Source organism: Dromiciops gliroides, chromosome 2, assembly GCF_019393635.1.
Source record: "Dromiciops gliroides isolate mDroGli1 chromosome 2, mDroGli1.pri, whole genome shotgun sequence".
Lineage (NCBI taxonomy): Eukaryota > Metazoa > Chordata > Mammalia > Microbiotheria > Microbiotheriidae > Dromiciops > Dromiciops gliroides.
In genome coordinates, this window is record NC_057862.1 from 332037445 (window position 1) to 332546746 (window position 509302).

The 509302-nt window shown below is 35.8% G+C and overlaps 1 protein-coding gene across 2 annotated transcripts; it reads right to left on the bottom strand.

Moving 5' to 3' along the window:
• Window positions 1-130465: 130465 nt before the first annotated feature.
• Window positions 130466-387085, bottom strand: GABRB2 (gamma-aminobutyric acid type A receptor subunit beta2). 2 transcript variants are annotated; one of them, XM_043989223.1, is made up of 10 exons: window positions 386659-387085; window positions 386431-386522; window positions 385281-385348; window positions 303714-303934; window positions 244410-244492; window positions 173874-174011; window positions 170731-170883; window positions 169278-169522; window positions 165412-165525; window positions 130466-136662 (listed from the first exon to the last, which is right to left on the bottom strand). In XM_043989223.1, the coding sequence occupies exons 1-10, from the start codon at window positions 386733-386735 to the stop codon at window positions 136315-136317; spliced, it is 1539 nt and encodes a 512-aa protein (XP_043845158.1). In that variant the 5' UTR covers window positions 386736-387085; the 3' UTR covers window positions 130466-136314. The 2 variants fall into 2 exon arrangements, with proteins under 2 accessions (XP_043845158.1, XP_043845159.1); XM_043989224.1 differs by lacking the exon at window positions 165412-165525 and having other exon boundaries at window positions 386659-387082.
• Between the last annotated feature and the right edge of the window lie 122217 nt (window positions 387086-509302).

The following is a 509302-nucleotide window of genomic DNA, read 5'->3' on the forward strand; positions in this document are numbered from 1 at the left end:
AATGATGCAGTTAGGAAGTAGTTTCAATGCAACTTTGGTTTGGATGTCTCTTCAAGAACCAAGGCAGAGATAAAGGTAGGATGATTTTCACCTAGGGTAAAAAAAGGTGGTAGAGGACTCTTAGCTATTAATTAAACAGTCTATAGGGAGGGGAGGAAAGGAGGAAGCATTGGAGGCAAAAAGGGTAGTCGTACTTAATGGCAGTTATTCTTGGAAAGGAAGAGGGCCAACTCTTGCTCTCATATTCCTTTTCTAGAATTTCCTTTTTCCTAAGGCAAATGCACTCAAGGTCATTCCAAAGACATTTGGATTGATAGGTGGCCTAGACAGTCAGAGGCCCTTGAGGATTTGTGGTTGGTCACCATCAAAGAGAAGTAAGCCTGCCCCATATGGTAGCACGTGGGAGCAAAGCTCTACACACATAGAGACTAGTTATGTCTCTAAATTGAGTATAAAGAAGCATAGATGAGTTGGAGTTTGGAAGAGCTTCAGCATTTTAAGTAAATCTTGCTAGAAATTATTCATACAGTTACATTTTAAACTGATTGTTAAACTGAAACATAATTTCTAATAATGTCAATTGTTAAAAATCACAATTATATATTTCAGAGATGGAAGGGACTTCAAGAACAATAATTAGCTGGAAAACAAAGAAACAGAAGAAAATGAGAAAGATGTGAAGGACCTTGAATTCTGGTCACAGGAAGAATGGTTGATGAAACTGGATACTTTTTAGATTCAAGAAGAGAAGACTTGGCATGTGTGGTGGGAACTTGACAAATATGTGCAAGTATTTGTACTGTCATGTTTTCAAATGGGTTGTCATGCAGAAAATGTATTTGACTCATTCTATTTGGTCCCAGAGCAATGTGGTCTAAATTTACAAACAGGTAAATTTGGAGTTAATATTTGGGGAAACAAAAATAAAAACTCTTGAACATTTAGAGCTGTCCCAAAGTAGACTGGATTATCTCAGAGAATAGCAAGTCACCCAACCAGAAGTCTTCAAACAGGTTAGATGATCATTTGCCTGGTATATTATTATTCTTTTTCCTGCTATATTATTATTATAGGGATTTCTTTTGGGTATAAGTTGAACTAGAAGGCTTTTGAGGTCCCTTTCTAACTCTAAAAGTCCAGAATTCTGTGATTTACTGATTATCCAAATTAGTCCAAACCCAACCTTTAGGAAATTATTATTATAATTCCAGTTTTACAATTGAGTCAGCTGAGGCCAAGAGATCTTAAGAGACTTCTTTAAGGTTATCCAGATAATAAGGTAAAAGTGGTTAAGTGGCACAGTGGATAGAGTGCTGGGTCTGGAGTCAGGAAGACCTGAGTTTAAATCTGGTTTCACACACTAGCTTTGTGACCCTGGTCAAGTCCCTTAACCCTGTTGGCCTCAGTTTCTCCATCTGTAAAATAAGTTGGAGAAGGAAATGGCAAACTGCTCCAATATATGTCAAGAAAAACCCAAATGGTTTCACAAAGAATCAGACAACTGAAAATGACTAAACAACAACAATAACACAACAAAGTTAATAAGCATTCAAACAGAGCTAGATTTCATATTTTCTATCTTCTATTGTAATTTTCTTTATATTTTACTACTTTGTCTCTACTAAGGAAAAGACTGTTCCTGAAGGTGCAGGAAAAAATGGACTAAATTCTTATTTCAGGGAACCCAAGGGGAGAATGACTATATTGAGTTTATTGAAAGCCATTAGGTAAACAATGGTCCATAGACAAGTTTCCATTTACTGATTTCTTTGGAATCACGGCAAAATGAGTTACTCAATTATCCTCCTCCTGCTGTCTGTGATCAATGTGAAATGTTTCATTTTAGGAAGGAAAATTCAACCCCAAATTAATCACAAATTCCCAGAACTAAGGAAAAGTGTCTCATTCTTGGTATAGAGCCAGAAAAGGTCCAGCCCTTTCAGCTATTTAATCTAAAGAAGCCACAAATGTAAAAAAAAAAAAAAAAGAGTAGTACTCAGTTATTTTCAGGAAGGGGAGAAAAGATTGTGAAAAGGAGCCAGAGTATGGAAGATGTAAGTTCAGCACCAAGACTGACTGCCATTAAAAAGGGATCAAGAGGAGGTTAAGTTCTTAAAACTCTTCCATTATTAAGAGAATGAGTTCATTCAGTAGCTAATAATGATTATGTGAAGCAGAAATATATTAAAAGGAAATAACAAAGGACCCAAAGGATCCTAAACAATAGGGTGGTCAAAGGAATGAATATACATTGAGAGGAAAAGAGTAGAACTGATAGACGATATCTGAGGGAATTGTGTGGATTAACCTTGTTTATTTGGGATATACACACACATATATACACACATATAAATGTATATACATATATATATATTTTTTTTGCAGGGCAATGAGGGTTAAGTGACTTGCCCAGGGTCACACAGCTAGTGTCGAGGCTGGATTTGAACTCAGGTCCTCCTGAATCCAGGGCCAGTGCTTTATCTATCCACTGTGCCACCTAGCTGCTCCTTATACATATATATTATTAACTATGTCATTCAGATGAATGCAGGCACTCTTGGGTTGTCTCAATAGAGTAACCAGTTGTACCAAGTCATGAGAGATATGATGCCAAACTCATAGCCAAAGTATGTATGACATACTTTTCCTGTATAGACATACAGGAAAGATGGGTAGTTTTCTAGGTCTCCAACTTATCAATATTCTTAATGTGTGATAACCAGAGATGAACATAGTACCCTAGATGAATACTTACTGAGGCAGAGAAAAGGGAAACTTGAAAAAGGTTTCAGGCTTCCTCCAATGGTAAATTTATGAGAGGGCATACAACAGAGTCTCAAAGACTAGACAACCCCAAATAAGCCATATCTATGATATAGGTAACAATATCATAAGAAGGAATATCCACTCTGAGAAGATCATGGCTAGTTCCTCTGGAGTATTTACAGAAAATAACATTGAGGCCCAGACTGTATAAGTGACTAAGATATAGATGTAGAAAGCTAGATGGCACAGTGAATAAAGACTTAGACCTGGAGTCAGAAAAACCTAGGTTAGTATCCAATCTCAGACATTCATTAGCTATGTGATCCTGGACATATCCCTTAACCTCTGTCTACCACAGTTTCCTCATCTGTAAAATAGTGATAATAATTGCACCAATTCCTTGGGGTTTTATGAGGATGAAATGAGATGAGAGTTGTAAAGTGTTTTACAAACCTTAAAGTATTATTATAAGTATTATATACTATTATACTATTACTACTATTATTATACTATACTATATACTATACTATTATATACTATTATAAGTAGCTACCATAATTATTATTTAGGGATGTTTAAAACTTTGTCTACATATATTCTTTTTTTTTGTTTTTGTTTTTTGTTTCTTGTTTTGTTTTTTTGCAGGGCAATGAGGGTTAAGTGACTTGCCCAGGGTCACACAGCTAGTAAGTATCAAGTGTCTGAGGTCGGATTTGAACTCAGGTCCTCCTAAATCCAGGGTCGGCACTTTATCCACTGTGCTTCCTAGCTGCCCCCCATCTACGGATATTCACCAAAGGTTTTGAATTTGTCAGGACAAAATTGTGGAGTTAGTAATCTCATGGTCAATAAAATCCCCAAGGTGACTTGAGGGATGAGAGAAAGATATATTTATTTAGATCATTGATGGATTATCATCAATCCTTCTCTAAGCCATCTCTCAGTTTTATTTTCAACTACTGTTGTTCAAATCCACACTATTCCTGGTGCCTTCTAGTTACTATGGTTAATTATCACTAACCACTTTTCTCGGGGGTTTTTAAGACTTGTTGTAAATCATTTAAAAATCATTAGGGTTTTTCATATTTAAAAAAGCCAACCTTTTCAGATTCACTTGCTTTTCTCTCTCTCTCTCTTTTACACTGTTCTTCAAAATATTTATGTGTTCATGACAAAATTTTCCATCCAGACATACATTGCTTATCCATTACTTTACACTCTGATATTCCCAGTATCTGGGCAATCATATTATGTTGCTATGGCAATGCTATAAAATGATTCCAAATCATGAGGTTTCCCTGAATCGGGTGAGCTGGATTCTGAAGCAAGTTGACATCTGAAATAGAGGGAAGATAAGGAAGTTGAAGATAAGCAGAGGAACCTACATAAGGTGCTTGTTTATTAATTTACTATTAGCTCTTTCTATATGTGGCTGTGAATGATGACAGATGGCATAAAGCAGCAATGTGATTACATATATCTATATATCTGATCACATATATAAATATGTATAGGTGTGTGTGTAGTTATCTAATGTATTTCACCTTAGTTTCATTTATCTGGTTCTCTTTATATGCTTTCTGAAGCGGGGAGCCAAATGTAACTAACTGACAATTCTATTCCTCATGGGCCATAGGATCATAGGTGAACTTATTTATCTAGAGTGCTTTCAGGTTTGCAAAGAACTATTTCCACAATAACCCCTTTAGGTGGGTATGGTGTGTTACTGTTTCCATTTTATAGATGAGGAAACAGGCTCAGAGAAATTAAATGTTGTGCCCAGCATTATACATTGTTCATGCCTTAAACACAGGTCACTAGAATCCAAGTCTAGGGTACTTTCCCCAACAGCATTATGCCTCTCTGTAAAATAAAGAGAGCTAACAATATGATCTCTAATGTTATTTCCATCCTCAAATCCTATGATCTTATGAAATTATTTAGCCCCAAACTGTCATTTTGTAGAAGAAAAAACTGAGAACCAAAGTAGTGAACTAACTTCTCTACAGTCAAAGCTGGATGACTCGGCAGACTGTGGTCTCTCTCTGAGATGATCATCTCAATTTAGCTCTTAGATCTACAATTCTTGTAATTGTTCATAGAGCTGTTTGTGTTATCAAGGACACCTGATTTAGCTCAACTGTTTTCTAAAAGCAGTTTTAAAAAAAATTTAAGGGAAAGCTTTGAAAACATCAACCTCTTTTATCAATTATTCTGTCCTTTCTCTTGTAGCTCGATATGAATCAAATAATGCTCTTACTGGGAAGAATCTTTGATGTATGGAACACCCTGAAAACTTCTGGAAGTCATGCTCCAACTATGCTAGACTCTGCAAGTACTATAAAAAGAGAAAATGTTCTAATCTTTCAGAAAACTTACAGAAAACTAAATCATCAGAGAATATAAGCAAGTATAGAATTAAGTGCTAGGCTGAAGGATATTCACTAAAAATGTTATAAAGAGGCAAAAGAAGAGAAAAATCAAGGTGGACTGAATCAGAAATCTGGAAGGGGCCTCAGATATTTATCCAGCTCAATACTTCATTTCTTAAAATATATTTCCTCTTGTCCCTTCCTTGTGAAAAAAAAGGAAAAAAAATAAGTAAAAAACAACCAAATGACCATATCTGAAAATGTCTACCATATTACTCCTCCTGCCATGAGGAGAGAGTTTTTTGTTTCATTTTCTGTTCTCTGGGACCTTTGTTAATTTTTCAGTAACTCTGAGTTTTTCTTCCTTTTAAGAATTTTTTCATTTACATTGTGTATATTTTTTACTTATCAACAACATCATTTTACAGCTAAGGAAAAAGACTGTCACACAGGTAACAAAAGTACTAAAGATAAGATTCAAACCCAGGTCTTTGGAATTCAAATCCTGTGGTCTTTCCAGTAGTTAGGTAAGTTTAATGGGGATGGATTTAGTTGAATTCTGAAGAATAAGAAAGACTTGGATAAGAAAACAAGACTAGAAGCAGAGGTGGAGCAAATATGGTGAAGCAAAATAAGGAAGAAAGGCAAGAATCAATATGGCCTCAGAGATACTACCTTGACTAGAGTGGAAAATGCACATTCATCAATAGGACAAAAGTTGGATAAGAAGGACAAGGCAGGTGATAGGGTCTTCAAATCTGTTTGCATAGAATACTTCACTAGCAAGTAGAATGGCTGTTTATAGATAATTTTAAGATTGAAAATATTGCAGTAGTAACTGACTAAGGTATTGATTTCTTACTGTGAAAAAGTCCATGAACCTCCCCTTTTTTTGGTCTTAAAAATATACGTGGCTGCTTATTCTCAATGCCCAGCTCCTTTCAGAGCATATCATAGTCACCAAAACAGTTCGACTTTAGGTAATCCAATTTGTCTGTGGTTGGTCTGGAAGTTATGCAATTTTCAGGCCTTTGAAGCAAGAAGCCAAATTTTGGAGTTAACCATTGACCCTTCAACATGAATATATATGTGTATAGGTGGTGGGTGGAATGGAAAGTAAAGCCGGTTTTTTAGGTTCCTACAAGACTGTGGTGCTCTAGGAATCATATATTTGCGGCTCAGAGTAACCACAGAGATTACCTAGTACAGATAAGGAAACTGAGGATCTGATTGGTTAAGGGACTTTCCCTATGGTTACTCAAAAAGTCCTTGAATTTAGGGCAAAGGAATCATCCTGATTCTGTCTGTCTATCTGTCTTTCTCTCACTCCTACAACACAGGAGAGTCTAAACTATCTCTCTCTTAGAAATATGTGACTGAAGAGCCAAGGACCTTCACTTCAATCTTATCTCCAGTCCTCTCTCATAAAGTGAGAATTGCATTTAACTTCAGGATTAGAAAGAGAAATCTGATCCAAAAGGCTGCTTCCATTGTGAAACTCAAGGCGTGATCTTTGTTTGTCACCCCCACTCCCACTCCCTTTAACTAAAGCTTGAAGTCATTGGTGACAGAAATGATTAAAATAACAAGAGATACTTCTTGGGTGGGTTGGGAGACTGCACTTTTAGCTTAGAAATACGTGGGAGATGATGGTTCTGGAACTGTGGCTTTGAATGGAGGGGCTAGGAAAGCTCTGTTTAAAACAAAACAAAACAAAAAACCTGGGATAGTCACCAAGTATTATCAGAGACCTTGGAAGCTTCTTTAGACCCTGCATTTACATAATACTTCCTTTGCAAAGGGAAAAGGTATTCATGTACCTTCAGGTAATTGAGGATTAATTATTTGAATAAGTTCCATGCACAGGAACTGTCAGAAAGTTCTCCTTCTCTCTCTCTCCAACAGCATAAAAATGCACTCCTATATCACAAACCGACAGAGGAACTGTTTATTTGGCAAGGGACAAAGAAGATTCAGAAAGCAGATTTAGTATTGATTTAGTCATCAGGAAGCTATACTAGCATGGCCTAAAAGGTAGCTATTTGAAGTGGCCCAATTCATAGAAAGTTATCTTACCTCTAATTTCAGGCTATAGAGAAGATATCATAGGTTTACACATGAAAGGGACCTTATAGATCATTTAATATAATCTTTGCATTTTATAGATGAGGAAGTAAAACTCAGAGAGGTTATGTGACTTATCTATGGTTACATAGGTAGGAGTGCCATTCCTCAGGAAGTTCTATTTAGAATTTCAATCCACATTTGTTTACATAAACATTGCACTATTCTATAAACACAGAGCCTTGCATGTATTATGCACTGGATAAATGCCTATTCATTCATTAATTTACACTGTGAAAATTTGCTATAGCTGAAATGTGCATCTGATACAATTACAAAGATGATTACCCATTTGAGAGATGGTACCATCTTACCTATCCAATGAAACAAATATGTGTATATCATCCGATGAAATGTGGCTATAAATTTAGGGCTGCTTGGTGATATTCCTAAACTTTGTCAGAGGGGCCAAGGAGGACTGTGGAAAGGCCATGAGGGTGTTGGCTAGGTGACAAAATACCACCTCAGAAGCAAGGCCATAATCAATTAAAAGAAAAAAATCCCAAAGAACAACAACAAACCCCCTCTTAAAATCAAGACCATGAAGCAGAGATATCACCATGTCTAATAGGTTCTAAGATTTAGGATTGAAAGGAATCTTAGAGGTCATTCTTCTAACTCCCTCGTTTTAATGATGTAAGAACTGGACTAGCGACAATTTAAGATGTGCTCATGACCACACAGTTAATGAAATAACAGAACCAGTGTTTTATTTCATGTCCTTTGACTCCAAAGTTAGTGCTATTTCCACTGCAACTGGTTGGCACAGTGGACAGCGCCAGGCCTGGAGTCAGGAAGACTCATCTTCCTGAGTTCAAATCTGGCCTCAAATACTTACTATCTGTGTGACCTTGGGCAAGTTACTTAACTGATTGCCTCAGTTTCCTGAGCTGGAGAAGGAAATGGAAAACTGTTCCAGTATCTTTGTCAAGAAAACCCAAAATGGAGTCATAAAGAGTCAGACATGACAGAAAACACTCAAACCACAACCACTGCCCCAATCTCCTAATCAATTAAAATGCTAAGAAGCCCAACTCAGAAATCAAGATTTGGGGAGGAGAGAAAATTCACCGAAGAAATTGAAAAAGGATGGAAGTGGGGCAATTAAAACAAACTATCACTATGTACATTGTGTTAGTATATAGGTGTGTGTCTACATAGGATTGGGAGATGTCTATCTTAGGCAACTGAACCAGTATGAAAGGTTTTTAACCTTCACCTTTATTTAGATCAGCTCTACATATAAGTGTATTCTAGTTTCATGTACAACTTTCTTCTGTTCTGTATTTTTTCCTGGTACTTATTAAGTTTAGAATTTTTTTAAGGGGGTAAAAAATATCCTTGAGAGTACCACTAACTAAAGTGGAACCAAGTAAACACAAGGTAACTCACTGTGTTATTTTCATGCTAAGGGGAATGCAGCAGCTGACCATGGTACATATCTTGAAGATCATTCTCTGTGGAGAGTCAGGCACAACTCTTCAAGATTATCAATCTTGATCTAAACTGTAAAATGTCACCCATAAACTGAAATATCTGGAGGACTTGACTATTAGCTATAAACTGAGGCTTTCTCTTCTGTCTGGACATTGGATCTCCCCTCTCACAATAATGCACTCCTTTAGTCAATGTACATGTCCCTATTTTATTTCTTGCCTCAGGTTTGTGATCAGAAGGTATTTGAATAGGTTTATCTCTATCATTATGTCTTTCAAAGAACCTTAAATTATTTCAATGTATGCAACAAAACTTTGAGAAGGCATTTTTTTCTACAAAATAAAATGCCTTTCTATAATAAGTAAAAATCAAGCACAAATAAATACATAATAATTAACAAGGCAGTTTGAGAAAAATGTATTAGCAGTTGGGCTGGGGATCCAGAAGGCTTAGTGTAGAAGGTGCTAACTTGAACTAAGTCTAAATAGGAGAGAGGAAGTCAGTGAGGGAGAAGAAAGAAGAGAGTGTATTGTAGGCAAGGTGAGAGCGCCAGTGCAAAGATGCAGAAATAGGAACTGTAACATTGGGTATGAAGAAAGGGGGGAAAAGGCCTGGTTAGCTGGATGGCAGAATATGGGAGGGGAAGTAATTTCCAAGGAGTACAGAAAGATAGGTCGGGGCCAGGCTGCAAAGGGCTTTAAAAGCTGAAGAGTTTATATTTTATCCTACAAATAATCAGGAGCCATGGGAGTTGACTAAGGAGAGAAGTAAAATGGTCAGCTTACAGTTAAGGAAAATTACTTTGGTAGTATTGTGTGGAATGGACTATAGGCAGGGAGACCAGTTAGGAGGCCATTTCAATAATCTAGGCAAGAGGTGCTGAGAGCCTGAGCTGTGAATCTAAGATTACCACCACACAATAATAATAAGAGTAATATTAGCTAACATTTACAATCCTCTTACTATGTGCCAGGTGTTATGCTAAGCATTTTACTCTTAGTTCATTTGATCCACACAGCAACTCTTGGGTGGTAGGTGCTATTATTATCTCCATTTTTCAGATGAGAAAACTAGGCAAACAGAGGTTAAATAACTTGCCCAGGGTCATACAGCCAAAAAGTTTCTGAAATCAGATCTAAACACAGGTCTTCCTGACTCTAGGGCTGGTGCTCTATCCCCTGTGCCACCTAGTTGTACCACTCAGTATAACTTTGTGAAGGCCACAAAGACAAAAACAAAACAATACCTGCCCTCAAGAAGCTCATAGTCAACTGAGGGGAAAATGTTTACAAATAAGCAAATTATATGTGTATGTATACACATACATACATACACACATACACACGCAAATATATGTGATTTTGAGGTAGGGAAGGGATTTAGATCAGCTTCATGTAAGACAGTGTACTGGAACTGTGTCTGAAGGAAAGTAGACTTTTTAAGGGGTGAAGATGAGGAAGGCCTATAAGCACACCAAAGAAGGCAGTTAGAATGACCACCTGTCAGGTATGGAGTCTAGATATAGATAGACAACCTGTCAGAGATGCTATAGAAGGGACTTATGCATTTAGTGGAAAATTGGGCTAGAAGATAACTAAGGTTCCCATGAATTCTGAGCTTCTGTGAACCTACAAAAATGTAGGCCCTCTGCCTTTTCATAGTCAACTAGGTAGTGGTAATCTAGATTGGATCATTAAACAAGTAAATTAACTCTTTTTATTAGGTCTCTGTGGATTCACTGACATAGGGAAAGCTGGCCACTGGTTTAGATTTAGTGAATCAATTAGTAGCTTTGATCAGAAACAGAACATTATATATAAATATATATACATATACATATATGTGTGTGTGTGTGTGTGTGTGTGTGTGTGTGTATATATATATATATATATATAATTTTAAAATCCTCTATGAGAGGGTCAGTACAGATTGCACTTTACCACATCCTTAGATGGGACCTAAGCAATTTTGTCCCTTTTAAAAACACTGAGTTAAGTCAGGAGATTTGCATTCTATTCTCATCTTTGCCAACAACTTACTACAAGGCCTTAGGCAAGTCACTGGGCCTCTTTGTACCATCAATTTTTTATCTGTTTAATAGAGAGAATGATTAACTGCCTTATGTATCTTCCAGGTTGTGATGAAACTCACTTGAGAGAATGCATATAAAGGCGCTTTCAATGGCAAAGAAGTTGTGTAAGTGTTAAATGGTATTGGTATGAGTTGTTTTTAAGAATTCTTCCACAACCCCTTTCCTCACATATATAATCAAAATGCTCTATTACGATATCTCATAGTCCTCAAAATTAACTCCTCTGCTCAGATTAATTTGATAAAAAAAATGAAAGCTAAGAAATCAATGGCTGATAATGGCTCAAAATGCTGAGTCTCCCAGAGAAGTTTGATGTTTCTTTCAAAAATGTTGGAAGTTTCTGGCATCATGATAACTGAATGGTGAGGGTAGGGCAGCATGATGGTAAAGTATGTCGTATGTACCTCTGTGTGTATGTGAATATATACACATATGTACATATATACTTTTGAATATTAAAATATATTTTTTGTATCTGCCTGTCTCCTACAAACAGATCAGAGAAATAATCTTTAATCTCTCCTACAAATATAATAACCAGATCAGAGAACATGGTTAAGAACCAGGTAGAGAATTTAATCTCTCCTCCAAGATAAACCAGATCAAAGACAAACAGAAAAAAAAAATTACCAATTTAATATTTTGTCCCAAGAAAAATATATAACACATGATCATGTGGAGACTCCCCTCCTAAGAGGGAAGCTTAGAGACCCTCTCCTTCTTCTTTTTTTTTTTTTTTAGTGAGGCAATTGGGGTTAAGTGACTTGCCCAGGGTCACACAGCTAGTAAGTGTTAAGTGTCTGAGGCCAGCTTTGAACTCAGGTACTCCTGACTTCAGGGCCAATGCTCTATCCACTGCACCACCTAGCTGCCCCAACCCTCTCCTTCTAAGGGTTTTTAAGGTTTTTTTGCCTATAGGTTACAGGGCATTGTCAATTACAGATCAATCCAAAAGCAAATACTATAACAAGAATGGATATAACAGAGGCATCATGGTAAGATTACAGGATTCCCAAAAAAGGTTTGGCAATACATATACACACATATATGTATGTGAATACACACATACATATAAACACATACATTTCTGCATGCACATGCATACATACATGTGTGCGCGCGCGCACACACACACACACACACATGCTTGTTGACTTTACCTCAGCGTTGCTTAAGGTCACCCTACATGAAATCATGGGTATTTTTCACATCTACTTTGGGAAAGTATCCCTCTAGGTACTTCTGCAATAGCTGAACATTCTTAGGGTCTATTAGAGCCATCTCTCTCACTTGAGTCTAATATCCCTTTAAGCCTTTAACTACAATTAATGACTGAAGATCTGTCTCCTTTGCCTCCCTACCTCACTACTTTCTTCTCTTTCTCATTTTTTTCTTTTGTCAGACAATTATTAAGCAATTACTATGTGGAGTGGCCTGTGCTAAGTGCATGAAAGAAAGAAAAATAAAACCCACTATTGAAATATCAACTAACTACTATTGAAGGTGAAATGGCATATGTTTATATATGTATGTACATGCATATACACATATATGCATATATATATTATGTCTGTATATCCATTTTTTTTTTGCTGCTGTGATAAAATAATGGAATTTGGCAGATGCCCAGGGGCCCCACCTAATTGATTTAGTATTGTTTGAATTGGGTGATAATGAGAAACTAAGTACCTACTTAAGGATGATTGGATGGAGGCCGGCTGGCCCTGAATGACCTGTTGGTATACTACTGACCTCAGCAAGAGACTGCTCTCATCCAACCAGCTTAAAGGACCTCCCCTTTGGAGGAGGGAGAGAGGAACTAGGAAGTGGACGCTCGCTCATAGAAGAACATTCTTTTTGGTGAGGAGGAACCAGATGGCAGATGGAGAACAGTGGGTGGGGGGGTCTCTCTTAGTTGTTTGGACACTGGCTTGGTGGTGAAAGATTTCATGTGGGCTACTAGGAAAGGAAATTGCTTTCTTTCTCTCAGGCTATACCGAATTAGATCTGAGTTAGGATTTCCATGCTATAAGGAATCTGTTCTCAATCTCTCTCTTCACTGACTTATAATATATATTTTAATAAATCTTTAAAAGCCTAAACACTTGCTGAATTTATCAGTGATTTTATCCAGCTTCCCCCCAAGACTGGGGGGGCAGATTAGAACCCACAATTTAGATTTTAAACAACACACTGTACCAACAGAATCTGCCATGTGAAAATTACCTTGAGGGTCCATGGTGACATTTTGGGTAGAAATCATTGCCTTTTAAATGGAGAGGCAGGGAAACTTTTTATCAGAGTATTATTTTTTCTTCATCTAAATTTTTGCTGCTGCTCTTTTATCCATGCTTTGGGTATCAAATTAAAAGGCTTCATGAAAGCTTCCTTTAGGCTTCCATGATGTTCCTTCTCTAATGGGACAGATTAGTTTAATGTTCTCGACCTGATAAATACTTTGCAATTGAACTATTCAGACAGCAGCTCTCCACTCCTTCAGGCTGCTTCTAAGCATATTTTGTCAAAGATGCTTTTTGAAGCCCAGTGGGTAATAAACCACCTAACAAAAACAATGCTCAGCCAGTGTGAAGGGGAAAGGAGAGGGATTCAACACGCTGGGGCCTTTTCTCCAGCTTTTACTTGATCTTCCTCTTTAATTCATTCCTTGGTCGTAGATCAGAATCCTGCTGCTTTGGTGCCTCTGGCCAGACTGTCCCCTATGCCTATACTTAATGCTCTCATCATTTCTGTCTCTTAAAACCCCAGGCTTCCTTCAAGACTAAGATCAAGTGCCACATGAGGAATATAAGTAGGAACTGGATCTGTAATTTCATTCTCATAGGTAACTTTCAGGTGAGGAAACTCCGTTTATCAATGTAGGTTGGCATCTTCTTCACAACTTATAATCTAAGAAAGTTGCCTAGAGCACTGGAGAAGGAAATGGCGAACCCTTCCAGTTTCCTTGCCAAGAAGACCCCAAATGGAATCATAAAGAGTCAGACACAAGTCAACAACAACAATGAGGATGATGACAACCACAACAACAACAGCACTCTTGGATAAGTAAAGAATATTTTCCCCTTTACACAGGAATCACATAGGATTCCTGAAAGGGCCTTAGGTTATTGAAATTTAACAAAATATTTATTCGGCACTGTTCTTTCATGGCCTAGCTCAGGTGTAACTTCCTCCAGGAAATTATTTCCAATCCCTTCTCCAAAAAGTTATTTGTCCTACAAAATCTCTCATCCCTATCTGTGGAAATTTTTCTGATGTACTTCATGGAATATCAGAGTTAGGGAATCAGAAACCATCTTGTCCAGCTCCCTCTATGACATATCTCAAACTATGCTACCTGTTCTTGGGCCATCATTCCCATCTACTCTGCATCTTCCAACTATAAAACTTGGCTCTGCATACAGGAATCCCAGGCTCTAATCTTTCACCTCAATATGCACAGAGATAGGCCTCTTCCCTGACACTTCCATACTATTTACCCCCTACTCCTCATCTCCCTCTTTCTAGCTCCCGCTTTTATGTTTTCTTTCCTCATTAGAAGGTAAGCTCCTTGAAGGTGGGGATTTTCTTACCTGCTTTTATTTCTGTCCTTAGCTCTTAGCACAGCTCCTGGCACAGAGATGCTTAATAAAATGCATATTGATCTATGATCTATCCATCCACCAATCCATCAATCTATCTAGTCACCTTTGCTTGAAGATCTCTAGTGAGCAGGAACTTCCTGAGGGAGCCCATTCAACTTTTGTATAGCTTTAATTACTAGGTAAGTTTTCTATCTATCAAACCTCAATGTTCTCTACAACTTTAATACATTGTTCCTAGCTGTCCTCTGGAGTCAAGAAGGGCAAATCTAATCCCTCTTCCACATTATAGTCTATCAAATTCTTAAACACAACCACCATGTCTCTCATCAATCTTTTCTTCTCTGGGCTAAACATTCTGAATTATTCCAACAGGTCTTCTTGTGAAATGATCTCTTAATCATTCGAACACCAACTTGGTGGTGAGAGATTTCACGTGGGCTGCTAGGAAAGGAAATTGCTTTCTTTCTCTCTGGCTATACCGAATTAGATCTGAGTTAGGATTTCCATGCTATAAGGATTCTATTCTCAAACTCACTCTCTCTCTCTCCTAACAACATATATATTTTAATAAATCTTTACAAGCCTAAACTCTTGCCGAATTTATCAGTTATTTTAGCCAGCTTCCCCCTATGACTGGGGGAGTGGGGGGCAGATTAGAACCCACAATTTAGATTTTAAACAACACAGTTTGGTGACCATGAAGGGACCTGAACCCTCAATCTTCTGATCTTCTCTGCAAAACAAGTTGGATAAGAAATTTTATGTTTGTAAGTTTCTCCTATATTTCATTGATTTTATATGCCTGTCCCTTTAAATTTTCAATTGGGTTTCTTCTACATGCTAAGTACCTGATAAGTACCTCCTAAGTACCTGCTTTTCTCTAACTTTAGTCTGGTTAATCGAAGGGGGATAAGATCATGTTAACACTACATTTTTTGTGGATTTTCTATTTTGATTTATCTTTACCTGCTTTTGCCTTTAACTAATAATTTTATAAAGCTCTGGTATTATGAAAGGACCAACAGAAAAAATAAAGGGTCTGAAGAAAAACAAGAGAAACTTTATCATCATCATATTTCAAGAATCTTCTACTGCCATAGACAGGGATATATTTTGCAGCAATGCAGAAGTAGACGACAGCAAGATATTAAAATGAGAGTTGGAGATTTTAGATATCAAAATAAAAAATGTTCTAAATTCACTCAGAGAAATAATGTCAGTTCAAATGTTACATAAGGGTTTCCTTTTTTATGCCATTGTATCTACATCTTTAAATTAATAGTATGAGTTTACTGTCATAGAGATTTTCATCCTTTTTAGATTGTGTTTTAAAGCAATTTGAATGTCATTATTTTTTATTCTTCCATGTGTATTTTGTTCTATTCATTTATCTATCTAATTTTGAAACAATGTAAGATGATTTAGATTTCATAATACAATGTTAACTCTGGGAGTATTGCGCTCCCATATTCTAAATTGTTTGTTTTTTCCAACTTATTATTTGATCAAATTATATAAAGTATTTACTTGGTAAATTGATTACCATGGCAAGTGTTAATTAATTCTAGAAATACTATTTTTACAAAAAATATTGTTTGGAATTATTGCACATTGTAACTTATTCTGAGTAAAAGCAAATTCACATTTTTTGGCAATCATTATTATCCTCAATTTTAAATCCATATGAGACTTAGATTATGGGGATTTACCATTTAAGACATTAATTGCCTTTACCCATGAGAGGAATACATACAAGAGAGGGCACTGAACTGTCACAGAAGGTGAGGCACGCATGAAGTCCAGGTACTGCACTGACTTGGGAAAGGCCAAGAGAATGGCTACTGGCAAGAGCTGAGGTTGGCTTCTTTTGGCTCCATTTTCCCACAATATTGTACAGATGGCTGGATGTTTTCATTCCACCCATCTCATTCTACACCTGGCTTCTATTCCCCCTCCAATATGCCTGATGCCATGGACGTCTAAATCCCAAGCCTGACTGAGTTTCCTCCAATATATTCTCAATCCCTCTCTCTCTTCACTAACTTATAATATATATTTTAATAAATCTATAAAAGCCTAAACTCTTGCTGAATTTATCAATGATTTTAGCCAGCTTCCCCCCAAGACTGGGGCGGGGGGCGGATTAGAACCCACAATTTAGATTTTAAACAACACAGGTTATTGAATCATATTGTCTCATAGTCATCTTGCAGCCCACTAAAATATCTGATTCTTCTTCAGATGAATGGCTGCTATCTAGCCCTGCTTTTTAATATCATAATTGTGAAAGTGATTTTTAGTGTAAGACTTGACATTTATCCCTGTTAAATGTCAGATTATTGTTAAACATTTTAGCCTGTCAAGATTTATTTTTATTTTTTTGGTAAATATTCAGTGTGTCAGGATATTCCTCCTAGCTTTGTTTCTTTTGCAAATTTCAACAAGAGGCCATCTAAACCTTTATCCAAATCACTGATAAAAATACTAAGTAGCTAAGTGCCAAGCATAGATGCCTGGAGCACTCTGATAGAGACCTCCCTCTAAGCTAACATTCAACCATAAAGGACTACTCTTTAGGCCCAACCGATTAATTAATTTTGGTTCTATCTAAGAGTACACCAAGTCTAAATACACTAAGGCTTCTTAAACTTTTGCACTTGTAACTCCTTTTTGCTGCAGAAATTTTTATGCAACCCCAGGTATATAAAATATGTATACATAAGGTTAAGTTGCCAAATTTTTCATGACCCTCACAGTCAATTATATGATCCCATATGGGGTTGTGACCCACAGATTAAGAAGCTAGGTCTAGAGGCGGAGCCAAGATGGCGGAGAGGAAGCAGCAAGCTGCCTGAGCTCTCCTTCTGTTCCCTCAAAACGAACATTAAATCAAGCCTCTGGACGGATTCTGAAACTACAGAACCTGCAAAGAGACAGAGAGACACAGTCCTCCAACCAGAGATAATTTAGAAGACTTCAGGAAAAGGCCGGTCTGACTCGGGCAAAAGGGAGGCCCAGCGCAGGGCAGCAACCCAGCGCCGAGGGGGTCGGGGCAAGTCAGCAGGAGCTGCGGGCCACAGCCGAACAACTGAGGCTCCCGGAACCTGGTTCAAAAATCTGGTGGCCAAGAAGGACAGTGGAAAAACTTACCTGTACCGGCCGAGAGGGCCACGAACGGCGGGATCAGACGCCGGGGTCTGGCGCCTGGCTGGCCGAGCACAATCAGACAGGAAGTGCAGGACAGGGGATCTCCACACACCATAAAGGCCTCAGAGTAAAAGCCCGGTCACACAGCACCTATACACCTGCACAAGAAGCCCAAAACAGGGACCCTGGTGCCCCCAGAGCAGACCTCAACTTAAAGAATAAATAAATAAGCTGCAATAATGAGTAAGAAGCAAAAAAGAGCCCTCTCCATTGAGAGCTTCTGTATCAATAGGGAAGAAGCCAACACAAACTCAGATGAGGACAATACCCTCAAATTGTCTACATCTGAAGCCTCACAAGGGAAGGTGAATTGGTCGCAAGAACAAAAAGCCTTCCTGGAAGAGCTCAAAAAGGATTTTAAAAATCAATTGCAAGAGGTAGAAGAAAAAATGGGGAGAGAAATGAAAGCAACACAAAAAAACTATGAAAAAAGAATCAGCAGCTTAGAAAAGGAAGCTGAAGAAAACAAAGCCTTAAAAAATTCATTTGGCCAAATGGAAAAAAAGCTGCATAATCTCACTGAAGAAAACAATACCTTAAAAAATTCACTTAGCCAAACGGAAAAAAAGGTACATAATCTCACTGAAGAAAACAATACCTTAAAAAATTCACTTAGCCAAATGGAAAAAAAGGTGCATAATCTCACTGAAGAAAACAATGCCTTAAAAATTAAAGTGGGACAGTTGGAAGAAAAGGAATCCATGAGACACCAAGAATCGGTCAAGCAGAATAAAAAAAATGAAAAAATAGAAGAAAATGTGAAATACCTCATTGGAAAGACAACTGATCTGGAAAACAGATCGAGGAGAGACAATTTGAGAATCATTGGACTGCCTGAAAGCCATGACCAGAAAAAGAATCTAGATACCATATTCCAGGAAATTATTAAGGAGAACTGCCCTGATATCATAGAATCAGAGGATAAAATCATCATTGAAAGAATCCATCGATCACCTCCTGAAAGAGACCCCAAAAGGAAAACTCCAAGGAATATTGTAGCCAAATTCCAGAATTATCAGGTGAAGGAGAAAATACTCCAAGCAGCCAGAAAGAAGCAATTTAAATATCATGGAGCCACAGTCAGGATTGCTCAGGACCTGGCAGCTTCAACATTAAAGGACCGCAAGGCTTGGAATATGATATTCCGGAAGGCAAAGGAGATTGGATTGCAGCCGAGAATCTATTACCCAGCAAAAATGTGCATTTTCTTTCAGGGGAAAAGATGGACATTTAATGACATTGGGGACTTTCAATCTTTCCTGGTGAAAAGACCAGAACTGAATAGAAAATTTGATCTCAACATACAAGACTCAAGAGAAGTTTAAAAAGGTAAACAGAGGGGAAAAAAAAAGTTACCCTATTAGGTTAAACTGTTTATATCCCTACACAGGAAGATAATACTCATAACTCTTAAGAACTGTAAATGTATTTGGGCAGAGAGAAGGACTTTATATAGAGGGGATAAATATAAATTGTCTTTGATGTGATGATACAAAAGAATTAAGGGGATAAAAAGGGAGTCTATGGGGAGGAGAGGAAAGGGGAGGTGGAATGGGATGAATTATATCATATGAAGAGGTGGAAAAAAACCTATTATAATAGAGGGAAAGAAAGGAGGGGGGAACATGGTTTCAACCCTATTCTCATTAGATTTGACTCAAAGAGGGAATAACATATACGTTCATTGGGATAAAGAAACTTAACTCACTCTTTAGGGAAACAAAAGGGGAAGGGAAAGGGGGGGACTGAGAAGGGAGGACAAAAGCAAGGGAGAAAAGGGTAAAGAAAAGAGAGGGGGGTGATAAAAAGGGAGGGCAGATTGGGGGAGGCAGGGGTAAGAAGTAAAACGTCGGTGAGGAGGAATAGGGTGAAAGAAGGGGGGAAAAGTACAAAGGGGGTAAATAGAATGGAGGGGAATAGACAGTCAGTAATAATAACTGTGAATGTGAATGGGATGAACTCTGCTATAAAACGGAAGCGAATTGCAGAGTGGATTAAAAACCAGAACCCTACAATATGCTGTTTACAAGAAACACATTTGAAGCAGAGAGATACACACAGAGTAAAGGTAAAAGGCTGGAGCAGAATATATTATGCCTCAGCTAAAGTAAAAAAGGCAGGGGTAGCAATCCTTATCTCAGACAAAGTGCAGGCAAAAATAGATCTCATTAAAAGAGATAAGGAAGGAAATTACATCTTACTTAAAGGTACTATAGATAATGAAGTAATATCAATATTGAATATGTATGCGCCAAGTGGTATAGCATCCAAGTTCTTAGAGGAGAAGTTAAATGAGTTACAAGAGGAATTAGATAGTAATACTATACTAGTGGGGGATCTGAATCTCCCCCTCTCAGAATTAGATAAATCTAGCCAAAAAATAAATAAGAAAGAAGTGAAAGACGTGAATAGATTACTAGAAAAGTTAGACATGATAGATGTCTGGAGAAAATTGAATGGGGATAGAAAGGAATATACCTTTTTCTCAGCAGTACATGGCACATTTTCAAAAATTGACCATGTATTAGGGCACAAAAACATCATAGTCAAATGTAGAAAGGCAGAAATAGTAAATGCATCCTTCTCAGATCATGATGCAATAAAAATTACATGTAAGAAAGAGCCAGGGAAAAGTAGAAAGAAAATCAATTGGAAATTAAATAATTTCATTCTAAAGAATGAATGGGCCAAACAAGAAATCATAGAAACAATCAATAACTTTATCCAAGAGAATGACAATAATGAGACAACATACCAAAATCTATGGGATGCAGCCAAAGCAGTGCTTAGGGGAAAATTTATAGCTCTAAATGCTTACATGAATAAAAAAGAGAAAGAGGAGATTAATGAATTGGGCATGCAACTTAAAAAGCTAGAAAAAGAACAAATTAGAAATCCCCAATTAGACACTAAATTAGAGATCCTGAAAATTAAAGGAGAAATCAATAAGATTGAAAGCAAAAAAACTATAGAACTAATCAATAAAACTAAGAGCTGGTTTTATGAAAAAACCAATAAAATAGATAAAATACTGGTTAATTTGATTAAAAAAAAGAAAGAAGAAAACCAAATTACCAGTATCAAAAATGAAAAGGGTGATGTTACCACCAATGAAGTGGAAATTAAGGCAATAATTAGGAAATATTTTGCCCAACTGTATGCCAATAAATTTGACAATCTAAATGAAATGGATGAATATTTACAAAAATACAAACTGCCCAGGTTAACTGAAGAGGAAATAAAATCCTTAAATAAACCCATATTAGAAAAAGAAATTGAACAAGCTATTAATGAACTCCCTAAGAAAAAATCCCCAGGGCCAGATGGGTTTACGGGTGAATTTTACCAAACATTTAAAGAACAATTAATTCCAATATTATACAAATTATTTGGAAAAATAGGTGAAGAAGGAGTTCTACCAAATTCGTTTTATGACACAAATATGGTGGTGATACCAAAACCAGGCAAAGCAAAAACAGAGAAAGAAAATTATAGACCAATCTCCCTAATGAATATTGATGCTAAAATCTTAAATAAGATATTAGCAAGGAGATTACAGCAAGTGATCACCAGGATAATACACTATGACCAGGTGGGATTTATACCAGGAATGCAGGGCTGGTTCAACATTAGGAAAACTATTAACATAATCAACCACATCAATAAGAAAACCAACCAAAATCATATGATTATCTCAACAGATGCAGAGAAAGCTTTTGACAAAGTACAGCACCCATTCCTAATAAAAACACTAGAGAGTTTAGGAATAGGGGGAGCTTTCCTTAGAATAATAAACAGTATCTACCTAAAGCCATCAGCAAGTATTATATGCAATGGAGATAAATTAGAGGCCTTCCCAATAAGATCAGGGGTGAAACAGGGATGTCCATTATCACCCCTATTATTTAATATTGTCCTAGAAATGTTAGCTTTAGCAATCAGAGAAGAGAAAGGAATTAAAGGAATTAGAATAGGCAAGGAGGAAACAAAACTATCACTCTTTGCAGATGATATGATGGTATACTTAAGGAATCCTCGAGAATCAAGTCAAAAATTACTTGAAACAATTAACAACTTTAGCAAAGTAGCAGGATATAAAATAAATCCACATAAATCATCAGCATTTCTATACATGACCAACAAAGTCCAGCAGCAAGAGATAGAAAGAGAAATTCCATTTAAAGTAACGGTAGGTAATATAAAATACTTGGGAGTCTACTTGCCAAGACAAACCCAGGAACTCTATGAACACAACTACCAAACACTCTTCACACAAATCAAATCAGATCTAAATAATTGGAAAGATATCAATTGCTCATGGATAGGCAGAGCTAATATAGTAAAAATGACAATACTGCCTAAATTAATTTACTTATTCAGTGCCATACCAATCAGGCTACCTAAAAATTATTTTATACAGCTAGAAAAAATAATAACAAAATTCATCTGGAAAAACAAAAAATCAAGAATATCCAGGGAAATAATGAAAAAAAATTCACAGGAAGGTGGGTTAGCGGTACCAAACCTGGAGCTTTACTATAAAGCGGCAGTCATCAAAACTATCTGGTACTGGCTAAAAAATAGAGTGGTAGATCAATGGAATAGGCTAGGCTCAGGAAATGCAGTAGTAAATGACACTAGTAATGTAGTGTTTGATAAACCCAAAGACTCCAGCTTCTGGGATAGGAACTCAGTATTTGACAAAAACTGCTGGGAAAACTGGAAGATAGTATGGCAGAAATTAGGCTTAGACCAACATCTTACACCTTATACTAAAATAAGGTCAAAATGGATACATGATTTAGACATAAGAGGTGATACCATAGGTAAATTAGGAGAGAAAGGAATAGTGTACCTATCAGATCTTTGGAAAGGAGAACAGTTTTTGACCAAACATGAGATAGAGTATAGTATAAAATGCAAAGTGGATGATTTTGATTATATTAAATTAAAAAATTTTTGTACAAACAGAAGCAATGCATCCAAAATTAGAAGGGAGGCAGAAAGCTGGGAAACAATTTTTGAGGCCAGTGCTTCTGATAAAGGCCTCATCTCTAAAATATATAGGGAATTAAATCAAATTTATAAGAATCCAAGTCATTCCCCAATTGAGAAATGGTCAAAGGATATGAACAGGCAGTTTTCTGATGAAGAAACCAAAGCTATCTATTCCCATATGAAAAAATGCTCTAAATCTCTAATGATTAGAGAGATGCAAATTAAAACAACTCTGAGGTACCACCTGACACCTATCAGATTGGCTAAAATGACAAAAAAGGAAGATAATAAATGTTGGAGAGGCTGTGGGAAAATTGGAACACTAATGCATTGTTGGTGGAGCTGTGAGCTGATCCAACCATTCTGGAGAGCAATTTGGAATTATGCCCAAAGGGCGATAAAGCTGTGCATACCCTTTGACCCAGCAATCCCACTTTTAGGTCTTTTGCCCAAAGAAATCATGGAAGGGGGAAAGGGACCCACATGTACAAAAATATTTATAGCTGCTCTTTACGTGGTAGCAAGGAATTGGAAGTTGAGGGGGTGCCCATCAATTGGGGAATGGCTGGACAAGTTGTGGTATATGAATACAATGGAATACTATTGTGCTGTAAGAAATGATGAGCAGGAAGAGTTCAGAGAAACCTGGAGGGTCTTACGTGAGCTGATGATGAGTGAGATGAGCAGAACCAGAAGAACATTGTACACAGTATCATCAACATTGAGTGTTGACCTACTGTGATGGACTATATTCTTCTCACCAATGCAATGGTACAGAAGAGTTCCAGGGAACTCATGATAGAAGAGGATCTCCAAATCCAAGAAAAAAAAAGAAAGAAAGAACTGTGGAGTATAGATGCTGATTGAACCATATTATTTCTTTTGTTTTGGGTGCTGTTGTTTTTTTTTTCTATTTTGAGGTTTTGCATCACTGCTCTGATTCTTTCTCTTGTAACAGGATTAATGCAGAAATAGGATTAATGTTATTATGTGTATATATATGTGTGTGTATATATATATATCTATATGTATATGTATAGATATATATAGATATAACCTATATCAGATTACCTGCTGTCTAGGGGAGGGGGGAGGGAGGGGAGGGAGGGAGGGAGAAAAATCTGAAAGTGTAAAGCATGTATAAACAAAAGTTGAGAACTATCTTTACATGTAACGGAAAAAATAAAATATCTCAAAAAAAAAAAAAAGACATGTAACTGTCAAATAAAATGCTGTATCTAAAAAAAAAGAAAAAAAAAAAGAAAAAAAAAAGAAGCTAGGTCTAGACATCACCCCATATCGTCCACATGATTCACCTTTGTCAAATGCTTTGCTAAAATTTAGGTAAATTATATCTAAAGCATTTCCTTGATCAATTAGTCTAATGACCTTGCCAAAAAAGGAATTAAGTCAAAGGGGATGTAAAGGTTAGTAACTTTGGGGACATAGCTAAGTTAAGCTAGATCTAGACATCACCCCATATCGTCCACATGATTCACCTGACTTTGTCAAATGCTTTGCTAAAATTTAGGTAAATTATATATACAGCATTTCCCTGATCAATTAGTCTAATGACCCTGCAAAAAAAAAAAGGAATTAAGTCAAAGGGGATGTATAGGTTAGTAACTTTGGGGACATAGTTTCAGATCTCTTTCCAGAATGGCAGAACCAATTCCCAGGTCCATCAATAATGCACTAATGTGCCCATTTTCCCACATTCTCTCCAACATTTGTTTGAAATAACCTTTAATACCTATATGACAAATGGATTGAAGAAATTTTTTTAAAAGGCCAAAAAAAAAAAGGAATTGAGGTTAGTCTGATATTACCTGTTGCTTATGAAGCATGTAAACTCTGTGATCACTGCTTCTTTTTGCAGATATTGAAGAACATTCCCTGTATTAATACACTCTAGAATTTTATCAAAAATCAAAGTCAAACTCACTGGAGTATGGTTCATAGAATCCATCCTTTTATAAAAAAATATTGTAACAACACTTGTTTTTCTGCTATTTTGCTATATCACTCTTATTCTCTACTTTTCAAGGACTATTGATAATGGCTTATCAATTAAATCTTTCAGTTCTTCTAAGTATCTTCTAGTTGTTTGTGGGTATTTGGTGCCTTGAATTCATCAAGGGTAGCTAGATATTCTCATACCATTTTCCTAAGCTCACTTAGATTTCATTTCATATTCATGTCCTTTCTATTCCCTATTTGATAGGGAAAACAGAAAGAAACAAAACAAGAGTTCAACAGCTCTGAGCAGTTCCTCCTCTTTTCCCCAATATTTTTTAAAATAGCTTTTTGCCATCTAAGCTTTTCTCACCAGCAGCAGGTCATTCTGAGAACTAGCACACCTGATGTTCTTTTGAAAGTCAACCATGCGCTTTTGCATTCTGTTACCTATTGTAAGGGGCTAAAATTCTAGCTAGTCTGTCTAAAATATCTAATGAGTGGTCATCAATAAATTATAAGCTTTAGCAAGAGTTAGACTTTTAAGCATTTGTTAAGGAGAATAAGAATTTTGTGAAGAGAGAAAGAGGCCTAGATTCATCAATCTATCAAAGGGAACGCGCATTTTAGCTACACTCTCCACAAGAGTCCTGATGAAAGGGAGAGAACCACCCCTTCTTAATCCCACAAGCCTCCTGTGAAACTGAGAACATCCCCCATCCACACACACACAGCTCCAAGCTAATTGGCTGGTGGCTTTGATAGACAGTACCTATGAGCAAATGTCACTTCCTGACACCAAAGAAAAGCCACATGGCTTGCCCTCAGATGCCTTCTCCTCATGGCGGAGCTTTCCTACAGCAACTCTCCAGCAGGTAGCATCACTCCAATTGGTACACTGCTATTGTTGCTTCCATTTTCCAATGTCTTTTCTTTTTTTAATACAGGTTGGTAAATATGAATACAGATTTGTCTTTTTATATGACTCTCCACCTTCCTCTTCTCTGGGATTGTTTCTCTTCGAGCCTTCAAAATGACATTTTAAAAAGTTTCCAATCCTTCTTGGAATGACTTCCCCACAGAACTATTGCTCATATAGTCCATCTATGCTTTTTCTTAACCCATTGAAATCTTCCCTCCCTAAATCTAAGGTACATTTCATAGTGTGCCTGGATTTCCACTTTCTCTCTCTCACAGACTCTAAGGAGAAATCACTTGCTCCCAAAGTTCCCATCATTTCTATTTTTGTAATCAGTTTCTCCTTGTTGGTGAGAATTAAGTCTAAAATAGAAATTTTTTCCTTTGATTTATCTATGTTTTGAAAGCTAAAATTATCATTGAGGTAAATCAAGAGATTATTAGCTGCTTTGATTTCAGAAAAGAGAGCTCCAGAAGATGCCCAAATAACTAAGGTCTCATCACTATGACAGATCAAGCTTGTAATTTCTTTCCTTTGAAACAAGTTTGTAATCTGTTTCTTTAATTGATCTATTTTCTGTTTCTGGTCAGGTGGTTTAAAGTAACTTTTTGGGGGGCAGGAGGGAGTAATCCTACATGTATATCTTATCATATGTATATAAATATATCTGTCTTCTCTGTGTGTGTTTTTTTTCTGTATACAAATATATGTGTGGTTGTGCATGTGCATATATATATATACATACATATATATATACATACATATATATATACATACATATATATATATATACATAAATATACATATGAGAAAGAGAGTAGGCATATATGTATATATTTTGAAGGGCAGTGAGATGGCACTGTGGATGGAGTTCATGGCCTAGAGTCAGGAAGATATGAGTTCAAATCAGGCATCATACACTTACTAGTTGTATGATCTTGGGCAAGTCACTTAACCCTGTTTGCCTCGAGTTTCTTCATCTGTAAAATGAGCAGGAGAAGGAAATGGCAAACCACTCCAGTATCTTTGCCAAGAAAACTCCAAATAGGGCTATGCAGAGTCAGACATGACTAAACAAACAACAACAAAAAGTTTGCCAGTACTTTTGTAATGAATTCACTACCACCACCACCAATGAAAATCTAATTCTCTTTATGGGGGGAGCTAGGTGGCTCAGTGGATAGAGTTGTGGGCCTGGAGTCAGGAAGGCCTGATTTCAAAATCTGGATTCAGATATTTACTTGTTTTGTGAACCTGGGCAAGTCATTTAACCTCTGTTTGCCTTAATCCACTGGATAAAGAAATGGCAAACCACTTTAGTACTTTTGCCAAGAAAACCCCAGGAAAGGGGTCAAAAAGAGTCTGATACAACTGAACAACAACAATATATTATGGGCATGAAACAGAACGAGGACTATAAACTTTTAACTGTGCAATAGCAGAACATGATTGTTTTATATTTCACAAAGTATCAATTCAGAAATCATTGCTTTGAGGGCAACTGGGTGGTACAGTGGATGAAGCACTGGCCCTGGATTCAGGAGGACTCGAGTTCAAATCTGGCCTCAGACACTTGACATTTACTAGCTGTGTGATCCTGGGCAAGTCACAACCCTCACTGCCCCACAAAAAAAAGGAAAGAAAAGAAATAAAAGAAATCATTGCTTTTATAAAAATATAAGCTGTTTTATTGTAAATATTTATTGAAGTATTATGTTTATGCACATAAAATAAGTTTTGATTTACTGAACTTTAATTTCAGTTTATTTTTTAAATGTCCTTTTGTGCATATTGCCATGATTTTAACTGTATTGTTAGATTTCTTATACTATTTGTAATACTTTGGTTTATTTGAAACATTAATTGAATAAAGTCAGAACATCCTGATGATAATTTTGTCACTGAAACCTGTGTCCCTGCATTGCTTGAAAAAGCCAGGCTAAGTAGTAGTAACCCTTCACTCCAAACCAAGTACATAATAGCTTTCCAATCATTCAGATCAATTTCTGGAAACTAAACACTGTCCTTTCCAGGGAGGGTTCAATTTGAACAAGGAGGTATCCTTGAAGGGGAATGTGATGGCTTTAGAGTTGGGAGTGATATCATCAATCATGTGGTTAAACTCATTTTACAGATGAAGAAACTGAGGACCAAAGAAGTTAAGTGACATCTCCAAGGTCTCATAGGTAGTATATATGGCAGAGCTAGGCTTTGAATCTAGGTGCTCTGATTCCTAATCTGATGCTTGTTTTATTGCCTCATGATGAGCTTTAGGGATTACAGCAAGCAGGACATTGCTGGGAGTTTATTAGGGCTTTCCTAGTTATATTATGGAGAGGGCTATGTACTCTGGCATCACCCAAACCTCCCCCTGGTCACACAGATTGTTCACACTAGCTAACTTGTCAACAGTTAAGTTAAAGCTTTCAGAAATGTGGGTGATCCTCAGGTGCAGTAAATAACCAAAGTTCCAATTTCTAAGTGAGGTTGAACTCTAATGCCAGCCCTGTAAGCTGCATCCTAAGCTGGCAGAGTATGAGGCACACACAGAAGTAACCACCTTCCCACCCCCTAGCAAGTACTCAACATTTAACCTCTGAGTTCCAGGAATCCTAGTTCTCTTATTATATTTAGTACTCTGATGGATTTGAACACCCTTAAGGACAAGTGTTTATGACTGATAATGACTTAAAGCGCTACCTGTCCCAAAGGGATTTGTGTTTTAGTGAAATTTCAATTATTATTCAGCAAAATTTCAGTTATTAAGTAGTGGATGAGTCAGACCTTAACCTGAAATGCTGTGTTCAGTTCTGGGAGCTTTAAGAAAGATGTTGACAAAATGGTGATGGTCATGGTAGAGGTGTGGTGACTAAAGTCTACCCAGGCAGAGTGAATGATTGAAGCAAAGGCATGGAGTCAAGGATACTCATGGCATGTCTGAAGGCCAAGGAGGAGACCAGCCTGGAGGGAAGTGAGGGTTTATCTTGAGCAATGATCAAAAATAAAGTCTTAATTGTTAGACTAAGAAGATTGTAACCCTAGGCAGAGGAGGAAATCATTGGAGCCTATTCAAAACATCTGGGCTGCAAGAACCAGAGGGAGAAAATCAACAGTTTGCATTATTGTGCCTCATTATTATATGAATAATTGCATGAACCAATCTGTCACTGCATCCCTCCAGTCTCTGTTTTTCCATATTTTAATTGAAGGAGATATTAAACTAAAAGGAAGCCACACACAGAATAAATGACATATCCTCAAAGGCTTAATTCCAATTAAATTCGAGTTTCAAAAAAAGTTTATACATATACATATATATACACATGCATACACACACATTATATGTCATATTCCCTACCAGCAAATTCACTGCTTATCCTATAAATCAAAATTCAATTTCTTTTGCCTGAGAGAAGACATCATTCAAACGGATTCAAAGGTTATGCCATTTTCCTTTCCTGAAGGCAATAGCTAAACAGATGAATGCCCCTTATCCAGCTCCAAGCCTCTTCCTACAAGTGTTAAAGAAGGGCCCCTGATTAGAAATAATAATTCTCATTTCATTAGATAAAGAAGTGAGGGGAGCAAATTATATTGTATAGTTCAGAAAGTGCTGACTTTAGAGTGAAGAAGGACTATATTTGAATCCTGCCTCAGACAATTACTAGTTGTATAACCTTGGTTAAGTTACTTAAACTCTCTGAATCAGTTTTCTCATCTCTAAAATGAAGATTATAAAAAAAAATCGATGGGAAACTAGGTGGTGCAGTGGATAAAGCACCGGCCCTGGATTCAGGAGGACCTGAGTTCAAATGTGGCCTCAGACATTTGATATTTACTAGCTGTGTGACCCCAGGCAAGTCACTTAACCCTCATTGCCCCACAAAATAATAATAATAATAATAATAATAATAAATAAAATTAGGATAATAATAGATCATATATCAAAGAGTTGTGGGGAGGATTAAATGAGAAAATGTATGTGAAATACTTTGCAAACTTTAAAGCTATTATTATTAATTTTCCCCACTTCTTTTCTCTGTCCTTCACCAAGCAAATCTGCTTTATTTGCCTATACAGGGATCAAGAGTTCAGAGCAACTCTGTAGAGAGGATGGAGTACCTCATCACAGGAAGAAATAGAATCATAGAAGTTTGAAAGGAATTTGAAAATCATTGGATCCAATACCCTTCCTGTTACAAACTGGAAAAATGAAACTTAGGGAGGTAATTGCAAATCAGGGACTAATTAGCTTGAGCCACAACCCAGGTCTTTGGGTTTCCAGCCTCACTCTTCCCTCTAGCCCATCCAATTCTATATATTAAAGTACAAAACTCAGCCCAATATTCGTCATTCCCTGGAGTTTGAACAAAAGTGCATCTGGATATTTTTCTTTTATATAACTAAGGATCATAACATTCATCTCCGCATTAAGATAAAAGGATAGTTTTGGGGCATGCCAGCAAGATGCATTTGGTTGATTATAAATAAAATACAAGAAATAGTGGCCACTTTTCCTGTGATACAGGGTATAACTGAATAGGATCTAAATATAATCAATCTTCTGTTTTTGGTGACTTAAATTGTTCTTAAGGAAAAGATAACATGGTTGATCTTTTTGAGGTCATCAGCTTTGTTTCTCATCCTTGGCACCAATCTCATTAATTCCAAACAGATGAATTGTCCCCGGAAACTTAAAGAGGGATCAGTAAAAATGTTCTGCTCCAGAACCAGGAAAACATTGTACACAGTATCATCAACATTATGTGTTGATCAACTGTGATAGACTTGATTCTTCTCAGCAATACAACGGTACAAAATAGTTCCAAAGGATTTATGATGGAAAAGGCTCTCCAAATCCAGAAAAAAAAAAAAGAACTGTGGAATATGGATGCAGATTGAATCATACTATTGCTTTTGTTTTTCTTTTTGGGGGGTTTTCTTTTTCTTTCTGATTCTTCTCTTATAACATGACTAATGCAGAAATATGTTTAATGTTATTGTACATATATAACCTATATCAGATTACTTGCTGTCTTGGGGAGGGGGGAGGGAGGGGAAGGGAGGGAGAAAAATTTGAAACTAGAAATCTTATAAAAACAAATATTGAAAACTATCTCTACATGTAACTGGAAAATAATAAAATATTTTTACAATTAAAAAAATGTTTTGCTCCTAGCTCTCGAAATACTCTGGACATTGCCCCTAATGCTTCTGGTCTCAAGTTAAACCACGGAGATATAAAAGGGTTTACACTAGAGGTATCTCTGATTAGAATTAAAATTAGCATTGCCAAGGATTGGCATAGAGGGTTATTGATGGCTATAGTCATCTACTACCACAACCATACCTGCTGGCCAGTTTGATAGTCCATTCTTTTTCTTTCCTCTTTCAATTTATCATGTCAATGACACTGTGGGTAGTGAGAAACTTAAAAAGTTAGGAAGACCTGAGTTCGAATTCTGCCTCAGATGCTTCCTAGCTGTGTGATTCTAGACAAAACATTTAATCTCTTTGAGACTCAGTTCCCTTATCTGTAAAAAAAAATTGAGAGGTTTGGACTCAATGGAATCTAAGATCCTTTATAGCTCTATATCTATGATGTTATAAACTTTCAGTCTATTACTTTTTATTCAATTTCATTGAGTCATTGTCATTATTTACTAAGCTCCTAATTTTGTGTGCATACAAGAAACAAGAATGAAGTAGCCTCTGTCTTCAAAGAGCTTATATTCTTTTGGAGAAATATATACTCAGGTATATAAATACAAAATAATTTTGGAAGGAATTAACAACAAATATTTATTAAGCATCTACTATTTATGCAAGGCACTGTACTAGATACTTGAAGTACAAAAATGAAAGAAGGTAAAGATCCTGAACATAAGAAAGTTGTTGTGAAACTCAAATGAGATTACATATGTAATGTGCTTTGCAAATCATAAAGTATTAAAGTACCATGTAAATGTTATTGTGCTGATTATGACACAATGAATAGAGTTCCAGATTAGGATTTAGGAAGAACAGATTTAGAATGTGCATCTATGGGACAAAGTCACTTAACTTCAATGTGCCTTAGTTTCTTTATCTATAAAATATTAGCAACTACCTCCCAGGGTTGTTGTGAGGATCAAATGAGATAGCATCTGTAAAGTGCTTTGCAAACCTTAAAAGTGCTATATTGATGATGATGATGATGAAGAGGAAGAAGCAGAAGCAGAGGAAGCGGAGGAAGATGGAGAAGACAAGGACAAAGACGACGACGACAAAGAAGAAGAAGAAGAAGAAGAAGAAGATGATGATTTGAAAGTTCTCATCTTTTTTGAGGCAGTTCTGATAGAAACAGTTCAGGGACAAGTCACCATCCCACTGTTATTCTTTTATATTTAATGCTCTGTTGTCTGTTGCATAAGTGGATAAAATTACTGAGTTTTGCAGTTGGATAAAAGGATTAAGATTTAAGCTCCTCCTCTGTAGGTTCTGTGACAGCATCATAAGTACAACTCCAGCAACAGTTTTATGACTGCCCTAACCTCATCAGCAATGTGATGCTGTGTGATTTGGAGCTCAGGGCACTATTGACAAAATGCAGTATAAGACCCTTGCCCAGAATTGCTAACACTGATTTCCAGCTTAGTTATGATATAGCATACATGAAAAAGTATTATTTTCAGACCAGTTCAGGTGTGCTTGTATTTTGTCTGCTTTAGCAGTCAGCATCATCTGCACTGAAGCATTTCCAGCAGGTATGATTAGCATATCCGAATTGTTCCTTCCTCCTTGGCTTCTTTTTGCAAAAGAACACAAATGGCCACCATTCATTTTCCTATCCTCTATGTTAAGTTGGTCAGCAGATGGCTTCAACTAGAGTCAACCAACAATCCAATGTCAACCTTTCTATTTCTTTGACTCTTATAAACGGATGCACAATGCTGATGCCATGCTAGCCAATTCATGGCATCAACTGATGTCAAAGCTTTAGTGTTTAAGGTTCCTGACAGGTCTTCAGAGCCAGCATAGAGCTGTCACGGCCCTGGCATCCTCCTACTTTTTCATACAGACACCAAGAATTGAGGATGAGTCATTCTTTGAGGGAGTGATTTTTATGGGATAGTTATAATAAATATAACTTCCATTCATATAGTTATTTAAGGTTTGCGATATACTTTATTATATTATTTCATTTTATTATTATATTCTTGGATACCTGAAGACAACTAACATGTTACCCAAAGGGTTTCTCTTCTTTAACCTAAATATTCCCTGTTCCTCCAAATGATCTTCAAATTAAATGTTCTCCCTTCTCTTCACAATTCTAGTTGTCTGTTTCTGGATCCATTCCAATTTGTCGATGCCTTTCCTAAGATGGAGTCCCCAGGGCTGAATATGGTACTCCATATTTGACCTGACCAGGGGAGAGCACAGTAGGACTATCTTTTTTCTTCTTCTGTTCACAATATCTCTCAACTTATCCTAAAAGAAGCATAGCTTTTTTTCTGTCATATCACACTATTGACTTATTAAGTTTATAGTCCAGTCCTCACATCTTTTCCATATGAAATGGTATCCAGATGAAATGGAAATCACACCTCTCCATCTTGAACTTTTGAAGCTTAAAAATTTAATGAGATTCAACCCCATTTTTCTAGCCTGTCAAGATCTTTTTGGATCCTCCAATGTGTTTAGCCACCCCCTCCTAGCTTTGAGTATTTTAAATTTTATAAGCATGATTTCTATGCTTTCATACAAGTCATGATAAAAATAGAAAATACAGGACCAAGGACAGATCTTTTGTGCCCTCCACCATGGATAACTTTCTAAGATGGCCCTAACAAGAACAACTTTTTGGGTCAGATCATTCAACCTAGTCCAAATTTACCTACTTCTTCTGCCAGCTAGTCCCCATCACTCTACCTTGGGCACAAGCATGATAGTGGAGATGTTGACATAGATCTATACATGCTCAATCTCATGCTTGCCCAGGAACATCCCATCTACTTTTGGTCTTCTGCACAATGTATATTCTGTTTTTTAATTATTCTTAGGCTCTTTTGACAGAAGTGGAACTTCTATCACCAAGAGGATAAGTGCCTTGTCTCTTCTAACAATAAAAAAGTGGGGCACAGACTTGGAAGGGATCATCTAGTTCTCTCCCCAACCTCATTTTATTGATGAAGAAATCGAGGCTCAGAAAGGGAAAGTGACTTTGAGTAAGCAGAAGAAATAAGATTTAAACCCAGTTCCACTGACTCTAAGTCCATTTATATAGCACCTATATTTTTCTCCTACTCCTCATTTGCATTCCTTTAATTCAAGGAAATGGAGAGAAATGTAAAGGGCGAATGTTTATTCTAGAACAGACATTTAGATAATGGGTAATTACTCTCTCTTAATGGTTCCTTGGTAGATTGCTAGCTCCTTGAGGGCAGATACTGTTTCAATGGTTTATTTATATACCCAGTGCCTAGCACAGTATTCTGCACAAAGTAGATGCTTAACATACATGCTGATTTTATTTGAATGGCCTTTTCTTCTACTATCAACAAGAAGCAGAACATAGATCATTTTCTTTATTAGGTTTCATGGAATGATTGTCTTGAACTTTTGTTAGTGGTGAAACAGCAGGTATATTTTAATGAATTTTAGGAGTCTCAGGGAATGAAACAAAATGAAATATATAAAGGATATGTGTGTTTCTTGGTACTATTCAAGAGAGCAGAAAATCATTCTCCTTTAGGGAGAGAAGGACTATTCTGACTAAAGGTGTAAACTTGGACATGTCATTTAAAAAAAAAAATCTAAGCTTCATTCAAGACGGCTGGGTGATACAATAGATGGTGAGTTGGAACTGGAGTCACAAAGACCTAAGTTCAAATCCAGTCTTAGACACTTAATGTATGACCCTGGGCATGTCACTTAACTTGTTTGCCTCAGTTTCTTCAACTGTAAAATGAGGATAATAATAGCATGTACCTCTCAAGGTTGCTGTGAAAATCAAATGAGATAAGATTTACAAACCACTTACTATAGTGCCTGGCACATTATTGGTGCTATATAAATGTTTCTACCCTTCCCTCTTACCCTCTAGTTTTCTCATCTTTAAATTGAGTAAGGCAAAGAGAAGAGGAAGCATGGTATGATAATTATAACAGGAATTTATATATCATCAGAAATGGAATAGCTATAAGTACCTACTATCCTGGGCTGTTGCAGGGCTCTAAGGAGTTAATATATGCAACACATTTTGCAAACTTTCAAGTGCTACTTAAATATGACTTATCAATGTTCACTAAGGTTCCTTCCAATTCTAAAAGTCTACAATTATATTGCTCCAACAGGATATGGACATATTATTGATGATTTCAGTCTTGTTTCTATTGAACAACACTGTCTTACACAAATTTCTATTTAATAAATGTTTGTTGAAGTGGAACAGTCATATAGTGTAGAATTACCTTTGAAGTTTGGGAGATGTTAGTTCGAATCTCTCCTCTGACATGTAGTAGTGTGTGACCAGAACCTGAGGAAGTCATTTAACTTCTCAGTGCTCTAGGCAATTCTCTAACACCTTAAGTCAGAAAAGGTTTCAAACTGCATTGTTAGGAGTTTCCTCACCTTATGAAAGCGAAATTCAAAAGGGATTGAATCTGACATATTCTCTAAGTCCAATAATGAAGATTTATTGGTTGGCCTTGTACTTTGCCCTTATCAACACTCATGTTTTAGAGAGACTGCATATAGAATCTGTTGTAAACTTACTTTGATTTTTATTTTAAAAAATTGTCATTGAGTCAGAAAATATGCCTTGTTTTGTTCCAAGGGAGTTGCAAACACCTCAACCCAATCTGGAATTTGCTCATATTGTCCCCTTAATATTTTCTATTTCTAATTAGTTATTGTTTCAGTTGGCATTCTTCAACCTGAGTGAAATGTATTCACATTTTTTATTTGAAGTGATTTAAATGTTTTTGTGGAACATATTATGCTCAGTTTCATTCCATAAGCAGTTCAAAAGAATTAGGGGTAATAATGTGATTTCAAAAAATTGTTCTAGCATAACTGAGGTTGTATCTGTGTGCATATGACCACCCTAAAATCTTTTTGGAGTTTTAAAAAAACATGCTAGAGTTAGTGATTTCATAAATACTGAAAAACCTAAAATATTTTCACTGGGAATGGAAGATTTGGCCAAGCTCAAAGAACAAAGCTAATTTAACACAATTATTTCCTTTCACTTAGGGTAATGGGATCTCAGAGCTGGAAAGAATTTCAGAGATCTCCTAAACCAATCTATACCTGCCAAGAGTCTCCTCAGCAACTTCCTGCCAAGTGGTCCCTCTTCCAATTCCAAACCTTTATTATTCTATACTTAAATAATTAATGGCTAGAACAGATTGTCAGATAGAACACTCAAAGGAATTCTTTGTTAGAGGGAATTAATAGTTATGCAAATATTGCTTAATATTAAGTACCCTCACATAATCCTGAGCTTTTATAACTTATTCAGAAACTTAGAGATACCCAACCACTGGCCACATGATCTTCAGAATTATGGCAAGTTCTTGTCTAGTCAAGAGCCAACAGATGGTACAATGATTAGAACATGTGACTTGTAATTAGAAGAGTGGAGTTCCAGTACCATCACTGGTTCTACCATTTAGTAGATATGGAACTAGGGGTGAATCATTATAGGGATGATGATACATTTATCATCTATGTCACAGAGGTAGTGACCAGACTGAAATTTTCCATCAGCCTCAGTTTTCTCAAATGTAAAACTGGGATAATAATATGCTTACAATCTTACGTATAAAGGTTGTTGCATAGAAATTGCTTTTTCAGGTATGGTGCAATATAAATTAGCCTTATTAACATATGAAAAAACTATTGACTGGCCAGCAGCTAAATAGTACTAAAACTTCTTGGCTAGGTTCTTTGGCAAATACAAAGATGAATAAAAAATAGTTCCTCACTTTATGGATCTTATACTAAAGAAAGAGAGATAAGGCATGTATGTAAGTTACTAATAGAAGGCAACACTGACATCAAGTCAGTCAACAGGCATTTATTGAGTGCTTTTCACAAGCCAAGGATTCATTCACTGAGCTAGTGAGGGTACAAAGGCAAAAAACCCCCAAAAACAAAAACAAAAATAAACAAAAAAAACCAAACCAGTTCTACTTAAGAAGTTCACATTTTAATGGGAAAAGTGAGCATGTTATTGTTGTTTAGTTACATCCAACTCTATGTGACCCCATTTGGAGTTTTCTTGGCAAAGATACTAACATGGTTTGCCATTTCCTTATCCAGCTCATTTTACAGATAAGAAAATTGTGGCAAACACGGTTAAATGACTTGCCCAAGGTCACACAGCTATTAAGTGTCAGAAGTCGCATTTGAGTTCTGGGCTTCTGACTCCAGGCCTGGTGTTCTAGCCACTGTGCCACCCACCTACCTTCCCCCAGGAGTGAGCATACAAATAACTATATACATACAAGTTACATAAGATGTAACATTGTGGAGCTTTGTAAAAGGAATATTTACTTCCAAGTGGTATAATCACAAATATACATACTCTCCTGAAGACATGGAGGGCATTATCCCCCTCCTCCTCTGGACCACTTCAGTCCCTGAGGAGAGAAAGGGGATAAGGTTCATTAGTTTAATTCAGTTCCCACAGAGCAAAGCTTCTTAAACTGTGGGTCCCAACCCCATGTGGGATCGCATGACTGAATGTGGGGACGGCGAAAAGTTTGGCAAAAGTAAAAAGTTATGTATACCTATTTTATATACCGGGGTCACATAAAAATTTCTTGGACGAAAAGGGGTCGCGAGTGGGTGAAGTTTAAGAAGCCCTGCACAGAGTGCAGTCCTGGATCCAAGATAATACCCGCCTCAGCTTCAGGGCTCCAGCACCCCGGCTTCTCAGCGTTTCCCTGTAGGCCCGGCTGCTTGTACTAGCCCACCTGCAATCCTGCCTCCAAGGTCGCCATGCCTGAACTCCTGGGTTTGGTGAGGATCACTCTGGCCCTTGAAAAACCAACGACTAACAAACAAGGCAGAGGAAAAAACCTCAGGCCCATTTTTGGGAAAGATGGTCTTTTCCTTATCCAAAGTTCAGATCATGGAGTCCACGTATTGAAAAAGATGCAGGCAGCCAATCAGAGGAGGCTACCCCGCTCACGTGATAGGGGACATCGTGAACTCGGTGCAAGAACAAATTGGCCGAACCCCTGGTTACAAAACCATAGATCGAACATAAATGGAAATGGAAGATGGTTTCAGAGGGAGGGCACAGGAAGAAGGCGGAAAGTTCTCCCCTGGAAGGTCAGATTTGAGTCTTGAAGAAATCCAGGGAAACTAACAGGGCAAGTGAGGAGGGAGAGCATTCTGGGAATGGGGGATAGCTGGTGCAAAGGCATGAAGCGTTATGTGAGGAGCATCAATTAGGCCAGTGCAGTGAGGCAATAGAATGTGTAGAGGTGATAGGAAGACTGGAAATGTAAGAACAGGCCACTTTACGGAGAGAAGATTTTATATTTTGTCCTGTAAGCAACGGAATAACAAGTTAATTTATTGAATTTGGGGGTGACAAAGGTCAGACTTGTGCTTTAGGAAAAATCTTTAGCAGCTTCATGGAAGATTTACTGGAATGGAAAGAAACTTGAGGCAAAGGCGATCAATCACATGCATGTTTCTAAGAGGATCAAAGGAGCAAAATCTCACTACTGGCTGGGTAAATCAGGGAAGGATCCCTGCAGGAGGCTGTTTTAGCTGGTCCTTAAAGGATGAACAGGTAGTTCTCATCACTAAGGTCCTTGGTACTCAGTGGTAGAAAGGGTTATGATATTTTAATGGACACAAGTATATCTAGGTTTGCAAAGTATTTTACGTATGTTATCTCATGTAATAATAAGAAAAGACACTAAATAAAATATGTTAATGTCTGCTTTGCTGCTGTAGCCTATGTACCACAGGCCTCCACATCTGACTTGTTGGTGAAACCACTTTTATATATTGTGTCCCCTAATTTGAGTTCTCTGAAAACAAGGGCTGACTGACTTTTCTAACTGTAACTGTAGTAGTGGTTTACACATTATTTGGCACTTAGGAAGAATTTAACAAATGCTTTTTTAAATTTATTCATTTATTCAACAAATGAGCTTGGAGAAATGGGGATAAGGCTGAAAAAAAGGAGTGCATTTAAAGTAGAGCAAAACATGAGCAATAGATTGGCCTTTGTGCTTTCTTATTTTGAAAATGTTTTAGTTGCTTCCACATAGAATTGTGCCCCACTCCAGAAAAGGTTTGTAGGATTCAGGACTGGAAGGAACCTCAGGAATTATCTAGTACAAGATAAGTAAACTGGTACTTAAAAAGGTCTATATGGGGCAGCTAGGTGGCACAGTGGATAGAGCACTGGCCCTGGAGTCAAGAGGACCTGAGTTCAAATCTGGCCTCAGACACTTAACACTTACTAGCTGTGTGACCCTGGGCAAGTCACTTAACCCCAATTGCCTCACCAGGAAAAAAAAATGTCTATTTGACTTTCCATAGTTACAGAGGAATAAACAGCAGGTCTAGGATTCAAACCCAGGCCCCAAACTCAGGGCTTTTTCTATTGGACTGTGTGTTGTCTTGGACTGAAACACTTTTAGTAAATGGAAATGTAGAAGAATATCTGCATCAGTTCATATAAGCTTTCTCAAATTTCTATGAAATTATCTATTTCATAGTTTCTTACATCATTATTCATATATTAAATATCAGTCATTTCTCACTTAATGATCATCTTCTCAATTTCTTTTTCTTTGCCACAACAGAGCTATATTATTAATAATTTTATACAAATCTTCCACTTTCTTTGATCTCTTTTAAATATAGACCTGGTTGTTATATTTCTGTATGAAAGTGTGTGCACAGTGTAATAACTTTGCTTTCTGGAATAGCTGAAGCAATTCACAGTTCTACTAATAGACCATTAATATAGTTCTTTTATCACTGCCCTTCTAGTATCTGTCATTATTTCAACTTTGACTATCTTAGAGATATGAGCTGAAAGACTGAGTTATTTTAATTTTCATTTCTCTAATTATTAATGATTTAGAGTATTTTATATGGTTATTGATAGTTTGGATTTCTTCCTCTAAAAATTACCTGTTGATAGCTTTTGACCATTTAGTACCTGGGAGGAATGGCTCTTATTCTTAAATAAATTGTATCAATTCTCTATATAGCTTAGAAGTAAGACTTTTATTATGGAAACTTGCTATATTGATTTTGTCCATTTATCTATTTCATCTTGTAATTTTAACTGCACTAGTTTTGTCTGTGCAAAAGCTTTTAAGTTTTATATAATCAAAATAATCCATTTTACCTTTTGTGATCATCTCTATCTCTTGTTTGGTCATGGACTCTTCCCTTATCCTGGCAGGTGATTTCTTTCTTGCCCCTCTAATTTGTTTATGATGTCGCTCTTTATGTCTAAGTCATGTATCCATTTGGTACTCATCTGGTACATGGTGTAAAATGATTGCATATACCTAATTTCTGCCATATTCTGTCCGTCATCTTTACATCACCTTTATTTTCAAATTTATCATTCTCTTTCTCTCTACCTAGACATCCTCCCCTTATAAGAGTAGAAAATTAGTTTAGAAAAACTAAACAACATATCAACTACATCTGAGATATTACATGTTATGCTCTCAGTGCCTCTCCCCACTCCCTATCTCTGCAAAGCAGGCAGTAATAAAACAAGTAAAGTATTAACTATTTACTATGTGTCAGGCACTGTACCAATTGTTGAAGATACAAATACAAGCAAAAAGGAAAACTACCCTCAAGGAGCCTACATTCTTTTTTTTTAAGTTTAAAAGATATCTTATTTTTTTTATCACGTCCATTTCTTAATATACCTCTCCCCATTCCCTTTCCAGAGAGCCATAAGATAGAGTCAAAGAGCCTATGTTCTAATGAGGGAAGACTACACACAAAAAAGGAAAGTGAAAAGTGGGAATAGGGTTGGGGGTGGGGGTAAGGATTTTATCCCCACCCCTATTCCCAGATGTAGTTGATATGATGTTTAGTTTTTCTAAACTAATTTTGTGAGTATAAGGATATGCCCAGAAAGTGATTAATGTAATCTTTCCTTGAGCACCTCTGATGATAGGAAGACTACTATTTTCCAAAGCAGCCTACTCCACTTTTTTGATTCATTGCAAATTCCAGTTACTTACCATGGTTCTGCCCAGTTAGGCCAGTTGAGCCGATGTAGTGTCTCTTTTAAGACATACTTCTTCAAATAGTTGTAGCTATTTAAAAATAGAATAGGTTGCCTCAAGAGGAAGTAGGGTTCCTCTCATTGGAGCTCTTCAAATGAAGACAAGATGAAGGGGCCAGGAACAAGGGTATTATTAGCCATTTAGTTAAAGCAATAGATTGCAGCTAGGTTGTACAGTAGATAGAGTGCGGGGCCTGGAGTCAGGAAAATTCATCTCCCTGAGTTCAAATCTGTCCAGAGACACTTACTAGGTGTGTGACCCTAGTCACTTAACCCTATTTACCTCAGTTTCCTCATCTGTAAAATAAGCTGGAGAAAGAAATGTCAAACCACTCCAGTATCTCTGCCATGAAAACCTCAAATGGGGTCACAAAGAGTCAGACATGATTGAAAATGTCTGAACAACAATTCATATGACTTTGCTTCAGGCAGAATAATTCCCTACTTAGCTTTCAGGGCCACATCATCCCAAAATGGAGAGACAGTCAAGCTCTAACACTTTTATTTAATACTTATCTCTGTTCTGAGGTAGATTGAATCAAAGGATCAGAGAACTGGGAGTCAGTGCAAAGCAGTTGTGTAGCCATCCATATAATTTTAATATAGAAACGTCTCCTCAGGAAGCACCCTCAGTCTGTGCCTTCAGCTAGCAACGAGTCACATCTCCATGACTCAGCTGTGACACAACCAACCTTTGATGATTTTTTAAAAATAATAGGCAATAGAGGGTAAACTGGAAAGCCTAGCAGGATGTTTGTGGTCAGAGATCCTTCAATATAATTGACTAGAGAAATCTTGACAACAAGAAACATTGCTGGACTTTGAAAATGGGCAGATTCATCCATCAGGAACTTTGGGACATGGACTATTTAGGACACTCATATTCTAATAACTGGATAGCTCAGCCTGGCAGACAGCTTGAGATTGCAAACTGTCAATTTTTGGTTTTTGAATGTTGCAAGAAAGCAGCAGTTGCTCTTAACTAAAGACTGTTAAGGCTTAAGTATTCTCTTAGACTTTATGGGCCTAACTAGGTCCTATCATATTAGGAACTTGTTAAAAATACTAAAGAGGAGTAGTCTTGTTTAGGTATATGTTGGACTGGTGGGAGTATTTTTTATTCCAGTAAAAATTGGACTAGATAGTGTCTGAGGTCCTTAGCAGCTCTGACATTCTGTGAACTCAAGACAAAGAACTGTTAAATAGCAAAACTACTATCTATTCCAAGTTTCTGAGTACTCTAAGACCTGTTTCAGAAGAAGGACTGAAATGATTCTATTCATCTTTTCCAAGTTAGAAAGTTTGTTCATCCTACAGTACAGAATTATTTCTATTCTTTATAGGTAAAGTTTCTGTCTGAGGTTTTCTGAAATTTAGTTCTCAACATAAATTGCAGTACTTCTGTGAATTTGGGTTCCAAGGCATCATCATTCCAAGCACTGTCCAAATCTTGTGGGCTTATAAATGTAAAAGAAGATTCCAAATTGGTCCAAAAGAAACTGAAGTTTGGAGGTCCCTGGTAAGAGCCTTGGTGCATGCAGTTCCCACTAGCTCATCTTTGAAAGCAGATTCCCAGAGGTTTGAGTGGGAAGCTTGGAGTCCTTTTATCCATGCCTCAAATAAATCAAAGAAAAGGTTTCTCTCTGTCAAAACCCCAGGACAAAGGAAGGAATGACCCACTTTTCTTCATCTTGTGTCAAGTCTACAAGAAGGAGCAAGTCCAAAGCTAAATGGCACTAGTTGAAAGAGAAATACAAGGCTCATTGGGGTCTTGGAGTAGCTTGCTGAGTGTCAGAGCTCCTGGCTTTATCCAACCTTTCTCACTGTTTCTTTCTATGGTTTTAGAAGTCTTTGCCCTCCAGGAGCCATCTGCAAGGAATCGTGGTGTACCATAGAAATCACTGATTTCCATCGCTTGTTTGCTTTGCATTTCATAACTCTGGTAGCAGTGTGGTTAAATGGAAATGCCACTGGATTCAGAGCAAAATCAAAATTCTGGCTTTGCTACTTGCTATGACTGTGGCCTTGGATAAGTCAACTGATCTCTTGGGCCACAGTTTCCTTATGCATAAAATGAGACAAGTAGAATACACTGGCCTTTCACCATTCCTGGGATGCACTCCCTCCATAACTCCACCTTCATGGGATCCCTCTCTCCTCTTTCAGTCACACCTAGAGCATCATCTTTAGCAAGAAGCCTTTATTGATTCCCCCAGCAACTAGTATTCTCCTTCCCAAACTACCATGTATCACCTGCTTTATATTTATTCATTTTATGTTAATGCTGCTTTTGTTTTTATGTGAACTTATCTCCCCTTTTAGAATAGAAGCTCCTAGCAAATTGTAACTATTTCATTCTTTGTATTTCTTTTTGCAGTACCCAGCATGGTAACTGGCACACAGAAGACACTTAGTAAATGCTTCTTGATTGATTGAATACATGGTTGCTAAGGTCCTTTCACCTCCAAAGCTAATTTCCTATAATAAGGAAGATACTAGTTAAGTTTGTTAGTAAGATTATAGAATTGGAGCTAGAAAGGACTTTAGAGGTCATGTGTTTCACTGTCCCCCCACCCCCACCCCAAACACCTCATACTCATTTCCATGATTGTTATGTCCAACTCTTCTTGACCCCTTCTGGGGTTTTCTTGATAAAGATACTGGAATGGTTTGCTATTCCCTTCTCCAGTTCATTTTACAGATGAGAAAACTGAGGCCAGCAGGGTTAAGTGACTTGCCCAGGGCCATATAACTAATAAGTGTCTGAGGCTGGATTTGAACTCATAAAGATGAATCAAGGCAAAACAAGTCTAGAAAAGAGACATGCTTTGTTGAACCTCATACGTAGGTAATAAATGGCAGAGTCAGGAGCTGAACCCAAGCTCTCTGACTAAATTCATCATCATTCCTTCAACTGATATAATCTACTTCTACCATCACAACCTATTAAACTCTCTCTGCTTTTTATTTCTTCTGGATTATCGACCTTGAGTGGCATGTTCCCTGTGTGTAACTGCAGTGGCAGCTATTGGAACAAGTGTTTCCTAAGGACTAGGCCTCAAGGCCTTTGAATAAAAAGTCAGCTCTCTTTTACCTGCTCACATATCAGTCAACCCAAGCACATGTGTTTTTCTTGACTCAGTGAGCACAGCACCAAGGGGGAGGACACAAGCTTCGTCTTTAATCTCCAGATCAAGCCAGAATCACTCACATTCTACTTTGCTCCATTTGAATGGCAGTGTATATTTAAATGCTGTGAACTTCAGTCAAGTTGCTCAGACCAGGTCTCTGCCTCCCAGTTTGGAGAAGTAACAATTAACTGCTGAACTGAGGTTGACAATCCACAACAGATTCCCCAGGAACTAAACTCTGAATGGACAGATAGAACTCTTTCCTTTAATTTAGTTCTTAAAGGTTAATTAGATTTAGGACTTGTATATTAGTAGTGGCAGGGCAATACAAGAGCGAGTCCCCTTCCAGTGGGACAAGCCATTTTGTATCAGGGAAGGAGGGGGTGGTGATACATCAGATAAATATAGGAAGGTGAATTCATACTTTAGGTTTTCTCTATGCTGATTGTGCTTTACAGACTAATGGTCTCTTATGACCAGGAGGTCACCCAGAAAATCTATCTTGGAAGTTCTTCAAAGGCAAAAAATTCAGTACTTTTCACTGTGACAGGGAGAGGCATAGAAAGAGACAACATCATTTTGGTTGCCTCATTTCTAAGCCAAAATTCCATATCAAGGTCTCCTGATTCATGGGATACAATAGGTAGAGGACCTGTATGTTCAGGACAGAAATCCATGTCTGTTCCAAATTTGCTTTCACTGAATTAGTAAATGGCATTTCATAGAATCATAGAATTCCAGGATAGGACAGACATTTTAAAGGTTATTTATTCCAGCATCTTTCCAGATACAAGAATCCCTTTTATAGCTTTCCTGGAAAGTGGTACTATTTGGTGTCAAATATTGACTCAGTTAAATACAGATCTTATTTAACTCACATAGAATGTTATACCCTTTCTCCCAATTCAATAATCATCTAGTTCATAGTTATATATCCCATTAAAAATAAGGTCAATTTACTTTTTGTGTTATTATATAATATTCACCATATCTAGCAGCTTCTGATTCTCTTTAAGAGGAATATAGCCATAATATTTAAGCATGCAAGCAAATTATTTATTTTGATCTTTTTGTCTTGATTATGTGACAAATTTTATTATTTGTTCATTTCACCTATTCTCACCTTTGTATTAAAGCCATCATTAAAGAATATATTATTTTGTTTGTTTGTTTGTTTGGTGAGGCAATTGGGGTTAAGTGACTTGCCCAGGGTCACACATCTAGTAAGTGTTAAGTGTCTAAGTCTGGATTTGAACTCAAGTCCTCCTGACTCCAGGGCCGGTACTCTATCCACTGTGCCACCTAGCTGTCCCAAGAATAGATTAATTTTATTTGGAGTCCTACCAGTTTATAAAATGTCTAACTCCATCCTCTTTTTTAAGAGGTGCTATTGTATAACATGCTCTACAGAGCAGAGGTCTTTTTGCTTGTGCTGACCACTATCTGCTAATATAACCAACTACTCTAGATTTCTTGTTGTCTTTGGATACATAATAAAACTGAGTGTCAAAAATCTAAAGTATCCTTCTTCCATTAAGTTTCAACTTCCAAATCTTCTGGTTTCACTTAGAGTAAGAATGACAATATTGATATATTTAAGTTCCTCCACTATTATGCTGATTTGTTCATCATTAGACAAGTATCTCATATTTTGAGTATTAAGAATGAAATTAATGTTTATGGGCCATATAGAACTCCCTCTTTTTTTTTCTTCCTAGCTCTCTGATACTGTCAATGCAGAAGTGGAAGGATATCTCATTAGATTAAAAATCACTTAGCGCTTTTCCTTTTTTTTCCATGTGTTTCCAGGATCAACACATTCATTAATTGGTGGCCAACCAAATGCAGAGATTTTTTGTACTTGGCAGCAGACATAGTCTGTCTTGGGGAATATATTCAAAGCCTTTCCAGTACAGTGTAGCCTGTTAGAATTTGCACTCCATTGAGAAGTACATTATCTGACTCCTTTTTTTAAAAAAAATCCATGTGATGTTTTTCATTCTTTTAGAGTTTTCCACTCTATCTTGAAAAATAATCCCTCTCCCCTGCCATTTTTTTTTTTGAAATTGATGTCATTTCAACCATGTATTATACTATACCTTTATAGTGTAGGTCTAGTATAGTAGAGTCTAGTAGGTCTAGAAATTCTTTCCAACCTTATTTTTCATTTTTAGTACCATCTTAATTTACTCATATAATATATTGGGTACTGAGGAATTAGACTCCTTATTGTAGTTTCCCTGCCATTAGTGGTTAGAACACAACATGTTAGAAATGCTGGTAGAGCTGTAATATTAGTATGCATGAATTTGTTGTCTTCCTTCTGTTTTCACTTATAAATATTCTCAGGATTGTTTGGCTTAGCTGGATTTCACATCAAACTCTGCAAACTTGTTTTCACCTACACTGGTTTTCATTATTTTGTGCAGCAATAGTGCTTGTTATCTTCTATCTTCCTCTTCTATAATACAAGTTCAAATGAACTTTTATTATTAACTGGTGTTCTGGGTCTCTCCACCTGAAACAGGAATCAGTACATGAATCACTTTCTGTACTTTTGGGGGGTGCCATTTTGAGAGTTTTTCATCAGTTAAGCAGTTCTCTAAGTAATAACAATGATTAAAAAGAATGTCTATACTGTTCTACATTTCTTATTTTTCAAAGTCAAAACCTTGTTTAAATTGGTTGGGTTGGGATTGTAATTGCATCTTTATGTTTTCCCCTAATGTATTTTTAATTTTGATTTTATCTCCAATTACCTGATATTGATTGCCATGATGCCAACTGATTCTGAAGTTTTGCAAGAATTTCCACTAGTTATTTCTCCTATGTGTTGAAATGTATTTATTTTTTACTTCTTTAAGCTTTTAAAATTCTTTTTGAAGTTTACCATATACAGTGACCCATTTGCTTCATGTTAAAGAGGATATTCATGATATTCAGGGGTGAGGTTTGTGAGCTAGAAAAATATTTTGAAATCTTTGATTTCTTAATCTTGAACCATATTTTCCAATGTATGTGTGTATGTCACCTTCTTTCTATATCTACCTTGTATTGAAATTTCTGGGTTTCAAGATATATATTAACCTGGTTTGGAAAATCATATAAAGTTATTTATAAGGTCTCAGCTTTTTCATTGTCCATAACAGAATTTGATGACATAAACTACAACCAAATAAACTACAACTACCTTCTTTGGTGTTTTCTTTGCCTGTGTTCACTATGAGTATTGGCCAAGACCATGATGACCAAGAAATGATGCTTCCTGTTTTTGTGTATGCAGTGAAACTAACCCTACAAAGTCCTTTACTTATCTCTCAGAACCTGGGAATTGCCCATCTATTTGACTGCCCCTACTTTGTTTTTAAATTTAATATAGTCAATATGGATGAGTTCTTTCAGAAGTATAGAAAATCATTTTTCACTAAACAAGTATATACATATATGTATATATAAAATTTAGGGTACCAATGAATAAATTAATCTTTATTAATTATCTACAAGCTATATGATTCTTCACCTCTCTGTCTCCTGTCCTACTATTTTACCACTGGTACTATAAAAATAGAACAGGGCTGCAAAGATTCAAAGTCTATGTTTGTTCCAAGGATTATCATGTCAAAGAATTTATCACCTAGTGGCAACCTGCTGGTAACATATCCTTGGTCCTTAGTTAGGGTAGTCTTCTTACAGAAAAAACAATTTTTCTTCGGACCCTAGTCAAACTTGACCAGCTTGACAACACTTGCAGAGCTTATGTTACATTGGCATATCTTTGGATAAACCACAGTCACCTCTATGCCAACCACAAGGCATAAGGAAAGGATGTTAATGGAAGAACCATAAAGACAATGACACTGATGACAATAATAACAATTTCCAGAATAATTTATGAAGCATGTGCTAATGGCTGAATTTTCAGGCTCTTTGGACCATTACAAGCATGGCCTCGTTTGTCAGGGCATGTTTCTTGGTGCTGAAAATATATGTCCTTTGGTGAAAGGATAAAACCAATTTACCCAGCTAAATTCCAAAAGTATCTTGCATCACCAACTTAACCTAATACTTGTGTCCCAGTGTCCATACAATAGAATAATGTGATGATTTTGGTGTTGAGAGGAAATCAATACTTATTATTTTATAGGTCTTCTGAGTTATCAGAGTGCAATACCATCCCCCAGTCCCTCAGGCTTATAACCTAGAAGTCATCCTCAACTCCTCAGTATCTCTACACACTTCCCCCTTTTCCTTCCTACAAATACCCAATCCTCTGTCAAGGACTATTGATTTCACCATCTCCTGAATACTCAGCTTTCAGAATGCTACCAACTCTGGTGCAGGTTCCTATCACCTCACACCTAGACAACTGCAATAGTCTGCTGGTGAGTTTGTCCCAATTATATCTCTCCCCACTTCAATATACCCTCTATTTGGCCACTAAAGTGATTTTCCTAACATGCAAGTCTGACAATGTCACCCTCCACTCAATAAACTCAGTGGCTCTTTATTACCACCAGGATCCAATAAAAATCCTTTACTTGGTATTTAAAGCTTTTCATAACCAAGTCCCCTCCTACCCTTTCCAAATTCCTTATATTTTTCTCCCTACCACATATTCTTTAATCCAATAACACGACTCCTTGCTGTTCCTCAAACAAAATACTATCTCTTGGCTCTAGGCAATTTCTCTGGCTGTCCCCCATGCCTAGAATGTTCTCTTTCATCTCCACCCACTGTCTTCACTGGCTTCCTTTAAGTACTAACTAAAATTCCACCTTCTACAGGAAGTCTTTCCAGCCCCTCTTAATTCTAGTGCTTTCCCTACCTTAATTATTTAAAATTTGCCTGTATATAGCTTGTTTGTTCATATTTCTTTGTTTGGTGTCTCTCTCATACTTTGTAACCTCCTTAAGGACAGGGGCAATCTTTTGCTTCTTCATATCCCTAGCCCTTAGTATAGTGCCTGGTACTTGTTAGACATTTATTAAACGATTATTGATTGTCATAAGAGAAATGACTTACTATAGATCATTACTTATGTAAAACATATGTCCTGACTTACAGTATAACTCACTAAACTGCCACTTTCTACCTATCCAGTCACCTTGCATCCTACTTCCCTACACACAAGCTATGATCCAGACTTGTGGGTTTATTTTCTGTTCCTCACACATAACACACCCATCTTTTGTTGTCATTGTTAAATGATATTTCCACAGTAGTCATGTTGTGAAAGAAGAAACAGAACAAAAGAAAAAACAGAAAAGAAAGTGAAAGCAATATGCTTTGATCTGCATTCAGACTCCATCAGTTCTTTCTCTGGATGTGGATAGCATTTTCCATTATGAGTCTTTTGGAATTGTCTTAGATCATTGCATTGCTGAGAAGAACTAAGTCTATCACAGTTTATTATCACACAATGTTGCTATACAGTGTTCTCCTTCTTCTCTCTTCACTCAGCATCAATTCATATAAGTCTTCTCAGGTTTTTCTGAAATCTGCCTGCTCACCATTTATATAGCACAATAGTATTCCATTACATTAAAATACCACAACTTGTTTAGCTATTCTTCAATTGATGGGCATCCCCTCAATTTCTAATTCTTTGGCGCTACAAAAAGAGCTACTATAAATTTTTTTACATATATGTCCTTTTCCCTTTTATGATCTCTTTGGGATACAGATATAGTGATGGTATAGCTTGATTTCCCTATTTGCATAGTTCCAAATTGTTCTCCAGAATGGTTGGATCAGTTCACAACTCCACCAACAATGCATTAGATAACACTCCCATCCTCATAACTGTATTGCTTCCTCTAGGTGCTAGCTCCATCCCCTTTAAGGTTTCCTTACATCTATTCTGAATCTATCTTGTACATAATAATTTGTATATGTGGCCTCTCCCATTAGAATGTGATGTCCTTGAGGGAAGGAACTTTTCTTTTTTTTCCCTTGTTTTTCTGGCACTTAGAAAAGTACCTGCTATATTGTAAGTGTTTAATAAATTCTTGATAAATTACTTGTTTATTGTGAGAAAAATGGTAATACAACAAATGCTTCCTTGAGTGGTATGTATAATAAATTTGAGTAGTAATTAGAATTGTTACATGTAACAATGTAAACTATGAATAAAAGAAAAAAGTATTAAGCATTTACTATGTGCTGAACACTGTATGAGTAATATGAATATGAAAATATAGCAATTCTTGCCCTCAATAAGCTTAAATTAATAGGGGGAGACAACTCATACAGGAAAGGGGTATCCAGGGAGGGAAGTTTTGGTTTTGAAAGTCTCAGAGATAGTGAGTAAAGTCATACGGGACCTGATTGACATGTTTTTTGCACCAGCAAATTGTAGTTGGGGAAAAATACACAATGGCAGGGAAGATGACAAGAAGATGGCCAAGATGGAGTATTAAAAATGCCTCGGGCAAGATAGATACAGTAGGTCATGTAACACACTCATCAATCAGGACAAAATATTTATGTTAATTTCCTGTAAAATGGGAATAGTAATACATGTATAACTTGGCTCACTCATTTGAGAGGCTCTATGAAGTAAGATACATCTGAAAGGTTGGGGTTTTTTTAACTTAAAAGGTTGTATAAATATAAGCTTCCATAAAAGAAGGAACCAGAATACACTTGAGTTTTTAGGGACATAGTACTTCCCTGAATGAATGGACTTATTTATGAGCATCAGGAAGTAGTGTCAGGACTTATGTTAGTCCTCTTGGATATAACCCATTCTCTTTTTACTACTAGTGATTATGTTCCTCAGAACTTCTTCTTGTCTCAAGTGACTGCCCCTCTCTATCTTAATTTCTGGAAGGCATATTTCTGCTCCCTGAACTGTGCTTCAAATACTATCAAACTGACTCTCCAGCTACTGAGGTGTCTCCTCCTGGGCAAGTAGCTTCACTGATAGATGTCATGCTTGGTCATTGGTGGGGTGATGGAAAAGAAAATTCTCTCTCCCCTCTACCCTAGAGGTAGAATGCTGGGTTCTATCCCTGTTGTTGGCTCTAGGACTCACCTGACTGTCCCTAGGGCAATTTAAAGCCCTGTCAGAATGTGGCCAATTGGTTTAGCCCAGCTAGTGATTTTGCTCCTTATAATTTAATCAAATAGAGGTTTGACAGCTTATTAACACATTGAATTCTCATCATCTGTGATTACATCTGGTGGCTATATCAACTAATAGAGGGGAGATCCCCTCCTTTACATCTGCACATTTATGAGCCCTTTAATGCTATCTGAGAAAAAACTGCCAGCGAGGGTAAATTGGGGGTGTTGTTTATTGTTTGTCCTTTTTCAAAAAAGGACCGATAACATCACAGGTGATGGCATGAGTTGGATTTAAGTGAGGCAGAGTTGCACAAAGTTGTTAGCCTCACTCTCTCTTCTAGATTTTAGTGGCAAGACAAAAGTCATGATGACCAGAAATGGCCCAGGATGCATTGGATGACCTTGGCATCTTCTATGGCTGACCAACCTCTAAGGGGTCCACATAGCCTCCTTCAGCCACCTTCATGATCATTGGAACAAATTGTCCTCACCCTCCCATTCTGCTGAGGGAAGTCTTCACCTGCCTAGGGTAGACATCCTCCTAAATCACCAAAGATTTGAGGCTCATCAGTTACCCTAAACCTGGTTTGGCTTGCCTGATGATGAGACAGTTTTACTGAGGTATGGCCACTGTGCGTGCTACAACTTCTTGGAGCCACAAATGAGAGTTGGATGACAGGCAGACACCAAAGGAGGATGAGCAGCCCTGAAAAGGACTTAGCAAGCCCTCACACCAGAGGTGCTAGTCTTCCCCGAACACCCCCATGCACCCCAGTAGTAATAATAATAGCAGTAATAATTTTTAAAGTAAGGTTTACATCTGTGCATAACTAGCAAAGAAATATAGAATATCCTCAATCACTAGAGATAGCAAATGAAGACATCCATAGAACAAGAAGATTGATTGTGAGACTTTTTGGGGGGGGCAGGGCAATGAGCATTAAGCAACTTGCCCAGGGTCACACAGCTAGTAAGTATCAAGTATCTGAGGCTGGATTTGAACCAAGGTCCTCCTGAATCCTGGGCTGGCGCTTTATCCACTGCAACACCTATCTGTCCCCCATAAGGCCTTTCTAACAAGTGAAAAGGACTGTTATTTACTTTTGTGGAATGTATACTTCTTTAAAAAAAACTTTCATAGAAATCATCACATTTGTTCCTTATAACATCCCTATGAATTAAGTAGATTATCACCATTTGAGAAATATGAAAACTGTGGGGCCTTTACCACCTATCAGCACAAAGAAGAGAGATTACCTGAAGAGTTAGAGAACCTTAGGGTAAAGGTGAGGAAGAGAGTGAAAAGGGGGGAAAGAGGAAGAAGGTGCTGGAGGGGAATATATATACAAAGCAGCATTAGGGGAAACCAAAGAAAGGAGTAAGGGAAGCCTTAAATGAAGGGTGATAAAGTGATTACAGCATATTTTTGCCTTCATCAGAGCTTTGCTAAGAGTAATCTCTATTTGGTAGCAGAGAATCATATTGATTAGGATGAAAATATTGATTTCCATTCATGTGGGACCTAAGGTTCTGTAGAAAGCGAAACACTAATTCAGCATAGTCAGCTCTATTGGCCAAGTTGTTGTACACCAGAGATCAGCTAAATCTTCTTGGATTACATGAAACCTTTGAAGGAATATGGAAAGAATTCTAATTCTGCTATGCATGTACTTTAGGTTCAACCAGCAAATTGTACTCTAAAGCATGAATCTCCAAAAGAAGGGAAATAGAATAGGGCAGAGTTATGGTGATATGGGGGGTTGGACAGGGAACAGGATTACAAAACATAATCTCATTGAATAAGTGTCCACAGAAGCCTGAGACTCAAGTTTTTTAGTCAATTTCATTCAAGGCAACCAAAGGCAGCATATTACAGTGGACAAAAAACAGGATTTGAAGTCAGCAAATCTGTGTTCAAATCCTGCCTCTTTCATTTATTACCTGTATGACCCTGAACAAGTCAATTAACCTCTCTAAATTTCAGTTCCCTCTTAATGCATAAGAAAGTGGACTGGATGGCTTTTAAGGTCCCTTCAGGCTCTATAGCTATGATCCCAATATGTGTCATAAGCTTTTCTAGGTGTTGATACAAAGACAAAAATGAAAGAATTCTTGCCCCTCAATGTGCTTACATTATAACAAAAATACAGTAAGTGCAAAGTATCTAAATAATAAATACAAAGCAGTTTCTAGGGGAGGATGTTGAGAAATACTAACTGAGAATTAGGAATGTCCTTTTGCAGGAGGTGGCACTGAAATTGAGCCTTGAAGAGAGGCAGGGTTTCCAAGAGAAAAGCAGGTGGGAATCCTATGCAAAAGCATCAAGACAAGAAATGGAATCTTGTGTATGGATGGGGAAGAAGAGTTTGCTTGAATGTAGGCTATGTGATGGGGAGTAATATGCAATTGATCTGGAAAGAGAGACAGAAGACATATGGTATAGGGCTTTAAATGACAAACTGAAGCATTTGTAGTTTATCCTAGATGCCACAGGCAGGTATTGAAGCTTCTTAAGCTTGGGGGAAGTTTGGAGAGTTAAACTAATGCTTTAAAAATATCAATTTCGCAGCTGTTAGGTTTCTAATTTTGCCAGGGCAGGTTTTGCTCCATCTTAAATACTACCTTCCTCTATGAAACCCTTCCTTAATTTCTCTTCTCACCTATGGCCATTCCTTTATCTGAACTCTCAAAGTAATTTGGACTTCTCTCATTGCACATAGGTAGCCAAGAGGCAATTGTGGCACAATGCATAGAGTGCCAAAAGGCCCAGATTCAAGTCACATCTCTGACACATACCGACTGTATGACCTTAAGCAAGTCACTCAGTCTCTTAGTGTTCTAGACAAATCTCTAAGCCTATGAATTGCAGAGAATATACTGATCTTCATTGGTAGAAGGGGTTTCTTCACCTAGGAGCACCCTATAACAGTTAAATCAGGTCTAATCCCTATCCCTATCTGTGTACATCTCATTTCCCCTACTAGACAGCAACAAATGGCTATTTATAGAATTTTACAATTCATCATGTCATTTTATCTGTAAACTCCATGGGGACAGGAACTATGCATATTTCTTTCCTATTTCTCCTTTGGTACCTAGCACAGGGTCTTGTACATATTAGTCATTCAAAAAATTGTTGAATGAATGAATTAGTGAGTGAATGTATGCAAAAGATGTTTCAAAGGAGCTGCTATGAAATTCAAAGCAATGTTTTAGAGATGTTAAATATGAAAATATATTTGTCTCAAAATTCAATACATGCAAAGGATTTGGGAAGATTGGTTTTGAGATTTATTAAAATTTCATGATACCTGGATGATATTCTGCTTTTCTGAAAGTCAAATGTGTCTGTTGATGGCCTGTATTTTTAGCTAAATAAAATTCCTTAGGCCTTAACTGGAAAGGAAATCTTTAGAGTTAGGCAGTCACCAGAGATCCTGACCCAGAATAAAGGAAAGCAGTTGAGCCTGAGGCTGAGTGAATTCAATGTATTTACTCCTTAGTTTGTCCATAATGACCAAAATCATCCCTTTCTTCTATGCCACATTGCAGGGGTGAAAAACCAGAAGTCTTTAAAGACTTTAGTCAAAGGAGTCACTCCATAGTATGTGTTTAAGGCCCCATGTTAGAACAATGGGAGATATGTGGGCTCTGGAGAGCTTTTCCTTACTTCTCATATCATACCACACAGACAGCAACCTACTCAGTCTAAGTGTAGGGACTCCAGCTACATTTTATATATAGGAACCCATGCCCATACTGTGAAGGCTTAGCTATTTCGAAGAGGAAAACATTCATGGACAAATCTCTTAACCTCTCTGAACCTCATTTTATTCATCTGTAAAACGGTGACAAGAGTACTAATAGTACTTACTTCAAATGATTTCTGTAAGGATAAAATTTATGAAAATTGCTTTGTAAACTGTAAAACCTTTATAAGTCTGCCTTACTGTTGTCATTTAAATTGTCATTAAGTTTATTGTCATTAAATTGTCATTAATTGTCATGAAAATTATTCTGTATCATTTAATAATTGATTCTATTCTATAATTGGCCCAAATCTGTATTACTGCCCCATTTTTTATAATTGCTAGGTCTACATTTCTCTATCCCTGAGTAACATTTTCCCCTAAGTTAGTTACAAGTTAACTTGTTATCATTCCCAAGAGGTATATTGTTCATCCTTGCAAAATTCTTACCTTCCCTCCTAAGTGAAAGAGAGTCTTCTGTTTTGGGGGGGCGGGGCAGGGAGTCTCCTAACAAGGCCTGCAAGATGCTAATGGGCCCCATAAAACAATTAACATTCCTTAATTGTTAGAAAATAGTAGTCACTAGTCCCATGTTTATTCCTCTGCTTTCTTTAAAATAACAACTATGTTGTCCCCACCTCCACAATGTTGTTGACTGTGTAACCAATCGTGTTATCTTTGCCACATGCCTAAGTCTGTAGTCCCCAAAACTATATTAAGGCTGATTAGTCCTACCTTGTGAACTTTGGTCATTGAGAGAGGCCATTGATCCAATTCATTAGTTACTGCTAGCCTTGCTAATAAATTGATCATGCTCAGATTATTGTCTCTTGGTTTACCTTAATTTTCAAATGTAACAGTTGGTGACCCAAATGGGATGGAAGGGGAAAGAACAGTCCCCTCCAGGGAAAAACCCTAAGAAATCACTGGTGGAATTTGCCATCTGAGGCTTCTTCCACGAGGGACTATAGTCAAGGACCTCACCCTGCTGCTCCCAATTTCTTTTGAGCTTAAGGTAGGCACCTCCTTAGTTAAAAATAACAATTTTGTCTTTCTATGCCTTGGTATTGCTGGATCAAAGGGTATATACGACTTTATACCCCGTTGGGAATAATTTCAAATTGCTCTCCAGAATGCGTGGATCAGTTCACAACTCCATCAACAGTGCATTAGTATCCCAGTTTTCCTACTTCCCCTCCAACATTTGTCATTTTCCTTTTTTTGTCACATTAACCAATATATATGAGCCAATAGGTGTGAGGTGGTATCTCAGAATTTTTATATTTGCTAATAACTAATCAATAGTGATTTAGAGCTTTTTTTTCCCTATGACTATAGATAGCTGAGGACTGGCAAGATCTTAAGACTCTTCATTTTATAGATGAGGATATCCTAAAAAGATCTTTGCTATATGAAATTTACAGTAAAACTAGTATTATTATCCACTATATTTCTAAATAATGTTTTCAAACATTTTACATCATTCTTTTAACAACTAAATCTATAAACTGAAAGAATTCAGATTAAAAGAGAATTTACTTTTCCTTCTTTCTTTTTTTTTGGGGGGGCAGGGCAACGAGGGTTAAGTGACTTGCCCAAGGTCACAAGCTAGTAAGTGTCAAGTTTCTGATGCTGGATTTGAACTCAGGTCCTCCTGAATCCAGGGCTGGTGTTCTATCCAATGTGCTACCTAGCTGTCCCCTGAGAATTTACTTTTCTAACAATACTTCTAATACAATGAATTATCAAATTTATGTTTAGTACTTTACAATCATCATATCATTTGGTTCTCCCAACAATTCTGGAGGTAGGCAATATTTTTATCCACTTTACAGATTAGTAAACTGCGATAAAGCATAAATATTTTATTATTGCCAGTTACATTTAGAGATAGTTTTCAACATTTGTTTTTATAAGATTTCTAGTTTCAAATTTTTCTCGCTCCCTCCCCTCCCTCCCTCCTCCCCAATCTGATATAGGTTATATATGTACAATCACATTAAACATATTTCTGCATTAGTCATCTTATGAGAGAAGAATCAGAACAAAAAGGAAAACCCCCCAAAAAGAAAAACAACAACAAAAAACAATAAAAATAGTATGGTTCGATCTGCATCTAGATTTCACAGTTCTTTTTTTTTCTGGATTTGGAGAGCATTTTCCATCATGACCCCTTTGGAACTATCTTAGACCATTGTATTGCTGAGATCAAGTCTATCACAGTTAACACATAATGTTGTTGATACTGTGTACAATGTTCTCCTGGTTCTGCTCATCTCACTCATCATCAGTTCATGCAAGTCCTTCCAGGTTTCTCTGAAATCCAACTGCTCATTGTTTCTTACAGCACAATAATATTCCATTATATTCATATACCACAACTTGTTCAGCCATTCCCTAATTGATGGGCATCCCCTCAATTTCTAGTTCCTTGCCACCACAAAAATAGCAGCTATAAATATTTTTGTACATGTGGGTCCTGTTCCCTTTTTTATGAACTCTTTGGAAAAAAGACCTAATAGTGGTATTGCTGGGTCAAAAGGTATGCACAGCTTTATAGTCTGTTGGGCATAGTTCCAAACTGTAAAGCAACTTATATTAAGATTGCACAGCTAATGAATTTCCTGAGACTGGAATGTAACTGAGTGAGGTTTTTTTTGGTCAATGCATTTTTCCCAAAATTTTGTCTTAATGCTAAGAGAGAAAAATAAAGACATGGATCTCCAAAAAACCCCAAGAAAAAGAAAAACAAAAACAAAAAAACCCTTTGCAGGGCAGTAATGGGATTTAAATTAATTTGCTCTTTATTTTAGTTATCCCCTCATCCAGCTAAGAGACCAAATAGTAGCATTTTACTGACCTCCCTCAATTCTCCAGGCTCTGATGAATGTCGATATGGTGTGCTTGCTTTGATTATTACCTCCTCATATTTGGAAGGAGAGGAATTTTTCTTTACAATAAGATATATCTTCCTTTTAGGAAAATTAGTTAGAATTTATCGCCACTTCCTGTCACCTCTGTTTCTCAGTCTAAAAGAACCTGTAGTAATAGCTAATCTTCCCCAGATTTGGCCAATATATATGTTACTTTTTGCTGGTTGAGTCTTTAACGAAATGTGTTTTGCAACAGTGCCTTTTCTGCCTATGAGGATTGCAAGTTTTTAAGCTTCTTGTGATACAATGAATGATTTTCTATGTAAGATAATTTAGAAATACATTTGACTAAATTAATGTCATTTGACTAATAATAAGTCTTTTTGTGGTGATAAGTCTTATTTCATGTTTTAAATTCATAATATTGTGAATGTCATTATAATGTTTCTAAATTTTCTTGTATTGTAAATTCTGAGAAACCATTATTTAAGAGATGCTGTTTAGGGAATGATAAGATTGTACCATTAGAGAATATAACTCCTTTTAATTCAGATACTGTGAAATTATTAATTATAAAAAGTGATTGTCCTAATGTTAAAAACCTATGAGGCATTTAATTGGGTCTATTTTAAAAGGGAATAATAACAAATACTTTTTAGAAAAGGTAAACAGAAAGACCTTGTAAGAATCTCTCTATTTGCAAATTTACCAGGTTTCTTGAGATCATCTGCTTGAGTAGGGTCATAAAATCTTATCAGCACTGTGAAAAAAGACTTGTGAATTGGTGTACTAAGAAAATAGGATCCCCTCTTCCATTACAAACATTCCTTGACAAAGGGAGGAGAATTAAAAAGTTTTTCATAGCATAGCAAAACTTAATGTGATTTCCTCTTTCCTTCCTTCCTTCCTTCCTTCCTTCCTTCCTTCCTTCCTTCCTTCCTTCCTTCCTTCCTTCCTTCCTTCCTTCCTTCCTTCCTTCTTCCCTTTCTCCCTCCCTTCCCTTCCCTTCCTTTCCCTTTCCCTCCACTCCCCTCCCTCCCCCTTCCCTTTCCTCCCCTTCACTTCCCTCATTTTATTATTTAATAGATTAATACTGGAACACCTCTAAATTACTATAATAGGATCCAACTATCTAAGATCTTACTCTTTTCAATTTGAAATAATAGTCATTTCCATATTTTAATTAACAAAGTAAATGAGTACTTCGGCTTGTCATCTTCCTAGTAATAGTTATATATTCATTTGTAAGGACAGGTCCTTGAAATAAAGCTATAAATAGAGCATGCTCTGAAATGCTATGTGTGTGTATTCAATTTGAACATGATTAATAACTGAACATGTTTTACTATAGACAATTCATTTGATATATATGTATATATATGTATATGTACTGTTCTCTTTATACAATTTGGAATTAATTACTTAGGATATTTATATGTCCCATTCTAGCTATTTTGTTGCAGTTGAAGTAAAAATAAGCATCTCTAAGGTAAATATATGTGTGTAATTGTTGAATGTAGGAAAGAGTCATCTACTTACAAGAGTTTGTTGCCTATGCATATGTATAGGATTAGTTCCTTAGCAGCTTCTCATCCTCCTAAGGGGGGAAATGGGCTGATTAACTGGAGTGATTTTTTTTTTTTTTTGGAGAAAGCAACAAGATCAAATGATTACATATATGTTCATTATAAATGATTCCAATGGGATATACAGGCCTTGGCCATGTTCAAATAAAAAGTTTATGCAATATATATGCAATTATATTGTTTACCATGTGCACCAAGCAGGCATTTAAAATGTTTAGTTTTTGATTTTCAGTTATTATTTGAATTTCTTAAATATATGAACATAATAATTTGCATTAACATCATAGGAAGTTAAATGATAATGGAGTTAATGTCTATTTAGAAAAGTACCCTTAACCTTAGCTTACATACCTACTTTGGTAAATATTAAATCTTTAACCAGAAAGGGTTCATTTTATAAGTCAGATCCTCATGGATTTCTTTTTAAGATTCTTCCTTCAGCCTATTGTTGGCAGTATCTATATCAGGTACAGGGTTTAAAGATAGAAAATAGCATATGGTATGTAAAATTTTAAATTCTTTAAAGTTTCAAATGAACTATAGATTCCTAATTTGACATTCTCCTTATAGCGCTGTTGTTGATCAGACTAGAGCCATAAGGTTTGAACTAGTTTTCACCACATGACCTAGTTATTTGAAAAGCAAAACTTAAGAGTTTGTGCTAAACTGAATTGAGTTTTGTAACTGGCAGATTTTAGCAGAAACATCTAAGATTTCTTTATAAGTAAGCTGAACAAGAGAAGCAGATCTGCCCCAAAAAGCTGCTCTGAGATGGGGCAGCTAGGTGGTACAGTGGATAAAGCACCAGCCCTGGATTCAGGAGAACCTGAGTGCAAATCCGGCATCAGACACTTGACACTAGCTGTGTGTGACCCTGGGCAAGTCACTTAATCCTCATTGCCCCGCAAAGAAGAAGAAGGAGAAGGAGAAGGAGAAGGAGAAGGAGAAGGAGAAGGAGAAGGAGAAGGAGAAGGAGAAGGAGAAGGAGAAGGAGAAGGAGAAGGAGAAGGAGAAGGAGGAGAAGAAGAAGAAGAAGAAGAAGAAGAAGAAGAAGAAGAAGAAGAAGAAGAAGAAGAAGAAGAAGAAGAAGAAGAAGAAGAAGAAGAAGAAGAAGAAGAAGAAGAAGAAGAAGAAGAAGCTGCTCTGAGAACAGGCCCATTACAACAGAAAGTTCAAGAGGAGATGTTTTCAGAAACCAGAAGACTGCAAGAGACATCTGAGACCCAAGATATAATGCGCTAATGAGATGGACTTTGGGCATGGCTTTCCAGGAAAGAGACTAAATGGTGAATCTTCACTCTTTTTCCTTCCCCATGCACAGCTACTTCTGTAAGGCCTACTTTCCATAGGGACTGCCCTCAGTGGATCCTTTCAATGAATCATTCAATCTTCTCTCTCTCCCCTTTTACACAATTCCTGTCATAGCAAAATACCTAGCATGTCATTTGATAATTGGTATATCAGTTAGTAATTCATTGAGAATATGCTCCTTATTGAATCAAAGAGGGAAATGAGCAAATTAAAATTATTCTCTATCATTTAATAATTGAGTCTATTTGAAAAATGACCCTATCCTGTTTTACAATTCCATTTTGTATAATTGCTCAGTTCATATTTCTCCATCCCTGAGCCAGCTTTTCCTTTGAGTTAGTTACAAGTTAACCTACTATTATCTCCAAAAGTTTTAGTGTACATCCTTACAAAATCTTTATCTCCCCAACAAAACTTTCTAAGTGCCAGGGACTCTGCTAACTCAAATCAGCTAATAAGGCCTGCAATCCAATTTAACAGGCCAATACTTCACTGTCACCATTGCTCTGGGAACGATCCCATTTTAAATTTGAGTTCTTCTTTCTGTGGCATCCTGAAATTATCTGTCTCTATCTTTTGGTTGGCTGTAATTAACTGGCATTAGAAACCCCAGTTTACCTATCTTGATGAAATCAGGGATATTCATTTCCACTTTTTTTTCCCCTCTGTAGGCTTGAACTTGTGTCCAGGACATGCCTCTTTTTTTTTTTTTTCTAATATAAGCTGAGTAGCTAGAAAGCAGAATGACTAATACTTCCTGGTGGTAGGGGAGGAGAGAGCCTGGTTATTGTGGGGAGAGACTTTGATGCTTATAACAGCTTCTAGGATGTTTCCAGGATTGCCTGTCCTAGAAGCAAGCAAATACATTTAGGCAAAGCACTTTTATAACTTGAGATTCACAGTCAGTGGAGGATTTCAAAGGGAATTTAAGCAGTATGAGCCTGCTGCTCCAAACCATCAGGTATCAGAATTGTATTTGAAGTGCAAGAGACTTCACTTTCTTTTGAAGTAGGAAGGTCACACTTTGCCAGTATTAAAGAGAATTTGAAACCCAGATTGGTAACCATGTTTTCCTTACAATCATGCTCCCTTCCACTTCTTTTCTCCTCTCCCAGAACTCTCTCTTCACTGACAGGCACTTTCTGTTCTTAAGCACATAGTAGTTTTGTAAAAAATATTTCTTTAATTCCCATTTCACTTTTGTAGCTTATTGATTGTTTGGAGAAATGAAGGATGACATTTAATTTTTTTAAGTGAATTTTATTTCTACTTTGCATTTTTGTATCACAGCAATGTATGGGGGGTGGAAAGAATATCTCCCCCCTTTATTCTCACCACACTGAACCTCAATTGTAACAAAGAAAAACAATTAAGCAAAAACATATTGATACAATGATGATATCTGAGAATGTACATAGAGATGTATGTTTCTTTATCTCTTCTCCAGGACTATTTTGGGTTCTTCATGTAATCGGAACATTTCAATTATAAGTCTATAGCTTTTGTTCAAACTATTTTTTGTTTATGCTTATTTCATAATATTCAATTCACACAAATCTTCCCATATTTCTCTGAATTCTTCATATTCATCATTTCTTACAGTACAAAAAAATTCCATTATATTTGTATTCATTGGGCTTTTTTCAGACATTCTTATTCCTTGGTATCCACATTGATTTCTGCTTTTCCTATTGTAAAGTGTATCACTGAATATTTTTGTATGTATCAGATCTTTGCTTTTGTATTTGGCTTCAATGGGGTATATTCCCAATAGTGAAGTCACTGTGTCAAATGCTATAGAAATTTTATTCTCTTTTTTTTCATAATTCTGGACTGCTATCTTGAATGATTGCACTAGTCCAAAGCTCCACCAATAGTACATTACTCTATCTTTCTTCCCATAGCCCCTCCAAAATGGACTTTTCCTGTTTTTTATCATCTTTGCTATTTTTTTTTTGCAGGGCTATGAGGGTTAAGTGACTTGCCCAGAGTCACACAGGTAGTAAGTGTCAAGTCTCTGAGGCTGGATTTGAAGCCAGGTCCTCCTGAATCCAGGGCTTTATCCACTGTGCCACCTAGCTGCCCCCCATCTTTGCTAATTTTCAAAAAAATGAAATAAAACCTTAAAATATTTCAATTTATCATTTCTTACTATGATTGCTTTGATGAATGCTTTCAAATGGTCATGTATAGTTTATATATTTTTTTTCTTTGAAAATAGTTTTTCCATATACTTTAGATATCTGCCTATTGGGGAATGGGTCTTAGAACTATATATTTGTGTTGGTTCTCTAAATAACTTGAATATCCAACTTTTGTTGATGATATTTGATGGAAAAATATTTCCTTACTCTTCTGTTCCTTTTATTGTTCAATCTTCATTGATACAACTCATGTGAAAACTTTTTAATTATATGTAATCAAAATGATCTATTGTGTACCAAGATAAATTCATTATCTTTCCTCCAAATCCCTTTCTTCTTCTAAACATCTTTTTTTTTTTTTCTGTTTAGTGCACCACCATTCTTTAAGTCACTCAGGTTCACAATCACATTGTCATTCTCAATTCTTCATTCTCATTCACCCCATGGGTTCGGTCAGTTGCCAAATATTGTCTCCATAGCACATCTCAATTCCTTTTCTTTCTCTCTAATCATATAACCTTTACCCTAATTTAGGCTTTCATCCCTCCTTGCCTTGTTATTGCAATGCCCTCCTCATTAATATTTCTGCTTCAATTCTTTTTCCATTCCAAACTATCCTCCACATACTTTCCAAATTGATTTCCCACATACTGGTAGGTAGTATAGTGTAAGTCTGGGCCAAAAGTTGGGAATCAGAGTTTAAATTGGGTCCTAGGCACTTACTAGCTGTGACTCTTAAGAAAAACACTTAACATCTAATTTTCTTCCTCCTCTCACCCTCTTTCCTTCTGTTCCTTTTCCTTTCTAAATACAGGCCTGACATTTCATTCACTTACCTACTCAGTAATCTCCAATGTCTCCCTGTTATCTCTAGGATCCAATAAAAAAATCCCGTTTGGCATTCAAAACCTTACAAAACCTGGCTCCAACCTCCCTTTCCTGGTTTATTAAACATTACTTCTTTTTATGCACATTATAGTCCAAAGTTGCTGTCTTTTCTGTTGTTGGTTAGTTGGTTTTTGCAGGGCAATGAGGGTTAAGTGACTTGCCCAAGGTCACACAGCTAGTAAGTGTCAAGTGTCTGAAGTCGAATTTGAACTCAGGTCCTCCTGAATCCAGGGCCGCTTCTTTATCCATTGTGCCACCTAGCTGCCCCCCTAAAGTTGCTGTCTTTTTATTCATCATATTACATTTCTCATTCCTGTGTCTTTGCACTGGTGGTCCCTCATTCCTCCTGATGAATTTATCAAAACTCAGATGGAGCATTTTCCTTTATATTAAACCTCTTCTACTCCTCCTAGAAATCAGTGTCTTCCTTTTTAAAATTCTCTTGCATTTTAAAATATGTGATTGTATTTGTTATTTTCTATGTAATATAATGTAAGTAACTTAAGGGCAAGGGCTGCTTCAGTTCATTCTCATATCCTCAATACCTGGCATGGTATCTGATGCATAGTTGTTACTTTATAAAAGCTTGTAGATTGCATGGTTGATTGTCTCTTTATAATCACCTCTGTCCCTATTTATGTAACAAGTTATCTCCTATTACACCATATACAACAATAAAGTTAAATCTTATCATGGGAACAGAATATTAAGGATTCAGATTTTTTTAAAAAAGAGAACTAGATCATATACCTTTCATAGATATGGCTGGGGAATGGAGGAATCTTAAGTAAACCATTTTTTTGTGAGTTTTTCACAAGACAAAATAAATGACTTTTACTTATACAAGATAGAAACACTTTTATGCTAATAAAATCAAAAGAAACTAGAATTAAAAAGTAAGCAGTTAATGGATTTTTTTTAATGTACAAAATACCTCTGGTAAGTATCTGATATCCAATATTTAGGAGGAACTAACACCAAAATCCATTCCCCAATTGATGTCTTAAAAAGAAACATGTAGGGGCAGCTAGGTGGTGCAGTGGATAAAGCACTGGCCCTGGATTCAGGAGTACCTGAGTTCAAATCGGGCCTCAGGCACTTGATGCTTACTAGCTGTGTGACCTTGGGCAAGTCACTTAAAACCCTCATTGCCCCGCCCAAAAAGAAAAGAAAAGAAAAGAAATACATGGTCCAAGGATAAGTGATCAAAGAGAAAAGCAATTAGTTCTCAAAGAAGTAATTACAAACTGTCAACAACTATAGAAAAGATTGCTCCAATTCACAAATAGTGAGAAAATGGAAATCAAAATGACTTAGAGATTTTACCTCATACCCCCAAAATTAACACATATAGTAATAATGTTGGAGGGATTGTGCAAAAAAACCCACTAATAATCTGTTTATGGAATTATGAGTTGGTCCAGCCATTTTGGAAAGAAAACTGAAATTTTACTAAGACAATGACTAATGCATTCCTATTCGGTAACCCCAAGGTCCTTCTCTTAGGTATATGTATAACAAAAACTTCAAAAAGAAAACAAATAGTACAGTATACACCAAAATACTTGTAACAGCACCTTTCATAGTAGCAATGAACCAGAAACAAATTTGATGCTGCTTGACGGGGGAACAGTCAAGCAAATTGTGATCCATGAATAAAGTAGATTATTATCAAGTCACAAGAAATAATGAATATGAAGAACACAGGAAGGCATGGGAAGAATTATATCCACAAATGCAAAGTGAAGTGAGCAGGACCAAAGAAGTAATATACACCAATAATACAAAAGTATAAATGAAAATAACAAACAAAAACAACAAAAAATTGAAAAATGCTATGAAAATATAGTCACTCAGCTTTAAGAAGGGGCTTAAGAATTCAATTCCTTCCCTTCATCAAAAAGTTCAGGGACTCTGTGTGACCCTGGGCAAGTCCCTTAACCCTCATTGCCCTGCAAAAAAAAAAAAAAGTTCAGCAACTATGACAATGGAACACACTATATCCTATTGAACTTGATTCTTTGGGGGTTAATTTTTTTCCTGAATTGACTTCTTCCCTTTAAAAAAATTCCTATTAGTTACAGCTGTCTATATAGAGGAGGTAAGATATATTTAAAAGTTTAAGCAAAGTAAAAATGAAAGATATCAAAATTTGCGGGAAAAAATGAAAGTTTCCTAGCAAATGTTATTAACAATACCACTTCTTGGACTTTTTTATGATGTAATTATATTCAAATCACATATCTCTTTGGAGCTTATTATGGAAGGGAGTGTAAAGATATAAAGTATAATTTGTCCCACACTGCTTTCTAGAAATTATTGTCAAAAAAGGGAATATTTCCATTAGTAAGAAATGTTCTTGGATTTATAAAAACTGTGGTACTTTTCTATTTGGTTTCTTGCTTACCAAGTTTCTTTTATTAATCTGCTTTTCTTTTATAAAGCTGAGCACCAAATAAATTTGATAATCACTGCCTTTACAATATAATTTGAGGTCTATTAATACTAGGCTTCCTATTTTCACAATTTTTAACATTGTTTTCTTTGAAATTCTAGAGCCTTTATTCTTTCAAATATACACACATATATGTCCATGCATTCATATGTAAATATATATATATATATATGTATTCATATATATTCTTTCAAATTTCCATGTAGAAGTTATCAAAGGTCAGGTTAAATCTATTTTTCTAATAATTTGTTCAACTCCATATTATTTTGTTTATCTTTTTGATGGATGCATCTGGCAATAAGAGAGAAATATTAATATCTATGATACTTATGTTAAAATGCTATATTTTGGTTTTTTTATTCCATGGATTTCTGAACATATCTCTTCCCTTCAATTCTGAGACTGCCCTAGTAATTAAGATTTAAAAAGGAAAAGGAAGGCAGCTAGGTGGCGCAGTGGATAGAGCACCGGCCCTGGAGTCAGGAGTACCTGATTTCAAATCCAGCCTCAGATACTTAAGACTTACTAGCTGTGTGACCCTGGGAAAGTCACTTAACCCCAATTGCCTCACTAAAAAAAAAAAAAGAAAGAAAGAAAAAAAAAAGAAAGAAAAGGAAAAGGAAAAATCAAAGTTCAGCAAAACCAACCAATATATGGATCTTGTATGTCAGTATGCGTAATATTTCACACTCATAGGTCCCCTATCCCTGTAATTAAGGAAGAGAGGTCCATTTTCTTAATTCCTCTTAAGGGTAGAGCAGAATCATTAAAATTACACTTTTTTTAGTTTTATATTTATAATGGACATGTGGGTGGTATACTTCACTAAAGTAGAGGGAATAGGAAAATATTGGTCATTAACACAAGGAGAAAAGAGATAATTCTTCAAATGGTCAATTTAGGTCAATAGAAAAGAAAAATCTGAAAGATTGATTTTGCTAGAGCTGAAATATTTAGGGTATTTCAAGTTCAGAAAACTTTTCTCTCAGGTTTTTCTTTTTTTGAAGCTCATTGATCAGTGGGGAGGAAAGCTATAAATCCCCATGAGATATCTGGATTTACTTTTTAATGACATAATTATAAATGTATAATGATATGGGAATATAAGCTAAACTCTAAAGCACAATTTTGAAAAAAGACTTCTTTGCTCACTAAATGAAAATAGACATTCACATAGCACTTGAAGTTTTATTAACTTTTTTACATATATCATCTCATCTGGTCTTTATAATAATTCTGAGGTAGGAGCTATTATTATCACTCTCATTTTACAGATTTCACTGAGGCTGAGAAAGGTCAAGTGATTTGCCCAGGGTCAAAAAGCTAGTAAGTGTCTGAGGTAGGATTTGAACTCTGGTCTTCCTGACTCCAGCACTCTATGCAGTAAAGCCACCTAACTGCTTCACCACAGGCAGGTCTTGAACCCAGGTCCTCCTAGTCCAGAGCTGGTGCTCTTTCTACTTTACCAAATTAGTTGACATATCTGCAAAAAAACCAAAAATTAAAAAAAAAACACATTCAGCATATTGTGTTATCTGTGAAAATTGATGGGAAATTTTAATATTAAAATTAATTGCTAGTAGTCAAGTAACACAAATTTTAAAATGGGATGAGGGACAGAGAATGAATTCTCAAGATCATTTTCAAGACTTAGCAAGTTGTAAGGATGAGAACACTGAGCTTAAGGTTGGGAGACTTGGTTTTAGTCTATGTTCTGCCTTTGGTGAATTATGGCTTTTCATGGCTTCTGGCAAGTTACCTCACCTCTCTGGGCCTGTTTGCTCATTCAAAAAATAAAGGATTTGGAGAACTTGTACTAGATTATCTCTATTGTCTTTTCTAATTCTAACAATCTATGATTTGGTCTGATCATTATTCATTATTATAGAAAAAGGAAATTGATCTTTCTAGGTACCTAATTCCAATAACATGTTTATTTTAATCAATTAAACAACATCAGAGAGAATCAATGCAGTATTTTTGGAAAAGCATTGGACTTGGAATTAGAAGGTCTGGGTTTTAGTTGCATTTATTGTGTGGCCTTGGTCAAGTGGCTTTACCTCTCTGAAATTCAGTTGTTTTATCTATAGAGAAAAATTAGACTCTTATTGTGTACCTTAAAAAACTGTAGTGAAGTCCAAATGAGTTATTGCAGGTGAAAGAGTTTTGTAATCTGAAAATATTATATATAATATAAGCTGGAGTTGTTTTGAACCATAACTGTTTTATTTTATAGATCTAGTAGTGCTGTGCTTCCTGAAGGCATTTAAAAGGACAGATGTTCCAGAGTGCTTAGAAATGAGCATGAAGGTCTTCATGTGGCCTCATTATCACTCATCATAAATATGAAGAACAACATCATATGTAAGCATTTATCAATCTGACAGCTTGCTGCTGAAAAATGAACACTTGAAAGAGAACCTTAATTTTTCTTCTGTGGAGACAGCTAATGGCTCCCCTTCAGTACCCAGATAATAGATTATCATATAATTTGTTACACTCTACAAATAAGGTAGAATCAAATATCTTCATCAGGAGGTTGATCACTCATTGTCACCCATAAAAAAGCAACATCCCTCCTAACCGAAAATTACTGCAATTAAGGGTTAAGTCAAGTATGGTTGACATATTAAGGTTATTAATATATAACTAGAACAAGATAGGCTTTCTGCCCAATATATTACTGTTGGGAAATCAGATGTATTTTATTTGAAATGTTAGCATTTAAAAAATATGAGTACTAAAATAAAAAGTTAATTTTTGTTTAAATCCAATTAATTTCTGTCTATTTTTGTTGTTCCTTCTGTGGTCAACATCTTTAACCTTCCTGGAGCCTTCCAGTCATAGTGGCAGAAGTACCTTCTGGGTATTAGCTTTTCCTATTGTTATAGCATTTCAAAAGAGAAGAGAGAAGATGGAGGCAAAAATATTGAGTAATACCAAGCAACACAATGTCTTTTTCTTTATGAATATATGACATTTGGCACAGAGCAGCAGAAGGAAATACATCTGATCTCTACCCCCCACAACTCCTCCACTGATTTAAAAAACACTTAAGAAAGAAATCCAAGGAAAAAACCAAACTCACAAGTCGTTTTCCTATTCCAGGTCAATAAAGACAGAATAATAGAGAGATCTGTGGACATTGGCAATCTGATCTAACCAGGAATGGCCACAAAGGTCTATTTCAGTATAGGCAGAGACTATGCACCAGGGCAAGAAGAGGTCCAACAGAAGAGGTTGACCTTGTGCAAGGTGCAAGAACAGATGCCAACTATCAAGCCTTTTTCTCCTTACTCAGTACTGGGCCACAGATCCAGTGTAGATTGAGGAAGGAAGCTGCACCTAGGGGTAATATTCCAAGGTGAGAACTTGTTATGGGCCCTAGACTGTGTATTGAATAAGGAGAAAATTCAGAAGAAAGTTGTAGCTCTGTTTGGATGCCAGGAGAAAAGCATGCTTTCAGTCCCAGCCTCCAATGTAGTCTTAAGCATGTGGTAGAATAACTAGGGCAAGAATCTAAGACCAAAGAGGAGCCTGAAATTCTGTCATTCTGAAGCAGCAGAGCTTTCCTGATGATTCAGAGTGGTTGAGTCCACAAGGAGTCTACTAGGACTCTAAACAAGCAGACAGGTATGTTGGGCCCAAATCCTGGTCAGGAACTTGCATCACTCAGAACAGGAGGGGACTGATCAGAATTTGCCCTTAATCACAACACTTTGGGAGCACTAAATACTTATAGGTTCCCATACTGAGTTGTCCTTGAGATCCTAAAATAATATTACTCAATGTTCCAAAAAAAAGCAGCAGAAGGACCCAGGAGGACATAACTTCAATGAAGACATTCTCTCAAGGAGTGTGCAAAGACTAACCCTAACGTAAAATCTGAATTCAGAAAGTGGGCTGGAAGAATAAGCAAATAATAATAATAAAAGAATCCCACCACCCAAAGCTATTATGGTGATAAGGATGCTCATGACACAAACCCAGAAAAAGAGAATAACTTCAAAACAACTTAAAAGCAAACCTCAAAGAAAAATCACAGCTTGGGCACAATTTCAACTAGAATCTTTTGAAAAAGATGAAGCAAGAATAAAGAAAAAGCTATTTTATTACTAAAATGAGAGTGCTAGAGGGGAAATGGAAAAGAAATAAGGGCTATAGAAGAAAAGATTGGAAAATGGAATTCATATTTTGTAACAAAAAATACAAAAACTTTCCCCAAGCAGTAAAGTCCTCGAAAATTAAAAAGCTGGGGCAGAGCCAAGATGGAGGAGGAAAAGCAGCTACTTGCCTGAGCTCTCCCTTAAACCACTCTAAATACCTTTAAATAAAGCCCTAAGATAATTCCTGGAGCAGCAAAACCCACAAAAGGACAGGGTGAAATAATTTTCAATCCAAAGACCACTTAGAAAGTTGGCAAGAAAAGTCTGTTATACATGGGTGAGAGTAGAGTGCAATCCAGTACAGGCTGCACCAGTGCAGGCCAGGCCCCAACAGATCAGGAGCAGGCATTCAGAACCACTGACCCAACTGCTGAAGTTATTGCTTCTGGAGAACTCAGCCCACAGATGGTAAAGGGGTTGAACAATTGGTCAGAAGGTGATTACGGGGATTTCTTTGCTATCATTGGGGATAGAACTCTGTTGCTTTGCTGTAAAAAAATATTTTGATTAGCTGGGCCTAATTTAACTGGGGGGCCTAATCTAACTGCAAACCTAATCTGGGGATTTTTGACTCACTGGCTATCTGACTGCTATTAATTTCCTATGGGCCATTTATAAAATTTCCCCTACTGCTCTGCTCCTAAATTGATAAGTAAACGATTAAGAAGCCTCTTAATTAGATAATCAAAGCAGAATTTATTTATAAAAATCAATGTAAATGATAAGGGTTAAGAAATGCAAATTATGCAACCTGTCTGCTTTTAATATAATAAGGGCCTTTACTGCCTCTTGCCTTAGGGTATGCTCCAGCTTTCTTCAACTTTCACTCTTTTTCTCTTTTGCTCCAGCTTCCCTGCACTTTCATTTCTCAGCTCCTTTCATCTAACTGTAAGCCCCTTTCACTTTGTTAACCCCCACTTACCATCTAACTTTCCTCTCCATACTGCTGCACTGAACCCCTGTGCTTCTCTCTCACTGACCTCTCCTTGCATTCTCATAGTGCTCTGGTGTCCTTCAGCCTCCTTGCTCTTAGCTTGTTCTCTGTCTCCTTTCTTGCTTTCTTAGCATCCTTGTAGCAATTCCCTTTCTGTCTGTCCCTCCCTTACTGTCTTCTTAATCTTCTGGCCTCCCTTACTCTGTCTTCTTAATCTTCTCCATCTCCCCTTTTGTCTTGTCAGCCCCCCTTTTTATTAACCTGCTCTCAGGTGAAATTCGGGGCTGGCTGCCCCTGGGGCCAGCTGATTCCCATGTTGCACAAGCCCACAGCTGGGGCTGGGTGAAGCAAACCCAGGCATCCCTGAGGATTTTCGTGTGCCTCTCCACTGTGCGCATGGGCATGCCGTGCCACACCCGTGGCTCAGGGTTTTCGTCTGCGCAGTTTAGCCTGGCTTAGAGGCCTCCCTGCAGCTGAAACAGAGGTGGAAGGGCCCTAGCCCCTCTTACACAGAAAAAAAATGCTGAGGGTCTCAGACATTTTAATCTTAGCCCAAAGGCAGGGTCTCCAAATCAAAATAAATTTCCACATTGCCCTTACTTGGATCCAGGTTGCAGTCATAGGTGGCAGTCCCAGAGCAAGGATGAGCACCAGAGCTTGTGGCTACAATAGGGCAAGGATACTCCTCAGAGTTCAGAACAGAAAATAGTGCTTGAGGTTGCTCATAGATGAGAGCATAGGCCAGGAAAGTAGTAAACACACCTCTCAGATCATACCACCTTGGAAGAACTGAAAACTTACAGGTCCTTAGAAGTATCTCTTAAAACAGCTGCACACACCCCCTACAACTTGGGGACAGTATTCCTTCCACCCTGGAAGCAGAGTACTACTTTAAAAAAGAATTGAAAATCAAGAAATAGGCTGGGAAAATGAGCAAAAATAGAAAAAATTCTGACCATAGAAAGTTACAATGGTGATAAGGAGCATCAAAACAAAGTCAAAGCTCTTACATCCAAAGCATCCAAGAAAATTATGAATTGATCTCAGGCCTTGGAAGGGCTCAAAAAGGACTTAAAAATCAAGTAAGAGAGGTAGGAGAAAATTGAGAAACAAGAGTGATGCAAAAAGATCATGAAAAAAGAATCAATACCTTGGTAAAGGAGACCAAAAAATGCATTTTATAACAATAGTTATAAAATTAAATGTTGGAGGGGATGAAGGAAAACTGGTGGAGTTGTCAACAGATCCAACCTTTCTGTAGAGCAATTTGGAACTATGGACAAAGGGCTATAATAACATGCATACTCTTTGACCTAGCAATACCACTACTAGGTCTATATCCAAAAATAGATTAAAAACAAAAGAGAAAAGTGCCTATATGTACTAAAATATTTATAGAAACTCTTTCTATTGGAAAAGAATTGAAAATTGAGGAAATGATAATAAATTCGACAAAGGCTGAACAAATTGTGGTATGTGATTATGATGTAATACTATTGTGCTATAAGAAATTATGAACAAGTTGCTCTTAGAAAATCCTGGAAAGGGGGCAGCTAGGTGGCAAAGTGGATAAAGAACTATCCCTGGATTCAGGAAGACCTGAATTCAAATCCAAACTCAGACACTTGTCACTTACTAGCTGTGTGACCCTGGGCAAGTCACTTAACCCTCATTGTCCTGCCCCCCAAAAAATGTACTCTCTGCAAAGTAACAGCAATATTGTAAGATGATCAGCTGTGAATGACAGCTATTCTCAGCAATGATCCAAGACAACTATGAAGGACTTGTAATGAAAAATGCTATCCATCCCCAGAGAAAGAACTGATGGTGTCTGAATACAGATTGAATCATATTTTTTATTTTCTTTCTGTTTTTTATTCAATCTTAATAGTATTTTATTTTTTCCAGTTACATGTAAAGATAGTTTTCACCATTTATTTTTATAAGATTTTGAGTTCCAAAATTTTCTCCCACCCTCCCTTTGCTTCCCCTCTCCAAGACAGAAAGCAATCTGATATAGTTTATATGTGTACAAATCACATTAAACATATTTCCACATTAATTGTGAAATGTTAAAGAAGAATCAGAACAAAAGGGAAAAATATAAAAAAGGAAAACAAAACAACAACAAAAGTAAAGATGGTATGGTTCAATCTGCATTCTGATTGCACAGTTCTTTTTTTTTTTTTTTTTGGATATGGAGAGCATTTTCCATCATGAGTCTTTTGGAATTGTAACTTTCTGAGAAGAACTATATATCACAGTTGATCATCACACAGTGTTGCTGTTATTGTGTACAATGTTCTCCTGGTACTGCTCACTTCACTCAGCATCAGTCCACTTAAGTCTTTCCAGGTTTTTCTGAAATCTTCTTGCTCATTATTTCTTATAGCACAATACAATGCTTATGGAATATAATAGTATTCCATTACATTCATATACCACAACTTTTTCAGTCATTCCCCAATTGATTGCTACCACAAAGAGAGCTTCTAGAAATACTTTTGTACATGTGGGTCCTTTTCTCTTGTTTATGATCTCTTTGGGATATAGCCCTAGTAATGATATTATTGGGTCAAAGGGTATGCACAGCTCTATAGCCCTTTGGGGATAGTTCCAATTTGCTCTGCAGAATGGCTGGGTCAGTTCACAACTCCTCCAACAATGCATTAGTGTTCCAATTTTTCCATAGCTTCTCCAACATTTATTATTTTACTTTTTTGTCATATTACCCAATTTTATAGGTGTGAAGTGGTACCTCAGAGTTTTTTAAATTTACATTTCTCTAATCAATAGTAATTTAGAGCATTTTTTTATATGGAAATAGATAGGTTTGACTTTTTTATCTGAAAACTGCCTGTTCATATCCTTTGACCATTTCTCATTTGGGGAATGGCTTATATTCTTATAAATTTGACTTAGCTCTGCATATATTTTAGAAATGAGGCCTTTTTCAGAAACACTGGCTGTAAAACTTGTTTCCCAGCTTTCTACTTTCCTTCTAATCTTGGCTGCATTGCTTCTGTTTATACAAAATCTTTTAAATTTAATGTAATCAAAATCATCCATTTTGTATTTCACAATATTCTCTATGTCTTATTTGGTCATAAATTCTTTGCCTTTCCATAGACCTGAAAAGTAAACTATTCCTTCCTCTCCAATATGGCTATGGCATCACCCTTTATGTCTAAATCATGTACTTATTTTGACCTTATTTTGGTATATGGTCTAAGATGTTGGTCTATGCCTAGTTTCTGCCATATTATCTTCCAGTTTTCCCAACAATTTTTGTCACATAGTGAGTTCTTATCCCAGAAGGTGGAGTCTGGGTTTATCAAATAGTAGATTACTATAATCATTTACTACCATGTCTCCTGTGCCTAACTCATTCCACTCATACATAACTATTTCTTAGCCAGTACCAAATAATTTTGATGACTGCCTATTTTTAGTATAGCATTAGATTTGGTATGACTAGCCCACATTCCTGTGCATTTTTTTTTCCATTAAAGGTCACTTCATGACTTTTATACTTCCAGAAGAATTTTGTTATTATTTTTCTAGCTCTTTAAAATAATTTTTAGGTAGTCTGGTGTGGCACTGAATAAATAAATTAATTTAGGTAAAATTGTCATTTTTATAATATTATATTTTATAATGTTAGCTTGGCCTATCCATGAGCAATTTATATTTAGACCTCATTTTATTTATGTAAACAGTGTTTTGTATTGTGTTCATAAGTTTCTGGATTTGCCTTGGCATGTAGATTTCCAATTATTTTATATTGTCTACAGTTACTTTGAATGGAATTTCTCTTTCTATCCCTTGCTGATAAACTTTGTTGGTCATGTATATAAATGCCGATGATTTATGTGGATTTATTTTATATATTGCAACTTTGCTAAAGTTGTTATTTTTAAAGTAGTTTTTTTAGTTGATTCTCTAAGATTCTGTAAGTATACCATTATGTCATCTAAGAATGATAGTTTTGTTTATTCCTTGCCTATTCTAATTCTTTCTATTTCTTTTTCTTCTCTTGTTGCTAAAGCTAACATTTCTAGTACAATATTGAATAATAGAAATGATAATGGACATCCCTGTTTCACCCCTGATGTTACTGGGAATGCCTCTAACTTACCTCCATTACATATAATCCTTGCTGATTACTTTAGGTAGAAACTGCTTATCATTTTTAGGAAAGTTCCATTTATTCCTATGCTCTGTAGTGTTTTTAATAGGAAGGAATGCAGTATTTTTTCAAAAGCTTTTTCTGCATCTATTGGGATAATCATATGCTTTTGGTTACTTTTGTTGTTGATGTGGTCAATTATTTTGATAATTTTTTCTAATGATGAACCAGCCTTAATGCCTGGTATAAATCCCACCTAGTCATAGTGTATTGTACTGGTGATAAATTGCTGTAATTTCCTTGCTAATATTTTATTTCAAATTTTTGCATCGATGTTCATTAGGGAAATTGGTCTATAATTTTCTTTCTCTGTTTTGACTCTTCCTTGTTTAGGTATCAATGGCATATTTGTGTCATAAAAGGCATTTGGTAGAACTCTTTCTTCACATATTTTTCCAAGTAATTTATATAGTATTGGAGTTCATTGTTCTTTAAATTTAAACAAATCTGGCCCTGGAGATTTTTTTCTTAGGGAGTTCATTGATGGCTTGTTCAATTTCTTTTTCTAAAATGGGACTATTCGGGTCTTTTATTTTCTCTTCTATTAATCTGGGAAACTTAAATGTTTCTAAATGTTCATCAGTTTCCTTAAGATCGTCGAATTTATTGGCATACATTTAGGCAAAATAGCTCCTAATTATTGCTTTAATTTCCACTTCATTGGTGGTGAACTTACCCCTTTCATTTTTGATACTGGTAATTTGGTTTATTCTTTCTTTTTTTAAATCAAATTAACCAAAGGTTTTTCTATTTTATTGATTTTTCATAAAATCAGCTCTTAGTTTTATTCATTAATTCTATAATTTTCTTACTTTCAATTTTATTAATCTCCCCTTTTCAGAATTTCTTATTTAGTGTTTAATTGGGGATTCTTAAGTTGTGCTTTCTCTAGTTTTTTTAGTTATGTGCCCAATTCATTGATTGCTTCTTTCTCTATTTCATTCATGTAAGCATTTAGAGATATAAAATTTCTCCTAAGAACTGCTTTGGCTGCATCCCTTAAGTTTTGGTATGTTGTCTCATTGTTGCCATTCTCTTTGAAAAAGTTATTGACTGTTTCTATGATTTGTTGTTTGACCCACTCATTCTTTAGGATGAGATTATTTAGTTTCCAATTAATGTTCAGTCTGTCTTTCCATGGCACTTTATTAAATGTAATTTTCATTGCATCATGATCTGAAAAGGATGAATTTACTAGTTCTACCATTCTACATTTGACTTTGAGGTTTTTGTGCCCTAATACAAGGTCAGTTTTTGTGTATCGCTGAGAATAAAAGATATATTTCTTTCTATAACCATTCAGTTTTCTCCAGAGTTCTATCATATCTAACTTTTCTAACATTCTATTCACCTCTTTAACTTCTTTCTTATTTATTTTGTGGTTAGATTTATCTAGTTCCAAGAGAGGGAGGTTAAGATCCCCACCAATATGGTTTTGCTTTTTATTTCTTCTTGTAACTCACTTAACTTCTCCTCTAAGAATTTGTATGTTATACCAGTTGGTGCATATATGTTTAGTATTGTAGGCATTAAAATTAGCCTCGCGGGGCAGCTAGGTGGCACAGTGGATAGAGCACTGACCCTGGAGTCAGGAGTACCTGAGTTCAAATCCAGCCTCAGACACTTAACACTTACTAGCTGTGTGACTCTGGGCAAGTCACTTAACCCCAATTGCCTGACTAAAAAAAAAAAAATTAGTCTCAGGCTCCCTGTATGAGGCTGGCACCCCTCTCCCTCTGTTTCTGCTGTGGGGGGCCTCTGAACCAGGCTAAGCTGCACATGCAAAAAACCCCAAGCCCCGGACAAGGCATGGTGTGGCCCGTCCGCACAGCGGAGAGGTGAATGAAAAACAGGAGAGATGCCGGCGTTTGCTTCACCCAGGCCCCAGCTTGGCCCAGGCAGCACGGGGCTCAGCCAGTCCTAGGAGGCAGCCAGCCCCGAGTTTCACCTGAGAGAGGAAGTTAATAAAAAGAGACAGAGAGATGCTGGGGGAACAGCAAGATATAGAAAAGGTGAGAGAAAGCAGAGAGACAGAGAAAGAACGGTATGGAGAAAGGGCTTTTTTTAGTGAGTTAGGAGGGAGGATGCTGGAGGACTAAGAGAATGAAAGGAGGTTGGTGAGAGAAGAAGCGCTTCGGGGTTCAGTGTTAGAGAGGGAAGTTAGATGTAAGGGGGGTCGACAAAGTTAAAGGGGCTTGGAATTAGAAAGGAGTGGAGCAGTGAAAGCATGGGGACCTGGAGTAAAGGAGAAAAAGAGTGAAAGTGGGAGAGGACTAAAGGCTAACTGGTGCAAGCAGCTGGCAGCTGGCAGCATACCCACAAGCAATAGGCAGCAAAGGCCCTTATTTATATTAAAAGCAGACAGGTTGTATAAATTTGCATTTCTTTACCCTTATCTTTATAAATAAACTCTGCTGTTAAATTGGAAGAGGCTTCTTTGCTTATCAATTTGGGAAAAGTAAGTGTGGGGGAAATTTTATAAACAGCCCATATTAAATTAATAGCAGTCAGCCAGCCAGTCAAAAGTCAACAGATTTGGGGCGGCTAGGTGGTGCAGTGGATAAAGCACTATCCCTGGGTTCAGAAGGACCTGAGTTCAAATCCAGCTTCAGACACTTGACACTTACTACCTGTGTGACCCTTAGCAAGTCACTTAGCCCTGATTGCCCCACAAAACAAAACAAAAAAAGAAACACTGGCTGTAAAAGTCAACAGATTAAGCTCCCCAGATTAGGCCCCCCAGATAGATTAGGCTCAGTCAGTTAAAATAATTTTTACAGTATTGATATTACTTCATTATCCATGGTACCTTTTAGCAAGAGGTAGTTTCCTTCCTTATCTCTTTTACTTAGATCTATTTTTGCTTTTGCTTTACATGAGTTAAGGATTGCTACCCCTGCTTTTTTCACTTCAGCTGAAGCATAATATATTCTGCTCCAAGCTTTTACCTGTTCTCTGTGTGTATCTCTCTGCTTCAGATGTGTTTCTTGCAAACACCATATTGTAGGATTCTGTTTTTTAATCCACTCTGCAATCTGCTTCCATTTTATGGGAGAGTTCATCCCATTCACATCCACAGTTATGATCACTAACTGTTTATTTCCCTCCATCCTATTTTCCCATTTGTTTATATTTTTCTTTCTCCTTTTACCCTGTTCCTCCTCACCAGTGTTTTATTTCTGACCACTGCCTCCCTCAATCTGCCCTCCCTTTTATCAACTACCTTCCCTTTTCTTTCACCTTTCCTCTCCTGCTTCTGCCTTCCTTTCTATCAGCATCCTGCCTTTCCTCCTTACCCTTCTACTTCCCTATAGGGTAAGTTAAATGTCTTTATCCAAATTGAATGTATATGTTATTCATCTTTGAGCCAAATGCAATTAGAGTAAGGTTGAAACAATACTCATCCCTCCCTTCTTTCCCTCTATTATAATAGGTTTTTTTCACCTCTTCAATTGATGTAAATTACCCCATTCCACTTCCCCTTTGCTCTTCTCCTGCACACTTCTTTTTTTCACCCTGTAATTTTTTTGTACATCATCATATCAAAGTCAATTTATACCTATAACTTCTATTTATGTTCCTTCTTTCTGCCCAGAGATACAGTTCTCAAAACAGTTTAATCTTACTGAATAATATTTTTTTCTGTTTACCTTTTTTAACTTTTCTTGAGTATTGTATTTGAAGGTTAAATTTTCTTTTCAGATTTGGTCTTTTCATCAGCAAAGCTTGAAAGTTCCCTATTTCATTAAATATCCATCTTTTCCCCTGAAAGATAATGATCAGTTTTTCTGGATAGTTGATTCTTGGCTGCAATCCAAGCTTCTTTGCTTTTCAGGAATATCATATTCCAAGTCCTCTGATCCTTCAATGTTGAAGCCTCCAAGTCCTGTGTAATTCTGACTCTGGATCCATGATATTTAAATTGTTTCTTTTTGGCTGCTTGCAGTATTTTCTCTTTAATCTGATAATTCTGGAATTTGTCTACAATATGCCTTGGAGTTTTACTTTTGGGGTTTCTTTCAGGAGATAATTAGTGGATTCTTTCAATGACTATTTTGTCCTCTGGTTTTAGGATATCAGGGCAGTTCTTCTTAATAATTTCCTGGAATATGGAGTATAAACTCTTTTATTTTTGATCATGCCTTTAAGTTAGTCCAATGATTCTTAACTTATCTCTCCTGGATCTATTTTCCAGGTCAATTGTCTTTCTGATGAGTTATTTCACATTTTCTTCTATTTTTCATTCTTTTAATTTTGTTTGAGTGATTCTTGGTGTTTTATAGAATCATTAGCTTCCATCTGCCCAATTATAATTTTAAGACATTATTTTTTTTCAGTAAACTTTTGCACCTCCTTTTCCATTTGGGCAATTTTACTTTTAAAGGAGTTGATTTCTTCAGTGGATATTTTCCCCATTTGACCAATTGTATTTTTAAATTTTTTTAAAAAAATTTTAAGTGTTTTTGCTTTTTTGTTTGTTTGCTTGCTTGCTTTGTAGGACAATGAGGGTCAAGTGACTTGCCCAGAGTCACACAGCTAGTAAGTGTCAAGTGTCTGAGGCTGCATTTGAACTCAGGTCTTCCTGAATCCAGGTCTAATGCTTTATCCACTGTGCCACCTAGCTGTCCCAGCCAATTGTATTTTTTAAGGAATTATTTTTTTCAGTCAATTTTTGTGCTCTCTTTTCCAAGATGCTGACTCTCTTTTCATAATTTTCTTGCAGAACTCTCATTTCTTTCCCCATTTTTCTTCTACCTCTCTTATTTGATTTTTCAAATCCTTTTTTGAGCTCTTCCAAGAAGGCCTTTTGGTGTTGAGACCAATTAATCTTCCCCTTTGGGGATTCACATGCAGGTATTTTGGTAGTATTGTTCTCATCTGAGTTTGTGTTTGGTCTTCCCTGTCACCATAGAAACTCCCTACGGTTAGGATCCTTTTCTGTTTCTTACTCATACTTTACCATATTTTGTGACTTTTAAATTTGACATTGCTCCTGGGACATAGGGGCCACTGTTGTAAGATCTCAGGCAACTTCCTGGCTTCTCTAAACTATCTTGGCTCCATCTCTAACATGGAAATGTTTTGTATGACTACACATATCAAATTGTTTGCTTTGTCAAAGATTGGGGAAGGTAGGGAAGGAGATAATTTGAAACTCAAAGTTTTCAAAATGGATGTTAATGGTCTTCTGCTTTCTCTACCTACTCATCCTGGCTTACTATTTCTTGGCTTTTAACTCCAAAAAAAAGTCAACTGTTTGAAAAGCCAAAAAATGGATATTAAAATTTGTTTTTCCATGTAATTGGGGGAAAATAGAATACTAAATAAAGAAAAAAAGTTAAAATGCACCAAATATAAGCCAATGACTCCATGAGGAAATGAAAAATAATAAAGTCAAAAGACTGAAAAAATAGAAGAAAATGTAAGACGTTATCTAAAAGCAAAAACAAATGACCTTGAAAAAAGATTAAGGAAAGATAATTTAAAAATAATTGATCCACCTGAAAATCATGACCAAAATAAAAGAAGCTAGATGACATATTTCAAGAAATCATTTAAGAAAACTTTGCATATCTTAGAATGAGAGGAAAAAGTGGAAATTGAAAGAATGCACTAGTCACCTCCTGAGGGAAACCTTAAAATTAATATTTCTAAGAAAATTACAGCCAAGATTCAGAGCTTTCAGATCAAAGATAAAATACCATAAGCGGCCAGAAACAATTCAGGTACCGAGAGTCACAGTAAAAATCATATAAGATTTCATAGCTATCACATAAAGGATTAGATATCTTGGAAGACAATATTACAGAAGGCAAAGGACATAGGCTTACAATCAAGAATATCATACCCAGAAATTTTCAGTATAATCCCATGGGAGCATAAATAATCTTCTAATGAAATAGCATATTTCCAAGCATTCCTCATGAAAAGAACAGAACTGAGTAGAAACTAAATTGTGAACATGAGTCAAGAGAAACAAACTAAAAAAGATAAACTTGAATGAGAAATAATAATTGATTAAACAATAAACTATTTACCTTCTAATATGGGAAAGGTTAATGTGTTTCTTCAGAAATATATAATCATCAAGAATCATAGAGAGAGTTTAATTAGAGAAAAAACTAGAAATGGTTCAATCAGGTTTTGATGTTCTTAAGAAAAAAGAATGGAAAATCAGGGGAAGAAGAATATACTAGGTGGGGAAAGGGAGAGGAAAGATGGGGAAATATCTAATTTAATTGGAGTATGCAAGTAGAAGTCTATTGGTTCTCATTTCACTCAGCATCAATTCATATAAGTCTTTCGAGGTTTTTCTGAAATCTATCTGCTTATCATTTCTTAAAGCACAGTAGTATTTCATTATACTCATATACCATAACTATTTTTGTACATGTGGAAACTTTCCCCTTTTTTATGATCTCTTTGGGATATATACCTAGTAGTATTATTGCTGGGTCAAAGGGTATGCACAGTTTTATAGCATTTTGGGCGTGGTTTCAAAATGCTCTCCAGAAGAGTCCCTTCTTTTTTTCTTATAACCAGTCTATTCTATTATCACATCCACCTCACCATCATTGTCACTAAAAAAGTAAAATAAAAATTATTAAAAGAAAATTTCCAAGATTAGAAGGAAAGGGGCAGCTAGGTGGCACAGTGGATAAAGCACCGGCCCTGGATTCAGGAGTACCTGAGTTCAAATCCGGCCTCAGACACTTGACACTTACTAGCTGTGTGACCCTGGGCAAGTCACTTAACCCCCATTGCCCTGCAAAAAAAAAAAAAAAGATTAGAAGGAAAGCAGAACATTGGAGGGATGGCAGGATAATAACCAACTTCTCAGATAAAGGTCTCATTTCTCAAATATATAGGGAATGGAGCAAAATGTGTAAGAATGAGAAATTTTACTATTGATAAATGGTCAAAGGATTTGAACAGGCAGTTTTGGGAAGAAGAAATCAAAAGTATATATAGTCATATGAAAAAATGCTCTAATTCATTATTTCGTTTTTGTTTGTTTGTTTTTGCAGGGCAATGAGGGTTAAGTGACTTGCCCAAGGTCACACAGCTGGTGTCAAGTATCTGAGGCTGAGTTTGAACTCAGGTCCTTCTGAAACCACTTTATCCACTTGCTTTATCCACTATGCCACCTAGCTGCCCTCTAATTCATTATTAATTAGATAAATGCAAATTAAAGCAACTGTGAGGTACCATCTCACACCTATTAGATTGGCTAAAATGATAGAAGGAGAAAATGATAGAAGGGATATGGAAAAATCAAAATACAAATTGGTAGAATTGTAAACTACCCAACCATTTTGAAAACTAATATGGAATTATATCCAAAGAGGTATATAATTGTGTATATCATTTGACCCAGAAATATCATTAAGGAAAATAGGAAAATGACCTAAATGTTCTAAAATATTTTAGCAGCTCTCTTAGTAGTGGCAAAGAATTGGAAATTGAGAGAATTCCCATCAACTGGGGAATAGCTGAATAAATTGTGGTACATAACTGTGCTAGAGTACTACTGTGCCATAAGAAATGTTGAACAGTTTAGTTTTAGAAAAAAACGGAAAGACTTGCATGAAATAATGCAGAGTGAAATGAGCAGAAACAAAAGAACATTGTATACAGTAACAGCAATATTATTTAAAGAATAGCTTTGAATGACTAAGCTACTCTGGGTAATATGATCATTCAAATAAACTGTGAAGAAGCTTATGAAGGAAAATGCTATCCAGCTCCAGAGAAAGAACTGAGATTATAAATAAATAAATAAATAAATAAATATGTGTGTGTATGTATGTATATATACACACATGTTTATGCATGTGTAGATATATATGATATATGTATGTGTATATATATTGTAGGTTTCTACCTATATATCAATCATATGTTCATCATCTCTAATTTGGGTTTGGGAAGGAGACAACTCAGAACTCAAAATATAACAAAAAAGGAAAAAGGAGAAATTAAGATCATATTTTAACTATTTAGGAAAATACCATCTTAAACTTATTCAAGTCATCAAAATACAATAAATAAATATTTAGGCATTTTATAGCATATAATTTACTTATTTAAATGCACATGTTAAAACACCAATTTGCTGATAGACTATAATTACTGATTAGCTCATTCCAAATTTTAAATATATATTAATTACAAAGATAATTTACCCAATATGCAGCATTACTATTTACTTACTACCTTGAAATCTCAGTTGTATCATTTAAAGAATTTATTTAAGCTTTATCTGAGGTTTTTTTTACTTAATTTACTTTAGTCCACAGTTTTCTTATGCAGAACCAATTTTCCTTCACCCTCCTATGAGAGGTATCTATCAATTTAATATGAGGAGGAAGAGGCACAGAACCCACATAACTAACTGTGAGAATCCGGTGAGGATGTACCAAATGATCTGTGTTGAATTACACCCATGAAACTTAAGGGATATGAGTCAATCTTGTTCCTAAATGAGCTCACAGATTTTCACTAGGTAGCCATTTCAGCCTAATAAAATCACTGTAGATTGTAATGTACTGTGCGGATACCAATGAAATCTTATGTTAATATAGTAAAGTTAAAGAACTAGGAAGTTTTCCTGTTCAAAGATGATAGGAGCACAGACAGAGCTGGAAGAAATCTTAGAAGTCTTTAATGAAGTCCAATCCCCTCATTTTATAGGTTAGGAAACTGAGGCACACTGTTATGAAGTGACTTGGTCAAAGAAACACAAGCAATAAAATGCAGAGCTGGCATTTTAACTTAACTCCTCAGACTCCAAATCCTGAGCTTAATAGAAAACAGTTGGAATTTTATATCTGCTTCTGAATTCAATCTATTCCTATATGTTGTTTTGGTTGAAGTATATGAAGCATATGAAGAAAAGCCAGCATTATACAGATATGTAATTGGAAAAGAGAGGAATATTTAACAGGTAAATAATGCCTTAGTATTATTTTGAAAGTTGTTTTGATCTCACAGTTCCTAAAAAGTCTCAGGGTGGGTCACATTTTGATGACCACTTACCTAGATTATTGCAATAACCTCTTAATTGGTCTCTCTACTTCTAGTTCCTCCCAAATTCAATCTACCCTCTAGAACCTGCTAAAGTGATTTTTCCTAAGTACAGGTGTGACAGGTTGGTCCTTTATCCAATAAACTTAAATGACTCCCTCTTAACTCCTTTTTTTGACATTTAAAATCTTTCACCTACTGGTCCCAAACTGTCAGTCTTTTTATACATCACCCTCATGGCATATGGACAACCCCTGCCGGTATAGGCATTGCAACACCTGTTGCTTGAACCAGAACTGGGACAAGACCCACAGTGGCTTGCTGCAGAGCTTCCCCAAGGGCTGGCCCATGGTGGCTAACATCAAGTCTCTGTTTGACTGACTGCTATTCTCCTGGTCGGACCACAGGAACCTCCACAGGATGAAGCCAGCCTATGCCACCAGGAACACCATCACTGTCTGGTATTTTGATGTCAAGGAATGGGCCACGGACAAGGACAAGTATCAACTAGCACCATGCCAGAAGGACATTCAAGTGCCAGTGTCCAAGACAAGCCAGCCGACCTAGTGCAGAGTACTTGGAACCAGCTAGATGGCTGGCCCTTGGATTGTGCTGCAAGCTCCCTTCATCCTGTGTTCCTCTGCTGGCCATTGGGCTGGGCTGTCTCTGATACCCTGTCCTTTCCCTCTGTTGCTGCTTCTGCTTTGCCTGCCTGCCTTCCCCCACCTCCCCATATGGGCAAAGGAGTTACTACTAGCCCTCAAGAGGAGCAGGAGTGCCTACCTCCTGGCACAACAGGAGCTGGGCTGGGAGAGGAAGCTTCCTGTGCATGTGGCCCTTGGACAGAGTAATGGCAGCTGGTTCCCCTTCCCTCAGTTCCATAAGGAATGAGCTTCCCAAAGACTTGCCCAACAGTGAGGCCTATTTTGGCCCTGCCCATTCAAACCAGGATATGAAACTGGAATTGTTGAGGTTGGGGAGGGTCATGGCAACTTTCTGCCCCCTTCCTCCAGCCTGGAATGTGAAATGCTCTCCCCACCTTGCCCTTGGCCTCCCGTGGACTGAGCCTCCTATGGGGATTGGGTTGCTTAGTGGAACCTTGGCTACAGACTTGCTGCCACTCCCAAATAAGGTTTATCTCAGGGGAAAAAGCATCAAGGCTAAGTAGGATGACCTTTAGGTAAAGAAAGAAAATACAGAGTACAAATGCATTAGTAGACAGCTTCAGAACCTCTCCTTTCTTTATCTGAGAATAGATGGCAGCTTCCATAAAAAGCATTGAGATACTGGGATTTTGGTTACAACTAGAGATTTTCCTGTTCAAGGTTTTGGAAACGAAAACAGGATGAAGAAGGTCCTGTGGCCTGGGCACTGATGATAATTTCAAGGACTCTATCCAAATTCAGTAATACTAGAACAGTGATTGAAGCCGGTTTTGTAATTCCTTCAGTGGTGATGTACTCTGGTACAAATTAGTATGGGAGAGTAGAGAAATTAATATTAGCAAAGCTTCTGAAAAACTAGCAGTGGCTAGCTGACTGGCCCTGAACTGATTTCCCCCATCCCCCTTTCCTTTACCCATTGCTGTCATCTGTTACCCTGGCTATTGTAATTCTAGGGAAAAATCAATTTGGAGCTTGTGCAGTGTGTTGGTGTTTCTCTGGGGCTTTTACATGGCCTACAGTTAGGTTTTATTGCATACAATAAAGAGTCTGGGAAGAGATCACAAGGTCTACAGATTCAAGCTCAGAGATGAACTTCTGATCCTTCAAGATCTTAATCCCTCATCACAGGGAAAACTGCCCACCAGTAGACATTTTAATGACAAAACATGGAACCTGTATAGGAGCTCCAGTATCCTAAGTCTCTCTTTTTTTCTGATTATAAGACAAGGACCTTCTGGCTCTCCTTGTGATAGATACAGTCAAGAGCCTTAGATTTTGTGTATTTCCCTCACTTTCCCAGAACACTGTCTCATTCTTGGGGCAAATCAAGAGCCAATGTGCATTGGACCTCAGTGCTCTCACCTGCATTACTTTCTTAATTTGCACTGTTCACCTCTGTCACCAGATCCTCCATGATGGCTGTAACTTTCTCTTTCGTTAGCCTGCCTCAAGTTTACTATTTGGAGGATAGGACACTTTTTGATGTTGTGTAGGATTGAACAAGGAGAAAGGGAAAAAATTCCTGAGACACTGCCTCATATACAATATGCAACCTCCGTGAAGCTATCTGATTCTTAAATTTCTCACATATTTTGGGAGGGTATAAAATATGATCAATAAAATATCTCTTGTTATCTTGAGCCCCCAGCTGATAGTTTCTAGAAATTACATGGAGTATCTCTGTTTCACTGGAAAATGTATATCACAATATAAAATCTCAAACTTCTTCACAATTCTCTCATACCATTTATCCTCCCCTACCTTCAGCTGCATTCAATCTCCCAAGGGCACATAAACAAATTACTGAAATGGACATAACATGAAATCTTAGAGAAACGATTTTATTTTAAAATAAATGGTGAAATAGAAAGGAGAACAAATATTCAAGAGACAAAAATTGGCAATAAACCTCCATTAGAGGATCAGAGTGATGCAACACAAGAAAAAAATAGGGAGTTACAGTTCTTTTCCCAGTGGTTCTAACCACTCTGCATCTTTTCTAGGGAATTTTCACATAGTTCGGCTACAGTATTTTCCATTTTCATCTGAACATTGTCTCTTCCAATTTGCTTATGGTTTTAGGCAGCAGAAATATTAGTGATTTCAAGGGCAACCTGTTTCCCTTGCCATCTCAAAAATAGTGTCCCATCTTACTGAACTTCTTGATCCTTTGTACTTCTCTTTCCTCCTCCTTCATTAGGAATATAGACTGGGCTAAGGTACGACTTAATAGATAATCTCAGGACATTAGTTTCAAAAGACCTATCACATGTATCAAAGAAAAATACCTGTCACTAGACTTTCTAAATCTAAAGTTTCTTAACAGTTCTATTTAGCTAAAATTCCCGAGACTTAACTTGCCCCCTGGAACATCTGATACATCTGGTACATAGTATTTGTAGTAGAGAATATCTTCTTATGACTTCAAATATTCATCCTCCAGTTTAGGTTTGAATCACTGGAGTACTCTGCATCTAACTCACTTATTCATCCTATAATTCCTAGCTTCCTTTTCACCAACTAGGAAGAACCCTTATTATGTGGCAGGTTTGAGATGTTTTATTCAAATTCTTGCTGAACTTCTCCACTTTCCCCAATCAAGGAAAAGATGATCAAATACAAATAGATGGATGATTCCCTTTAAATAAAAGCTCACAATACAGAATTTCTCTAAAAGCATATAAAGACAAATTTATTAATCTAGGGGTATTCTGGAGCCAGGTAGTAGTACCTTGCTTGTGAAAAACAATTATTAAATCTTCAGTGTGAGACATTTGTACCTTGGGAATTAGCAAATGTTATAAATGAGGGTTCAATTAATCATTTTGTTGATTGATTAGACTTAAAGTGATTGGGAATATTGTTTTAAAAAGTAGATTAAATTTAAAAGTGTCATGTGGATTTTTTTGTTGTTAAGTCATTTTGTTACACGTTTACCAGCACACTGCTTTATCTATCATACTATTTCCAGCACTTTTGGTCCCTTTCTGTCTGACTCTCTGATCTTACCTCTCATATGACTCAGCATTAGACCTGAGATTATTGTAAATCATAACCCAACTCTGTCTTCCTGGTATGTGCATATGTCCATTCAACCATTTAGAGAGTAATGCTGAAGTTATCTCAATTTAGATAATTTCAATAGTATTTGCATGTTTTTATTATGCTAGTGATTTCCCTGAATATCCATTTGCCTTCTAGTTCTGAATGATTTATAAATAGCTATTGTTTCTCAAGGAAATGTTTATTTGTTTGTTTTAAAATTCAGTCCATTGAATACACTTGACTAGTCAATTGCAAAAAATTCCTGATGGCTTGCAAGGACAGTAGGGGTGGGAATGATGAAGACTTACTGTTAAGAAGAAATGGGTACTCCTTGTGGTCCCCAAACTCTTTTAGCATTAATGCCAAGGATCATGGAAATTTCCTTCATTATCTTTACTATTAGAAACAAAATCTATGACTCAATAACTGAAAGGAACTGTGTTCAAACTTTTTAGATTGTGTGCTCTAATCAGTTTTAAAAATTGAGCATGCTCTCTAATACATTTATATTGACTTTCAAAATATATATATTACTATTCTAATACTTATAGAGGATAAGAATAGGAAGTAGGTCTATGATATCACTGATGTAAAGAACATTGAAGTGAATAAATTCTTCCTGTTTATGCAGGTCAAGATATTCTCTGCAAATTATAGGTTTAGAGAGTTGCCTAGGAGTCTGAATAATTGTCAGTCAGTCAGTAAATTAGTCAGTAAATAAACACCATTAAGTGCCTACTATTTGCAAGGATGGGGATACAAAGAAAGACAAAAGGCGGACCCTGATCTCAAGACACTCTCCCTCTAATGGGAATTCAGACAACATGCCTGTTTCATATGCATGATAAATTGGAAACAATCAACAGAAAGAAGATTAGGGGAGATTTGGAAAGGATTCTTTTAGAAGGTGGGATTTTATTTGAGACATGAAGGAAGACAGGGAAGCCCTTATATGGAGATGAGGAGGGACAGTATTCAAGGAATGGGGGACAGCCAGTTCAAGTGCAGTCACACAACCAGTGTGTGTCACACACAGGAGTTGAAACAAAGTCTTTTTAACTTCCAGGTCAACTCTCTATTTATGGTGGAACAGAGGAAAGAATATTAATAATTTTGTAAACTATAATACTTATGCAAAAATATGATATTTAAAAGATTGAGGTAAAGGTAAAAATAGTTTATTAAAGGTACAAAACCTTTTTGCTCTTACTAAAATATAACTCAGAGCAATGTGGTTGAATTTTTTAAAATCTTGCTTTAATTCTTGTGTGATACAGAGATTTGAAGGTCTGATTTTAGGTTGAGTTTATTTTTGTTATGGGCCCATAGCACCCCAGAAGTTCTCTGGGGCACATCAAAGAACCTTCTCCTAGAGAAAGTAAACCAGAGGACAGGCACGCCTAGAGAGATAAGTGGAACCAAATTGGACTGAGCTAGCTCCTCCACCTCCACCCTTCATTCAAGTCTCCCTCAACCCTGGGGCAATAAGATTAGGTGTGACTGCTTCCTTTGTGTCCTGAGGAAATGGCTTCAGAGATCTGCAGCCACCCCTCACCTAATTCCTCCAGTCACCACCAGTGGGGGATGGTCCTCCCTCACTAAAGGAACTTTCCACAGTCAGATGGTCACCCCCATCAATCCTCTATAAAAGTACCTGCCAGTCTCCTGCTCGAGGAGATTGGTATCTCAGAGCCACACTCTCTCTCTGTGCCATGCCTTTCTTCCCAAGAGAAGTCCAAGGACTTTCATGGTTTCCCTTCCCTTCCCTTCCCTTGCCCCTAAATAAACTACTATCTTATTCTAATTGTTTTTGTGTGCAAGAGGGTGTAATTTTTTTTTTTTAGTGAGGCAGTTGGGGTTAAGTGACTTGCCCAGGGTCACACAGCTAGTAAGTGTTGTGTCTGAGGTCGGATTTGAACTCAGGTACTCCTGACTCCAGGGCCGGTGCTCTATCCATTGCGCCACCTAGCTGCCCTGGGTGTAATTTTTTAAAGAGGAATTCCTAAGGACCCCAAACCCCCTACCCCATTTTCCCCATGACATTTTCATCCTTGATATCAATGGGTTTTATAGCTGAAAAAGATACCTCCTCAAAAATGTAGATGCAAATAAAATATGCTAATCAATAGTGCATTTGCTAAACTGTGATAATACCTTTCAAATCTCATCTAAAAATTATGCAGAGGATTTTTCTAAACTCAGCTTTTCATAATCTTCTGAGCAAACTAATTGGAATATGTTATATTTTAATTTTTAAAAATAAACTGATGAAACTTTTTGGAAAGAATTTTAAACAAATATTTATAAACTTTTTCCAAGTTTTTTCAAGTGTACAAATATGAGAATTTTTATACATAATATACTTTATTTTTGGCAATAGAGAGGAGAGAGGAAGTCTAGTTGGAAAGGATAGTTAATGTCAAATGCTGTAGAGAAGTCAAGAATGATGAGGACTAAGAAAAGGAAATCAAGAAAGAAAAGGGGGCAGCTAGGTGGCACAGTGGATAAAGCACTGGCCCTGGATTCAGGAGGACTTGAGTTCAAAGCCAGCCTCAGACACTTGACACTAGCTGTGTGACTCTGGGCAAGTAACTTAACCCTCATTGCCCCACAAAAAAAAAAACAAACAAAGAGATCATTGATAACCTTGAAGAGAGCAAGTTCACTTGAATGAGGAGTTGAAGAAAACAAGGATTTTGGAAAAACTAGGAAACTAGAAGAATTGTGGTGCTCTTGGAAAAGGAAAAGAGGTAAGTTTGGAAAAAGGTTAAGTTTGGAAGTGGTTTATATTTTGAGGAAAAAATATTGTGAGAGCTTCAATGTACCTCTTATGAAATGATGTGGGTGAGAGTGGAGAGCAGTATGTGTATGTGGGGGGGGCACAACTTTGTGTGGATATCTGCTGTGATTGCTTGGGAGGATGCTTCAGTTATAACTGAAATGAGTAGATAATGCATAGAACAAGGGAGGCTGGTGGGGACAGAATGGGAGCAGGGAAAGGTGCAGTATTGAGCTATAAATCAGTAAAACATGTGGTATGACTGTGTTAGAGACAATCCCATGATTTGTTCTCATGGGGAGAGTGAGATGTGATCCTCTTTAAATAGTTTATCACACATTCCTTAAGGTCAGACCATGGCTTCCACTTTGGAATTCACTGGATTAGAAATAAACTTGGGTCAAACTAATAGGAATACTAATGGATAAAAAAGAGCATCAGTGTCTCAATTTAGATTATGTACTTATTTGTATACTAGTTGCAAAAGTAACTAGTAACTTTTACATGACTCAAAGGGCCTCTGAAGAGATGACATTTCTAGAAAATCAATATATATATATATATATATATATATATATATATAATACTATACAGTTGTAAAGGATTATTACTTATACTCACTGAATAGCATCCCCATGTGTATGGTACTATTTGAGTTTCATTTCACTTGAACTACAAGCAAATACATATTAATTTGATTCAATTCATCAAATATTTAGTTTGCTTTGTATTACATGCTTTGTGATATGCTATGGATACTAAGACAAAATGAAACAATCCCTGCCCTCAAGGAGTTTATAGTCAGCTGATAGAATTAATATGTACAGTACATTGAAAGTAGGATATACAATATGTACAAAGTAATCCCAAGGTGAGGAAACAATCTGAATATAAAAAGGCATTTGTTTATGATAAAAGGGAAATTTCAGGGGGCACAAGGTAGAATTGAATAGGGATCAAGAGAAGGATAGTGCTGACATGGATGAGTATGAGGGAGCATATAGCCATAGTTAGTGAAAGGAGCTTCAGCATAGCCTGGTTATAACAGTATTGTGAGGATTCAGGAGAGTTATAAGGCATTCTCTTGCTTTAACCTTCACAGGAGCAATGATAGTGTTGATTTGATTATCAATCTGTGAGTGGAGTGGATGTTAAGGGTGGTGTAAAAGCAACTTGGCAATGTGGATGGCATGATGATGGGTCTTTGGTCTTGCCTGTTGGCAAAGGCAGAGATTAATGAAGTCAAGGAACCTTAATGGTTATAGAAGAGGGAGGTATAGCTGTGGTACTCACTCTCCAATCTCCTGCTAGGTTAGCTCTTCACCAGGGTTCACTCCACTAGTGAGATGATGATGGTGGTGGTGATGCTGCTGCTGCTGATAATGTAAGGGAAAGGCTTAGGAAGGCTTTTGTCCTGGTCTAGCAGCCATGAGCAGAGGGATAATTAGTAGGGCAGCTGCCTAATTCATGGCACTGTCTGATGGTAAAGGAAAAGTACATTTGAAATCACACTTGAATATCTGTATTCTGTCAAAACTGTGAAGTAAGAAAGAGACTTAACTTCATCATTTCTTTCAATGCCTTCCTGCAATCCTGAGCTCCCACCCAGGAACTCAATGCTTTCACTTTATTATATGATGAGAAGTAGTGTATTAGAATGGAAAGAGCTACAGACATGAAACAGGAATGCCAGGTCTGCTACTCCCTGTGGGACCTTAGGCAAGCCATTCTCCATCTCTCTGGGCCTTAATTGCCTTATCTGTACAAAAGAGTTTAGACCAGATAATTTCTCAGCTTCCTTCTAGAACAAAAAGTCCATGTCTACATGATTCTTTCCAAGTTTTGTTTGCCTCATTCCTAAAATCATTATAAAACATTTCCTTTTCAAAGTCTTAAAAATGAGTGTATTGAATGGATGATTCCTGAGGTCTTTTTCAGATCTAAAATTCTATGAATCTAAGTCAAAGTGTTGTATAAGTGATCTCTTCATATCCTTTCCAGATATAATTGAATTTAATTAAATCCCTGATTCAACCCAATGATACTCTAAAAAAAAATTAACCCTAAGATACTCCAAAAATAGTGAACAATGTATATTTTGCTCAAAATCATTCTGGGTATGTGAAATAGATGCTTGTTTATGCTGTACATTTTATTGAAGGGGAAAGGGAGAGCGGGGGACTGAGAATCCTGTCTGCCACACAAATATTTTCCCTATCATCCTGCCAACATACCAGAAAGTCCCACAACTGGAGTAACAATCAAGAAAGAGCTTTCTGTATCTATGGTCACCTTAACTGGATTAAGGCTTTATGCTCCCTAGGAGGGCTAAGAACTCAGTGTGGAGGATTTAGTTTATCTGATTACAGCAGAGATGGAAGCCCTAGGGATTTTGAACATAGGACAGAGGTGGGGCACGGTAAGGGAAAAGTTAGAAAGGACGTCCTGAACTGCTGTTGTGGATGTCCAGGAGGCAGGATGAGGGCAATAAATGATCCAGATTGAGGGGAAGAGTGCCTTAAATAAAGAGCGGCATGTTTACCAGAACTTCTCCCCCTCCCCATCTTATATACAGTTGGTTCCATTTCCAAAATCTTTATTTTGTTCCATTGTTCTATTTTTCCACATTTAATTGGCAGCAGAATGAATGCTTTGATAATTGCCACTTCAGAGTATATTTTGAATTCTGGCCCACAAATGATTTTATTCTAATTTCCTTGCTTGTTACTAAAGTTCCCAAGTAGGAGCCATTTCTGACCTGAGCTGATAAGAAACTGGCAGAAAGAGGGTAAGAGCTGAGTTCCCTGGGAGTCGAGTTTCATCCTGTTTATTCTCTGTGCTTCATTAGAGCCTCCCTGAGAATCAAGGACAGTGGCCAACACAAGAGATAATGACTCTAAATCCAGCTTTCCTATTATGATTTGTGAGATTCCTTGCTCACAGTGAGACTTTGTGCGAAGCCCTCAACCTCTTCAAACAAGAATTTTGCCATATGTGAAATTATAACAGTACTCGACTTCAGAGAGTATTTGCAGCAAAAACACATTAAAAAATCCCTTGTGATCCCTTGATGTGAAGAGATTCAGGGAATCCATGAATATTCATAGGGATTTCAGGCCTTTGGAAACTTTCCTAATTAGGCAGAGGGTCTTAATTTCCTTTATTGTTTTTTTCATGGACCTCTTTGGCAGTCTGGTGAAGCTTAGATAGGACCCATACTCAGAAGAATGTTTTTTACATACAATAAAATGCATAGGATTACAAAGGAAACCAAGTACATTTAAAAAAAAGATTTTTCCTTCATCAAAGTTTATAGGCCCCTTTAAAAATATCTGTAAAACTCTTTCCAGACTGTAGACCCCAGACTGAATCCCTCTACTCATTGCTAGTGTTATGGATAATGTATTTGAAGTACTTTGAAAAATTCTGAAGAGCTATATAAATGTTAGGTGGTATTACTTACCACCACCACTACTATCACTATCATTACTACCACTGCCACTACTATTACCACCACCACTGCTACTGCTATTGTCACCATCACAAACCAAACCACAACCACAACCACTGCTACTACTACTACTACCACTACTACTACTAATCTGTGCTACCACTCTTCTCTCACATCACAGAAACAAAGAATTTCAGAGTTGAGAGGGACACTAAAGACAATCTTTCCCAACTCATACCTAAACATGGAAGCCTTCCATGGCATACCTGGAAGGTGACTATTATGTCTTTGCTGGATGACCTCCAATCTGGGGAACTGGTCATCTTTCAGAGCAGTTTATTTCCCTTTTGGATAGCTCTAATTGATAAGAAGTGTCATTTTTTCCCCTTTTATCAAGCCAGAGTATATCTCAAATTCTTCTTTCAGGGACCAATCAGAACAAATCCAATCCCTTTTCACATGACAGCCCTTCAAATACTTGAACAGAGCTTTCATGGCCACAGTCATTGTCTTTTCCTTTCCAGATTCTAGTTCAGAAACTAGAGAAAAGTCATTCATAGACCCCCAGAATCATAAGTGTTGGAGATAGAAGGGACCTTAGAAAGCCTCTAGTGTAACACCCTCATTTTAATTCAACTCAACAAGCATTTTATGTACCTACTACATATGTACCATTCACCAAACTATAAGTTGTGGTTACAAAAACAAAAATAAAGATATTGCCTGCCCTAGAGAAACTTAAAATGGAAATAGTATAAACAAATATAAGTAAATTTAAAAAATAATGGTCAGAACTGCAATTTCACTAGTACAGGAAGTCCCAATGATTAAGCTCTCTCCACCAATGTTGATATAACATGTGTCCATAGAAAGTTGTCTATGGAGAGGAGAAAAGCCAAGTGACATGCTTGTACTACCAGTACACTAGCTGGAGAGTAGCAATAAGACTTTAGGACCACTGCCAAGGCTGGATTCTGTTTCCTTTAGTCTCTGACAAGGGTTATGGGATATAGTTATATAATTTGTACACTTTAAATATTGGTAGTGTAAGGGATGATAGTTTCCAAATAAAAGCTATTTCTCTCATCTGCTCTTAAGGGAAAGGTATATCTTAGTTCACACTGACCAAGCTTAGCTCCTTTGCATCAAATTCCACTTACACAAATGACCATAACACATTAAAAATATGAAGTAAATCCATGTATCCAAACAAAATAGCAAACAAAAAACAGGGAACTTATACATATTAGACTATACCAAAGAACACAGAAGAATAAAGAAACTCTTCAGCTAGGAGCAAATTAAGATTGTAGATCAAACAGAGAGAGAGAGAGAGAGAGAGAGAGAGAGAGAAAACAATCTCTCAATCTCACCCAGAGGCGGTATATTCTTAGCAATCTCTAGAATTAGAAGTAAATTCAGGCACATGATGGTTACTGCTTCTCATGAATGTCCACAGTTCTGAAGTCTCTCTCTCCACTGTCTCCCTATAGTGTCTTCTTCCTATTTGCTCTCCTGAATAACGTCTCTGAAACCAACCCAGTAAGTCACTTATATGGGTTTATAACATTCCACTTAGAATTCTCTTTGTCAGTCAGGATTTGTAGTCTTAAAAAGTGACTTTTGGTGTAGAGAAGTTGACTGACTTGTCCAGGGTCCCACATCCAGGATGCATAAGTAGAACATGAAACCAAGTCTTGCTGAGTCTGAGACTGGCTTTCAATCTACTATATCACCTCTCACATGTATATATGAGATATATACAGAATAAATACAAAGTCATTCTTTGGAGAAGAGGAGAAGCATTAAGAAGCTGAAAGGATTATTGGGAAAGACCTTGTGTGGGAGATGGACGGCATTTGAACTAAGTTCAGAATGGAACTAGTGATTCCAAGAGACAGAAGTGAGGAGGAGAACATTTTAAAGCATAAGGGAAAGCCCATTTAAAGGTACAGAGGGTGGGGAGCAAATATGTACAGGGAACAATGAGGAGGCCAAAACTGACAATCAGAGAAGTAAAGTCATTTGTGAAAGATTGCACAGATGGTTGATTGTAAAACCAAGAATCCAACCCAAGTTCCTTAATCCCATCTTTTCACTATACATAGTCATTAAATAATAGGACATTTTGGGAAACAAATTGCCTACATAGAGTGCCCATGATTTGTACAATGAGTTTTTTCAAAGCTGGTGCATTCCTGTTTGATTGTCCTAAGTGTTGCTTCTCTGGTACAATTAATGCACTACTGGACTTGGAATCAGGAGCTCTGGATATTTGTCCTGGCTATGACATGAATCATCTCTATGACTTGAGCAATTCACTTATTTTCTCTAGACCTCAGTTTCCTCACCTGTGAAATGAGGAGGATGAACTAAATGATCTCCTGTGGGAACCTCCCAGCTCCACCTCTGTCATTGTGTGATTTTATGACTGATGTTGTGGAGTCAGGTATCAGCTTCATTCCAGCTTCTGTAATTTGATAACACTCTCACCAAGTTCTATCCATGTGAGAACTTTGAAGAAGTCACATTAGCAGTGAAATTACTGCTAACATGCAAAGTCATTAACAACTTCAGTAACAGCAGGCTGTTTTTAAAATGTGTGGTTCTCAGATTCAACCCCTAGCATCTCACTTCTCCCCAGTTAGTCTCTGGGAAGACATGTACGTGGAAAGAGGCCCAGGCCCAGCAGCAGGGCCCAACCAGCTTAAGGCTGCTCACCACACCTGACTCAGCTTTTCAAAAAACCTTATGGTGCTCATACTTAGTCTGTAGGAACACTGTTTGGCTGCCCTTTCCTGTGCCTATAGAGTCAAAAAAGAACAGTACTATATAAAGGTTGTTAAACAGTTCAAATCCTCTAAGAAAGACAGTAATGAATAAGCCAGAGGGCATAGGATAAAAAAAAAATAAACAATTGATTTTTCCACAGATACCTCAAATCAAGTCAGCATAGTAGCCTTTGTAACTTCTACAACTCATATCTGACTCTTGGTCTTTATCCATGGGATCTAGAATACCTCCCTTAGCCTCTCTGAGTTCTGCACTACTCAAGCTTCACATCCTGCAGGGTCTTACCCTACCATATCTGTGATGATGGTGGTGATGAGTATGACACCACTTTGCATCTGCTGCCCTTCCTGGTTTCAATTCCGTGAAATAAGATGCCCCTCCCAGGATAAATTCATCACTTCCAAACCTAGCACCATGTTGTTAATTTAAGCCTTGATTGACCTTGCCTTCCTCAGCCTCCATTTTCTTCTGTCTATTGGGCTGAAGGGAATCCAGGTCTTCTGATTCATACCAAGTACTTTGTTTTAAATCACAATATGTAGCAGTTTTTTCAAGGCTGTTTAAAGCCATTATTATTTTAATGTTGTTGGATTTTTTAAAACATTCATTATACCTTTTTGAGTTTCTTTACAAAATTGTTAGGTATAGAGTTCAAGTATTTTTATACCCATTTGACAGATGAATATGAAGCTGAGGAAGTTTGAGTTAAATTGAAGGATCATAGTATTACAGATATAGAGCTGGAAAAGACCTTAGAGGTCATCTAGTCCACTTCATTTTACAGGCAATAAAACTGAAGTCTAGGAAAAGTAAATGATTTGTCCAGGGTCACACAGTTAGGATAGGTCAGCAGTGGATTTGTTCCCATCTCTTGCTGGCTCCAAGTCCCACTTCCTGTCCATTCTGCCAAGCTGCCCCTGTATGCTGCTCTTTCTAGTACACCAGGGTCATTGTCCTCTTCTCTGAACTTAATTTATAGACTGAACCATACAACAATATTTGACTTGTTCCATTATGTATTATTCTGTATTTATTTCATGTGTGTTAGTTTTGTCTATGCAATGATATCATTTTCTCACTGGTGGTGGTGGTAGTAGTAGTAGTGGTGGTGGTGATGTTTTCTTGATTTTCCAAAGTATGAAATACAGTTCTGAACACCGCACAGAATTATTGTTAGGATGATTTACAAAAGAGAGAGTAAATTTGAATGGAATGTTAATACAAAATTTAAGTGACAAAGGAATTGGATATATCTCAAGAATAAAAGTGACAGTTTAAGAAGACAATTCAGAGTATAAAGAGCACTGAACCTAGAGTCAGAAGCTTTGAATTCAGAATCAACCTCTGCTAATTACTAGATGTTTGACCTTGGCAATTTATTTAATCTCTCTGGTCCTTAATTTCCTCATCCAGACAGGCTGGATTATGTTCTACATTAACTAGCTCATAGGACTCTACATGGTATTTAGCCTGAAGGAAAAGTCTGGAGCCAAGATAAAGAGCCAGATCAGGAATGCACATGGAAAGAGGGAGAGAAGAATGGAGACATATTTGCACTTCTTGGGCAATTTGCATAATTGATTTATTTAGCTAAAAAAAATTGTCCTTTTTCTATTTCAACTGTCATCGTTAGTCCAGGTCAACATCACCCCAAACCTGAATTAATTCATTAGCTTGCTAAAGGCCATTCCTGACTCTTACCTCATCTTCTTCCAATCCATGCCATAACACACTGCTGCCAGAATTATACTTTAATGCCTCAGAGTCCCATGATTTCACAGATGTGAATACTTCCTCCATTGACATAGACTACAATCCCTTCATGCAGGAGAAGATGATTTTCATGGGTTACTATGACCCCCAAAAATAACAATCAAAAATCAAATCATGACCCGTTAGCTCAACTTTTGGGGATGAGTGGTTTTTTTCCCTTTTTAAAAATATTTTATTCTGAACTTGAGAAATAAAACAAATTAAAAAAAGAAATAAAACAAATATTTCCATAACAGAGTAGAAAAAGAAAAAATAGACAAGTGTACATGAAACTACAGATCTATTGTATACAAATTGCTGTTCCTTTTAAATATATAATAAAGTTATCATGTAATTTTTTTCCCATTTTCCTTGCCCCTACCAAAGAAACAGCCAGCATTAGACACAAATATGCATATTGTACACACACACACACACAAAACCATTATATTCAATTATTTATTGGTTCTTTTGTCAGAGCTTGTGCTTTGCTATGTTCATTTTTGAGAATCAAGGGCCATTCTAAGTCATGATGGAATATAGAAAGAAGACTTTTGTTGGAGACTAACTTCTACTTTTAGACAGCTCTAATTGTTAAGACATTTTCCTTGATAAAAAATTAAAATTTGTGTTGTTTACAATTAGCTTCTGCTTTTCCTCTTTGGGGTCAAAGAAAGCAAGTCCAATACTTCCTACACATACCAACACTTCAAATACCCAAAAGCGGCTAATATGTGCCCATCTTCTCCCGTCTTTTTTTTTTTCCCTGTGGGTTATATATGCCCAGTTCTTTCAACCAATCCACACATGAAATTGACTCAATACCATTTAACATCCTGGTTGTCCTCTGGACAGTCTGCAGCTTTTCAATGCCTTTTATATAGCATGGTACACAGAAACGAATATATTCCAGGCAAGGAGGGCAAGAGTATAGTGATATAATAACCTTTTTATTCCTGGAAGGGCTGCCATTTTTGTTTTGTTTTGTTTTGTTTTGTTTTGTTTTGTTTTGTTTTGTTTTTTTAGTGAGGCAATTGAGGTTAAGTGACTTGCCCAGGGTCACACAGCTAGTAAGTGTTAAGTGTCTGAGGCCGGATTTGAACTCAGGTACTCCTGACTCCAGGGCCGGTGCTCTATCCACTGTGCCACCTACCTGCCCCCAGGGCTGCCCTTTTTAATCTCCCAAGGTTACATTACTGATTTTTTTCTGCCACATCATATTTCTGACTTATTGTTGAATTTGCAGTCCACTAAAACCATCAGATTTTTTTCAACAACTAGTATCTATTTATGTCTCCCCATATTATACCTTTGAAGCTGACATTTTGTACTGAAATTCAAGATTTTACATTTATCTGTATTGAATTTAATCTTATTAGATTTGGCCTAATGATTTAGTTTTTCAGGGTTATTTTGGATCCTAACCCTTTTATTATTCCCTGTTGGGCTAAATTTTTTAGGTTTGCTTGGTCTACACATTTGTTGATCATATAATCTATGCCATTATGCAAATCATTTATGAAACTATTAAAAAGCACAGGGGCAAGTCCAATTCCTGGGGCACTGAAGTACAGATTTCCTGCTACATTCACATAGAACCATTAACAACTATTCTTTGAGTGTATATCCAACCAAATTCTGAAACCATGGTTGCATTATCATGTAATTTGTATTTCTCAAACTTCATAAAAGGAATATGGACTAGTTTATCAAAAGTTTGGCTAAAATCTACAATATTTCTCTCATCTATTAATAATCCTGTCAAATAGGGGAAAAGGGGAGGTGATAAATCTGGCACGACCTGTTCTTGATCAAAACATCCTGGCTCTTGATTATTAATACCCCTTTTTCTAGATCTTTGCCACAACCACCTCTTCAATGATTGGGCCTAGAATTCCCATCTACCCCCACACTAATTATCTCCCCTTTTTTTGGAACTCTTATGAAGCTTGGTATGTCTACTTTTATCCTCATTGATCCAAGTCAACAACTATTCCATCTAGTACAATTCATGACCATTTTATCCTTGGTTGTCCTATCTATCCCCATCCCCTTTCTCTCTCAGCTATCATTGACAGGACTATTCACATCTTCTCCAGGCCTATATTTAAATACTCTTATTCAGGGAATAGGCTTAGAATTTGATCCCAAGGTACAAATCATCATCATCCTCATCATTGATTGAGTTAATTAATTATTTGCTTGTTGATTTAGTGCTTTAAACACCCTTGTTAGTAAGACTGGATTTGAATGAAATCCCTTCCTCAAAATGATCCTTTGCCTGAAGATCTTATTTGTGCTACAAATACCCATACCCTTCAGGGGGCAGTAATCATTGAATTTCTAGCAGAAGTCTTGATCTGGGCATCCCTGAGAATCAGGACCAACCTGAGGTCGAGGGAGTATGCAGGAATGGCTTTATCTTTTTAGGAATATCTACAGATTGCTAATTTCTCTTTATATGTATCTCTCCACAATGCCTGTGCAAGCAAACTCACCAGGAGAGAATGCACCATGGATGGAACCCAGTACCAAGTCAACCTGGAAGGGAAGGAGACTCAGATTTGCAGTAGAGAACATACTGTTAGAGTAAGCAAGGGAAGATTTTCCTTTAGATTTTTCAGGTCAGTTTTTTTTTCTCTTACCTAAATGAAGCTTAAAATAACATTAAAAAAAAAGTTAAATATATTTTCCTTCTTGCTTGCAGGTATTTACACTATACTTACCAAATGTATTGCTGTCGAAGAAATCAATTTTTCATAGCTTACTTATATTCTTCTCCAAATGAGAAAAGACTTTCATGGACATTTGGATAACAGTTAAAATCAAATGAAACATGTTCTGCTTACACTAAGGCTTTATTCACCATGACAACCAATATTTTTCTATTACATGTGCACCAGACCCCTTCTAACCTCTATTTTTCATACTATCCTTGAAAACAAACCTGCTAAAACAATATATCATACATTTTTAACTCCTACATTTTTTTTTCAAAAATGTCTGTTGAGCTTTCCCCAACCCTCTGCTAGCTCCTGGCTCATGAATACAGCAAGTGCATCAGGCAAACACAACATTTGTCATCCTAAACTGAGAAACCACTTATTGTAATCAGGTTTCTACTATGGTTGGTTATGGAAGAAAAGCATGATACAGGAATAAACAAACTTGGTTTGGAGTTGGAGGACCTGGGTTCAATTTCTCACTTTGCTCCTTACTAATTATTTGAGCTTAGGTAAAATATTTCCCCTTTGGGACGCTCAGTTTCCTAATCTGTAAAGTGTAAGGGTTGGATAATATGATTGCTAAGATTGTTTCTGGCTCTAAATCTATGATCCTGTCATAAATCCCTCATCTCGAGGGATGATGATTCCATAGATTTCAGCCTGGAAGACAATGAGCTTGTTGTAGCTGAGGGAAAAACAAACAAACAAGAACAACAGAGAATTATTTTGCATCGCTCACCTTTTCTGATTAGGAGGGGGTTCTTTGTTGTGCCCCAATCAAGGTATTAACTATTTATTAAACATCTACAAGGTTCAGGGCTTTATACCTGGAGAGGCTGTTTGGAAGTGAATAGAGTATCTTCTTTTTTAAAAAGCTCAGCATTGCCTGGGGAATAGTCCCAGGCTCTGATCATATCCATGTCCTTCAAAGTCCAATTCAAGTCCCATGTCCTCTAAGAAATCTTGCTTCTTCAACAATGCCCTCTCCCTTTCCTGGACTCTTACTATAATGTATATATAAATTGTAGGTGTATACATATATGCCTAGAACTTGTATACCTATAATATACACATATATATAATGACCGTTCCCTTTTCTAAGCTCCTACTTTAGTGTACATGTATGTTATAGGTGTGCATATATATATATACACACACCTATACATACAGATGTATATATGTATACACACATGTATATGTGTACATGCAGTGTACACACATGTATGTATAGGTTTATATACATATATACCTATAACCTATATGCACATTATAGTAGTAGTTCAGAAAAGGGAGAGGGCTTTGTATGTGTGTGTGTGTACATCGACACATACATATATATAAATATATTTACGGTATTGTGTATATAAATATAAATGCATATCTCGTGTATATGTATATATAAATGCATGTCTAATATATATGTATATAAAATGTATATGCATATAAAGTATATATCTCATGTATATGTATATGTAATCAATGAGGGCCAAGTCCTTGAAGCATGCCATATTTATAATAACCCTTCTTGGTGGATTGTATAGAACACATACTGGCATTTCCTTATTGTTTCCAATCCAACACAGAGAGTACTGGTGAACCTATTTCTGAATGAGGCATTAATTCTTTGTGATAATGAAAGTCAGTTGTTTGGTTGAGAAGCCAAAAGGACCAATGACTATTGAGTTTCTGAACTGAAATTCAGCATGTATCAAAAAGATTCAAGCATATGGTTTCTTACTTTTTCTTCATTGGCAGCTTTTGAATAGGGACTCTTGTGAGCTGCTTGATAGAAGAGTGACTTCCCTATCTCCTACCTATTTGTTGTGTGTCCTTAAATATGTTGTTTATGTTTCTTTTGTGTTTATTCTCTCCTGATTTTAGGTGACTGAGTATCCTGAGAGAGGAGTCCAGAGGAACCTTGTATTGGTGATCAGAGTTGGTAGCAGCAGTAATAAGAACAGTCCAGAAATCTGCTTAACTCAGACCAGCAATGGATTGGTTCTTTAGCTTAAATTGTTGTTTAGTTGTTTTCAGTCATATTTGACTCTTTGTGACCCCCTTTGGGGTTTTCTTGGCAAAGATACTGGAGTGTCTTTCCATTTCCTTTTCTAGCTCATTTTTTACAGATGAGGAAGCTGAGGCAAACAGGGAAGTGACTTGCCCAGGGTCACAAGCTAGTAAATGTCTGAGGCCAGATTTGAACTAAGATGAGTCTTCCTGACTCCAGGTCCAGCACTTTATTCACTGTACCACCTAGCTGCCCTTATTTCAGCTGAAATACCTCATCATAAAATCCTTCCTAACCTGAATAATGGAGTTATTTGTTCATCATTGACTTTTTTGCCTAAAAGTGAATTTGGTAAGAACTTCATAAAAGAAGAAAAGGACTCCCAGAGCCAAGAGTCATGAGATATCCCTGGAAATAGGTACTTGGGAACCTGATACAAACACAAACTTTATTATTATGTGCTGTAACAAACAGGTAAAGCAAAATGTGCACATACATGAGTGCACACACACACACACACACACACACACACACTGGTAATATAAATAAACAGAGGTTCATGCCTATGGATGCGACTTATTATCTATATGCCTATAGGCAAACCATTTTATTTCCCTGAGTTTCCATTTCCTCATCAATAAAATGGGATCATAATATTCATAATACTTGGCTAACAAGTTGATTGTGAAGAAAATGATCTTCTAATTTTTGAGTCCTACAAAAATAAGAAGTTTTGGTGGGTGTTTTTATTATTGGATATTTCCATTTCGTTTCAACAAGCAGCTGCTATGTACAAGAAACATGTTAAGTGCTAGGGGTACAAAGACAGCATTAAATAATCTTGAGACTGGTGAATATGGCAAAATGAGAGGAAGAAGGACAGCTTAGCTCTCTCAAGCAATTACTCCAAGAATGACTAAGGGTCATTAATAGGCCCATTGATGAGTCAAATCAAGTCAACAAGTCAACAGGTCAAAAATTAAGTACTTATCTACTTTGTGCCAGGAATTATACTAAAGTGCTGGGAATACAGAAACCAAAAAAAAAAAATAGTCCTAGTTTAAAAGAGCTCACAGTCAATAGTCTGTGACAATATGCAAGACAAGACAAAATGAAACAACAACAAAAAATATGAACAAACCTCATATATACAGGATGAATTGGAGATAATTTCAAAGAGAAGGCACTAGCATTAAGGGGATTTGGGAAAGAATTCTTATAAAAGGTAGAATTTTAGATGAGACTTAAAGGAAGTCAGGCATTTAAAAAATTCCATTGAAGATGTACAAGATCTATAAAATTTTTGTGGGGCCACCAACCAAGGCATGTGCAGGAGCTATACAAAGAGAATGACAAAACATTCTTTACAAAAATAAACACAGATGTAAATACTTGGAGAAATAAAAGTTGTCCCATAAGTCCTATTACAGCTTTAATACCTTTAATAGCTTCAGGCTGCACTAAGATTTTTGGAAGACTATTTAAATTCCTCATGAGGAGGCCAAGGCAATATAATAAAAATGACAATATGAGCTAAATTAACTTATTTATTCAGTGTCATACCAATAAAACTATAGAAGGATTCCATTATAAATATATAATGAAATAGTAACAAAATTGTCTGGAGCATGGGTTCTTAACTCTGTGTGTGTGTGAGAGAGAGATAGAACCTTTTAGCAGTCTGGTGAAGTCTACAGCTTCCCTTTCATAATAATAATTTAAAACTCAGAATATTTTAAAAAGCATTTTTGTGGACCCCAGATTAAGTATCCCTGGTTTAGAGGGGGAAAAAATGTTCCAGAATCTCAAGGGAAATAATGAAAAATAAAATATGAAGGAATGAGCTCTAGCAGTACCTGAACTCAAACCAGACCACAAAGCAGTAATTACTAAATTTTATACTGATTAAAATTAGAGAGGTTGATTAGTGGAATAGACTAGGTACAAAACATCAAAAAAGTCAAAAGTTTGATAAACGGAAAGAACCAATGGTGAAGTAAGGACTCATAGTCAGCAAACCCCACTGTGGAAAATGGGAAGTAGTCAGATGGAAATTAGGTTTAGACCAAAACCTCACAGAGGTTTTGAACACAGGTCTTCCTGACAATTTGGCATACAAAGCATTTTCTTCACAACTCTATGAAAGTAGGCAGTACAAATCTGATTATGCCTATTTAATAGATGAAGATAGTATCATTCAGCACACTTAGAGAAATTGTGATTTGCCCACATTTACTGCCTAAGGAAGCATAGAAGGGGGGCTGGGAGTAACCTTAGGGGGAGACTCCCTCAGAGTCTGCTGACCCATCTGACCCATAATCTGTGTTGTTGCTCATGCTTCATTCTCAAAGAGGACCAATGACATCAGGAGGGTGATGATTTGACTTGCAATTGAATTGGATTAAAATGAGGCAGGGCTGTGCAAAGTCATCACTCTCTCTTCTAGAGTCATCTGAGTCCAGTAGCAAGACACAAATCAAGACTACAGGTGATGGCACCAGATGCAGTGGGAGGCCTTTCATCACAATCTGTGTGTGCTTATGAAAGCAGAAATGGGAGCATCTAGGCCTGTATTTAAGTCTGAGCTCAGGAATGAAAGTCTATTACAATTGTCATGATGTTATGCTGCCTCCTCTTTATGCCCATTATTTATTTATTTGTACTATGTATTTTAAACATTTGTACTATTAATTTTTTTTGTCTTTTCATATATTTGTATCTTTTATTTATTTCCCCTTGTATTATTAGACTGGACACTCTTTGTAAACAAGAACTTTTAGCTTTAGGTCTGGTGTAGGACAAAAGGCTCTATCATCCTCTCATTAATTTCCCAATTCCCCACCTCAGGGAGGAGTTCCCAGATAGTTCTCCCTCACTAGGGGCAGCTAGGTGACACAGTGGATAGAATACCTAGCCTGCAGTCAGGAAGACCTGAGTTCAAATCTGACTTCATACACTTATTAGTTATGTAACCCTGGGCAAGTCACTTAACTCTGTTTGCCTCAGTTTTTTACTGGTAAAATGAGCTGGAGAAGGAAATGGCAAACCATTCCAGTGTCTTTGCCAAGAAAACCCAAAATGGGGTCATGAAGAGTCATACAGGACAGTGAGTGATAAGAAAGCATATTCACTGTTGATGGGTCTGCAATTAACTAATCTCACCCAAATACTCCCTGCATTAAAATGTTAAATTGGAGAGAAGCTTATCATATGTCACACTGACAGCTTCCTGCTGTCAGCTCCAGTTTGCTAAATACTTTCCAAAGATTTAGGTTGTGAAACACCTGGTGTGCATAATGCACAGAATGGTTAGTGTTGTAACAGTACAGAAATCAGGCCTGGTCTCAGGCTATAGAACTGGGTCCAAGAGTTTTTTGACTTAGAGTCTGTAGACTTATTAACTATGTTAATATAGTTATATATGTGTATACACATTTTGTATATGTTATATATAAGTAACTATATAACTATATCTATATCTATTTCGATATAACTGATTAGGTTTTTTAACATTTTTAAAAGGACTTTAAGTTTTGAAAAGCATTTTATATATGTTATTTCATTTGAACCTTACAACAACACTGAAATAAATGTAGTTATTATCTTTATTTCACAACTGGTAAGTGTCTGAGACAGGATTACAATTCTCCTGTGTGTAGATTTTCCCCAGGATCACTACCTTGTTGGGGCAGATGGGCTTATGTACCTCAATGAAACTCTGAACTATGCTTTTTAGAGTTACCCAAGAAAGACAGTCATAGCAGAAAGTTCTGACAAAAAGAGAGTGATCCACTGAAGAAGGAGATGACAAACCAGTATCTTTGCCAAGAAAATTCAATGGAAAATAGTAAAATGATAAAATAGATGACAGCAGAAGATGAGCCCCTTGGGTCAGAAGGTGTTCAATATGCTACTGGGGAAGAGTGGAGGACAATTACAAGTAGCTCCAGTACTAATGAAGCAGTTGGGACAAAGCTGAAAGGAAGCTCAGCTGTGCATGAGTCTGGTGATGAAAGGAAAGTCTAATGCTGTAAGGATCAATATTTCATAGGAACCTGGACTGTGTATGAACCAAGATAAGCTGGATGTGGTCAACCAGGAGATGGAAAGATGAAACATAGACATTTTGGATATCAGTGAACTTGAATGAATTTAAATGAGATGATCACTACATATACTACTATGAGCAAGAATCCCTTAGAAGATTTGGAATAGCTCTCATAGTAAATAAAAGGGCAAGAAAAGCAGTACTGGGGTATAATCTCAAAAATGACAGAATAATATCTGTTTGAAGCCAAGGTGAACTGTTCAACATTACAGTAATACAAGTCTATATTTCAACCACTGATGCCAAAAAAGGCCAAAGTTGGTCAGTTTTATGAAGACCTGTATGGAAGCAATGAACATGAGCTTGTGAGATAGTGGAAGATAGAAGGGCCTAGTGTGCTATAGTCCATGGGGTCATGAAGAATCAGATGACTGAAAAACAACATTGAAGATTCCTTTGGTCTTCCTCCAACTCTAGTCTCAGCCAGTCCCATATATCTTGGGAAAAGATAAAGAGGTCAGAGTCATCACCCTCAGTATGGTCCTGTGAGCTTGGATGGGTCTAATACAACAGAGGCCTAGAGATGACCAAATCAACACAAGCTATTAGTCACCTAGGAAAGATTTGTTTGTTTGTTTTTAAAATTTTATCCTTTATCCACCCTATGTAAGTCTTGGTGAATCACATAAAAGGAAGTCCTGATGTAAGGAAAATCATTATGGATCAGAGTCTAATTTTTCTTTGCTAGGAATAGGGATAGCAACATGCAGTTAGTATAGCTAGCTGTGTTTGTGAGAGAGAGATATTAGACTCTGAGTAATAGTCACACTCTACCTTGTTATTCAAAGATGGAATTTGAAATCTAAATTAACAAGATAAAAGTTTAAAGGGTGTCCAGGTAATTACCTTGGGGAAAGTTACTTTAAAAAGTATTCCTCTCTTTCTCAGTCCTGTCTGATCATAAGGGATCTGGAAGCTAAGTTTTCTACCATTAATCTTCAGACTAAGATGGGTTGAGTGTCAAATCGGCTTCTTCCTCTGTCTTTTATGAACCAGGTCATGATAAGAATAAAAAATAAATTTGAGAGGGATTGAAGAGTTGTGGAGTCAAGGAGATGAATTCCAGGGTTCTTGTTCATGGAAGTAGAACATATATGTATGATAGTGAGATCAAGGGGATGACCTTGTATGAAGAGGAGTGGGGGTGTTGAAGATATGTTACAATGGAAAGATTATGGGATTTAGAGCTCAAATCCCATATTTGACACATACTATTTGTGACTTTGGGTACATATAAGAATTTGCACTAAATATGCAATGTGAATTCAAATAATGCAACCACTTTAGGGGATTCATTATTCACATTTATCAGGAGCTAGTTGTATAGGCAATCAAGACAGTTCCTGACTTTGAGGAGATAACCTTCTAGTGGGAGAATACAACTGATAAAGAGGAATGGTAATGCAGTAAGCCTGGCAAGTAGCAGACAGGGAGGCCTGGACCAGCAGCAAGATAAGTCCAAAGCCAGCCTCTCAAATCTGAGAGACTAAGGGGCAGAGTCCAGGTTACTGGTGAGAAGGAGGTGTATGTGATGGTCCTAGCAGAGAAGGCATAGTGTGGAGCCAGAAGGCAAGCTAGATCTATAACTCCATGAAATCTGCATTGTTATGATCTTATGCAAATTAAGACAACATCAAATAATAGCAAAACTGATAAGGAGCAATACTTGTGCAACTTAATGCAAAGGAATCTTTAAAAATTGATAACAGACAAACATGTTGCATGTGCAATTCATCATTTTTTGCATGATTCTGCTTAATTCTCTCGATTCCCTATATCTCTTCAGTAGGCTTTTATACTTTTATTCTTAGAATTTTTCTTGTACTGTATTTCTTTGGTTCTTATTCATATATCAGAATGATTATATGTGCTAATGGAAAAGAAAACATTTTCTTTCTTTCAAGATTGAGAAATGAAAGCATTCAGTGAGTATATATGGAAGAGAGGTGAGTCCTAAGGCAAGTATAGAGCTTGTTAAATTTCTCCAATCCTTCCTTTAAAATAACTACCAAAGGGACCTACCTGGTATATAGGTATAACTATCTCCTACTCAGTGGACTCCAGTGATTCCTAATACCCTTTAAACATAACCCTCTGACATTTGAAGCCCTTTACAACTTGGCTCCAACCTACTTTTACAGCCTGTGTAACAGCACATTTCTCCCCTTCATGTATGATGCCTTCCAGGGCTAGCCTTCTCCCTACTCCTCAGAAGATATTCCATGCTCTATCTCTGTACTTATGCTTGGGCCATTCCTCATGCCTGGAATGCATTCCTTCCTCATCTTCTTCTCTCAGAATCTGGCTGTCTTTAGGGCTCAACTAAAGTTACACACTCTGCCTGAGAGCCTTCCTAATTTCTCCAGCTGCTCGTGCCTTACTCCCCACCCCACAAAGATTCCTTGTATTTATTTTCTAAATAGATCTGTATTTGTGTTTGTATAGAAAACATGCATATATAATTTTTTTCTCTATCCACAATAGCATGTGAGCTCCTTGAAGGCAGGGACTATCTTATGTGGTAAAAAGTGAAAGTTTTTAACAGTCGGTTAGGATAACTGAAGGACGTCAGTTTTTGAAGGACCACCCTTTCGGGGAGGAGACCCTGACGAACCGCCCGTGCATCTGCTAAGCACTCCAATTCCGGGGTGCGAGCTTAAAGGCAAGGAGAGAACAGAAGTGATGTCTTTTTTCTCTCCTCGCCTGCTGGCTTGCTCTGCACACACAGACGCTGACTCAGGTTCAACAGCGTGGTCCTTGGTGATCGGCCTGGTCCTCCATAACAGCACATGCTTGACGTGGTTCTCAGCCTCAGAGGTGGTTTTGGAATTTGGTGAGTTCTATATGGAATATAGACTAAGCTTAGATCTAAGACTATTTATTTGTATTTCTACTTTCCTATCCCTCTAATCAACATCACCTTGTTTTGTTGGCTAATGAATTCTCAAACAATAAAAGCTCTAACTAAAGCTCAGAGGCTTCTTTCACTTACTGGTCTGTGAGATATATAAGGGAAAGGTTAAAGGGGAGTTTAATGCTCTTGTATCCAATTTTAAATCTCACACTTATTTTTATCTTTGAGTGCTTGGTGTAGTAGGTACTTAATAAATATTTGTTGATTGGTTGACTGTATTGATCCTTGATGGTTGGGAAACTCCCCCCTCAAAAAAAAAATAACAACATAGATCAGACAGATCAGAGAAGGAACTAGAGGTATACAACTGCTCAGAGATGTTTGTTTGGTAGTTGATCAAAGGAGTCTCATAATCAACTTAATGATCTTACAAGGCTGTAATCCTTTATTTAGGACTTTTCAAAGTATCTCCCTGTTGAGGTTGAGGATATTTTCTTCCACATTTTGTTTCAAGGAACAAAGGTATATTCATGAGTGGGACAGCTTCCAAAGTGAATTGATTGTTTTTTAATAGCTCCTATGGGATATTTTATTAGTGGGAACTACCTCAAAGAATATTGATTGGATTCCAATTTCACGTGATGGGCTATTTTGGGAGGAGTCAAGTCTTTGGGCTAGTTTATAAAAAGGAGCCAGCAGACCTTTTTTTCCCCCATCCATTTTTCCCTTCTATTTTTCTTCCTTAGAGATCCTGCAGAAGCAGTAAATATGAGAAATCCAATTTCTCCTCAAGAGTTATTGATGGTGGCCTTGGGGCAGAAGCACACAGTAAGTGGCAGGTAGTCTCATCCACATCTTTCATTCCCACCCCATGGGTTGTTAATGGTGAATTAGTGGCAAAGGCACATGACATGCTACCTGTGCTCTTGTCCATGTGGCTTAAGAAAAGAGTTCCCAGATATCAAATTTTTGGCTCTTCTTTTTTTCCTCTTCTGAGCATAGATCAGAGACCTGAGTGCCTTGGAGAGCAGACTGTTCTGGTGTAAGAGGTATCAGTAGCTGAAGGCAATCTTGGAGAATTGCCTGTTCTGGGAGAGGTACAAGCAGAGGAACACAAATTCTAAAACAAATTGGAGTTGTGGTAAATATATCCTAGGGAATGTTACCTGAAAATTCATTCTTACTACACAGAAGGGAGATTTCCTAGGCTGTGCCAATTTTGAAGGTTGTCTTGAGAATAAATTACAAATCCGGAACTATGCCCAAAGGGATATTGGGCTATGTTTACCCTTTGACCCGGTAATACCACTACTAAGTCTGCATCCCAAAGAGATCATAAAAAAGGGAACAGGACCCACATGTACAAAAATATTTCTAGCAGCTCTCTTTGTGGTGGCAAAGAATTGGAAATCGAGGGGATGCCCATCAATTGGGGAATGGCTGAACAAGTTGTGGTATATGAATGTAATGGAATACTATTGTGCTGTAAGAAATGATGAGCAGGCAGATTTCAGGAAAACCTGGAAGGACTTACATGAACCAATGATGAGTGAGATGAGCAGAACCAGGAGAACATTGTACACAGTATCAACAACATTGTGTTTTGATCAACTGTGATAGACTTGACTCTACTCAGCAATTCAATGATCTAAGATAGTTCCATAGGACTCATGATGGAAAATGTTCTCCAAATCCAGAAAAAAGAAATGTGGTGGAATCCAGATGCAGATTGAACTATACTATTTTTACTTTTTTTTTCTTTTATGAGGTTTTTCCCTTTCATTCTGATTTTTCTTTTACAACATGACTATGCAGGAATATTTTAATGTGATTGTACATATATAACCTATATCAGATTGTTTTCTTTCTTGGGGAGGAAGGTGGGAAGGAAGAGAGGAAGGGAGAAAATTTTGGAACTCAAAACCTTATAAAAACAAATGTTGAGGGGTAGCTAGGTGGCGCAGTGGATAGAGCTCCAGCCCTGTATTCAGGAGGACCTGAGTTCAAATCTGTCCTCAGACACTTAACAGTTAATTAGCTGTGTGACCCTGGGCAAGTCACTTAACCCCAATCGCCTCACCAAAAAACAAAAACAAACAAAAAACCCCCAAATGTTGAAAACTATCTTTACATGTAACTAGAAAATAATAAAATACTTTTAAGATTAAAATAAAGAATAAATTACAAGTTTGAGGTCTCAGGGATCTTCATGACTCTTGGAGAGAGAGTACATGGCTCCCAGGTCTGAGAGGAGGAATAGCTAGAGATGTGACCATGGATAAGCCTTTCAACTTTTCTGGACCTCATTTTCTTTATCTGTTAAATAAGGGAGTTGGATGAGATTTTTTCCATGGTTCAATCCTTCTCTAAATCCTATGGTCCCATGAAGTTACACCTTCATCAGATGAGAATGACCAAAATTCTACACCTATTTCCTCTCAGGCTCTGCACATCCAAGGGTTTTCATTCCAGTAGATCCAATGTCTCTTTCTGCTGTATCATTACTTCAGGTTGATGGTGACAGTACCTCTGGATGCTCTCTCATTTTGTTTGCTCAACAACTACACTGGAAAATAATGGTTTCTAGTAACCACCTCCTTCAGCATCTATATTCAGGGTTATTTTGCTGATCTATCCCAGGACTTCTTTCTATGCAAACATTACAAAAAACAAACACACCCAGGGAAATCCCAATCTGTTCAACAGCTTGCTGTTCTGTAAACACAGGTTGACTAGGATACCAGAATGACAGTCCTTGACTCCCACACTATTAATTTAAAATGAAATTAACATGTTTTTGCTAGATGTCTTCAAGTGTCTGAAGAACTGTCATGTTGAGAGGGATTAGACTTGCTCTGCTGGGCCCCAGAAATGGAAGAAGAAACATGGGAATGCCTAAAAGCTACAGTAATTGTTTTTTCATTTTAAAGGGATTAAAATTTTATACTCTTCCTTACAGCCTAATATAACATTGATAATGTTAGCAGTCAGGAAGTTCTTCTTTACATCTAACTGAATTCATCCTTGCTTTAATCTAAATCTATTCCCTATTTTAAAATCTTCTGTTGAAAAAGCAGACAATTGGTCAACACTCTCTTCCTGATAAATACCTTTATATACAAAGAGAATTATTAAGCCATTTCTTCTTCAAACTAAACAATCTCAAGACTCTCTCCTGATATGAGGTACTTTTAAATCCTTGTAATAAATTATTTGTGCCTTTCTTTTCCTTTCCTTTCTTTTCCTTTCCTTTCTTTTCCTTTCCTTTCTTTTCCTTCCCTTCCCTTCCCTTCCCTTCCCTTCCCTTCCCTTCCCTTCCCTTCCCTTCCCTTCCCTTCCCTTCCCTTCCCTTCCCTTCCCTTCCCTTCCCTTCCCTTCCCTTCCCTTCCCTTCCCTTCCCTTCCCTTCCCTTCCCTTCCCTTCCCTTCCCTTCCCTTCCCTTTCCTTTCCTTACCTCCCACAATTTTCTTTCCTTTCCTTTCCTTTCTTTCTGTTCCCTTCCCTTTTTCCTTTCCCTTCCTTCCTTCCTTAGTATCAGAATACTTGATTACCTTAGCTTCATTTTTAAGGATAGGACCAGATAGTCAGTGAGGGTCTTTTCAACTCTATTATTTCCAAATCCCATTATTCTTCCCACTGGACCTTGATGAACTGGAAAAAGGTTCAAGCCTCTAATGCGCCCCCCACCCCCAACTATCATAGGCAAAAGGATGTGCTCAATAGATTCAGTCAGGCAATTCTGTTTTTTGGTTTAGACCAAATATTTCAAAATGTCAACCCTGAACATCCTGGTAAATTAACTTACCCTAGGAGCTACATGAGACTAAATGTGAAGCATTTGTGAGCCTATCAGAAATCCTTTTTAGCTTCCACGAACAAACCTGACAAGTTTCTTAACATCTGCCCTCAGTGATCATGCAGAGTGGCCATTTTGTTTTCAAAGGGCAATGAGATGTTTTCTAGTCTTCTCCTTCAGGGACACTTCTTGTGAATATCATGCAAAGGATCATTGTTAAATCCAAAAGGATTAGCTTTAAAGCTAAAAGTAGCTTTACAGGCCACTGAATCTAATTGCAACATTTTGCAGATGAAGAAATTATGGACAGAGAAGGTATATGACTTGCTCAGGGTCACACAGCTACCATGTGTCTGAGAGAGGATATGGACCCAAGTTTTCCTGAGTCCAAGTCCTGTGTCCAATCTAAGGGGGCATTCTTTCTCTCAGGTATAGACTTCAGTTTTGCAGTTGTGTATTAGCTTCTTCTAAGACATCCAAGAAGAAAATAGTTGGGTCATTAGTGATTACTCATGTGGATGATTAGGTTTTTTTAGTTTATAGGTATCATAATTCAGTCTTATGCCAAAGCAAAGGGAAAGACACATCTTATTAAGGAAAGAAAATTCAGAGGAGAGGACATTGGGGGAGAAAAGTGCCTCATTTAGTATTCTAATAAATGATGCTATTAGGCATGATTTTCTGAAGATCCTTCTAATTGGAGTCATGCCTCAGTGAGAAGTGATTAAAGCTGTCATTTAGCAAAAAAATCAAACTTTACTTTTTGATTACATCTGTAATTATAATACATTAACCACACAACTGTAAATGCAGATGTTTCATATGTTGTTGATACCACGATCACTCTAAAAAGCAACAAATTTAGTGACTGAGCCATCGACCCGCTCAAAGTCATATTAAGTATAAAGTACCTATGTAGTTAGACATAAAATAAAAATGAAACTCAATCTCACTAAGTTATAGAGGCAAAACTCTACAAGATTTTTTTTGTGTGTGTTTGCCACATCATTCAATATATTTTACTTGCTGATTTTTTGCTTGGATCTTGAGTTTTCTTCCTGGTGTTTGTCCCAAAATTTGCAAAGGAGTTCCCCACCTGTCTTCTCCATCTGTTTTCAAGAAAGTTGGGGCAACAACTGAAAAGTTCATGATTCAGTAATCCAGATATCTTTGGGACTTTTTTTTTTACTTCTCTTCTCATATGGAACATACAAGGTTATGGCTCTAAGGGGATGTCTTAGAAATTATCCATTCTGAGACCCTTGGAGGGGAACCGACTTGCCCATGGTATTGGCATTTTTCAAGCAGTAGAAAAACCAGAAACTAAATATTGCAAGTAGAAAGTGTTACTTCTACTGTATCTGAGTGAATACTATGGCTTTCTTATCCTTAAGCTGAAGAAAATCTTTAAAGTCACTTCCAATTGTGTCATCTTTTGATGCTATGGTTCTATATGAGATCCTGGCAGAAAGAATGGAATGCTAAGAACCTTTTTAAAGACTGTCAAATGCAAATGCAGCACCCTTTTATTCTCCATCTGCCCACTTCCAGTGCTTAGAGAAACAACCAGGCTTTTATCTGGAAGGGTACAAAAGCAAGTAACCTAATGCAGCAGCAATAAACTTGTGAGCAAATTCAGAGTGTATGGGACACAGATATTCAGTGGTCTTGGGGGCTCTTGCTAAGGTAGTTGCTGGTGCTAATCACTCTGCCTCCTGATGGTTTAGTGAAGGTCAGAGGTCTCAATGAATGACCAGAAAACTAAGAGAGGATCACTACTAACTTTCCTAAGTTTCTCTAGTACATACCATATTTCACTATCCATGATCCTGTATCATAAATGCCAAGATCCTAACTCCTGAGTTTCTCCATCTGTACCTGGTGAGAAATATCATAGAAGTATCAGCTGGAAGTCCTGTGGGAGGTATGTTGCTACACATTTCATCTGCTTGAGAGAGGGCTCAAATTGCATGTGTTCTAGATTTCTTGATAAATCCTGTGTCTAAGATAAATTTCTCTAATGAAAGATGAGCAAGAAGGAAAAAAAGGAGTACTTAGTAAACAACCTCAGTTTTTTTCAGTAAAATATGAGTGAAAGTTCTCTGCTCAAAGGGTTGGAGAAGGAGGTGCCATGGGAGGTTTAGGAGGGATGAAAGTGTTTTGAAGAGCTCCTGTGGTACCTAAGATAGTGAACTAATTAGTAATGTCTAAAAGGATTGTCTTTCAACATAGAGGTCCCAGTTAAGTTTATATAACATGAATTGTAATGGACGAGATCAACAATATTTTATTATTTTCTCCAGCTTTGTTCAGCACAATGTATGTAGGGAGTGATCCAAGACTAAGACTTGGCAAGGAAATATCAGCAAGGGACTCAGGAGAAAAGGACAGTATAGAATTGAACTGGATGACCAAGGGATCATGATGGAGAAGGGAGGAGAGTGTGGCTAGTAGTTTTCCAGCTAAGCCTTGGAAAGAAGAGAAGAGTTCAGGAATTGGAGGTTATGGTGTAAATGAAGAAGAGTGTTTGGGGATAAAAGGTTGAGGGAGATACTATGCTCAGATAAGGGAATTTCAGAGCTCATGAACATACAAGTGGAGCATTTGTGAGTGATGGCAAGGTCAAGAGTATGACCATTTTTGTGTGTAGCTGAGGTGGAGTGGAGGAACTTGCTCAATACAATATTCTCTTGGCCCCTTACATTATTTTGACTCATAATCCAAAACTTCTCTTTGTCCTGCCAGGTCTGTGAACAAACTATCAGTGGAAAAAGTTACATGGAACCCCTACATCTATGAGTTGGTTCATTATTTTTGATGGGAGCACAGATAAGATTTCCAACTTTAGTATATAGTCAATCCTAAGCCAAGAAGCTAATGTTCCTAGAAAACTGTACAAGTCAAAAATGCAGATGTTGATATATTGAATTTATGGGAAATAAGGGATTAGGTTTCCACAACCACCAAAAACTGTAATCTTTCACTAGAGATTGCTGAAAATACACTTTTTTGGATGCAATTCTTTACAATAAAACATTAATTCTGATGATATGTACTTTTCATAACACAGTAACCATGAAAAAACACGTAAAATGCAGTATACAAAATAAAACATGATATGAGAAACATTTCTTGTTGATTGTAATTCCCTAGAATTCTGTGACCTTTTATACTAACATCTTAATTTGAAAAACAAAAACAAAAATATTGATTCCAGACACTTCATAAAACATGAAATCTATAGTACCATAAATATTCCTCTCCTTTTTGAGGATATAATGAATCATTAACACCAAACCCAGAGCTGACAATGGCTGCAGACATTCTGGCAGGAAATTGATGTAATACCTTTATTTTCTCACTAAGCTGTATCACTGACTTTGCATGGTTGGGCTTAGGGCCCAAAGGACTGGCACTACTTTGGGAGCATAACTGCAGCATAAAATTTGAGTTTTGTAGACAAAAAATGAAAATGCACAACAAATGCATGGGGAACTCTTTATAATTGTAGGATGAACAGGACCAGTGAAGCACCTAGTAAAATATCAGTCTATGGAGCCTCTCACATTTTTTTTTCTCTACTGCAGATGTACAGGTTGCTAATGCAAAAGTGAAAATGTGGTTTCTAATAAAATCATGGAATTTTTGAAGTTGCAAAAGTTCAATGCAGGAATGATGAGGATTGGTTGTAAATCGTCCAAGTATCACAGTGTATCTTGTTCATTAAGAGTCCAAGGCTATGAAATATAATCTTTCTTATCATCTCTCAATTATTTCTCTGTAAGTAAAAATAATAGAGGTGAAAAACAGACATAGAGGGAAAGAAAGAAGAAAAAAGAAAAAAGGAAGAATGGAAGGAAGGAAGCACAGAAGGAAAATAGAAGGGAAAAAGGAAACATTTTTTAAGATAGTAGCATTTGTCAAGCACTGTACTAAGCTTTAGTGATACTAATACAAAAGGGAAAAATAGGCCTTATCCTCTGGGACTTTATATCCTAATAAAGGGCTTCTTAAACTTTTTCCACTTGTGACCTCTTTTTGCCTGAGAAATTTTTACATGACCCTGTGTATATAGGTATATAAAAGAGGTACATATAACATTTTACTGTTGCCAAATTTTTCATGACCTCAACATTCAGTTATATGACCCCATATGGGGTCATGACCCATAGTTTAAGAAGCTATTCTAATAGAAGAGAGACAATACCAATTGAAGAATGGGACAGTAGAGGAGAATTTTGGTTTGGAAAATTTCAGGATTGGTGAATGAAATAGTAGGAAAGAAAGAAAACTGACTAGGAACAATGGTGCAATTTATTTATTTATGGTTCCAGAAATGTAAGAGGGTTCTGGGGGATACAACAGAGGGCTTGTTGATGGAAAGTCTGAGGAATAAAATGAATTCTGCCTGAAGTTTATAGTAGGTCATTGAGGCAACCACCTAGGAATTGAGATGTGAAAGGGTTAAGTCATTTAAGGTTTATTTTCTGGATTGGGGCATGAAGTTTGTGAACAATCCTGGCAGTGAATGAAATGGAGAGAGAAAAATTAACTTTTCTAAAGATGCATAGAATTGTATTAGTGGAACAAGAAGATGAATCCAGTTCTCCTGACATCTAATAACTCATATTCCTTGTAATGTTGCACTGTTACATGTTTAAGTGTACTTCCATTGGATCATCTTTGCTAATGGGGATATTTTACTTTAAAAGTTCTTTTGGATTTGATGATGGAAATGTTTCATCCAAGAAGTTGGTCTCACTTCTGCCCTCTTCCTCTAAATACCTTATTTAACCTGGAGTTGGGGTTTTGACTTCATGTTCATGACTTCTGCTTCATTTTTCTCCATTCTATCCCAAAGGAATCTAAACCTAGTCTCCATTACCAAGTATTTAAGCCTGTTCTTACCTATCATCCACTATTGTCTTTGCCCCCATACAGAACTGAGGATCTGCTCCCTCTTCCTTGACATGATGAGAAGTGATGCTTTATTTTTTGTGAAGGGAAACAGAGGTTGGGGCTATGTGCCTCTTCCAGCTGGTTAAAAGTGAAAAAATTCAGTCTATTTAAGATCTCTGAAGCTCAAAACAAGTTCGAGAAGAGGTCAGTCCTATGTGTGATTAAGTTGAAAAAGGAGCAATTTAGAAAGAGGAAGCCAGAGCCCCATCCTATTCCAGCTGGGCTGACCACTGAATGGAACTCAGACATACTGTACTTGCTGTTTGTTCCAGATGGGTAGAAACAGCTGGGGACCAGAGGGGCAGATGTTTGGCCCAGAATGATTGAGCAATTGTTCTGCAAATGAGAGCTGCTTAGGGCCTTTGTTCCTCTTTCTTTAACTAGGCTCTAGGAGAGAAATCCTTCCTCTCTTGACTAGGTTCACATTTAGATTTCAGGAAATGGATTCCAACAGGAACACCTTTCCTCTCACCCTCCTTAGTCATAACCAGCTCTCCTCTCTCTCTCCATTCAAACACTTCTGGACTTATCTCTCCCACTACCTCTTTGCAATAAACACACAGGAGTCAGAAAAATCCAGGCATCATACTATTTCTGTGTATAGAAAAAAAAATAGGGATACCCTAATTTGCTTGAGCTGCATAGTTATCCAGGTAATAAGAGTACTGTATAAGGACATACCAACAATCCATTGTAGTAGACAGGAAAGGACCCTATATTGGCTTATCTACAGAGCCTCTCCCTGCCTTTGTCTTACTGTTTAGGCTTTTGAATTGAGGAACCCATGTTTGTAGTTATAGGCACTGGTGTCAGATTCCTGATTATACAGACATCTCACTTACCAGAAAAACAATAACAACAAGGTAATAAATCTTAATTGTATCCCCTAAAACTGTGACCCTGCTGTTTAAATATCCCCTTCTCCAAGTGAATGTGGGAAGTCTCTCTTGAGATTTCTCCCATACATGCATGTCCATCTTGCTGAACAGAAATAAAATGGCTACCTGTCTAGATAACCGCGCGTTACCCTGTTTCTGTTTTCTGTGAACAGGCTTCTTTTTTTAATGTGTACAGCATGGCAAGAAATCCATGGCCTTCAGCCTGATGTTTCTTTAAAAGTTGGAGATCAGGCCTTAAGGTAGGATTTGGAGATGGTGTTGTACATTGGAAAGAATACTGGTTCTGAAGTTTGAAGGTCCAGGCTCAAACCCCTCCTCTGACATTTACTACTTTATGACTATGGGTGAGTCATTTAACCTCACTTGGCCTTGATGTTTTCATATGTAAAATGAGGTGGTGAGACTAAATAGCCTCTGCGGATCCCTGCAGCTCTCTCTATATTAGGACTTCTCTATTGAATCAATTAAAGCCTAGAAATCTCTTTTGAGTCACATACTCCACCCTACTAAAAAAAAAAAAAACCCAAACCAAAAAACAAACAAAAAAATTAATCAGGTAAGAACACTTCTATTGAAGCAATGAATCAACAACATTAACTTAAGCTTGAGATGTCCGGAAAAAAAAATGGGTGAAATGGAAATGACAATGCATAGGAGGTATATGTGAATTGGCAGAAGAAACTCCATTACTTCCTTGTGAGTTTTGTATAAAATTGTCAACCTTTTCTCTGCCTCCAGGATTACAGTTTCTAGCCTTAGCCTGAAATTTCAGCAGTCTCATCTATTCCCTTGAGGAAAAATTTTTATGGAGGAAGGGGATACTTCTGTCTTCCCCCTCCCCTTGACAAGAAGATGACCTTGTGAACTTTAATTGGTGAGAGGATTTGGACTTCTTATTAGCACCTAGCACTGTCCCTGTAACAGTAGTGATAGGTGGCAATGTTTGCTAGGGAAGGACAAACTAGATATACTGAGGCAATGCCGCTTTAAGACTTTATAGGCTGGGGCAGCTAGGTGGCTCAGTGGATAAAGTACCGGCCCTGGATTCAGGAGGACCTGAGTTGAAATCCAGCCTCAGACACTTGAAATGGACTAACTGTGTGACCCTGGGCAAGTCACTTAACCCTCATTGCCCTGCAAAAAAAAAAAAAAAAGACTATAGGCATGGCTGCAGAAAGCCATACCAAACCTATGGAAAACCTCATGAGGGTCCCTCAAAGGGGAGAAAAGGTCTTCTAGTAAAAGAATTTCTAGGGACTATAAACTCTTTTGCTATAGACGCTCTAAACTTGTCTACTTTTCCTTGGACTCTGTAGGTGTTTGTGGGAGAATCTGCCACAAATTGGGAGGTGGTGGTGGTGGTGGCTCAATTGTTCCTACTATGTTACTAAATTACTCTTTCAAAAAAGGTGAGTCTAGATAATGAATTGATTTTTTTTTTTTTTGCAGGGCAATGGGGATTAAGTGATTTGCCCAGGGTCACACAGCTAGTAAGTGTCAAGTGTCTGAGGCTGGATTTGAACTCAGGTACTCCTGAATCCAGGGCAGTGCTTTATCCACTGCTCCACCTAGCTGCCCCCATAATGAATTGATATTAACTGATAATAGGAGAGAAGTACATTAGGGGACTTGTAAGTCTAAAATATACCCACTTCTCACAATCTGTTTGGGTTATCCCTACAGTGGGGAGTTGGGAGAAGTAGCCATTGCTTTCTGGGTACCCAACCAGCTGTCAGTAACAGTAGATATTGTGAGAGAGAAGCTCCAGAGTATCATCACACTGTGATTCTTATCCAATTGTCTGAAGTGTCTCAGTAGGTGATTTTTAGATATTTGTTGAACTGAATTGAAATAGTATAGTAGGCAAAGTGGGGCTGCAGTGCTGCTTTGCCTCTTGTTGCTACCATCCTTCCTCAGTCTTCCTCCTTCTAAGCATGTGTGTTGTCTCCTTAGTTTCCCCAACTTAATCTCTTCACCAGATTCCATCCCTCCCCCTATAGTACCCCATTCTCCAAACTCCAAACCCTGTTTCTCTCCTGATCCATCACAATACTCCTTTTTTGTAGGTTCTATAGCATTAGATACAGAACCTAGTGGATGACTATGGATGGCATTTGTTAAAGTATATTCAGTTCAGAGACATAGAGGATCGCAGTTTGGAGTTGGAAGGGACTTCAGGGGCCAGATAGGGTAACCTATACCTGAAAACAAAATAAAACAAAACAAAGACCATTGCCACAGCATCCCAGGCTAATAGTCATCTAGCCTGTGCTTGGTGATCTCTCATCAATGGATAACCACTACCTACCCAAACAGGCAGGCATTCCACTTGGAACTCTAAAGTGTTAGCAAGTTTGTTTTTTCCTGACATGAAGTTTAATTTTCCTCCTTGAAACTTGCTACCATTGCTCTGTTTTCCCCCAAGGAGCACACACAAACTCTAACTATCTAGTTTAATTACAGGGAACAAGACTAAGGCTTAAAGACATGGGATGACTTGCTACATGTCATACAGGGTCCCCAGTGAAAGAGCAAGAACTTGAACTCAGGTTTCCTGATTGTCAGTCTAGTGTGTATTCCACTACAACTAAACTGGCTTGTCCTAAAGAAACCATTGAATATGTGATAATGTTAGTGGGAATTCCATGTCCATATCAGTGGAAAAGGTTACACAAGTCATTTGGTATCCCTCACATCACAGAATGTAGGCAATTATCTACTTAATGTAAGAGTGAAGATGACCATGACTGAGACAAGTTGACAGTGAGTGACTAAGGAGATGCTGAGTGTTGTGTAGGGAGTGGATCAGGACTGGACAAGTAGGAAATGGGGGATAGAAGGAGACGAGAACAAGACAGATGTTAGGATAAATGGGCCAGTGGAAGTCCTTCAGTCCACTTAGAGCTGTGGAGAATGTACCAGAAAAGGCATCAGGGAAGATGGGCCAGGGATCAGAAATTATTTGTGCCCTTGGAAACTAGAAAGTTAGCAAGGTGGGAAGAAGTAGTCAGTTCCTTGTTGAGAGATATTCTGGTAAGACAGGTAAAGGTCCAGAAATCAGAACATCAATGTAGGTCTGACATAGAATAACACAGAGCTGAGTCTGATCTTGATTCTAAGGCAGACACATCAATTTATCTCTTTATGTAGGAGAGAGATGTAGATAGGGGAATTGTACCTGCTGGAGTGCTCTGACCCTGGCTGAGGCAGAGACAGCATAACTGGAATTAGAGACTTTCCTTCACCGGCTCTATTGCTCTTAGCAAAAGAAAATGTGGTTTGGAGTAAAATCCCAGGAGCTGAACCTATAAAGTTGATTTGATACACAATAACAGTAGAGTCACATTTCCTTGAAACTCTTAGCAATATCATGACATATGAGGGACAGAACAGTTCCCAGGAGAGACAAAGCAATTTTTAGGGAACTCATGATAATAATCTTTAGTAGTTAGGGATGAATGGGTCTGGATACAATAAGCTACAGAAGATTAACTTAGAGTAGAAGTCCTGTGGAGGTCCCTCAGTGAGAAGGAGATTGTGGAACTCAAGAATCATTTGTCCTCCCTCCCCCAACTTTGGCCCATTTTCTCTTTGCTCTGTATGTTTCTGTCTCTCTGTCTCTGTCTCTCTCCAGGTTTAGAGAGAATGAGGACACCATACGGACATCCAAGGGAATAAGCAGGGTCCCTACCTGTCAGATGGAGAGACTGGATAACCTGCATCATATCCTTGGGGATCAGAAAGTGGGCAGAAAGTATTGGTGATCACAAGCAAGATGACCTGCATACTGAACCATTTCATGGGGTTTGGGAATGGCAGCCTTTCTTATATGCTTTAGCCTGTAGACAAATCTGTGGTCAGAATATGGGTAGGACTTGACAGACATGTTGAGGCAATCAGCTACATCTGATCAGAATAGAAGAGTGTGTAAGCAGGGAGCCAGGAAGCAATTGACAATGTTCCCTTGCACAAAGATTGCAAAAAGGTGAATGGTGTGTGTGTATGTATTTGACAAGGAAGGAGATTTCATAGCCTCTTCCAATAACTATTGTCAACTGTTCCTTCTGAAGCTGTTTTCTGACATAGATCCCCCCCCCAGTTGTGATTGAAATAGTATAATAGGTAAAGTGGGGCTCACTTATTCTGCTATCAGTGGACCTGCAGAGTAGTATGTCCCAATCCTTGGACAATGAAAATGGTGATAATGTTTATGATAAATAACAGGTCCTCATCATAAAGCACTGTTATTTTATTAGATTGTCACAACAATCTGGTCAGGTAGGAAATGCCAGTTTGACTCTTTCTATAGTATAGATGAGGCAACAAGGGCTCAGAAAGATGATGTAAATTGCCCAAGGTCTCATGGCAAGCAAATGATGGAACTGGGACTTGAATTCAGATCCTCTAGCTCCATGAGCAGTGATCTTTCTGTCTTTGCCATGTGGCTTCTGTAGACAAATCTTCCATGTGCTCAGCCTTATATCTCTTTTTACCTTTGATATCCTGTGACTGGTTTATATGCCCTTTGGACAGACAACCCTGGAGTACAAATGATTCCAGATACCAATGTATAAAGGAGAAGAGCCTTACTTTATACTATCCACCATGTTAGCCCTCAGATACAAATGTAAGCAAGATAGTCCTTGCTTTCAATGTATTATGGGTACAAGCTAACATGTACTCCCAATGATTTGGGCAGAGGATAGCAGGTATGAACTGGCTCAAAGGTCCCAAATGTGCACTGATTTTATTTACCTTCTAGATGTTAGACACTAACTGAAGATACTAAACTTGGCTTTTATGCTTAGGTCTATATTGTCTAGAAATCCATCTTCCTTAGATTTTACCTAAACTTAGATATAGCAGACATTTTCCATGTGGGATAATTCCTGCCTTGTAATTCTCCCTTAGAAATAGCCTGCAAGGGATCTCAATCATCTGCAATCACTTATTAAGTGCCTATTATGTGGGGGCATCTAGGTGGCACAGTGGATAAATCACTGGCCCTGGATTCAGGAGCACCTGAGTTCAAATCCAGCTTCGTCCACTAGCTGTGTGACCCTGGGCAAGTCACTTAACCCTCATTGCCCACCCCCCTCCCCCCAAAAAGTACCTACTATGTGTCAAACACAGTTCTAGGCCTTGGGATTGAAATTCAAAGATGAAACTTTCATTACTCTGAAGGAATCTACATTCTAATGGGGGACACTACACATGGGGAACTAGTGTCTGAGGAAAGGAGTTTTGTTCTAGGAAGTTATAGGGATTTGGGAGCAGAGCTCTGGGAAAATAGATGGTCATACATTTTGTAAGAGCAGTGGTAGAATTGATCTGATAATGCTTCCCAGAGCACTGGTTCCCAGGTTGGTAAAGAGTGGCATACAGACAGACATTAGGAAGGCCCTGGTGTCCTGGTGGGTGACATATAATGCATGGCCTTAGTCTGGTTTTGCCTAGATATAATTAGTTGAGATGAGTTTTCACTCATGCACTGATCAGAATAACAGCCCCAGAGCTGTGTTGTCAAACCGAGGAACATGCCATAGCTGAAAGAACACTGTCCCTGAAGTCAGAAGATCTGGCTTCAAATCCCAAATCTAATATTTATCACTGTTGTGATCTTGGGAAAGTTATTTCCTGGGCCTCAGTTTCCTCATCTGTAAAATTAGAAGGTCAAACAAGATGGCCTTTTGATGTTCCTTCTTTCTCTCTGTGAACCCCCCAGATTGGAAGCAGAAGATGGAATGTGGAACTCAGAACTTGGAGAGTCTTTTTCTGGTAGGGAGGAGGGGTGGCCAAAGGCAAAAAAAAAGGAGTAACTCCTATAATCAAATTTTGTATAGTTCTCATCATTAGGAAGCTTCTCTAGACATAAAATCCAATAGCAGGTAGTGCAGCAGAGACAGCATTGGACTTGGGGTCAGGTAGACCTGAACTGGATCTTAAATAGTTGTGGGTCCCTGGGCAAGTCACTTAAGTTTCTTTGTGTTTCAATTTCCTTATCTGTAAGATGGGGATAATTATAGTACCCATCTCCCAGGGTTATTGTGAGGATAGAATTAAATGATATTTTTTAAGAATTTTGCAAACTTTAAAAATTCTATATAAATGCTAGATATTATTATTATTATTAGACTTTAAAGCCTATACCTCTTCCTCCTAGTTTTTCCCTTTAGGACTAGTCAAAATTCCGTTACACAGGATGGTCCTTCAAATATTTAAAGACAATGTTTAATCTCTATTGTTTTCCATTTTCCAGGCCAAATAGTCCTAACCAATCATCCTTGAACATGGAATCAAGGACTTTCACCATCCTAGTTTCCCTCCTCTGGATACTCTCCAGCTAAATCAATGTCCTCACGTTGTGGTCTCCAGAAGTGAACACAATACTCCAGATCTGGTCCTGGTGGGGCAGAACTTCCCCATCACTTCCTCATTCCTAGAAGCTATGTGTCTCTTCATGCAGATCAATATCACATTAACTATTTTTCGTTGCCAGCACATGTACTAAGTGACTTTGAAAAATTCATTTGAAAATTAAATGATAAAATTGTGGGAAATTTATTTTCCATTATTTTTCTCTATAAGAGAGAGAACTTTAAACAGAGTGTAAAATTGGGGTTTCTCCACCACACTAATTAATATATCAGTCAATTGACAAACAGTTTTTAGAAATTTAAACAAAAGTTTTCTACCCTGTGAGCTTTTTAGGAATAGTGATATGATTGGCTGAGAGAATTAGTCACACTTATTGATCCTATGTATAAAAGAGTAGTCAGTACAGCACTGAGTCCAACCCAAAGGGGTTCAATTCAGTATCCTGATTTTTGTTTTAGAATTGAAGATGACACTTTGAGGTAAGTTGTTCAGAGGGAACCACTTTTGTGTGGCAGAGAGTGTTGCTCCCGCTCCTCTACACCTCCCCTCCCCTTTCATTAATCATATTTTTGGAGGTCAGGGATCAGTAGGACACTCCACATTCAACCCAATACAGAGAAAGCCATGGCAAGGACAAAGAAAGGTGCAGATGGATGCAAAAGGATAGTTACCTTAGGAAGGGAACAGCTTCAAGGGGCATAATCTCTTGAATCAGAAAAGAATACCAGCTATGAATTTTACAAAAGGACTTCCAGGAACGAGAAGTTGTGAGTTTATCCTTTGGCCACATATGTTCTCTACAAGTATGCCTCACTACCATTATACTCGAAGTTTAAATACATTCTTCACCTGGACTCTGGGTATGCTTGTGGGGGAGTATATCTCAGACTTTTGGGAGAAATATTTTGCACTTTTATTATAGCATCTTAGTGAAAAATCACTTCTAAAAGCTAACTGAGGGTATTGCTTATAATCAATGGGAATTACACCAGTGAGGGCTCATAATTATTACTACTACTAAGAATAATAACAATATTTATATAGTGGCTACTATCTAGTTGTCAAATTCATAAAAAAGATTGCTAGAAACCTCAAGCCCTCAGGATCACCCCAGAACCATTGTGGGAGAGATAACTTCCATTGGGGGATCTAAGATGACAATGTTAATAAGAGTTTGGGTGGTAGCCCTGGAAAGGGTCCTACAAGTAGTACCATCTGGAAACAAATGTAGATGGATTTCAAATTCTTAAAACCTGTGCTATATCAAAACCACAATGGGGAAAGTTGCAACATGGAGGGGATAACTGTACTTGATTTCAGCTCCTGACTCTAAAGCCAATTTGATTCCTGACTGCCAGTCTCTAGGTTTAGCTCTGGCTGATCTACTCATAGGTGACACATTCAAATACACCTGTGGTTAGTCTAAATTGGTGCATTTGTGAAGAAGTCTAGCTGCTTTTGTCAACCTCAGTTTAAAACTGCATGGTCTAGGGTCAGCCAGATGGATAAAGATATGTGGATAGAGATGACTTCCTAGAAGCAGTGCTAATAGATGCTCATTCCTTTTTGGTTTGTTTGGTTTTTTTTTGTTTTTGTTTTTTTTTTTGGTGAGGCAATTAGGGTTAAGTGACTTGCCCAGGGTCACACAGCTAATAATTGTTAAGTGTCTGAGGCCAGATTTGAACTCAGGTCCTCCTGAATCCAGGGCTGGTGCTCTATCCACTGTGCCACCTAGCTGCCCCTGCTCATTCTTTTTATACTTTTCTAAGATAAGTGAGCATGTTTACTCAATTAGTTTGTATGATTCTGAAACAGGGCAAGAGTTTATCTCTTTGTAATGTTAGACCTGGCCTATGCCAGAGTGAACTTTTTTCAAGTAGCTCCTAAAATCCTACTCTTCCCTGAACTAAATGGGAGGTGGAGAATTTTTGTTTGGCTAGTGTTTACTAATTAAGGGCCAGAGTTTTGCTAATCCACAAAGCAAGGGGCTTGGGACAAATGACAGCATAAACTGCTAAAGTGAGAGGACCTTTAAAGATCACATCATCCAATTCCCTCATTTTATAGGTGTGGGAAATAAGTACTTACAGAGGTTAAGTGATTTTGAATCACGTAGCTTCTTTGCTATCTTAGCTTTAATATTCAGTTCTCAGGTCTCTTTAGTAGGATTCTGGATTCTGCTAAAATTCTATATTCTTCTGCATGTAGAGGAGACCAGCTTTCTCGGGACCTACTATTCTGGGTATCTTCTTGGTTTAACCTTCTAAGTTGGAAGGTCCCAACTAACTCTCCCATTCTATATCCTGAGATAAGAGTTAGAACACAGAGGAAGGGACCTGAGAAATCTCTTTTAGCAGTGTAAGTAGCTACCACAGATCAGAATTTGAGTTCTGGCTAAAGTACTTTACATTTGTCTATAGTATTAGTGGATAGACTATGCAACACATTGAGCTTCTCTGCACCTCAGTTTCTTCACTCATAAAATGGAGAAGATAGTCATAGAATTTACCTTATGGGATTATTATAAAGAATATCCTTGGTAAATTTTAAAGCACTATATTAATATTTGATTAATCTTATTCTATATTCTAACTCCCTTTCAATTCCAATATCCAATATTCTAAAGTCCTTTCCAGCTCTAATAGTCTATGCTTGGTTTATTCTGTAGAATACTTAATACTATGCTGCATTTACTTACCATTTGTTTATTTCCAAGCTTACTTACTTACAAGTTCTTACTAAATGCTTTTTGAAGATGATAGTAATTCTCCAATAAAGAGAAGAATTAAGCAAAATTCTCAGTTAGAGAATCTTATTATTCTTTTCTCCCAACTTAAATATAAAAGATTCAGTTTAATGAGACTTTCACAAGTTAGTCGGTTCTGTAGAGCAATTTGGACCTATTCCCAAAGTGCTATAAAACTGTGCATGCCCTTTGATCCAGCAATACCACTACTAGGTCTATATCACAAAGAGATTTTTTAAAAAAGAAAAAAGGACCTATTCGTACAAAAATATTTGTAGCAGCTATGTTTGTGATGGCAAAGAATTGGAAATTGAGATGACCATCAATTAGGGAATGGCTAAAAAAGTTGTAGCATATGATTTTCACAGAATACTATTGTTCTATAAGAAATGATGAGCAGGATAATTTCAGAAAATCTGGATTTGCATCAACTGATGCAAAATGAAGTGAGCAGAACCAGGAGAACACTGTACACAGTAACAGCACTTTTGTAGGATGATCAATTGTGAATGACTTAGTTACTCTAATCAAGACAATGATCCAAGATAATTCCAAAGGACCAACAATGAAAAATGTCATCTACTTCCAGAGAAAGAACTGATGGAGTCTGAATGCAGATCAAAGCATACTATTTTTCACTTTATTTTTTTCCATTTTGGGGCATTTGTTTTCTTTAATAACATGACTAATATGGAAATGTTTTGCATGAGTGCACATGTATAACCCATATCAAAATGTTTACCATCTCAGGTAGAGGGGAGGAGGCAGAGGGAGGGAGAAAATTTGGAACTCAAAATTAAAAAAAAAAGAATGTTAATAATTGTTTTTATATGTAATTGGGAAAAAACCAAAGTATCCAAAAAAGTTATGGGATATTTTAAATACATATTGCTATAGTGATAAGAAAACTGTATTGAGAATCCAGAAATGTAGGCTTAAATCCCAGCTTTTTAACAAATTCACTGTATTACCCTGGGAAATTAGATTATTTCTTCCACTGGGTCTCAGTCTCTTCATCTATAAAGTGGGAATGTGGGTAAGGTTTGCAGGTTCCTTACAGTTCTTACATTCTATGGATTTGTACTACTCTAGTTTGTGATATATGCTGATTGGATCTACCCTCTTCTTTTCCTTTTTCCCTTCCCCTAATACTTTTGACATCACCATTCTACAATCTCACACAGAAGCAATATAAAAAGCCTTTCTAACACAATGAAGCACTATGTAAATCCTTTTAAGTTTTCTTTATTTATATTTTTAGTTCAAGAATTACACACTAGCCAACATTATTATATATTTACATGCTAAGACTGGCTGCGATAAGTTTAAATTCAAGAAAATATCTTTTATGTTCTACTCATTTACAACCACCATTTTCTTTTATGACCTCACTTATCCCAGAGGTTAGCAGTTCTTTTAAGAAAAACATGAAAATCTGATGCAATGATATCTGCTAGTATTTTGCATTTTCTAGCTGTTGAAAAATGTGCATTATGTGCATATAAGAAAGGCTACAAGGTAATTAGTAAGGCTGATCATGACTACATTGTAAAGCAGATTACTAAATTAAAAAAAAAAGACATCAGAATTATGCAGAGACATCAATAACAGAACCATTTAAACACCCATGCAAAGAAAAATAAAACATTAAGCAATTTACATGATAGGCAATTTTGTTAGAATTCATGGTATTGAAGGTATCTACACATAAATTAAAAATACAGAATTGACTAAGGAGAAATAGGGATATCTGGAACTCAGGAGAGATAACAGACATAGGTCGACTGCCCTCCAAACATTGGTGACACAGAGAGACTGGGAGCAAATCAGAGAAGGTAAACATGACAAAGAGAATGACTAAAAAGTGAAAACAAGACAGTGTTTCCCATCAATTCATATTTTTTCCCTCATTCCCTAAAGCACTTCAGAAAAAAAGATGTCTGTTATCATAATGTTGCATATATCTGGAGACATGTTCTATTTAAATCTCCATGTAGCTGATAGACATTTCAGAATGTTGCTATTCTTCTCTCTCTCTCTTTTTTCAATATTTTTGTTTTTCGACAAAGTAGAAAAGGACAATTTCTGAATTACTATGCCACTGATTCCTTATCATTTTTAACAAAGTTCCTAGTGCATTTTAAAAAGCTTTGCCTTTGGTGTTAAGCAGTGACTGGTTAGCTTTCCCTTTATATTCCACAATTCTGGAGTCTTTGGTTTTGAGGATCTGTAGAAGGACAGTCTTCTTAAAACAAGACAAAACAAAACAAAAAACAAAACAAAACCTATCAGAACTTTAATAATAGATTTCTGGAACATGCACTCTTCTCTGTAGTGAGATCAATATGACTCACTTTCTCTCAAAACTTAGTGCTTATCTATAACCTTATCTCTTCTTTGACTTCTTTCCTGGAAAAAAACAAAAACAAAAACAAAAACACAATCTTTTGCTAACTTTAAAGATTTGTACTGCTTCCTGCTACCTGTCACAGCTATACTCATTCTGCTATTGTGTTACTTCTAATACTATAACACCTCCTACTGACTTTAAAAAATAATTCAAAAATAAGTTGAGACTCTGTTATCTGTAATTCTGTACTATCCATGAAAAAGGGTGTTTAAATTACTCTGTTTGGGTACTGCAATTATAGTACTTAATAAAATGAAAAAGAAAATCACTAAACAATTACTGAATCTACTGACTGCTCATTTACAGCTTAATTATTTACAGGGATTTAGGACACAGTTTACCTAAACCATAGGGGAGAATCAGCATTTTGCCTTACCATAAAGTACAAATTAGAAGTTAAAAATGTTTAAGAAATCTGATGATATTTACAGATGTTCAGCTGAACTTATAATTGCACACATTACATGTTCTATATACACATAGCAAAATGGTTATGCTCACTATTGTTAAGAATAGTTTACCCTGGCCAACCCATCAGTTTATTTTCCTAGAAAGATTTGGTAGCAGAACTTTCCCTTGGTTTCCCTAGGACACATTTGTTTAATTTTTAAAATTGATAGTGGACAAATTGTTTTTAAGAGAGAGAGAGAGAGAGAGAGAGAGAGAGAGAGAGGGAGAGAGAGAGAGAGAGAGAGAGAAGAGAGAGAGAGAGAGAGAGAGAGAGAGAGAGAGAGAAAGTAGGCAAGTAGTGGAATTTAATTTAATAGTTTCAGATGTTGAGGTACAGTACTATTATAGTGTCAAATTGTGCAATGTTTTGTAAGAATTGTAATGCATTGATTGGTTGATATAGAAATGCCCAGTTACCCTGTATAGTTAGTTATTTCAACATATTGATTTTCCCCAAAGTAAAAAATATTCTTATACTGATTTAAGTGATAGAAACAAATCATATTAGCTTATTCCTTTTGCTGTCCAACATATAAATGCATATATAGGTATGTATGTTTATACTGATCTATATATACACATATGTACATGTGGATATGTCATAAGTTTGGTTTCCTTTTCTGTCGAGTTCTGTGTTAATTTAAGGACTGGAAACTCATTTACTTACTCAAAATTAATATTGTTGGATTTTTCATCAAAATGTGAATCTGGCCTAAAGTTAATCAGTTTGTTTCCCAGTTACAAATCCCCCCTTCACTTTCACTAGGCATTGTGCTTTTTTAGCTGATGATGTGTGTGTATGTGTTTGCATGTGTGTGTGTGTGCACATGTGGGTGTTTTCCTTAAGCTTTTAAACTAGAATATAAAATCTCAGAGAGATCTTTCACCTACTTTTCATTTTAGATTGATTTTTTAGAAGAATGAGAAGAGAATAGCAGATACCTAAATGACATTGGAGTTTTTTTCTCCCAGTTATTAGAGTGAAGAAGAAAGAAAAGTAACATTCCTTATGCAAACACAGAAATATGTTGCACTGGTTTTCAATTCTGAAAATGCATTTCATATTTGCTAGCAGTCATGTACAAGAGATATTTACAGGTTGAGATTCAAGATTTTGTTAAAACTTTGCCATTTTAAAGTCAGAATTTGCCCATGAATTTCATAAAGATGAAAAACACCTTAATTGCTGGCTGTCTGGCTGTTTTATACTCAAAAAGAAATATGTTTACTAATAGTCATATAATATCAGCATTACCTTTACATGGATTATTTTTTTTTACAAGTCCTCAGCTTTAACCATAAGAAAGCAGAATATCCAGCCTCATTCTGATTCATTTCTTCAAATACAGCATTAAACCACTCTCAGATATTCTCTCTCTAGCCAGATCAGAGAGTAAAATCCCAATCAAACAACTGAAGACGAGATGACTCAGTTGCTTTCATATGATCCAAGAGAGTGGTAGATAAAAGTCAACATAAGATTTACTCTCTTGGGTAACTCTGTATCATAAGGTCTCCTTTCCCTATTGTCTTCATCCCAACACAAGTTTGAGTGTAAATAGGATCTCCTACTTCATTTCCTTTAGAAATAACTGTCTTTACAAAGGTCCAATTGGCAGAGAGCAACTTGCTTTTGTCTGCTTTGTTCTAGGTTTGTCTGCTTAGTTCCTTTCACATTAGGCATTTTATTGCACCCATAACATGGCAATATTGAGGATTATTATGGCTTTTATGGTAATGGCAGGTAGCAGCCCTACTTACAGACTCAGACTTTTGCTTTTCCCTAGAACCAATCTGGCAGAGTTCAATCTCTTTGCTGTGTGTGTGTGTGTGTTTGTATTTGAGGTATTGAAAAACTCTCTCCATTACATATTTAACTTGTTACAGAAGCAGAAAACACTATTTATGTGATGACTAAGAACAAATCACTTGTGGGGAAAAGAAACCTTGGGGTTATTGTGAGGATTTCCTCTGTTATGAAACCATGCATAAGAACTTGACCATTCCTTCCTTGGAGCTATCACCACAGTGAGACTCAACAAATACAAGAATGGAGTTGCCAAAGAGATTTCCCAAACTCTGGCATATCTCTAGCCATATACTCATAAGGCAGATATGATAGTATGTCACCTCCTGCCAATAGACACAACCTGCTGCTTTAAATTCAGAACTAGATGTCTATGTGATAAAGCACCATTCCCAGCTAATGTTATAAATCAGCCATGAATAAATGGACATATAGGAGCTAGCTCATTCAATCTACTGGTGAACTCTAGCTCATAGATCCTTTCATGTCAAATTCTGTCTGTATTCTTAAACATGAATGCTGCTTAATAAAAAAGTAGCACCCACCCCTCCCACCCCCCCAAAAAAGAGGAAAAAACAAACTTCTGAAGTCATTCAGAAAATAAAGCTCTGTAAAATCAACCTATTTTCTACAAGATGGGCCAAATATCAGCCCTCCCATTTCCAAATAGTGTTTCAAATACAATGGCTTCGTTGAGAGGTATAGTCAGTGCGATGCAATGTGGTTGCTTTCTAAAGAAAAGCCCTTACAATTGAGCATGCCAAGGAAATTCTGCTGTCATCTCTTTTTCAGTCTCCATTTTCCCTTAAATGGACAGATTTTCACATACAAATTGAAATTATCCTTTCTTAAAAACAATCAAAACTATATCTTAATTCTTTTACCACTGATGTGGAAAATATGAAAGCAATCTTAATTACATGTAAGAGGAAAACAACTTACTGAACCCCCTAAAACCTATTTGCTAATATAAAGCTTTTTTTTTTCAAAAGAAGCAGCAATCAAATTTCAGAGAAAACAAAGAACACTTCACCTTTCTAAATAAATTCTTCATTTAAGAGTACATTATTCAATTCAGGAAACATATCATGGGGAGTAGTTAGCATGGGCTAAGGCAGGGAAATTCACCCTGTTTGTAAACTTACCAAGTTCCCACCCTGATACAAGAAGCAAGGCTCAAGCTAAATTCTTTGTCAAACATCTCAGGTACTACCGATTCCCATAATCTTGTTATTTTTTTTCTCTCCTCTAACCAGATTGCACATCAAGGTATCAGTAGATACAATACCCCAAAGCTTATGAAGTCGGATACAAATCTTGCTCAGTTCACCATTGGCCACTACGCTTTTTTCACATTGACCCTGATGCTGTATAGAGATGATCAAAGACATGTTTGGCTGCTTATATCTATTTTTTTTTAAATCTTTTATATCTTTAAAAAGCTTTCTCTGGTTTTCCTGGTGTTCTTTGAAGACTAACCTCATCCTTTCGAATAAAAGGCAGTGTGCAAACAATTTCTGTAGCCACCTGTAAAATAGTTTTCTTACAAAATGCCCAACCTCTTTCAGCTCCCCCTCAAACAAAGATCACATTTAAAACATAGCAGCCACCACCACCACCACTACCACCACCACTACCACCACCACTACCACCACCACCACCACCATAACAGTATCTTCTTTCTTAGTACAGGGTATTCTAACAGTAGTACTTTGCCAACATTTAGTGGAGCTAGAGAAGGCTACCTTGGTTTCCCTGACTTCCCAGACTGACTTCCTAATTACTTGCAACGGTGGCATTTTGCGTCAAATGCCTGTCTTTTATCAGTGAACTAACCAAAACCTTTGCAAAGTAGTGGGAAATAGTGACCCATCATCATCAATCATCATTATCACTCTAACATCACTTTATGATCTTCAGTACTATTTTTAACTTGTGTTGAAAGTATTCTCTGTGAACAGTGAACAATTTCTACGTATAATATCAATCTGACATATTCCCTTCCTTTAGAAATCAAACCATGGAGCAGCTAGACATGCCCATTACACAGGGAAATGACTCACACTGCTACTACACCTCATTAAGACTATCTCCCCAATACTTTCCCACTTGTATAGGTTGAGTGAGTCCTAAGCAAATAAAATGGAAACAGCATGTCAGAACTGAATTTGGCCATCACACACCAAATGCACTTCTATTTTAACTGGGAAAAATACATAGATTGTAGCATAAAGAAGTGTTTAGCAGAAGCAATCCAAATAGTATGAAATGAGCCGCAGAAGAGGCCAGCAACTAAGGTGTTTTAAAATCTTTTTTTTTTCCTGAAAAGATTTTTTTTCCAAGTCCCACTTTTGGCTGTACAACCAGTTTGAAGAGAAATCCAGTCTTTTGTTCCCATGAGATGCTACTTTTTAGTTCACATAATAAAGCCAATAGACAATATTGAAGAAGGAAAAAACAACAGGAAAGAATATACGCGACCATCGATCTATGGCATTTACATCAGTCAAGTCAGGAATGGTGATTTTCAGTTGGGAGGCGCGTCTCCGTAGTCTGCTCTTCTTTTGTGCCACATGTCGCTCTAGGGCATTGCGGCCAAAGCTGTGTCTGGGTAAGCCAGCTTTCCGGTACTGGATACTTGAAGCATCATAGGCCAACATAGTGCTTCTTGGATCTCCTAGTCCCATCACAGCCTCAGAGGTGGCCATTTCATTTTTTATTTCAAGGGTGCTCAGCAAGATGTTTTCATGTGGGTCCATCTAAAAAAAAGAAGCACCAACAAAATCAATGAGGAAATAAATATATACATATTGAGCACCTTCTATGGGTAAGATGTGCTAGGAGCTGAAAGGTTACAGAAAAGTATGAGTCACATCCTAAAGAAGTTTATAATTTAAGTGGGATGTCAAATATCTGAATAATTAAATTATATGAATTAGCAATTCATTAGCAATGTGAAATTATATATATGAAACATGATGAGTTATTGACAATTAATTGACAATAAGTGATATACTATAGAGATATTCACAATTACTAACAACTAGGAAATGACTTTGTTCATTTGGGTGGCCAAGACAAGATGGGCAGAGGACAAAGTACCATCGTAATTTAAGCCCGAGGAATAGAGGTCAAAATATTAAATGACTTGTAAGAATCAGTATGAGAGTGCAGGACAAGGTTCTTGAAATTTAGGGTTCTTAGTGACATAGCAAATAGGCTTGGTTTAGTGGGAAGAATACTGAGATATATGTCTGCTTTTTGAGTGACTTACATTGCAGCATTGGTCACTATATCTAATCTCTTATAATGAAACATTTTCTAGTGGAAAGGAAAACATTTGTATAATTTGATCAATATCATTTTAGAGACTTTCAGTGATGATTATGGTAGGGAAATTAGTTCTCCATCATATATCCCAATAATAAATATTAGAGAGATTTAGCACATATTGATTTCTACCTAAGTTAATGCAACTATATAATAATGGAAAAATGCTCTTGATGGGGTATAGACCCTTACCTATACAGATATATGGGCAACTGGCAAAGCAGGTGAGAGGTTCATGGAGGGTTTAATGACCTAGGTTGCCCGGATTGGTATAGCAACAGCCAGATATTGCTTACATATACCAGTAATGATTTCTTAAGTGCAGGTTGATAAGTGAATTGATAACATAACACCATAAAGGTAAACCTAAGAATTGTTTTGAAAATAACCACTGTAAATTAACATTAATCCAGTATTCTAGGCTAAGAAATTCTACCTGGAAGACAAGTCAGACATCTTCCTACTTGATACATGAAAGATGTGTGGTTTCAAATTGTGTGGGCTCTTTATCCATCAACAAAAGCTCTTCAGGAGCTGTAGGCCCCAATTCATCACCATATGCTCTGTCTTCTGAGCATCATGCCACTTAAGATCATAGATCCAGAGAGAGAAAAGACCTCAAAAGCCATGTAGTGCAACCCCTTGGTTTCATATATAAATGAAAACTGAAGCCCCAGAAGGTGAAATGATTTGCCCAAGGTCATACAGGCTATGAGTAACAAAGGCAAGATCTGACCATGGTCCTTTGACTCCCAATGTACTATTATGATTGCTTGGCTAGGTTGGTAATTGAGTGACAGATTTCTAATGCATCACCAGTCTCGTTATTTGAAGCTTCCCAGCCTGGCAGTGCTGCTCAAGCTTGTGTTCTGCTGCATCATCTTCATATGAACACTAAATCATAATGAGGCAGGTCTTTTGGACTACAATTCAGTCAGTCAATAAAACATTTAAGTGTCTGCAATACCTTCATTTTGCAGCTGAGGAAACTGAGGCCTTGAGAAAGAAAATGTCCTTTTCCAGGTCATTTCCTCTATATAGATCAGTGATAGAACCAGAACGCAAACTCAGATCTCCTGGCAGCTATGGTTATTCTTGTTGTTGTTTCATCTTTTTAGTGCAAGTGCAATTGGTATAAACTCATAGCAGTGCTGGCATATGTGTTCCAGGCACTGTGATAAATGCTGAGGATACAAAGACAATTAAAAGACTATGCCTGCCCTGGATTCAGGAGGACCTGAGTTAAAATCTGACCTCATACACTTGACACTTACAAGCTGTGTGACCCTGGGCAAGTCACTTAACCCTCTGTGCCCCACAAAACAAAAAGACTATGTCTGCTCTCAAGGAGTTGGCCATCTAATGGGCAAGGCAACATGCAAACAATTATGTATGAACAAACTATCTATAGTATACATAGGGAGTCATGAAAAGAGAGAAGGCAATAGACCTATGGGAGACCAGGAGAGGCTTCCTGTATAAGAGGGAGCTTAAAGGAAGCCAGGGAAGCCAGGAGGCAGAGATGAGGAAAGAGAGCATTCCAGGCATGGGGGACAGTCAATGAAAATGTCCAGAGTTGGGAGGTGGAGTGTTTTGTTTGAAGAACAGCAAGAAGGCCAATGTCACTGAATCTCAGTGTACACGAAGAGTAGGAAGAGGGAGGCATAAGAGATAAGATGTAAGAAGACTGGAAAGGTGGTGGGGCAGTTTATGTAGGGTTTTGAATTTCAGAGGATTATATATTTGATCCTGGAGGTGATAAGAAACGAGTGGAGGGGTGTGTGTGCATGTGTGTATGTGTGTGTGTATGCATGTCTGTGTGTGTGTGTGTGTGTGTAGTGATATGGTCAGAACTGCATTTTAGGGAGATCACTCTGACATCTGAGGGGAGGTAGGCATGTGGCACTCTATCACTATACAGAGAGACTATCAAAATGCTCACTTCACTTAGCATCAGTTCATATAACTCTTCCCAGGTTTTTCTTAAACTACCCTGCTTTTTCATTTCTTATAGTATAATAGTATTCCATTGCAAGCATATGTCATAAATTGTTCAGTCATTCCCTAATTCATGAGGAATCATTTCGATTTCTGGGGGCATTTTTCAGTAGCTGAACATTATATAAGAAAGAATGAGGTTGTCATTTAATTTTTTAAAATCTTTTTTTATTGAACATGTGTGGTTGCTTCCATTTTGGACACTATCATCTGCTGACAGGAATAAGACCTAACAAAAAAAGTAAGGGTTGAACATCACACTAACTTCCAGAGTAGATCTGGTTTAAATGATTCTTTATTTTAAAGGAGATGGGGGTGACCTCTTTCTGACTTATTGAACTGGCTCTGATGGCTTTAAGGGCAAAAACAGCCTGGCTATAGGGAAAGAGAAAAGAAAATTTTGATTTTGCTTTGATGTCTTAAAGGAAAACAAATGCAAAATAACAATAGCTTTGAAAGATTTAAGAATACTGATCAACAAAATGACCAACCATGATTCCAGAAGACTGATGATGAAGAATGGTATTTACTTTCTGACAGAGAAGAGATGAACTCAAGATGCAGAATGAGACACATTTTTGGACCTGGTCAAATGTGGAAATCTGTTTTGTTTAATAGGTATATTTGTTATTAAGGTTTTGTTTTTATTTTCAATGTGGGAAAGTTAGGTGGAAGAGAAAGAAGAAAAATATTTTTAATTGAAAAAGTAATTTTAAAAAGAGGGGGAAAAGCCCATACTACAAAGATGGCAATATAGTTTTATTTCCCTTTGGTCATTTATTAGATTATGATCATAAGAAAATTACTTAATCTAAGGTCCTCATGTAAAATGGGCTTTAGCAGATCATCTCTTAAAGATTCTAGAAGCTCTATGACTTTTTAAAAATAATATTCTGTTATTTGTTGTGTTTTTGAACAGGATGCCCATGTGCCTGTGGTAATGCAATGGAATGATCCTGATGGAGACATGATGAACTGTATTTTCACATGACAAATGGAAATCTGGGGATGAGTATAGGCACAGATATGAAGCAAAAAGTCCTTGAAATGCTTTGAAATCAATAGATGGAGAGGACTCTCTCCAAGAAGTGCAGTTATGGAATTTCTAGCAGTGAGGAAGGAATCAGACATTCAAACATTCCATGGAGAAATATGTGGGGGTTGGAATGAAGGAAGGAATGAAGATTAGGCTTAAATTTATACCCAAAGTGGATTTCATGTTGCATAAAACATAGGTACCCTCATAAAGATAGGGTGGTAGAAAAGAGGTTGAAATCTTGTTGACAAGGTTGACAGCTCCCTGATAGGCTAGTCAGTAAGATGTACTTTGAGCCTTATCTCAGCTTACTGGGGATATAGGTAGAGCAACTGTTCCATGAATTAACTCAGTCCAAATCTGCCTTTGCTAGAATTATTGACATTGTTTATATGGATGGTTTCCAATGCATTCAATATTTTGCATTGAATTTCACTTAGGCACTGGAAACAAAAGTAAGCACTTGCTTGGATATTTTATAGTTTTTTTTTCCTTTGGTCAACAAATTAAATGAATGACTAAAAGACAATTGTGTTTGAATGGATCAGATTGACAAAGTGTCTATGTGAAATTGCTCATATTGTCTATAAAGATGTTCAAGAGCCTGTATCTTCAACAGTTTCTCTGAATGAGAATTTTCATTCTAGTGACACAGTTTTCCAGTTTATGATGCCCACTACATTCAACAAGTAAATGACTAAATTGACTATACAGCATAAAGGCAAATGAATAATTCATGCACATGATTAAAACCACATGACAAGTGCCCTAGATTTTAGGTGTTCTAATAAGTACCTGCTCTCCAAGGTTCAGATTTGGTTTAAGGAAAACTAAAGGCCAAACGTCCCTGACTTATAGTCTGGGCTCTGAGTTGTGGTCCATCATCCTAGGTTTCTAGAGTTGGCAAAACATATGCAAATAAAATAATTCTTTTCTAAAATACTCTTTCCCCTCCCATCCTATTCCTGGGTTTAATCATCCTTTGAGTGGGTTTCCAGTGCTTACCAATTTAAAAATAGTTTCTGGAAAAATCTGAAAAAAACCAAGCTTGCTTCTTTTCTAAAGATCCCAGTATCCTTACTATTATTTCATATAAAACTGTGTGAACTGGGACAGTGCTCACAAGTCAGCCAGTTGTCTCATAAGAACTGGAAGTATTTTTCTCTATGGCTCTTGAAATAAAAGTATTTTTTCCAGATCCTGTCCACTGAGATTGCTGCTACATTAACAGCAAACCTGGATTATTTAAACTTTCCTGTTTTTTTATCCTTACCATCCTCTTCCTTTTTTCTGATAAGAAAAAACAAATTTGGTAAAAAAAAAATTATAACAACAATGAAAGTAACAAGAACAACAATGATAGTTAACACTTTACAGTTTGCAAAGTGAGTTACATGGTATCTCATTTGATCCCTTGAGAAATGACCTACTTTGCTTAAAAGGCTGAATGCTCATACCTATAGAAACTGTTATTATTATTGTAACAAAGAGTTGTCCCTATTTATACACAATACTTGAGTTGCAAGAGGATCATCTCTGAGTTTGCCTGTTACTTTGCTGAACTTCAGTTACACAGAAATGTTCAGTGAAGATATCCTTAACCTTGCACTATCTCACTTCGATATGTAGACTATCTCATTCGGTGATATCCCCTTGAATGTTTATTTCTAGAGCTTTCTTGAACTTCTGTTCAAGATTGCCACTCTTCATATGAGACTCTAAGAAATACCAATTTAATGTTTAAAAGCACTGGAAATAATTCAAATTCTATACCACCACCTTGAGTCTCCCAGATAGGTTGACAATATGAACTTCTGCACTTGTTCAGGTAACTCTTAACTTTCCAGTTTCAAATTAATGTGTGTGATGAGTGGGTGAATGATTTTGCTTTATATCTGACTTATTCACCAATCTCTGCCATGAAATGCCATCATGACATAAGTGACACTTGAAAGACAACGGTTATGAACTATTATTCCTCTGGGAATATACAAAGTGCTCATTCCAAAGGAAAAAAGAAAACATACCACAAATACCTAACCAGTGCTCAAGATGACAGAAGGTTAACAAAAGGTCACACAACTGAAAATGAAGTGGGGAATCAAGGTAAGTCAATTAGTGTCTATAACTTTTCCAATTCATTCAGTATAAAGCATCAAAAGAATGAAAAGAAATAATGAAATGGGAATGGGGTTCAGATACTAATAGCTAAATTTTATATAGCACCTGCTATGTGCCAAGTACTTTATAATTATTATCTCTATCTGATCCTTACAATAACCTTGGGAAGCAGGTGCTATTATAATCCCCATTTTACAGATGAGGAAACTGAGGCAAACAGAGGTTAAGTGACTTTTTCAGGCTTATCCAAGGAGTAAGGATCTAAGGCCAGATTTGAACTTAGGCTTTCATGACTTCAGGCCCAGCATTTCATTCACTGTGATATCCAGCTGCTTCTAAGAATTTAGCTTGAAGATGATGATCAAATCTTATAGATTTTTGTGTGCCTAGAAGCAGGAGAATAGACTTATTTGACCAAGGCCAGTTGTAAAATACACCGACCTTATTTTTTCCTACTTTATTAATATAATTTAGGAAGTTTGTTACTTATTACATATGTATATTAGTAAATCAGTTAACCAATCAAAAATCATGTATTAAACATTTACTGTGTGTCAGGCATTTAGATGTTGGGGATACATACAAAAGCAAAAACAGTCCCTATGCTCAAGGATCTCCCATTCTAATGACAGAGATGACACCTAATTAACTATGTGATATGGCTATAGCTATAGAAATATATGAAGTAGATGAAAGGTATTCTCAGATGGGAAAGCACTAGAAACTGAGGGACAGTCAAAGCCCTCCTGAGAAAGGTAGAATGTGATCTCAGACTTAAAGGATAGTCAGCAAAACTAAGAGATGGAGGTGAGGAGAACATTCCAGAGATGGGGAAATGGCTGATTCAAAGGCACAAAGACAGGAGATGCAATGTTATATTTGTGGAACAAGTAGTCCTCCAATACAACTGGACTGTAGGGTACATATAGGGGAGTTATAAGGAGACTGAAAAGGTATAAAAGGGTCAGATTGCGAAGAACTTTAAATGCCAAACAGAGGAATTTATATTTGATCCTGGCAATAATAGGGAGCTATTTAAATTTTTTGGGGAGGGGGAATAACATGGGTAGACCTATGCTTTGGAAAATTCAATTTGGCAGTTGATTGGAGGATAGATTGAAGTGGGAAAAGACTTGAAGCAGGGAGACCAATTAAAAGGCCATTTCAATAACTTGGGTGAAAGTTAATTAGGTCCTTAATTAGGACTCTGTGAATGGAAAAGAGAAGTACATGAAGAATTTTGGGAAGGAAGAAACAAAATTTGGCAACAGATTGTATATGTGGAATAAATGAGAGTGAAGATTCAAGTATGACATTGTGATATCTATGTTGTCACCTTGTAGAATTATAAGATGATAAAGCCTGACAGTAATAGGGAAGTTCACAATGGAGGAAGATTTAGAGAAGAAATATGAGTTCTGTTTGGGGCATGTTGAGTTGAGTTTCAGCTGCCTATAAGACATTAAGTTAGAGATGTCCAAAAAGTAGTTGGTGATGAGGACCTGGAATTTAGGAGAGAGACTTGGGGTGGACATATGGCTCTGGGAACCATTTGTATGGAGATAATAATTGCACATATTAGAACTAATGAGATCACCAAGTGAGAAAGTATAAAGGGAAAGGATAAGAGAACTCAAGTTGGGGCTTTAGGGACCAGTGAATAAAATTCCAATTGTTTTGTTTTTGGCTCTTTAAGTATTCATATGAAGCCATCCTAAGATTAACCAAAGAATCACAAAATCTTAGAATTGTACGTGATCTCAAAGACCATTCAATTATAATCTCAACCATATTTTTCAAAAATCCCTTCTCACAGCAAAAACAACAATAACAACTACCTCTGGGAAGTAGTTATCCAGATTTTGCTTAGAGACCTCTAGTGGGTGGGAATCTAATACCTACCAAGCAAATATTTAATCTTTATATAGCACTCATTTCCTCATATTACTTTGTAATCAATTCTTAGCAATTTCTATCTATTACTCTATAGTTCTGCCTCTAGGGAGAAGAAAATAAAAGACCAAGATGGCTTTCAGATAAATAAGAATTTATGCAGGGCTTTGCAGTGAGAAAACATCTAATAAATTTGAGTTGACTAGTTGGCTGCTGCCATTTTTAAAAAAAAATTCTATTTGGGGCAGCGAGGTGGCACAGTGGATAGAACACTGGTCCTGGAGTCAGGAGTACCTGAGTTCAAATCCGACCTCAGACAATTCCTAGCTGTGTGACCCTAGGCAAATCACTTAACCTCAATTGCCTCACTAAAAAAAAATAAAAAATAAAAAAAATTATATCTGTGGTCCAACTAAAGTACGTGCAGGTGGCTTCCAACATTTCCTTTTAAAAAAATATAATTTAAATACAGATGTGGCTGAATGCTTTAGAGGAAATGACACTGGATATAAGTTCTAATAAAAGTCCTGGCACTCACAAGCTTAAGACATTAGGCAAGTAGTAGTAGTAGTCGTAGTAGTAGCAGTAGCAGTAGCAGCAGCAGCAGGAGCAGCAGGAGCAATAACTAGGTTTTGTATAATGTTTCAATGTTTTCAAAGTGTTTTTCATAACAGCCCTGTGAAGTAGGTGCCATTATTGTCTCCATTTTACAGATGAGGTAAGTGAGGCCGAGAGAAATTAAGTGACTTGCCTAGAGTCATTAAATGACTTGTCCAGGATCTAAGACAGAATGTGAACTCAGGTCTTCTAGTTTCCAATTTCATTGTTCTAACCACTGTGAAACCTAGCTGCAAGTCTTTTAATAATTCACCTGTACATAAATTTATAGTTTGCAAGGCACTTTCCTCATAATAAATCATTGAATTATGTTTGCACAAATTTTATAGAGGAGAAAATCGAGGTTCAGTGGTGAAGTACTTGGTCCACACTTACATAATTATTAGTAGGCATCAAAGCTGGAGTCAAAACAAATTCTTTTGACTTCAAGTCTAATGTTCTTTATTTTTTTACAGTTACCTTGTTCTTTCTAACATATTGAATTATGAAACATTATCAATTTATTCTTCTCTAAACTCAGAGGGCTAGATTAGATGATCTCTTAAACTCCTATAATAATCCTAACATTGTATGATATTTTTGTTTTTCAAGTGCAAATGGTCTGCCATTTTCCTTTAGTTTGAAATTACTTGTGTAGTGCACTGAAGAATAGAAGAATAAAGGAAAAACAAGATTTACTCCAGGATTTCTATCAGACAGGGAATTCTAGAGTCCCTGAGATGCCAAACAAACATTGTTTGTGATTAAGGTTACTTCTCATCCATTTGTTCTTATTTCATCCAATTAATTTCTCTTAGAATTTTATTCCTCTTTGACCATTTGTTTCTTCAAGGTTCCTTTATCTTTGAATACAATCTGTGACAGATATAGATACACACACTTTGTGTGTGAGTTAAGATTTTTTTTGTTTCTGTTACAAATAAATTGTGTCATTCATGAGATATGTGTATACATATAAATAATATACTTTTGGAAAGGCTAGCTTTGTCTCTAGGAGCTCAACCTAAAATCAACAGCAACCACTACTCACATTTCTATAATAACAACTTATATTTCAATTATATTTCAATTACTTTTTCAAAAGGTTTGCAAAAGTTTTCTCACAATACTACTATGAAAAAGGCAGTGCAAGTATTATTACCCCCATTTTACAGATAGGCTTCAAGATATGAAGTATCAGAGTCAAGATTTATACCTATATCTCTTAATTTGGAGTCTAGTTCTTTGTATAGGCAGCTCCCTGAATAAGGCACAGCCTAATTGATTCAACTTATACTGAAGATAAAATAAACCATACATCTTTTTATAATGTTATTTAAAAGTGGTTTTTTTTTTTTATAAAAAGTTTGGGACGAGGGGCAGCTAGATGGCGCAGTGGATAGAGCACCGGCCCTGGAGTCAGGAGTACCTGAGTTCAAATCTGGCCTCAGACACTTAACACTTACTAGCTGTGTGACCCTGGGCAAGTCATTTAACCGCAATTGCCTCACTAAAAAAAAAAATGGGACGTGTTCTGTATCCTCAAAGAACAAAGGAATAAATCTAGAAAACTGGGATTACCTATGTACTTTCATGGGTACCAGGTTATTCTATTTTTTTTCTGAGATAGAAGGGAAATGACTTTAAAGAGTTACTGGTACCAAAGGAGGCAGCTAGGCACCTAGCTGTGCCACCCTGAGGAAGTCACTTAACCCTCTTGGCCTCAGTTCGTCATCTGCAAAATGAGCTAGAGAAGGAAATGCCAAACTATTCCAACAACTGAACAAAAACAACAACAAGGTCCCAAAGATGTATGGAATAAATCCAGGTTAAAACACTGAACATACTTGAGTCCAAAACTATATTTAACCAATTCTAGGGAAGTAGGTATGTGAAGCAACTTTGTCCAATCCCAATAAATCAAAAAGGTTTTAATACTTAGGAGAGTTAGGTGATCCTGAGGAGTTCTACACTGTGAAAGTCCATTTTTTTTTTTTTTTGCTAACTTACTGACTCAAAGCCCACACAGGATAGAGAGACTTGAGTTTATATTTTCCTTAGTAGGTTCAGACATGTTAATTCATTATAGGTGATGATGTCTCACTGGAGTATTCCAAATGGACCATTTCATATTCACTATTTTCTAATCTCTTTTCCTGCCCCATATAAGAATGTGGAAAGATTTTCCAAAGAAAGACTTGGAAAGCCATGAGGAAATGATTATGGTAGTACTCCATTCTACCCTCAAACCCATGAAAAGAGAGTTAGGTAGCTTCTGGTCAATTTTCCACTCTTACACCCTAGAAGCCACAGTGGAAAGGAGGGATGAGAAGTCTGCCATTTGGTAGATAGATGAACCAGGCAAGTCTTCAACAATGACTGGCAAATTGGGAACCCATGGTTTGATTCTAACCTAGGAGGGAGCATGGCACAGTGGAAAGAGAAATGGATTTAGGCATTCAATGACCTGTATTTGATTCCCACCACTGGCACTTACTAGTTTTATGACTCTGGTCAAAGCAATTACTGCTTGAACTTCAGTTCCCTCAGCTTTAAAACAGGACTGATATTATCTGCCTTACCTACTTTAATGTGTTGTTGTGAGGATCAATGGAAATTAATTTAAAACATTTTGTAAACCTTGAAACTGCTTAAATGGAACCTCTTATTATGTGTTTTGTTTGTCAATGTGCTGCACTTATGCCTGAAAGATGAAGCTCTAGAGGAAGGCTTCAAATGAGTTGGGGCAGTGCTCAATGGGGAACATATGAAAATTGATGGCCAAGAATTTCATTAGAGTAAGAATTTCATGAATAAGTTTGGATGTATTGTAATTTGCATTGGGGCAGAGAGTATACAAGATAATGAAGTCACAGCTCCAATGAAGGGTTATTCCATTCAACAAATTCAAAAAAACCTTTAATCACCTACTATGTGACAGCAACTAGGCCCTAGCTACTGAGGATTCAGACAGAGCACTGAAATGGTCCCTGATATCAAAGTACTTGAATTCTCCTGGAAAATACAGCATGTGCATAGATAACAAATACAAGGTAATTTGAAAAGTATTAACAACTGAGAGATTTAGGAAAGGTTACACAGATGAGTGTAGAAGTAGACATGATTCCTGCATTACAGGCCTGGGTAAGATGTGGGGAGATCAAATGCTGAGCTCAAAGAATAGCTCACAGTTTGGGTTATAGTAAGTATTTCTAGGACCTTAGACTCCCTCTGAATTTCTCCTGTGCCCTGACTGTGGACCTGAAAAACCTTATAGGAACATTAGCTTTGCCCAGTGGTCTGAGAGAATGCTCTCATATTTACAGACTATCTAACACTCCTGCTAATGTAGCATCCTTGGAGGCAGAGAGAGTTTGGATTCTGCAAGGATCTTGGCAGGATCAACTCTGGGAAGAGAGCCAAGAGCCCCAGGTTTAATTCCTAGCTCCCACAAGGTAATGTGACATTGGAAAAGAAGATGGCAAAGCTCTTCCCATCTTAGTGTCACTATCTGAAAATCTCTTCTCTATAGAGTGTGTGTATACACACACACACACACACACACACACACACACATACACACACACATAATAGCAGTTAAAGTAATCTCTAGGTCTAATTTTTTTACAGTCTTAAATTGGTTTTCCCTTAACCTAGTACCATTTTGTATCTACCACTGCCTATTCTCCCTCTGTTCACAGGTTAAGGACGCATGTCTGCAGGACATTCTGTACAAGGAGACACCTGTGAACATCTAACAAATATCCTTTTGAAAGTGGAAAAGGGGATTGTTTAGTTTCCCTGAGGTCCATGGAACATGCCCATCTTTCTTGGGTCTGCTTTAATGGCTTATCTTGGGCTTCTGAGGACACACACACACACACACACACACACACACACACACACACCACTGGGATAGAGGATCTGTGTGTGCATGAGAGGCAACAGGAAAAAGTGACATGGTTTTTGTCATATACCATGAACTCACACAAATTCATGTGCTTTGAAGCATGTTGATATGCTGTCTCTTAAGGACATTGAAATTAAGCAAAACTTCTTAAGTAACTATGGTAGCTACAGAGCACGGTGCCTGGCACACAGTAAAACACTTAAATGCTTATTGGCTGAGGATTGACAATGGTAAATATAATTACCAGATAAATCCCTTCATATCAGATACCAAAACAATAAAATGTCTGCATTGCAAAGTGATTTTCACATCCCACACAACAGATTGTTTCCATTATGACTGACAGGACTTCAAGGAACTATAGAGATTGTCTAGTTCAACCTTGACTTTTACATAGATAGAAATTGAAGTGTCTTGCTCCAAGGCACAGCAGGTTGGTAAAGGATGCATATTCACATCTCCTGACTCCTAGTGCAGGGACAATTGATATGTTCATGGGACAATTGTCCAGTAACAATTCATTGGGAACTATAGGGATTGTGAATAAGTCATAGGATGAAAGAACTTAGAGCTGAAATTATCCTTAGAACCATATAGTTCAATCCTTTTCCTATATTAATCAGGGAATTTGGGACATAGATCTTCAATGACTTGTCCAAGGTCGAACAGATAGCATCTGTCAAGATTCAAACCAAGGACCTCAAAATGAAAATACAGGTGTATTTCTGTTTTATGGAGTTGGAGAGGGATGATGAGCAGGATAAAAGTAAGTTCACCAAATCTTAGTTGGAAAGGATATCAATTTGTCTAGCCCATTGTGTATTTTCATGGCAATCTCTTCTACATATTATGCGACAGGTACAGTGCTAGTAGTAGTTATCCAATATCTTCTTCAAGGACTCCAGGTAAAGGGAGTCTACTCTATTTTGGACAACACTAATTGTTGGGAATTTTTTTTCTTTATATTGAAGTTGTAACTTCTGCCCAATGTTCTTAGGTCTGTCCTCTGGATCCAACTCTAATATCTCTTCCATATAATAGTGCTTCAGATACTTGAAGGTGCTTATCATGTCCTCTTTTCTAGAACAGATATCCCCAATTCTTGCAAATGTTCCTCATATGTCAAGATCTCTAATCCCTTAACAATCCTGGACTTCCTTCTCTGCATATGATCCAGTTTACCAATGCCCTTTCTATAAAAAATAAAGGCAATACATCACATATGGTGTTACTAGGGAAGAATATTGGGACTATCCTTACTCTTGTATTCAAGTTCCCAGTAAAAATCTTATATTTGTTAAACTTTTTTGTATGAACAAAAATATAGTGCTCCTCAGCTTCTTAAATCCATATTATTAGATATTAGCATAGATCTAGCTTGACAAGATCTTTTTGGGTCCTGATTCTAATATCTAATGTTTTGTGTAGTACACATCTGATAAGCATGTCATCTATGTCTAGACAAACTAGGTGATCTCTAATTTCACCCTCTTCCCTACCAGCTCTAGCATTCTTTGTTTCTACAAGTGTGGAGAGTTATTGAGTCAATCAATCAACTACTCCATCTAAAGGAAATTGGAAAGATGCTACACCCTGATGATTTTTTCAGGTGACAACAATCAACAGAGTTGTGAACTGGTAGTGGTGGTGGAAAAGGCCTAGATATCAATCAATTGTAAGCATTAGACTAAATGGGGAAAATCCTTGATCAATTTAGTTCTTAAAAGCCATTAGAGCTCAATGAGCCCACATGGAAGTATTTTCAGATTAGCTGAGGAACCTTGTCATACCCTGTGGGGCTTGTATAAAACTGGGTAGCTAGTTTGTAATTAAGTTCTTAAGTATTTGGCAAATTGGAGTTGAAGACTTCCAGCTATGACCCAGAGAAGCAATCATTTACGGAGTGAAGCAGGGGACAGCCATGTCCCCTCCTTGGATTTTCTCCTCTTCTTTCTCCTTCCCTTTGACAAGAGGAAGACCTTGTAAATTCAGAGGGTCAGAGGATTTGGGTTTCTCATTAGCATCTTACCCCTACCAGAATCTCTGGAACACCTGACTCAGTAAGTACATTTGGAGCCAAGGATCAACTTGATATACTTAGAAAAGGAAGCTTTAGGAATCTATAACAATCCCAGAAAAGAAGTTATACCATGTTTCATGAGCATTCCTTCATGAAGAGAAACTTCATGAGTATCCCATGAAGGGGAGAAAAAGACTTAAAGGAACAAGGATCTCTGACATATGTACACTCTAAGCATGAGCCCACAATGATCTGCACTCTTAATGTACTGGTAGAATGTTTGGCAGATTTTTGAAGGAATTTTTTTTAACAGTTGTACTATCAAGGGCAGCTAGATGGCGCAGTGGATAGAGCGCCGGCCCTGGAGTCAGGAGTACCTGAGTTCAAATCCGGCCTCAGACACTTAATACTTAACTAGCTGTGTGACCCTGGGCAAGTCACTTAACCCCAATTGCCTCACTAAAAACCAAACAAACAAACAAACAAAACAGTTGTACTATCATACAAGCTAAATAAATATCCCCTTTTAAAAACTATTTTAATCTAGCTAAGTGATAAAATGGATAATCATGGAGGGAAGCATTCCATTGGAGGGCTTGTGAATTATAATATTAGAACCATCACCACTCCCATCCACAAGTCCTTAAGGTTATCCCTAGAACTCAAAAGAGATGTAATAGCCAAACTGGGGACCGAGTCTGATAGTTCCTCCAGACTATGTGCTATATTTCTATGACATAAATAATCTTGGGCTGGAAGGGAACCTTAAAGATCATCTAGTCAAATCCTTTTATGTAGAAGAGGAAATTGAAACCAAGAGATAGTGATCTGTTGAATGTTGTTTGGCCAAATTTGAATCTACATCCTCTCACTCTAAACCTAGTGCTTTCCCCACTATCCTATCCTACTTTTTTCAGTGTGGTAGTTTATAGCACAATGAAGTTTGCAAGAACTTAAAATGACCTTCATGCAATAATATCACATCCAAATAGGACTTTAGTAGAGGTGATTGCCAAAAAAATCTCTAATAAAACACATAATTCAGTCCAGATCTCTTATTCTATAGATGAATAAACTAAGGCCCAGAGAGGATAAGTAAATTACCCAAGGTCAGACAGTGATTAGTGACAGAGTTGGGACTGGAATTCAAATTTCCTCACTGTATTTGCCATTCTCACCACCATGTTGTGTTAAGTTAATACTACTCACTAAAATAACATTAACATTATCCAACCTTCAACTGAAATCTTTCTTTATACAGTGCTCCTTCTTCTTCATCATGATCATGATCATTGACAATTTAGAACTTATACATTAGAGGTAACCTTTCAGCCATATTTCAAAAATTGCTCAGCACTAGAACAATGTAAATATAAACTCATTTAAGCAGGTCACATTGTAGTAGTAACACATTGTGTTTAGAATTAGCACTTGTGTTTAAAATAAGTCTGCTAATCCTATTTATTTTCAATATCCCCCCTGTATAGATCATAGTACTTTCATCTACAATTAGGCACAACTGAAGCAAAGAGAACAACTGACTTATCCAAGATTACACAGACAATGTAACACATAAGCTGTTGAACCTTTAGCTACCTCCTCAGTTTGTCCTTAGTTTCACTAGACTATATTTCCTTTTAGGTTGAATAACACAACTATCACACACACACATATATACAGGACTATTAAGAGAAATTGATGTTTCCCAGAGTCTCAAAAGACCAGAGTTTGGTAACTACATAAAGTAAATTTCTTCTTCCACCTAAAAGTCCTTTAGGTCAGTCAACAGGACTATGACTTCACAGTTGCCCCACCTAAGAATGTTCTTACTCTAGCTCCCATCCTTCCTCACCTTACCCTTCGCACAAATTTTAAAAAAAATGCAATATCAGAAGTTTCCATCATTGAAAATAGCAGGCTTTAATCATTTCAGTTGAAATTCAATTCAAGAGCATAGGTCAGAAATGAGGCATAACATGTCATTTTCAATAGCATCAATTTATATTTGTTTTGGGCTTTAAACTTTTATCTGGTATCTTTTATATCTTTCATATTTTCTCTACTATTTGTTCAGCTAGCTGATAGAATAGGTATAATTGTCCCATTCCATTGTTGAGGATACTAAGTATTAACATTATTATTATTAGTATAATAATTAGTAATAATTATTAGTACTAATAATTTATAGTAATAGTAATAATTAGTAATAATAATCATACTAATGATAATAATCTTGAGGACATTGAATGACAACCAAAGTATCATAGTTTGTAATGCAACTTGACCTAGAACGCTTCTGACTTTAAGTATGGGATTATTTATTAATGGTTACTTTTCAGGTTGGGCAAGGGGTAAAGTTTGATTTATAGTAACACATTTTGGGCTAGTTAAACTGGTCTTGTTGTTATTGTTCATACAAGGCACTCTTTTCCCCGCCTCTGTGTTTTTGCCCTATTTGTTGTTGTTGTTGTTTGTCCTTCATTCTCAAAGAGGACCATGACATTGGGGTGATGTCATGACTTACAGTGAATTGAAGTGAGGGAGGGTTATGCCATCTGGGTCCAGTGGTGAGATATATATCAGGACAAATGGAGGTGACCCCAGATGTTTAAGGCAATTGAGGTTAAGTGACTTACCCAAGGTCACACAGCTAATGTCTGAGGTGAGATTTGAACTCAGATCCTCTTGACTCCAGGGCCAGTGCTCTATCCACTGCAGAAAGGCTCTAGCCTTTCTGTAGCCTTTGCCTGGAATACACCACATCTTCATATTTGTCTATTATATTCCCTAGTTTCCTTCAAGGCAAGCTCAAGCACTGCCTTTTATATGAAGCCTTTTTTTGTCATCTCCCCAGCTGTTAGTGCCCGCTCCCCAAAAAAAACCTCAACAAAAATTTTATTCCATCTCTCTCTCTCTCTCTCTCTCTCTCTTCTCTTTCTCTACACATTGCTTCCCTATGAGCTCCTTGAGGGCAGATACTTAATTTTTCCTTTCATTTTCAGTATCTAATATTATGTCTGGCACATATTAGGCACATAATCAATGTGTACTGATGGATAATTCAACGTCTGCCTATAATATGAACTCTTTTTACAACCCGCCTGAGCAGTGTTTACTCAATCATCCACTCAGTATTCCATCTCATTTTAGAACTTGTAGAACAAACTTTTCATACATTTCTTACCTTACCTCTTACAGAAATTAAAAAACTGAGAAATATATTTCAACCAAGACAGTGGAAATGCCATTTCAATGGTAGCCAGAAGGCACAGGATCTAGGGTGGGTTCTGAAACTAATTATGTGACTTTAGGCAAATCACATTCTCTAGCTGGCCTCAATTTCTTCATCAGGAAAATATGAATAATTGATTGGATAATCTTTAAGCCTTTTCTAGTTTGGTGAATTAACTCATTTCCAGGAAGAACATTGGGCATTTCCTAGGATATTTTTGTTCTTTCATTAAAGATTCCTGACTGGTATCAGGTTGGAAGAGTAACTGTTTAATGACAATCATAATGACTCCCCAGTCCACTATTATTACAGCCCAAATAACTCAAAGTTGATGCCTCGTCACAGTTCTAAGACCACATAGTACAGGACAGTTGTAGAGCAGAACTGTGAAATCACCAACCAGTGAGTATCCTTAATGTAGAATTACTGATGGCAGCCAGTGAGTGTAGCCAGTAGAGAATTAGTGACTGATTCATTCATGCACCCTTGCCCAGTGGAGCATCTACCCATCTCCACTTCTGTGGTCGAAAAGATGGTGCTTTAAATGGCACACAGTTTTCAGCCATGTCCCCTGAGCTGTTACTCATATCCTTGGCCCTGACATTAGAAAGAGAGCAAATACTGAAAATAAGTGGAGTTTCCAGAACATGGGGTATTGATGAGTCAGAAAGGTAATGGCTTATAAACTCAGGAAGCAGGTGATCACCAGGTATTCTCATAGGTCTCTTTCTTTTTCTTGAGTTAAGTCATCTTAACCTTGGATGCTTACTGTTGTAGCAAGTACTCTCTTAGTTTTATTTCTTCTTTTGCTGATAGAGATGGGAAAAATAACTTAAAGTGGAAGCAGGTAGAATTTGAGAATATGACAAGCAGATGAAGATGGACACTTAGCACTGGCTGTTTAGAATGATTCTCTCCTTTATGTACAGCACAGTGCCTCTCCTCTTAATTATATGTATTTTGAATCCTATTTTAAGTATGAGGAATTTGAAGCTCAGAAACAGAAAAAATCATATGGTTTGTAAATGTTGGAGCTAAGAATATAACCCAATTTCTGACTATAAAAGCAGTAATCCTCTATTCTAACTCTTGGGGAGGACTACAAAGGTAACACATATTCCAAAATCTTGAGCATCTGTCAATTTAAAGGGGAACTAAATATAACAAGCACATAGGAAAATAAAATACCAACAAATTTAGGCAATTCTGTGGTGAATGTGACAATTTTGAATGAATTAAGGGGCTAATTTTCTAGATATTTAAAAGAGGCAGAAGATACTCAGTTCTTGGGGGAAGAGGGGGAAGAGACTTTAATAGTATATTTTAAAATCAATGAAAAAATATCAATGATTGACCTATAAGCCTACTTACATAACTTTACAAATCTTTATGACAAAAATTTATACAATGACTGAAGGCATATTTGATTAGGATATGAGAAAGGAAGAGCAAGCTTTTGAAAACTGAATTGTACAGGAGGCCACATTTTTATGGTCACACAATTAGCTAAAAGATATAGAGAATACGAAATCTTACTGTTCTTTTTGTTTAACTATTTAAAAAAATCGATTCAATAATTCAAAATGCTGACAAAGGTTTTCTTCCAACAAAGGTTTTCCCAAGAATATGTTAAGATTATACAGGATCCTCTGAAAAATGTAACAACATGAATTTTGTTCAATGGCTCCTTGATCCTTGAACATAGAACAGCTTTATCAATGGTATCTGCCACTATAAAGTCAAAATCAAGTCCAAAAGTATTCCCTACTTTTGAAGAGGTACTCTGCAGTCTCCTAAATGAGTTATATGATCACTCGAACAAGTTTGGGCTAACTATCTACACAAGAGAATAAAAAAGTGGATTAAGAATGGGTTTTGGCCAGACTGATATGGAGTTGGATGAATAGCCTATACAGATGAAGAGGTAATCAAAGGATACATATATCGAAGTTAGACAATTAATGGGCCTCAGAACTGGATAGAATGAGAAAAGAAAGGCAGGTTGTTGTTGAGTTTTTATTGACCCTAAGTTTCTCTCTGAAAAATTTCCTCCTTTTCTTCCTCCTCCTCTTCTTCTTCTCCTCCTGCTCCTCTGCCTCTTCTCCTTTCTCCTTCTCCTCCTCCTCCTCTTCCTCCTCCTCCTCCTCCTCCTCCTCTTCCTCCTCTTCCTCCTCCTCCTCCTTCTCCTCCTCTTCCTCCTCTTCCTCCTCCTCCTCCTCCTCCTCCTCTTCTCCTTCTTCTCCTCCTCCTCCTTATTCCTCTTTCTTCTCCTTCTTCTCTTTACCTTTCTCCTACTCCCCATCCTTCTCAAAACAATGTTTTTTCAAAGATACTTCATATTTCAATTCATGGAATAGCATAGTCTCTGAAGAATGAAAGTTGCATGTCACTCAAATAACAATGAAGAAAACATGGTGGGGAAAAGTAGACTTAAAAAAATTACCAAAGAACAGTTATGCAGAAATCCTATAAAGAATATCATTAAAAGATATATGACTAGGCAAAGAGAAAAGGGCAAAACAAGGGCAGATAGGTGGCACAATGATAAGAGTACTGGCTCTAGAGTCAGAAATACATGACTTCAAACCCAGCCTTAGACACTTATTAGTTGTTTGACCCTGGTCAAGTCACTTAACCCTGTTTGCCTCAATTTTATCATCTGAAAAATAAACTAGGCAAGAAAATGGGAAACCCTTCTAGTATCTTTGCCAAGAAAACCTAAAATGGGGTCACAAAGTCAGACATGACTGAAAATGACTGAACAACAACAAAGATTACCAGTTGTGAGCCTGCATTCTCTACTGGTATCCATAAAATGCCAAGAGTTCTAGAAGAAAGCAAAGAGAATGCTGAGGATTTACATGAATACATGGTCAAGAATTGCTAAGGATGAAAAGGCATGGTAGAATGTAGCATGACTGGATTGCAAACTGTACCAGCGGAAGAAGTAGCCACAACAATAAGATAACAGATTGATTTCAGCATTGAAGTAGAAAAGTGTGTATGTATAAAAATATAAAACACTTTGGGATCAGATGAAAGAAATCACGCTATGTTTTGGTCATCAGGAAAAGAGAGTATATGAGTTGGCCCTTGAAGGGCGTATAGCAAAAAGAAATAGAATATTTTTCCGAGAAAGTATGAAAAGCATGAGCAAAGTTTCAGATGTAATCATTCTGTAAAGACTTCCCTGAGTCGATGACTAGGTTGTAAACTCTTTGTTGGCTGAGATTATGACTTAGCCCTGTTTATATAGTTCATATTGCCTACCTAGCACAAGGCTGGATATATAATAGATGTCTTAGATTTAATGATTGATTTGCTGACCTAAGAAGTCACTCAGAACAGCATGAAGGAGAGAAAATAAGCTCTATCTGCCCTGTCCTATTTTCTCCTCCAACTGAAAAGTTCTGCCTTTCTCAGTCTAGCCTTTCCTTGGGTCATACTGTCTGTTGCCCAGGGGCAGTTTTGCATTGTTCTAGATCACATTTAGAATGACAGGGTAGGTTCTGTTCCTCTTCAAGGCTATATGAACAGGTTTGTGTGTGTAGGAAAGGCTGAGGTCCTCATGAAGAATAACAAAGTAAAATACATTGTTCAGAGCATAGTGATAATACTGAGTTTAGGCAAAAGACATTCTTCTTTTTTTTTTTTTTTAAAGTGAGGCAGTTGGGGTTAAGTGACTTGCCCAGGGTCACACAGCCAGTAAGTGTTAAGTGTCTGAGGCCGGATTTGAACTCAGGTCCTCCTGACTCCAGGGCCAGTGCTCTATCCACTGTGCCACCTAGCTGCCCCTGCGCCACCTAGCTGCCCCTACATTATTCTTATCTAGCCATGTTCATACTCTCTTTCTACCTTAACAATCTGCTCTCTGGTCCACCAGATCCTCAGAGATATCATGTACTTGGGGATTTAATCTACTCAGCTTTGTAATACCTATTTTGGTATTGGCTGTGCTGATGGATGGGCATAGACTCCTAGAGTCTACTAGGCAGATACAGCATTTATCATACTTCTCATCCCATATAATCATTTTATCCAACTTTTCTAGAAACTGCAACCAAATCAATGCTGTCATTGCTTCTGGAGAGTATCTTTCTGTTCTATGTCTTATGAACTCATCAATCCTATGACTTCTCAAACCAAAACATCCTTTCCTGGCTAATTTTCTCTCTCTCTTTATATATATATATATATATATATATATATATATATATAATATATATATATACATATAATTATTTATAAAGGGTGTATATGTATATATCTATCTATTTATCTATCTATAATGTAAACTCCTCAAAGACAGGGTCTACCTCTCTTTCTTATTTAATCTCCAGCATTTAGTATAACATGTGACACACAGTGGAAAGATAAAATCTGATGGGTCTTTTGTGAGGTTTTCCATTCTCAAATCCTTAGTATGGGGTAGGCAAGTGGGTTTTCATAGAATCTTAGAGCTGGAAAGTACCTCAGATATCATCTACTATAACCCATTCCTGAAAAAAAAAATCCATTTACAATATATCCGAAAAATGGTCATCCACTATCACTCAAGGCAAAACATTCCACTTTTGGATAGATCTAAATGTTACATTGAGCAGAAATTTGCTTAACAATTTTCACACAATCCTCCTACTTCTGACTTCTGAAGTCAAACAGAGCAAACCGAATCTCAAGGGGCAGCTAGGTGGTGCATTAGATAGGGCACTGGCCCTGGATTCAGGAGGACCTGAGTTCAAATCCAGGCTCAGACACTTAACACTTACTAGCTGTGTGATCCTGGGCAAGTCACTTAACCCCAATTGCCTCACCAAAAACAAAACAAAAAATAAACAAACAACAACAACAACAACAACAACAACAACAAACCCAAACTGAATCTCAAATACCTGAAGAAACTATTATATCCCTATAAATTTTTTCTCCAGCTTAAACAATCCCAATTCCTGCAACTCATCATTGTGTAGTATGATCTTGAGGACCTTCACCATCCTGGTTCTTCTCATCTAGTTGCTCTCCGATTTATGGATATCCTTCTTAAATTATGGTACCCCAAACTGAACTCAATACTATACTATGAGTTGGTCATGTTGCTGAGATACTGATATCATTGGCCAGACTGAGTTTGCCTAGGAGTTTGGGGTTGTTACCAAGGAGTTGTAATAACCCTGGCATTTCACGTTACTTTCACATTTCATATATATGTATGTATATGTGTGTATACACACACATACTCACACAAATGTGTGTGTTGTATTCATTGGGGGTGGGCGGTAAATCCAAATCACAGTACTATAGGAGTTAATATTAAATACTAAGTGCATCAGAAATGCCTTCCCATAAGAAGACACATGATCTGAAGGAAATTAGGTAAATCAGGTGGTCAGGTTAGATTTTATACCCTTTAGTCCCAGGTAAGAAAATTTTCCTTATTAATGGAGACTATCACTTCAGGATCAACTTATGAGGAACCTAGACCCTGTTCTGAAAGTTATTTGCATGAAAATCATCAATCCAGTGGGTGCTAAATACAAAGCAAACCTTAACTCATCTTTCCAAAGATCTGTCTTAAGTGAGAAAATGACATTTTAGGAAGTAACAGGACTAGTGATATCAATAGATATCTGGAATTCTTTTTCAAACTCACAAGAAAGATTATACCTGGCTCTAAGAAGAAAACATATATTTTCTTTTGTGTGTAGAAATATCAATTTATATTATTTATATTCGATATTAATAGCATGTTATTTATTTTGCTTTTCTACTCATCTCCCTTCTCTACAAGATTCTTACCCCAAATCCAGTCAGTCCTCAAAAGCCTCTCAATTCTTCCTTTCTTATTGTATATGCATGTATGTATACATATATGTATGTAAGTATGTACATATGTATAAAACCTCCCTTTTTCTTCTTTCTAAATGCTCTTCCTTTTCCAAACTGCCCTTTTTACTTTGAGTCCATGGCACATATCAGTTGTGTGACTTGGGCAAGTCACAATCACTCAGTGCTCTCAGACCCTCAACACTGTAAGTTACAGAATGATACTGACATGTTTTTGGTAGATGGTGCTTCAACATCCACAAATTTCTTTTGCCAATGAAATCATAGGTCAAGTCTGTATCTTCCTATTACATCCCAACAAGACTTTGGCTCCTTGAGGTCAGATATCTCTCCTGCCTCTGAACTCACACAACTTAATACCTCTGCTTCTCATTGGGCATTTACTCGCATACTACATTATTTAATATATTAAATGGTTTTCTTATCTGTTATTTAACTATTTATGCACTTATGTTACTTCTTGGCAACTCCTACAGAAACTTAAAAACAATAGGTACTTGATAATATTGGTGAATGATTATTATATTTTGATTAGAGTTGTAGTCTTTCTTTCATTTCTATTGTAACCAAGGTTTAGTACTTCTCAACCAATTAGCTCAGGTAAGGTGGAATGGTTTGTAGCAACCATAAATAGAGCAAATTTGGGGGCATCTAGGTGGCACAGTGGATAAGCACCAGCCCTGGATTCGGGAGTACCTGGTTTAAATCCGGCCTCAGACACTTAACACTTACTAGCTGTGTGACCCTAGGCAAGTCACTTAACCCCAATTGCCTCACTAAAAAACAAACAATAAAAAAATAATAGATAAAATTTTTTAAAAAATAGAGCAAATTTTATTGATCTACAAAGGGATCAAACTCATAACTGTGGCCTTCAAAGCACAGAATCCTATGTGATCAACAAAGAAAAGACCAATGGTATGTCAAAATTGGGAGTCCATAAAGGAAGTATACAGAGCTCTGAAGCAGTCAAGTGGGAACTAGGTCCCTGATGGGTATGAATCTCGAGGAACTCCCTGAAGCAAAGATGCAGTAGTTGTAGGAAGCTAAGTATGGCAGACCAGATTTTTTGAGGATCCATGAAAGAAAGCCACAGAAATCTGCCGGAGGGGAACTGCAGGCTTGTTTAGTAGAAGACCTGATTTTTAGGGTCCATTTGTGTATATCTCCCAAGAAACCCCTTGTCCCAATTAAATAAGCATCTGGAGCTACTGTAGGCTTCCTTTCTGTCAGTGGTTATAAAATGAGTTCTAATTTCTTTAGGAAACTAATGATCATCCCAGCCACTTTACTTGTCTTATAAAATAATTTAATATTAATAGAGTGATGGTTGATAAAAATTTAATGCAATTCCCATTGTTGCAAATGAATGTCACAGCAGCATTCTTTATCCAGCTTATTATCTTTGTCAAATCTTTTTTCTCAAGAACAAACTCCTTCAACCAAGTATCATATAACTCACTTTTATCTTAGTGTCTATTTCTATTCAGCATCTAGAAGCCATGGCTTCCATGATTGCATATTTATGGGACCCCATCTCTCATTTAAAAATTTTTTCTCTTTCTTCCTTTCTTTTCTTCCTTCCTTCCTCTCTTCTTTCTCCTCCCTCCCTTCTTTCTTCTGAAATAGTAAATGTGGGGTTGTAATTTTCTTAAATTAGGCAAGAGGGAGAGTAAAAATCTGACTCACTAATTGCAAATGACTATACCTTCCAAAAGTATTGATGTAGTCTTCGGGAAAGAACAATGAAGTATGATTAAAGAGAGTTGGATTCGACAATCCTTGCTCTACCAATGATTCATTATGTGATTGTGGATCAATTACTCTGTACTTTAGCTTCCTCATCTATAAAATGGGACAATAACTCCTTATTTCTTTACATCAGGGGTATTATGAGGATACAGGAGCAATGAATATGAAAGCACATTGAAAAAAGATAGAACATTATATAAAGTTATGTAGCACTAACATAAGTAACTAGTTATTCACAGTCTTTTAAACTATGAAGTATTTAAAAACATCAATATTACAATTAAACTGATATAAATAACACATATACTTATAAGGATAGGGAATAGACCTGAGATTTCATTGGCATAGGAAATTCCCTGGGTGAGAAACTCTCCTTAACCACATAGGTTGGCATCTTCTTGGTAACTTAGAATTTAGAAAGCATCCTATAGCATAGAGAAAAAAACTTGCAATGCGAAACTTGCGAGTGCAGCCCAGTAAGGTTAAAATCTAATTCGGTAATGTTTAACAAAATAAATGGAAATAAAATAAAACAATATTATTTTTTAAAGTCAATGTGCCATTTCTATTTATTTTCATATCACTGTTACCTAAAGCACTGTGGAGAAAAAAAAGTGATGTGCCCTTGATCACATAGTTAGTATATGGTAGGGGGCAGGCCTTTAACCCAAGTTTTTCCTGGTCTCAGATCAGCTCTTTATCCCTATACCATGGTTACTTCTCCTGCAGATTAGATAGTGCATCTAAAAGAAAATGGTAGAATACTAGAATGTTTAGGGCTGGTAGGGACTTTAGAGGTCATCTAGTCCAACTTTCGGATTTTATAGATAGGCATGTGATTCCCCATAGTCACTAGGGGACCCTAGAAGAGAACTGGACCAAGCAGAGACTTCTATAGACTCTCATAGCTAGATTACTGTTATTTGTCCTTCATTCTCAAAGAGGACCAAAGACATCAGGGAGGTAATTTCATGACCTATAAGTGAACTGGATTTAATTTGAGGCGAGAGATATACAAAGTCAGCCGTCACTCTTTTCCTCCAGGAGCCATCTGGTTCCACTGGCAATATATAGATCAGTACAACTAGAGATGGCCCCAGATGCAGTGGAAGGCCTTGGCCTTTTTAAGATAAGGTCTTTCTCAGGTCTAGAAACTGCCTGAATGAGGACTAGAATATAGGTCATCTTTGCACTCCCATTCTAGTACTCTTTTGGGGGGGGGCAGGGCAATGAGGGTTAAGTGAATTGCCCAGGGTCACACAGCTAGTAAGTGTCAAGTATCTGAGGTCACATCTGAACTCATGTCCTCCTGAATCCAGAGCCGGTGCTTTATCTACTGCACCACCTAGCTGCCCCCTAGTACTCTTTCTACAGCTGTTTTACCTTTTCTAGTTTCTTTATGGATTTATCTCCACCATGGGGATGCATGTGTAGAGGAAGTCCTGAAGGACTGGATGCCACTCTTCTCCTGATAGCCTGTACTTATTTTGACGATAGAGACCTTTTTCTTATTTATCTTTGTTTCTTCCACCTACCTCAATATGCCTACCTAGCACAGCACCTTCTGTTTAGGGTATGTCCAGTAAATGATTTATTATTGTTGTTTTTAAAGACTGGGTCTCCCTATCTTGCTCAAAGTATAGGAGTTGCTTATGGGCCCAATCCTACTATGACTGGCATGGGGATTCTGACCTGATACATTTCCAGTTTGCCCCTCCTTAGGCAACCAGGGACTTGCTTGCTTCTAGGGGGTTGCTATATTAATGTGAATTTAGTGCATACACCTGTTTGGCTAACTCCTAGGCTCCCATGTTCAAGTAATCTGCCAGCCACAGTTTCCCCAGTAGCAGGGATTACAGGTATGTGCTACCATGCCCATCTTAGTAAATGATTGTTAATGAGAATTACTGAATTGTTCTGGTCTTGTTAAGATGTATAGGAGGAAAGCTGGGAGGAGGAAAAAAAGATAAATGGGGGTGTGGCCCATGTAGACATAGTTGAAATATAAGATTTTTATATTTAATTTTTAAAAGCAATTTTTCCAAGTTGCTGCATGGCTACATGATATAGTTTTAATTATAACAATATTTATGACCTAGATAACTGAAAGGAAAGAGCTATAAAGTCTTTAAACTGGTAAATGGAGAAAAATTTAAATGCAGAAAATAATAAAATTCTTATTTCAAAGAAGGACACTGAACCTTGATTTTAGACAAGCACACTTGTTAAGTTCTGGACCACATTCTGTCAAATTAGGTAATAAGTCTAAAAAAAACTTTTCAAAATAAAACATTAAGGTATTAGCAAATACTAATCACCAAATAAGTTAGGTACATTAACACTTGTAAGCCATCAAGTCTATTAGTTAGTGCCCTAGAAAAATAAACTTTCCATATACAATGTCCTCATGACCAGAGAGAATTGCTGAACTCCAATGTGGAAGTAACAGTTAACTTAAAATTAGAAAACTTATTTAAAGGGCTCTAATACTCTATTTTTGTATATTTTCACCCATTTCAACTATTTTCAGCATAGCTTTGTACATTTTCTCATACACATTCCATTTTAGATGAGTAATATTTAAATTATTCAAAGAAGAATCCTTGAGGCTTCAAGAAGCTCAGGTTTGAAAACAACAGCTTTGTGAATTAGATATCCCTGAGCTAATATAGCTAGTCAACAAATACTTATTGAATGAATGAATGACCACAAAACATATAATTTGCCCTTTAAAGTATCTTTCCAAATTTAAGCATCTAATGAATAATGCCGATAAAAAACATAATATAGCACCTAATAAGTTGGAAGTCCCATCTTTCAACTGTCATAAAAAACATTTTAAAATTAACCCCACACAGAGTAGAACTCAGTACTAACTGTAACATCAAAGGCAGTGAATAAGGTATCATGAAGCCTGTGATCTTGTGACATATTAACATGGAACAAACTTAAAGAAACATGGAAAATTTAGAAGGACACAATAATTAAAGAGCATCAAGCATCAAGTCCTTATAGGAAAAAAAGTCAGCAACAGCCAATTTTACAAAAAAAATAGGGGAAGTCTTATTAGAAAATAGAATTATATAGGGGGAATTAAAATTTGTAGACTATATTAAAAAAATCTAAAATTAAAACTTTAGGAAGATTGCATGACTATATTGTAGCCAACGACCAAAAAACCAGGCTCTTCTTAGGCCTATGGGAGATCCATTGAAGTCAGGAAATATGACAGGTCAGAAACTCAACTGTTTCATCTCACCTCTTACTACAATGGATCTGAATCAGCCATGGTAACATTCATGTCAAGACTAAATGAAAATGAAGTGACAAGGACTTGATGCAAATTTAACATTTCCTGTACATAAATACATAACTTTAGGCTAGAAGACACATTACCATTGAAAACTGAGAACACCCATGAAAGAAAAGCCACCCCCCAACCTCTAAGAAAAGAAAACATGAAAAATGGAACTGTGTCCATGAGTCTTATCTTTGAAATATAAACTTTTTTTAAAAATAATTAGAAAGAATCTCAATATGATCCATTTGGTTAACTAGGCCTTGGGCTGTAAACAAGGCTATATTATGAACGACCCCTCATAACCCCTCTAGGGTCTATTTATTACACTTGATCATTATAAAAATCTTAGCAGATATATATCTGGATGCCAATGAGACATTTGCTAAAGCACCATACATTATCTTAAGGGAACAGCTAATACAAATTGGCTCCAACAAAAATACAAATAAATGGATCAAAAACTGGCTATCTAACCGTATACAGAGAGTAATCGTAATTGGTAGTCCGTCTAGTTGGGGAGAGGTTTCCAGTAGGGTCCCAGAGAGATCGATATTGGGTCCCATTTTGTTTAATATCTTTATAAAAAATCTGGAAGACAAAGTAGAGAATGTGCTAATTAAGTTCACTGATACTGCTATATTGGATCGGTGGTCAAAGTTAGCTTGGACATAGATAAATGCAAAGGGTCTTTCAAAGCTACAATAAAAGACCACAAAACACCAGAATGGGATTTTAACTTAGTTTCTTCCTAATATCTCATCCTACTATCAGTAGTGCTTAGTGCCTTTAAGCTACAAAAAGGTTAAGTATACTAGTAAAGACAAGACACAAACTCACAACATAAAGACAGGGCCCCAAGTCGCCATCATTCTGGGTTGCATGTCACATAACATGAGAGAGCAAAGTGAAAAAGGAGAGAACTTGGTGCATCTTTAATTGTAAGGCTATAGTCAATATGTAGTATTATAGTATTAGATAGTAGTAATATAGAAAATATATTGGAGGCTTTTCAGAGAGGCAAGGGCCAGGACAGCAAAAGGGCAGCTATACATAATGAATTGGATACAGAAAGAAAAAAGGAGTGCATATGTAGTTAGGTCTTTGTACAAAAAAGAAATTGAGGAGGTATAAGAAAATCTGATCATCTGGAAGTAATTAAAAGGCAAAAAAAGGTAAGGGTAGAAGAAATACAGTTAGGAAAAAATAGGAGCAAATTAGAATCATCACAAGAAGAAAAATGCTAGACTAATTGGGAAGAGTCAGCAGAGTTCTGTGTAGAAATGTCATTTACAGAGCATTCCATTTATTGAAATAGGACATTCAAAAAAGATTCCATAAAGCTATTGAAGGGGAGGGGAACTGATGAAGACTTGGATTTTTTTTTACCTTGAGTAGCAGTATAAATCCAATTGATTAAGTAAGTGATACTTGCTTTGACTAAGGGTTATCTGTTTTTTTTATAGTCAGAAAGGGATTTTTGAGTATGATCAATTGAATAAAAATGACTTGAGGATTTATTTGTAATTATTTTCCTTTTTGGAGGTTCTGTTTCTAATCCCTTCCTCCCTATTCAGAGCTGTGTGACTTTAAGTAAATCATTTCATCTATCTAAGCATCAGTTTCTTCATCTGTAAAATGAAGGGTTGGATTATATGATTTCTAAAGTCTCTTCTAGTTCTAACATTCTATGTTCTTAGATTCATTCCAATTCTAATATTTTATGGTTAGAACTATAATAATGTTGGAAAATGTTTTTCTCCCTTCCCCACCCAAAGTCAAACCTAGATGTAACACCAAAGCAATAAAAACACTTAGATCAGCGGTTTTTAACCTTTGGGGTGTGTGTGTGTGTGTGTGAGATGGGACTTTTGGCAGTTTGATGAAGTCTACTTATGAAATTCTTCTCAAAATGTTTTTAACCATTGAAGGAAATGCTAAATTTCCATTAGTGGTTAGCGAAAATAAAGGCGTAAATGTTTTCCCATCCAATTTCATGGACTCTCTGAAAGTTATCCATGAACCTCCTGGGGGTTCATGGACCCATAAGAAGCCCTTACTTATATGATTGTTGGAAACTAAGAAAGTTGAAGAATTGCAGCTTACATTTTGTCTGTTGCCAGGAGGGAAATTTCTTAATAAGCAATGGACTGACATTATGCACGATAGTGATAATGGAAACAGCAACAACAACAAAATCCTATATGGAGAATGATGTGAACTGCCTCTGACCTCCTTCCAGAAGGAGACTAAAAAACAGCAGTCAGAGGTGATTGGAATTTTTGCACACTGTGACTGAACCTTTTGGCTAATCTTGATGAGCCCAGGTGTTCTGACCTCAAAAATAATTGATGAACTTTGAAATAATGTTTCTATAGACTTCACAAGAAATGCATATTGAGTTGTGTTTCATTCAGCTTTTTAGACTAACTACTAGGGTGAAAGCTACCAATCAAATCACCTCTAGTATAGATGAATACATATTTTGTTTGCTGTGGTATGTGAAGGACACAAATACACTGCTCCAGAAAGTTGTAGAGTACAATTTAAATGAGTATAGAATCTGCATTATTATTATGAAGAGCCATTTAAAACAAGTTGTGAGATCTTGTAATAAAAGCATAGTTTTATTGGAATTCTGATCAAGGGAAATAGACTCTCTCTTCCTCTGGGAAGTTTTGAGAATAGGATAGATCTCTATTTGAGAACTAGCCCTAGGGAAGAAAATATATTAATTCCTTTTGATGCTGTATATGCCCTTCATAGGCTTTTCTGTACCCTTATACTTGACTGCCAATTCTGGGATTCTCTTGATTTTTTCTCTTAATTCAATCAGTTATAAAACTATGAATTATTTTAAGCCCCAAATTAATAAATTAAATTCAAATAGTTATGGAAAATGTAATGGATAAGAGTGACTGAGGATAATGTTATCTTATTTGATTTACATTTATTCTAAAATTTTATCCTATGGAATACTTTTGTTTTTCTCTCAAATAATGCCATGCGTACAGTAGGGAATTTAAAGAGAGAATCTGAAATTTCTTTTGTCATATTTTATTCTTTAATATATTGCTTTAGTTAAGAGTTTTTAGGAGTTTTTTTTTTTTTTTAGTTAAAGGCTTTGTGGGATTGGATGGAGGAAATATTAATGTCGTACAATGCCTTGTAGCCTGGATACTGGGAGACACATCACAGTTACATGTCTGTGGACTATAGAATGGTATAGAACAGTATCTTCACACTTCCTGAGAAAAGATCCCTGTAGGACCAGTTAGCTTATGATGGTTAGAATCATTTCAGCAACAAATATTGATCCAAGGACATAAAAACCCACTTCTGACTTGCAAACCAGTTGGAGGTATTCAAATGCATTTAAAAACCTCATTGAGAGGGAAGGTAGTATGGTTTAATGGACAGAATATGACATGGGAGTGTGGAGACCTAGGATCCAGGCTACTTATGTGAACATGGCATGGTCACTTAAACTCTATGATCCCCAGTCACCTCATATGGAAAACAAAAGAGGTGCGGTTGATCATCTTTAAGGTAAGGCTCCTTTCAGTTCTAGCATTTTTTTAATTCTAAAAGGCCATTTAAACAGAAGCTTAATTATGATGTTCTAGGGCATGATGCCTTGCTTGATCAATTTAAAAATTAGATTTAAATAGTATGAGTATAAAATTTGAGCCGTGAATAGTAATGTTTAGTAGATTCTAGATATAAAATGTTATGGCAAAAAATTCAAAATGAATATTTGTGGTTGAGAAATTATGTTGGTACTACAGTATCATTGCTATAAAACCCTCAATAGGCCACAAAACCCTACAATTATCTGTTAATATTATTTGGGATGAATATTAAAGCACTAGAGCCAGTGTGTGTTATCTTTACTGAAGTCATTGGGATTGAAATATATCGAATATATGATATGAAAGATATCACAGATATCAAAGATATGAAAATGATATTTGGTAAGGAAGTCAATAAGAAGCTCAGTGAACCCAGCTCCTGATGGAACAGAGCAGGTGAGGAGGTATTGAAAACAATGTTTAATGCCTGTTTGAATTAATGGGCTTCTCAAGTGCTTGCACATTCTTAAAAACAACCTTTGGCACTAGGCAAAGTGGTTGCTCTAATCAATGGAAAGTATAATAAAGTAGATGTTAGAAGACCTGGGTTTCCTCTGTCACTCAATGTCTATGTGATCATAGGCATTTAACCTCCCTGGGCCTTAGTTTCCTTAGCTGTAAAGTGAGACTACTGGATTTAATATTTTCTAAGTTTGCTTATATCTCTGGGAGGTCTGTTATTTTAAGAAGTAAGACTATGGACTCATTTACCTTGTTCACATCCATGCGCAACTTCTCATTGTTGGCATTGGCAGCTTTTTCAGCTGCTTTCTTTTGACGCTGGGGTCCCCTACCAAAGAAGATGTAGTTGACCAGCGCATACTCCAGCAGTGCCATGAACACAAAGACAAAGCACCCCATAAGATACATGTCAATGGCTTTCACATAAGGAATTTTGGGGAGAGTTTCTCGAAGATGAGTATTGATGGTTGTCATTGTAAGTACAGTGGTAATTCCTGAAAGAATAAGAAAGTTCCATTAAATATGCTAATTTGAATTCCTTGCTATTATTCTTTTTGTTTGTTTGCTTTGTTTTTTTGTGAGGCAATTGGGGTTAAGTGACTTGCCCAAGGTCACACAGCTAGTAATTGTTAAGTGTCTGAGGACGGATTTGAACTCAGGTCCTCCTGAATCCAGGGCTGGTGCTCTATCCACTGCGCCACCTAGCTGCCCCACTATTATTCTTTCTAGAATGTAAGCTCCATGAAGACAGGGACTGTATATGATTCTTCTTTATATCCTCTATGACATAGCTCTAGGTACACAAGAGGCATTTAAGTGCCAGTTGAATTGAATTACCATATTTAGCAAAGCTTTACCATTAAGACATGTTAACAGATTAATGGTTTCTCCATCCTCATGTTCCATCTCTGACAATCACTGAGAATATTGTTTCCAAGCCTAATTACCCTCAAAGAGAATTGAAGAAAATTATAATTTCCTTTTTCCTTGAGCTCAGGAGCTCTGTATATTGTAAACAATGTTCTTTGGGGAGCACAGTGGAACATTCCTACACTGTCTTCTCCTTCACAGTTATGTTCTTTTTTTCTGATGTCATTTTACTTTTCCTATAATGGTAATTATTTTATGTGATCCTCCTACAATCACAGCTATAATAAATTTGCTATTACCAAAATCCCCAGAAAGCATAATTCTTTATTGTCTCTTCCCTCCTCTCCTCCTCCCTCTCATGTAATAACTTGAACTTTCTCAAGAATAGGATAAGCCACGGCAACTTTGCTTTAATAGTATGTCTATTTTGGTGCCTCTTGCTATTCAAACCCCAAACAAAATAATATAGAGACTTAAATATACACCATTCTATCTCTCTGTTTCTGACCCATAAAATAGACTTACTTGAAATAAATAACTTGAATTCTGAAATATGTTAAACAGGTACCATGAAATAATCATGTGAATAATGTTATAGGAATAAGCTTCAATAATAACATCAAGATGATGGGACTAATTTCATTACCAACAACCATACGCTTAACTAATTCTGACATGAAAGAGTTTTAATTTGTGTTTAATTGATTTAATGCTGAATCAGATTGCCCAAGGCCTAACAGCCAAATCTTCTTAGCATGTCCTGATCTGGCCTCATCACGCATCACAAGTTCAAGGAAAAACAAATTTACCAAGCTACACGAAAACGGCCTACCTAAAGCTACTCGTGCTGCTGAGGCATCATAGTTAATCCAGAAGGAAACCCATGAGAGAATAGTAATCAGAATGGAGGGCATGTAGGTCTGCAAGATGAAGTATCCGATGTTTCTCTTAAGCTTGAAGCTGAGGGACAGCCTGGGGTAAGAGCCTGAAAGAGAAGGTTTAGGAACCATTACTATCATCTAATATCTTTGAAGTGCCTGCTATCATTAACATATCCCTATCTGCTTGCACATCTTCTCCACACATAATTATAAACCCACTTATTGCTCCAGGGTAAGAGATGCTCCTGTGAACAGGGGATCTGAGTTTATAGCTTTTAATGGGGAAAAGTGGTTTAGGTCTAGTGTGCTTGATATCAGGAATGCCTAGATTTAACTTCTGACTCAACTGACTGGTGACCCTTCATCTTAGGCAATTTCTATTTTCTCCACTTCCCTGACAATGACATTTCTTCTATGATTAGTCCTTTTTTGATTTGTTAAGTCCTCTTCCTACTCTGACCACTTGAGCATGGATATGTCCTCTAATATACTATCCTAGACCCTCTTTTTTCTATATTGGCTCTCCCTTATTGAGTTCATTCATTCCCATTCTATTATTAGCTCTATGAAGATAGCACCATCTTTATATGTTCAACTCTTCTTCCCGTCCTACAACCTTTCATTTGGTGGATAATTCCAACTAGAGGTTCCATAACATGGGAAGTTTAATGTTTCCCCAAACTTGTCACTCTGCGTAACCTCCATTTTTGAAGATGGGAAGGGAAGGAGAAAGGAAGAAGCATTTATTAAATACCTACTATATACCAGGTGCTGTGCTAAGTGCTTTACAACTATCTTATTTGTTCCTCATAATAACCCTGCTGATAAGTGTAATTATTATCCCCATTTTACAAACAGAGGCAGGGATGAAGTGACTTGCCCATCTCACAGCTAGTAAGGAGGATGGATTTGGGGGCAGCTAGGTGGTGCAGTAGTTAAAGCACTGGTGCCCTGGATTCAGGCCCTAAGTTCAAATCTGCCCTCTGACACTTGACACTTACTAGCTGTGTGACTCTGGGCAAGTCACTTAACCCTCATTGCCCTGCCCCAAAACAAAAAACAAAACAAGGAGGATGGATTTGAACTTAGATCTTCCTGATTCAATGTTTAGTGTTCTATCTACTGGCTCATCCGGGTCATTCAGGTTTCTACCCTAAAAATGATCTTTGATATTTTCTTCTCTCCTTTCCAGATTTTCAATAAATTATACATATACATATATGTATATATATGTATATATATATATATATACTCTTTATATATATACATATATATACATATACACATATATATATGTGTGTGTGTGTGTGTATATATATGTGTGTATATATATATATATATATATATATATATATATATATATATATATATATATACTCTTCCACTGCAATATTTCTCAGTTTTTTCACCATTTTGCTCTGGTCTTTATTTCACCTCACTATTACCATTGGAAGAGACTCTTAATTAGTCTTACTCCCTCCATTATTCCACCTATTCAGTACATCCCTCTCATACCAGTTTAGTAATTTTCTTAATTCATGACTCCAGTCATATCACTCCTCTATACAAAAACTCTTGGACATTCCCTACCTATTAAAAAAAATAAAGTAAAAACTCTCTGGCATGGCAATGTAAGCCCTGCACAATGTGGCTTTGATCTGTCTATCCAATTTAATTCAAGCCAAGTTTCTTAGAAATCTCTGTCATCAATTATTGCCTAATGCCTTCCAATCCCATCCTATGTCTTGTTCATTCCAGGAAAGAGTGAGCATAATAACTTAGTGGTGGGGGCATTAAAATGGTTCCAAAGACAAATTGATAGAAATGGAGAAAAAAAAATATTCCTTAGGTCTAACAGGGAGAATTAAAGTTGAACAAGGAAATGTAAGGATGGAGTCATTGATGAGGGCCGCTCGTAAAGGTTTAGAAGCCTAGGGGAGTAGAGATTCATTTCTCTCATTCCTTTCTCTAAGATGGCTGCCATTTAGATTTTGTCCACCAGTATCATGGTACGGTTTCAAGTAACTTGCTGGGACAAAAAAAAGAGTTGGACTATCACTAGGAGAATGGGAAAGGCAGCTGGCATAGGATTAACTGCTTAGAGAAGACCTCATTTCCATTGGATTTCCCTGGACTGGGATTAGGTCCATGCATAAAGAAGGTGTTCCTCTGGATTAATTATTTGTCCCTGAATGAGCAGTTTAGGTTTCAAAATCTTTTTCTGCACCCCTCTTGGACTTTGCAAAGAAAACATAAAGTTGTGATTACAAAACTCATCTTAGCCATCAAAAATACTAATGTTGTTGATTTTCATTTCTTCTTTGCACCAAGGGATGGTCTGCAAAACTTCCTGGCAGTAAAGCAGAACAGGGGTTGTTTAAAGAGGTACTGAAGTACTCTTAAAACACACACACACACACACACACACATTTACATTCACCCACCCACTCACTTACTCACTCACTCACTTACTCACACACTATCTGAAAAAACAAAACAAAATGAAAAACCCTAACATACTGGTCTTTTTTACCAGACTGCTTTTCCTGACTTAATCTATTATCTGACATGGTAGATTTACCCTTAATAAATTTTAACATTTCTTACCAATTCAGCATATCAAAAGAATTATCAACAAATATAGGGATGGTCCAAACCAGTGTTTGAGTCACTAGACCTCCAGTACTTCAAACAGTTTGAGCACCTCACCCAAAGTTGAATCTAATCCCTATATTCAAAGTAGTGGTAGGTCAAAACATTGAGGTTGGCAGAAACTGTTTTACTTCTTTTGCCTTCACTCTACCACAAATCGTCCCAGAAGACCCTCTTGATTTTTTAATTTTTTTTACAGTTTTACTACTCTCTACTTGTTCTACTTGACTGAAAAAGTAGGCTAAACTCAAAATAGTGTGGAAGTTTCACAAAATAATTCATCTTAGAGAGGACTAGAATTTTAGTTTTAAATGAATCAGTAGAGTTTGTTCATCTTATACCATGTCTCCTCTGTTACCACCAGAGAGTTACATATATTCATTCCCATCTCACCCCTTGTGGAAGACACCTTTCCCCCCTTCCCCTCCTCCCTAGCACCAACCTGTGGAGAAAACAACCTTCTTGGTAATCAGTTTGTAATCAACAATAGAGAACTGTGGCAATTCTATCTTTGTCACTCCTGTGACTGCATTATCATCTCCACGCCAGTAAAATTCAATGTCATCAGTCGTATATCCATCTGTTAAAAAAAATAAGAAAGAATGCCTTCTTAGTACACAATGTATTTTGCTGAAACTGCATGACAAGAGGAGGAAACACCAGTTAAGATGCTAGGATAGGAGGCATATTTCTCTTAAGCACAAATCACAAAATCTGGGGCCATTGTGCCACAGGATATTGTAACATCTGGCCATCAGTTTTCATGTGCCTACAGAAGTGTTTCTCAGTCCCCATTTTTTTTTAAATTAGAAAACAAAACAGCTGGCTTTGTTTCAGTTGGAAGAGTAAATGTTTATATGACAGTACTTGCAGGAATTGTCCTATAATCAAATGAAAGGTAAAAATACCTTTTGTTTGGCTGTATTTCTTATTTCTTTTGTTTTCAACTGTATTGTGATTTCTTTGGTACAGGGAATTTTCAGTGAGGACTTCTCTACTAATGTACATCAACAGTGCTCTTAAACTTATAATGTTAGAGCAGAGGTTCTTCCCTTGAAATCCACGATTTTCAAAAATATTGATAACCTTATTTCAATAGAATTGGTTTCATTTGTAAGACTGTGCATTTTATTTTGTGCATTGAAAAACATTACTCTGAGAAGGGTTTGATAGGCTTCACCACAATGTCAGAGGGGTCCATCACACACACACACACACACACACACACACACACACACACACACACACACACACACATAGAGCCTTAGAGAAGTGCATAAAGGTATCGAGTCATTAAATGGAATACTTGAGAGGTATAAGGATGTAGTAGAGACTTGGTGGTGAAGAAAGTCCTTTCACATCAACTGTCTCACAGAATGCTTATAACAATCTTGTAAAGTAGGTAGGATAAGCATTGTTCTTGTGCAGATGAAAACAAGATATAAAGAGGTTTCTAGGGAACTTGCTTAGTGTCGTTCAGTTGGTATCTGCTAGGAATAGAACCCAGTTTTCTAACTACTGGCTCTATGCTCTTTCTAGGGAGATAGAATGGTGCCATGGAAAGAGCCTGGGGTGTGAAAACCTCAGGTTCAAGTCCAAGCTTTTCCACTTAGTACCTGTGTGGCCTTGAGCAAGTCACAATCTCTCTGAGCCTCAGTTTTGTTTTTGTTTTTTATCTATACAATAATGGGATTGGAATAGGGGACAATGAAAGTCCCTTCCTTCTCTAAGTCAACAATCCTGGGAACTTTATTGCCTTCCAAGTGAAGGTATCCCACTTCCAAGAAGGTTGAAAACCACTGCCTTGAGATCCTAGGAGCTAGACATAATAAATAGCTCAACTTGATAGTTGACAAAGTTCTTCATATGAAATTGAAATTCACATGAAATTCCTTCATAACACTTCAATTAAAACTCTATACTAATGTCTCATTGTGACACAACTCTGGGCTTTCAAAGACCATGGCAGTGGTGTACAAGCTGTTGTAGATGCTACCAATGAGAAGGGCTTTATGTCTGGCATCTAAGAACTGGCATAGTTCTAAGCACAGGGGGAGGGGTAAGCATTTTTAAGTTCCTTCCATGAGTCAGGGACTATGCTAAGTGCTTTACAAATATTATTTCATTTGATCTTCACAAGAATCCTTAGATGTAGATCCTAACTTGACAGATGAGGAAATTGAGGCAGACAGCAGTTATGTGATTTTCCCAGGGTCACACAGTTAGTGTCTGAGGCCACATTTGAACTTTGATCTTTGTGATTCCAGGCAGGTGGGTGGCACAGTGGATAGGGTGCTGGGCCTGGAGTCAGGATAACTCCTCTTGCTGAGTTCAAATCTGGCCTCAGATACTTACTAGCTGTATGACACTGGGTAAAGCATTTAACTATGTTTATCTCAATTTCTTCATCTATAAAATGAGCTGGAGAAGGACATGGTAAACCATGCCAATATCTCTACCAAGAAAAACCCCAAATGGGGCCATGAAGTGTTGAACATGACTGAACAAGAACAACAACAATAACGACATACTGATTCCAAGTCCAATATGCTATGCATTGTGCTGTCTAGTTGCTTTAGCTAAGTACCACAAGGCTTATTATTAAAATATTGGTCACCAGGTCATTTATTTATTTATTTATTTGTCCATTCACTCCTTTGTTTATTTGTTTTGGTCATGGCAGCTCATAAAATATGAAATTATTATTCAGAGATCTTCCAAATTATAAAGGTCCTTGCAACAGTAAAGTTAGATTAGTTGCATAAATATCATTATCCTTATTTCCCAGATGAAGAAAGTGAAGATTAAAAAGTTGAAGAAGCTTGCCTAAGTTCACTCACCTTACAAGTGGCAGAGGCAAGATACAATATCATGTCTTCTGAGTACAAATCTATTGCTTAATTGCTTATTCCATTATAATACTATTGCTTATTCCAAAATAATACAACTTGTGTTATACGTAAAAATATCAATTTTGAGATAGTAAGGTAAAGATATTCAGGAATAGCAATTACAAATATGATTTCCATCAACTATGTTTTAAAATCTTTCAGATATGATGGTAAACATATATAGAATCATGATTTATTTTATAACTTTATTCTAATTTTAAATTGTTCTCCCAAAGTCAGAATATTTTGGTTCTACATTTTTATTATTCTAAAACCAAAATCCATTCACTTAAACTGGAGGAAGATTAAGGGAATATAAAACAAAAGAAACTTTAAAAAAGACTCAATGTAATAGGAACATTGATGTCCTGACATAGCTTCCTCTGCATCAGGCAACCTGATTGGCCAGTTTCCCTGATTCAGTTTTTTGATCTGCATGCATAAAAGGTCCCATCTCTGAATAGTGGATGCCTTAGACTTGTTGGGTACCTGAGACCATGCAAGTCACCATATCCTGATGATTGATTGACAAGAAATGTTTCATTGGAAATGGGGTGAGGGTTGGGGTAAAGGGTAGGAGGTAGAGGTGGTTGTTCCTTGTTCTATTTCCTTGCTATGTAAGAGCAAAGTAAACTTCCTCATTTGTTCATTGTCCAGTGACTTCTCCCAACATTGAACCAGAACAGGGAACAGGATTTGGAGTCATGCCCACAGAGAACACAACACAAAGTTCCAACAATACTCTCAATTAGAGTATGCATTAATCTACAGTTAAAAATACAGAGGTCAGTGAACATGAAAAACATGAAGAACCAGTATCGATATCAACTGAAGAGATTTGGATATCTGTTGACATAAATAATTTGATATATTATGGTATTTACAAATTACATATATGGATACAAACATGTATATATGCACATATATAAATGCATATGTATATTTGTATGCACACAAACACATATACTTATGTATATACAAATAAACACAAATATGCATGCACATATGTATATATTTATAAACATATACAATACACAACATATGTTTTATATATGTATATAATTATAGGATCTTACATTTTTAGAACTGGAATGGACCTTAGAGGTCATCTAATCTAAGTACCTAGTTTTATTGAGGAAGAAACTGAGGTGCAATTTGCTTAATGTTCATAATGAGGTTGTGGTAGAACTGGGATGAGAACTATACTGGGCTACTTGTTTCTAAAGTTGTTATATATTTATTATGACTATCTGAATAGAAAACTAAAATAAATCAACTTCCCATTTAAAGAATAGAAATGTTTATAAAAATATTTAAATATTTACATCATGCAGAGAAAACATCTGTATTTTATATTGATTTTTTTTCATTTTATCTAGATGTTTAGTGTCATGAAGGTACACCTGTCATATTAAACACTGACAATAAATTCCTAGAAAAGTAATTTAGTTACTTCAGTACATATTTATATTTATTAATAAAAATTTTAGATAGTGATTAAAATGTAAGTTCATGGACACAGACCAATTCTGTCACTCTTTTAAACATTATTTGCATGTATTACTTTCATAATACATATGCATTTATGTCAACTCTAAGGTGACTTTAAAATGAAAGTGAAAGAATTCTACAAAGCAAATAGAAACTGAAGATATTCTGATGTCAAGGGCAATGGAAGCCCATTGGGGAATGATCAACACTTCATGACTACTATTTGTTCAACAGTCTTCTCTCTCCATCTTCAAATCATACTGGATCATCCAACTGTAGAATGTTGTACAAAGTAGGAAAACACCTGCTCCATCATCAGTTTCAGAAGATGAGAGCTCAGCAGTTCATAAGGGTGCAAGGATGGTCAATTTCAGAAGGCTATTTGAGAGACAAGATCAGTTTCAATTAGGCTCTATATTGCTTTTATCCTATAATTCTGTTCCGTAGCACCTGTGAATTTAACATTCTCTAAAAGGGAATGATGGTTTTAACATTCTAATGGAGGTGTTCTGGCTTTCAGTAGGATGGTAGATAGATGAGCTTTAATAATAATGGCAAAAGTGAAAAGTAATGTGATTTCTTAAAAAGGTTTGCCAGTGAGGACATACTGCATTTCCTCATCAACCTGCCACAATTTAAATACACCTCATATTTTATTCATGGGGTTCAAATACTGAGTCATTACATAGTTTTGAGTAATTTTATGTTATTACTGTTAGAAACTTCCCCCACATATTGAAATGGTTAGCAAAAAGAAGAAAATTCCAATTGGAATACATTTTTAATTAGTTACAGGAATGGTTTAAAGAAGCTACAAGTCTTTGATCAGTAAGGATAAAAATGGAATGTACAAACCTGGTGACTATACAAGAAATTTAAGTTATATATTTCTTCCCTTAACCATTTGTATAAAAACCTATTATTTGAGATTGAAGGAGAAGAGATGCCATTTTGCTGAGGAATATAATTGGAAAGGTTCAGTTGACTGTAACATTAACTTGTTATATAACCGAAGCATTTTTTTTAAAAAGATACTTTTTCCTGTACTGTCTATAGACATGTCTATCATTTCTTTTCTATTCATAATTTATGCTACAGGAAATTCTTCAGTCTTTTACATGGGGCTTAATACTGAAAAACAAATAAATCTGCATCAAAATATTAAGCAAATGGGAGGGAGAAGGAACATAACACCAGTATGAATATTGCTTCATTCAAGATTCTTTGGAACTGACAGTGGTTCACAACTGAAGCTGGTTAACATTAATCACAATGGCTATGATCAGCTATTTTACTATGCAATGGAATATGTAGGATTTCATGAGGAAGTTTATTTTCAAAAAGCCCTTGTTCTCTATCCTTCCTCTGCCTATCCTTTAAAGAAGCAAGAAAACCTAGATATGGGAAGAGGGGCCTACTATCTTCCTCAGCTTAGCAAATGCTTATTTGTAAGTATGTAATGATCCCCATTTTTTCATATCTTAAGTAATACCTATAGGAAGGGCATTTTGACTAGTAACACTCCTGTATTCAAAAGATATAGGATGAATGGGAATGGCACTAACAATGTAGCAGTGATACACAGTGAAAACATATGTAATAACCACATAAAGATTAATGTGTAGTATAAAACAAAACAAAGACCAACCTACCAAACAAACAAACAAACACTGAGATTAGGAGATTTGGGATCAATCATAAAATCATAGAACTTTTAGTTGGATGAGACCTCAGTAGCCATCTAGTCCAACCTACACCTGAAAGAAAATTATACTACAATATAATTAGCATATTTTATTATCCAACTTCTGCTTGAAGACCTCAAAAAAGGTGGAACCTACCTCCTCTTGAGGTAGCCCATTCTTCTTTTGGATAGGTCTCGCTGTTAGTAATTTTCCCCCCTGACATCAAGCCTAAATGTATGAAGAGCAATTGCTATGACATCTCAGTCATTTCCTATTGTTAATTCTTATTCAGTAGATGGATTGTTAGGCAACAATATTTTGCTGCCAAGCCTTTTTTTCTTGGACCTCTGTGGCTCCATATAATCAGGCTAAGTAGAGTTAGGCTTGATTAATTAGATGCACAACGCAATAGCAGCTATTTTAAAAGAATTTATTCCATTTCAGAGTAATATATTTTAAAATACATTTAAAAGTGGATGCTGTAACATAATAATAACCTTCTTAACCAGATAAAACATCAGTTACCATGTCTTAAAGCATAGCACATGAATTCTATGTCAATAATATCTGACATTGATATAATGCTTTAGAGTTAACAAAGACTTTTATGTATATTTTCTACTTAGTTCTCCAACATAGCCCTAGGAGGTTGGTATATTCAGCATTATTATTTCCATTTTATAGATGAGGAAGCTGGGGCGGCTAGGTGGTGCAGTGGATAGAGCACTGGCCCTGGATTCAGGAGTACCTGAGTTCAAATCTGGCCTCAGACATTTAACACTTACTAGCTGTGTGACCCTGGGCAAGTCACTTAACCCCAATTGCCTCACTAAAAAACAACAAAACAAAACAAAAACAAAAAACCAAAAAACCCCAAACAGATGAGGAAGCTAAGACTTTGAGACATTAAGTTACTTGATTATAATCATCATTATAAGTTAAGATACAAGGTAGGACCCAAGGTATAATATAAAAATCAAGTCTCTCATGAATCCAAGTTGAGCAATATTTCCACTCTGCCACTGGCATAGTATAATATGCCAACTGTTGACATATTATAATATGGTTACCTAGGGTTCGTGTTGCAAGTTCTGCTACATTATCTTATATTTCTAAAGCTGAGTCAAGATAAACCATGAGATTTTTGAGATCTGGATCAATTATATGAGTGATATGGGGAAAGAAAAAAACACCTGATAATGATAAGGAAAAAAAATTGGTTTGAAAAATTTAATTTCATGGATTGTCAACATATATTATATTAACCTGACTACTTAACTTCACTCATGTGATATGAGTGAGTCATATGGATAAATAAATGGATTTTATATATTATAATAATAATAATTATGATTTATATTGCTTCTACTATGTGCCAGGCACTGTGATAATTACTCATTTGATCCACATAATAACCTTGGGAGGTAGATGCTCTTATGATATCCATTTCACAGATTAAAAAAAAAAAGGTTAAATAACTTTCCCAAGCTATTAAGTATGTAAGGCTGAATTTGAACTTAGGTCTTTCTGATTTTCAGCCCAGTGCTCTGTCTACTGTACCATTTAGTTGCTTCATATCTATCAATAGGGCCAAATAAGTATTTCAATCTAACTTTTAAAATTGCTTCAATACACAAAATCATAAAGCCTACCAAAGGTCAAATAATAATATCTATCTCCTTTTTGCAACATTTAAATAAGTTAATGACCTGAGTCCAACTCCATTATTTTATAGTTAGAGAAACTTAGGCTCAAAAAAAGGAAATGACTTGGACGAAGTCAATCATCTAATTAGTGGCAGAGCTGGAACTAGACTCCAAGTCTTTCAACTTCTTATCTTATATTCTTTTTTTAAAAATGATACATTTGTTTTTCTATTACCTACATTTCCCAATGTATTCCTCCTTTACCCCCTGACCCAGGGAGCTATAGCTTATAATAAAGGATAAAAAAGAAAATTAAAAAGTTTAATAAATCTAATAAATATAACAAAGAAGTCTAAAATGTATTTGGAATGATGTGCCTGATACTCATTCTCCCACCTCCAAAAAAAAATTTAGGGAAAATGCTTTCTAATATCTCTTTTATGGGGCCAATCTTGGTCATTGTAATTTCACAGTATTCAATTTCAATTGCTTTGTTGTAGTTATTGTAAATATTGTTTTCCTTATTCTGTTTATTTTGCTTTCCATCAGCTCAAAAGTCTCCTAATGTTTCTCTGTATTCATCATTTTTTATAGGATAGTGATATTGCATTATATTGATGAACTATAATTTGTTTAGCTATTTTCTAACACATGGACATCTGCTTTGTTTCTATTTTATTGTTGTTTCTTACTAACACAGAACATATGCTATAAATAGTTTTGTTGTATATGGGAACTTTATTTTTGTTGTTTACTTGCTTGGGGTCTATGTACAATAGTGGAATCTTGGGATCAAAGGCTCTGGATATTTTATCATTCTTTGAAGAATTCCAAATGCTTTCCAGAATGGTAGTACTAACTCATAGATTACTGATAATGTATTTGTGTTTCTATAACTCTTCCAATATTGACCATTATCATCTTTTACCATCACTGCCAATTTGCTGTGTGTGAAGTTAACTCCTTGAGTTGTTTTGACTTGCCTTTCTATCATTATTAGTGATATGGAGCATCCATTCATCTCCCCTTTCTTTCAATCTACCTTCACCAACAGTAAAGTGCCTACCACGGGCAAAACACTGTCTAACTGTAGGGGATGTAAAACTAGATAGCATCTAGACCTTACTCTCAAGGAGAGTACCAGAAGGAGAAGGGGAAGGATACAAATATTTATGATATGAAAGTGACATAGTACAAAGCAGACATCCAAATGAAGTGTTCACAGAAATCTGTAGAGGGAAATTTTATGTTCATCTTTGGGGGAAGAAGGCTTCATTTACTTCCGGCTCTTCAGATAATTTGAGGTTATTATATTTGGTTTGATAGGTAAAAGGAACTGATAAATTACTAATTGTTATTCTAGTTAGGGACATTGAGGGGATAATGCTTGTTTATTTCAGAATAGGACAAGTTGAATATACTTACACTAGGTAGCAAACTTACAAATAGGAGAGGGAGTAATTGTTGGTCATTAGCCGTTTCTGGTAGTGTTGGAATGGGGAAAAGTCAGAAATACAGTGATGGTAATTAGTGCTCAAAAAATTGTCCTGTGTGTTATCTTTATTGGTTTTGATGAGGGCCATTGGAAGTATACAGTTAATTTAAAGGTGAAGGAAAATCTGTTAAAAAGTCAGATATTTCCTAGAACTAATTGATCTTGGGAATCAATTATAAACAAAATAAGCATACTCTTGATGAGAGGTTCCTATTAACAATAAACTCAATTGATACATACTGCTCATAATTCAAATAGAATGATCCCCAGTAAGAAAATGATAAATTCACATGAATCTGCAACTTGTTTTGGGCATTCCTTGCTAGCCTTTTTCTTAGGGCTTCTTTAGAAGAGCCTGAGATCAGCTGAGGACATATTTGAATTTACAGCAATTGCTGGCAAGAGGACTTTCAAGGACAACCTTTGCTACCTTTTTCCACGATTGAATGAACTATGGGGTTCCCTGAATACTGTCTTACTTTTCCACTATTATATAATGAGAAAAAAATTTACCTTATATTTTGAATTGGGCCTAGGTAAACATCAAGAATCAATTTTCTTGAAAAATAGTTGAATTTTTATAAAATAACTAATGCTACACTTAAAGTCCTGACCAATGCTTATGCAAATCTGCCCTTTCCTAAACTAATCATTACATTCTTGGCTTTGGGTGATTCTTTAAGGCTTTCTTTTCATCTGAAATGTACTTCATTTTTTGTCTAAAACTTCACTGAAAACAGAATAATTACACACAAAACACTATTTTAAAAATGCACATTTTAAATAGAAAAACCCTCAAAGCTGGCTAAATTGAATGCTGAAAGCTAGATCAGGGAATTGTTACTTTCATTTAGGTTGAGAATAGAATATTAACACAATGATAGGAAGGTGGTAAAAAAGGAAATGGAGTCATTGAATGAACCACTTTCTTGTTAATATGGGCCAAATGGACCTATTCATTTGGCTTATCTGGGAAGAGGGCATTGTTGTCCCATCATTAATGCCAACAAAGCAAACTTGCAAGGGTTAAACCATATTCCAATGTCTTGAAAGTAGAACTTCTTTTGCAGTAGCAAAGGAATGGAAACAAAGTAGATATCCATGAACTTGGGGATGGTCAAACACATTTTGGTACAATAAAGTAATGGGTTATTACTGGCAAGATTTCTGTGAACTGATAAAGAGCAAACTATGCAGAATCAGGAAAAAACAATAATTACTACAACAATGTAACTAGGAAAGGACGGTATGTAAACTGACTCTGAATTAATTATGCAATCATCATCAATGTGGTATCAATGGGGAAAAAATATACAGAACTGGGCAAGCAATTCATACTTTATCAAGGAAACAGAAACATCCCCAATGATAGAACAAAGGGTCACAAACACCTAAGGTAACATCTTTTTAAGAAGGCAGAAAGTATAAATAAGTAAGCTTTTGCAAGAGGATGAATATTAACACCTTGTAACCATCAATGTACCATCAATGTCAGAACAAAGACTGAATCAAGGAAGAACAGGGAACCCTTACATGCCTATGGGGAGACATAATCAATGCCAGAACAAAGGGTCAGGATGGCGCCTTTGCAAATCCATTTCTTCAGTTTCTTTCAGTTTCATCTCCATTTTCCTGTGTGAGTCCTGATGAATGTCCAACAAAGGAGAGTTTGGCTATTCACCCCACTCCCTCCAGGGAAGAACTCACATAGAGAAGTGGGATGAGGGAGTGACTAACATGGCTGGGTTCTTATAATCCTTCAAGCTCTTGGCTTTTCAGTGAAAGCTTCATCCAGACTTAGCCAAGTTTAAATATTTCTGCCACTTACCTCTCACTTCTTTGCTGAAAAACAAACAAACTAACAAATAAAACAAACCCCAAACTTTTCTTCTGTGGCTTCAGCATTCCTTTCCACCTAAGAAAATGTATAAATAAAACCACATCCCTCTCAGAGACACTGCAGAGGTTGCAGCTGCTCCACAGGCAAGATACCCATTGTCATCAATAAATGTCAGAAAAAGTAATGTGCAGTGAATGCAGATCTATTGGGTATCCAGAAAGGGAGAGAATGGCAACATTCTAAATCTGTGTGCTTATTCACACTTGCACAAAATGTTCATAAGCAGCAATAAGAATTATATATCACTGACAAGAAAATATGAACGAGATGAGAGGCATCAATGTATCAATTAATCAATAAGAAGTTATGAAATATTGTTAAGCACCATTAGGAAATGAAAAACCAAGGCATGATTCCCATTTTCAAGAGGTTCATTAGGCAAGGAAAGAAGAACACTTAGATAACAACTAGAGACCAACAAAACAGTATATAGTTGAACAGCTAAATATAAGTCTGACTATGCTATCACCATCACCTTGTTCAGTAAACTCCAGTGGTTCACTATTATCTCTAGCATCAAATATCACCCCCCTCCCATCTCTGTCAGTCTGTCTCTCTCCCCAGCATTTAAATCTCTCCTAAATACGAGCCCTTCCTATCTTTCTAGTCTTCTTGAATTTTACTCCTCTCTATGCATTCATGTTCTATGCATACTGGCTTACTTCTTCTGTGTGTGCCCCTTCCTGCCAAAACTTCTAATCAGTCTTTGGCTGGAAAACGGTCTCAGCCCATCCTTTTTGTGGGTTCTGCTGCTCTAGGAATTGTCTTATGCCATTATTTCGAGTTTTTTTGAGTAAGTGTCAGCAGCTTTGAGTTCTTACTTCCTTTCCTCCACCATCTTGCATAAGCAGAATCTGAACAGAGAACACTATAGAGTAATTTTGCTATTGAACCAAGCTTAAGCTTCCTAGTTGAAAATAATTTGTGCAAAGGAAGACAGAGAAGCCAAATGTAAGTGGAATATTTTGTTGACCTTAGTGATCTAAGATAGGTGTTTTTTTTTTTTAATACATCAAACTTCAACTTTCATCTTGCATTCAATATCAAAAAAAGAAAAAAAAATCTCCCTAAAGCTCTAAGGATTTGGACAGAAAAGGGAAAGTAGTTTCCTAACTAAAGTGAGACAGTTGATTTTTAGCTTAAAGAGGCAGGATCCACCAAAGAACATTATCTTTACTGAAGTGTACAGATGCCTACTATGATGATAAATGTTGTAATTGATTACTATTCACCGGAGAAACTGAAACAGGATAGTTTAGTGGAAAGAACAATAGTACTCTCCAGGAGAAACCAGGGTTTGGATCCCACATCTTACTCTTATTAGCTTTGTGATTTATTGGTGAATTTCAATTTTCTTATCTGCAATAAAATGGAGATACTAATACTATAGTGTCTCCTCCACAGTGTTGTTATGAGTATTAAATGTGGCAACATGCAAACTTTGTTGTAAACCTTAGAGTGCTCTTTAAAAATCATTGGTTACTTTGGTTATTTTTTCTTTTTGGTGGGGCAATAAGGGTTAAGTGACTTGCCCAGGGTCACACAGCTAGTAAGTGTTAAGTGTCTGAGGCCAGATTTGAACTCAGGTTCTCCTGAATCCAGGGGTGGTGCTCTATCCACTGCACCATCTAGCTACCCCTAGTTACTTTGGTTATTAATAAAATAGTTGCTTTGAAGGAAAAGTAACTAGGGTACATTCAAAGGTTCATTCAAGTTTGCAAAAGTCATTGCAATATGCGCATATAATCCTTGAAATATATATATATACATATACACATACCTATATATATGTACATATACATATATGTATTTATGTATCTGGGATGAGCTATCTATCATCAATGGATATTCTTTTGCATTTGAAATTTATACTCAGAGTCAAGAGGCCTGGATACTAGTCTCACTTTTGTTCTTCTGTTAACTTTGAACATTTCATTTCCCCTCTGTGGACCTCAATTTCCTGCTTTCCTGATAGAAACTATTTAACTTCCCTAATCCAAATCAGAGCAAATATGTAGAATTCCTATGGCATGCTTTTGTAGGGGATTCATTTCAATTCAAGAAACATTTATTAAACACCTTCTACATGCAAGGGACTGTGCTGGGTGCTGTGTATAAAAAGATACAAATCAAACAGTCCTTAACCTCAAAGAAGAACATTTATCTTGTGTTTTTATATGAAAAAAAGAAATGAAAAGAAAAGAAAGAATAGCACACATATTTCTTCTAACAAGAAAACCACGAGGAAATACTAAGATAGGAAAATCTTGAATGATGGGTTTATACCTATGGATACCCAGAGGATCTGCTGATACATGAACCAATATTCATACAAATGGTAGGAATAGATGTACAGATAAAGCAAAATAACAAATAATGATACAATGAATTTTTCAATGAATTATTCATTTTTACAATAATTGTGATGTTCTAATTATGATTTATTTAGGAGGATATTTAATTTTCATTCCCTGAAGAGTTATTAGGGGATCATTAGTATATCCCAATCTGAATTTAAAAATCAGATAGGAATGATAAAAACAAGTAAATTCAAAGATTGGCAACAAAGACTATATTTGGCTATATTGACTATATATTTAACATGAATATATACATTTATATAAATATATTGTATGTAAAAATATGAATATATAAAAGGACTATATATTTAATATTTTCTTGACTTGAGTCCCATGGCTATAATCCTAAGCATCTTTCCTCTAAAGACTGCCACCTTTTAAATTTGAAATAGATGATGGATGACACATGCAAGTCTTGATTTTTAATCCTCATGCAGGAAACATTCTTCCAGCTGATAAACCTTTCTTTTGTCACTTTTTACATGACCCTTTACCATATGGGACACATTCATTTATCTCTTCAATGTTTTTCTCCTGCCTTCCATCCAAAGGGTGATAAGTTCTGTATAAACAAGGAAAAACAAAGATGCATGATGGGAAAGGAGGACTGAAATTGAGAGGTCCCTTTTTCTAGTGAATTTGTACTAGAACTTCTCTTCATAGAGGTTTCAAATTCCCTAGTGAATCTGCACACTTCTCAATCCTCTAATCAGCAATCTTTCCAATTGTGGATGACAAGTTTAGTGAAGGATTATGATGTAAAACTGCTTGGACTAAGGTGAGAATTGAGGGAAAAGAATACAAAGAACGGCTGTTTAACTTGATAAGCTTCAGGATCTTTGAAATCAGCCAATAGATTCTGCTCTGTGACTTTACATTTTCTGAAAATTGATTTTCTCATGAGAACTTATTGCTATAAGACCCGATTTAAAAAGGCCTACGCCAATTGCCTCAAAAAAAAAAAAAAAGGCCCAGTAGCTCACTTGACAATTGCTTGTTAATCACACCCAGTAGATTGTGAGCTCTCTGAAGGTAAGAGTTGTCTTTTGCCTCTTTTTTGTGGCCTCAACACTTAGCACAGTAGCTGGCACATAGTAGGTGTTAATATGTGCTTATTGACTTTCTGACTGATTGTTTGCTCTAAAATCAAAGTGGAATACATAGATTCGCTATTGTTAGTAGTGTTCCCAAACCTATTTCCTCCCTGTGTCCAAAGTGGTAAAGACAAACACATTATGGTTTCCTAGTTTTTTCATCAACCAAACTATGAAAAGACTTCTTAAATGACTTGTTTCTGATTCTATGATTGCAACTAGATGTCCCTTGCTTGATCAAAATGGAAATATCATTTCATTTTAATTCATTCCTGTCCAAGCATACCCTATAATGTTCCATGCTAACAATGTGAATTAAGAGGCAATTTATCATATTGCTACTTTGAAAATTATGGGTAATGGTAAAAATTAATTCTGCTGCAATCTGACTTTTTCTAGATACAAATGATGAAGATAGAGGAATCCAAATGTTTTTCTTCTGAAGCATCGTGTTTGAGATATTTTTGCACTTTAGCCAACTAAGTCTAACATCTTATTCTTCTCATCTGTCTCTATTAAATGCTGGTTTTGCTGATGATTAAAAGTATAATTTTGAATTTTATTATGTGGATAGCATCATAGATTTAGATCTGGATGGTGTCTTAGAAATCATCTATCCCAACCTCCTCATTTTATAATTGAAAGAAAAGAGGCTTCTAAAGGTTAAGGGAAGGTAAATCTGCTATAAAGCATCAAGGGTTGGATTTGAACCCAGGCCTTTCTAATTTAAATTCAAGCACTCTATCCATTATATGATGCTACCTCTTAAGGAGAGAGATATCTTCCTCCTTCTGCTCATTAAAAAAAAAAAAAATCTTCCGTGGTTCCTGGGAACATTGGGGAAGCTTCAGTTTGATGATAGCATATGAATTACCTATTTGTGTGTATATATGTCAGTTATGACCCTGATAATGTCAGATTTAGAAAGAAAGATTTAAGTTCCCATTTCTTCAGGGGTAGAAACAAACTATTCCTGGAAGTAGATTTGTTGTTTCATAGTGTAAGGGCAAACTTTTAAAGAAGATGATTTTTCCGTATTAAAAGCAAAATCATTCTTCTTCACATAGGAAAAGAACTTAGAAACACACACATACACACACACATATATTTCCCCTCAACCCCATCATGTATTCAGTTATGTTTCAGATAATAAATTATTAGCAAATATTAGCCTTCTGAAAATATGTAAAACAAAAAATGAAAGCATTTCGTTTATAATGAGCAACATCAAGCCAAAGTTTGATCATGGATCCTTGCAGCTAAAGAAAAGCACAATGAATACAAACATAATGTTTCTCGCAAATGTGTCAAAAGGGAAACATTCCTGAAAATATGTGGGACAAAACTTTTTTTTGGGTGAGAGCGGCAATCATTTGCAAGAAAGGAAGCAGAAACATGTTTCAAGGGAAAATGAACATTTCTGTTTTTGTAGGGGTCTATTTGTGGCAAATGTGCAAACAATAAAAACAATTTGGCACAAACATCTTTGTTCCTTGGGACTTGAATGAATTTTGAAGCTCCTCCTTAGGGAGCAACTTATTATGCTTAATCTTAATTATTGAGGGTAAGAACCGTATTTACATCACCATCAATTCCCTTTACAAATTGGGAATTACATATTTCTATCTACAAATGACAGGATTTACCACATTGTAAATCAGAAGTCTAGGCTTGATTAGAAGTAGGGAGGTACAACAAGAAGAACAAAAGCATTTATGAAATGCCTACTATGTGCCATAATTGAGCTAGGAGGTTATCTAATGTAATTGGATTGCAGGTGAAAATAATCTCCAAATTGATGATTTTTGTTTTGAGTTCTGTTGAAAATTAATTATAGTTTAATCTGCCTGTCTCCTACAAACAGAATTAATAAACAAATAAGAGAAATTATAATATCTTATAATATCTTCTACAATTTGTTTCCATACCTGTCCTCCTACAAACAAACAAACAAAACGGATCAGAGAACGTAAGTCTCCTACCAAAACCAGATCAGAGAACATGGCTAAAAAACAGATCAGAGATAGACAGAAAAAACCCCCAACAAAATACCTATTTAATTTTGTCCCAAGAAGAAAGAACCATGATCATATGGAGACCCTTGAAAAAGGGCTCAGAGGCCCCTTCATTCTAAAGGTTTTTAAGATTTCTTTGCACACAGGTTACAGAATAACTTCATTAGCATGATACAAATCAACCCAAAGCAAATACTACAAATATAAATCAATACAAATCAGTTTAACAGCTCAACTTAAAGCACATGCTATGGTTAGATTATGTGGAGACAAGGAGGGTATTATCAAAGACCAGGAGGTCTAGATAGTTGATCAGGAGAACAATAAGATATATTCACTTTCTTGGGAGAGAAAATAGTGAATAAGAATTTCAAAAGGTCATTTAAATTTGTTTATTCTTTTGGGGAAAGTAAATTGGGACTGTGTGGTTTCAGTTTGAAGTCTCTGAGCAAAGGGTATTGTGCTCCTATTAATCCAGTCTCATAAAAACCATTTGGATAATAAGGCAGCTTCATCAAATCCAGGTGATCTATACAAATTCACGGTTCTAAGGTAATCACAGTTCAATAAACCAAATTCTATACTTCATAAATGAAATGATTTAAAAATTATAAAAGGGTAAATTCATGAAAAATTATAAATTTTGTTTTCTAGAAGACCCAAGGGATTTCTTTTTACTAATTCTGTTACTGCTTTTTCATAATGTTATTCAAATTATATTCCCAAGAAAATTACTTTTAAGTGTTACTTCTGTTTTTTAATATAATTTAAACAGAGTGCTGAAAAATGCTTTTAAAGTTTGTTTTCTGCCTCAGGTTTTTTTATTTGATTGAATTCAGAATTTAAAATAATATCATTAAAATAAAACAATACATTTATCACATATTTTTAAAAGTTTACTCTTTGGTTAACATTTATCTAGTTGTATATCTAATTTTATGCTTTAAAAACTCTTATGAACTCTATTCTTATTTTAAGAATACAATTATAGTTGATGAAAAATATACAGAAGACAAAGCAATTTTCCTAGGGACTTTTATTGCTACATATACTCTTTGAAAACCAAAACCTTTTATTAGCAGTCCATGAAACTTTTATTTGCTTTCTCAATAAAGCATATAAATCCAAATATTGGAACAAAGCTCTCTTTTGCCATCTAAGCTTTGGTAACTAAAATCCTCTTTAATGGATTACCAGAAGGATATTAATAATGCTTAACAACAACAATAATAACTAGCATTTATATATTGCTTCAAGGTTAGCAAAATACTTTCTAATTTTGTCTCATTTTATCCTATAACAACTCTGAGAGTTAGGTGCTATTATTATTCCCATTTTATAGGCAGACAAAGGTCAAGGGACTTGCCCAGAGTCACACAGCTACAGTCTAATGTTAAATTAGGATGTAGGTCTTCCTGAATCTAGGCCCCATTGTGCTACCTTGTCCTCTAGCTGTGTTAAAGTGAAGTTCCATGTATTATTCATGAGACTTTCTCAAAATACCTGAATATACCCCATTCCCTAGTTCTTTTGAGGTACAAATAGTTTGGAACAATAACACAAAATTGGTATTCACATTTGACTTTGCTTATGATAGAATTTTGTTCCAAAGAACAAAGCAAATGTGAATTCTCTATTTTGTCAGCTCTATGTATATTTAGTTTATTCACTACATGTATGTGGGTGAATTCTGTTTATTTGAAATAGCTTAGTAAATAATGCTTTGGGAAAAACAAAACAAAATAAACAACCCAAAATACCTACATATAAGATAAAAGTGACCTTACAGATAATAGACAATCCATAAATACATTTTGTATTTTGCTCCAGCTTCCATGCACAAAGAACAGCCTCGTGTAATTTGTGAAACAAGCAATTATTAGGCACTTATTATGTGTCAGGCACTGTGTTATGCTAATTTAAGACAATAATTAAAATATCAGGTAACTATAAAATTTTCCTGGAGAGCTTTCTGGCATCAATTTGGAACTGATTCATAGACTGTATTATCTTGCACATAGTAGATGTTCAGTAAAAAAACAACAAAAAAAAGTAATTTCATTTGACTCTACCCAAAAACCCACTGAGCCTAGCCTCTGTCTCTAGGAGACAAAGAAAAGATACCAGCTTGAAACCTAAATATAATATAAGATGATAGGATGGGCAGCCACCTGACAGAGAAATTGCATTGTCCCAGAAGTCAGACTATATATTCCTTACAATCCTTTCCTACTTTAAAAAGTCTATGGTACTACTTATGCCAACAGGACATGTGATACAGTACAGAATGATTGCCATGGATTTACAAAGAGATGAATAAATAGTTTTCATATGAAATGGACCAAGATGAACAGGAGTTTCAAGGAAATAAGGGTGTGGTCAAAAGAATACCAGACCATTAATCCAGAAAGCTGGGTATGGGTTCTACCACCAAATAATTGAACCTTGGACCAGCCACTTAATTATCCTCTTTGGGGCCTCAAGTCTTCAAATGAACAATATAAGTTTTGGAGTAGATGATCTCTCACATTTCTTCTAGCTCTAAAACTAAACAACAAAAACAATAAGCTAGAAACAAAGAATAATAAAAAAATCCTGCTTGAAATGTCATTATTTCCTCTTACCTTTGTCAATTCAGTGTGTGCTTGAGTCCCAGTTTAGGTTCTATCTCTTCTGTGTATCCTCTGTACTTTAGCTCACAATCATCTTTCTCCTCTCTTAACTCTTCTGGATCTCATTATTTTCTACTATACAATTTAACAATTTAATGCTGTTTAATATTTTTTGCTATCTTTTCTTTGGAGAACAAGACTCATTTCTTATACCCTCATTGTCCTTAAAGTAGATAAAGAGTTGACAAAAAGTGGCACTACCAAAACAAGCTGAAAGAAAAAATTTTTTAAATTACTGAGTCAAAACAGGTTCTGTCTGTGAGTTAAGAAGTAATGCAAAATATTTACTTTGCAAGATGAGACTTGAGAATGATTTCCTACAAGAAATGTACTTTCTTTGTTATTACATTTCTCTGACTTTACTTGTTTCTTTCCACTTCACTCTCTACTGCTTGGGAGTCTTTGTATATACACCCTTTATCTGGCTCCATGTAGGATTAAATTTCACTCTCGACTTTTCATGACCCGATTTGGGGTTTTCTTGGCAAAGATATCTAACTGGTTTGCCATTTCTTTTCTCCAACTCATTTTATAGACGAGGGAACTGAGGAAAACAGGGTTAAGTGCCTTGCCCAGGATCACACAGCAAGAAAGTGTCTGAGGCCAGAATTGGACTCAAGTCTTCCTGACTCCAGGCCCAGCACACTATCCACTGTACCACCTGGCTGCCTTAACATAGCTAGAGGTACCATCTACCTCAAAAATCCAGGATACTTTCTGAAAAGCCAACCACACCCTTAGCATTTATGTAAGAGATATATTTGTTATTCTCAATTCACCTCCCTCAGGGATTCAATGTTACAAAAGTAACCTAGATTCTAAAGGATAAAATAAACCATTTCAAAATGAAATGACAGTGGTAAAAAAGGAATCTTTCAAAACTGTATCTAATATAAAAATGATAGCTAGAACATCTAGCTCACAAACAGAATGCTGATGATGTGCTATTGACTGAAGCACACCTATTATATATCTGTCCCTCTAAGCATTTCTATGCTGGCTTCACTCTTAGCTGTGAAATAGGCTGGCTACTACTCTCCAGACTCTCATGCTTGGATCCCATTCAGGGAAATGTGTAGACAGAGCTATACATTTAGAAACAACATTTGATCTTATTTTACTGATAGCTACAAATATCTGAGCATTCGGAGAAACATCTCTCTACCCCAAATCTTTCAATTTCTCTCTATTGCCTATCAAAGAAGTTAGAACTCCTTAGTCTAGAATTTCAAGGCTATAATTTGGTGTTGCCCTATGTTTCATTCTTTTTCTTTTCTTTTCTTTTCTTTTTTTTTTTGTGGGGCAATGGGGGTTAAGTGACTTGCCCAGGGTCACACAGCTAGTAAGTGTCAAGTGTCTGAGGCCGGATTTGAACTCAGGTCCTCTTGAATCCAAGGCTGGTCTCTATCCACTGCACCACCTAGCTGCCCCCTCATTCTGTTTCTTATACCATCACCTCACTTCTCTCTATGTCCCAATACAATTGTACTACTGTCATCATCCTGTGCATATTTTTCATTTTCTGGCTTCTGTGTCCTGTTCATTTCTTTCAGTTGTTGTTTGCCCTTCATTCTCAAAGAGGTCCATGACCTCTTTACTTACAGTGAATTGGATTTAAGTGAGGAAGGGCTGTGCAAAGTCAACAGCCTCTCTCTTTCCTCCAGAGCCATCTAAGTTCAGTGGCAAGATATACATTAGAATGACTAGAGGTGGTCCTGGTTTGAGGCAATCTGAGATTACTTTCTATTTATCCTATATATATTTAATTTATACTCAGGTATTTTTCATGTTGCTTCCTCTTAGATAGTTTGGGCCATGTTTTGCTTTTCTTTACATCCCAAATGCTTATCACAATATCTGGAACAAGGTAAGCACTTAATAAATGTTTGTTGATTAAATGACTAATCAGCATGGTTTCTACATGTATAGATATTAGAATGTAGAACTTACATTATCTGAGATTGGAGAATATCCTGTGAGGGGCAAATGTAATAACAGACTGCTATTAAATCTGTATGGATTTATAGAACATCTAAAAAAATGTGAAAAAAATGTGCTTTTCTGCTGCATATTGAAAACATATATTTCATTTTAATTTTTTTTTAAATCTCCTAAGGCACGTGGTCATTTCCAAGGCCCTGAATAATAATTTCTCATAAACAGCCAAGCTGTTCCCACAATAAATTGCAAATTCATGTGAGTGAACCATGTGAGCTTATTCTAATTTCTTTAATACCATTACGCTTTACCATGCCTTATAGTGATGTTTTGTAGAAGGATATTTTCAAAATAAAAAGCCCTGGACCTGAACCAAAGAGAGCCACTTCAATAAGCTGAAAGAGGTTGAGAAATCTAATAGGTCTTTCTCAGACTGTATATTCCCAGCTTCCCTCCCCTTTATATACTCTTGCTTATGTATGAACAGGATGACTGAGCATAAATAAGATTACTTGAAACTGTGATAGATGACTTGATGCACAAATCTCCAAATTTTCTCCAGAATTAAATTCACTTGTTTCTGAAGGATTAACTAGTTCAGCATACTAAACTTAGTGTGAAAACTTGCAGTTATGGGCTTTGTCAGATTGTAGTATTTTCACTAAATTTGTGTTGCAATTTCTCTGTACTTGTTTCTTAAAGAGGATAAAAATGCAGGCAAAAGATAAAAGTGTATAAGGAGACTCCCATTCCCTTTCTGCACATTTAACTTGAGCTCTCAAAAATGATTTCTAGTGATGAATTATTCAGGGCAAATGTTAGGAATGTCACAAGTATATACTAACATTGCAACTCCAAATGTGAAATCTTTGCCTAATGACCAAAATTCTAGAAAAAAAATTATATAAATGTTGATATTCTCACAATAAAATTATAAGACAAATTTGCACAAAAAAAGGATAGCTAACAGATTTTCCTTGCTGAGTAAAAAAGTAAATGATTTCAAGGAACACATGATCAGCTTATCTTGCAGTACTCATGATAAACTTAAGGCACAAGACCAAAGTGAAGATAACTGTAGCTTAAGCATCAATATTTACTGTAAAGAATAAAAAAATTAAAGAAATCACAGGAAGAATGTGTTGATTCTTCAAAGAAAGTCAAAATATACTTTGATCCCTTGTGACTTTTATGTAAAGTTGGGCATATAGGAGAATGGCAAAAGCATATTGGAAAACATGGCTCAGTTTTGAGAAGAGATAGATAACAAAGGCTTATAAATTATTGTGGTAAAATAATGGAATTTGGCAGATGCCCACGGTCCAATTTGATTGATTTAGTAGTGTTTGAATTAGGTGTGAATGAGAAACTACTAAGTACCCACTTAAAACGATTGGATTTTTTTAGCCACCTAGTTTAAACTTGGCCAACCCTGAGAAGGAGTGTCCTCAGGGGCTGTGGACTGCATCATCAACAGGGAACCAGTCCCCGCCACACTATTTGAAGGACCTCCCCTTTGGGGGAGGGAGAAAAAGGCAGAAAAAGGAACCCCAACAGAAAGTGACTCACTCACTCTCAGTCTCTCTCTGGCTTTGGAGGAGCATTCCCATAGAAAATTACAGACCCCTGGTGGTGAGTTAAATCCAGCCCTTTGAATTAGCTGAGCTGAAAGCGAGTTTGGGTTTGAGACAGACCTTGCTAGAAGAGCCAGGGAGATTATCCATTTTTCCTTTCCTCTATTCCCTTGTCCTTGACTTTATTAATTTTACCTTTGCTGTATATTTTATTTCCATTAAATAAAACCTGATTTGTTTGTGGAAAAGAGGCTGTTAAGCTCCTTTCTTATTGGCCTGGGAGAAATAACTAAAGAAGGCAGTCCAGAGGGGAGGAATTTTTGGACCTAGAGGTCCCTCATTATTTTCTGAACCCCAATAGTTTGGTGAGCCACCCAATTAACTCTCCCCATATTAAATTTGGGCCCTACATTATACACTGACCTTCCACCTGTGTATCATGAATACTTTCTTCCTAAAGTTTCTCAAAAGGCACTGGACATGGAGCACACACAATATCATGCCCCCAAATGAAATAGACTATATCTTAATGGACAGAAAACTATACATTGTTGATTTGGAAGGCATTTTTCAATCAGTTTTCTGTGTATAGTTAGATCACTGTCTGGTTAGATCAGAGGTAAAAATCAAAATCAACACTAAATTAGAAGAAAGGATAAAGACAAAAACATCAATAATATCATTTAAAAAAATCTTTTCAAAATTATTTTTCTTTAATTCTTCCTGTTTGCCTCATGTTGAATTTCCATTTTTTTCTTTGAGGTTTTGATTGTTGATGTCTTCTAGTCATTGTCTTCTTTTGAATTTGTTTCTTGAGCTTCCCTGTCACTGGAGTAAGTTTTTATAGTCAATCTGTTTTTGTTGTTTACTCATTTCTCCAGCTTATTTCTTGACTTTTGACTTTATGTTAGATTTAGGATCTACTCACTTCTGTGGGTGGGTGGGGAGCATGTCTGGTTTGAGTTTCTGTCTTTTATGAGCTTCTTCTGCTTTTACAACTCAGTGGGAGCCTGAAGTTTTTGGTGCTTCTAGGGTGGTGTAATCTTGGGAGATGTCTGGCCACTGCCCTCCTACTCTGTGTTCTGGTCCTTAAATGGATAGAACACCTGATCACTCATGTGACCACTCTCTATACCCTGGAACTGTGACTAATATAGGATAATGGGTAACAAAGATAGCAAATGGCACTTGATCCTGCTCTCAGTTCTAGTACAGGTGTCCTTTGGGATTTTTTGGAACCAGGTCTTCTTTTCCCTTACCATCCTGGGAGCCTGGCTTCTCCTGCCACAGCCACTCCACAGCTAGCACTGTTTTGAGCACAAAAGTTTCCATCCAGCCTCAATAACAGTAAATATTTATAAAGTACTTTCAAATTTGTGGTCTATATTGACTAAGGAAATGACCACATTGATGAGTTTCGACAACCATTCAAAGGAAGGGGAAAGAATTGTATGTCTTCTTTACTAGAACCTTTTAAGGTAGGTGGTGTAAATATTACTCTCTTACTTTCAAAGATGAGGAACCTGAAACTCTTAGAGATGATGTGACTTACCCATGTTAATGTTGTGGTCAAGTGGCACAATTCACACCTACATGTCCTGACTCCAAACTCAGCACTCTAACTAATGGAATGATTTATGGGTACAGAACCATTTTTGAGTTGCATCTTCTTGAGTTACATCTTTTGGAGAATTGTTGTTCATCATTGAAAATGAACACATAGAATCAAAGCCATTCCCTAATTGATAAATGATCAAAGGACATGAATAGATGATCTTTAGAGTAAGAAATTAAAGCTTTCAATAGCCATATGAAAAATACTCTAAAAAACTAATAATTGGGGCAGTTAGGTGGCACAGTGGATAGAGCACCAGCCCTGGAGTTGGGAGTACCTGGGTTCAAATCCAGCCTCAGACACTTAACACTTACTAGCTGTGTGACCCTGGGCAAGTCACTTAACCCCAATTGCCTCACTAAAAAAACAAAAACAAAAAACAAAAAAACCAAACAAAACCCAAAAAAAACCCTAATAATTAAGAAAATGCAAATTAAAGCAACTTGCTACCTCAAACAATCAAATTGAAAAAGCTGATGAAAAAGGAAAATGATAAATGCAGAAGGGTGAAGCAGTGAATTGATCTAGCCATTCTGGAAAGTAATGTGGAACTATGCTGAAAAAGTTCTATCCCCTTGGACCTAGTGATGTCACTACAAGGTCTATACCCTAAAGATATCAAAGAATGAGGAAAAGAATTCATGTATACAAAAATATCTATAGAAGCTCTTTTTGTAGTGACCAGAATTAGAAACTAACAAGGTGCTCATAATTTGGAGGATGGAAGAACAAGATATGTCATATGAGTGTAATGGAATACTATCATGCTGTATGAAATAATGAATGGAATGGTTTCAGTGAAACCCGTGAAGACTTGTATGTACTGAAGCAAAGTGAAGTGAAAAGGACTAGGAGAACAATTTATACAAGATTAACAATACTGTAAAGACACACAACTTTGAAAGATTTAAGAACTATGATAAAAAAAATAGTCAACATTTCTAGAAGACTCATAATGACAACATGCTACTCACTGCCAGATAGAGTTTTTGATGGACCCAGAGTACAGAATGAGGAATAAATATTTTTGGAAATGGTAATATGGAAATTTTTCTTCCTTGTATATATATATATATTGTTGTTGTTGTTGTTAAGGATTTTGTTTTTCTTGCTTTCTAAATGGAGGGAGAAGAAGGGCTTGAGAGGGAAAGAATTTGGAACTGAAAATTAAATTGAATTAAAATTAATAAAGAAAATAGTACAATAAAAATAACAACAAAAACAGACATGAAGAGCCATTGTGTGTAGCACAGAATGTTACAATGTGACATATAAATCAATAGGAATCAAATAGGCATTTAAAAAAATTTTAATACCAGGAAAGTGTCAGTCAAATCTTGCTATCTTCCAAATAACTTTTTAAAACAGTGGGAATTTTTATGGAAAGTTTTCTTGAATAAAACCTCTAGATTCTAGCCTGCAGCCACATAATATTTTCCAGTTTCACATCACTGCCCATAAGTTGCCTTGTTCATTTCAAAGTAACTGTCTTCTATGCATGGATAAGTTTTACCTCTCAAAGAATTCTGAATTAAATTTGTAGCCTTGTTGCAAACAAATCCCTTTTCAAATTCATGACCTAATTCGCAAATAACCCTTAACTTCTAAAACATTCAAGAATCAAGTACAGAGAGAAAAAATGGGGAAATAAAATAATTGTGATATATTCTATGAAGAAGAAATCTCTGAGACAGGGTTATAATAATGTCCTGGATTCAGACATTTGAAAAAGTAGTCAATTAATGTTACAGTATAATAAGAAAAGCTCTAAGAGCTAAGATCTATATAACAATTCCTTCTACTAACATTACAGACTTCTCAAGTATACAATGAACTTTGCTCACTGCCAGATTTTTAAAAAATCATTTTATAAAAGAGGAAACAGGTTCACAGATTGTGACTTGTCCTTGGTTGCATAACTACCTAGTAGCCACAGCCATTCTGTCTACCATACGCATTGACTTTTATCATAATCAAATAAATGTCAAGTTATTATAATATGGGACTGATTGAGAAAAAAGGAAAAATAGATGTATCTCAGATATTGCAAGAAGATGGGGGGAGGTGCAGCTGCCTGAAAATCTAAAGGTTTATTTTGGAGAAGTAGATAGCAGCCTCTAAGACCTTTTTTTTTCTCTTTTAAGTCTCTCCTGACCCTGAGTCTTACTTCTTACATTTACAAAACAGTGATAATAATGGTATGTAGCACACAAAGCTGTTGCAAGGATCAGATGATATAATGAATGTAAAATGCTTTAAAAATCTTTAAATTCTATATAAATGACAGCTATTATAAATAATAATAACAATAAATAAATAAAGGATTATTGATTGATTGCTGTGACTGGGTGGGAGGGGGAAGGTCACATAACAAATAGAAAACAGTGTAGAAAAATTGACTACTAGAGTGAGATTTCTTCCTCCTTGGGATGATCAACAGCTCAAGGACTTCAAGTTTGCCAAGTTCATTAGTGCCCTTCAAATTCCTTTCTAGTTCTATTTGACTATCTGCCCAGCTGGTTTTAAATACCACTTATGCTATACTGGGGCAAGCCACAGCATTTCTACATTTGTTTTTTTTATTGGTAAATTGAAAGAGTTGGGCTAATTAAAAGGCATAATGGACTTGGTATGGCACTTGGACTCAGGACAGACTTGGCTTCTCATTTGAGGCTTCTGCCTCAAATACTTGGCAGCTTGTGATCCCAGGCAAATGAATTCAATTCTCTGTATCTCAGTTTTGTTATCTGTAAAATGTAGAGATTAAACTCAGTTGACTTTGAGGTACCTTTCAGCTCTAAATCTATGATTTTATGTCTAGATTACATAGTAATTTCTAGCTTTAAGTCCAATGACCCCATGGCCAATTCCTTTAATGTTGTCTTCATTAAGACTCCTTTGGTCCAAAAAGTCAAGAATATCAAGAGAATCAATGAAAAAAGAAGTAAAAGAAAGTGTCCTAGAAGTATCACATTTTAAACTATAGAGTGGTAATCATCAAAAAAATTTGGTACTGGATAAGCAATAGAATGGTTGATCAATAGAATAGATTAGGTACACAATAGACAGAAGTAAGTGGCCACAATAAACTAGTTTGATAAATCTAAAGATCCAAGTTATTATGACAAGAACTCACTATTTGACAAAAATTTCTGGTAAATCTGGAAAGCAATCTAGCATAGTCTGACATCATCGCACACCATATATCAAAATAAGATCAAAATGATATAAAGGGTGATATTATATGCAAATTAGGGAAATTTGCAAAAATGGGGAAAATTGCCTGTCAGATTTATGGATAAGAGAATTTATTACCAAAGAGAGAATCATGGGAGGTAAAATGGATAATTTCAATTACATGAAATTACAAGGTTTTTGCAGAGACAAAACCAATGCAGCCAAAATTAAAAGGAAAGCAGTCAACTGGGGGAAAATTACAGCAAGCTTCTCTGATTAAGGTTTCATTTCACAACTATATAGGGACGGAGCCAAAAATATAAAAATTAGTGCTATTCCCCAATTTACAAATAGTCAAAGATATGAAAAGCAGTTTTCAGAAGAAGAAATCCAAGCTATCAATAGTCATAGGAAAAAAATACTCTAAATCACTAATAATCAGAGAAGTAAAAATTAAAAACAATTCTGAGGTACTACCTCACACCCATCAGATTATCTATCATGACAGAAAAGGAAAATTACTAATTCTAGGGGGAATGCAGAAAATAGATTAATGCATTGTTTGTGAAGCTGTAAACTGGTTCAACCTTTTTGGAGAACACTTTGGAACTATGCATCAAAAGCTAGAAAACTATTCATACCCTTTGAATTATCAATACTTCTACTAGATCTGTATCCCAAAAAGATCAAAGAAAAATGAATAGGTCATATCTGTGTCTATGTATATATATATATATATATATATATATGTGTGTGTGTATAAATATATATATATATATATAGATAGATAGATAGATAGAGAGAGAGAGAGAGAGAGAGAGAGAGACAAAGACAGAAACAGAGAGAGGGAGGGAGAGAGAGGGAGAAGGAGGGAGAGGGAGAGGGAGGGGGGGGGAGAGCGCTATTTTGTGGTAGCAAAGAATTGGAAATTGAGGAGATATGCATCAACTGGAGAATGGCTGAACAAACTGGTATATGATTGTGATGGAATACTAATGTGCTATATCAAATGATGAAGAATATGGTTTCAGAAAATCCTGGAAAGACTTATATGAGTTGATGTAAAAATGAAATGAGCATAACTAAGAGAACATGGTACACAGTAACATGTTGTAATGATAATCAACTGTAAAAGGCTAAGCTACTCTGATCAATACAATTGTCCAACACAATTCTAGAGGATTCATGATGAAAAATACTATCCACCTCCAGCAAGAGAGAGAACCAATGAACTGAGTACAGTTTGAAGCATTTTTTCACTTTATTTTTTGTCTTCTCCTCCCCACTTCTCTCCTCTTCTTCCCTCCCCTCTTCTCTTCTCTCCTTTCCTTTTTTTTTTTTTAAACAAGAATGATTTGCCACAGAGAATTTGAAAATGTTCCCAGCTTCATTTGTATGGCTGTATGCTGATTAGTACTTCCTAATCCAGTCAACAGAATGGATTTCCTGCCGGGAAACTGGCAGCTCTTGCTGAGAGACCTCAGAACTGCTCTCAATTAAGGAGATATTAAGAATCACTGCTATTTCTAAAAGTAATGTTTAAAATGTCATTTCTATTTTTATACCATACTAATAAATGTATTGAAGCATGTATATGCACTAGGAATATCTCTCCTACATTTGGGTACAAATATGATTTGCCCTCTAAATTGCAGGTGATGAATTATTTGTTCCTATTCTTCTTAACAAAAACCTACCGGACTTCAAATTCAAATTGTAAAAAAAAAAAGGCAAAAAATACTTTGCATATAAGAAAAAGATGCCATTAGAAATCAACAATTTAATCTCTGGGTGATGAAATGTTTACTACTGGTAACAGATTTGAAAAGGAATGAAGTAGACTTTTGTTATTTATCTGTCAAACACTATATTAATTGAGTGGATATTAAAACCAGCATACTTTAGTGCAATAATCTTGGGTCAAGTCAAGTCAGCATGCATTTAAGTACCTACAATGTACCAGATACTGTGTTAAGAACTTGAGATATAAAGAAAGGTTTAAAAAAAAATCCCCATTTTCTAGGAGCTTAGAGTAAAATCCTGGGTGCATTCTCTCAGACTCAAATAGTGATTAGTGAGACCTGGGGTTATTTCATGGTTAACCCATTTTCCTTGAATCATCTTTTCTGAATTAATACTCAGTAATTAGTAAAGCTGTTTCTGGAGAAGATCCTTCTCCTAAATGAATGGTGACAATAACCTCTGTTAAGGATACTGTGACCAGTTGCACACTGAACTTAAGGTGACATAAAAACTGCAGGGATATTCAATTAAGTGAAGGAATGAGATGAAAGATTAAAACTCCTTGAGGGTAGGGGCTATTTCATTTCTGCCTTTGTACCCACAGTGATTAGCACAGAAGTTTTCACATTTTAGATGCTTAATGAATGTCTGTTACATGAACTGAGTCAAGAGATTCTTGGTGGGGTGTTAAAAAAAAATCCTGATACTAATTATTAACAAAAAAGTGGGAGAGAATCATTAAAGTGGTAATTGGCAAATAAGTAAATATCTGTTCAATTGCTCATCAGAGAAAATTGTTGATTAAATTCGAAAGAGGAAGAAAATCAACTCATACCCTGGCTATTAATGAAATTGCAAATTACTGACCACACAGTGTACTTGGAATTAAAGACCTTTCAATTCTATGTCATGTGATGATAGGATTTAGAGTTGGAGAGGGTTCAGAGGTGATCTAGTCCAATCTCTTTATTTTACAACTGAGAAACTGAAGGAGTCCCTCTAGATCATCATTAAGTCCTTTCCAAATTAAAATTCCTGTGACTCTGGTATAGGTTTTTAGAATTGACTAAAACTAAATCTTTTACTACAGTAACTAGTTACTGAACTAATAATTGTAAGAAACAGCCTGTCAGAAAGTGTATCTTAAGTACCTAAAAGAAGTACCTGAGGGATGGAAATGATCTTAGTTTGTTATTCACTAAGACACAGCTACCTGATTTGTGAGAATGGGCAAGTAGTGATTATGATGATTTTTGATGTTTTAAATTGATGGGGAATCCATTTTATGTGAGTAAGAATCAGACCATGGCACTGTGAAAACTCATCACAGCCCTTCTAAGAGGTTTCCTAGACTGAAAACGACTTCTGCCTTTTGTTTTCACACACACACAATTGTATTTAAATAATGGTTCAACCTGAAATTAATCACTATTCTCCCATACCTTTCAGTTGGCTTCTTCCTCTGCCCCTGTGATCCCTTCTCCCATTGGTGAGTTCCTCCTGGAGCCTCCATGTTGAGGAAGAACCCACATTTTCTATTCTTCATATTCTATACTTTGCCATCATATCCCAACTTGGGATTATTTCCTCCTCTCTATCCCCTTCATCTCTCTTTTGAGTGCTGTTTTCCCCATTAGAATGTAAGCTTCTTGATGGCAAGTACTCTTCTTTTGCTTATATTTGGTTGCCAGTGCTTCCCAGACACACAGTTCTTAATAAATGCTTGGTTACTTATTAATTGACTTTCACCTCCACCTCTTCTTCCTCACCTCTCCTTCTCCTCCTCCTCACACTGGGCTCATTAGTTTTGAGAACCATTAAAAGAGGTTACTAATAGAACATAACAACAACAGCAGTAGCAGCAACAATAATATCAACAACAAAATACCCTCTTTCCTCATCAAACCTCTGGGGATATATGGATAAAGAAAATATTTTCATTCCATAACCTGAGGTGGGATATTTATTGCTACTGTGATAAGGATATGATTTCATTGGGTTCTAGACCAGAACACCCAACACTTTTACCCTCATTCCCTAACCATGAATCGCACTAAAGTTTTCTCTTCCAATGTGTCAGACTTTCAAGAGAAACATTAAAATCATACTTAAAAGGAAGTCCAGAGACCAATATATCCATATACCAGCTACAGTTCAATGGCTTTAAGTGGCTTTTAATATTCTCTTATGGACTGGAAAACATGTTCTTGGACTCCCTTTCTATGAAATTATTTTAACCAGAAATATACTAATTGGATAATAACAACTAAGGCCATAATCAGATAAGGAGAGGTGAACCACATTATCATGGTTGGTTTCCCAGGAGACAAGTTTATTTCTACATGTTAATATTGAACACCCTATATCACATGTATTTCTTCTATACATGAAAGGAAGTTCACTTCTAGTAGTTTGACAAATCTTATGCTAAATAAGTGCTTTTATAAAGAAGTTTGTTAACGTATTAGATGAATGGTTTAAGTTTCTTTTGGGCTTGATATTCAATATATTTAGCTCAATGGATTACATGTCAGGAGACCCAGTATCTGTTTCTAGCTCTGTCATAACCTAGTAGTGTGACCTGGTAGATCATTCACCTCTCTGGGAATTGTTATCCACATCAAAGAATAAAGAGGATGAACTAGATGCTCCCTAAGGCCTGCCTAGCACTAATACTTATGGTTCATGACATCTAAAATATGGTCCTGAGCCTGTGACATATGCTCACTTTAATTTTTACAGCACTCGATAGAATAACTTTCAATGCCATAAGGTGTTATTCTATGTATTTTTCCTTATAACTCCACTCTTCATAAGATGGAAGACCTTCAAGCTACAACCTCCTCTTTCTGTCAATATCACTTTTAATAAATTTCTGTGAACAGGGTCTTTACATCTGAGGGATGGCAAATCCTTGCATGCTCAGCTAAAGGTTAGACTTATTTATGGAAGGAGCCATCACTGGGGAGGTCTGGAGCAGCAAATCTTTCAAACTGGTATGCTTTTTAAGAAGGCAGAATTCAGGAACTCAATATATAACTCACTTACTTGGCATGGAATCTTTTTTCATACCTGGAGTCTCACAAATGTGTCAATATGCAAATGTATAACATAAAGGTTCTCTCAAGGTAGCCCAATGGGATATATGAATGTAAATAATCATTTTAAAACCTGAGTAGCAATCATTTGTCCTACATAAAAAGGAAATCAGCCACAGATAGAGAAACCTAAGCATAACCCTGCGATGAGGGTCCCCCTGCTGACAAGAACTCACACACTCCTTTCAAATAGATAACATTTTCCAAGATCATCAATCTCACATCACCAGTCTAAGTCATGAGAAAAAAAATAATCTTTTTGTTTTAAAGCACAATAGTACCAACACCAAAGTTAAAACCATTCTCGTTTAGTCACGTACTCATACATACTCACATACATAGTCACATTTGAATTTTTTCCTGGGGAAAATATTTATCTCCTATTACCATGGGGTAATTGAAAGAGATCAGGAAGAGGAGACTGAAAATATGGTTTTTTTTTTTTTTTTTTGGTAAGGCAATTGGGGTTAAGTGACTTGCCCAGGGTCACACAGCTAGTAAGTGTTAAGTGTCTGAGGCCGGATTTGAACTCAGGTACTCCTGAATCCAGGGCCGGTGCTTTATCCACTGCGCCACGTAGCTGCCCTGAAAATATGGTTTTAAGAATGTAAACTTCTTGATGGCAGTAATTATTTCCTTGTTGACTTTGTATCTCCAATGTCAAGCATGGTACCCTGTACATAGTATATGCTTTAAAAATGACTGTCAAACTGAATTAATTTGAAAGCCCTGGCTCCATCACATCCCAGCCTTTGGGAGCACTTTTAGAGCCTTAGTTTTCTCAAGTGTTAAAAAGAAGATAGAAATACTTACATTACCTACCTCAAAGAGTTACAATGGCATAAGTAGTAATTTGAAAATTCACAGAATTTCAGAATTTACAAGTTGGAAGGGTACTAAGAAGCTACCTACTTTGACAGTAACATGAAAAGAAACACCATTACAATATGACTTCGAAATGGTTGGGTAAAATTGTAAAAATGTGATGTAATGAGAGTAATTATTATCTCAGTTATGATTTTTTTCTTCATTGAAGCCCATCTTTTAACTTGCTTCTCTACTAGACAACTGGAACATAGAGCATCTGACAAAGTAAGTTAATGAATTGCTGATAAGATCCAATAGAATCTAATAAGCAAAAATGAATTCCTGGGATAGAAAGGTAAGAAAGAATGTTTTAAAACTGAGAATGGTTTAGAACATGAATAATCAAATCCATTTGAGGAATTTCTCAGTGGGGCAGGGAATGGGAAACTTTCGGTCTCAAGTCTTTTTTATGTAAGGAAGTAATCTGGGTTTCTGGATTTTAGTGGGCAATAACATCAAGAAAATGACTGACTTTAAATGAATATATAATGTAAAATCTGCTCTAAAATGTAATCTAGGCCCAGCACTAATAATGTTAACTCATATCAATGGCTGTAATACCTAAAAGACTCATGCAAACCAATTTAAACTGCTCAAAATCTTACTTCTAATATAGGACCACCAGGATTCTAGAGTTGAACAAAATTCATCTTATCTAATCCCTTTAACCTTATGAGTACAAAAATGGAGGTCCAATAAACTGACCCAGGATCATTCAGGTACGTAAGAACTAGCAGAACCAAGTTCTCTGGCTATAAATGTATAGCTCTCTTCTATTAGATCTTATGCCATCCTGAGCAATAGTTTTAATTTATGACCCATAAAAATAAAACTCCATTACTTAGGGCCTAATGCATGAGTCTTCTATTTTATTTCAATGGAGTCCAATCAGTTAGGTTCTTACCCTGTTTTACTTAACTTCAATCCCTTTAGCTCCTGATTGGGAAAAACTAAAATACACTTTGGAAAGTCTTATCTCATTGGGATCTTGCATCCTTTCTAAGTAGGAGTTCCTTTTCTTTTAAATTACTGACTGAATTACTCATTTTTTAAAGGAACACTGCTAATCATGCACTCTATGGTGACAAATCTCTGGAACTGTCTCTCAAGGGGACAGCCATGACTACTTCCATTGTAAAAACTGGAAAAACCTTAAACACAATTAGAACCTGGTACCCAATGCCACTTTATGTAACACCAGGGCTTTTTTGAATAACACACTAATTTGAAACTATTACTAGTACTTTATAGCTAAGCAGTGTATTTTTATAAATTAAAAAATATTAAACAGTTATGAGTGGAATACTACTGTGCTGTAAGAAATGATAAGCAGGTTGATTAAACAAAACATAGAGAAACTTGCATGAAATAATGAAGAGAGAAATTAGTAGAACCAAGAACACTGTATACAGTGACAACAATATTGTTTGAAGAATAACTGTGAACAACTTAGTTATTCTTATTCAAATCAGCTACCAAAGACCTATGAAGGAAAATGCTATCTACCTCCAAGAAAGAATTAATAAATAGAAGTATAGATAGTATGGTGTGTATGTTTATACATAAATATACATATGTACACATACATACATATGTATGTGTATATATACATACATATGTATATATACATGTTTGTATATATGTATGTGTATGTGTGTGTGTTTAATGGTAGCTTTCTCTAGTGCACGTGGGGAGGGAGGGACAGAGTACCAAAAAAAACCCAGCCATGAAACAGCTCTGATACTGATAGTGTGACTTTGGGCAGGTCATTTTCCCTTTCTAGATCTCAGTTTCTTTATTTGTAAAATGAGGGATTGGGATAGAGACCCTTTGAGGTCCCATCTAGCTCTGATATTCATGGTATTCAAATATGTTGGTCTCAAACAAAGGAACTAGATTGAGGAAAATGGCTTTCTCTTGCTTAAATAGGGAAGCAAACTCATTACAAACTGACTTGTTGAATGAAATACTATAGGATATACATGCACATTGCCTTTCTCTTGGGAAGAATTTGGTAGTGGCTTTAGCATGGTCGTATAAGTATATGCTGATGAAGGAGGACAGGTTATTTTGTTAGTGAGTAACAATAGAGAGTTTTCAGTTCTGTCTTCTTGAGTCCTTCCTCCTTTCCCTTCTGTTAACAGAGGACAAGATCAGTTCTTTGATTGTCCTCTGGGTCATTTTTTCTTCTAGGCATCCTTGAAGGAGTAGCAAGCCCCCTACCTTGCCCTCTATCTTGGTTTTTGTTTCATGCTAGGGTTGGTCCAAGAAGAATCACCCTAGCCCTGATACATTGTTTCCTTTCCTTTATCTCTCTTTCTGCTTAGAGTATGAGAAAGTGATTACCTACCCCATGCAAAAGTATACCCATTTGGGCACAGAAGAGATAATCTAGTACTACTCTTCTCCCAGGAATAATTTTTATACCTTATATTTTTAGGATTATTGCTAAGGATTCACTTTTCATTTATATAGAAGTCCCTTTTTAATACATTTGTGTGTTTGTGGGCCCAAGTTATTAGATTCCCCTGAGCGGTACATGGTTTCGTTGACTTGCTACTGAATTAGGAATCCCTTTATATTCACTGTACTGATTATTCCCAATAAATCTATTTCTAGCATAAAATTCCGCAATTTATTTTGTAGAATTCAGTTTCTATATATCCTATAAGGCTTCAAGTATGCTGGCTTCCAGAAGATTTGGTGAACAAGTAGCCTAGATAAGAATGAAGAAGGAATTGAGAAGTATCTCTAACCACTTCTGCCCCTCACCCATTTCTAGCAGATTTGGTAACACTTGGAAAAGTGATTTCTCTCGGCCTCAATTTCTTTGCATCTGTGAAATGGAAATAACAACAGTTCACAGAATTTAATAACCAGTGAAGTAATTTTATTTTAAAAAACTTTGTCAATATACCAAATAAATGTGGCTCTTAGCCATTATTAAACGCTCAGTGTATTAATCACACACAGACCAGATAACTAGCCCTATCAGGTAAATCCACATTCTAACACTGTGGTTCTCAAACCCCATGAGGTCAAGAATGTGGGGATGGCGAAAAATTTGGCAACAGTAAAAGGTTTTGTATATCTTTTTTATGTACCTATATGTCCGGGGTCATGTAAAAATTTCTTTGGTGAAAAGTGGTTGCAAGTGTAAAAAGTTTAAGAGGTGCTGGGCTAAATAACCTGCAAGAGAATAGTTTCCTTAAATTTTCCCAGTCTTATAACTTGTAATTATCAGAGCTTATTTTCAGTGTTAGTCATTAGACTCCGAAATAAATTTTTAATTTTTCTGGCAAAATGTTTATCTGGGGAGAGATATAGCATAAAGTATGGGCACCAAGAGAGATCAATTGGAGGAATGCTTTTAGCCAGAATTAAGATAGAAATGTTTTCATGTCTTATAAGAAATTTTCTAGATTTGCCTCCTTGGAGAACATATTCTTTTTGAAATTAAATAATCAATTCCTCATGCCTTGCCAAGGGAAACAAAATTAGGAAGTATTGTGAGACAAAAGCACATGCCCAAAGTTGGTATCTAATAAATGTTTGTTGAAATGACTTGAAATTCTACTGCATAAATAACACTGTTCTAGTGACTGGAATCACATCTTCTTCAATTCTGGCAAGTGATTTCTCTGGCACAACACTTGATCAGTATTTCAAAAAGAATTATCCACTACATTGATAAAGGATTCAAATAAATTCAACTTAATAGGTCAGGAATGAGTTATTAAGTAAAGCTTTGGCATATGGCTATCATAGAGGGCTGTGCCTTAGTCACTCTAAGGACTAAAATGTTTCTTAATCTTATCCTGTGTGTCATTTATGTTCACAAATAAAACTGGGAATAGAAACCTGGGTATAATGTAATTTCTATGCTAATTTTACATCTTCAAAATGGAAATGATTCATGACTCTATCATTGAGTATAAACTCCTGGAGAACAGATACTTTGTCTTACTATATGCATTTTAACCCCCTATAATGATAATAACTATGACTTGCCAGTTAATTTTTATTAATTCTTTACAATGAGTTTAGCAATACTTGGTCTTCAACAAAAATCCTAGGAGGGGAGAAAGGACATGCTTTAAGTCTTGAGCATTCATTTACATCTCAAAGATAAATAGTTTATTCTAATGTGTTTTTGAAGGTAGATTTCAATAGAGTAGGGAGAAGAGCATGCAGAGAGATCATGATTACCTGAAAAGGTGTGCCATGGATGCATGGTGGGAGGGATGATGAAAAGAGAAACAGAAGGGATAGAAGGAGGTAGATAACACGTCCATTTTTATTAGGCCTCTCTGATCCCCCAGTTGTTAGGATCTTCATTTTCAAGGTTATATTTTATTTGATTATAGATAGATCTTATATTCCCATTAGACTAACTTTCTTGAGGACAGAGGCTGCTTTGTTTTTGTTTTTGTGTCCTGAGTGGTTAATACAGTGATCAGTGCACATAAAAGACATTGATTGATTTCTATTCAAATTCTTTCATAATTCTTCTGTAGATTGGCTAGATTGGCTCTACTGTTACCCTAAATGCCTAGTTTACTACCAGGGATGAATTTAAAAAGATTTGGATCATGTTTAGGGGAAAAAAATTGTGTCACTATCATACAGTAGCAACACTAAAACAATCTTTTATTTCTAGGTTTGTCAGGATTCCAGTTTTAATTATTTTTTTAAAATTAATGATGTGAAACCCTAATCCCTACTCACTTCTCAACCTTGATTCCCTCTTTCCCTTCCTGTAAATCAGCCTGTAGAGAACCAAATTATCCGATATTCATTCAACAGTGAAATCTACTCACTTGAAGATCAAGAATTTTCCTGATGAAATGACTGCAGGAAAAGTTGGTTTCATTGTGTAATTCATAAGCCATGAACCTAAATTCCTTCTCTATTGAATCTTTGCTGGAAGCAATTTGATTTGTAAAAGTCAAAGGGAAAGAAGATTTTGAAAGAGGCACCAATCAAACTTTGTGGAATGCAGATAATTGCAGCTACCAGAACACTACATATATAGACACACTTCCAGACTAAGGAAACATGTAGATCTGAGGAAATAAAGCTTCTCTATATTTAGGGTAACACAATGTGGCAAAAGATCAATAGTGTAAAACAGTTAACAACTGAAAAAGAAATAGTCTTCTATGGTGTGGACAGAAGGCAAAAGAGAGTCATAAAAATGTCCGATATGGTAAAATAACAGAACTCATGATCATTCCATCTTCTTAATGCCACAAATCAAGAGCAGAGCTCTGCCAAAATTGAAAATCCTTTGGAGGAACTCAGTATTATCTAAGCTTATATTTTCCTATTTTTTTTTTATTTTATTTTTGAGAACCCTAGTGATTTACTGTATTTAGCACTAGAAGAGACCTGAAGAGATTATTAGGCCCAGTTTTCTTTCATGCTTAATCTCCATTTTAGAGGTGAGGCTATTTAGGTTGAGAGGTCAATTGATTTTTTCGAAGACTACCTAGCTGAGATTATGGAAGAATAATTGGTATCCTGTCTTCCTTGTATGTATTAAATACTTATTTACTTAGGAAATTGCTACTAAGTAAATAAGTATTTAATACATATTTGATGAGGTGAAATCAGAATGTCAGTATGGCAAAGTTGAAAGTGCCCTTCCCAAGGAAATGTATATGCATATATATTTTCTAAATTGTTAGCACCTAGCACTATATTAATAAATCATAGAAATATATGTGCATGTATACATATGTATATATACATATACATATATATGTATGTATGTATGTATATATACACAGATCAATGTTTTTAAGTAGCTTAAAATCTAATTAGGGTGATGACATGCCTTTTTCCACCCATTTAGCCTTCCAATAACATTTGAATTTAGTAGATTATTTCTTTTAAGGATGATAGTACCATCAATCTAAAGCTAGAAGGCATCTTCGATGCCATCTAGTCTACTTCCTCAGTGAACTGAGGCCCCAGGAAGGTTAAGTGATTTAAGCACAATGTCACACAGGCAGAAGCAAGAAAGGAATGATTGGAAATCTTTAGTCTATATAACTACCCCAATATACTATTGCTCATTGACTAGCTGAAGGTAGATCAGACTAACTGCAAGGTTAGTGAGAAACCAACTCAAAGGGATTCAAGAAAAGCTCTTAACAATGTGCTCCCTCTTGGATCTAGAACCAAGGAGAGTTTTACTTTATTACTCTTCTGTTCTTTGATGCATTTAGATTTGGTCCTATCTGGATTAAATAATTTTCAAGATATTATATAATAATGGGGCTCCAGTATATGGCCACCTGGTGAATTTAATTGGAAGATACTTGTCAGTTTAATTTAAGTGTAAGGATGATTTCTGAAGGAGAAGCAGATCAAGCCCATAGAGCACTCTTTTTAGCACTCCTACCAAACCTCAGAATCTGAGTTTTGATCATGTAAAGTAGAATCCACACAGAGTAAGACAAAAGAAGAGAAAATTTAACCTTTTCTCAGCAGCACTTAACATGCATTTGCATTGGTAACAGTCAGGAGAGCAGGATCCAAGGAGGAAATACAAATATACTTTCTGAGGTTTAGTTCTTATACATATTATTACTGATTTTTAAACTTGAAAAGATGATTTCCCCAAAGTGAAAAAAATGGGAGGGTCACATTTCTTATGGTTACCTTTTAATTTATACCTGCATAATTTATTCAGTGATCTCCTTTTGGTTGCAAATGGCCATTCCTAAAACCCCAAATGCATGTTTATGAATAAATGTCAATGTAACAGTCTTGATTTATACAAGATCCTACCAGTAACATTCTCTCTGTTGCTTTGGTCTCCCAGTCATGCATTCTGAATTTTTGCTGTTATTTTTTTAATGTGGTCCATGCATTTGGATTATTACAATGTTATGTTGGCTCAGCATGACTAAGTTCTCCTTAGGGTGAATTAGCACAAGAAGGATATTTTTAGCTGCTGAGAAAAAATGCAACATTTGAATAATGAGAAATATTAGTCCTTAAATCTATAATTTTTAAATGTTTGTGATATGTGTTTCATATAAATTAAGTCACATGGTCCTCATATAGTAGTAATCCTATGAGGCAGGCCACTTAGTATCATCATACAATTTTAAAAATGAGAAATTGACGTTTATAAAGGTCAAATGATTTCATAGGATCACAGATTTAGAGTCAAAAGAGATATAAGAAATCAGGTAGTCTAGTTCCTTACATCTTATAGATTAGAAAAAGGACCAGCAAAGTGAAGAAACAAGGCCCAATAACCTTGGTAATAAGTAGATTCATAATCAGACAAAGATCTTTAACTTTATATTAGTATATCAGGTCAAGATCACACATTATGTAGTGGAAGTTGCATAAGAACCAAGGTTTGGTGCTTTTGTTATAAGAGTGAGAAGCTTAGACAATAATTTTTTATATGTATCATGATTGCAAGTCTGGCCTCTCTTCTGAGTCTTCTCACTGATGTCACAATATCTGCTTAGTTCAATATATTTTCTCAGTCCCTTCCAAGTGAGGATCAAGTTAGCTTTTCACAGACCAGCTAGAAAAGGTATATAAACCATCTGTGGGTAGTTCTTCATTCAGAGGACTTACAGGTCTCTTCCTAGAGTTGTCAAGGTTTTTGCTGCCTGGAGTCTGTTTCCTTTGATTCTTCCTGAGTCCCAAAGTAACAGCTGTGCTTCACTTTTTCCTCGGCTCCAGCTGTAAATATTTGCTAAATGCACCCCAATCTATAACACACTCTGCATGTACCGAAATTTGAAACACAGCTCCCTATCAACCATTCTCAGAAATCTATGCACAGCCTTATACTTATCCCCATAAACCTTTACAGGCATAGTCTATGGTTTTATCACTTAGGAAATACTTTCTGCAGTTAAAATATATGCACTGACAGGGACACACAAAATTTCAGAGTTGGAAGGAATCTCAGAGGCAATTTATTCCAACACATCTTGAAGAAAATACATTCTACAAGAAACCTAATGGTCATCCAGCATTTGCTTGGCAGTCTCCCCCAAATTGCTCATTCCATTTTTGGATACCTCTAATTGTAAGAAAGCTTTAATATATCTCTGTAACTTCTTCTCACTGTTCCTAATTCCAGCCCATTAGTCAAAGTTTAGATGATGCATGAAGTACATATTATTGGCATTTCTAATGAAAACACTCCAAGCTTAAAAAAAAAAAAAGCAGACCACTTAATGGTTTTCATCTTTTACCTGTATTTTCTTGTCTAGCTAGTTTGGTGAAGACATTCCAATATAAAATCATATGTCTTCATTTCTCTCCAGGCTGCAGCCCTCCCTGGACTAATCTCCACAGGGATTTTTCTACCATGGAACAGAAACCTCTTTTCCCTAGAAGCTCACTCTAGCCCTAGACTACTTACTTCTCGCACTGGAAACATGCCCCTGCCTCAGCAACCTCTTTTTTTGATTGCCTGGTTCCTCAAAGAATAGCTTTTTTGAAGAAGGAAGCCCACACTTACCATGTCTTAATTCCTTTCCAAAGCTGCAGGCTTTCACTCATCACCACAGGTCTTTCTCTGCAATGTTCCTGTGCTGAGTATATTCATTTTTGCCTAAATCCTGTTTTTCAGTCCCCCTATTATGTATTGTCTTCTATGACTAAGATGTAATTCCTTGAGGGCAGAGACTATTTTTTTCCTTTGCTGCTTTTTTTTCTTTTTTAATTTCTAGATTTAGCTCAGTGCCTGGCATATAATAAGTGTTTAATAAATTTTTGTTGACTTGCCTTACTAACTTTTGGGTGAACTTAGTTCTGCAATGGTGCCTTATGCTAAAAAAGATGTGCACTCCTTCAAGGCAGTTACAGAGCCTTCAAAAGAATTATGAGGCATCCATTTTCAAATCTATAAAACTGCTACTACCATCAAGGATAGGAATGAGACAGTATACAACATTTGATTTGATTGGTGGAGGGAGTTCCCTGGCATCCAGGTGGCTCAGAGAATAGAGTGCTGGCCCTGGCCTTAGGAAGACCAGAGTTCAAATGTAGCCTCAGGAAACTTATTGGGCAAGTCTTTTATCCTGTTTTGCCTAGGTTTCTTTATCTGTATTTTTTGCATATGGCTATAGGTAGTGTTTCTTTATCTGTAAAAGTGCTAGAGAAGGAAAATGGAAAACCCCACTCCTGTATCTTTGCCTTGAAAACAAAAAGAGGGCGTTCCCAGCAAGGAATTCCCTATGCATAATGCCTTCTCTGCAATTTAAAGGCTTAGAAAATTGCCTAGGGCCACCAGCAGGTTAAGTGTTTTGTCTAGGTTGAACTCTAACCTAGGTCTTCTTGCAAACTCATTTCAAGTTCTATGCCTATATGTTGAATCATGTTACTTCAGAAAGGTTTTTACTAGTCTGACTGTGAGGCAGGACAGGCAATGGAAATATCAATGGATCAGAAACTAGAAATCCAGGTTGCGGTTTTATTTCTGTTACTATCCTGTTCTGTGATCCTGGGTAAGTAACAATCTTTCTAAACATAAATTTTCTCCTCTGTACATTGGGGATGACATCTCCCCTATACCTTATGGAATGGTTGTTAGGATCAAGTGAGAAATGGATGAAAAAGTGTGGGGGTTTTTTGGTATTAAAAGCATCATGCAAATCATCCAATTTACACTAGATTTCCAATTTCCTGCTTTTCTGGTCTGAAAGTGAAAGATCATCTTGTTGAGTTTGAAAGTGAAAGGTGCAAGATTTGTAGGGAGTCCTGCACCCATGCGTTCAAGAATCATTTGGCACCTGCTGTTCCTTCACTACTTATTCCTTAAGATCACCTGCCTTAAAGTGCTGCCTTACAAATGTTCTTCATGAATAAATTATTCATCTGAAATTGGCCATTAGCTCTAGTTGTGGGCTATAGCCACAGTATATTTGTTTTTTCTATAAAGAATATTCAGAAACACAGGACACAAAAAAATACCTTAATACTCAACTGTGATTTGCCAAGGTGAATTTACTCCTCTTAACTTAGCCCTATAACTGATGTAGGAGGCAAAAAGAGTTAACAGAAAAACCTAAGACTCAAGCTCTAATCAGAGATGAGTTCTAAAAGGGATTTAGACCCCAGTTAATGGATACTTACAAGTCAGGATGCTAAGTTCTCCTACCCAAAGTAATCAGTACTATAATGGGAACATAGGGGAGGCAGGGCCATGAAGACCTTAGACTATAATAATGATACATTGACAGGCTATAGAAATTCAAACTAGGAATAAATGAAAAATGAAGATATTTTGAAACTAGCCATGGGAATCAGAAAGAGACATGCGCAGAAAAGGCCAAATTTGTTCCCAGATTCACTTTATGACCCCTAAACCCCCAAACACAGAAAAAGGTAATGCCTCTTGCTGGTTGGTTTAGGACCCCAGGCACTCCAAATTAGAGTAAACTCTCCTCTGTACCTCCCTAAGGGGGAGATTATTATAATGAGGCTGATAATCAATTATCCATACTATAAATATAACTTTCTTTCTTTCCTTATTTGAGAGATATCTTTTCATTTTTCTGGTTCTCCCCCTGTGTTCACTCACAGTATTGCAATAAAACTTGGGGAAACTGAGGTCAGTTGAATCTTGTAATTCTTTTTGGGACGACTCACAATCAATTTAACCCTAATTCCATTCCACATCATAACCACTGATTTATGTAAGCTCAGATCTTTTTGACAACATTTTAAAAACTTACACAAACTCCCTCTACCCCTCCATAAAACCCTGAGATACAGTAGATGAATTTTTATTGTGATTTAATGCCATAAAGGTGAGCTTAAATAATTTTCATTATTATTCCATTAGCTTCACAGTAGAAAAGCTGAAAAATCAAAATATGAATTCTGGATGAGAAGACTTTAATTATGTTATAGCACTGCTAGAGTTTGTCAGCCAAACTCCAAGTAAAACTAGGACTTAGGATAAATGTGAGTTAATCACTTTACAATAGTGCATGTTGCTCAATTTGAGTCTTCTCAGATAATTTAAAGCTCTCAATTTTCCATCTTGTCCATAGCAACAAAATCTTGATTTTTAAGGCATGCATATAACATACACCTATATTGGTAACTCATTTTCTTTTCTTTTCTTTTCTTTTTCAAGTCTTTATATATTTTATAGACATTCTTGACCATTTAGCTGCTTGGTAATTGCTATGCATGGTTATATAAATACAGTCCCCCTTTCAAAGAAAAATAAATATAAACAAAGACAACTTCTTTAAAAATTCATCCATAATAGTTGCAGAATTTGGCCACAATGGATTTTGAGAAAGATCATTTGCACTACAATAGAGTTTTGAGATACCTTTAGTATTCTTCCTGTTGCTTCTTTCTCTTGGCCTGGTATTTGTCACATGAAGTAAGATATGGTCATCTCTGTATTGCCACACTCTTTCTGACCTTGCTAAGGAGTTCACAATTGACCCCTAGTCCAGTCCAATTGAACTAAAATCACCAATGTTCTTGGAAATCTCAGTAATGGGAATTCTTTTTTAAAAAATTTTTTTTTTAGTAGAAAGATTCTTGCTTTCCATTTATTTTTTTTGTTTTTGTTTTCTTTGTTTTGTTTTTGTTTTTGTTTTTGCGAGGCAATGAGGGTTAAGTGTGACTTGCCCAGGGTCACACAGCTAGTAAGTGTCAAGTGTCTGAGGCTGGATTTGAACTCTGGTCCTCCTGAATCCAGGGACAGTGCTTTATCCACTGCATCACCTAGCTGCACTCCCCCCCCCATTTATTTTATAAAATCATAAATGTATTTTTTATTATTTTCTAGTTACATGTAGAGATAGTTTTTAACATTTGTTTTTATAATATTTCTAGTTCCAGATTTTTCTCCCTCCCCCTTCCCTCTCTCCCCCCCTCTCCAAGACAGCAAACAATCTGATATAGTTATGTATGTATAATCACATTAAACATATTTCTGCATTAGTCATACTGTGAAAGAGGAGTCAGAGCAAAAGGGAAAAAGCTCAAAAACAAAAACAAAAAGTAAACCATTTTTCATTAAAAATGACTACAGCAGAGATGAGAATGGTCCATAGCATGCACGCTCCATGAAAACAGAATTTACACATGCTAACTGATGCTTGGCCAGTGTAAAGACCCCTGCACAAAGCAAATCAATACCTGTCCCCAGTGCCAATAATAACCTTACACACTGTATTGTGTTTCCATGCTGGAACTGATAGCCAGCTGAGTGTAACTGATCCGGGCTTTATCAATTCCCAGTCAGCCACTGATCCTCAGAAAAATCAGATATAGCTCTAGATTGAGACTTAACCCAGTCAACTATAGGCTCAAACACATACACCCTAAAATGACTGCACATTTTTAAAAGTTTTTTCATAAATTAAATGAATTGATAGAAAGGAATGTAACAAGTTTATTTATCATGGCATTCAATGTCATATTCTGCTAAATTGATTTGATAGAAATAAAATGATCTATGTATGACAACTGTTTTGGTGAAACCTGTAGGTACACTTAGGCCATTCTATGACAGCCCCCATAATAATTTCGACTTAAACACTATATGCAATAAAATACTACATTCACAAAAACAAAGTACATAGTGTGCATATTAAAAAGTAATTTTTTGTATGGCAAGGCCCACCATATAGACATCATAGATACCTGAAATGAGAAATAATAGAAGATGTAAAAAGAAATCAACACAAATTTACGCATTGTTAAATTGAAAAGGGAAGAATGGATGGAAAATGAGTTTTCTAAAGTTAGAGAGAAAGATAAATGATCTTAGGGCGCATTATGAGCTATTTAAGCCACAATGACAAACTCAATCTTTTAGAAAAATCTCTTTTCCCTTCATTTTAAAGAGAAGTTTCCATAGGCGGTCATAGTTTTTCAGCTTTGTGAATGTCACAAAGCTGATTTCTAATTTGAGGCCACTTAGCTAGTGAGTTAGAGGCCATCAGACAATAGTTAGAGTCCATCAGAAAATAGTCAAAATTTATCAATCATCATATGTTACAGTACATTTTTTGTCATTCTTCAACATTAAAGTGTCTAAAATATAGAGTGAATACAATCTTGGAAATAGAAGAAATTACAAGGTGCTGTAGTTATTCTCTTGTTAAATCATAACCTAGATCATGGATCCCCAGGCCAGAACTGTTGATAATTAAAACACTATAAGTCTTGAGACAATTTTGGTTGATGTGGTTGCTGACACAGACCATTTGTTTTCTAATGCCCATAAGAGATAGTTTTTGAGTTAGCATAGAATTCATGTTCAATATCTATTTCTCTAAGATTACTTTCTGAGGTACACAAAAGTTGTTATGGACAATAAAGTAAAGATGTCCTTTTCCCAAGGTGGCAATTCTTGAATAACATTTCAGGAAGTTTTAGTAGAAAAGATGTTAAAACAATTCATCAAAGTAGACAATAGAAAAAAAATCCATTGTAACATTGTTACCATGTGAAAAACAACTATTTAAAGCATTAATTTTCAAATTTGTTTGGATATAGGACTATCTGCATTTATCAAAGTGATAGGTATAACATGCTAGCTACAGTTATTTCATTATAAAACTGTATTTTTGGCATGAATATTTTCTGAGACAAATACAAGGCTTCATACATTAATTTTAACTTGAGGAGATTGATTATATGGAAGCACATTATCTATAATATTTAATTCTTCTGACATAAGCCATCCACCAGAAAAATCAGGAAGCTGCAGTTTAATTAGCAGTGTGAGAATCTATGAAAACAAAATACTATATACCATAAGCCCTCTGTGAAACCTTAAAGAAATGTTAATGCACCTACAATTCCCATATGTTTAATGATCCCTTTATTCCTTGTGTCAGTTGAAATATATTTACCTTGACTGATTTGGGTACAAACCAAAGCAAAAACCTTTTAAAATATTCATATAACATAATGCACACCTCGGAAATTTTTTCCAATGTGGTTAGAAGAGAATAGAAATGGAACCAGAAAGCTTTATTCCCATCAAAACAACACAGTTTTCCTACTTCCATCCCTCTTTATAATCACTTAATACTTTATTAGTGGTGATATTTATTCAACAATACTATTATCAACCTCCCTTCCCATATGACTTAGGAGATAATCCTCAAAAGTTTCTGTTGTTGAAAAAATGCATGTACGCATGTAACGATTGGAATAACGCCACCTGCTGGATACTAACTGTAGAAGAGTTCTGCCATGAAGCGAAGGTCTTTGAGGGCAAGACCAGGAGTCTTTTCTTTGGTATCAGGACGTGACGCGGACTAGTGGGAGGAGGAAGGAAGAGACCGGCGCTCAGTCTGGGGCTCTTTCCGGAGGACGCTGGCGGAGAAGGGAGCTAGAAATGTGCTCTCCCTTTAATAGATAGGAATCTAGGCCTTTCTCTCTCTTTACCAAATTCTTATTCTCCTTAATAAATGCTTAAAAGTCTAACTCTTGCTAAAGCATTATAATTTTATTGGCGGACCACTCATTAAATATTTTAGACAGACTAGCTAGAATTTTAGCCGTTAACAGATGGCTGACCACGAAGAGGAAAGCTAACCCTCAGTCTTCTTCTGATCTTCTAGTTGGGTAAGAAATTTCCCCTCCCTCTCCCTTTAACTGCTAAGTACTGGTGTACTGGCTGTGTTTTCCTTTAAATTTTTTCGAATGGACCTTTTTAAACTCCCTAATTATCCTATTTTTGATTTTAGTCTGTTTAACCAGACAAATGGGAGATAAGATCATGTTAATGCTTTGTTTTGTGGATTTTCTATTTTTCTTTTTCTTTTTGGTTAAAAGAGCCAGCAACTTACTCACACAAGGAAATATCTCTCCCTCTCCCAACCATGCTTTTTCAGAGAAACCTGAAGAGATTCCTGCAGCTTTTCCCAATTCTAACACTAATTGTTGCTCTAATTTTGCATGCCTGGAGGCAATGACCCACCCTCTAGAAGCTTTTAATCCCCTAGCACCTGGAGGCAAGTGGGGGAAGAGGAATCCAGGCCTGAGTTCAAAATCAAGTCTGATTCAAATTGTGCTGGTCCCTCCCCTCCTCTCCAGACCCCACCCTCTACTCCTCCTATGGCCAAGCCCATAGCTTCCCCTGCCTGGGAAGTCCAGAGATCTGATGCTCATGCTCAACTTTTTCTACCTGCATTTGCCAGCTTCAGGCTCAGCCCTTCCCCAGCCTGACTGTGCTTCTGAGACAACCTTAGAAAACCCTTTAAATTCCAGATATGCTCGTTTTGTTCATAATTTTGCTAACCTGCTTTTGTCTTTAATTAGTAATCTTATAAAGCATTGTATGGTGAAAAGCCATGACAGACAATATAGAGGGGTTAAAGAAGGAAAAACTTAAGCTGAATAAGAATGACAATCATCAACATAGTTCAAGACTCCGCTTCTTTTGCCATGGAAGGGTATATATTTTACAGAAATGTGGAAGTAAGCAGCAAGGTATTGATATGAGTATTGGGGATTTTAGATATCGGAATCAAAAGTGTTCTAACTTTACTCAGAGTATTAAGGTCAGTCAGAGGTTACATAGGATTTCTATGCCATTACATATACATTTTGAAATTAATGGTATGGGTTTATTTTCATAGAGATTTTCATGCTTTTGAGATTGGGTCTTATACTTAGTTTCTAAAACAAGGAGAATATCTGTAAAGTTTTTTATAGTCATGTGATCAAGTTTATATTTTATAATACTCTTATTAATATTAAGTTCATATTCATTTAGATTTCCCTAGTTTGAATTTCATTGTCTTTTTATTGTTCCATGTGTATTTTTTTTCTATTTATTCATCTCTAATTTTGAAACATTGCAAGATGGTTTTGATTTCATAATACAATGTTAATTCTAGAGTATTGTGCTCCCATATTCTGAGTTATTTGTTTTTGTTATTTTTCTCAACTGATATTTGATCAAACTCTTTAAAGCATTTCCCTGGCAAATTGGTTTGCCATGGCAAGTTGTAAATTGATTCTAGAAGTATTATTTTTGATAAGCATATTCCAAAAAAAAAAAAAAAGAGGGGAACATTTGTAAAAGTTTTCTTTGGGATTGTGTTGTGCTTTAACTTGTATTTAAATATGTTCAGATTTTTCAAAAAGTAATTGTATAATAAGTTTAAAAAAAGGGGTATTATTTGCAATTGTCTGCATAATTATATATTGTGTTCTGAGTCAAGATGTATTCACATTTTTTGCAATCATTTATTATCCTCAATTTTTAAATCCATATGAGACTTGGATTATGGGAACTTATCATTTAAGATATTAATTGCCTTTATTCTGAGTTATCAGATGCCAGTTGGCCGAGATGCCATCCAATCACAAGAGGAATACATGCAAGAGCAGACACTGAACTGTCACATGAGGGGAGAGACATGCATGAAGTCAAGGTATGGCCGAGGGAACGGCTTTTGACTAATGTTGAGGTTGGATTCTCTTGGTTTAATATTTTATTTTATTTTTCCCCCACAATATTGTACAGAGGGCTGGAAGTATTCATCCCACCCATCTCACTTCTACACCTGGCTTCTATGCTCCCTCCTATATGCCTGATGCCATGGACATCTCAATCCCATGCATCTGATTAAGTCTGACTCAGTTTCCTCCAATATGTTCGGTGGCATGGACATATATTCCATCCACCTATTTTAAGCCTGGCATACTGCATGGACAGTACATATTGCTCAAGTGTGGGAATGCTCATATCCCATCATTTCTCTGTTCTTTTATGGTAACCCCCATAATTATCTCAGGTGTCATGATAAATACAGTGTTGAATTTGGCCTTGACACCTGTTACCAATTATATTAGATTTTAAAATTTCTCATAATGGCATGAGGACAATTAGGCAGATGATGCAAAAAGTGATAAAACAAAGATAAAAATTATTTTTATTACTTAATATTGCAGCAATTGTCTTCTCAATTACCCTCCATAAGGGGGGACTATAATAATAATATAATTTTAAAGAATGGTTCAATTTTTGTTTTATTGTATGTTTCATGTGTTAACAACTAAGATTCTGAATTCCCTTAGACATATTTTGAGAACTTCATTGTTGATTTGATTATTGACAAAGCTATTTTAAAGTTGTGTTAAGTTCAATTTGTAGGAAAATTTCCTGGCTGATTACAGTATCACACATCAACCCCTGAAAAGACTTCCATTCCACGACTACACCTAGAGGACCCATCTGAGAAAGACTTTCAGAGACTTTAAATGAACAGTTTTTGATTTGTTGTTTTTGTTGTTTTTTTTTCTCTTTCTGTTATAATATACACATCTTAACATGTATTCTCTGCAGAGGCCCTCCCTTTGCAAGACTAATGTCAAAGCGTCGGTTCATGAGGACAAAAAAATACGCCCCTCTGGACAAAACTTTTCCTCCTCTTCCTTTTGCTATATTGTTGTTTCACATATTATTATTTAGCAATAGTTATTATATTCCTTTTTACTGTTCCGTCAAGGAAACATTTTGTTTCTTGAGGAACAACAGGGGGGACTGTAACGATTGGAATAACGCCACCTGCTGGATACTAACTGTAGAAGAGTTCTGCCCATGAAGCGAAGGTCTTTGAGGGCAAGACCAGGGAGTCTTTTCTTTGGTATCAGGACGTGACGCGGACTAGTGGGAGGAGGAAGGAAGAGACCGGCGCTCAGTCTGGGGCCTCTTTCCGGAGGACGCTGGCGGAGAAGGGAGCTAGAAATGTGCTCTCCCTTTAATAGATAGGAATCTAGGCCTTTCTCTCTCTTTACCAAATTCTTATTCTCCTTAATAAATGCTTAAAAGTCCTAACTCTTGCTAAAGCTTATAATTTATTGGCGACCACTCATTAAATATTTTAGACAGACTAGCTAGAATTTTAGCCGTTAACACGCATTTATATGTATATTCGTATGCACATACATATTTATATGTATATTCACCTGATGTTAAATACTTTAATGATGAGCCTCTTCATACTTCATGTCATACTAGAAGACATTTAGAGATCTTTTAGTCTAATCTCTTTATTATTTTTAGATGAGGAAACAAGTTTAGAGAGGATACGAGGCTTGCCCAATTTTACACAAGAAGTATTCAGAGCTAAAATGTAAATCAAGTAATTTGATTACAAATCCAGATTTTTCTTCTGGGGTGGTAATCCTGTGGACAACTGGCATAAATATTTAACACCAGACTCATAGTCACAATCTTTCCAGTTTCATAGAGTTGACCAGAACTTGTGCTCTGTTAGGATAAATGTAATAACATTAAGTCAGATCCATGTCATGATGAAGGAGAGGACTTTATTGGAAGCTACTCCTGTGCTTATACAACCACCATCATGATCTCCACTATCACTATTTATCACTATCATTACACCACTGTCACCACCTACTGCATCTCCTACAACTACTAAACTACCACAATTACTACAACTACTATGACCATTGCTACTGACTACAGCCTATTGACTACTATATCTCTATGATTACAACAACTATTACTCCACTCCTTACACCACAATTAACAGATGACATGTCAACAATGGCCACCACTCATATTAACAATGGCATCTTTGTCAACATTAAACTGCTGAATTAATAGTTTCATTTTTATATAAATACAATTATCATAAATTATAATATTATAGAATATCAAAATTGTAAGATTCTTATAATGGAATACTACTGTAGTGTAAGAAATGATAAGTAGGCAGATTTCAGAAAAAACCTGGAAAGACTTAAGTGGACTGATGCTGAATGAAGTGAGCAGAAGCAGGAGAACATTGTGCAAAGTAACAGCAACATGTGTGATGGACCAACTGTGATAGACTTAGCTCTTCTCAGCAATACAATGATCCAAGACAAACCACAGAACTCATGATGGAAAATGATCTCCACATCCAGAAAAAAAAGAATTGTGAATTCTTAATGCAGATTGAACCATTATTGTTTCTATTTTTTTTGTTTGTTTCTTTTTTGAGGTTTTTCCCTTTTGTTCTGATTCTTCTTTTACAACATGACCAATGCAGAATATGGTTTAATGTGATTATTACATGTACAACCTATATGATATTGCTTTCTGTTTTGGGGAGGGGGGAGGAAAGGGAGGGAGAAAAATTTGGAACTAAAAATCTTATGAAAACAAATATTGAAAACTATCTTTACATGTAACTAGAAAATAATAAAATATTTTTACGATTAAAAATTGTAAGATTCTTATAATTCATCTACCTAAACTTCCCATTATATAAGTAAGAGAAGGAATTCTAGTCCCTATATCACACTATATCACTACTAAGTTTGAGGAATCTGATAAAGGTATTTAAATTTGTGGCTGTACAACTGTATATTTAAGATTCTCTTTAAACCTTTGGAAAGGTAAATATATGGTATCAACTTTCAACATTCAGAGGGCCATTTTTAGAAATTTTAGTTTTTGCATTATCTTCCTTTAATGGTTCACAATGTCAAAATCTTTTGCTGTGTGGCCTGCTAAAAATATATTCACCAAAAGCACCTACTCCTATTGACTCATGCTGACAAGAGGAAAACTGAACTGGTTACTCATATAACTTATGTGTTAGAAATTTATGAATTATTTTACTTTCAATGCTTGTAATTTAGCTTAAAGGATTTTATTCTTCAATGAATTCTTATGAAATACATTAAACATTCATTACCAAAATTTCATGATCTACATATTACCTTCAATTAGCAATTGTCAGTATATATAAAATTATTCTATCTGTCTTGAGTAACAGTCAAAATGTGAAAGGCTTTAAGCCAGTTTTGGTTGAGAGAAAGCAGATACTGATGAAATTACAGATTTTTGAAATATTACAATAAGATGTCCACTAAGGAAACTAGTATTTATCATCTAGACATTCCTTAGGGTGCCGATTGAATGTGCATGTTTAGGAAAACCTTTGAAAATTAAAACTAAAACTTTCTTTCATAAAAACTAATTCCATAGTCTTACTTTGCATAGAATATATAACATTATATATTAATTTGGAGTGATATTTAGAAAGTGATAGAAGATCATATAGCAATAAAAGTTTTATTCAGTGTATTGAATTGAATAAATTTTGCTACTTCCATCTCTGAAAAGCAAGTATAGTCATTGAGATGCAAAAACACCTGCCAAACAGGCAAATTTTTGGTTATAAAAATAAAGATTGTAGACAGTTCTGTTCTCTAAGGAAGCTAAGTGGGGCAGTGGATAAAGTGTTGGCTTTACAGTCAGAAACAACTGAGTTTAAATTTGGCTTTACATTTACTAGTTTTCTTACTCTGGACAAGTCACAACCTCTGTCTGACTCAATTTTCTAAATTGTAAAAGGTAGTTAATAATACAATCTACCTTACAGGGGTTGTTGTGAGGATCAAATGAGATTGTTAATTGAGATAATACTTTTGTTGTTGTTGTTTTGCTTTTGTTTTTGTTTTTGCAGGGCAATGGGGGTTAAGTGACTTGCCTGGGGTCACACAGCTAGTAAGTGTCAAGTGTCGGAGCCAGATTTGAACTCAGGTCCTCCTGAATCCAGGGCCAGTGCTTTATCCACTGTGCCACCTAGCTGCCCTAAGATAATACTTTTAAAACACAGCACAGTGCCTGGCACATAGTAATTTCTTAATACATTTTTCTTCCTTCCTTCCTTCCTTCCTTCCTTCCTTCCTTCCTTCCTTCCTTCCTTCCTTCCTTCCTTCCTTCCTTCCTTCCTTCCTTCCTTCCTTCCTTCCTTCCTTCCTTCCTTCCTTCCTTCTTTCCTTCCTTCCCTCCTCAAAGGCATGGCAAAATTAAAGACAGAAGTGGCATAGGGACTGAATTAAAATGAAATTGGGAAATATTTAACAAAATAAATAAAAATACACTAAAATATGGATAATATTACATTTTAAAACTAAGTCAATATTAAACAATGGGGATCCTTATGTATGGATTAGTAGCATCATTTATATTTGAGTTTGGCACTACTAATTAAAAGCATTCAAGGAATATCAACCCAAGATTTATATGCATTTCCTAATCTCTGGCTAAGGGAACCAGAGACAGGGAATGCCAGGATGAAGAAGACCAGAACAGTGAAGACTTTAGACATTTTATATTACAACGAACAGTTACAGAACCTTGGGATACATAATCTGAAGAGAAGACAATTTATAGGGAAGGAAGATGGTTTTTGCCTTCAAGTACTTGAAAGGGTTTGACATACAGAAGTAGCATACTTTCTTGAACAGAACCAAAAAGCAGATTTTAAACTATTTGTAGTGAAACTGCATTAGATAGAGGTTTTGACATTTCAACAATTCTACTTCCAATTGGATGGTGTCCAAGAGAGTAGCCACAGCATTACCAAATCAAGCTCTATAGAAAATGGGCTTCAATACATTATACTCAAAGTATAGCCATTCAAATTCCATAGGTTAGGCCAACACAATCATATGTCAATGTGTGACTCATATCTCCTGTGGCTTATAAAGGTAAACTGGTGGAAAGAAAGGAAAAAAAAAAAAAGCAAATCATGAATTTATTTTTAGACTTGGAACCTCTCCAAAGGCAATTTCTAAATTTAGATTTAGATGATTACATATATCCCTAGGGTAATGTTCACTACAAAAATAGGGATGGGGCAGGGTAAGAGAAAAGCTTTCATTAATCTTAAAAAACAGATGCTGAATTACTTTCAGTTTTCTCACTGTATATCATCCTAATGGAGTCATTTCTTCTTTACTTGTGTTTAAAAAGGATGATTTAAAAAGTAATAAAATTATATTAATTTCGTAACTTCAAGAAAGAATGGCAACTATAGAAAGTTGACTGGGGTATACTTGCTCTCTCAGCAGTGACCAAGAGTTTCCTGTTAGAATTCAGGTCCTTTTCACTAATAACTACAAAAGTTTTGGTAAAATGGGGACATCAGACAAGATGACTGTTAAGATTACTTTTAGTTTTGAAAAGTCTATATAACTATAGCTCTAACCCTAAAACGTACAGTCCTTAGGTCTGAGAAAGTGGAATATGAGTTCCAACAACACCTCAGCTGCTTCTGACATCTCCCTTATATTGTATGCATTATATGGAATAAAACAGGTTAATTTTTTTAAAAAAAATCATTAAATATTTCCCAATTACATGTGAATTTTTTAAACATTAATTTAAAAAATTGAATTTCCAAATTTTCTCCCTCAACCCACCGCTTGAGAAAGCAAGCAATGACATTGATTATACACAGATGTCATGCAAAACATATTTCAGTTTTAGTCATGTTGCAAAAGAAAACACAAAATACAAAATCAAGAAAAATAAAGTTTAAAAAAAGTATGCTTCAGTCTGCACTCAGAGTTATCAATTCTCTCTCTGGATGGTGGGTAGCATTTTTCATCATGTGTCTTTTGGAATTATTTTGGATCATTGTCTTGATCAAAGTAGCTAAGTCATTCACAGTTGATTCATCCTTACAAATTGCTGTTACTCTGTGCAATGTTCTTGTTCTGCTCACTTCACTTTTCATAGTTCATATAAGTTTCCTTAGGTTTACTGTTACATCCTGCTTATCATTTCTTAAAACACAGTGGTATTCCATCAACAATCATATACCACGACTTGTTAGGCCATTTCCCCAATTGATGGGAATCCCCTCAATTCACAATCCTTTGCCATCACACAAAAGAACTGCTAAAAACACTTTTTTATACATATAGATCTCTCTCACTTTCTGTATTCTCTGTATCTTCCTTCCCTTCCTTGCTTCCTTCCTTCCTTCCTTTTTCTTTCTTTCCTCTTTTGGATATAGTCCTAGTAATAGCACTGCTAGGTCAAATGGTATGCATGATTTTATAGCCCTTTGGGCATAGTTCCAAATTGTTTTCTGGAATGATTGGACTAGTTCACAGCTCTAACCAACAGTGCATTAATGTCCCATTTTTTTCACATCCCTTTCAGAATTTGTCATTTCCTTTTCTGTCATGTTAGCTAATATGAAAGATGTGATGTAGTATTTTCAGATTTATTTTAATTTGCATTGATAGTTTTGAATTTTTCTTTCTGAAATCTGCCAGACAGGCTACTTTCAAAGAAACTATAGGTATAAATATATAGTTATAACTATAATATATACATGTATATACATACATATATACACATACACATACATCTATATAAACAGGTGGTTATATGCTTAAATCCAGACTTTAAGGCAAGGAAGACATGATATATATTGCTATCAGAAGTCAGGACTACCACTGGATATCCTGTTCATTTCAAGAAATCCCATTTACAAGGCCAAATCAACTTTCCTGTTCAACTATTGCTTTCTTTTTAGCTTGGAAAGGCAACAAAGGCTACTAAAAGTAGTGCAACTGAAGGCCGCTCTGAAAGTGATCAATATATTTACATTATGATTTGGGCATTTTGCCCTTTTAGTCATTCCTTTGGGAATGTGAATTTTAGCAGTCTCTCTTTGTTCTTCTTATAATTTTAGAGGCAGTACAATATAGTGAAGAATCCAGGTTCTGGAATCACAGAAAGTGGATTCAAAGTCCACTTCTTAAACCTTATTATTTATGTGATTTTAGGTAAGTTACTAAATCTCTAGTGGTCTCAGTTTCTAATTTCTAAAAATAAACTGTTTTGGAGTATGATCACCATTGATGTTCTTCCAGCTTTACATCTATGATTTTGGCTGAAAGGAAGAAGAAATAGTATATGGACCTAATGAAGAGACAAACCAATAACAACATGGTTTTCAATTAAAGCATTGATTCTTTTTTTTTTTTTTTTTTTTTGCGGGGCAATGGGGGTTAAGTGACTTGCCCATGAATGGGGGTTAAGTGACTTGCCAGGGTCACCCAGCTAGTAAGTGTCAAGTGTCTGAGGCCGGATTATGAACTCAGGTACTCCTGAATCCAGGGCCGGTGCTCTATCCACTGCGCCACCTAGCCGCCCCAAAAAAGCATTGATTCTTAAAGCATATTTCTGGATCATCATGTCACAGAGACTGGAAGGGAGGAGACAGATGGAAGAAGATATGTTAAAAAGAAGCATCCATTCTCTAATCTACTAAGAAGTGAAAGAAGAAAGCTTTCTATATCCAAAGATGACTCAGATGTTGAGTTTTCAGGTAGTTTTTCAGAAATTCCTTTTATTCAGTAGACTCAAAAATATGAACTCCTTTACCAATTTGGTTGTCTCAAACACTCAGTGCCACAATAAATTCAATCCACTTCCCTTCATGTGTGGTGCTCCAATACTGACTCAGAGCTCTTGATAGTTTTGCAGAAATTGAATCCATTAAATTTGGAAATTCCTAAAATAGTCTCTTAATTTCAGAGCCAGGTATTTCCTAGAAGGGATGATAGTCTCAAGGCTTCAGGGCTTCAGAAATATAACAATAATTAGTCATCTCCTTTCTTATTCTGAAAGTCTTCTATAATTCTTCTATAATCCCTGAGATCCAAGAAAGAGTTAAAAATATGCTGATGGAAAACATCCATTGCCTGTGTCATCTGCCATCATGCATGATTTAGTTATTTAAAAGGCATTTCATAGTCGATTCCTGATTAATCACTATTACTGGAGAAAAAATACCAACCTCTCAGATCCATCCAAATTCTTCCAACTTGAAAAAAAATTCCTCCCCTCCCCAAGGAAATTTCTGCCAATTGTGTTTTTGTGTACATTAATTTAGAATTAGGAGAGACACAGACATGTATGTATGTATGTATTCATGTGTGTATGTATGCATATAACAAAATAGTACACTAACAAGCTGGGAAGTAATTTACTAGAATCAGAGAAAAAAAAAGAAGTGTCAGATAGCTCTTTTCACGCATGTAAAATGCAATACTTCCATGTTGCCACCTCCACAAATTAGATATTTCTTATGCACTTACAAATCAGAAGGGGTACAATATAGCCCAAGGCAATTAATCCTCAATATATTTTCTTCATTCCCCACCAATGGTTTGTATTAAATTTCATTAGGTTAGGATTCAAATAGTCCATCATACCAGAGGTTTAGGTAAAAAAACAAAATATATAAAATGCATAACCTTGATAAATACTGCCTGAAGGAAATAAAAATGGGTACGCAAGATCAATTGCTACCATTTTGTGGTAGACCCAAAGGTTGGCTTTATTTTATCAAGAAATAACATGGCTCCTTAATTTCCTATTTTTATAAAAGATATTGGGGCAATAGTTTGACAAGCATTTTAAAAACAGTACTTGACATCTTCCTGGTTTTCCACAATAAATAAGACCAAAATGCCAGACAGCATTGCTCTAATGGGAAGAGTACCTGCCAGTGTGATTTCTGGGAAACTATATCTTTCTCTATCCCCAAACATCCCCCATTAATTCCTGAAATCTTACCATTACTAATCCATTCTTCTGATAAAAGCTTTACTTTACCCCTAGTACTCTTAGAATCCAAATATACCTAAGGGATTAATCATGTCTTAAGGTCCCAACACTTCACTATACAGTAATTTAACTTACTGAGCTTGTAATCATAGAAAGTATACTAAGAGTCATGGGGCCTGGCTAGGTTTGACTTTGCTGTTTATTTTCTTTGTCATTTTGGCTAAGTCACATTTCCCATCTGACTTTCATTTTCCTCCTCTGCAAGAAAATCATAGGATCAAAAGCTTAAAACTGTAAGGAATGTCAGATATATACAACTTTTCACATTTTACAGATGAGAAAACTGAGTACCAGGAAGGTTAAGTGACTTGCCTAAAGGCAACAAAAGTAATTTAGTGCCAGAGGCGGGATTTGAACTTTGGTTTGATAGGTCAGTTCAGGTGGTGCCATAGTTAAGAAAGTACGCAAACACTCATGAGCATCTTCCTGAGTTCAAATATGTACTCAAACACTTACTAGCTATGTAACCCTGGGCAAGTCACTTGCTCCTCTGTGCCTCAGTTTCTTCATCTATAAAATGAGCTGGAGAATGGTAATGGCAAATCATTGCAATATCTTTACAAAGAAAACCCCAAATGACTGAAAAATAAACAACTTCTGATTCTGGTGGATGAAGTGGTTGCTAATATGCCTTTACATTGTAACACTCTCTATATAGCCTCTTTTTCAGGAAAGGTTTCACCTAGTAGGTGGTAGGATTTTGGTGGCATGTTTCTTTTATTGTTTTTGTATCACAGGGGGCTGGCAAGCAGGAAGTGTTTAAGAAATGTTTATGGTATTAAATGGAAAATGACAAGAGTCAAAATTAATACTGAAACTCAGAGAAGGAAAAGGGAGGATTCCAGAAAACCAAATAATTCTTCTCAGACCTAAGTCTCATTCAAAATGAATTTTCCCAGGTAAGATTGATATTTACATTTTGTGCAATGAGTGCATCTAGGAAAGCCTAATAAAAGAAAAACATTTTTGCATAGCAGTGGAGAGGGGTGTGTGTGTGTGTGTGTGTGTGTGTGTGTGTGTGTGTGTGTGTGTGTGTGTGTGTGTATGTGTTTGTTAGATGCAGCTCAGGACAGAAGAGAGTCCAAGTCTTGGTTCACTGGACAATAAACATCCAAAAACTAACAACAGCAGGCTTCTAGAAATGCTTCAGGGATTGTCTGTAGGTGTATTTATGCCTTTTGCTCACAGTGTGCATATCAGGTTTCTCAAAGTGCTCTCTAGACTTCACTTAAAATGCTAAGAGAGACACAAATGTGGCATTTTTTACTTAATTAGGATCAAGTTTAAAGTGAAGCCTAGCCAAAGAGAGAGTTGTTTTTTTCCTAGGATGGAAGAGATGTTGGCACCATTCCTCAGCATTGAGGCATGCTAAGTAAACACTTTAAAAAATATACGACAGATTACTTATAAATTTATATTGTTTTGAGGCAACCTGAAACAGCTTTTTGTGCAAATAATAGGCAACTTCACAGTGGAAGAAAATTATCATTAGGAAATGAAACTGAAATTTAAAGGAAAAATCTTTTCACCTAATGAGATTTGTAAAAAGAATGTAAATAAGTATATTGATCATGTGTTTATTGATAAATATGTATTGCTTCTTTTCATCTGCATTAGTAAAAATATATTTGTGTATATGTCTATATCAATATTTGTATCTCTTTATGTATGTATGTATGTATATATGTATGTATCTATCTATCTATGTATCAATCGCTACATCTCTGGCAAAGTCATTGATTGCCCTGAAGGAATCAGAGTCACTTAATCTCTTAAGAAAATGCTTTGCCCTGACAAATCCATAACATTTCTTTTAGAATGGCCTGAAACGGTTTCTTGAGAAATTCTCCAATTTGTAACAATGGCTTCCCAGGTCTTATAGTTACAGTTAGTTGGAGAAAACTGAATTACAAAATTTCAGGGTGAGGATGGACCTCAGAGTTCATCTAGTCCAATCCCTATCTGAAACATCAATCCTTTCTAGGATGTCCTCAATGAGTGGGTTTCCTGCTTCCTCTTGAAGCTCTTTAAGAATGAGGGAATTCACACTGAGTCTCAGAAAGGTGAGATGACTTGCCCAGCATCACTCAGGTGGTAAGCAATGGAGTCAGGATTCAATCCAAGATCCTTTGGCTCCAAATCATGTGCATTTTTCACTTCATTTGATAACTCTTTCCCAAAGTTGGAAACATCATTGAAAACTCTAGAATTTTCATCTCCAGTGTTTGTTTATTTTTCATTGTTATACCTTTAAACAATTCAGCAATAAAAGGTATGAGTGGTTAATAAAAAAAATAATGAGGGAATTTACTACTTCCAAAAGCAGGTTGTTTCATTTTGGGGTAATTATTTAATTTGGTGGAAGTGAACTGTACATTAAGCTGAACTATACTTCCATATATGTTCCAAACTTTAAGGGTTCTAATTCACCCTATAACAAGCAGCATAAAAGTCATTCCTGTTTCATATGACAACCCTTCAAATACCTGAACAAATTCATGACTTCCTCACTTGTTGTGCTCTTTAATTCATCATCTTTTGAGATAGGCATATAGATCTCGACCTGGAAGAAACCCCGGCAACATCTAGTTCAATTCTCTTAGTTTACAAAAGAGGAAAGTATAACCTGTGAAGATAAAGCATCCAAAGTGACATAAATAGTAAGACACTGGATTTGAAAGCTTGCATTCAGAATCTTTTAATCCTAGAACTTGTGTTCTTTCTGATGTTCTGTGTGTTTTCAGTGTCAGGCAAGGAAAATGGGGCCCAGTGATTAAAAGTGTCTTGTTCAACCAAGGTCACACAAAATGATGCAGGATTTGAATCTAGATTCCTTGACTACAATCTGGTGATTCTTCTTCTTCTTTTGTTGTACCCCATACTGAATATCAATATCACTTGAAGATGGTAAAAAGATAAACAGAAACCTCAAGTGCTGAGAATTTTCAAAGGAGGAAGGTAATAGAAATTAAAGTTGTATGCAGTGATGAAATGGTGAAGCATCTCCAGAAAGTTTGTGCTCTGGTTGTGTGTGACCAATGCAGGACACAACAGTGGTTTCACCTTCCTTGTTTTCAATGCTGTATTTCTACAAGTTCAAGGGAAGATTGCATTTGTCATCTTTTAACATTCACATTAGATGTCTTTTTCTCAGGAAGAATGTTTAAAAGTTTATTTTAAAATTCTATTTAAAAGAATATCTAAATGTCTATTATTTTAAACAAGATGCAGCCTTTCATATACAGATTCTGGGTATTTTGCCAGCCAGCAGTAGAATGGGACTCCAAAAATATTCTCATCCTGCTTATGGTAAATTCAGATGCAAAACCTCCCAGAGTTGAAACAAACCAATGTACATATTGGTCTTCAGACACCTCCTTTTGAAATAAAAATTATTTAGTGAAGCTAAGGAATCTGTTGTAGATAAACAATTAAACAAAAAGTTGTTTTCCTTTTTAAAATGTTTTTTTTTATTTTATCTGAGTTTAATTTCTGTCACAGGAGTTCAGTAGTCATATTTCTATACTTTGCTTTCCCAAAGCATATCCAATGTCTTTGCCAAATGTAGAAGCACCCACTCACAGCAGAACACACTCTTCTGGCCTTCTGTCACATCCTTTAGAGAACCTCTGAATGATTATAGATGACAACTGAATTATTTGGCCAGCTTATATGTTATATTAAACCATGAATGAATTCCTCTTATAAATTCATTGCTACTATTTATTACCAATCTCCACATCATAAAAGTGGATTTGTCGATAAAGAACTTTCAATTTAAATCTGAATTCTACTACTTTTTTCTACAAATGAGGAAACTGAGGAAGGTTATATGACTTACTCATGTCATACATGAAGTAAGTGGCAGAGCTGAGATTGGAACTCAGATTTTCTGAATCCAAATCTATTATGATCTTTCCATTACACCATGTAGGCCAAATCCCCATTTTTACAGAAGAGCAAAGGGATGTCCATGGAAGTAAAAGGAGCTTGTCTAATGTAATGAGTCTGTTGATCTGAATAGCCCAACTAAGAAGATGTTTGTATATAGAAATAGGCAGGAATGGAAGCATCCCAATTCCAACTCAGAACCCACGATATTACAAAAGACAGAAAAAAATGTAATAGATTCCCTGTAATTGTTATGACAGAGCTTGTCCCCATGCTTCTGGCTGATAAAAATCCATTGTGGATCTTCAAGACCAACAACAGAGAGCTATCTCTGAGCTAGAATAAAAACAATACTAACAGATCTCAGTGAAACAGTTTATATATAAGCCCAAACATTTTCCCCCATGGTGAGGTGACACTTATTCTGTACTCCCCCCCAACCCATGCTCCTGCAATGCTTGCATTAATTAGAATACTTTTTGAGTGTAAGAAAGAAAAATTAATAAATTCAGAAATTGTTTTCTTGAATTTTTTTCAGATTACAATCTTTTTTGAAAGTAGGCTCAATATCTCAATTATCTTTGTATCTTCCACAATAACTTTCACAATAAATTTTGATTAAAAGAATTATTTTTAGACATATTTATTCTTCAGTATATTTATTGTCTTTTGTTCAAATAGCTAAGTCAGCAATCTCCAAATTAGCTAATAGTTTTTCTGGAGAATTTTTAATGTATAACCATATCAAAATCCAACTGAGTGGTCAGGACCTAAAGGCAAATGCATTAGGCTGCCTGGCTTTAAGTCAAATGATTTGAAATATTCTAGAAATTCATTTGCATTTTGTCAATTAAACTCCCTGAATTGAAGAGCAAGGTTCATTTTCCACACCTGGAGCAATGTAAGCTTTTCAATTCCCTATTTAACTCTAGTTAATTTTTTTACTCCTCTAAAACTTCTTGGAAACCATGTTCCTTCCCTACTACTATGTGTGTGTGTGTGTGTGTGTGTGTGTGTGTGTGTGTGTGTTTGAAAAGCTTAGCACCCTTTTGCTCCCTTTAAAACTCCCATCTTGGGGCAGCTAGGTGGCACAGTGGATAGAGCACTGGCCCTGAATTCAGGAGGACCTGAGTTCAAATTCGACCTCAGACACTTAACACTTACTAGCTCTGTGACCCTGGGCAAGTCACTTAAGCCCAATTGCCTCACAGAAAAAACAAAACAAAACAAAAAAAAGCTCTCCCATCTTTCCAGTTCTTGCCTAGGTATAGAATGTTCCTGGCTTGGAATCAGAAAGACTTGGCTTCAAATCCAGTGTCTCAGATACCTTCAAATAACTATTCCCAGTGTCTCAGTCTCCTCATGGGCAAAACATGACAAGCAGCTAGAGTAGACATAACGTCTTTCATGGTCCCTGCCAGCTTTAAATCTATGCTACGAAGAAGCTATTTTCCAACTTTCCTGTCATTCAGGTAAAGAGCTCTCCCTCTTAAACTCATTCACTTTATGGCTCCTCCTAGGAATATTACAATATAGTAAGACAAGCACCTAAGTAAGAAGAACTGAAATAAAGCTAACAACTATTAATGTCTAAATTTCTGGCATGAATCAATGGGAAAGCTTTATTTATTTATCTATTTATTCTTTTATCCATCCATCCATTTATTTCTTTATTTACTTATGGTGGGGAGTTCTTAATGTACCTCAAATTACACATTTAAAGGATCACTTCCTAAAGGCCTGATATTAATGGTGTGTGTTTGTGTGTATGTATATGTATGTGCATGTGTGAAGGGCTTAAAAAAAAACAGAATTGTGATTTCATTGGAACTTCAACAAGTTTTTAATTAAGAACCTACTATGTGCCCAGGCATAGTGCTTAGCACTGAAAATACCCACAAAGATAAAAACGGTACTTGCTCTCAAGGATCTAACAATCTAATGGGGGAGACACATGCAAACCAATGTGTAAAAACAAGATACAGACAGGATCAATTATAGATAATCACAAAGGGAAGGTACTACTATTAAGATGGTAGTTGGGAAAAGTTTCTTGAAGAAAGTAGAATTTTCGTTGAGACTAGAATAGAGCCATCCAGATCAGGAAACTTCCTTAAAAACAATAGGATGGCACTAGACCTGCAAATTATACTCTTAAAGAGTTGTCTAGAGTACTAGAAAGGTAAATGACTTGTCCACGGTAACATAGCTAATACATGTCAAAGGCAGGGTTTGAACTCAGGTCTTCCTGACCCTGAGGCCATATTTTTATTTATTTTGCCAGGATGCCTCTGATAATGTATTGTTATTGTATATAAAGATAATATTATGAAGTTCATAGAGAAAAGTGAGACAGAGTAAGATAGTGGAAAAAGCACTAGACTTAGAGTCAGTGTACCTGAACTTGAGTCCTTGTCCTATAACTGCTTATTAGCCATATAATCAGTTTTCAAGATCTCATTTTTTTCATGTGTAAAATCTGGATAGTATCTGTACCAACTACATCATAGAGCTACTGTGAGAGGAACCTATAACCTTAAAAGTGATATGTAGTTAACAGCTAATATAATTATTTCTATTACCTATTTACCTCTAAATCTCCAAATAAAGTTGCCATAGGAAATATAAAAAGCATCATTTGAGCTACCCTGCTTAATTCTCAAGCAATATTGATTTTTATAAGTAACATTAAATTTTTAATATTATGTTAAATATGAGTGAACATCAATTACATCACACATAAAGGAAAAAAGAGAACTACATTTGACACTCTCCATCATTATAATGCATTATATTTTCTGTTCAACCCACGAGAACAAAGAGGGGAAAATAATAATAAAATATTTTACATTTGAAGGGAGAAACACTAAAATGCCTCAGAACACATCATTTTGTATGCCAGAGTCACTCAGTAGCCATTGATTTTACAGGGAAATAAGATTTTTGTAAAATATGTCTTCATTTTTGGATACTGAATTTTCTAATGACAGCAAACATTCTTACAAAATCTAATTTGGCACAATGTTGACTGAATTACTACTAAGGCAATATCCTCTTTTAAGTGCAGTGGGAAAAGGTATGTGTGTGTGTAAATCCACTGGATATTTTTGTTGATAGATAGATGATAGATAGATAATCCATCGAAAACATCCATATCCACACAGATTTGCATGCATGTATGTATATATGTATGAATGTATACATGTATATACGCATAGATACACATACGCACACTTACATACCCCCCAATCCCCCAAATTTAATTGATGTTCCCTGCCATATAGATTATCTAAAATCTGTTCAAGGGTGGATTGGCCCTTGAATTTACTACTTTAGTTAAGTTTGGACTTGAAGTTAGTATTATGAGAGGGATTCCCAGACTTGTCAATGGGCAGAGGTTCCATTGTGCATTGTACTCCTTATCACTTATGCAAAATGCTTGAAAATAGAACTGTTTTCTAGGTCAGGATTCTCCACTATCAGGAGCCATGTTTTATTTCCCCCCCTTCCTCCCTCCATAATGGCTGGCAATTTTATGAGGCCAGACATGGCTTTCTGTGTTACTTCCATTAGGGACTCCTGAGAGACTATCCCCTTACTTCTTGGAACAGAGATCCTTTTATCTACCTAGTACCCCTCCCCAGCAAATCATAGGTTTTAGAGTGTGAAGGGACTAACTCTAATCCTCTAAATTTAGAGGTGAGAAAACCAAAAACAAGAAAGGTAAAGTTTATTTGTCCAAGGACACATAGGTAGTATGCATAATTGCTATATTGAATCAAGGCCCTCTGACATTATAAACTCATATCATGTTTGTTCATTTTTTTTGATATACCATAGCAAAACAGTGGCTTTTAGAATTAAATATGTATTGGTATATCTGTGTTTGTAATAATAATGAGAGTTGACATTCACACAGTGCTTTGAGTTTGACAAAGTACTTTGGCTTTATTTCCATTTTGTGATTTATTTTTATCTCTTCTTAATTACTAATGCCATAGCTAGAGATAAATAACTACGCTAGCCAGAAAAATGTTTGTAAAGAACAAGGACTCACCTACTGCAGAAAATGTGTACTCTCTCATATATCTGAGTTTTATATGAACTACACAACTATACAATTCCACTGTGGAATTAAACAAATGGCTGTGGGTGGGGTTGTCTGTCTTGGGCTCCATACAAGGGAGTTTAGTTACTCAATGGCCATGGATAGTTCAATATGAGACCACTTTTACTATAAGTTGGGCTGATGACATGAGCCCCTAGGACAGTAGTGTGTCCATCCATCCATCCATCCATCCATCCATCCATCCATCCATCCATCCATCCATCCATTCATTCATTCATTCATTCATTCATTCATTCATTCATTCACTTATTACTCTTTCAACTTACATTTATGTAGTTGCAGAAAACAACTGTAACCAGAAGATTTGGAGCATTAAAGGGGGAAAATACATCTTAAGACATATAATAGGGCAGTTAGATGGCACAGTGGATAAGTACTGGTCCTATATGCAAGAAGATTCATTTTTCTGAGTTCAAATCTAGCTGCAGACCCTTACTAGCTGTGTGACCCTGGGAAAATCACTTAGTCCTATTTGTTTCAGTTTCTTCATCTGAAAAATGAGCTGGAGAAGGAAATGGAAAACCAGTATCTTTGTCAAGAAAATGCCAAATAGCATCACAAAGATTTAGGCACCACCAAAACAACTGAATAACAACAAAGAAATATACCAAGAAAATGCTTTCATAATACTTATTCTGCTTTTATAAATTACATCTCAGCATGTAGATTACTCTGAGAGTGGACAGTGGAATATAATGGAATAGAGTATGGACTTGGAGTCAGGAAGATCTGAGTTCAAATCCTTCCTGAGATTTTATTGTGTGACCCTAAAAAGTAATTTCAGGGCAGCTAGGTGGCGCAGTGGATAGAGCACTGGCTCTGGATTCAGGAGGACCTGAGTTCAAATCCAGCCTCAGACCCTTGACACTTACTAGCTGTGTGACCCTGGGAAATTCACTTAACCCCAATTGCCTCACCCCCCCCCCCCAAAAAAAAGTAATTTCACCTTTCTTGGCCTCAGTTTTCTCCTCTGAGTGATGAGGGGGTTGGCCTCTATGATCTCTAAGATGCCTTCCACCTCAAAAATCTATGATCCTTAAACACTACTGGAATCTAAAATAAAGAGAACAAGGCATGAAACATAAGGAAATGTGTTATCTAGGCCCACCTGCCTCTTCATTAATTATTTGTATGACCTCTAGGAAATCAGAGGCTCTCAACTTCAATTGTATAATTTGTAAAACTGAGGACATAATATCTGCTTCACCTACCTCAGAAGCTTGTGTTGAAATAGGAGAACAAAAAATGAGGACATATTAGTCAGTTATTATCATTATCAGTTAAACTCCACAAAAACCAATAGCATTACAACAACATCCACAAATGATAAAACAATTTCTAAATTCATTTTTTTGTTTTGTTTTTATTTTTGTTTTTATTTTTTATTTTTTTAGTGAGGCAATTGGGGTTAAGTGACTTGCCCAGGGTCACACAGCTAGTGTTAAGTGTCTGAGGCCGGATTTGAATTCAGGTACTCCTGACTCCAGGGCCAGTGCTTTATACACTATGCCACCAAGCTCTCCCCTCAAATGAAAATAGTTATAAAATATTAAAGTCCAGTCAAATAATTTGGATGGTTCCTTGAGATTCACTATATTGGAATTTGTCCTGTAACCATATGTTGAGAAAAGACCACTATGTTAAGTGCCCACTATGTGCTGGAAATAGAAAGTCAAAGAATGAAAAAATAAAAACTACTCTAAAGGAGCTCAAACAAATGATACACCAAAGACAGATAGATATATGCATATGTTTATCTGTGTATCTATCATCTATCTACCCCAATATGGCCATAGATATCTATCTAGATATAGTTCTATCTACATAGATATCACAGTGCTTGGCACATAGTGGGCATTTAACAAATGCTTGCTGATTGATTGAGGTTAAAGCATTGTTCTGAGCAGCATGTTGGCATTTTTGGCATTGAGGTACTCTTGTGTTTTTATTTAAAAAGCATAAAATGTGTGCACATTTTTGAGAAGTTTTATTTCTAATTATGTGTTTTAATCAACATTCTCATACTATATCTCTCTTCCTCACCAAACAATTTAGTGAAAATATTCTGTATACTTTTAGTGTTTTAAAGAAATTACAAATGTCTTGATGCATAGTTATAAATATATATGATGATCTATTTGTCATAATTAAGCAATTCTCGTTATGTAAGTTCTGACAGAATCTTGACTGTCGAGCCTGATGGCTCATAATAGAGAGAGTGCTTTATATGAAGCTATCACCTACCAATTGTTTGGTGAGAGGAGGTATCAAGCGCATAATTATGTACATATACACACATACATATATATATATTTGTGTGTGTATATATGTGTATGTATGTGTGTATGTGTATATACTTGAAACAACATCTTGTCCTATTTAATCTAAATCATTTAAAATCTGACTTTTTTTTTTGGTGAGGCAGTTGGGGTTAAGTGACTTGACCAGGATCACACAGCTAGTAAGTGTTAAGTGTCTGAGGCTGGATTTGAACTCAGGTCCTCCTGACTCCAGGGCTGGTGCTCTATCCACTGCACCACCTAGCTGCCCCAAAAACCTGACTTTTGATATGGATTTGAGCTATTAAATTATTATGTAAAATTTAGCAAGCCAGACCTACTATATGGTTGATTAATATATTCATAATAAAACAAAGTTTATAGCCTATAAACATAATTGACTAAAACCAAATTACCATAGGAGTAGGGTAGAGAATAAAAAAGGCCATCTTTCCTTGTGTAGACATCATGCAAGATATATGAGTGATTTTTTTTTGTGTGTGTGTGAGGCAGTTGGGGTTAAGTGACTTGCCCAGGGTCACAGAGCTAGTAAGTGTCAAGTGTCTGAGACTGGATTGTAAGTGATATTTTAAACATCATAAATTTACTATTAAGACTCAAAATAAATTCTCCTAATTTACAATCTATAAATTACTAAGCTACCAGGAAGGGTTATTTTATCTTTATAAAAAGATAATAATCACTATAAACTAGGACATTTAGGTAAAGTTTGGGCCTTAATTGGTATTAGAAACTCATGCCATCCCTCCCTCTCCAGCCCATGTCTGGATGCCCTTAAAACTCCAAACAAAGTTAGCCAGATTCTTAACATGCCAAGCACCTACTACTACTACTTAACTTTGTTTATACCTCTCAAATATTGGCTTATTAGTTGAGTAACATTGGGCCCTGGAGTATTTTGTAGTTGTTGTTTGTCCTTTGTTTTTTTTTTTTTTTTTGATGGGACAATAGGGGTTAAGTGACTTGCCCAGGGTCACACAGCTAGTAAGTGTCAAGTGTCTGAGGCCAGATTTGAACTCAGGTACTCCTGAATCCAGGGCCGGTGCTTTATCTACTGTTCCACCTAGCTGCCCCTGTCCTTTGTTTTTGAAGAGGAAGAGGACCACTGATATCATGCAGTGATGTCTCAACTTGCATATGGATTGGATTGAAGTGAGGAAAATTACACAAAGTCATTGGCTTCACTTTCTCTTCCAGAGTCATCAAAGTCCAGTGGCAAGACAAAAGTCAAGATGACTGGGAGTGGCTTGGGATGCAGCTTCTTTGATGTCTGACCAGGCTCTAAGTACTTCACAGCACCTGCTTCAGCTGCTGTTGGAACATTTGGTCTCATTTGCCCTTTCCACTGGGGAAAGACTTCACATGCTTGGAGTAGATATCCCCCTGACTCACCCACACATTTGAGATCTGTCAGTCACCATCATCCCAGTTTAACCCATTTGCCAAGATGGTTTTACTGAGGTATGATCACTGCACATGCTACAGCTTTTTAAAGCTGCAGGTGACAGTTGGGTGGAAGGTGGACACCAAAGGTAGAGGAGCAACCCTGAAAAGAGCAAGACACAATACCAGAGGTGCTAGTCCTCCCAGAATACCCGATACACACTTATATACATTTTATAGTAGGGGAATGAGTTTCACCCTTCCCCAATGCAATTGTTCATCTGAAACATCACTGATGGTAAAACTTGGAGATGGTACAAAAATGGTTAGGAGCAATAGTTGAGGAAAGAGCATTAATATCTATTTCATCAGATATGGAATTAACATATTTCACGGTGTACCAAAAACACAGTGACCTAGCAAGTGGCAGTCTTGACATGCCCTTGGAACTATAGGTGGCAAGTCAATATCTTCATAATATAAAACCGAACAGAGTATTTCAGCCCCTACAGAAAGCCAGATCAAAACCAGGTAGACCAGATGCTCAGTAGGATTCAGAGCAGTACTTACAGCTTTCAATCTCCAGGGTGCAGTTTTGTTCATCCAGAGGGTATCTGCGCAGATCCATCATGCAAGCAGCTGTGGTTGTAATTCTAAGGAGGAAATAGAAATGATGAGAACCATTAGTATACCTAATTTCTAAATTAATGTGTTTAATGACCTTGAAGACTGGTAAGATCCTCTGGGAACTGATCTGAGCATACAGGAACCTGGACTCCAGTACTGTCTCTGTCACTATCTATCTATGTGACTTAGAACGAATCTTTTTCCTTCTCTAGGCATCTTTTTCCTTTTTCTGAAAAATGAGAGGTTTGGCCTTTATGATCTTTAAGGTCCCTGCCTGATGAAGCAAACATTCTATGATTCTTTGATCCCTCAAGTTTTCTCCAAGTCCTATTTTATACATGAGAATCTCCAGTTTTAATGTCTCTCCCTCACTATTTTCTTTAATTTTTCTTCATTTTATCTACTTCTTCCCAAATACTACCTTCCTCCTGCAACCTCAGCATCCAAATTGTTCAAGTTCTCTTCTGATCAATAATTATTCCTATTTTTTCATATAATTCTCATTGAATATGTGATTTATATAACTAGTAATGAATTTCCCCCTACTCTCATTTGGTTTGAGTGATTGACATTATTCTACATTAATGATCTTCCTCTAAGTAGGAAAAAAACTCAAGGAAAAAAAAAACTTAGATGATTACAGAAGTAGGAGAATTAATATTTTATCATGTTGAAACAAATATTTTATTTGAATTAAAATTTACCTTTACTCTCATTTTTACTGCTAGGAGAAAGGGAAAATTGACCAAATATCTGGGGGCACACTGAGAAATTTGTATCTTCATTTAAGCTCCATAGTAGGCAAAATTTTTCATAAAGTATGTTAAAACCAGTTGTGACCAATACATTTAGATGCAAAAATGAAAAAAAAGATATCTAAATTCCCTCTTATCAACATTAATTTTACCTAAGACTGTCTACAGATACATGCCACAAAGTCTTTCCAAAATCACACTGTTCTCTCCCTTTTCAAATTACTTTGAATTTACTTATCTGTGTACATTTTATATAACCTCAGGAAAAGTAAGTTTCTTTTAGGCAATGACTATTTTTTATCTTGGTATTCCCAGAGCTTAGCACAGTCTTTTATGTGAATAAGGCACTTGATATTTGTCTAATTTAATTCATTCTTTGACTGCTAAACCAGACAAAATATATAAAGATTAGTGTTAGTGGCAGCTAGGTGGCACAGTGGATAAAGCACCAGCCCTGGATTCAAGAGGACCTGAGTTCAAATCTGGCCTCAGACACTTGACACTTACTAGCTGTGTGACCCTGGGCAAGTCACTTAACCCTCATTGCTCTGCAAAAAAACAAAACAAAACAAAACAAAACAAAAAAACAAAACCAACAAAAAAAAGATTAGTGTTAGTTTCAGGGTGGGGAAACAAGTCCATAGTTTTATTGTAGTTGGGATGTTTTTGATTGAATTTCATACCTTTCTAATCATAATTTTTCTAGTATGAAAACCCTGCCTTAGTAATGAAGTTCTGTACTAAGCAAAGTAAGAATTTCAAAAAGAAATGCTCTATTAGTCTTCAGGTATCATCAGAAAACTAAACAAACAGGAATGTGGGAATAGAGAAGTCAAATATACAAAGAATTATAAACATTCACAAAAATATACAAAGAACTATAAACAGTTATTTAAAGGGAGCTATATATAGCAGGGCTGAAAGTATTGTGAAGTCTGGAACTGATGTCTGGTTGTGCTTACTGAGGTTTAAAAAACTTGCTCTGCTGGTTAAAAAAAACCAAATAAACAACAAACAAACAAACAAAAATTGCCTTCAAGGAGAATAGCTGCAAACTCACTGTTGAGTGCTATGAACAAGTATATAAATACTATCTGAGGGAAATATTTTTATGTTAATTCCAGTGTGATGTAAAACAAGTATTTATGAACAAGCAGTTTTCTGATGAAGAAATCACAACTATTGCTATATGAAAAAATGCTCTAAATCACTACTAATTTGAGAAATGGAAATTAAAACAACTCTGAGGTATCACCTCACACGTATCAGATTGGCTAATATGACAAAAGAGGAAAATAATAAATGCTGGAGAAGCTGTGAAAAAATTGGAACACTAATGCATTGTTGGTGGAGCTGTGAACTGATCCAACCATTCTGGAGAGCAATTTGGAATTATGTCCAAAGGGCGATAAAGCTGTGCATACCCTTTGACCCAGCAATACCACTTTCGGGTCTTTTTCCCAAAGAGATCATAAAAAAGGGGAAAGGACCCACATGTACAAAAATATTTATAGCTGCTCTTTTTTGTGGTGGCAAGGAATTGGAAATTGAGGGGATGCCCATCAATTGGGGAATGGCTGAACAAGTTGTGGTATATGAATGTAATGTAATACTATTGTGCTATAAGAAATGATGAGCAGGCAGATTTCAGAGAAATCTGGAAGGATTTACATGAACTGATGCTGAGTGAGATGAGCAGAACCCTGAAAACATTGTACACAGTATCAACAACGTTGTGTGTTGATCAAATGTGATAGACTTGACTCTTCTCAGGTATAGAATAGTCCAAGATTGTTCCAAAAAGACTCATGATGGAAAACACTATCCAAATCCACAAAAAAAGAGCTGTGGAATCTGGATATGAAACCATACTATTTCTCCTTTTCTGAGGTTTTCCCCTTTTGCTCTGATTCTTCTTTCACAGCATGACTAATGCAGAACTATGTTTAATGTGATTGTACATATATAACCTATACCAGATTGCTTGCTGTCTTGGGGAGGGAAGCAGAAGGGGTGGGAGGGAGAAAAATTTGAAACTAGAAATCTTAGGAAAACAAATGTTGAAAACTATCTCTACATGTAACTAGAAAAATAATAAAATACTTTTATGATAAAAAACAAATGAACCATATCAATACACAAAAAAACAAACAAAAAAACAAGTATTGATGTTTTTTCCTCTGATAACACTCTTCTTATCTCCCCTCACAACTCTCCCAATTACCTAGATAGAAATTTTCAAAATGCTATATTACAAGAAATAAACAATCCAATAATAGCCATTATCAGCTAAGTACACATTTAGTGTTTGAAAAGTTAGTATATAAGCTATGTGACATTTAGTGAAATAACAAATCCCATGAAGTGGTCACACTATTTAATTTTGTATTCCATATTTTCATTGGGCTGGAACCAACTAATGTATTTTACATCATTATAACTTTAAATAGTGTGAATTTAAATAATGTTCCCACTCCACAATGATTCATTATTCACAGCAGTTAGGATCTAGTTGTACTTCATTTCTTCAGAAGTTGTTTATTCATCAATATCAGCTATCTTTTTTGGGAGGGAGAAATCAGGGTTAAGTGACTTGCCCAGGGTCACACAGCTAGTAAGTGTTGAGTGTTTGAGGTTGGATTTGAACTCAGGTCCTCCTGAATCCAAGACTGGAACTTTATTCAGTGTGCCACCTAGCTGCCTGAATGTCAGCTATCTAGATAATGACAATCTTTACTAAATATAAACACCATGAAAGCAGAGTTTGTGATATTTATAACATGTTGTCTTACACAGACTATGTTCTTCATAAGTTTTTGTTCAGTTGGAGTGAAGCAAGCAAAAAGAGGTGAGGAGCCAAAGGAGATATATATGGAATGAGTTCATGTTCATACTGTACTTTGTTATTAACAAAAGGTTTTCCTCATAAGAACCAGTGAAGTTCATAGTACTAATGTGTTATAGCAAAAGTAGCATAGTGTTGTCATAAAAGAACATTGGCCTTGGGATATGGAGACCTGAGTTTAAATCTTGCCTCTCATACTATTTGTGTGAATTTGGGCAAATCATCTTTCCTCTATTTCCTCATCTGTAAAATTAGAAGGGTATGGTACAGAGGGGAGTTGGACTGGATGATAGCTCCAATCTCTTCCAGCTTCAAAATTCTATGATTCTATGACTCCAGTTTTATAAAAGAGATAACTGAAGTCCAGATAACTCAGATATTATACTAAAGTTACATGGTTAGTCAATTACTGGTTGAGCTGGTACATATAACAGTTTTTGTCAATCTAAGTCAAATGTCTTTTAGATCAATGGTGTCAAATTCTTAGAAAGGAGGCCTGCTAATCTATATATAAGGATACCTGTGGGACACATATTGACTTAATTTCAAAATATGTAAACTGTATTTTATTATATTTTTATTTATTTTATTAAATATTTCCCAATTACCTTTTAATATGGTTTGGCTTACACTCTGGAGTGTTGCTGGACCAATGCAGCCTATAAGATGCTTGTCTGACACCTCTGCTTTAGAATTCACTTAATTTCTAAGTACATTAACCAAAGCTCAAGCACTTAAATTATAAGTGTCACTCAGAGGCCATTTGCTCTGATTTTAGATATACTTCTAACAACCTTAGCTAATTGGGTTTCTGGCTCACAAAATATCATAAGCAGCCAATTAGAAGGCTGTTGTTGTAGGCATGTACCACTAAATGACAGCTATCAGCAAGGATAAAGATAGAAAAACTTTTACAAAATTTAAAATGAATTAAAAATTAAGAAACAAGACTTAGTAATCAATATATAGCCCTTATTTTCTACTAGTATCCACACAATATACAGAGAACTAGAGGAAGGTTCCCATATGGTAGGTGAATTCCATGTGGAGGAATTATAGGAGGACATAGGAAAGAGTTGTAGAGTATGAGAAGGTATGGATGGGTTGAGGTGCTATCCCTAATGATTATATGACAAGTAACTACCATAAATATTTTGTGGCACTGAATTTCATTTGAATGGACAAAAATCTAGCTTAAATGCTAACCAGTTAACTCTATTATATGAACTAAAGTCACATTTGTTTCAAATGTACAAATCCAAAATAAAATATGTAAGTTTTGACCACAAATCGTTCCAACCTTTAGATTACTCTTACACTGATAAATTATTTTCTTCATTATATTCCTGATAACTCATGGATAAACATTTATCTTTTTTTTTTTTTTTTTTGCGGGGCAATTGGGGTTAAGTGACTTGCCCAGGGTCACACAGATAGTAAGTGTTAAGTGTCTGAGGACGGATTTGAACTCAGGTACTCCTGAATCCAGGGCCGGTGCTCTATCCACTGCACCATCTAGCTGCCCCCAACATTTATCTTTAAATCTCAATATTAATGTAAAAAATCAAACCCATAATTATCAAGAAAGCTTATTGTGAGTACAGCTTTTTCACTAATTTTCAGAAAAGCTCAGAGGTAAGATACTCAAGCCTCTATTCCTTGTTTGCTTTTTGATTTAGAACACAGTAAGGTCTCTACAGGGAAAAATCAATGAAACAAATAACATTTAATGGACTTTTCATGAAAATGCCTACTGCTAGATCTTAAAAACGTTAGTGTGGAGAGAAAAAAAAACACCTTAATCTTTCTTAAATCATTGAACACATCTGCCAGTACTGTAAAATCAGAGTAGTAATCATTTAGTAGGTGTCCCAATTAACTCAAGGTCATTATAAAATATACTATCACTTATCTAACCCCAAATGAAAATCTCACTGATGCTTTTTTTTTTAGTTAGAATAAGGTGGTAGTTTATTTAGGAGCAAGGGAAGTGGGGGGGAGGGAAATCATGAAAGAAATCCTTGGACTTGTCATGGGGAGATAGGCACAAAGCATGTGGCTCAGAGGTACCAATCTCCCTCACTGATTCTTGTGGAGGGGATCCTTTTGATGAAGAGGAGACAATAGAGCTTAGGTTTGTGAAAAGCAGAGAAATACACATGTGATCTCTGGAGTTCAGTTACACAATTCATGCTGCAAACGTTAACATTTTGCTTATCTTGACATATATGGATAATATTCAGCCTCATGATAGAATGGAGAACAATAATAATGAAGCTGGGTTTGGAACCAGAGGGCTAGATACAATGTCCAATTCATCCATTTACTACCTATGTGACTCTGGGCAATCAGTCAATCAATCAACCAGCCTTTATTAAGCACTTATTATATGGTTCTAAGTGCTGGAGATATGAAGTAAAAGGGAAAAACATGGTCCTTGTTATCACTTAACCTCACTGGCCTCAGTTTCTTAATCCTTAAAATAAAAAGATTGGATTAGATGATCTATGCCATCTCTAGTTCTAAATCAATGAAATGAAAAAAAGTCTGTTTGCTGATCATAAAAACATAGACAATGAAATTTTAACACTAAATACCTAAATTAGAAACACAGAATCCCTAAGATAGATATGAACTTCTATCTTCTATCAGCCAATGGCATTTTCTGTTTTGATCAATTTAGAGAAATAGTTTCACACCACAAAAAGGTAAATTATTTTAGGATTACATTCTAGGCTTTCTGAGCTAGGGGTTTAATCAAAGATCTTACACTCATGTGAAATGGCATCTATTCCTCTCATTTCCTATGAACCTAGCAATGTGCTGATTAAAGGGGGATGGCTGAAAGTGAAATGGGGGAAGGGACTTTATCCCCCTTAATTTAGACATTATTTTTATTTTATTTTTTTTATTTTGGTTTTTTGTGGGGCAATGAGGGTTAAGTGACTTGCCCAGGGTCACACAGCTAGTAAGTGTCAAGTGTCTGAGGTCAGATTTGAACTCAGGTCCTCATGTATCCAGGGCCAGTGCTATATCCACTGCGCCACTTAGCTGCCCCTAGACATTGTTTCAGTTAATATTGCCAAAATACCAGGTCATTGGCCCTGAAAGAGTCCCCCAAATCAGTAAATCAATAGCTATATTTGTATTTCTCTCAAGAGTTTTTACCCATACAGTAACAGGTACTTTTTAGCACCATGACATCAGTTAGACTTAACAATTGCACTATTGTTTTAAGTTTGGATAAGACCATTAATGATTATTGAGAAATAATATTTACCTGCATTTATCCCTTGGCATAACAAAACTCATAATCAAAGAAGTTCATGGGCCAGTCAACATGGATTGCCTGAAGATTTACAAGAATCAGTCTATGTATGAAAAAAGTTTTCTCTGCACAAGATCTCAGTAACAATCATTACAAGATTGGATAGATAGTTCAAATATATTTAGTTTTTAGTAAGGAAAGCCTAAAATACAACTTTATTAAGATTTCTTGAGTCACTATTCCAAATGTATACCATAATCTAGAACAGGGCTTAAACTTTTTCCACTTGTGACCTCTTTTCACTGGAGAAGTTGTTACACAACCCCAGGTATATAGGTATATAAAGTAGGTATACATAACCTTTTACTGTTGCTAGATTTTTCACAACCCCCACATCCAGTTATATGACCTTATATAGGGTTGAGACCCACAGTTTAAGAAGCCGGGATCTAGATAAAAGGTACTTTTCATGTACTTTGTTTTTCCTGTTACTTAAACCAAAATCTTTGGAATGATTATGAATCTCCTTTAGAATGCTCTGCAATGCTCCTGGGATGGGATGTAAATAAGACAATATTATCTATAAAAACAAACATTCAGAGGACATCATCATCTACAGGGAATTGTTCTTCAACTTGGATTCTATGACGGATCTCCTCTAAGGAAGAGATACATATTTTTAGTGAACATATATTTCCCTGTTATTATATATGTTTTTTTCCTATGAATTATTACTGCTTGTCAAATAAAGTTATAACTCTCATATTTTTTCTTCCAAGGATTATTATATAATTTTTATAATGTATAGGAAACACCTCATTGAATAAAGAAGAATACTTTTAGGTAGCACTTCCAATGAAATCAAAAGATATTTTAAAAAATTGGTCATCAAAGAGTAAACATAATGGGGTCTTATATTCTTTTCATTCATCTTTCAGTCCCTTGTTTGCTTTAAAAAGATGTGGACTCATGAAATATTACTTACAAAAACTTGACTTTTTAATTTTAATATTTTTCCTCTTAATACTGTTATAAGGGGTGCTATTAAAATGTAGAAATAATTTTTTTATTAAATGTATGCACATGTAGGTGTGTGTAAAAACATCTCTTGGTCATCTTTTATAGGTAATAGAAAGGTCTGATACTTGCCCCTCTCCCCACTGTTTGGAATTTTCCCTTCCATTAGATACCTTGCAAATCAGTCCCTCAATGCCCTCAAAATTGTGTCACCTCCAGCATGGATCTTCACTGTGTAAACTTGACCTTGTCTAGCCACTTTTCCCAGTATGACCTTGTCTGGCCACTTTTCCCAGGTTTGAATCATGGCACATTATAGTCTCTGAAGAACTGCAAGCAGGGATCAACTAAAGGTACCCATGGAGAGCTACATATAACATAAAAGAAATCACAAAAAAGTGACACCAGGGATGCTATTAAAAGTGTTTGAGGGGCAGCTAGGTGGTGCAGTGGATAGAGCACTAGCCCTGGAGTCAGGAGTACCTGAGTTCAAATCCGGCCTCAGACACTTAACACTTACTAGCTGTGTGACCCTGGGCAAGTCACTTAACCCCAATTGCCTCACTAAAAAAAAAAAAAGTGTTTGAGCAAAAAAAAAAAAAATAAGGGTGAGGGAGGTTTGCAGGATTTGTGACAAGAGTAAAGGATAATCAGTAGACAGCCCAAATTTTCAGTTGGTATCTGAAGGATGTCAAGGGAAAATAAATTTCCCCAGCACATTGGGTGGACTTTGGGGAGGATATCAATCAGAATAATACAGGTTGGACAGGCATGGATGGGGGAGGATCTGTACTGTTGAAGGAAATATATATCCTTGAGATTATGGGTCCATTTGAGTATTTAATTAATATTTAATGTTAAAAAAGAAATTTTCTCATATTTTCTTTGTACAAAAAAACAGATGTTTTAATCATAAATTTAAATTCTGTTTCATTATAAACCAGTCTTTTTAATTTGAAATGAATGTTAAACTTTTTAAAGAATATATTTTTGGGGTGGCTAGGTGATACAGTGGATAAAGCACCAGTCCTGGATTCAGGAGTACCTGAGTTCAAATCTGGCCTCAGACACTTGACACTTACTAGCTGTGGGACCCTAGGCAAGTCACTTAACCCCCATTGCCCCGCAAAAAAAGAATATATTTTTATGGAGATAGAAAATATAACTGATTATTCAAATGTATATAACACACCAGAGTATATATGGTTGAAAAATGATGGTTCAATTTGACTTTTTGATTTTTACTTTTTACAGACAGTTAAACATTGTTAAGCTATATTTTACTGTGCTAAGTTAGGCCACATATTCCTTTCTTTCTGAGTAAGTGTTCCTAAATCTGCAAAATTAGTAATGATCCATGGCTAACTATGTTATGAGTCATACAAGGAACTTGTGAAAATTAAGCAAGAAAACTAATTTTTTGAAAAATCCAAATTTAAGGCTGTAGAGAAATTAAAATGAAAAACACAGTGATCATATCTAGCCTTCCTTAAGTTTCTTTGTCAGGATCTGAACCATGATAGTCTATGGGAATGTACTAGATTGGATGTCATGATACCTGAGTTTTAGCTTGGGATCTCCTATAGGACCTTGGCTAAGTCACTTGCCTGTTTTGGGCTTCTTTAGCTATAAATTCAGAGTATTTAACTCTGAAGTCTCTTCCAACATTAACATTCTATGATTCTATTTCTTCTCCTTAAAACATATACAAAAAAAGCCAACAACATGATATCCATTAAGGGAGACAGTCAGTTTTGTGAAGGGCTTAGGTATAGGAGTCCTGTGGTTTATTTTGGGTAAATGCAAAAAAAATCAAATGCACATTCATTTGAAATAGAGTATGAACTGAAGACTTGGAGTTCTTACAATTCTATAGCCAAAGATGTTATTTCTTTTCTTAGTATCTATTGGGCCATCTTAAGAAGATAGCTACTGTGAGATTTAAAATTGGATACTAGAGCATTAATCTCCCCTCTTTAACTTTTCCCTTAATTTATCTCCCAGACTAGTAAATGGAAGAAACCTCTGGTTTCTAGTTAGAGCTTTTATTGTTTGGTAGTTACAAGGTGATGTTGATTAGAGGGATAGGAAAGTAGAAATACAAAACAAATAGTCTTAAGTCTAAGCTTAGTCTATATTCTGTATAAAACTCACCAAAAGCCCAAGGCCACCTTTGCGGGGAGAGAGCCGAGTCAAGCGAGCCGGGCCGCGTCCAACTCCAGTCAGCGTCTGTCTGTGTGTTGCGCCAGTCCTCGGACCAGGAGAGCAGGAAAGAGATCTCACTTCCATTCTCTCCTTGCCTTTTAAGCTTGCACCCTGGAAGTGAAGTGCTTAGCAGCTGGGCTGGTGTGCGTAGCCCATGTACAGCCATTGGTCTCCTGGTCCGAGGACTGGCACGGCACACAGACAGACGCTGACTAGAGTTGGACACGGCCCGGCTCGCCATTAGCAGCACGTGCTTGACTTGGCTCTCTCCCCCCAAAGGTGGCCTCGGGCTTTTGGTGAGTTTTATACAGAATATAGACTAAGCTTAGACTTAAGACTATTTGTTTTGTATTTCTACTTTCCTATCCCTCTAATCAACATCACCTTGTAACTACCAAACAATAAAAGCTCTAACTAGAGACCAGAGGTTTCTTCCATTTAGTAGTCTGGGAGATAAATTAAGGGAAAGGTTAAAGAGGGGAGATTAGTGCTCTAGTATCCAATTTTAAATCTCACACTAGTAAGTTGGGTTTTTCCACCCAAAAAAAACAAGAAGAGAATTTAACACACAAAAATGTACAACAAACTTAATTCTTAATATTTAGATTCATTCTTACTCTTCACAGTGAAATTGTACTTCTATTGAATGCCAGAATTAGTGACTTTTCCACCTCTGTCCAAATAATTGAAGCACTCGTTTGTCATGTCATCCTAACTGAATGGTTCTTTTATTGTAACATTCTTTTTGTTTTCTTCTCTGTGAGTGGAAAGAACACTGGACTTCAGGTTATAAGACTTGGCTTTTGGTCTTGGCTTGACTATTAAGTAGTTTTATTTCCTTCAGTATCTTCTTTCACCAGTTTGACACTCTTTAATATGGCTGTTTAACCAACAAAAACACTATAGGAATTCTAAAAATAAAATGACACAACCCTTTTAACAGGAAAAGGGGAAGATATAAATAATTGGAAAGAAAATCATTGTTCATGGCCGGGGTACATCAATATGATATAAATGATTGTATGACTCAAATTACCATATATTTAGTATTATGGAAGTCAAACCACCAAGGTGTTAACTAGGGGAAATAATATATGTTGAAATATTTATGGAAAATAATATATATTGAAGAAAGAAAATATCAAGGGAAAATGGTAAAAATAACAGTGAATTTGCCTATCATTACTAAATCCCAAATTTTATTATAAAGCATTAGCAATCAAAACTATTTGGTACTAGTTTAAAAAATAAAGAAAAGGAAAGTAGATGAGTGGAACAAGATAAACAGAAGCTAGAAACAAGTAAACAGGGTATCTCAGTTTACAAGGAAAATTTTAAAAGTTTTACAGAAAATAAATTTGTACTAGCATCTTATATCATTTCACACAAAGTTCCAAATGGATGAATGATTCAATTATAAAAAGTAAAAAACATCATTAAAAACAACAATAACAACAACAGAGGATATTGCCAAGGGGCACTTTTTACAAACTATTGGGAGAATGTATAATGAAGGATAGAGTTGATTGTAGAATACAAAATTATAGAAGACATAATTTTTACTATGTACTTAAAAATGTTTGCACAAATTAATCAATGCAGCTAGTGCAAGAGAAGAAGTTTTTTACAAGGATGAAAACTTTACATCAAATATCTCTGATAGAATCTGATATCTAAAATACATGGGAAACTGAAACAACTAGTTCTTTCAGGTGAGATTAAAAGTCATTATCTAGTAGATTTGTAGTCAAAGAATATAGTTCCCAAAAGGAGAAATATAAACTACCAACAACCATATGAAATAATATAAATCATTAATAAGAGTGATGCAAATAAAAACTATTCAGAGATTTTAACTCATAGCATGAGCTTAACAATCATTAGAGACAGAAATAGTTGATGTCAGAATGGCTTTGGGAAGGCAGACGCCTTAAAAACATTTTTGGCAAAGTTCTGTTTTGAAAAACAACTTGAAATTATATGATTAATATTACTAAATTGTTCATGTACTTTGACCTACCATTTCCACTCCTGGGGAAATTGCCTGAGAAGGTAAAAAACTGGAAAGATTTCATATAAAACAAATTATTAATTGTGGAATATTTTTTGTGGTTAGGTAAACCTAGAAAAAATATAGGTTCCTTTTGACTGGGTAAACAGATTGAATTTAATGTTTTTGAGCTTTAAGAAATAATAAATATATCGAATTTACTAGAACCAAGAGAACAATATAAGCAAGACATAAAGAAGACAATACTAAAAGATAACAGTATACAGGTCAAGTGCAAGGATCCTTACTGTGTTCCAAATGATATATACCTTCTTCCTCTCTATAGATAGGTAATATACTACAACTATCACATATTTCCATACTTGGGGGGATTCCTTTTTTTTTGTTGTTCTTTGACAAATAATATATTATGAAGTATGGGTAGGGAAAGGTTGTTGGGGAAAGAGTACAGAGTAACAAATAAAATGAAGAAGTAGAATATTAACGTAAAAGAAATTTAAAATAAAACAAAGAGGTCTAAACTAAGGTATTTTTAAGGTCCATTCCCACTTTGAAACATGATGATTCCACAAAAAAACATATCACATATTCTATGGCTCTACATATGTTTCATTTTTACACTATTCACAAATTAAAAGAGTATGTCATTGCTGTATATTATGTTTAAATCAGTTATAGAGAATCGATCAGTGCAAACAAGTCAATAAAAGCCTCTCTCCTAGAAATTACAAGTAATACTCTTATTGAAAATCTTTTGCACAGTATTCTGTTTTTGTTAATATTTTAAAAACATATTCTTACAATAGATTATAATTGGTAAGCATAAAGGTGACAGCCTGTATAGATAGAAGGAGTTTCTTCACCTGGGAGTTCCTAATACCAATGAAACCATAAGGTTTGTCATTATCACTTCTGTTAAATACTGTCTGTGGCTAAATGGAGACCTGGATATATTGTGAACTCAGCGGGAAATGGACTAGATTATTTTTTTAAACCCCTTGTCTTTTTAAAACATATATATATTTAGTGAGGCAATTGGGGTTAAGTGACTTGCCCAGGGTCACACAGCTAGTAAGTGTTAAGTGTCTGAGGCCGGATTTGAACTCAGGTCCTCCTGACTCCAGGGCTGGTGCTCTATCCACTGCGTCATCTAGCTGCCCCTTAAAACCTGTATTTTTATAACTTGTTAAAATTTTTTCTTATCTTCAAGGACCAATTACAGTCCCAACTATTTTATGAATCTTTTTCTGATGCCACCTAGAAGAAATTTTTTTTCCCTCCTTAAGGTCTCCTAACATTTTGTGTAGATGTCTTCTTTGTATTTATTGCCTAATATGCACTACAGTTGTTACTGTAGGTCACTAGTGTCCTTGCAAGCCCTGTATTGACTCAGAATACCACAAATGAAAAGTATATTATATTGTACTTTTATTTAAAACGCACATTTCCCAATTACATTTTAATCTTGTTTGAGGCCATAATCTGAACTCTAAATATGAGTTTGCCATCTCTGCTGTAGACTATAAATTCATGGATAGTAGGGACTATTTGTGTTTATTTCTCCCTAACATCTAGCCCCGGTTCTGTGTTCTTTGGAAAGGTCCATTAATGCTTATAAAAACTGAAGAGTTATAGTAGCCTAAAATTTCACGGTTCTGCTGTACTTAGTGTTATATCACCTGAGAAGGAAGGAGATGGAAGGTGATCCTAACAATTAGATCTATGCTATAGTGGATTGGACTGGTTTGAGAAATGATAGCTTTCCTCTCACTTCTTCAGTTAAAAGATGGGTGGTCATTTGTTAAGTATCTTATAGAAAAGGCATTTTTTTTTTTTGTTTTTGTTTAGGTACAAGTGGAATTGGATAACACTAGTGTTTCTTCTCTCCACTAGATACAATTTTAAGTAAGATCATGAAGAAAGTCCAAGTCTCATACATAATGTAGTATGTTATTCAGGATACTCAGTGAATACCCAATGAATAAATGGATCCTTAAATGACTATTTTAGGCTACAGATATAATTTACTTTTCATGTTTTAATATCATACTACTGAACTCTCTGAGATTTGGAAGGCTATTCTTCCCACCGACCTCTTATTGAATTCTTCCACTGTGCTTCTCACAATGCTAGAAATAGAGTAAGCATGTAATAATAGTTGACTTGTAGACTCATTGACTGGTATATTAATCCACTCTGAAATCTGCTCTCAGATCACTGTGAAATCCACTCTGTATCTTAAACTCTGCTCTCCTTGGTTTCAACTCCACACAAGATGCCCCTTCCATGCCATCACCTCTAATCTCAGCATCATGTTGCTAACTCAGTCCTTGATGGACACTACCTCCCTCATTTTCCTCTCTCCTCTGTTTAAAGGGCTGGAGAATGGAGTACCAAATTTCTCCCAATGACTCCCTTAAAGAGGGTGGAAAGTGGGCTTTTCTGCTTCATCTGCTCTGAAGCTGTATGTTGTCTCCCTGAGGGCAAGCACTATCTTTCCTTTTTAGTAGTTGTTTACTGTTCATTAGATTATATTGGATTAAAATGGATTTTAGAAATCCCCTAGTCTAAACTTTTCATTTATTAAAATAAATTCATGAAGGTGGAAAGTGACTTTCTGAAGGTCACACAGTTAGTGGTAGATTTGGGAGTCGAATCCAGGGTTCTTGACTCCTAGTCCAGTGTTACTTATGCTATGGCATGATGATATGCATGTACATATACAGATAAATAGATGGAAGGATGGATGGATAGAATAGAATTTTAGATTGGATGCAGGGAAACACTGTCAGTATTTGTCATCCTGTTGTGAAATAACCATATGATAATCCATAAAACACTAGAGAAAGAATGCTTAGAATTTATTGGTTTATTTTGCAAAAATGATGCTTTTCCAGATTATCTTAACATGTTTCACTGAAAAAGATCCACTTTGTCTCACTCATTTTAAAATACACTTAAAATACCTATTAAATGTCATTCCATATTTGTAAATTTCATTCCCTCTCCTGAATTTTTTTTTTTAGTGAGGCAATTGGGGTTAAGTGACTTGTCCAGGGTCACACAGCTAGTAAGGGTTAAGTGTCTGAGGCCAGATTTGAACTCAGGTACTCCTGACTCCAGGGCTGGTGCTCTATCCACTGCGCCACCTAGCTGCCCCCTGAAATCTATTTTTAATGTTGTTTTGTTTGGAATATAATAGCATCATGGTTAACTATTAAAATGGAAACTGATCCAACTAAGTTGCCAAATATTACAATAATATATCTCTAGGGTCCTTTTTAGTGACTTCTCTTGGGATTTGGGGAGAAGTGAAAAGTGGGAAATAGCCTAATAATTCTGTTATAATTAAAAACATGAGCAGAAACTTATAAATCCTTTTCTTAAATCTGTTTTTCTTCCAAATTATATGTGTTTTGATATATTATAGGTAACTGAATGCCAGCCATAAGCTTTATCAATCACACTTCTGTGGCTAACAGTTGCCAAAGATGGTGCAGCATGTACAGTGGAAAAAGTATGGAGAGAAGGGTCAGAAAACTCTTCCCTAGAATTTGCTATGGGACAAATTAACCACATTTCTCTTTTCTGAACTTCACTTTCCTTGTTCTTCAAATTATCTTAAAGGCCCTTTATCTTCTAACATTCTATAACTCTAGTCCAACTCATATGGCAAACACATCATGGTCCCTGGTGAAGCAGTCCAAAGTGTTTATCTTTACCCTGTTTCTACAATTCCTAGTTTTTGTTTTGTTTTGCATTTTAGGTAAATATAAACTTTAGGTAAAGGAAAAAAATATATACATCCATATGTATTTATCTATGTGTATATATATGTATGTGTGTGTGTATAAAATTACAGCTATCCAAAAGTGGAATGGGCTATCTCAGGAGATAGTGGGCTCTTCCACGCTGTAGGTTTTAAAGTAGAAACTGGATCATTGTTTGTAACAGGAATTCATATTGTAGTAGAGTTGGGATTAGATATTCTCTGAAGGCCCAGAGATCTTGTGAAAAATGTTACTTCCCCTAATGGCTATTATATTTGTTACCATTGCTTACTGGTAACTAAATAATTAGGTAAATTCACTTTTAATAATATTCATATTTTATATAAAATTTTACACAACACAAACAAAAAGTTCAACTCTATTATCATCAGCTCCAAATATGTCTGGAATATGTATGGAAAACCAGTTTGGAATCTTAGGCAAACCAAAAACAAACAAACACAAAAAACATCAGCAGCACTACAAGTCAAAAGATCTGGGTTCTAGTTTCAGATATAATACTTAATTATTGCATGATTGTATAAGTCTCTTCACCTTAATAATTTTTAATTTTCTCCTCAGTAATTCAAACATTATACCCCTTTCCCCACTTACCTCATCAATCAGTTGCAAATATTCAAGTGAGATGATGGGTGTGAGCATGCTTTGTAAACTGCAAATTTTATATAAATAGATGATATAGATGGCCCCTATTCTCTGAGAACTTAGGTTGTTAGAATTTTAAAATTATAGGATCATTGGCACATACATTAGACCTGACAGTTACCTCAAAGGCTATCTAGTTCAACACTCATTTTATAGATGATGATTAAATATAACCAGATTTTAATTTTAGGAACTTTTTGGATTTAGACTATGCCATGGAGGAACTTCCCACCTGGAATTTCTTCATTGGTTACTGGACAGGGCTTAGCCTAGTACTTGGCACATAATAAACACTTAATAAGATTGTTTATTCATTCAATCATCTATATGACAGATTTTAGTTTTATGTTTATGATTTTGAGGAGGGAAAGCAACATAGAATGATGCCTGTGATTATATCTATTAGTATCTTCAGAGTATTAAAGAAAAGTCCCTCCACTGATGCAAATCTGCAACTGACCTGAAAAACATACTATTGATTGACCAGGCAGTGATGAGCTAAGTTACTATCCCAAGGTCACAGAACTAGTACATGTCAGAAATTGTACTTGAATTCAGATTATCTGAACTGAAAGGACAGGCCTCTTTCTACCATACTTCACTATCTTTTAGTGTGTTTGGGGATTGCACAGTCAGTTCTCAACCACAAATCAGAACTTAGTGTTTGTTTTTCAACAGACAAAAGAACATACTCACAGCTACCTTTTTTTTGTCCCAACCTGGCAGTGCAGTCCTCTCTTTGGCTTTAACAGTTTGCTTCCACTGGGGCATCTCACTCATAGCCTCCCTGACCTTTATCAAATTAATCCAGTCCAAAAGACAAGATGTATTTCCAGTCTACAAAGATGAAATAATTTTCTGGTTGCTCTAGTCCTCTAGTCACTAGTGAAATTATTAAGTACTATTAATTTGTTATTTTTTACAACTACATGCCATTTCTCAAATGGAGCCTTTTAAAATATATATAAACTAAATATGACAATGCTAACATCCCTTTGTTCAATGAACTAGAAATCAAGGATGGTGGCTAATTCAGTCTCTTGAGTTTTTATGTGTTCCACTATAACACATCCTTTTCATGCATAAATCTCTCCTCCACATCTAGCACTGGATATTATACATAGTAGGTATTTAATAAATATTTGCTGAATGAATTTACAGTGTAGATTCATTCAATGAGCATGGATTACTTTGCATGGTGATAAACACAGAATGGAGAAAGAAATGCAATAATTCATGTTATTATTTGATTAAAGAAAGTATTTTGACACTTAAAAGCTATTTAATTTTGAATAAATCATTATACTTCTCTGGACTTTGTTTTCCTTATCTGTAAAATGAGGTGCTTAGACTGGATAATTACTAAGGACCCTTCCAGTGTTAACATTTTCAATCAGAGTTGATGAGCATTTGTTATTATTATTATTATTATTTTTAGTGAGGCAATTGGGGTTGTGAAGTTATTGTTCTAAGCATTAGAGATACAAAGAAAAGCAAAAGAAAGGCAAAAGGTGCTTGCCCTCAAAGAGCTCACAGTCTAAGAGGAGATGACATACAAACAATTATGTATAATTCAGATATATAATGTCACATGACTGCACACACAACTATAAAGTTGATAAAGAAATGTAAAGTGTTGGACTTAGATATGATGAGGACTTACCAAGAATATAGGTAAGACAAAGCAGGGGAAGTGCATGCATATGGTAAATTTGCAATTCTTAAAAACACATAAGGGTTGATGGTGAATAAATATCATAAGAATGTATTTTTCTTAAGTTTTGTGCTATCCTAACACTACAATTTCATTATAGAATGTGTAAATTTGGTGAAAATATCCTTCAGTCAAGGAGTTAGAGAAAAATAAAGAATCTAGAGGTGTGTATTTGAGTTAAAAATTACTAACAAAGAAAAGCATGGGAACAGAGGGATGGACAGTATGACTCCTAATGACTATTTCCAATTGTAGGGCTCTCTAATTCAATGATACATGTACTCCTTTTACTTCCCCCAATAGATACAATTGCTTTGTAATCTGAGAACACATTTGTTAGTTCTTTCTCTGATAGGTATCAGCATAACCAAACAGGAGGTAACTTTAATAGATGGTAAATATAATTAAATAACTAAAGAGTTATAAAGCATTCTGCAGACATCAAAGCACTACAGTAAGCACTTAATGGCAACAAGATCTAAGAAAAAAATATTTTACTGGCAGGTAATTGTTCTCCATACTATTTAGGGAGATTATCAAAGGCTATGAACTTAACATTAATCATCAATTAGAAATGCAGGATGTCTTGCTAATTTTGCTGTTTGTCCCCAAATCTTGGTTCATTTGTAGGCTTAGAATATTGTAATAGCATTCCTGTTTAATTATTTTTATAGCAATACATTTCTTCAGTGATTAATAAGCTTCCTGTCCCAGTTACACAATTGTTTTTTGCATTCACTTACCCCAAATTCTGTTTTCTCATGCAATTAGACACTGTCTTTTATCACCAAAAAAGCATTTAAATGATGATTGATGAATGTACAAAGCCCCTGGGAGAATTCAAGGATCCAGCACAGGCTGCAGAGTCTTTATTTTCTCTCATGAGCAACTATTTAGGATGGAAGGGGCTTTGAACATCATCTAGTTTAAGCCATATATTTTACAGATGAAAAATAATTTTACAAATGAGACCAAAAGAGAAACAGTAACTTATTCAAGGTCATATAATGTGGCGAGTGGTATAATAGATCTGCAAATTGGTCTTATTTCCATTGTATCTAGTTATCTCCCTGACATGGAGTTATAAATAAATGAATCAGGGTGGATCTGAAAAGATATATATGTATGTATATTTATACACACATATATACATATTTATATTTATATGGGTGTGTATAAACGAAAAAAAACCCTTCAGATATTAAACTCCCCCAACTCCAAAAATGTACCTTGTCATCATATAGTAATATTGAATATTTAATCACCAGTCTTTAGTTATTGCACAAGCAGAGAATGTTATGTGTTTTGATAATATATGGGTACATGTTAGAGACTTGCCAAAACTCCAAAGATGAGTGTCAGGTAGCAATAATCTCTCCTCATGATTGAATAAAATAAGACTTCTTATACTTTTTGGAAAGGAGGAATTAAGGGAGTACAAAAAAAGAGAGAGAGAAAAGGCATAACATTGATATTTGGTTGATGATTCTCTAGAGCAGTTGACATAATTGATACAATCATAACAGACTACTGAGAGTTAGGGAGGTTAGTAGACTATAGATCATCAAAATAACGCAGTTAAGAAACACAGGTGACATTTTTAAACTTAGAGACAATGAGAAGCCTCCCCCCACCAGTTCCTTGGATCTTTTACACTAAGGTCAGGCTTCTATCAATACAACAAAATGGTAGACCTAGAATCTAGCAGGCCTAGACATAGGCATAGAAAAAAGTGTTAATTAACAGTATGAGTCAGTTTATCCTTAATGACACAAATAGAAATGATATAGAATGAGAATTTGACCCAGTAGAGGGAGTAGTCATATGAGATTGTAGATCCATTGAAGTTTTAAAGTATATGTTAAATTCCAAATGATTGATATATACAATAAATGCAATAGGAGTTCATAGAAAGATGAGAAAACCATGGGTTTAAATAAATATCCATTCAATATTTCAAAGAGAAGATGATACTTGGACTCAGTTAAGGATGATATATTTCAGGTAAGAGGAATATTGGTAGAAAAGACAGAAAAACAGGAAAAAAACCTAGGTGTATTTTGGAAACAAGAAGGAGACTAGTTTGATCAGAGAGGAAATTGTGTGTAAGGCAATACTAGAAGATAAAAATGAAGGCAGACTGTTAAAGGCTTTGAAAACCAGACTGATGAAGTTAGACTTTATTCTGAAGGCAATGAGGTACCATAAAAAGCTCAAATAGGAGTTTTGCTTAACTGTGTTATTTCAATAATCTATTATGTGAATGTCAAGGAAACCCTAAATGCCAGATATAGAATTCTATATATTTTGATATATCTAGCTGTCTGCAACCCAGGCAGAGCACTAAGATGATTGAATAGTGTTCACTGCATCTAGGCTTCTTAGGGTTGTCTTAGATGGCAATGGTTTCCCCATCATGTGAGGACTTTAAGTAGAGCTATTCCATGGCAAGGTTATTATGGAGGGGGTACCATTTCAGGTACAGATTGGATGAGATGCCTCGCAGATCTCTTCCAATTTTGAGTTTTTGTGATGCTATTGTTGTCATGTCAAAAGATCTATTTGGGTAGCAAGGGTCATCTTCCTCACATCTTAGAAAGTGATCTAAGTAGATCAAATAAGGAAGTCATTGGTTACCAGTTTTAACCAAACCAAGAAAAAAAATACAAGTCAAAACACGGTAATGACCACAGTTCATTCCACAGCTAATTCAAAACTCCTCATTTATCTGAATTCACATCATATACTGTATGTGAATGAAACTTAATGCAATGTCAAAGCAGCATGGAGAATCAGATATAGGTTATATGCAGAATCATTATTAATATAAAAAAACCCTATTCTATGAGTTGTGATTTAAAGCAGTCTTATGGTAAAAAGAGATGAACTAAAAGATACTGTAAATTTCAGGGAGTATTGATGACCTAGGAAATGAACAAGTATTGTAACTGAGTTCAAGCTTTCCCTGGAACTCTACTTGTAACTTAAAAATATTAGAAATAATAGCTAGTTGGGGCAGCTAGGTGGCACAGTGGATAGAGCACCGGCCCTGGAGTCAGGAGGACCTGAGTTCAAATCCGGCCTCAGACACTTAACACTTACTAGCTGTGTGACCCTGGGCAAGTCACTTAACCCCAATTGCCTCACTAAAAAAAAAAAAAAAAAAGAAAAAAAAAGAAATAATAGCTAGGAAAAGAAATGAACAAGTCATATAGGTATTAAATAGCACAGTATACTTTAAAATCGAGGCTTATTGGCTCCAAAATTATTACTTTTCCCACTATATCGCATGCTGTCCCTTGCTTCCAGTCTCTTATGTCTCGTATTTATACTCCTGATGGCTGCTGAAATAATCTCAACACATTGATTTTACCATCTTATTCCCTGTTCAAAAAGAAAAAGGAAAAAAAAAACAAAACCTTAAGAGGCTTACTATTGCTTATCAGATAAAACATAGACTCTTTAGCTTGGAAAAAGCCCTTAACAATCTGGTTTCAACCTTGCTTTCAGTGTTGGGTCATACCATTACCTCTCATGTAGTCTTTGCCCCAGATAACTGGATTATCTAATACAACAAATACACCTTACATTTTCTCACCTCTGCTTATTAATTTGAACTCATCCATAGGTCTTCTTCAACTCCCATCCCATCTGTCAACATCCTATTCCTGTCTCAATGATCAAATTTCAGATTCTTTGAGAAATTTTCCTTGATTTCCTCCTACTGAAATTTTTCATCTAATCTCATAATGCACTGTCACTCTTATGGTCTAATTTTAGTATGTTTAGATTCTAGATTTTGCATCATCCCTTTCACCTCCCTTTCCCTACCCCATTATATCCTAAGATTATTGAAGGCAGGGAGCAATATCTTATTCATCTTTATGTCTCCTAGAGGCTAAAATAGTCTTTATAACAGTAGGTGCTAAATAAATATTTGCTGAAAGAATAACTCATGACTAATTCATTGGACAATAAGAGGGAATATGTTGGCAGTGGAAAAAAATACTGCACTCAGAACTGTGTTCATCATGGAAACTGTGCTCTACCTGGTCCTGCCACATGTGAAGGGGCAAATCACTTACCCTTTCTGGCCCTCAGTTTCCTCAATCACAAAATGAAGCAGTTGAGTTTAATGGTCTCTAAGGTTCATTTCTAGATCTATGAATATATGAATCTATGAAACTGAATTGATAGACAAAAGTTTAGACTCATAGCAACATAATAACCTACCAGCATATTCAGAGGACCAAATTAATATTTAAAACTTCTTCATAAAATTAGCAGGGGAGTTAACATTAAGATGTGAGATCCTTTATGGTAGAGAATAGCTTTATCTTCCTTTGTCATATCTCTCAACAACAGCTTAGATTGGTACCCTGCAATGTTCCTGGCAAAATGTATACCCAAGGGAAGTTTTTCGATTTCTCCTGTGCTAGCTTTTTACTCCTCTCTAGACTAATAAAATATTATGTTAGTGATGGGTGGGACATATAAGGCCACAATGTGGAATATAATAATTATATTCTCTGGAACATAAGAATTTAAATCTACAATGTCAGCTTCATAGAGGGATTAATAGTTTCTTAAGGTCAGAGGTTGGTTTGTCTTTATATAACCCTCTATATGTCATCATCATAGAACTGGAAAAAAATTAGGTATTCCATAAGTATTCTTACTATTTGCTTTCTAGTTTTGTAATCTATTTTATTTGATTCCCTATTTTTGGATTTAAAACAAACCCAGAAGACATGAGGAAACCATGTGGTATAATGGGCAGATCTGAGTTTGTGTCCCTCTTCTGACACCAGCTGCAGGAACTTGTCTGAGATGCTTAACTCATCTGGACTTCAGTTTTAACATCTGTAAAATGAGAGCAATTAAGCTACCTAGATATTATCATAGGATCATATACTTAGACCTGGAAGATACCTTAGAGTTCATGGGATCTAACTTTCTCATTTTACATATGAGGCAACTAACACTCAGAGGAGTTAAATGGCTCATAGAGACATTAAATAACAGACCTGGTATTAAACTAAGGTTCTAAGATTTCCTCTTCAGTGTTTGTTTTTATTACACAATATATTAGAGTTTCTATAGTTGTGTGTATAAAAATGTGATTAGGAAGGAGGTCTGTTAATTTATTGTATCTGATTAGGGGTAAGTAAATGAGGAGACTGTAGTCTGCTAACAGTGTATGTGGCTTTGAAGAACCCAGTGTGAGCTTTTAAGCTTTCCCTGTCATGTGACCTGAAAATTATCAGAGAGCCATGGTAACCTGCCTAGTGGGTAAAACATTTTTGAAGTATGTATTATTCTACTTAGCAACAAAGAGGGATTTAAGTGAAACACCTTTTCAAGTCAGGTATCAAGTGATAGGAAAACAAGTTTATAATCATCATGATCCTCACAACAACCCTATGAGGGAGCTGTTACCATTATTCCTATTTTACAGATAAGGAAACTGAGACTGTGATAGGTGAAGTGATTTTCCAGAGCTACATAGCTAGTAAATGTCTGAAATAGGATTTAAACTGAGAGTTTAGTCCCTTAATAATTCTAGGATCAAATATAAACTCTGATATTCAAAACATTTCAGAAGTTGATTCCAAGCTACATTTAAAGCCAGATTACATGTTATACCCCTTTCTACACACTGCATTCTAGCTGAAATGGCTTTTCTTCTATTTCTTGTACAAGGTACTCCATTTCTGCTCTTTATGTTGTGCTATCTGGTACCCCTGCCAGGGACACATAACAGGCTTACCTTTGCCTCTTAGCATCCCTGGTTACCTCTGAGACTCAGTTCAAACACTGCCTACTACTAACACAGTTCTTGATCCCCAGTACCTTATACTTTTCCCCTACAAGTATTTTGTATGTATCTATTAATGTACATGTTGTCTCCCATGGGTAGACTATAAATTCCTCAAGGACAAGAACTGTTTAACTGTCATCTTTGTATCTCCAGCTTCCAGCAGTTTGCCACATGTTAGCATTTAATCAATGCATGCTAATTGATTCCTTTCAGAATGATCTGAACAACTCTACTATTTTCTCTTTTAAATAATTCCCACATGCAAACAAGATATTTTCCAATTAAAAGACAAAAGACAATTCCCATTGTCAACTTCATTGTCTTAGAGAAAATGTTTAAAAAAGGAGAGTGTTTATATTGTCTTATGGAGCTATTCTGCCCCTTTTCTCTTCAAAGTTGGCTTGGTGCTTTCATACTGGTTAACTTTTTAGATGCCAACATGTCTCTTTGAGACTTTTGCAATTTTTTGAGGTATGGCATTTGTGCACTTAAGAAAAACTTTCAAATCAAATGTATATTTTCACTAGATGAAAATACAGCATGGCAACTGTTTTGCCTTGAGGGAAAATGGTCACATGGCTGCTGCTTCTGGAGAGATGGTATTAACAGGCAATTTAGTGTAATGTCTCAAGAACATCAATGCAATGTTCTCTTAATGTCTCCAGTAAAAGAAACATGAAAAGAGATGGATGTTTAAAGAAGAGGCTCATTTTTTCCTTCCATAGCTCTCTCAGTTCAACTATTGCACAGATAAAACTAACTTTGGATTTACAGAGGGATGCTGACAGGTTTGTGGCTTCAACCTCATGATAAATGACAGACTGCAAAGCAGAAATGAAAAAGAGCCCCATGATTGAGACTAGAAGTTGCTTAACACTTAGCACTCTGAGTTTACAACCTGGAACTCTGCTGGAGCTCAGTTTTTCTGAAGGAATCATTTTAACCCCTACTACATTTCTAATTATTGTTACTAAAACAATTAATATGGCAACACTATAAGCACTCCTAAAACAATCTTGACACCATTGCCTAATTTGTGGGACTTCCTATGTCTATCTGCTTTAAATTCTATTCTGGACAGTTAAAGAGTTTTCCTTTATGATCTCGATTTAATTTTTTAAAAATTAAATTACATTAAATTTTTAATTTTTCCCAATTACATATAAAGATTTTTTTTGAGTTCCAAATTTTTCTCCCACTCTCCCTTACCTCCCCCATCCCAAGGCCAGCAAGCAACTTGATATAGGTTATATATTACAATCATGTTAAACATATTTCCACATTAGTCATGTTGTAAGTGAATAATCAGGACAAAAGGAAAAATGCAAGAAATAATAAACAAGAAAAATAACCAAAAAAGCAACAACAAAAGTGAAAATAGCATGCTTCAATCTGCATTCAGACTCCATTGTTCTTTTTCTGAATGTGTAGAACATTTTCCACCATAAGTCTTTTGGCATTGTCTTGGATCACTGTATTACTGAGAAGAGTTAAGTCTCTCACAGTTGATCATCATGCAATGTTGATACTGTCAACAATGTTCTCTTGGTTCTGGTCATTTCACTTAGCATCACATGATCTCAATTTTAAAAGAAATGTACTTTTAATTTTAAGAGTATGTCACGGGGGGCAGCTAGGTGGTGCAGTAGGTAGAGCACCAGCCCTGGAGTCAGGAGGACCTGAGTTCAAATCCGGCCTCAGATACTTAACACTTACTAGCTGTGTGACCCTGGGCAAGGCACTTAACCCCAACTGCCTCACTAAAAAAAAAAGAAAGAAAATTTTAAAATTTAAAAAAAAGAGAGAGAGATTAGGCTTGTATTGAATGCTTTCAGAGGACCAGAAACAATGGATGCAAGTTGTAGAATGCCAAACTTCGTTTGAATGTAAGAAAGGACTTCTTAACAATTAGAACTAACAACAAAAACAAATAAATGAAATAGCCAGTTTTAGGAGGTAGTGAGTACCCTGAAAATGTAGGTGTTCAGATAAAGGCTGGTTGAACAGCTAGCTGTCTTGGATATTCTAGAAGAGAATTATGTATCATTCATAGGGCTAGACTAAATTACTGAAGAATTATGTTACATCTAGGAAAAGATATCAGTGTCAATTTAATTATTCTATCCTTTGTGAATATTTTGCTGTAGTTTCATAACATTGATTTGATATAAAGGAGAGTCTCACCAGAAAAGGGCAAATGGTATTGTCTCTTATGGCACAGCTAAATGTCACAGTAGATAGTACACAGGGCTTGGAATCAGGAAGACATCTTTATGAGTTCAAATCTGGCCTCAAACGCTTACTAGCTCTGTGACCCTGGGCAAGTTACCGTGGTTGCCTCAGTTCCTCAGCTGTAAAATGAGCTGGAGAAGGAAATGCCAAACCACTCCAGGATCTTTGCTAAGAAAACTCCCAAAAGGGATCACAGAGTCAGACATGACTGAAATGATTCAATAACAAACTTTCTCTTATGAAGTAAGTTATACTTTGACATATTCTGTTATCTGAGAAAGCACAGGACTTGGAGTCAGGAATACCTGGGTTCTAAAACAAACTCAGACACAACAGTTGTGTGATCTTGGGCAAGTTATTTAAGCTCTCTGATTCTCAGTTTCTTTATTTGTAAAATAATGATGTTAGATTCAATGAATTTTATGGAATCTTTCAGCTCTAATTCGATGATGCTATGAAATAGGGGATGAGACGCTTGAACAGAAGTTCAAATAGAAACAAGTTCATTAAGGTTTTATTTCAGTAAAGTACAAAATTGTTTTAGTAACACAGATGCAAAACTTGGGGGGTGGTTATGTTTAGTCAGTGTGAAAAGCAAAAATTACTTTTATTAGTTGATGTGATTCCAACAACTTTTTAAAAAGTTATACTCTTGCTAATAAAAGTCAACCTAAAATATTTTGATAAAATACTTTCCAACCATCTTCCTGCCCTGATATTCTTTATTTGAGTAGGAGCCTACATATCCGATCCCTTTGACATTACCAGGGCTGTGCTTGGAAACTAAAAATCTTTATTTTTATTCTACTTGTTACAGCTCATTTTAAAGTAAAAAAACACACACATGGAAGCAATTACTGGGGAAGGTCTAAATAAACAATCATCTATGAATGTAAATGGAATATTAAGACTATTCTGTAAGAATGGAGAGACATGAAGCATTCAGAAACACTGAGGAAGACTTGCATGGAATGATGCAGAGTAAAGAAAGAAAAGTTCCAAAAAAGGATGATGTGCACACTGAATAACACAATAGAAATAAAGCCAGTTAAAATGCATTCAAATATAATAGTCACCCTGTGTGACCCTGGGCAAGTCACTTAACCCCCATTGCCCCGCAAAAAAAAAATATATATATAATAGTCAATGTTGGTCCCACATTACCAGTGTTAAAGGGAAAATCATCCTTTCTTCATGTTAACAATAAAAAGTGGAAGAGTTAAAAGTGATATGTGCTATCTGTCAAAATCTTGACGTTAGGTGGATTTGCTTGACTCCCTTTAAAGAATTTACCTTGTATCTGTGGCAGAGGTATCATTATTTTATTTGTAGCAATGTCTCCATTGTTTTAAAACAAAAAGACACCAATAGATTAATAAAACAAAACAAAAACACCTGGCAAGCTTTTTGGTTTTGAGTCTTCAGCACCTTACAAAAGAATAATTTATGCCTTTAACCTGAAGTCAAATCCAAATGAGTAATCATGAAATTATAAATTAATTATTCTAATAATAATAACTAGAATTTATAAATACAACCTTCTATTTTATAATGTGCCTTTTATATACATTATCTCATCTGATTGTCATAACACCCTTGGGAGTTAGGTAGTACAAAGATTGTTCTTTCCATTTTAAACTGAGGAAACTTGGGTTGAACAAGAATAAATGACTTGTCCAAGATACTGACTGATAAGTTAGTAGCAGAACTGACACGGGAACATAAGTATTTTGACTTCAGACCCAATCCTCTTTCCACTATTTTTGTCCTCTTATTTTTACCCCTTCTCTCCTTTAACCAACTCCATCACACCTCAAAAAAATAAAAGTTTATGTGCATGGTTGAATTTCATAGACATGATCAGAAGTGTTCTTGAAAACACATAAATTTTTTATGTAAACATTTATGGTAATACTGATTTTGACTATTGAAAACCTGCTTATTACTATGAATTTTCTCTTCTTGTATATTTAAAAGTATAATTTTGTATTTTAAAATCTAGGAAACCAGTGCAATTATTTTTTAAACATTAATGTGATATAAATGACCAAGTCATATATTCAGACAGTATTTAGGCCAGATTTTTGTCCCTCAGCTTCTGTGCCATTTTAAACTTTGGTGCCAAATGTGGTCAGCAAAGTACAGAGAATGCTGTATTGTTTAGTTAATTTATCCTATATTTTATCAACTTGAACTTTTTGTTACCCAGGTATCTGGCATATCCCTTGCACAATAGCAAATAGTCTTTATAATAGTGATGCTAAACAGCAACCAGGCTTCCTGCCTCTCCAAGCTATATTCCTCTCTGGTTTGATGAAAGAGACCTCACCCCATTCCTAAACTATGCCAAGTGGAAGAGAATATGTGAGAGTGGCATATGGTTATATCATGAGAGAAATGGAGGTCTGTTAAAGAATTTACACACTGGGTTGCCTAGAAGCAATACTGAGTCCAGAACGATGTTGACTTAACCTTGTAAGACAAGGATGCTTCAGTTCAAGTCAAACCTACTATAAGTAACTTTAAATTGAGAAGAAGGATGACATAATTCAGCTGGAAGCACAATCTATATATCTGGTAGAGTGGTTTGCCATTGACTTGAGTCTATCAGTACTCAGTCTTTTCTGTCAGAAATAATTAAGTGACTTTAGATTTAAACTCACAGGATAGATGCCTTATTCAGAAGACTAAAAAGAAAGTAATTAGCACAACAAAGGTTGTGCATGAATTGGTGGTGTTTATAGATCCACTCTATATGTATTTTGTATGTTCCCATTTAAGATACATGTTGTCTCCCCCAGTAAAATGTAAGCTCCTGGAGGGTAGGGATTATGTTTGCCTTTTTTTCTATCCCTACTATTTAGGACTATGCTTGGAATATAGTAAACACTAATCAATTTTTGTTGATTGACTAATTAATTGTGTGACATCACAACAAAGGTTTTCATTACCAAAAGCAGGTGGTATGTAACGGAAAAAGTATAATACTAGAAGTCAGGAGACCTAGGTTCTCTTTCAATTATCTCTCCTATTTGTTGTGCTATGTTTGCAAAGTTTTTTTCCCCTCACTAAGCCTCCATTTCTCATCCATAGTACACTTGCCTAAGAGGGTTTGAGATAGTGAATGATTTGTCATCTATAGCACACACAGTATTGGAATTATTGTTATTACCACAAATGCCTCCTTGTGCAATGGATTTAACCTTGCCTTCATATGATAGTGGGTTTAATATTAAAGGGGACTTTTGAAATATATGCCAGCAGAATACAAGTTCTGGAAAGTCCTACCAAACCAAGAAGGAAACCTTTGAGTAAAGGGTGTGGGTCCTAAATATTCTAAATACCTACTGAGTTTTCTGAGGTTCATCATTAGATTATTGGGTACCAGGTAAATGAAATAGTGATGCATACACAAATATACATGTATACATACATATAAATATATCACTATTTCTTTAATACTATATAACTATAACACTACTACTACACTATATGTCTCACTATTTCCTTAATACTATATAACACTATTTCTGTGTTGCTATACATATATAAATGCTTACATGCATATATATGTTGATATAACTATAGATACAGAGATAAAGAGTATAGGATTATGGGGCAGATAGGTGGCACAGTGGATAAAGCACCGGCCTTGGATTCAGGAGTACCTGAGTTCAAATCTGGCCTCAGACACTTGACACTTACTAGCTGTGTGACCCTAGGAAAGTCACTTAACCCCCACTGACCCACAATAAAAAAGTATAGGATTACAAAAATGGATAGAGATAATAGACATTGAAATAGCACTTCATAAACATATACCAATGAATGAAGGGTTTTGTGATGTACATCAATGTTGAGTACTAAGCAGAGGAGATAATTTGATAAGGTTCCATCTTCTTTACTATTGAGTCACTCCTTGTCACTGAGGATACTATTCATTTGCAAAATGACTGACTAGGATTAGGGTTACAAACTTTGGTAATAGAACAAATCAAATCTAGGTGGAAACTGAATGCATGGCCACAATACTGCTATGTTCTAACCATGCCATAATTGTTATCTCTCAACTAGATGTAAAGCATTAAGAACTGAGGCCTCTACAGCCTCTCAATGCTGAAGGAACTACTTACTGAGAGTTTAGGACCTCATAGCAGATTTGAGAACATTCTTATTTGGGAACACTTCTATTTAAAAAAGCAGTTTTTCATTAGGACAATGTAAGGCAGTGGGACCCATTATCAAATTCTACAAACATATTTCCAAGTATTTTCTTCTTTCTGGTTTGTTCTGAAAATCTTCTGATAATTTCTGATAGCTCTGTGACATGTTTCTCCATTTGTTCATACAAATGACCCAGTATGGAAAACCAATGACATGGGGTCCTAAAGTTTCTCTTATTCAATCAACTTGACTTATCCATGAGCATTTTAGTACATTAGAAGCAAAATATTTTGGTTTAGCAAAAAAAAATAATAGTTATCATGATTATAGCTGACAGTCATATAGTTTTACAATTTACAGAACACATGCCATGTTATATTATGATACCCTCATTATTGCTGTGAGGGATGGCAGGGCAAATATTATCACTACCACCATCGTGTAGATAAAAAAACAGGCTGAGAGAGTGAGATAATTTACCCTAGGTCACACCATTTAAAGGCTTGAGATCTTCACAAGGTGATCAGGGAAAAAGAAAAAGAACCTATATGTGCTAAAATACTTATAGCAGCTCTCTTTGTGGTGAGAAAGAACTAGAAATTGAAGGGATACCCATCAATTGGGAAATGGCAAAACAAGTTGCAGTATGTAATTGTGATGGAATATTACTGTGCTCTAAGAAATGATGAGCTGGTTGATTTTAGTAAAAACGTAGGAAGTCTTGCATAAAATAATGAAAAGTGAAATGACTAGAATGGAGAGAATGTTGTATGCAGTAACAGCAAAATTGTTTAAAAAATAATTGTGAACAACCAAGTTATTCTGAATACTATAAATGCTCCAATCAACTATAAAGAACCTTTGAAGAAAGATACTATCCACCTTCAGAAAAAAAAAACTGATAAATAGAAGTATGCAGATAATGGAAACAGTTTGGGACTTAAAATGCAACAAAAATAAAAAAATAAAACTAACTTAGAAAAAAAGACTTGAGATTTAAGTTCAAGTCTACCAACGCCAAGCCAATTACTCTTTTAATACATCATAGATATACCTCCCACCTAATTTGTTAATTACATAGATGAAAGATCAAATCACCCATAACTATGACTCAGGAGACCCATCCACCACCATTATCTGGTCTAGGCTAGCTTACCCATCAAACTGTTCACTCCAGCATTTACTGGAATAAAGCATTTTATCACTCATAATTGAAATTTTCTCAAATATAGATATTTCACCTGCAATCATCCAGAGTCATGCTAACAATATTATGTAAGCTATGCCAAACAATTCTTCTCTATATATTTTAAATACTTTTCAACCAATTTCTAATGATTCTGAAAACTCACAAAGACACAATAGTTTCTTTGAAGTCTACATCCCATTGCGATATATTGGAACAAAAAGGTGGCACTGCATGAAAGTAAATTCGTTTTTTTCTTCACCTGTCAAATGCATCAAAAAATGAAAAAGCACCTCTCATTAGCTCCTACTACAACACATTTGAATATGAATCTATCAGACTAACTCCAGAAAGGGAAAATAGCCAAAAATGCAACCATCTCTTCATTTCAAATTTCCATGATTTCTGTAAAAAACACATACACAACTATCAAAGAATGATAAAAAATACATTTAGATTCATAAAATTCCTAAAATGGAATGTGAATTATCTATATTATTAGACACTAGACTCCCATACACTATAGAATATTATATTTCCGCCAGACACTAGAGGGGAAATTTCACCTATCTATGTAAAATCTGTCTTTAGCACTTTTCCCATTCTCCTTTATTCTCCTATGTTCTTTTATAGTATCCTACCTCTTTAAGAGACACTAAGTGGCCTTATACCCTTTCATTGCTCTAGGCCCCACTGTGAAACCTAGACCTTTTCCTCTCTCATATACCTTCCATAACATTAAAAAAAAAAAGAAAACAATCAAAAAAATCTTGGCAAAACTATGTTTCCATTTCTTCTGTAGAAGCAGCTACCTGGCAAGGCAAGCTTATTCATGGTAAACTATTAAAAGCTCTAAGCCATTACCTTTCTAACTAGTTTTCTAAATGTCTTAGTCATTCTTTAATGACAAAAAATAAATGTAATAATATCAGACCCAATTGTAGGGTTAATGAGAATCTGATTTGTGGAGCACAAGATTCCATTTAAAACTTTCCTCAAATCACACCATAGATGAGCTGTTTACATACAACATGGACTAGTTTTTGGAAAAGGCTAGGATTACAGTTAAAATGATTTTTGAATACAGGTTACTTAGGGGAAAATGCACTACCAAGGTAAACATAAATTGCCTCTTATGTCACATACACATGGAGAGGCAGCACAGTGTAGTTGAAACATTCCTGGACAGTCAGGAAATCTCAATTTAAGGCTTAGTTTTGCCAGACTCTACCTGTTATTCAGGGCAAGACATTTAAACCTCTCTAAGTCTCAATTTCCTCATCTGTAGAGATAATATAATTTGTTCTATCTAACTCATGGGACTTTTGTGAAAAGTATATAAGATTACATATATTTTCTATGGTTGTTCTGACTTCAGTCTTTTGGACAGGAGCAGCATGGCATCAATCCCAATATCTGAATAACATCAAGACTCACAAAAGTAATACCGTAAATTGTATAATATTTTAAAGTTTGAAGGGGGCTTTATATGAGAAATTTCATTTGGGCTTGGTGTATACCACAAGTATTATTGTTATTTTGCATTTGAGAAAAATTGTTTTTGTTTGTTTTCTTTTGTTTTTTTTGCAAGGTAATGAGTGTTAAGTGACTTGCCCAGGGTCACACAGCTAGTAAGTGTCAAGTGTTTGAGGTCGGATTTGAACTTAGATCCTCTGGAATTCTGGCCCAGTGATTTATGTACTGCACCACCTAGCTGTCCCGAGAACAATTGTTAAGAGATGCTAAATAACTTGCCCATGGACATAGAGGAAATAGGTATGAGAGGCAGAACTGTAATCTCTATGTATACCGTACTGTTGGCCCAGACTTTCATTCCCTCTACCTGTATCAAGCTGCCTCCAATGTCTATGTGATGCCAAGTAGAGTGGAGACAGAAATTGCTATATAAGTTTTATCTCTTGTAGATGACTAAAGTGACTTATTGTGAGCTTAGTTACTGAGTTTGCATGTCTTATAGTTTCAGTGAAAATCCTGAGCAAATATGTCCATAAACCAATTATTATTTAGTCTATATGTCAGAAGAAATACAGTGTGTACCAAAATTCTTATGGCAGTTTTTAGCTATTAAAGTTTAAAATGACACTAAGACTTTTGGGACACCTTGTATATATGATTATGGGTCTAAAATTATTAACATTCTGATATTGTGTTTATATAAGTATCTATTTATCAAGGCAGGTAGATATATCTATATAAATAGCTAGCTTTACATATAAAGGTAGATTGATGGATAGATTGATAGAGAGACTGACAGATTAAGACTTCCATAAAGATTTTGTGTCCCAGTGAAGGTTAGGGACTACTCTCTGTTATCCTTTACTTAAGTCTTAAGTGAAGATGTGATTCTTCTCCTTGTCAAAATGAATGCCTCTACAATACATTGTGATCAAATATTCTTACCAAGCAGATTGCTCTCACAATAACATCTCTTCCCTCTAAAATTCCATTGCTCCCCATCTTCTGCATCCTTCTCTGCTGCCTTACAAACATTTCTAAGTCTCCTTCAACAAACAAATTGTGGATTTTGTCATAAATATTATGCCAATTATGAATGAATCTATTTTTTGAAGCAGAAAGGTGAATTTCTACTTAGAAATGATGTTAGCTGTTTGTGTCTATATAAAAGTAAAAAAACCATCTGTTTTAAAAGTTCCATAATTTAGATTTTTTAATTGTTATGAACCTTTCCCCAATGACTCAGAATAAGTGACATTTTATAATTACATTGATTATATTCTTTCCCTTCCTAAATTGTGCCATGGGCATGGGTGCTGCTCCTTATTCTCATATGTTTATTAACCAGTAAGAAAAAGAAGACTGGTATTGTAGATGGGAAGATGGAGGAAGAGTCTTAAAGAACACCTCAGTTTAGACCATATACATATTTACAGTGTGACTGTGGGCAAGCCAGCTGGGCAATTCCAGTCTCAGTGTACCAATCTCAAGCTTCTAAGACTATAAATTCAGAAGAGTTTTGGTTCCGAACAAGAGTTGTGATGTAAACCTTATGTAAATATAGGGTTGGGTGTTTTTTATTTTTCATTTTTATCTATCTCTAGACCCTGAGAGTGGCTGATAGATACTTCCATAATCACTTGTTGAATTGAATGGGATTGAATTCCCTACATCAGTGAAATCAAAGGCACAGGAAACAAAAAATCTTGAACAAATTCCATCCTCAGTTGCCTGTGGACAATAAAGCTCTTAATGACTTTGTTTTTGCTTTTCCCCAGTCTGAAGTACCCCTTCCTTGACTTCTACATGTCCAAGCCCTACCTCTAGGGTCACCTTAAATGTCATCTCCTCAAGCAAATTAAGAGAGCATGGATTAGTTTATCTATTTATTTAATTAGTTCATATTTATGGACAAGAGGAAGAATTTAGGACCAAAGAGGATATAGAGAGCAATACAAAATATGAAATAGATAATTTTGATTATATCAAATTAAAAAGATTTTTGCACAAACAAAACTAATGTAACCAAGATTATAAGGGAAGCAGAAAACTAGGAAAGGATTTTTGCAATAAATATCTCTGTTTTTGTTGTTGTTGTTGTTGTTTTTAGTGAGGCAATTGGGGTTAAGTGACTTGCCCAGGGTCACTCAGCTAGTAAGTGTTAAGTGTCTGAGGCCGGATTTGAACTCAGGTACTCCTGACTCCAGGGCCGGTGCTCTATCCACTGTGCCACCTAGCTGCCTCATAAATATCTCTGTTAAAGAACTGATTTCTCAAATATATAGAGTACTGAGACAAATTTATAAAAATACAAGTCATCCCCCAAATGATAAATGGTCAAAGGATATGAATAAGTAGTTTTCAGACAAAGAAATCAAAGCTATAGTCATATGAAAAAATGCTCTAGATCACTATTGATCAGAGAAATGCAAATTAAAACAACTCTGAGGCATCATCTCCCACTTATCTGAGTGGCAAATATAACAAAAAAGGAATATTAGATGTTGGAGGGGATGTGGGGAAACTGGGATGCTAATCCACTGCTGTTGGAGTTGTGAACAAATTCAACAATTCTGGATAACAATTTGTAACAATGCCCAAAGGACTACAGAACTGTGCATACCCTTTTATCCAGCAATAACACTACTAGGCTTATATCCCAAAGGCATCAAAAAAAAAAGAGAAAAAAGAACTATTTGTACAAAAATATTTATAGCAGCTCTTTTTGAGATGGCTAAGAACTGGAAATCAAAGAAAAGCTCATCAATTGAGGAATGGCTAAACAAGCTGTGGTATATGCTTGTGATAGAATATTATTGTGCTTTAAGAAAGGACAAAAAGGATGAAATCAGAAAAGGACTGGAAAAACTTTTATGAACTGATGTATAGCGAAGTGAGCAGAAACAGGAAAACATATACAATCACAACAACAATGCTTGATGAAGAACTGTGAATGATTTAACTATTCTCAGCAATACAATGATCCAAAGGATTAATGATGAAGCATACTATTCACCTCCAAATAAAGAACTGATATTGACTGGACACAGAAAGAAACATGCTATTTTTCACTTATTTTGTACAAAATTACTACTATAGAAATGTTTTACATAATTGCACATATATGACCTATATCTGATTACTTACTACCTCAGGGAGGGGAAGGGAAGGGAAGGGAGGGCAGGAGGGATAGATTTTGGAACTCAAAACTTTAAATAAAAATGTTTCTTATTAAAAGAAAAAGAAAAAAAAAGTCATCTCCTCCCTGGAACCTGACCAACTCAACCAAATTAGCTCTCCCTCCTAAATAGCATTATGTTTCTAACCTAGAATTTACAGGTGCCCAGTGCTCTGAGCCACCTTTCACATGTATGCACGGGGTTGCCCCAGCTGAGCTGTTAGCCTCCTAAGGGTAAGAACCATGTAGTTTTCACTGTATGTTCCTTAGAATCTTGCTAAGTCCTTTACTTTAACAAATGTCTGCCGCTTGTCTGATTGATTTATCTAAAACAAATGTCCTAACTTGCTCCAAGCCCGAATTATATTCAAAATACAGCGAAGAACTCTTTTGAAGGGCACGTCTCAGATTTCCAGAGAATTTTCATATGTCAGTTTCTGCTTGTTGTCTGGACTTCCATTTGAATGAAGGGTGTTGTTCTGAATGCCAGCCACTGATACTTAGATTCTTTCTTATCAAAATGTGTACTATTGAAGAAATATATATTTTAATGACTTATACTTGGTGCTTAATAAATAATTACCAATTAAGCAAGGCTCTTTGTTAGGTGCTGTAATGCGTCCAAAGAAGTGTAAAGTCTTTGTCCTCTGGAAACCTACTTTCTAATGAAGCAGATAATACATACAATACAAGGCAGCATTTTAGAGCCAATAAGAGGTGCAGATAATAGGAAGTAACTTAGTGACTAGAAATTATACTGGAGTAGAAAGATCTAAGTTCAAGTCATCTGCCACTTACTAGCTGTGTGACCTTGGGTGAGTGATTTAACATTCTTGAGTCTCACTTTCCTTATCTGTAAAGTGGAGTAACATATTTATGCTACCGATCTCACAAGGATATTGTGAGAAAGGTGTTGTATAAATCACAGGTTGTCACATAAATGTCAGATTTTACAATAATACTTATACTAAAATTCTACTTTGACATTTCATTTTTGGTGCAGAAGCAACCATGGATGCTTTCACTCTACAGATTATGTGCCAATTTATAAAGCTTCCAAGTATGAGATCTAAGATAGGTCATTGTCTGAGAATCAATCTAATTCAGTTCAGGGAGGCTAAAGACCAGAAAAGTAGCCTCCAAATGTGATCTGGGAAGCAGGGAGGGAGAAGAAAATCAATACCCAAAAAATCACAAAGTCTTTGAAATAGTGAAAAAAACTTATAGGAATATCTTTTAGTTTGAAATTCTATGACAGATAATAATTTTTATCTTAGGTACGATATGACCCTGCTTAAAGGCGAGAGGCTAAAACAGAAGACAGTGGATACTTTCTTCTAACAGTACATACCATATAGATATTTTAGCATTTGCCCCTTATACACATACACACACACACACAGAATTCTAATAATATATAAAGTTAGAGGAATAAGCACAGGGTAGTCTGATCATATTCTAAAAGACAAATATAAATTTAGAGTTTTCAAAAAAAACTAAAGTGAACTTTATTGTGACTTGACTTCCTAGGGAGTTAGAGTGCTAGGAAGCAGTGTCTATGTAACTTAGGGCAAATATTAGGGTAAAGAAAGGACTAGATCTTTATAATAGATACTATATATATAAATAATTATATATCTATGTGATGATGCATAATACAAATTCATTTATATTAAATAATCATTTAGGTGGTACAACAGATAGTATCAGGCCTGAAGTCAGGAACACTCATTTTCTTGAGTTCAAATCTGGACTCAGACACTTACTAGCTATGTGACCATGGGCATGTCACTTAACCCTGTTTGCCTCAGTTTCCTCATCTGTAAAATGAGCTGCAGAAGGAAATGGGAAACTATTCCAGTATCTTTGGGAAGAAAATCCCAAATGGGGTCACAAAGAATTGGACCCAATGGAAAAGAATTGAACAACAACAACAACAACAACAATTAAGTTAAGGAGTTTCCTCCTAAAGAGATTAAGTTTTTTTTTTCCCACCATCACAAATAAATCAGTGATGGATAGCACTATATAGAGTTTATGATACCACTCTTTTTTTTCAGGTCATTGATGCCTTTGCTTCTGTGGCTACACACTTTCTTTTTATTTTTAATGTTCAGGTTATAACTTTGTTGTGAGAGGGTTTTTTCGTGTGTGGTTTTTTCTAGGCCATGCTATCATGGGAGAGAGCTTTAGAATATATTCTAAAATCAGAAACATTGCAAATAGCTCTTTCCTGTGTCTCCTCACTCAAATACACTGGAAGGCAGCCTGGCACCATGGAAAGAACACTGACTCTGGAGCCAGAGGATAGGATTCAGATCTTGACTTTGGTGATTATCATCTGTCACCTCCTCCAGGAGGACCTCCTCAATCCCCATAGTAAGACCTTGCAAATTATTTGCTTCTAACTTTTTTGTGTATACTATCTTCCATTTTAAATGTAATATTATGTATATGTCATATCCCTTTGAGAAATTATAAAGCTCCTACGAAATGAGAATGGTAATCTTATTTATCTGTGTTCTCAGTATGATATTCTACTCAGAAAAGGTGCTTAAAAAGTCTTTGTCAGATTGAAGTAGAACTGTCCTAACTTGATGAGATATGAAATTATCTCACCAGCTAGTAATAGAATTATACCAACACCCAGGAAGACAAGTGTCTGTTATGCCATTTTAATAGCCCTTTTTTGGCTTTATTTTTGAGTCTATATATTAAATAGAACAGGAGGGAAGGCATTTTTTTTTACATTGCTACAGTTTCTGTTTTTTTTTCTAGTATGAGACATGTGCTGAAGGATAATAGAACAAAACAGCAGGCCAGATGTTTGGTACAGCTGCTTTTGTGCCATCACTTGTTGGGAAATCTCCATAAGGGGCTCTCACATTCGACTGTAGAAATCAGTGAAGTGCTTTCTAGGGCTTTGGGGAAGATGACAGAATTCTCTCGTGGAGCAGCTATGTGCACTTCCTATATTTAGTTGAGGAACTTGAGCATATTAATAAAAATTACAAAAGAACAGAAGTGTAAGAATGGCCATACAAGGAATACTGATCTAGACAACTATGACTCACAAGAAGGCCATGTGATGATATGGAAAGAGCCCCAAAGAAGTCTTTTTACTATACTGGCATTTACATTTTTTTAGAGGTTCCATCATTTATTTATGAGCTAAATATATTTAGATAAGTCACTTCTGTAGGCCTTTGGTTTCTTCCTCTTAAAAAAAGGAGTGGCGGGAGTTGGTATTTATTATCTCTAAGTTCCTTCTTTGAAGGTTTATTATTATTATTATTATTATTATTATTATTATTATTTGTGGGGCAATGAGGGTTAAGTGACTTGCCCAGGGTCACACAGCTAGTAAGCATCAAGTGTCTGAGGCCAGATTTGAACTCAGGTACCCCTGAATCCAGGGCCGGTGCTTTATCCACTACACCACCTAGATGCCCCCAAAGGTCTATTATTTTTAATAGGGAATAGCCTTCTCTTTCCCCTTTGTTTTCTGGACTGGGATGTTTCTTAGCCCTAATAATTAACCATTATATATTCCAAAATATGATTAATTCATTACTTCCTGTACTGCCTTGGAAAGTCACTTTGGGCTGTTTCCTCCTTTGTCCAATAAGGAAGTTAAACTAGATCTTGAAGGCCCCACACACTCAGCTTTAATCTGTGTTGTGATCCATGACCTAATAATCTTTATTATCCTTCTTCCGTTCTTGAAAATATTTTGTGTTCCTTTGTATATACTTTCTTTTTTTTGTTTTTGTTTTTTGTTTTTGCAGGGCAATGGGGGTTAAGTGACTTGTCCAGGGTCACACAGCTAGTAAGTGTCAAGTGTCTGAGGTTGGATTTGAACTCAGGTCCTCCTGAATCCAGGGCCAGTGCTTTATCTACTGCACCACCTAGCCGCCCCCCTTGTTATACTTTCTAATAATTTACTTATATACATGACATATCCCCCTAGTACCATGTAAACTTCTTCTGGTCAGATTGTTTCAATTTTATCTTGACATGCCTAGTGCCTAGCAGAATGTCCTGCACATAGTAATTTCTTAATAAATAGTTCACATTAATATGGTGCTTTGAGGTTTGTAGAAGACTGCATATATATACACATACACAAATATATGTGTATATATAAAGGTTATATCTATATAACAAGATATTTGTCTATATAATATAATAGACATATAAGAAGATATATAGATAAAATTATAGATATACACATACATACAAACACACACATACTATATATATATATATGATCCTGCTTAAAGGTAAGAAACTAAACACACATATGTGTTTGTGTCTATCTATCTATCTATCTATCTATCTATCTATCTATCTATCTATCTATCTATCTATCTATCTATCTATCTATCTCTCTATGTAGTTTGGGTCTGGGAAAAAACCTTAGGAAGGTGCTGTTATCATCACCATATTTAGAAGTAAGAAAAATGAAGTTTATAGAGGAAAAGTCGCTTGTGCTGGATTATATAGTTAATAAGTAGGTTGTGCAGGATTCAAACCCTATTCTTCCTCATTGCTACTTCCAGTACTCTGCATTTTAGGAATCTTCTTATGAAGCAAGACTGTTTTGAAAGCACTGAATCATTTTAGTTGGGTGGCAAAATTATTAAAATAGTCTAATTCTCCTTTATTGACCATGTCAAACAATAACAGAAAGGGAATAGGTTGGAAATGCGTAGCTGTGCTTTCATGTTTTAACCTTATTAACTAAAGGGTTTCCTCAAAACCACTTCAGGGCAAGATATTGCTGTTTTGTTTTATTTTGTTTTTTAAAGTAGTTGTCAGACCTGCTGCTATCAGGTTATTACTGCTACTAAAATATAAAGGCCAAATTATTTTCTCTGTAATAGCTGGCAGGAATGATTCACAACTGAATTAGGTTTTTCCTCCAAGGACTTATAACAATTTAGGACTGTATTGCCTTTTACTCTGTCCATCAGATTGTATAGAAAATGAGCTGCATCTCAGAAGTGAAACCACTCAAACATTTTGTAATACGATGAAAATGATCTGAGTCATTAACCTATGATGGTGGTTTGGTCCCCAAGGGGAAAGTCTCTTTAGTTATAACAAGAACTACACACTCAAAGAAAATTAAGGTGTTGTGGTAGAAGAGGGCAAGGGTCGGGGTGAGAGGGTGGGACATATACCTACTCAGTTAGCAAAGAGAAACAAGTAACATTCTAACCCTAAGTCATTTAACTAACCTTTATTTGAAGTAACTACCCCATAGGTAGGGTCATAGATTTCCAGCTTTCCATGAAAAGAAAAGCTTGAAAGTGTTACACTAAACCCTATCTTCTGATTGAGATCAAAGGAATAAACAAGATGGTCCTTAGAGGCATCACTTGATTTATGGTAGCAATTATGTATGGAGTTAGAGTTGAACATATAGATGTAGGAATGCGTATCCCATGTCTATAGAAGGCAATCCCCTCCTCCCCATCACTTCTTAGAGTCTCTAGTTTCCCTCAAGACTCAGCTGAAGTACTGCTTTTTACAATGAAGTCTTTCCAGATATCCCCCTCACCCCTGCCAGATGTTAGCTCTTTTCCCCAGAAAATATCTTTTGTCTAATTTGAACATACACACACAAACACACATACATGCAGGGATATATATTTACATATGTGCACATATGTATACATAAACAAATTCTCTTCCCCCAGCTAGTTTGTGAACTTCTCAAGGGTAAAGAACATTTCACTAGTTTTTGTATTCTCAGGGCCTGTTACACATTAGAAACTTGTTAATTGCCTTAGAAATGAGTTTCAGAATAGGGAATTTCTCATTCTTTCTAGTTTTGAAATTATTGCCAACCCATGCCGTTCTGGTTATGGGCTATATGTAGTGAGAAAAAAATACCTCCCCAATGTATAGATGATTAGTTATAGGAGAAGAAACTCTTCAGAGTCAGGTGGGCTCTCAATTGCTACTGAGAACAAAACAAAAGGAAAACTTTTATTAGACTGGTTAGATTATATTGGAAGGAAAAGTGGTCCTTTTCAGTGATTTTTAAGATTGAAAGATTGAATTCATCCGCCAGAAGGCTTAGCTAGCATATCAGTGGGAAAGATGATTACTCTAATTTTTTTAAACAGTTTGGATTTGCTTTATTCCCTTTCTTCCATTATTTTCAGTATGTTTTTTTTTACCTTTTGGGATGATCCTGATAATTATACTAGGGAAGTGGGGATAGATGCTATTTTCTATCCTCCTTGACTAAGAAAAAACATAACAGACTGTCAAATAACTATTTGACTCATTATCATTTGTTACCATTTATCCACCTCTGAGTTCTGCCGATTGCCTGATTCTTGGTAAGTAGCCAAACTTGGTAAGTAACTGGGCAGAAAATTCTAGAAAAAATTAGCATTTAATCCACCAATTAAGAAACATTTATTAGGCATCTACTGTGTACTTAGTACATAGACTGTTGAAGGCATGGAGAAAAAAAAGAGAAATAGTCAATCCCTTATCTCAAGAGTTTACATTCTCTTGTTAGGGAAAAATATATGCATATTTTGCACACAGAGAGACCACATTCAAACTAAATGCAAAGTTGTTAGGGAGGGAGGGCACTAGCATAGATTGATTATAGGGCAAAGGTATAAGAAGACATAGATAGATAGATAGATAGATAGAAGATAGATAGAAGAACTGCAGTTTTTACTTGAGATATGAGCTGATGTTTATTCCACATTTAGGATTTCATTCATGGAAACTTTATCTTCTTCCTCTACAAAATCTCTGTATAGGTGAAAGTAGCAATCAGTCTAATCACCTGCTACAGTATACTTACTTGAAAATATGATCTCAGTAACTCACTATCAATAAAAGTTATGAATAAATGTATTGTTTAGAGTGGGTCTATTTACTCTATATAGATTATGTATACATTAGATCAGAAGTATGTGAATGGCATATCCTCAATAAGTTTAAATGTTTTTGTTCTCAGATAATGTCTCAGTGGCCATTTCAAGATAACACTATGCTTAATCTTCATAATTCATAATCCAGATCTTTATCTGTGTCACAGCTGGTTGCTTTTCTGCTTTAGAATGATTGAATCAGCTAATCATTCATCTTCTTTTGAGACTCTTCCTTCAAACCTATTTTATCCATGTAACCAAATCCAATTGTCACTTGGGACACCTATGGACAACTCCAGTCAGGCAACATATGGGACCCAATGACTAGTATAATAAAATGTATTGGCAATATTAAAGAATTTATGGAACCTTAATATTTTTAAAGTTTTATATTCAATATGACTTGAAAGAAAACCAAGGGGGGATCTTGTTCAGAAATTTTTTTGCATGTTATATTCACTGTTTTACAAAGCTTAAATAGGTCAAACAAAGCCTTTTATTTATTCTTATAATGCCTCTTGAAGGCAAGAAGAAAATCACTTAAGGGATAAAAATATTGTACTGTTGGAGAAACTGACGTCACAAGTCTGAGTCCTAAGTCTGAGGCAGCCCACCCTCTCTCTTTGCCAAAATTGAAAATCTACTTTAAGCCAAAGTTTTTACTCATTTTCACTATGACAGCTGATTAAGTAAAAACAATTATGAACTATAGGTTGTAAATTAACATGGAAATAATTTTAGAGGGAATATGATTCATCTGTGTGCTTTTAATGTACTTATTCATTTGCCTAACACTCTGGAGCAAAGGTTTTCTTAGCAGAATGAGGGTAAAATTATTAAAACCTTGTTGTCTAAATATATTAGGTACTAACCTCTTCTTTTTTCATCTTTTTAGTGATAGAACACAGCAGGTGGTTGTAAAATTGCTTTCTGCTCCCTGCTGACTTTAACCTTAAGAATGTTAACATTTAATGAGAAATGACATGTTTCTGATCTAATACCATGTACAGGTGGTATAAGGATGTATGATGTCACAGCCTCCCCAAATAACCAAAAGCAAATAAAAAAGAACTTAATTTTAAATGAATTAATACTTGGTGTTAGAAGCTGGAAGTAAGTCCTTAAATGAATACTGCCCTGAAAAAAAATCAAGAAAGAGTGTATCTTCCACTTTGCTGACAATATTGGAGAAAACAGACTCGTGACAGATTCATTAGATGATACCTTTTCAAAATCATTAAATCACATTAAATCTGAGTTGGAAAACAGCTTATATGAGTTTTCTCTTTTGGAATTAAAGAAGATGGTAGTCTTTTTTTGGACAAATTTGGACAGAGGAAAATAATAGTAAATTTCATCCCCTACACTCAGATTCTTTACTGGATCCATGATCTCAATGGTTTGGGTATGCACTGTGCATAATGAGGTGGCCATGCTTTCTCAACCTGTCACACTCTTGTGCATCTTTTCACAACTTTTCCAAAGAAGAACTACTCAATGCATTATGGGTCTTTCAGTTTTTAAATATTCTTTGGATACCAGTGCAATACATGGCTGTGCAGAAGCAGCAAAGACTTTTCTAGAGCAACATTCTTTATATGGACCTTTGGTAATTCTTACTTCCTTTCCATTGTAGCCTTTACAAATAAATGCCAAGCCATTCAGATTCCTCATTTCAAAAGAAGCAATGAAAATGGCTGCTCCACAACAAATTCTGTCATTTTCCCCAAATCTTGACAAAGTTCTTCCTCCTTATCATTTGTTCTTGCTATGTAGCTCTTTTTCTTTTCATATTACCCATCACCTTTACTATCACATTTTCAATCTTATTTGGTCTTCAAAAACTTCCCTGTACTGCTGTCTTTCGACTTTTAATATATCTTACTCTTCCCATGTAATCTATTATCCAAGGAATCTAGCCTCTGCTATCCTTCAAATAAGACACCCCATCTCCCAACTCATTATTTTCACTGACTGTCTTCCATTCCTGCAATGTTCTCCTGCCTCATCCTCATATCCTGACTTCCCTGGCTTCTTTTAAATCCTAACTAAAATCTCTTCTATAGGAACCCTTCCCTCTGTTGATTCTGGCCCCAGCCCCCATCCCAATTCATCCTATATATTACTTGTTTGTACATAATTGTTTGCATGTTGTCTTTTCCATTAGACTATGACTTCCTTGAGAGCAGAGACTCTTTTGCCTTACTTAATAAATGTTTATTGACAGACTGACACACATGTTCTTGAGAGGTCTAGGAAATGGATCTGTAATTTCATTGGTATAGAGAACCCCAACCCCTGTCAGCAACTTCCTCTATCCAATGTACATTGACACCTTTTCAACAACTTAGTTTTTGAGAGTTGCTTAGAATACTGAAAGGTTAAGTGACTAGATTAGGGTCACAAGGCAGTATGAGAACTTGAGTCCAGGCCTTCTTTGCTTCAGGGCTAACTGTCTATATCCTTTGCTCCACTGCCACTCACATGTTTTTGATAATGTATTTTAAACTACTTCTCATCCAAGAAGACATCACTAGTAATATGCTGTCATTTAGAAACACTCAGTACACAATCTGCCATTGCTCTCTGGGTTACCTGCAGTATTTATTCTTCTAAGATTATGGTGTTTAAAGCAGTGTAAAATAAAGGAATGGTATTGATACATGATCAGTCAATAAAAATTTATTAAGTGCTGTTATATGGAGGGTGTATTAAAGAAGGTAGAGGACGGAAGCAGGGAGACAAATTAGAAGACCATTGTAACAGCCTAGACTCTCAGGTAGGCAGAAGTTGCATACAAAGTCTCCCTACATAAGACCATTTCCTCACAACTACCAAGCTTCTTTAATGCGGAGCTTTAAGTCATGATAAGGAATGTGAACCTTATCAGAGGGGTACTCCTTTTGGCCCAAGGTTGAATGAAGAATGTAAATATCTAATTTGGAATTTCTCTTATATAGAACTACCACAATATTTTATTTTTAATTTCTATTGTTTTTCAAACATATTATCTCAAGACTATTTTCAATAGTCAGTAGGGCAACTATCATTATACTTATTTAACTAATTTTGAAATTGAAACATGCTTAGGCAACTAGAGTTAACATGAAAACATAGAGGATAATAAATGTGCATATATATGATTTAATGCTTACAAAGCAACTTACATACATAATTCTATCTGATCTTCATATTAGTACCAGGAAGTAGTTATTACAGGTATTATTATCATCCACATTTCACAGGTGAGGAAACTGAAGGTTAGTGACTTGTACTGTGTCATATGGCTATAAGGGGGAAGATTTGAGCCAGGTCTCCCTGACTACTTCCAACACTCTATTAAGCCATACAGCCTCATTCAATTCCTATGCTGGTTCTCTTACTATCATACTGCATATTTCACTGAAAGAACAAAGAACTTGGAGGCCCAAGACCTGAGTTTGAATATTGGCTCTGATAATTACTGTGTGACCTTGGAAAAGTCATTTCATCTCTCTTAGTCTTAGTTTCTTGATCTACAAAATGGGGATTGAGGCTTGGAGTAGAACTCAAAGGTCCCTTCCCATTCTATATCTATGATCCTATGATTATTGTTCTTCTTTCCTTCTGGAAGAGGACAAGTGACATCAGGATGGCTATGTCTTGACCTGCAAGCGAAATGGATTTAAGTGAGGTAGAGCTGTGCAAAGTTATCAGCCTCATTCTCTCCTCCAGAGTCATCTGCATCCAGTGTCAATGTATAGATATGGACTACTGGAAATGTCCCCTGATGTAGTGGGAGACCTTGGCCTTTTTAAGCTAAGATCTTTTCCAAGGCTCATTTTGTCTGAGGCAACACCCATTCAATAGTTAAGGGTTAGGTAAGAATTGGGGCAAAAGATGGCCTAGTTTGACTTCACAAAAGAATCAGTCTGGGAGGGGAAGACCCTCAGAGTTTCTGGCCAGAACAGACACAATTGCTATTTACATTCCCTCAGAGCTATCAAAATCCAAAGAAGGAACAAGTGAAGTTTGGGTTGGATCCTATTATTGGCCAGTCAGTGAAAGTCAAAGTGAATTAGATTTAAAGGAAAAATCAAGTACCTCCATTTGATTGTATCACCGTATGGAAATACCAAGGAGGTAAAAGATATAGAAACAGAAGGAATGAACATTATCAATTACATTACTTGTAAGGACGGCTAGGTGGCGCAATGCAAAGAGTGCCAGGCCTGGAGTCAGGGAGACTGATTTTTTTGAGTTCAAAAATGGGTTCAGAGACTTATTAGCTGTGTGATCCTGAGCTTCATTTAACCCTGCTTGCCTCAGTTTCCTCATCTATAAAATAAGATGGAGAAGGAAATGGCAAATCACTCCAAACAGTATCTCCACCAAGAAAACCCCAAATGGGGTCACAAAAGAGTCAGACATGACTGAAAACAACTGAACATTAAATATTACTTGTATATTTTTCAAGTTTAATTTCCTGCCAAGACAATCACAAGTAGAAAATATAAGGCTATAAAGCTGAGATTATAAAATGATGTAACTTATTTTTTTTTGGTAGGGCAGTGAGGGTTAAGTGACTTGCCCAGGGTCACACAGCTAATGTCAAATGTCTGAGGCTGGATTTGAACTCAGGTCCTCCTGAATCCAAGGCCAGTACTTTATCCACTGTGCCACTTAGCTGCCCATAACTGATTTTTTAAACAACAAATACCAGAACTAATACAACCAATGAAGGCTATCCCCTTCAAGAAAGCACTCTTCTTGACAAAGCTTGGCAATTTCATCATTTTTTCACATTTCTGGAGCTCCTCTTTGGGAACTACCTTCAAAGCCACTTCAGAAGCCACATTAAAAAAAGAAAAAAATATTGTGCTAGGCTCACACTGTTATAATAAGATTACTCCACATTCTCTAGCCATTTTCACATTCATGCCAATTTCTGATTGGTAACTTTATTTCCCAGATCATTATTTCTGGAAAGACCTAGTTATGCCTCACCTTGCTCTCTATTCCCTGACCATCTCCTCTAATATCCCTACTCAACATCCCAAAACTAACGTGCTCCTTAGCCACTAGTCCCCCATCTCTCCCATCAGAATGTAAATTTCTTGAGGGCAGTTTTGCTTTTGTAATTGTACTTCCAACACTTATTATAGTGCTTGTTGTATAGTAGGCACTTAATGCATATTTAAATAAACAGATAATTAATCTTTTACTTATCCATATTTTCTTCTTATAGTCTTGAAACTTCTTTCTCTGAACTGCCACAATATAAATAATGTCCATACCCAATTTTGACTGAACTTCTGATGATAGTAAATACCACATCCTCATTCTCCCTAACATGGTATGAAGGAATGTTTCAAGCCAGCTGCTATTTTGACAAACTTGAGTTACAAGGATTTCTGTTTATTTCCTTGTTAAATTAGAAGACTGTAAGGAAACAAGTTTAATTTTTTAAAAGTACTATGATATACAAACATTGGTTGAAATATTGCCCAAAATCTCAAAGGATACAAACAGGCAGTTTTCTGTTGAAGAAGTCAAAGCTATCTATTGCCATATGAAAAAATTCCCTAAATCACTACTGATCAAAGAAATGCAAATTAAAAAAACTTTGAGGTACCACCTCACATCTATCAGATTGGCTAATATGACAAAAAAGGAAAATAATAAATGTTGGAGAAGCTGTGGAAAAATTGGAACACTAATGCATTATTGGTGGAGCTGTGAACTGATCCAACCATTCTGGAGAGCAATTTGGAACTATGCCCAAAGGGCTATGGCATTGTTCATACCCTTTGACCCAGGGGTACCATTGCTAGGTCTGTATCCCAAAGAGACCATAGAAAAGGGAAAGGACCCACTTGTACAAAAATATTTATAGCAGCTCTCTTTGTAGTGACAAAGAATTGGAAATTGAGGGAATGCCAATCAATAGGGGAATGGCTAAACAAGTTGTGGTATATGAATGCAATGAAATACTATTGTGCTGTAAGAAACGATGAGCAGGAGGAGTTCAGAGAAACCTGGAAGGACTTTCATGAACTGATTGCTGAAAGGAGCAGAACCAGGAGAACATTGTACACAGTAATGGTAACATTGTGTGATGAATAATGGGGATAGACTTGGTTCTTCTCAGAGTGCAATGATCCAAAACAGATTCAAAGAACTCATGATAGAAAATGTTCTCAACATCCCGAAAAAAAAACAAAACCCTGTGAATTATGAATGCAGATTGAATCATATTGTTTTTACTTTTGGACTGTTTTTTTTTCCTTCTTGTTTGAGGTTTTTCCTTTGTGTTCTGATTCTTCTTTCACAAGATGATTAATGTAGAAATATGTTTGATGTGATTGTACATATACAACCTATATCAGACTGCTTTCCATCTTGGGGAGGAGGAAGGGAGGGGGGTAGAAAAGAAAAATTCAGAACTAAAAATCCAGTGAAAACAAATGTTGAAAACTATCCTTATATGTAATATGTAACTGGAAAATAATAACATTTTTACTTTCTTTTAGGGCAATGAGGGTTAAGTGACTTGCCCAGGGTCACACAGCTAGTAAATGTCAAGTATTTGAGGCTAGATTTGAACTCAGGTCCTCCTGAATCCAGGGCCTGTGCTTTATCTACTGTGCCACCTAGCTGTCCCTGAAAATAATAACTTTTTTTTTTTTTTTTAAGTGAGGCAATTCGGGTTAAGTGACTTGCCCAGAGTCACATAGCTAGTAAGTCTCAAGTGTCTGAGGCCTTATTTGAACTCAGGTACTCCTGACTCCAGGACCGGTGCTCTATCCACTGCGCCATTTAAAAAAAAATAAAGGCAATTGAAAAAAAAAAAAAAGAAATGTTGCCCCAAATCCATGAACCAGAGCCTAAGTCTTACATGAGTTCATACCTTAAATTACTAAAATCACAGGACTTTAGAGCTGCTAGGGTAATTTCAATGTCATTTAGTCTAATTTCCTCCTTTAATGGTGAGGAAACTGAGATCCAAAAAGAAGTCTTCACCCAGGTGGGTATGGCAAAGCTGGGACCAAATGTTAACTCCTGATCTCCTGATATAAATCTAATGTTATTAGTTATTATCTTTTAGAAAACAGAAAAAAACCCTGGTTTTATCTTACTGATTCAGATGTGAAAAGGGTCATTCTATATTACATATATGTGAGTATTGTGTGTCCATGTGACCTCCAGACTGGCCTTGATTTACAACTGGGCATCCTTTGGCTGGGATTGCTATCATTAGCATTGTATTTTATATGATGACAATTAATTAAGAGAATTTTGAATATAACTTGATTCTAATGGAATACTGTTGTGCTATAAGAAATGATGAGCAGAAGTATTTCAGAAAATTGTGCAAAGGCTTACATGAACTGATGCTGAGTGAATTGAGCAGAACCAGAACATTGTACACAGTAACAGCAACATTGTGCAATGATCAACTATGATTGACTTAGCTTTTCTCAGCAATACAATGATGGAAAATGCTATCCACATCCAGAGCAAGAACGAATGGAGTCTTAATGCCAGTGAAAGCATACAATTTTCACTCTTTGTTTTTTTTTTGTGTGTGTGTGTTTTCCTTTTGTTCTGTTTCTTCTTTCACAACATGATTAATGTGGAAATATGTTTAACATGAGTACAGATGTATAACCTATGTCAGATTGCTTGCCCTTTTGGGGAGGGGGTAAGGGAGAGAAGGAGGAAGGGAGAAAAATTTGTAACTCAAAATCTTATAAAAATTAATGTTGAAAACTATCTTTATATGTAATTGAAAAAAAAACAAAATACTATTTACATTAAAAAGGTTTAAAAAGTAAATAATTCAATTCAGTGAGTTAAAACAGATTGAAATTATTTGAAAAACCATATACTTGATAAGATTTACTAGGGTACCTTTAGAAATTATTGTTACATGAGTGATATTGCCAAGTTATCTGAAAGACATTTTATCAATGCTCCAAATGTTGAAGGCATCATTAGTTTAAGATTCCCTGGAAGGGATTTTGGTCCAACACCTTGAAAGGACAGGTGATTTTTTCAAGTTCAGAAAAGGCAGTGTATGTATGGGAAAACTAAAAACCAAAAGCCATTTGGTTTTTCTAATCAAACTGACCCAAATTAACTATCTGCTCATGCAAACAAGCAAATCTGAAAAAAAATAAAAGGTATTCCTAGAATAGGAATTGGATATGGTTCTGGGGCATAACTGAGGATTACTGACTTGTTCTGTCTCACACAGCTAGCATGGTTCATGTGGAGAATTTGAACCAGGTTTTCCTCACTCTATCCACCATGCCCACAACCTCACACAATTCCGTCTAGGAATATTTTTTCCTACTTTTAAAATACCCTTTATTTTTTCTGCTTTTTTCCATGGACTTGTAGTAAATGTAGTACATAGAGGCAGGTGGGTAGGTAGGTAGGTAGATAGATAGATAGATAGATAGATAGATAGATAGATAGATAGATAGATAGATATGACAGATAGACATATATTTCTATGCTGTGAGATGCATTTTCCCAGGTTCAGGTTGTGTGCTATGTGGCACTGGAAGTATATTTGTGACGTGGAAAAGGGAAAGAAAGGCATCATCTATTCATTAAATTATTTGTTGATAAAAGCTGTGCACATGACACATTGTACTGCAGGACCAAATTTAGATATACTTCATGGTCAACCTTTATACAAATAATAAGTGGTGACTTTGTGAGGGATTCTAGGACATTTTTTCCCATTTAATAGATCATATTACTTAATGAATCTCAAAACTGGCAGAGAACCTAGATAAAGGCTGAGTTGTTCATAATCACACAGCTAGTTAGTAGCAGAGATAGGAATAGAACCCAAATCTTCCAAAATATGAATCTGTGTTTCATCTGGGGCTACCAATCTTCACAAATGCTCTAATTTCAGTTTTTCCATACTAGTATATCAATAGCACAGTGTTTCCTTTGCTATGACAAAATTGATTTCATCCTGAAGCATGAAGAAAGAATTGGGCATAGAAATGGGTCTCTACAATTCCTACTCCAGATATTCTTTTAGAGTTGGACAAACTGAATTGCAAGGCGGTTGTCAATTGTCCAGCTTAACTAGTGGAATTTTATAAATAAAAGTCCCTTTTACCGTATTACTAAATTTTCCAGTCAACCACCTGACTGCTCCCTTGGGAGGTTGTACATTAATGCAGTGCTTGCTGAGCAATGAAAAGAACAGCTGGTGTGCTTTACAGAAAGTCACTGCTATCCAAATATAATCTATCACTGTGATTAGGTCCAGTTTTACTGCACATTGCCTGAAGTTTTCCCCCACCCCACCCTTGTTTGAAAAGCAGAATAGAATCAGATCATAAAGATCTTTAAATCCAAACAAAGACATTTATATTTTATTCCAGAGGCGTAAGGTTTCTATAAGGTTTCTGAGTTTCTATAGCAGGAGAGTGACATGGTAAGGCTTATATTTTGGGGAAATCAATTTAGCAGTAAAGGGGGGCAGGAATGGATTGAAGAAAGGAAAGACTTAAGGCAAGGACATGAATTAGGATGTGATTACAAGAGTTCAGTTTAGAGGTGTAAATAGAGAGGAGGAAGAAGAGGAAGAGGAAGAAGAGGATGAAGAAGAAAAGAAGAATTAATGAAAGAAGTGTGTGTGTGTGTGTGTGTGTGTGTGTGTGTGTGTGTGTGTGTGTGAAGAATTCCTGTGGAAATACAGAGGGCAAAAATTGGCAAATGACTGATACATGGAGTATAAGAGAGTAAGGCATCAAGGATGTTTTCATGGTTTTAAACTTGAGTGCCTGGGAAGGTCATACACTTACTAACAGGAGGGGAGTTAGAAAGATAGAGTGGAAAGACCAGGAGTTCTGCCTTGTACATATTGAATTTGAGATCTATAGGAAACACACAGTTGGACATGCAAAATAAGCAGTAATGCAAGAATGGAATTCAGGAGAGATATTGGGGCTGAACAGTTCAACATGGGGGTCATCTGTATGGAGAGGCTACTTGAATCCATGAGATGCAAAGAGCAGGGAGAACCTATAGGTGAGTCTTGAAGTCTAGCAACACAAAGGCAATGGGACAAGGATAATGAACCAACCAAAGATCACTGAGATAAAATAGGACTGAATGCTTCACTAAAAACATTAAGGCCATCAATCTAATATCTATCTTATTCCCAATTTTATACTCTATTTTTTAAAGGCAGATTTTTTTCTTTTGGAGGGGCAATGAAGGTTAAGTGACTTGCCCAGGGTCACACAGCTAGTAAGTGTCAAGTGTCTGAGGCCAGATTTGAACTCAGGTCCTCCTGAATCCAGGACCGGTGCTCTATCCACTGTGCAACCTAGCTGCCCCCATACTCTATTTTTAGTTCACTTATTAATTTTTTAAATTTTATTTTCAGTTTCAAATTCTCTCCTTCCCTCTGCCCCTCCCCCACCCATTGATAAGGCAAGAAATATGATACCCTTGTTTCCTCATTATGCATGTTCACCTAAAAAGCAAGAAACATAAAGGAAAAATATATTGCAATATGCACACTGAGCCAATCAGTTCCCTTTCTGGAGGAGGGTAGTATTTTACATCATGAGTCCTTTGGAGTTATAATGGATTATCCCGCCATTGTTGTATAGATTGTTCTCCTGGTTCTGTTCACTTAAATTTACATCAGTTTATATGTCTTCCCAGGTTTTTTATTTCTTCTGGAAACATTCTCTTTATCATTTCTTACAATAGTATGCAATACAATAGTATTTCATTACATTCATATATCATAACTCATTCAGTCATTTCCCAGTTGATGAGCATCCCTTCAATTTCTCATTCTTTGTCACCACAAGAAAGCTGCTATAAACATTTTTATAAATATGGGTCCTTTTCCCTTTATTGGATCTCCTTCAGGTATAGACCTAGTAGAAATATTTCTGGTTCAAACAGATGCACAGTCTTACAGCCTTTTAGCTGTAGCTCCACATTGTTCTATAAAATGGTTGGACTAGTTCATCGCTCCACCAACAATGTATTAGTGTGCCTATTTTCCCAAATCTCTTCCAGGATCTGTCATTTTCCTTTTATGTGATTTTAGTCCATCTTATGGGCATGAAGTGGCAATTCAATATTGTTTTAATTTGCCAATTCTCTACATTGAATCACTTCAATATCATCCCTTTCCCTCTCTTCTTTTATTCCAGTATCTGAGAAAAAGTGATGCTCTCTTTGAAAATGCCAATCCTACTTTTTCTTCTAACTTTATAAATTTCTGTCTCCTCAAAGAGATTACACCTTCAAACTTGAAATCTCTTTTACTAATTTTCAATTTCTTTAAGCACTGGCACCTTTCCTAATACTTATAACCATACCTATGTCTTCCTACTATTAATATTGTCTTTTGATACCTAGTTACTACTTTTAACATGGCTGACTTTGGATTGCTCTTTAATAGTCATCTCATTTTGGGTGCCAGGGTTCTCTATTATCCCATCTAGCCCAGAGTCCAGGGTAACCTCAGATTAAATCCCTCAGTGATTAAACAGGATAGCAATGCATCATGCATAAAAGAATTAAGTATTATTCATTATAACTACTTCTTATTGGAAGTATGTTTAAGTCTTTGACACCAAAGAAACGTATTTCAATTTGATTATCTTTTTGTTGTACTCATTACCAACTCTTCCATATTGTTAGTCCATATTTTGATTCTAAACAAATGCATAAACAGACAAGCATAAAAGACCAAATGATAACTATTTTGGGGTCACACTTCAGTTTATCATCTTACAGAAATAGAGTGAGTGGTCAAAATGGACCAGAATAATCCCTATCAAGCATAATTTCAATTCGATTTCTTCTTCTTATTGATAACAAGTGAAGCTTGTAGGGTTAAAATGGTAATACCGGCCTGTATTAAATTTCCAGCAGTTAAGTAAATTGCTCTGATTTTTATCTGCATAAACCAATATAGCATGTTGTAACATTCTTGGACATGCCCATCCCCACCAACCAATTTCACACTGAGCCTGAAATAATATGCAACTGAGATGACAAATATGATTTATATACCTTTCTTGCCCACCAATGTTAATTTCATGAAGGCAGGCCATTAGGAGCAATGCTGTGATCTCCATTTTTGAGGGGGGACCAGATTTGTGATTTTACTGGCATAAGAAACTTCTCAGGATGAAATGCCTTCTACCAGTGCAGACTGACAACAACTCTACAACTTTTAGTCTCCTGAACCATGGAGAGGTTAAGTGAATTGCCCAGGACCATACAGCCAGTATCAGGTATAACTTGAATCTAGGTATTCCTAACTCAGTCTGATTCTTTATCCACTTGCTATACTATGTTGCCTATCACATATTTTGCTATAATAATAATAATAATTATTATTATTAATAATAATAATAATGTTTAAAGAATGGAGGGAAATCAGATCCATTTACCAGGATTCAAAGTAACACCTTTCTATTTTGGTAGATGGATTTATTGAGTAACAAGTCTCTCCACAGAATACTGTCTATATAACATGGTACTTTAAAATTTACAAAGGGCTTTCCTTATAATAATACTGTAACATGAGTTAGAGCAAATATTATTATACCAACCTTACAAATGAGAAAACTGAAGCTCAATGTTGTTAGGGAATTGGTCTATACTCATATATCTAGTAAGTGTGTGACCCACATGAAGCTACAGGACTATACTCTGTTTTCAGATGTCTTTGTAAATATGTGCCTCTTCACTGATGTGATTTTCAGTATTTTAAAATTTCTCTCTCCACCTCTGTCCACCAACACTTAGAGATGACTGTTGCCATGGAGAGCAATGATAGTGGTGAGAGCTATCCAAGTGAGGCAAATTTAGTAGAAGCTAGAAGGAAGGGACAGCTACACATTGCTATGTATAAAAACAAAGGTATAAAAGTGCCCACAGAATGCTAAATATTCAAAAATTATAAACATTTTAGGGAAAAATTTTAAATTAAACTTTGAATTAAATTTGATCTCTTATGCCTGTCACTGGACCTTGAATCTCACTAGTAGGATTTGTTGATCCTGGTTTTCATGCTGCTTCTTCTCCTGAAACTCCTTTCTATCTCTAGAACTCCCACTCCATGGCCCCTTTATCCTGCTTGGTTTTTTTGCATGCTATTCCTGTATCCTTCCTGCATAGGAATGTCTAGATTTATCCCTATTCCCTCAAACCAGGAAGGCTCCCTCCTATATGTTATAATTTGAGCAGCCACGGTTCAGAACTTCACCAAAGAGAAGGTATGAAAAAGAGAAATATCACTTTCACTTGCTTTTCTAAATGGTCTCCTTCCTCATTTCACCAACTTTTTCTTCATGTCCAAAGCAGACTTTTCCACTCACATTGTTTCAATTCCATCTATTCCTTTGGTCAACTTCAAATGCCTGCTAAAGATCAGTGCCAAATCCTACTTCCTCCATAAGTAACATGCTAGTGAAAAGGATCATATTCCAAATTCTTTCCAAAGTCTGCAATTAGTACACATTTTATCACCATCCTTGTTATTTTTTTTATATCTGTACCTTACTTACATTTTCCCACCTCCATTATTTTTTTGGTGTGGCAATTGGACTCAAGTGACTTGCCCAGGGTCACACAGCTAGTAAGTGTCAAGAGTCTGAGGCCAGATTTGAACTCAGGTCCTCTTGAATCCAGGGCTGGTGCTCTATCTACTGTGCCCCATAACTGCCCCTCCCACTGCCATTACTGAGCAATATTCTTCCATGAATTAAATTTGATTTTAAAATAGTTTTGGTCTGGAGTCCTCCAATACACCCTACTCTTTTCCTTTTTTTCCCATAAAAGTATTTTATTATTTTCCAGTTACATGTAGAGATAGTTTGCAGCATTTGTTTTTATAAGATTTCTAGTTTCAATTTTTTCTCCCTTCCTCCCCTCCCTCCCTCCTCCCCAAGACAGCTAGCAATCCAATATTACTCTTTTCCTTTTATGAACTTCCATTCATTACCATAATGTTTCATTGATGACATACACAAAAAATAAATTTTCATAGGATATAACCTAAGAAAAGTAGTGTCCTTCTACCCTTTTAGTTATATAATTAACTCATCTCAACTGTATCTAAACCTCAAAGAACTGAGATCAGGCAAAAGCAACAACACTGAGAACATAAAACATTTAACAAAATATAAAGAAACACAGAAATTAGATAACAGTCTCCTCTTATCTCTACTCTGTTTCTTCTACATATATTGTATAATTGCCTTTCATAGATGAGGATGGTGCTATTTGCCCAATATGAATACAACAGTCGCAGCAGAATTTACACTGATCCATCTGTACATTCCCACCAGGCTCACATTGTGACCTGTAATAGGCACCTGCAGGGTACTCATTAGTGTTCCCCATTTAGTTTGTGGTTATACAGCACAGTCAGTTGATCCACAAGGTGATAAAGCCAATGATGTGGACACTGGATTGGGGCTCCAGTCTAGGTGCTGGGTCACTAACAGTGAAAACTATTTCTTGTCCACTTATTCATGAAAGCAGTGCTCTGGTAAAACACAGCTTTCTGTCCCTCTCTCATGCACTTCTCTCATTCTTCCTCAGGATGGACAGTTGGATAGATGATTTATCTTTCTTAGTAGAGATTAAGTTCCTTGAAAGCTGCAATGGAATTTTATTTATGTATCTTCTTCAATACCCAACACAGTGTCTTGCATATAATGCATGCTCAATAAATATTTGTTGAATGAATGGTCCCAGTGGGGCCATTTTCAAAAGAAGGGAAATTAAGTTTAGCTTGCAAACTAATTGCTCCTTCATGGTGCTAATGTGAATAGTTAGGATGCTGTGGGCTATATGCAGAAGGTAGAAATGCACCACAACTCATTCAGGGTTGGGAAAAAAAAATTCAGGGCAGCTAGATGGCGCAGTGGATAGAGTATCAGCCCTGGATTCAGGAGTACCTGAGTTCAAATCCGGCCTCAGACACTTAACACTTACTAGCTGTGTGACCCTGGGCAAGTCACTTAACCCCAATTGCCCCGAAAAAAGAAAAAATTCAAATTGCAATTAAAGAAGGTTGTCTTTTTTAACTTGAACGTTATTGGGAAATCTAAGATTATGTAACTCAAACCCAAATCTACCAATTAATCAGAACTAAGAAATTAGTTTTACTGTGACCTGACACTCAAGAGTTTTTAGCACAAAAAACGGAAATATGGTTTAAAATAAATTGGGGAAGACAAAAGTAAGAATTTGATTTAAAAAATAAAAGAAACAAACCATTTCAATTGCATATGTATTTATAACAGGATGGCTCACCAACATTTAAAAATCTTAGGGAAACTGAAAAATAGGACTATTGAGTAACCTGCCTATAAATAAAGGAATTCATTCTGCATTACAGTGTGTTAATAAATAGCCCACATTTCTTTCCTTGTCTTTTTCAGGAAACCATATGAACTGAGCTCTGCAAAACAAGAGAAGCTTTGTTTTTTAACTTCTACATCTTTCCAGCAGATTTGCAGCCACGGCCTGGTTATAGCATAAGGGATGAAGTTTAATTCCTTAACAAAATTATTAATGAAGAAGTTTGTTTGTTTGTCTTCTTTTTAAGGCCAGTTACCTCTGGCTTGAGGATTGGGAGAGGGTGTTATCAAGTTCTCCCTCTCCAAGATCAATCACATTTTACTAACTTTGAACAGGAGTGATCAACAAAATGATCTGCCATCTTGATGTCCAATTTCTTTTTTTTTCCTGGGCGTAGGTGATTAGCAGTTTGTCACTGCTAGCCTGCTATTATTTATTTCAATATTTTGAAGGAAGTAGTTTCAAAGTTGACAACTGATGTTGCAGAGAAATCTTAACCCTTTATATGACTATTTGGCTACTCCAAGTCACAACTATTTGCAGCAGAGATTTTTTAATTGCCTATTAGAAAGGGTAAAGAAAAAATTCCCTAAGATTGTCTTCAACTAGACAACATAAATATCACCATAAGAAATATGAAGTTAAATTTTTATATTGCTACAGACCTGAGGCCATAAAGGACAGTCCCATCAGGATGCAGGCGGATCATCCTATTCTTGACAGTCACCCCATGCACAAATGACTTCTTGTCGTTGAGGAAGTATGTGTCAGGTACCCAGAGTTGATCTGCTACTCTATTGTCCAACGTGAGATTTAAAGGTATTACATTATATGACAGCCTCTTATCTCTCCAAGCTTGCTGAAAGTACATTGTCAGGGTATAGTCCTGTGATTGGGAGAAGAGAAAATTATTATTTGCACCAAAATAGACTTTGGAAATAGGCAAACAAGTATTTTCCATATGTATAAAATAGAGTGATGCTCACCATACCTTGGGTGATTGTGAAATAGAACAGTTTGCAACCCTCCCTCCAAATCTATCAATAACCATAACAGCAAGTATGCATTCAACATTCCAATACCATTATCAAATTTGACAACTTTCCTTTCTCCTGCTGATCTTTCCCCAGAAAAAAGACTTATTTGGATTCAGGCTCTGTGTCTGAGTTCTTTTCCCTTTAGTTACCACTTGACTGTGTGTTTACTGAATTCCTTTCCTGCAAAATTTGTTAATGCATTTGATAAGAAAGATGAGGTAGGGACAGTGGATTGAGCACTGAACTTGGGGCACGAAGAGCTGAGTTTAAAACCAGATTGATGCATTTATAAACTGTGTAACCCTACGCGTTATTTTACATCTACCTCAGTTTCCTTATCAGTAAAAATGGGGATAATAATATCACCTATTTCACAAATAAGGATAAAATGTGATAAAATTGTAGTGCTTTGCAAACCTTAAGATACTATAGAAATATTATGATGATGGCAAAGAGGAGGAGGATAATGGTGAGGATGGACAGAACCCTGAAATCATAGGTTCATATCACAATCCCAGTATGCTTCCATTTCATCATCTACAAAATGAGGATAATAAAAGCACCAAATACTTAGAGGTATTGTAAAGAACAAATGAGTTGTACTTCTTGTACAGTTGTACTTGTAAAAGTATTTTCTAAACCTTAAAGCCTTATGTAAGTGTGCACTATTTTTTACTAAGCTATATGGCACTGAGCAGATTCTATCACATCTCTGAGGAAATGGCTCAGTTTCCTCTTATGTAAAATGAGAGTAATAATACTTTCATTACCTCTAATGACGAGATATATGAAATGCATATATAAACTATTATTAAAGACACTAGATGAAATAGTGTTTTTGAAACCATGGAACATACTAAAGTTATGCTTTATCAGCTTTTCCCCTTTTCCTCCAAATCAGAAATATCTATGTTTGATCTCAGAGTGATTCTAATGTCTTACGAACTTAAATCCTAGTTAGTCCTGTTTATTCTAGAAAAAACAAAAACAATGAAACAGTGAATAAAATACAATTCTTAGGGTTCTTTTAATGACCATGTGAAACTTGCCAAATAATTTCTTTTTGTGTTTTGGGTTGTCTTATTTTTTAAATATATGGATATGTATATTCAGGTTCTTTTTTGTCATTTTTGATGGTTTTTTTGACTTTTGTATCATATCGATTTGCATATGTTTCCCTTCCCTTCCTCTATCCAGTGAACATTCCCTTATAAAAAGAAAACAAACAAAAAGTTCACCCAATTAAATAACAGCCTCTGTCAGTGTATGCAACATTTCACATATGTTGGCCCTTCCTCCCCAAAATAGATCATTACAATTACACAGCATCCAGATTTGTTCAATTTTTTTATAATACCATAATCATTGTGTATGCTTTTTCTTCTTCCTGCTTGCATCAACATACATTAGTTCAGATAAGCCTATTTATTTTATATTTATTATTTCTTATGGAGTAATATTCTAAATTTGATCTGCCATTCCCCAATCAACTGACACTACTTTGTTTCCAGTTCTTTGCTACCACAAAAAATGATACTACGCATAATCTGGTATATAAGGGAATTTTCTATCTTTGACTTTCTTGAGGCATATGCCTAGTACTGGTTCAATGTATATGGACATTTTAGCAACTTTTCCTAAAGCTTAATTCCAAATTACATTGTAGAATAGTCGGAACGATTCACAGCTCCAATCACAGCATAATAGTGCATTATTATATCTGTCTTCCCAAAATCCTACTGAGTATTTCCATGTTTTTAAAATCCTAGACAATATCCCGTGTGAGGTAAAACATTCAAGTTGATTTAGCTTTCATTTATCTTACTGGTGTTTTTTAAATAAATATTTCATGCAGTTATTATTAGTATTTTCAGCACTAAATTTGTCTACAGGTTTTTAGAAATTATGATTGGTTCACAATTTTAAATCTTAGAAGAATGGATCAGAAAATATGAAGAAAAAATTTACAAATAGACATTTTATAAGGGATTTAGAAGACAGAAGGAGAAGACTCAAGAAATAAAATAAGTAGTTAATATTTCCCTATGAAAGGACTTAGTGAATTCCCTTTCTTGGCAATAATTACTTGGAAAATACAATTATTCTTCCTGCTAGGAGATATAGCCATTAAAATGACATTGTTATGGGCTTTTCTGAGATTCAGAGTAGTGATTGTTTGGGAGGTGTTGAGCTCTATCAATTAGCCTTTGAGATACTTTTCAGCACAAGAAATAAAATTGAACATTTAATGAATAGTAAAATTAATTGTTAAATTATAATAATATACTGGGATTCAGAATCACTTGATAATTTTTGTCATTTTTCTTCCAAGACAATATGCATTCAGATATGCTCCTGGAGAGGGATGGTCAGTTATTCTGTGAACTGATGCATCAATCCTTGTTCAATTTTATTTTATTGTTACACATTACAACATGGTTGGTTGCAATCAAGAAATGGCTTTTTCTAGGAATTTAAATAATACCAGAAGAAATAAGTATCCCTTAATTTATTCTTCACTTCTTCACCACCAACTATACTAATTGATGCCTTCTTCTCAACTAATAGTAAGAGAAAAACAATGAGGCCCCACCCTTTCTATCAGGAAGAGCTGCCAGAGGGTAGGTTTATTTAGATTGAAAATATTTAGACTTACAAGATACAGGATTTTCATGACCCACTTCAGATCCATGCAAAAAGATTGGGGTTTTTGTCTTTGTTTTGTTATTAAATACCGTCGTCTATTAAGCTATGGTTTTGGAAAAGTGAGATTTTTTTTTTAATTTGAGCATCACCCCCCCCCACACACACACACACAAAACAGACAAAACCCCCAGAAATCTTAATTGATACTCTGAAAATTGATTATGCCTATATTTTCCTCTGTATTGTGGTTTTAGAAAAAAATGTGGAATACTATTCAAAGCTTTGCAAATAATTAGTTATGTTGTCTTTCCTATAATAACTTCTTCTGTGACTCTCCAATCTAATCCTAATCCAATAAACATGTATTAAATGCCTAGTAATGCCAGGTACCATGCTCTAAATTCTGAGGATACAATAAATAAAAAGAAAGCAACCCCTGCTCTCAAGGAGCTCATAATCTATTTGAGAAGAGAAAACACACAAAATTAAACAGCAAAGTGGCTGGAGTGAGGGGAGGGGGAGACAGCAAGGAGTATCTAGCACAGGTAGGTTTAAACTTCATTCAGTTTAAATCAGGCAGAGCAGCTAAGTGGAGTAAGTTGAAAGTCCAATTTCTGCTCTCTATAAAGAAAAGCACTGGGAGGAGTTTGATATTCCATCCTCCAGCTGTCCAATCAGAGGGGAGAGAAGGCTGAGGAAGATGTCAACTGAGGCTTCAGTTTCCTCATGGAAGATCCCTTTCAGAAAAAAAAAAATCTATCAAATAAAAACATTTACCTCAATAGAAACCCAATTGTTTTGGTAAGATTTTTTTTTAAACAAATGAAACTGTTTTTGTTTTTCAAACAGTAAGGAAGTCAAATTTTGAAACTGAATGCCTCCAAAGAACTAAAAATAAACACCACTCTAAGGCCAAGAGGTGGTACATAGTGTATATGAATCCACACATCCTCATCTTATTAGATTCTTGACCATATTTGCTAGAATTGTTATGTAGGGGGTCCCCTTGGTCTCTCTCTTCCCCTTCTCTATGCTGCTGAGGATCTTTTCACTTTCCCTCTAGCTCTCTTGAAATTACATAAGTACCAATGGATCATACAAACTGTCTTTGTGTTTCCAGTTTTCTCTACAAAATTAGGTCTTATTTCTTATTATTCTGGTCAGACATCTCTTTAGAAGTTATCATATGCTACTTCTCATGAAGAACTTTGAGCCTATTTATATCTTGATTTTTTTTCAATTTTCCTTCAATTAACCACTTATTTGGCAATTAATCACATACTGACTTCTGGCATTTTTATTGTTATTTTGCTCTTGTAATATTTTTACAGCTTTGTGTGTAGGTATTGTCTAAGAACAACAGAGGGTGGCAGAGCCAATATGGCAGAGGAACATCAGTGACTTGCCTGAGCTCTTCCCAAGATCCCTACAAATACCTTCAAATAATGACATAAGACAATTCCTGGAGCAGCAGAACTCACAAAAAGACAAGGTGAAATAATTTTCCTGTCAAATACAACTTAGAAAGTCAGCAGGAAAGGTCTGTTGTACCAGGGTGAGAGTGGAGTACAGCCCAGCTCAGGGCACACCAGCACAGACGTGGCCCCAACACAGACTCAGCCAAAGTCACAGCAAACCAGGAGCAGACCTTGGAAGCCTCTGAATCAGGAATGGCAGCAAATACTTCTGGAACTCAGCCCACAGATGGTAAGGGGGTCAAACAATTGACCAGAGGGGATCTCTTTACTAGCAGTGATGCAGGACTCTGTTGTTTTTCCCATACTCTGATCCAGGTCAGAGTCTTGGTGGTGGCCCCAGGTTGGGGAGGGGCACAAGCACACAAGAGCTTGCAGCTACAGTAGAGCAGAATTCTGTTCATAGTTCTAGGGCAGAAAGGCAGGCCTATGGTTGCTTGCAGACCAGAGCACAGGCCAGGAGAATAGTAAACATACCTCTCCTTAAATCATACCACCTTGGAAGAACCAAAAACTTACAAATTCCTAGAAGTATCTCTGAAAATAGCTGCATAAACCCCCTGAAACTTGAGGCATTGCACCCTATACTCCAGAAGCAGTGCCCCACTTTAACAAAGAGTTAAAAGTCAAGAAATAGACTGGGAAAATGAGCAAATGGAAAAAAATGCTGACCATAGAAAGTTTCTATAGAGATGAGAAGGAAGATCAAAATACACCCTCAAAAGAAGATAACAAAGTCAAAGCTCCTACATGCAAAACTTCTAAGAAAAATATAAATTGGTCTCAGGCCAGAGAAGTGCTCATAAAGGACTTTGAAAATTAAGAATGGTAGAGGGAAAAATGGAAAGAGAAATGAGAGTGATGCAAGATAGTCATGAAAAAAGTCAGTTTGGTAAAGGAGACACACACAAAAAAATACTGAAGAAAATAACAACTTAAAAAACAGACTAGGTCAAATGGTAAAAGAGGTACAAAAAACCAATAAGGAAAAGAATGCTTTGAAAAGCCTAATTGCCCAAATGGAAAAGTAGGTACAAAAGCTCTCTGAAGAAAAAACCTTCTTAAAAATAAGGATTGAGCAAATGGAAGCTAATGACTTTATGAGAAATCAAGAAACAATAAAGCAAAACTAAAAGAATGAAAAAATAGAAGGAAATGTGAAATATCTCAATGGAAAAACAACTGCCATGGAAAATAGATCCAGGAGAGATAATTTGAAAATTATTGGAATACCTGAAAACCATGATGAAAATAAGAGTTTAGACATCATCTTCCAAGAAATTATCAAGGAAAATAGCCCTGATATTCTAGAACCAGAAGGTAAAATAGAAATTTAAAGGATCTCCTGAACACCTCCTGACAGATATCATAAAATGAAAACTTCCAGGAATATTATAGCCAAGTTCTAGATCTCCCAGGTCAAGGAGAAAATATTGCAAGAAGTGAGAAAGAAACAATTCAAGTATTGTGAAACCACAGTCAGGATAGCACAAGATTTAGCAGCTTCTACATTAAAGGATTGGAGGACTTAGAATATGCTATTCTGGAGGGCAAAGGAACTAGGATTACAACCAAGAATCACCTACCCATAAAACTCAGTATAATCTTTCAGGGTGGGAAATGGGCATTCAATAAAAGAGAAGACTTTCAGGAATTCTTGATGAAAAGACTGGAGATGAATAGAAAATTTGACTTTCAAATACAAGAATCTAGAGAAGCATAAAAAGGTAAACGAAAAATGAAATCATAAGGGGTATTAAAAGTTTTAACTGTTTATATTCCTATGTGGGAAGATGATACTTGTAACTCATAGGAAACTTCTCATTATTAGGGCAGCTGGGTAGAGTATATTTAGACAAAGGACACAGGTGTGAGTTGAATATGAAGGGATGATATCTTTAGAAAAAATCAAGGGGTGAGAGTGGAATGCACTGGGAGAAAGGGAAAGGCAGAGGTGGAAGGGAGTAATGTCTCACACGAAAAAAGCAAGAAAAAGCTTATCCAGTGGAGGGGAAGATGGAGGAGGTACTGGGCCGTGAGTGTACCTTACTCTCATCAGAAATGGCTCAAAGAGGGAATAACATACACATTCAATTGGGTATAGTAATCTATCTTACCATGCGGAAAATGAGGAAGGGAGGGGGATAAGGGTGGTGGTGGGGCGATAGTAGGGAGGGCATATTGGGGGAGGGGGCAGTCACTTTTTAGGAGGGAAAAGGTAAAAGGAGATAGAGAATAGAGTAAATGTCATGGGAAGGGAATAGAATGGAGACAAATACAGTTAGCTATAGTAATTCTGAAAAAAATTTAAAGCAAGTTTGACTGACAAAGGCCTCATTTCTCAAAAACATAGCGAACTGAGTCAAATTTATTAAAATAACAGCCATTCCCCAATTGATAAATGATCAAAAGATATGAAATTTTCAGATGAAATAATCAAAGCTATCTATAGCCATATGAAAAAATGCTACACCTCAATACTGATTAGAAAGATGTAAGTCAAAACAGGTCTGGGGTGCTATCTCATACCTATTGGATTAGATAATAGGACAGCAGAGGAAAATGACAAATGCTGTAGGGGTTATGGGGAAAATGAAACATTAATACACTCTTGGTGGAGTTGTAAACTGATTCAAACATTCTGTGGAGAAATTTGGAAATATGGCCAAAAGGCTATAAAACTATGCTTATTCTTTGACCTAGTAATACCACTACTAGGTCATTATCCAAAAAGGGATAAAAAACAGAAAGTAAAAGGATGTATATGTACACAAATTATTTATGGCAGCCTTTTCCTGGTATAAAGAATATGAAATTGAGAAGATGCCCATCAATTGGTGAATGGCTGAACAAATTGTGGGGTGAGATTATGATGGAACACTATTGTGCTATAAGAAATGAGGAACAGGGTGCTCTCAGAAAAACATGGAAAGACTAACATGAACTGATGCAATGTGAAATGTACTATACACAAAGTAACAGCAATATTTTAATATGATCAACTGTGAATTACTTAGCTATTCTCAGCAATACAATGATCCAAGACAACTCTTAAAGACTTAAGAAAAATGTGATCCATCTTCAGAGGAAGAACTGATGGTATTTGAATACAGATTGAAGCATAATTTAGGTTCTTTTTCTTAAGTTTTTGTCTGTTTTCTTTCACAACCTGACCATTATTGAAATGTTTTGCATGACTACACATGTATAACTTACATTGAATTGTTTGCATTAATAATGAGGGAGGAGGATGGGGGCAGTGGATAGAGCACTGGCCCTGGATTCAGGAGGACCTGAGTTCAAATCCAGCCTCAGACACTTGAAACTTATTAACTGTGTGACCTTGGGCAAGTCACTTAACCCCAATTGCCTCACAAAAAAGAAATGTGTTGCATAATGAGGGAGGAGGGGAAGAAGAGAATTTGGAACACAAAGTTTTAAAAATGGAAGTTAAAATTGTTTTTACATGTAATTGTGGAAAAATAAAATTCTAAATAAATGAAAAAAGAGAAATAAGAAAAAGAACAGTGCCAAGTGCTTTGCTAAGCACTTTATACATGATTTCATTTGATGAATAAAGGCATGATTTCTGACCTCATGGAGCTTATATATTAATGAGGGAGAAAATACACGTTATTATTATTGTTATTGTTATTATTATTATGTATCTCCCTCACATCTTTCAGCACAGTGCTTTATACAAAAAGATACTGAAAAATGTTAGCTAATTCATTGGTTAATGTTCCCAATTTCTTTATTGCTTCACACCTTTGGCCACCTAATTCCCTTTGCTTACCCATTTGAATAATCATTATTTGTATATATTTTATTTTAGGGACACCCATGCATGTCCTATATATTCTAAACTACTTCATATCTTTAGCTGTCATTCTTTTAGTTTGTATTACTTAATACTGCCAGTGGTGAAAGGGGGAAAGTCAGAATTCTGACACTGAAAAATTGAAAGCCCAGAGAGGAATTACAAAGGCTTTTGAAGTCCAGACTTTTAAACATTTCTAAAATATTCTTGCACACTACAGTTTTTACAGCAAATGAGGCCATGTCATGTGCTAGTCTTAGATGTTGGGATGACTTACTCAGTCTAAACTAGATCTTATTAGAATATGACAAGATAAAACTGAAACCCCTTCTATTAGAAGTTGTAACATTAGATGTTTAATTGCAGCACCATAGAGGAAAACTGGTAGCAACCTTGACACCCCGTTCCACCTAAGTTTGATACTTACGAACAGCACAAGTTAATTATCAATAAAGAAAATCCAATTTCAGAAGTATTTTTATATTTTTTGCTTATATGAGAAACTAAACATATATCCATGTCGGTCAACAATTTGTCCAGTACCCTACTGTTCATTTTGCTACCCTCTTCCACACCGCCCCGCCCCCCCCCCCGCCCTGATTACTGAAAAATGAATCTAGCTCTCTGGCATTTATTTAATTCCTGCATAGCAACTTCACCTCAGTGGAAATGAGTTTTCTTATCTATAAAATGGAGACAATAATAACTGGACGATCAAATCAGATATTTATTAAAGTGCTTTATATATTATTCTATACAAATGCAAAATATTAAGACTATAGGATCACAGATCTAAGGTTAAAAAGGATCTCAGATGCCATCCAGTGCAAACCCTACACTGGCAATGGAGGTGAAGTAACTTGCCCAAGATCACATAGGTAACAAAGTAACTTGCCCAAGATCATACACATAACAAAGAGTCATAAGTGGGGTTTGAACCTAGGTCCTTAGAAACCAGAGTGAGCATTCTTTCTAGTGCAATAACTCATCACAACTAGGTGTTAGCAAACTTCAATAGCATTAAAGTCATTTGCACTTATTCAATTAGTTTCCATTCAATTCCATTCAATACCCTGAGTATTTATTAAACACTTATGTACTGTCTTGCGGGTTTTTTTTTTTTCTGTTTCAAAGCTATTTCAAGTATTTACATAATTGGGTTCTGGCTAATAAGCCTACTCTTTGGGAGCCTGTACAGAGTGCATCAATTTGTTCAGCTGATGTAGTTCTCCATATGGAATAAGCTGGAGAGCCTGATTCTGGGAGAATTGTAGTGATATCCAATGGATGTTGGAGCATGTGTAGACATTCCATAACCAGTCCTATTCTGCTAACTTTGTGGTGAATATCAGCTTCTTTTACCAGTACAGGTATGGCATTGGCACTGAAGGCACATTCAGGAGGATAGTCTTCCTCAGTCACTTTATATTCATTTGACTTCTTTTTGGCTAACTTCTTCAGCCTAGACAGGGTCCAGTGAAAGACAAGGCTATAAAGAGAGAGGCCTCATACCTTCTCTCCACTTGAGGCCAAAGTGTGGCCCCATGAATCAGTTCTTTGCCTGCCTTAGCATTTATTCTTTCATTTTAGGTGAAGATTAATGTGGAGGTTATAACTCTCTAAGTTCTGAAAGGCCAGGAGTGTGAATCATACAGGAATATGGGAATATAGCAGTCCAGTGCATTGATGGCTTTTGGAGTCAGTCCAGCACTGATGCTTGTTCAAGCAAGAATTTTGCTGGACGAATGCCATGAAGAAACTGATAAGAGTAAGCAAGATGGGGCAGCTAGGTGGTGCAATGGATAGAGCACCAGCCCTGGAGTTGGAAGTACCTGAGTTCAAATCCGGCCTCAGACACTTAACACTTACTAGCTGTGTGACCCTGGGCAAGTCATTTAACCCCAATTGCCTCACTAAAAAACAACAACAACAACAACAACAACAACAACAACAACAACAAAAAAGAGTAAGCAAGAGATCAAGATGGTATGAGAAAGAATGTAATCCTCAGGTGGGGAAATTTGTATAATTCTGTTCTTGGCCTATTTGTGAAAATCCATTTATAAAAAATAATCAACATTAAGTTGTCAAATGTCACTGGGCTACTAATCAAAGATTGGCTAACAGTGGGAGAATCATACTTGGAATGGCAGATTAAACCAATGGAATTAAAGAAAACATGTCACAGCCCTAAAGATGTGCTCCTAAAATCCAGAAGGGATGATGTAGCATACCTGAATCTGAGATCACGTGTCAGAGATGCTTGGATGTTTTTTTTTTTTAAATTTAACCACTCCCACAGAGGTAGGTCCCATTTTTTCTACTGTTTTAGCTGTTCTATCCTTCTCCCTCCTCCCCAACATACTGACATGAAAGTAATGATAAAGTGCTGTACACATTGCAGATGTTCTATAAATGGCTTCTGAATACATGAAAGAGAGTTGACCATGAAGGTTTCCAGGATTTTCAGAACTGCTGGATTGTATTCCATCACACATGTGCATACAGAGAACAACTTGAATAAAAATGATAACTTCATATTCACTTTGATGTGCCAAAGTTTTTAAAACAGCTCTGGAAATGGCAGTTTATTCACTACTACTAAAAAAGACCAAAAAATGGAACATAAGATGTATTTAACAGTATTATAATTCTACAGAATGGAGCAAAACAGGAGATAAAATTTCTGTCAGCCTGAAGTACATTCGATTTGACATCCTACAACATAACAATACTTTTCAGCAAAGCAATGGAAATATTTATTTTAAAACCCATATTAGATGGAAAGAGGAGGAAATATTAAAATTTCTGATTCGAAAGGAAATATTCCAGGTTCCAACCAGTTAGTGATTTTTTATGCATATATGCAAACACCCACATTTCACCCATTTACTCATTGCAAGTTTAGTATATAAAGTTATCCTAACAAACCTGCTACTTTGTATTTTTGTGTTTATAAAAATTGTTGGATACTTTTTATACCTTGCAAATGTCTCGCAGGGTAAAAGAGAGTACCTTTTATCATCCTCACTTTGAACATATATTCCACGTTTTCTGTCTTGAGAGTATTAACTATTAGCTCAGTATAGAACTGATATTCTTGGATTTTAATTATCCTAAAGCCAATTTTGGTAGTTTTGCCTAAATGTTGGCTGGGAATTTAGATTACTAATCTATTGGGAATATAAGAATAAACTTAACAGATATTGCAGCAAAATTTGTGGTATATGAATGTAAAAGAATAGTATGTTTTAACAAATAAAGAAATAGATAATCACAAAGAGACATGGAAAGACACAAGAATTGATACATAGTTAAGTAAGTGGAACCAGAAGAAAAAAAATTATGTAATAACATCAATCTTCTAAAATGAATATCCAGGTTTATTTTTTAAGAATTAAGAGTTATACAAGGAGAACAATTTATACAATAATCATAATACTATAAAAAACAACATTGAAAGCTATAAGAACGATGATCAATGTAATGACTATCCATGATTCCAGAGGACCACTGATATAACACATGATGTACCTCTTGACAGAGAGGTGACAGATTTAGGATTACAGAATGGTATTTATCTAAAAAACAAATATTAATGTGTATATGTATGTATATATACATATACATGTATATATACATATATATACATGTATCTATACATATATATACACATATACCCCTCTATACATATACACATATATCTATATCTATAAATATAGAATTGCCTCCAAATCTACATCTATATAATAAAGTCAAAGAAAGAATTTGTTTTGTTTGATTATACATATTTTTTAAGGAATTTGTTTTTCTTTTCTCTTTTTCCCCAGTGGGGTATAGAGTACAAGGCAGAGAAAATATACTGTAGTTAAAAAATAAAATAGAGAATGGAGGGGCATAATGTGGAATATCATATGTTCTTTCCAGATTTCTTCCCTCCCCTCCCCTCCTTCCCTTCCCTTCCCTTCCCTTCCCTTCCCTTCCCTTCCCTTCCCTTCCCTTCCCTTCCCTTCCCTTCCCTTCCCTTCCCTTCCCTTCCCTTCCCTTCCCTTCCCTTCCCTTCCCTTCCCTTCCCTTCCCTTCCCTTCCCTTCCCTTCCCTTCCCTTCCCTTCCCTTCCCTTTCCTTCCCTTCCCTCCTTCCTTGTTTTGAATGAAAGCATAGCATAATTTAAAACATATTAGCCTCAGGGTCTGAAGAAGTGACTTCAAGTTCCCAGTTGGATACCACTGCACGGTTCAGTTTAAAGAATGACAGATTTGAACTGCTGGGAAAACTGGTAGTTTTGCAGAAACTAGGCAAAGACCAACAGCTTACACCATATACCAAAATAAAGTCAAAATGGGTACATGATTTAGACATAAAGGGTGATACCATAAACAAATTAGGAGAGGAGTGAGTACTTTACCTATCAGATCTGTGGAGAGGGGAAGAATTTATGACCAAAGAAGAGATAGAGAACATTATGAAATGCAAAATGGATCATTTTGATTACATTAAATTAAAAAGTTTTTGCCCAAATAAATACAATGCAACAAAGATTAGAAGGAAAGCAGAAAGTTAGAAACAAGTTTTTATAGTCAGTGTTTCTGATAAAGGCCTCATTTATCAAATACATAGAGAACTGAATCGTTTGTAAGCAAATAAATTATTCCTTAATTGAGAAATGGTCAAAGGATATTAACAGGCAGTTTTTAGATGAGGAAATTAAAGCTATGTATAGTCATATGAAAAAATGGTCTCAATCACTATTGATTAGAGAAATATGAATTAAAATATTTCTGAGGTACCACCTCACACCTAACAGATTGGCTAACATGACAAAGAAAAGGAAAATGATAAATGTTGGAGATGTGGGAAAATTGGAACACTAATGCATCATTAGTGGAGTTGTGAAATGATCTAACCATTCTGGAAAGCAACTTGGAACTATGTCCAAAGGGCTATAAAACTGTGTATAGCTTTTGACCCAGCAATACCACTACTAGTCCTGTATCTGAAGGAAATCATAAAAAGGGAAAAGTACATTAAGAGGAAAAATGTACAAAAGTATTTATAGTTGCTCTTTTTGTGGCGGCAAAGAATTGGAAAGTGAGGGGATGCCCATCAATTGGAGAATGGCAGAACAAGTTGTAGTATATGAATGTAATGGAATATTACTGTGCTGTAAGAAATGATGAGCAGGAAGATTTCAGAAAAACCTAGAAAGACCTACATGAACTGATGCTGAGTGAAGTGAGCAGAACTAGGAAAACATTACACACAGTAATGGCAACATTGTACAATGATCAACTATGATAGACTTAGCTCTTCTCAGCAAAACAATGATCCAAGACAGTTCCAAAAGACTTATGATGGAAAATATTCTCCACATCCAGAAAAAACAAAACGTAAAACAAACAAACAAACAAAACTATGGAGACTGAATACAGATTGAAGCATATAATTTTCACTTTTTTTTTCTTTCTTGTTGATTTTCCCTTTTGTTCTGAGTCTAGTTTATCCTATTTATCTAGGAGTTCAGTTTTCTACCTTTAGTCATCCAATATGGGAAGTTTCCATATTGTCTCAACTCATCTAGTAACAGGGTTATTCCCGGCTAATCAAATTTATGCTTATTATCCCCCCCCCAGACATAATCATTTTAAAGAAATTACTTTTTAGGTAAATATTAGCTGGTTTATTGCCTTTAAAGTTGGATAAAAGGGAAAATTAAGGAATGTTGAAGAACAGAATTGGATTTTCTCTGTCCCCAAAAGCACAAACCTCCTTGGAAAAAATGGAGGACTCATTGCAGTAATCTACTTCTAGCAAAAGATGAATCAATGAGAAAATTGTGTCAAGTTATTTTTTTACAAAGTGACTTATGAGAAGTCACTAATTAAAATAGCCATATAATGAATCCTTCCCTTCACTAGATGCCACCTGTAAAATAAAAACTCTGTGTGTATATATGTGGTGTGTGTGTGTGTGTGTGTGTGTGTGTGTGTGTGTGTGTGTGTGTGTGGTGGAAATCACAGTATTATAGGATTATATTGTTAGGGATTACAGGAACCTTAAGGGTCATACATCCAAAAATCTCATTATACAAATGAGGAAATTAAAGCTCAGAGAAGTTGTGTGTTCCACAACATGACCTTGGGTCACTTCTAATACTATGATATATGCCTAATAACAAATGAATATCCTTGCAGGAGAGTTTTTTACTTTTTTAAAAGAAAGAACAAATTTTTAAAAAAGATAACAAAGAAAAAATTTCTTACAAATACATGCCTTTAAAAATTCATGAGTCCAGGGCAGCTGGTTGGCACAGTGGATAAAGCACTGGTCCTGCATTCAGGAGGACCTGAGTTCAAATCCAGCCTCAGACACTTGACATTTACTGACTCTGTGACCTTGGCCAAGTCACTTGACCCTCACTGCCCCACACAAAAAAAATTCATGAGTCATAGCAGACTACAACACAACTGATGAAGTGGATACTGAACTCAATTTGAATTCAAGAAGATTTGAATTTGAATTCTGCCTTAGATAGTGTTACTCTGGGCAAGTCACTTAATCTTTCTCAGGTTCAGTTTCTTTATCTGTGAAATAGGTATAATAATAATAGCACCTAACTCTTGGAATTGTGATGATCAAAAGAAACAATGCACATAAAAGGTCATGTCAAAGTTAAACTACATATCTGTTAGCTAATTATTAGGATGAGCATTTTCTTACAGTTTCCCATACACTTCCAATAGAAGGAATCAACTCAATATAATTTGGTTTAATTCAATTCAACAGGGGGCAGCTAGGTGGCACAGTGGATAAAGCACCAGCCCTGAATTCAGGAGGACCTGAGTTCAAATCCGGCCTCAGACACTTGACACTTACTAGCTGTGTGACCCTGGGCAAGTCAGTTAACTCTCATTGCCCCGCAAAAAACCAAAACAAACAAAACCAAAAATAACAAACAAAAAACAAAACAAAAATTCAATTCAACAAACTTTTTAAAGTACTTTAAACTTTTTTTAAATCCATGAATCCTTTAATGAATGATTTCTTGAGAATAGTGAATAGTTTAAGCAAAATTCTAAAGGAGATGGACATGTCATGTAGGCTTCACCTATTTTTTTTTAATTTTAAATTCTATTTTTTTCTCTTCACAGCATGTGCTCAGTGTCTTCTCTCTGAAGTGACAGGCTCTGAAGAGATCTGATAGTACTGAAGTAAAAAGGACAATTTAAAATAAGTACATATCACTGCTTTCATATATCTGACAGGCTTGTGGAAACTGATAGGAAGTCCAATTTGCAGGCTGATACAACAGCAAAGAGAATATGTTTAGTATATACATGTGCTTCTAAGATAATATCTAGTGTGTGAAGATGAAAAAGAAATACACATTATCACCCTTGGCAAGTAAAGCCAATCTTTTTATTTTAATTTTGTGACCAACATCTCCTTCCATTTCTGACAGATTTTTTAAAACTTTTTAACGTTTTTCTTGTTAGTGCTATTCATATACATTAACAACACTAATGAGCCAATAAATGTGATATTGAGGAAGCTACTTGTTTTGTGCCACCCCCCTCCCCACACTGGACACATACACAGTAATATGCATACATAAACACATTATCATGACCTCAGATATGCTTGCAAGTATAGCAAACTAATGCTTAGGTTTCAGATTCAGGTATGATGGTCAGATAAGCCTTTCAATACAGTATAGACAATTGTGTGTGGCTTCACAGAATTTAATCCAGTGGTGTGCTGGAACCAGCTTGTACTTGCTAAGCTGACTGTTAAATTTCCAGTGTGAGTACTTATACCACAGAAATTGGCAGTGCTAAAAATCAAGACAGTTTTATTAATATGTTGATTATGTCATATGTTAAGTATATGTCTATACTTAATAAGGTTATAGAGAAAATGCCATTAATGATTAAACTTAATAGTGTATCATATTTATGCATTTTAAACATTTATCAGTACATATCCCTAGCTAGAAGGGACCTTCAAAATCATCCATAAATCTGCTTTATGTTACAAACAAGGAAACCAAGGTCCCGAAGTGAAATGACTTGATTTAGGTCATACAGACAAAAAGTATGCATGTCAAAATTCAAACCCAGATCCTGTCTCTAATTCCAGAGCTAAATTTACCACAGTATGCAATCTCTTACTTACTATCAAGTGCCACTTCTCCTGTATTCTGCTCTACATGGTGTTTTTGCCTTCAGTTTTAAGGGCAAATGGTAGCTTAAGTGAGATGAGATGCAGAAGGTACCATTTCCTAAACCTGCCTCATAGCAGAATTGAATAGCCTCCGCCTTTATAGGCCATGAAAATCTTCACTGTGCCACAGTTTTGGGTAAAGCTTCCAGAGTTAGGTAGGGCCAGGGAGCAGGGGCATCCTGTATGGCAAGTCTTGGATGAGTACCATAGCAGAAAGCGTGCAAATATTTTCTATGAGCTAAATGCCCCATTCAGAAAATGAAAGTAAATAAATGCTTGCTATATTGATCAATTCTAGTAACTGGCTTCATAAGATTTTATATGAGTCTGTTTTTCAAGGCAATTTCTGTGTGAAGTAAGACTAGACATGAGGAAGAAGAGGAGAAATTCACTAATATTCTGCTGGTGCCTTCTAGCCAATCTACCATGTCCCTAAAGTTCTTCAATAATTCTGTCTCCTACTCAATAATATTCTTAAATGAGATTTGCTCTTGCAGATATTGTCGGGACCATGTCTGGCAAATATTAGCCCACAAAAGTCTTTTCTGCCATGTGTTTCCAGTGTTCTACCACTTGGGCATATTACCTAGGCAGAACCCTCTCTGTCACTGCATAGCCAATGAGACAATGTTTACCATGAGAAATAGACTTATAGACTGTTAGAACTCAGACTTTAGAAAATTACCTAGTCTATCTTGTTCTGATTACATATGGCAAAAACAAGACCCAGAAAGATAAAGTGCGTTATCTAAGAACACAAAACCAGAACCCAGGTTTTCCCAGTTCCCAGGCCAATGTTTTTCTCTTCTATCATGTTGAACTGATCCATCCAAATCTATCTCTCAGCTGAAAACATTTTCTCTATTTCCTGTGCCTGGATTATTTTCCCTTTTCTTCTCTACCCTCTGGTTTCCTTCAAGACTCAACTATCTTCTGTAAGACTTCCCATCTTTTATGAGAAAGCTTTTATAATTCTTCTTAATTCTAGTGCCATCTGTCTCTTAACCATTTATTATTTAGCCTGTATATAGTTTGTTCACACATATTTTTTTCTTGTTCTCTCTCTCCCCAAAGAGACTGTGAACTTGAGGACAGGGACTGTCCTTGGCTTCTTTTTGTATCTCCAGTGCTTTTCACAATGCCTGACACATAGCACTGACTAAATGCTTATCGATTGACTAAATGAATGAATTTTATGAAATATAGCACTTCTGAAAATAATTTACCAAACCAAATCCAACAAAATAGAAGTTAAATTAAAGTTACAGAGTATTTGTTTAATTCAATGAGCACCTATAAAGTGTCTACTATATGCAACACATAATAATATACATCTGAGGTACAAAGAAAAAAACAAAACAGTCCTATTCCCAACAAGGATCTTATATTTTCCTGGGAAGAGAGTGGTGTCAAAGTAAACCATAGTACTTCCTGCTTGACACCTGGGGAAATATAAATGTCTATCTCATACTAAAACTATCAATTCTGGAGAAAATGTAAAGTCAATTAAAGAAATCTGAAATAGGTTGTCTGCCTCAATTAACTGATAAAGTCACTCAAAATAATAAATTTAGCCACTATATATAGTGAGGGACACTGTTCATAAGAATTGAATATTTCTTTGTATGTGAATTAAGATCATAACATGTTTAAAAAAGTCATTGTCCAGGCAACAGTGTTAAATGCAGAAAATATATGGAAAAAGTACTAGAAATGAGAAAAGATAATCAGGTTTGACAATTAAGAGATAATCAGTAATTATGGATAAAATAATTTTAGTTGGGTATTGAGGTAAAAAGCTATAATGGATAGGGTTGAAGAGTGAAAGGAGAGGAAGTGTAACAAGCAAATACATACACATATTTCAATGAATCGGTCTAAGAATCCAAGGAGAGATATAACATAATAGCTTGTGAAGATGGCTGAGTCTAATAAATGTTTATTTTATTTTATTTTGCTTTCATTTTGTTTTAGAATGGATTGGCTTGGGCATATTTGAAGAGAGTAAGGGGAAAGTAGTTGATAGGGAGACACTGAAGATTCAAGAGAGGGAGAGAAGTACTAGGGCAATCTTCTGATAAAGACAGGAGAGAATGGAATTAAGTGACAGGGAATGTTTCATAGAAACAGTGGAATTCAAGATGGACCTTGAAGGACAGTTAGGATCCAGAGAGATAAAAGGGAATGAAAAAGGTATTCTGGGCAATGGCAAAGATGATGGAAAATAATAAGGTTGAGGTGAACAAAGTGTGCTCATGGGGCAATGAAGAGATTAGTTTTACTACAATACAAAGTGCATGTTAGAGAATGGGATAAATAATGTAAATCATTTAATCACTAAAAATCAAAGTACAAATAACTATTAAGCAGCATATAAAGCAGCACTGCTTTCCCAATTATGGCTATGTTCAGTGAGAAAAAATACCTACATTATTAGTATTTTAAGTCATATAATTTAGACCTGTGTTAGATGCACTATATTTACCGAACCAAATGAATTATAGAGACAGTAAACACTAAAAGATATTAGATGGGGTGGAAAGAGGGGAAGAGACAGGGAAGGACTTCACTAGGAACTTAAGTGGACAAGAAAGACTCTATGGAGAAGGAGGAGTTTGAGCTGGGCAGAACATGATATGGCTAGGTAGAAGGACTAGATGAGGGCATGAATGCATCTGTCATTCCACAACATGGTCAACTCAGGTTTTCCCAGAACTGTAAGCATCACAAACTAGATACACTGTTATAAAGTACTGGAAGAGGCATTTGTGGAAATCTCTTACTTCTCTATAATTGATTTCTTTTTAATCTCCTAAACTTATTACTGTTGCTGCTGTTGTTGTTATTTTGAACCAGATGTTTCAACACCAGATCCCCTAGATGCCATCCTTTCCATTCTGTATTCATGTTTGCGCAGGCACTCTATTGGATTTCTGCCCAAGTATATACAACAGGTCAGCTTGGCACTAGAGCATATCAGTTTGAAGCAGGTTGGTTTATGGCAGGTTAATTCAGCCTTTTAATATATACATTTATAATCCACTGAGTGGCTTTCCATGGTACTGTGTAAAGGATAGCTACATCTTTTCCCATTTTATTTTTCCCCTTACCGGCCAGCATCATCTTGGCAAGTCTTCTCCTCTGTTGCTAAGGCCAATAAATCCTCATTTCAAAGGGTGTTCATTCAATAATGAAACTCTGCAGCCTCTGAATGCCACTGAGGTCACCACAATGAATTTGGTGTTCTGAATAAAATTCCTGGAAAATTGAAACATGTGCAACAACCATGCTATTTGGAATAGAGAACTTCTAAGTTCCCTCTGAAATCTATGACTTTGATTTCCCAGAAGCAGTTTCCCTGGTGAGGCATATGCTCATCAAAATTGTCTTCCAATGTCATAGAGGGCAAAGTGCAATTAGAAGGATAATCCCTTATGGATGGTACGGTTTTATAGATCTTTTTGTTAGGAAGGAACTTTGTGATGATTTTACTAAGCCATGCGTGGCATTCTGCAGAAACTCTTGGTTGAGATCTCACAGCTTCTTAAGGTATGAGAATAGTACTCTGTGCAGAAAAACATAGTAGTTAAAGAATACATATTGCTCTTATTATGACATGAAATTGTATGGACAGTCTACTAAGTTAGTTCAATGAGTACACACACCTTGGACAGAGACAGAAAAGGAGAAAGGTACAAACATTTATTAAGTGCCCCTTATGTGTCACTTTAAGATAATCACTTTACAAATATCACTTCATTTGATCTCCACAACAACTCTAGGAAGTAGGTGCTATTATGATCCCCATTTTACAATGAGAAAATTGAGGCAGAGGCTAAGTGACTTATTCAGGGACACATAGCTAGTATATGAGGCCAGATTTGAACTCATTCTTCCTGACTCCAGACCCAGTGCTCTATCTCTGTGCCACCTAGATGCTTCTAAAGAGGGACAATGATTTCTACTAAAAAACAAATGAGGGGGCAGCCAGGTGGCACAGTGGATAAAGTACTGGCCCTGGATTCAGGAGTACCTGAGTTCAAATCTGGCCTCAGACACTTGACACTTACTAGCTGTGTGACCCTGGGCAAGTCACTTAACCCCCATTGCCTTGCAAAAAACAAACAAAAAAAAATGAGAGGATGATTTGGGAGAGGGCTATACTTGAGAAACAACACAGAGCTTTCAATGATCTCAACTTGTTCACTATTAAAAAAAAACACCTTGATTTTCCACATGCAAATGTTCCTGCTTATGATATACAGACATGCATATAGAACATTGTGATTACTTGAGAATAAAAATTGCAGGTAACCCAAAGGATGAAAGAAAGACACATCGGGGCTACAAGTAGGTGAAAACATCTCACCAACAACTGGTTGACCTCAAAAAGTGGTAAATGGACATCCTAAATTAAATGTGTGAACATAAAAGGAGGTAAGCCAGTCACATAGCCAAAGTAAAAGATTAACAAATGAATAATATGAATATCGTACTATTGCTTAGAAAAACCACAGGAAGTCCTCCAGCAAGGTGGGTAGATCCTCTTTGGAAAATTTATGTAAAGGCATGGGCAACAGTTATACAAGATGAGAGAGAATGGATGCATTATAATTTGCATTGGTGGAAAACATACCCAGAGCAAAGATCATAAATCTATCAAGATAGCTTCAGGCATAATGGTGGCCTAATGGAAAACACAGTGTTTTTAAGAACTGAGAAATGAGTATTTCAAGGCAAGGTATTTTGCTAACTACGAGCATGACTTTAAATAAGCCATATTTCTTCCCTGGGTCTCAGTTTTCTCATCTATAAAGTGATATGTTTAAAATAAGTGATTTCTAAAGTCTCTTTAAAATCTAGGACTCCCCCTATAGGTAGGGAAATGAGTCAATAAAAACCTGAAGTAAAATGTAAATAGGTCCTGAATTATGCAGTTGATAAATGAAACATAGTAGATAGAAGGCTGGCTTTGGAGTCAGGAATCCTTTCCTTCAAGTCATGTCTTTGGCACATGCTGTTAGCGTGAGTCATTTCACTTCTCATTTTACCTTGGCAACTTTCTGAGACTCTAAGTTACAGATCAGTGGCCAAACTGTAGCTTGGAGGAGTTTCAACACTGATGAAATCATAGATCTGTGCCAAAACAATGACAACAATAACAACAAAAAGTGGGCTGACTATTCAAATTCTTTACTTTCTTTTTCACCATGTCTAAAAGTAAAGCCATCTTGTAATAAAAAAACAACAACAAAGAAAAGAAAACATTTAAGAACTATCAGAATGGATCTGAAATTAAGTACTCAGGCCATACATTTAATTATTTATTTATGTTATGGATAAGGATACATCTGTAATGGGACTTTTCCAAGGAAGAAAGGTTGTAACAAAGTTGAGCAAATGCTGGTAGGTTGTCCTAACTTCATAGAAGATGAGTATCACTATGCAAGTGACACCAATTGCATAGTGATAAAAAGAACAGAGCAAGAGCAGAGTGATTAGGGAAATTATCCATGTTCTTTTTCGTATAGCTATGCATAAACAGAACTTGGAAATCAAATGACTTTCATATTAAGAGTGGAACTTTGACTGTTTTAATTTTATTCAATATTTATGAGAGAAGACAAAAAGAAATCCTCTTTTCACTTGTCTAACTAGCAAGTGAAAGAACTGTTCAGCTGTATATAGTGCAAAAAAGTTTCTACCAAAGCACAGTCATTAGACATCTACTTTCCTCATAGGTATTCATATTATACAGAAACGATAGACTACAAGAGTACTCCACAGAACAGAGGGTGAGGAGTAGCATATTCTTCTATCAGAGAATATTTATTTATTTATCCTCATGTAAAGAGGAAAAGATCAAATGTTGCATTGGTCATTGTCTTCAATTACTGACCCATGACAATTGCAATTACTTCCTGAGTTAGAATAGTGTAGGAGAAATGGATATGGTTTTGGTTAGACTGGAAGGTAAAGAATTTGATTTATTCAAATCCTTTCTTAATTCTCATCCTTAGAAAGTTGAAGTTAAAAGGAATCTTACAGATCATTTAGTCCACCCCCTTCATTTTAGAAAGGAAGAAATTGACATATTGAGAAAGGCAGTGGCCTGCCCAAGGACACAGCAAGTTACAGGCCTAACCAAGAGGACATGTTCGGTCTTTTGTTCTAGTACACTGCCTCTTTTGTAGCAGTGTTTTTCTCTCATTTGTATAGCTCAAAACATTGTTAATTTCATTCTGCTCTAACATTGTTTTGTTATTTCATTTTAACAATGCAGTTGTGTTAGGAAATAAGAATGTAAATACTATTTTATGGTTGATGTTACATATGTGGTCTCTGGGATGGAAGGAGCTAGCCTCTTCTATTCTTTTATGATTATTGTCTTTTGATTACAGCATGCATTTTAAGGCAGACTCTCAGATGCTTAAATGCATGAATCTGTTCAATTGAGTTATATTTTTATTAGTATCACACCAAGCACTAAATTTAATTTCTTGTCCAAATTATGTCCAATCTATTTGGTATTCATATTCATCCAGAGAGCTCTCCTGCAGGCCAAAGCACAAAATATTTATCTGAAACACTACAATTCATAGTGAATAATTCCTTACAGTAGTAACCAATGTTTATAAAGTAGTATACATTTATGCACATGCTATGTCCAAACACTACGCAGTCAACAATCATAGTAAAGAAAGACCATTTCTCAACTGCATGAATTAGAAATCTATTAGAGCTGTGTTGAAAAGAATAATTATTTGTTATCAAGGTGTAGCCTATGAATATTTGTCAGCATATATTGTGAAACTATTAGCATCCCAGAATCTTTAGAGTTGCAAATAACCTCAGATGTCAATTTGTTCAATCCCTTATTTGAGACGTGGTCTTTTCCTGGGCAGCTAGGTAGTACAATTTATAGACTGCTCGGCCTCCAGTCAAGAAGACCTGAATTCAAATCTGACCCCAGACACTTATTAGCTGTGTGATCCTGGGCAAGTCACTTAACCCTGTTTGACTCAGTATTCACATCTGTAAAATGAGCTAGAGAAGGAAACAGCAAACCATTCCAGTATCCCTGCCAAGAAAATCCCAAATACGGTCATGAGGAGTTGGACATGACTAAAATGACATAACAACAACAACAGTCTTTTCCCTCAATGGAACTTCTAGCAGCTGGGAATTTAATATTACACCAAACCCTGAGTATCTATTGAGAAAATATATACCACTTGGGAAAATTCATTCTAATGTTAAAAGTCATTACTAAAAGCAAATAATTAGTCTTGATGAAATAAATATCAATGCTGTTCTATGAATTCTTATATTTATTAGCATAGCATTGTCATTATCATTATTATTTTGCTCTAGGTACTGTTGTTATTTGTCCTTTATCCTTGAAGAGGACTATAACATTGGGGTGATGTCATGACTTGAAGTGAATTGGATTTAACTGAGGGAGGGCCATGCAAAGTCACCAACCTCTTCTTTCCTCTAGAGCCCTCTGGGTCCAGTGGTGAGATATATACCAGGAAGAATGGAGATGGCCCTGGATGTTTAAGACAATTGGGGTTAAGTGACTTGCCCAGGGTCACACAGCTAGTCAATGTCAAATGTCTTAGGCCAGATTTGAACCCAGGTCCTCCTGAATCCAGACCCAGTGCTTTATCCACTGTGCCACCTAACTGCCCCTGGGATGAGATTTGAATTCAGGTCCTCTTAACTCCAAGGCCAGTGATCTATCCATTGCACCACCTAACTGGTACACTAGGAGTAGGAGGAAGTAGATGGAAGATGAAGGGACATTGTTTACAGGGAAACACAACAAAGATTTGGATTCAAATCCCACCATAGGAAAGTCCTAGCTATGTGACTTGGGTAAATCATTTAACCTCCCTGAGCCAGTTTTCTCACATGTAAAATGAGAAGGTTTGACAGGATAATCTCTAATGTTCCTTCCAATTCTAAATCTATCATCCTAAGATCCTATCTTCTCCATTGTGGTAGAAGGTTGTCTCTGGGTCCCAAAGGCTATGCCATGAGTGTGCAAACTCTCATGATACATCCAATTAAGTTGGAAAGGATTAGAATATAGGCTCCAAAGTGAACTGTTTCAACCTATGTAAATTTGGAAGTTCACCACCACAAGATTGGCCATTAAATGGTTATATTTATGGCAACAACAATTCATGAAAATGCCTTTTAAAATGTGTAATGGTCATGATCTACATTAATAGAATACTCATGATGGTAAAATGATGAATATTTTAAAATACTAAAAGAAAAAAATGAATGAAAATCCAAATCAATGATTATCATAGATTAACACTATAATTCAGTTTGTAGTTTTGGAGATTCTTTATACTCTTAAAAATGATTGAGGACTCTCCAGAGAGTTTTTATTATTATGTATGTTCTAGCTATCAATATTTACCATATTGTAAGATAAAATGTATTAATATTATTATGAAAATAGTTTTGATTTCATAGACTACCTAAAAGGGTCTTGGGGAGTCCTTGGATCACATGTTGAGAACCGCTAGTCTAATATAAAGTTTCAGCTATAGGGCACTATGATGATCAATAAGACATAATCACTGCCCTCTGCATTTAGTAATCCAATATATCAAATGTATTGGTAATATCATTTATGTAGTACTTGCTTTTATGAGGTAGATTGAAATCATCCATCCCTGACTCTTTTGTGACTATGTCCTCTGTCAAGTTTTCTATAAGGGGTTCATCCGGAGTACTAGAGAAATACTTCTATTATCTTATCATTCCAAAGATACCCATGGAGTAAATACGCTATTCATTGATTACCTCTTATATTTGCCATGTGACCAGTTCATCTTTTGAAAATTCTGCACTGAAGCTTATGATACACTGACATTTTTCACTGCTTATACATAATTGTTTGAAATGTATTGCAGTTGGTTTACATCCACTATGTACATCCCCTTTATTCTGAGTGATCCTTAAATTTAATACTATGTGATTGCAGTGTTCCATGTCATGTAGCTATATATCATCAACAGAGGACTGTGGAAATTTAAAATGGGCAATGGATAGCAGAGGTGAAGGACTAAGGATATTTAATGTTACATGTCTGGCAGATGAATCAATGTTTCTGTTCATTTTGCTTAATTCTTTTTCTTTTCTTTCTTTTTGTATAAGGTAGAGCTCATTTGGGTGAGAGTATATCTGCAAATGACTGTGATGTAAAAACAAAAGGCATCAATAAAAACTCAGTTCATTAAGAGATCAATTGTAAATTGGCCTTTGTTTTAGGGAGAAGCTTTGGATCATTAAAATAATTTTGCAATTTCCCAAGGGCAATTAAAACAACTCAAACTTACAGAGTTTATAATACAGGAAATAAATACCTTTAGAATAAAATATTCTATTAAAAGGTGGATTATATCCATTTTCATTAACATAGGTATTTTTAAATACCCAATATCCAAACATTCTTATGTTGGAAAAAATGGGAAGTTATTAAAATAGAAAAAAGAAAATATCCAGGCTCATTATTGGTTTTTTTGCTTAACAATCTAACCATGTAGTAATATTTTTCAGGTAAACTTTGAATAACAAGAGCCTAATATATGAAGAAAAGGTCAGTAAGAAAATTTGGTATTAAAAAACTACAAACCAGTGTTTATTAAACTAAGAAAGAAGAGACAAATAACTGATAAATGGAGCTTTAGAAATAAATATTCCAAAGCAAGTGACTTTGGAAAAGGCATCACAAAAGAGTTTCTAAGCCTGGCTTAATGATATTGTATTTGGCATTAAGACCTAGGTTCAAATATTTGATTAACTATAGAATATCATGTTTAAAAGCACATTACAGGGGGCAGCTAGGTGGCTCAGTGGATAGAGCACTGGCCCTGGATTCAGGAGAACCTGAGTTCAAATCCGGCCTCAGACACTTAACACTTACTAGCTGTGTGACCCTGGGCAAGTCACTTAACCTCAAGTGCCTCACCAAACAAACAAACAAACAAAAGCACATTACAGTTTTCAAGGTAATTAACTTGCAATTACCCAGTGAGGCAGGTAACACAACTAGTCTTATACTCTCTCTGAGGAAGCTGAAGTTTAGACAGATTGAATGACTTTTTATGGTTACATAGCTTTGGAGTAAGCAATGGAGCAAGGCCTTTCTAAGTGCAAGTCCAGTACTCATTGAATTTTGCCACGTTGCCTTGCCACATATAGTGGATTGGGGAACTTAGATAAGCAGGATCTGTTTTGTGAAGCACAAACATTTCTACTTGAGTGAACTAAGATGGTAAGCCAGTGAGAATGAGTCCAGGGTGATAAGTTCAAGCTTATTAACTTCTATGAACCAGTTAGCTTCTCTTGCAACAAGAACCTACACCCTTGATTTTGAAATCATAGATAACTCAGTGCAATCACTACTCCTTGTAGGAAATAAAGAAATATGTCTTGACAGTGAATCAATAAGCTATTATTACTAATTGAGGATTGCATATTTTGACACTTGGGCTAGACATCTTGAGCTTCCTCCATGTTTGCTATAGATATGATAGAAGTCCTAAATGTAACTCATAGACTTAAGAAACTAAAAGTCTGACCCCACAAAAAACAAATGGGCATTTTAACCATAAAAACAGCTGTTTTGTTGCAAAATGTCCTGTTATTTTCAATCGTGTAACTATTCAAGTGTGATGAATCATCTTCCATTCTGTCTCTAATACTCATAAACTCTAAACTGGAAATATTTCTTCCCATACTGTTCCAAAATGAATTATCATGTTATCAAGTTTGGCCTTTGAAATGACCATGATGAATAACCAAATGGATCACCTACTATGTGCCTTGCACTGTGGGTATATAAGAAACAATGGACCTTAGAGATGCAAAGAGTCTCAAGAGGATATGATGTTAAAACTTCTGACTTTAGGCAATATCCCTTATCCCATTTTACAGATTGAAATTGTGGGTTAAGTTGTGTCACTTTCCTATAGTCTAACCTCCTAATTAATATTTGCAGACTAGAATTCAGAGAAATCAGCATCCTATTGCCATTTCGTTTCCACCCCACCAGAGAGCCCCTCAATCTAGGGGTCTAACAAAAACAAAACAAAATAAAAGAAACCTCTCATTTCTTTGCCATTTTTGTGTGATCTCTCATACATCAAAATAGCAGTCAGAGGGAATTCAAATTAGACGATGTATTCATATATGTATTTTACTTTGCAATTCCAATAGCATTCTACAAGGACTTTGGACAGTACCACAAACCATCATGTCCATAATCATTATTAAAACATTTAAAAAACAGAACATGTTCTGGATTTGGAGTCAGAAAGACCTGGGTTCACATTTCATCTCTGACACAATATGTGAGGATGAGCAAATCACTTAACCTCTCTCTAAGCCTCAGTTTCATATAAAAGAGGGAAAATAATACCTGTACTATCTGACTTAGAAGATTGTTTTGAAGCTCAAATGAGATAATGTATGCAAAACACGTTGCATACTTTAAAATGGTATGTGCCTGGTGTTATTGTCCTTGTTATTTTTTTAATCCTTTCCCTGAATTTTCCAGGTTAGAGATAACAAACGCTGGCAGAGATCCAGCAGATCCATCCAGGGAAGCAAGCATGGATACTGAATTTCATGGTGCTGGCTCAACTGTGCCCAGAGAGCAGGTGACTCCTCCCTTCTTGATTCATTTATTTTAAAGGCAAACATATTCTCTTATCAGTTATGTCAAATAGAAATGTTATTGCATATGTAATAAAAACAAAAACCAAGATAGCAGATGGTAGACAAAAAAGTTCTTTCCTGTGAACATCAAGAAGGTGATTCATGAGGAGCTGACATTACTTAGAATGACTGAAGAAATGTGTTTTGTTTTGTTAATAGATCTCCTTTCTTGAAGGGAAAAAGAAGGGAAAACTGAATAATTGTTATTGAAATATCAAAAGAAACAGACAAAAACAGTGGTAGCTGTGTACCATCCCATAAGAGTCACTCCCTAAACTCAGAGCACAACTGTGAGCTTGGGTTCTAAGATATCCTGTATGTGACTACTCATAACACTATAGTTCATGATCCTCTAAAGGTGTATTTCCTATTAACAGTCTACTAGTTGTTATAGTTAACTCATAGTAAAGTGATTTACTAAGATGGCATAGAGGAGAGAAAAGTCACAAATAGTTTTCCATATACAACTGGGGTATACTTTCCCCAAAATAAACACAGCATTCATGAAAACAGTAGGTTTAAGGATTTTTCATTCCTAGAGATAAGGTCTTAAAGGGCGGCATAAGGTATGGAAACTACATTATTATCTTGTTACCCTGAGGAAACTCTGGGAAATAATTTTTCCCTCCCCTCCTTTCCTCTCCCTTCCCTTCCCTTCTCTTAGAAGGTAGATGTCATAATCCCCATTTTGGAAAGGAAGAAATAAAAGCCCATAGGAGATAAATGGCTAGTCTGTGTTCACTTAGTTAGTAATTACAGTCATTGTTTTCTAATTCCTAGTCCAGTGTTCATAGCACTGTATATTTGGAACCAGAAGGAACCTCTGACATTATCAACTTAATCCAAACTCTTCATTGTGCAGAGGAGAAATTTCAGACCCAGAGACATTAAATGCTTGCTAAAATCACACAGCTATTGATTAGACATAGGATTTGAACCTTAGCCCTTTGATTCCATTCAATGCTGTTTCCCTATAATTCAGTTCTTTCCATTAGAATATTTATGGATTATGTTTGTCTACCCTCTTATTTCTGAGCCTGGCTGTTTACACAGGAGGTTGTGGCTTGACCAAGAGTCTTAAAATGAAGGTTATTTGCCCTTCACACATAGGTTTGAAGTCAGGAACATCTGGATTCAAATCTCTGCCTTTGGTACTTATTTGCTATGTGACCAGAGGCAAGTCATTTAATCAATATAAACCTCACTTCCTTATATTTAAAATTCAGGGCTTGGACTAGATAGCCTCTAATGTAGCTTCTAACTCTATATTATGTATTATGATTCTCTGAACATATACATATATATATATGTGTGTGTGTGTATATATGTATATATATGTATGTGTATGTATATACATGTGTGTATATATGTATGTGTATATGTATGTATGTATGTATGTGTGTGTATATTATATATATATATATATATATATATATATATATATATATATATATATAAACATTTTGTAAGGCTTACATCTTCTATCAGGAAGTCAGGGCTAATAAAATATTTTTAGATCACCAGAACTCAACTGTAGGCAGCCAAGTTGTGCACAAACTGTGAGAATAAATGCGTATGTTTCCCAAAGCAAAATTTATATTTTTGTTTGTCTGTTTTTGCTTTTCCCCAGTAGATTTGTTGCTATAGGTGTTTGGCCTAACAGAGGTATTATTACACTGTCACAGTCCATCCTGGAAAGGTCAGCAAATTGTGTCAGAATGCAGAATTTCAGAAAGCTAACTGGGTTTTATAAAAACCGAGGACCGACCATCAGGTGTAAGTTACATCTGCTGCTATTGCCACTCCTCCAGACTGGAATGCAGGCCATAGAAACCTTCACTGCACCTTGTCCCATTTTTACACATGCATGCCTCCTAATCGGTAATACGGACTGCATCAACTAAGAAAAGCAGGGATGTACCTATTCACCCAGGCTGCCTAATCATAATAGATTTAGGATTTTAGCCTCTCCTCACTGCTTGTCTTTTTTTTTTTTTTTTACCATCAGCTACACTTTTTTTAGTGTCTTTTGAAGTACAGAAAGTACAGTGTGCTCCTCTAGGTAAAGAGGCTTCAGATGGGAATAGGTTCCTGAATGAAATCAGATGCTCTGCTGCCTACCTAGTATGAAAGCAGTCTGGAAGGGACTTTGGACATAGAGCCCAGCCCAGTCAAGTTACAAAAAGAAAACTCAGGCCTAGAAGTGTTAAGAGATGAGCTCAGGTCATACAGTGTTAATGGTATAACCCATTATTAGAGATGATTTCCTGATTCCTAATCTGGTTCTCCAGTCTATTCCTTGGAGTTTTTGTTTCTCTTTCATCTTAAACTGATTAAGGGAGAAGTCTAGATCAGTAAGCAAACATGACTATTTATCATCATGCCTCCAAGGGAATGTTTCATGTCCATCAGCAAGTATAAATATATATGACTAGTGTAAGCTCACAAAGCAAACCTACTGTAAATCCTTTTCATCATTTCCAGTTCTATATTACCCAGTGGTATGTCACTGAAAATCTTAATGAGTTTACAGATGATCCTTGGTTTAAGTTGTTGTTGTTTTCTTTTGTTTTTTTTTAAGAGGACTGAACCACAAATGTCAGAATGCTGATATTATAACAATAATAGTCAACAATTCTCAAGGATAAAATAAATTTTCCTAAAAACAGACAACATGCTCTTATGTACACTTTTTAATTCATTCAGATATTGTACTGTTGCAATGTTTGAACTTGTGTTGACTTATTAAAGCACTGACATTGAGCAGATAACTTTTTTTTTGTTAAATAGACTCAAATAATTGAAGGATTTATGATTTCTTCAGATTGGACTTCCCAATGTGGAAACTCTCTCCACAATACAGATCACTACCCATCCATAACTTACTGGTTAAATACTAGGGATTTGCCTGAAACACAGAGTGCTTTGACTAAGGTCACACATCTTGTAAATTTCAAAGATGGAATTTGAACCCGGGTTTCCTGAATCAAAGTCCAGCACTTTATCTACCATATCATACCACTCATCTATTGAATAAAATGTTCATTAAATATAGTTTATATAAGAATCTATGTGGGGTAGCTAGGTATCACAGTGGATAAACACCGGCCCTAGATTAAGGAGGGCCTAAGTTAAAATTCGGCCTCAGACACTTGACACTTACTAGCTGTGTGACCCTGAGCAAGTCACTTTAACCCTAATTGCCCCCCCCCCCCAAAAGGATCTACGAAACACATGATAGTCATTTGTTAACCATGTGAACTTGGTGAGTTTACTTTCCTTTTCAGGGAACTAAGTTATTAATTAAAAAAGAGAGAGGCTAGGACTAGATCACACATAGATTCTTCTCAGCCCTAATGTACTCTGATTCTATAAGTTCATGTTACAAGTAAAACAAGGTTATTAATGGACTAGGTATTTGAATTCATACAAACATTTGCTTGGTCTTTTGAAGTACTCTCGAATTCTGTTCCTTCCAGTGTGAAGTATCACTAAACATTTTATCTCTAATATTATAATAAAGAAGGGTAATTGAGCAAAATTAACTATTAAATTCTTTAAATGGAAAGAGGAACTTTAAGCCTCAGGACTATTTTTTTTAGTGAGGACCAATTGGGGTTAAGTGACTTGTCCAGGGTCACACAGCTAGTAAGTGTTAAGTGCCTGTTGCCACATCTTGAAACTCAGGTCCTCCTGACTCCAGGGCCAGTGCTCTACTCACTGCACAACCTAGCTGCCCCATCAGACTATTTCTTAAATGCATATTGATTCTAGGGAATGGTTTCAGCTAGTTTGTTTTGAGGGAATTCAAAGCTAGTTGTCCTGAATCATCTTCAAATTGTGTTACATCAACATCCTCCTGAGAAATAAATCTTCAGCATCTCAAAATAGCTCTCTCTTTGTGCATTCTGTACTTCAAAGTCTGGATGAGATTCAAGGCTCAGTGGCCAAAACTGTGGTTAAAAAGGAAAAGAGTCCTCTTCCGGGGTTTGTGTGCCATTAATTTAACTCTGAGTTAAAAAGAATAGCATGCTCCTAAAGAAATATTGCTAGGCAGGGAGTAGCTAGGTGGAGCAGTGGATAAGCACTGGCCCTGGATTGAGGGAGTACCTGAGTTCAAATACGGACTCATACACTTGACACTTACTAGCTGTGTGACCCTGGGCAAGTCACTTAACCCCCATTGCCCCACAAAGAAAGAAGGAAAGAAAGAATGAAAGAAAGAAGAAAGAAAGAAAGAAAAGAAAGGAAAGAAAAGAAAGAAGAAAGAAAGAAATATGCTAGGCAGCAAAGGAAGGTTCTAAAACTTATGTGCTGCTAAGGTGGAGTCACTGTGTTCCAGAAACTGAACTCTTTTCTGGAATGTTTTTTTCTTAACTGATCAGACTTCAAGAAGGATGCTTTGGTCATTTGTCTCTACTTCTAACATTCCCACAAACAACTGTACTCTCTACTCTCACATCAGCCTAACAACTCATATTTTATGGGTCTTTGAGACAAAATCCTTTCCTCAAAGAAAGGTGAGCCATGTAGCCCAAAGATTTCCATTGACATTTTGTAGATGAGAGAAAATATATTCAGAGACATGGAATGACTTTCCTGTGATTACATAGCTAGTGAGTACAGGAGATGGTATTAGAAGCCAGGACAGCTAGGTGGTGCAGTGGATAGAGTGCTGGCTCTGGAGTCAAGAAGATTTATTTTCCTGAGATCAAACCTGGCCTCAGACACTTACTAGCTGTGTGACCCTGGGAAAGTCGTTTAACTCTCTTTGCCCCACTTTCCTCATCTATAAAATATGCTGGACAAGGAAATGTCAAACCACTTCATTATGTCTGCCAAGAAAACACAAAAGGGGGTCATGAAGAGTTGGACACAATTGAAATGACTTAAGAACAACATAAAAACCTAGGGCTTCCAACGCAAAGCCCCACATGCTCCCCACTGTACCAGGATTCCTCCCTTCAACAAAGAAGAAAAGTCAGGTAGTAATAGCAGGTGTATACTATGCCACTTGCAAATGTAACTTGCTCCATATCTAGATGGTATTGTCAGGTGGCAGTCAAGCTATTGAAGTGCCATCTGTAGCAAAGGCACTGAGCCACCTCCTACAACTGCTGCCGGGCCCTATTCTCTGATCCACTGTGAACAATCAAAGGATGTCTTCCTATGGGAAAAAAAATCTATCTCTTGGTCTCTCTGTATGTCAACTGAGCTTCCTTTGAGATATACAGGCTATAAAGTCTCCATGGGAGATCTTTAAAAATACAAGGTAATCAAGGAGTCTCTGATTTAAGCTTAGAGATGGCAAGGGGCAGGGAGGTGAATTAGAGATCCTCTTGGGATCTTTTCTAGATCAATGAGCCTACTGTAGCTAAGGGCAACACTAGGGAAGTCCTACTTCAATCTTGTAGAAGGTTTGGGAATATAATTATATCCCTCTTTCAGGTATACACACCAGCAGTTGCTATTAGAAAGGCTACACTTAACAAGTACGACCTGGTTTCTGCTTAACCCAAAGCACAGTTATTAGTCTGTGTTTGGTAATCTGTATGTTTATACTTGAAAGTCAAGAACATTTTAAAGAGTACTGTAAGGTTTGAAAAGCACTTTTACTTATATTATCCTATCTGAACCTCAGGGAACCATGAGGTAAAATACTCTAAATGTTATCATTCCATTTTACACATGAGAAATTAAGCCCGGAGTAACACAATTAGTAAAAGTCAGAGGCAAGATTTAAATTCAGGTCTTCCCAACTTCTTATCTAGCATTCTGTGGCTATGCATGTCACTTCATATTTCTATCGAATCACATCATTATTACTTCACAGCACATATCACATAGTAGGAACTATATAAATGCTTATTCCCTTCCCTTCTCAACAGAAAAATATATACAACTAGTTCTCTAGACCATGTGATTTGAGAAAGGAGTTTCATGTAACCTAACTAATGTGGTTTAGACTTATCTCAGCAGATTCACTAGCTTCTGAAGGAAGCAAAATACATATGCTTCATAAAAGGAAATAATTGGCTAAGGTGCCAGGCCAGTTAGACTGAAGATACACATATTTAATTATTTCTTTGATATTGCCTCCCTAAATTTTGACAATGAGAAATAAGGATCAAGGCAATGATACCAAAAGCAACTTTTCTCTATGGATATAGTAGTTAAAAGGTTTCAAATTTCAAATTGATATGTATAAGTCCTATTACATTTTTTCAAAAACCCCTTTCAAAGTTATTTGATGGAAGAGAGAAATACTAGTACAGAGTTGGTAGGGACAAATTTAAAAGAGCGATCAAGATCCAGTTTCTATTCATTCTGAAGTGAGGGCCAAATATGATAAAGTATGTAAGGTACTTCACCAGTCCTTAAAGTTCTATATATTATGCTGGCTGATTAATAATAATAATAATAATAATAATAATAATAATAATAATAATAATAATAATGTAGTGCTTTAAATAAAATTTGGAGATTTTTTAAAAAAAGAAACAAAGTAATGGGGGTCACCTAGGTGGCGCAGTGGATAAAGCACCGGCCCTGGATTCAGGAGGACCTGAATTCAGACACTTGACACTTAATAATTTTGTGACCCTGGGCAAGTCACTTAACCCTCATTGCCCTCCAAAAAAAGAAACAAAGTAATGACCTTGAAAACATGGTATTTCATCATACCTGTGAGATTGAAATAGTTTCTAAAGTTTCATTAGAATTTATGCATCATTAAGAATGTACAAAGCAGAAAATGCCAAGGCCTTCAGAAAGAGCACTTATAGTTTGTTATATAACATTAGCACTTTAAATATCATATCTTTATAAACTGATGCTTGGAAAATAGTATTAATGATCTTTTGAAGTTCCCTCAATTGTCCTGAGTAAATATGAGTTCTATAGATACATTTGGCCATCTCTCTGAGCTATATGTGAAGGATCACTTGACAATTAGGACTCTTTCATTCTAACTTCAAACAGATTTCATTTCATTATTCCTTCTTTTTTTCATTTTATAATGCCTATGCCTTGCTCTAAATTAACATAGTATAGTACTGGCAGCAAAAATAATCTTTTCCTAAATTCTTTGGCATTTTAGTAGAAATTAAAAGAATATTTTCTTGCATCTGTACTTTCTTTGGTGCCTTTTCACTTCAATCAATTTAAATTTGGCATTAAGATTCTCTCATCAATCATGCATGATAATCTACAGAAAGCAGCCAATGCTTTTTCCTTTCATCCTATGCTCCTCTTATCTTGGCAGCCAGAGCATGGCAATCTCCCAATGATAACTTAAAATGCCAAAAAGGAAAAACCAGGCTGAATGCCTAATGTGTTCCCACTAGAATATGTGGTATGTCTCAGGGACTAAGGAGTAGACCAATACCAAAGTCACTCACTCTTCAGATCACAGGTGAAGCAAAACTCACTACAATGATAAAGTATGTGAAAGCCTACCCTTATTTTGAGCTGAAAAGCTTTATTTTTTCTTCTTTAACATCTACCCATCTTGAAACCCATCCAAAAATGCTACCAGTTAAACTGTGACCTGGGGTAATTTACCTCACTTTCTCTTCTGCAAAATGAAGGCCCTGAACTAGATAATCTCTAATATACCTTCCAATTCTAGATCCCCTAAATATTTGAGAGTGACAATACTAGAGTTTATATTCATAAAAACATGTGCCCACATCAAAAGCCTCCTTATTTCTCTTCACTGTTCCCAAGTTCCACTCCACAGACATTAGCAAAATGTCTGGATGGCAGATCCACATTCACAATGCTCAAACTATTGATCCCTCTCTTGGTACTCTTAATAGCCTGCCAGCTCTTAACAACCATAGTGAAAAACAAGCAACAGTTTTCATTTACCCACTTTATAGGTAACAATTTGAGGCCCCTTTTAACCTTAACAGATAAATGAAAACAGAACCATGGACAGATCAAGTGATTTCCTTGCCATCCCTCTGTTGGATTATTTCCTATTATCTTGCATATAGATTAACTGTACATAGTTGTTTGCATTTTGTTTCCCTCATTACACTGTCCTTTCTTCATATGCCCGGCATTAACATAGAGGATGGCACGGAGTGGGCACTTAACAACTATTGTACTGAGTGACTAAAATCTAAAGAAAAAGATATGTCAAATACGAAACATGGAACCACAATGATTACTTTATGTTCTGGTCATTCCACAGTCATTAAATCACAGGATTTAATAGTTTAAAAACCAAACCAAACTGCACAAAATAGAATTGAAAATAACACAGGGTAATTCAATAGTCATACAAAAATCTTAGGAGGTCTTTCTTCTCTGAGTGTTCAGTTTCCAAATCCCAGCATTCTGAGGTTGCATTTTGTTTTGATCACACTAGGATTTCATCAGCAAAGCAGACATTCTCTACTCATGTAAATGAAAAACTTTGAGTGTTTTAGAGTTGAATCAGATAATGAGAGGTTAAAGGATTTACCAGTATGTGTCAGAGACTGAACCTGAACCCAAAGTCTTCCAAAATCTGAACACAGATCTCTATCTACTACATCAATTTACCTTCCTATAAGATTTTGGAAGGAATAAATGATATCATAACACAAAAATGTTTCATAACTAATTGCCCACTTAAAAAATCACATCCATCTCAATCATTCCTCCTATTTAATACCAATCTCCCTCATCATGTCTATTGATCTTTCTCTTCTAAAGAGAGTATATGTGCATATTAAAGGATTAAGAAAAGCCCTTTCAAAAACTGATGAAGTACTCAAGTATTTTTGCAACAATTATAATGTTTATGGTATTCTACAAGCAAAATGTCAATTAATTATGTCATTGTCACATCATTTTGTCAGAAAAAAATACCTCTGACTCCCCCAATCAACACTTGACTCATCCTTTGTTCCTTCCTAAAATTCACATTTAGTTAAATATTAGATGACATATTTTTATTTTTGTGTATTTTCATTTTATTTGTGAAAAATTCTCAACCAAAACAATAGATCTTTTCTTCTGATTACTTTTAAACATTTTAAATGAATTCACTTTAACTGTACTCTGTTCCAGTAACAATTAGCCTGAATAATAGAGATAACAAACACTACTTTTATGTGATTAAAAATTCCAACATGTAAGATAAGCATATACAATTGATATACTTTTCTTAATATTTAAACTGCTGAAAATTCCTAACAGACTTTTTATCACTTAGAAAAAGTATACTGAACTCTTCCTTCTAGTCTATCATCTCTAGAATAACTTGATGATGGCTATATTTCTATCCTAGCACATAGTGAATGAAATGTACTGGAATCAACTGAGCAAACTATCAAACTACATTGAATTGTTGCAAACTTCCATTGAATTAGTTGAATCAGGATTCTACATAGTTACAACCACCGACTGAAGGAAGACTATTAGTCAGCAATTCTCATTTCCAGTTTTGTAGCATGCCAAAAGAATCTCTATTTTAAGTGATGTCATGAAATCCCCCATACCTATGACCAAAAAAACCCCTTTTATTTCACTTAATTATTTTTTTCTTTCACTTCATTTGAAAAGAAATAGATGCGGTCATCCAGAAAATGGAGGACATGTGAAAAAACAAAATCCAAGAAACCTTATAAAGATAGAAAAAACTTATTGAAAGCTGTCTAACAGAGGATCCAAATTATATTATTACTGTATCCATGAGGAGAACAACAAAAAATGATGGGCATCACTATTTTATATCCATTTCTAGAAGAATGAGCACTCAACTAACCTAAGACTTAAAAATTTATCATTTCAATTCTTTGTGGCAAGAGCACTTCATAAATGGTATTTGTGGGTTAAGGAAATAATATGCCTTTTGAAAGGCAGAATTAATTAGGTTTTTAGTCACAGATCTTCAAGTAAAATGCAATTTTTCATTATTCAGTTATATTTCCGGTAGCCATTCTACATGTTTTATAATTCCAACATGCTAACTGGGCTATTTTTCCTTCTTCCAGTTCCTTAAGACTTTCACCGTTTTAAGACTCTGACTTGAAGATTCTTTAAATTTTCTTTGCAAGTGTTAAGAGTCTAAAAGAGTCTTGTCAATTTCAGGGTGTATGTGTGCAAGCACTCACACATACACAAACATGCCTCTGTATAAGAAATCTATTCTATAATCTGGATTAGTAAGGACAAATCTTTCCATTTTAAAGAATGATCTAAATAAGAGAGCATTTAAAAAAGCCCAGTGGAATGAGTTGAGAAGAAACTATATTTTCCTTCTATGAGTAATGTGAAACCTAATTAAAATATGATACAATAATATATGTAAATAAATATAAATTAAATATTATTCAACAATAAAATATCCCCCTTTTATTTTTTTAGATGCCCAATTAGTTGCTGTTGTGATATAAACATATTTCCCACAACAAAATATAAGAGAGAACAACACAAACTCCCTCTCCTTATTATTTTTTACAATAAATCTCGCTAGGCCATGGATTCAATTTATTCTAGTGAAAAGAAGCAGGGAATGATTAAAAGAAAGCAGAATATTAAAACCTAAAAAATGATAGCATTTTCATATATTTTAAAGGTCCTTTCATTCATTGTAGAATATTATATATGCATATATAAATACACACACACACACACTGATTGTGTTGGAAATGCCAAAAATTATCTGGGAGAATATCTTCCAAATAAGAAAAATCAGATAAAATTAGTTGTTTTAGGAAATCATTTTAGTTCTCTTTGGAAGAGTGCCAGATTTTTTTCCTTTACATTATACAAAGAAAAACATACTACACACACACACACACACACACATCTGCAGACTTATTGCTATCAGTAATGCAGTTTATATGAGGAAAAAAAGAACACTCCTGGAATTGTCCATGGTACTAGAATTGTAGCTGCAAGCAGCATGCTACAGATACTTCATAAGATCAGAGATTTGTAATCTCATCAGAATTTATTGGCTCAAGGAGGGAATATATAAACACTCAATTGGGTAGAATAATCTATCTAACCCTGCAGGAAAATAGAAGGGGAAGGAAATAAGGAGGGATGGGTACAAGAAGGGAGGGCAGATTGGGGGAGGGGGCAGTCAGAAGCAAAATCCCTTTTGAGGAAGGATAGGATGAAAGAAGATAGATGAAAGAGTAAATAACACGGGGAAGGGAATAGGATGTAGTGAAACAGTTAACAATTATAACTGTGAAAAAGAAAAAAGGGAAAAATTGTACAAAAAAATATTATAGCAACTCTTTGTGGTGGCTAAGAATTGGAAATTGAAGGAATGTCCATCAAATGGAAATGACTGCTGAACAAGCTATGGTATATAATTGTAATGGATATTATTGTGCTATAAGAAATGACAAGCAGGATGACTTCCGAAAAACCTTGAAAGAACTCATGTGATCTGAGGTATAGTGGAAGTGAGCAGAACCAGGAGAACATGTGACCAGTGACAGCCATTATTGTTCTATGAGCAATTGTGAATGACTTGACTACTCTCAGCAGTGCAATGATCCAAGACAATCCCAGAGGACTAATGATGAAGCATACTATCCACCTCCAGAGAAAGAACTGATATTGACTGAGCACAGACTGAAGCATGATATTTTGTGCTTTCTCTTTTTTTTCCTTGAGTCTTTTTATGTAAAATGACTAATATGGTAATGTCTTACATAATTACACATGTATAACTTATACTGATTGCTTGCAACCTTGGGGAGGGGAGAGGGTAGAAAGGGAGAGAATGAGAGAGGGATAAAATTTAGAACTCAAGACTTTAAATAAATACATAAATGAAGATAGTTTAAAAAAAATCAGAGATTTTGATCTACAAAAACCTTAGAGGTGATTTAGGTCTAAACTTTGCATTGTAAAGATGAGGAAATAAGAACCAGAGAACTTAATTGACCTGCCTGAAGTCATACAGATAGTAAATAACAGAGAAAGAATTTTGAAATCAAGTCCATCTGTAATTTCACATCTAACATTTTCTTCACTATACTTCCCCTTCACACACCATCAAACCATCAAAACACACACACACACATATACTTTCAAAACTAAGTTTATCCCAAAGTTAATTTCTCATTCAGATGTTTCAGAACTCAGATTATATTTCTTAATAAAAATGACATAGTTAGGTGGAAGAGGTGTAGTGAAAAAAACAATGCACTGGGAGTCAGGAAAATCTGAGTTCTCACAGGTCTAAATTACTAACTGCATAAGCTATAGATCTTATAAATTTTTATGCCTTGAAAATCTATATTACCTGATCATTCACTATAAAATATATTGATATATTCTTATATTCCATTAGTATTTGATAATATTATATATTTTCCTTAATTGCTTCATGTCTAATAAACTTTTTCCACTCAGATTGGGAAAAGAGACCATGCTCTGTATCCTTACATCCCCCCCCCCCAAAAAGGCTAGAACATTGTTAGGCATTAGTAAACAACTAGAAAATGTCTACAATAAAAGAATTTTAGAGATGGAAAGGATTATGTATCATAATGTCTTCATTTTAAAGATAAATTAAGATCACAGAGTCTGATAATAGCTCCCTGGGAGAGGAGGCATAAAGAGTAACTTACCCATGATTTTGTTGCTGTTGTAGTTCAATCATTTTCAGTCGATGTGCTATTTCTTTGTGACCCCATTTGGGGTTTTCTTAGCAAAGATACTAGAGTGGTTTGCTATTTCCTTCTCCAGCTCATTTTTCAGACGAGAAAACTGAGGCAAACAGGGTTAAGTGACTTGGCCAGGGTTACATAGCTAGTAAGTGCCTGAGGCTGGATTTGAACTCAAGGTGATAACTCTTCCTGACTCCAAGTCAAGCACAGCGCCACCTAGATGCCTTTACCCATGGTTATATAACTAATAATTGATAGATTTTGGAAGAATATAATAACAGCAATTCAGGGTTCCTGACTCTAGTCTATATTTGTCTCCCTTAAGCCATAATATCAATTTTGAGTCTTTCTTCATTAGGAAATCATGTTTCAGTCAATAACCTTAAGTTCTATCTTGGAAAAACATAAACAATGTCATCTTCTGTGCTGTAGAGAACATCAGCACTGTTATTTCCAACTTGAGTGGCATTAGTTGTCACATCCCTGAACCTCTCCATTTTCTTGTGTATAAAATGAACCAGATTCCTTTTATTATGTCTAGTTATCTTCCATTTTTAAAACTATATTGTATCTTGATGATCTCTGAAATGGTGGTTCTTTTTTTGAGGGAGGCAGGTTTCCCTTGGTTATTTTAACTGAAGAGATTAAACTCACTTGGCACAAAAATCTATTGGAATCTAAGATTCCATTCAGTGTAAGACAATTAACATTTGAGGTGACTTTCTGTCTCTTCTTCATGCAGTAACTAATAAAATCCTAAATAGGAATCTAAATAATTAAGAACAGTAAAAATCCATTACAGAGTACCCTCTTATAATAGTGTTAGTTCTATTGCAAGGCCAAACCAGTTCCTTTGTATACTTGCTGATGTTCAATCATTTTCTTTCACTATAACAGAGTAAGTCCAACAAATATTGTTATATTTGCCCCTGACCATGTGTATAAGGTTTGGCCTATAGCATATTATAAAACAAAGATGAACACATCTTCATACTATTGGTGAATAATGGTGAATTAAATCTGTCGGAATAACTCAATTTCTTCAAAGCTGCTCTTTCTTTCCAAGAGGTATTGTGGTTCATTCTTAAATTAGCAGTACTTAATACCATTACAAAAAGCTATGTGAGGAAATGAGGCAACACAATGTAAATTGAGTCCTGGGTTTTCCTTAATCCATTCACCATGAGTCAGTGTGAAAGCAACTTATGCAGAATAAGCATGACTAATGTCTGATGAAGATGCTTTCCCAGCCAGTATAGAAAGTTGGTAGTAATAATAACTCATTTATAAAGGATTTTGATGTATACAAAGTGTTTTCTTCAAAACAACCCAGTGAGTCAGCATTGCCCCATTTTATAGATAGGCAATCTAAGGTTTTAGAGGGATTGGATGATTTGCTTATACACTCAGCTTATACACAGTGTTCAGAGGCAATATCTGAACCAATGTTTCTTGACTAGAGGTTCAGCTCATTTTTGCTAAACTATGCTTTGCATTTGGGTAAGATGACCAATGCTCAAAAAATCCTGTTGCTATTTTTAGTGGCTGTAAAATAATGAGGATAACAATGATTAAGATATGATTATTTTCAAATAATCATTGTGATTGTACTATCAAAAGATTTCAGTGTTTTCTGCTGAATTTAAAAATTAAACATACACAAACACAAATACACATACATGTAATCAAACAGTGGGGTTCAGCCAGGCAACAATTTTATTTGTATCTAAAAATCTCTTCCTATAGCAGTGACCTTAACAGATAAAATAATCAAGTCAAGATGTACTATAGGCATTTGGAGAAGTGTCAGGAAATCTGAAGAGAAAATAGGATTAGAATTGGATATTTGGGAGTAGATCTACATTTAAAGACATAATCCTAAATTTCTAGGGATACAAAAATTATTTAATGCAGAACACAATATAGAATAATGAATGATAATCATTATGATGATGGTGGGGAAAAGCATTTTAATTGGGAATATATCTATCATCTATGTATGTATGTATGTATCTATCATCTATGTATGTATCTATCATCTATGTATCTATGCATCTATTATCTGTCATCTATCTGTATCTACTATATCATATCTATATCTATACTATGTATATATCATATATCATATACATATGAACTGAAGATTTTCGGGTCACTTATCGTTGAGACGATACAGACAAAGGCTATGAGTGAGAGGGACCTCCTGAAAAGAAAGTAACCTGAAGAATAATTTATTAAGAGCAGAGATAATGACTGTAAACGTGTTATCATACAAATAGAGAAATAAAAGCATAATAGAGCAGTTTGCACATTCAAGAGATGCTATACTATAAAATTTACAGTAAGGGCAAAAGCCCAACCACTCTTCAATTATTTGTATAAATTGCAATGCTCTGGTCAACAATCAATGATCAATGATCAAATGTGCCCAAACTAATGCAATTCAATTTTCAAAGTGCAATTTCATTATATACCACTTAAGTTTACAGGGGGATTTGGTTTCTCAGAACCCTAGGGAATAGAACTCTGAGCTTATTCCAAATGGAAAATAATAAAACAGCACTGCAATAGAGAGTTAATAATATGTATGTATAACTTTTGACACTGAAGTCACAATCAAGAAGAAATGTGTTACTATAATTCAGCCTCTCATAATTATGTTGCCTTTATGATTTTAAACCATATTTGTTAGCATCTCAATTGAAATGAGTTTTTTCCCTGTCAATATACCCTCAGAAAAACTAAAAAAATTCAGTTTGATTCTATGTCAAATGATAATTTCATCCTACAACATAATGATTATATTTCTACAACAGGATACTCAAACATGTAATGAAACATGTTTATCTTGGCATTTGTAAATGCTGAATAATATCTCTCAAGGAAAGATAGCATTTCCTCACTTCTTAAACCCCTCCCTAATCACTCCTAGGCATAATTCCATCATGCAATGAAAGTTACATGATTGCAAATGCTCAATGATTTGCAGATTTGAGGATGAGGTTAAATTGGTGGAAAACATTGCCTGGTACTCCCTCTCTCTTTTGAAGATTGAGTAAATAGGATATGTATAACTATGTGGCTCAGTAGCTAGAGAGTGGGCTTGGACTAAGGAAATTCAAATCCGATGTGCGCAGACACTTACTAGCTGCTGTGACCCTGGGCTAGTCACTTAACCTCTGCCTCATTTTCCTCATCTGCAAAATGGTAATAGTAATAGTATCTACTTTCTAGAGCTGTTCTGAGGATCAAATGAGATGATGATTATAAAGCACAGTGCATGGCACATAATAACTGCTTTATTATTATTGTTATTATTGTTATTGTTATTATTATTCCCTGACTATATTTTAAGCTCCACAAAGGCAGGGACTGAGGTATATTTCAGCTTTGTAGCTCTAGTGCCTAACACAATGCTTGTAAGTTGGGATAGGGATAGGGATGGGAATGGGGATAGGAAAAATAAGGAATGAACCTGTGATTTCATTTATATTGAGAAGACAAGAGGATAGGGGTGGGGAGCAGCTAGGTGGTGCAGTGGATAAAGCACTGGCCCTGGATTCAGAAGGATCTGAGTTCAAATTAGGCCTCAGACACTTGACAATTACTAGCTGTATGACCCTGAGCAAGTCACTTAACCCTCACTGCCCCACCAAAGAAAAAAGAAAGACAGAAAGACAGAAAGAGGAAGAAATGGGAAAGAAATTGAGAATGGTACTCTCCCTGCAATATGCAGGGGTTTTTTTTGAGAGTTTTCTAAAGCAGTAAGAAGTTACTTCATTTGTCCAAGGTCACATAGCCAATATGTGGCAGAGGCTGGGCTTGAACGCAGGTCTTCTGAATGGCTCTTGAGGCACTACACTAATATAGCCATTCTCATAAAGGGTCCTTTGTATATATCTGCTTAAATAAATATGTTGGTGGTGGTGATGATGATAAAGAAAATATTATCACTGTGATATGTTTGTGTGGTTGAAATAATTTCTTCTGCTATTCAATCAGTTCACTTGAAAAGTGCAGAACAAATTACCTAAATTCTTAACCACAAGCATTTTAAAGTACAGGTAAACCAAGAATATGATAAACTTTGGATTTTAAAGGAGAATCTGAGTGTATTCTCAATTCACTAAATCATCTTGTTCCTAGACAAGTACTTTGTATAGGAAGTGTGTGCTTACATATTTGTTGACTGTTTAACTAAAGCTTTCAGGATTATACAGATTATTACCATACTGTAATGGTCAGCAGTGTGGAAAACTGTGTTTCTCTCATCTTATAAAAGAGAAGACATGATTGACTCTATGTTGCCAGGCAAAAACTGAACTGATAAAAATGTCAAATTATCCTCATTAAACTAGCCTTGCTTTTAACTCTAACCTGTATTTTCCCCCTAAAAGAAATGCAGTTATTATTGAATAAGCCTTGTGATGATGATTTTTATGTCAAATCTTTCAAGGTTTTAGCCAGAAGTATATTTAATATGTAATGTATTAAATACATATGTTTCTTCCCCATAAATTAAAAAATAAGTAATATATGAACCATTTTATTCACAGTATCCGAGTTTAACATTTTAGAAAGCAGTACTGTTTTTGGCCCAGAAGATCATTTGCCAAGCAAATCTTTTAAATTTGGAAAATGAAAGAGTGTTTCACCACATACACATGTACTTGTGAGGAACCAGACATGCATGATGTATTTTCTGCTTTGTTTTGCTTTGCTGAACAAATTAATTAGCTAAGAAGTTAAGATTTTAATGCTTCAGGAATTTAGCTAATTCCAAACTTGATTAACTTCCTCTAAACTCGGACACTTTCTAATTACTGTGCAGAGGCATGCCTAAGTTCTTCCTGAGCAAAAGTTCTGAAGGAAGGTTAGATGATTGTAGAGGCCATTTTTCTCCTGTTTTGGGAAGTTTATGATACAGGTTTCACAAATGAGAGCATATTAGTTAACCAAGGAAAAGATAAGAAACAGGCAGATGGCAAGAGCTGAGGAGGCCAATATAACATTTCAGTGTTACAGAAGCTTCTGGAATGGACTTATGAATAATAATTAAAGGGGAAGAGCCTTATGGGCCTTCTTTGTCTTCTACTAATTTGGGTTCATTTGATTTATCTTAACAATACTAAAAGATTTCTGCACAGTGTTCTAAAGGAAGTTTCAAAGAAAATATACAGGAACATGTTATAGAAAATAGTTTCTCCCTAACTGCTACCATGTAATTTGGATCTCTTTAAAAACTCAGTAAAATTTTTAGAAACTTATTTGATATGAGTCAGGAATTGCTTTCATGATTTCAAAAAATACAGTTTGGCAAATGTCACTATTACATAGCAACAGACTTCGGAAAGTAGAAAACAAAAAAGAGACCACCATTCCGTTCATGAAAAGAGAAGATAACCAAAAAGCAGGGAAAGTAATGCCTTTAAATAGAGGTTATCTGTCCATTATATATTTAAACTTCAATAAAATTGATTTCATTGCAAAACTTTCAGTGATTCTCAAAGTCAGCTTTATGTCCATAAAGGCCCTCCATAAAGTATATGAGATGATTCCTCATAATAGCTACAGAATAATTGAATTTTGGACCTGGAACTCACCTTAGAGAGTATCTAAGCAAAACTCTTAAATTACTAGGAACCAGATTAAAATATAATTGGGAAATGTTTAACAAAATTACAAGACAATAAAGATAATGTTAATTTGTGGTTTTTTAAATCAATATGTAGCCTCAGGGATCTATTTCTATTTGAATTTGACACTATTATTCTAACCAACCCGATTCAGTTTTATAGAAGAAACAAAAACCAGAAAGGGCAAGTAACCTGCTAAGGTCAAATAGGAGACATTGGAAAAGTTAGGACTAGAACCCAGTGCTCACACACAATTCTCAGCCTTATATTCTTTTCTCTGGTATTTTTTTTTGTCATGATTTAGTAACATGTCAGGGATATTCAATAAAAATTAGAACGCTTCTAGTCTGCTTAGGTGACAAAAATGAGAGAAAAAGTAGTTTGGATACTAGCCTTGTACTCTGAAGATAGTTTTTAAAATACAGGCAATCCTCTACCACATTGAGTGGCTTTTCTAGGGGAAATATTTTTATATATATATGCATGCATGCATATATTCATGTATATGTGTATATATACACACATACATATGTATGTCTATATATGAAATAGCTTATATATACACGTATTGTGTATATATAAATATATATGGATTAAAATAGCAGAAGAAATGAGAAAAGTTTACATCTTTACTGTTGAGAAAATAGCTGTTCTGAAAAAAGTTTTGGTTCCATCTAAATATTATCTCATTGAATCCTTAGAAATGGTAGCTCTCTTCTTTCTATTGTTTCTAATGAGGTACCACATTGAGTAGAAGACATTTCACTCAGTGAAGTAATAAGCAGAACAAAAATTAGTTAGAAAACAATTTATTTAACCATATATTGTTCAGCATGTACATATGTACATGTACATAGCTTTCAAGGTACATTCCATATAGTATTTCATTTGATCCCTATAACATTCTGGAAAGGAGACTACACTTTATCATCATCCTTATTATTCATCATCATCATCACCGTGATCATCATTATTCCCCATTTTTGAACTGAAGTTCAAAAAACTTAAGCAACCTTCCTGGGCTCACATAAACAGATCAATGCTAGAGGCAAAATATGAATCTAGTCTTTCCTGAGTCAAGTCCAGCAGTCTTTCCACTACACCATGGTACCTTTCAAAGGGTACTGGGTACATTATTAACAGTTCATATAGAGGCAGCTTGTGATCATGGATAGGGAGCCATCCTCAGAACCAGGACAGCCTGAGTCTGCATCCTTCCTCTGACATATATGGGCTTTGTGTCCCTGATCAAGTCGCTTAACTTCTCAGTGTGCTAGGGAGTTCTCTATGACTATAAATTGCAGAGGAGTTGACAGCTGGTATTGGCAAAGGAAATTTCCTCACCAGGGAGTTCCTTATACCAATGAAGTCTCAGGTACACTCCCCGTGTGTATTTACAAGATATTTTAAGGTTCCTTCCCAAGAACTCTGTGATGACCACAGTGGACATGGGTTACTATTCCCATTTTAAATATTAGAGAATGGAGGCCCAGATACCTCAAGAAACTTAGAGGGTCAGGGGCAGCTAGGTGGCACAGTGGATAGAGCACCGGCCCTGGAGTCAGGAGTACCTGAGTTCAAATCCGGCCTTAGACACTTAATACTTACTAGCTGTGTGACCCTGGGCAAGTCACTTAACCCCAACTGCCTCACTTAAAAAAAAAAAAAAAAGAAAAAAAAGAAACTTAGAGGGTCACAAAGATGACAATGTAATAAATAGGAATTAAATTCAGACTTTTTTTGGCTTGTTTTACACTGTATGCTTGCTGTATGTTACATGAATCATACTTTAGGAAATTTTGCTAAAGGAAAATTCTGTCTTTAGTATATTTGGTGATAAGAAACATAAACATTAATGGTTACCACATAAAAGTATATATATGTAAATAATTGTGTTTATAATTCCTAGGGTTGCAAATAATTTCTAGGAGCAACTTAAATATCATAAAAATTTTAGAGTTGGAAGAGACCTTGGAGGTGACCGAATACAAATACTTCATTTAACAGATGGAGGAACTGAGCACAGAGCTTGACATGACTCATTCCATCCCCCCAAAAAAACAACAAACAAAGAAAAACAGCTTTTTAGCTTCCAGTTATATTTTGTCTCCCTCTGTTAGATCATAAGTTCCTCGCAGGCAAGATATGTCTTTCTTTTTGCTTCATTTTATGTTCCTGGAACTTAGTACAGTGTTTGGAAAATGCAAACACTTAAATGTTTGTTCACTTGCCAAAATCACACAGATAGTAAAAAGGAAGAACTAAGACTCAAGTCAAAGTTTTATGATTCCAATTCAATGTGTTTGCATGTGAGTGAGTGAGAGAGAGAGATTATAATATTACCAGGACCTGAAAAATGGTTCAGACTCCAAGTTAACCCTGCCTGTAATATTTCCATTTAAAATTCTTCATTAACTCACATTAACACCCTTTCTGATACTGTTCAAAGCCAAAGCTGTGCTTTAATACTTGACAATAACTTTTATTTTTCTTAACTCTAGTGGTTTCTATTCCAAAACAACTTGTTCACTGGTGATTAAGAATCCATGATAGGGCTGAGGGTAAAATGATAGAAAAGCCATTTTTAAAGCCAGACTTTAACAGTTAATCATCCTATTTGTTTGGGGAGATAGTTCCTGTAATTCTCAAGAAACTTATAGATCAGAGTTTCAAGCCAAAAATGTACTTTCTAAGTAAATATTTTGAAGTTGAAGAAATAGGAAACTGTGCTTTAAGTCCATAATTAAAAGAGACTTAAGCCCATTGTTCAACTACACAGATAATCATAGAGAGGCAGCAATGGCACAGAATATAGAGGACTGGCTTTGCAGTCAGTAGATCTAGCTTTGAGGTCCGCATATGGCATATTCTAGTAGGGAGTCATGGACAATCATTTAATCTCTAAATGCTCCAGGAAATTGTATGACATTGTAAGCTACAGATGAATTGTTGAGCTGCATCTGTAGAAGTACTTTTCACATGCAGAGTTTTCCACACCAATGAAATCAAAAGCCCAGGACACATTAAAAAAAAAATCAAAGCAACATATCTATATCTATACTGATTTTCAAATTTGGGTAACGGAGTGTTACAAACTGAAAATTTAAAAACAAAATGAATTATTTTTGCAGTAAAAACGGTTATTGAATTGTGTGTGAGGACTGTTGTCAAAATTTAGTGCTAAGGGGCAGCTAGGTGGCGCAGTGGGTAGAGCACCGACCCTGGATTCAGGAGGACCTGAGTTCAAATCTGGCCTCAGACACTTAACACTTACTAGCTGTGTGACTCTGGGCAAGTCACTTAACCCCAACTGCTTCACACACACACGCAAAAAAATTAGTACTAAGAACTTATTATAAGGGTAGAATATCTTAAAACAAATTACTTTGAGTGTATACAATAAAAGACTTCTTAAATTTGATTTTTTCATCAGCCATACAATAATAACTATACTTGGCATTTATAAAGTTAAAAAGCCAGCACTTAGCTTTAAGACATTGGTCATGAAGCAGTCATGAGTGTTTTTCTGAGTGCCATTTCAGAAGCTGCAAGCAAAGGTCAGAGTTCAAGGTCACTATTTTGAAAACTACATTTCATTTCTGCAAGTAATGGGAAAAGGAAGAGGAAAATTAAGGTCCCTTTCTATAGATCATGGACCACAGCTGAACTCTTTATGCTTTCAAAGCAGAATGGACATTAAACTGAGCATACACAGATGTGTACCCAGGGGTGCACATAAGTCACATACTCATTTTAATTCTGCTGTGATTCAAAATTGCTTTGGTTGGAAGTATAATGATTATCTGTTGAATACATCAAAGCATTTTCCACTGTTTGAACACAAAGCTTTATCACAAAATGTATGCCCATGAATACTTGCAGATGGATGCACATAGAACATTCAGTCTTGATAATTTCTGCCATGAATGTAACTGTAGAACATGGATAATGGTACAGAAGGGAAATTCAATTACAGCTGATTTATCAACAACAAATCAACCTACAGTTAGGCCTCAGTCAGCATATCTAAACCTATTAATCAAGCATTACGTTGGACAAATGCAAAAACTTGTTAAAGAATGCAATTCTCTTTCAATGGTTATACATTTTATGAAAGATGGCAGACAATAAATTGAATCCTACAAATAAAGATCACCAATAGGAGAGTTCATATTTTTCAGGGGGAAAATTCTACAAAGAGAACATGATACAGAAAATGAAGGGGCAAAGGACTTAGCCTTTGCCACCCAATACTGCTATCAATCATATAGATAGCAGTGAAGCAAAAGTAAGAGGTTTGCTACTTTATTAACCTCCAAACAACAAATACCTGGGGATTTGGGGGAAAAAAGGAGTGATTTTTTTTGTTTTTGTTTTGTTTTTGTTATTTTTTAGTGAGGCAATTGGGGTTAAGTGCCTTGCCCAGGGTCACACAGCTAGTAAGTGTTAAGTGTCTGAGGCCGGATTTGAACTCAGGTACTCTGGACTCCAGGGCTGGTGCTCTATCCACTGCGCCATCTAGCTGCCCCCAAAAAGGAGTGATTTGAGGGAAACTAGGAATACAGAAGTAAAGGCAGAAGTGAAGAGAGGAATCATCACAGAAATGGAGAAAGTACCAGGAAAAAGGCATGGAAGACTCACATAGAATTGAAAGCCAAGATTCAAGTCACTGAGTATGTTTAGCCTGAATAAGAGAAGACATAGGGAATATAGGGATTTGGTCTTCAACTATTTAAAGGACTGTCATGAAGAAAAATAATTAGATTTATTCTTCTTGGCCCCGGAGGACAGACCTAAAAGCAATTGGGGAAAGTTACAGAGAATCAGATCTCAGCAAAATAAGTAGAAGAAAGTCTTAACAATTACAACTACATACAAATGGAAATGTTTACTTCATGAGTTAGAGAATGCACTGTCACTGGGAATGTTCATACAAATTATTCATGCTTCAGGTCTTTCCTTTTGAGAGTGTGTGTTTTTCAATATAATATACCCTATCTAGATGAAAAGCAACATATGAATCAGAATGGAATCTGTGGGGTCTTACAGTGTGGGATGAATCTATATAGCAACAGCCCAATCAAAAAGTGAAAAATGGAAAAAAAAAAGAAATGAATTAGATGAATTGTCTTGATTTTTTTTTTTTATCGAATTGACTAATTGACTAGGTTCTATATAAGTATAACCTTATTGCACCATACCATATACCACTATTTCTGAAACATAATGAATATTTAATTTACTATGATCTAATAAAAATCATTGCCGAATAATCTTTGTATCTGATTACATAATCTTTTTTTTTTGGGGGGGGGCAATGAGGGTCAAGTGACTTGCCCAGGGTCACACAGCTAGTAAGTGTTAAGTGTCTGAAGCCAGATTTGAACTCAGGTCCTTCTGAATCCAGGGCCAGTGCTTTATCCACTGTGCCACCGAGCTTCCCCATAATTACATAATCTTCTAAAAATAGTACAACATAAGTCTCTTGAGTCCAAGGACTACTGTGTTTTTGTCTTCATATCCCCAGATCCTGACATAGTCCCTTGTACACCATAAGTATCTGATAAGTGTTTACTGAATCAGTGCAGCTAGGTGACACAGTGCTGGGCCTGGAGTCAGTAGGACTCATCTTTTTTAATTCAAATCTGACCTCTGTGTGACCCTGGGCAAGTCACTTAACCCCGTTTGCCTCAGTTCCTCACTTATAAAATGAGCTGGAGAAAGAATCGCAAACCGTTCTAGTACCTTTGCCAAGAAAATGCCAAATGAGGTCATGAAGAGTTGGATATGACTGAAATAATACTGAATCAACTTAAGTTGTTAAATGTTGGTTAAATTAAATTAATGATAAAACCCAGAACATGCCTTAATTGTCAATTTTGAAATAGATTACAAATTAAAGACAAAGCATATTTTTTCAACTAGATGTTTGTTTCAATTCTTAGGTAACTGCTACCACCAGTTGCTTTTTTTGGCCAAAATTAGTCTCATAAAAGCAGTCTGGAACAACCTTGGTATGAATGTGACAAAATTAAAACATTACATAGCAGTCAGTATTTCTGTTCTCCTTTTGCTTTTGAAGTCCCCCTGATATCAATCAAAGTATTCATGCTGGAAACCAATTGAACCTTATGCAGTTGAGATGGAACAGATTGACTTATAATCATTTGATTAGAGACTGTCAGCTCATTTTCTGGGATAATAAATAATGTCTTTTACTTTTTCCTTATCAACTTTAGAAGGATATTCAGCACCCATGAGCTAGTATATGGAAAAGGTGGCCATATCTTCTTTCAGGACCAGAATTTAAGAATACCTTGGAACCCCAAATTGTGTTAACTAATGCAGTCCATTGTTTTTTATTCATAGACAAAGAAAATAGGAATGGGAAAATGAAAAAAAATTATTTCAAAATAAAATTATAATATCTGCTTGTAATTTTTGCATTATATTTCATTTGTACAGACAAGAGAAATTATGGTTAATGATAATATAATTATATTCTTAAAAATTAAGATGAATCATCTAATTAATTTCCTAATTTTTTTTCCATTTTTCACTTTTTGATTAGGCTGTTGCTATATAGATTGGAGGGTAAAGTGAAATTTCAGTGTTTGTCTCTTTACCATCTGTATTTGTAAAGCACTTTGAGAATCTTAAAGTGCTATACAAAAACTAGCTATTAGATCTTATTATTTGCCATTACAAGGGTTTTTTAAATGCACTGTTTTACATAATCTATATAACTCTCTGAGATTGGTAGCAGATATACATTTGTATTGTTCTCATTTTAGAAATAGTATACTTGATGCTTGGAAAGGTTAAAGGAAGTATCCAAGGTCACGAAGAACTAGGGATTAAATCCAATTCTTCTAACATACAAGGCCAGTGTTTCATTCACTATTTATATTCTGAAACATGTCAATTAAATTGCCTAGGTTCCTGTCCACCACTTCTAAACCACGGATATGTTAGCTTTTGAGGTATTTTAACATTTTTATTAAACCACAATTACTTTATTTAATGTTTCTACACCCAAAACTTAAAAGAATAATAAATCTAAATATTATTGCATTAGGTAAAAACAACAATAACAATAAGCAAAGCAAAAAAACCAAAAACAATAACCACCCGAACAAAAAACCCCAACAAAACTATGGAACGTATTCCAAAAAAGAACCTCATCATTAAATGGGATAATGATGACATTTTAAGAACAACTTCCATAATTTGTTGTAGAAGTTTCAACCCAATCCATTAAAACACCAATCAAGTAATATAAATTGAAGTTTGTGTTGCTATAAATTTTAAATGTTTCAACAAATTTCTGAGTCATTTGACATTAATAAAGTCTTTCAAAGCTTGTGATTACAACTTATGTTTATTTATCTAGTAGGTTAAATTAGTTCATGATACTTTCTAGCTATTCTACATCTGAATTATTCTGACATATCGGCTGTTAAAGTCATGATAATTATACTTCATTCTTTCTCCAATCTGGTATATCTGTATCATTCTGCTTTTAGGCAATCTTTAATACCACCTACATTTCAATGTCAGAGTTTCAGAAATGAAAGACATCTGCCAAAAGATGACAGGAGAAGATCATATCTCATAAACAAGGTAAATTCTGAAGCTTTCTTGAATTTTGTTTCTGCTTTCATTGGTAGTTTCATATGACTTCCAGGATAAAGGTAATAATGAAGATGCTTCCCAATTTCAACTGAACCTTATGTCTCCTGTTCTGTTAAAATCTTTGTGATTGTGACCTTGATCTGCTGAGTCACTAACACTATTCAAAGGATTATAAATTGAGTTCAATTCAACAAAGTTTCATTAAGCCCCCACTATGAATAAGACAATATGCTAAGTACTGGAGATACAAAGAGTGCCTACCTTCCAGAAACTTACATGAGGAAGAAGAATTTCATAAATAAGGATGATGCAATGTATAATGATGTTGATAATGATAATTAACATTTACATAGTACTTTAAATTTTACAAAGCACTTTATACATATTATCTCATCTGAGTCTCACAACAACCCTATGATATAAATCCTATTATTTTAACTCATTTTATAGATGAGGAAACAGAAGTCCATAGAAATTAAATAAATTGCCTAGTTTCACAGAGCTAGAAATTATTTAAAGCAGATTTTGAACTCAGGGTTTTCCTGACTACAACACTGGCATCCAGTATGCCACTTAGCTGCTACATGTAGCAGATATGCCCATATATGTCCTGAAATGCTGCAGAAGTCTTCCCCTTGTATCTCTTTGACCAGATGTAAGGTTTCTAAAAATGTGTAAAATAGATTCCAGGCCTCATTATTGTTCTGCCACTCACAAGTCCATGGCTAGTTTGTACAAATTGACTATACTCTTAAACTTGATATGGGGCAATACAGACTAAAAAAAATAGAGAGAGGGTATCTAGCTAAAAATAGGGGAATATATATAGACACACGGTTTCTCTGAGACTTGTGAATGAGGCCTATAAAATTACATGGACTCTCTTGGGAGGACATGACCCCAGATACCTAGCAGACAGAAGTAGTAAATAGTTCTTTGGGCAAATCAGAAATTGCAGAAATATGAGCCGGCAGCATTTCTAAGAGCAAAATAAAACAAAAGAGCAGTTCCTAGGACATGAGTGAAACTAGGAGTTGCATAAGCCACAACCAAGGAGTGCCCCTTCACTTTGAATTTCCTGGATACTGAGAATCATGTGGACTTTTCAGGTCAGGGGTGGAGGGAGGGAGTTTCTAGTGACCCTGAACAATATTTACATTAGGGTGTGAGAACTTCAAGATAAGGATGACACTTTTAAGTAAGAAGCAACAGTATAGGCTCCTGGGAAATGATAATATGTAACAATTGCATAGCACTTTAAAGTTTGCAAATCAGTGTATGTACATTATCTCAGTTGGTCTTCACAAAAACCCTGTGAAGCAGATACTACAGTTATTATTAAATGTTTAATCCCACTTTTGAAGATATTTAGTTTGCCTAACTGGAACCTCTATTTTCTTCCCCAACCCCTGTGTTCCCTTACAATGTAGGTGGGGTAGCCTCCCCTGATTGGCTGCCTAAATCTTTTTCAAAAATTTGTGTTGCTTTTGCTGTTGCTGTTCCTGTTATTTTTATCTTAATAGTATTTTTTCCAGTTACATGTAAAGATAGTTTTCAACATTCATTTTTATAAGATTTTGAATTGCAAATTTCTCTGCTTCCCTCCCTTCCCTCCCCCCTCTCCAATATAGCAATCACATTAAACCTATATCCACATTAGTCATGTTGTGAAAGAAGAAAAAGAACAAAAGGGAAAAACCACAAGAAAGAAAAAACACACAAAAAGTAAAAATAGTGTGATTCAATCTGCATTCAGATCCCACAGTTCTTCTTTCTGGATGTGGAGAGAATTTTCCATCATGGGTCCTTTGGAAATGTCTTGAATCATTGTATTGCTGAGAAAAGCTAAGTCTATCACAGTTGATAATCACACAATGTTGCTGTTACTGTTTACAAAGTTCTCCTGGTTCTGCTCATTTCACTTAGCATCAATTCAAGTCAGTCTTTCCAGTTTTTTCTGAAATCGTCCTGCTCATCATTTCTTACAGTACAATAGTATTTCATTACATTCATATATCACAACTTGTTCAGCCATTCCCCAGTTTATGGGCATCCCCTCAATTTCCCATTGTTTGCCACCACAAAGAGAGCTGCTAGAAATAGTTCTGTACATGTGGGTCCTTTTCCCTTTTTCATGGTCTCTTTGGGATATAGACCAAGTAGTGGTATTGCTGAGTCAAAGGTTATGCACAGCCCCATAGCTCTTTGGGTATAGTTCCAAACTGCTCTCCAGAATGGTTGGGTCAGTTCATAACTCCCCTAACGATGTGCTGCCTACGTCTTTAAAAGTGGTGAGACTGAGTTGGTCACTTTTTTCTACCATGTTTTTGGCAGCAGCCTTCTCAGCCACTCCTATCTGCAGTATTCAGTGTGGATGCCATGAACTGAACATATGCTGCAATCTCTCTTTTATCCTATTTCTGAGAAATGGACCCGGGGCCTTGTCTATTTAAAATGAGTCTTTGTTTCTGGTCCTTTGTTAGGTGCCCAAGGTAATCATCAATGACCAATAGTTTGAGCAATAGAGACATTGGAACCGGGATTGCAGGTATGATGGTACAGCAGCCAGCTAGCCCTGCATGGAAGCACTGAGAAGCCAAGGGACTTAGGACTCAAGTCCAAAGAGGTTTGAGCTTGCAACTGGGACTGTGCTCTATGGGAACCAATTCAAGCTATGCCTCTATTTCCTTCTCATCTCTAGAGGCTAAGGTAGTGCAGGTAGGGATTATGCTCTTCAGATGTTGGGGGGTGGGGGTGTTTGTATATTTGTGATCATACATTTGGAAGTGAATATTTCTGTGTGAAAGCTTTTGTTACATATTCATTTTTTTTTCTTTCTTTTTTTTTTTTATTGAGGCAATTGGGGTTAAGTGACTTGCCCAGGGTCACACAGCTAGTAAGTGTTAAGTGTCTGAGGCCGGATTTGAACTCAGGTATTCCTGACTCCAGGGCTGGTGCTCTATCCACTGCACCGCCTAGCTGCCCCCATATTCATTTTTAAAATGAGAAAACTGAAGCTCAGAAAAAATAGATGGATTATTTGTGGTCACGCAACTGGTATAAAATGGGGGAGTCAAAGTTCTCTGCTGACTCCAAGTCTAAGGCTCTTCCTAATATTTAAGGACATTGCCTCTCCATAGTGCTTGCATTGAAGGGGAGTACATACCCCCTGAAAAATCTTCTGCCTCAGGATGCTAGAAATACAAGAAGGTCTGTATGGAAGGGGCTCCACATTTAGCCAAGATCCTGATTTTACACCACAGAGCATCAAAGGTACTTAGTGGTCCTAGGCTCCTGGGGACCCAAAGATCAGGAGCTCAATCATTTCTTCATGTTCAGGGAATCTTCAATATGTGACTCATTCCCTGTCACTTTGAGATGAACTATGCAACTGGAACTGAGTATAATTACTGTCTTTAATTGGGGTACCTGAATATCAGTTATTTAAGTCAAGTCTGAGGACAGAACTCCCTGATACCTCCTACTTCTGTCTCCACCTCCAGAACCCATGTATTTTGAGTAATCAGTTCAAGAAACCCTGCTCCCACATTGATGTCATATTCAAAGGATGAACTGGTTCTGCCCCAAATCCTATGGCAAAATTCAAGTTCTTATTTTCCTTGTCCTTATGATTCAGAGTTGCCATCATTTGAGAAAAACATACCTTCTCCTTCTCATAATTCCATACCCATACACTTTAGCTCTACCCTTCCATAGGATACAATCTCCCATTCTACATCACTTCACCATATACTCTTTCAGAATCCTAGTATAAATAAAATCTTGACTTCCTGTAAAAGACAAGAAATACCTAGTCACAATCTCTAACACTATGCTCCTTCTTTCACATCCTGACAAAATAGTTAATAAGGAGTAGGTAAACTCCTTGCTCATCACTGTCACTTCCTTAATGTCTCTGTCACCGTCACTCAGCAATCTCTTCTTAAAGGTTCACTTAATTAAGATTTAAGGACTGGGGCAGCTATGTGGTGCAGTGGATAGAGCACCGGCCCTGGAGTCAGGAGTACCTGAGTTCAAATCCGGCCTCAGACACTTAACACTTAATAGCTGTGTGACTCTGGGCAAGTCACTTAACCCCAACTGCCTCACTAAAAAAAAAAAAAAAAAAGATTTAAGGACATGGTTCACTGTCTTCCTCTCAATCAGAAACTCTATCCTCGTACTCAAGGACTTCAAAATACACGCTGAAAACCCCTTGAATATTCCACAGGTTCACTAATTTCCTTTACTCTGAGGACATGAATTTTTGTCAATATAAATGACTCCAGGTAGAGTCATATCTTATATCTCCCCATCACCTATGATGTTGCTAGCTGCATGAATGTAAACTTTGAAATTCCTCTCTCTGATTATAAACTCCTCTCTCCTACTACATATTCTTTTGACTCAATCCAAAACCTATTCTTGACTAGTTTAACTGTACACTATTCTGCATCCCTAAATCCTTTGCTTCCTTGTTTATCACCAGTTATCCTTTGCTAAACTCCAACTGCAGGTTCACTTCACAATATGTCAATTCATATAATAGAATAGTATAGGAACAAAGAAATGGAGAGAAAAAAACTGGAAAGACATATTGGACATAATGACCTTTGGACTGGAAAGGACAAAACAGAAATGGCTAGTAGAGCAACTACCAAATAAAATTAAGGCAATTGAAAGGACTTTGCTACATATAGTTAATTCAAGTCACTAGTCCCAGGTGAATTGGATCCTTAGGTCCTGAAGGACCCAAAAGATGCAATCACTGAGGCACTATCAGGACTTTCTGAAAGTCATGGTAGCTTTCACAGGACTAGAAAATAGAAAAATCCCAGTTCTTAAAAAAGGGAAGATAATAGAGCTTATAAACAACATGGCATAGAGTTCAATTTCAACACCTGGAAAAATTTTAAACTATATTACTAAGGTAATAGTAAATTATATCTTCCTTCATTCCTTCCTTCCTCTCTTTCTTTCTTTCTTTCTTTCTTTCTTTCTTTCTTTCTTTCTTTCTTTCTTGCCTGCTAGCTTTCTTGCTTGCTTTTTCTTTCTTTCCTACAAGAGCAGTAAAGCAGTCAAAAAGTATTTATTAAATGTTTATTGTGTGCCAGACACTGTGCTGAGCTCTGAATTTACAAATACAATTATGAAAAAAAAATCCTTGCCCTCAAGGAGTTTACATTTTAATTGGAAAGTACAGATGTACCACTAATTATATGCAGACTATATACAAAATTAATACATGGTAGTTTTGAGAGGAGATAAACTCACTAGTAACTAAGGGGACCAGGAAAGGATTACTCAGGGAAATATTAAAAATATAATTAGACCTTAGAAAGCATTTCCCAATATCTCCCATATCTTTCTTATAGAAAACACTGGGAAATTTGGGCTATATGAAGGTATGATTAAATAGTTTTGCAACTGACCGAATAGCTGATTCAAGGAGCAATCATTGATGTTTTTATGACATCAACTTGGAAAGGGTATCCCAGGCATCTGTACTTGGACAAAGACTTTTTTAACATATTTTATCAATAATTTGAATTACTGGATAAAAACACAGATAAAACGATTTTTGAATTTACAAATGAAACAAAGCTGGAAAGAAAAGCTAACACATTGTAAGAAAGAGTTAGTATCCCAAAAGATGCTATAACACTGTGCTAAAACTGGTAAGATAATTTTTTTAAATACTAATTTTGGGTACAATATAGAGGACTTGTGATTACACAGTAGTATATCTGGAAAAATTCTCCAGGTTTTATTGGTAAGAAAGATCAATATAAATCACAAATATGATATGGCAGCCAAACAATTTTAAGCTACATTTTTAAAAGGCATTGTGTCCAGATACCATAACAAATACAAATAGGGATGTAAGGATGATTAAGTTTTATTAAAAAGACAAACAATTTGTTTTAGGCATATTGAATTTAAGGTAACAGGAGGCCACTAAGGAGAAAAGATAAGACAGTGAGTTTGAAAAATGGTTCTGGAGTGTGAAAGAGAATATGGAACCATAGATATAAATTTGTAAGTCAATTTCATAGCATTTAAGTTGTAAGAGTCGAAGAAGTGCGTGAGAAAGAGAATGTGGAGAAGGCAGAGTCCATAACTATGCAAAACACCTATAATTAGAAAGAGTAAAATCTAGGCAACATAAATTTATTAAGCACCTACTATGTGCCAAGCTTCTTGACTTGACTCTTCCTAACTATATGTGTTCCACATGATTCTGGACTGCCTTCTCCTCTGTATATTCTTCCTTAGCTACCTTATCTGCCCTCAAGGAGCTTACGATCTGATGAGGCATCATAAGAGTAAAAAGGAAACAGACAGGGAAGGGGAAATGAAGTTTGGAGACAACACTGGCCTAAAATATCTGGGGCCAACTACAATTGTCCTGATACATATCTTGCCACTGAACTCAGATGCCTCTGGAGGAGAGAGTGAGGCTGGTGACTTTGCACAGTCCTTCTTCACTTCAATTCTTTGCAAATCATAACATCTGTCATGATCCTCTTTTAGAATGAGGACAAACAACAACAGTACTAATTCTATAATTTGTGAAAAATTCTGGACTTGTTTTTTCATATTATTTATGAAAAATAATAATTATATCTCTAATTTTAAAAGGTAACATTTAAAATAATTAAATATATATTTTTCCTGCTCTCATATGTAGCCTGAAAGTATCATTTACATACCAACCATTGATTCTAATTATAAATCATTCTTATTCATTAAATCAGTTCTCCTAGGGAAAATTATTAGGCAATGTTATTCTTTCAGATTTTATTCCAGCATGTACGTTAAAGTATTTTAAAACATTATTTCTTTAAAAAAGTAGTCTGTAATTCAGAGTTCTCCCTGATTGAGACTAATCTTTTCATTAGATCCTTTGAACAAAAAAGGGTTTTTTTGTACTACATTCAATCTTTTTTTAAAATAAAGTACTACAACAAATCTCTTAGTAGCCAAGACCCTTTATGACAAAATGAGGAGATTTAACAGAAGAATCAGGGTCTGAGACACTACTCTCACTTAAAAATATTAACTACTTACAAGGGTATAAATTAATTTTCTTGGATCTGGGCACAAATTCTCTTTTGAGACTAAAAGATTGCTTGCCAGTGCTATGGGGAAGTAGAGCATGGTGTTTAAAATTTATCAAACTTGGAATTATTTTTCAGATGATTTTCAAAACTGCCCACAGGCCATTTTCTCCCACTACCTTTAATTTCTTATTGAATGAAACTTAAGTTCTATAGAACTCTAACATTGGCAGCCTGAAACCAGTAAAACCTCAGATAAGTCAGTATAAAATATGTAGTATGATAATATTAATATGATTATTTTATTACTAATAATCATAATTTGAAAATATTAAGAGTATTAGAACTTCAAAGGGCTTTAGAGACTAACAGTGTTTTCATTTTCCTGATGAGGAATCTGATTCACAAAGAGCCAATTCATTATATTGAATAACTTGCCCAAAGTAATACAATTATTAAGTAAGAATCAGATCTCCAATTTGGATCTTTTGGCCAAGTCCTGTGATCCTTCCATTATACCTCATTGCCTGCACAAAAGTCTAACTCTGATATCTCATTTTGGCATAGTTATGATTCTGGGCTATTGAAGGGGAAGTCAGCTAAGAACAAACTATGGCAGATAATATGAAATGGAAAGGTCTGAAGTATCCTATAATCCGATTGTATATCATTAGTGTTAGTCATAGTTGTTAACATAGTAGTAGCAGTAATACTAGTAGCAGTATCAAAGGGATCATCATCACATTCTTTATCATCATAAATTATTAACAATAGCTAAATGTAATAAATATAGTACTTTAAGTTTTGCATAATGTTTAAATGTATTACAGCTAAGTCCTGATTAGTGCAATTAAGGATCCCATGCCATGAGCATGTTATTTGAATCCACATTACATATTTACATTGGGCTAGAATCAATTAATGCATTTTATAAAATTAATAGTGAATTAAATTGCGTTCAACTACTTTAGGGAATTCATTATTCTCACTAATAGGGCCCTAGCTGTGTCTTATTTAACCCTCACGTAATGTAGGTTTCATTATTATTTCCATGTTATATATTGTCTAAGGACCAGTATGCACAACTTTAGACAGACTCATTTCTTACCAGAAGGCTGTCCACCAGGAATTTTTGTTTTTGTTTTACGGCCACAGAATCTGCTAAAGACTGCTTGCACATAAAGTCCCCTGTAGAGGGGAAATCATCTTTTATCACGGTATTCATTACAAAAATAATACCTTATAAAAATAATAACACATTCATGCAGTGCTTTAAGGTTTTATAAAGTACTTTCCTAGGGAAAAAAGAAAACCTATGAGATGAGTAGCATGAGTAGAATCATTTTCATTTATAGATAAGAAAATGAGATTCAGAGACAGAAGTGACTTGCTAAGGTCACAAAACTTGTTAAAGTGTTTAACTTTGCAACAGAACTCAGATCTTCTAAATCCAAACCCAATGCTCATTCCATGAGATCATACTTTCTTTGATTGCTCTTATAATTTTATCTCAATCTATTCCTAACCACATTTTCTTATGTAAAGTGTCAATAATCTCCTAGTAATGTGTATAGTAACGGTATGTTTTGTGAAACCTGGGTTTCAATAAAATCCTTTTATAATTTTGATATATACCTCTCAGATAAAACAGAATCCTGATAGAAGGTAAGCTAGATGTATGCACCCTGTATTTTTCTTTGTAGATGGTTTAATTTACTAGAAATGGAAGTTTCTGTTTTATAAAGTAATGGTTACACATTGTTTACCATTCTAAAGGTGAATTTGTCTTTAAGTCAACATTAGCAAATCAGAATCAAGGCAGTTCACCAAAATCACTGGACAGTGTTTTAAAAAAGACTTCTATAACCATATGAAAATATTATGAAAATTTATTTTTAATAACTATAGAATGATATTACTAGTTAACATTTGTTTATTTAAGTACTAGAACATTTTCTAGTTATGGTCTATAAGGTAAATCTTGACTAAGATTTACTAAAATCATAAAAATATAAAAAAATAAGATAGTGTGGTTAAAAAAGACCTAAAAGTCCTGCATGTGTTAAACATTCCCTTGAAATTTTCCAGATACACCAAGGTGACACTAAAATGCACAAAAATATCTTAAACTTAAAAATTCTACATTGTGGATGTTAGACCCATATGTACCAGCCAAATGACCCTACTCTTCCTTCATCAAGACAGAAGGAATGCCAGATGACCATTGTCCTATTTCTACAGGACAGATAAATTATTTTTAAAGAACAGAATGAGAATAGATGATAAATCTAATGTTTAGTGTGCTAATCACATATTCTATCAGTACATTAAGGAATTGTATGATCAGTTTCAAAGTTTCAGTTTGGAGATATCTGCTTTTCATTCATACTTAGGTAAAAATTGGATTAGTTTACTCAGAGGTCCTCTCTGACTCTAAGATTCAATGGTTTATTATTACAGTGAAATTCCAAAGCAATTTTAGGAATAGGATGCTAAACCATGCTTATACTGAGCAGTCCTTAGACATTTATTGATGTAGATGATATTTGACTTTTAAATTGAAATTCATTCCCTCAAGTTATGATGAGCTTTGACCTCCCTCTACTATTCTGACCAAACAAATGTGTAAATGATTGTTAGAACTACATGCTTCCAAAATGACTAAATATTGCAATAAGCACTGCCCCATTTTTCCTGGGAATATACTCCATCATCACTTTCTCCTAGTAGAATTCTTCTCTTCCTTCAAGATGGAACTCATATTCCACATTCTATAATGAAGCCTTTCTATATCCTCCCATACTACAACTTATCTTCCTTAATTATCTTGTATTTATATATGTATGTATAAATATTTGTATATATGTGTATACATATGTATGGATATGTGTATGTATGTGCATGTTCATATGCACATATATATATGTATATTCTTGTTGCCTCTTTAGATAGAATAGAAATTTCTTGAAAGTCAGGATAGTTTCATTCTTTGCATTTGTACACTAATGTCTAACACAGTGTCTGACACACGTTTAGCACTTAATACTTATCAACTAATTGATTATGGGTTGTCTGATGCAAAAGAAAAGGATTCTGGCTTGTTTCAAAGATAAGCTTAATGGTTGAGAACATAAGACATCATGCAGTGATAAAACATTAGACCTGGAGAAGACTTTAGAGATCATCTAGTTTAACACCCTCATTTTGCCTCTAAGGAAAATGAACTTTAGAGAGGTGAAATGACTTGCTGAGTCTTATAGAGGTAAGACTGTAGAACAAGAACTTAAAACTAAAGTCTCTAAGTATAAAAACATAGGTAGAGATCAATATCTCTAAATATATATATATGTGTGTGTGTGTATTAAGTCCATCTCTATTTCTAGATTTCTAGATAGATAGATCTATATAGAGTTCTAGATATCGAGAAATCTAGATATCTAGATCTAAATATAAAGATAGATATCTATATGTCTCTCTCTCTATATATATATATGTCTATCCCTATAAAACTTTTTATATCTATATATACAAATGTGAAAATTAACAGTTCTGAACATAAGCCAGAATGGGGATATAACTCCATACATATTTCACACATTCAACACTAAAGAATAATCTCCTAAAAGGAACAACAATTATTTTTGTTTCATTTTGAAATCTCAATTTTATGACTATTTTCTTTTTTGGCACAATTATTTATGACTCATAATCTCTTTTCTTTCAGATGAATATAAAACTCACCAACTTGATCTTTACCTATTTTTTTATCAAGTATCAGAATTTTATATAAGGAGAGTCATGATGCAATTTATAAAAACGTCAAATGATTTAAGTTGGATGTAATCATAAATACATATTTATTAAGTATTAACATGTGTGATAATATGTTAAAGTAGATAATAATGAAATTAAATGGATAATTTTCCAGGGACCATTATTCTTAAATAACAAGATTTTAGAATATAGTTGAAAACACAATATTTTTTTTAAAATGTGATTTATATATACCTTTTTATTTTGGAAAAGGTGTCTTGTGTAAATTGAAGCACACAAAATAATAAAAAATCTGGTCATTGGCCTAATTTTTGAAGTGTTGATGAACAAAAAGGTAATTTTAAGGATATCTATGGCAGATTCCTTGTAAACTGAAGATTTTTTATAATAAAAATGATGACCAGTTTTGTTATTTGAAATGTTCACACAATGGCTTTCCTTGAAATACCCTATACAATTTAAAATGGGTATGTTTGGTACTGGAATACTCTTTGTGCCTCCTTCCATGGAATAACTGATCAGAAATATAAGGTAATAACATTCAAATTTCCAGAATTGACTTTTCTTAAAAGTCTCCTAATAATCATAACTCGACATACTTAAGAATGAAGGAATAATCAGAATAATGTCCCTTTGCTCTAAAATAAACCAGCCTGTATATGCAAAGCAGCAGTGGCAATTCGGTTTGCTTAAGCAAATTCCCATTCAATTGATCTGACATGATAATGGAAAGATGATTGGTATAGAAGTAAATTTAAAAGGCTTTTAAAATGTGGTTCAGTGAAACAAAATAATACCAAGAATATCATAAAGAAGATAACAAGAAAACAATAGAAATACCTGGACCTAACAATCCTTCAATGGAATTCCGTGACTAATTATTGAATATCAATTCTCCTTGAATATTCTATATTCCTTGTACAAACTAAAGAAACTGCAACTACTCTGTACATTTATTTGGGGGTGGAAGTTAGCACCTACAAGCATTTAATTTATGGAGACCAAAAAGCAAATAGCAAAAATCTAGTTTTATTGACATGAATAAATTTAAAGTCATTTCAACTTGACCAAGTAATCATAAATGTTTTTAAAACCAAAAAAATTAGTGATCCCCTATTGATTTATTTTAACTTCCTTGAAAGTCTTACCCCAGTGCCTCATTGTGGTGCATACTTTGTGGTGTATACTTTGGTTTACTGAAAATCATGCAAATAGAATGCAAGCAGGGGCAGGTTTGATCAGGCTGTGACCTTTGAGTATAGTAAATACAGAGCAGACTATGTGCTTGCCATCCCAGGATGAGTCCAGTTAAATTTTGAAGTTTATTAACAGAAGACTGGATGCTACCAGGTGACTTTTTTAGGGCCTTAGTAATTCATGAGATAGCCAGAGATCATTCTTTGTGCAAGGGAAGAGAAAAGGTTTGAAATGATGGATCCTTGTAGTTTTTATACACAATACTTGTTAGGGAAAAATGTTCACCACACATGAAAACCCATTTGATTCAAATGAATACTTGAATGATCCTGGAATTCACATTCCAGAAACAGATTAATACAATCAACTATGATTGTCCCAGAATGCTTAGAAGATGCTAGTTCAGAGTTCTTAATGCAAGGCATGTGAACTGCAACAACTCTCTTGGAGCTCCTAGATCTATTAACTCTCAACTATGCTTTTCAACACAAATGTAAGTGTAAATTTATAGAGTAGACATTAAATTTTCTTGGTCTATAGAGTAATATATTGTGGTAATATAAATTACTACCTCTTCTTTCAAAAAATAATGTCATTAATCTATTTCGTTCTTTGGTTAATAAGATGTCGATTAGAATGGCCATTTAATTTCACAAATGTGCTAATTAAAAATCCAATCATTTCTATCTCTCTAAATGTATGTTTTATTCAGGACTCAATAATTTCTTTGCTTCCTAGTAAATAATACACCCTTTTTAAGGTATTATAAAAGATTCCATGCAACAATAAAGAAAACACTTTACAGCTACAACAAAAACTGGCAGAAGGTATGAAATCTGACATTCTTATAGAGAGATGGTCTTTGTACATAATAAGGAGAAAGAGAACTATTACAGCTTTGATAGCTGATAGTTCTCCATAGGACCAAATTGCTTCATCATTTAAAAACTTATAACTTAAGTCATTTAAATCACAGATATATTTATCTGGTATTTGTGCTTGGGTGAGGCACAATAAACTACATAATGATATTGTTCTTTCCATATACCTGTTCTTCATGGGAGAAAGCTAATATCACTGTATTCACTGATTACAGAAGTTACCTTTGAGCATCCATCATACCTCCTTGTCATTCTATTACAAATATTGACTTTTTAAGGAAAAATATATACTATAGGGAAATATCTTTCATTAGTGTCCATACAAAATTGTATTCTTTGCAATGGCAAAAAGAAACTTTCACTGAAAGAATATCAGGGGTAGCTCAAAACTCCAAATCCTTTTTGCTCCTTTGAACTCATAGATTCATACTATTAGAGAAGGAAGATACCTTACAGTATTAATTATTATCAGATAGTTATGAACACTTTACAATTTCTAAAGCACTTTATAAATTATTTCCTTTGAGCTTCAGAAAAACTTTGTAAGATAAGTGGTATACGTATTACTATGTCTGTTTTTTAGATAAACCAAGGATCAGAGAGGCTAAAGGACTTGGCCAAAGGATGAAATACATAGCACATGCCAGACAGAGTATTTGAAGCCAGGTGTCTCTGACTTCTGGTCTACCATTTGATCTACTTTTTTATTCTTATAGAATATCTATTTTATTAAAGATCACAAAAATAAGCAAAATATGGATAATATATTTGCCTAAAAATTCCATCACTTCCTCTTTCAGTTTGTTCCTGATGGTAGAGGTGTTTTAGTAAGAGTTGTTTATTTTTAATTGATAAAAAGTTGCTTCTAAGTTGAGATGTCTTTTCTGCCCAATCTTCTGCCAGAGTGGGCAGTCATGGATAAATTGTAAAGTGTAGAAAATAAGGATTTATAATCTAACAGACTCAACTAAAATAATACTACTAAGTGACAATATAATAAATACAAGACCAAGCTATCCAATAAAAATGTGCATATAACAATATAGAACCCTTTTCTTCCTTATGCTTCATACTTCATATAAAGTTTCCAATGTTGTACACATATGAAAGCAGCTGTATTTCTGAAGTTAGTAGATAAGCCATTATCTCAAATTATTTTTAAAATTATAACTGAATTAAAATATCTTAATCATACACAAGAGAATTTTGATTTGGGGGTGTAATTTTAAGACTTAAGTGGTTATCAGAATAGAAAATTATAAAAGTTAATTATGTTTCAGAGAACTAACTACATCCATATAATATGACTCAATATATTCCATATAAATAAAGCTATTTATCAAATAGTGCTTAATTGAACTGTCTTTTGTTTAAAAAGAAACTGAAAATATTCCATTCACATATAGTTTCTCATTCTTACAATTTCCACTAAATAGAGTAGGGATTTTTATAGAAGGAGGAAAGCAATACAAAGAACTAACAGGCCTTGAACTTTACATTTTTTCCAGTGGAGAGGCCTAGTAAGGGAAGAGGGAAGGAAATATAGTCTCAAGGTTCTACATACATTTTATGTCTATTTCACACTGTTGCCTAGAGCAGACCCTATTCCATATCCTATGGCCTCTCAATAAATACTTTAATTAATTTGTCCTTTCAAAAACTTATCTCTGTAAAACAGTCTCCTAAGCAGATCCACCCATGCAAACAACACAGAAAAAAAACTAAATTCTTGGCCAAAATATCATTCATGCCCGAGCACTGTTAGCCTTTCATACTATAGGCAGGAACCTGGAGCAGAGGCTATGTCTATGTGTGATCAATATCCTGCTGACTTAATTTTACACATTGCATTCTGCATTTTATACACTTCTGACAATTACACAGAATTCAACGGAACCAAGAAACTCAGCTAAAATGCTTTGTTGTAGTTATAATATATTCCCATTAAGCCTGAGGATGAAGAAAACTAGTGCATTTATAACAAGAAATGAACTATAGACCATAAGTAAGTCATGTTAAAGAACACATTTTAAAGAACAAATATTAGGTATGTAATGTTTATCAGATATTTGCATTTTCTAAATCTTTAATTCTATTATTATATACCAAAATCAACTAGCCATGACTCTCTTGAACCAAAGGTTTCTATGTCAAATGAGTTTTCAAAACTCTAAGTAAGTTGTTACATCTGTAGAGCTATATTGTTATGGGTATTTATTTGTTCTTACTGTTTATTTGTTTCTTAGACTGTCCCTAAAACACCCCTTCCTCTCTCTAATCTTTATCCTCTTCCTATATAACTGAATCATACTATACTACCCACAAATGCCTATTACCCCCCTACTGGGGGTGGGAAACATCTTCTTTAGACCCTACTACCTTTCAAGCTATTCTTGAATATCTCACAGTCAAATGCTGGAATAAGCTGTCCATACCCACTTCCTCCACTTCAACTCTTCTCAGTTATAGCTCAACCCATGTGATTCTGGCTTCCAAGTTCATATTTCAACTGAAATGGCTATTTTTAAAGTTATCAACAAACTTAATTTTAAAATCTAATATTTTTTCAAAACCCTTCTTGATATCTCTGTTTCATTTGATAATAAGAACCACCCTCTCCTGGATACTCTCTCCTAGGATAGAATTTCATGTCTTTATGACATGGTTCTCCCCTCAGTGCTTCTCCTGTTTGATAACACATTCTCAGCCTCCTTTGCTGAGCCATCATCTACATCATAATTCCTAGAATCCCAGGACTATGTCCAAGGTTTTCTTCTTTTTTTTTCTAACAGTCTGAAATCCTGACCTTCTCAGCTCTCATGGGTTTATTTGTATATAGAGGGCCACCAATTTTATATTTCTAACCCTAGCCCCTTTACTGAACTCTAGTCATGCACCTCTAAATACTATAGAATATTTTAAATTGGATGTCCTCTATGTATCTTAAATTTAAAATGTCAGAAACTGAACTGATATTCCTCCTAAATGTAATCCTTTTGAACTTTATCTTTGTAAAGCTACCACCATCTTTCCAAATGCTCAAGTTTACTCCATTAGCACTCAGCACTATCCTCAACTCCTTACTTTCCCTTACCCCATATGTCCAACTGGTTGTCATCTTTTTACTTGTTCTTTTTTTTTTTTTGTCGAGGCAATGGGGGTTAAGTGACTTGCCCAGGGTCACACAGCTAGTAAGTGTCAAGTGTCTGAGGTTGGATTTGAAGGCAGGAGCTTCTGAATTCAAGGCCAGTGCTTTATCTACTGTGCCACCTGGCTGCCCCTTTTTACTTGTTCTTCAATAATATCTCTTCTATTTACTCTTATCTAGACTATTGCAATAATCCCCTAATTGTTCTCCCTGCTTCAAGTCTTTCCCTACCCCAATTTATAGCTGATATATTATTTTCCTTAAATGTAGATATAAGCAGGGCATTCCTTTCTACAATAAAAGCTGTGGCTCCATCCTTATTGCCTCTTAGATCAAATATAAGCTCTATTGTTTAGCTTTCACAAACTCCTTTTCACCTTCATCAGCTGGTCCTAACTTGTATTTCCAATCTTTTTATACCTTCACACATTCTACTTTATAGCCAAATCATCATCCTTGCTATTCCTCACATGTGTCTGTTCTACCATAACTAGGATGCACTCACTTCACCTTTTAGAATCTCTTTCCTCCAATACTCTGCTCAAGTGATCCCTTCTCAATGCAAACTTTTTTCCCCAGGGCAATGAGGGTTAAGTGATTTGCCCAAGATCAAGCTTAGGAGGCCACATTTGAACTCAGGTCGCCCTGAATCCAGGGCCAGTGCTTCAACAACTGCGCCACCTAGGTGCTCCCAAAAGTGATCCCTCAACTGCTAGCGTCCTCCTCCTAAAAAATTAGATGGTATCCCAGAAGTCTTCATGAAGTTTTAAACTTGGATAGATTTAATATATTAGTGAAGTTTTAAGCTGTCAAATATTTAATAGTTTAAAACTACTCAGATTCTTGCGGTATCTAAATTGTATTGATTTTTTATATTTTCTGCATATCTTCACAAGAATATTTACTCTAGAGTCAGAACATCTGTGTTCATATCCTACCTAGGACATACTTTAGCTGTGTGATTTTGGGAAGGTAATATACTCTTCTGGGGCCTCAGTTACCTCATCTGTAAAATTAGGCAGTTTAAAGAGTAGGAACTTAAATATATGTTGTCTGGTTATAAGCTGGTCAATGGACAAAATAAGTATTTTATTCCTTCACAGATTTCACAGCATGCAGCATGGTGTTATACATGGGACCCATTATTGATAAATTGTGGCTAAATGAATGAAATTATTATCTTCTCTTTTTATTCAAATAATAACAGACACATAGGCTGACAGGTCCTATTATGCAGTTTTATTCCTTCATTACTAGACTATTGCAACAGCCTCCTAAATGGTCTGTTTCTTGACTATGATGCCCTCTTCCACTATGTCCATTCCACCAAAATAAGTATTTTTGACATGTTTCTCAGCCTTCAGTGGGTCCCTAGAAACTACAGGATGAAGTCCAAATTCTTTGGTTTGGCATTCAAAACCTTCTACAAACCAATTTCTCACTAACATTTCCCTGTACTTTAAAGCCAGGAAGACTCAAGATCATCTCTGCATAATAGTAACCATGAGTCCTTGTGGAGGCCACTTGATTTGTTAGTATTCTAGGCAGCTCCTTGAGAAGATACTTTTGCAGAGATACTTTTGTCTTGTTAAAGGGAACTTCCTCATCTCTAAGCTCTCTATGCCAAAAAAAAAAAAAATCATAGGTCTAGTCCTCATCCCTATCTTCCACAACACAAATTTTTGCTCTGACCATGGTGTTCTCATTGTCCTCCAAAAATATCTTTCCTTTTCCTCCTTCCAACTCTCTGCTCATGCTATACCAATTGCCTGATATGGTCTTTGTTAACTCTAGATTCTACCCATGATTCAAGTCCTACTTTCTCCATGAACCTTTTTTCTGATTGCCCTAAATTCATATTAAGGTTTGCTTCAACTAAACTATTTATTGCATTTACCTATTCTTTATATTACTTATCACTTCACCTTTTAGGTAACTAACTAACTAACTAACTAACTAACTAACTAACTAACTAACTAACTAACTATATATACACATACACACACATACATACATATATAAATACACACAAACATACACATGTATGCCAAATCATCATCCTTGCTATTCCTCATATGTGTCGGTTCTACCATAACTAGGATGCACTCACCTTCACCTTTTAGAATCTTTTTCCTCCAATACTCTGCTCAAGTGATCCCTTCTCAATGCAAGCTACACATATTATAGATATAGATATAGATATAGATATAGATATAGATATAGATATAGATATAGATATAGATATAGATATAGATATAGATATAGATATAGATATAGATATAGATATAGATATAGATATAGATATAGATATAGATATAGATATATACACATACATTTATAAACAAGGCATTCAAGGGTATGTGTAGATCCTTATATTTCTTGGCATCACCTATGGTGCCTAACACAGTGTTAAACACATGGTATACTTTTATTTGCATTAATAGTTTGATGACTGAAATGTAAAATAATACAGCCAAACTCAATAAGATGAAGTTTCAGTATAGCAAAACAGAATAAGCAGACAGTGGATACGTATGTAAAGCAAATATTGCATAGCTAAAATTACTTTTACTATTTTTTTTGGCAGGGCAATGAGGATTAAGTGACTTGCCCAGGGTCACACAGGGTCAAATGTCTGAGGCCGGATTTGAACTCAGGTCCTCCTGAATTCAGGGCCAGTGCTTTATCCACTGTGCTACCTAGCCGTCCACGCTAAAATTACCTTTGAAAAGATCTTACATTCTCCACAAAGTATCATTAAATAATTGCAAGTCAAAAATGGGTAGGGTCTCTTTAAAATAATATGGATGATATATGATTAATACTGCAAGAAAATGTAAAATTTATTTTTCACAGTATCTACCTAAGCTTCTGATCAGAAAAGAGATAGGGAACATGAATGTCTACTCAAATATATAAAAATAAAAACAAGTAAAGACCTAACACTAGAATAAATGAAGATAAATGAGATAATATGCTACAAAAAAAACCCTTTACCAATAAATGTGATTATATCAGAGGGAGATCATTCCAATCCATACCTTTTCTTTTTCCTGTTTTGCCATGAGGCAAAGGAGCACACAAAATAGTAGATATAGGAAGGGTATTCTAGTTAACCAATACTAAATAAAGTTCTCCCATTAAGTCTATCATACTATGCAGAATGAACAGACTGTCAAAGAGGAGATTAAAGGATCACACTAAATATGAGAGATGCTGACACTATGAAAGGCACAATGAAAGTAAGAACTGAGAGAATAGCAGATTCATATATTCTGGGATATATACTTACTGAATGGAGCAAAAGGAATTGTCTATATCATGTAAATTCTCTCTGTATCCCTGTCTCTGTGTCTGTCTCTCCCTTTCTCTCTCAATCTGTCTTTCTCTGTTTATGTGTCCTTCTGTGCTGGTCTCTGCCTCTCCTTTACCTCTCTCTTCTTCCTCTCCCTCTATCCTAAATATCAAATTAGCTAGAATGAAAAGAGCTTTAAATGCCAAGCTGAGCAGTTTATTTTTTATCCCTTATCCTACAAGCAATAGAGAATTGTAGAAAGATAAAAAAGTCTCTCTAACCCAAACTGTTTTCCAAATGGTCTTTACAGTTCCTTTACTATCCTGCAACTTTAAAGAGTTGCCATTTTGTAATCTGATAGGAACACCATATAGGCAAACATGAATTTATATAATTAAAAGTCCATATTTGCCCCAAAGGGCAAATAAAGTTTGACAAGGGGAAAGGAAAAAGAGAAAAAAAAGAAAAGATTAAAAAGGGCCAGCAAGCTTGAACACAATAGTGAGAGTAACTTGGAAGCCAAAAAAAAAAAAATCCCATGAGGAAACTGAGAAAAGAATAATTGTCCATGACTGAAGTCAATCAGAGTTTACATCTATCCATCATCTTTGGCACGCAGATGCATTAACAAAACTAAACTTCTTGTATAACTTGACTCTTACATTCAATTATTGATTAACTAAAAGTAATTTTTTTCAAGCCCTATCATGTATGAGGTATTGGTGATATGGAGGAATACAAAGAAGCCTTTCCCTTCCCTCTCAATGATTTTATTATCTATGGACAGTGAAGATTCATGACTAAAAATAAAATCCAATAACTCAAGTGAGAATATGACTGATAAACAATCGTAAGACTGAAAGGGACATCAAAAGTCATTTAGTCCAATCCTTTCAATGTACAAGTGAAAAAAACACACACATACACAAAACTTAGGGCTAGAGTTGTCCCAGAGTTACAAGGTAGTAAATAATAGGGACAAGAGTTAAACCCAGGTTATCTGATTCCATATACAACACATTTCTACTATATAATGTGATGTGTCAAATTGGGACAATAAGTTCTACAGCAATTCAGATGAAAGTGAGTGATATAATTGTTGAATGGAACTGTTAAGGAGGGTTTTAAAGGGCAGGTGGGGCTTGAGGAAAAATAAAGAGCAGCTGATATAAATTTGTATGAGTGGATTTCTATAGAAGTATAGATTCGAATGCCCAAGTGAAGACTTCAGAGTTGAATACAAAGCACCAACCAGAGTATCTGAGGTTTTGTTTGACAAGCTTCTTTATCCTTGCTCCCAGTTTTGAATGAAAAAACGATAAAGCTCCAAAAGTAGGTCCAGCTAACATAAGGATAATTGGAATCCCACAGAATCATAGGTTGTCTATGAGCTGAACTTTGAAAGGAATTAGAAGTTAAAATGGGCAAATACAAGGAAGAAGTGTATTTTAGGCATGGACCAACCATGCACAAGCACAAAGATGGGAGATGGAGGGTCATGTGTGAGGACTAGAATGACAGAAGGGCAGTTAGGGATTGGTGATATGGAGGTACCACAGGTAATAAGAAGACTGTACTTTTCTCAGAAGTGTGGTATGTCAAACTTGTGCTTTAGGAAATTACTTTGGCAGTATGTGTGGAGTCTGCATTAGAGAGAGAAGGCACTTAGGGCAGTCTGAACTAGGGGGTTGTAGTATATGAATAAAGACAAAGACAAGAATGCAAGAGATGTAAAGAAAGAACTGACAAAGCTTGGCAACTGATTGGATATGTGGAAGTGAATGAGAGAGTAGCTGAGGCTGAGCCTGGGGTTTCAACCCAAAAAAATCAGGATAGTGGTACCTTTGAGATAAATAGTGAAAACTGGAAGGAGGATATATTCTGGATGGGGAAAAGTTATATTTGGTATGTAATGACTTTTAGATGCCTATAGGAAACCCAAAGAGGAATGTCCAGTAGAAAGTTGGTGTTGTGAGGCTGCAATTCAAGAGAGAAATTATAGCTAGTTATACAGATCTAAGAGTTATCTGCATAGAGATGATAGTTAAACTCATGGAGGCTGATGGTGTCACTGTGAGAGTACCGCAACAAAAGAAGAGAATATGGCCCAGAATAAAGTCGTAAGTTTCACCAACAGAAAGGGGCTGATGGGGGCAGCTAGGTGGTGCAGTGGATAAAGCACTGGCCCTGGATTCAGGAGGACCTGAGTTCAAATCCGACCTCAGATATTTACATTTCCTAGCTGTGTGACCCTGGGCAAGTCACTTATCCCTCATTGCCCCGCAAAAAAAAAAAAAATTGAAAGGGGCTGGTATATGGATGATGATACATTAAAGGAGACTGAGGAATGAACAGACAGGTAGGTGTTAGAAAAGAAAGAGCATCATCACAAAAATGGAGGGGGGGCAGAGGGGGAGAGGGAGACAGAGATAGAGAAAGGAGTATATTGGAGCGAAGGTTTGATAATAGTGTCATACAATGTTAAGAGATCAAGAAGGATGAAGACTGATATAATATAAGATTAGGAAAATAGATCAGAGGATGTTTCAGTCAACAGGAAGTAACCCTCAAATTGGGCTTTGAGTAACAGGATTTCATCAATAAATCTGAGAAAGGAAGAAAGAAGCTGACTATCAAGCAACATACCTTTCAGTTATGGCAATTCAAATGATGAAAGATGCTGCAATAGTGAAAGAAGAAATACTCATAAGAATGAATGTTTTTTTTTTCTTTTGAAGTATCTTGATATCTAGAAATAAGCATGGAACAAAACTCTCCCAGATTCTCCTACAATGATGCAAGTATTTATTGTATGTATGTATATTTGCATGTATGTTTGAGAAATATTTTTTCATTTTTGGTGGTAGCTCAGATTTCTGACATGTCCAATACTGTTATTAAGAATTCCAAGGTTAATTTTAAGCATCTCTTCTATCAGGAGAAAAAGAGAAAAATGCTATTTTGATTCTAATGTATTATTTATAACAAAACTTGTTTTGCCATCATAACTCTTATTTGCATCATTACCTCTCAGAGTCATAACTAGGAATTCTGATACCTGAAGCATGCAATGTTTCCTCAAATTACATTTTTTAAACAAAATCAGTTAAGCAGAGAGAAGAAGAAGAGACCTTGAACCTTGAAACACAAGTTTCCCTGGAAAAAGGCCAGAACCCTCTAACCACCCTGTTGAAGAGAAACAAAGATTTTGGAATGCTGAAGCCCCTCGGAGTGGGCAAAGGCAGAGGAATAAATGAGGCTGCTGATGTGACATGGAAGGAATAGGAAGGATTTAGGCCAGGCCTGAGATCATGTGCAATAGGAAGTGTACCACCAGGTAATTTTCTATTTTAACTAAATAGTCACCCTGGAATAAAGTCCCAGTTACCTTTCTCTAGTTTTGCTGCTTTGTTATATCTTATGAAACTTTATCATCTCTGCCTTAATCTGATTTGCATTTCAAACAAACCCAAGAAAGTTGAAGGGAATAGTTAATAACGATAATAATAAGAAAAATAAATAGCCAACATTTATATAGACCTTAAAGTTTTGTAAATTGCTTTACCAATATTATCTCATCTGTTACTCACAGAAACCCTGGGAGGTAGAAGCTATTACTAAACCCATTATGCAGTTAAGGAATCTGAGGAAGATAGAGGCTAAGTAATTTGCCCAGAATCACACACTTAGTAAACGTCTAAGGGCAAATTTGAACTGTGGTTCTCCAGACTCCAGACCTGACACTCTATCCACTATGCCAAAACCCTCACTAATTCCCATTATTTAAATTCTTCAATGCAAAGTTAGATGACTACTTACCAGGGAAGTTGTAGAAGAGTTTTTTGTTCACGTATTGATTTAACTACATGGCCTTTAAACCCTTCTGAATCTGAAATTCTGTGAAATCTTAGACCTCTGGACAGACAGCAGCTGTGGCGGTGCTGCTGCTGCTGCTGCTGCTGCTACTACTACTATTACTACTACTACTATTATCACCACTGCTACCACTGACACTGCTACTGCTACTGCTACTAGGACTAGTAGTACTACTAGACAGATGTTTGCCAATATTACAAAGTGTCCAATAAACCCTTATGCAAAATTTTTCTAAATAATGAAACTTTCCAGTTGATAATTCTCATTAGAGTGTCATAGTCCCAGTCTAGCCTTTCTTTACAAATACTTTCTGGAAGGAGGGCAAGAAAATGGATATACACAATACCAACACTGGAATTCTGCCATTTTACTTCTTGATTCTAGCTGATGTTGCTGGGTAAGTCAATCCAACCTCTCTTATCTGGCATATGTTAAAATCAATCATTCTTACAACCAAATTTATCCCTTATGAACAACCTTAGTTATCATAGCTGAGGAATGATAAATAGATGTATGCATTCTTTTTCATAATATCACAGCATGAATTTGTACCCAGTGGCTTCTCTTACTTTTCCCAGAAGTTAAGCAGATTATTATTTTTCTTTTCTCTAAGTTCAGTAAAAATGGTAATTTGTTTTGTTCTGTATTAGAAATATTTCCTTAAAAATGAAAAGCAGTTTCATTTTTTGTTTGGCGGGCTTTTGTTAAGTATTTGTTTGTTTTAAGATGGAGAAGAATCAACTTTAAATCACCCAGAGACATAAGACAGATGTCCCTTCTGTACCTTATCCCTCTAGCCAAATGTGGTTGGTAAAATGAACTTTTCCTCAAAGGAGTCCATCAGAATGAACACTGCTAATTTAACTAAGGTATATACAATTATCTTACTTCAAAGCCAAGTGTTCACACAGAAATATATTGAGACTAGCACAATGTTCTTCAAAAATTCCTCCATTAGGCTGCTACTTGGCTGAGACACCTCACATTAAAGCATAAGCACTTTCCAAAGTAAGCACCTTTAATTGTCAACCATTTAAAAGTTGGCCCCTTCCCTTAAGTTTATTCTCAGTTTTCATGGAAGACAAGGATTTTTGTAATACTAACACCAAAGAAAATCACTAGTAAATAGATACCCACTAGTTTAGAACCATAGAATATTTAATCTGAGTAGGGTTCATGGGGGTTTTGTCCAGCGTTATAGATGAGGAAACTCGTGTCAGATGTGAAACCTAACTTGTTTAAACTCATATATGATGTTATTGGTAAACCTAGATGTTTACCTAATCCAGGGTCCTTTCTACCACATTTTATACACATAACTTTGTTTTTTTCAAACAGCTGATTCAAAGAAAATGTAAATTATTCAATGTTCATGATTTTTAATTGATAACATTTAAGATGGTACACAAGGACACAAGTGCAGTAGCCAAAAGTTACAGCCTTGAAAGGACAATGTATCCTAGCTCTATTTGGGAGATTTTTCTTATCATACTTTGAGAAATAATCAAATACTGTGATCCAGAACACTTTAGATTCAGAAAAGAATGCCACAAATACTTTCCCAATTCAAGAAAAACACTCTCCTCTCATTTTAAAGGTTCCTCTTATCATAGTAAGATGAGAGGGATTATTATTCTATTGCTTTGTAATTAAGAAACACTTCACAGTTAGCTAGTGGACAGATGGCTAGGCCTGGAGTCAGGAAGAGTCGTTTTCTTGAGTTCAAATCTGGCCTCAGATACCTACTAGCTATGAAACCCTACTTGCCTCAGTTGCTAATCTATAAAATGAGCTGGAGAAGGAAATGACCAACTATCCCAGTATTTTTGCCAAGAAAACTCCAAATGGGGTCACAATGAGTCACACAACTAAACAACAACCACAAACAAAGGTAATCTTTGAATCTAGTTGTCAGTTTTTGGACACTAAACTTACCAACCAAAATGATATGTTAATTTCTACTTGATAGTAGGTCTGATGTTCACCTCAGAACAAGAAAAATCACTAGCCTAACACGTTTTAAAATAATAAGTATTGTCCCATTTACAAGCTGATATTTATTCTCACACCTTTAAAACCCCATGATTTTTCAGCCACAGTAAATAGGTCAAGAAATGACACCTCACCTTAGCTGATTGTAAATTTTGACTAGAATATTTTTGTACTGTGCCCACTACAAATTTACCAGGTAGGGGTAATTCTAAGTCAAATAAATTAAAACTAAAAGCTTGGATACTCTATATTCTAAATTAAAGTTGTATTTTCATTGAGGTTCTGTTGTAACCATTTATTGTTGCCTCAAATTTAGTTCACTGTTGTTCCTTTGTAGTCTTAAATGTTCGTTCCATGACAAAATAATTCCAAGATATATCTGGGATTTTCTAAGTTGTTGTAAGGGGCAGGCAAAATAAAAAAAAAAAGACATCTTAAACTTTATTAAGAAGTTTGAAATACTATATTGGCTTCAGCCACATGTATGCATGTGTGCATGTCATTTATGTGTGCATATACACATATACACACACACACACAGGCACACACTTCTTTTTCATTTCACTTCCCTCTGAGTAATTGTGATCACCTAATACTTTATGATTTAAAGTTGTTTAGCCTGAGGGAACAACCACACTAGAAAAGTTTTGATTTGTGTGGTGAAATCTAAAGGAGAATTAAAAAAACAAAAAACCCCAAAGAATTCCCATAGGAAATCAATTTAGCTCCCTAAGGAAATGTGACTTTTCTGCCCACATTCAGCAAACTCCAGAATGTCTAAGGAACTCAGTATTCTGTTTAAGCAAATGGTCTGTTCAGTTGAGAACTGGCATATAAGGATTACCAATTTTAATAGAATTAACATACAATTAACTACACATCTTAGCAACTACACTAATCATTTCATTTTCCCTTCATGATTCAAAAAGCACTTTGCTTATGAGTATCACTTATAACTGCAATACAGTGTATAAGATAAATTCTGGCTGTTTTCCTGCATTATCCCCCCCCCACCCCAGTGTCCTGCTTGCTTGCTTTTTTGCTTAGGGAAGAAGTGATTTACTGCATTTTGAATTCACAAGAACATAGATCTTTTAAATTATACAATATGTCCTGCCCACTAAATCCTACCATGTCACAAAACTCTATTGCTAGGTGGGCTTGTGGGAATGGGACTAATTCAGTTTTCCAGCAATTAAATGTGGCTTGCATAGCTGAAATACCTGTGACTTTCCAGAGTGAGGAACCCCAAGAGTAAATCAAACCTCCCCCCCCCCATCTCACCCCCCCCCATTTTAGATCTGGGACAATGTTATTTATAATACATGGCAGCAGTGTTCCATGGTGGACAGCAGGGGGCACTCTTGCACGAAGCAAAAAACCCCAACAGGGTTCCTTGGGTCCAGACTGCTAAGATTTTCAATGGAGCTTCCTGTATGTCTGATGGGGTATCTACTAAATAGTACGACACTCAATATATCTACAAGCTTCGGAGGTGAGTCATGATGCAGAAATAAATGGAGAAGGCACATAGTTCAGCTCTTGCCTCTGACACTAGGATACTGAGGCTCGATGATTATGGGGGAGGGGTGTGTATGGAAGTAGCAGGACAGGTATCGTAGGAAATGAAAGTGTGAGAGGATGGTTCCAAGAGGCATTCCATGTCCTAAGAGCATCAGGATCCCGAGGAATTCAAACGTTTGCTGCACCGTTTGGTTTGGGGTTTATTTTTGTTAAATGCCACCCACCCAGCTCCCCAACGCCAAGAGAGACTTTGAGAACATCTTCCCCTGAACCCCAGGTGGTCAAGCCACCAGAGAACAACATATGCGTTTTGTATGGGTGGCTGTGCATATGTTTTCTGCCTGTGTTTTCATTCTCCTTTATAACAATTGTCTGGTATAGCTTTAAAAAAAGCTTCATCCAGGAAGGGGGGTGGGGGTGTGTGTGGGGGGGGGAGATTTTGGTGAAAGAGAAAGCTGACTCTCTTTTACCTGGGAGTTTTCATCTTCTGCACAGAGGGTTCCAAGGAGAAACATGACTTCCCCCTTGCTTCCCCCACAACGCCCTCCACCCCATCCCTTTCCCCACCCCCATATAATCAGTAACATCAGAGGCTTCCGGAAGGGAGAAAGAAGATAGACAAAACTAAATACTCACCATATTGACTTCTGATACCATATCTATGCTGGCAATGTCTATATTCATGCCCACAGCCACAGGAGGACCTGAAAACCAAGGAGATGGCAAGCATTGTGATCTCTAAGAACTTAATTCATTCTTAGGAAGTTATCTCTTCACTCCCGTGGTCTCAGCACAATCCTCTCCCTCTTTTCCTTTCCCAACCCCCAAATCTCTATCCCTGAGTCCTCCATGTTAATTTGCAACAGTGAAGATTCTTCAGTTGCCTGAGCCTTGGGGGCTTCCCTCTAGGAATGCTTTATATAACATGCACACACGTGTTAGGAATGGGTGACAGGTTCCTGATATGTCTACACGTGTGGTCACATCAGAATATGAACACACACATATACAAGCTGCCTTAACCGGTTGGTTTATATATTGCCTTTAATCACCATCACCACCACTTTTTTTCCTCCTCTTTTTTTCCCCTCTCTCCCCTCTCCCCTTCCAAACATGTTTTAACTGTTTCTGTCCCATGCAAGTCAGAAGCAATGCTGAGTTTGCACGTTTCCCTTAGGTACCAAGATGATAGCTACAGAGGTTTTTTTTTTTTTTTTAATTTTTTTGGGGGGCGGGAAGAGGCTGCTCACTGGACTGGGAGGAAAGGTTGGGGGCACTAAAAGGAGTAAGTCAAGCTTTAAGGACAAAAATAGAAAGATCAATGCCTAAAGAAATGGGCAAGTGAAACTCTTCAAAAGTAGGCAGGCACAAGGGGTTAAATACCATCTTCTAATCATTTGTCAGCACATCTTGCCCTCAAGAATCCTTACTGTATCCCAGGATATATTTATACTTTGGACCCAAACAAACCAAACTTATAAGACTTACATGTTAATAATGGCAATAAGAATTAGGGTATGAAATTGGGTAAGGGGGGGGGGAGGAAGAGTGACCAGTTAGAAAAATTCAGTAGTATTCAAGGATCACATGAAGACTGTCCTGTGCTATGAAAATTAAGGAACTTTAGACCAGACTGAAGATATAGTAACACGGATAACAGCAAGCAACCAAAAACAATATAAAAATAAAACAGCAATACTGTGAGGGAGGAAAAAGAAAAGCAAAACTGCAGAAAGGGTTTGGGAATAGCAGCTAAAATATCTTATTTGCAAGACAACTGAATTACCTCCAAAATCTGGCCTCAAACGAATGTCATAGCCTTTCAGCAGTCTATCCACCGTTTCTTTAACCAGTGACATATTGCTCGGGTCATTGGCACTAAAAATTACAATAAAAGGAAATAGATAAGCCACCAAGCACAGGTTTCTCAAGATCAGATCCACACTACACATTCCTACTAACTGGCATAGACAGTGATTCAAAGTGAAAAGGAAAAAAAGAAAGGATCACTTACCTCTGTGCACAGACCGCAGCTATTATCAAAAGGAATGTCCAAATCCCAAAGTAACCCTTTTTCCGTACTCTCCACATCCCTTTAGCTTTTGATATGATTTAGGGTTTCACTGAAGAGAAGAAGAGATCCAACTTATTCTGGCCAGTGCAGTAATTCTAATGTGAGGCGCATGCGCACGGCGTACCAAAACATCAAAGGAGCAGCGGTGGCTGCTGGAGATAGAGCAAATTTCCTTGTTTAAAAAAAAAGAATTAAAGGGGAAGAAGGAAATGTATTATATATGTATGTATTTTTTTTTAAGTCACACCACTGGAGCATCAAGAGTAAATTTTGATTGTTGTCCTCGGATTAGGGTAATATAAACTACAACGTCTGGTGAGTTTCGGGAGTTACGGGATAAGGCAGTTTTTCAGTTTGCCTGTGTGGCTGTGGGTTTTTCTTTCTCCTCCCCCCCCCCCCCCTTAATGTGCAGAACAGGATTAGGAGCGGAGGGAAGAGCTGTTGTGGGGAGAGTGAAAAGGGAGGGCAGGGGACTCTAGGAGCCAGAGGGTGCAGAGCCTACATATGGCTTGACAGAGCAGGGAGAGGGAAGGTGTTGCAGGAGGGCGGGAAGAGAGTTTCAAATTTTTTTTTTTATTCCTCTGGAAACAGCATCCCCTACCTGGGGAGCGAGCGGGGGGTACCTAGGGTGTGGGATAAAGGGCGGAGGAGAGAGGAGGGAGGGAGAAAAGAAGAGAGTAGAAAAGGGGGAGGAAGGAAGCGAGGAGTGGGGACGCTGGGAAACCGGCTAGATTTCTCAGGCAAAAAGAAGAGGAGGGTGGGTGGGGAATGATAGTTTCTAGGAGCAGGGTGAAGATCGATTTCTCCCTTCCTTCCAGCAGGATATTTCTTTCTTTCTTTTTCTTTCTTTCTTTCTTTTTTCCTTTTCTCTCATATCCTTAGAAATAGGAGCTTTGGGGTCCTGGCTTCTCACCATGTGACGCGCCTGGACTGCTTTGAAAAGGGTTATTTATAGCAGGAAAATACAGAAAAAGGGAGAGGCAATTTAAAAAACCATTGCGTTTTCACCCGGATTTCTAACTAATTTTGCCTTTAAGTATTTACATCAGTGGGACTAGAAAGGATGAGAATGGCAGTTACCTGGGTGGGGGGCTTGGGGTGGGAGAAGCGATATTAAGGGACTACGGTGGAAGGAGATTTAAACCTTAAAGGGGGCAGGGATGGGTGGGCTGAGAGGGAAGAATAGTGGAGGTTGAAGAGGCATGTTCTTCAGCTGGACTTGTCCTAGACATACGCGCGCGCGCGCGCGCACACACACACACACACACACACACACACACACACACACACACACACACACACACACACACACACATACCCGCGCACACACATTCCTCCTTGCCTTCCCCTTCTTGTCTTCTTCCTTGGTTTCCAGATTCACTCTGAGCCCCCTCCCCCTCTCCTGACATACTCTGGGACCCAAACTCCTTACACCCTCTTCCTTCCCCTGCCAAGTGAATAGTAGTGGTGCAGGGGATGGTAGGTAAGGTTTCGCGGTAGATCCCCGTAGACAAAAAGCAGTGGCTGGGCGGGATGGCACTGAGACCCGCAGAGGCAAGATAACAAAGCGATTTCCAGAGAGGAAGACAAAAATGGGGGCGGGGGTGTGGAAATGAGTACAGGAGAAAAATAAGGGGTTGGGGAACTCCCTTGATAGCTAATATCGCCTCTTTCTTCTCCTCCATCATTACTAACCCCTCCTTTTCATCCTCGAAAGTCTTGGACCCCAGGTGCTCAGTACCCCGGGGGTTGGAGTTCGCTGTCCCCTGCCGTTCTAGGACACCTGGGAGGGAAAGCTATTTTAATTCTTCGAATAATAAAACACATACTTTATTTGCATTAGGAGGAGGGGCACAAACACTGAAAGGGTGGGAGATGTGATGTGGCTCATGGCCCCAAGAATGGGCAAAAGCCTTGGTGGTGTATTTCTCCTGGGCTATGAAAACCAAACTGTCTCCTAAGGTTTTCTTTGGGACCTTTCTCCTTCCTTCCCATTGTGGGCAATGACCCAGCCCAGCCAAGCGTTTGGTGAATGAGGCCAGCTTCTCAGCCATGCATGCAGCTCACGGTCTGCCACTAGACACTAAGTTATCTGGCATCTTCTCTTACGTCTCCTGTCGGTTTCCACTCCTCCCCTCACCAAAAAAACCCAAATAAATAGATAAATAAATAAATAAGCAGCTCTCTGGAGTAGAGTGCAGGATAAGAGTGGCCAGGCTTTACCCGGGTTTCTTAGTGGACAAGTACCTTGGTAATGGGCTTGAGGCCCCAGCTGGACTGAAGGATCAGGAGGAAGCATATAGTTTCATCTGTTGAAATGGGGCTGGATGCTAACCTTGCTTGAGGGCTCCCTAAAACCCAGATACACTCATGACCCACTTCCCTCCTACCACTGCCCCCCTTTCACTTCATCTATTGGTCAGTGGGTCACACCAGGGCTGTGCAAATGCAGGAAAGGAAAGAAAGAGGGAGTAGTAATTTGTGCTCTTAAGATGGGGAAGGATGGGAAGGGGAACAATTTGAGAAAATTTAAGTTTACAAATTTAAAATCAAAGAAATTAAAAGACAAGATAATCATAAATGAGACAAAGATAAGCAGGTTGATACTTGCATCTCTATACCTTTGATGATAGTAGGGTATGGATCAGCAATATGGTTCTTCCTTACCTCTAAAGACCCATCTTTGATAATTCTTTAATATATATCTAGGCCTCCACTAAAGTCCTTCTCCAGATACCTTAATGTAAAGTGGAAGTGACCCTGGGATCTTTTTGAAGGTTATGCTCTGGCAGGTGTTACTGTCCTTGAAAATCTTTTAATATAAGTTCTAGGAAAGCCACAGGTATATTACCTGAGTATCAAGCTAGCTGTAGTCAGAGAGGTTTATTAGGAGGTCTCACCACCAAATAATGAATTCTTTTTAAGCCAGAGCAACACGTATAACCCTATAAAAATATAAAGGAGTTGCCATCTGCATCAATAAGAGAACCACCCCTACCCAAGAAATAAAGGATCCTTCAAGTTTTATTTGAAGTATATAGTTCATGGTCCATACATTCCTGTTTTTATATCTATAACACAGATGGGGGGAGGGGTGTATATTCATCTATTGTTTGTTCCCTCTCCCTTTCACACAAGCAAATTTTTTCAGAGAGAAAGATTGGCTTTTTACAAAATCATGAACAGTGTGGAGGCCTGATACTCAGTAGCAGAATGGGCTGCAAGCAAACAAGCTAGTGAGACACAACATCAATCAGTCACCCTCCAGGAATCACCACAGACAGGTTGTTTTGCAATTTGGTTATTCAAATTATACCTTTTTTACCTCTTGTCTAACTGGGCCCATGGTAGTGTGGACTGAAAGAAGATTTTGATTCTATAATACAATCCTCAGAAAACAAAACAAAAGAAACAAAAAAACAACACCCTCACCCCAGACTATCTAGGCAAGGATTAATTGCCTCTTATGTACAGAATATTAATTAGTCTGGGGTATAAAAGAAAGGGAAAATGCCCTCCTATTTCTGATATGCTTAGTATTTTTCAAAGATCCCAAAGTTAGACACATGGAGCAACTTGAAGAAAATTGAAAATCAGAAATAATTACATCTCAACTCATTGTGTATTTCAGGTATGTTTATATGTACTTTCTATTCCTGTGCTTTTGCTCATATATTTCCATAGCACTAGAATGACCTTCTGAATCCCCTGAGATTCCAAGAATCATATTCTCACCTGTTATAGAACCTCTTCTTCAAGGCCTGGCTCAAAGTCTACCTCCTGCAGGAAACTTTTCTTAATTGCCCAGGTTGAAATTACTTCATCATTTATAAAATTTATTTTATAAATTTATAAAATTTATTAAAATATATAAAATTTATAAAATCAATTATAACATGTTATTCTCATCTTATGTATGTGCATATAACTCATTGTTTGTATTCTTTTTTGTGGAGATATTTTACTTCTATTTAGATGAGAAAGTCCTGAAAACAGGGTCAATTTCATATTTATTTTAAAAATTTTCCAAGCAAACTAGTAAAGTGCTTTGTCCATAATAAGTGCTTAACACCTTTGTTGAATGAACAGTAAATGGAACAGTTTGGTCTGAAAATAAGAATGCATAAGGTAGCAATCAACAGAGATTGATGTTAATCTCAGAATAGTTCCAGGAGGTGTGAATCTGAAGCTAGCCTCCAAAGAATAAAATGAAAATGAATTTTTCAGTGAAGAAGGAAAGACATTTCAAATAGCAGTTAGGTCAGTTTCAAAATCTAAGTGGTGACAAAAAGGAAAGGGTTTTTTTAAAAAATTCTTAATTCTTCTGAAAGAGATGTTGACATATTTAGGTGCTGATAACCTTTTCCCTAGGGTTAGAACTGAAAGCAGTGGTGATAAGCTTCTAGCTGATCACCCAGAAAACTGAAATGGGCCAGTGACTGGTACTGGTTTCTGTTTCATAGCAATATGCACACCTAGCCAGTTAATCTGAAAGAATATTGACTTGAAAGTTAGAACTTGTTTGCTTGAAATCCCTCCTCTGTTTTTGAATTTTGGCAAATCTCTCTCAATCTTAGTTTCTTCATCTGTGCAAATAGAGCATTGTACTATATTTCTAAAGGCCCTTCCACTTCTAAGAATCTATGGCTCTATGAACTTGCCCTGAAATTTTTTGAAGAGAAACAATTATGTGAACAGTAAAACAATTAGGAAAATAATTGGAATTTCAAGATCTCAGTTTACTGGTGTCCTTTCTTAAGAACTCCAAAGGCTTCATATGACAAACAAGGAAACAGTGATTGGGAACTAAAATGCAGGATGATTGTGACTTTGATTGAACTTGATCTATAAAATTCATAATTTTGAAATGCCAGCCGGTTCCAAAATTCCAAACTCTTCTTGATTCTGAAAACATTCAGATTTGTAGTATCACGTGGGGAAAAAGGAAAAATAAAAAAGACCTTAATATAATTATAAAATTGACCTGACCTGTCATAGTTTCCTTATTGTTGAGACCAAGGGAGTAGGAGGACATTGTGCAGGAATAAAAGAACCTTTTTTGTTTCTTATTTATCACCAGAGCTTTAGAATGTCCTTGTGGTTGAAAGGTGATGTATTTTACATAAAGAGTCCTATAAATCTCTAACATATTTGTCTTCCTAATTCTTGCTATCTTGGATGAAGTAATATTAATTTTGAGTTGGGGTGATGTGCTGAATGATAAAATATCAGCCATTTTGAAAGGCTGGTCTCAATTAGTGAAACATCTAAATTAGAAAATACTTTAAGAAGAAATTCAGTTGTATTACTTTCAAGTATATATGTTAACAAAGATTAATGCTTGACAGTGTGTTATCTAGTAAAAAGTCTACAGAGACAAACAAAAAACAATGATAATTATTCATTTTTATATACACACATGTGCTACTAAAGTGAATTTGCCTATTATATAGTATTTAAAGAAAGTTATGTACTCTTGTTTTAATTTTATTCAAATGATACATTTACTTGCTAAAACATTGTATCAATGGTAGTAACAAAAACCAAATCTGTATATGTTTGAAATGTCCAGATTACTAACTTCTGAATGAATAGATTTTGCAAAACATTCTAGAAACCTAAATTCTATATCCACCAGGTTGTATTTCTTTTCTTACACTATATAGGGCTTTTAGTATACAATGTAAAATATTCAAAACAATCAATAAAGACACAGCCTATCATAACATTAAGATACAAGTCTACTTAATATTTAAAATTGTCATATATTATAGTGTACTGCTCAAACCTAGCATATGTCTATGTGCTTATCAGCGTCCTGATACCCAATATATATATACTTAGAAACACAGAAGTCATATATTCTTTCTTTCTTTTTTTTTTTTTTTTAGGGCAATGAGGGTTAAGTAACTTGCTCAGAGTCACATAGCTAGTAAGTGTCAAGTGTTTGAGGCCAGATTTGAACTCAGGTCCTCCTGAATCCAGGGCCAGTGCTTTATCCACTACACTACCTAGCTGCCCTTGAAGTCATATATTCTTGATTTTCAAGAGATGACAAGTATGAATAACTGAGTAAAACATTAATGAACTTAAGATCTTTCAAGTAATTACATGGCTTTGTAAAAAAAAAGAATCCCCCCAAGATTCCTTCCCCTGTGTTATAGCTCTTTATAAGTTTCACCTATAAAGTGAATGATATAGAAATTTTAAAAGTAGTGCAGACAAGTGTTCATTTCGCTTAGAAATCAAATGACTAATAGAAAAGGTTGAGAGCTCTAAATACTAAAGGACTTTTAACCAAACATCCCTTTCTAAACACCACCTGAAATAAATCAATCTTAAACATATCGTAGAGTATGGCTCAAAATATCAAATGAAATTATTGATGATACAAATGGAAGTAAAATGGTAATGTGAGAAATCCATCAATGCTATGGCAGCAGGGGACTACTAATTATATTTAAATTTCAATCTCAGGCGCCTAGGATGATGGGGATATGAGATGTTATTGAATACTGACAACTGGTATTAAAAAGATATGGGGAGGAAGGATAGGGTGGATGGGAAAGACTCCTTAAAAGAATATCACTGGTAAACTAATGTAATTGACTTGTAGACAGTAACTTGAAAATTTTGAAAAGATAATGTTCCAATCTCAATCACAAAAACCCTTCCATGTATGAGACTTACAATGAGAAGTTTCTCTGCAATGCTCTGCATTGAAGGTTACTCAAAAGCTACTTTTTTTAACATTTGGAATTGAAATTTTTTCTAAAATTCCTGATTTTGCTTTTCTGCTTTTCTATTAATACTAGTCTATGAAACCTACCTGAATGTTGAAAGACACCAATTGTTTGAGAATCTTTCAGGGTCTTAGACATGTTTCTGAACATCAAAAATCACTATAAAGGACAGTTGGTAAAGAAGCTATCAGAATGGTAAGAATCAGTACTGGCATCAGGGTATCATTCATTGATGCCCCCTCCCCAAAATACATAACATTCTCTTATTTGCTTGTGGTCTGACACTACTGGGCAAATTTATTTAGTAGTATCCTATTGACAATTCTAATTTAAAGGCCTATCATGTATTTGTTTTAAATATAATATTCTGTCAAAATGAAAACTTATTGGCCATTGCAAAATGGACAATTAAAAATTTAGAAATATATGTGAACCACAATTTATGGGAGGAAAAGAGATTGAAACTAAATGGAAGCACGTTTCACTGTTTATCCTTTTGGAAGAACGTTAATGAATTGGCAATTTTGGTTTCATTGTGTAGCAAAGGACAACAAATATTTTATCACACAGTTGGTCATTTTGCCATAAAGTGTTTATAATGAACATTGACAAGACCACTCCCAATAATACAGTTGGAGATAAAGAATAAACAATATATACAGAAGATGAGCAAATAGAAATTCTCTATGAAGAAAGAACTAAAAACAATCCTGCAAAGCAATTCAACATACTTATTATTCAGTGGTTTCAAGGCAAAGATGGGCACAGTGGAGTATGAAAAAAAGTGGGAAAATGTGTGTCAGGATGAAGCAATGAAAAAGGCCTATAGCTCATAGTCTGCATACAAGTCTCATGCCAATATATAAACTTATATATATATGAAAGCTTTGGAAACTGACAAGACCTCTATGATCTAATGCAGAATGAAGTGAGCAGAATTGGGGAAAACAATTTCCCCAATGATAACAACACTATAGAGAAAAACTGCCTTGAAAGACTTCAGAACTCTGGCAATTGAAATAATAAACCTTGAGTCTAAAACAATGAAGAAAAATCATGGCACCTGACTACTGCCAGAAAAGTAATAGCCCTAAAATTCAGAAGACATGCAATTTTTCAGATGATCTATATGAGAAATTGTTTTGCTGGACTATGCATATTTGTTGTATTGTGTTTTCTTCTTTGTTTTGTTTTTGTTTTTATTCAATAGGCAGTGTAAGAGTGAGATAATAAATATGTGGCATATTAGGTAGAGTACATTATTTGGAGTCAGGAAGACCTGTGTTCAAATACAGCTTTATAAACTTATCTCCGAGTCTCATTTTTTTCTCTTCTGTATTAAAATATAGGAAATATATAATGTGTTAAAAAGTATAATGTAATTTATTTTTTATTTTATCCCCCAGCAATCCTAGAAGGTTAGTTACTATTATGATCCTCATTTTACATATGATGAAACTGAAGGTGTGAGAGAGAAAATTATTTGTCCAGCATCTTATAGCTAGTGAATGTCTGAGGAATTATTTGTATTCAGGTCTTCAAGTACTTCAAGACCAACATTCTATCCATTATACTTGCCTTCTAAATGAAGAGGCTGGAATAGCTAATATCTAGGGTTCCTTCTAGATCTAAATCTGTGACTGCATGATCCTTTGGTAATTTTTATTCCTTCTCCTGCCAAGTAGAACAAATTTAACATCTACCCAAAATACTAGACCTTCAAATAGTTGAAGATAACTTATTCCCCACATGTCTTGTCTTCTCTAGACTAAACACCCTTCAACATCAACTGATCATATGGCAATAATTGAGGTTCTTCATTATCTTGATTGCCCTCTTGTGGACACTAGTCACTTTGTCATTCAAAACTTAAGTTGTAGTAAAATCAGGGCAAAGTTTAAGGGTATCATTTCCACTGCTGCCTCTTCTTTCTTCTGGATGCACTTTTAATGTAGTTTAAAAAAAATTAGCTTTCTTGGCTGCCATATCACATGCTGAATCATATTATGCTTGCAGTCCACTAAAACTCCCATTTCCCCCAATTTAACCAACTATGTAGCCATGTCTCTCCTATCTTGTAATAGTGAAATTATTTTTTTGGACACAAATATGAGGCTTTCCATTTATTGTTATTAAATTTCATCTGATTAAATTAGGACTAATATTCTAGTCTATAAATTTCCTTTCTAATCCTGAATGTGTTTATCAATGTATAACCTATCTTCCCCATATTTTTGTAATCTGCAAACTTGGTAGGTGTGTTGTACTAGCTGTGTGACCCTGAGCAAGTCACTTTACCCTTTTTGCCTTAGTTCCTCATCTATAAAATGAGCTGCAGAAGGAAACGTCAAACCACTCCAGCATCTTTGCCAAGAAAATTTCAAATGGAATCATGAAGAGTCAAACATAACTGAATAACAGCTGAACTGATTGTATACCTAATCTATTCCACTGATCCACCATTCTGTTTTTTAGTCAATATTAGATTGTTTTGATGATAACTTTGTAAGACCATTTGAGATCTGGTATTGCTAGGCCAACTTCCTTTACATTTTTTAAAAAATTGATTCCTATCATATTTGACCTTTTGTTCTTACAAATGAATTTTGTCATTTTTAAAAATCTCTAAATAATTTTGGTAGTGTTTTTCAAAAGGCACTAAATAAGTAAATTAATTTAGGTAGAATTGTCATTTTTATTATATTGGCTTGGCCTAACCATGAGTAAGGAATATTTCTCTAATTATTTATCTCTTTCTTGATTTATGTTCATATAGTTCCTGCATTTTTCTTGACAGACTCCCAAATATTTTATATTTTCTATAGTTATTATAAATTGAATTTCTCTTTTTATCCCTTGATGATGGACATTGTTGGTAGTATATATAAATGGTGATGATTTATGTAGGTTTATTTTATATCCTGCAACTTTGTTGAAGTTGTTGTTTAAACTTATTTTTAGTTGATTCTCTAGTATTTTCCAAAGAAGGAAAGTTTTGTCTCATCATTGCTTATTTTAATTCCTTCAATTTATTTTTCTCCTCTTATTACTATAGTTGGCATTTCCAGTACAATATTGAATAATAGTGGTGATAATGGTCATCCTTGCTTCAACCCTGATCTTATTGAGAAGGCTTCTAGCTTATCCCCATTATAGATACTTGCTGATGGTTTTAGATAGATACTACTTATTATTTTAAGAAAGCTCCATTTATTCTTATGCTTTCTAGTGTTTTTATTAGGAATAAGTGTTGTATTTTATTAATATTTTCCAGCACCTATTAAGATGTTCATATATATTTATCATTTTTGTTTTTCATATGGTCAGTTATTCCGATGGTTTTTCTAATACTGCACCAGCCCGGCATTACTGGTATAAATGTCACATGGTCATAGTGTATAATTTTTGTGATATATCTTCTTTGTCAATTTTTGTTCTTCCTAGTTTAGGTATTAACATCTTATTTGCATCATAAAAAGAATTTGGTTGAACTCCTTTGTTTATTTTTCTAAAAAGTTTATGTAGTATTGAAATCAAATATTCTTTAAATATTAGGTAGAATTCCATCTGGTAGTGGAGCTCATTTAAGTTTATCTTTCTAAGATAGGATTATTTAAGTATTTTATTTCCTTTTCTGTTAATATGGACAATTTATATTTTTAAATATTCATCCATTTCATTAAATTGTTATGACATATAATTGAGCAATATAGATCCTAATCATTGCTTAATTTCTTTTCATTGATGGTGATTTCACCTTTTTATTTTTGATACTGGTAATTTAGATTTCTTTTTTTAAATTAAATTAACTGGGAGAAGCTAGGTGGCACAGTGGATAAAGCACTGGCCCTGGATTCAGGAGGACCTGAATTCAAATCTGGTCACAGACCACTTGACACTTACTAGCTGTGTGACCTCGTGCAAGTCACTTAACCCTCATTGCCCTAACAAAAAAAATCAAATTGACTGTTTATTTTATTTATTTTTCATAAAACTAACTCCTCATTTTATTTACTAGTTTACTGGCTCTTTTACTTTCAACTTTATTAATCTCTCTTGATTTAGAGGATTTCCTGTTTAGTGTTTAATTGGGGATTTTTAATTTGTTCCTTTTCTAGTTTTTTTTTTTAGTTGCATGCCCAATTCATTGATCTATTCTTTCTCAGTTTTATTGATTTAAGTATTTAGAAATATAAATTGTCTGTTACATCCCATAAATTTTGCTATGTTGTCTCATTGTTGTCATTTTCTTTAATAGAATTATTTATTGTTTCTATTATTTGTTCTTTTACCCACTTCTTCTGTAGGATTAGATTATTTAGTCTCCAAATGATTTTTAATTTATATATCTACCCTTTATTGAATTTTCATTGAATTATGGTCCAAAAATGATACATTTAATATTTCTGCTTTTTTTTAATTTGGTTAGGAAATTTTTATGCATTAATACTTTGTCATTTTTTGTGAAGTTGCCTCTGAATGCAACATGTATGTATAAGTACATATGTGTATAAATATAATATATTTAATTTCTGTTTTTCTACCTATTACAATCCTCTATTTACTTGAATACACATTTATATGTGTATCTTCTCCTTACCATTTCAGGAGCTTTATCAAAAAAGAAAATGAGATTGGTTTGTCATCACCAAGCGGTATATAGTGATACACATCTGTATTCTCTGCTAGTATGGAGACTGGTGGATCATTTACATTCATGAGTTTTGAGCTCCACTAGGACTAAGAACTAATAAGTGTCTGAACTAAGTCCAGCACCAATATGATAAGCTCCTTGGAGTGAGGGACAAACAGGATACCTAAGGAGGAGTTAATTGACCCATGTCAGGAAAGGAGTAGGCCAAGGCTTCTGTCCGAATCAACAATGGAGTTAAGCTCACAAGTGACCAATGTACTTCAAGCCTGGGGACATAAAAAGACCTAGTCTCAAAAAGAAAAGCAAAAGTTTGTCATCACTGACTCTCTTATAGAATATATGTATGCATGTATGTGTGTATGTATGTATGTATATGTATAGATAGAGATATAAAAGCTCTTAGTGATCTTTCCATCTTTTCCACAAAAAGTAAAATGACATCTTTGTCATCTCATTTTGTTAAAATTAGCAAATAATCTTAAATGTCACAAAACTGACTGAAAGAAACTGAAAAAACTAGCTTATTAATAATTGACTATAAAAAATAATTTGTGTAGAACATTTGTCATTAAATATTCTCTTCCAATGAGGTATCTTCTATTGTATTCCTAACCAAGTTTTCTTGTTGGATGAAATGACAGTGATAATTTTATTCAATGATGCCCTCATTATTAGAGTGAGAAGATCTACGTTAAAATCTAAACAATAATTCCAACAATTTGTGTGACCTTAAACATGTCACAACCCTTCTCATATTCCCCATTTGAAAAATGGATACCCGTCAGTTGGGGAATGGCTGAACAAATTCTGGTATATGATCATGATAAAATACTACTATGCTACATGAAATGATAAGCTTGTTGATTTTAGAAAATACATCGGTATACTTGCACAAAATAATGAAGAGCAAAATGAGCAGAACCAAGAGAATTTTATATACAGTATCAGCAATATTGTTATAAGAACAGTGTTAAGTGACTAAGTCATTCTGATTTTTATAAATACACAAATTAACTACAAAGGACCTATAAAAGAAGATACTCTCTGCATCCAAAGAAAGAATTAATAAATAGAAGTATGCAGAGAATGATTTTACATACATTCATATATATGTATATATATATCTGTGTATATGTGTAAATATAGATATATACATACATATACACACATATGTATATGTGTGTGTCTATTGGTAGCCATTTTTAGAGCAGGCATGGAGAGGAGGGGGAAAAAGTAAATTACATGATTAATATATATTTAAAAGGAATGGAAAGTTGTACATAATATATTTTCATCTTCATGTGCAATCATCTTTTTTTTTTGGTGAGGCAGTTGGGGTTAAGTGACTTGCCCAGGGTCACACAGCTAGTAAGTATTAAGTGTCTGAGGCCGGATTTGAACTCAGGTCCTCCTGAATCCAGGGCCGGTGCTCTATCCACTGTGTCACCTAGCTGCCCAATCATCTTTTTTAAAATTATACAGTGCGGGGGCAGCTAGATGGCGCAGTGGTTAAAGCACCGGCCCTGGATTCAGGAGTACCTGAGTTCAAATCCGGCCTCAGACACTTAACACTTACTAGCTGTGTGACCCTGGGCAAGTCACTTAAACCCCAATGCCCCGCAAAAAAAAAAACAAAAAAAAATTATACACTGCTATGGAAATGCTTGTTTTAGTTCATAAATTAAAAATAAATTAAGTTAAAAAGAAAGAAAAATTAAGGTATTATATTAGGTGATCTTTAAAACCTTACAACTCTAAAGAATATGTTTCTAAATTGTACATCGATTAATCTTGAAACCCCTTGCCTGTATATCTCCTTCTCTCCTCTGACACTACTACCACTTTGGTGCAGGACATCATCACCTTACACTTGAACTACTACAATAGCTGTTTCTTGGTTTCCTGACTGAAGTTCTCACTCCAGTCTGTTCTCCACCCAGCTGGCAAATTAATATCCCTAATGTGCAGATTTGAACATGTTATCCCCCTCTTCAATAAAATCCAGTGACTCCCTATCACTTCTAGGATAAATAAAAAATCCTCTGTCATTCAAAGCCCTTCACAATCAGTTTCCCATCACCTCTCTACTCTTATACCTTACTCCTCCCTACATACTCTTCAATCTAGTGAAACTGACCTCCTTGTTCTTCACACAAAATACTCCATTTCCAGACTCCAGACTTTCTCAGTGGTTGTGTCCTGGGCCCGAAACTTATGGTCATTACTGGGCTTTTTAACTTATCACTGATTGACTATAGCTGCTTATGCTCTTCCAAAGATAAAAGAAATATTATGATATGATCCATCTCCTCAAAGAACCTTTACTTCTGTCTCTAACTCCATAAAGGAACCAATTGGTAGTTCAATTGGCATGACATTCAATAAGTAATTAAAGTTGTATTATCATTTTTGTCATATTGCTTCAGCTTAGCCATAAGTAATTAATATTTCTGCAATTATTTAGGTCACTCACTATTTGGTTTCTATTAGATCTCTCTGTTTCCTAGGTATATTCATAAATTCTGCAGTTTTTTAAGGAGAATTTATCTGTTCATGATCAAAGAATTTGAAATAATAACCAGCATTATTTTAGTTTATAAAGTAAATCAGTAGGGATTATCAACATTTCTATTGAATTACCAAGAAAATATAGCAAGAACAGATAGAGGAATTCTTCTCAAAAATTCTTCTCAAAATGTGTGTGTGTGTGTGTGTGTGTGTGTGTGTGTTCTCTTGATAGAATGCAGGTGCCCTGAAGGTGCCATGCTTTTTAGTAAAGGCTACAAGGCATGAATAAGTGGAAGGAATATTGATTCACATTCTTTTTGCAGATGATTGTGCACTCAATGCATCCTCTGAAGCTGAGATGATAAAAATATGGATTGATTCTCTGCTGTTTGTGCTAATTTTGGCCTAACCACCAAGAAAACACAGGTGCTCCATCAGCCAGTACCATGCCACCCATACATCCACAGATGGAACCATCAATTGCAACAAATAGATAAGTTCTGAATTCTGTGGATAAGTTCATTTACCTTGGCATTGCTAGAGCTAGTTCAGTGTTTAGGAGGCTATGAAGAAAAGTGTGGGAGAGAAGAAACACTAGACTGACTACCAAACTGAAGGTCTACAGAGCTATTGGGTTGACCTCATTGTTGTATGCCTGTGAAACCTGGGCAGCATACTAGCACCATGCCAGGAAACTGAATTGCTTCCCTTTGAATTATTTCAGGAAGATTCTGAAGATCACCTGGCAGGATAAAGTACCAGACAATTAAGTTCTTTCTTGAACTAAACTGCCAAGTAGTCAAACTTTTCTGCAGAGATCACAACTCTGATGGACTGGCCACATTGTTCAAATGCCAAATATACACTTGACTAAAAGATTATTTCTGTGGAGAACTCACACAGAGCAAATGCAGACATGGCAATCAGAAAAAACAATACAAGTACACTCTCAAGGTTTCTCTTAAGAGCTTTGGAATTGATTGCTTAACATGGGAGACCCTGCCACAGGACCTCCCAACATGGCATGCCTTTATCAGATAAGGTGTTATGCTCTATGAGAAAAACAAATTTAAGTAGCCCAAAAGAAATGCAATATGGGCAAATTTAGAGAATCTACCCGAATGTCCACATGAACTGTTTGTTCCTGACCTATGGTAGGTCATTCTAAGTTCGTATTGTTCTCATCCACCACAGTTGGACAAAGTATAACGTGACTTCATTCCTCTTTAAAAAGGAAGGACAACAACCAATCAGATGCTCTGAAGATAGGTACTTTTTTATCATCAGCACTTAGCCCAATGTCTAGAAAATAGTAAGTACTTAATTAATTTTTGATTGTCTCTTTTCTATAAACTAGCTGAGAGCTGGGAGTTTTCCTCAGGTGGAGGGGATGTGGATTTATTGGTGGGTCCAATGAGATTCATAGTTTTTGAAATAAGTAGAAAAAATAACTTGATCCTGGTAATTGAAGGAAATTATTATAATACAGAAATGTCCCAGGAATGATGGTGCCCATTATAATGGTTGTGTTGCTGTGAACAAAAGACCAGACCCAGGCAATAATGTCAAAGTGACTCTCCCTACTCAAGGGATCTTCCAAACAAGACTGAGATGAGTAAACAGAATAACAGCCAGGTTAACATCCAATAAATTCAATATATTACAATAGTCTATGTTACGAAGAATCCTAGATAATAAAATTATATGCTTCTATCCTTTGTAAATTTGTTTTACTTTTATTTTTTATTTTAAAAAGAAACACAAACCCTTATAACATTAACAAACAATCAAGCAAACTCATGTCCTAAAAATGTCTTATTCTGCACCCTGAGTGTATCACTTATCTTTCAGGATGTGAGTATCATGCTTCATTATTAATCTTCTGGAATCACGTTTCATTATTGTGTTGATTATAGTTAAGTTTTACAACAGAGTTGTTTGTCTTTATAATGTGGTATCATATAACTTGTTCTCCTATTTCTGTTCACTTCATTCAGTTCATGTTTTTGCAAAAATGTGATGATTTATTTAAAGAACACTGGAATAAACTAAAATTATTTGAAATAATTTCAGGATTATTTTAGGATAAAAGGTAATTCCATGGAAATCAACATTTCTATTGTACTATCAAGGAATTCTATCAAAAACAGATAAATACTTCTTAACATAACTACAGAATCTACAAAAGACTTGGAAAATACCTACTTAAGACTATGTTCCTACGGCATATACAGAAACTATATGAATAAATCAATGAAATAATATTTATCCAAATAGAGACCTAAATTATTGAAGAAATATTAATTACTCATGGCTAGGCTGAACCAATATGATAAAAATAGCAATAAAACTTAAAGTACTTTTCTTATTGCTTGTCATGCCAATTGAATGAGCAAAAGGTTGTTTTGTGGAGCTCAAAGTAGAATTAAAATGTCTTTGGAAATGGATGATGTCTTAATCTTTGTTTCATCTTTAGGGTTATTTGTTCATTTTTTTGGCTTATAGAAAGCTAACATTTCTAGCACTATATCAAATAGTACTAATGATAATTAATATTGCTGTTTGATCTCTTATGTTCTTGTAAAAGTTTAAAGTTTATCCCCATTGCATATAATTCTGACTTTTATTTTTAGGTAGGCATATTTTTAGCTTTTAATAGGAATGATTGGTGTTACCTGTCAAAAAAACCCTTTTTTGCATCTTTACATAAAAATATTTATGTTTTTATTATTGGCAAAGTATATTATATTGATGATTTTTAAATGTTGAACCAATCCTACATTTCTGGTATAAATCTAACCTAGTCATAGCTAATATATTAGTTATTTTATTTTTTTAAAGTAACTCCTAATTTTATATGCTAGTTTTTTGCTTTAAATATATTAATCTATTCTTGGAGTTTTAGAATTTTTATTTTAGTATTTAATTGGGATTTAAAGTATGTTGTTTTTCTAGCTTTGTTAGTTGCACATCAAATGCATAGATCTGGTCATTCTTTCTATTGTGGATGAAAGAATTTAGAAATATACATTTCCTCCTGCTTTAGCTTGCTCCTACTTTAGACTCTTTTGACTGAATCCCACAAATTTTGGATCTCATTATTCCCACTATTTTAATGAAATTATTTATTGCTTCTATAACTTCTCTTAATCTACAAAATCATTTATGATTAAATTATTTAATCTTCAATTAATTTTAGTATTTTTCAGGAAGAAACCCTATTTTGAATATGATTTTTCTTGAAATTCTGTCAGAATAGTTGTTAATATTTTTATTAAGTTGTGTTTTAATATTTTTGCTTTTGTTCATTTATTTGTGAAGTGTTTATGCCCTAAGTGGACCTAAATGAACTATTTTTACAATAGTGGGATGTGCAGCTGAGAAATAGGTATTTCTATTCCCATCTAACAATAACTATAGTTCACATACTTTCTATTCCCATTCAATAATCAGTAAGAGTTGTATTATATTTAACTTTTCTGAAATTTGATTTGGGTTCTGACTTTCTTTCTTTGAACATTTGTTTTGTTAGCTACATCTAGGTTTACACGGGGGACCATGCTACTACTAAATTAAGCTAAAGCACTTTGAGAGAGACAATTTCAAATATAATTAAGTTCTTATGAAACGAAAATGGTTATTTCTTTCAACCCCATAATTTATAGACACATCAAAGAAAAATTTGCCCTGCATTTTCTTTATTTTTTTTTTCTTTTAACGTAGATATACTTATATTGTACTGGAAAACAAACCTACTTACTTGGGCAGCAGTCTTACTCCTCTTAGGAAACATGATCAATTATGAAAATAAAGTCCTGAACTAAGAAGAATGTACAATGCACAGAGGTCTCAGGTAGAATTATACAGAATAAAGAACCACATAACAAGTTCTTACTTATAGTGTCAGAGAACAGATTCATGCCACGTGAAATGGATTACCATGGTGTGTTATATTAAAACACCATGAATCAAAACCTGAAGTGAGAGGTACATGGGTGTGGTAACTGATATATATTTTCAAACTTTTTCTATGTATTGATTGATTTTGGTATTTTTTTCTCTTCTTCCTCTTTTTGTTTCCTTTCAAATGTGACTTGTTATAGTGAATTACTTTCTGGAAGGTGTGGGAGGAAAGATAACCTGAGAAACTTTAGTTTATATAAAAACAAAAATATCAATTAAATTTTATTTTTTTAAAAGAAAACAATGGCTGTCGAGTCATTTTTTTGCTTTAAATAGAATTTTTATTTTCCAAAATATATGTAAAAACAAATTGTAACATCAATTTTTAAAAACTTTGTGTTCCAACTTCTCTTCCTCCCTCCATTCCCACCACCACCCACAAGAATTCGAGCATTTTTATAAAAAATATTTTGAAAAATGATAAAGTATACTGTCAAGAGCAGTTACTAAGAAGAAAAGACATATACATTGAATTGCATTTTTTGCAGAATTTCAGATTTGGCTGGGTCGTTCCAGGCCATCTAATCCAATTTATATCTAAATTGGAGTCAATTCTACATCAAGGCTTGGAAATGGCACTGTAGATTCTGCTTCAAAATTTCTAGCACAAGGCAGCCCATGCTGTCACACAGCATAACTTTATTAGATGGTTTTTCTTTACCTCTTCTTTGCTGAAGCTCTCACCCACTGTTCTTCATTCTGCCATCTGTGGCCAGTAGAAAAAGTCTATTAGTTCTTCTACATATCCAGATTCTATTTGAATGGGTGATAGCTATTTTGTATTCCACTAAGTTTTATCTATGCCAACTTATTATTCTCAGTTCTACCAGATTACCTTCCTTTAGTATCATCAATTTCCTGACCATCCTGTTAGCCCTCTCATCTAGATCTTCCTTAATCTGTCAATGTTCTTCCTTAAAATTTGTTTCTGAGAATTGTACAAAATATTTTATATATGGTCTAATCAAAGCACATTCCTTTGAAATTGTCACCTCCCTTGTTTGGGATTAAATATCTCAATGCAACCTAGAATTAGTATTATTTTCTTGGCTACCATATGACACTGCTGATTCATTTTGAATTTATATTGCATTAAAACTCTTTTGATTATATTTTTTCTGGTGAGCTGTTGGCCAGTGAAAATGACACTTTCCTATATGATACTTCAAGAGTTGATTTTGTGAACTCAAGAATGAATCTTTACTTTATCACCATTTAAGTTCATCTTCATAGATTTAGTCCATTTGTATAGAATGTAAAGATCTTTTTAGACCCCAACTTCCATCAAATGTTAGTTAACCCTGTCAGATTAATATCATCTATAAATATGATCAACATAACACCTACATGATGATCAAAATTATTAATAAAATATTTATTTACATAAATCTCAAGGACGGATCCCTGGGTAAATTCATGGGAAACTTCTATATGAGTTAGCATCATCATTAATGATTCTTCCATTTATGCTTTCCCTAATATTTTCTACCAATTTTTCCACTTTAACTCATTAATTTATTCACAAGAGTGTACCTTCTTAAAATGCAACTCTATTCTTTTGCTTTTAACCTTTTTAAAAAATTATTCTTGAGAAGGTATAACTTTCTATAAGTATATTCTAGACAGAAGTCATAGACTACCATGACACATTGTTGTGTAAAATTTGTTCCCATGAATAAAGATTTCTAGTTTACCCTGTTTATTAGTCATACTTTATGCATTTTTATATAGTAATTTAGGGTGACATTTGTTCTTGGGTTACTTCTTGGATATTGTGTTTTATGAACTACTATTCTTCTGTACTACTATATTGTCCTTTGGTAAATCTGGTAGGGGGTGGCTTTCTCACTACTCCTCCCCTTGAGATATAAAACCTTATTGGTTATATTTGCGAGACTCTAGAATATCAATATATGCATATATAATATATCTGTAATATATTTATACACATACATTTTTGCATAGGTGCAAATGTAAAAGATATGCATATACATATATGTGTACTTGTTATGTGTGCCTCATCTCAAGTTAAGATTCCATCAATCTTATAATTGAAACCATGCTCTTAAAATTAAAAAAAAAAAAACACACATGTACTGTCTTAACTGCTATATCACTTCCTAAATCTGAATTGGCCCAGTGGATAGAGAGATGGGCCTGGACTCATGAAGGCCTGAGTTCAAATGTAGCCTCAGACACTTACTAGCTGTGTGACTCTGGATAAGTCACTTAACCTCTTTTTATTTCAGTTTTCTCATCTGGGGATGAAAAGGATGGTAGAGATAATGGGAGTAATGGGGAAAATGATAGAACTTATACCCTGGGGTTGTTGTGAGGCTCAAATGAGGTAATGCTTGTAAAGTGTTTGTCATAGTGCCTGGCACATAGTAAGTGTGATATAAATTATTATTATTATTATTATTATTGTTATTATTGTTATTATTAATTGCCTACCTTTAATTGGCAGTATTGATAGAACTACCACTGACAAATCTAAGTGCTTTAATTCATTTTCCAAGATAGTCTAATACTTTGCAATGCTTTCTAGGTTGCTTTGAAATTGCCTAGATTGATTCTAGAAATTATAGATAATGGGGGTTTGCTTCTGGTACAAGAAAATTGTTGAGAAAATCATTAAAGGACAAAATTATAAAGCAGATTGATATGCAAAGGTCAAAACACTCTGGCTTTTGAAAGCCTACATCATACCTCTTAAACCTTTTATAATTTTGAGGAGAAAAGTTCTCTTTTTCGATAAATGGAAGCCAGGAGGGATTATTTGATTTTGAAATGTCAAATTGTTTTTCAAAAGATTTTTCCCTGCGGAAATTTGACTATTAAAGGAAACTTGGCTAACTAAAGGAAAAAGAAGAAAGCCATGGTTTGGGTTAGAAATTGATTGGAAAGTTTCTCTTCAGAGTATGAGGGGTATTTTAAGGCAAAAATTAGCTGATGTTTCCTACATAAGATACTCCAAATGTGTTATAACTTAATATAAGATATATTAAAAAACTGATATCCTCTCTTCCATCCTAAACAATTTTCTCCTTGTTTCCCTGCTAAAATATATTCAGCCCATATCCCTTTATATGAAGTTGTTAGAAATGAAAATGCATTTAACAATATTTCAAATAACATATTCAATAATTTATCCACATCAGACCCATAAAATTGACTTGAAGAGCAATATTTCCATTTAGAAATAATGAGGGATTATTTTATAAACCCCTATGCTCAAAGCATAACTTTAAGCTTCAATTTATTTCTTCTAAGGAATTATGATTTACATTGGTTCTCAGTTACTTTCCAGAGGCACATATCTCCTGTTACTTCCAACATTTAGTAGAAATCTAAGGTTAGAGTGTATTAGAAACTAGTTGATGAGTTTCTCTTCAAAGTACAAAAGAAACCTTTTAAAAAGAAGAAAAAAATAGGATTACCAAGCCCACTGTTCTAAATGTATGACAACTTATCAATAAGATATTTTTTGGGGGGGCAGGGCAATGAGGGTTAAATGACTTGCCCAGGGTCACACAGCTAGTAAATGTCAAGTGTTGAAGGTCAGATTTGAACTCAGGTCCTCCTGAATCCAGGGCTGATGCTTTATCCACTGTGCCACCTAGCTGCCCCCTATCAATAAGATATTTAAGAATATGTTGATGGGGGCAGAGCCAAGATGACAGAGAGGAAGTGGCAAGCTGCCTGAGCTCTCCTTCTATTCCCTCAAAAAGAACATTAAATCAAGCCTCTGGACAGATTCTGAAACTACAGAACTTGCAAAGAGACAGAGAGACACAGTCTTCCAACCAGAGATAATTTAGAAGACTTCAGGAAAAGGCCAGTCTGACTTGGGCAAAAGGGAGGCCCAGTGCAGTGTAGTAGCACAGTTCTAAGGGGATCAGGGCAAGTCAGCAGGAGCTGCGGGCCATAGCCGAACAACTGAGGCCCCTGGAACCTGGCTCAAAAATCTGGTGGCCAAGAAGGACAGTGGAAAAACCTCCATGCACCAGCCAAGAGGGCAAGTTGCCAGCTGTAGGGCCACAAACAGGACAGGCGGGATCAGGCACCTGACCGAGCGCGCTCAGACAGGAAGTGCAGGGGGGTGAACTGCACACACTATAAAGGCCTCAGAGTAAAAAGCCGGTCACACAGCGCCTATACCCCTGCACAAGAAGCCCCAAACAGGGACCCTGGTGCCCCCAGAGCAGACCTCAACTTAAAAAATAAATAAATAAGCTGCAATAATGAGTAAGAAGCAAAAAAGAGCCCTCTCCATTGAGAGCTTCTGTATCAATAGGAAAGAAGCCAACACAAACTCAGATGAGGACAATACCCTCAAATTGCCTACATGTGAAGCCTCTTGAGGGAAGGTGAATTGGTCTCAAGAACAAAAAACCTTCCTGGAAGAGCTCAGAAAGGATTTTAAAAATCAATTGAGAGAGGTAGAAGAAAAAATGGGGAGAGAAATAAAAGCAAAACAAGAAAACTATGAAAAAAGAATCAGCAGCTTGGAAAAGGAAGCACAAAGATTGATTGCAGAAAACAATTCCTTAAAAAATTCATCTGGCCAAATGGAAAAAAAAAGTGCATAATCTCACTGAAGAAAACAATGCCTTAAAAAATCCATTTGGCCAAATGGGAAAAAGGTGCAAAATCTCATTGAAGAAAATAATGCCTTAAAAAATTCATCTGGCCAAATGGAAAAAAAAAAAGGTGCATAATCACACTGAAGAAAACAATGCCTTAAAAAATTCATCTGGCCAAAGGGGAAAAGGTGCATAATCTCATTGAAGAAAACAATGCCTTAAAAATTAAAATGGGACAGTTGGAAGATAAGGAATCCATGAGACACCAGGAATCAGTCAAGCAGAATCAAAAGAATGAAGAAATAGAAAAAGATGTGAAATACTTCATTGGAAAGGCAACTGATCTGGAAAACAGATCGAGGAGAGACAATCTGAGATTCATTGGACTGCCTGAAAGCCATGACCAGAAAAAGAATCTAGACACCATATTCCAGGAAATTATTAAGGAGAACTGCCCTGATATCATAGAATGAGAGGATAAAATCATCATTGAAAGAATCCACCGATCACCTCCTGAAAGAGACCCCAAAAGGAAAACTCCAAGGAATATTATAGCCAAATTCCAGAATTATCAGGTGAAGGAGAAAATACTCCAAGCAGCCAGAAAGAAGCAATTTAAATATCATGGAGCCACAGTCAGGATTGCTCAGGACCTGGCAGCTTCAACATTAAAGGACTGCAAGGCTTGGAATATGATATTCCAGAAGGCAAAGGAGCTTGGATAGCAGCCAAGAATCTATTACCCAGCAAAAATGTCATTCTCTTTCAGGGGAAAAGATGGACATTTAATGACATTGGGGACTTTCAATCTTTCCTGATGAAAAGACCAGAACTGAATAGAAAATTTGATCTTAACATACAAGACCCAAGAGAAGTTTTAAAAGGTAAACAGAGGGGAAAAAAAAAGGTTACTCAATTAGGTTAAACTGTTTATATCCCTACACAGGAAGATAACACTCATAACTCTTAAGAATTGTAAATGTATTTGGGTAGAGAGAAGGACTTTACACAGAGGGTATAAATATAAATTGTCTTTGATGTGATGATACAAAAAAATTAAGGGGTTAAAAAGGGAGTCTATGGGGAGGAGAGGAAAGGGGAGGTGGAATGGGATGAATTATATCATATGAAGAGGTGAAAAAAAACCCTATTACAATAGAGGGAAAGAAAGGAGGGGTGAACATTGTTTCGACCCTACTCTCATTAGATTTGATTCAAAGAGGGAATAACATATACATTCTTTGGGATAAAGAAACTTAGCTCATTCTTTAGGGGAGCAAAAGGGAAAGGGAAAGGGGGGAATTATAGAAGGGAGTACAAAAGCAAGGGAGAAAAGGGTAAAGAAAAGAGAGGGGGCTGATAAAAAGGGAGGGCAGATTGGGGGAGGCAGGGGTAAGAAGTAAAACAATCCACTTAGTAAACAAGTCCACTGAGCCACATAACTGCCCCTTAAGAACACATTCTTCTATGTTTCTCTGTATGGGTTCCAGATTTCAAGTGGAGTTTCATTTTAGGATTACAGATTTCCAACTGAAAGTTATCTGAAATAAAATTTACTCCAACTCCCTCATTTTGATGATCAGGAAAATAAGACCTAGAGACGTTAAGTGATGATAGTAAATTGAAGAATTTGAGTTCAAACTCGGGCCTTGTTTCTGATTCTGAACAACCAGATCCGATATTCTTTCTACTCTTTTTGAACATTTTATCTATTCTCAGAGATTTTCTTTGAATAATATGGGTGACATCTACTAATGGATACAGACTATAAAGCAAAAACACAAAATACTTAGAGCCTCAACAATTCTGAGTTGATAATTTAGATGCTTACAGTCTTCATTTTCTGAAATATTCCATGCATTGAACTCAGTGACAAAGTATAGCATCTGATATTCTTAATTCTGGAGATCAATTAAGTAAGGAACAAGTTAACTGCCATCAATATAAATCTCAAACAATATATAGGGAGATAGGATATTCTTGGATATGTGAATTTCTGGATAATTCATGCCTGTCTAAAAATGGCAATGTGGGATAATGGATATAATTCTGAACATGGCCTCATGTATAATTAGGTTCAAATCTTGCCTTTGAAATTTACTGGCTTTGTGATGCTTGGCAAGTCATAAAACCTTTCTAGAACAAAGTTGAAGATGTGCATCTGTATTGGTAGAGGGAGTTCTCATTCTCAGACTTGGAATTTCCTATCCTGGAGAAATCAAATCAGATATTTTTTTGTACATATATATGTTAAGGGTTAAACAGAAACCCTTTTGTTTTAATTAAATGTCTCTCTAAAATAGAATATGAAGTCCACTTCAATGCCTTATGTAATTACAGTCTAATGAACTGACTTGAAATCTTTAATGAAAATTTTACATCTTTTATTGCCTCAGAATAATCAGTGCTATCATAATTTCCAGGGGTCATCACTATGATAGGAATAAATCTAAAATGTATAGGAAATTGGACTGGAAATCTACAAAGCTTAAATCTTTCCCTTTGGAAGTTGTTCTTTTGATTTAATTTCTTGTACCAAGTAATTTTATTATTATTTGCTATCGTAAAATTGCAGTTAACCAAATACCCAAATAAATAAATAGATGAAAAAATAAATAGGTGAAAATGAATAAACAAATGAATGATTATAATAAGCAAAAAAATATAAACTTCACCTAGCCAGTTGGTTGTCTAAAAGATGGGTTTCCATTTAATAGTTATAGGATATCTTACTTTGTCTTTTATAAACAAGTAAAGTTATTTGTACAATATTTATCTAGTCTTAATTATTCTGCATTTATACATTTTTGGATGTTGTTCAACCCTGGAAGTTTATGTCATACAAATATTTTTTACATTCTGTACAACAAATATACAAAAATGCTGCATAAATATAAAACTTAAAACAGAAACTATCTAGTATTGAATATATAACACAAGTCAAGAGAGTAATTTACAAAGTATAAAATTAACTTTTTAGTTTTTTCATGGCCATGTCCTCAAAGGGCCTGCTGCTTTATGAGATGGCATCTAGAGGTTGGCCTATAACCAATTCCCAAGGCAGAAAAGCACAGGTGTGTGTATGTTCACATATGTGGATACATATGTACATGTGTGTATATATACACACACATATGTGTATACACAAAATAATTATCTACATCATTGAGTAAAGAGGTGAAGTGAAAATCAGTACTGCTTTCCAAGGTATTTTAGTTCCAACAGATCAGGAGAGAAAATTCAAATAAGTAGACTGCTCTAAGGTCAGCTATAGCCTGAGCTACAGTGGATATAGAGTTGCATAAATTAATGTTTTGCTTTCTTAAAGAATCAAACCAGCCAATCAGCAATGTCCCACATCTCCAACTTTTCTGAGGTAGCAAAAAATGCTACATGCTTGGGGAAGACAGTGCTCTGATATTTTTATCTCCTCCCTACCTGATTTGACTTTGCTGATAGCCTGTTTTTATCAGGGGTTGCCAATAGTGAACTTGCTCTCAGGATTAGGAAAAAAAAATGACAATCTCTTATAGGATGCAATCCTGTATGCACAACATTTTTATAAACAAAATTCAGTTCTGGGAAACGTTTTAATTTGTTGTCTAGAATCTTTCAAGAATTAGGATATATTCAACACTTTGATCCCTTGCTAATTGGTGATGGGTTCTTTTTTCCTCTCCTCCACTATCTGTACAAATGATATATTGTATTTGATGGGATTTAAGTTACACAGTAAAATGTTTAGCCTTATTTTGCCAGGACAGCTTGGACTTGGAGTTGCAGCCAAGGTGGCTTGCAGACTGAACATTTGGGGAACTGTATGAAGAAAAGTTGCCCTTCTTTATATGTGGATGTTATCTGCCTCACATTAGAGGCTATAACAATCTCCTCTTGTGAGGGCTGAATAGCCTTTACAGGGGCTTCAGCCAGCAAGCCAGTCCAGCAGTGACTGTTATCACTTGACCATCAAACCACCCTCCATCCATGGTGCTGACACCATCTCAGTCTCACCCAAATTTTCAAAATCCACATATGAATATCTTTTGGATAAGTGGATCTTTTCACCAGGCTGAGAAAACATTTATGTTTCACCAAGTGGGAAATATTACTTTGGTCACAATCCTAATGAGCCTTTCAGCATGCACCATGATGGGTTTTGGTGAAGGAGGTTTTTGTTTTGCAAACTTTTTTGGGAGGTTGGGGTGGATTTGGAGCAGCATCACTTGCCACCTATTGTTATGTCTCTAAGGAGGGGCTTGGAGATCCAGAGCAGCTGATGGAGCTAGACCTTGAGGAACTAGAACTGATGGAGCTAGAAATAAAACTTCTAAAGGTCTCAGTGTTAAAGAAGACCTAGATCCAATATACTAGAACCAGAACTGGGGATGGAACTGGAGGTAGACCTGGAGGTGCTGCTGTCTCAAGACCCAAAGTGCCACTTATTGGCTTCATCTCTACAAAGGAGTCTTTTTCTTCTTTTTTTCTTTTCTTTTTCTTTTCTTTTTTTTTTTGCAAGGCAATAAGGGTTAAGTGACTTTTCCAGTGTCACACAACTAGTAAGTATCAAGTATCTGAGGCCAGATTTGAACTCAGCAAGGAGTCTTTTCTTTCTTGATTGCATTGTGAGCCTTTTATCTTTAGAGTGGTCCTTTGACTTACTATCAGTTTAATCTTCATGTTTGATGGGAGACAAAATCCTGGTTTGGGATTGTTTTAAAAATATATTTTCTGGGGGGCAGCTAGGTGGTGCAGTGGCTAAAGCACCAACCCTGGATTCAGGAGGAACTGAGTTCAAATCCGACCTCAGACACTTGACACTTACTAGCTGTGTGACCCTGGGCAAGTCACTTAACCCTCATTGCCCTGCAAAACAACAACAAAAATATATTTTCTGGGGTTCCTAAAAACCTTGTTCTTTTTCGTTATGACAAATCCATTCTTCCCTTCAGAAATTGTTTAAGCAGTTCTAGTCATCCTATTATCTGAGCACTCACTTCTACTCCTTGATTCTCTCTCTCTCTCTCTTTTTGTAGGGCAATTAGTGTTAAGTGACTTGCCCAGGGTTATACAGCTAGAAAGTGTCAAATGTCTGAGGCTGGATTTGAACTCAGGTCCTCCTGAAGCCAAGACCAGTGCTTTATCCACTGCACCGCCTAGCTGCCCTTTTTTTTCTCCTTTTTTTTCTAACTCCTTGATTCTCTTTAAAAATCTCTAATTAACTGTAATTTGCTCAGTAGGGTAAACTATTTCAAAATCCATGATTCCTACCCTACATCCTTCAGGCCTGGTAACTATTTACCTATTTATTTGATTTTAAGATAGTAGAATATAATTGAAAATTTAAGGTGGTAACTTGTGGGACATTAAATGCTTTTTACAACAACATATTTCTTCCATTAGCCCTGAGATTCTCTGCAGCCACCATGTTTGCTTGCAACACATCATAGGTATTTCACCACAGATCTCTGAAAGGTATGAGGTGTTTGGAAATTATAGAATGGTTAATAAGCTTATAACATTGATAATGATACTCTGAACAGACCAAAACTAAAACTAGTGTTTGGAAGTCACAAGAAAGCAGTTGGCTCAATAGAAGAAAGAAGTTTATAACTGGGTATCTAACCTTGAACTAGGCTGCTTTATAAGCTTTTTCTTTAGCTATTATCTCTTGAGGTATTCAAGTAGATTCCGTATGATTATATATCAGGGTTGCAATTGAAGGGATTAATGTAAAGGGTCAAATTAAGTGACCTCTATGGTTCCTTTCCATTTCTGAGAATTCTATATCTACATGGAAAGCAAGCAAACATGGAGCTTTTGTAATCACTATCATTGTGTCTCACTGGAATAATTTAAAGCAAGAGACAATGAAAGTGGAGCATGAACTCAAGCCTGGAAGAGGCAAAGTAAGGATGTAAATAAAAGATAGGTGAGGCTTTGGCCTTTGGAGTTTATAAAAAAATGATCATGATGGTCAAAACATAGCCAGGAGTAAGAATTGAGGCGAACAATTAGACACCAGGGAGTATCCTAGTATATAGGTACCAAGAGGCAAGACAAGCCAGGAAGTTAGAAGCTAAGGAATCCATCAAGATTCCAGTGATAAGGGAACTTTGAAACTGAAATCCTTTTTTATTCCATGTATAAGTTTCTCATCTACTTGCAAAGTAAATAAATAAGTAAATAAACATTTTGGTCAGTCTATGCTAATGGAGCAGATGAGCAATCATATTAAGGAACTAGTTGAATCACATTGTAAAAGGAACTATGTTGTAAGAGATTATGGCATATTCTGACATGATACTTGTACATATTTGGGACGTTCAGTACCCTAGAAATCTAGAAAACTAGGTCTTTATGGTTCTGTAGAATCTATTTTTTATTTAATAATTTAGGACTAGAATTTGGAAATTGTGCTTTTTAAAATGAAATTGAGGCCCGGGGAAGTTAAGTGTTATGCACAACTTTATATGGATATTTAGCATATTTAGCAAAACTAGAAATAAAACATAAATCTCATCTTTGGTCTGGTTCTCTTTTATTATACAGTATAATACAGTATTATATATACAGTCTCATTAGTTTGAGAAGTTTCTAAATAATTTTTGTGCAAATCAAAGAGGTTGTTAAGTAATTTACAATTTGACTAAAATATTATTGGTGTATGAGGAAACAAGCTATATTTAAGTTTACAATGTCTAGGGAAACACATCCAGTTTCACTTTTATAATAAGGCAGGAAGAAATATCTAAATACATAATTAGTTTGGGGAAAAAAAGAGAATCACAAATGACTCCCAGAACATGGTGTTATATGTGGTTTTTTTATATGGAAATACATACATATGTATTAATATATGCATGTGTATATAAATACATGTTGACATATATAATGTAACCTCAGTACTCAGGAGCAGCTTGTGCACAGCTGAGATGGGCTTTCAAGCTCGGGAGGAAGAAAAACGAATGGGACACAGGAACAGACAGGCAACAGAGAGTGCAGTTTTCGGATGTCCTCCTTGCGGCAGGAGCTGCAGCTCCCTTATCAGACTGCACAGCCACACTGTGCCCTATGGCTCTTCAAGGCGCTGATCCGTGGTTCTCCGCTACTGGTGGAAGCCTACTAATATATGTAACCTGAACCCCAAACTTGGAGAAAGTAATTTCCTGAATTAGTTCCAGGTTCCCCAGAACAACTCTGTCAAGCACATGACCTTTTTCATCAAATTGGTCAAAAGCAGCATTGCAGTCTGGTGCCAACAAAGTGGGTTAAATATTAGGAAACATGTACCTACAGGAGCCAGAGAGAGGGAGGAGGAAGCTCTAGAACTAGATGTACTTTCTTCATATTTGTTATAAATATCTTTAAAAGCCTGAAACATCAAAGTAGTTGGTCATTCTCTTTGTGCTAATTCAGGATGTTCTCTCCAATGTTACTAAATATCTAATGTTTGTTGCAGTGTAATGTGTTTTATTGTGAATACACTCCCTACCTCCCAATATACCTCATGAAGTCAGGGGAGGAAAGGGCACAGCCCTATCCCTAGTTACCAAAACTTTAAATGGCTCTCAAAATAGAGCAACCATTTTGGCTAACAGTTACCTCAAGAAGCTCCAGTTGTGTTATCAAAAATACTTTGTAATGAGAACCCTTCATACTTTTAGAGAACAGGGAATATAGAATAACAGAGATAATGCTAGTGGAAAAAAATGAAAAACAATTATTAAAAAACTACAGAATAGTAAAATTTCTAGTAGAAAAGTACTTAGAGGCCATTTAATCCAACCCTTAGCAAGTATTCATCCAACCTTTCTTGGAAGGTCTCCAAAGAGTGGAGAAACACTACATCTCAAGGCAGCCTGCTACAATCTTAGACAGATCTAATTGTTAAGAGTTTTGTTTGTTTTCTCTCTGTCATCGAGACAAAATTCAACTTTGTGTGTCTCCCACATTAGATTGTAAGATCCTTGAAGGCAAGGACTGTTTTTGTATCCTCAGTGGTGTGCACAGTACCTAACATATAATAGGTACTTACTATTGTTATTTGATTGATTGATTTTATTAGAAGACCTGGCTTGGCTAGATAGACACTTAGAACTTTAGAACATGGAAGCTTTGAACTTCAGGATGCAAAACATAGAACCACAGAATTCAAAGAGGTGTAAGGCTATCAAATTAATTATGAAGTTTAGTGGTCAATAATAAGTAAGTGAGTTAGGTCATTTGTCTCCTTAAAAATACTACGTCTTACCAAATACTCACACTTATATAGGAGAAAATCACATTTGAGACCTTCACACAATGGGTGCTTAAAAATAAATCAGTAAAGAGCCTGTAAACACTCTGTGTAAGGAACCAAGGGATCATACTTTTTAGATCTAATATATTGGACCACAGAGTAAAAAACCATCTAGATCACATTGCTAATTCTTACAGAAAGATGACAATGTCTCCAGCTGAGTTCAATTTCTTTTACCTTGTAAATAAGCAAATACAAAACAGTAAAGTATTTAGTATCATCTACTACAGAATGGAATCTACCTGTCAAACTGTGCTCATGACTGTTTATTTTTGATTATAAGGGAATCTTTCATTGTGTGCATGGAATGGGGAGGGAAGGATTATATCTAGAGCTTACTGATAGGAAAATTAAAGGTTTAAAGAAATTACTCTTAATAATAACAAAACGTATTTTTGAGGGGGTAGAGCCAAGATGGTGGAGCAAAAGTAGGGGTCTGCCTTAGCTCTCCCAAATTCCCCTTCAAATAACTTTAAATAATGCCTCAAAATGAATTCTGGAGCACAGAACACACAAAAGGAAGGGGTGAAACAATTTTCCATCCCAAGATAACTTAGAAGTTCAGTGGGAAAGGTCTGTAACCCCAGAGTGTGAGTAGAGAGTACTCCAGCTATGCCAGTGCAGGCAGTGCTCTAGTAAATCAGCAGCAGAACATTGGGACAACTGAATCAGCAGAGGCAGCAGTTACTTCTGTAACTCTCAGCCCACAAACAGTAATAGGGTTGGACAACTAGTCAGAATGAGATTATAGGGGTCCTTCTGTTAGGTTAGACTATTTGGTAAGCTTTAAGCAAGGGACCTAAAGGTACACAAATATTTATAATAGCTCTTTTAGTGGTGGCAAAGGATTGGAAATTGAGAAGATGACCATCAATTGGAGAATTGCCGAACAAGTTGTAGTATATAATTGTGATAGAATATTATTGTGTTGTAAGAAATGACAAGCAGGATGCTCAGAAAAACCTGAAAAGACTTACAAGAATTGATGCAAAATGAAATGAGCAGAAACTGTGGAACATTTTACACAGTAATGCAATAGATACAATGATCAGCTGTGAATGACTTAGCTATTCCTGTTAATAAAATGTTACAAGAACAAAATGATACAAGATCAATAAAATTTACTTTTAACAATAAATAAATATAACTCATTCTAAGATAAACATGATTGTAACATGATCTGTTTAAGAACAGTAGTATAACCAGGAACTGGATCTCTCTCACTCTGAGCCAGAATGAATCTGTGGGCATATGGAGTGGGGGGAAAAGAGGACTGATCACTGAGTAGGGTACAAACCAGCATGTTCATGAGTGTACAGCTGTTGCAAGTCCCACATAGACTCTGGAAAATGTATAGATATTCTGTAACTGGTTCTGATCTGCTAACCAAGAGACTTTTAATTTCCTGCTGTTGATGGAACTGGATATAAATTCCAAAAGCATTAGTAAGCCTTAGCCTGTCTCTTTTATTTAGGTGATTTCTTTCTATCTGTATTCTGGGGAGAAAAAAGAGACAATGCTATATGGGGAGAAGTTGAGGGCCCTCCTCACTCAAGGTTGACATGTAACCCATGAATACTGGTCTCAACTCTTTGCCTTGGCATTTGTTCCTTTGTTTTCAAGCTCTCTCTCTCTCTCTCTCTCTCTCTCTCTCTCTGTTTCTTTCTCTGTCTCTCTATAATATATACATATATGTGTATATATATATACATGCACATATATGTATATATACATACACACACACATATATATGTGTATATATATATATATTTTAGAGGCTACAACCTTCTGATTTCTATAAGATAAAAATAGGTGTCATAAGAAATCTGGAGTTTGTACTGGGATTTACAGCTAGAAAGTCCAGTTTGGAGGCCCTAAGGATAGAAGAATGACTTCTTGGACCAAGCAAAGCAACAGGATTTTGCTAGCTGTGAAGAGAGCATTACCATGGTTAGATTTGAACTTGGCAAAACCAATGCTATGCTGAAACTGTGTCAAGTCTAAGCCCATTCTCCTCAGGTATTGAGGTGATATAGTGGAGAGTGTGCCCCCTCTAGGGTGGTAGGGGTGGGGTGTTTATACATCTGTTCTTGCTATAGCTTTTGAGAAAGATAATTAATATTAAGTGGTTAAATGGAAATTGGGTGCAAATCATTAATGGAGGAACCACATCAAAATGGGGAATTGAGATAATGGCCTAAGAGAAGACACCTGTTAACCTCCTCTTCCCCCTCCCCTCCCCCCCACCCCTGGCCCCCTGCCCCAAACATTTAGAGTCCTGAGAAGGCAGTATACCTGACCTCACTGAAGATGACTACAAGCAATTCCAAAATTAATTATATCACTTCTCAAGAAGTGTTGTAGGAAATTAGAATGTGACATCACTTAATTAAGTCCCAAAATAATTTGAAAATGTCATTGAATATTTACATTATTTAAGGCAGTTCTATTAACTATCAGGAGAATTGATTCTATTACAATTTTAAGCAACAATTTTTTAGTCAGGATCAAAGATATAAACACGCAAACTTTCCAAAAATCTTCCTTCTACCAACAAATTGATTAACTGAAAAAGTGATTATACACTGGATTTTGATAGCCAGTGTTGTATAGTGGAAGAATGGTTGGCCTTGAAGCCAGGAAAACATGTATTCAAATCTTGGCTCCCATGCACACTGGCTGTGTAACCCAAAGTAAGTCATTTAGTCTCTACATACTCTAAACAACTCTCTAAGGTGCTAAACTACAGTTCTCCATTTGTAGAAGGAGTTGCTTTACATAGGAATTCCCTATACTAATGAAACCAATGGTCGAGTTCCTTTCTCTTGCTGTAGATTGCTAATGTTTAATTATTTGAGGTTTAATTGACTAAAAGAGAAGTATCGACTATGAATTTATGTAGTAAGATATAGACTCCAATGTTTATTAGTAAATGAGCACATTTACTATATCTGACTGATCTACATACAATCACCTGGAGTTTTAATTAGGTAATTTTTAATTAGGTAATACATTATGTAGAGCATAGAAGACCTGAATTTGAATTCAGCTAAGACACTTACTGGCTATATGACCCTGGAAGAGTCACTTAAACTCTCTGCTTCAGTTTCCTTATCTGTTAAATGGGTATAATAATAACACCTACCTCACAGGATTGTTGTGAGGATCAAATGAATATATATATAAGTGTTTTGCAAATGCTAATGTACTACATAAGTGCTAGCTATTAGCCATTATTTAAACATTAAGTATTTACAGAAGATGTTTCAAGCTAAAAGTTTTTTGGGGAAAAAAGATTGTGAAGAAAAAATAGGAGAAATACTATATTTTTTTAGACAGATGTATTCACTTCTTGCACCCAAATGCTATTTGTGAAAATGACTTTCCAGTGAGATTGTGTCGGATTTTGTATACACTTTATTTGCTCATTCTCATGGACAGAAAATAATGAAAAAGAAAGAGAAGTACCACCCCAACAAGGCTATTCTTAGATAATTCTCTCAGGTAGGTAATCACCAGGATTAATTAGTGTGCAGATAATGGGGGTGCTTTATCATGCTCTTTGAATTTTAGTTTTACATCATTGCACAGACTAAAATCAGCTGAGATGTGTACATCTTGCCAGCTGGGGAGTGGAGATCCACATCCCACCAGTCTAGCCAGCAGGAGTCAGGCTCCGTTTGCTTAGATAAAAGTGATTCTAAAATCCTTTCTTCCAACCCACATTTTTCTCACCGACAAATGCTAAGGTTCTCTTGGCCCAAATGTCATTCTAGCCACAAATAGCTCTTTTCAAAAACTCTGCCAGAGATTTTACACCTGCAAAAAGTTGGATTTTTAATTAGAAATCCTACCCCCAACAGGATGCATTGAGACCAACTGGTAATCTTAACCCTTACAACATAATGTATTTGGCTTAAATGGGCATTGAGTTGGAAGGTTATGAAATTAGTATCCTTGGAAAGATTAAACTCATTAGAGCTTGAATTCACCTTTGAGATCACTAAGTTAAACTTCTTCCCTTCTATTCAATTTTTAGAAATTAAAACTGAGGTTCAGAGGAGTTATATATAAGCAGTAGGACTCAATAGTCTTTTCTTAGTTGTCCCTAAAGTTAAAATGATGTTAAATGACTTGTATTTCTTATCAATGGGATGAAAACTATTATGGCTAAAGGAGACAATAGTGACATTCAAAATATAAATGTTGTATGTTGGCCATTCTCATCTTTGACTTATTTTAATATTATCTATTCTGCAGATTCAGAGTTCTGTGATGTAAAAATTCAAAGAAATAGATGTCTTTGCTCATGTATATCTTACCCAAATGGATAGTAATAGGTGGGACTTGTAGGGTGTTTTAAGAATTGAAAAATGTTTTATGGAGATTAATTTTTTATTCTTAGGAGTAGGTTCTACTTTACATATGAGAAAACTGAAACTAAGAAAAGTTATAATCCAAATAGGTTAAGTTGCTTGCCCAGGACCACATAGCTAAACACAAGCCTAATCCCTCTTTCACTTAATACATTTTCAACTACTCTACCATTCCCTTCCTCAGTAATCTCTTCTCCAGAATATATATTACTAGTTCTTTCAATCTACCTATGAAATGATAAAAATTCCCTTCACCATTATTATCATCTTCCTCAGGATAGATTCCAGATTATCAGTATCATTTCTGATTTGTGGTAACCAGGACTGAACAAAATATTCCAAAAGCTAGTTTAGAGGATGTGATGAAGTGCAATGTGATCATCATTTCCCTTATCCTGGAAACCATGCTTTCATTAAGGTAGCCTGTGGTTGCACTGATTTTTTGTTGTTATTGTTGTTTGTTTGCTATGCCACACTGATAATTCATATAGAGTTTGCAGTCTACTAAAATCAAGGTAATTTTCAGATGTAATGCTAATCTTACTTCTCTCTCTCATGTATGTATGTATGTATGCATGCTTATTATCAATGGTGTTCAATCATTTCAGTCACGTCTGACTCTGTGAACCCATTCGGGATTTTCTCAGCAAAGATACTGGAGTGATTTGACATTTCCTCTTCCAGCTCATTTTTACAGATGAGAAAACTGAGGTGAAAAGGGTTAAACGACTTGCCTGGGATCACATAGCTAGTAAGTATCTGAGGCCTGATTTAAAGTCAGGTCGTCCTGACTCCAGGCTCAACACTCTATCCGCTGTGCCACCTAGCTGCCCCCAATATGTAATGGTATAAATATATAACTTACATATAATATAATATATATATGATAAAATATATGTAAATTATGTATATGTATATATATATATATTTTTATATTTTAAAAAATACTTTTGTATCATGGGAATTTACACTTCTCAGTACTCAATTTCATTTTCTTAGGCTTGGCTTGTTGGCTGTATCTATTAAGGTCTTTCTGAATTCTCAACGTATCATTTGATCATCTTTCCTGTAGATTTAAGTCATTGATAGAATATTAAATAGAAAAGGGTCAAGGTTAAGTCCTTGCAGTATTCCACCTGAGACCTCCCACCCAAGTTTCTATTGATCCTCTTATGTGTACCCAGTGCATTTTAAACAGTTCTGAATTCACTTAACTGTACTAGCATCAAATCTGCTTTGGCAAGGGCAAGGGCATCATGAGGGACATTGGCAAGCATCTTGTGAAATTTTGCCATGCTAAGTCCATAGCATTCCCTTGTTCTATCAACCGCAAAGTGACCCTGTCAAGAAATGGTACTGAAGTTGATCTGGTACGACCTGTTCCCAATGAACTCATATTGGTTTTTGGTGATTGCCACTTTTCTTTTTTTATTAATTACTCATAAGTTTCCCCTTATTAATATATTTTAAAAGGTCAATATATACTTATACTGTATAAAATTCAGTAATTTATGATACAATATATTGCAGTAACGATATGGTCACAATATCTCTTTATGCTAAACAAAAAAAATATCATCCTGCATAAAAGATATGAACACTTTTGCTAGATCACTTTGAATTCTGTTCACATTATTCCATTTCTTTCTTCTGATCCTCCAAACCTTCCCTTTTTTTGTAAATGACCAAGTTTGGGTTCTATGACAACAGTATAAGATTTTTGAAGAGAATCACTTTTTCTGGATGTCCCTCTAAAGCTACATCAGACAAAAAATAATTTCCCTATAAGAATGACAGCCAGAAGCAGAAAGTCAGATGTAGTCCCTGGAACAGGAGAGATACCGATTTATTTAAAAAGCATCCCTTCAAAACATTTGAAATTCTGTTTTGCAATCAGGAGCATTGATAATTTTTCCACATCACTAGTCATTGTAATTGTCTATGCCAAAAATAGAATTGATTAACATTAACATAAAAAATCAGCCTCTTTCAAGCCTAGATTGCAAGATCTCAGCAGGTAAGAAAATAACTCAAACCTGGACCCATAATAATTTAAAGTAACACTTATTTATGACTATTTTAAGAACCTGATAGAAAATTAGGGAACATTTCCTGAAGTGGCATATTATCATATACCATATAGGTTGGTCAACAATATAAAATACAAAAGTACTTTTATTGTAAAAAAAAAAAACCAGGAGGTAAATTACATTTAATCATAGTATAATTTCCTACAAGACAAATGTGCATAAACTTAATCACTAAAAAAGATTCCTTCCTTCTAATGCTTATATAGTTAGGTTTGACATAGGAAATATAAGAATTTGGTCTTATTTCAAGTATATTGAGAAATTTGGAAAGAAGCTAATTTGAAAGGTGGAGGGATTTTTCTTCATATCAGAATGCATCCCAGTCTCTTCTTTTGTTTTTTTTTTCTATTTAGAATTTTATTTTCCAAATTACATGTAAAAAAAATTGACAAAAATAAAAAAAAAAACTTTGTGTTCCAACTTCTCTTCCTCACTCTCCAGTCTCTTCTTTTGAATACCATCTTTTCTTGTAGATATTTTTGTCCTAAGATTCCAGTTTTCCATATAGGTTATATAAATTCTTGGTTTTGGTCTATACTCATCGATAAATTCAAGATATTTATCATCTTCAATCAGTAGTAGTACTCAGGAAAATTAGTGGTCTTATTCTTTTAGAACTTTCCAACTTATAAAGACCTTTCATAATCATTTTACAAGTTGATTTGATCAACCAATTAATTAATCAATTAATTGACTTTATTTATTAAATACCTAAGAAGTGCCAGGCATTATCCTAGGCACTAGGGATATGAATACAAAAATTAAAAAAAAAACTCCTGCCATCAAAGTGCTTAAATTCAATTGGAGAAGAGTCTCTCTCTCTCTCTCATATATAATACATACATACATACACATACATGCACACATATATTCACATACATATGTCTGTATACAAAATAAAATAAATATAATTTTGGGAAAGAGAGCACTGGTAATTGGATAGGAGAAGGGTGGAATTAGTGAAGAATGTACAAAAGAAGATACTTGAACTGAATCTTGAAGGACACAACTAATTCTAACATATAAATAAAAGAAGTATTATAGCTCAGGCTTTAGGGAAATAGAAATAAAGGCATGGGGAGGAGGAATGGAGCATTGTGTGTTTGAGAAATAGCAACACGACAAATTGACTGGGGTAGAGTATGGAAGGGAATTGATGTGTAATAAAACCAGGTTGTGTTGGGTTTTAAAGGCCAAGAAGAGGAGATTTTATTTGTTAAGAGAAGCAATACAAAGTGACTATAATTTACTGAGTAAAGGAGTGTTATGGGTAGAGGAGGGTAGGAGTTTTTGGCAGAAGAAGTTAAGGCAAAAATAATTTAAACATTTTTACTAAAATAAAATTTAAATAATTGCATCCTGATTTTGGTTTTTAAAGGTTGTTTGAAAGTCATGGAGCATTTCTAAAAGTGATAAATTGTCATGTAACATAGAATGGAACTGATCAACTTATGCTCAGATTCAAATGATTTATTATCATCATTAATATCAACATCATCACCACCATTATTATCATGTTTCAACTAATAACTATCATACGTATATAAAACTATATAAATCTCATTCACATCTACTATACTCTTTGTCACATCAATAAATAGTTATCAGATACCCAGTATTTGCCTGGCAATTGCTGAGATTGTCAAATGAGGAAGAAAAAAAAAGGATGGTGGTGCTCTTGTCTAAAATAAGGAAGTTCAAATTTGTTGGAGAATGGAGATAATGTTTTTGTTTCTTTTTAACAAACATTTATTTTATTTTCCATTTACATGTAAAGGTAGTTTTCAACATTCATTTTCATAAGATTTAGAGTTCCAAATTTTTCTCCCTCCCTCCCTCGCTTTCCTCCCTCCTCCACAAGATCGAAATCCACAAGTGTTCTTTTTATCAGTTCTTTCTATAGCAGTGCATAGTATGCTTCCTCATTAGTTCCTTGGGATTGTCCTGGATCATTGTTCTGCTGAGAGTAGCTAAGTCATTCACAATTATTCATTGAACAACAGTGCTGTCACTACTCACAATGTCCTCTCAGCTCTGTTCACTTCACTATACATTGATGTTCATTAGTCTTTCAAGGTTTTTCGGGGATCATCCGGTTTGTCATTTCCTGTAGCAAAAGTTCATTCCACTACAATCATATAACACAGCTTTTCCCATCATTCCTCAATTGATGGACATTCCCTTTATTCTCAATTCTTAGCCTCCACCAAGAGTTGCTATAAATATTTTTTGTACAATTTCCCCCCCTTTTCTCTTTTTTCATGTTTACTATTGTTAACTGTTTCCCTTCCATCCTATTCCCTTCCCCATGATATTTATTCTACTGTCCATCTTCTTTCATCCTATCACTCTTCAAAAGGGATTTGCTTCTCTCTGTCCCCTCCCCCACTCTGCCCTTCCTTCTTTTGCCCCTCTCTCTTTATCTTCTTCCCCTCCTATTTTCCTGCAGGGTTATAGAGATTACTCTACCCAATTGAGTGTGTACATTAGTCCCTCCTTGAGCTAATTCTAATGAGATTGAGGTCTTTGAGCCAATTTTAATAGTGTTAGGCTCATTTACTGCCCATATTAAATAGATTACTCTACCTACTTGTGTGTGTCTATTAGTCCCTCCTTGAGGCAGCTCTCATGAGTTTAAGATCTTTGAGCCTTTTCTGATGAGTGTAAAATTCATTTACTGCCCCGCTCCTCCCATCTCTTCCCCAACTCCATTAGCGTTTTCCTGTTACTTTCATGTAGGATTTCACTTCTGCCCCTCCCCCTCCCCCACTGAATTCCCTTCACCCCTCAATTTAACTCTAAAGATGTTATCATCTAGCTAAGTGACACAGTGGACTAATTATCACCCCTGGACCCAGGGGGATCCCAGCCAAAACCTGGCCTCAGACACAAGACAGTCACCCACTGTACGACCCCAGGTATGTCCCCCAGCTCCAATTTTTTTTTTATGGTTCTCTAGGGTCTTGTATTTGAAAGTCAAATTTGACATTAAGTTCAGGTCTTTTCATCACAAATATCTGAAAGTCTTCTTTTTCATTAAAGTCCCATTTTTTCCGCTGAAAGATAATGCTGAGTTTTGCTGGGTAGATGATTCTTGGTTGTAATCCCATTTCCTTTGCCCTTTGGAATATCATATTCCATGCCCTTCGGTCCTTTAATATAGAAGCTGCTAGATCTTGTGCTAGTCTGACGGGCTCCACAGTACTTGAATTCTTTCTTTTTGGCAGCTTGCAATATTTTCTCCTTGACCTGAGAGATCTGGAATTTGGCTATAATATTCCTAGGAGTTTTCTTTTTGGGATCTCTTTCTGGAGGTGATCGATGGATTCTTTCAATTTCTATTTTATCTTCTTCTAGAATTTCAGGGCAATTTTCCCTGAGAATATCTTGGAAGATGGTGTCTAAGCTCTTTCCTTGATCATGGTTTTCAGGTAGACCAATAATTTTCAAATTATCTCTCTTGGACCTATTTTCCAGGTCGGCAGTTTTTCCCAGAATATATTTCACAATGCCCTCTATTTTTTTATTCATTTGGATTTTCTTTATTGTGTCTTGGTTTCTCATAAAGTCACTGGCTTCCATTTGTTCAATCCTAATTCTTAGGCAATTATTTTCATCAGAGAGCTTTTGTACCTTTTTCCATTTGACTTTTCAAGCTGTTAACTTTTTTCTCATGTCTTTCCTGCATCACCCTCATTTCTCTTTCCATTTTTCCTCTACCTTTCTAATTTTATCTTCAAAGTCATTTTTGAGCACCTCTATGGCCTGAGACCAATTCATATTTTTCTTGGAAGCCTTAGATATAGGGGCCCTGATGTTGACATCTTCCTCTGAGGGTGCCCCTTGGTCTTCCTTGTTACTGAAGAAACTTTCTATGGTCTTCACCTTTCTCAGTTGGCTCATCTTGCCTTTCTTTTACTAGACTTTTAACTCCTTAAATTGGGGCACTGTTTCCAGGCTGCAGTATCCCAAGCTTAAGATGTCCCAGGTGGTATGATTTAAGGAGAATCAGGTTCTTCCCTCGCCCGGCCTGTTTCCTGGTCCTAGATGACCCCAGACCAACTTACCAATCAACCAGCTTTGTGTGTTGTGGTTGTTAGCTCCGACGGGCCTGTGCCCCTCCCCCACCTGGGCCACTTCTACTCGAGCCTACCACCTGGTTCTCAGTAGGGGTGTAAAATCCAAGTTCTGCCTTAGTACCAGCATAGACTGCTATAGTCTCTCCCCTGCCCAGGGCTCAGCCCACTCAACAGACTGTGAGCTTAGTTCCAGATGACACTGGTGCTTCAGCTGATTCAGAGGCTCTGGGGGTCTCCTTCCTGGTGAGGACTTCCTGAGACTGGATCTGTGTTAGGGTGACTGTGGGGTTGGGCCTGACTCCTGTATCAGCACAGCAGCTCCCTCCTTCTGACCTTCCAAGCTATTCTTGGTTAGAATATGATTTCAGCACATTCTTCTGTGAGTTTTGCTGCTCTGGGCATTTTCCTATGACCTTATTTGGATGTTTTTTGGAGCGATCCTGTCATGAGTTCGGGAGCTCACTGCCTTTCCCCCGCCATCTTGGCTCCCGGAGATAATGTTTTATCTTGGACATGTAGATTCTAAATGTCCAATAGGTAGTTGGTGATGAAAGACTGGAGAGAGAGAGAGAGAGAAAGAGAAAGAGAGAGAGACAGAGACAGAGACAGAGACAGAGATTATAGCTAGATATATGGACTGGGAATCATCTACAGACAGATGATAATTAAACCTGTTGGAGCTGATATCATCATTGAGAGATTTTAGAAAGCAAAGAGTAAGTAGGTCAACTCAGAGTATGGCCACTATTAAGAAGCATATTGATAATGACCCAAGAAAGAGGATTTAGAAGAAGTTGTTAGAGAGATCAAAGTCAGGAAAACCAAGAGGAATGAGGGTATGCAGGAATAGAAGATAATCAACAATGTCTGATGAGATAGATATGCTGAAGGTCAGAGATTGAGAAAAGCCTATTAGATTTTTACTTTTGGAAAGAGCACTTTGAATTTAGTGATAACATCAGAAGCCAGATTGAGAAGTCAATGAGAAAGAGAAAGAGAAGCCAATGAGAAAAGAGCTTTTTATAGGAGTTTGCCTATGAAAGGGCTAAGAAATATAGGATAATACTTTGGAGCTCTGGTAGTGCATCAGTTTTTTTTTTTTTGTTGTTGTTTGTTTGTTTCTTTTGTTAATTTGTTTTTAAAATTGAGAAGAGTTAGACACGTTTACAGGCATGAAACAAGGAATGAGTAAAAAAGAGATCTTGAAAACATGAAGGTATCGGTGAAGAAGCAAAGTGCTAGAGAAAGAAAGAGGTGATTCAGTTATGCATATATACAACATAGTTGTCAGAGCCTGGAATACAAGAGGATTGAGATGATTTCAAGGGGATTTGTGATGGAGAGAAAGGAAAAGGGAACTTACAGAAAAAGGGTCACATTTTCTCAGTATTGCATGACATATAGTACCTTCACATTGATTCTATGGTATAGAGCATTCAAACATTATTATCCTTATTACACAGGTGAGGAAACTGAGGCTGAAGCATTTACAGTACCTTTCCCATATCAAAGTGAACTACACTCAAAACCAGGTCTTCTGGAGATTAAGACAGGTATTCTTACCCCTGTTCTCATGTTCAAAATAACACCACTTTGACAAGATGTAATTATCATTAGAAAAGTCATTTACATTTTGCCTATCTTAAATGGAATGTTCCTGAGGTCATTGGTAATAGTTATTCTTTTTTTGTGAGGGTTATTTTCAATAACCAAAAACTTTCTAGATTTATTTTCTCTTCTATTTCAGTCTTTCTAAAAAATGTGTCTTTCTCTGTTTTTTTCCAGATTTTCAGGAATAGTTTCTAGCACTTTACCTCTTAATTCATTATATGAATAATTTGGAAAAATATACATGCAGGCAAATATGTTTAATATGAATTTGATAATGTTTCTTTTTAAACTTTTTTTTCTTAAGAAATTTATGTAATCTCATAGATAGTATCCCCCTCCTCCATTTCACAAATGAGGGCCTGAGAAATGATTTCTCCAAGGTCAATCAGTCAGTTAGTTAGTTAGGTAGAAAGCAGCATGTATGGAATTATTAGAGAACAACCAAATTTGTAGCTCAAAGGACATTAGACATAACCTAGTTCAAATTCTTCCTTGTCGAGAAGAACTTGAGGCACATGAAGGTAATTAGTACATAGGAGATCCTAGATTTCAACCTATGCCTTTGGATTTTGAATCATATGTACTTGTCAGTATACTATATTACACCCTTTGAAGCGTGGATGAATTTAAATTTGCTATCTGGATCTTTGATCAGTTTCATGTTGGACATAGAGCATGAGGGAGACAAAAGCACTTCTCTGAAGGACAAATTTGGTAATTCATTCAGGAAAGAAAGTGTGTATCAAAATTTCAGGTGTCAGACACTATGCTAATTTGGATCATAACACTTCTCTGTCTGGAGCAAAATGATTTTAGTAACTGTGTTTAACTCATGTGTTATACTATTTTCCTAGACTTTTCTACATCCGTTCTATTATTCAATGATTCCTGTACTTGTTGTGAACTATGTCAGAATGATATTTTTTGCCTTCATTCACATTTTCAGAGGCTATGTTGAGGGGAACATATCACTATAAACCTATGAAGACACAGGAGTGGAGGGGTAGAGAATCACAAGAACTCTGGATTCAGAGCACTGGGGCTCAAATTGAACTTCTGATGTTTGCTACTTGACTGACCTTGGACAAATCATTAAACATCTCTGTGCCTAGTTTTTTCATTTGCAAAATTAAGAACAAAAGCAATCATGGATGGGATATGTGTTAGATAATTCTTTGAGATTTTAATGGATCTGTGACCTTATCAGTTAGGTGGTCTATTGTTAAGCTTATGCATCCAAGCTTAACCCTGTATATATCTTTCCTGTGTTTGTTTCAGGGGAAAGAGGGATGTGTAGTCAAAGGAGTTTTGCTGGTTCTGTAGTCAAATGCTGTCTCTGCTGTTTACTGCCTATGCTAAGTAAACCTATGTTAGGTAACCTATGCTAAGTCATTTACCTTCTTTGGGTCTAAATTTATTCATATAAAATACAGTGGTTGGAATAGAGTACCACTGAGGTCTTTTCCCATTTTAAATCTATGTACCTATAGTCTCCTATGAATCTTTCACTGTGTGGGGGTGGGGGGTAGTGGTGGCATTTAATAGAATTGACCTGGCTCTCTTGGCATTGCCTGGCTAATCATGGGAAGAGATGTTTAGGTCAAATGTGCAACAAGATGGAATATTTGGGGGTTTTTTTGTTTGTTTTTCTTTCTTTTTTCTTTTTTTTTTTCGGGACAATGAGGGTTAAGTGACTTACCCAGAGTCACACAGCTAGTAACTGTCAAGTGTCTGAGGCCGGATTTGAACTCAGGTCCTCCTGAATCCAGGACCAGTGCTTATCCACTATGCCACCTAGCTGCCTTAAGATGGAGTATTTGAATTTTTTTTCAGTTCTTATGAATTTTCAAAACTCCTCAAAATAAGAGTATAGGGGGCAGCTAGGTGGCACAGTGGATAGAGCACCAGCCCTGGATTCAGGAGTACCTGAGTTCAAATCCAGCCTCAGACACTTAACACTTACTAGCTGTGTGACCCTGGGAAAGTCACTTAACCCTAATTGCCTCACTAAAAAAAAAATAAGAATTATTCAAGAAGTAAAGCAATTACAGCTATCTCCATAGACTAAAACAACAGGCAATTTAACAAAGTAACAATGTAATGATTTAGCAGTAGAAAAGACTAATACCTAAACTCACAAATTTATTCAACATCACCTCCATCAAAGGCCCCAACAAGCTGGTAGAACACCACAATCAGCAACATGGACTTGCATGCTGGTATAAACCCTATAATTCTTTTTCGGCTGCTGCTGTTCCTGATGAACTTTCTACCAATACAACAGAGCTCTGCCCTTACCCCAACATTTTACAGCAACAGGCAGTAGAATTGTAGAGGAAGTAGAGGAAAGGGGAAACATGCTCTTCTGGAGAGAGAACCTCATAGGACACATATATGCACATACAGGGAAAAAGGGAAAAGGTGTGTGTGTGTGTGTGTGTGTGTGTGTGTGTGTGTGTGTGTGTGTGTGTGTGTGTGTGATGGGGAGCTGCACCAGTTCTGAAAGAAAGGGAATGTATTTGCAGCTGGAATCGATTCTGTCCCTCAGAATTCACTTGGGGTAGAGAATGAGGCTAGTGACAATTGAATTCCCTACATGGGAGGAGGGTGAGACAGATTTTTAATTTCATTGTGGTTGGGGAATCTCTTGCCACAGTAAAGTAATACAAGCAAATAACTGATCAGGAATACAAACATACTAAAGTAAAAGATAATCTGGAAGAAGTAAAACAAAAAGCCAACATTAAAAACACACGATCTTTATATAAACCAAAAAAATTAAAAATAAAAAATCATTCGTCTCAAATACAGGACGTATAGAGATAACTCAGTGGCCCTAAGTCTTCCAGAAGAATGCTTCAAGTCAATCACCTAAGCACTATAATAACCTGAAGAAAGATCTTCAGATATAAAAGAAAAGATATGTGGATAACTAGAGAACTTTTTGTAACTACCAAAATCACAGAAGAGGATGTGTTAATGTTTTGCAAAGAGCAAAGGAGTGCAAGGTGGAACCCAATGTAATGCACTCTGTAAATCTAAGCCTAATCATTAATGAAAAAAAGGTGGCTCAATAAAACAGAGGAATTTAAAGCATTCCTACCAAAAATAACACCCCTCTAAAGAAAGATGTGACTATGTTACTTGCTTTGGGAACTCTAGACAATAACAGAAACACAAGGTGAATACATACAGCTACCAAAGAATGGACATGTAAAGGAATAAATTAAGCCAGGAACAAAAGGAGAAAGATCAATATACCTATGGAATTTTAAATAGCAACAATAACAACAAAATAACCCCAGAGGGATCATTAAGATATTTATTTCTCTAAATACACAATAAAATAAAAATGAGAGTAGTATATAAATAGAAGTGATGGTAGATGAACGGATCTGAAAAAAAAAAAAGACAAAATGTTATGAAATTCTGCCTTCAGGTGAATGAGTGGTTTTTGTAAAGTGGAAGAGACCCTAAAGGTGGAGAAGGGAGGAAGAAGATAGCCAAAAATGTGTGGTGTACTTTAATCAAATAAATGTCAATGAAGGGGAAATAACTTTTAGTCTTGCATGAAGAGGGGATACAGGGGAATGGATAAGGTGGCAAACAGAAAGATTGAATCAGGAAGAAAGAAAGGGGAAAATCTTGATTAAATGGCAGTAGGGGTCCTACTTAAGAACCTTCACATGGAGGGGAGAGATGTATTTTGTGATGAGCAATGAGGGACCCTACAATGGGTCTGATCTGCTGGAAATTGGGACTTACAAAAGCCACTACTTCAGTGAGAATGCAGACAGCATTCTCCCTCAAGAGAAGGGGACATCAGAACTCATGAGGGAAAACAGCATGAATCAGTGTGGGAGGGTACAGGCACTGAAAGGAGATTTTCTTTGCAAGTGGGAAAAAATGATCATAGAGAGAACAGGGGGTAGGAATGGACCACATGATCAAAGACACATGGAAATTTCTATCATGGGGCAATATTTCTTTTCTCTGTATCTCCTGTAGGAATTGATGAGTATGGCACAGCATAAAAAAAGTGGAAAAGGACCAAAATCTATAAAAGCAGTGATATAGAAACTCCTTAAGGGAAGGAACTCAGAATAGGCACAGTAGAAGCTTTAATTTCATGAGAAACACAGAATACTGAAAAAGGAATAAATAAAAACAAGGACTATGAATTAAAGAATAAAAAAAATAGAATAGAGAGGAGAGAAGTAATAAAGAGGAGGGAAAGATTCTTTTTTTACATGCAGAATTTCTTTTAAAGCTGAACAAAAGAAGTTGAATGGAAAGAGAGGAATTAGGGATTTTACTGAAATGAGAGAGAAAAAAAGGATGGTGGAAGGGAATTATATAACTATGTAAAAGGGAAAGAGGAAAAGGAACTAATAAGTAATATTCCAAAGCTAGGAAAAAGAAATGTGGGGGGGCACTTGAGGATGAAGGGAAGAGGGCTGTGGAATGATTGCCTAAAGTAAGCAAAAATAACTGGAGACAAGGTTCTGTTTTTAAAGAGTAAGAGAAACAAACAAAAACCCTAATTCAGGATAACAATGTAGTCCATCAGTAATCTATCTCTTTTACTACGTGATTTGTGTACTTCCTGTTCTGATCATAAATTATTCCAGTTATCCTTTATAAAATTTCTTTCAAATAATTGCTACCTAATTATACCCACTCTCTTGTCTTTGTCTGAACTACCACTTCGATTTTTTTCAAATACTGAGATATTCCATGACATACTAGCCACAGAGTATCACAAAAAGGATATTGATATTAAAAGAGAAGCCTTTGTTTCACAGAGAAACTTGGCATCATTAAAAACACTGCATTGTTTCTCAAAGTCAGTCTAGCTCCCTCTTCCTCTTACTCAATTCTAGATACCCTTCATGGTCCATCTTGTCATGTTTATCTACTGTATATAAAGGCAGACCAACCTTATGGACCGTACACCAATGTTCCAGATAGAACACATTTTTTCCATTGGTTTTTCCCTATGTTGTGGGGACCAATTTTTAACTGGGGAGTGCTAGCTAAGCAGCTCGCTGCAGTATTGGGGCAAGGAAGGAGACTGGCAGCCTCCCTCAAAACAGAACAAGATTTATTTTAATAAGAATGAACTTAAAAAAAAAACAACACAAACAGGATCAGTAGGATCAAGGGAAAGGAAATAAAATGGGGAAAGGGAAATTATAATACCTGAAAAAAATATCACCACCCAGGAATCAGCTGAAAATACGCAGCAGAACGCCTGTAGCTTTCCTGCTTCCGCCTAGAATGCCCAATTCTCCGCCCCCAAACCTAGAAACAGCCCACATAGCCCCAGCCAATGGGATGTCTGCTCTGATAGTCACATGACTGCCCTCACTAGGCTTCCAATCATTATAATTTTGCCAGGCCCATGTAGGTGTCAGTGAGTGGTAATGACATGAGGTGCCAGAGCCCTGGCAAGGGCTATAACCAGTGGGTGGATCATCATGCAGTTTGCGGAGCCCCAGCCCAGTGTGTGCCAAGGCATAAAAACCTCAAATAACAATTAATTCTTTACAATGTGGATAGAGAAATGATGCTGACCTAGTCAAGTGATTATATATTCTTCTTACTTAACTTCCCTAGACCTCATTTTTTCATCTATAAAATGTGTGGTTGGACTAGATTGTCACCAATTCCCCTTACAGCTCTACATTGATGAGCTTATAATGCTTTTAAAGAGTTCTGTAGTTTTTCGGGGATAGATGAAATCAGCACCTTGTCCTTTGCAAACAGGAATACATGGCAGATTTCTTTATCTTTGGGGAATTTATCTTGGTTTTGGATTCTGGAGTGGGCATCCTGCATAGCAATGCACTCTAGCTGCCACACAACATAAATTTCCATCTGATGAGGGATGTCTTTGTCATGTGATCATATACATGTAAAGATCTTCATAAATGATACTTAATCATTTGGATATTCCTTTCAGCTGCCTCTAGGCCTACTTTAGGTGATGTAATGTCAATAATCAACAATAATTTAACTATATTAACAATGCAGGGGGCAGCTAGGTGGCGCAGTGGATAAAGCACTAGCCTTGGATTCAGGAGGACCTGAGTTCAAATCCAGCCTCAGACACTTGATACTTACTAGCTGTGTGACCCTGGGCAAGTCACATAACCCTCATTGCCCTGCAAAAAAAAAACAAACAAAAAAACAAAACAAAACAAAACAATGCATTATATAACACCATGACATGTGAAATTATATATGCATGTGTGTATTTATATGTTATGCATGTATAGAAACTCATGTATACCTGTATAAATAAGTAAATTGTACTTATACACATGTTTGTGTAAACATGTGTTTAATATGTATATGCATATTTATATGAACAGATGAGTATATATTACACATTTAGGTATACATTATGTATCTATATGTCGTGCATGTATGTTTGCATGTATATGCATATGCACATGTATACACACATACATATATGTATGTGTATGTGCATGTATGAAATTAACACATCATTTATTTCTTGGCAGTCTCTTCTACATTCTATGTCCTGATTGGGACTCAGGGACTCAATGGATAATATGAAGCACAGTGATAGAGGGATTGAAATCATTGGGATTGATACTGGGTGAGACCAGGGACTTTATTTCCTATATAAAGTACAAATTCAAAATATGGAAATTTTAAGTCTGGTAAGCATTGAAAAAAAAAGCTTGATGAAAGAAAGTGAATTTAAGGGGCAGAAAATGTGGCTGCTTTTATGAAAAAGTCATAATGATAATGGGATGAATTAATAAATGAAAAAAAGTTTTGTTAAGTTCTTACTATATTAAGTATTGGGGATATTAAGTTCTGCTCTCAAGAAACTTACATTCAAATGGGGAAAACAAATAGGGAAGCAATGTTCAGAGAAACACTTTCCCCCCAAGAAAAGTAACAGGAATGGTGAATGAGGCAATGGGTAAGTAGATTGATAAATTCACTCCAGGAGCAAGGGCAGGGTTGATTTGATCATGGTTCCCAGTTCCAGAAATGGGTATGTGGGAATGAGAAGGAGAGTTTGGAGGGATGAGAGAAGGAAAGGATGTGCTCATAGTCACAAAGGAGTTGTTGGAGTTGCTGTGGTTGGCTGAGTTGCTGATGAGACCAGGGAGAAGAAATGAAGTGAAGCATAGCTAGGTCTTTACTGAAATAGTGTTCTGTGAGAGGAAATCACCAACTAACCATTTAGGAGTTGACTTGGGGTTTGTCCTAGAGGTCAGATTTAAAAGGCATAAAATATAATGGGCTTTGAATTTAGAGATTCTAGGAGGTTTCTTGTACCTTAATGCTACCATAGTAAAGAAACAACAGGCACTTTTTTTTTTAACTTAAATAAACTTAAATGGCAAGAATAAGGAATTAAAATAGGAAGCTATCAGATCGGCTAAACTGATCTTGCAATACAGCCTCTACTCAACTGACTATGAGTTTTATAACACTTTACCTGGACAAGGTTTATAATATTTGTTCCAGGGAAAGATCTACTATCTTCAATTCTATTCTATCTTACACTTATGGAAGAGAGAAATCACCTCACCCCTGTAATATGTTAATCTCTATTTGTAGGCAATAATATGCTAATTGCTGAATTGGAATAGGAAAGAGACAGAAAGGGGATTATGGAATCCTATACCCAAGACCCTCTTTTCCATTCATACTGACCTAAACTTAGTTCAGTCTTATGCCTTCTAACTAGGTCTTATCTGACAAAATGTTAGAAGAACTAGAAAAAAAAATTAGCCATTGATAACTACATTACAGAGAGGAAAAAATAAACTATGGAAGACTTTAGGACTCCGATCAATATAATGATAAAACAGAAGTCCAAAAGAATAAAGAAAAAAATACACCACTCAACCTCTGGTCACTTGGTGAATTAAAAATGAAGAAAGAGACATACATTTTTGGGAATGTCTGACATGGTAACTTGTGTTGTAATGTGTAGAATGTGTATATTTTGTTTTAATGTCCTCAGTGATAGAAGATAGAAGAAGGGACAGGACTGTTAAATGTTTTTACTGGAAAAATAAAAAGATACTAAAATGATATGTATAGAAATATAATACTTAACAGTAAACATAAAATAAAACCTGCTAATTGGTCTTTTAGCCTCTCATTCATCTATTTCGATTCCATACTATTAATCTGTTGCCAGATTAATTTTCTAGACGAGCCTAATTAAGCAATCATTGCCACCCCATTCCCTCCACTCAAAATTTGTCAATGATTCCCCATTAATTATTAAATTAAGTACAAACTTTTCATCTCAGCATTCAAAGCCATCCAAAATAAGGTACTTCTCTGAAATAAGGATGTTAATAATAATAAGAAAGAAAGAAATAATGATAATGATAATAATAATCATAAACATTTATACAATGTTTTAAGATTTGTAATGTGCTTTGCATTTATAATTTCCTTTGATACTTGAAAGAGCCATATGAAGTAAGTACTATTATCAGTTTCAGCTTACAGGGGCACCTAGGTGGTATAGTGAATAAAGCACCAGCCCTGGAGTCAGGAGGATATGAGTTCAAATCCGGCCTCAGACACTTGACACTTACTAACTGTGTGACCCTGGGAAAGTCACTTAACCCCAATTGCCGCACCAACCCCCCCCAAAAAAACTTCAATTTACAGATGAGAAAACTAGAACTGAGACAATTTAAATAACTTGCTCAGGGTCATATGACTAGTGAGCATCTAAGGCAGAATTTGAACTCAGGTCTTCCAACCCCAGTACTCTATTTACTGTACCACCTAATTCCCTCTTAAATTCTTCACTTATCTTTCACTACTTCCTTATACAAATTTCAAGTCAAAGAAGCTGAATAGAAATTCCACTTGTATACTAACTAATTATGTGGCCTAAGAGAAATTACTTTGTTTTTTAGAGACTGACCCCTCATTAATAATGGGGTTAATTATCATTTCACTCTTGAACTTACAAGGTATATTGCCTTCAGCAAAGAATTACAGATGCTTATGATGCCTACTCACTAAATGAAATTGCCTGAATATTCCTTTCAAACTGTTATCAGGCAAAAACCCCAGATGCCTATAGTTTGATTCTCCCTTCTGACAGAAGTGAGATAGTAGAGTAATTCACCAGTAGAGTAATTCTCACTACCTCTTTGGAGTAACCTGTTATAGGAGAGGTAACTCTGGATTTGACCTTCATATGAACCTTGACTCTATTATTTATTCTCTGTATGGCCTTGAGTAAATAACACGATATTGGGATGTCAGTTCACTCATCTGTAAAATTAGCAGATTGAAGTAGATTATACTAAAGGTGCTTTACAGTTATAAATCTGTTTCTCTGAGTGGTTGGCTTATGAGATCCCTTTGAATTCTGTAATTCTGTTTTAGGACACAGTAATCTTCTCCTTTGTTGTCCCCTTCATAGTGTTAGTATTCCATCAATGGATTTTGGAAGCATTTATACTCATGATGAATCCTCACATTTTATCCAACCATCTTCTGTTGTGCTACAATTCTAAATTGCCTTGTCTAAGCATCCTGCTCTTTAAACTATCACTTTTCACCTTGATGTGTATAAATAGGTACATTTCAAGCACCTGACTTAGCTCTTTTAAATTGACAATCAAAGTTAAATTTGGGCTAGAAAATTGCCACAGGTGAGGCAAATTCAGGCAGTGTTAGCTGAACCAGTAATTTCTATTTTTAAAGTTCCTGATTTTTTTATTATTGTAATCAGTTTGGTTCACCTGTAGTCTTTTAAGACTTCTCTTGTGATTGGGCTAACTTTCACTTTTCTTTTTCTATTAAAAAAAAACAAAACAACAAAAAGTTTCAAATCTAGATGTCTAGATTAGTTCTAATAAAATACCTCTTATTTTATTTCTTTCCATAAAGAATAAGGAAAAAATAAATGCTTATTTGGGAATCAAGGAAGAATGATTGTTAAACAATAATCTAAGTTGTTAAGTTCTTTCTAGATGCACAATGTACAAAATTGCTGCCCTAATAGCAGTTTTAGCTGCAGCATAAAATCCATTGGATCGTGGTGCAAGAAGAAGTGAAGAGACAGGGGGTAACTAAGTGGCACAGTGGATAGAGCATCGACCCTGGATTCAGGAGTACCTGAGTTCAAATCTGACCTCAGACACTTAACACTTACTAGCTGTGTGACCCTGGGCAAGTCACTTAACCCCCATTGCCTCACTAAAAAAAAATAACTAAAAAAAAAAAAGAATTAGTGAAGAGTTTTTTGTTTAATGGATAGCATGCTTTAGGGGGTTTAGTAGAGGTAGCTCTGGTTCTAAAATATTGGTTCCAGCAGTAGTATAATGGTAAATATTTAACAATTGACTCAAAAATATGTAAATAGGACACTCAGATTTAATCTGCATTATTAACATTTTCTCCATCACTTTCCTAAGCGGAGACAATCAACAAGACAATACATCAACCCCTGATTTGTAGCATTTGCAGATTTCTGAAAATCCATACAAAAATTTTAATGAAAATTTATACTAAAACCAACTCTTGTCAGCTGGTTTGAGATGAAGCACACCTCCATGAAGCTGTGTGTGTGTGTGTGTGTGTGTGTGTGTGTGTGTGTGTGTGTGTGAGAGAGAGAGAGAGAGAGAGAAGAGAGAGAGAGAGAGAGAGAGAGAGAGAGAGAGAGAGAGAGAGAGAGAGAGAGAGAGAGAGAGAGAGAGAAAGAGAGAGATGCCCTCTATAAGGGAGTCAGTGTTCATGCAGAACCATTCCATTTTGGGGAGCCACAACCCTTCCTCTCAAGAGGTTCAAACACTTTTTCTATAATAACTCTCAATCTATAAGGTTGCTATACATGACAGTAATCGAAGATTCTTCAAGAGTAATAATTATAAAGAAGGCATAATTCATCTTTAATAGATGGGAATTCCTGAACTGGGAGCTGCCATTACCAATCTACAGCATCAATCATGGTGTCTGACATATAGAAGGTACTTAATAAATGTTTATTGATTGATTGATTCTTAAATAGAAGTTGTTTCATCTCTTAAATTTAAGAGTTAGCTCAATGCATACTTAACAATAACAACAAAATACCTCCACCTTATCAACACACTCAAGAGGTTAGTATAACACCTAAGAAATTTTAAAAATCTGAGGAAATGTGATAAGCACAATGTTTACTGGCACCTGGTGTACACCTGATAAAGTGGTTTGTTACAATTGAGCTTTAGCTTTGGCTGAACACACATGAACATGTGTACATAAGCTAGGACTTCACATAGCATGAAAAAACAAATCACTTAGTGAGTTAATTGCTCCCTTTCCTGTTCCCTCCCATCCCCCCCCCAAATCATACTTTGTTATCTCCTTATGTTGCATAATATATTTTAAAAATCATGTGTTATTCAATGATGGCAGGTGATTGATTCCATGTTTCTTTGATCTAATCTTCTAAAATACATATAAAACAAGTAGATATTTCCATGTGACAAAATTTATGTATGACAGTGTAATTTATTTGCAGCTTTTTGCTATGACAAGTAATCTAGCTTTCAATATTTTGGTACATATGGTACCTTTCTGTCATTGACCTCTTTGGGAAATAAACCCAGAAGTGGGATCACTGGATGAAAAGGCATAGAATCTTTAAACTTGAATAACTTCTGCATTATCCTAAATGATTTTCCCAGAATATTTGGACCAACGCATAGCTCCAGTAGGGGTAGCTAAGTAGTGCTAAGGATAGAATTCTGGGCCCCAAATCAGGAAAACTCATCTTCTTGAGTTCAAATCTGGCCTCAGACACTAGCTGTGTGATCCTGGACAAATGACAACCCTATTTGCCTCAGTATCCCCATTTATAAAATGAGCTGGGAAAAGAAATGGCAAATTACTTTAGTGTCTTTGCCAAGAAAACCCCCAATAAGGTCACAAAGAGTTGCACACAACTGAAAATGACTAAAAACCTACATAATTCCACTAGCAGTAAATTAGTATGCTTATCTTCCCCCCATAACATTCTGACATGGACTATTTCTATTTGTTTACCCTCTTAATGTGTGAGTAGCCTAAACAGTACCTGGCCATGAAAGGTATTTGAGTTGCCCACCAACTCTTCCTAGTTTGACCTGCTCTCCTTTTCCCACCAAGGGTTCAACATAAGAATAGTGGAAAAATTCAGTTCCATCCTTCAAAGTCCTCCTTTGAGTTGATCATGGAATGTTCTTCCCCTCCTTACAGGCTAATGTGGTTCATGTCAAGTCTATGAAGAGTAGAGAGTTGGAACAAAACATAAGGAGGGTCTTTATTCAGTTATCTGGGTGAGGGGAACTTTGTGGCTCTTGAGTCTTACTCTCCCTGAGGTATAGCACTTTTTTTTTTTCGGGGCAGTGAGGGTTATGTGACTTGCCCAGGGTCACACACCTAGTAAGTGTCGTGTCTGAGGCCAGATTTGAACTCAGGTCCTCCTGAATCCAGGGTTGGTGCTTTATCCACTGATCTACCTAGCTGCCCCGAGGTATAGCACTTTTAGTCGAGTTTTAGATCACTCTTACCATGCCCTTTCACTTTAATTACCTTATGGACTAAACCCCCTCCCACCCATGGCCCCTTTGACACAATACTAGCTTAGAGTTGGGTAACATACATTCTGATTATAAGATAACTCATCACACTTCTCCTTCTGGATATATTGCTCACTATAATCTAGGAGATGCATGTTTCCTCAAGGCAGTACTATAATGTTTGACTATCACTTTATTGATTTGATATTTTTGACTCTGAAGGGACTTTAGACAAGCCTACTAAGATGTTACTGAAGCATTTGTAGAAGTACTGGGAGCTTTGTGGTACCTCAGCTCTTATGAAATGGTGACCCTAATACAGCTCCACCAGTCATGAGGACCATTAATGATTGCTTCATCACCTCAAAATGCAAGTCCTTCAGTGCTGAGTTAGAGCATATGTTAATCCCCAAGGAATTATATCACGCAATATCCCAGTCCAACAAATTGGAGGGTTTATTACATGTACATGTGCATGCCCAGTGGGCAACTATGAGCATCACTACTAGGCATGTACTTCTAAAGAGATGCAAAACATAGGGAAAGAACCTGTAAATCATATTGTTCCTCATGCCTCAGGTATGGAACCAATCATGTTTCCCTTAAACCCATGATGTCACCTACTATGCTCTGTTTTTTGTTCTGTACGTTACAAAACTTATATAAGGGGAACTGTCCTTTTTCTTGGAGTCTTTGGCCAGAGGCAGAGCCACTGACCCATCTTTTATTAATAGGTATAGTATCCTATTAATAAACTATTATCTTGCTTGAAGAGAATTGCCTCAGTTTACCTTTTTGTTAAATTTCACTCATGACACCTCCAAATAACTTTATGATAATAACAAATAGAATTTTGAGCCACCAAAAAGTCAGGGTGAGGACATTTTTTCCATCACAAGACAACTTAGGATAGAAAAAGGTGTATAATACAGAGGCAAGGGCAAGCCTAGAGCCCATGTGATACCAACAACAGCTGTGGTACTTGGGAGCTATGATAGCAGCAGCAGTAGCTTCAGGAACTCTTAGCCCAGAGATGGTAGAGGATTTGGTAACTGGTCAGAAAGATATTATAAGGGAATATATGACCACTAAGGTCCCCATTAGCTCTAAAATTGTGATCTTATAGTCATCACAAATTCTTAGTCCTCATTCTTGACTTTTGTGGGGCATTTGACACTATATATCAGCCAATTCTCCTTGATTACTTTCTTTGCCTTAAGTTTTCATGATATTGCTCTTTTGGCTCTTCTCTTACTTGTCTACTCTTTTTTTTTTGTTTAAACTTTTTTTTTTTTTTTTTGCGGGGCAATGGGGGTTAAGTGACTTGCCCAGGGTCACACAGCTAGTAAGTGTCAAGTGTCTGAGCCCGGATTTGAACTCAGGTACTCCTGAATCCAAGGCCGGTGCTTTATCCACTGTGCCACCTAGCTGCCCCCATCCTGTCTACTCTTTATCTGTGTCCTTTCCTGCACCTAGCTTTAGGTTGTTGTTGCTTAGCTGTTTAGTCATATTCAGCTCTTTGTGACCTCATAGACCACAGCATGTCAGGCTATTCTATCCTCCTCTATTTCTCAAAGTCTTTCCAAGTTTATGTTCATTGTTTCCATGGCACTATCTATCTATATCATCCTCTGCTATTCCCTTTGCCTTTTGTGTTCAGTCTTTCCCAACATCAGGGTCTTTTCCAATGAGTTCCATATTTTCATTTTGTGGCCAAATTAAGCTTCAGTATTTAACCCTCAAGTGAATAGTCTGAATTAATTATTTTATGTATGGATTAACTTGGTCCCCTTGCTGTCTGAGGGAATCTTAAAAGTCTTCTCCAGTACCATAATTTAAAAGTGTTGATTCTGTGTCACTCAGATTTATTGCTACCTTATTTATTTAATTTTAATTCAGAGTACATCATGCAAAATGTCAGGCTGGATGAATCAAAAGTCAGAATTAAGGCTTCCGTGAGAAATACCCATAATGTCAGATATGCAGATGATAACAGACTGATGGCAGAAAGTGAAGAAGAATTAAGAAACGTCTTGATGAGGGTAAGAGAGTCTAAAAGCTAGCTTGAAGTTTAACATAAAAAAATCTAAGTTCTTTACAACTGGTCCCATCACTTCCTAGCAAATGGAGGAATAAGAAATGGAATCAGAGTCTGATTTTATATTTGGACTCAAAGTTCACTGCAAATATTGACTGCAGTCATGAAATCAAAAGACACTTGCTCCTTGAAAGGAAAGCTATGGCAAATCTGGACATCAAACTAAAAAACAGAGACATAACCTCACCAACAAAGGTCCATATAATCAAAACTATGGTTTTTCCAGTAGCACTGAATGGCTGTGAGAGTTGGACTATAAGGAAAGCTGAGCATTGTAGAATCAACACTTTTTTTTTCAGGCAATGGCCACTAAGTCTGGGGACTTACCAAGACTCTAAACTGATCACTTTTCTCTTTTCTTTCTATACTATTTCACTAGGTAATCTCAACAGATCCCATGGTTTCAGTTATAATCTTTATGCAGATGGCTCTCAGACATAATAGTTCAGCCATAACCTCTCTCTTAATCCCCAGAAGTTGATCTCCAACTAGTGATTATATATTTTAAGTTGGATGTCCCATAGGCATTTCAAACTCAACATGACCAGAGCTAAATTCATTCTCTTCCCCTTAAAACCACCCTCTTTTCCTGTTCTCCCTTTTACTGTCTAGGTTCTACCATCCTCCTAGTCACCTAGACTAGCAACCTCGTGGTCATCTTTTATTTTTCTCTAACACCAATATATAATCAGTTGTTAGAGCCCAACTTTATGTAAATATTTTAAAATTATTCCAAAACAATGGTTCTCAGTCTGGGACTATGATATATATGTATATGTATACAGGTATAGACATGTATACATACAGATACATATGTGTATGTGTACATAAATATGTATATATAATAACAATATTAATATAATTGCTTTTATTTTTAAGCTTATATATTTTATTATATGCATTTAAATCATTTTTCTGAGAAGAGGTCTATAGGCTTTGCCAGGCTGCTCAATGAAACAAGCAAAAAACATGAATAGTCTCTATTTTAAGATTATTTAAAGGTATATACAGGGTCAGGATGAATAGAAAAGCATGCTAGTGTCTTGCATATGGGGTGTGGGACATAATGCTTGACATAACCCCAACCTTTCCTTTTCTTCTCTCTAGGTTGGATCACTGTCTCAGGCTTTCATCACTCTCACAAATTCTGAAGGTTACTTCCAGAGGGAGATCCAGACGAAGGTGACCACGATACTATAACTCTTTCTTAGGTCTTAGAGTAAAACAAGTCTAGGAAAAAAAGGTCTACACAAGCAACTGTAGCTCCTGAGCCTTCACAAATTTGCTTCACATTCATATGAATTAGTCATAATGGCATTAACTCTTACACATTATTTAAATAAATTCTTAAAAATGAAAAATGATAAAATGAAAAAGATAATGATCTTAGAAAGACACGGAAAGACTTGTATGAAATAGTAAAGAGTGAAATAAGTAGAACCAAGAGAACATTGTATATAGTAATAACACTATTGTTTTAAGAATGACATTGAGCAAACAAGTAATTTTGACTATTATAAATATACAAATTAAATATAAAGGACATATGAAGAAAGATGATATCTGCATACAGAGAAATTACTGATAAATAGAAGTTTGCATAGAATAATTTTATATATACATATGTATATATTTATATATTCACATATACATATATATATATACACATATATATTCACATATACATATATATATACACATCCACACACATACAAACATATTTGTGTATATTTAGAAATATCTATATGCATATCTATCATCTATCTATCCATCCATCCATACATCTATCCATGTATCCATCTATCTATCTATACACTTATTTGTGTCTAATGGTAGCTACCTTTAGTGCAGTCAGGGAAGGCGAAAAAAGATATTTACATTTTAACTTTATTATATGTTTAAAAGAAATAGCAAGTGGTACATAATCAATTTGCAATTTCATGTGTAATCATATTTTATTGTACTTTATTATGAAAATGCTTGTTTTATTCCATTAATTAAAACAAAATAATAAAAGAGACTCCAAAAAATGAGAAAGCAAATAAAAGAATGATCCTAACAGCATTTACTAAATAGATAGTGACATATACTTATTATGAAAACATGACAGCTCACTCATAAACCTGCACAGAGAGGAAGCACATACCCAGAAACCTTTCAGAAAGGGAAATGAATAGGTAAACCTATGTGCCTGGGGAAACTCAAAACTTTGTCCTATAGGCTTTGATGCCCTTGATCTCTTTTGGGAACAATTTGCTCCATGAGTCACCTTTTCTGGATTCCTCTTCTTTGATACATTGAAGGGGCTTAAGGAATATAATGTTCTGTTGTTGAAGAGAAGCCTTGAGGCTAGATTCTGAAGAACTTAATAGGTCTGCTACATTCATGGTGCTTTGGAGCATTGTGTCATGCTTTCATTAAAAAAGTAATTCCTTTAATCCAGATATCTGTCAAATTATCCTCTTCTTTTCACTGGGCTTTGAGGGAACACCCTTTCTTTAGCCATAAAGGACGACATAGGCAAGCTAGTGAGTGGTTTGCCTTCTCTTAAGTTGTAGGTGGTGATAGAGAGCAAGACAGCTCTGTACTTAGAGCGGAGAGAAGATTGACCTTTTGAACAGTTAAATAACCCTTTTGAACACCTGAGCATCTCTAATCAAATTAGCTCCCAACATCATCTGCAGACACTGTCAGATGGACTCAGTTTCTGTCAGCTTCTCAGTTCTTTCAGGTCCTTTGCTACAGGCTTCTGTATTCTATCTTCTGGGTTATGATGTCTCAGTTTTTATAAGAACTTTTCTTGTTGACTTCTCAGTTGGATTCTAATAATTGTCATTTTCTGTACTCTCTTCTCTTTTTCTATAATCATGGAAATAGAGACATCTCAAAACATAAAATATAGTGATTTCCCTCTAACTTAGATTAAGAGACTTCAAACCCACATTTCTGTCACAGGATACAAATAGGCTATAAAGAATAGTCGCATAATCCCTTAACTTCCCAGTGAAACAAAACAAAACAAAACAAAACCCAAAAACAAACTAACAAAAGACCCCAAAATGAACAAACAAGTAAAAAAACAAGAAAACATCCAGATCCTAAAATAGTATATTACCGTTTAGTTTCTGGGAATCAATGTACTTCAATTATATTTACAGTTAGTCAACATGTTTTGCCTCTGAGTGGCATGTTTACACTCTGAACTTCTTAGAATTTTACATGTCTCTTATCAAGCACTTTTTTTCTCATTTTATTTCTCCTCAAGCTGCATTTCTGTTTCACACTAAATGTCTCTTTTCTTCCAATTTCAGTAAATAAAATGTCCACATTAATAAAGGGGCAGTGCTTTACATAAGAATGGTATCAGGATGATTATATGCACACAAATTCCCCTTCTCTGTAGGAAAGTGGTAGAATACATATGTATAATGTTGCATATGCTATTGGATGCATTTGCTGGGGTAGTCTGTTTTGTTTAAATTTTTACTTTTACAAGGGAGGATCTTATGGTGGGGAGTTATTACAAAGGGACAGTGTGTTCAAAAACATCAATAAAACATTTTTAAAGTAGTATCAGAAGCACTTAATCTCAGGATAAGTTAAAGCTATTGAGGATAGCTGAAGATAACAAAAAGGTTATTTTTTGGTTCCAGTGGAGAAAATAGGAGAATCAAAAAATGGATAAGATGTTTGTTCAGGGTATACAAGGCAAGTTTACCAAACTTGGAAAGAAACCAGAGATACTCAAATTAATTTTTTTTTTGTTTTTTCTCCCAAAGAGAATGGTTTTTAGACTGCCAAGGGCAGGATAAAACTGGATAATAAGGAGATAATAGATAAGGGAAGAAGTATACATAGTAAACTAACACCTAGCTGTCCATGATGAGCTGAGTGAATTAAATCCTAGGTTCATGAAAAGAATTGGCAGATGATATTCCTAAATTAGATTTTTAGCTAAGCAATTTGAAAACCTTTCTCATGCTATTCAAGGGAAAATAAATAAATTATATTAATGATAATCAGATTTAGAAGTAGGTGAAATGGCAAGACCCAAAGAATAGTCATTGAAAGGTCAAAGATTCAAAACTGGAAGGATTCTAGAAGCAGCCTAGTTGAAAACCATCATTTTACAATTGGGGAACTGAGACCAAAAAGGTAAAATAAATTGCCTAAGCTTATAGAGAAAGCAAGAGGAAGACTAAGAACATAACCCCCACTCCTTTTTATTCCAAATTCAGCTTGCTTTCTATGGTACCATTTTGATTGTCCACCATGGTTTTGATGTTAATTTGAAGGAAGTCTCTACTGGAGCATTGCAGGATTCTCAGCTTGGCCTTGGGCTATTTAATATTTCCCTCATAACTTGAATGAAGGAATTGTTGGTACACTTATAATATTTGCAGGTGGCATAAATCTGGAAAAGATAGCTAACACACTGGGTGACATAGAAACAAATCAAATTATATTTACACATTAAAAATTCGGGGCAAATTTAATAAATGTAGTTCTGACACTTGTCTTCAAAAACATTTACTTGACAAGTTCTAGATAAGAGAATTCTCTTTTTTCATCTGAAAACAAAACTGGAGATTTTCACTGACTGCAACTTAAATATCAGTCAGTAGATTGTAAGGGTAATCAAAATAGTAAATGCAAGAAGGTTAGAGTATCCAGAATTAGGGCAATGCCTTTTCTATTACTTTTTCTTGGCCTGATGATATCCAGTGTAGTATTTTCATTTCTTGGACCACATATCAGGAATGTTTTGAGGAAGCTGGAGAGCATACAGAACAGGGCAATCAAGATGGTGAAGAGTTGGAGTTCATGCCACATGGTTAGTAAAATAATGAGATATTAAACCTGGAAAAAAGAATACATAATGGAGGACAGATATGATTGCTATCTACAAGTATTTGAAGGAATATAATATAGAATAATGCTTTTTGTTGGCTCCAGAGGGTTACCAAGGAGGAATGAGGTTGAAATTACAAAGAAGAAAATTTAACTGTAATAGATGAAAAACAAAGCAAAGCAAAACTCCATTAAAATTAGAGCTATTATGAGGAATGGACTGTAGTGGGAGATATTGGGTTAACTCTTTAAGCAAAGTCTTGGCTACCTCTTTTGAGGTATGTTGTAGATATGGTCCTTGTTATCGAATTGACTGCTAGTTTCTGGTACTTCTACTTAGACTAGATGACTTCAGTCTGTTTCCAACTCTGATAGTCTGTGATTCTGTGACTTTATTTTCTCTATTGTCTATAATATTAAAGAACTCTAATTATTAGTCATACCAGTGTTTCCTAGAAAATAGATACTTTTAAAGCATCTCAAAATTATGAAAGTAGCTTATGAATGCCAAATAGGACTCTTGACAGCTGTTTAGATGAAAGGTACTGCAAATATATAATATTTCACCATAATGAAGATTCCATGTGTGTAATTCAGGTGAACATTTATGGAGAATTACAAATTGATTTTACTCTTGAGCCCTTTTGTATTTTGGGCATTATTAAACTTCAAGATGATTTTCCATTACAAGACAAATGCAACTGTTTGGGGGGTATGGAGTAAAAATAAATTATTGACACTAATTTATATTGTAATTTTCTTGCCTGAAAATAATTTTATCCCCACATCAGTGTCAAAAAGTAAAATCCTTTCAACACTTTTTATACTAGTAATATTTTATTAACTTATAATTGGACTATGTTTACTGACTATTGTGATAATAGAATTCACAGATGAAAATTAGACAATATTGATTGTTTAAGTATTACTTAATCATATACATTTGTGACGTTTTCATGAATAGCATATGTTGGTTCACAATTAAAGGTTTTACTGTAAATACAAACTCATTTATATTGAATTGATTTCTCTATAAAAGTGCTTCAATCCTTTTCAAATAAAAAAATACCATTTAATAATTGCTTTGCTAACTGCTCATGAAGATAAAGAAAAAGCTTTAAAGTGAGTTCCAAAAATAGACAATAGCTAATTTTTGTGATAAAGGAAAATTAATAATCATTCCCATTTGCATCTATCATCTACTTTATTTTCACAACAATCATGTAGAGTACTGTGGGGAAGGAACTGTTTTCATTTGAGGGATGAGGAGTCCCACAGAGAGGCCAAATAAAAGTCAAACAGCTAGTTAATGTCACAGCCCAAAATGAGAAACCAAGTTTTCTGACCACTAAAGTCAGTGTTCCTTCTAAAAGCATTGTTCTTGTTTACTAAACAATCTCTATAATTAGTCTTTTCCCAAAGAGAATAGCTAGAAAAACTAGAGAATATTGGAACTCCACTTTAAGAAATAGAAAAAGATTTATACAAGGCAAGCCAAACTTGGCCTCACTATAGGGGATATTTATTCACTGGCTTCATGAGAGTTATTATTATAATGTAATTCAATCTTACTATTAATTGAGAAGCCATTTTTTTGCCAAGTGCCCATGTTAGGTACTGTGTGGAATATAGTGCTTCATAAGAAATAAGTCCTGTCTTCAAGGATCTTATACTCAGTAGGAGGATAAGATTGATATGTATATAAAAGTGTAATATAAACTAAATTAAGTACATAAGAGAAGTACAATGTGGGAAAGGTATCCTAGGAATAGAGAGATAGGAAAGCACTATGTTCAGAAGGAGAATAGAAAAAAATTATTTTGGAATAGAGCATAGGGGACATGAATATGAAGGTGAAAAATTGTTTCATGGCATGAACCATGCAGATAGACATTACTTAATCTTGGTGGGTTGTAAGAAAACTATAAGCAGAGAAGCTCTTAGTTTCAAATGAAGTAATGGATACATAACACTTTGCAAAACTTAGAGTGTTATATAAATGCTTGTTGTTACTGTTGCTATTGTTATTATTATTAATTGTTGTTGTTGTTGTTAATTGGATGGTGATGACTTCATTCCCAGAGTCTCACACTATATTCCTAGTGAGCTCAAGAAACACTTATAGAAGAACAATGCAGTAGTGTGCTGGTAAATGTATATCAACTAGGATATCCAGGGAAAAAAAAAAGTATACAACTTGCTTTTAAGGAATTTTTATGTCCACATCTTGTCTTTACATTTGTCCAATACAAGATTTTGTATTTATTTGCTGTTATAAATTGTATAACTACTCTGTTCCATTGATCTGTCTTTGTAAATTACCTTTCTAATCTACCTTTGTATTCCTTCCTTCCTTCCTTCCTTCCTTCCTTCCTTCCTTCCTTCCTTCCTTCCTTCCTTCCTTTCTTTCAAAGGGCAATGAGGGTTAAGTGACTTGTCCAGGATCATATAGCTAGTAAGTGTCAATTGTCTGAGGTCGGATTTGAACTCAGGTCCTCCTGACTCCAGGGCTGGTGCTCTATCCACTGTGCAATCTAGCTTCCCCAACCTTTGTATTTCTTAGACAGTACCAGTTAGTTTTGATAATTACTGGCTTATAATATAGTTTAACTTCTGATACTGTTAAACCTTGTTCCTTTACTTTTGTTTTTCATTAGTTCCTTAATTTTATGTTCTTCCAAATAAATTTTGTTATTATTTTTTTCTATGTCAGTAAAATAATTTTTGGTCATCTAATTGGGATGGATTTGAATATATAAATAAGCATAAGTGAAATCATCTTTTTTATTATATTGGCCCTACCTACCAATGAACAATTAATATTTCTCAAATTATTTGTCTGATTTTATTTGTAGAAAAAGGGTTTTTAAAAAATTTTGTATCTATAGTTCCTGGGTTTGTTTTGGAAGGTGTACTCCAAGGTATTTTATACTGTCTAAAGTAATTTTAAGTGTGGTATTTTTTACTATCTATTCCTGCAGAGTTTTGATTGTAATATGTAGGCATGATGATGATTTATGTGGATTTACTTTATAACCTGCTACTTTACTGAAATTATTATTTCAACTAACATTTTGGTTGAGTTGCATTATTAACAATTTCTTAAGGCTAGAAAAATGAACAAAAAATAAATCTCTCCTGGATCTATTTTGCAGGTCAGCTGCTTTTCCAAGAAGACATTTAATATTTCCTTCTATTTTTTAAATCATTTGGATTTTCTTTGTGTCTTGATTTCTCATAAAGTCAATAGCTTCTATTTACTCTATCCTAATTCTTAACCAATGATTTTCTACAGGGAGCTTTTATACCTCCTTTTCCATTGGGCCAATTTGGCTTTTCAAGCTGTTGACTTTTTTTCATGACCGTCCTGCATCACTCTCATTCCTCTTTCCATTTTTTCCTCTACTTTCTTACTCTTATTTTCAAAGTCCTTGTTGAGCACTTTCATGGCCTGAAACCAATTAATATTTTTCTTGGAAGCTTTGGATGTAGGATCTTTGACTTTGTTATTTTCTTCTGAGGGTGAATTTTGATCTACCTTGTCACCAAAGAAACTTTTGATGGTCCACTGCTTTTTCTGTATGCTTATCTTGCCCGCCTATTTCTTGGCTTTTAACTTCTACTTAAAGGGGAACACTACTTCCAGGACGTACTGTCCTAAGCTTCAGGGGGTCCCAGATGGTACAATTTAATGAGAGGCTGGTTCTCAACTCACTTGGCCTGTAAGTAACCACGTGCCACTTTCTCTTTATCCTATGAGCAGAAATCTGATTGAAATCTGATTCTCCATGGTCACAAGCTTGGCGTGCCTGTATCCCTCCCCCACTCAAGTACACTTCCTGAGCAACACAGCAGCACTCTGACTTTGTTCCAGCAGAGACCCCTAGTACTATTTCTTCCTCGCCAACCACTGGACCCCCTCATTGGTCAGTGAGTCGAATTTCAGAAGAAGCCACTGTGATGATTCTGAGGCTTGGAGACTTGGCCTGCCTGGGGCTGGTTCTGTGCTGCATTCTGTGCTCCTCTCTCACCCTGGTACAGGAGACCTTCATTGCCATCCTTTTAAGAAGTCTTTGGCTGGAAAATTATCTCACTCTGTTCTTTTGTGGGTTTTGTTGCTCCAAGAATTGTCTGATAGCATTTTTTTTGAAGGTATGTGGACAGATTGTGTCCGGAGTGCCAAAAGTTACAGCCTTTCCTCCACCATCTTGCCTCTGCCCCGCCGCCCCCAATAAATCAAGACCAGATTTGTAGTTATTTGTAGTTTCTGGTATGTAAATGTTCACACAAAATTTAGTAATCATATCCTGCCATCTGGTTAGAGATGGCAAGTAAAGTATAAGACTACTTAAACAAAGAATGGTAACATATTGAGTGCTAGAATCTAGGGAAGGATGATTGTAATTCTGATCTAGATATCTATATTTTATTATTGTTATTGATACATATTTTATATCAGACTATTTTTAATCATTTCTCTCCTCACTGCTACCCAATGAGACATCATTTATAGAAGATGTTTAAAAAATAGGAAAATGAATAATTTATTAAACAAATCAACACAAAAGGCACAGTCTTACCTTAGCATTTGGAAATACCAATCCTAACAACTTTAAATCATGGCTCCAAATGAATTCTGGAATGGTAGAACAAACAAAAGAATGTGGTAAAAACAAATTTCCAGTCCAAGACAACTTAGAAAGTCAGCAGGAAAGGTCTTTTGCAAAAGGGTAAAAGTGGAATGCACTGCAGCTCAGGCTGGGCCCCAGCAAATCAGCAGCAGGTCTTGGGGCAACTGAATTAAAGGAAGCAGCAGCAACTTTCAAAGTTCTCAGCCAATAGATGGTAAGGGTGTCTGATAACTTTTTGGAAGATCAGAGGGGTTGCAGACCTTTGTTGCATGGTCCATATGAAGACCTGCTAACAGTTCTGGGTGTCAGTCCCAGGGTAAGGAGGAGCATTAGCACACAAGAACTTATGACTGAAGTGCAGTGGAGACCATGATCACAGTTCCAAAATGTGCTTGTGGACTCTCATAGACCAGTTCATAGTCCAAGAGAGCAGTGACCACACCTCTCCTTAGATCATACCATTTTAAAAGAACTAAAAACATAGGGGGCAGCTAGGTAGCACAGTGCATAAAGCACTGGCCCTGGATTCAAGAGTACCTGAGTTCAAATATGGCCTCAGACAATTTACACTTACTAGCTGTGTGACCCTGGGCAAGACACTTAACCCGCATTGCCATGAAAAACAAAACAAAACAAAACCCAAAACTGAAGATGTATAGATTCCCCCAAAATAGTTCTAAGAGGAACAGCAAGGAAAAAACTCATTTTTGTGATAATGCCCACTTAATCCTGGGAGCATAGCCCCACTTTAGCATAGAGTTAAAAGTTAAAAAATAACCTGGAAAAATGAGCAAACAACAAGAACAAGTAAAATCTGAACATAGAAAGTGACTATGGTGACAGGGAAGATGAAAACACAAACTCAGAAGATAACAAAGTCAAATGGCTGTATCCAAAGCCCTAGAGAAGAATGTGAATTGGTATCAGACACAAGAAGAATTCCTGGGAGAACTCAAAAAACTTAAAAAAACAAATAAGAGAGGTTGAGGAAAATATTGGGAAAAGAGATGAGAATGATACAAGAAGATCTTACAGAAAGGTCAATAGCTTGGGAAAAGAATCACAAAAGGAAGCAAAAAGGAAGTATAAAGAATACTGATGAAAGTCACACCTTAAACAGAATAGGTTAAATAGTAAGAGACACAAAAATCCACTGAAGAAAAGAAATCCTTAAAAAGAAGAATTGATCAAATAGAAAAAGAGGTACTCACTTAAGAAAAATCACTCCCTAGAATTCTGTTTCCAGGTTAAAGAGCAAGCAAGCCTAGGGCTATTTACAGACCAGACCACAGGATAGAGGAATGGAGAATGTGCCTCTGCTTAAATCTTACCATCTGGGACCCACTGAATCTTGGGACAGTGCATGCTGGAAGCAGTGCCCCACTTTAGGGAGGACTTAAAGGTCAAGAAATAGGCTGGAAAAAAATGAACAGACAGAAAAAAATGTGCACCATTCAATGTTTCTTTGGTAACAAGGGAGATCAAAATACACCCTCACAAGAAGATAACAAAGTCAAAGATCCTACATCTAAAGCTTCAAAGAAAAATATGAATTGGTCTCAGGCCATGGAAGCACTCAAAAAGGACTTTGAAAATAAAGTGAGAGGTAGAGGAAAAATGGAAAGAGAAATGAGAGTGATGCAGGAGGATCATGAAAAAAAGGTAAGCATCTTGAAAAGCCAAATGGAAAATCTCTCTGAAGAAAATATTTGCTTAAGAATTATGATTGAACAAATAGAAGCTAATGACTTCATGAGAAATCAAGACACAATAAAGCAAATCCAAATGAATGAAAAAGTGAGGGAACTGTGAAATATATCCTTTGAAAGGCAGTTGACCTGGAAAATACATCCAGGAGAGATAATTTGAAAATTATTGGACTACCTGAAAACCAAGATAAAAAAGGGCTTAGACATCATGTTCAGGAAATTGTCAGGGAAAAGTGCCCTGATACTATAGAAGCAGAAGGTGAAATAAAAATTAAAAGACTCCACCAATCACGTCCTAAAAGAGATCTCCAAAAGAAAACTTCCAGGAATAATATAGTCAAATTCCAGACCTCCCAGGTCAAGGAGAAAATATTGAAAGTAGCCAGAAAGAAACAATTCAAGTACTGGGGAGCCACAGTCAGGATAACACAAGATCTAGCAGCTTCTACATTAAGGGATTGAAGGGCATGGATTATGATATTCTGGAGGGCCAAAATACTGGGGTTACAAGCAAGAATCACCTACCCAGCAAAACTGATTATAATTTTTCAGGGGAAAAATGGGAATTCAATGAAAAAGAGGACTTTCAGGAATTTGTGATGAAAAACCTGAACTAAATAGAAAATTCGACTTTCAAATACAAAATCCTAGAGAAGCATAAAAAAGTTAACAGGAAAAAATTATGAAGGATATTAAAAGGTTAAACTGTTTGCATTCCAACGTGGGAAGATGATAGTTGTAAATCATAAGAACTTTATTAGTATTGGGGCCACTGAAAGGAATAAATTTAGACAGAGGGTACAGGTGGAAATTGATTAAGAAGGGATAATATCTGTAAAGCATTTATTGATTGCTTATCATTTTTGTTGGGGAGTCAGGGTTGGGGGGCATGCAAAAAGTCACACAATTGGGAAGTATCTTATGTCAGAGGATGGATTTGGGCTCAGGTCTTCCTAGGTCCAGGGTGGGTTCCTTGTCCACTGTGTCACCTAGCTTCCCCATGATGACATCTTTAAAATAAAATTACGTGGTGAGAGGATTGCACTGGGAGAAAGGGAAAGGGAGAGGTGGAATGGGGCAAAGTATCTCACTTAAAGGAAGCAAGAAAAAAACTTATGGAGTAGAGGGGAAGCTGGGGGAAGAGTGGGGGAGTGAGTGAGACTTACACTCTTCAGAATTGGTTCAAGGAGCGAATAACATACACACTCTAGTGGGTATAGTAATATATCTTGTCCTGCAAGGAACTGGGAGTGGAAAGGCATAAGGGGAAGGGGTGAAGGAAGGGAGGGCAGATTGGGGGAGGGGCAGTCAGAAGCAAAACACTTTTGAGCAGGGAGACGGTAAAGGAAGATAGAAAATAGAGTAAATATCATGGGGAGCAAATAGGATGGAGGGAAACAGCAATAGTAACTGGGCCAAAAAATTTGTAGCAAAGGTAAGAGCAATGTAAGATGATGGTGATGATGATGATTATGGTACTTACTCTGCTGGGTTATTGTGAAGAAAAACCATCAGGTATAGGGTACTATATAACTGTTAGTTATTATTGTTGTTGTAGTAATCAACCTCATGGGTGTTTTGCAAGGAAATCTCCCTTTAAAGTACTATATACATGTAGTTTAATATATAAAAAAGATGAGCAGGATGCTATCAGAAAAACTTGGAAAGACTTACATGAGCTGTTGCAAAGTGAAGTGTATTGTATACAAAATAACAGCAATATTGTAAGATGATCTGCTGTGAATGGCTTAGTTATTTTAAGCAATGCAATGATCCGAGACAGCTCTGAAGGACCTATGAAAAATGTAATCCATCTAAAAATAATTTTATTTATTTTAAAATTTAGTTCATTGTTATTTTTATTATTTTTCCAAAAATCCGAGACAATCTACTTTTTGTCCTGTACAGTTTTCATATTTGATTTCTTAAAATACATATCTGAAAAAAGCAGACCTTTTTAAAAAGCCTATTGTATTTCAAATGGAATTTCTTGACTAGGCCTTTAAACTCAAATCATTCTGGTTTTCATTGAATGGCCAATTATAAACGCTAGGCCAATCCTCAGTATCTCATTGTTTAGGTTTTGATTGCTTGGAATGACTGAAAACAGTGATTTTTTTTTCTATTCTGGCCAGAAATTTTAAGGGTCTTCCCCTCCCAGATTGATATTTTTTGGGGTGGTAAATTAGGCCATTTCTTTTTGCATAAATTCTTACCTAGTCACTAGTCATCAAATGGGAATTGCCTCAGACAAACTGAGGCCTGGGAAACACCTTAATTAATTAGTTTGAATTGGGGGGGGTGTAGTGTTTTATTTTATTTTCCAATTATTTGTAAAGTTTGTTTTTGTTAATATGAATGTATAGATCACCTGGATTTGATGGAGGTGCCTTATTATCCCACACTCTCTTTCCTCCCCCCTCTCCAAGACAGCAAGCAATAAGATATGGGTTATGTATGTATAATCATGTCATACATATTTCTATATTAGTTATAAAAGAAGATTCAGAACAAAAGTAAAAAACACAAGAAATAAAAATAACAAAAATACAGCCTTCAAAGTTCTTTTTTCTGGAGGTGGAGAACATTTTTCATCATAAGTCTTTTGGAATTTCCTTGGATCATTGTATTGCTGAGAAGAGCAAAGTCTTTCACAGTTGATCATCACACAATGTCATTGTTACTTTGTACAATGTTCTCCTAGTTCTGCTTACCTCATAAGACACCTTAATTTAGAAAGGTCAAGGGCACCCACTGCACCTTGGGCCATTGACAGTTGTCTTGAGCTTTGTTTTGTCACTGTATTTTGATGACTCTGGAGGAGTGAGGCTGGTGACTAAGCAGCTCTGCTTCATTTAAATCCAATTCATGTGCAAGTCAAGATATCACCCTCATCTTGTCATTGATATTCTTTGAGAACTGAGGATGAACAACAAACAACAAAAATATAGCATGTGTTTAGGTTGTTGTGGAGGAAGTATATTGGGTGAACTGGGTAAAAATGTTGACTTTCACTCCATCATCTTGACTCTAACTCAATCTCTCTTAATTCTAGTGTCTTCTTTCTATTATTTACATCCTATTTATCCTATTTATAGCTTGTTTTATATTTTAATTTGCTCATTGTCTCCCTTATTAAGATTATAAACTCCTTGAGGTCAATCTTTGCTTCTTTTTTATTTTAATTAATTTTTTTCTATTCTTTTTATATCCTGTGCTTAGTATCCAGTGCCTGGTATAAAGCACTTTATTGTTTCTTGACTGATTGAAGATATTGAAGGTATTTTAAAATACCTTGTGCTCTTAAGTAGTTTAAACTCTCCCCTGGGGATCTTGTTCACATTATTAATGTGCTTATCAATCCCTTTCTTTACTGACTTTCAGCACTGTTTAAATTACCACAAACTTGGTATCCAAAAATAACTTCTAAATAATCTACTGAAGTAATATTTTGACTGTCATGGTAGACACAGTAAATTCTAAAGTACCATGGGACAAAAGGTGGTACCAGGGTTGTATAGGACAATGTTCAAACCATCACAAGAAGAGATTGTTAAAATTTCAGATCCTTTACATGACAGTAATTGGAAAATGCTACACATTAAGGCTTGACTTCTTGTTTTCTTAGTTGTTTAGACTTAAAATAATGTTAGAGAAAAAGTTAATAATGATGTTTAAAAATGTTCTATGCTGGGGGAAGCTAGGTGTTGCAGTGGATAAAGCACTGGCACTGGATTCAGGAGGACCTGAGTTCAAATCTGACCTCAGACACTTGACACTAGCTGTGTGACCCTGAGCAAGTCACTTAACCCTTATTGCCCTCCTCCAAAAAAAAGTTCTATGCTATTTTTTTTTGGTGGAGAGCTGGTTATTAAGCATTTGTGAGCACATCTTTAAATATAGCACTAATATATGACATACATATACCTATAATTTTATAATTTTTATTTTGAATTACATCCAATGGCTTTAATTAGAATTCTTATATACAGAATGCAATTGTTCATGGAGGCAAATACATATAATTACTCACTGACAGTTACATATGTGTGTGTGTTAGAGTGTGTGTGCAATAGTATGTTTTCTACATACAGGCATAAGCAACATGATGCAAATTTAGAAAAATGTCATTGATAATTTTCACTTTTTGCTTACAACACAATATTATTTATCATAAGACCTGTTTGTACAGGATTATAAAATCAATGGATAGAAAATTAGTTTTTTGAAGCACTGCTTTTACTAAATCTGGAATTCAGATGCAAAATCTTTTCTTATAATTTCTTACCCTCTTAGGAGGCTCACTAACAAAAGTGTGATATGGCAATGTAGAAAAATATGCAGTATCTTAGCAGGACCCCAAGGAATCTGGAATAATATTCATTTTACTTTTTCATCCTCTTTTTGCCCAGTTTGGAATAGGCTTAATCACTTGTTGGTTGGACTCATTAAATGTTCTGTATGATCTTCTTTATATGTATCCCTTGTTGAACATTTCTATTGTTCCATTATCACCTCTATTATAAATGACTCCCACATGTAGATCTCTAGTTCTGTCCTCTCTTCTGAATTCTAGTTCCTTATTTCTGTCTGCTGAAAGACTGACCAGCACCATGTCATCATGCTTGAAAGTAAATTTATCATCTTCCCCACAAAATATGTCCATCTCCTCTTTCTTCTTCTTTCTATGAAATTAGAGCACCCAGCCTCAAAATTCTAAGAATTAACTTTGCTTCTTTAATTTCCCTTGTCCTCTACATCTATCCAGTTGCCATGTCCTGTGAAGTTTATCTAAACACCATATCTTTTTCCAACCTCTCTTCATGAATCCTACTGAGACTACATTTGTGAACATGCTTTTCCTTCTTTAATGGTAAACATCAGTAGATAAGGGTATCTCTCTTATTTCACTGTATCTCCCTTGGTATCTTGAATAGAACTTAGTAAGTTTGAGTTAAATTGAATGTCCAAATTTTAATATAGCATTTCTGTTCTTTCTTCTGGTTCTGATGACAGAACATTTTTTCATTAGTTTCCATTTATTTCACCTTTAAAATGCCTGTAATTGCAATTTAACAGATAGTAAGAAGCAGCTTTTTTTGAATCATTAAAGCCATTGATTAATTATTTAGAAAAATTGAGGAATTTGGAGAAAAATTAAAAAATAGCTGTGTTGGGTGAAAATTCCCAGACAACTACTTTGATTTAGGATCATAATATGTTAGAGTTTAAAATTACTTAAGAAATTCTTTACTTAGTTCCCTTCATTCTATAAAAAATGAAACTATTAGTTTTTTTCCCTAAGTAATGCATTCATATGATGAAATATATAATCAAGTTATTAAGGGAAATAAATAATGGTTAAATAAATTGAGGAATACCTAAGCAAAATATCTTACACAAATTTAATTGAATATAACTATGTCATAAGAAATGATGAATATGAAAAATTCAGAGAAACATGGAAAAGTTGAAAGGGCTCAATTTCACAATATGACTTCATTTACCATCAGTTGCTATATTTGATTTCAAACATCATGGTCTATTACTACCACTTTGGAAGCTACCTTTCCCCCTCTCTAACTTTCTTTGTGTGTATTGTCTCCTATTATATTGTAAGCTCCTTGAGTACAGAGAATATCTTTCTTTTTTAATTTGTATACTGATTGGTACATAAGAAATGCTTAGTATACTGATGGGTACATAAGTGCTTAATAAATGTTTATTGACTAATGTAAAGAGTTGATTGTTATTTGAGGTTTTTATGACCCCATCTTTTGGCTAGAATTTAAAAACCCACTGTGTGCACTGGCCTGGGGCTCTGCAGACGTCACAGTGCTCAACCCACTGGTTGTAGGCATTGCCACGGCACTGGCACCTCATGTCATCACCACTCACCAATGTCTACATGGGCCTGGCAAAATTATAATGACTAGAAGCCCAGTGAGGGCAGTCTTGTGAATGTCAGTCAGAGCTGCCAGCAAATTGGCTTGGGGCTGTGTGGTCAGCCTGGGGTCTGCTGGGAAGAGGAAGGGAGGAGATTTGCCATTCTAGTTTGAAGCTGGAAGGTGACAGGACAAAGCTGTGTGTTCTCAGCTGATTCCTGGGTAGTGGTGTTATTTAGGTTGTATCATATCTCTTCCCCCTTTTTATTTACTTTCCCTTAATTCTATTGATCTTGCTTGTGTTTTTAAGTTCATTCTTGTTAATAAATCCTCTTCTGTTTTTCAAGGAGGCTATTGGTCTCCATCCTTGCCCCAATATTGTGGCAAGCCACATAGCTAACGCTTCCCAATTAAAAGTTGGTCCTACACTAAGTAGAACCAGAAAAACAATATGATGAATCACTCCAATAAATAGAAATTAAAAAGTGAAGCCAAATACTAAAGAATTAACATGACTAGAGGGGCAGAGCCAAGATGGTGGAGAAGCAGTAACTTCACAGAGCTCCCCACATGCTCCCTCTAAAAAGCTCCAAATAACCCCTTAAACAGTTCCTGGAACTGAAGAACCCAAAAAAGGATGGAGTGAGATCATTTTCCAGACACAGGTGTATTAGAAGGTCAGCAGGAAAGGCCTGTTGTACCAGGGTGAGAATGGAGCCCAGCCCTGCAGCAGCACCTAGCAGATCAAGCCCCAGTCCATGCCAAATTAGAAGCAGGAGCAGCTACTTCTGGAACTCAGCTCATGGACCAGCGATGGGTCAGCAGTTGGCCATGGAAGATAGCAGGGGTCTCTGCTGGCTCAGAGGCAGAATTCTGTTGGGTTGCCCATGCTATGAAACAGAAAACAGTATTAAATGGCAACGGCCCAAGTTGGGGTGGGGAGCAGGCATGCTGAGCTTGCAACCACAGTGAAACAGATTTCTGTTCCTGAGTTAAAGAGCAAGCAGGCCTGAGATTACTTACAGACCAGAGCACAGGCCAGGTGAGTGGAGAATATACCTCTTCTTAAATCTTAACCACCTGGGAGCCCCTGAAGGTTCAGGCAGTGAGTCCTAGAACAGTGCCCCACTATAAGAAGGACTTAAAAGTCAAGAAAATGAACAGACAGAAAAAATGCACATGATTGAAAGTTCTTGTGGTGACAAGGAAGATCAAAATACACTCCCAGAAGAAGACAAAAAAGCTCCCATTTCTAAAGCTTCTAAGAAAAATATGAATTGGTCTCAGGCCATAGAAGCTCTCAAAAAGAACTTTGAAGATAAAGTAAGATAGGTAGAGGAAAAAATAGAAAGAAAAAAAAGACAGTGATGCAGGAAAGTCATGAAAAAAAGTCAACACCTTGAAAGGCCAAAGAGAAAAGGAGATATAAAAGCTCTTTGAAGAAAAAAACTTGCTTAAGAATTAAAACTCAGCAAATGGAAGCTAATGACTTCATGAAAGAAATCAAGACATTATAAAGAAAATCCAAATGAATGAAAAAAATTGAGGAAAATGTGAAATATGTCCTTAGAAAAAGAGCTGACCTGGAAAATAGATCCAGGAGAGATAATTTGAAAATTATTGGACTACCTGAAAATCATGATAAAAAAAGAGCTTAGACATCATTTTCCAGGAAATTGTCAGGGAATATTGCCCTGATATTCTAGAAGCAGAAGGTGAAATAGAAATTAAAATACTCCACCAATCACCTGCTGAAAGAGATTTCCAAAGGAAAACTTCCAGGAATAATATAGTCAAATTCCAGAGCTCCCAGGTCAAGGAGAAAATATTGCAAGCAGCCAGAAAGAAACAATTCAAGTACTGGGGAGCCACAGTCAGGATAACACAAGATCTAGCAGCTTCTACATTAAGGGATTGTAGGGCATGGATTATGATATTCTGGAGGGCCAAGGTCCTGGGATTACAAGCAAGAATCACCTACCCAGAAAAACTGATTATAATCTTTCAGGGGAAAAATGGGAATTAAATGAAAGTGAGGACTTTCAGGCATTCTTGATGAAAAGACCTGAGCTGAATAGAAAATTTGACTTTCAAATATAAGATCCTAGAAAACCATAAAAAGGCAAACAGGAAAAAGAAATCATGAGGGAGGTTAAAAGGTTAAATTTTTACATTCCTACATGGGAAGATGATACTTCTAAATCATAAGAACTTTTTCAGTATTAGGAGAGATGAATGGAATAAATTTAGGCAGAGGGCATAGGTGTAATTGAATATGAAGGGAAGATACCTGTAAAACATTTATTTTTTGTTTATTGTTTTGTTTTGTTTTTTGGGGTAGTTGGGGTTGGGTGGCTTGCTCAGGGTCATGAAGCTAGTGGGTGTCTTATGTCTGAGGCTGGATTTGGGCTCAGGTCCTCCTGGATCCAGGGTGAGTGCTTTGTCCACTGTGTCACCTAGTTGCCCCATGATAACATCTTTAAAATAAAATTAAGGGGTGAGAGGAATGCACTGGGAGAAAAGGAAAGGGAGAGATGGAATGGGGCAAAGTATCTCACATAAAAGAAGGAAGAAAAAGGTTATGGAGTGGAGGGGAAGTCGGGGGAGGAGTGGGGGAGTGAGTGAGCCTTATACTCCTCAGAATTAGCTCAAGGAGCTAATAACATACACACTCAAGTGGGTATAGTAATATATCTTGCCCTGCAGGGAACTGGGAGGTGAAGGGCATAAGGGGCAGGGATGAAGGAAGGGACGGCAGATTGGAGGGTAGGAAGAAGCAAAACACTTTTGGGGAGGGATAATGTGAAAGAAGATAGAAAATAGAGTAAATGTTATCTGGTGGGAATAGGATGGAGAGAAATATGTGAAAAAAGAGATTTAAAGCAAGTTTGTCTGATAGGCTTCAGTTCTCAAACACATAGAGAACTGAGTCAAATTTGTTAAAAAGAGAGCCATGGGGGTAGCTAGGTAGTGCAGTGGATAAAGCACCGGCCCTGGATTCAGGATGATCTGAGTTCAAATCTGGTCTCAGACACTTGACACTTACTAGCTGTGTGACCCTGGGCAAGTCACTTAACCTTCATTGCTCCACAAAAAAACCCAAACATTCCCCAATTAATAGAAGATCAAAAGAGATCAAGTTTTCAGATGAAATAATCAAAGCCACCTATAGTCATATTTTTTAAAAAAATCCTCTAAGTCACTACTGATTGGAAAATTCAGGTCAAAACAATTCTGGGTACTCCCTCATACCTACTAGATTGGATAATAGGACATCAGAGGAAAATGACAAATGTGGGGTGTATGGGGGAAATGAAACATTAATAAACTTTTGGTAAAGTTGTAAACTGATTCAATCAGTCTGTAGAGCAATTTGGAACTAGTTCCAAAAGACTATAAAACCATGAATACTGTCTGATCTAGCAATACCAGTAACAGTAACTGCCTCTTCATTTTCTGATGAAGAAATCAAGGCTATCTATTGCCATATAAAAAAGCTCTAAATCACTATTAATTAGAGAGACGTAAATTAGAACAACTCTGAGGTACTGACACCTATCAGATTGGCTAATATGACAAAAAGGAACATAATAAATGTTGGAGAAGCTGTGGAAAAATTGGAACACTAATGCATTGTTGGTGGAGCTGTGATCTGATCCAACCATTCTGGAGAGCAGTTTGGAACTATTTCCAAAGGGCTATAAAGCTTTATATACCCTTTTATCCAGCAATACCACTATTAGGACTTTTTCCCAAAGAGATCATAAAAAAGGGAAAAGGACCCACATGTACAAAAATATTTACAGATGCTCTTTTTGTGGTGACAAGGAATTGGAAATTGAGGGGTTGCCCATCAATTGGGGAATGGCTGAACAATTTGTGGTATATGAATGTAATGGAATACTATTGTGCTGTAAGAAATGATGAGCAGGTGGATTTCAGAACAACCTGGAAGGACTTGCATGAATTGATGATGAGTGATATGAACAGAACCAGGAGAACATTGTACACAGTATCAACAGCAGTATGTGTTGATCAACTGTGATAGACTTGATTCTTCTCAGAAATACAATAGTCCAAGGTATTTCAAAAGGATTCATGTTGGAAAATGTATCCAAATCCATAAAAAAAGAACTGTTGAATCTGGATGCAGATTGAACCATATTATTTCTATTGTTTTTGTTGTTGTTTTTTCTTTTTTGAGGTTTTTCCTTTTTGCTCTGATGATACTTGCTGTTGTAGAGGACAAATTTAATATGGGCAGAGTTAATTGGGTGGCCCACCGTAACATTGGGGTTCAGAAAATAACGAGGGACCTCTAGGTCCAAAGTTTCCTCCCCTCTAAACTGCCTTTTTAGTTATTTCTCCCAGACTGATAAGAAAGTTGATTAACAGCCTCTTTTCCACAAACAAATCAGATTTTATTAATGGGAATAAAATACACAGCAAAGGTGAAATTTATTAAGCCAATGACAAGGGAATAGGGAAAGAGGAAAATGGATAATCTCCCTGGCTCTAGCACAGACAGACCCACACAATCCCCAAACCTGCTTCCAGCTCAGCTATTTCAAAGAGCTGGATTTGTTTTTATTAACTCACCACCTGGGGTCCATGTTTCAATAGGAAACAGCTCTGAAGTCTCTCAGCAGTCTCCTCCCAGAAGCTTACTGACAGGAAATGACCAGCTCCCCTCAGTGAGCATTCCTTTTTCTACTTCTACTTTCCCTCCCCCAAAAGGGAGGTCCTTCAATCTGGATGTGGAGAGTGATTCCCCTGCTGACATCATCAGCAATACGTCACTCAGGGCAGGCCAGGTGTGGCCCATATCCAATCATCCCTTGCCATTTCCCAAACAGTAAGATCATTCAGGTGGGACCCCTGGGTGTCTGCCAAATTCCATTATTTTATAACACTGTCTTGGGGAGGGTGAAGGAGGGGAGGGATGGAGAAAAATTTGAAACTAAAAATCTTATAAAAATAAATCTTGAAAATTATCTCTAAATGTAACTGGAAAATAATAAAACATTAATATGCAGGAAAATAAATAAATAAATAAATATCAGAGGGGAAAGGGAGTGAATTTGTGGGAATTCAAAGAAATTCACGATATCTACCTTTGCCACCACTGACACCGCCCCCACCCCCATAATTCTCCTTTAAATAAATTCTTTCACCCAGAGCTGCCAAAAAAAAAGATAGATAGATAGAAAGAAAGAAAGAAAGAAAGAAAGAAAGAAAGAAAGAAAGAAAGAAAGAAAGAAAGAAAGAAAAAGTAAGTAAGTAAGTAAGTAAAAAACTGCCTGTTCATTTCCTTTGACCACTTCTCAATTGGGGAATGACTTGGATTCTTGGATTCTTATAAATTTCATTGAGTTCCCAATATATTTTAGAAATGAAGCCTTTATCAGAAATGCTGACTGTAAAAATTGTTTCCTAGTTTTCTACCTCCCTTCTTATTCTGGTTTCATCGCTTCTGTTTGTACAAAATATTTTAAATTTAATGTAATCAAAGTCTTCCATCTCGCATTTCATAATATTCTCTATCTCTTCTTTGGACATAAATTGTTTTCCTCTCCATAGATCTTAGAGGTACACTATTCCTTCCTCTCCTAATTTATCTATGGGATCACCCTTTATGTCTAAATCTTAAACCCATTTTAATCTTTGTATAAGGTGTTACATGCTGTTCTATTCCTAGTTTCTGCCATACTATCTTCCAGTTTTCCCAGAAGTTTTTGTCACATACTGAATTCCTATCTCAGAAGCAGGAGTCTTTGGGTTTATCAAACAGTAGATTACTATAATCATTTACTACTGTGTCTCCTGTGCCTAGCCTAATCCATTGTTCTATAACTCTATTTCTTAGCTGTTACCAAAAAGTTTTGATGACTGCCATTTTATAGTAAAGCTTCAGATTTGGTACAGCTAGCCCACCTTCCTGTGCATTTTTTCCATTATTTCCCTTGATATTCTTGACCTTCTATTCTTCCAGATGTATTTTCTTTACATCATCACATCAAAGACAATTTATAGTTATACCCTTTATGTATACTCCTTCTGTCTGCCCAAATAGAGATACAGTTATCAAGAGTTATAAGTATTATCTTTCCGTGTAGGGATGTAAACAGTTTAACTTTATTGAATAACTTTTTTCACCTTTTTACATTTTTATACTGTTCTTAAGTCTTGTATGTTAAGATCAAATTTTCTATTCAGTTTTGGTCTTTTCATCAGGAAACGTTGAAAGACCCCTATTTCATTGAACGTCCATCTTTCCCCCTGAAAGTGAATGCTCAGTTATGCTGGGTAGTTGATTCTTGGTCACAATCCAAGCTCCTTTGTTTTCCAGAATGTCATATTCCAAGCCTTGTGATACTTTAATGTTGAATCTGGCAGGTCTTGTGCAATCCTGACTGTGTCTCCAGATTTAGGTTGTTTCTTTCTGGCTGCTTGGAATATTTTCTCTTTCATCTGATAATTCTGGAATTTGGCTACAATATTCCTTGTAGTTTTCCTTTTGGGGTTTCTTTCAAGAGGTGTTTGATGGATTCCTTCAATGATGATCTTATCCTCTGATTCTATAATATCAGGGCAGCTCTCCTTGCTAATTTCCTGCAATATTGTATCTGATCTCTTTTTCTGATCATGGCTTTCTGGTAGTCCAATAATTTCTCAAATTATCTCTTTTGGATCTATTTTCCAGTTGTCTTTCCAATGAGGTATTTCACATTTTCTTTTAATTTTCATTTTTAAAATTCTGTTTGATTGATTGCTTGTGTCTCATGGATTCCAATTTGAATTTTAAGGCATTGTTTTCTTCAGTAAGTTTTTGCACCTCCTTTTCCATTTGGCCAAATGAATTTTTAAGGAATTATTTTCTTCAGTCAATCTTTGTGCTTCCTTTTCCAAGCTGTTGATTCTTTTTTTTCATAATTTTCTTGTGTCGCTTTCCTTTCTCTCCCCATTTTTTATTCTACCTCTCTCGATTGGTTTTTAAAATCCATTTTGACCTCTTCCAAGAAGGCTTTTTGTTCTTTAGACCAATTCATCTTGCCTCTTGAAGCTTCACATATAGGCAATTTGAGGGTATTGTCCTCATCTGAGTTTGTGTTTTGTTCTTCCCTGTTGACACAGAAGCTATCAATGGTAAGAGTCCTTTTCTATTTCTTAGTAATATTGTGGCTTTTTAAAAAAGTTGAGGTATGCTCCTGGGGCACAAGGGTCACTGTTTCAAGCTTCTTGTGCTGGGGGACAGGTACTGTGTTGCTGGCTTTCTACCCTGAGGCCTCTGTGGTTTGTGGATTCTTCACCACTCTTTGCTTGCTCCCTATGCTTGCTCCTGGTACTGGGATGGCCCATCCTCATCATGCCTGTCCCATGGGTGGCCCTCCAGCTGACAGCCTGCCTTCTCAGCTGATGCTGGCAGATCTTACAACTGGCCTGCTGCACCACCAGCTTGCTCAGCCAGAATCAAGGTACCTCAGTTGCTCCACTGTGGCCACAAGCCTCCTGCTGACTTGCCTAGACCCCCCAGTGCAGTGCTGGATTGTGCTGAGCTATGCTGTGCTTCCCTTTTGCTTGAGTGAAATTGACCTTTCCTGAAGTCTTCTAAATTATCTCAATTTGGAAGATTATATCTCTCTGTCTTTTTGTAGGTTCTGTAGTTTCAGAATCCATTTAGAGGCTTGATTTAATGTTCTCTTTGAGGTCAGGCAACTTCCTGGCTTCTCCCCACTTCTTGGCTCCACCACTCTCTGTTGGTTGGTTTTATGAATTTTTTCCTCTTTTAGTTTTATTGTTTCTTATAAGAATTGTCAGTGGAAAGTGACTGGTGGAGAGAATAGTCAGAAATAACAAAATAATATAAAAATAAAAGTTAATACAAAGGAGGGGAAATGGCATTCGATTGAATTGATGCTATATGCTTACTAAGTATCTTTTGCATGTGATCACCAAATTAACTTTTTCTTCTTAACTACTAAATTTTGTACATGTGTCTCATTTTTTTTGTGGGGGGGGGCAATGGGGGTTAAATGACTTGCCCAGGGTCACACAGCTAGTAAGTGTCAAGTGTCTGAGGCTGGATTTGAACTCAGGTACTCCTGAATCCAGGGCCGGTGCTTATCAACTGTGCCACCTAGCCACCCCCATGTGTCTCATTTTGATCCATTCCTGAACTGGAAGCAACAGAACAATATTGATTCAGGCCTCTCCTACAACGCCAAGGTTTCCTGACTCCAAGATTGTTCCTCTATTCACTATCTTCTCATGCTCCACTCTCAGTAAGCTTAATAAGTATTTGTTGAAATTTTATTACAAGAGCTATTCATAAACAGTAGGTGAGACTTGAGGTGAAAAAGCAGAATCAGAGCTATGAAGACAAGATATTCTAAAACCTTATGTTAATGTTAATTTATTGGACCTTCTAGCCTCCTTCTAAACTTATAAGACACCAGGTTTCCTAAAAACTTAGAACATATGTCCAGCATTAAAGTTGAGTCATGGAAAAAACCCAAACATATTCTTGGATATAAATGAAGCAGGGTGACAATTTTCTGATTTAACAGATTGGTTCTCCAATATAAGGATGACATTTTGGGGAACATGAAGTATACTGCCATTTGGGGCATCATAGACAAATCTTGCAAATTGTGAGTTCTTATACGAGAAAGAACTTGGATAGTGCTGAAATATTCCAAACATCATCACTTTGTAGACAGACTGCTGAATAGTTGAGAATCACTAGACAACACTGTATAGCATTATGGATATGATTTTTGGTAGAAAAATATTGCTCTGAAAGCATTCATGTATTGGAATCAAACTACTTGATCACAATATATAAGTATGTTCTGTGAAGTATAATGCAGATTTTATAGAGCATGTGCAGATATTTTCTGTGGCTTTTTGTTGATCATATGTGTTGACCACTTGGGCCCTTTGTAGATGACAAACCTCATAGATTTTTTTTTTTGCCTATATGGTAATCCAGAATGGAAAGGTTTGGTAAGACATGGAAGACATTGAGTAGTCCTCTGATTCTTTGGGTCAGGGGCAGTGGAGAAGGCTGTTGCATTGATGAAAAGGAGGGAAAACTTTTGACTCTCTCCTGCTTTTACACTGAAGTGCTAAGTGGCACAGTGAATAGAATACTGGCACTGAAGTTGGGAGGACCTGAGTTCAAATCTCACCTCAGACACTTACTAGCTGTGTGACCCTGGGCAAGTCACTTAACCCCAATTGCCTCAAACATCCATGGTCATCTCCAGTTATCCTAATATACATACATACATACATACATACATGCATACATACATATGCATATATATATTTTATGTTTATATGTATGTATATGTCTCAGGACTGTCTATCATCTATCTATCTATCAATCTATCTTGCTGCTTAACCCAGATGACTCTGGAGGACAGAGTGAGGCTGCTGCCTTTGCACATCCCTCCCTCACTTAAATCCAATTCACTTCAAGTCATGACATAACCCTGATGTCATGGTCCTCTTCGAGAATGAAGGACAAACAACAACAATACTGTGGCGGGGCAAGTCATTTTTTTCTCTCCCTTTTTCTTACCCCTTTCTCTCTCCTCATGAGGGGTGGAAGTTGGAGGATTCAGTGGTTCTCTTTCCTTCTACTCCATAGATAATCCTTTGTATATCATGGGCTCAATTAGATGAAAATGCACCAAGTGCCCTGCCTGTGTTTTCCACTTTGTTTTCCTTTCTGAGTAGGTGAATGAATGATGTAATCAGATTATATATGGCCAAGATTGGAGATGACATTGTGAATTCAATATAATTAGAGATTCTAGGTTCAATGAATGGAGCTAACTGGTGGCAAGAAAAGCTTCTAAATCAGAGAAGATAACCACCAAAAATAGGATGAGACCAATGTTTTTGCCTTTCCTGCTAGAAGACATGGCCTTTGAGGAGGGCAGTGCATATCTGAAATAAAATTAAAAACAGGTTCCTATCCAATACTTCATTCATATTTTACACTGAGCACCCTTTAACTTCCTCCCATTGGTGAGAACTAGACATGATCAAAGTAAACTTGAATTTATTTTTATTTTAATTTTTTTTTTGTGAGGCAATGGGGGTTAAGTGACTTGCCCAGGGTCACGCAGCTAGTAAGTGTCAAGTGTCTGAGGCCAGATTTGAACTCAGGTACTCGTGAATCCAGGGCTGGTGCTTTATCCACTGAACCACCTAGCTGCCCCCAAACTTGAAATGTTTTGACCAGGGATGCTGAGAAGAGTGTTTAACAAGCCAAAAGATGTGAGGAAAGGGAATAAGTCCTCTCATAAGAGGACATCTTCATCAAGGAATAAATCCCATTTAGACCAGATGATTGGAGTGAAGGTCCAGATGTTCCTTAGGTAGAAAGAGTGGGTGTATGGACTCATTAGCCCAGTAGCAATTCCTTATTATCAGAACAGAAATTAGAATATTCTCTAGTCCAGACCAAAGCAAATGTAGAGATTCTATTCTTCTTCCAGGATGAATGGATTCCAGTATTATCCTTTTTCGACTCTTTTATACTTTCCCATTTTCACTCTGTCACACCTTCCCTTGGTGTTACACAGCCATTACTTCTGGGAGCAGACACCTTGTTTAAACTGAGATTAAATGTCCTTAGAGTTGTTGTGAGGTTTAGCGTGAAATAGGGTTTGGAGAAATTGCAAAAACAGCAGTCACCTCCCTGCCAGACCAACTGTGTCTATTCATTGCATCCTCTTTGCTTCCAATTCCATTTTTCATTGAAGCAGGCATAGTTCTAAACTTTGTATGCTAGTGTATTATCAACTTAGTTTTCTCAGATATTACAATCATCACATTGTAACACATATCAAGAATTCCCTGCAACATTCTAAGCCCTGGGGGCTAGGTTTTGTACTTGATGTTGGAGTCAGTAGCTGGAAGAATGTGATACAATGGGGAAATCTGACAAGTATCATTCATTCATTTGAAACCATGCACTTTGTAGTGATGTTTAGACCTTCATCTATAAAGTAGGATACACAATTTCACAATAGTGGGTAAATGCAACTGAAGACAGAAGCAATATTTCAACCTGGAGGCATAAAAACAGTTTGGGCAGAACATATCCCTAGTATTATTAGTGAGGAAGAAAATGATCTCTAAATCCTCCATTAGAGAAAAAACTCTTTTTTCAAGGAGTCTCATAAAATAAAATAAAAAACCCGACACATTACACACATCCTCACATACATGTATATAACCCCACAGAGTAAATATAATGTAAATGTGTCTAAAGACAAAGAAGAAACCCCTAAGAATGGTTCAAGCATACCCCACCCACCCAGTCAACATTAGCTGCTAGTGGTCTCCCTATATTAGAAACATTAGAACCAAAAAAGTTACCTTATTCATGAATAAGTGTGTGTGTGTGTGTGTGTGTGTGTGAGAGAGAGAGAGAGAGAGAGAGAGAGAGAGAGAGAGAGAGAGAGAGAGAGAGAGAATTCTTAGACTTTTCTTACTTCCGACTAGAAGTCTTTATCTTTTTTGAGGACTGCACCGATTTACCATGGTTTAAAGAAAACCCTAGGACCCTTTGGGGATACTTCTCCTTGAGATTAATTCAATTCTCCTTACAATCCTCCCTACTTTGTGTTCTCCCTGTGCCTTTGACAATTAAGACCCCCACTTACCACATCTGCTTTCATTTTCACTCTTACAGCTGTTTGAACTTCCCTACAGAGCTGCAATCAAAAAAGAATATAATCTCTATTATTGAGAGATACAACTGTCCAATGCCTCTTTACAATTGGGATACAGCCTAATCCGAGTCAATATGTATATGTCTTGTATAGATTTTACATTGATGATTTGATAGATCTATGACCTCTTGATGGATTTATGTCCAGTGGTAGAAATAACAACCCATCCTGTGATCCTGCATGACTATGAGTCATAGAATACTTTTCTCAATTACATCAAAAACCTTTGCAATCATAATTCAATTGAAACGCTTCACTCTATAGCTACTAGTTATCTTTTAGTTGCCAAATATGACTTTTTCCCATCCTAATCCTTCTTGACCTCTTCAACTTTGACACTTTTAAGCACTATAATACTTTTTTCTCTAGATCTTTGTGAAACTTCTTTCTACTGCATATTCTCCTATCTTTCTATTGACTTCTGAGGTTTCCTTTTCCAGATCTTTATTATATCATAGCCAATAGATTATTATAACACTCAAGGTTCTGTCCTGACTTTTTTTCTCTATATATTCTCTCACTCAGTGATCTCATCAACTTTTATGGGTATAATTATCATCTCTTTGTAGATGATTTCTGGCTACCTAGTTAGCAAAAACATTTGTTAAATGCTTACCAAATTCCATAAACTGTGTTAAGGCACAGAGCGAAGAGTGGAACTAGGAGTGAAATAAGCATGTTGTATGTTCCTCATAAAATAGTAGTCTATAATAGGACTCCTTTCAGAAAAGACATCCACGGGGTTCTTATCTCAGGTTCAGTGCCATATTACCTATTATCTGTTAAACATTTCAAAGAGGAGATCATGAAGACAACTCAAACCCAACATATAAAAAGCAGAACTCATTTTTTTTCACCCCAAACCCTTCTTTCTCCTGATCTATGTTACTGTCAAGGGCACCATCATCCTACCAATCACTTAGGGACAATACTTTGGTGTTATTATTGACTTCTCCCTCTGTCATTCCACATATCCAATCAGTTATCAAACATGTTCTTTCCATACCTTCAAGACATCTCTCACAGAAGTTCCCTTTTTTTTACTTACACAGTTATAACCATACTAGAGTACTTCATCACCTCTCACTTGGACTATTGGAGGCATCTTCTATTTCTATGTCTGCCTTAAGACTCCCTACTATAATCCATGCTCCACTCAATTGCCAAAGTATTTTCCCCTAAAACTCAGGTTTGCTCTTGTCACCTTCATTATAAATAAACTCCTGTGGTTCCCTATTATCTCCAGGATCTATTATAAAGTCCTCTGTTTTGATTTAAAGCTTTCTGTCCCCTTCCTACCTTTCTAGTCTTCTTTATTCATTTCCATGTCCTCTAAAATTTAGCCTAACTGTTCTTTCTATTTCTCATACATGACACTGCAATTCATGCGTGTGCCTTTGGAACATTCTCCCTCCTCACCTTCACTTTTTAGCATGCCTTGCTTCTTTCAAGACTCAGCTTAAATTATACCCTCTGGATAAGACCTTTCCTGGTTTCCCTTGATCTAGTGCCTTCATATAGTTAGATAGAAAGATAGAAAGATTGATTGATAGATAGATAAATAGATGATAGATAGATACATCCATCCATCCATATCTAATCTTGTAAATACATAGTTGCTTACATGTCCTCTTCCTTATTAGAATTTGAACAATTTGAGAACACAGCATATATTTTTCCTTCTTTTCTATCCCTACCATATAACACAGTGTTTGACACATATTAAGGACTTAATAATACTTGTTGAATCACTGACAATACTGCAGCCTCTGAAGAATAAAAGTATAAATTATATAGATGCAGATATATGCAAGTAATGTAATATACATATTTTACTTTTTATGTGGCAAAATGCCCTGCAGATTTTTGCTTTCTATTCTCTTTTGGTGCCCATCTAACCACACAAAATCATTGGCAAGGCTGGAAATTTAACAGACAAAGTTGTGAATTCTTGCTTTCTGGACAAAACCTTCAACTCAATACTATGATTCAGATTTCTTATTCTGTCAATGTCCTGCTTGAGAATACATCTATCATCATATCATAAAGTTTGTGACTATGCAGATAAAAGTCTTTATTTTAATGACATAAATCATGCCAATAGTCATGCATTTCATGAGACACAGCAGAGCACAAGGTATTAAACATATGAGCTGTCATTAGTTTTTATTAAGATCTAAATCACTTATAAGTTATAAACTATAAAGTGGTAAGAAAAAGATGAAACATTCCTCTTTGGAAATTATTCTTTTAAAGTGCCACCCACAAAGTAGGACATAATGAAAATAACAAATGACTGGGAAAGGTAGATTGTGTGGTTCTTTCCTACCTCCTGCCCTTCCCATGATCTTTTCTTTTCTCCATTTTCCATGAAATTTCCTTTCTGTATCTATATACCCCCACCCTTCTGCTTTCTGGTTTTCCTCAGGAGCTCTGATTCCCCTTCTTGTGATGCAGGATGCTATCCACTAAGACATAACACACTGTCAGATGCCATAGTTTCTCTGAGCAACAAATCCCTGTTGGTCATGTTTATTGTAAGGTCTCCGTCTCTCGTTACAGAAAAGAAAGAGTACTTTTCATTTGGACTCTCTCCCAACACTCAACTGAGATTTCCTCCTTTTCCCCTTTCTTTCAATCCTTCCCTTTATGGCTACTCATTTTCCAATTGTCCCTCTACTTTCTTGCACACTAAGAAACTTATTCTACTTTTACTGTTTTCTACTGATATTATAAAGTTACTTCAACATTTATTTTCTTCATTCCTCCTCTCTATTTATAACCCTCACATCCTTGAGTTTGGTTCTGACCCCCTCCCCCCAAAATGATGCACTTGGAGATTGAAGTGTCATTCTTTTAGAACATGGGATTAAAGGCTTTTCTGTCACTATCAATTCAATTGATATTCCACTTTAAACCTTATTTTTTTAAAAAAAAAAGACTTCTTTTAATGGTTCCTTCATTATTATTTTGCTATTGTTGTTATTTAAATCCATAGGTTTCATTCTAGATTACCAGCACACCCAACTTTTTCTCATATAATTTATTTTGTTATTTATGCTTTATTTAATTACTGCATTCACTTACCTTACATGTTTTTCTTTTATTTTGGATCTTTGTAAATTAAATCTGTTTAAATTTATTTTTTTGGTGGGGGGAGATATGCTTTAGTGGCTTCTTGTTGTTGATTAAGCTTACTACACATGTGACTTTGGGTTGCACCTTATGCTCCTTTGCTCCTCAGAAAACTGATATTCCACTGTGTCCTAAGATATTTTTGTGAATGCAGAAGTCTTATTTTATTTAATGTTCCCCCTTTATTTGAAGATTTGCTGATCATGTGCAGAATTTATTTGTTGTCTTTGGAAATGTAAATATTAATCTCTCTGTGTCTTTGCAGTTTATAGCACAAGGTTTTGTTATCAAAATTTTATGGAGACAACTTGTAGATTCTTTCATTAAATTTTATTTTATTATTTTCCAGTTACATATTACATATAAAGATGGTTTTCAACATTTGCTTACACTGGATTTTTAGTTCCAAATTTTTCTTTTCTCTCCCCCTCCATTCCCTCCCTCTTCCCTAAGATGGAAAACAGTCTGATAAAGGTTGTATATGTACAGTCATATCAAACATATTTCTACATAAGTCATCTTGTGAAAGAAGAATCAGAGCACAACAGAAAAACCTCAAACAAGAAGAAAAAAATATTTTTGTACATGTGGGTCCTTTTCCATTTTCTATAGTCTCTTTGGGATACAGACCTAGCAGTGGTACCACTTGGTCTAATGGTATGAACAGTCCCATAGCACTTTGGGCATAGTTCCAAATTGCTTTCCAGAATGGTTGGATCAGTTCACAGCTCCACCAACACTGCATTAGTGTTCCAATTTTTCCACAGCTTCTCCAACATTTATTATTTTCTTTTTTGTCAATTTAGTAGGTGTGAGGTGGTACCTCAAAGTTGTTTTGTCAATCTGATAGGTGTGAGGTGGTACCTCAAAGTTGTTTTAATTTGCAACTCTCTAATCAATAGTAATTTAGAGCATTTTTTTCATATGAAAATAGATAGCTTTGACTTCTTCATCAGAAAATTCCCTGTTCATATCCTTTGACCATTTCTCAATTGGGGAATGACTTGGATTCTAATAAATTTGATTGAGTTCCCAATATATTTAAGAAATGAGGCCTTTATCAGAAATGCTGGCTGTAAAAATTGTTTTCCAGTTTTCTGCCTCCCTTCTAATTTTGGCTGCATTGTTTCTGTTTGTACAAAAGCCTTTTAATTTAATGTAATCAAAGTCTTCCATCTTGCTTTTTATAATATACTCTATCTCTTGTTTGGACATAAATTGTTTTCCTCTCCATAGATCTGAGGGGTAAATTATTCCTTCCTCTCCTAATTTATCTATGGTATCACCCTTTATGTCTAAATATTGAACCCATTTTGACCTTATTTTTGTATAAGGTGTAAGATGTTGGTCTATTCCTAGTTTCTGCCATACTATCTTCCAGTTTTCCCAGAAGTTTTTGTCACATACTGAATTCCTATTTCAGAAGCAGGAGTCTTTGGGTTTATCAAATAGTAGATAATTATAGTCATTTATAACTGTGTCTCCTGTGGCAAACCTATTCCATTGATACACCACTCTATTTCTTAGCCAGTACCACATAGTTTTTGATGACTATTGCTTTTTACTATAGCTTCAAATTTGGAATGGCTAGCCCACCTTCCTGTGCATTTTTTGCATTAATTCCCTTGATAATTCTTAACTTTTTGTTTTTCCAGATGAATTTTGTTATTATTTTTTCTAGCTCTATAAAATATTTTTGGTAGACTGATTGGTAGGCACTGAATAGGTAAATTAATTTACGTAGAATTGTCATTTTTATTATATTACCTGGACTTATCCATGAGCAATTTATACTTTTTCAATTATGTAGATCTGATCTGATTTGTGTGAAAAGTGTTTTGTAATTGTGTTCATAGAGTTCCTGGGTTTGTCTTGGCAGGTAGACTCCCAAGGATTTTATGTTGTCTACCATTTCTTTAAATGGAATTTTTCTTTCTATCTTTTGCTCCTGAGCTTTGTTGGTCATGTATAGAAATGCTGATGATTTATGTGGATTTATTTTATATGCTGAAACTTTGCTAAAGTTGTTAATTGTTTCAAGTAGTTTTTTAGTTGATTATTTAGGATTCTTTAAGTATACCATCATATCATCTGCAAAGAGTGAACGTTTTGTTTCCTCCTTGCTATTCTAATTCCTTTAATTCCTGTTTCTTCTCTTATTGCTATAGCTAAAATTTATAATATAATATTAAATAATAGAGGTGATAATGGACATCCCTGTTTCACTCCTGATGTTACTAGGAATACCTCCAAGTTATTCCCCATTACATATAATGTTTGCTGATGGTTTTAGGTAGATACTGCTTATTATTTTAAGGAATGCTCCACCTATTCTTATGCTCTCTAGTGTTTTTAATAGGAATGGGTGTTGTATTTTGTCAAATGCTTTCTCTGCATCTATTGAGATAATCATATGATTTTGATTAGTTTTCTTTATTGATGTGGTTGATTATATTAATAGTTTTTCTAATTTTGAACCAGCCTTGCATTCCTGGTTTAAATCCCACCTGGTCATAGTGTATTATCCTGGTGATCACGTGCTGCAATCTCCTTGTTCATATCTTATTTAAGATTTTTGGATCAATATTCATTAGGGGAATTGGTCTATAATTTTCTTTCTCTATTTTGGCTCTGCCTGGTTTAGGCATCACCACCATGTTTGTGTCATAAAAGGAGTTTGGTAGAACTCCTTCTTCACCTATTTTTCCAAATAGTTTGTATAGCATTGGAATTAATTGTTCTTTAAATGTTGGGTAGAATTCACTTGTTAACCCATCTGGCCCTGGAGATTTTTTTCTTAGGGAATTCATTGATGACTTGTTCAATTTCTTTTTCTAAATTGGGCCTATTAAAGATTTTATTTCCTCTTCAGTTAATTTAGGCAATTTATATTTTTGTAAATATTCATCTCTTTCACTTAGATTGTCAAATTTATTGACATACAGTTGGGCAAAATAGCTACTAATTATTGCTTTAATTTCCACTTCATTGGTGGTGAAATCACCCCTTTCATTTTTGATATGGTAATTTGGTTTTCTTCTTTCTTTTTTTTTTAGTCAAATTAACCAAAGGCTTATCTATTTTATTGTTTTTTTTTCATAGAACCAGCTCTTAGTTTTATTAATTGGTTCTATAGTTTTCTTGCTTTCAAGTTTATTAATTTCTCCTTTGATTTTCAGGATTTCTAATTTAGTATTTAGTTGGGGATTTTTAATTTGTTCTTTTTCTAATTTTTTTGGTTGCATGCCCAATTCATTGATCTCCTTTTTCTCTTTTTATTCATGTAAGCATTTAGATATATAAAATTTCCCCTAAGCAGTGCTTTAGCTGCATCCAATAGATTTTGGTATGTTGTCTCATTATTGTCCTTCTCTTGGATGAAGTTATTGATTGTTTCTATGATTTGTTGATTGACAAACTCATTTGTTAGGATGAGATTGTTAAGTTTCCAATTAAGTTTCAGTTTACCTTTCCATGGCTCTTTATTGCATGTAATTTTTATTTCATCATCATCTGAGAAGGATGCATTTACAATTTCTACCTTTTTATATTTGACTATGAGGGTTTTGTGCCCTAATACATGATCAATTTTTGTGTAAGTGCCATGTACTGCTTTGAAGAAGGTATATTCCTTTCTATCCCCATTCAGTTTTCTCCATATGTCTATCATATCTAACTTTTCTAATATTCTATTCACCTTTTTATCCTCTTTCTTATTTATTTTTCAGTTAGATTTATCTAATTCTGAGAGAGGAAGATTCAGACCCCTCACTAGTATAGTTTTGCTGTCTATTTCCTCTCGTAACTCATTTAACTTCTCCCCTAAGCATTTGGATTCTATACCACTTGATGCATACATGTTTAGTATTGTTATTACTTCATTATCTATAGTACCTTTTAGCAAGATATAGTTTCCTTCTTTATCTCTTTTAATTAGATCTATTTTTGCTTTTACTTTGTCTGAGATAAGAATTCCTACCCCTGCTTTTTTGATTGTAGCTGATGCATAATATATTTTGTTCCAACCTTTTACCTTTATTCTGTGTGTATCTCTCGGCTTCAAATGTGTTTTTTCTAAACAACATATTGTAGGATTCTGATTTTTAATTCACTCTGCTATTCACTTCTGTTTTATGGGAGAGTTTATCCCATTCACATTCATAGTTAAAATTATAAACTGTTTGTTTCCCTCCATTTTCTTTTCCCCATTGTTTGTACACTTTTTTCCCTTTATTTCACCCTATTCTACTTGGCCAGTGTTTTGTTTCTGACCACTGACTCCCTCAATCTGCCCTCCCTTTTATCATGTGCCCTTCTTTTTCTTGCCCCCTTTTCCCCCACCTGTGCCCTCCATTCTATCAATACCACCCTTTCCTAGTTTCCCTTTTATTTCCTTAAAGAGTAAGCTAATTTTCTTTATACAAATGGGAGTGTATTTTATTCCCTCCCTGAACCAAATCTGATGAGAGTAAGGTTGCTACAATGCCCACCCCTCCTTTCTTTCCCTCTATTGTAATGGATTCATTTTGTGCCTCTTCATATGATGTAATCAACCTCATTCCACCTCTCCCTTCCTCTACTCCCCTTAGTCTTCTTTTATTCTGCCCCTTAAGTTTCTTTATATCATCACTTCAAAGTTGATTTAATAACAATACCTTAACAGAGATACAGATCCCAAGAATTAAAAGTATTGTCCTCCCTCAAAGGGATGCAAGTAGTTTAACATAATTGAACAACTCCCCCACCCCCCCCGCCCCATCTTCCTCTTTATATTTCTCTAGAGTCTTGTATTTGGAGATAAAATTTTCTGTTCAGTTCTGGTCTTTTAATCACAAAACCTTGGAAGTCCCCTAATTCATTGAATGTCCATCTTTTCCTCTAAAAAAGAATGATCAGTTTTGCTGGGTAGTTGCTCATGGGTTGTAATCCAAGCTCCTTTGCCTTCCTGAATATCATATTCTAAGCACTGAAATTCTTAAATGTTGAAGCTGCCAGGGCCTGTGCAATACTGACTGTGGCTCCATGATATTTAAATGGTTTCTTTCTGGCTGCTTGGAGTATTTTCTCTTTTACCTGATAATTCTGGAGTTTGGCTACAACAGTCCTTGAAGTCTTCCTTTTGGGGGTCTCTTTCAGGAGATGATTGATGGATTCTTTCAATGATGATTTTACCCTCTGATTCTACAATTTCAGGCAGTTCTCCTTGATAATTTCCTGGAATATTGTGTCTAGACTGTTTTCTTGATCATGGCTTTCAGGTAGTCCAATAATTCTCACATTATCTCTCCTGGATATATTTTCCTGGTCAGTTGTTTATCTAATGAGGTATTTCACATTTTAAAAATAATTTTTCAGTTTTTTTATTGTGCTTGACAGATTGTTAGTGTCTCGTGGAGTTATCAGGTTCCATCTGCTCAATTTTAATTTTCAAGGCCTTATTTTCCTCAGTAAGCTTTTGTACTTCTTTTTCCATTTGGCCATTTTTTTTCTCTCATTTGGCCCATTGTATTTTTTAAGTTAATGCTTTCCTCAGTCAATTTTTTTGCTTCTTTTTGCCAAGTAACTCTCATTTCTTTTTCCATTTTTTCTTCTACTTTCTGATTTGGTTTTTAAAAGCCTTTTTGTGCTCTTTAAAGAAAGTTTTTTGGTATTGAGACAAGATCATCTTCCCACTTGAGTCTTCACTTGTAAGCGTTTTGACCAACTCATCTGAGTTTGAATTTTGGTCTTCCCTTTCACCATAGAAATTGTCAATGGTAAGGTCCTTTTTTGTTTCTTGCTCATGGTGTAGGCTATTTTTAAACTTTTAAAGTTGAAGTCTGTTCATGGGGCACAGGGTTCACTGTTGCAAGCTTCTTACTGCTCTCAGCTACTCCACTCTGAGCTGCCTTGCTCTCAGCTGTGTCTAGTTGCAGCAGTTTCAAGCTACCCACGAGTAGTGTTGAGCTGCCCTCAGCTTTCACCTAGGAGAGACAGACCTTTCCTGAAGTCTTCTGAATTATCTCAAGTAGCAGGATTGTGTCTCTCTTTTTGTAGATTCTGTGGTTCCAGAATCTGTTTAGAGGCTTGATTTCATGTTGTTTTTGAGGGAAATACAGGAAAGCTCAGGCAACTTCCTAGCTTCTCTCTGCCATCTTTATAGATTCTTTCAGTTGGCACTTTCAAGCTCTGGATAGTTTTCTTGTATTATAGTCTTCAGGCTTTACAATGTGGTGTATTTAACATCTTTATGTTTTCTCGACAAATGCTCTTTTTGCTGTCATGTTTTATTTCTATACAAATCATGTGTTCTTTTAAATTTATTTCTTTTTGATTCTCTTCTTTCAAATTATCTTTTGCATCTAGATATTTGTATCCCCAATCAATTGTTCTATTACTTTCATTTCTTTGGAGAGATTCACTGCTGTGAATTCAGTTTTTCTTAGTTTCAAATTGTTTCTTTCATGCAAGCCACACATTCTGCTTCTATCTTTTGAATATTTGTAAGTCTATGGCAGTTTGGATCCTACAGAAAAAAGTCCTGAGTGAGTGTTAGGCATTAGGGATTAGCCTTCTCTGTTTTTAATTTATCAGGTTGTTACTTTATTAGAATTCTTGGTGTCTTAGCCTATGGATACAATTGCATTTATTTTACCTTTTGAGCTTTATTTTTTTGTTGGAAGTTTTAAGAAGCCATGAAAATTCGGGATGGAGAGATCCAATCTTCTATCTTGTTGTCAAACTGCTTGCACAAGAAATAAAAGAAAAACAATAGACCTATATCATGAGACAAAATATCACATAAACAACACTCAAGAAAAGGAATCCAGAGGGGAAAACCACAGTTAAATGTTAATCTACTGTTCAAAGATCAAATAAGTTACAAGCTTTACTTCACCACTTAATATGAGAAATACATTTCTTGAAAATTATGCATTATACTATTTTTTAAATTTGAGAGGTCTAATTTAAATTATCAGACATGCATAGGACAGAGTCAAGATGATGGTGTGAGAAGTCATCAATTTCGCCTGTTTTCTTGAAACTTCTTCTGCAAAGATATGTATATTTAATGTACCACACAATTCTCAGTGGGAAAGTCAAGAAAAAGTCACAGTGAGTAATTTTTCCAGTTTAAGGAAGCTTGGGAAAACAAAAATATAGGTCTGCAAACATTTGGGTAGGGGCTTCTCAAAAACACAACTGAAGAGGTAGAATGAGGTTGTGGCAATAGCAACAGTGGTAGGGAGCAGCCTAGCATCCAGTGTCAGTAAGGACATTGAAAACCTGTATAAAAAGATAACTCAGGGGATTTCTATACGATGAATGGGAGCAGAAACAGGTTCTATCTAGTAGTACCATGGTCCATTACCCAGTACCAGGTGAGAGTTCCAGAGTAGAGTGAAATAGATGTGGTTAAGTGGGAGTACAGACCTTTCTTATGTAATTGTCAGAGCAGAGAACAGGATGACTTTGATGATAACTTTCCCCAGAGCATACCAATTTGGAAGCACTGAAAACAGAAGCCACAATACTGATCAGTGAAAGTAGCAAAAGTACATAAAAAACAGAACTTCAGGTGAATCGTTCCTATCCTCACCCAGAGGTAAGCAGTGCTCAGAACAATATAAATTCAAAGTCAAGAAGTAGAATGGAAAACTGAGCAAATATGAAAGAAATAATGTTATCATGAAAAGCTACTAAGGTGACAGGGGGAGGCCAAGACACAAACACAGAAAAAATAATGACTTGAAAACATTTACAAGAAAAATATCAAAGAAAAATTCTTATGACACAAAGCAACAAGGATTCCTAGAAAATTTAAGGAATTTTTTTTAAAGAAAAGATGATTTTTAAAAATGTAATAAGAGATGTGGAGGAAAAAATGGGGGAAAATTAGAACTTTGAAACAAAATTATGAAAAGAGAATCAATAATTTGGTAAAAAAGTTACAAAATATTGAAAAAAAATTCTTTAAGATCAGAATTGGCTAAGTGATAAAAGAGGTACAAAACCACACTGAAGAAAAATAAGTCCTTAAAATGTTAATTAGTCAAATGGTAACTAAAGACTCTATGAGAAATCAAGAAACAATAAAACAAAGCCCAAAGTCTGAAAAAGAAATTAGAAGAAAATGTAAAATATTGCATAGGAAAAACAACTTACGTGAAGGACATTAAAGAAAGATATTCATAAAATTACTGTACTGCTGGAAAGTCATGAACAACAACAAAAAAGAGTGTAGATATCATATTTTGAAAAATTACAAAGGAAAACTGCACAAATATCTTACAATTTGAAAGAAAAGTACAAAATGAAAGAATCTACCAGTCATCTTATGAAAATGAAACCCCTTGGGGCAGCTAGATGGCACAGTGGTTAAGCACTGGCCCTGGATTCAGGAGTACCTGAGTTCAAATCCGGCCTCAGACACTTGACACTTATTAGCTGTGTGACCCCGGGCAAGACACTTAACCCCCATTGCCTGCAAAAAAAAAAAAAAAAGAAAAGAAAAGAAAAAAGAAAGAAAATGAAACCCCTCAATAGTATTAATACCAAAATCTGGTGCTCTCAGATCATGGAGGAAATACTGAAGGCAGCCAGAAAGAAATAATTGAAATACCATGAAACCATAGTCATGAGGAGAAGAACTGGAATATGATATCCCAGAAGGCAAAGGACTATGTAACGATTGGAATGATGCCACCTGCTGGATACTTACTATAGTAAGATTATAATTTTAAAGAATGTTTTAATTTTTGTTTCATCACTTTTTGCATCATCTGCCTAATTATCCTCATGCCATTATGAGAAATTAAAAAATCTAATATAATTGGTAACAGGTGTCAAGGCCAAATTCAACACTGTATTTATCATGACACCTGAGATAATTATGGGGGTTACCATAAAAGAACAGAGAAATGATGGGATATGAGCATTCCCACACTTGAGCAATATGTACTGCCCATACAGTATGCCAGGCTTAAAATAGGTGGATGGAATATATGTCCATGCCACCGAACATATTGGAAGAAACTGAGTCAGACTACATCTTGACTCAGAACACAATATATAATTATGCAACAATTTCAAATAATACCCCTTTTTTGTACTTAGTATACAATTACCTTTGTGAAAAATCAGAACATATTTAAATACAAGTTAAAGCACAACAGAATCTCAAAGAAAACTTTTTTTTTGAAAAAAGAAAACTTTTACAAATGTTCCCCTCTTTTTTTTTTTTTTTTGGGAATATGCTTATCAAAAATAATACTTCTAGAATCAATTTACACTTGCCATGGCAACCAATTTGCCAGGGAAATGCTTTAAAGAGTTTGATCAAATAATCAGTTGAGAAAAAATAACAAAAACAAACAACTCAGAATATGGGAGCACAATACTCCTAGAATTAACATTGTATTATGAAATCAAAACCATCTTGCCATGTTTCAAAATTAGATAGACAAATGAATAGAAGAAAATACAAATGGAACAATAAAAGACAGTGAAATTCAAACTAAGGAAATCTAAATGAATATGAACTTAATATCAATAAGAGTATTATAAAATATAAACTTGATCACATGACTATAAAAAGCTTTTACAAATATTCTCCTTGTTTTAAAAACTAAGTATAAGACACAATCTCAAAAGCATGAAAATCTCTATGAAAATAAACCCATACCATTTCAAAATGTATATATAATAGCATAGAAATCCTATGTAACCTCTGAACTGACATTAATACTCTGAGTGAATTCAGAACACTTTTGATTCCGATATCTAAAATCCCCAACACTCGCATCAATACCTTTCTTTCCTGAGACTCCCACTACATTCAAAAATCCTACAGGTCTACACCCAGCATCTGGTTTGCTTACTAATACTGATTTAGAGGCTCCTGTGTCTAGCAGACAATCATAATAAGTCTCCCCCACTTTTAAGGTGACATGTGGTTCATTACTCTGGGGAGGTGAATGGACTGGCACAAGTGCATTCAAAAAATCTGGATCTGGGAATATATGGCTTTCATTATCTATGTTCCATTCCTCCCCAAGACACCATCATTCCTGTGTCCTCTTCTGAGGGGGGTCTTGGTTACCATTATTCTGGTACTGCCTTTCTGTATTCCTCCAAAAAGATCTATTTCTATTTTGATTTCGCCTGTAATTAGAATTAGAATTTCTTCTCCAAGTCCTACATTCTCTCAATTCATGCCCCTCCTTACGACAGTAACAACACACCTTAGTGTCCTTGTTCCGGTGTCCACATGGCTGACTAGGAATCGCTGGTGCCAGAATGCTCTGTTTAGGGTGATCTGGATCTTCCTCACGTGAGTCAAAGACATAATTTGCAAGTTCCTTAATTCTATCTACTGAGAGATTTCTCCAGTCTGGACATTGTTTCAGAAAGTATCTGCGTATTTCTGGCAGTGAATTATAAACAAATGTGTTGAGAATGATACAGGAATCTCTTAAATCTACTGGATCCAATCTGGTGTACTGTCTAGCGGCCTCACAAAGTCTATCATAAAATCTGTTTGGTCTTTCATTAGCCTCCTGAGGTAGGCTTAAAAATTTCTGCCAGTTTTCCGGTTTTCTAGAGCAAGATTCCATTCCCTTCAGAAGTGTTTCTCTAGCATCTTTTAATCTTTGGAAATCCCTATCATCATTATAATTCCACTCTGGATCCTTTAGAGGCCATTCCACATCGGCCTTACCTTTCGCAACAAGGGCATTTCCTGCTGAGATAATATCTGTAATCTCAGTTGGGGACAGTAAAGTTTCCAAAAGGCAAGTAACATCAGCCCAACTGGGTTGATATGCATTAAATATAGTCCTTAACTGTGAAATTACAGTGTTTGGATTTTTCTCAAAACTAGGGATGATTGATTTCCATGCGCTCAAGTCACTTGGTCTAAAGGGGCTATATTTTCTGACTTGAATTGGCACTCCCTTCTTACTATGTTCTATAGCTTCCTGCAGAGGGAGTAGTTTCTGCTGATCTGATTCTGAACTTGGATCATCTCTAGTAGAAACAGCCATTTTGAGGTCTCTCTCCATATGTGAGAGTTTCCCCCACATCATAACAATGATAATAACAAAAACAATGATAATAACAAAAACAAAAAAAAAACAACAAAAAAAAATAAAATCCTTAGTCGTATGAACTATGGATGTGGTATTAAAAGGTATTTCAATTGCAGGCATAAAATTTCTACTTATATTAAACGTATTTTCCCAAAGATTCTCACGTATACTATTATACAAAAAACTTTTTGCTGCCTGAATGAGGAAAAAACCAATAATGTTATGAAGGACCATTGAATAAACTATTCCTCTAAGTCGGGATGTTATGCTGTCCCAATACATTCCGATGAGAAAAATCAAAGGGATGGTAGAATATTCGAGCATCTTGCCCTTTAAACTGGGCTGGCTTTTCTGTTTAAAGCAAGACTTTTAGAGGCTTAAAGTCTTTAAGGGAGATTAGACAAAGGGAAAGTCCGCGGGGGGGGGGGGGGTATTTGGAAAATCCACCGAATTAGCCGGCTTATGGCCAAACTAGGGAGGGTGGGAGGGTCCTTAAGGTCCCTTTGTTGTTCACATATTATTAGTTAGCAATAGTTATTATATTCTTTTTACTGTTCCGTCAAGGAAACATTTTGTTTCTTGAGGAACAACAGGGGGGACTGTAACGATTGGAATGATGCCACCTGCTGGATACTTACTATAGTAAGATTATAATTTTAAAGAATGTTTTAATTTTTGTTTTATTATATGTTTCATGTGTAACAACTAAGATTCTGAATTCCCTTAGACATGTTTTTGAGAACTTTCATTGTTTGATTTGATTATTGACAAAGCTATTTTAAAGTTGTGTTAAGCTCAATTTTGTAGGAAATTTTCCTGGCTGATTACCAGCATCCACACATCAACCCCTGAAAAGACTTCCATTCCATGACTACACCTAGAGGACATCTGAGAAAAGACTTTCAGAGACTTTAAATGAACAGTTTTGATTTGTTGTTTTTTTTCTCTTTCTGTTATAATATACACCATCTGTAACATGTATTCTCTGCAGAGGCCCTCCCTTTGCAGGACTAATGTCAAAGCGTCGGTTCATGAGGACAAAAAAAAATCGCCCCTCTGGACAAAACTTTCCTCTCTTCCTTAAGTCTGCCATGCCTGTTACCTTTAAAGTTAAGGGGGGACCACCCCCCTCCATTCCACAGTATCCATTGTCTAGGGAAGAAGCTCAAGGAACAGCAGGGGAGGTATCCAAAATCCCCTCTGACATTTCTGAGTCTTTATGGGCCTCATCCCCTAATGAGGTGGGGCTCCTTAAGTCTGCCTGCCGGGTTTTTTTGACTTCCGGGGTGGAGAGAACGGGAGTAGCTTTTTTTGCCGGCTTGGCGGGACTCCGGGCGGCGCGGCACAGACGGTCTGACTCACTCCAAAGGTGGCCTAAATCGGTTTGGTGAGTTTTTATAAGGAATATAGACAGCCTAGATTTAAGACGATTTGTACTGTATTTCTGTTTTCCTATCCTTCTAATCAACAACACCTTATATACAATAAAGGCTCTATCTAGAAAACCAGAAGCTTCTTCCATTTACTAGTCTGGGAGATGAATTAAGGGAAGGGTTAAGTAGGGGAGATTTATGATCTAATATCCAATTTTAAATCTCACAACTAGAATGATAAACAAGAATAACCTATCCAGCAAAACTAGGTATAAATAATCTTGCAAAGGATGGGGAGAAATGGAAATTTAATAAAACAGGGTTTTCATCATTCATTCTGAAAATACCAAAGTTAAAAGAAAAAATGATATTCAAATATATGATTCAAGGAAAACAAATATATATGTCAAGGATTACATATATACTATTATTATTATTACTATTATTGTTGTTGTTGTTATTGTTATTATTATTTTTATTTTACCACCTCCTTGATTTTGTACCTGTTCCCCCATGCCTTCAATGCATTCTCTTTATCCCTGCTTTATAGACCACTGGTTTGCTTTAAAGCATTGTCTGAATGTCAAATCCTTCCTATAATAGGCCTTTTCTGATCTCCCCATTTATTAGCACTTTTCCCCTCTTTAAATTATTTAGTATATACTTTGTATTCATTTGTCTATGCAAATATATTCCTACCAAATGTACATAATTTCCTTGAAGACAGACTATTGTTTTTTCCTTTATTTCCTTAGTGACTATCAGAGTGCTTTACCATAGCTAGCCTTTAATTTTTGCATAATAAAATTGAATTGAACTTTGGTGATTATAAATACTTCTTCATAAACAAATCATGCATTAGGAGATGGGAGCACTGAACAAAGAATGAAGGATGACAGAGGTTTTGTTTATTCCTAGTCATTGCACTATCTTGAGCAACTTAGTTAACCTTTCTACATTTAAATTTGTCTCTACAAAGATTAATCAGGAATTGTCCTATGTGTTAAAATTATAAGGCATAATAAGTAGAAACCTTGCATCCAACATTCAGCCATCATTTTTATTTTTCATTCAACACCCAGCAGCTTCTATTGCTTTCAGCAAGTATTTACAGTTCTACTTTTCTAAAGTGTATCCATTTTCTATGACATGATAAAACAAACTATCTCATTATCAATATTACACATATATGTATTTTATTTGTATGAGTGTATATATATTTAAATGTTTATATGTGTGTATGTGAGTGAGTGTATACACACACACACACACACACACACACACTATTATATTTCCTCTTCTGGACTTTTTTCCTGATAAGTTTTGCACAAACTTACAAATAACCCAGTACTTGCTTTCTTATCTTCCAAACATTCCCTCTATGAGATATTCTTATTTTCACATCAATTCAAAGTGAATGAATGTATTCATAAGACTTAGCTAAAGATATGATCATTTTAAAATGATTTTCCTTTCTGAATAGTTTTTATCTCATTTTACTTCACTACTTTTTTAGACTGGGCAATTCTACTTATTTCATTTTTTACTTCCCAGAAAGCTATGTTACTATAAATGGAAATATCTTTGTTGTTGCTATAGCAAAACATCATTGTAAGCATTTTCAGTTCTGTTTTAATGATGAATTCACAATACTATAAATAAAAATGGATTAGTGCTGTATTTCATTAACATGTTCTTTTACATTTTATAAATCATAGTAATTTCTTAATGTGATAATCTGAGAAATTGAGAATTTTAAATGCTAACAGCTCTAAATAGAAAAATAGTTGGAATGAATGGCAAAGTAGTCAAAAGGATTTTCAAAGACTGGCAAAAAATAAGATAAAATAAAAGTTGCTTTTGTATATAGGATACTATGTTTTTATTTTTATTTTATTCATTTATTTTTAGAAGGCTACTATGGCTAAAGATATCTAAACATTAGTACATGAGAATAATAGTGTGGCTTAGTGGTTGGAGGGTTAGCTTTAGATCCAAGAAGATCTAGATTACCTCCTCTATCTGACACATACTAGCTATGTGCCTATGGAAAATAATTTATACACCTGATGTCATATGGCAACTGTGGTAGTGCATCGGTTTCCTAAAGCAGTTTCACTTACCTGGGCAAAACTTCTACCCTCATAAACTTTATGGGCTCTAGGTTGGGTTTTTTTTTTTGTTTTTTTTTTTTTGTTTTTTTTTGCTTCTTAGCCTAGAACCCATAAAAAACTTAAGCTATGTAGATTCCATGCCTCTCAGACTTGCTGGGTGCTGGACACCATGAGAATATCTATACTCTTATGACTGACGAACCACATGGTCTTTCAGATGTAGGGTGGGGGGCACATCCAGGGAAGATATTGTATCCTTGTTGTATATCCTTGCTATGTTATGGCAAAGTAAACCTCCTTTTAAAAAATGTTCAGTGTCTTTCAACTGCCCCATTTTACCACAATATCGAACCTGAACTAAGAGGGTTGCCTACAACAATCTCTCTAATGCTTTGAATTACAGATGAGTTGCTAATATAGACTGACTCCATCCTAGAAGTCCCCACTAATGAAATCATTGCTATGGTCCCCCTGTTGCAACCTCCTATAAGAATCTCCTCCTCTACAAAACAAACAAACAAAATGTTTTATTCTCAAATTTCTTTCATATGTATAATTTCGTGTAATCTTGACCAAAGCTCCATGAGGGAAGAGAACTGACTCTCCAGCTTCATAGTGATGGAGTCCAGATTTGACCCCAGTACTTCTGACTTGTCATGTACTCTTTCTATGCCATATGTTGCAGCTCCCCTTCATTCACTCGATTTGGTCCACAAATTTTGACGGTGTGAAAATTCAAAAGACACTGGATAGGGAGATTCAATGTACATATGTATATATGATGTATAATTTGTATTTTTTCTTAAAAATTATATTTTTCTTATTTTCCCTATGAATAATGATTCTAGGCTGGGAAATTCTCATGGTATTTCTTAATTTTCAGTTAATATAGATAATTAAGAATCCATATTGATTTAAATTAATATTGTCGATTTCAACCCTATGAATTAAATCCAGAATAACCAAGTATTTCAATTTTAGCCTGCAAAAGGAAACAAATATTTTTGATTCAGTTACCCAATTGAAGTATATAATCAGTTTGTGCTTGGGAAGAAGATGGCAATCAAAGACAACCAATTATTGGTAGGTTTTTGCATCCTGATTGTATCTCTAGTCTCTCAGGGACTGTTGATCAAGTGGCAAACACAACAGTTATGTGGTAGAGTCTTAAAATAATACAACATTGTGAAACACTGGAATGTACTTATATCTTTTTCATGAATCACTAGGATATAATATTGACTGGCCACTGCTTTGTTTGTTATGGGTGTGCCTTATATGTTAGACTATTCAACCAGGGCTCCTTTATGTCCTGTTTATACAGAATCCAAAAATATATGCCCATTCAGCTGCATAAAGAGAATTTTATGAGGCATGACTGAGCATGGACATTTATCGTACCTTTATTTAGGACCACATATTTCCCTTGAATTTCAGTATTCATAGTTTTTTTGTTGGCAACTGTGGGAGTTTTGTGTCTTGATGAAGGAGAGGAGAAATCCAGCTGGAAAGAAAGTAGAAAATAAAAGAAACTATGGCCATTCCTTGCTGAGATTGTGTTAATTTTGATAGAATAAAACCTAAGGTGGTAATTATTGGAATTTAATAATAAGTCAAATTTAGTTAGTCCAGAATTTGTCCAGTCATACCAAAAAAAGCTGTTACATCAACCTTGCTCTTTACGAAGCCACAGTATTCCCATGAAATAAGTATTCTAAGCATATTTAATATTTTATAGATGAAAAAGCAGAAGCCTAGTGAAACCAATGACCAAGGTGACATATTTTTTGAGAAGAAAAATTGGAACCTGAATACCACAGCCTTCTAACATGGACAAAGCATTAAAAAAAAGTTAGATGAATTTTGATGATATATCATCTTGATCACTCAACCAACTAATCAACAAATATTTATTAAGTACTGATTAAGCACTGTTAATAATATGAAAATCACCAAATCTCATATCCATATTAGAAAGCTCTATAAAATTGTTAGTTTTGCCAGTACTACTACCAGTTGAGTTTGTAAACTTTGACTTTGTAAATGGTCTGTACAAGTCATCCTGGCTAAAAAAAATGTATCACCCTCTAGCCAATCTAATGGTTGCCTCTTCAACCTTAGCTAGCTGGTCCTCTAATGATGGAATCAAGTTCATTATTGGGCCTAAATCTCAAAACTTTTAAGCTAGGTATAACCAAGGTCAGCTGCATACCACAATAAAGTATTAGAGGAATTAGAGGAAGACTTTTGTGGAGTCCAGAGAACTGGATCTTTTTTTTCTTACATAGTTTTGAATGTATGTTTTATCTATACCCAAGAATATGAAAGTACATACAATTCAATATATATAGTATTTCATGATTCTTTAAAATATTATCTTTACTTTCTATTCTTTTCAACAAACGAAACTTTAGACTTAAAAGCAAAACTGTTCTTTTGCTTCCTGAAAATGTGTGACTCTGTTCAGACATGCTCAAAAGATAGAATGGAGATCAAAATTAAGCAATAAAAATTGTATTCAAGAACCAGTTCCTAATCTTTCTCCAAGAGGACTTTAAGCTTCTTAAGGATATGAAAATGGTTATATACTTCTTGCTTGAACCCATCCAGTGACCAGAACAGTGTTTGTGAAAGAGGTTTAATAAATATCTATTGAATGAAACTGAATGGAAATTTCCAAACTCTTGTGGTATCATACAGTCATAAAATCTTAAGGTTAAGAAAGGCTGCAGTGGTCATTTAATCTAACCCCTCATTTAATTATGACTGTCCTCTACAAATTACTTAACAAGTACATGAAAAATTCTGACTAAATATCTGCAGTGACTGGGAACTCACTACCTGAGAAACAGCTCATTTAATTTTTACATAGTTTTAATGTTGGGAAATTTCCATTTCTTGAGACCAACCCTTGCTCTGCTCATCGATGCTTTCTGGGATCAATGAAAATTAGTCTTACTTCCTTTCCACATGGAATAGTAAGTAGTAATAATTAGCAACAATGTAATGTTTTGAGGTTTATAAATTATTTTCCTTAAAACATCCCTGTGAGGTGGGTAGTACAAGATTATTATCTTCAGATGAGAAAACTGAGGCTCAAAGTTAAGTTAAAGGTCTAGAGTCCCATAATTAATAAGTGTACGTATTAGGATTTAAGTTCAGGTCTTCTGACTCCAAGATTCATGTTTTTATGAATAGAAATTGATATCTTAGGAGCATAGAATCATAAGATAATTCATCTAGAAATAGAAGGGGCGACAGAGGCCATTTTTTCTCAGTACATAATTTTATAGATAAAATTAGACCCATGGAGTTTATGTGTCTTCTTCAAGGTCAAACAATTAGTATTTATCAGAAGATTTGAACTTAGGTCTTTTATTTCTAGAGTCAGTGGTCTTTTGATAGGACCAGTACCACAATATTTTCACATTTAATTATTTCCTATCCTATAATTCTGTAATTGTTGCATGTATACTACCTGTGTTTTCTCCAAATATTATGTAAACTTTTAAAAAGCAAACAATATCTTATACTTATTTTGCATTTATATAATGCTTAATGCATATTAAATTAATTCAATAAACTTGTTGAAAGGAAACCTATCACTCAATTATTAGTGAATACATCAAAGGTTGATCTTGGTTCAAAGAGACTATCAAGCTAAATACTTTATGTTTTCCATCCTTCATCTTTTGGAAATGAATCTCTTCTGTCTAGTGCCATCTTTTAACTTTCTTCTTTAAAATATCTATAGGTAAAAGGGATTTTCATCAGAATGCCTGTGCTTTTTCCACTGAAAATTATTAAATGTTATATGTTAATTTGGGATATTTGATTTTGTTTATTAAAATATATTGTAGAAAATGTGGGACATGGTGGTATATTGGTATTTTGCTAGAATGACAATTTGACATAAATTGCTAGCAATTTTGAGTGCTTTCTGGAAGAAGAGATTACCTCCAATTTCATCACCAAATCAACTAGCTGTATGATTCAGCTAATAATTTTTTTTCTGTCTTCCCCAAAGTGATTATTTTCAGTCCTGTGAAAATATACTTACTTGTAGGACATTTCTTTTGATTGTACTTTAATGACTATGGGATCTCATTGAAGTGGGTAGTTCCATAAGTAATGCAGAACCCAATATTCATATGCCTTCTCATCCTGAGTTATTATTTCCCCTGGCTGTCATTACATTTCCCACAGATTCCTCACCTAACCAGCTGGGTGCCTTCGAATCATTTACTGGATGGCTGGTAATGGTATTTCACTTGGATCATCCATTGGTCTTCTATCATTCTCTTGCTATGCTATCAGGCTATGTTCTATTTTTGTTCATGTGTTTCCTCAAGATTATCTTTTATGCTATTTCTCTCACTTTTCATCATTCATATCATATGTTGAAGAAAGAGAAAGTTAAACACACAGAGTTAAAATAAAGGGCTGTAGGAGAATCCATTATGCTTCAGCTGAAGTAAAAAAGGCAGTGGTAGCAATCATGATTTCAGACAAAACAAAAGCAAAAAATAGATTTAATTAAAAGAGATAATTGGTGAAACTACATTTTGCTAAAAGATAGTATAGGCAATGAAGTAATATAAAAATTTATAGCAAGTTACTCTGATAAAGGCTTCATTTCTCAAATATATATAGAAATTAGTCAAATTTTATAAAATTAAGAACCATTCACCAATTCATAAATAGCCAAAGGATACAAAGAGGTAGTTTTTAGAAGAAGCAATCAAAGATATCTATGATCATATGAAAAAAATTGCAAATTAGAACCACTCTGAGGAACCACACCCCTCAGACCAATCAGAAATGACTAATGCTAGAGGGGATGAGGAAGAATAGGTACACTAATAAACTGTTGGTGGAATTATGAACTGTTCTAACTATTCTGGAGAACAATTAGAACAATGCTCAAAGGGCTAAAAAACTCTGCTTACCTGTTGACCCAGCAATACCCCTTTTAGATGTGTACCCCAAGACAAAGACATCATGACGAAATAATGTTATACATCTCCATAGAAAGAGCTGATCAACTCTGAGTTCAAACTGAAGTATAAATTTCTCACTTTAGTTTTTAATATTTTTGTGATGTGGCTAATATGAAAATATGCTCTGCATGATTTAACATTTAAAATTGATATCGTTTAGGTGACCTCAGTGAATGGTGGTGTGTTGGCAAGGATGAAAAGAATTTGAAATTAAAAATTTAAAAAAGACAGGAATGTTTGTTTTTATATATACATACATAGATACACGCATACATACACATATACATACATACATACATACATACATACACACATGCACACCCACACCCATATATATATATATAAATTTTTAAGTGGGCAGATAGGTGGCACAATAGATTGAGCACTGGGCCCTGGAGTCAGGAGGATGTGAGTTCAAATTCAGATTCAGACAACTAGTTGTGTGACCCTAGGCAAGTCACTTAACCCCAATTGTCTTAAACATCCAGGCCCATCTCCAGTTGTCCTGATGTATATCTTGCCACTGGATCTAGATGGCTATGGAGGAGACTATGAGGCTGATGACTATGCATAGCCCTCCCTCACTTTAATCCAATTCACTGCAAGTCATGACATCACCTCCCAACATTATGGTCTTTTTCAAAATGAAGGATAAACAACAACAAAAATTTTTAAATATTGTCTCACTGTTGTCATATTTAATGTAATTTTCTATCATTTTATTATTTATTCTTTGACCCAACAATCTTTTAGGATTAAGTTATTTATCTTTTATTTGATTTTGAAACCTTTCCAAGGTCTTTTTTAAAATAGAATTTTGTTGCTTTTTATCAATAAAGGATATGTCAGATGTTTCTGCTTTTCTTCATTTTATGATGTATTTATGTCTTAAAGCATGATTGTTTTTTGTAAATCTTCCACAAACAATTAAGAAATATGTATAATCTTTTTTACTTCCATTCAACAATTGCCAGAGGCTTAATACATCTATATTTCTGAAATTGTATTCATGTCATTAACTTCTTTGTGTATTTTTTTTTGGTTAGAATTATCTAGGGCTGTTGAGAAAATTTGGAATCCTCTTTATTATATTGTTATTGTCTATTTCTCATTGTAATTAAAAAATTAAGTACTTATATATGAGTGATGTTATTGCAGTCATATTTCTTAAGAATTGAAATAAATTCATTGCTATTTTTTTTCTTTCAGCCAAAGGTAGTTTTCCTCTTTACTTCATTTAATTAAATCAATTTCAGGTTCTTAAATCACAATTGCTAGCCTGCCTTTTTGTTTTCAGTTGAAACATAATATATTTTTCTCCAATCCTTTAATTTTTTATATATCTATACGTTTCAAGAATATTTCTTTTAAACAACACATTGTTAGATTTTTCTTTCTAGTGTTATCTCCCTCTGTTTTATGGGTGAATGCATCCCCTTTACATCCACAATTATATCAGTTAATTATTTCCTCTAATTCTATTGTCTTGCACTTTTTCTTCTCTATACTACTCTTCCTATTTATTTTAGGGTATTTCCCTCCCCCCCCCATTTAAGCTTGCCTTCATCATTCTTTCTCCAAGTTTAAGGTTTGTTTTGCTTATGACTAATCCTTCCCTCATATACCCTCCCTTTCATATACCCATCCCCCCATTTTTCTTACATTTTCAAATCATTACAAAATTCTTTATATGTTTTATCTTAAATGACTACTTCTTTATAGTTCTTTGTAATATAAAGATTTTTAAAGAATCTGATTAACTTCTTTCTACCTTATTAGAAGGTGAAAAAATCATTCTGATAAAATGCCTTCTAACTATTCACTTGTACATAAATTTTGTTTTTATCTTGATTTTGGTATGTATATTTGAAAGTACATTTTCAACTTCAGGGTTTTTTTTTAGCAAAATTTGAGAAACATCTGTTTAACTGACATTTCATTTTTCTCCTTGTAAGGTGATACTTAGTTTTTCTGGGTAAGATATTATTGGTTGTATACTTCTGTATTTTGCCTTTATACATATGTCATTCCAAGAGTGCTCTTTCCACTACACCATGGGATAATCAATAATAACAGACATGTATAGATCATTTCAGAGTTTGAAAAGCACTTTATATACATTATTTCACTTAACACTCACAATAATTCTATATAGCAGGTGCTATAGTTAAAATTACTTTCTTCTGTTTGTTCAATTAGTCTCAGAGGCAATATTTGAATACAAGTTTTACTGACTCAAATATAAAATTATAAACATTTTGTTGTGCTACTTTTTCTTCTCTAACATATCTTAGGTATGATTTTCTCTATAAAATGAGTGCCTATTAGGAAGAATTATACTTAAGGCACTATTTTTGATTGATAAGATGTAATGCATTAAATGGAAATCATCTTTGATATTTCATAAATGTAAAGGGACTTAGGTTGCAAAAACTTTCAAATACATCTGATTTATTGAGATCCTTTACATGTACAAATATATGTAGAACATTCCAAGAGCTAAATATTACCTGAATATTAATCTGTTGTACAACCACTTGAATTACTTATATCACAGGTCTTGTTCTGTAATACAGATCTTCCTGAATATTTATTAGTGGAATATTATGCATACATGACCAAATAACAAAACTTCCTGAGAGGAATGGAAGCAGAACTTTCTTGAAATTTGCAGCTTCTCAATCTCCTTTGTGCTTGAATAAATTGCCCCCAAATAATATTAAAGGTTCTTTATCTACAGAAGAAAAACAAAGTTATTCTCTAGAATGGTGCCTTTCCATGGAAAAAGATATGGCTACCAAACATAATACAACTATTCTTTGGACTATAGATGTGTGTAATATAGATCAATAAAAAATTCATCCAAGAAATATCCCAGAAGTGAAAAGAACTGAGGATATGAACTATTTCGGAGGAAAGTGTAGAGCAGGGAGATATCTCATCATCAAGACCATGCTCATGCAATCCAAAATAAAGCAAAATCTATAGTAAAGCAAAAGTGACTGCCGGTTGGGATAGGGGAAGAGGATATAAATCCACTTCATCTCACCAGCCCACAGTAAAAAATTAGAATAGTGGGAAAGGATTCTACAAAACTAAGCACAAGCACTTTGTGAATAAAATAAAGGAGGAAAAGAGAGGAAGAAAAAGATCCAGAAGAAAGAGTATATGACAGATAATAGGGCAAAGGAAAATGTTGGATAAAATCCATTTAGAACAGAAAGAATCAGTGCTAAATGTGAAAGAGGTAAATAGATACAGAGAGCCAAAGGTAGAGACAGAGATAGAGACAAAAGGAGATATACAAACAGATGGACAAAGATAGACCATTTAAATCATTCCAAATACATAAAGGGAATGAAAAAAATGGAGGCACAAAAAAATGAAAAGAATTCATAGGACATATGAAAAGCTGATAAATTTTCATTTCCTTAAGTTATTTTTTTTAAATGAAAGAACATATCTAAAAATATAAATACAGCAACTCTATGCATTCTTCTCTTCTGAACAATTATAATATAACTGGAGCTACTAGCCAGGGACTGAAAATCTTTACCACTGGCTTCCAAGCTTTCTCCAGAAATTGGGGGAATTCCTGGTTCCAACTGCCTTCCTTCCACAGGTATTTATTTCTCCCTTGCAGATTTTTATTTCATCCTTGGTTTCCATTCACAATTAACTCTTAGTTTATATAGATAAAGCTACATATATGTATATGTATATTTGTAATACATATACATATACACATATGTATATGTTATATATAAATGATATTTTAGAACCTGGTATTATGGTAGAATATTATTATTTGATGCCATATCCACATAAAATAATAAGCTATTTTTCCAGTTTGTCATCATGGTCTAAGGATGATTCTGAACATAATGGCAGTGAAGCACCAGACCAGTCATGTCCTTCTAGTCTGCAAATACTTCCCTACAGTGCTGTCTAAAATCTATGTTTAGATTGGGGGGTGGCAATTTATACTGAGAAAATTGGGCTTATTTATTTAACTACTTCTGGTTTCCTCCAAATACACACACACACACACTTGATGTTCTCATCAGTTCCCACCATTCTGATTATAATATTTATGCAGATGACTCTCAAATATACTTGTTCAGTCATAACTTCTCTCTTAACCCCCCAGAATGTCATCACTAGCTGCCAATTATATATCTTAAACTACTGTCCCATAGGTACTTAATGTCAACATGGCCAAAGCTGAACTCATTCCCTTTTCCCTGAAACATCTCCCTTTCCTTTCCTTCCTTTTACTATCAAGGGTACCATCATCTTCCAAGTTACCTAAACTAGCAAACTTGGTGTCATCTTCTATCTTCTCTACCACCCAAATCTAATAGTTTTCAGAGTCCAAATTTAACATAAAGATCAAAGTCAAAAAATAGGCAAGAAAGTGATCAAACACATAACCTATACCAGACTACTTTCCATCTTGGGGAGGAGGTTGGGAAGTGTACAGAATTAATTGTTATTGAGGTTTTTATGCCTCCACAAGCACTGGCCTGGGGCTCCACAAACCGCGGTGCTCCACCCACTGGTTGTAGCCATTGCCAGGGCTCTGGCACCTCAGGTCATCACCACTCGAAGACGCTTACATGGGCCTGGCAAAATTATAATGATTGGAAGCCTAGTGAGGGCAGTCATGTGACTGTCAGAGCGGCCATCCCATTGGCTGGGACTGTGTGGGGTGTTTCTAGGTTTGGGGGAGGAGAATTGGGAATTCTAGGTGGAAGCTGGAGAGTGACAGGCATTCTGCTGCATATTTTCAGCTGATTCCTGGGCGGTGGTATTTTTCAGATATTATAATTTCCCTTTCCCAATTTTTATTTCCTTTCCCTTGATCCTACTGATCTTGTTTGTGGTTTTGGTTTTTGTTTTTTTAAGTTCGTTCTTGTTAAAATAAATCTTGTTCTGTTTTGAGGGAGGCTGCCGGTTTCCTTCCTTGCCCCAATATTGCAGCGAGCCACTTAGCTAGCACTCCCCAATTAAAAATTGGTCCCCACAGTTTTTGGTGAGTCAACCAGGAGTTGATTAACCTAGTGAATTTCTTTAACCCACCCCCCCCCTTATTTGGCCATGAGCCAACTAACCTGGGTGACCTTCTTGCCCCTCCCCTACTGCCCCCTTAGGCAATCTCCCTTGCTCTTAAAAACAAAACAAAACAAAACAAAATAATACCTTAGCGTTTATCTTGCTGGTCAGAGAAAAGCTGGTTCATTTTGAACTGCACCATGATTGAATATTTGGCTCCCCCCTTGTATATTCTAATTGGCATATTTTGGGACAGCATATTGTCCCGATTTAAACTGTTGGCCTGCTCAATACTTATTCATGGCATTGCTGGTTTCCTCCTCACAAACACAGTAAAAAATCTTTGGAACAATGGTATGGGAGAGTTTATCTTTCCCACTGAGCATATATACAATTTGACTGGAACCATTACAACTAAATTAGAACTTTACTATACCACTATCATTATAACTCAAATGGCTATAAATTTCATTCTCATTATTGTCATTATTGCAATGTGGTATTTTTTCCAAAAAAGCTGTAAAGAGAGGAAGGGATATGATCATAGTAGACCATGTGTTCAGAGGGATACCCGTACAGGTCCCTCTATTGGAGATGACCTGAGTTCAGAAACAGATTTAGGCCAGTCTTTAGAATCAGATCAACAGAAATTGCTCCCCCTACAGAATGTTACAGCCCGCAGAGGAGCACAGTGTAAAATATATAGACCATTCAGTCCAAAGGATCTGTGTGCATGGAAGAAACTTATACCTAGGTTTGATCAGAATCTGAAGTTAGTAATTTCGCAGTTAAGGTCTATATTTAATATATATCAACCCACTTGGGCCAATGTCACTTGTCTTATGGAAATTATATTATCCCCAAGTGAAATTGCAGATATTGTTGTAGCAGGAAATGCCTTGGTGGCCTCTGGGGAAGCGTTAACAGAGTGGTCTCTCCAGGAGTCAGACTGGGATTATAATGATCCACAGCAATTCCAAGAATTAAAAAATGCTAGGGAAATGCTACTGAAAGGAATGGAATCCTGTTCTAAGAAATCTGACAACTGGCAAAAGTTTTTAAAACTCGCTCAGGAGCCTAATGAACAACCTTATAGATTTTATGATAGATTTTGTGAAGCTGCTAGGCAATTTACAAGACTGGACCCACTAGACTCAAAAGATTCCTATATTGTAAGGAATACATTCGTATATCAATCATTGTCAGAAATACATAAATTTTTTATGACACAGTGTCCAGGCTGGAAAGATATGGCTGTAGAAAGGCTTAAAGAAATTGCCACCTATATCTTTGAGGCAAATGAAGACAATATGGCTAAGCAAAGCATTCTGGCACCAGCACTTTCAGGTCAGGCATTAAAAGGTCAGGACAAAACCTGTAAGGTGTGTCAGTACTGTGAAAAACAAGGATACTCACTGAGAGAATGTAGAATTAGAAAGCAAGAACTCAGGTGGGCAGTAACTGAAGGTCTGGAATATTTTTTCAGGAGAAACCAGAATAATTATGGAAATTTTTACCAGAAAGGAAACAACCAAGATAATTACAGACCTTATTACAACCAGAATCAGTATAATTGTAGACCCTATCAGGGAGGTACAGAAGGACAGAATCAGAATCGGGGTAACTCTAGAATCCCTCAGAGGGAGACACAGGACTGATGGTGTCCAGGGGAGGAGTGGAAAATAAATACAGAAAGCTTTACTTTTCCAGATCCTGAACTTTTGAACCCCCTTATACCAATCCATTCACTTCCCCAGAGTAACGAACCCCATGTGACCTTCAAAGTTGGGGACACGTATTATGATTGTCTGTTAGATACAGGAGCCTCTAAATCAGTCTTAGTGCATAAACCAGACCCTAGATGCAATGCTATTGGATCTTTAAATATGGTAGGAGTCTCAGGTAAGGCCCAAAGAGTGGCAGAATTAACCCCTTGCATGGTATCTATGGGGCCTTTAACTGTAGAACATTCATTTTTACTTATGCCTGATGCCCCTGTAAATTTATTAGGTCATGATCTCCTTTGTAAACTTAGAGCAAGTATATCTTGTGCTTCAGATGGGGCTGTCTCTTTGTGGTTGCCAGAGGATACTGTTCATTTATTACCAATTTTGATTGCAGATGCTCAAGGAGCAATATGGGATACATCCAAAATCCCCTCTGACATTCCTGACATTCCTGAGTCCCTGTGGGCCTCATCCTCTACTGAAGTGGGGCTCCTTAAATCTGCTACACCTGTTACTATTAAAGTTAAAGGGGGACCACCTTCATCCATTCTGCAGTATCCATTGTTTAAAGAAGCTATAGGGGGCAGCTAGGTGGCACAGTGGATAGAGCACTGGCCCTGGATTCAGGAGGACTTGAGTTCAAATCCAGTCTCAGACACTTGACACTTCCTAGCTGTGTGACCCTGGGCAAGTCACTTAACCCCAACTGCCTCACCAAAAAAAAAAAAAAAAAAAAAGAAGAAGCTATAGAAGGGCTCACCCCTATAATAGAGGCTCTGAAAAGTCAGGGTATTATTGTCCCATGCCATCATTCTCCATGTAATACTCCCATTTTTCCAGTTGAAAAACCCAAGCCTGGCCCAGATGGCAAACCTGTTTATTGTTTTGTACAAGATCGTAGAACTATTAATAATAATGTTATTCCTAGACATGCTATAGTCCCTAATCCTGCCACCATAATTTCTTCAATTCCATGTGAGGCTACATGCTTCACAGTGGTAGACCTCTGCTCTGCCTTTTTCTCTATACCAGGGCATGAGGACTTGAAGTATTTATTTGCCTTTACCTGGAAAAATACACAGTGGACCTGGACTAGACTCCCACAGGGATTTGTGGACAGTCCTACATTATTTTCTCAAATTTTACAGCAGGACCTAGCCTCTATTACTTTTAAAGGTTCCACTTTAGTGCAGTATGTAGATGATTTACTTTTAGCCTCCCCTGATGCTGACACCTGTCAGGAAGACAGCCGCCATTTATTATTAGAACTATACAAGAGAGGCCACAAGGTCTCTAAGTCAAAGGTGCAATGGTGTTTACCTCAGGTAGAATATTTGGGCTTCATTCTGGCTGCTGGAACTCACTCTGTCTCTCCTAAGCAAGTCCAGGCTATTTAACAACTCGCTGCTCCCTCTACTAAGAAGCAGTTATTGGCCATTCTGGGAGCAGCTGAGTATTGCAGACAATGGATACCCTCTTTTGGTGGAATTACTAAGCCTCTTATAGCTCTAACCCAAAATTCTGTCCCAGAACCTTTACAGCTGGATTCCCAGCATCTCTCAGCTATAACAGAATTGAAGCGGGCATTGTTATCAGCACCTGCACTAGGACTCCCAGATTACAGTAAGCTGATCCTGTTTGTCGTTTTTTTTTTTTTTTAAGTTAGTTCTTGTTAAAATAAATCTTGTTCTGTTTTGAGGGAGGCTGCCAGTTTCTTTCCTTGCCCCAATATTGTGGCAAGCTGCTTAGCTAGCACTCCTCAATTAAAAATTGGTCCCCACAGAAGGAAGGGTGGGAGAAAAATTTGCAACTAAAAATCCTTTGAAAACAAAGGCTGAAAACTATCCTTATATGTAACTTGAAAATAATAAAATACTTGTATTTATTTTAAAAAAAGAAAAAAAGAAAATGATCAAACAACAACAACAACAACAAAGAACCTGGCCATCAAAATCTTCTATGGTGAGAGGGAAGATCAAGACACAAACTCAGAAGAAAATGATGTTGAAACAGCTACAAATAAGGCATCAAAAAATGGTAAAATGTACACAAGCCCATAAAAATTTCATGGAAGAAACAAAGTAATTTTTTAAAGTGAAATAAGACTAGTAGAGGTAAAAATTGGTTAAATGAATGAGAAAAAAGGAAGCAAGTCATGAAAAGAGAATTAACAGCTTGTTAAAAGTGGAAGAAAAATACTGAAGAAAACAACAACTCAAAAACCAAAATTGGACAAATTTTAAATGTTAAAAGAGATTCAGGGGGCAGCTAGGTGACACAGTGGATAAAGTACCTGGCCTGGATTCAGGAGGACCTGAGTTCAAATCTGGTCTTGACACTTGACACATACTAGCTGTGTGACCCTGGGCAAGTCATTTAACCAGCATTGCCCTACAAAACAAAACAAAACAACAACAACAACAACAACAACAACAAAGAGATTCAAAATTTCATTATTGAAGACAATTCATTAAAAAAAAAAATAGGACTAGAAGTGGGAGATAATTTGGTGGAGAAAAGGCAGGGATTTCCTGGTCTCTCCCGAATTCCCTTCCAAACAACTTCTAAATAACACCTCAAAATGAATTATGGAGCAGAAAACTCACAAAATGATGGAATGAAAGAAATTTCTATACCAAGACAACTTAGAAAATCAGCAGGAAAGGTCCATCACATGAAGGTGAGCACAGTCCAGTGAAGGCAACCACCTGGCAAGACCACAACAGACCATTCTTTGTAAGCTATTGGCAGGCCTTGGGAGCAACTGAGTTGTTTGCAGTGACTTCCAGAACTCTCAGCTGCACAATTGTTTAAAAGAGGAATTTAAGAGTCTCTTCGTTGGCACTGGGTGAAGAACTCTGTTGTATTGCCTTTATTCAAATCCAGCTTACAACACTAGGACAAAGAGGAACATTAGTACATAAGAGCTTGCAGCCATAGGAGAGCATGGACCCTGATCACAGTTACATGGCAGAAAAAGGTCACTCCCAGACCAGAGCACAGACTAGGAGAGTAGTAAACACATTTATCCTTAGATCATACCACCTTGGAAGAAATGAAAACTTACAAACTCCCAGAAGTAGCTCTAAAAACAACTGAAAATTATAAAAACATAAATTATTTCCCATTTTATAAATGGTCAAAGGATATGAACAGAAAGTTTTGAAGTAATCAAATTTATCTATGGTCATATAAAATGCTCTAAATTACTATTTATTAGAGAAATGCAAATTAAAACATCTCTGAGAGATCACACCACATCTATCAGATTGGTTAAATAACAGAAAAGTGAAATGATAAATGTTAAAGGGGATGTGAGAAAATTGAGACACAAATGGACTGTTGGTCAAGTTGTAAACTGATTCAAACATTCTTTTGTTGTGGTTGTTGTTTGTCCTCCATTATCAAAGATGACTATGGCATCAGGAGATGATGTTGTGACTTGCAGTGAATTGCCGTAAGACATGGCTACACAAGTCACCAGCCTCAATCTCCTCCAGAGCCATCTTGGTCCAGTGGCAAAAAATACATCAAGAGGACTAGAGATGGCCCTGGATATTTGAGGCAATTGGGTTTAAGTGACTTGCCCAGCATCACAAAGCTACTAACTGTCAAGTGTTTCAGGCTTGATTTGAATTCGAGAGTTGGAAAAGGGATAGAAGAGAGGGAGAGATTTTGGAACTCAAATTTTTTTAAAATGAATGCTAATTTAAAAAAAGTATTTGAGAAATATTGTATATATAAATATATATGTATTGTGTGTGTATATATATGTATATATATTATATATGTGTGTATGTATTGGTATGCATATGATATATGAAGGTGGAATGGGAAATGTATATGTGTGTGGATGTGTATATGTGTGTGTATGTGTGTGTGTGTATGTATGTATGTATATATATATGTATATGTGTATATATATATATATATATGCCTTCCCTATGAGACCATGCCTCCATTTGTATTTTCTATCAGTTTCTATAGTTATTTCCATATCATGTATGTTGTCTCCCCCTTTAAACTTTGAGATCCTTGAGAGTAGAGCCTGTTTTTTTTTGGGGGGGAGGGGGTGGGATGGAGGTTAGTTCAGTGATTTCTTTGTATCTTCAGTGTTCAGCACTATGCCTGCCATGTAGTAGGAGCTTAATAAATGCTAGTTGACTATGACTTAACCTACAGTCTGGTTAGGACCAGAGGTGTCACATTCAGGGCCCTCAAGCCACATGCTGGCAAAACTCCAAAGGCCTGAACCAGATTAAAATGTAATTGGGAAATGTTTAATAAAGCAAGTAAAATACAATATAACACATAATGCTATTTGATGGTTTTTAAGTCATATATGCAGCTTACAGAACCCATTTCTGTTTGGGTTTGACAACACTGGAGAGAAATATCTAGTTATCTTACTATTACTTATATAGGTTATTGCTTCCTTGACTTATGTACCTTGCATTCTTGTTACCCATGACTAAAATGTACTTTCTTCTTCCATCCATCTCTTAGAAAATCTAGTTTCCTTCAAGGCTCCCCTCAAGTGCCAATTGCTTGAACATGTTTGGTAGAGTTGATTTTTAAATTTTCATTGTGAGCCATTACACCTTAGAAATCAACAAATGCTACAAAACAGGATTTGATTTATTGTTTTATTGATTGCATAGGCTTAAGAAAATGATTGCTAAAAAAGTTAATAATATAGATAAAACTTAAAAGAGTTTTGAGCACAGTTTTTTCCCCATTTCCTGGAAGCTTGTCATTAAGCGTTTATCATCAAACTCTACCTTGTATTGTATAAAGACAAGGATCTTTCCAATCTTTCTTCATTATTCAGTTCTGTCACTTACTATTCTAAAGAGTTTACTTTAACATATTTCCATTCTGCTTACTTTGCTAAAATATTCTCCGTGATCTGATTGGTTGGTCCAGAACTAAAATTCATCACACTATTTCATACATAGGCATCAGATAAATAAGCAAATAGTTTTTGGACACTAATGTATTGCAGATGGACAATATTACATAGTCCCTTAATGCTATAAAAGAGTTAGTGCAACTTTCTAAAGTACTTAATTCACTCCCACTGAGGGGTTCATGTGTATTAAATACAATAACTTATTAAATAACTACCAATTAGTAGTAGTCTTTCTAACGGGTAGAGTAAGGATTCTCAGGTTTTTATTCTGGTTATATTTATTCTCCGTGTGGCTTATACAACAACCAAGAGTCATCTTTGTAGCATTAGTTGTTAGTTTAGAAGAAATTGCATCATGCATCTTCCCACTTAAATCATGAAACGTTCTACTGTATTTTTGAAAGTGTTATTTATGTCTTCTGTTTTGAAAGCATAGAAAAATGTGAATATAACTCACCCCCACCCAGTGAACCTACACTTATATTAATAGGAATAATTTAAAAAATTAAATAAAATCAATCAGCACAGCAAAACAGTTGGATATTGTATCTAACATTACACATCCATAGGTCTATGACTTTTTTTTAACAAAGGGAACATAGTATATTTTCTCATTTCTTCTCTGGGTCCATTGGTCATTGTGGTCAGCTCCATTTTGCTTTTATTTTTATTTATGGTATAGTAGTTATTCTGTACAGTGGTTTCTGGGTTTAGGTAAATTCATGCTACATTAAGTCTTATAAGCCTTTCCATGTTCCTCTGAAATCTGATGGTCACTTTTTACTGTGATATAATATTTCATTCCATACATAGGTACCAATGTTCCTTTCATATTTTTGTTAAAAAATAATTCTGTTATGAATAGTCAGTCTTTCCTGGCTTTCTTCAAGTCCCAACTAAAACCCTATCTTCTTAGGAAAACCTTTCCTAATCCTTCTTTAATCTAATGCTCTCTCTCTCTCTAAGTTATTTCTTATTTATCCTATATGAAGTTTGTTTTTACATATTTGATTGCTTCTTGTCTCTCCCACTAGATTGTGAGCTCCTTGAAGATATTTGCTGTCTTTTACCTTTTTCTGTATATTGGACTCCTATCATAGTGCCTGGCACATGCTAAATAAATGCTTATTGACTAACTGCTTGAAATATGTGATATTTCTTTCTCTCTTAGACTTCCTGAGGGTATATACTCTTAAGTCAAGCTCTTTAGGTTAAAGGCTATGAATAGCTTAGTCACATTTCTCACAGAAAATGAAATTGTTTTCCAGATTTGTTACATCAATTCAATGCCCAAGCAATGGCATATTGGTATATTTTCTTTCCATAAGCCCTCAATCACTGACAATTTTTGGCTTTGCCATTTTTTTTCAGCTGACATGAGGTGAAACCTCTGAATTGGTTTAGTTCACATTTTTAAAAAAATTTGTAGTGAATTGGAGCAGTTTTCTGTATAGTTGTTAATATTTTGCATCTATTGCTTTGAGTATCATTTCTTCCTATTGGTGTCATTTCAACAGTTTGCATTTTGGGAATGTTAATTGGTTAATTGATATTGGAAAGATTTTAACTGGTTATGTGATATTGGATTGAATACTAAATAGGGGCTCATCAGTAATACTATTAGAACCTCTCCTTCTCTACTTGAAACACCAACCTTGAGGAAAAGGTAATCAGCTGTCCTCTGAGGACCTTACTTATCAGGACTAATGTGACAATTGGCAAAATTGGCCAGAGCCTATTCCTCAAAAGTGTATACATTTTGTTCCTCCAGATAAATTTTGCCATGTT

Excerpts from the sequence above, each read along its gene's own strand:
- GABRB2 (XM_043989223.1), bottom strand. The coding sequence starts at position 386,735 with ATGTGGAGAGTACGGAAAAAGGGTTACTTTGGGATTTGGACATTCCTT. Across the intron at positions 303,935-385,280 it reads TGGTATCAGAAGTCAATATG|GACTATACCCTGACAATGTA; the intron begins GTGAGTATTTAG and ends TCCCAATCACAG. Across the intron at positions 169,523-170,730 it reads AGCAGCACGAGTAGCTTTAG|GAATTACCACTGTACTTACA; the intron begins GTAGGCCGTTTT and ends TTATTCTTTCAG.